This window comes from Cydia amplana, chromosome 6 (assembly GCF_948474715.1).
Source record: "Cydia amplana chromosome 6, ilCydAmpl1.1, whole genome shotgun sequence".
Classification (NCBI taxonomy): Eukaryota; Metazoa; Arthropoda; class Insecta; order Lepidoptera; family Tortricidae; genus Cydia; species Cydia amplana.
In genome coordinates, this window is record NC_086074.1 from 5,108,693 (window position 1) to 5,573,034 (window position 464,342).

The 464,342-nt window shown below is 39.1% G+C and overlaps 23 protein-coding genes across 28 annotated transcripts; 12 read left to right on the plus strand and 11 right to left on the minus strand.

Annotated features, from left to right (window-relative positions):
• The first annotated feature begins 4,459 nt into the window (after window positions 1-4,459).
• On the plus strand, window positions 4,460-10,377 carry LOC134648686 (uncharacterized). Its single transcript, XM_063503191.1, has 7 exons — window positions 4,460-4,635; window positions 4,716-4,883; window positions 5,159-5,310; window positions 6,677-6,873; window positions 7,463-7,543; window positions 8,039-8,186; window positions 10,154-10,377. Exons 1-7 carry the CDS (start codon window positions 4,553-4,555, stop codon window positions 10,360-10,362), a joined length of 1,038 nt encoding a protein of 345 aa, XP_063359261.1. The 5' UTR covers window positions 4,460-4,552; the 3' UTR covers window positions 10,363-10,377.
• A 5,339-nt stretch (window positions 10,378-15,716) lies between these two features.
• On the plus strand, window positions 15,717-17,690 carry LOC134648700 (uncharacterized). The gene is made up of 2 exons (XM_063503210.1): window positions 15,717-16,520; window positions 17,578-17,690. Exons 1-2 carry the CDS (start codon window positions 16,111-16,113, stop codon window positions 17,636-17,638), a joined length of 471 nt encoding a protein of 156 aa, XP_063359280.1. The 5' UTR covers window positions 15,717-16,110; the 3' UTR covers window positions 17,639-17,690.
• A 2,700-nt stretch (window positions 17,691-20,390) lies between these two features.
• Window positions 20,391-21,269, plus strand: LOC134649211 (uncharacterized). Its single transcript, XM_063503930.1, has one exon. It carries the CDS (start codon window positions 20,606-20,608, stop codon window positions 21,173-21,175), a length of 570 nt encoding a protein of 189 aa, XP_063360000.1. The 5' UTR covers window positions 20,391-20,605; the 3' UTR covers window positions 21,176-21,269.
• Window positions 21,270-25,882: 4,613 nt separating this feature from the next.
• LOC134648649 (luciferin sulfotransferase-like) lies at window positions 25,883-33,990 on the plus strand. Its single transcript, XM_063503138.1, has 7 exons — window positions 25,883-26,123; window positions 28,686-28,820; window positions 29,378-29,477; window positions 31,107-31,429; window positions 32,485-32,579; window positions 32,960-33,143; window positions 33,580-33,990. The coding sequence occupies exons 1-7, from the start codon at window positions 26,036-26,038 to the stop codon at window positions 33,693-33,695; spliced, it is 1,041 nt and encodes a 346-aa protein (XP_063359208.1). The 5' UTR covers window positions 25,883-26,035; the 3' UTR covers window positions 33,696-33,990.
• A 727-nt stretch (window positions 33,991-34,717) lies between these two features.
• Window positions 34,718-173,742, minus strand: LOC134648708 (uncharacterized). The gene is made up of 15 exons (XM_063503217.1): window positions 173,340-173,742; window positions 148,197-148,306; window positions 145,332-145,543; window positions 143,340-143,528; window positions 141,965-142,108; window positions 140,845-140,938; window positions 131,509-131,673; window positions 47,800-47,938; window positions 46,365-46,609; window positions 41,520-41,698; window positions 40,837-41,073; window positions 39,707-39,880; window positions 36,422-38,847; window positions 35,289-35,418; window positions 34,718-34,878 (listed from the first exon to the last, which is right to left on the minus strand). The coding sequence occupies exons 1-15, from the start codon at window positions 173,507-173,509 to the stop codon at window positions 34,726-34,728; spliced, it is 4,767 nt and encodes a 1,588-aa protein (XP_063359287.1). The 5' UTR covers window positions 173,510-173,742; the 3' UTR covers window positions 34,718-34,725.
• Window positions 173,743-182,606: 8,864 nt separating this feature from the next.
• LOC134648701 (fatty acid-binding protein homolog 7-like) lies at window positions 182,607-185,024 on the plus strand. The gene is made up of 4 exons (XM_063503211.1): window positions 182,607-182,743; window positions 182,828-182,997; window positions 184,449-184,559; window positions 184,961-185,024. The coding sequence occupies exons 1-4, from the start codon at window positions 182,674-182,676 to the stop codon at window positions 185,015-185,017; spliced, it is 408 nt and encodes a 135-aa protein (XP_063359281.1). The 5' UTR covers window positions 182,607-182,673; the 3' UTR covers window positions 185,018-185,024.
• A 1,922-nt stretch (window positions 185,025-186,946) lies between these two features.
• Window positions 186,947-188,943, plus strand: LOC134648697 (ADP-ribosylation factor-like protein 6-interacting protein 1). The gene is made up of 3 exons (XM_063503205.1): window positions 186,947-187,109; window positions 187,462-187,833; window positions 188,560-188,943. Exons 1-3 carry the CDS (start codon window positions 187,083-187,085, stop codon window positions 188,749-188,751), a joined length of 591 nt encoding a protein of 196 aa, XP_063359275.1. The 5' UTR covers window positions 186,947-187,082; the 3' UTR covers window positions 188,752-188,943.
• Window positions 188,944-188,964: 21 nt separating this feature from the next.
• LOC134648707 (inositol hexakisphosphate and diphosphoinositol-pentakisphosphate kinase) lies at window positions 188,965-235,028 on the minus strand. Its single transcript, XM_063503216.1, has 29 exons — window positions 234,777-235,028; window positions 232,205-232,387; window positions 229,374-229,514; window positions 228,641-228,731; window positions 227,783-227,937; window positions 227,050-227,137; window positions 226,040-226,244; window positions 225,124-225,330; window positions 223,248-223,322; window positions 222,557-222,745; window positions 219,875-219,984; window positions 218,196-218,333; window positions 217,384-217,615; window positions 216,414-216,622; window positions 212,858-213,084; window positions 212,204-212,340; window positions 211,547-211,661; window positions 210,876-211,003; window positions 209,774-209,888; window positions 208,631-208,711; window positions 208,036-208,118; window positions 207,131-207,230; window positions 206,157-206,238; window positions 202,419-202,790; window positions 199,651-199,830; window positions 196,925-197,054; window positions 194,845-194,951; window positions 190,337-190,440; window positions 188,965-190,043 (listed from the first exon to the last, which is right to left on the minus strand). The coding sequence occupies exons 1-29, from the start codon at window positions 234,882-234,884 to the stop codon at window positions 189,495-189,497; spliced, it is 4,641 nt and encodes a 1,546-aa protein (XP_063359286.1). The 5' UTR covers window positions 234,885-235,028; the 3' UTR covers window positions 188,965-189,494.
• Window positions 235,029-235,347: 319 nt separating this feature from the next.
• On the plus strand, window positions 235,348-237,636 carry LOC134648650 (probable tRNA (uracil-O(2)-)-methyltransferase). The gene is made up of 4 exons (XM_063503139.1): window positions 235,348-235,871; window positions 236,000-236,190; window positions 236,267-236,515; window positions 236,635-237,636. Exons 1-4 carry the CDS (start codon window positions 235,400-235,402, stop codon window positions 237,496-237,498), a joined length of 1,776 nt encoding a protein of 591 aa, XP_063359209.1. The 5' UTR covers window positions 235,348-235,399; the 3' UTR covers window positions 237,499-237,636.
• Window positions 237,637-237,670: 34 nt separating this feature from the next.
• LOC134648651 (peroxisomal targeting signal 1 receptor) lies at window positions 237,671-239,594 on the minus strand. Its single transcript, XM_063503140.1, has one exon. It carries the CDS (start codon window positions 239,475-239,477, stop codon window positions 237,870-237,872), a length of 1,608 nt encoding a protein of 535 aa, XP_063359210.1. The 5' UTR covers window positions 239,478-239,594; the 3' UTR covers window positions 237,671-237,869.
• Window positions 239,595-240,098: 504 nt separating this feature from the next.
• On the plus strand, window positions 240,099-241,605 carry LOC134649212 (synaptic plasticity regulator PANTS). The gene is made up of 3 exons (XM_063503931.1): window positions 240,099-240,218; window positions 240,394-240,558; window positions 241,318-241,605. Exons 1-3 carry the CDS (start codon window positions 240,135-240,137, stop codon window positions 241,543-241,545), a joined length of 477 nt encoding a protein of 158 aa, XP_063360001.1. The 5' UTR covers window positions 240,099-240,134; the 3' UTR covers window positions 241,546-241,605.
• A 635-nt stretch (window positions 241,606-242,240) lies between these two features.
• Window positions 242,241-250,367, plus strand: LOC134648670 (putative aldehyde dehydrogenase family 7 member A1 homolog). The gene is made up of 8 exons (XM_063503166.1): window positions 242,241-242,453; window positions 243,613-243,829; window positions 244,269-244,486; window positions 245,118-245,333; window positions 246,110-246,289; window positions 246,942-247,124; window positions 248,641-248,847; window positions 250,152-250,367. Exons 1-8 carry the CDS (start codon window positions 242,283-242,285, stop codon window positions 250,365-250,367), a joined length of 1,608 nt encoding a protein of 535 aa, XP_063359236.1. The 5' UTR covers window positions 242,241-242,282.
• Window positions 250,368-260,445: 10,078 nt separating this feature from the next.
• Window positions 260,446-262,631, minus strand: LOC134648695 (rRNA N6-adenosine-methyltransferase METTL5). Its single transcript, XM_063503204.1, has 4 exons — window positions 262,497-262,631; window positions 261,761-261,972; window positions 261,137-261,277; window positions 260,446-260,590 (listed from the first exon to the last, which is right to left on the minus strand). The coding sequence occupies exons 1-4, from the start codon at window positions 262,629-262,631 to the stop codon at window positions 260,446-260,448; spliced, it is 633 nt and encodes a 210-aa protein (XP_063359274.1).
• Window positions 262,632-262,636: 5 nt separating this feature from the next.
• Window positions 262,637-263,548, minus strand: LOC134648703 (SOSS complex subunit C homolog B). The gene is made up of 3 exons (XM_063503213.1): window positions 263,378-263,548; window positions 263,099-263,262; window positions 262,637-262,792 (listed from the first exon to the last, which is right to left on the minus strand). Exons 1-3 carry the CDS (start codon window positions 263,406-263,408, stop codon window positions 262,637-262,639), a joined length of 351 nt encoding a protein of 116 aa, XP_063359283.1. The 5' UTR covers window positions 263,409-263,548.
• A 785-nt stretch (window positions 263,549-264,333) lies between these two features.
• LOC134648715 (uncharacterized) lies at window positions 264,334-292,752 on the minus strand. The gene is made up of 8 exons (XM_063503223.1): window positions 292,275-292,752; window positions 287,321-287,506; window positions 286,275-286,770; window positions 286,137-286,193; window positions 281,025-281,149; window positions 277,433-277,755; window positions 271,921-272,007; window positions 264,334-268,064 (listed from the first exon to the last, which is right to left on the minus strand). The coding sequence occupies exons 1-8, from the start codon at window positions 292,473-292,475 to the stop codon at window positions 267,956-267,958; spliced, it is 1,584 nt and encodes a 527-aa protein (XP_063359293.1). The 5' UTR covers window positions 292,476-292,752; the 3' UTR covers window positions 264,334-267,955.
• Window positions 292,753-293,153: 401 nt separating this feature from the next.
• LOC134648652 (ribosome maturation protein SBDS) lies at window positions 293,154-294,295 on the minus strand. The gene is made up of 2 exons (XM_063503141.1): window positions 293,976-294,295; window positions 293,154-293,850 (listed from the first exon to the last, which is right to left on the minus strand). The coding sequence occupies exons 1-2, from the start codon at window positions 294,104-294,106 to the stop codon at window positions 293,226-293,228; spliced, it is 756 nt and encodes a 251-aa protein (XP_063359211.1). The 5' UTR covers window positions 294,107-294,295; the 3' UTR covers window positions 293,154-293,225.
• Window positions 294,296-294,672: 377 nt separating this feature from the next.
• LOC134648653 (gametogenetin-binding protein 2-like) lies at window positions 294,673-303,662 on the plus strand. Its single transcript, XM_063503142.1, has 9 exons — window positions 294,673-294,872; window positions 295,162-295,352; window positions 296,358-296,501; window positions 296,997-297,264; window positions 299,034-299,258; window positions 299,871-300,152; window positions 301,765-302,196; window positions 302,544-303,420; window positions 303,572-303,662. Exons 1-8 carry the CDS (start codon window positions 294,783-294,785, stop codon window positions 302,760-302,762), a joined length of 1,851 nt encoding a protein of 616 aa, XP_063359212.1. The 5' UTR covers window positions 294,673-294,782; the 3' UTR covers window positions 302,763-303,420; window positions 303,572-303,662.
• A 64-nt stretch (window positions 303,663-303,726) lies between these two features.
• Window positions 303,727-305,102, minus strand: LOC134648654 (3-oxoacyl-[acyl-carrier-protein] synthase, mitochondrial). The gene has a single exon (XM_063503143.1). It carries the CDS (start codon window positions 305,061-305,063, stop codon window positions 303,774-303,776), a length of 1,290 nt encoding a protein of 429 aa, XP_063359213.1. The 5' UTR covers window positions 305,064-305,102; the 3' UTR covers window positions 303,727-303,773.
• Window positions 305,103-321,107: 16,005 nt separating this feature from the next.
• On the plus strand, window positions 321,108-325,077 carry LOC134648693 (neuferricin homolog). Of its 2 annotated transcripts, none has more exons than XM_063503199.1 (4): window positions 321,108-321,515; window positions 322,121-322,264; window positions 322,626-322,812; window positions 324,857-325,077. In XM_063503199.1, exons 1-4 carry the CDS (start codon window positions 321,245-321,247, stop codon window positions 325,023-325,025), a joined length of 771 nt encoding a protein of 256 aa, XP_063359269.1. In that variant the 5' UTR covers window positions 321,108-321,244; the 3' UTR covers window positions 325,026-325,077. The 2 variants fall into 2 exon arrangements, with proteins under 2 accessions (XP_063359269.1, XP_063359268.1); XM_063503198.1 differs by having other exon boundaries at window positions 322,121-322,260; window positions 322,610-322,812.
• Window positions 325,078-326,351: 1,274 nt separating this feature from the next.
• LOC134648699 (uncharacterized) lies at window positions 326,352-327,259 on the minus strand. Its single transcript, XM_063503209.1, has 2 exons — window positions 327,080-327,259; window positions 326,352-326,981 (listed from the first exon to the last, which is right to left on the minus strand). The coding sequence occupies exons 1-2, from the start codon at window positions 327,091-327,093 to the stop codon at window positions 326,444-326,446; spliced, it is 552 nt and encodes a 183-aa protein (XP_063359279.1). The 5' UTR covers window positions 327,094-327,259; the 3' UTR covers window positions 326,352-326,443.
• Window positions 327,260-328,480: 1,221 nt separating this feature from the next.
• On the minus strand, window positions 328,481-365,367 carry LOC134648663 (calcium-transporting ATPase sarcoplasmic/endoplasmic reticulum type). Of its 5 annotated transcripts, none has more exons than XM_063503156.1 (12): window positions 365,207-365,367; window positions 352,860-353,003; window positions 341,844-341,861; window positions 340,860-340,942; window positions 339,084-340,774; window positions 338,823-339,012; window positions 338,193-338,340; window positions 336,432-336,690; window positions 335,478-335,622; window positions 333,810-334,019; window positions 332,240-332,357; window positions 328,481-329,114 (listed from the first exon to the last, which is right to left on the minus strand). In XM_063503156.1, exons 2-12 carry the CDS (start codon window positions 352,975-352,977, stop codon window positions 329,086-329,088), a joined length of 3,009 nt encoding a protein of 1,002 aa, XP_063359226.1. In that variant the 5' UTR covers window positions 352,978-353,003; window positions 365,207-365,367; the 3' UTR covers window positions 328,481-329,085. The 5 variants fall into 5 exon arrangements, 2 of the variants coding, with proteins under 2 accessions (XP_063359226.1, XP_063359227.1); XM_063503157.1 differs by lacking the exon at window positions 328,481-329,114 and adding an exon at window positions 329,136-329,330; XR_010096914.1 differs by lacking the exon at window positions 328,481-329,114 and adding an exon at window positions 330,250-330,839 and having other exon boundaries at window positions 330,986-332,357.
• Window positions 365,368-398,401: 33,034 nt separating this feature from the next.
• Window positions 398,402-412,819, minus strand: LOC134648655 (pre-piRNA 3'-exonuclease trimmer-like). Its single transcript, XM_063503144.1, has 11 exons — window positions 412,602-412,819; window positions 412,270-412,504; window positions 410,634-410,785; window positions 410,029-410,164; window positions 409,016-409,344; window positions 408,409-408,536; window positions 407,583-407,725; window positions 405,823-405,909; window positions 400,089-400,177; window positions 399,552-399,650; window positions 398,402-398,502 (listed from the first exon to the last, which is right to left on the minus strand). Exons 1-11 carry the CDS (start codon window positions 412,727-412,729, stop codon window positions 398,439-398,441), a joined length of 1,590 nt encoding a protein of 529 aa, XP_063359214.1. The 5' UTR covers window positions 412,730-412,819; the 3' UTR covers window positions 398,402-398,438.
• Window positions 412,820-415,091: 2,272 nt separating this feature from the next.
• Window positions 415,092-453,153, plus strand: LOC134648669 (uncharacterized). The gene is made up of 5 exons (XM_063503165.1): window positions 415,092-415,399; window positions 415,849-415,948; window positions 416,222-417,294; window positions 430,656-430,835; window positions 452,776-453,153. Exons 1-5 carry the CDS (start codon window positions 415,249-415,251, stop codon window positions 453,144-453,146), a joined length of 1,875 nt encoding a protein of 624 aa, XP_063359235.1. The 5' UTR covers window positions 415,092-415,248; the 3' UTR covers window positions 453,147-453,153.
• Window positions 453,154-464,342: the final 11,189 nt, after the last annotated feature.

A 464,342-nucleotide genomic window follows, 5' to 3' on the forward strand; every position in this document is an offset into this window, starting at 1 on the left:
GGAACATATTTATCAACAGTAAAGATGTCCTTCTGTTCTGCAGGGAAACAATATTCGAGGAGAATGGTATGGGAATGCCGCCGGGACTGTAACCTGCAGCTCCGACTCCAGGGAACTGGGCTGAATGAACGCGACACGTGATCGACAGCCCGCCTGTTTCCGGCCAGGCGTCCCTACACTACATCTACATCTATTTATCAACAGTTCAGCTACTGATTGAATTAAAAATACCGCAATTTTACTACGATATAAACTATATTAATTCTATTTTCCTTAGATAGCTAATTTAGCACATGAATTAAAATTATTATAGAATGATGGTAATGTACATCTATTTACTGTGGTTTAGATAAATTATCCACCCTGTGGCTCAACTAGAACGTACCTTTGAAAAGTTATTATTGATGGTAATAAAAAATAACAGAATTTAATTGTGACTAACTTTGTAGTTTTAATACAACTTGAATATTATATTATATGCAATTTGAAAGATAACCGAGGAGTCCTTTGTATTCTTTTTATAATACTTAAAGATAAGAATAGCCATAAAATTAAGGATTACGATTATTACATACCTGTTAACTCCTAAAATCGATGTGTGTGGTGCTTTTCCTGATGTAAAGCCAGTAAAATTGGAAAAATCACAATAGTAACTTACGAAACAAAAGTAATCGCTAAATTATTATAATGTTTCATCACGTATACGTCCAATTTAATACAAAAACACGGAAAAACTTAAAAATTGAAGATAAAATCAAGCCGTAACTACCAGACGCATCGAACCAACGCTTGCACAGATAAGGCATACGTTTGACGTCAGCAAGGACACTCATTTCCAACCAACTTCCAACTTTCGATCATTTTGTCCGACTTGCATGTGTACCAACATAGCAAACACATTTAATTTATAGTTGGTCAAACCAATTTGTTAGTAACTAGGAACAAAAAAACTATACTTATCCTTTTCTTTTGGGTTCTAGTACTAGTGAAAACAAAGATAGTATGATTCTCTCTGTCTATGTTTGACAGTCCTTTGACAAACTATACTTGTAAAATATATTCTTTTCAATGACGTATAAAAGAGTGGACTCGGCATATTGTTCTATACATGCAATCAGTTATACAAATACCAAGCATTTCGATGCAGAATAAGTAAACATTATGTTGTCACTTTCTAACCAATATATTTTCTCTTATGTGGAAAAGGATAACAATACTTCAGTGCGTTCTGCTATGGCAACATTTTTCATTTGATGGTCACGTGACATGCCTACTGTGGCCGGTCCGCCATATTCAGTTCACGTTTTCCATGGTACATGAAGCGTCAAAGTGTTCTGTTATTAAAATAAAATATTGGATATTTGGAAATTTTGCGAATATTTCTGTTTAATAATGTGGTGTAGTGGTTAAGGACAAGAAAGGACATAATGCCTAAGTGCAGTTTTGTTGGATGTGGCTCAAGAAAAAAGGAAAACCGGAAAAGTTTGTCGTTGCACCGGTATGTTTACATTTTAACTAAAATATTTGTTATTTCATAGATGACTGCCTTCTTATGGTGTGTATTTAGTTAATAACTAGCCAATAAATACTATTTGCGATATACTGGAATAAATTAAGGATTTATTTTCGATATTTTCGTACTATAGAAATTAGTACATTTGACAGCTAGTGATGTGCTTTTATATCGAATTTAAGAAAAGTTTGGGGAAGAATCTTAACATGTATTTGAAAGATTTTGTATGTACATTTATATTTTCAATTAATTAGCAAAAATTGGACCAATCTCATTTTACGACGGACGATATCCCTTCGCGCCTACATTTTTCAAATTTGCCGCCTTTTTCTACTGAAAAGATCTGGTTGACCAAGTATATATGTATGTATATACTTAAAACCTGTATCCTGAAAGCGGTTGTACTGAGGGAAAGTAAGTAATCATATATTATATAATATTTTTGTTTTTTCAGGTTACCGAAATCTGAACTGAATGTACGAGAAAAAAATGGTTAGAAACCATTGGAACAGAAAATATAAGGCAAAACACAAACTCTTGCTGATGAAAAGTGTAAGTAATCCAAACTTACCTTGATGTACGTTTCCAATATTATAGAAAAAACAAACGGAAAAAGAATCTTTCTGGAACTACCTGAACAAAGTTGTATTATTCCCAATCAGAAATGAATAAAGAATATTTTTGTGTATGAATGTTGTTTTATTCTACATAGGAAGAATAATCTTCTTATGTTATATTTAACTAATAACGGTACCCTAGTTCACAATACCGCTAATTATAAATGGTCAAGCAGATCTTGTCAGTAAAAAAAGACGGCAAATTTCAAAAATGTAGGCGCGAAGGGATATCGTCCCATAGAAAATTTGAATTTTGCGCGTTTTTCTACCGACAAGACTTGCCTGACCATCTATGCATTTATATTAAAGTCCGTCAACCAAATCTTGTCAGTAGTAAAAGGCGGCAAATTTGAAAAATCGCGGGTTAGCAACACTGTGTTCGAATAATTCCAAAATGCGTGTCATCTGTGTTTTATCTGTGGAATGTGGATCGTGAACGACAGCGGTCACCTTATTTGTTTTCATTTGGTTTTCATTCTGAATCGTTTCTGTTTCAAGAGATATTTCTGCTGTCACCATTAAATACCAATACATTAAATAAGAATAAGCAAAGCTAAGGGGCCTACAATGTACAATCATGCTCGTTGATGGTAAACATTACTAAAAATTGAGGTTATGACAAGTACATACTGGAAGAACTCTTTCGAACTTTTAAGATTATGTTCAGTTTTTTTGTTTTAGGGTTAAAAGGCATAAATAAAATTAAAACGTTTGCCTAAATCTATCCAACAAGACCATAAATTGTGTCCTGGAAACCGTCCATAGGCCCACATGTCTAATATTTTCAGCAATCAGTTGTGACTATTTACAAAGATGCAATAATACTACAGAGTATTATGCTTGGTTGAAGTGACCCGGTAACATTGGTAACTTCATTATATTTTTTCAATTAATGACCTGAATTATAGTGTAAGCTAAAGTGACCCTTATCTTATTTACCTTTAAATTAAATAAACACCCAAATATCAGTTGTTTTATTTTTAATATGTAATCCTATTGTACAATATATACCAATCAAAAAAATTACACAGGTATGTCATATTCATCCAGAAGAGTACACTAATTTACATTAACAAGTGGCATATTATATTGTAAATAACAAATATATGCACTATCTAATTATCTGCATTTTGATATGATTTTATTTTAGTAAACATAGAAGACATAGATAGGGAACAAAGAGAATATAAGCACTACGATAGGCAGTTGTTTTTGATATCTTCAAATTTGTTCATCATTTTGATTAACATTGTTTTAACATCGCTTTTAAATTGTCCGTCCATGTTTCAAATTTTTTCAATAAACCGCGAGTGACAATTTGAATTAACGTACGCAGGGCGCGCTCAGCGGAAAAAAAAATCTTTTGGTTCGATGTACATTGCTGCTATTCTTAGCGCAATACTGCTCTTTGAGTGTTGCCCTACTTTAGTTTGCTTTACATTGCTACTGACAAGATTTGGTTGACGGACTATAATAATTAAATTGCAACTTTGTGATATCTGCACTATCGTCTTAATTAATCGTAATTAGTACGATTATGAACTAGAGTAGGTATCGATAATGCAAACGGCCGTCATAAAGACTCATAAGCCAACAAATAGCGTTCTCTCAATTATATGTTATCTTAAGTTACAGGCCAACATCAACATTTTTTCTGCTTTGCGTTAAGGTGGACTGGTAGAGAATATCATAAGACGTATAAACTCCGCCTTTTGTACACTATGTTTTTCTTGTCTTTAAGTGGATCTAATAGGTTTATGTGTTTAAAATGATGACAACTTAGTTTATCGATATCCTTGTCAAATATCAACTTGTCTTCCAGCACTACAGACCGCCATGTTCAGTTCTCGGCAATATGGCGTCGGCCACACTTTTTTTGTAGGTATGTCGCTTCCATATGATTCTTTTTTCATTGATTCTTTTCCAACCGCGTTTTTTGTATTTTGCCTGTGGTATTTATTTTGGCAGATGCATGGCAAATGTCATAGTGACATTTAAAGTAGCGTTCAAATCTCGCGAACAATTCGCATTTCGAATTGTTCGCGAGATATGAACGCTCAATACAATAGTAATTATTTGTGTGGTTATTTATTTTAGCAAAATAAAACTATAATTTAAAGTGTTATATTTTAGTAATAACATAAAAACATACTTAATACGCTGCTCATCATTTATATCTGTCTGTGAAGGTTTGCATACAAATTTGCTGTTCTAGGGTAATATTTGAACGAACTGTTAAAAACTCGAACGTAAATAATGCATGCGGGTGCACAGAAAAGAAAAGTTGAAGAAAAGTAAATTGACTGGTATTATATACATAAACAGAATGTATTCATTTATTTAAAAGAAATTAAAATAACTCCCGACTTCTTATTTAATGAGTGATCTTTTAGTTCGTTAGTTCAGTGATTGGTATCGCAGAATGGAAGCTGATTCAACTACTTTGGACACCAGTCCGAAGGATTCAAGTTTTGAGCCAGTTTTCCCTTTCCCCATTAGCCCAGGGTAAGGGTAGTATTAAAATTATAAGAAGAATAATTAAACAAATGCTAAATGTTTTGATGGCTAACTTTTTTAAATTTAAGGAACAACCAGCTCTACAGCACTTTTTCAACGCACAGTGGTGAAAGGAGTCTCGAGTGGCAGATTATTGAGAAGCTGCAAGCACATAGACTTCTGCCCAAAACAGTGAAGTGCCCCACAGGGAAGGCAGAGTGCAGAGTGGTGTGCAAAAACGCCAGAGTTATTGATAGGTTTGTTAAGGCTGAATGACTGATACTCATATAATGAGTTCAAATTGTGAAACAAGTCTATTGTTATCTTTCATGTTCTTTCTTTGTCGCATTTGTGTCTCTCAAGACCCTCTTTACCAAATGTTGAATACTAGACAGAATTTATTTATGTACAGTCCACAAAGCAAAATTATTATCTTGGCACTACACATAGCTACAAATACATATGTATGTATGTGCTAAGCTATTAGTTTTGCTGACTATACATTTAAGCCAAAAGTCTCACACTATTCCAGAGTCCAATGGGTGTGTGAGGCATGTGGGACTCGGCAGCCGGTGCGCCTTGGCTCATTCTTCATGAAGCTGCAGTGCTCCCTGCTGCAAGCTCTGCAAATCATCCTGGCGTGGAGCGAGGATGCTGACATCACGCAGGCTGCACAGCACTTTGGTTTGCTTTTTTACTTTGAGCTACGTATATTAAGTACCTAAGTAAATATTCTTTATTGTTCCAATATTAATACATCTTACAAAATGAATAATGATATAAAACAAACAAAATGATATATTCTTATATTGAAGATGAACTATTGATTTATGGAATAATGGAATAAATGTATCTAGTATCAAAAAAGTCTATGCATAATAATTTCTTAATATGTGCAGTATGTCAATTATGTGCAATTTGCAACTACTATAAAGATAATTAAATGTTTCATGCTAACATTCCTAGTAGACTGGTGAGTATAATATGGTATTTTTAGTATCTTACTGTATTTCTGTTTTCTGTATTATCATTATTATCTTGTTGCAAATTTTTATTAAAATGTACCTACTGTTGCACTATGGTGTGTTTTGAATCATATCATGAGATCACATCATTTATAAAATATGTGTTATATGTGTGCTATAGTTATGTATTGGCCACTACATAGTAATTGGCCACTCTTATCAATAAGACTTCTTTTGGCTTGATTCTTTCTGATTTGTTAGGAAAGGCCAATTACTATAGCAATCACCGTAATGAGCTATAAAAATCTATTTTAACAGCCCGTGCACGTTGCACGCCACTGCTAAATAATCGTGATTATTGCAATTTAACGAAATATATTTAAAAAACCGGCCAAGTGCGAGTCGGACTCGCGCACGGAGGGTTCCGCACCATCAACAAAATATAGAGCAAAAAAATCGTGTTTTTTGTATGGGAGCCCCCCCTAAATATTTATTTTATTTTATTTTTAGTATTTGTTGTTATAGCGGCAACAGAGATCACACATCATTTGTGTAAATTTCAACTGTCTAGCTACCGGGGTTCATGAGATACTGCCTGGTGACAGACGGACGGACAGCGAAGTCTTAGTAATAGGGTCCCGTTTTTTACCCTTTGAGTACGGAACCCTAAAAAGGGGACCGCTACGTACTGTATCTTGTATCAAACTAGTTTCTATGTTGCTGGATTCGTCAATCCATAAACTCAAAACAAAAACAGCCGTTTTAACTTTGGACGCATAGATTGACGAATCCAGCAACATAGAAACTAGTTTGATGTATTCAAAAGGTACTTTAATACAAGATACAGTACGTAGCGGCCCCCTTTTTTAAATATATTTCGTTAAATTGCAATAATCACGATTATTTAGCAGTGGCGCTAGTGTGCACGTTGATGGGCTCTTAACAAGTTTATAAATGTATAATCTATACATATAATAAAGCTGAAGAGGGTCGAAAGACATACATGTAAGATATTAAAAAAAAAGTTGTCTGGGTATCCTTAGAATCGATAACAGAATCATTAATAAATCTAACTGCGATTCCAGGAGTGAAAGATCGCGTAGCAATCGCCATCTACAACAAAATGGATGACCTGGCCATCAAGGCGCAGATGAAGGACCTGCTGGGCGGCGAGAACAGTGTGGTGCTCGCTGAGATGTACCCGGACTGCGTCAACAGGTTGTCTCCTGACACCACAGACACGCCACATGTTCATAGGATACTTATGCTGGCAGACACTAATGTAAGTTATTCGCTAGGTGCACGACTGGTGCTGCCCTCATTTTGGCAGACTTTCTACGTTAAATCTTATGGAGTAAAATTAGTTCAAGCGGCTGCCGCTAGTACTAATGTCAGACATTCCATAAGATTACCTGTGTTTGTGACGATCAGCGCCACTTCCCCCTCCACCGACTGCGTACCTTGCCAATAGTGCAACAAGATAACCACGCATAATTAAGCTCAGATGGCTCTGCAATCGTTAAAAAATTTACCATTTTATAGTTTATGGAGTTAAGAAGTTGTAGCTCAAGGCAAATAATGCTTAAAAATTTGCTTGTCATAGTTGTTAAAATCGCTGTTGTTTTGTATCATATTTTGTAATTTTAAGAGGAACTTTGAATACCAGTCCTGAGTGACATACCTACAATATTGTTTTAGTATAACATTTAAAACTTTCGCGTTTTGAACACATATTAAACCATAATTTTATCGGGTCTATCGCGAATTTATTTTGTTACCTTTATTTCCGAAATAAATTCGCGATAGGCCCTTTAAAATTATGTTTTAATATATTTTTAGTATTCAGTGTTAATCCTTGATGTTGATTACAGCACATACCTACTCGTTACTGGCTGCACGTCGTAAAAGAGGACAATAAGAAAACACCAGCAAATAGGTCATTGGATTCAGAGGTAAACATTTTTAAAAGCATTTTCCTTAGCTTCTATTGTACATATATATATGTTATGTGCAGAGCTCGGCGGGGGTGAGCTATTTACCTTATAATGTGACGTGAGACATGTCAAATTATGAGGTAAATAGCTCACCCCCGCCGAGCTCTGGTTATGTGTTATATACCCCTTGACTTCCTCGAAATCTCGATAGGTACCGCGTCTGAAATAACAACCAAAATTCAATTTTAAATTCAAAACCTCAGGCCGTTTTCTGGCTGGCAAAAGGGCCAGCCCCTTGACGGGTTGAAGGGTCTTGACCCTTGGTACCTCAAGTGTTAAGATATACATAGTTTACCTGTCCTGTCTACTATCTATGAAAGGTCACCCGACTTGTACAATGCTAGTAATGCAAGTATAAAACAACAGATCCCATATTGCAAGAAACGCAAACATGTACTAGATGTAATGTAACGTATAGATGTCAATATTACCGCAACATTATTTTAATTTCAGCATCTGAGAGCAATAGTAGAAGAGGTGGTGAAAAAGGCCACGCTACCCAATTCAATAATAGTGACCGGGAACAGTGTACCCGCGATAGAGGGCGCCTCCTCCTTACAACAGCTGCTGCAGCACTGCGATGCCGATATGCAACATTTTCGTAAGTAACTTTTATATTTTGTGACAAATTAAGGAGACTAATATTTGATATTTGATATTTCGAGTGTAGATTTTTAAATATTAAGGTACTTATGATAATAACTGGGTGTTTTTTTAGACTGGCCAAATATGGCCAGTATTCAACGTTTTATTGCTGTTGAACACAGTAATCTAATCGTGGCTAAATTGAAATAATTGGGTTTTTGACAGTATTTAAAATATATTATTTTACACTATGCAAGAAATAAAGCACCAGAAGATTAATAGAGAAACGTAAACAGTAGTTTTTTTAGACACCATTTCTATTTTAAAACCCATAAAAGTATAACGAGTAGGACTAATCTAATTTGATGTATTAATATAAATAAATATATAGGAAAAATAACTAAAGAGTTGGTAATTTGAACGTGACGTGCTAGTGTTTCATATATATTCCATAGTAGCAAAATCGTTTCGACAGTTCGAAAAAAGAAACTGATTTGACTAGTAGTCAAATACCCTATCCTATTGATGTATTCTTACAAAGGAGCATTGGCTTTATATGAGTTGACTTCGTTTCAGGCGTATATCGTCCTTGGCCCTTACCTATGTTTGACACAGTCGTCAATAACCGACAAAGGGTACAGATTAAGATGAACCTTCATGCACTCCAATAAGATTTAATATAGCCTTTTGCATTTTGTCGTTTCTTTCGGATATAATTCATTCAATAAAATATCTATATCTAAATCTCTAAATATCTGAAACAAAGCAAGAACAACATTTGATAGTCAAAAGCGAGTCACGCACGTGGTCAGATTTTACAAAAAAATCCTAACTATAAAAAGAATTCGGCACGTGATTCTGATTATCACTTGGTTGAATATTTTTTATCTGTCCAAATAAGAAAATGTGTGTATTTATTTTCTGACAATTGAACGACGACGCAACGTGATTTTAAAAGTGTGAGTTCGGCTCAAGAGATTTAATATTCCTGATTGCTTTTTGTTTTTTATTCAGTGTCAATGTAAGTTTTTAATTTTTATCATTTGTTGATTATGTTGCTGTCGATGCCGTATCTAATGTAGAATTAAGGGCGTTCGCTAGATGGCGCGGTTACACGTACTCATCGCACGAGCGAGTTAATGAAAAATAGTATGAGCAACGCTAACTGGCGCGGACGTGTGCGACGGATTTTACTTAAGGCTTCGTCACACAGGCGCGTTTTCCGGGCTGAGCGTAAGCGGGGCGCGTCGGTTTTACATAATATGATATAAAACGCTCGCGCCCCGCTCACGTGCCGCCCGGAAAACGCGCCTGTGTGACGAAGCCTTTAGGTACAAGGGCAGGGGCACTCGCGTGCGCGCGCTCGCTCTGTGCATTCGCGCCAGCCAGTGGACGCCCTTAGTAGTGCATTTGAGAACTCGGGATAGTCAATGAGCTGCAAAATTGCATCCACACATTATAAATGAATTCATTCATAAAGCGGCAATACAGTTTTGAAGCCGGGTGCACCTACGCGGTACTAATGATTTTAAAGAGTTCAATGTCAAATCTTGTCTCAACTCTAAAGTATGTACGAGACTTTATTCCAGTTTTGTAGTCATTTTTAGGGTTCCGTACCCAAAGGGTAAAAACGGGACCCTATTACTAAGACTCCGCTGTCCGTCCGTCCGTCCGTCCGTCTGTCACCAGGCTGTAACTCACGAACCGTGATAGCTAGACAGTTGAAATTTTCACAGATGATGTATTTCTGTTGCCGCTATAACAACAAATACTAAAAACAGAATAAAATAAAGATTTAAATGGGGCTCCCATACAACAAACGTGATTTCTGACCGAAGTTAAGCAACGTCGGGCGGGGTCAGTACTTGGATGGGTGACCGTTTTTTTGCTTGTTTTGCTCTATTTTTTGTTGATGGTGCGGAACCCTCCGTGCGCGAGTCCGACTCGCACTTGGCCGGTTTTTATTTGTCCTTTTACACCCAGTGACGTCACGCATTTGGCGCGGCGCGGTGACGCTGATGGCTGCGGCCCGCGAGCTGTGCGCGGGCGCCGGCGCGGGAGCGGGCGCGGCGTGGTGCGCGGGCGCGGCGCAGCGCTACGTGCGCGCGGCGCTGTACCGCGGCGCGCGCGCAGACCTGTTCGCGCACGCGCTGCAGCTTATCGCCGATGACACAGAACACAAGTTGGAATGATACATTAGTGCCGGCATAGACCGAGGACGCGTGCAACTCTTTGGGGTTAAGGCTAATTACATCTTCTGACCTCTTAAACGACAGGAAACACCATTTGCGGCCCTTTTACATTCCTAAAACTGGTGATTTCTACTGCGGTCGGGTCACCTCCTCAAAAGTTTGCCCACCCCGACGAAGACTATAAAAATCTGAGAAAAACATGTAGTGCAAGAAGTTGCCATTGAAAATTTTACAGTTGAAGTAGTTGGCGTTGTATGGCTCATACTAGAAGATTTTTGATAGGTAACTGTTCTGTCCTAGTTACCTGCCACAATACATGTGGCGCCGCAAAGCGCCATTTACTTCAGCTGGCTAATTGGCGTGTATATGTACGTAATTTGTTAGCACTACCTTATGCGTCACAATATGTTCCCTTGTTTCTATATGGCAGTAATTGTTATGTTGATAGAGTTAGACCAAGAGAAGTCTGCAACGATTTTGATAGCCCACGCAGTGCAAGTGTTATTTACACGTCATAAATTCATAGAAGTTTGACGTTTAAAATGACACTTGCACTGCGCGGGCTATCAAAATCGCTGCACAATTTTCTCGGTCTGACTTTAACACAAATACTTTACAGTAGGTATTATAAATTATAAGTCTTCCCCAAAAAAGGTCAAGAAGGCAAATAACCCTCTAGTATCTTATTTACAAGTTTTTTTTCTTTCTTTAAAGTTTAAACATATGTATCTGTTTTATGTTACATTAATTAGCTATGTGTAAGGCGTGACTCTATATACCCTTTCTTATTTTTATGGATTTCCAAATGATATTACTTTACTAACGAGTGCCTTATCGATGAGATATTTCTGTCTTCCCAAGTGCCTTGAAATGATATTTTGTACTTAATTGAGTACATATTTTAGTTATGAGAAAATGTTATATTTTGTTTTGTTAGTTCTGTTATTCTTATGACAGACAACTAGATCAGCAGTTTTTTATGTTTTCCTGAACGTAACATTATGTTAGTTGTTAAGCAGTAGTGTTTATGCATAATTTTTGCACATTTATTATACGTTTACAAAAGTTTGAATTAGGTATTATAAAATTTTGCGTGTGTAAAATGATAAAAGAATTGCATATTAAAAAGTTTGAACAAAATCATATTTTGTGACAAAATAATTGTTACTGTATGAATGTTATTCATTGCACAAAAGTCTTCCAGTTTTATGTGCAAAGAGAAGATTTTTTTAAATCAAACCTAAAACTTATCGTGCTCTTATGTTGTGAAAACAAGTACCTATGCATAATAAATAGTATATTCTTGAATATTTTGTTTGAACTTTCAAACCCAATGGCCCAATTCAGATGGTGTTATTTCGTTAATTAGGTAAGTTATTCCTTCTAGTAAAAAGGGCTGCTTCAAAAGTCTAATGATCTAGAAAGGGATATTTATATAAGGATGTTATATTAAACGCAAGCGTCAGTTGCCCTAAAGTTTTTTTCCCCTCGGACCACAGACTGGCACATATTCGAATTAAAGACCTTACCGATTCGCGAAGTATTATCAAACTCAAACACAAAGGTATTTAATATAACTTAACTAAACTATTGTTTTCCGTGTCTAATCATCATCTAATAATTATGATGCTTAAAAACAAAATTGATAGCGCGTTCTACAGAATGAAAAGTCCGAAATTACCTCCCGAATGGTATCGTTTACCTATTAGATATATATAAAGTCAATTACTCTAGTGTCGTATTCATAGTTATACATCATCACTACATAGTATAAAACAAAGTCGCTTCCCTGTCTGTCCGTCTGTCTGTATGCTTAGATCTTTATAACTACGCAACGGATTTTGATGCGGTTTTTTTTAATAGAGTGATTCAAGAGGAAGGTTTATGTATAATTTGTTAACCCATGCGAAGCCGGGGCGGGTCGCTAGTAAATATTATAAACTGTTTCTAATTACGTCTAGCGCTAAGTCGGATTAATTAGAAACTTTAGAAAGGCGCCGATCCCGTCGTAGCTTTTCGCGCAAGGCGCCGTTATCTACCTACTTTAGCACCAAGCTTTAAGTGCAATGGGAACTAGGTTCATTGTAAAATAGTTATGATACATATAAATAAACGCGGTGAACTGGTCGTTTGGTTTATAAAGGGGGCTGCAGTTATAGTACTTACCTATAGACTAATACCTAGTTTTGGTAATGGCTATAGAAAAAGTGTATTTACGCGAAACCTACTGTACCTTTGTGATCTCGTTAAAGGCGGTCTTTACACTGGATAAGGATTGGTGCGCCACTGGCGGCACTCTCGTCAAAACATGCCAAGACAAATGCAGTTTTGATATGTCAAAAAGATTCAAATAGAATGGAGAAGACCTTTTTATAGGTCTCTGAGTGGCTAGAGGATATAATTCGTTTCTAAGAGCGAATAAAAACATGTTGCAGGACGTTCATTTTGAAAATATTAAACAGATGGTCATTCAATACATTCAAAGCACATAAGACCCAGTATCCCAGACCCATTATGTGCTCCGAATTTATGGAGTGACCGTGAAAGTACTCCGTTCACTGCAAGATGAACGTTCTCGATGTTTATGCAGTCAGCGTCGAATGTTGGCAATGCATCACGGGCGTTCGAAACTCCTGCACGATACGGCCTTAACAGTTAAATAGAAACTGTTATGAATGTGCACGTTAGACTCTTGGCGTTAGACTACATTAGGTACCTACCTATCGTAAATGTGTTGGTTGCCAGTGCCATTATTTGCTACACCCGGTGTGCAAATAAAAATCCCTTATTGAATAAGTATACATGGGTAGGCGCACCGATGATTTCATAGTCTTGTTAATCCAACTTCAAATAGTGCATCTATGACATGGATTAGCTATAGCGAACATATACATGTAGGTACTGTAACTGTAACCTGCAAATAGGTGATAAATTGTCAATCTTATTGATTTCTCTTCAAATCCATAAAATGTAAAAGTGTAAGGTTGATGCATAAAATCTTGGTCAATCCGAATCGCAGTCCGATCATAATCATCCAATGATGCCATAGGTATATCAATTTATATGTACCTAATGCTTAATATGGTAGGCGAGTTGTTGCAATACTTGCAATGAATATCCGTGGGATTTAATACAATTCTTGAAGTGGCTGTACAAACCAATACGGGATCCGATAGTAAATATGCAGATAGGTAAGGTAAAATAGAGTGAAAGCCATTATCATGACATAGTTCCCGGTGCGGTGGCATACAAAAGGGACGAGGGGTCCCTTTTCTGTCGCATTATCTCGTAAGTCTCGAAACCCGGGGGGTTGATCCCACTGATCTAATCCTGAAGCCCCTCTGTCCGCTGACGTGTCACGCTTACGCGCGTTTCTAAATGAGCTTTCTTGTAGATACGTATAGGTACTTACGAGAATATGTAAAGATACCTAATCCAGCTTTTCTTCATTTTCTTCGCAGGACGAGTAGGTATAACTACCATACGCACATCGCCGTAAAAGCTTCCGTAGGATTAAGGCGTAAATAGTTATATTTGATACATTGACAATTATGTAATGAAACTACATATTTAAAACTTTAAATTATTATCTAAAAGCCGTTTCCTTTTTACCGACGTAATTATTCCATAACATACTAAAGTTTTCGCAGCTTTTTAGTACCTACTTACAAATATTAGGGAACCCTTAGTAATTATTAATTACGAAGGTAGGTCAAGTATTTTCATATTAATCGTAATTTACGTAAAAGAATGGTAATATAACGTGATTAACGCAAATGAACGATATATCGACAAAAACATTACACCAAGCTACAAGAACCTTTGCAAAGAGACCCTCGACACTGGCAAAGCAAGCAGACACCGCAACCACAGCGACCGAGCCGGTCATGATAACATGACTGCATCATTATAAGCACAGTTATCAATTGCATAATCGCTTTACAGTTGCAGGAACTCGCAGGACGTGCTTATTACGAGGTTGACACTTGTACACCAGTCAAATACGCCCGTCAGCTTTTACCATTTATCCTGCCTCGTGGATATTAAGTGCAGTGTAGTTAATATATACTACTTTGTTGTTTGGACTACTTAGGTACAGTACCTAACCTGGGAGTACCCTTAACAAAAACTCTTGTCATTTATAACATGGCCTCATATAACAATTATCTTAGGCCATATATATCTATTAGAGAAAAAAAATTCGAACTAAATGTACGCCCTGCCTCTTCCCTTGGCCATCGGCCATATGAACTGCCGTACCTACCTAAAAGTTAACTAAATCGATAATTTGTTACTGTCATACATAAGTATAGCATATTGGTATTAGAAATCACTCTCATTGCTTCCAACCTTGTGGTAACTTTTACCTGAAAAGATCACTTAATATTGAGCTTTTCTTCTGTGACTGTACCTTGGCTCGCGGACTAAGCTCGGAGGGCGAGCGGATCGGTAACGACGGTCCCGTTTATCGGTACAGTTAGGCGAAAGCTGCGACAGGTTGCGATCTGTGCCAGCCGACCGATGCTATCGCGAGCTTAACTATGCAGCTAAATACCCTGGCCGTTATACCTAGGTTATTGCCGGGACCTAACCTTAAAGGGCTCAAGACAGAGCAACGCATAAACTTGCAAAAGATGCGTCTAAAGATCCCTTGTCATGTCAGTAGGCGATACAGTAGGACCAAGCTAAATCTGCATGGCATTTGCAATGACAATACCTAATTACCTATGGGGAATTTCATAATTAATGTAAAATTGTAATGAAAATATGACGTTTATAATGACACTAATACACTATATTCCATTTAAGTCTGCGCAAAAGTTAATAGCTTATTAGGCTTGAACATTTTGAATTTTGTTGCAAAATGGTAATTTTTTTGTAAATCTGGAAAGTTTTTAGGAAGTTTTAGGCAACGGCAAAGCATATGTGAAGCTTTGTAAATCATATGCACAAGTTTTGGCTAGTCCTACAGGTATCTACGCTGGCTTAGGACGATTATGATGGTGTAAACTTTATAAGTTTGAGACACAGTTACAGCGGTGAGCTAGCTTTGTATACACGTATAAGTATAAAGTTATCGCTAAATTATACTTTATAATTTCTGTAAGTACATTAAATACATACCCAAACTATTTGTAGAAAGGGCATATCCTAATTTGCATGATTTTATAATCAATTCCGGATCCTTTGTGCGCTTTACATTTATAGCTTCTGCTTCTTAAATACCTACTGGCAACACTGTCTAAGGAGATCATAAGTGCCTAAACAAAAGAACGCGAGCTTTTTTGCTTCTACACGTACAGACCTACGGGTCGTATACATCCACATATGTACCTCTACCTATATATTATTATGTAGTAGAGCTTAGACCTCTAACGATGCTAAAAGTTAACGGGTTATTGGGTCGCCGGGGCAATGCGCTCACGGCTATCTTTATTTACAAACTCGTCACAAAAACTCATATCACAATTATAACTGGTCTACCACTCTTAAACCCAATGGTGTTTGAAGAGCGGACAACCAACTTATAGGAAACTAATCTTAATAACGTATCTACACATGCATTATTAATGCTAGCGTTTTATTGCACATTACAACTGCAATTCCAGAATAGTTGTTCTCGTGGTAGGTCGCAGCCTGTCTGAGAGTACCGCTATCTCCGCAAATAAATAAAAAATGCATCGGAGACTGGGTACATAGCGGGGCCCGCGAGCGGAGCCCGCAGTGCGCCTCCCGCCAGCAGCCGCGATGGTCAACTACAAGCGCGTCGTGTGCGAGGTGGCCGTGGTGCTGGCGTTAGTAGCGGCCGTCGCCGCGGCACCAACTTCTAATCCTGACTGCCACTACGACCAGCGACAGAACGGTTCGGAGAACTACCGCTTAAACATCGACGGCGTCGTGATCGCCGTCGCGCCTGCAGACTCGCTCCTGGCCGCAGCTTCGGAGCTCGATCTGAGCGACCTCCTGGACCTGTCGGAGTACGAGGGACCCTCGTCGCAGAAGCCGCAGCTGGAGCCGAAGCCGGAGGACGGCAAGCCGCAGGAGAAGCCCCAGGACAAGCCGGAGGACAAGCCCGACCTGTCCGTGCTCGATGTCAGCCAGAACACAGTGAAGGAGCAGAAACAAGCTTTCTCGAGGAAGCAGGAAAAAGCACACAGGTAGGTTAACACAACGAGTACTTCGTCATAACTTAATAGAAGTTTGACGTTTGAAATAACACTTGCACAATCTGTCCTATCAAAATCGCTGCCGAGTTAGCTTGGTCTGACTCTATCATAGTAAAAAAACGATTAACCTTTGTTAATAGGTAATAATCGAACCTCATGTGTTGCTGAGCCATATTAATTTCATGATAAATTAAATTGAGTCAGAATATAGGTATTTATAATTTTACAATTAGACAATATCAATGTTTTTATTTATTTATTTTATAATCAACTATACAATACCACTTTACAGAGTAATCCAATACGTGATATGTATTACATGTTATCTACGGATAAACAAATCTAAACTCTTTTAGCCATTTTTTATAAAACTGTATTAGGTATAAATTATAGTGCAAGCAAAGTTAAATAATAACATCATATTTAGACAGATTAAAAATTATATAGCGTGTGTGCCATACTGCCATATTCCCACGTAGCAGCCAAAAGCAAGGTGTTACCGTTAACGTTATAACAGTTAAGTTAAGATCGTCTCGAATTTCATGGAAGATGAGAAACGAGGCGGTTAACTTTACGCCAACATTTCATTAGGTATGCTATAAAAGCGTAACTTTGCATAATCTGAACAGTTTAATTTACCTACCAATCTGAAAAGTATTACACCTGTTTACGGAGAAGATTTTCCATGGAACATTGGATTCCATTGGATTGGATTGATTTTTTTTTCCTTTATACTGACCATGTTTTTAGCAAATAAAGTTCTGATTTCTGATCAACCTACTGGGAAATATTCAATTAGTCGTCTCATTTAGAAATTTGTCATAGAAAATTGAAATCTCCCGAAATTCCTTAAAAGGAATTAAATTATTCCCTTTTAAGGAATTTCGGGAGATTTAATTGTAATGAGGATGACTTGGCAATGGTACTACATTTCTAACTGTCTAACTAATGGATGACATGTAACATTGGTGTTATCAATAAATATTTTTATTTGGATATTAGTTTATCTTAACTTAGCCTGAATTAACTCTATCATATTTGTCTACAGACTGAAGAACCGCCTCGCCCAATTCCTGCTGCCCCTGCTGAGAAAGACTCGCCACCACTAGACGGAGAGCCCCATGACAACTGATGCATATAAAACTAATAAGGCCTTATCCTTAGAAGAATAAATTATACACACGTATAATACACGGTGCCGCGCAAAACACAGCCCGGAAATGCAGAGCCGGTGTGTTGCTGCCCTAAAAGTACCGTTCCAAGACTTGCCTATTAAATACTTAATAAGAAATATGGATGCTTAGCATACTACGTTCATCCAATGGTCCGTTAAGTAAGACTTAGCCACGAGTGATATTGTAATGCATTTATAGATATTTATTTTAGTCTTAAGTTAATTAGTAAGCTAGGATGTATAAATCGTTTTGTTGAAAATAAATGAAAATTCTTATTGAAAAATCCCTAAATTATGATTTTATTTTGTCTTATATTTCTTATAATTTCGTAAGTCTTATCACTTACCTATCCACAAATTATAACTAAGTAGTTATATTTCATAAACTTAAATATGTAGATGTCATATAATAGGTACTATACTATGGAAAGTTGTAGTAACTATATAATATGTACCTACATAATATACCATCGCCCACACTGTTAACTGACAGTTCATAAACCTTATTACGAAACCACCGATGGACAGTTAAGAGTGTTGCTGTTTGTATATGTACCTATTTGAGGTCTAACTCAATTATACGAGTCTAGTCAATTATTAATAAAATAAGTGTGGTGGTTAAAGGCCTTTGTAAATAATATTAATTAGTATAAATTTTGCCAAAGTGATTCTTCTTTACCGAATTTGGTCTGTAATTCAGAATAGCATGATCCCTGAGATGCTTGAAGTGCTTGAACAATAACACCTTAACTCCTTAACCCAATAGCTTCATTCATATGGATCGAGCGACTGTCATCTTGGCTATTACTACGCACCCTGACCCCTGACAGAATCCCATGCGATCGGAGCCGCGAACTAAGCGTGTACCTACTTACAGGAATTAATGCGTATAATAATATGTAAAGTTTCATTCATTGACATGAAAGCTCCATGGCAAACGACTGAACGATACGGTTATTAGTTATTAGTCTCTTTCAATCACTCTATAATTAGAGTCTCTGTACTAATGTCCGACAGTGACCGTTGCGGTTGGTTCGCTACGGAGTGTAATAGATTGGCATGTTGGCTACGCAACCAGGGCACGCACCTATTACATATTTTAATTTAATGTGGGTATACTTAATTTTCTCGCAGTATTACGCTATTCTATGCCAGATTAAATTACGGCATATTTGCTGAAACCATCTCCCCACATGATATTTGGTGATATTCGGCTTGACCCCCTCCCCCTCCCTTCTGAACACCTGGCTTAATTAATGGACGTCCCCTATGCTGGTATTATAAAACCGGGATGCATATAACTCACCTGTGTGACGAAGCCTTTAGGTATGAAAACAATGATCACAATTGTCACATATGACAGACTATGCGCTTATAGATAATGGCTTATATCAGCATACCTATACTTAATAATATAAAGAAATATAACTCAACTATAAAATATAATAAGGAAAATGCCAATATACATATAACGCCATCATTCACGACATAAGTACCTTTATCAGACAAAGTTTCTTATAGCTTATTATCGGGGTTCGCAAAAACTAGCAAACTTATACAGAGTGATGGTTTTGTTTTGGTTACGTCTCCATGCTCTGAAAAATCTGAAAGGTGAATAGGTAGGTAGGTCATACAGAACAATTTTGTACCTACTATGAGGCTAGCCCAGAAAACCGAAAATATATTTATATACAATTTGGCGAATCATTCAAATTTTAATATGAATCAACTGATTTTTTTTCGCGATTTCGTAGTTGGCCCCATAGTATAAAATTTGTCAGTAGCCCGCCTCAGAGTATGGTCAGCCAACAAAACCACCCTATATGTACATATTAGTAGGTACCTAGATCAAGTGTAAGCGCGCGCAGAAAGTCGGTTATCGTATCGATGACCCGCGGTCACTGTCGAGCTCCCTGTGCCCATTGTCGTCAGACACGCGGCAAATGACGGGTGGTTAGGTCGCATCCGGATACCGCATCAGTGTGATAACCGCCCCCGACGACATTTCAAGTCCGCCGGAGCAACAAAAGAAACTTCTTGATTCATAAAAACTTGAACGCGATTCTAGATTCATAAAAACTTGAAAACGTGAACACTATATATCAAATTGGAGGAGTGTCTTTTTAAAACGGCTTACGGCTTAATTTTTGTATGGTGTTCATAGAGAAATAAGTCTTTTTTAAAATACACTCCTCATTTGCTTTGTTTAATTTGCTGATGAGCACTTGAGCAATGTCCTATTTTAAACCCTAGCGATAACCGGATTGGCGAGACTTCTAGATCTCTTTGAAGCCTTCCTCTTGCGTTAACTTCAGGAACTTTTTCCAGTAAGGTTAAAATATGACTTTTGAATAATTATACTTATTAATTGTAAGTTGATCAGTATCAGTATCAGGTGCTTTTCCTCCCAAAACCTAGCCAATGCCTTAGCCATTTGGGTGGGCCTATATCTGTCTTTCATTCTTTGTGTTCGAATAATGAAAGTGTTACAAGACCTTTATGAGCGATTGTTTTGTCGTAACAATAGATGTAACTATGTATCTACAGCGGCGACGCTATTGTAAACAAACAGTATAGCCTTAGCTCTCTTCCCACGAACACTTTGTAGTTACAAAAATACAAACGTTTAATTAAGTAGTACAAACTGGATTTTTGACGTAAATTAACGCCGACTCTATATATAAGTTTTAATAATAAACAAATACACCGTTGCGACCTCTTAATGAGCGGGTAAAAATTGTGTGTCCATTACTGCGTGCGCAGCGCCAGGGACCGAGATCGCGTTGTGTTAACCGTTACCGTGTGCTCGTTTCATCCGGCGACTGGTTCGCGGGAGCCCGGTAAAAGCGGCGCGGGCGCCGGCCGCGCGCAGTCTCCGCCAGGACACCGCACCACACGCGCGATGCTGCACACACTGGCCTTTGCGACCCTGCTGGCGGCCGCCGCCGCCGCGCCCGTCACCTACGACCAGCGGCAGGACGGCGACTTCAACGTCCGCGCCGACGTCCAAAATGTCGTCCTCGTCATCGCCTACCCGGACAAGATGAAGCTGCCCATCACCGATATATTCGGCGGCGGCCTGAAAACAAATAAGCAGGATGAGTTCCAGGAGCGCGCGGACGTTAGGGTGATGGAGGCGTTCGTGGAGCCTAGCACACCGTACAGGGTGGATATCGGGTCGGACAGCGAGCGGTACGCGGACACCGACGGCCGGAACGTCGTCGTCGAGATCGCCGGCCGACGAAGGTTTGAAGCCGAGCCGCAGGAGGCCGAGAGCGACAAAGAGGAATACAAACTTCTGGGAGCTCAGGAGCAGTGCGGACCGAACCGGGAGCGCGACCCCGTGACGCTGGTGTGCCGAGCGATAGCGCCGGCGACCCCGGAGCACGAGGCGCCGCAGCCCGAGCCGTCCGCGCAGCCCGAAGCACCGGCCTCTCCTACCGAGCCTGCAGTTGTGCTCATCTCCTCATAAACCGATCTCCGCCATAAAAACTCGTATTGTTAAGTTATTTATTGCCAATTTTAAGCTAAGTTTGTGACTTTTGAAGTAAAATATTTTTACTGAACTGCGTTTGTGTACCTACGTACATTATTCCCTTTTATACTTTCAAAAATACCTCTGACTATTTACCTACTCGTTTAACCCAGATATGCAAATGAAGGAGCTCATTCTAACGAGAATAACTAGAGACCCTCATTGTTTACGGTATGGACGGTATGTTCGCAATGCACGCGATTCTCCACGATTCTCACAAGCGCGCAGTCGCATATAGGTATACAAATGTCAAAACAAAATGCGATAACTCTACATACATACACTATCAGTTAACTATTTATAGACTCTATGAAATGAACTCTAGATTGGTTACATTTAGTTTCCTTGATATGATAAATTTAAGTACCTACCTTAATAAGTAATATAGGTTACGAAATGGGCCGACCGATAACACCTTCTTTATTTATTTATCATATAGGTACACATGTTATGTATACGATATATGTAAATTAGTTAATCTGTAAAAAAGGGCAGACTCCAGAAAACATCGAGTTTTATCAGTCATCATCATCATCATTCCAAGCAGACGAAGTTGCGGGCAGAAGCTACTACCTATGACACATGCGTAAAGTATGTATGATACAGTGTTGTTGAAAGATAATAGCTAGTCCTAAGTCAATTTCTACTTAAGTATTTAAGCTACGCGCAGATTTTTTTTTTTCACAACTGCGCGAGCCTTCTCGAACAAGAGAGGTGAAATAGTTATTTACGATACAAGTGCGGAAAAGAGGAAATTCGAAACGAGTGGCGATATATTAAAACACGACCGAAAGGAATTCCCTATTCGCACGTGTATCGTACAACGTTATACAGTACATATGCCCCTTTAAATATTTGATATAGCGACGAAAAGTGCTTACTTACGCACTAGTGCGGGAAAGTAGCACCATATGTACTGTAAACTAATTTATCTACACACATGTCATTAGTGCTCTATAATGCATTCAGAAACCGTAGGAAATGATAAGCTTTATTACAACCAATTTTACTATGAGAACTTTCTTATCTGATGGTAGTAGGAAAATTTGTACTTTAATGTACGAGTACATAGGTAACGTTATAGATTTTTGTAAGGTTATGAGTTTAAATTTGGAACAGCAGTCAAAACTTAAGTGGGTCTCTATTCTAGTATCCATAGATATTAAAACAGTTATCGATACGAAACGTCAATTTAGTATGTTTTTTTTTTAATATAAACCGCACGGTATTTGATCTCGAGTGACATGAGTATAGATAGGGACTTCATTATTTTGTCTAGGAATTAAAAAAAACTACGGATGTGTGACATGCGTGAAAAAAGTTTTCATTCACCGCCATTTGACGTACAGTTTATCTTTTAGTTAGTTTTAAGTATGTGTTTAGATAAAGTAGTGTACATAATTAGGCATTAAAATACTCGTGTGATCCTTTTAAGAAACTCACTAACGTTCGTTTCTTAAACCCACACTCGTATTTTAATTAGGGTTTGCTCCCGGGAAATACCGGTACCGAAAGTACCGGGAATTCCCGGGATTTAGAGCCAAGCAAAGAACCGGGATTTCAAAATTAAAATCCCGGTACTCCCGGGATTTTTAGGACTAAAATTTCCGGTACAATATTTGACTGCTTTCTGTTACTTAGCATGAAATATCATGTTTTATAAAGAAAATAAATATATTTTATCAATCTAAGGCTGATGGTAATACTTTTACGGCTGACCACTACATTAAAATAAATTAAAAAAATCAATGGGTTTGACAATGCCGACAATATAAAAGTGCGTAATTTGATACTTTAAGTTAAGGGCATAAATGTTTGTACAATAAATAATTTTATACGAATAATTAGTTATTTCATATTTGTATACTAACTAACTAGAAGCAAAAATAGAGACAATTTTGTAATTAATAAAATACTACTTTTAATTCACATTCAAACACGGTACAAGAAACTCACATTTGATAATGATATTTTAAATGAATTAATAATTCTGGCTGAATAATTTCTTGATTTGTCGTATTGATAGTTCTGTTATTATATGTTCGAAGGTTCACAGCCCATTTTGAACGCATGCGAAAATTATCAATTTTTTTTCATGCTTTTCACAAAACGTCTTACATATTTAAAAAAAATGATGATATTACTGAACCACAATTCAGTTTTTGCCAATCAAAGATAGTAAAAATATCATGTAGTTTAGGAAAAAGAAACAAATTATATTAATGATTGTGTGACTTGAAGACACATATTATGGTACAAAAAAAATGTGTACCTTCACTGTGCTACTTTTTTATTGTTTTAAGAAAGAGTCGTGGTCGTTTTACGCTTTTTTTACTGAAAATTGATGTGAAAACTGATTTTTGAAAGCAGTACCGAAAATACCGGGAAATCCCGGTTCCATTTTTGCCCGGTACCGAAAATCCCGGTTCTTTTAAATAGTACCGGTTCTGCAATCCCTAATTTTAATGCCTCTCACTATGTAGCAGTCACATAAACTACTATTTCTTATGAATAAATATATCATACAACTCCTGCAGCTTAGCCCACTGCTTGGGTAGAGGCCTCCCCAGTGTTTATCCAGTAGGTGTCGCTGTCGCTTGCTATTTCCTCGTCCTGCCCCGTGGGTATAGAATAATCGTTTATTGCGAACCATGGTACATAATAAAGTTGTTACAATATTTGTAGAACACATGGGCCACATGGCACCCTGGCAGGGCACTGCAAATTAATCTTATATCTAGTTATATATGGAACAATTTGGGTTCCGCACGGTAGCAATTTAGGCTCACCTTCCAGGCCAAAATGGGCTTTGTATAATCCCATATAATGTAAGATACCTATTAACTATCGTTACAAATATGTGTAGCATTTTACGGAAGTCTTCGCTACGAAGCAAAACACAGTGCTGGTGTCATGCTCAAGCAATTTTAACAGGCGTCAGCATTGCTTATCCTTTCCATTATTAGCTACTATTCCTAATAGTTTTAAGTCGCATTATTAACTAGCCAAGTGCGAGTTAATACACCTTGTTTACCATGCCGACCCATATAACACACAATCTAAGTCTTGTCACAGTGTCACTGATGCCGATGTACGAGTAGTAACTCTAGAGACTCTACTAGGGATTTGTGACAGGCAAATAAACATATCTAATGAATGGTCATACACGCACAGTATGACTTATAGTTATTTGTTTTGCAAGGGGGCAAATATGTTGTTTAACCCCTCGTATTTGCATATTGATGCTCGAGCAAGCGGGAGTTTCTAAAATTACTCGATCACGCAAAAACGCCTTAACAACTTCAACGCGAATAAAATCACGGATAGTCGTTGAAGACGGACCTGACTAAGGCTTCGTCACCCGGGCGCGTTTTCCGGGCGGAGCGTGAGCGGGGGGCGCCGCTTTTACATACAAAACGCTCACGCCCCGCCCGGAAAACGCGTCTGTGTGACGGAACCTTAAAGCGCTAATTAATACATCTACAGCGCCGCCTAATACCTCCACCGACTAACAACTGCCATGCCCGGATCAAATAATAAACGTAATTTTGTTCCGGACTAAGCTACATAGATTTGTCTAAGTATAAGATGCGTTACATTCATGTATTATTAGAATACCTATATACATAGATATCCATTAACTGTATGACATAGTAGAGGCTTATGATTATATGCCGCAGCGTAAAGTACGAACACCTATGAAGTGATGACGTCCTTAATTCAAATATATGATATGTAAAGTCACTTGCCTTATGCAATGTTTGTACCTTATTGCAATCCTGTTTTACCTTTTAGGTACAAGTAGGTATACTTAGCAACTTAGCAATATGTAGCTAAGTAAATAAATGGCCGAACAATTTTATTGGAACTTGGAACACAAAAATGTTTTCTTTTTGTTTTGACCTTTTGAAACGTAGCAACTTCTATCATCTACCGATCATTGCAATTGCTTGTATAAAATAGTATCTACCTAACGTAGAGGCACCCACCAATGACCGACAAGAACCAATAACCGACACTTTTGTTTTTGACCTAAGATAGTAATAGTAGGAATAGGAAATCGGTTCTTCATTTTGGAACACTGTGCACTATACGGCGCCCATTGAAATTTGAGCGAAATCCGTCGATGAAAATTGAAATTGAAAAAAGCGTGATGAAAATCCAGTGGGGCTAGAAACCGTGAAAATAACAGAAATTCTTAAGGAAGAGAGTACATCTTTCTCTCTACCTACTGTTTAAAGCCTTCTGGACTTTGGAGGTCTTTCCGGGTTGTGAAAAAAGTTCGTTCCTCCTCTTGCAAAGGTTGCCTGATGACATCTATAATATGGAAGGAACTGTTTTCGTCATATCAGCCGTCTCTGGCATAACTTTACCCTTTTGATACAATTTAAATATTTATTTGCAACTATATTTTTGAAAGCGTCTACAGGAACATGTAAATAATACCTGGCAATGCAACGATACTCTTATAATACAGAATGTACTATACACAACCACTCAATTTTAAGATCTTCAAGGCAACCGCGAGCGTAACTACTTATAGTTTTGTTTTTCTGTACCTGTTAACCTACAGCATTGAGAACCAAAATCTCTGGGCACTTATATTGAGATTGTTTCAAGTTCAAGTGGTGGTAACGGTGGTAAACAATATCAGTCGAAGACTTCGCGCGCACAGTGTGCGCGGGCTCCGACAAACGCGCGCGCTTTCGCTTTCCCTCGGTTTCACTTCCACATTTAAAGTGTGACAATTGTTTTAATTTGATCGTGAATAAAATACGGCGGGTTATAAAAGGCAAAATGGATGTACAAAATAATAACAAGTTTCCTTTAGAAATAAGGGATGTAGAGCCCAAGTTGGCTGCGGAATTAATGAAGTATTTTACAGGTAGGTAAACGTTTAAATATTATTTCGAATTTATAATACAATGTAAATTGAAATTTTACAATTTTTTTTATAAATATTTTTATTTTTGAACTATTAATGCATACCTACTTATCTTGATTTTAAGGTGTTAACGGTGAGTGACGAGAAACGGAAATTTTAACAGCTTTAACATGTTCATCAGTTTCTATATGTATGTAGGTCAACTCTAAATTTATTGATTACATAAATCATTATTCAAACAGCATTCTTGCACCTAACTATTCGGTTTATGTCGCAGTTTAGTAGACTTAGGTACTATATACTTAGTAGGTGATTGCAATGATTAAATATGATTGCAATGATTAAATGATTAAATGATTAAATGATAGGTTTACTGACATTTACTAGGTACTGTTTACAAGTGTACTAAACAAATCGTCACTGTAATAGGTATTCCGACCTTCATCTTAAGGCCTTTACCCTTTTTAGGGTTCCGTACCCAAAGGGTAAAAACGGGACCCTATTACTAAGACTCCGCTGTCCGTCCGTCCGTCCGTCTGTCACCAGGCTGTATCTCACGAACCGTGATAGCTAGACAGTTGAAATTTTCACAGATGATGTATTTTCTGTTGCCGCTATAACAACAAATACTAAAAACAGAATAAAATAAAGATTTAAGTAGGGCTCCCATACAACAAACGTGATTTTTGACCGAAGTTAAGCAACGTCGGGCGGGGTCAGTACGTGGATGGGTGACCGTTTTTTGCTTGTTTTGCTCTATTTTTTGTTGATGGTGCGGAACCCTCCGTGCGTGAGTCCGACTCGCACTTGGCCGGTTTTTTAACTTAGTATTTCTCCTGATTATAAATCATTGTATTATGTATGTCAAGACCTTTATCTCGGAAACGCGCGGAGGTACCTATCAAGTTGAAATTAAATCATATAGGTACCTAGGTCTATAAGCTGAAAAAAAAAACTTCTAAGTTAACGTTAACAAAAGGTACCCGCGTGGCCGTATACTTATACCCAAAAAACTTATATTTCGACACTCTCAAGGGAATTAAAATTTATAGGGTACTTCTCGTTGACCTAGAACTACCTATGAAATTTGGCAAGTAATATCGTCTTACACTACAAGTACAGGAAAAAATCTCAAAACTATAAATTTGTAAAATAAAAAGTTAAGTTAAATTTGTACACGGAACCATCGGTGGGCGAGTCCGACTCGCACTTGTTCGGGTTTTATACATATTAAGAACTTCAATTTTTTTTAAGAAGTTGGATTCATTGTTATTGCTGCGTTTTGTAGTCGAATTGACACATACCTACGAGCAAGTAGATATCTACTTAACTATCAAAGTCATTGTCCTTTATCAATGTAACCTACTTTTGTCTCGATTAGGTATGTAGAAGTGTAGAGCTATGTGTCTGATTTACTCATTGTTTTATGGTTTGATTTTGATTTAAATATCATCAATTGTACAACCTGATATAGTACATATAATTAAATACCTTGATCCTATAATTTTATCATAGGATGGATTTAAAAAAATAATTTGGATGTCGTAACACACATATGTAGTCAGTAAAGTTATTCAGCAGTAAAAAAATCCTCTAATTTCACTACTACTAGGTATAACGACTATTATCAGAAATGTAATGGACCCTTAGAGAATGGATTTCGGGACAAAAACTACCCTGTAATACCCATGCATTGTTAATTATAAATGGTACCTACACATTTTGTTATAGGCTTGGTATGGTAAGTATAAACGCAACCTCTGCATCAACATAAATAAATAGATTCAATTTAACTGTTATTTTATTTACTAAAAGTTTTTTGTAAACCTAGTAGGTATGTACCTTAACCTCCAAATAGCACGCACGATTGGTCATAAAGGTGCACCGCCAAGAATGTACTCAACTTAAATCAAGGCTATGCGTTCGTTGCAGCAATTATTTAGTTCCTCGGACTGCCATCGACGCCATCATATTCCTAACTGCGAAATTAAATACATAAGTTCTAAAACAAGTCAATTTTCACTTTAAATTAACAACATTAAAAGATGATTTAAGCTAGTCAAATTTAAATAATAACCAAAATTAAAAAACCCCCTGACTATAAGATTATAAGAGCTAATGATCTTCAAACGGCTGAACAGATCTTCATGAAACATGGCTAAGAACACTCGGGTATAAAATTAGGTATCTATGACACAAAAAAAACTAAACGAAAATCGGTTCATCCGTTTGGGAGCTACGATACCACAGACAGACACGTTAAACTTATAACACGTACCCCTCTCTTTTTGCGTCGGGGGTTAATCAGAGAATGATGACTTCGGTTTTATTCTGCCATCATCACCTGTAGGTAATTCCTTTATCTCGAATGTAAACTCAACCATGCTCAAATTGCTCAACTTGTTTTCATACAAAAACGTATGGTTTACTTGTGAAGGCATGCTTTGCGAAAGGTTTATTAACAGATGTTTCATTTCAACACGTCTTCAGAAAGACTATGATTCATTCATGGGTCAATCGAAAAAGGTAGAGGATTAAGTAATTAGCGAATTTGGTCTGCAGGCGAGCACACCGGTTTCGTACGAGTGGGCCCGAAAGGCTACTTTCTCCCGAACAAGTATAAGCAAGAGGCGCTCCACATCTACACCATGGACGTGCGCCCCAGCGACATCTTCGTGGCCAGCTATCCTCGATCGGGTGAGCTATGGTGGCTGTAAGGATGTGCAGGGCCTGCCCTGTAATCTCGATAAACTTACATTGAATGAGGATAAACGCGCAAAACTATCCACAGACATGATTCAATCTTATGGTTTGCATTGTAATGTGTAATGCGTCTTTGGTAACCGTAAACCGGGGTGACTTTCAAATGCAGGGGCGACTTCGATATTTCAGTTTTTCAGCCGTTACATATTTTTATTCGGATTTTTTAGTAGTAGGTAAACAAGTATGTATAATAATCTAACTTGTTACACGAACAGTACGAGAAAATAATGAATAATGATAATTTAGTGGCAGTTTTAAAACTATCAAAGTATCCCCAAAATTTCCTAAAGTCACCTCGTTTTACGGAACTCAAGTTTTTTTTTAGAAAAAACACCAATTGACGACTTTCCATTTCCGGGTTTTCATGTTGTATAAAGTAGGTATACACATTAATGAAAAGTTCCATGCTTTCTGCCGGGCCCGGATGGGACCATACTTTTGAAATTTAAAACTAAAATATAGGTATATTTAAGTATCCGTACTCTCTCCAGGTACCACTTGGACGCAAGAACTGGTCTGGATGGTCGCAAACGATTTGGACTACGAGAAATCCGACGCAATTCCACTCACCGAGAGATACCCGTTTTTAGAGTAAGTGCCATAGAGATATTATCACATATTTATCCAGAATCTCTGAACTCTACGTCTGGGTAGACAGATTTCTAGATTCATAAATCACTACTATCACTACCCCCCTGTACCTACAATACATACGTAATTAAATTGAATAAAGAACTTGTCCTACCGTTACCGTAATGTACCTATCTACCGTATGAAACTGAAACCAAAATTAGCACCGCGGGCTTGCCTTTTAACAAGTAATTTGACGCACCGCCACTGCTACGAGGGGTATTCAAAATATTCTCGGTATGAGAATGAAAACAAACAAGTACGAAAAGTTTGATATTTTTATTTTTCAATATACTCCCCCCCTATGTTCATACACTTAAAAGATCGATCAATTATTTTTATTAATCCTGCATAAAAATATTTTTTATCTTTGGTGTAAAAATGCTCCTCCACTGCCGCCTTCAATGCTTCATCATCGGAAAATTTATTTCCACGCAGATCCTTTTTAAGATTGGGGAACAAAAAGAAGTCGCTGGGGGCTAAGTCCGGACTATACGGTGGGTGAGTAACAGTTTCAAACCCACATTCAACAATAGCTGCCTTGGCAATATGAGCAGTATGGACGGGGGCGTTGTCATGCAGAAGCATAACACCTTTGGTTAACTTTCCTCGCCTCTTTTCTTTGATTGCATCCTTTAATTGACGTAGAATGTTAGCGTAGTACTGTCCTGTGATATTTACACCTTTTTCTTTATAATCGATCTGTAATACTCCTTCACAATCCCAAAATATCGTGGCCATGACCTTGCCAGCTGAAGGGATGACCTTGAACTTCTTGGGATGAGCTGAACCCTTAATGTGCCACTGCATGGACTCTTGTTTACTCTCTGGGTCATAATGATGAACCCAGGTTTCATCTCCAGTAACTATTCTTTGCAGCACCTCATCAGGATTTTCACCGCACAGGTCAATAAAATCGGAACAACAAGCTACACGCATGCCTTTTTGAAGCCGAGTCAGCATTCGCGGAACCCATCTTGCACTTACTTTTGACATATTAAGATGGTCATGGATAATATCATGTATGGTACCAATAGAGAGATTGGTTACTTGTGCTATAGATTTTACCTTCACTCGACCATCTTCCAATATAAGTTTTTCCACTTTATCAATATTTTCTTGTGAAGTAGCTACTACAGGCCGGCCAGGTCTAGGGTCGTCTTCAACACTCTCCCTTCCACGTTTAAACTCGCTTGACCACTTTTGAATGGTAGATAAAGAAGGAGCAGACTCACGGTAAACACAATCCATTTCCTCTTTTATGGTTTTTTTATTTTTACCCTGTTTTGTCAAGAATTTTATCACGCATCGATGTTCTAATTTAGTTAATATTGTCAATTCCCACATGATGTTCATGTTTGTTCAGCAATTGCAGAAAAACAAAAGAACATCTCGCTTCGAATTATACTTTTTTTTAATGTCAATGAATAAACCTTAGCGGCCAGTAACGAAAGAAATTTTAGAAGAGGTTGTAAGATATCAATACCGAGAATATTTTGAACGCCCCTCGTAGCTCGGCCCTTGTCAAGTTTGTAAGTGGGAGTGCTTTATAAAGTAAACTGTAAAGTAACTGGTTAATAATGTTTCTAGATTCTCCATATTCGTCCACCCACTGATGAAAGCACGGTTCCACGAAGAGAACAGTCACAGTTCTGAGAAGCTTCGCCTATTGGAGCTGGTCTCCCAGCCTGGAACAGAACAGTTGGCGGCAAACACCTCGCAGCGATTCATTAAGACTCATTTACCCATATCCCTGCTTCCTCCCACGCTGTTAGACAAGGGTCGGATGGTGTATGTCGCCCGTGACCCGCGAGATGTCGCTGTATCGTTTTACCATCTCAACAGGCTGATCAGAACACAGGGATATATTGGTGATTTCAAAATGTATTGGAATTTCTTCATCAATGACTTGCGTGAGTACCCTACTATTATAGCTTAATAATGAAATCAAATCTTATATTCCACCTGTCCAATAATTCCAATATGCATTGCGTATGTTTTACTCACTCTCTCATTAAGCAAAATGTGAGACGCAAATATACATTGGACCATGAAATTGTACAGGTGGAATACCTCGTCATCCCTTATGTGCGTCGTGTTTTAAACGTTATATTAAGTATTCTTAGGACGTACTACTAAGAGGATAGGTACGTTGTTACATACCTACCTAGGCCAGGCGTGGCTCACTCCGCGATTTCGTCGCTTTGCTACAGGTAGCTAAAAGTACCTACATCCGTTCGGCCCCAATTTTGGGGAAAGCCATAAGCCGCGCGTGGCGCTGTTATCTGTGCTGATCGTAACAGACTCGTTTTGTTAGAGTGAGTCTTCTGTACTTAGTACTATTATTTATTCGGTGCCTAGGCGTCAAACTCAATAGAGTGGTAGGTATCATAAATGTGCAGTTCATTTTTCAATTCATAAAGCAGGCTATTTATATGTATAAAAGCAGAAACCTGATTGCAACAGCTATAATTAAGTAAACAAGGAAATGATTCAGTTCCGCGGCACTTACTGTTTTACATTGATAAAGCTAGGAAATAACATTTAGGTTTCTTTATTTATTTGTCACCAGCTAAGTACTTAAGTGCTGAGATGTATTAATAAGTACCTAGTCTAACTACGTACCTACTTTTGTGATCATATATAAAACAAAAAAACACGAGTATATATAAATAAAGACATCGCTTCCGCACCTCCATTTGATCGGCCATAATCTTACAATCGAATCAAGTGGAATCGACGAGCCAATTTCATTTTTGCGTCCACACCACCTAGTGATCAAGACAATTCAGATTGGGCGAAAATTTGTCCCGTCTGGACTGGCCTTTACCTACTCTTTAAATAGTGTCTCATCCTCAGGTTTTTCAATTGGATTCGTTTTATACCTAATGGGCACAAGCGGAAATCACTTGTTGAAAAGAGACTCACGTGCAGGGGTTTATAATGTTGGTTTGTTTACACATTGCAGACCATTGGACGCCATACTTCGAGCACCTTAAAGAAGCGTGGCAGAAACGGCATCATCCTCACATGTTGTTTTTGTTCTATGAAGAGCTCACTAAGGTCAGTTTCACGTCGTAACATTTGATTGTTTCCGGTCGTCTTTTTAATTACCTACCATGCTCTATAGTCTCTCAATAGTCTAACATGAGTCTAACTCGATATTGCCTTAAGCCCCCTCCAGACTGTGTGCGTGAATCGCGTTGCGAAGCCACGAACGCGAGTGTGGAGTCGATTTCGCTGTTTGCTAAAATCAATTCGATCGAATCGATAATTAGGGCAACTAAAGCAAGGATCGCATAAAGCGAGCAATCTACAGCAAACTCACATGGCGTTTTCAATGACCAACTAAGAATACAATGGGAGCTGTGGGACTGACCGGGAGAGGGTGACGGGACTCTTGAAAAATTTATGCGAAGGTTAATCTAGCGTTTTACTTTCAGGATTTACCAGCGGCCGTCCGTCGCGTCGCCGCTTTCCTCGACAAGCAGTACTCTGATGAAGAGATAGCTAAGCTCTGCGAGCACCTGAGCATCGACAGCTTCAAGAATAACAAGTCCGTCAACTATGACGTCATGAAGGAGCTTGGCATCCTCATACCGGGAGAGCAAGGGTTCATTCGGAAAGGTGCGTCCGGTAGTTAAGCGGAGTTTTTATACAGCACAGGAGCCGTTAGATTTTTGGCGCGAGGCGTGATTGTGAAGTTTAAGCTTCCCATGTAGCTCACAAAATGACAGACCCTCTTACGCGCACCTAAATTGACAGTACGATACGATAGTGACATCTAGTAGTGAGAAGCGCAACTAATTTGTTAGAAAAAAAAATTAGGGCAGAGCTGACATCTAGCGGAGAAAATCAAAACTTGAATAGTTTGTTGTTGGTGTGCCTGCCTCAATCCCAATTCATTCGTGATATATTATTATGTCTAGTCTACGTGTCTCAACTGAACTCATTAGTAATAACCATAACTAAACTCGCATACTAAGTAGCGTGGATTAAGTTTAATGAGCTCTTTGGAAGTATTATTAGTGTGGTTACTATGAATATATTCGGTTGTTCGCAGGTAAAGCTGGCGGCTGGCGCGACTACTTCGACGAGGAAATGACGCAGCAGGCAGATCGTTGGATCGCTGACAACCTCAAGGATTCCGACTTCCGGTTCCCGCATTTTTCTATTTAGACAATACCTATCCATGTGATGTTAATAAAGTGATTACGGATAGTGATAAGCTAAGTGTACCTAGTAAATACAAAGGAATAGTGTTGTAAATAGAAAAAGGCTTGTAAGAGGATGTATAATCATTTATTCGAATAAAATGTTCTATTTTAGTTATTTCTTTGTAACACCATGATTATTTAAGTTTACATAATATGTAAGTACAGTAGCAATTAAACAACATCTAATCCTTAAGCCTCGCGTAAAAAACAACCGCATCACTAGAATTTTCATAAATAAAACAATGTCTCAGTCCTTCCTCACGTTTTTATTTAAATAATACGGTTATACAAAGATAATAAATTAAAAGCCAGATTTTAAATCAATCATTCGTTGGTAATATAAAATTCTAAAAACAGACTCATATCATAATAATGAATAATAACCGTTGCGGGGTTCGGCCCGCGTAACGAACCGGCGACGTACGTCTATAAAGCGACTCTAATATACCCCGGGAACGTTCCCGCACCTAACGCGTCAACTATCATACACTTATAGAAAATCACAAAATTCAAGCGGAAATAATAGGAATCCATCACTGGGGCGTTCCGAGATCGAGGCTCCCGCCCCCGCGGGCGGCCTGAGTGAACGTTAAAGGCTTGGCCAGACACAGAGCGCGACGCAGCGCCGCGTGATGCCGACGCGATGACTGTTCAAACAGGGCGCGCGCGGACCGCGCTCTCAACACGCCCTCATCGCGCGCGCGAACGCGGCGCGGCCGCGCGCCACCGCTCGCTGCCTAACGTCCGATCCGACTGATGTGACCCAGCGCGACGCGGCCCGCCGCATCCGCGTGGCGCAGCGCTGCGCGGACGCAAGGGGCCGCGCGGCGCGGGGCGCGACAGAAGCGGGGCGTGATACCGGCGGGACGCAGTCTGTTTGACGTCGGTAACCTGTTAGCATGTGCCGCGGACGCGGCGCTGCGTCGCGCTCTGTGTCTGGCCAAGCGTTAACGTCGAGTGTGTACTCTGCGGCGGGCCCGGCGGCGCGCCGCTCACGCGATCACGTCGGGCAGCAGCGCGTTGTCGGCGGCCGGCGGCGACGGCGGCGGCTTCAGCTCGGCGCCGTTCACCAGCCCGTTGGTGGCCTTCGACAGCGGCTTCTTGGGCACGCTCTTTACTGCTGACGTCTTGCTTGCGGGAGCCGTCTGAAATGTCAAACAAAAATATACATAAATTAAAATGTACTACAGCTGCAGAAATTATAAAAAAAAATTGTGGATGAACAATAATGTGGAAAGACGTAGGGGGTTGTGCACAAAACACGCGAGGTGTTTTCGGCTACTTTTTGACCCCCACCGGGTCCCACTTGGTGATATTTGGTGAGGTTTCTGGCTACCCCTTCTCCCTCACATAACTTCACGTATATTTTTTTCATCGTTTTTCATTCGACGTAATTTTAAGTTACGCGCTCTAAAATTTCGTAAAATAAGATAATAGCGAGTTAACTTCAGTCACGAGTTTCGTTCACTGTAAAAAAAATACACGCGAAGTCTTCTTTAACCCCCCCCGGTGCAAGATGTTTTTAAAGTTGCTACAAATGAATTATAAGATATACCTTATTGGGGGCAGTCCTGGGCGGCGCGGCCTTGGCGGTGATGCGCTTGTTGGCGAGGTCCTTGCTCTGCTTGTCCAGCGGCGCGCGCGCAGACAGCGGCGCGCGGGCGGCCGGCCGAGGGGCGGCGGGCCTGCGGGAGATATAAGTCAGTACAAGGGTCGCGTGTTACGAAATATTGCATTAAAGAAAACATCCGTAATCGTTCTACATTAGTTTAGTTCTAACATCGGGACCGACATCGCCGACCGAGCGAGTTTAGAGGGTCGAGCGGAGGCGAGACTATTTTTCTCAAACATGCAATGAAATGTCGTCGCTCCGGGCGTTATATCAGGCTTCGAAGTATCACGTTTAGGGCGGAGCAACTCCAGAGAACTGTAAAGGAATTTCATACGAAATTGAAGGCCTAGGCCGGGAAGTAATTTTTTTCTAATTCTAATGTAAACATGGGGTCTGTGTCCATGAACAGACTAAACAGCCGAATTATATATTTTTGGTGAATGAATGGTTATCGGACCAAAATATCCATGTTAACGCCTGTTATACACCAACGTACTGATATTAAGAATACGAATCTGATGAATAAATTTAAAATTTTGTCTATACATAAGTCACCAGAGACCATAGACAATATTTAATCCTCTGCATTTATTTTATTTATAGAAATTGAGATTCTTATTATCAGATTGTGTATAATCGCCCTAATAAGGTCTATTCGAACACTACACATGCGAAATACGGACGACTTCCATAAAAAAAAAACATTTATGGCGGGATTGGAAAGAAAATTAAAAAACTTTTGTTGTGAAGTTGGATTTTTATTATAAAGGTTATAAATTTGTTTTTTTGAGTGGTGTATTTTTTATTTCATTGCATGTTTGAGAAAAGCACTATACATGCCTAGCCGTGAAAAGGTCTTGCCGGCTTCGTATCACTATCCGGCCTCCCTACGGTCGGCCGGCTATACCTACTCACCCGGCAAGCCCCTCTTTCCCGGCGTCTGCAGTAATGTACTATTAAAACCACGACGTTCGGTGGGGCGAGCGCCGCGAGCTCACGATTACCGACCCTTCGCCACGGGAAAGGTCTTCAAAGAATGAGGAATAAGAAGTCGGAGTCGATTTTATAGTACTCACTTGGTAGTCGGGGCCGGGGCGGGAGCGGTCGCCGGGCGGGGCGCGGGTCGCGCGGCGACGGGCACCCTCCTGATCGGGGGCGGCACCTTCGCGTCGCCGTTCGGGAGGGGCTTCTTCTCGGCCGGCTTCAGCTCCCGGGGCTTGGCGGGCTGCGGCTGCGGGCGCGGCGCGGGGCGGGCGGCGGGGCGCGGCGCCGCGCTCGAGGCGGGGCGGGGGGCCGGGCGGGGCGCCGGGGCCGCGCGCGGGGCGGCGGGCTTGGCCGCGGCGGCGGCGGGCGCGGGCCGCGGGCCGGGGGCCTTGGGCGCCGCGCGGGGGACGGGGGCGGCGCGGGGCGCGGCGGGCTTGGCGGCCGCCGGCGCCTCCTTCGCGGGCGAACTCTTGACGGCGGGCCGGGGCGAGGGCCTCGCCGCCGGCGCCCTCGGCTTGGCGGCCGCGGCGGCGGCGGGGGACTTGGCGAGCGACGGCCGGGCGGCGGCGGGCGCGGGCTTCCTGCCGGCGGAGGCGGGCGCGGCCGCTTTCGTCGCGGACTTGGGGGTCGCGGCCGGCCTCGGGGCGGGGGACGCGGCGGTCTTCTTCGCGGGGGTCTTCGCCTTGGCGACCGCCGCGGCGGTCGCGGCGACGGCGGTGGCGGCCGCGCCGACGGCGGCGGCCGTTGCGAGCGAGGCCTCGGTGGCCGCGGGCTCGGCGGCCGGCGCCTCGAGCGGCGGCGCGCTCATATCGACGGCGGGCGTCGGCGGCGGGGTGCCGGCGGGCAGCTGTACGACCTCGTCGATGATCTCGCTCGTGACGGGGACGCAGATTTCCTGAGCGTGCGACTCGGGGATGCCGATATCTATATCCGTGACGAGGTCTCGGTGCGATTGTTCGGTCCGCTCCTCGGGGACGATGTCGGGGGCGGGGCCGGAGGCGGCCTCGGGCGTCCGCGGCCGGTCCTCGAGGGGCGCCGCGGCGGTCTCCTCGCGGGGGAGCTCGGGCGTGAGGCGGTCGCAGACGGGCGGCGCGGGCGACGGCGCGGCGGCGACGGGCGACGCGGTCTCGGGCCGCGGCTCCGGCTCGGCGGGGAGCGGCGACTCCGCGGGGGCCGCGGCCTCGGGGGCGGGCGACTCGATCTCCACCGGCGGCGGGGATTCTCTCGTAATCTCGAAGTCTACGGGGGGAGCCGATTCGACGGGCAGCGGGGAGGTCGCCGGCAGGGGAGACTCGGGCAGCGGGGAGGTCGCCGGGAGGGGAATCTCGGGCAGCGGGGAAGTCGCCGGGAGGGGAGACTCGGGCAGCGGGGAGGTCGCCGGGAGGGGAGACTTGGCCGGCGGGGCCGGCTCGCTGGGGAGCGGCGAGGGTGCGGGCGACGCGGCCGCGAGGAGCTCCGTGTGCGCGGGCGCGGGGCTGGCCGCCGGCAGCGGGGAGCGCGCGGGCGCGGGGGAGGCGGCGAGCAGATCCTCGTGGTGCGGCGCGGGCGACAGCGGCGCCTCGCTCTCGTGGGCGGTGGCCGACAGGAGGTCGACTTCCTCGTGCAAGTCGTGGGGCGTCTCCGCGTCCCGGGGCTCGATCGCGTCGTCCTCGTGCGGGGCGCCGACGTCGAAGTGGTCGTCGATCCTGTCGTAGTTGTGTATTTCAGCCTTAACGTTCTCTTGGAGCTCGTGCGCCGGCTCCGGGGTGACGTCGCCGCGGTCCGCGGGCGCGGGGGACGGCGCCATGTGCTCGTTGGAATGCTCGTGATTTTCGGTAGGGTGCGATTCGTGCAGGTCGTTTTCCAGTAGATTATCTGTATGTTCCGCCCGGTGACAAAGCTCTTCAAAAGGAGCGTGTTCCGCCTCTACGATTTCGTTTTGCGTCTGTGGGGGCTCCTGCGCCGACTCGGGGCGCGAGGCGGGCTCGCAGGGCGTCTCCGGTTTGCACTCCATTTCGACATCCTGCGACGTTTCCTCCTGCGGTGTGCTCGCTCGATCCGAATGGTCCTGAATATCCTCGTTGAAGCCCAGTTCGGAGCTCTTGCCGTCTGGTATTTCGGGTATCTGTTCGAACAGGAGCTTGTGAGATTCGGGCGTGTCCGTCTGCACGACGTTATCTTGGGGCGGGCGGTCGGTCTGTAGATCTATGTTGGGGAAATTCTGTAGGTTGTTCGAGTTGTTGACGTAGTCTATGAAGTTGGCGCCCTGGTCGAATTGGTCGTTGTTGTGCAGGGGGTGGTCGTTGTCGGGGCGGGGGCTGACGTTCTCCTTGTCGTCGTGGTCGTCGTCGGCGGCGGGCAGCTGCCGCACGGCGTTGAGGTCGACGGGCCCGTCGAGCAGGCGCTCGCATGTGTCGTCGTCCTTCTCCTGGTAGAAGCTCATACTCATCGGGTCTCGCTCTTTGCTCTTCAATCTTTCTAGTAACTCTTCATTGTCATCTGATGCGAACGGATTTGTTTCAGAGTGTGCCTGGAATACCTATAATGAAGAAAGTAGACGTCACCGCTTACAAAGGTGCATAAGAATGTCGCCCAGCAGTAGACGCAAATATACTGAGAAAATATTTATGGAATCCTGTCAATTTTGGCATATTGTTAGAATAGAAAAAAATTTAAAAATATTGTGTCAATTCTGGTACATATCTCCTAGTAAAGTTTAATTGTTATAGCCTTATTGTAAACAGTAAATTTAACAACTTAAATTAAGAAGAGAAGAAGACCATAATTTGCAATGAACTACTTTAGAAACAAGCATTCAATAAAATCATATATACTGTAATATTTAAAAGACATTTCATATTTTGAACTTACACTCATGTCGCTTACTTCTTGTCTAACCTAACTGTATAATGAGATACTTTTACAGTTGTTATAATTGATATTAAATCACATTTAAAATTGGGTCTGTCATCTATCACAACTTTTTTTTTTTTATTTTTTTTATTTTTTTTTTTTTATTTATTTAGAAACAAACAGTCTCGTATTGCTACATTGGATACAATAGCATTTAGTAATGTAGTAGACTTACAGTTTCCTTAATTGGATTATATAAACCTGAACATTAAAATATGAAAATACATAAGAATTATGAATTATCTATATAAATCAAACATACTTAAACGGTGTATTAATGAACAGTGCCAGAAAACTTGAAAGTTAACAATTATATATTTTGTATATATGTGTTGAAAACGCGAAAGTTTTAAATGTTCATTGTTATAATGTCTAGGTTTTATTATATTAATGAATATGTTGGAAATAAAAATCGTACCTACCATCTATTACAATTACAACACTTAAATAATGAGATACATAATGATTTCGTGTGGTAAACTAACCTGTATATTACAGAAATCAGTGGTGTCTTTCTGTATTCTGTCGAAGTCCTGAATGAGACTGATATCCTTTGCCTTGTCAGGCTCCACGCCCACACTGAACCCAAAGCCGAGGCTGTCCAGGGTGTTCTTGTTATTCCCATTCAATTGTTCTGTTATCCCGTCAATTGATACATTCTGAAATTAAATTAGTAATTTAATACAACATGAAGTTGTTCTCATACCTAAAGGCACAAATTTAATATATTTTTAATTTAATAAAGTTCCTTTTAATAGTGGAGTACGTATCAGAAAGTGCACATTCAATAAGAACTTAGGAACATTGAAATATACTTTCATATATCTTATTTGGACATGTATTTTATAACTTTCTTTTGGAAAGAAATTGGTAGGTAACCACATTTCTCATTTTAAGTAACTATGTATGTGCGGCTGAGTGCTACACCAGATGGCCTAACTAAACGCTCTCTTTAGAAATCTAAATAGAAACTAACTCATTAAGAAAGACTAATCATTAAAGCTAAGAAATACCCAACCAACAAGATGTTCAATTTATAAAAATGCATTAAGGTAAGTGACACTGTGCTAAGACAATCTAAATGGCAAAGGTATGAGCAGTCAGGATGTCATTATGACTTTCCTGTGTGACAATGATACAAGTACAACAACAATGAAACAATTTAAGATAAGATAAGATAAAAGATAGTTTATTCAAGTAGGCATAATTACAATGCGCTTATGAACGTCAAATAAAGCTAGGTAGACCGGCTCCAACCCTACAACTCTGCCCCGAGAAGATTTAAATCCCCCCTCAATTGGAGGAGGGTATCCCAATATGGGAATTGCAGCCTTACTAACTAGAATTCCATTTTGATATTTTATTCCTCTTCATGTTTTCTATTGCATATTATTTCTGTGGTTGTAGAAGGAAATCCTTGCATATAAACTGCAGGATAATTGTTCAAATATAACAAGATAAAAATAATAAAGTAATATTGTTAAAAATAGGTAGTTACGTAGTTAACATGTCTTCTTGAAAATCTTGTAGCTATAAAAAGTGGTAAAAATTGGTTTGTGGTTAATGATTTCATACTTTATATTTTGACGGATATTCAAGTCTCAATGCAACTTACATGGTGTCCATTTAACTGATCACAATTATCCAAGTCTAGCAGCTCAGCAGGCCGCCGAACCACTTCTGTCTCAAACTGTTTAACGTCTGGCAGCTCAATGTCATCCATTGGCTGTGGCTTGCGCGGGGACTCGGCCAGGAGGATGTCTGCTCCGGCTACTGTGCCGGGCACAAACGGCGGGGCGTCAGGGTTGAGGGGGGAGCTGTTCATGTCGACTGAACTGCTTTCCCAGGCAGACTGGAACATTTAATAGTACAAAGCATAAGTTTAAAGAATGGTGTTCAGTTTTATTTGTAGTCTAAATACTTCAGAAGACAATATACCAATATCACAATAGTTCATATACCTATAAGTGATGCACAATAAAAATAACAATGCATTCTTGTGTTGTGTCTAAAAAACTGTGGTGAATAGAATAGATAGGTAAAATTATCCTTCAAATGTGTGGAATGCTACCTCACTTATCAGTAATTACATATAAACAGATGACTAACAGATTATTTCACACAAGTGATGCACATCAACATCATGTTTAGTTTTAGTCTTAAAGTTCAATGTCGTTGTTGGTATTTCGGAATAGTTTTTAGGTTATAACGTGTAGTTAACAAAACGTATATTTTGGGGTGGTGGCAATGTTTACATGAAGTTGTGCAATATGCGGTTTGTTTATGATAGGTACTCACATTGTCCTGACAGGGCGTCTCTGAGCGCGGCGGCTCCTCCTGGTCGTCTCCGTCAGGCTCGCTGCGCTGCTGCTCCGAGCGCTCGCCCTCTCCCTTGAAGTAGTTCCACTCGTCTTCGGACTCCTCGCCGCTCTCACCTACATTATCCGCCAGGGCACCGTCGATGTGGCTCGCCTCCACTGCGCAACAACAAAACACCACGTTTAAACAGGCCACTCACCCTCCGACCATCAACAGGTGACACACCCTCGTCTGCCAAGAAAACAGATTCTAATCGCTCGATTTGACATATAACAAAAACAAAAGAACTACGACGCGCCGATACCGGTGCTATAATATAAACACTGACGAACGTAGGATGTAGCGTAATGACCAACACAACGATAATTTACCGGTCGCAAATTTCAAACTCGCGACATTCGCGGACGCCATTTCGAGAACGGCCTGTTCGAGACACGCCCGTAATCCTAGTCTACATTTTAACACGTGAAGGAGTCTGTAATAATCCTGGGTGAAACGACGACCGAGGGATGCGCCTTCAGGCGAACCGATCTATTTCCAGAACACCGCTCCGCATGAATCAACACAGAAATAACCTTTCACAAACGGATCGGTATGTGAAAGTAATTAACAACTTATAAAAATCACGTACCGTAAACGGTAATTTCACTGCACAGATTAATATCTCCACTACACTGTCGGTGTAATATTCAAGTTGCAAGCGAGCAAGAATGTATGGACAAAAGCCGGTCACAATAGGCGAGCAGCCGTCGAAACAACACAGACCCAACGCGCGTTCAATGAGCGACTGACTCTGGGAGGGAAAGAGAGGAGGGCGCGGGGAAGGGATGGCGAACACGCGGCCGCGGCAGAGGGGGGCGCGCATCCAGGGACGGGGATGCCGTATCAATTCGTATTACAAAGAAATAAATAATAATACAAGGAGCTCTTTATTTAGCCCATTTGGGGCATAGGGTTTACTTGTTACTTTATCATGGAAGTATTTCACAATAAAATTAAACAATGTTTCGATAGGGTACTAAAGTAAAGAGTTAGACCAAGAAAAACCTGCAACGATTTTGATACCACTTGCACTGCGTGTGCTGTCAAAATCGTTGCAGACTTATCTTGGTCTAACTCTAGGCAATCTGCCCCATGTAGGATAGGTATGTACTTAAGAAAAAAACTAGGTAAGTACCAAAAAAAATACAAAAAGAAATACCTTTTTGAGTAATTATAATAAATAATATATAATATTATATATAAATATATATATATTTTTTTTTTTTGGGGATCTCGGAAACGGCTCTAACGATTTCGATGAAATTTGGTATATAGGGGTTTTCGGGGGCGAAAAATCGATCTAGCTAGGTCTTATCTCTGGGAAAACGCTAATTTTTGGGTTTTTGTATGTTTTCCGAGCAAAGCTCGGTCTCCCAGATATTATAATATAATACCTTTTTAATTCCATACGTAAGTATGAAATCTCCAAATTAGCTAGAACCCTGGATTCTACTTTAGAATGACTGGGAAAACAAAACTATGGCTTTTTTTAGGGTTCAGTAGCCAAATGGCAAAAAACGGAACCCTTATAGATTCGTCATGTCTGTCTGTCTGTCCGTCTGTCCGTCTGTCCGTCCGTATGTCACAGCCACTTTTCTCCGAAACTATAAGAACTATACTGTTGAAACTTGGTAAGTAGATGTATTCTGTGAACCGCATTAAGATTTTCACACAAAAATAGAAAAAAAACAATAAATTTTTGGGGTTTCCCATACTTCGAACTGAAACTCAAAATTTTTTTTTTCATCAAACCCATACGTGTGGGGTATCTATGGATAGGTCTTCAAAAATGATATTGAGGTTTCTAATATCATTTTTTTCTAAACTGAATAGTTTGCGCGAGAGACACTTCCAAAGTGGTAAAATGTGTGTCCCCCCCCCTGTAACTTCTAAAATAAGAGAATGATAAAACTAAAAAAAATATATGATGTACATTACCATGTAAACTTCCACCGAAAATTGGTTTGAACGAGATCTAGTAAGTAGTTTTTTTTTTATACGTCATAAATCGCCTAAATACGGAACCCTTCATGGGCGAGTCCGACTCGCACTTGGCCGCTTTTTTTTTGGATTTTGAGGAAGTTGTCCAATGGTCTGCAATGTGTCAACAATAATATTTTATGCAACCGTTGTTTAAGAGAGGTCAAAAAAGGCGAGTGGCGTGAGTAACAATTTGAGGCGAAGCCCAAAATTGTTAACAAAAACGCCACGAGTATTTTTTGACTCAGTTAAACAACGTTGCATACAATACTTTTTCTACGACCAAGCACTTACTTTGAAATAAAATTGAAAATTTAACAAATCTTTTCATTTCAAGAAGTATGTAGCAAAAATGGAGGGTACGGGCGGGAAAAGAATGAATGAATGAAATTTAAAAAAAAACATGTCTGTGGTTCATTTATTTGTCAGAGATGACATTTAAAATAAGGTTGGCAACGCTGTATTTCATTAAATATTTTTTAAGTGGTCATTACACGAAGTATCGTAAAATCGCCAAAAAGATACTGCGTGTATACACAAATTCTTTTTTGGGGAATAGACTAAAGACTTGTCTTAACGACTATTAGGTAGGGTTTTAAAGGTGTGTGCACGACCCTTTAAATGACAAATAAAAGTACGGGAGTAGAAAAAATACATATAATCTTCGTTCTAAAACACTCAAACCGTATATTTTTATAATGGAAATTTATTTTAAGAAACTGCTAGAAATAAACAATAGACATTTTTTAGATAAACTATATTTCGGTACTTATAATTGACATAACAAATTATAGGTAAAGTAAGAAATCTGTCAAACCCATTTTGTCAGTAGAAAAAATCGGGATTCGCGCTAAATTCAAATTTTCTATCCTCGGACAACCCTTCTCGCCTTAATTTTTCAAATTTGCTGCCTTTTTCTACTGACGGTTTACAGGCTTGTCAAACTTTTAACTATAATGTAAAAATGAAAAAAAAAATAGATTGACTACATCTTCAGGAACATTAGCAACTTCATTGTCCGCAAATTTCTAAAAATTGTAAGTCATCCTTTGCAAGTTCGGCACACGTAAATAATTTTGCCAATTCCAGTTTAATAATAGCTTGTCCTTTTAAGGTAAAACTTTTAAAAGTATCGGCGTAATTTAAAAAAAGATAATCATGTTTATCCAAGACCCTTGTAGCATCATCTTTCTTAAATGCTTTAGGTTCCAGATGCTCAGTAGGCTTATCAAAAGTTTCGTTACTTAGTCTGCTGGTCGCACAACTGCACTTTTCAACGTGATCTAAATTTGCAAGTTCAGCAAAGGTAAACATTCTTGCCAATTCTAATTTAAGCACGGCTTGTCTCCGAGGGGTAAATCCTTTAAAAGTATCCGCATAATCTAAAAAGAGATAATCAATTTTGTCCAACTTCATACTTTCATTTTTCAGACCATTATTGTTGTGGTTGTTTATACTGTTTTTCATTTCAATATTCGGGGGTTGTTTTTCATCTTGTGTATTTGTGTTCGACGGTGCCGTGGTGGTGCATGGTGACTTGTTTGATTGCATAGCTGAAATGATTGTTTTTGGTTGAGTGTTCGATGATTTCGCAGCTAATTTTGTTATTGTCTTTGGACTTGCATTTGTTTCCATTTTTATTTCCATATTAGACTCTAGCGGATTATTTTCAGTGGTTCGTGTGACTATGGGTCTATCATAACTCTGCATAACATCAGACAATACCATATCCGATAAATAACGGTCGATGTCGATAACTCGTTAGAAGTTTGAATTCTGTTGTAATAATTCCATAATATCTTAAACTTTTCATCCGTGGTTTCACCTGAAACATTACGTCGATATCAGTAGATTCCGTATTGTTAGGTATTTCTAAGATAGGTATATATTGCAAACTATAATACTTTAGGTACGTAACATAAGCGAAGCAACAGGTATAAAGTATATAAACAGATATGAGGTAAAAACTTAAGATAACAGCAAAAACGGAAAATTTTAAGACAAGCCCAATTCATATTAAGTACTCGTATATGTAAGTACCTAAGTGAAGAAAAATATAATCTCTGTGCCATGACTCCAAAGAGTGCAAACTTGAATTAAGTTGGGGTGCCTAAATAAATCATCTTGTTGTAATAGGTCTGTATGTACCTAAAGTGTGGAAGACGTAACATAATACAAGCAGAACAAATAGAGTAACATAAAGCAAACCATAAGCAAACCAGACAACTGATAAAATTGAGTTGTGATACACTCTACCAAACTTACCTTTTATGAAATGCACTGAAAGTGAGCGTAACGTGCACGGGCATCAAATAAATAATTGATAAATGTTCAAACACACGCTATCTAGATTTGTAAATAAATAAAACTCTAAAATATGATTCAATGGATTTTTTAGAAATCATCGTCAACTCATCAATGAAACCACCAGAACAAAAAGAGGATAATGATTAAAGACCTAAAGGAAGAAGCACAACAGTTAATCCTCAGGAACAGATGGAGGAACATACCTAGTTCAAGAGATAGTCATTTCCTGGTGGGTCACGGCCCTCAGTATTTGACGAAAGCAAAAAAATCTATCGTGAAATGTTAACTTTTTTTATAAATAATTTGTTCCAATATTGAGCTCATTGACATGTCTAATCGGAGTCCCTAAACGAGTTACATAGCTATTCTCGTGCCACCTTTGCCGTCTGGAACTACCGGAGAAGTGTCACTATTCCGCCAACGAAGGTGTTCCGCTCCAAGTTACCTACACTACACCCTATTGTAGATTATTAAATTCCACCATATTTGACGTACCTGTGTGAGCTGGAGGTGTCGGCGGCGCGACGTGGTTCTTGGCCTCCGCGTCCAGATCGTCCGCGTCCACCGCGGTCTCCGGGCCGAGGTCCTCGCTGTCACTGTCCGAGTTGTCGACGCCGTTGTCGGCCAGCTCGCCCTCGGGCTCGCCGCACTCCGCCGCCGCGCCGTCCATGCCGTGGTGCTTGGCGTCCGCCTCCACGGCAAAGGGCGGCAGCGACGCGTTCACCAACGCGTTGTCCAGCCTGAACGATTACATATTGAGATGAGTGGAATTAACTTAACAATTACATGAATAGTGTAAATAGACTCGTACCCAGCGGAACAGTTTTCAACATAGTATTAGCCTTATGTGACGATGATTAGCAGTTTTGCTTAATGACGTATTAGGTAACTTTATTTTATGTACTAGTGTGGCGAGGTGTCCACGGGCGAGGTGGCTATAAGACCTTACTCCGCAAAAAAAAAAGGACACTAGTCTACTTATGTTTTGAGTTGTTTACGTCCAACCCTTTTCTCGTATCCTTGAATGGGGCCCGTTTATTTTAAATTGTTTTAATTCCGCTCGAATAATCCGCGATCTGCGTAAGATGGTGTAGGTATATCAGAAACAAATTTAAATTGTTTTATCCCGAGGGACGGATTTCAAAGTGGATCAGACTGAAATCAGAATATAATACAAGTAATGATGAAGAGAGGATCGGATGAAGGGACCGGGTCGAAAAACCCCGTCTTCCAGCTGAAATTTTTTTTTTTTAGCATTAGGGAATCAGTATTACTTATCACTGTTATCACACATACATCGATCTACGTTTTTAGCATTCGGCTTAATGTTTTCAGTTTTCTACATATTTGTGTTCGGGTAACAGGAGTCTTGTTGTTCTTATCTTCAGTGTCGGACCTCACATCGATGACCACACAAGATTAACTTAAGCGCCCCGGCCGATGTGATATAATAAATATTTAAGATCGTGCGTGGACTCTCAATTTAGTTTAAAAGTTAGGCAGGCAACCGATATTTTCAAGGTCGTCTGGTTTTGTTGATTTCGTTATTGAGAGAATGGCATAGTAGCCTACGCAAAAACTGGTAATTTTATCGGTAGGTGCGTTTTGATTGCCTAATTATCAAATTCCAAAATCTAAGTGAACATCTGGATAATAGAGATATGCCGATGTTTCTGGGGAGGCACCTTTTATTTTGCATCAATTATCCTTCCGATTGTGACGCCAAATCTTTTTTTATAGTGCCCTTTCAAGAATTTCTAGGGAATCTTGCTTGGTGCTTGATCGGCATCGACCGCCATCGAAGTTAGGACATCTATTGCTCTTTATACTTATCGCTTCAACAGTGAATACCTTCTAACGGTCGACTAAACCCTGGCTTATATTCTGCGTTATGTCTATTAATTAAGAATAATAAGCATTATACAGTTACCCAAGATCCATGGGCGGGCGGTTGTCGGCGGCGATGTCGCGCGGGTCCTTCAGGAACACCACGATTATGGAGATATTGTCGCAGGAGCCCTGCCTTTTCGCCTGCACTATCAGCCGCTTCGTCACTGCCTTCAAGTCATCTGGGGACAACGACGCTCATTCAGTCATTAACACATCACAATTAGATATGAGTCATGGCAGTCTTGTTTGTAACATTAGGAGCGCTCTCAATGAACGGAGTGACTAGTGATTAATAGCAAAAAATGCGTGATATCTATTAGCTAATAAAGTACCGAACTGGTATGGCAACGTTCGTTATTTGCTATATTACGAGTATGAAGAATTTTCCTTGTAAGTCCTGTAACCAAGTTAATAAAATGATTCTTAAAAGGCTTGACTTATATATACAACGTGGGATAAACACTTAGGAAAAAAGGGAATTGATCGTGGAATAAACATTATTGGAAAGTAGAATCCATTATGTATTACCGACTACAGCACACAACGCAACCAACTTAAATATTGATCTCTTACGTTGATAATCGCATTCCTTCGTAACATGCATAATATGAAGGTAGCATTACGTTCACTATTTTAATGAGCTAAAATACCTAATCTAAATTCCAACATAGTTATACGAACAGCAGCAACATCTTAATAATGTAGAGATAATAAAGGCACGAGGCAATCATTTTAGTTTCTAATCTAATTCTGTCTTTACATGTTTAAAATTCCTGATGTCTGATATCCCAATAAACTAAAAATGACCTAATGCGGTTATCACACTGATCCGGACCCGGAGCCGCGTGCGAATCCACATCAAGACCGCCTCAAATCAGAGTCTAAATCCTAAGTTCCAACCCCACATCTTACAGAAATTATATTCTACTAACGACCCGCCCCGGCTTCGCACGGGTTAACAAATTATAGATATACCTTCCTCTTGAATCACTCTATATTATAAAAAAAAACTGCATCAAAATCCGTTGCGTAGTTTTAAAGATCTAAGAAACATTCACTCAAGTGAACATTCATTCGAGTGAACCGTCTGATCCCACCTTCAGCATACATAGGGACAGACAGACAGCGGGAAGCGACTTTGTTTTATACTATGTAGTGATCTCATAGGGAGAGATAGGGTCGGAAAAATATCACGTATGATATTTTCCCTTTTGTAACAAAACATCACGTGATTTTTTTAAATATGTATAGTATATGTAATACTAGCTGTTGCCCGCGACTTCGTACGCGTGGATTTGTATATTGGTGGTTATATATTCTACATTATTAGCTTAGAACATTATGCAGCAAAAAATTGCAGTAGGACGGTTAATCATTCGTTAATTATTATTATTTATTTATTTAGAAAACAAACAGCCTTTTACAAATAAGTCTTACTAAAATGACTAAAAATAGGCCTAAAGTTTCATACGTTATTAAGTTGACTATTACAATTGTGAGTACAACACGCAAATAAAGTAAGAAAACAATGCTAAAGATTTACTTGGAAAAAAAGGTAATTATCAGTGAGAGGCAAATTGTGATAATGCATAGTTAACAATTTTGTTTTAAATAAGAAGGTATTTACTTTAAAAATATGGTGCTTAAATTCTATCGATGTTCTAGATAACTGCATGTCGCGCAAAAGTACATGTTTACGCGGCACTTAATAGTTTTCTTCTCTTTTGATAAAATACCTTTTTACGAAGTTTCAAGTTCTTATCTTAAAACAAAATTTGAACCCCATACAAACTTTCAACCCCTGTTAGGGGATGAATTAAACAAAATGCTGAAATTACTTTTCCTGTCTTTTAGTAATATCCCCAAATACAAAGATGCAGGTCCCGCGCTCGAAATAATGTTTGATATCCGTACAAACTTTCAACCCCTTTTTCACCACCTTAGGGGATGATTTTTCAAAAACGCTGAAATTAGTTTTCTTGTATTTTAATTTAATACCTTTTTGCAAAGTTTCAAGGTCCTAGCTCAAAATAAAATTTGCTCCCCAAGATAAAGTTTCATCCCTTTTTTAACCCCCTTAGGGTTTGAATTTCCTAAAACGTCGCAATTACTTTTTTTTGTAATCGGCTATTATGCCTTTCTAAGAAGTTTCAAAGCATTTGTAATGGATTCAAACTTTCAACCCCTTTTTAACCCTGTTAAGGGATGAATTTTCAAAAACGCTGAAATTACTTTTCCTGTCTTCTAATAATATCTCCATATACAAAGTTTCAAGTCCCGCAATAATAAAAAAAAATCGATCTCCATACAATCTTTCAACCCCTTATTCACCACCTTAAGGGATGAGTTTTCAAAAACGCTGAAATTACTTTTTTGTATTGTGATAATATATATTTTTACGAAGTTTCAATTTCCTAGCTCTAAATAAAGCTTCGACCCCATAGAAACTTTCATCCCCTTTTTAACCCCCTTAGGGGTTGAATTTCTCAAAATCGCTTCTTAGCTCTTATACATTTTATAAATGCAAACTAGTGTCCAAATTTCACTTTCTAGCATTTGTAGTTTCGGCTCTGCGTTGATGAGTCAGTCAGTCGGTCAGGACACGTGCATTTATTGACCGAAGCGTAAGCGAAGGTCTACGTTTTGACTCGGGCATTTTGCTTTTGTATGTCCGGATGTTCTCCTCTACAGGTCACAATTCTCAACCGATTCTTGTGAAATTTTGTGACCAGATTCTATGAGTAAATAAAAAAATTTTGTCGATCCCGTTTTTGGAAATTTTCAAAAATGGAGGAGTTGTGATACCTCGCGCTTAAACAAATAGTCGTATCGATATCATAAGAGTATTTTCTTTTTGAGACATATTTACATAGTAAATGGCAAAAAATGCAGAAAAATTGTATTGCTGGTTTAGGCGGTATTTAGATATTTAGTTTGTACTCGAGAATGAGTAGCCGAATTTCGTCAGCTTAGCTAAGAACTATCATGGCGTATTTTGTAAACAATCGCTTTTTTTGTTTGCACACAGAAAGTTTGGGTTCGATCCCCAGTAAGACATAACTTTTTGTATTTTTTTTTCGCTTAAACTTCGTATTTTTTTTTAAATTAATTAAAATCTTTGTATTGTTGATTGATCAAACCGCTGTGTGGCGCTGTCATCGTGCACGGTTCCAATAAGCTATGCTCGCGAGGTCTACAGCTCACAGAGCCACTAGTATATATAGAAGATGTATACATCACGAAATTAAGAGCAAAGGTAAAAATATTAAGCATATAATTGATGTATACTGGAGTGGAATCACAGCAGCACAAATAACGGATAAGTAGAATTCCAGTCGTAAGGCGTCGTGAATTTCTCAAGTCTATTAGCTAAAATATCAGTGTGTCATCCTGCGCCAAGGTGTTGCAAAGTCTATTATGTTCGCAATTTGTTGCAGCACAATGGCGAATGGCTGGGACGGATATGGAGCAACGATGTTTATGTTATGTTTCGAATGGTCACAAATGTGAGGCGCTATTCGACTATTTTACTCTGGTATATCATGACATTTGCCAATTTCTATTTTAACTCGTTATAGCTCAGGTATTTCGGTTAAATTATCAGAATACACCGGGCGGTGATGTCGTTACTTTTCACATAAGCGGGCTATATAGTTAATAACGATGACTGACGTATTTTACTTTTTGACGTGAGAGCAACGTGAGAGTACGTGGTGACTGGTATGGTGGTGTAATATGACTTGTTTGAACAAATTCCTTGAAAATTATGGCAGAGTTTGAGAGATTGGAGATATATCAGTGTTGTAAATTTGCTATGCCACGAGCTGTCAAAAAACTATGAACAATTGCGCACCCGCATGTATGCAAGGATGTCCTTGTTCTGTCTCGCGGTGAGTCAGCGGACCGCTATTGTGCCCCTTCTGTACGTGATGCGCCTTAGGTGGCTGAGGCCGTTATCCTCGTTTATATAATTTTCGCATTGTTACTGCCTAGATTTAGTTTTTAGCAGTAACCGTTATTCAAAACGCGGACTGTGAAGCTACATTTCGTAATTGCATGTTAACCTTTTCTGTCAGACAATAAGCATTGTCAATCGGGTACTTGAAATGTTTTTCATTTTACTTACACAAATGGTAAGAAATAAAACAACTGTCGTTTCATTTTTAAAGCTTGCTTATGCATCATCATAGAAATGAACAGAATGGCTACAATGCTAAACATTACAGAAGTCCATTCTGAAATTTCACAACAATAGGTAAGTAGAGCACTAGCGCATACCGCGAATGATTTCTTAAAAATATCGCAAAGAAAATGGGTCATTGAAGGTAAGCCGACCACAGTAAACTACACGTACAACCGGAAGTTTTTTTTTACAATGACTACTTGGGTAATAAGAAATGAATGAAACACGATGTAATGTAAATCATTGCAATGTCTAATCTGAATATATTCTTTGTAGGCATGTTATTACATAAACTACATAAGTCTCATGAAGTACGGTTACCGATCCTAAACAACTTGAGTGGCGTTGAGCCCCGACGACGTTCTATGAATTCGCAAGAAACAATGTTGATTAAACTCGACGAGGCCCAATTGGGCACGCGCGACACCCGAGCCTGGTAATATATTCATCAGTTGCGTGGAATTTGCACGTTATGATACTGGGCAATAACGTCATACCTAATAGCGTTAACTGGAGGTGCGCTGAAAATTATTGGGCTAATTGGCTGTGTTGTCGCATGACCTGAAGGCACGCCCCGTAGGGAGCGTCTAGTTGCCACTGTTGATAGAAGTATAGTTAGCACTAATTAACTAATTAGCGAAAAGTTTTCAAAATACAAGGTTACTAAAATTAAACGTATGGACGCAATGGTAACTGAAATTCGATAAGTTAAAATTTATTTTGTCGAAGGTTGACAAACAAACAAGTGTGGGATAGGCCATGTGAAACAACCTCTGGTCACTTTTATAGACTGTGCGGAAAGAGTCGTGGAATGTATTTTACTTACATCCATGATGGAAACCATACATTCTATGACTTTTTCTTTCCGCACAGAGTCTAGCCCATAGGTTCCCAAACTTTTTTGGGCCACCGCCAACTTCGAGATGTCAAAAAAAATTTCAGCGCCCACCATCACAGAATAAAAGCGGAATTAACGTATTTTTAATTCACGGAATAACCGTGAATGTCTACCGATACTTATTATGGTTTGATGTCAGGGGCACGTTTGAATTGGCCTGAAAGACTTAAAGAAGGCCTAATTTAATAACTTTTTCATCTTGTTAAAATTATATTAAATTAGAATTTTAGACAATACGAATAATGTATTCCTAAGCATACAGTTTATTTGTGATTCCCACCAAAAAAACATTTCGGGGAATTAATTCCCAGCAAGCTGGAACCCATTTAGATAGATAGCGTTTATTGGTAAAAAGTAATATTTTACATGTCAACAGTTTTACAGTTCATCAGTATTTACATATTGCGGTAAATTTAATTTCATTGTAATAATTTAAGTAAGTACTTTAATCAAGAAAAGTCACATACTAGTATACATTCAAGCAAATTAAATTATTATAATAATATATGTCATATTTATAGTTTAATTAAGTATCTATTTGTCAGTTTACAATTTTTTACAGATGTTGGTTGTTCCCTGTGAGGAATTCATCGATAGTGTAGTAAGCTTTTTCTTGGAGCAGCATTTTTAAATTACGTGCAAATATTTGGTCGCTGGTGGAATCAACTATTGCCTTAGGTAGCGAATTATATAATTTAATTTTAAAACATTCATTTGGTCCTAATTGCGTGTAATCGGACTTTGCTCAACCCTAGGAGGTGGTGTGCATACAATTCTAGCTCATTTTCAGTTTTTTGCTTGTAGCTCGAAAACGGTACCTACGTCTGACGGAAATTTTCGTCTAAACATGATAAAAATTGATATCTGAGGATCCGAAAAGTATCTTAAGTATGAATTCGTAGCCAGTTTGTAAAATTGGCTGCCAATTTGAATTACTGTTTTTTTTTATGTAGTGTTAAAATCCGAAATTCTTTTTCGCCAGTATCTGATCCACAAAATCTTGCTGGTCGTGACATTGTAATTGATGATTCCTTCTACATCGAGTGGTTTGGAAATCCAAGGAAAAATTTAACTTCCAAGGCTCACAAAATTTATGCACACCTCCTGGAATTGAGCAAACTCCGATTACACGCATTTATTTTAGAACCAAATATTTAATGAAGGTATTAAAACGATTTCCAGCTTGCTGAGAATTCATTCCTCAAATGCTGTTTTAGGTAGGAAACACAAATAAACCGTATACTTAGGTATAAATCTATTTGTATTATCTAATATTTCAGTTTTTTTTTTCACTTGCGGAAGCGCCCCCCTGGGCAGCATGAACGCCCCCCAATCGCTTCCGCGGCCCCGACCGCCCCCCTGAAACTCTTCAGCGCCACTGGGGGGCGGTATTGCCCACTTTGCACTTTGGGAAACTATGGTCTAGCCTAAGCATGAACGCCATCTCTGCGCAACTCATTTAAAATAATTAATAAAATGTAAAACACCACAAACAATATTTTGTATTATGTTCTTCAATAGGTATAATACACAATGTATCAGAAATGTTGTAGGGCTCTCTGCAATAAAACCTGACTAATTAGAGTAATAAATTAGGTAGTTCCTCATAACTCTATGTCTAAAGTTACTTTGATGCAAAAAGTTAAGGTTCATGTACGTAGTCCGGTGAAGCGCCGATCGTGTAGGTACTCTGACAGCACACGCCTTGACTTTGCTCGCTATTTCGGGGCGCGGCCGCCGTCGCCGCCCTTGCTTTTTACCCTGTTTGGTCTGGCTCGCGGCCAGCCGCGCCTAGGGTTGCCAGATCGAAAGGCGCTATTATCGGGAAAAAATATAAATTTTTCGGGATTGTGGGCCTTAAGTCGGGAAAAAAACCATTCAAATTAAATTAATTGTATTAAAAACAACGATATTTTACATTATTGGCACTACGTCAGCTGCTCTGCCCAATCTCGCTACGCGCGCCTTGCACGCGCGCTGACGGGCTCGACGCGGGTCGCTTGCTCACTCGACGACAGTTCGGAACTTGAAATTATTGTTTTATAACGTGAAGCTGTTTTTCGGGACAATTTTCACTTTGTCGGGAATCGGGAACACATGCTAAAAATCGGGAGAATCCCGCCGAATCCCGACCATCTGGCAACCCTAGCCGCGCCCCGTCGTGCTCTACGGGTTTAAACGAACTCGGCAAAAACTCATACAAGTCATGATACTAATAAATATTTCATAAAGGTTTAGTTTTCACATAACAGCTGGAAGAACCGGAAAAAAGAGAGCGATAACTGCATACTGGTAAATTCTTGCAACTATTAACTGCCCCTGGTATTTGTTGTGGTATTTAAGTAGTTTTTATTTACTAAACGATCAATGTAGAACTCCTTAGGAATCTCAAGCAGCAAAGCACGAGTCATCTCGCTAAATGAGTCGCATATCTCCGACACCTAATCAGATGGAAGTATTTCCTTTCACGCGACGCGGAAGCGGCCGCAGTGTTATCTGGATGACTCGGATTGGAAGCCCTCGACGGGTTCAGCGGAGGCGATGATCGCGGCGATTACCGCTCACTAACGGCGCGCCGGAATGCGCCGCCATTGTTGCAGCCTGCAGCAAAAACTCGTGCAGCGCTGCACCTGTCCGTCTACACCTGACCAAGTGAAAAACATGATTATCTTCTACCTTCTTCTTCTTACATGCTTTTTATGAATATTAATTATTGTTGTGTCAGTAATCTATCTTCAACAGTTGTCAAAGTAATATCACTAACCCCTATTTATAAAACTTGGCAACCTCGTATAAACCTCAGATAAATTTTATACCTTTCTAACAAACAGAATTGTCAAAAAGACGGATAGGGACAAACGATAACGCGATTATGGTTTGTTAAATTTGACAGACATTTACGAATAACGCGACACCTAAACTTACTTTCCAAGAAGAAATAAGAGGACTTTTATATGTATTTAATTTTTTCTTTTGATTCAAAAGATGGAAAAGAAGATAACAAAAAGTACGACTACTCAGAGTACTTTTAAATGGAAAAAACTCAACTCATTTGCAAATTAATGATGATCATAAACGCAATTTGATAAACATACACGATATACTCGATAAATATACGATATGCCAAACCGATTACAAGCCGCGCATTGTATGTATAAACTATGCCACGATAGTGTCCCAAGCATAATAACGGAGGTAGGCAGGATAATTGTAGTAGGTCGGAAAGTCGGAAATCGTATCTAAGGAGAAGGCAGACGCAGACAGGGAGGGAGGCAGAGGATCAAGTGCAATTTTCCGCCGAGTTCATCAGTTCGGTGCAACGTGCATACTCCCAGACTCCCAGCAAAAATTCTACATAAATATCGACACCTAAGCTAATTTTATATAGCAGCGCGGAGCATAAAATTCTCCGCAAACAATCATACATCATAGATGCTAGGGACGTAGGTATGACTTATGAACATGGCCACAAATAGGTACCTACGTAGTCATTAAAAATAATTTAGCCAGCGATAATGGTTTCATAGCGGCCTCATAGAGCTGTATTATCAAACGTCACGCCACAACGTGGGATAATGGCCAATAATCAAGACAATATTTTATGAGATGTAAAATGACTAAGTAGTTTTCAACTGTAGTAAGTAAAGAAATGTGATATGTGCATGAGGCCACGAGTAATCTGTATTAGAAATCAATTTTACAATTTTAAATCGGAGCCGTAAGTCGATAACACATTCACCTATTCCGGCGCTCTAAATTTTTCCGCCGTCTCTTTAACATTGCATTGCCAGTGCTTATATGATATGAGTCCTGGCAGCCGGCTTTGGCCTGGTGGTTGGAGTAGGGGGGCGCCTCCCAGCCGCCATTGCAGTTTCAAAATAGGAGCCTCGGTAAGCCGTTTCGAGGCAAAGTACTTTTAATTCAATGCCGTAGCTTTCTGTCGTTTGACCGACCAGGCGAAAAAGTTGCTAACGAGGTGATTTGAAACGTTCATAATTTGTCCACAAGAAAAAAAACGATTCTCATAATAAACATCATCCTATCATCGTTGTTGAGCATTAGCTTCCTGACGATTGATTGAATAAAATTCTCAAGCTGAATAAAAACAGTTGGTCAGTACTCAGTATTTAAATGGATCCTGGAGAATAGATCTGCATTCAAAGACACAACTTATTCAGTCCTGACCTTAAAAAAAATTGCCTTGCCATCTTCATAATATCGTCAATTCATCAAGCTGATAAATGAAGTCACCATAACAAGCGTATTTAATAAACGAATATGAAAAAAATACAATATACTGGACTATCATTTCAAAAACGCATATTGTATTGGTTAAACATCAAACTGAATGGTTCCTAAGATTGCAACAAGGAACTTAGCAGGAGGCGGTCAGCAAAAAATCGATCAAGTCAGGAGGGAAGCGGCTATTACGGAGCAAGACAGGAATATTAAACGGCCGACTAGACAACACGGAACCGTGTAGCATTTACTTTTAGGATCTGTCGTAAAACGTGAAAAACGCGAAAGGGAAATCTACGGTAGTCGCACCCCTGATCCTCTATTAATTATGATTTGGAGAGTTAAACATGGCGAAATGTCACGGACTAAGAAAAATGGTAGGAATTGTGTTTTGTTTTTTACAATGTCCTGATCCAACAATTGGCAAAGCGGGATAGGTACTAAGAGATCACTTAAGTGACTTAAGTGTTTATCAAGCTAGTCCGTCAGTCACGTTTATTCTGAGAGAGTCACAGAAAATTAAAATTTCAAACAGAAAGGTAAGTAGTTATTCATAAAGGCATCGCTACTGTTCAATAACAAAGTTAGAGCTACGAGTACTACGAGTACTAGCTTTCTGAACATTTTACGGGATAGTATTTCGGTTATAAAGGAAAGGAGCAAAAATTTATATTAGGTACTTTCATCTGCGAGTATTTCTACGCTGTGTGATATGGGCCTTTCGTTGTGGTAAAAGTATCTTCAAGTGTAACGGTTATTATATCATCTTACGTTGGTTTTGATTAGATCAAATTACGGAATTCCATTGCGTCCGCCATATAATGGAATGGAAGCATGCGTGCGGCGCGTACGGAATGTGCGTGCATTGTGCAAGGATCATACCCGACACCGCCATTGCGGTCTAACTGTATCACTATATCTACGGGGGATTGCTAATGCTAATGTGACCTATATTGCTGTTAACATACCTCAGTAGAACTAATAGGTAATAACTAATATACTGTCCCATTCCATCCCGTCCAAATTATATTAGTTCCTCGCAACTCGCAACTGAATACCGTCTACGAAACGAAGTAGAATAATAGCTCAACACGGTATATTACACGACCAAATTTATTGTAAATTAAGTGAATCAAAAATAAGAAATGCGTTTCGTTACATATCACAGCCAATAAAGAACTAATGCAGCAAACCACTCACAGCGTATCTGCAAAAGATATTAATCCAACACTCTCAACAGCTGCGAAAGCGATGCATCATACCCATTTAATAAACGTTATAGCGGCGCACTGATATGCAGAATTCATTGCTATCTCCACTTAAACGTTGAAGTGTTAATTAAAGTTATCTATACACGAAGCTTTCCAAGCTAAGCCGTGATGGCCACAAATACCTACAACTAACGTTCCATTAGCCACAACCACGAACAAACATTTATAGATCGAGACCAAATAATGATACCAACAGATGTGACGAGTCAAAGGACATGAAGCCCAAAAGGAGACGACTAACAACAAAAAACACTTATGTAGCTGAGATAACATGTCGTATATCACAAAAATACATCATCGGCATCTATTTTTAAACATAGGAACAGAAGATTAAAAAGTTTAGAAGAAAAACAAGCTAGTGTTATTAGCTAGAAATAAACTATTAAAAGAGATAAGTTCGCTTTTGTGTTTGGGAATTGTAGTCTGTTTTTGTTTGAAGAAATGATCATCGCGGCTATAAATTGATTGTTGATTTAATTCCTTAACATTTTCTAATTCCAGGTCCCAGTATTATCACTAACCAGCGTACGCTGAGGCGTAATGTAATTGTGCGTCAACTTTTGTGCACGCTCGGCGTTCATTAGTTAGGTAATTGGTTTGCAAGGGTGTTTTACGAATAGCTTACAGAGCAATGGCATGTCGAAGGTTCAGACGAACCTGTAGAATTGCGCTCCCCCGATCAAGCATGATTGGTATGGATCTCAATGTCTCTCTACACTGGTTTATCAAAAAACTCGGCATGGATGTATTCTGCAACACATGGGCAGCTAGGCGGCCGGCTCGAAAGAGTTAACGCGGGCGTGCACCGCCGGGAGTCCCTGTAATTAACGCTCGCAGCACCCGCTCGATTCTATTGGAGCACCGTAATTGAAAGTCCGCCTGTTCGACTGTCCATGTCGCACCATTGCGCCTGTGCGGGGTTTGCTTGAGTTGTTTTAATTGTGAACTGACAAGAACGCCGCTAAAGAACTATTAATGATCAACGCTGAATAAAACATTTTAATTATATGTATTAACATTGGAGACATTTTTATCTTTATATCTAGTGTGCCAGCCTATCTGCACTCAACCATAGAGAAAAAAATACATAGAGTGCTCACTCCATACATCAGTTTTAGTACCAAAAAGACTATTAGCATCTAGCATCGAGTAGCGGAACTATCAGTACTGCTACTTGACAATAGATGTCGCCACCGACCGGAAAGTCTTATGCTGTTGAGATAAGACTTTCCGGTCGGTGCTACATCTATTGTCAAGTAGCAGTACTGATAGTTCCGCTACTCGATGCTAGATGTAGACACTGAAATTAATAGTCTGAACTGATGTATGGAGTGAGCACTCTATGTATTTTTTTCTCTATGACTCAACCTAAAGGCTGCGCAAGTGCGCATGTAAGAATATAATCTGTGCAAAATAGTGATGTTAATGATCTTACAAGTCTTACAACGAAAGGCTTTATAGTAAGAGTAACACAGACTCAGGGTCGCACCCTGCTTTTTTCTTTAGCAAGTGCAATGGGGTTGGCAACTGTCAAATGTTTACTTAAGTAGATGGCGCCATCATAGCTTGTTCCTTTCTCTAGTTGAGTTCTATGAGATTTGGCTTAAAGGGCTGGCATCCAGGGCTTAAAATTGACACAATTCTAGAGATTGACAGGGCAAGGGTTGCTGGCGCCATCTGCTTAAGACTTCGACCGGCCAACCCCATTGCTCTTCCTTATAATCATCCATTATTCACCGTAATTCTTAATACATCAACCAATCAAAATGTTCTGTTAATTTAATAAACAAATTTAGGCTGCTAGCTAAACCACCTTTCCACTACGCTCCATATTATCCCTCCCACTGGAATTACAAATTGCAACGAGGGAGCCAGGAATCCTGCATTGTTCTAGTTTTAGTGCCTCATAGGGGAAGCGTGAATCAACATCCATTTACACGCTAAGCGACCTAAATTTCAGCAAAATGTAACAACACAAAGTAGATTACGTGGTTACGCAAGCCATGTATGAATTTGTTAAGTGAACGTTCCCAGTAAAATAGATAATATATACTATCCTGGTTGGTTAGAAACACATCTGACGTTCAATCGATACTAATTTTATTTTATGGCTTAATAATAAAGGCTAACATCTCTTTGGCATGCAACGGTTCAAAATAAATGGCCATTGTTCATGCATTTAAAGTTACATAAATTATTTCAGTTTAGCATAGAATATGCGAGTGGTTTTCATTTTCGTGCAGCAAATCACGCGCGCGTCGCATTTATATGCGAAAGCTTGGATCCCACGCAACAAGTGCCACTTGCCGGCAACCACGGCCGATATGGAGCAGCCGTCTCACGTTGCATAATAGCCAATAGTGATGACTAGACAATCATACATAAACCCATGAGAATGCTCCATGAGCACCGCATAAAGGAAACGAGACATTTACTTGATTATCAGAGTATAAATATTAAACCATAAATGTCACGATAAAACGGCGATATTTTCCGCGAAACGGGGGGAGAAATTGCTTTCGTTGAGCCATTATCATTCGTTATCTATATTAAACTTGTTGCAAATGTGTCATGGTATACTATACACATACATATAGCAAATGCATATACCTAAGTATGTAGATGCAGTTTTATTTAGATCTTATCTTATCGTTATCGAGCAGTAAGGATCGATAGCATGTTCTTTTTGTTTTGTAGTCCTCGTTATTTCAATGAGAGATAAATAAAGAGCAACACGCGATGGGTTCAAATCCGAGGTCGACTCAGACGAGGTGAAAACACACCCGACGAGGAGGAAAATCAAGAACCGCGGCCACAGACCTCGCACGCCAGACGAACCTAAACTACACATAATACGATAATTGTACCTAACAACTCTGTAGCCGTCTCTATCAACACAATACATGATTCATGCCGAGTTCTCGGGTGTGAATTGTAGGTATATCCTAACGAGCGCTCACGTATTACTTCTTACACTGAATAATAATTAAATTCACAGCATTGCAAGAATATAATGAAGTGGACCCTGGATACGTAGGCCGAACCAGGTCCTGTTACGAGATTAGCCCAAGGATATTGACAGAAAGCAATGCAATAAATGTGGCGAGTTACTGTGTGCTAATGCAAAACCCGTGTCGAGTGGGCGAGGACTGGCAAAAATATTTTATTTAGTGAGGGAGGCGCGGGCCAGGTGGTATGTTTACGGTGTTTAATGCAAGCCTAAATGCTAAAATAAACTAGTAAATACTTTGGAATGGTCAGAAGATACAAAGTTTACTGCTTCAAGTATGACACTTACTGCTCATTAATATTTCTCTAGTATCTTACTCAGCCCACGCGTACCTAACAGCAGTAGTAAAGTAATTTCTAAGACAGCTTATTTTCAGTTTTAGGTACATTATTACTGTTGAGGTTAGTATGATAAAAGACATCAAATACCTACCTAAATATGTTAATTGACGAAAGTTTTAACATATGATATGGTAGATTTTATTATCATTTATCCCTTCAGTTTGTCGAGGGCAACATACAACGGAAAAATTCATACACCTTTCACATTAATTCAAAGTGTATACTAAGTATAAAAAAAGTAATGCTGATTATAGAAGTTTCCAGTAGAAATGAACGCTATCAAGCCCTGGACGGGGCGGGCGGTGCCGGCACGGTAATTGCATCGAGACCAGCCTCCCGCTCGGCACTTCATTTGCGTCCTGCGCTCTCTGCGGCGCAATCAATCGCAATTTCCTAACATGCGACTACGTTATCGAGTTAGCTGATTGATTCTTGGATTAGCTCTCATCAAAGAATGAACGGGTCTTCTTTATTTTTACTCTGCTCAGGGCATCAGCCGGGCTATATTGTAGACGCATATTAAGTTTTGTTGTTGTTGTATCTAACATACCATCGAAATCTGTGTCAACTATATGACTGCATCATTTAGACTAAGTATACATAAATAACTAAATGTAACAGTTCACTATTTTTTATTTATTTAAGCCATTTAATTTCTTAATAAAAATATACATATCTCATTATTAAATTAAATATTAATAAATTATTAAATTAAATTAAATATTATCAAACTAATGTACACAATCTAACACTATAAATTAGTTTAATTTTATTATTAGTAAGACTCCGGTACCTTTTTACTTATAGTTCCTTCTTATTCTTTTTCATTTAATTAATTGGAATCAGTAGATGAATTATTTTTATTCTTTACTTTTCTTCCTTTATTTCTAGATATTTCTGGAATGTAGGTAATGTCTGGCTTGATAGATAACTGAACTGACTAGATTTTGATTGTGAAAACACAAAACACTTGGCAACGCGCTATTATTTTAATGATCTACATTTAAACACAAACGGATGCGCATACCGGATGACCGAATAGGTAGGTATATATTCAGCATTAGTACCAAGTATAACTATATTTAAACCTTTATATAACTACTGGTACAGATGATAGCGTTAGGAAGATGCGGAAATCCCTCCTGCTTATTTTGAATATACAGAACACAGCACGTACCCGCTGAACTCAGAATTACACAAATTGAACAATATTAAAGCCGTCGTCAGCTGCGTAAACATCGAGATTAAATTTGAATTGTAGATCGGATGCAATCAGAATAACGACGTTTGCAAATAGTTCGGCGTTTGTATTGAAACTGATGTGCTGGTCATAATGTAGCATTGTTTTTATGGTTCTTTTTTAATTTAAAACTGCTGAGTCATAATTGGCGTTCCTCGCGGTCGTTATCGAATCACAACACGACTTGCAAGACTGCGGATTCGCGGTTGTCGACCTGTGGAGTTAAAAATAAGTGCGACTCCCTCCCACGGCAGGTCAAGGGTATTGTAGTGCATGTCTCGCACCAAGCATTAGATGCGGTGAGAATTCGGTACATTAATTCATTGTTATTAGCCACATTCCGCCGTAGACCATTAAGCCAGCGTCACGACTTCTGAAAAAAAAACTCACGTTCTTGCAGGAACAGGTACTCTACTTTGAGTATTGTAACCTCTTTACACGTATAGAGTTATAGATACATAAATAAGGTCAACAGAATGGTCAGTTTTACTGTTGCTACTCGTAGCTTTCGATGTTTCTTCTTTGTTTTCGGCTAAATCTTAAAATTTACGATTAATTCGCTGTATTCCTTATTCACAGTCTAATCTGCTAAGGTAAATAGCAATGTTATCAGGTCGTGAATCATCTCAAACAAGAACTCTTCATCACGACATTTCGTGAGAGTGAGAGACCAAGTAAGCAGCAACAATTAGTTTTTTAAAACCACATTGTTCTGTTTGTGCTTACTCGTTCGTGTTCAAGTGTAGGATTAAAGTGGATGAAATGAATCGTATAATTGTGATACGCATCGGGTTCATTGAATTTGGTAAGTCGGTCAGCGCCCAACAACGGTTTCGCGCTTTCTCAAGGATATTGAGAGCGTCGGCGGGCGGCGGCGCCTGCGCCCGCGCCAGTGCCTTCGTCTCCTTTACATACAATTGTACAATGGAGGGCTGCTATTCCGTACCAAAAACAGGCGAGCGTACGTCTCAGGCATACCAGCATAATTAGAGTCACCAACTGCGCATGGTTGCTGGTCTTGAGGTCTAAGTTATATTGGTTCCTTTTATTTGAATGCTCGGTGAGCAATATGCACGGCCAGCACCCTGCAGCCTAGCGCCTCTCGGCCTCCGCAGTCTCTGAACAATGCCATCGGCCCACATGGTGATTGTCTGACTCACCAGCCGGCACATACGGGCTTGTTTACAATCGACACGATTAATAACACTCCTGAAGCGAGTTTCACACCATTACTTCCACTACGCATTGTTTGAGGAGCCATAAAGCGGAACTATACAACATATGTAAACAAGCGAACCACATTTCGGTGATTACCGAGGGTTACCATTACCATTAATATATGCTCTCACGCTTCTTTAGATAGTTTAGATTATTAATGCTGATATACCTAGAAGAGTAGTATATAAACTAAGGAGGACAGGTTAATCAGTGTCGGATTTGTAACCACTTCAATAATTTTGTTCACGGACCAGTGAACTTTTCATGTATAATGAACCGCAACGAAATGTCTTTAAAACATTTAGGGTATGTATTACCTACACTACACGAAATTGAGTAACGTATTGCCGGAGGCAGTTTGTTTATTAATGTTACTTAGCCAGCGATGAATCACGTCCACATTTCGACACTGAAGATACAAATCTTATGCTATGCTACAAATGCTACAATCAAATATGTGGGCGTGTCTATGATTATTGCTTTAAATTAGATGATCTAAATTCAAGCTGGGTTGATTTATTTATGATTAGCATTGGATGCATTCTAAATGAAGATAACCAATTTTTTCATAACAAATGTAATATAGGTAAGTAATGTCAGCTTTATTCGACTCCGTTTTCATTTCTTGTTATAGATACGAGTATCATATTGAGAGTATCAACATTCTCATTTACAAGAGGCGTGAGAATTCGCGAATGCTTTGATAACATTGCCTGCAGGCTATTACGCCGGCGCCGGGATGATTCAATCAGCCTATTCGTATCCCGTATAACTGTATACGAGTAACAAAACGAATGCGATCTCGAATACTACGTTTGATTTATATGAATTATTAGGGTCCAATTCAGCTGCGTGATGCACGAAACTTAACGTAATGCGTGTTCGAGGCCGAGGTCTAAAGAAATCAAAATAAACACCTTCACGTTACGTTATTTAGGCCAGCGTTTAACTAAAGGTAAAGTACACGGCCAACAACAATGTGTCAATAGAAAATGATTATAAAATGAAATGAATAAAAAACTTTTCTTCTCTTGGTCTTAAACATTACTTATATTACAATTTTCCACTTGCATTTTTACTTTAGTTAGTCTCGGTAGATGATAAAGATGTATGTATGTATGTATGTATATACTTTATTGCACATGGAAATAAAAATAAAAACATGAAAGATATTGGGTTGCATGATCTAACTCAATATAATTCCATTGAAAGTTAATTGTAACTCTATACGGCTCATAACGATTGTGTTTCAAAAGAAAGTCTCGTCATACCTACTCGTACTCGTAATAGTATGTGCGTAATATTAAAATTTCAAAGAACTTTTAGTGTTTTCATGTCTTTATCGTTTTCTGTGTTTCCATGTTTAAGAGCTTTGAAACATAAACCTCTAAACATAGTGTAATTTTCTCAACAGCATCTAGTGTAATAATTTGGATTTTGCAATTGAACATAACATTCGTTAAAATGTGGTACCATTATCTTTGATACAAATATTAATTCGCGATTCTCTAATATTCCCCTGAACCAGAAACACTCTTAGAAACAAAATATCACCAATGGGGTTGGCGGGTCGAAGGATTTTACAGATGACGCCAGCAAGGCTTTCCTGTCTATCCCTAGAAATGTATTTCTTTTTCAAATTCTTGTGTTTTTTTTTATTGTATGGCGTGGTTTCTAACCCTTTAAGCCAAATCTCATAGAACAAAGCTAAAGACAAGTAAAACCTATGCTGGCGCCATCTATGCCTTTGACAGTTGCTTACCCCATTAAATATATTCTGTTCGACATAAATAATCTGTTTAACTCCAACACGTTGTCAGCGCGGATTCGACGCGGCCCAAGAGCCGGTTCCAAGCGGGATGATAAAATAGCATATTTGCATCTCCAGCTGCGAAATGCATTGGAAGTGCACTGACAGAATTATCGAAATCGTCGTGTGGGGAGGCTATTTTCGGACGTTTCGCCAGAATCGCCGTTAGCGACAAGATTGTACCGACATGAGCTGCGCGGCGCGTGTCATCGCGGGTTAATGCTCCATTCGATTTACATATCACCATTTACTTCATTTTTACCCAAAAAAGGAGCATGATAAGATAAGCATCTTAAACATGCTACAGGCTTTTCAATTTAAATTAATGTTGTGAATAACTTATGCTGCTTAACGAGTCCACCAATATACACAAAAATGCAATTTCTTCAGATTTGTTTGTCGTGTAAATGAATGCAAGGCACTCTGACATCAATTCCTTTAATAAGTTGAATAAGAAAGCTAAACTACAAGTTTGAAACTTACATCAAAGAGAGTTTACGGCCCGAATAAACATGTGCAACAACAGCTGGAACAGTTTCAGGAAATTAAACTCATACTTAATGGCGGATGATTCTGAGTACAGTAAACCTAATCTATCTGTCGTAGTCAGATCGTATAATCCGCCGTATTACATTACGGCTAGCCGTTTTACAAAACAGGGGCGTTTTGAAATGCGGCGGTTCGACGATTAGCCGGATTGTCATTGCGATACGTTCTTCAATAAGGCGGCCTACGTTTAGCTGCATCGTATCTACTATTTAGATTGTAGAGTGACCAGTTCTTTCGGTCGTCTACGTAACCGGAGTTTGACAATGTTTGCAATTTAATTTATTTTTACCATGGTCCCACCGCACTACATGTGTTTCTTTTCCAAAACATTTCCTTCACAGGTTAAATAGACGGAGCCCCGCATGCGGGGCTCCTATTTCCGGGCGGTTTGCCCTTCGGGCATCTGAAGCTACCTAACGAGCCTAACCTACTACCTACGCTTTTTTCCCCAAAGTGTAATGTTTTCACGGACGTCTCACTAAATCAATAGGTAGGTAGGTTAGGTTCGTTAGGTAGCTTCAGATGCCCGAAGGGCAAACCGCTCAGAAATAGGAGCCCCGCGAAGCGGGGCTCCGTCTAGTTAAGTTGCGAAGGAAATGTTTTTTGAAAAGAAACAGTCCGACGAACTCCAGATTTGATGGACACCCCAGCGTTTTTCATAGTTTGTTGTTGTTATGTCAGGCAGCGCCACGAGTGTTAAAAATGGGAACTAAAAACTGTCAAAGCGGCGGCTAATGACTCGCTGTATTACATTACGGCTAGTCGTGTTGAAGAACGTATGGCGCCGAATACATTCCGGCGGATTTTCATTCAGCCGCATTCAATCCGGCTAATCGTCGAACCACCGCATTTCAAAACGCCCCTGTTTTGTAAAACGGATAGCCGTAATGAAATACGGCGGATTATACAATCCGACTGCGACATATCTATCTTTATTTATTTATATATATATATATATATATATATTTCGGCGATCTCGGAAACGGCTCTAACGATTTCGATGAAATTTGGTATATAGGGGTTTTCGGGGGCGAAAGATCGATCTAGCTTGGTCTTATATCTCTGGTAAACTCAAAAGAGTTTTTATATGTTTTCTGAGCAAAGCTCGGTCTCCCAGATATTATAAAAGACAAAACACTAGCTCAGGAAACCCTAAAAAATAAAAAATATGCCTACGATCTTATTTGCATTTACCAATACCAATATAACCTACCTATTTACGTTAAATGTGGCTTATTAATTAGGTACTTTCATTTGTTAAAAAGTTGTATCCAAGTCCGAAAAGTAATTACTTAGGTACAATTAGCATTTTTAAAGTGAACGAAATTGTCGTATAAACAACTTTTTACGATTACTTAAGCCGAAAAGATTGAAGAACTTTTAATTTGGTTTCAAAATCGTTTCAGTCTGTGTAATGTAATACTTTAAGTCAAGGTATTAAATATCGACTTGAACAAAATTCCAAAAATATAAACATACATACTATTTTGAGCTTTGTTTTTAATTCAGATATTAGTACAAACAAAGTAAATCTACGCGATGTCACCCACAAATCAGAACAAATTACACCCAATCAAATCGATACACACACTGGGGCTGAATTACAAAACCGGTACGTAATGTTTTCCAGGCAAAAACTTTCTGCCGAAAGCTGCCCGACTGGTCATGCTAAAACTGAGAAATCGTCGCCTTGTTGGGAATCAAGATGCCTATCAATCTCCTTCACAGAACCCTTCATAGGACGTCAATCTTATAGTGGGAACTGTTCTCGCGACAGGAAACAGGTACAATTGAACACATGTAGCCCTGCGGTCACGATGTTTGGATAGCGTCTATGTAAATATGTAGATAGTGCTACCTGCAGGGGAGGGCGGCGCAAGTGGAGCGTGCCTCATTTCTTGCTTGCACTCGTGTATAAATATGGACAATGCAAAAAGACCGCAAGACTCACGGACGACTGAGCCACCGCCGCGCCGCCCGCCTTGGGGACGCCTGTCTCATGCAGATTACACCAGATGTATATACCAATTGACTCTCCTACTTATGTCATTTCCAATAACTTCTTTAATTATCATATTCTTTTCTGGTTTAGAGAAACGAATCGCAATTACGTCTGTGACAGCGCGGCTAATTTATTCCCCATGTGTCATTTCAATATTTTTATATTCACGAACGAAGTGATGTCACGGTTTTATAAAGCCATATTCCAGTGGGAGGCTACGGCAGGGTTCGAATTAAATGCGAAAATTTATGCGTACATTAACAAATAGCAACGGGTCGTACAGTTATCTGCAGCATGCACTTAATAATATGTGGCATCAGGGAAAAGCTTTATCACAATACATTGTCATATCATATCATAATCGATAGGCCAGCTTTAAATCAAGTCAAATCTGGAAAAAGCGTAATATTTATGTCGAAACTATTTTCTAAAACTAGCCCCTGTGTTTTATTAATTTAAGCTAGTATTCCATTTTATAAGATTAAGTCTTAATTGAATATAATTTTGCGGTTACTGTGAAACAATTAATAACACTATAGATAGGTGGCCTATAATGATCTAACGTGGTACCTCGTCGTGTGGTAAATTCTACAGACGTAGAGTTGCAGTGGCAGTGTCAGCAATGAGTCAGAGGGTGCGGGGTCACGGGAATGGAGTTGCGTGGGCACCTTACTTGCCGGGTGCCGGGAACCTGTTTGGGTCATGCAACTCATGCCCTTCTATTTATATCCGCGCTTTTCTGCACTCCATACCATTACCGGCCCGAAGCTAAACAGACACGATACGGCCTTCGACTATTTATAGACGATAACTTAATGACTGCAGAGATAGATAAAATTGTTAGTAATAGTATTATTGTGAGTTTTCTCTCTATTTAATATGCACTTTTCTTTATTCCGATAACCTAAGTAAAATCTTATTCAATTTCTATGATGTATACATTATTTCAATAGATAACGTTACGAACTTGTAGATAATTATGAATGATATAGGCACAGATTCCATATTATAGGTAGAGGATACCGCTAGGCATCGGCCGCCATTTTCTAAGCTCATCTAAATTATTTATGTAGCGGCAATTTAACGAGCAATGAAAGCTGATTGCAGGAACCACAGTAAAGCAGGCTTCAGAAGGCAGCCTACATGCTTTATCGGGAGTCTGAGAGCGCCGTTGTCGTGGGCGGACGTGAGTTACCACTGGGGGCTGCAGTGCTGTGCCAAATCAAAAGTCCTATCTCCATACGACTTCCATAATGATATACGTCTGTCTGGCGTACGGCCGCAGTAACAGTAACGAGCGACACGATTACTCTGCAGATACCACACCTTACAGATACGCTTTAAAATAAAACGACCATTTTAACCAAGCCATCGCCATTAGCCAATGCTAATGAGAAACATTCGGTACACTGTCAATAGTTTGACAGATTGAATACATATTTCCAAACGCTATGTGGGCTGTCGACATTTACACGTAGGAGCGCCAAATTGATACATTCTGAAATCTGGTTCCATTTCGATGAACAAAGAGCGTTATTTAGTGGACCATTGTTTCGCACAATTATATTGTTGTGCTGTGTCGAAATCGAAACAGCAATCATTGGGAGAATCGAGGGCGTTATGGCTTATTCAATATACGACGAGAGTCCGTTATCTGTCGAACGGAAGGGTCAGCTTTAGGGTTCAAATTTAATTAATCGGTTGTATTTAAGTCCTAAACCATAACGAGTGGTTTCAAAGCCTTCGTCAATCGCAACCGCTTAGTGATTATTATAATCATCTTGCGTGGATCGGGCATAATAGGAATTGTGGTGCTGAATCGCCGGTGTAAGCAGTCATTGGCGAAGTAGAAAGTAGGAAATGGGGCGAGAAGGTAGAGCGTGCACCTCACCACAGGCAGTGATGACGTCATGAGTCAAGACTGAAACCGACCTGTGCATCTGTAGCGCAAACTAAAGACAGTCATCTCTATAAAATGTTACATAACTGTAACGCGTTTGAGAACTATAGCGAGAGGCGATGGGCTCCAGTTTTTATAACTCTTCAAAACGAGATCGTGATGGCATTTAGTGCACGGAGTGCAGGCCCTTTCACGGAGCGGTGCGTGACATTTAAAAACCGTCAACACGATTAACACAAACTGTTGTCAAAAGCCGGAATTGTTGTTAAACGCTCTCATAAATATATTCATTATAAATCGCTATTATTAAGATATACAATGATGTGACGCATTCTCCACTTTATCAAAATCTTATATTTAGGTATTTATCAATACCTACCTAAGTCTTGCTAGGAAACATGATGTCATGAACATTTTCAGCTAATTGTTTTGTCCCAATGATTAGGCGAGTTTGGGCAAATAGCTTCGAGGAATCAGTGATCACAGTGGCAGTAAATAAATAAGAATGAATGTACGTGCGGCACTGAATCACAGCAGGCAAATCACAATTCCAAAGAAATCTGGCGCAATCGCACAAGAAGAAACAATGCCTATATACATATTGTGATAGCATGCCCGATCGAACGATTGGTCGCAGACGCTGCATATTTTCAAATAATAAAACCATTAACTTGTAACACGCACACGCAGTATAAAAATGTTTCACGCAGTCAAAATTTAAATCCAAAATGAATGCCTAGATTAAATCTTCCACGCGAATTACTCTCAATTATTAATTTATTAAAAAATGATCCAAAATAAAAATACTAGCCGTGAAATACGAAAAAGCTTCAATCTAGATGTTTTTGTAATTAACAGGTAGAGCTCGTCGTAATACATTTTTTATTTCCTTTTTTGCAGCTACGCCGACCTCAAGATTAGTCATCAGGTGGTGGAAAACCCGATTTCCTCAATCTAAAGTCTACGTGTAACTGCAACGAAAAGACAATAAATCGACCTTCAATTGTTGCACGAATAATTAGGTACCTAGTGAGTTTCATTGATACCGCTATAGTATCCGCCCGGAAAGTTGGTCTGCAAACGTCATCATCAATAAGGCGCAGCGGGCCGTGTCGCCCGTGACGATGTCGAGTTAAATTTTCAGCACCTTGCACCCTTTAAATTTACTTATTTTCGTAAATATTTCGTGTTGTCTGCTACGTCTCAAGTGGCACGTTTCTTTCGCCTACGCCGGCGGTGGCCGCTTCTCGCTGCCATTAAGCTGCATAATTGCGGCCATTAAGATGAGTCACGCTTAGCGACGCGCTTGAGCCCCGCCTGGCTTAACAATCGCGATCGGTGAATTCCATGATTCTTAGTTCAACTCACAAATCTGCACGAAGCAAACAGACTCACGACACGACGCAAAAACTCAAAACAAATCCAGACTTATTCGAAGATTCTGTTCAAAGTATTCAATATGGGTCAAAATTGCAACTAGCAGTGGGGTAAGATGAGATTTTTTGGATGAAACGATTGACCTTAAAGGACCTGGCAACGGGTCGCAGTGCCGCGATGCTGTTGCACGCTAGAGAAAGCGGCGGTCGTTGTCGTTTCCACGCGAAGGCCCCCGGTAATGGCGAGTGGAGCTAAGCTCTTGGCGAGTGACGTCAGACGGCTAATTAGCAAGCGGGCGCACGCGCAACCGTCCAGGCCGCGTAGCCAACGTGCCAATCGCTAACGCTCCGTAGCGATCAAAACGCAACTGTCACTGTCGCACTAATATGGATGAGTGATAGAGAGACACAAAGCGATTCGAAGGCGAAGCGATAGCGATTGTCACCTTGGCTAAGCCGGCTGGTCCTGTGTTCCCAATACTTAGCAACTGTTAGCTTCAGGCGAACCAGTTAATGTGACCTGGACACCCATAACCAACTATGCTGACACTTGTAGTAGTTTCGAATAGGTTGCTTAAGGTACGCGATTGGAATACAGGACTAGGAGCCCGCAGGAAATTCACGCTTACATCACCACCTACGTGCCTGGCCATATTTATTGTTCATGAACCGATCACATAAAACCGAAGCACCGCAACTAATTCGGAAAAAGTATGTATCAATCACGTCATCGTTTGAGGAAAACAAAGACGAGCATATCAATTATTAATAAACCATAGCCAAAAAAAACCGATATCAGAATAGGGTAAACCTCAGGAAACCGTTCTCTAGTCTCAAGTCTCGATCAAAGAACAAATTGATTTGGTTTTTGAACCAATACATATATATTATTTTAAATTTCTTTGAATCTCCTTCAATAATAAAAGGTTAAATGGAAAAAAAATCACGAGACAATAGGGACATGTTCGCCAGTATATGTTCTGTGCTATGAGTTGCTACAAAATAAAATTGTTTACTATTACGGCTATTTGAGCAGCCTGCATTATGCAATAATAACATTTTCACAGATAAGTAATGTGTGGTTTTAAAACGCATCATAGAGGGTTTATGGACTTTTTGGTATACATATGTATGTGTAGATAAAACATTTTAAAACTCGTGTAATCTATTCGTACAAAATCTCAGCCAATTCATTGAATTATGTACATGCACGAATACAGATTGCAGATGTCTGGCTGAAATAAATTGGTTAATTTGGTGAATGCTAAATTCGACAGGGCAGAGCGCAGAAAGCCAGTGACCGGTCACCGAATGTCGCCACTCCACGACTTTATCATCATTTGGCCATATCTCTAACAACGTTATAAAATGGACTTTATACACGTCTAATCACAATTTAACATGACTGAGTAAATTACTTCCTACCTACGACTGTAAATTGAATATTCTCAGTAAAATAATAGGTAATATATAGATTCGATTAGTCAATGACAGGTCCAATCCCGTTAGAGGAGTAAATTGGCTTGGTGCGGACTTAGATTCAGTTAGTTGGGCCTGCGTCTCGTCAGGGGACGCGCATCAATCACCCTCAGTCTTTGAAGTGCCCCACACCTACACTGACCACCGATTTATTAGTCCTGTCAACGTCTCTTGTTTCTAACGAAGTTTCATTGTCCATAAATATGAGTATAATTTATGTATGTTGCAGGACCGTGCAAAATTTAGCATTAATTAATACTATATTTTTTATTCTTTCCTCCATTGCACCTGTGTTGATATAGTAGGATATACATTATACATTCCATGGTGGAAGTTAATATAAAGTACAATTCCAATCAAAACTTCTAGGAAGTGGCAAGCATGGACTCGACTTTATTATTTTATAGTCTATCTTCAGGTTGCTATAACATAGCTGTGTTGATTATGTTCTTACATCAGATAAATGTTAACCCCTTCATTCGATACGGCGCATTGCTAATGCTTGCTTGCTAATGGATCCTGAATTTTAAATAGGCAACTATTACAACTTCATAATGCACAATTAAGTCGGGGAAACCTATTAAAGTGCAGTGAAAAAAAGAAATTAGCTACTTCAAGCAAGTATTGGGTCGGTAAATATAATAACTAGTGTTCATATTGGCACAGGGCACAGACCAACGGCCGTGATGCATCGCGAAATACAAACAATCGATCGATTCTTCTATAATTAAATAGTGTTGGAAGTTAATAGTGTTCAATTTAGGCGTAGAGGGAGATAGGGAGACGACATTAGATTAGCAGGCTGCATTAGATTTATAATCAGATCGAACTTTTTTTATATCCCTTAGGTCTCAGGGACTGAAGATTCGTGCCTTCCATTGCTGGCCCCTAAATTGAAAACTTATGTCAGTAATTATCTCTTCCTGCTAGACCTGTTCCCATTTACTTGGGGTCGGCCTTCCTTGTCCTCAATTTCCATCTAGCGCGGTCTTGCGCTACGTCTTTATTTAAATGAGCTTCTTTTAGGTCGTTAGGTTTTCAACCGTCGTCCACCAGGTGGTAGGTGGTCTGCCTGAGTTGCGTGTAGTGGTTGGCAGTTTTAGGGCAAGCTTCACCATATGGTCTTCTGAACGCCTTTGGACGTGACCATACCATCTTAAGCGTTTCTCCTTGACTTTTTCGACAATCGGGGCAATCTTGAAACTTCCTCTGACATACTGGTTTCGGATTCTATCCAGTAGTGTGACACCGGCTGACCAGCGTAGCATACGCATTTCTGTGGTGTGCAGCTTGTTCAGATGCTGCTTATTGGTTGCCCAACATTCTGACCCATACAGAACAGCCGGTCTTATTACGGTCTTATACAGATGCCCTTTTACTTTGAGCGGCATCTTTCTGTCACACATCACGCCTGTGAGTTGACGCCACTTCTATCCAGTTGTAGTTCTGTACGTAACGTCATTGTCAATTTTGCCGTCATTGCTGAAAACAGAGCCTAGATATTTAAATTGCGTAACCGTAGGTACAGACGTATCTCCTATCATAATCTTGATACTTTCGGGATTAGTGACATTATCGAAAATGCAGGACATGTGTTCGGTCTTCTTTCTGCTAATTTTAAGGCCATTGGTTTCCAGTGCCCCTACCCAAGAGTCCAAACTCCGCTGAAGTTCCTCCACGCTACCCGAGATTAGAACAACATCATCGGCGTAAAGAATGTTCCAGGGCAGAGGCTTTTGACATTTTTTCGTGAGATGATCCATGACGGTATTGAAAATCAATGGGCTTAGAGTGGAACCTTGGTGTACTCCTACGCTGATTTCAAACTTTTCCCCTTTGCCAGCTGGGCTTAAGACTTGAGTAGTAATGTCCTTATACATATCTTGTATAAGATATATGTAAAACTCTGGTACTAATTGCTGTCTCAAAGCTTCCCAAATGAGATCCCGCGGAACATGATCGAACGCCTTCTCCAAATCTATAAAAGCCATATGAAGGTTTGTCTTGTTTATTATATGTCAGTAATTATAATTATTATTTATGATTTTCATTGCGTCGCGCCAACATTTGTTAGTCTTAGTATCGAGTTAGTGGAACTGTCTTAAATCAATAAAGCATTCATACATTACTTTTCGGCATAACATTTTGCTCAAGATGGCCAAGAAAAAGTTAATGCACATGCGACAAAAAAATCATAAAACACTGTACTTAACCAATTGCAAAAATCTCTTTAAAATGTCGGAAGACGAAACAGCATCTTAAAATGGGGCCGTAAAATAAATCTTAATAAGGAAAACTTATAAATAGTCCGTGACGGAGCAAGAATTAAGGTTTTAAGCGAAATATACAGCGAAGAGCAAAACAAAATATCGTGTGACATACGACAGAACACTAATTTAAGTCCCCCTCCAGTTGGTACCGTAAATCAAGCCGCTCCCGCTTGAAATGTAAACAGGGCAGGTATGGACGGTGTAGAAATACAAACGTATTATATTTATGTAGCCTAAACACTCCTTCGCGTACCATTTATTGTGTTTTTATCACACTTGCTCGTAGAAGGTGTTATACGTTAGGTGATGCGGTCCGTAAATCCTTAATTTCGACCTAGGGCTGTAACGTACGTACGAAATAAGGTAGAAGTATTCTTCTGTCGCCTTCGGCTTAGGGCTTCAATTCACAGTCGTTCGTAAATTCTTGTTTACCGCCCTTAATACCCAATGTACTTACTGTTTAGAGAGCATATTCTACAACCTAGAAGTCCAACAATAAATCCGAATTTGTTTAGAAGTTGGAAATCGAATGAGATATTTTTTTCGTTTAAAATTAAAGCGGCGGTTCGACGATTAGCCGGATTGTCGGATCACTTCAATAAGGCGGCCTACGTTTAGCCGCATCGTATCTACTATTTACATTGTAGAGTGACCAGTTCTTTCGGTCGTCTACGTAACCGGAGTTTGACAATGTTTGCAATTTAATTTATTTTTACCAATGGTCCCACCGCACTACATGTGTTTCTTTTCCAAAACATTTCCTTCACAGGTTAAATAGACGGAGCCCCGCTAGCGGGGCTCCTATTTCTGGGCGGCTTGCCCTTCGGGCATCTGAAGCTACCTAACGAACCTAACCTACTTACCTACCTACGCTTTTTTCCCCAAAGTGTAATGTTTTCACGGACGTCTCACTAAATCAATAGGTAGGTAGGTTAGGTTCGTTAGGTAGCTTCAGATGCCCGAAGGGCAAACCGCTCAGAAATAGGAGCGAAGCGGGGCTCCGTCTAGTTAAGTTGCGAAGGAAATGTTTTTTGAAAAGAAACAGTCCGACGAACTCCAGATTTAATGGACACCCCAGCGTTTTTCATAGTTTGTTGTTGTTATGTCAGGCAGCGCCACGAGTGTTAAAAATGGGAACTAAAAACTGTCAAAGCGGCGGCTAATGACTCGCTGTATTACATTACGGCTAGCCGTGTTGAAGAACGTATGGCGCCGAATACATTCCGGCGGATTTTCATTCAGCCGCATTCAATCCGGCTAATCGTCGAACCGCCGCATTTCAAAACGCCCCTGTTTTGTAAAACGGCTAGCCGTAATGTAATACGGCGGATTTTACGATCCGACTGCGACATATATCCCAGTTTAGTTCTATTAAGCTACTATATATTTAGGTACTTCGATTTGGAGTTAGTTCGTTTCAAAGTAACCCAAAATAAGTATACAGGCCCAGTACACATCGACGGCACATGAGGCATCTAGATATGTGACGTCCCACGGGTAAAGGTACCTTATGGCCGTTGGCGCTTACGCTATTATTAACGCCGCTCCGCCGCCGCGCGCTATTATTATTGCGGCGCTATGCGACGTAAGCGCCAAGTGCCATAAGGTACCTTTTGCCGTGGAACGTCACATATTAATGTCTGTCTCAGCATTGTATATGAGCAAGCACGCCCAACACGCCACGACACCAATGATGTTAATAAACGCGACACGTGAATATTCATATTCATTACACTACTGTGCGGTAAGTTGCAGCTTGTAAAGCTATGCCCACACGTACAGGTTTCGGTACCAACGTGTTATCAAGTTATCATTATGATTACCTAATCCTACCTAGGTATGATATATATATCCATGCCGTAATCGGCAACGGCGACCCTAGCTAATTACGAGCGTGAGCTCTGATATGGCTAGCAAAGCCGAATTTACTTTTAAAAACTCTATCGCAGGTGGGGCAGTAAAGTTGACCAGAACTATTATAAGCCGAGCTCAAAAGCGTAGCAACCACAACAATCCTTGCGTGAAGCGCTTGCTAGAGTAATTGTCATAAGACGTTTATCGTGTAAATTTGTGCGCTGTTATTCGTACCGCGACACCTGTACTACGATTACCTGAAACTACTTGCAGCGTCCTGCAACACCGACAATGCAACTGTACTTGTTCCAGCTACATTACATCATGAAGGCTGAGGAGATCGTGCAGTATGAACAAATGAAGTATGAGGATTTATTCTGAGGATCGCGAGATTGAAGTCTTGTCACAATGAGAATAGGTATTAATTATTTTGTGATTAGTTAGAGTGACAATCAGCGACAAGATTAACTGGAAGATTGGAAAAAATTGCCTTTGAATTGTCCGCCTGCCTATTCTGTGCCATATTTGTGTCGTGTGTGTTCAATACAATAATGAGTTAACATCATATAACCAAATTACTACCTTCTTCTAGGAAAAGGTGTCGCTACAGCGTTTCTACAACCCCTCTCTCCTTGACACCGCGGGGTTGCGTCGCGGTTCGCAGCCATGTGTAGTAAATAGCTTAGTTTATATTCACTGTGTATGTTAGTTAACTAAATTATTATTTATTTGTAATAAGGGTAAATATGGACATTATTTTCATGCCTCCCCTGTTCCGCTAGTTTATAAGTATCTATGACATTTTAGACATGTTGTGCAGAAAGTGATACATGATGAAAAAAGCACTTGTGTGGACTTAGCTTAAGTTTCGAAGTTACTTGCCATAATTAGACCTAGTTAATAAAAGCGCCCCTATATAGCTAACCTAGTTACAGTTAATTAATTAATACTTACGATTCAGTTATAGTTTTTTAATAACTAGAAACGTATTATGTTGACCAAGTTTATTACCGGTCAGGACACTGCCTTAACATGTTTTGCTGGGAAAATATTCCACAACTGCCACCGTGACGATTTCTAGATACTTAAACCTTATTAAAGTTATGAGAACACGGGATGTAATTCTACTCTAGGTACATAAAACACTCAATGAAGGCCGTACATCCACATCTTTTTTCTGTGATTAAATAAATAAAAAAATAAATTAAATAACGTTCAGTAATTAATTTTAGCGAAACTGTAGTTACAAACCGGGTCAGGTATTAAGTTAATCTTTCCAAGCCTCGGAGTAATAATCCAATATGGAGTGGTGACACGCACTAATTTCTATGTGAAAAATTCTGCCGTTTTCGGCGCGGGGGGCGAGGAACGCACACAAATAATGTAAACACTAATGCATTTTTTGCATGCGTCGCTACACACGCACACGACAAAATTATCAAACACTAGCATAAACTATATTCACACAAATACAAGAACAAACACAGACAACCCTGTCCGTGAACGAGATGATGTCAGTTCTAAGTAAACGTAGAAGTGCGAGGGACTTGTCGATAATATTGTCGATATTTTATTGACTGAATTTTAACTGTCTTCTTTAGTCAATTATAACCATCAAAAACATTACATGTAAAAAGGTGCAAGTCTCGCAACGCTTCTACTACAAAAAAGTTTTGAGATGTAATGCTAATGTGAAACCAAGTCGGTTATTTTAATCAGTGCCAGGGGGTGTTAAAACCGTATCAATAATATATCTTTAATTTGTAATACGTATCATGACTTGGCCATCGCACGGCTGCATAATGACATAAGGATTATCGTCACCTATTAAAAATAATTCTAATTTGAACATAACGCTAGTTGCAGTTTGAGCATTACATATATTTACGAGTACGGTAAGAGTAAAGCATTATGTGCGATTGCCAAGTCATGATATGTATTACAAATTAAAGATATCTTATTGATACGGTTTTAACACCCCCTGGCACTGATTAAAATAACCGACTTGGTTTCACATTAGCATTACATGTCAAAACTTTTTTGTAGTAGAAGCGTTGCGAGACTTGCACCTTTTTACATGTAATGTTTTTGATGGGATCTCATCTCTTTTTGTAGACAGTCCTTCTTTCGGGTACTCATACCCATACTATGTATACACATATCATAACTAAACACATCTTTATTCATACTCACATCGTACATACATCGTAGTGTACCTTTACTTTACCTACTATTTGTAGGAACTGCAACAGTAACTTTGTAATAGCATATATTTATATGGAATTACAAACTTACTTATGCAGTTCTTAGATATTTAAAACGTGACTGATATTGCAATATTTTTAGGTTTTCGATGGCTTGATAAGCTGAAAACTGCTTATGTTTAAAATTTATTGCATCTTTTGGAAATCTAAAAAAATAAATCAAAATAACAATATATTTATATAGATTTTATCGATATTGGTTTTTATGGTGTCCCATCACTAACTATGGTAGAGTGATACCAGAGTAATAAATTAAAAGTGCCTATTTATGGAAAATGACGGCAGTAAATACCTTAAAATAAATAAATTACAATACAAACATTGGACATGTAAAATAAAAAATATACGATAGAAACTAAGAAAAAATGAATTTTCAAACAGTAGTAGGGTAGGTGCGTTAGTTTTCGATCAGCTTTAGTTTTCGTCCACTTGACAAAATTGAATATAAATCTACATTGCTGCACAAATTTGGACTTAATGCAATCCTTAATGTCGAGACAATATATCTATCTACATAAAAAATGTATTTGGCAAGTAGCAAATTAAATATCAAATATGTTATTTGCTAATCTGTCATGTGGACGAAAACTAGAGACTACCTAGAGCATGGACGGAAACTGCACAATGACCCTATATCGGTAATACTTATCACGTTATTTATGATTTATACTATTTATTTCATTGAATGGATTACGTTGATATAAAAATAAGGTGTTATAGAAAAATAATGTGTTATATAAATTATATAACAATAAGCAACACAAATTAGAAGTTAGGTATACCTAATGAATATTTAGAAAGTCTTCTTTAAATTTTACCCTAAATTAGATCTAGTACCATGAAGTGGTATCACTTTCAGATTGACAATGTTTTTTAGTTTTTTGCTAAATTAGTGCACTATTTCATAATATTTACATGTAATAGTACTTACATATGAAAAGAAACGTGTTTTTTAAGTACGCTAGATGTTTCCGATCGGTTTTTACAGGAGAAAATGCTACAATTCGGCATTTTCTGCTCCTAACATTCCGCTTAGACTGACGTTTGCTGAATGGCGTATGACGTATGGCAACTAGTTTTATATAACCTCCTTGACCGACGGCCGCCGACTTTTGGCAGAGGGGAACGCCTGTTAATGGCGGTTCCTGTTGGTTTATTATTCCGAGTTCCAAGCACCTTTGTTTTTGCCACCACGGCCACCATCTGTTTATTGCCTATTATTAGCCACGACACTGACTTTATTTAAAATTAATAGAATGTGTCGTTTTATACATATCTTAGGGTAAATTAATTATTAGAATAGAATAGAATAGAATATAATTTATTCGTAAGCACAGACAATACATAATATGAAAGAAAACACAAAATAAGATTAAAGTGCCACGAAATGGCCTCATCTCAGCATGTTGCTGGTGGCTTCCAGCGCTGGTCTTCCGATGAGACCATCAAGTGAGAAGAATCACGGAGGATAACAGACAAATTGAAGAAAAAGACATCAAATAACATACAGTGAACGGATATTAAAATAAAATAAAATAAAAGTTACACAGAAGGAAGATACAACATAAACGACTATATTAAATTAAATTAAGACTATTTTATACATATAAAACAAGCATCGTGCTCGCAACACTATATTCATCAGGTCCAACCATACCTTGGCTGTACATTACAGCTGCATATGCAGCTAGCGCCAACGGTGGCTACACTAACTAAAAAAAGGCAATGACAGACCAGACCAATATCGAGCGTTCATGAAATCAATTTTATAAGATTAGTTTAACAAGACAGCATCGTAGGATTCGGAGGTAAACGAATACTAACATAATAATACTCTACTAAGTATGGCGTATCAGGAATAATTAACTCTTGCAAGGCTGAAGGAATAAAACACATGTGGTAAGCAAAGCAAAAGTACTTACAAACTACTATTAGTAGGCAGTATTAATAACTTAGCTGTTAACTGATGAACTTGTAGGTTCATTACTTACTACGATCACACGATTATACACACGTGTTGAGTACGATGACTTTTAAAACAATTTCTCACAGTCCCTTGAAGCACGTTTTCATACATTTTTCTGTCAGTTAAAGCGATTATTATTATATGGAACCTGTCGTATCCGACTACTGTGCAAAGGCCTCTCTTCCTTTTCTGTACTGGTCTCGGTTTAGTGCTGTCTGGCCAATGCTTCAAGGAGGAGTCCATAATATCAATCCGCAAAATCGGTTAAAGCGATATAAAACTGATAGTATAGTATGAAATAGTTCTTCCGATATAAGCGATAGGAATAAAGCTATAACAGCGTAAATCTTATTTATTGCCTGTTATCCTGGACTCACTGCAGTCACGACTCCGTTCGTCCACAGCCCATTAGTCACACTCACACTGGTGCAAACTTAAAACTATACACTGCGACTAATAATAGAAGAAAGCTATATACGGACTTTAACAGCGCTACAAAGACATGCAAGTGCTATGTTTGCACTATGACTTGAAGTAAGTGTTAACTAGTAGTAGTAGTAAACTCTTTATTGTACAAAAATACATATTAAAAATAACATACAATTAGTAAGAAGTACAAAGGTGTTAACTTTTGTAGAATTAAGTACGTTATGTTGTGGGTATTTGAGGTTGTATCGGTATAGTTGTACCCGCACAGTCTCATGGCTTTATTAATATCACTGTTGGCTTGCTAAAATCTATAGGATAGTCGAAGGTAGATTGGTTTGGACATTTATGGTGATACCTTCAATAATTGTAAGGCTATTTGTTTTGTTTAGACATTGTGGGTATATTAGATGGATCTTTACCAATATACCCACAATGATTATTTTAATAACTGGCGATTAATATAAAAGCCGAGAGCCACTTGGCTTGGCAGGCAGTACTGTGAAACGATTCATGGAGTTAACATCTTAATTATTGATTTAATAAACAGTGTTGTAGTATTCCTCAGTTTTATTTGGATTTCATCATCGGCCGCTATCCTTGTTGTCGGGAGTTATCAGCTTCAGAAGGTGGGATGTAAGACTGGCTCACCAGAAAAGGTACACTATATTTTTTTTTCTCTTTTTTATTGTATTTTATTTCCGTTAAGCGTTTTAAAAACTTAACGACGTATAGTGTAAAGTTTAGTAGATATGTGGTAATATTATTTTGAAGTGAGGGTTGCGTAAATATATCAAATAAATAAATGCAGTTTAAAGCAACGTAATTGCTGATTTTATACAGTTTTGTTTAAGTAAGGATAAAATTGTGTTTTAAGTGCTTGTGTACTCGTATTTGTTAGAAAATTGGACATTATTTAGTCCCTTGTTTGATTACGATATGAAATGAAGTGAACGACATAAACTTAAGCTGGAAACTTGTGTGTAGATATTAACTTTTGTTTGAAATCAGGTTTGTGTAAATATTGTCCGTTAACAAGGTGTACTTATTTGAGACATTAGTAAAAATTAGAAATTAAATCTTGTTTTTATATCACAATGATTCGCATTCTGAATTTTACATCTGCTTTACTTATTTTTTAAAAGGGATGACAAATATATTTATTGACAAGTACGGGCATTACTCAAACTTTCATCTCGTTTTAAACAAAATCCTATTAAGAACATTACATATCCGATACAATTACTCGTTTCAGCCATGGACAAGATACCCACTGAGCGACGACTGGCGACGCCAGATGATGGCGGAGAGCGCCAGCAGAGGCAGAGTCGGCGGCGCAGCCGGGCACCTGACGAGCGGCACAGTCGCGGCTCCAGGAGGTCACGCAGCCTGCAGCGGCGCAGTCACGGCTCCAGGAGGTCACGCAGCCAGCAGCGGCGCGACTCCTATCGACCGTGCAGTCACCGGAGGGACCAGGAGAGGTCGCGTTGTCGACACACAGCGGAGCGACCATCTCGCAGCCGTTCCAGAGGTACGCGACGTTCATATAGCCATCGTAGAAGTAGTCGTAGGAGGATTAGTGAACATAGATATTATGCGAGGGTTCGAGGTAGTCGAAGTGGAGGTCGGAGATCTCGCAGTATAAATAGAAGGACGAATGAAGCTTTACATACCGTTAGATCTCGTAGTCCTCATGTGGATGATCGTCGCCGCGATTTAAGGGTTAGTGAGGACAATAATATGCATACACGTTTCTCAATAACTAGGTCCCTAGCTGGGCACACAAATGCAAACAATAGTAATTCAAATGAGAACACGGGTATGACTTTATTGTCTTCTCAAGGAAATCAGGTTCAGAATAGGGAAGATGTAGATAGCAGCAACAACCAAACAGAGTCTAATATCTCTGGGCAGCGCGGAGAGCCGCAGGATGTAGCGGGTGTGTTTAAAGAATTTATTAAAATCATGAAAGCTGAAAATGCTAACTCTAAACCATCTGTAAGATATCCTGTTGCTACCAGCGCAGTTCCAGAGTTTGATCCAAGCAAAAGTAGTCAAACTATAGATATGTGGCTTAATAAAGTTAATGAGTGCGCTGCTATTTATAATTGGTCTGAACCTGAAGTGCTGCACTATGCATTACCTAAATTAAGCGGGGTAGCGCAGCGTTGGTATCAATCATTGCCTAGTATGAAATATACATGGGAAGAATGGCAGGTAAAATTAAAAACTGCATTCCCAAGCACCGAGAATTACGGGGTCTTATTAACTGAAATGCTTAACTTACGAGCCAAATTTGGCGACTCTCTTGAGAATTATTTTTATGATAAAATGATTTTGTTACATAAGTGTAGATTGTCCGGCAAAGACGCCGTAGATTGTATCTTGCTAGGTATTGATGACAGATCCGTGCGAACAGGAGCAGAAGCGGCACAATTTAGTGATCCAGATAAATTATTAGTTTATTTGCGGAGTGTAAAATCAATTAAAAGACCTGAGAAACCCTTTCAAAAACCATCTTCTGCTTCTGATTCGACGTCAAAATCAAAACCATTCATGAAAACTAGTAGAGATAATAAGGTTTTAAAGTGTTACAATTGTGGAGAGGAAGGTCACCCAAGTTTTAAATGCAAGCAACCGCAAAAGAAATGTGAAACATGTTCAAAATTGGGACACGTGTCTGAATTCTGCTTTACTAAAAATTCGAGTAATAAACCATCTGCACCAGAACAGAAATCAATTAATTTGGTAAACGGTCCTAAAAAAGATGATGGCAAATACTATAAAACCGCCGTTGTCAATGGTAAAGAGTTCGCGTGTTTTATAGATTTCGGTGCGGAATGCACTATGATGCGAGTATCTGATGCGGAGAAGTTTTTAGATATGAGCTTTGATGACCTTCCAATTCTAAATGGTTTCGGTAAGGGGATTGTAAAACCTGTCGCTAAATGTACCGTAGATATGTCCATTGAAGGGGTTGGTGCTAGGGTTCATCTTTTCATAGTGCCAGATGAGTTTTTGTCTGTACCTTTACTTGTAGGTCACTCATATACTGAACAGAGTCATATCACTTTCGTGAAAACGCATGAAGCGGTCATTGTTATTGATACCGGTAAAAAGGCGGATAAAATATTACTTTATGCTAGCAAAGACACTAAAATTGAAGGTGTTAGTACGATAGACGTGTATTCTAAGCCAGTGTATTCTGGCGAACTTTTGATTCAGCAACAATTAAGACAGGAACCACGTAAAGAATATGAGGTATGTCGTGATTATTGTCGGATCGACAATGGCAAAGGTCAGATAACTATTAGAGGGTTTCCGTCTCGACAGTTTGTAGTGCCGAAAGACACACTGTTAGTTCGCTCTCACCCAGCTAATGTATTACATGTTAATCTGATAGAAACTTGCAGTGATGATTCTGGTAGAGTGGATATTCAGCCTAAAGACTTGTTAGTCGATACTGATTTAGATCCAAATTATCTGATAAAATTAACATCGTTATTAACTGAGTATAGAGAATGTTTTGCTTTTAACATTAGTGAAATAGGATGTACCAATGTTTCCGAAATGGAAATTCGTTTAAAGGACTCTACCCCAGTGGTCTATCGGCCTTACAGATTGTCTCACACGGAAAGAGAAACTGTTAGGCAGATTGTTGGTGATTTGGAAGGGTGTGGTATTGTAAGAGAGTCGTGTTCGGAATTTGCATCACCAATAGTTTTAGTTAAGAAAAAAACAGGGGAGACACGTATGTGCGTAGACTTTAGAAAACTTAATAAAAACACAGTTAAGGAACATTATCCAATGCCACGAATTGAAGACCAAATAGATAATTTAGCTGGATTTAAATACTTTACAACTCTGGACTTGGCATCTGGTTATTACCAGATCCCAATGTCTGAGAAATCTAAACCACTGACTGCTTTTGTGACCCCAGACGGCCATTTTGAATTTAATCGCATGCCTTTCGGGCTCGTAAATGCGCCGTCTACCTTCCAACGTACCATTAATAAAATACTAGGTCACTCTCGGTTTAAAAACGCGTTCGCTTATATGGACGATATTGTGATCCCATCTACAGACATTGATACTGGGCTAGAGGATTTACGCCACGTGCTTTCTTTATTCAAAGAAGCCGGATTGACTCTAAAATTATCAAAATGCCATTTCTTTCGGAAAAACATTGAGTATCTTGGTTTTGACATTAGTGCTGATGGGGTCAAGCCTGGTAGTAGAAAGATTGACGCAGTTAAGAATTTTCCAACGCCACAGGATCAACATAATGTTAGACAGTTTATAGGTCTTGCAAGTTTCTTTAGGCGATTTGTGCAGGGCTTTTCTGTGATTGCTAGACCACTTACACAATTATTAAAAAAGGATTCAAAATGGAAATGGGGTGAAAACGAAGAAGGTGCATTTAATTCGTTACGTAAAGTGTTAGTCGAACGGCCCGTTTTAGCATTTTATAATCCAACTTTTGAAACGCAAGTACATACGGACGCGAGTAAGACTGGGCTTGGTGGTATATTACTGCAAAGACAAAATCCTAACACTCCTTTTAAAGCAGTTGCATATTATAGTCGCCAAACCTCGCCCGAAGAGCAACATTTTACGTCCTACGATTTGGAGACGTTAGCTGTTGTTTGCTCATTACAACGATTTCGTGTTTATTTACTGGGGTTACATTTTAAAATTATCACGGACTGTAACTCACTGAGAGCAACTCTGGAAAAAAGAGATATGATACCCAGAGTGGCTCGTTGGTGGAATATCATGCAAGAATACGATTTTGACATGGAATATAGGCCCGGTACTAGCATGCAGCATGTAGATGCGCTTAGTCGTAATCCTGTTGACCCTGCCGCAGCGGTAGTAGAATATGATGTCAGAGTATGCGAGGTTAGAGACGTGGCTGTCGATTGGATCACAACAGTTCAACAAAACGATTCCGAAATTAAACGCACTATGGAAATCTTAAATGATTCCTCATTGGATAATGTCCCCGATATTAAAGCTAATTATGTCGTTAAACGGGGTTTACTCTATCGTAAAACAGAAAGTGGCGAACGCTGGGTTGTTCCTAAAGGGGTCAGATGGCAGATTCTAAAGTCTAACCATGACGATATAGGCCACTTTGGGTATGACAAGACGTTGCACAAGGTTAAAAGTCAGTATTGGTGGCCTAAGATGAATCGATTTGTAAAGAAATATGTGCAGAGCTGTTTAGAATGTGCATATTCGAAAAGTCAAGGGGGTAAGAAAGCAGGTGAACTGCATTCTATTCCCAAGGTAGAGTCTCCGTTCCATACTTTACATTTCGATCACTTAGGACCATTCATTAAAAGCAAGCGAAATAATGTGTACTTGTTTGTGATCATAGATGCGTTCACTAAATTTATTGTGTTGGTACCAGTCAAAAATACTAAAGCATCTACCTCTATAAAAGCTCTTGAGCATTATTTTGACCTTTTCAAACCCCCAACAAGGATAATTTCTGATAGGGGTAGTGGTTTCACCTCAAAGCGTTTTAAGTCTTTTGTAGCATCTCTGGGAATAAAGCACGTGCTTAATGCAGTTGCAACGCCGCGTGCAAACGGGCAGGTAGAGCGCTACAATAGGACTATACTGGGAGCGCTAACGGCAGCGAATTGCGGAAAACCTGAAAATGTTTGGGATGAGGCAGTTTCTAAAGTACAGTGGGGACTGAATAACACAATTAATCAAGGGACGGGTAAAACTCCCTCAGAAGTGCTATTTGGTCTCCAACTTACTGGTAGAAGTGATGCTCTTTTAAAATCAAGTTTAGGTGATGATGATGCTAACACAAAAAACCTGGAATCAGTACGGGAGGAAGTAGCAGAGCATGTACAGAAAAATCAGGAAAAACAGAAAGAAAGATTCGATAGGCATAGGAAGGTAGTGAAGTTCAACCTAGGAGACTTAGTTAGAGTCGAAAGAGAGATACCTGCGACTGGCCAAAGTCGTAAGCTAGTACCTCGGTTTCAGGGACCTTATCGTATAACACAGGTATTAGATCACGATCGATATGAGATTTGTGATACTCCTTTATCTAAGAAAAACAACCGCTCTTTCAAAAGTATAGTTTCTGTTGACAAAATGTTACCCTGGCTTGTATTTAACAGGGATGCAGAAAGCAGCGATAATGATATGACTTTGTCTGAATAATTCATAAGTAGGGTCATGTCAATTTAAGTAGTATGCTTATGAACGGTTATAATCAGTGACATATAAATATTGAAGTGTATAATATCAGCATTCAATGGAATCAGAGTTTTACAGTATAAGGAAACAAGAAGGTTGATTTGGGAGATTCAATAGAATCATTATGTTACTTTATGTACAGTATAAGGAAACAGGAAGGATTTCCCATTACTGATTGCGACAAATGGTTATTAAGGATTCGATAGAATCCTATATGACAGTATAAGGAAACGTGAAGGGTTTCCCATTACTGATCATTGGTTGGTTCGATAGAATCATTTTGGACAGTATAAGGAAACAGGAAGGGGTTCCCATTACTGATTCTAATATTTTAAGAGATTCAATAGGATCATAATTATAACAATATACGGTTTCATTAATATGATTAGTAAAGCGATGTTTTGAATATGTTAGAATTCAATACAGGTTCACCAAAACTAAACTCCAATCATTCATGATTTTAGTGAATTATTGGTGTCACCAATATCATGATTGTTATTTAAATATGTAGTTTTGTACTTTGTAGATTAATTGTAATTAACAATAATATAGTTCATCGAACTTGTAATATTTAGCTATGCTTATATTTAAACAAAATAATAAAGCCACGAGGACGTAGCTTAGCCAGGAAGGCCGACTGTTAACTTTTGTAGAATTAAGTACGTTATGTTGTGGGTATTTGAGGTTGTATCGGTATAGTTGTACCCGCACAGTCTCATGGCTTTATTAATATCACTGTTGGCTTGCTAAAATCTATAGGATAGTCGAAGGTAGATTGGTTTGGACATTTATGGTGATACCTTCAATAATTGTAAGGCTATTTGTTTTGTTTAGACATTGTGGGTATATTAGATGGATCTTTACCAATATACCCACAATGATTATTTTAATAACTGGCGATTAATATAAAAGCCGAGAGCCACTTGGCTTGGCAGGCAGTACTGTGAAACGATTCATGGAGTTAACATCTTAATTATTGATTTAATAAACAGTGTTGTAGTATTCCTCAGTTTTATTTGGATTTCATCATCGGCCGCTATCCTTGTTGTCGGGAGTTATCAAAGGCGAACTTATCCCTTTGAGGGATCTCTTCCAGTTAACCTTTGAGTAGATGAGAGGAGAAAGTGAAAAGAGGATGACAAATGCAGCAAAATGTACAACAAGGTACCAGAAAGATAAAGGATATAAATACATACATAATATATAGGATAAACATACATATATTACACAGAAAGGAATGGGGAAAATACACTAAAAATTGGAAAGAATTAGTAAGATATAAAGCAACTATACAATAGAAATATAGACAAATTAATCAGTCAGATCAGATAGCCATAGCTTCTTTAACCTCTCCTTAAACGACGCAACCGATTGTGCCTGCCTGAGCGAAACAAGCAGCTCATTCCACAGCTTCACTGTACGCACTGCGAAGGACTTGTTGTATCCTCGAGATTTGTGAGGAGGGATGGCACGTGATAAATTCGCGCTCGAACGCAGACGGTGGCCACTGCCTTCAGAGTTCAGCCAGAAATTGAAATTTTTGAGAGAGGTATAAAGGAGAAGAAGGTGTAAAAAGAACATTAAAGAGAAGAGAAAGAGTGTGAAGATCTCTACGGCGGCGGATTAGAAGCCAATTGAGTTTTTGACGGTAGTAAGACACATGATCGTACTTCCGTAGGCCGAAAATGAATCTTATACAGACATTCTGTAAGCGCTCTAACTTGTCCAGAAGTTCTTGATGATGTCAACAGCGTCGTCGTAGTGTTAAGTGCTATACCTATAGGTGCCTATTTCACTTAATTGCATTTATTTCATGTAATTGACAATCGAAATCTGGAACTTAAATCATCAACATTGTCCAAAGCATTATTGAAGCTGTCAAAGGCCAGTTAGGAAAAATCTAAAGTTTCCCTATCATTTTTTTATAATCTAATGTTGAATAGGTATATTAATTTAAGTAAAAATCATAAACGGAGTTTTTTTTTTTCAATTTAACATTATATTACTTCAAATTTTAAGCCACCCCATTATGTCGGACAGGTTACTCTTAGCTTTACACACACACACACACAGCACTTTTAAAGGGGCCCACTGACCAGTCCGCCGGACGATATCGGCCTGTCAGTTGTTCGGAGCTGTCAACTTTTTGTTCTAACTGACAGGCCGATATCGTCCGGCGGACTGTTAATCAGTGGGCCCCTTAACACCATCTAAAAACTGAAAGGCAATTTGTAACGGACATAATTATACAGCTGGCGTTAAAGTCACTAAACAAAAGCAGTTAGGTATTACATGGCCAGTCCAATAACAATTTAGACAATGAAGTCCCTCTGGTACAACATTTTCAATTATCCACCGCCATTTCGGAGAAGGACGCGTGCACGCGGTTGCAATTAACATTTCTGTGGTCCTCCTGAGTACACTAATGAGTTCGGTTGGATATACAGATGACTTAGCAACTAGAAGGAGCATAAAGCACGACCACGGCATCCACGGCACGTTTCAGCGGCGTCCACATTGAAAAAAAGTATATTAAATGCGTGATCTATAGAAGGTAGTCTCTGGTTAAGCCTCTCGTGACCGCTCCCGACCCGTGGTCCAACCGCTATGTCCAACTGGTTGCACCACGAGTAAGTAAAACTATCCGTAGTTCGACTGTCAGAATATTTTTTTTTCTGTGATATATTTTTATGACCCGTGGTACAACTGAGGGGCAATTGTCCAACTAGTATAATGAACCACCGCTATGTCCAACTGGTGGTACCACGGGTAAGTAAAACTATCCGTAGTTCAACTGTCAGAATTATTTTTTTTCTGCGATATTATTGTCTATTCGTCATGTCCGTTTATCAGAATACATGTGCTGACAGGCAAGCCAATATTATACTGTATGTAGAAATAAAACTCTGTTTATACTATAGCTAGCTTTGAGTTTATACTGACACTAACACATGTAATGTATTTTTCGTTTACTCTGTTCACCCAAGGTGCATAAGGTTAACTAAAAGTTCATTTAATGTACTTGTGACCCACTGCAGGTGAACTAAGTTTACTTAAAGTTTATTTGATTATGACCAAATGCAGATGAATTAACCTGACTTAAATTTCATTTTAAATATATTAACGGTTAATTTACCATGCACCAAGTATAATTTCTTCGATTTAGTTTCCCTATCAGGGTAAGGTATTAAATTAGTTCCTAAAAGTTGGTAAGTTTACCTAAAATAAACATATTCATGATAGAATAGGACTAGGAGGATAGAATTTCGCAGTTGGAAAGTAGTTTGTTATGTTCTACTCATTGAACTATTATTACTAAATTATAGAACCGGTACAGACAACCAGTATTATAATTACAATGAAACGGCCACAGCATCATGGATATATCCAAAATGAAGGATTTTCTAAGAGAGCACTCATCGCCTAGTGTGAGGTAACACAGAATGAGGCAGTAATGGTAAAGAATCACCAGTTCATTGAACTTGTAAACCTTGCTGAATTTTGAATTTGAAATGCTCGTAAGATCGCTTCTAGGTCCAGTAAAATACATAAAAGCTTTGCCCCTTAGCGGAAAGTATCATGTGTAAGAAAACGTAATACTGGACAAAAAACGATTCCAGTATTATGGTTTCTGTCGTACTTCAAGTTTTTTTTAATAATAAGGTTTAGCTAGTGACATCTTGTATGCGATAGAAGAACTCAAACTGTATTGTTTGAGGTGGCGAGTAGCAGAACTAACGATATTATGACAATAATGCTAGCTCCACATAATGACTTTACACGTCCGAAAAAAGTATGCGTAAGGAAGCAGCTAGGACGTTACATTGTTGAACACGATTAAATTACGTAGGTCGTTTTTGGGTCATGTTGCCAGCAAAGCTAACTCATGATTCTAGTATATAGTCGTCCCTTTCAAATCAATCTAAGAAAACGGGACGATACTACGATGTTGCCACTTTTTAATTTCTACAATTTCTTGTCGGTCTATACCTAACTGAATCAGAAGGTCTACCGCGAACCACGTTCGACGCGTTCCCTCTTTGTCGCGCTTGTAAATGCGGCCGTAAGTGTGACAGGGAGGCAACACGTCGAACGTGGTTCGGGTGGACCTTTTTTGTTGAATATCTCGTTTCCGGGAGAAGTACACTGGATTCTATTAAGGTAGGTACCTATACTAAGGTACACCGAAGGTACAATATGTTTATATTGCTAATAATTCGCTGAGGTCCACCCGGCATCCAGACTTCCTGACGCACACCGTGGTTCGCGGTAGGCCCTCGGCATGAGGGGTGGGCGTACTGGGCGTGGGTGTTTTTAAATCAGACAAATTAATGAAACGTCCAACTTAAATTATATTTGTTTATGGTAAAATTTTGCCATTGTTTAATCGCTGTTAAACACTTATTTTACAGGAATATGGGTGTTTCCTACAATTCCTTACTAAACAGATGCTAAAAAGTCACTAAAACCTCCAGTTATAAACCGTGTCCAGACGAGCTGGGCAAATCAACCTGAACTGCACTAATGCTGCACTCTGACGGCAGAACATTGCAGTAATATTCCCCTATTCTTATAGTCTGTCAAGCCATTTCCGTCAGTAGAAAAACGCAGCAAATTAAAAAAAAATTTAGGCGCGAAGGGTAATTGTCTCATTGAACATTTTAATTTCGCGCCTTTTCCCATTGACAAAGTTGTTTGACAGGCTATAACTTCATACATACTGTACCGTGTGGGATGTGCCTTGAGGGATTATTACACATCTATCCTTTTTCAGGACAGTGTCTTCTTTAGGGCCGGTACAGACGGACTGCAACCCGACTGCAATTTGTATGGCAACTGCACGCCCAAGTATACTTGGTCAACCAGATCTTGACAGTAGAAAAAGGCGGCAAATTTGAAAAATGTAGGTGCGAAGGGATATCGTCCCATAGAAAATTTGAATTTCGCGCCTTTTTTTACTGACAAGATTTGGTTGACCAGCTATAGCAGTCGGGTTGCAGTTCGTCTGTACCGGCCCTAAGAGGGACACAAAGGCACAGTTTGTTTTCCTGTCTTTCTCAACAGCAGTATTTGGCAAAAGGATAGATGTAACAACCTCTTTAGAGTTGCCTAACAGAAATTATACACAGCGCACCAGAATTCATAACTCTTTGGTCTTAACGACACTCAAACCATGCTCAAACCCGACATTTTGCTGTCAGCCGACAGCAATAGCATAGCATTGTTCACATATAGTCCGATAAGTAATTGTAGAAAATTATTGAGGGCAACAATTTAGTATGGACCTTTTTAGTTCCATTTTATTTAATTTCTACTATTTTAAAGTGGTAACATACTATCGCACCTTGGTGGTGCGTCGCACTTATGAGAGCGAGAAAAAAATATGTGTGCGGCACAGGTCGCGGTGCGGTGCGATAGTATGTTACGACTTTTATGTCGCACTAGCTTAGTGACGATGACAGCTGATAGCCGACATCACATTAATTATAGCCTGTCAAACAACTTTGTCAGTAGAAAAGGGAGCGAAATTTTAATCTTCTAAGTATAAGAAGATTACCCTTCGCGCCTACATTTTTTAAATTTGAAAAGAGGAGGAAAGCTTGCTTTTTTCTACTGGCGGAAATAGCTTGACAGACTTTAAATTGCATAATGAGCTGTACTGTTGTTTCCGGAAGTCGTTTTTAGTGTACCGCACAAACTTTGTTCGCGGTACACTTATGGGATCACATCAGTCTTGCAAATCAGTTAAATGTGTTTTTTCCAAGTTGCGATTTGTTCCATTCGCAATTTTTAACACTTTATTTTCTCTCAATAGCTTCCTTTTCCAAAAGCATTTCTCACCATACGCATAATATCCCATTATATTTATTATTCAATAGCTTATTTACTTGATTTGCCACTATGTTTCATTTCCTTACAATCACGGAAGACAGGTGGAGATAGGCTCCTGTAACATAAATATAATGGGAAACTTATGCGATAGGTTAGACATGCTTTCGGGAAAGAAGGCTATTGAGAAAAAATAAAGTGGTAAATTGCGAATGGCAGAATTCGGGTTTGTTCCTGTATCGTCGTATTCCTGTTTCGTCGTATTCCTGTTTCGTCGGATTCCTGATTCGTCGAAATGTGCTAAAAATGCTATAAAAAGTACGATCACTGGTGATTATATTAAATCTTCATATTTAGGTAGTAAATACTGGTTTACTGCACGACATATTTAATTATATGTATATAATTCCGACGAAATAAGAATACGACGAATCAGAAATCCGACGATACAGGAATACGACGAAACAGGAATACGACGAACCAGGAACAAACCAGAATTCGCAACTTAGAAAAACGGTTTCCAGAAATCATAGTATACACTCCGCATATTTGTATTCAGATGACAGCTGTCACCGTACCCAAGCTATGTGAAAAATACTATTACACGTTCAATCCGTGCCCCGTATATGAGTTATGGCAAACCTCAATTACAAAGCCGTTACCAATTCAGTTAAGGCTTCTAACTTAGACCTATCTCGCGGTAATCGTGTCGCGGTAAAGCGGTGTCGTGGCGCTCCTGTGTAGAGCCTTAAGCCTGCTGTATTATTTTGAACGACCGTGTCATCGTTTGGTTTTTAACACTGCACTCCGTTTTACCATATTCCTTATAAGATTTTGTAACACTACCTACTATGGGAACTAAATAATAAATAGTTTACAAACCCTTAGGCCCTTGATTCTACTTTAGGACGTTTGTTATCCATTTGTTTATCTTATATAGGGTCGGAACTTGCACCAGACCGTCTGTCACCGTTAAAGCGTTCGCTAAATTTTATTGTATGGAAAATTTCATAGTTCACTAGTGAGTGACTTAATCAGTTCGCTAATAGCGGTTGGTGCAACTGGCACTTATTTATTAGTATTGCTTCAGACCTCTGCACTCTGTTACCAGTTATATCATTCATTCATTTTCTTCTTACGTAATTAGTTTACCTCTTCTCTTTCAGCCTTTCACAATCATATCGTATAATTATTAATACTTTGCATTTTCTCGCCAACCGCATCACATCTATAAGTCATCGATATATCACAGGCCATATATGTATATTACATAATTATAGCTATAGGTATTATATTATAAGTGCAATTTTCAGGGACTCTGGTACACGTACCTATCATCATCATTGGCCTGTGTCAGGTAGGCCGACAACGTTTTCATGGCTGTGTAAGCCAATAAGGGAGCGGCAAACATGACCACCGGCCTGGCAGGTGTAGTGTGCCCGTGGCGAACAGGTGTCGGGCTGATGACGATTGGCTCACTTACTTGCGATTGTCTTAAACCATGCGTCGTCGTGAATTTCCGTATAGACGTATCCGTTGAATACCATTTTGCGCCTCTTGACTCTGTCCTCGGCAAGCTCCTCCCATTTTTGAACTGGTATGTTGAAGGCGTGCATGTCTCGCCAGGCGCAGTCCTTATGTCGTAGCATTGGCCGAACGACGCTTCTCTTGCCATCAGCTATGGCGCTAAGCAAAACATGCCGCGGCAAACGAGAAGGTTGCATTGTGGTTGCATTCGATGCACATGGTCCAGCATAAGCGTTTTTGCTTTAGCAGCGCAAAGAGGCTGATGGGCAGCTGAGAAATCTCAAGCACCCTCTCGTTCGTGACCCTATCCTTCCAGTATATGCCCAAAATGTTCCGGGTAAATATGTGCTACGCGACGTATAGATATTCATATTTTATTCTTCGACACATGCCTGTAATATCTCTACCTAGGTACTTTATATTGAAACCATCCAATAAAGGTAGGTACATCTTGTTATCTAATCTATTAATACAGAATACAGATCTTTATTGGTAATAGCAGATTTTACAGGTCACATTTTATACACTATTTACACAAAATATATGTTGGTAGGTACTTACATATGTTCTTTAAATTACTCATTTACGTTTCATATTGTAAACATTAGGTAATATTTTAATTATGATGCAGTAGTCAACGACCTCATCGAGTATTTATAAATTCGTCAATGCTATAATAACATGCTTTTTCTATAAGCAGCAGTTTAAGTTAAGCTTTAAACATTAGGTCACTATTTATTATAGTTAACTATCTTAGACAGACAGACAGACGGACGGACGGACAGACAGACGGACAGACAGACAGACAGACGGACGGACAGACAGACAGACGGACGGACAGAAAGACAGACAGATGGATGGACTACCAGACAGACAGACGTACACTCAGACGGACGGACGGACGGACAGACAGACGGACGGACGGACAGACAGACAGACGGACGGATAGACAGACAGACGGACGGACAGAAAGACAGACGGAGAGACAGACAGGCATACACTCTGACGGAAGGACGGACGGACGGACAGACAGACAGACAAACAGACAGACAGAAAGACAGACGGAGAGACAGACAGGCATACACTCAGACGGAAGGAAGGACGGACGGACAGACAGACAGACAGACAGATGGATGGACTACCAGACAGACAGACGTACACTCAGACGGACGGACGGACGGACAGACAGACGGACGGACGGACAGACAGACAGACGGACGGATAGACAGACAGACGGACGGACAGAAAGACAGATGGAGAGACAGACAGGCATACACTCTGACGGAAGGACGGACGGACGGACAGACAGACAGAAAGACAGACGGAGAGACAGACAGAGACACAAACTGCCATGAAGATATATAGACAGGCAGACGTACGGACGGACAGACAGACAGACAGACGGAGAGAGAGACAGACAAACAGAGACACAAACTTACAGGTAGACATATACACAGGCGGACGGACGGACAAACAGACAGAAAGACAAAAAGAGACGCAAACTAACAGGCAGACGGACGGACGGACGGACAGACAGACAAAAAGAGACACAAACTAACAGGCAGACGGACGGCCGGTCAGACAGACGGACTCACGGACTGAGATACAGATGGACGGACGTACTGACTGACAGACAGACGGTCGGATGGACTGAAAGACAGACATACGTAGAGACACAAATTTTTACACTAGTCAAACGAACAAATGGCTGACAAGTGTAAAAATTGTTAAATCTGCTCAATGTTCGTATAGAACAATGTATGACTTATTCAACTGAATGACAGACAGACGAAGAGAGGCAGACAGACAGACAGACAGACAGACATACAGACAGACGGACGGAAGGGCAGACAGGGGTAATAATTGTTAAATATATGCTACTTCAATGTTAATGCCAAATTTCATATTATTTTAGCATGTCGTTATAAAATACGTTTGTATGGCGGCGGCTATGTACGGCGACTCCTTACCATTTTTTTTACTTTCCAAATTCATACATTGTCATAGTAAGTAGGATAAAACCTCCAAAAGTACCCTAGAGATGATCTTAATACTACATACAAGTTTACGGTTGACCTAAATCAGGACGATGCAAGAAACAAGGGCATTTCTCAATTGGTAAAAAGGAATGCTTCTCTTACTCCTAACCAAACAAAAACTATGGGCAATCCTCATTAGGTTTATTTTAATAATTTCAATTTATGGATCCCATGAATTTTTGTTCAGATTCAGCACACAACAAAAAATTCTGTGCATTAGAATACACAATATCCACCAGAGATATAACACGCATTCCGGATGATACTGGCATTCTAATGCACAACATAGTTTAATTTATTAGTCAATATCGAGAATACATAATAATCAGAAAACTTATACTGATAAATATGAGGATAAATTTCGTCTTGTTTGCTTCAGATTTAGTCGTACATATTGTCGTAGGCTTGTCGTACATATTGAAAGTCGTACATACTTGCATCTCTGAAAAAGTAATTGTGCGTTTTAGTTTTGATTACGCTTACCTACTTACTTTATTTCCATACATTAAATAAACAAGCATTTCGAAATACGTGCTCTGTTATATTTTAATTTCAAATTATTTATTTGCAACCAAGCACACAAACACATGAAAACGTAGGTACTTACATAGAATAAAGTAACATACATAATACCTACAACTTTGGGAACAAATCAAATTATTTTATGAAATAGTTTTATTTGTGTGTGTGTTTTTTAAGTATTTACAGTGATATGAATTACTAGCGACCCGCCCCGGCTTTGCACGGGTTAATAAATTATACATAAACCTTCCTCTTGAACCACTCTATTAAAAAAAACCGCATCAAAATCCGTTGCGTAGTTTAGAAAAAAGATCTAAGCATACATACAAACAGACAGACAGACAGACAGCGGGAAGCGACTTTGTTTTATACTATGTAGTGATAAACTGAAAAACACATAGTTTGTGGCATGCGCAAAAGGCAACAATTCAGACGACGCTGAAGTCTTTTAGACTCCGACTGGCAAAATTAAAAGCAGTTAAAAGCGAGGAAAGAGCTTGTAAATGGTCTTCCCTTATACTTTATATGGTCTTTTTGACACTGACCTTACCGAAATCGCGAATAACGTCAAGTTACTTTATACCTACTTACCTAAAAGCGTAAAACACAATAAGTCAAAATTTATTTAAATATCAGTTAGGTACATACCAAAAGGCAAAACAGCTGCTTGTACCGACAACACCCACATTTTTGGCCCACATATACCGATATGTGGGCCAAAAATCTGGTCATGGGGAAAGACTTTCAGAAAGTCTCCACGTTGGTTTGTTAAATATAAATAAATATTTGGGGACAATCTTACACAGATCGACCTAGACCCAAACTACGCAAAGCTTGTACAGTCAGTGTACGATTTTATTTATAGAGCCATAAAAGCGTGTCACATATTAATGCGGCCTTCGAAGGGTAATATTATTATTGCAGGTGACTACTATGGGTAATAGGCGACGATATATATACTTAAATAGATACATACATACCTATCTTATACCTTTAAACGAGCAATTCTTGTTTATTTATTTATTTATATATATATTTCGGGGATCTCGGAAACGGCTCTAACGATTTCGATGAAATTAGCTACATGGGGGTTTTCGGGGGAAAACAATCGATCTAGGTAGGTTTTATCTCTGGGAAAACGCTTATTTTTGAGTTTTTGTATGTTTTCCGAGCATAGCTCGGTCTCCCAGATATTATACATATAAAACACCCGTGACTCAGGAACAAATAATATCCGTGCTCATCACACAAATAAATGCTCTTACCGGGATTCGAATCCGGGAACATCGGCTTCGCTGGAAGGGTCACTATCCACTAGGCCAGACAGGTCGCCTATGTACATACTATCCCATGTACCTCTGTAAGTATAACATATATTATATATGTTTTTCTTGATTTAATAACAAAACCCTTGGCCATACTCTTGGGTGGCTATCATCCTGATTTATAATAAAACAAGTTACTTTTTTGCATTTTCAGGCCCAATTTTTAGCTGATCAACTTTTTTTGTATGAAATATTAACGTTAACTCTATGAGTACATATTGGTTAATCAAACGGAATCTTTATTTCTGAGAAATGGTAAATAAAATTACATATTGTACAGATGTAGTGCATAATTGTAATCCTTCGAAACGTTTGTATTAAATAGTCGTGCTACTTCAATCAACTTCAGTACTTTTTGTACCGAGACTGACTAAAATAGTAAGACACGGTAATAAGTATGTTTTCAAAGGTGCTTAAAGCCTAAAGAGATTACCCTGGGATTATAGAACGAGCGATAGGGCCGATAACTATAACAGCGAGTTGACGGTGTGTTCCTATTTTCCCATTCTCATGGCATTAGGTAAATGGGAATAGATACATTCATATGAATTATTCTCATTTGTCTCTCATCAGTCACGCGGGGCAACACACTGAACACAGCAAAATTACCAGAATAGTATTATTTAATAAACATACCTTATGACAACAATCCATCTTTCAGGAGCAGTTTCGCAGAATAGTTCATTGCGGTGTCGTTTCCATATAATTACGCAAATTTTCACTGCAAGTAGAATAAAATATGTAGGTTTTATTTTTTTATCACATCTATCATTTTCTTGAACTAATGGGGGACTTAATACCAAAAGGCATAAATAAAAAAAACTAAACACTAATATTTAGGCGACAAAACGGGCTCCGTTGAATCGTCGTAGGTATCAGTTCTATTTAGCTTTTAAAATACCGTTTAGTACTTTTTTCTTTAACATCGTTTTTGTTACATTTGATTCAAACGAGTAGGTAGTGGAAATATAGTGCATAAATAACTTCTCAAATCTCACAAATAAAGTACCCAACCAGGATTCGAACCAGAGGCTGCCAACTTCTTAGCCAGGGACTCTATCGATTAGCCCACAATCCATTGTCTTCGTTTTAGTCTCAACTCTAGTGGCCAATTAAGTGGATAGAAAACAGCTCCAAGTCTCAACAATAGGATTTTTTTTATACCAGGATGCGAACCCGGGGCCGGCCACCTATTTACTTCTAAAGTAGCATAACTTAGGGTCGCTATTAACTAGGGTGAAAGCAGTCTTGGTCTCAATTTTAAGTAGTTTGTACGAGTATGTACATATAAGCATCGTTTATATTCACAAATATCCTCATCTTCGTCATTATTTTGTAAATTAGTAGGTAATTCATATTATCGTAATATAGGTACTAACACACCCACGTAATATAGGTACTAATACATACACCCTTAACTATATAATTACATACATACCTACGTGCACTGCGATTACTTTTATGTAATGCTGCAAAAGTTAGGTACCTATTAAAGTGAAAGGATGATTCTTGTATTGAAATCTGCAAACTAATACTACTATTACTGTAGGTATACTATGCATTTGAAGTACTGATTGGGTTTGGTACGCATGGAAAAAGGCCCAAAGGCTTTTTTGTCTAGAAACACCCAAATACATGAATGCTCTCACCGGGGTTCGAACCCAGGGCCTCTAGCTTCATAGGGTCACTACCGCCTAGGCTAGGAGTCTGTTGTTAATAATATAACTATGTATTACTGGTCGCTTTGTTTGTGTAGAATAAGCACTAGGTATACAACCATTCCATTCCTTATTCTATGTTATTTCCCTGTCAAATGTTATCTTAATCAGTTCTAATAGTTTAAGCGTGAAGAGCTGGGTGACATACAGGAAAAGTTGCTATCGCATTTATAACATTGTGTAGTAGGGATTTCACTTTATATGACACTTAGTAGGCCCGATCGAATTTTAAGAGCACTTCAGTCACTACTTACACCACGCTTAAAATTACATAGACTACACACCTATTAAAAAAAACACAGGCCAGTTGTCCACAATAACTATAAAATACTTATCTCAAGGTATTTCAGCATGTTCTCTTGTATATATCCCTGGAAATAAATGTATATATATGTCCACTTGCATCTCCAGGGTGGTTGGAACCAGATTTGCTCGGTGACTATAAGGCGCTCTAGATTGTCAGAGCTTCTGCGAGCAATGTGACCAAAATACTGAAGAATACGGTGCAGACACTTTTCTTATTTCTATAAATCATTATTTTATTTTATTAATACTTTTTAAATACATTTTATGAATACAATATCACTGCTTTTGAAAGAAATAGGTATATTGAAATGACAGTTTATTGCAGTGACAATGTCACTGTTTTATGTTTTTTTGTTTTAGAACGTAGTGATTATATGCTCTTTGTATTTTACCAAAATCATAGACAATAGCAAAACAAACGTTTATTTTAATATAAACGCTGGTGTTAGGTGGTATAGTTTGTCAAAGGACTGTCTCATTTCAAACATAGACAGAGAGAATAATACTATCTATGTCTTACACTGGTACTAGCACCCAAAAGAAAAGAATGAGTATAGTTTTATTTGTAAGCACTTTTGTAAGTTACTGACAAATTGGTTTGACCAACTATTCTAGGGTAAAATAATTAATACATAATATATAGGTCATCAAATCAAATCATCATCTAGCCGTTTTCGGCCACAGCGAGTGCTTTCTACCGCTAAGGCAGCGGTCGGCAACCTTTTAGCAGCCAAGGGCCACATAGTAGTTAACGAAGTTGACGCGGGCCGCACATTGTTAATATTTATGACTTTATCAGACATTGTCGTTTGTCAATATAACATACAAAAAAACGACAGGGAGGCTTCGCGGGCCGCAAGTGACAGCTTCACGGGCCACGGGTTGCCGACCGCTGGCTAAGAGCATCGCTGGTGCACTCTCAGGTCTCACTTCAGCAATCTTATAATCAATCCATATGTCGGAAACCTTAACTAAATAACTAATTTCAGCCTAGGGGCTGTTCATAAATTACGTCATCTATTTTTGACGATTTCTGACCCCTCCCTAAAATCATTCAAAAATCATGCTTCGAATGACCCCGTTTCCTCCTACGTCATGCTACCATCATCCGATGTTCAGACCCCCCCCCACGGTTTCCCAATTTGAAATGACGTAATTTATGAATAGCCCCCTAGCACTATTTTCTCCTTTCCTTTCTCATTAATTGATTGAAAGCATATATGTATTAATGTCACTTATTTATTATATGTATACTAGAGACAGTACATCAGAACCTTCAATCGTGGATGACGAGGGCTTTCAATGAAATACGATATTCAACTCATTACTGGACGAGACTGATTACAAATCATAGCAGACGTTACACTTCTTATCCAAAGCAAACCAGTGGGTTCGGCCCAGGAACCGCCACCACGTTACCTTCTCCCGTTCGTTCTCGTTTGAAGATTGATTGTCAGCATAACTTCAATGAATTTATTTTCTCCGGCATATATATCACACAGCACAGGTTCTGGATACGCCAGACGCTTAGTAGCAGGGAATCTGGCGCGGGCTACACGCCCTTCAGTCGTTACACACCGGTACTCTGTTGGAACATCACACTTAGCGCTTTGCGACCTGCCTACGATTTGGCGTCCGGGTATGTACCACTGCGGTAATGACGTCTTCGGGCCGAGGTCCTCGGAGGTCCGACGATGCCTTCGAACACAACAGGCACGCCGGGCTCAACGATATTCTCAAATGGTCTCTTATTGTCAGCGTCAACATGCTAGTTCTACTTCAACTCCAATATAGCCCTACATTATCAGGGACGATAGGACGAGTGACGCAATTTTTCTTTATATTCGCTACATTTCTTGAACGTAGCTACAGCGTTTTAAGAATATTATTATAGTTAAAATATAAATCGCACAATGTTTATGAAGTCGTGGTTGGGTATTTAATTTTTTTTCTTATACATTTAATATAAAAATTAATTAATTTGCAGGAAAATTATACAATTACCAAGATGATGAAATTTAATATATCACGACTGTATATTTTATAAGCAAATTGTTTATTAATGATTATTTAAAATGTCATTTTGGATTGTATTCTATATGACATAAGGTGACAGCTATTTTTTTATCATGCATAGATAATCGTTGCCTATTTATTACCTTTAATTAAATGATGGAGTAAGACTTGAGTAAGACCGACGGCATTAACGTCTTTCCTAATTGTCAATATTTAAGTAGGTGCAGTTCGTACAGTTATGACATGTAGCGGCATCTATTGTTCAGTAGGAAACTCTAAGCATAAATTACTACATTTTTTTATAGAGATTCAAAAGAATTAGAAGCACAGAGACTCCTACGAAGATACGAAACTCTCCATCACCCGAGACGCATTGTACCGATTTTTAGGGTTCCGTACCACAAAAGGAAAAAACGTCTGCCTATCTGTCCGTCTGTAGCCTATTTGCTCCGAAACTACGCGACCAGTTAAAAACTACAGTTAAAATTTGGTACAGATATTGAAGTAGGTACCTAAGTCTGTAGCCCAAAGACGGACATGAAACGTAAATTTACTCTTAAAAATTAAAAAAATATGTTTTGCAAACTATAATTATCGTGTTACAATATGAAGTGGAAATATCTCATTGAGAGAATCTCTAATTTATAATTTAAAGATAAATAGTTTAAAAGTAATTTGAGATATGGGCTAAAAAACCTTCCGGCCTAGCACAGGACTACAGGAGGAGTGGCGCGACAGTATATCGCCCGAAAGATAGATAACCCGTCTTTTTGTAGCGGTATTAATTAGAGAGGGACGGGTAGTGCTCTGCTGAGGTCTAATACTTATCTCCAAAACTACTAAGCGTAAAATTTTGTAAAAAAAAAAACAATCCTTTAACTATTATACATTATTCAGTTCAATAAGGTGTTTTACTACTAGGTACTAAATAGGTAGATCACAGTTGATGTACACAGACACAGACAGACACACAGACACACAGACACACTGACACACCGACACACCGACACACCGACACACCGACACACAGACATACAGACACACTGACACACCGACACACCGACACACCGACACACAGACACACAGACACACACACACACGGAAGACACACGGTGCCTCCTAGCACAGGTTATTTTGTAAATAACTTACAACAAGGAGACTCCAGCCCTTGTGCATTGTAAGATTTGTAATGGTTTTGAATGAAATAAAGACTTGCATTTTTTGGATCTTTAGCATTTTTTGGAATTTGTAGGTATGCGAATTCAAAAAACAAACACATACAAAATACAAACCTAAAAATATAACTTTAATAAACAAAATATTCTCGCTACTCGCAACAGAATAAATCTTATTCTTTTTAACCTTATTATTCTAAAGTTGTTACCTAATAATTAACTATAGTGGGATTATTCGTATTTGCATTATTTGACACATTATGACTGACGTATATAGAGATGTAACTAACCCAAATCGATTGTCACAGCAAGCGATTACGATTGGATGACACCTAGACTGAGGTATCGAATTGTGACGTTTAATGAATTTTTATTTCCGATTTAAATAAAGCTACAATTATATGGTTAATAAATAATAATAAGAAGATATAATAAATTTAATAATGCTTTGTTATAAATCTCTAATAACTATTGTAATATGAATGATTTATAACAAAATTTACCTAGATTTAATAATTAATTTTGTATTAAGCAGAAACGTCTGCGAACGATGCTATTAAGCTTCGAAATAAATTAAAAGTGGAAAAATTCACTGTCTTGGGTGGGACTTGAACCCACGACCACTGGATCACTAGTACAGTGCTTTGCCATCTGAGCTACCAGATGAGCTGCTCAGATGGCAGAGCACTGTACTAGTGATCACTGTTGGTAAAAAATCAATTCGAATTGACGATTGATGACTGAGGATTGACTGATCAATTAGAATTGACGATTGACGATTGACGAAACTAATTCTAAATCTACTGATTGAAGATTGAAGATTACTAATCGTTAATTCGAATTGATCGGTCAATCCTCAATCCTCAATCATCAATTCGTATTGACGATTACTTTGTATGTATCTTACCTACCTAATGTCCTTTTTATTTAGGCCATTTTTCGAAACTGACCAAATGCGTTCAAAAGCGGTGTCTGAGTTTACCAAAGGTTCCGAAACATGTTTCCGACGGCAATATGAAGGATGTCCTTTTTGGAACATTTTCGGGACTTTCCTTGAAATTAACCGATAGCGTTCAAAATCGATATCTGAGGTGCCCAAAGGTTTCGAAACTTGTTTCCGAGGGAAATATTGAGATGACCTTTTTTGGGACATTTCTAGAAATTACCCGATTGCGTTTAAAATCGATATCTGAGGTAACCAGAGGATTCTAAACATCTTTTCAACTTCAATATTGAAAGGTGTCCTATTTTGGGACATTTTAGTGACATTCTTTGAAAGTGACTGCTTGCATTCAAAATCGATATCTGAGGTGCAAAACATGGTTTCAACGGCAATATTTAGATTCTACACGTTAGCCGCGTAGAGTTAGACCAAGAAAAGTCTGCAGCGATTTTGATAGCCCACGCAGTGCAAGTGTTATTTACACGTCATAAATTCATAGAAGATTGACGTTTAAAATTACACTTGCACTGCGTGGGCTATCAAAATCGCTGCAGACTTTTCTCGGTCTGACTCTACTTACTACCTGCATTACGCCACCCTACTGATAACAAGATGCGTTCTAAGAACGTACGAGTGCGAAAGAGATAGCATGATTCTAATCATTTTATTGTTCTAGTGGTGTCCAGTTTGAGTCCAGTAGAGATAAGACTGCAAGCTTTGACACTGGTGTCAATTTCTAATCGTCATCGAAACAAGGTTGCAATCAATCAATTGACTAAGATAACCTTTTTGCCTTTATGTGAGTTGGTCCATGGGTAAACGTGCGTTTCCGTGGTGCAACAGTTGGACGACGGGTAAAAATTTTTTTTAGTGTTGGACTACCGATAAACTTAGTGTCCCGTAGTCCAACCGATTGGACCACGGGTAAACTTGCTTCCTCGTGGTACAATCGGTTGGACTATGGATAATTGTACTTACCCGTGGCACAACCAGTTGGACATAGCGGTTGGACCACGGGTCGGGAGCGCTCGTGACTTCCGCGACCAGCGATATAAACATTAACTTAATTAAAGTAAAACGCTAACAGCTTGCATATACACCTACTTTCCACTTTATGCATTGGAATGGAAAGGACGTCACTGTTTATTGTGAATCAATTAGGTATAGTTTTTATACTTTTTATTCCGTTGAATGCGTTCGAAAGCAGCCGATATTTTTTATGACTTGTTTCCTGGCAACTGGGACATTGCAGTCTATAAAGCGTCTATAAGAGGTCTATTCAGATTCAGGCAGTAATTTCTTGTTATCAATTTGTAATTGTACTGGAATAATGGTGAATAAGTAGATTGTTTTTAAACATACATCGTTAAGTTTTTAAACATACATCGAAATACGAAATATGAAATATAAGCTTGTAAATCAACCTACTACGATCACGAAACTGCAGTATGTATTTGTGATTCTGAATATGTATGTTGTTGTATTTCAGCAGGTTCGATGGATAGGGATGACCTCCATTTTCCACTAAAGTGTTATAAATGGATAGCCACGTCTTTCGTCATTAGACCAAGTCGAATTGGCCCAGCGAGCGATTAACTGAACCGCCGGTCAATCGGATCAGGCGGCCTAGCCAAGGTGACAATCGCTTGCGCTTCGCCATCGAATCACGTTGTGTCTCTATCACTCTTCTATATTAGTGTGACAGTGACAGTTGCATTTCGTTCGCTACGGAGCGTTAGTGTTAGGCATGTTGTCTACGGGGCCAGAATAAGTCGACGGGAACATTTCGTCACGTACATTCGATCGGCAGCCCCCGTTCAGGGAACGGGACTTGCACGCAATCCTAACCCGAGGGCGCTTGGACTCCACTGGTACGACAAATCGATACGTGGCGAGGCGAAAACACATTGTGTTCTACAAAAATTGGGTTGATGGATATGGATAATCACTGTAAGTTATGATAACAATAAGCTACTAAGTGCATAGTTAATAGGAACAGAATACTCTTCTTAATTAACCAATGTTTAGAATAAGGTTGCTATTCTGTTACCCATCACGTATTTTGCATAGATATTTATATATCCATATGACAAAGTCGGTACGGCCCAATGAATTCTACACGGCCCATAATTCAAATCGGATTGAAGGATAATCTCTTGTTGCGATGAATGAACAAATGTACCTATGTCAGGATTCCCAAATGTAGCTGCCGAAGGCCGATCGTAAACTTCGCCAAATCATGAAATTCCTAGGCATATCATGAAACGCCGCTATTTAATGAATGATTGAGTCACCTATGAATATTGAATGAATGAATGAATGTGATTGATAAATGAAGAAATAATAGGTATATATCTCCTATCTAGTATGTACTACTATATTAACTGCTGAGTAAACCCTGATATTTGCTACACAACTTGGTAGTGTTACCCAACAAACATCAATTTAAGTAATAGAGGGAGTTAACCATAAGGAATTTAAGAAAGCAAATTCTCGTGTGTTATTTAGGCATTGCTTAGGTATTATGAAATTTAAGACACAATGATTCGCTTTCGTCAGCACTTTACATAAAATTATTATAAAAGAAAGTGACTTAATGAGAGCGTTTTGTGCACGTACATAATTTAAAAACGAAAGTTGCTAATTATGTAGGTAGTAGGTACTTTCTTCCGTGAATAGTAATAACATAATAAGCTGTAGTTTTAGGCAAACAATGGAGGTAGGTAAGTACTAAAAGCAAATGATGCAACTGTACATTAAATATAACCACCACACCTACTTGGTATCCTGAAGAATAACCATTGAAAGATTACGATATAAAATATATATGTAAAACAATAATAGCAGCTCATAACAGTACATGAACATTCAAACATAGTGTTTGCGGAAAGCTAAATGCACCCATTACATTTTACCGCACCACGCACTTAGATTTAATTCAAATTGTGCTTTGAAATAACTGTGAAAGCAGTATGTACGTTATACAGTCTGTAACATAAATAATACATACATTTTAGAACCTTCTTGCTAAGGATTAAAGTACAAAAAATAATGTTGTTGACTGTACGTACAAGTGCAATAAAACCGCGAATGCAAGCGGATTTCTAAAGCTGTTATGATATGTCTGCAAGTGAGGCAAAAAGCGCATTTCCTGCACGAGCGTACAAAGTACGAGCTCGTGCGGACGGAAGGGATTCCATTTCGCACTTATTAACGGTGCTACAAATCCCACGAGAAATGCTCGATTCAGGTGGGGTGGCAGGGGTCGGGATATTACAGGCAGAAACCGACTGCGTAAACTTACAATCCACGTAATTCCATAAACTACAAATAAACAGAGGGAAAAGGGCGAGAACCCGTAACATAAATAAGCATCAACGCACTAGCAATAGACTCGATACAAAAAAGATTCTTACTCCGATGGAGAATATAAAGGGAAAGGCATTATGAAAATTACATGAAAACACGACCTCGACTTTTATATTGCGAAAACAAAATAGTTACCGGTAGGTGAAAGAACTTTTCTCATTCAGCGGCCGACAAGAGCGGATGCAAATTTATTTCAATGTAATTCGAGTGCAGGTTGCTCCAGGTCGCTGCTGCAGTGCATGCATACGTACAGCACATAGGTATTCATTATGTATGACAGGCAGGTAGATGCAATAGGCAGTGCGCGGTGAGGGCGGGCGCAGGCCTGGCATTCTCAATAGCTCACCAAGCGAATGAGTTAAGCAAGCCAGTGTAACCGTAACCTCGACAGCCGAAGACATTAAGCGTAAAAACGTTGATTCTTATACTAGCTCATCTCAAATGAAAGCTCACCTGAAAAGGCTTTGGTAATAACAACTCAGGGGAAGCGGCGGGTCGTCGACCGCGGCGCATGACGTCACCCGCCCTACAGCTGGCCGCCGCTGACGTCACGCAACCGCCCTCCGCGGCTCACAACAAACCATTGCCCACCCTACTGACTAGACTTTAAGATTCAACCTCAAAACAATCACAACTCGTTGTGGCTACCACATGTTATCGTTGATATTAACATTTGATATTGTGTGGTTAATTCGTTGTCTGACGTAAAGGGGTACGGGTATGGGAACTTAAACAATCTACGGCAGCTGTTACAACACACTTGACCTTAGCTTAGTTCTTGTCGTCTCAAAACGGGACTAGACTAACAATGCCAAGGCATTGCCAATAATGCAACTATTCTTTAATCTTAAAGTAGAGTAAGTTTGGCTACAGTATGTTTAAATTTATTGACAATTTGTAAAGCTTTTTAAAATACATACTAGCCTTTTCTGAGAAGAATATTAATTTAATTATACAATTGACTTCCTACTCGACGACGTATTCAAATTCATCATCGAAACTTAAATTGAAAACAACCGCCAACCAACACAACATGATGAACAATACATTTAGAAAATGATTAATTGGCCAGTTGAGTAAAACGAAACACATTAAGACTCGGAGAGCAATAGCGAGCCAAAGTACCGTAGCGGTGACTAGCGGGATCGTCATGATTTCTCATCGCCGCAGACGGACCCATCAACCGCCGTCACACTCCAAATTATACTCTCAAATATCGCAGTTGCTTGCAACTGTATTATAATGACGATATACGGTGAGTCTGGGAACAGCAAACGACGTATTTAACATGCCGGCGCCTAGAGATCGGAAAGATATCTAGAACAATGACTGTTGCTCCTAGGTGATACGCAAATAGAACACTAAACAATACACCTCTTGCAAAAACCTTAGGATGGTAAAAGCTGTTCTCACGAGCGGTGTTTTTATTTCTCAGTAGCCCTCTCAAATAAATTACGCTCGGAGCACTCGGAGCACAGATCAGTTTGACTCATGGCTGACTAAGCGGCTGTTTTTGCGCTCCCATACATCAAGCTACTTGCTGACAATTGTGACCTACCTATCTCAGGAATTTGAACATGAGTATTTATGGACGCGTTTTAAATGAACGTTGGGTTATATTAAGCCGGTTGGCCATGTTTGCAAGATAAAAAGTTTTTTCAATTAAAGACATTTGTGTTGTCTGTTGTTGCCTACTGATATTTTTCTTTCTAATTTCATTGTTTTACTTACTTCTATAATCATTTTAATGTCATGTTGATATATTGCTAATAAATGTACCTGCTTGATCATCAACAAGCGTTATAGTTATGGCACGGAGTGTGCAAATAGGCTATTAAAACCATGGTGTTAGACATTAAAAATCCATATATTATGGGATTTATGGGAAAGCGGCGGGCTGCAAAACAAAAGGCAGTAAACACGACGAGTGATTGGTAACAGTCAGATGTGTCGGCCAACAGCATCGCGTCGAGTAGGTAAGGCACTAAAGCCTGGTATTCACTACATTTTTGATACAAGTTTTGATCACCGACTGTATTTGTATTTAGACTTCCACTGTTCATCAAGTTCAAGAAAAATTATAAGGAGTCCAAACTCGACACCTTCGGTCTTTATCAACCAGCTTTATTGTATTGTCATGTCAGCGTTAAGTTATATAGGTAAAACATGCTAAATATAATAATTGTAATCCGGGAAATGGGTCAAATTTAAGTTGCAAAACTTAATTACATCTGACACCGAGTCAGTATGTTCGCATGTGAATGCTGGGCTTTAAGCACTAACGACGCCATCAGCACGACCGCTCAGGTGCTCGCTTTAAGTTTCGACAGCTCAATGGAACAGACATCTGTCTTGTCTGGCCATCGATCAAGCCAGATCTGCCACAATGGGGGCATTGCATCAACCTGTACCACAGCACAGATAGCATTGTTGCAGATAGAAAACGTGATAGCTTAATGAGTCAAATAAACAGAGCAATGTTATGATAGAAGAGAAAGGCCCAATCAAGACATCAATGAAACTGTTTATTTTGGCAAAATACAAACAACAACGGACGCATCCATCGATATCCGACAACCAATTTAAATTTCTTAGTAATAAAATATAATCAAGCTCATTCAAATTACGTTCCTCAAAATTGTACTAGCGATTTTCGCAATAAGTCGATCCCTTCCGGTAGAACGGCACGCTTGCATTAATGCACGAATTTATAATGTTGTTATCTATGCAAGAATCTCTCACGCGATTTTGTTCTGCAAGAGAAATGCCTTTCATATTCTTACTTCAAAGTAATAATTAACAACTACTTAACATTATATTTTAATAGAATAGATAAAAGCTAAACAGGTCTGAGATAAACTGGAGTGAATAGCCGAGTTCCCGGTGAATTAAAAAGTATTAATGATGTGTAAAATTATCTTAAAGGAATCCATAAAAGGAATGCACCGTCTCGTCCAGTGTGTCGGTATACTCGGTATTATATCCACGGCGAATTATTTACCGAGCCGGACGAGTGCAAAATAGCGTCTAAGGCCATCGTGTAATAATCCCATTTCCACGGTAGAGGTTCGTAGACCCCGCTCAGATCTAGGGTTACCAGTGGATGCTCGAACTAACTGATCCGATCTCGATCTTTTTTACTTTGGTTTCATTAAGAATAACAGGACTTTTTGCCATTATCAGAGGCAATTAGGCGATATAAATGAGAAAAGTTGCTTTGTTTTCGTTGAACGGTAAAAAATGGTTTTAAGCGTGTAAGTTTAACAAGGTGCAATCAAAATGCCAGAATTGACGCCTCAAGATACGCCAGGGTAATGGTATGGGTAAATGGGTATCCATTTATTTCGTAACAACGTTAAATTCCGGTCACTCTACAGCTACACAATTATCTTGAAACGGATTAATACAAAAGATGAAAAATATTGAGGAAATCTTACAGGATTTGGATACATACGAGCTGTACGAGTACACGTACAGTTTGCTTTATAAACAATTTATTTTGGTAAAGCCGCTATTTTTACGCCTTTGCATACAACAGTCTGTTCGAAAACGCTGCTAGCATGTGTTTCGAGATTTATTGAACTCAGCCACTTTAGAGTAGAGGAGTTTTGAACAGTTAGTAACGTTGTGATAACCCTGTCAGTAAGTCATGTAACTCATGTACATAATTCAAAGCAATATTAACGGAGAATAGCTTAATCGATAATTTTCCCATGAAGCCCAAAGTATGATTTAGCGCTAGATGGGTGTTGTATTTAGAATATTTTGAACGAGATACTATTTAATCTGCCACATTTAATGATTCGACTCTACTATAAATAGGCACAATGGTTGTCGATTTCCGGAAAGTGCCCAGAAGCACTAACTAAGTGCTAGGACTTATGTTTTTTTGCATTGGCTATCTCTATTTCTCTCATGAGCCATGTGACAATAAGGTAGATTTAGATTTAATATACTTAAATGGAGAATGAATAACATTGATCCTGAAATAAATATAGGTAACAGAAACATTTTCTAGCATTTAGCAAGGAGCACATAGACAGTACGCGGCAGCATCCTGTCGTGTAAACATAGATAATAATCTCGCATGGATTTTATTGTGGAACACCCATAATAATATACTACGGCAGATTATAACTTGTTATAAATACCAACTTTTAAATGGTATGCTCTACGGATTTATAAGACGTTTATGTGAAAATAGTGACCAGTTTGCGTGCGGTTATCCTATGAAGTTAGCTACGCCATAAATATTGACCCGTGATCTCAGGTGGTTAAAATGAAAATGGCAAACTTAAGTGCGTCGTTTAATTTAGTACTTGCACAAACAGATGTAAGTACTTTATGAATTTAAGAACTTAATTGCAAAGATTTCCTTTGTTGTCACATCTATTGCCATTAGCTGAGATTTATACAGAGTTGTACGTTTTGACTTTGTGGCGCATTTATGTTTGTAGCGATACGATGAATATTTTGAAATACCGCTGGCTTGATACCAGCTAAATGAGATTAATGGTATTGTGGTATTACAATCATATCGCGTGATCAGCGTGCAACGCATTCCAGCTAGCCGCTGTAGGATCACATTAGTTACTATGAAGTTATTGAGCAAACATTTCATCATTATATTACTCACACAGTGTAAATCTAGACTGGCTGCTTTCGGGCGTTAGATTTTCAAGAGCTCTTTCTAAGTGGTAAAGTGTACTAATTGGCTGTTGAGTGGGGATTTGAAATTTATCCGTATCGATTTTAGAAGTTCACTCACAAATGCTGGTCTAGTATAAAGTTAGCCAAGTGCTAGCCCTAGATGTAGTGGGGTTTAGTGGGATGGCTAGATCCACCGTCGCGTGATCGCGGCGCAAAGCACCGGGGACCGTGTTAATTAATCAACTAATTGAACCACCTTCGTATTGTTACTTATTTGTTACTCGTGAAAAATGCACAGGCATCGCGGGACTAAGGCCATTAACTTATACTTAGTTGTTAATTTGTTACTTTAATGTACATAAAAACATGAAGGGTGTGGACTGAATGTGTGAGTGAGTCATAGGCATCCAGTCTCTCGTAGGTACCTACTTATTTCATTGAGTAGGTACATGGATAAATCTTCATATCTATGTATGTATGAACGTTTATTCACATGAACATATGGTACAGTACAGTGGATGTTATAAATTTACAATGTTGGCCCTTAATATGTTCTGCCATAAGGCATGTGAAAATTGTTTTTCCATGACATGACAAAGCCATGTATGTGAACATTAATTGCGATTATATGTATTACATTTTATTTTCAGAAAGATCTAGCAAATTGTTCGGCAAACTTTATCCACAACAAATTAATCATTAGCCAGATGTAGAAGAGTGTAAAATACTTCAATATCTTAAATCAATATAATTTCGGTAAACTTATATATTTATGAGCTAAGAACGTATCTAGGTTATGTCGGTCGCCGGCCGGCGCAGCATGCGTCAAAATAACTGCAATAAACCAGTTCAGAATAACTATAGTAATTTTCATCATTTTCACTGAAACCTTATGTGTGAGAGAGCGTATAGGTTATGCGGCGCGCCGGCCGGCGTCTCCGTCGCCGGTATAAACATAACATAGCGAAAGCGTAGGCGGTAGCGTGACTCACATGTCAACAGCGGGTCTAGGGTAGCTCCTGCACTCACTGCACTATAGGTAGACTTATCACGGTGGTGCTCTCGCGGTGGCCGTCCGCGCGGCCGGCGTCTCGGGGACTGGCGCGCGGCGGAGCCCGAGCGCACCCCGCGCGCTCCGCCCCTCCGACGCCCGCGCAACGCGCCCTCCAGATGTTGCCGGCTGGCATGGAAACCTCCAGAATATGACGTGATACTTTCAGCCTAACAAGAACTTCCATGTCTTTTCACATAAGCACAATAGACACAACGAATACATGCGTTTGATACTCCAGAGTGGACACGAATGACTGCTGGACTGATTGACCACCCAAGAGGCCTCCAAAAAAGTTATTCAAAAGTTCTACCACTCTTATTGGGTTCTTATTAGATGGTCTTAGGAAGATATAGGAACCAATTATTGTTAAAATGATGATACTAATGATAGACGCAGCGGGATATTGGCCCCTCGGTGCATGGCTATAGAGTCCGGCCGGCCGTCGACCTCGTCGGCCACGCTCCAGCGCGCCGCGCGCCGCCTCTCCGAAACTTCGCACTTCACTTTTCCACAAGGAACATCGAACAGGCTCGATAGCCGTGAAATTGCCGCCAACTGACGCAACCGACATTACTGTCGATAGCAAAACAAATGCAAAAAAATAATAAAACAATACTTTCATCATCCTGAAATCAATCTGAGTTTTTCCAGAAATCATTCAAGCTCAGCGCTTTCTTCTGACAGTTTTTTCATGCCATTGTGACTTCGACATTAAACAATTTTGTAAAAAAATAGAAATTTAATATCCGCAAATCAATTAATTTGCTTTGATGTCAACGTTTTCCACGAAAGTCTTCAAGCTTATTTGCCTTATTTCCCAGTCTGTGGTACCAATTACAGTTAATTTTTTGTAGGGCTTTTTACCAATCGGTATTGCAACTGCCTCTTAGAAAACCTTTGCATTGCAGACCGAACAATCCGGACATGCTTGATCAGTTTCGTCTAAAACCTTATATATGTATTAATAAGCAACATGAACCGAACTACGTGATCATCAAAATCATATCATGCTGATCATGCAAAATGCATTTTACTCAAATCTCTCGATTGCTGTTACAAATGACGATGTGCCACACGGCACGGTAGGCTGCATTACAATTGTGTAGAGTAATTAGCCTTTCTAGCATATTAGCTTTCACAAAAACCGGGGAACCAATTGCTAAATGTATTCTTTGCATATTAAAAATGCGAAAAAGTCTTTGAATATTTATAAAATTGCGTCATCGAAATGATACTGTCTAATGTGTCTAGAAATAGTTACCTACAGATGACACGCTCGACAGAATTGGTGCGGATTATTCATTGGACAATGGAGACATTACTGGTAGGCCTGATATGGCGAAGTTGGGTTGGATCAGACGGAGCCCGCTTGAATCAGAATGAGACATCGTTCGATTCGAATGCGCCGGTATTCCCATTATAACAGGACACTCGCCTCAATAGAACCAGTAGAAGTATGATGTCGGGATCGGTAACAACTACGCGTATGCGGAGCTTATACTCATAATGATGTGCCCCGATGCGATAGCTTGGCAAGTTACTGGAGCGACAGCCCTGGAGTCTAACGCCTCATAAATGTTCACTCGGAGCTATTATGAGTCGACATGACTCACCGTCATGCTTGCAAAAACCAAAAAATGACCACGCACATTGCGCAACAGATAGGCGAACAATCATTTGGGCGATATTCACACGAATCTACTTCTGTTTGCATATATACAGACGTAACTGTAATTGATTGTTCGTAATAACTACTTAATATAACTATCTGAGGACTAATAAATCAAACTGTTGAACAAGTCATTCCCCTTTGATGGATTGTGTTGGTCCAACATCACTCAGAAGTCTCAGAATTATGGAGAAGTTGTTAAAAGTTCCCATAAGTTGGAAGATATATTAGTAGGTAAGGTACAGTTATCTATGAGACGCTACGCTACATGCAAAATTTAATGAAACCGAAGATAAGGGATAGTAGGTAAATAAAATCTCTAAGACCGGTAGCATGACCCCCAGACAAGTACAAGTTGGTTATCGTACATTGACAGATAGTAGTTTTGACACTTATGTGTTTGTATTTAAAATATCATCATCGTCATCATCATCATCAGTGTCAATTGTAGAACCAATAATAGTCTACTTAGAGAAACCAACGCGTAGCTTTTGATAGCACTTTACAGTTAGCAAGCGGATGTCACGTCCTTAGGTATTCTTCAGTGATATCCTCTGCCAATTATGGGTCATTACTCATGCGTGTGATATTTATAAATTAAACACATGCCAAACGTTAAGTAATAATAGGTTCCGATTACTACCGGCCGATATGTCGGTCTATTATACCGCTGAGCTATGTAGCAGCTACCAAAGAAGCATTAACGCTCAATCATTGTAATTAATTTATAAGATATACGATCCGATAAACCGTGAAGTACGAGAACCACTACGAGGCGAGCAGAGTTTAGAAAATTACAGGCGGGGTTCAGAAGAATTTATGTGCACGGCCTGGCGACTGGGGACATGAGACTTTTATTCGTCTTAATAATTTGGCGGGCGTGTACCAAAAGTGCTCGGTCGTTGAACCTGCGTTTGCGTTCACAAAAACAACAGTCTATTGTGGAAGTGCGTTGCACGGCGTGAGCGGCGCATCGCTGCGGAGTGCGGACACGTGCCGCCGTCCTTCCGTCGGCGTTGGTTATCTGGCAACCGTTTGATCGATGAGGATAACGACTATGTCAAAACATACATTCGTCCCGCACCTAATGGTATTTCAGTCATGATGAGATAATTAAAATTACAGTAGTTGTGAAGAGTTGCAATTTCGATGGCATCAGACATCGTTTGGCACTGTTTTATGTTCTTATGAATAGTTAACACTATTTAATTAGATTGGACAATAATTATGATGACTTTGTGCGGTCAAACTGTCAACTAGGAAAAACCATCGTTTTACTGAAATGTATCGAAGCCATGACCAATGTTAAGATCAGATCTTAAATATAATTGTAAGTATTATCAGAATTTAAATAAGAGGATAAGTTAAATATAAATCATTGTCTTACATACTGCGGGCGAATTGTCGGCTTATGCGATTCGAGAACCAGTTTCGCGATGGCAATACAATGGCGGCGCAAACATGGATCGCCAAACCAAACAGAGTGCTCGACAAACATTACAGGCCGTCTCGCCATCCTCATTCCGTTCCATGCAAATTTATTCAGCAAAAAATATCCCGAGAAGGCAATGAAACTCGAATATACGTCCTGATATGGAGGAACGAAGACTATGCTTTAATCGTTGGCCGTAAAGGATGGCAATCTTTGGCTGGTTCGATCATCAATTTGACATGGCTGACTGGGAGCAGACATTTCTTTAACTGTCTTACATATAATTCGAGTAGCGTGAAACAATAAGCTTGTTCTTATACATTGTAAAGTGTGTTAAAAAAGCCCTTCCGCCAAAAAGAGCTTTGTGCTAGATAAATACATTAAGGCTGCTAACTTCACACCGGTTAAAGGTTATTGCGGCTAATAGTGTTGTGGACTTGTAACTCTTGCCTATAGGTATTATATTAGTCCATGGTTTGGTATGTTACATGTAAAAGCATTTTGTAAAAAGAATCCCAACAAAAACATAAGTGTGAAATGAAAGCCAAGTTCAATAGGTATTAAGAATATGTGTCGTTGTTGACTCGCCGACAAAAGAATTGAGATCTATATGGGTTCCAAGTTCTGTGCTGTGTAGAAAATCCTGAAATTATAAAGGATTTGTCTTGGCTAGTTTTTACGTATATATATTTTTATATATATTTTTATCTATGTTATTTTTCAAAAATTTGGTTTGTTTTTAAAAACTAGCCAAGACAAATCCTTTATAATTTCAGGATTTTCTACACAGCACAGAACTTGGCACCCATATAGATCTCAATTCTTTTGTCGGCGAGTCAACAACGACACATATTCTTAATACCTATTGAACTTGGCTTTTATTTCACATTTATGTTTTTGTTGGGATATCATTACTTTTTGTACAGAAATTACTATAGTATTCATCATGAAAGCAGTTTGCCTAAGCTGAAAAGGAAACCCTCGCTAACGCGCGGTTAATTGTCAAAAAGTTTCAGTTTTCAGATTTTTCCCTCTATATGCACCTAATAGCCTACCTTCATGCCAAATATCAAGTTTCTAAGTCATCTAGAAGTGGGTTAGGTTTTTGCTCTATAAGTATTTTTTTTTCCACCGAAATATCAATAAATTCCAGTTTTCAGATTTTTCCCTCTATATGAACCTAATAGTCTAACCTTGATGCCAAATATCAAGTTTCTAAGTCATCTAGAAGTAGGTTAGGTTTTTGGTCTATAAGTATTAATTATTTTTTTTCCACCGAAATATCAATAAATTCCAGTTTTAAGATTTTTCCCTCTATATGCACCTAATAGTCTACCTTGATGCCAAATATCAAGTTTATAAGTCATCTAGAAGTGGGTTAGGTTTTTGGTCTATAAGTATTAATTATTTTTTTTCCACCGAAATATCAATAAATTCCAGTTTTCAGATTTTTCCCTCTATACGCACCTAATAGTCTACCTTGATGCCAAATATAAAGTTTCTAAGTCATCTAGAAGTGGGTTAGGTTTTTGGTCTATAAGTATTAATAAAACATTTTTCCATCGAAATATCAATAATTTCCAGTTTTCAGATTTTTCCCTCTATGTGCACCTAATAGTCTACCTTGATGCCAAATATCAAGTTTCTAAGTCATCTAGAAGTAGGTTAGGTTATTGGTCTATAAGTATTAATTATTTTTTTTTTCCACCGAAATATCAATAAATTCCAGTTTTCAGATTTTTCCCTCTATATGCACCTAATAGTCTACCTTGATGCCAAATATCAAGTTTCTAAGTCATCTAGAAGTAGGTTAGGTTTTTGGTCTATAAGTATTAATTTTTTTTTCCACCGAAGTATCAATAAATTCCAGTTTTCAGATTTTTCCCTCTATATGCACCTAATAGTCTATCTTGATGCCAAATATCAAGTTTCTAAGTCATCTAGAAGTGGGTTAGGTTTTTGGTCTATAAGTATTAATATTTTTTTTCCATCGAAATATCAATAAATTCCAGTTTTCAGATTTTTCCCTCTATATACACCTAATAGTCTACCTTTATGCCAAATTTCAAGTTTCTAGGTCATCTGGAAGTGGGTTAGGTTTTTGATCTATATGTCAGTCAGTCACAAAAATGCTGGTTTTTAAACGTTAATTTATCAATAACTATTTGAGCTATTTTTATGAGATTTTGTATTTTGTACAAGCTAAGGGACTTGAATACATGTGCCAAATTTCATGTGTGTAGGTTAAGTAGGTTTCAAGTTGTGAAGGGGTCAAAAGTAGCTCGAAATGGTTCGTGTAATATTACACACGGTTGCTGCGTCGCCAGTTCCTTTTTCTTTGAACTTGGCTGGACACGCTACCGCGTGTCTAGATACTTTAATGTATAATCAAGGTTATTAAAAATAGGTAATAATCGCATTAACTAAGTGCACCCTAGCGCGTTACTTAACTCTCGACTGTTATTTATGGAGCTCATTCATTTGCAATGAGATTGGAATAACATTGGCAGTGCAATATAGGTTCGAAACATCAAATCAGTGATAGGAACAGATTAATTTAGATACAACAAATTAAAAATATGAGTTGATCGTTTCTTGTTCCAATTAGGTGTTATTACAGCCCCAGAAGACAATACCTGTATAAAAGCCTCGTAGTAATCTGTGGCAATTAATCTATCAGGTTAATTAGCATGTGAATGGTGATGCGAAGGAGAGCGCTCGACCGGGGAAGAATGGCGGTGCATTCTGTAGCACTGTTCATGTGTGAATTGCATTTAGATAGTTTCGCTTGGCGTCGCGGAGTGGCCGGCGCGAATGCCGCGCTCTCGGATGCAGATCAGGATAGATGTTGCATGTATCGCAATTTGTATGAAAAATTATTAATATAAGTCACAGTAACTAATTTGACCAAATTAATGTAATAATGTAATAATGTAACATTTTATGAACACTAATACAGAAGAGCAGAGTTAAGTGACCCGGCTGCATAGAAATTTGTTTGCAGAGGGGGTCACTTACATGTATCTATCAATAAATTTAGTGAGGTAGAAAATGTTCATTGTACGTACGCCGGGAAGATGGTGCGTTTGCGAAGTCTACTAAACATATATGTCCGTGTATACGCGATGCTACACGTACTATAGCTGGATTAATTAGCAAAGACGAATTGACGGAAGATAACGTCGCCATGTCCACGCGGCGTAACCCGCCCGGCACCCTGCCACTTTCTCTCGTTGCAACCAGTGAAAAGTAAACGGAAAAGACTGTCGATTTCTTCTCTGCATACTTCCATATTGTTGTGTTTATGCTTAACCAAGAGAGTCAGGCGAGCCTTTTGCCTCAACATCTCCTTCCTCTCGTAGTTACGTCTTCTTAGGTCTTGCTATAGAACTGCAGGATGGAGTTATCTTAGAATATATAGTAACTGTATCAGATGGCGCTACTCAAATATGTGTCGCAAAGCGCAAACGCCACCTACATTATATTCTTATATTCTGGTTATTCACTAGATAGCATTGGGCTGTCTGAAAGCTCTATAATATAGCCATGTGACATGTATTGAATAGGAGTTACAGTCTATTATTTACTTGTCTTTGCTGCAACTCATAAGCGGAGCATAAGTTTCAGCGTATGTCAATAACCTCTCTATATAAAGCGGTGATAGTTCGCTGAGCGGCTGCTAGGCTAAACGGACAATTAAAAATATCATAGGCGTTTTCTCGGCTGTTCCCTAAACAAGATCGGGAGTATGCTACCTACAGTACGGGCAATGATACAGATGAGTCAATACAAAATATATACTATATCAATAAGTCAGACATTACCAAACTAAAACGGAACTAGTGTAGTGGTATGTAGCTAGTAAGTTAAGTATAGATATAGTTTAAGCATAAGACGACTCCATGTAAGACAGTCATTAAAGAGACGTAGTCCTAACACGTTGTTTTCACTCAGTTTCCGTTCCCGCCTGCCCCTCACAGCACACTAGGTTTATTATTTGTGTGCCTGAAGGATAATGAAAGATGGGTCAAAGTAGAAACTATAGCTAGCATGAGGCACGCCCAGGTCGGCCATGGCATACCTACAGTGAACAACTATCACTATCAACGTTATGTACCTAGAGAAAGTTCCAAAAATGTCATCCAAAGGTCATTCGTCATTCCATATTTATAACATAACAGCTCAGTCCGAAAGGGTATAGCCGGGTAAGCATGGCCAAACTGCCCTTAGCGAAAAAAACAATTTCCTTTTGCTGGATTATTAACCTATGTATATGTAGTGCTTTCACCAAATATTAAGCCTGAAATGCTTCAGATTTAAAAAAAAAATGCAAATAAAGAAAACTCATTTTTATTTTATTACAGCCAAAGTACTAATCCGATTTCTTTGTAATTTGGGTATGTTGTATATACAATTAAGGTCGCTTTCTGAAAAAAATAATATTGAAGTATCTCTTAAAATAATAGTAAAAAATTGAGATGAAAATTTTCAGAAAAATAAAAAAAATACGTGCGAGATAGCGACAGTTACCAAATTTACATATTTTATGTAGAATTTAATAATGTTTAACATATATTTTTTTTCAAAAATTAAAATCGGGATTAACAGTGTGAAAAACTCGAATTTGTAACATCCCATAATACTCTCTCTTCATACAAGCAAAGCTAAGTAGTCATAAACGAATGAAGTATATTGTGAACGCAGTCTTTACACGAATTTGAATTTAGAATGTGACGTATTTTATTCATCAAAGGAACAGACATTTTTCAATCGTTAACGCTCTGTATAAAATTCGTGCCTGTTTTCCTGTTCCCGCGCTTTTTTTAGGGTTCCGTAGCCAAATGGCAAAAAACGGAACCCTTATAGATTCGTCATGTCTGTCTGTCTGTCCGTCCGTATGTCACAGCCACTTTTCTCCGAAACTATAAGAACTATACTGTTGAAACTTGGTAAGTAGATGTATTCTGTGAACCGCATTAAAATTTTCACACAAAAATAGAAAAAAAAACAGTAAATTTTTGGGGTTCCCCATACTTCGAACTGAAACTCAAAAATTTTTTTTTCATCAAACCTATACGTGTGGGGTATCTATGGATAGGTCTTCAAAAATGATATTGAGGTTTCTAATATCATTTTTTTCTAAACTGAATAGTTTGCGCGAGAGACACTTCCAAAGTGGTAAAATGTGTGTGGCCCCCTGTAACTTCTAAAATAAGAGAATGATAAAACTAAAAAAAATATATGATATACATTACCATGTAAACTTCCACCGAAAATTGGTTTGAACGAGATCTAGTAAGTAGTTTTTTTTTTATACGTCATAAATCGCCTAAATACGGAACCCTTCATGGGCGAGTCCGACTCGCACTTGGCCGCTTTTTAAATCTCTGAATGCCGTTCGCCCTAGCCGCATACAGCCACGGAGTTTAAGGTCCGCGCTCAGCGAAATAAGTCGCGTTCTAAATTCAAATTGCGTTGGGAATATAACTTTCTAGTATAACGTACAAGTTATTTTGTATGAAGAGAAGGTATTATGGGATGTTACAAATTCGAGTTTTTAACACTGTTAATCCCGATTTTAATTTTTGAAAAAAATATATGTTAAACATTATTAAATTGTACATGAAATATGTAAATTTGATAACTGTCGCTATCTCGCATATATTTTTTTTATTTTTCTGAAAATTTTCATCTAAATTTTTTACTATTATTTTAAGAGAAAATTCAATATTATTTTTTTCAGAAAGCGACCTTAATTGTATATACAACATACCCAAATTACAAAGAAATCGGATTAGTACTTTGGCTGTAATAAAATAAAAATAATTTTTCTTTTTTTGCATTTTTTTTTTAAATCTGAAGCATTTGAGGCTTAATATTTGGTGAAAACACTACATATACATAGGTTAATAATCCAGTAAAAGGAAATTGTTTTTTTCGCTAAGGGCAGTTTGGCCATGCTTACCCGGCTATACCCTTTCAATATCAATATCGATGGAAAAGGCCTGGGTAGGATAGGAGCCCATAAGGCAGGTCGCAGGGCCGCGGCGCGTGCCTTAGCCATCTATTATAATTGGCTTCGCGAGCGCTAATGCATCACTGTTCAATAAGCCCTCGATATTAACAAATGTGCATAACCGGAGAGCGCTATTTTACTGGTTTCCAATGAGCAACTAGCTGTAGGGAGCTAGGGAGTTGGAATGACACTGGTCCTATCTGATCGCGATGAATTATTTATACCGAAGGGGCTTACACGACCACAGCCCGCTTTAGAAATGTATTAGGGGATCATACGAGCGATAATTTCGGCACTAGCCGAAGAAAGTATAGTTAGTTCCCGTTCCCGCTGGCCATAACGAAGTGTTCATGTAAATTTAAATGACTCAAAATTTACAACCAATGCCTAAGGGATCCTTTTAAAAGTGTTAAAGAAAATTCTGGCAAATTGGTAAAAGCCAGTGTAAAAGCCTAAGTTCGTTTTTATGTACCTGTAATATAACATTAACTATATGTACTTACTTTATCTTTTTATCATCTTAAAAACAGTAACATTGACACAACAAATATCGAGCTGTCCAGGGGGTTAAATCATTCGAAAAAGATATTCGTAAAATTAGTTATTTCAATCAGAGACACGTCATTTGCAGGACATATATTTGCTTTAACATATGTCTTGGAGTAAGTTATAAATATCCGAGAGAGTAAGCGACAAAGTATGCGACATTACATTACAGTCAATGTCACTTTGTCCAATGTATTTCATTATTTCCTCTTGCATTATGCATTCATGCCTAAAATATGCTAGTTTCCTATCTAGTTAGGTAATATGTTTCGCAACAAATGCCAAATATAAAAAAAGAAAACAAGATACACACTTTATTTGAGCTTTTTATTGATTTTTAAATTATCAATACCTCATAATACACCCTACCCTATAAAAACGATGTGCTTTCCTACTGATTACATAGAATCAAATTGTTTTTTACGTTTCATCTAGAGATCAAGGGGTAACTGAAAATACTTGTTGGAAAAGTAAGCCGAATCCAATCATTTTGTAAGGAAATCTTCATTAAAATTGGATGATGTTAACACTACTATTTGCACTTACACAAATCGTTCAGTTCAAACCGATTTGTCGAATAATTTAGCGGGCTAGAAGAGCATTGATCATGTTGACGTTACGCTGCAGAACAGCGGACACCCACGTGGCCCGGAACCGTGAATGTGCGAGAATGCTGGACCGGAGCCAACCAGACTAACGCATAAAAATATGCACTACCATAGATAAAAAAATACATAGAGTGCTCACTCCATACATCAGTTCAGACTATTAATTTCAGTGTCTACATCTAGCATCGAGTAGCGGAACTATCAGTACTGCTACTTGACAATAGATGTAGCACCGACCGGAAAGTCTTATCTCAACGGCATAAGACTTTCCGGCCGGTGGCTACATCTATTGTCAAGTAGCAGTACTGATAGTTCCGCTACTCGATGCTAGATGCTAATAGTCATTTTGGTACTAAAACTGATGTATGGAGTGAGCACTCTATGTATTTTTTTCTCTATGGCACTACGTAAGTACGTACGTCATCGGCGTGTTTGTCGCACAGTGTAGCGCTTGGAGTATGGAACACCTGAGACCAGACTGCATAATATGTATATGCATGTATATCTTAGTTGTATTCGAAGGTGAACAAATTGAGTCAGTCTCAATTCAATGAGCATGTATAACCAGTGCTTGGAAAACAGGCGAGCTATGAGGCAGTAAGCCTTTGAGAGAGGAAAAGCAAATGACCCAGACAGTATCCAAAGTACGCAAAGCCTCAGGTACAGCTAGTATTTAGGTAATATAAAATATATAATATACTTATCATTCATTTTTACAATGCTATGATCAGTTACGCCATTTTGCTACCTAAGTTCGTGATGGCTCACTATTTTTCATAGTAAGTACTGATGATACCATGCCCACTTACTACCTACTTACCTATATGCGCTTAAGTTATTTCAGTATGGCTTAGTCATTAAAAACGTTAGTCACAAAAGAATTAATGGTGTTTGGAAACAAATTACAAACGCACATAACGTTGAAAGCGTATTTTACAACACATTACACAATATGCGGAGCATAAGTTTCTCGATTCTTCCTTCCGCAAGTATATCACACTCATAACTCTAGAACTTCTGAGTAAGAAAATTATAACAGAATATCTCAGAATAGGAGAATTATTGCCGCGGGGCACGAGCTAACTTCAACAAAAGAACAGCTACTGAACTTTTAACAATCTTAAGTTGACTCACTCCAATTTGAATAAGGAGCAACCGTGCCACTCGTGCCAGAATAGAGATAACAAATTTCGATAAGGGTGATCTAAATTTGAGGTTTCCTACAGTACGTCAGTTCTAAGGCGGAAGAATACGGCTTTATTTATATATCGTCGGAGGTTTTGCGGCTCGAGATAGGGGTGGGACAATAAATGTAATGATGTCAAAGCGAGAGGGCCGCAGTAACGAGCGCCCTCCCGCCTCTGCGGCTCTACACATTCTTTTATTACAGTGCACCCCTCGCGACAGCCACGAGACCACTCGACTGGAAATATAATCACTACAGAAACAGATCGTTTTGAAAACAGAGTGGGTTGAGGCTGTTTAATTAATTCTCCTGATCTTTTTAAGCCGCGAATTGGTGACAAGTTAACCTCAAGGAATGAGTCTTAATTGTGTGTCAGGCGGTACGATAGGCGAATGATTAAGACAATGGGAGTGTAATGGATGCGAGACGTTGCAAATGATTTCGTTTGCGCCGCTCCGCCTGTTTACAATGCAAATTCATCTAGCACCGCCCGCGCGCCGCCTCCGCGCCCGACATGTCATGTGGAGCGCGACTCCGTCCGCGTACACTTTCATAGGAAACAAATCATGTACGCAGGTTACTTTCGACAACTGCAATCACGTGACTGTGATGATTACGATCTAAGAATTTTTCCTTAGTTTTCATTATCACAGACTTGAACGCGAGAACGTAATGTTTTTTAATTAAAATTCACGCTGCGGTGACCGGCGAGGAATTTTTGGTAATGTCATGTAGAAATTATTAAAGTGGAATTATGCCACACGCTTTTTAATATGAAACCGGAGACCTTTAAGCTTAAGCTAAGAACGCAAATAATTATTTAATTGTGTGTTAAAAAACGCAACAATGATGATGGTTTTTGACACGATTTATATAAACAGGTATATCCTAACTTAGGACACTAACGAAAACGGAGTAAAGCTAATTGTCCACCAAGAAAGGGCTCAACGTACTCTCTTGTGCTGTTGAATTGTATAGATGCTAATGAGCTCGGAATAGTCCTCCACGGCTTGTTGAACAACTAGAGCCCCACCCTCATTAATCTGTACAAACTTTTCTTTAAACGAGCAACATTTTACAATTTATTTTTGTAATCGCCAAACAATTTTACGCGCCAGTCTACGCCGTAAGCTAAGAGTAATTGTAAAACTGGCAATTAAACTCATTATACGTTAACCCAGAAGGCACGATGTTCCCAGTTTAAAATAAACGACATAATTACTAGAGCTGTTCATTGCGCTTCATCGCATAATTACACAATCTACTCGTCCAATTGGTAATAAATAACATTAGTCTACTAGTTCTGCATCAATTCGTCAAAAAATTGCACCGGCTGAACAAGGCATTAACACGCATTGTATTCAAATATAGTCAAATGTTGTAGCGACAATCAGGTATAAAAGCTATGCAATCGGAAGATGTAGGTAGTGGATCTGAATGATCGTTCCGAATGTTTCTATTATTGTATTCATAGCGTAACTCGTTAACCAGTGAATGAAAGCTGGCAGATACCGCGTATGTTTCCAACAGTGTCAAGGTCAAGAATGGCACTTAGTTTGGTGCCAACAAGCGTCACCGCGTTGAAATGAGCACGGAATCCTCGTATTTTACGACGGAAGTGAGGATTGAGAAGTAATCTGATATTGTTGTGATGTGTTGTGATATGTCCTCAGATTAATATTATCGGGTTAAACAGTGACATTTAGTGGGATGCGCGTGCGCGTGAATTATCTTTTATCGATCTATCGCGCACAATGTTATCACAGCGATCAGCGCGCCGGCCGGGCCGCGCTCCCGGCCCGTGCTAGCGTGGAATGCCACACCAGTGGGAGTCGCTATCTGAACGCAATTTGACATCAATGCATGCTGATGTAACTTATCGCAGCCACCAATCATTCCAGTTAATAACAGCTGCTCCAAATCCGACGCCTACGAAACACAAAATGGAGATCAATAGTCACCCTTGTAATTTATCTAATTTATACAGATGAATGTATATTCAAACCAAATTGGATAGTAGGCTGAACGCATAGCAATCCAACAATCCTTTTGATAACTTAACATCAAACAGTACTAAGGGAAGTATCCGAATATTCAAATGGAATGGTGACATGCGAGGAAAGGCCGCGGCGACAACGTAATCCTAAACGATTCGACAATTTTAACAAAGGATTTGGGTAGTCTGAATCGAGTCTCTGTAGTTAAACAATACGAGTGAATTCGAGTGCACCGGACGTGGTAAGTTCAGCTAGCCCCCAGCGAAATAGTGACAGCTGCCTCCCCTGTTTGAATACGGACTCACGGACGACAGTTTAAATGGCTAAATCGCATAATCCACGGGACGGACAGGCGCGGACTGCCATCCAAGTGGAAAACGAAAGGCGATGTAGGGATTTAGAACCCACTGGAATTATTAAATTAAGCGGGGAGTAACGAATTAAACTAGGTCAAAGTTCTATAAAAGCACATTTAAGTAGACACGCAGATTCCCTTTACAAAATAAGTCTGCATGCCCCAAAGCCTGCAAAACAGCGGAAACTATTAATAACACTATCCGAGCAGTTAGTTGCTCCATTCGTTGAGAGCTAATCCATCACCAATCTCCACGATATTGCGTTTACAAAGAGTGCACAAAGCTAATAATTAGAAAGGCTTCGGCGCGAGGGCACACGGGCCGAGGGCTGCGACAGGGGGCGAAGCGAAAACAAAGTATCCAATTTCTCCACTTCCCCACTTCCGACGCAATTACTACACAATATTGTGGGGCTGCGGTCAGGCGCCGCGCCGCAGCCCGGCTGAAATCTAGGCACCGCTGCAATCTCGTTACGGAACATAAAGTACAGTTTTATTGTTCTCCTTAGGCTTTTTTCGCAAGACCTATTTAAACAAAGAAACCTGTACCCTGAATAAACCGGCGCAGACATACAGGTGTTCATTGTTTTTTAAAACTGTAGCCAGTGCTGCGTGACAACATGAATGGAGCGTAAATCTAGTCATGTTATCACATTAGCTAATTGACAGTAACCTGATCTGGTAATGTGCGGGACATAAATCACAGATCTCCTCTCGGTCCAAACGTCAAACTGTCATAATGCTGATGGACACTATGGAAGGGGCGCCAAAGCCAACACACGCATCCCTATTATACGATGTGTCAACAAGCGGGATAATATTATACACGGCCTTTATTATAATTATCCGACTTACATTGCTCAATTTAGATAGGGGGAGTACTTTTTGTTTGATTCTACTAATCTAACGAAGCACTTTTTAAAAACTCATAAAAACGCGAACCCTCACGAATGCTTCCGTCATCGAGGCATTTCAACGTAACCCTTTTTTGGTGGGGACCCGCAACAAAACGAGCTAACATTTACAAAACAAGAAAAATTTTGTTGAACAAGATGAAAGCTCTTATCGCCCAGGGCGTAGCGATCCATTAATAGTACATTATTGTCGAGGTTCGGAAGTAGCTACTTGCAGGCTGAGGATTCGTTTTAAACGGACGACCTTGGGAGTCCGTTTAATTGAATCCGAAGCCAGCAAGTAGCCTTCCAGCCGAGTCATATATAGTGCTTTTCTCAAAAATGGTGCAAGAAATAGAAATATTTTACAGAACTTACAGAAGCAACGTTCTAATTTTCCATTAATTTTCACAGAAAAAAATACAACCATTAAAAAAATTAGCTTGCCGCCTTTAAAAAAAAAAGAAGTGTATTTTTCTGCTGAAAATACGCCAACCTATTTGAGACACCTAAATAGTCGCGGTACCAACATTAAGCCTGTAACAGACTATCGCACCGCACCGCGACCTTGGAGCGTCGCACCCATAAGTGAGAGCGAGAAAGAGATATCTGTTTCTCGCTCTCACTTATGGGTGCGACGCTCCAAGGTCGCGGTGCGGTGCGATAGTCTGTTATAGGCTTTATAATAATAAGTGCTGATCATCTGTTTGGCTGTTTAAGGGACCTATGCCTTCATTTGATATGGCCATTTGAAGTTTTAAAAAGTTTGGAACTCGTTAAATAATGGAATTTGTATGCGACATTGCAGTCCCGAAATCGAGACTGCAATGTTTTTAACTTTTTAATTTTTTGAATGACCATAAACTACGCACTTCGCGACCTATTTTTTAACCGGCAACGTCGACTTTGCCGTCCATTTTTGAGAAAAGGCACTTTAGAGTAGACTCGAGGGCACCAGTGCTACTGTATTTACAAATATAAGAAGACCTTCCGACTCTTCGCAACGTCACTTTAGTTAGGAGATTTTAAAGGGAGTGTGCTATCAGTCAGGGGTCTTTTAAACTGGTTGTGTTTAGCGTAAGAGCACTCAGATTTTAAGCAAACACTCTTACGTTAGAATCATGTGACCCGCCTTGCACACAACAAACGACGTACTTGAGAGGCGTGCCAATCAATGTCGATCGCCAAATCGTGTTATAAGGTCAATTCTGTCGCACGTTACAAACAAATATTGTATGTATTATTGTGTAAACATAGTGTTGCATGTTTACCGCAATAATTGTAATCGTTGTTGTTGCGTCGTTCATCATTCAGAATGTATTTCGATCACGTATTCGTCGGGCCACTAATATTTATTATTTTCAATTTACCTTGTTTTGCAAACTATTTATAAAACAGAAACCACAGTCGTGGCGACTCATACATTGATTCAAGGCCGGCAAATGCAATTTAGTAGACACCGACTTCCCTTCGTTTCCCAACTACCTATCGCGAAGAATGGGGGTCGAGCGGTGATTCATTCGCCGCACAATAGATTTAAGTTATGTGATTCGCATTATAACAACCGTAAAATTGTGTTAATAAAAACAATTTTCACGCTTTCCCTTTTCGGTAAAGAATATAAATAAAATTATAAACAATCATAAGCTTATGTTTGTTTAATTACGCACATTCAATACAGTTAAACATGTGATGAATTTGTATTCAGCTTTCAGTATGAATTTAGATATTAACGTTAAACCGATAATTAAAGACACAATAATGTTAATGTTGTAATAAATAGAGTAAGCTATGAATGATCTGTCACAATCACAATATACTGTGCAAATTTTTACAGTTTAACAAAAATCGTGGAGTGAACGCTAGAGTTACCTACTAACTTTCTAACCTATAGCACGAAGGAGATCTAAACGTCATGGTCACAAAATATACACAATGCAGGACGTAAGACAATCGTGTTTTGATTCGCCGAGCGATCACCTGCCGTAAGGAAAATTTGCACGCTTGAATCAATCGAAGGAAGCCTGCCAAGGTCACTGTCTTGTTCACTAACCTGGATCTGCCGCCAGCTGTCTGTACACGGCGAGCGCGACCTCGTCTTCGCTGACGAAGTCCCACAGGCCGTCGCAGGCCACGACGACGAAGTCTTCATCTCCGTCCAGGTCCACGGTCGCGAGCTCTGGTCGTGCAGTCACGTAGGGTTTGTACATGGCGTCGCCTGCGAGACAAAAGGCGTAAATTTATGTACACTAGATAAAAAGGAACAAAAACTTTAACAAACAATAAGTTCTTGTTTATGTTGGTAATTTCTACAGTATAGCTATTTAGTTGCAGAGTGACATGTGGGCAACTACGCAACAGATTCGGCTAAAACGATTCGGGGAGAAACGAGAAAAAAGGGATTGCTTCTTAAAGGATTTACAGCAATCTGAGGCAGCTAATAGGCAGCAAAATGTTTTCTCTGCATAATAATAACACCTAGAATTAGTCTGACCGACCGACCGATATTAGTTACGGGATGTTTGGGCAGTTTGGGTATAATTATAAAATACATATATGTAAACGTAAAAGATTTGAGATAATTTTTTGTTTTTCTTAGTATGTAGGTACGTAGAAGGTATGACGTTTTGTAAGGATTTATTAGTTATTAGTAAAAACGTTGTTCATCGAATCGTCGTCGTTAAAGTTTTTTTTTACGTAAAAAATCCGTTTTCTTTTTAAATTGAATAGATTTAAGCCCATCTGTAAAACTTCTTCGACTCGATCATCTTTTCGAAAGATACTTTCTTAATTTTCAGGGTCAGCCTAGAGACTTTAAAAATTTGTCTGGCAATGCCAACAGTCGAATCCTCGCTCCTTGCAAGTTTGAGGTTGCCCTTATTTGTCTACGGCACTAACAAAGAAACTGCAGCTGTCGTACGTACTCTTTCGTAATGAGATTACTTTGAATGAGTGAGCCCATATTTGTCTGACCTTTCTATTGTAATGAGCTTGGTATATACAAAGAGTGTATACAAACAATTATACATATAGTTATATAGTCCACTCGAAGATTAAAACTAAAATAGCGTGACTAAGGTCACACGTCTTAAGAGAACGTAGAAAGGGTAAATGAGTATTAAATACCTACCTACTACAAATGTTATGTACTGACTGTGTCGGAGCTTTACAATAATAATAATGTGAATGTTAAAGTATAAGTAATTATTTTTAAATTATATTTGTTTACAAGCACCACTTACTGCCGTCTGTTAAGAGTGTAAAGAGAACGTGTTTAGCACGCCGCTGTATTTTTATAAATATTTTTAAAAAATTAATCGATAATTCCTAAGCTAGTTAAGCGTCAGTAAGTCATTAGTAAAACATTCCGAATCCAATACGTCTGCGCAATCGCAATTAATTCTACGTGGAGGCCATAGTAAACTAATCTTGCGTGAAGCGCTCCGGATAACTTTCAGTCGCTTTAACGGTAGGGTTACCAATAACGGATTAGGTATGAAACTTGGAAAATATCCCAGATTTTAGTGTTCCGTATGAAAACGAAAATTACTTAGATAGGTATAGTTTCAACTTAGGCAAATGCATCTGCAAATAACTGCTTCCACTACTTGCCATACTCATTGTCTTTGTAAGAAGAATTCATCTTCAAATTTGGGAAGACGAAAGGGGTAAGCAATGTGAGTATACTATGACATTCTGTTAGCTTTGCTAGCAAGTAATTTGAGCTTAAAAATGTCTTTACTCCTGCTATTATATCTAGAAACCACGATTATATCACAGTCTTGGAGAAAATACTACTTAAATAAAGGCAAAATCCACTCGTTTGGTAACCCTACCTAAAGGGGCCCTAGCAAACGTTTCCGAACTTAATCTGCCGTGGAACGCGAAATCGATGAGTAGTCTGCAATATGTGGAGAAAACCCGGAACGTCGCGGCCGAGAAAAATGTCAACACTATTTTTATCTCCCACTTCGCTAGATTACGCCTACCCTTAGGTGGAAGTCTCCTAACAATTCGGGATAAATTTGGAGTAAATTGTTCGGAATCACTTGGTTACTTTCAGCGTCAGTATCTTACTCATGACAGAATTAGCACATTGAGACAACGATCGAGAGGGGATTTTTAATTGGCTACGTCATTTTTATAGGTATGTGTACTTATTAACTAAGAAATTAAATAACGAAACTCAAATAAATTTCTGTCGATTTCTTACTTGATTTTTTAAGATTTCATGAAATGTGTCATTTCGGGTCAAAACTTTAAGACCTCACCAAGACTAAGCGGAAATTCTCGCATTACAACTTCTTTCCGAGTGTGAATAAAATCGTCAATTCCTAGTTCCTACCCCTAGAAGTGTTAAGTGCACGGTGTCCGAGTGATCGATACGTCAGCAGTTAAAACACAAACATCCTATGTCCAGTCCCGCTTCTCTTCAAAAATATTCCTTCTTACATTGAGATAAGATATCATTTGCAATGCAAAGGACAAGGAAATGGTATATTGTGGTGTTTAATAGCGGTGCATCGTAGGGCAATACCGGAGGGTCGCTCACGGCTGGCCGGCGCGGCGCCCGGCGCGCGCACCAATCAACTTCTAATTTAATGCACAGCCCTATTGTTTTCGAAATCACGCACGTGGGTTGAAAATATAAGTGCTTTGATATGAATATGAATAATAATGATCAATTATTTTGTATTTGTTTATAGGGAATAATGACGTGACGACGATCAGTCGTTTGTCGTAGATTGCTTATGTTAGTGGTATGTGTATTTTACGGCGGTAAAATAGTTAGGTAACGCATAGAGAATTTTAATATTTTTAATTAAGGTAGAAAAAAGAAAAATATTTCCTATATGTTTCGTTTTCGCATATTCTTTTCCTATTCAAGGTTCACATTTTAATTTAATTGCGAAAGCAAAAAGGTGCTAGACTGCAATGTTAATATTTGACCAAGTGACTATTTGTATGTATGTATTTGACAGGCAAAACCGATAACCAAATGAACATAGAATGTTCCTAATTGGAATTATTTTATTTTATTATTTATCAACTTTTTTAAAACCAAAAACCTAAAAAATTATAGTGATTTTTAACCTATAAAAATTTATAAGTTCGAACACAAATAAAATACATGAATGCCAATGTTTTATTCATTTTCAGCTATTAAAGCAGTAAGAATATAGTGCTTAATCACGGAAAACCTGCACTGAAACCTGTTCCGACATTAAAAGCTCGTTCATGAACACTTGACAAAAACCGTACAATAGGCGTTAAAAAGGGGTAGGCGGAACACGGCGGGCGCGAACCAAGTTAATCGCTCGTTTTATTATTATTGCTCTGATACCATACAACACAAGCATAGTTAAGTCATGGAAGACAGTTCTTTGACTTATAACATAGGTAATTAAATATCGACTATGTGAAGCAATTTCTAAATCATAATATCATAAATAAAATAACAAATATGACTCCTCCTTGAAAAGTAACTTTCATTTGCGCGAACGTGAAATAAGGCTGCATGTGAGATTTCATTTACTCGGGTCCAAGAGTTTTGTAGGCTGTCATTAGTGTCATTACAGACATTACATACTAAGGTACAGTACAGATATTACAAACAGCATTCCTAACTATACATCGGTGGACCTTATTACAAAAGGCATAAGGTCCACCGATGTACAGTTCACAGTGTGGGCGATGGTACATACAGGCACAGTATAATAAAGAGTACTAGCGTACAGTATGGACGCTCCCTGCCTCCCGTTGAAAGTGCCGCCCACCTGCTCTCGGTTACCTCAGTTACCCTACAATGTCTTATCTCACTCACGCAAGCATGGTACGCGTTCACCTACACGAGCTTAGGCTGTGTGCGTAGGAACGCGTTTGTTTCATACATTTGATCGGCAGTGTCCGAGGTGTGATACAGGTAAGTTGTATTCAGATTTCCCAGAATAGCCCTGCTAACTTCACTTAACGTACTGAATATTTAATCTGTGGCAGTAGGTCGTGGTTCATTTTTCACAATGATCGTGATCATTACGGACGCGAGGCAGCCATTACGCCGTTAGCCGGGGGATGCACAACGTGCAGTCAACGATGCAATAATGCGGTTCTTGAGACTTGTTGTCGTTAATTTAACAACATAACATTTTATTGATGTTACAATTTTCACTAGAATACAAAAGGTTTACCCTTTTGTATTTTTAGCCTGAGGTAGAAATTTGGTTCCGTGATTTACTATCAGCTCAGGCTTAGGGTAGCTACTTTTTAATGGAAATCCATTGAACTTTTGACTAAGAATGATATATAGCTTAGCTTACTTAGATATAAATGATCTGAATCCATTGACTGCAAGTAGGGCTGCCATTCGTCCGGGTTTTCCCAGATTTGTTCTTGATAGAAGCCCATCTGAAAGCTTCGAATCCATCAACTTTTTGTTTCGGGGGAATCCCCGTAAACAATTTTATTTAAAAATATATACTAATACTAAGGTGTCCGAGGAAGAAATGCAATTTTATCTAAAAGTTTGGGATTTTAGAAGTTTTTACAGCCGCTGTAGTTAAGAGGGATGAGATGTCGCGCGTCATGAATTTAATGATGCAATGAATACGGTTCTAGTCTAAATACCTATTATTAAATTGTACAACGGGACTTATCGCGTATCTAAGTTTTAAGATTTACCCCCGACGTTTCGAGGACGGCGTTGTCCCCGTGGTCTTCTCCGAGACGTCGGAGGTAAATGTTAAAACTTAGATACGCGATTAAGTCCCGTTGTACAATTTAATAATGTGTAAAAATCGTGCAAGTTTAAATCAGTGTTAGATACCTATTGTAAAGTATAGGGATGATGACACATGTTGAATTTTATAACAAAATCTAGTAAATAAAATAGATAGCAAATGAGCAATTAATCACAATATTGTGGAAATTAAAAAAATATATGGAAATGATACAAAAATACAGCACCTGAAAGTTTCATAATTTAAGTTTTATTTTACCTTCCAAAAACCAAATAAGTAAGGATACCATTCAATTCCTCAAATTTTACCCAAAAAAAGATTGTATATAAACGCAATATTTCACCGACAAAAACGCAATTTTTTTGTTTTGTTCATACTTCAAGATGCGCTCTCAGTGACCTTGACGTCACATTCACATAGCGATTTGTTCGGACTTTGACTATGATTTCTGACTTTTGTATTGCTTTAATGCAATGGGTCCCATAGAGACATTTGATCCTAAAAACAAACCTGTTTGATTGATACCATAAATGAAAATTTGTCATCTAGCCTATTGTCGCTTAGTGAAGGGACCATTAACCATACACTATACTCACTATAGCAATATCAATAACCATAATCCAATGATCGCCAGCTCACGAGCGAAAGAGACAACGCCTTTCACTTTGAATACATTTTAAACCTAAATAATAGTTTGTCTTAAATGACAGGAGCTAGGATTGAAGCTTTATGTGCTGTGGATTAAGGAAAAACAATAGGTCGTTATAACATGTTGGAAATGGCAAAAAAACTAGCAGAGTGCGACCGAGCTAACACTGCACATGCTTTGTTGTGACGTAGTCTGGATGTGTCACCAGATGGGCTCATCTAGACGGCGCGCGAACTCGTATACGATTTTAGTTACATTGCGCACCATGGAGGTTACATCAATTCAGCTGACCGATCAAATGACGCAATGTAATGAAACTCGCATGCGAGTTCTCGCACCGTCTAAATGAGCCCTTAACAGGCGTCGTCTCACTCCGCGATTTCGTCGCTTTGCTACAGGTAGCTAAAAGTACATCCGTTCGGCCCCAATTTTGGGGAAAGCCATAAGCCGCGCGTGGCGCTGTCGCCACCTAGCGGCCATATCTGTGCTGATCGTACAACAGACGCGTTTTGTTAAAGAGTGAGTCTTCTGTACTTAGTACTATTATTTATTCTGTGCCCTTAATGTCAATTTGGAACTTTATCAATTCAAATCTAACTCAATCGTACTCTATACAAAGTTGAATGTGAATAAATAAAACGATTTGTTAGGGTGAGATGACCGTCATGAAGTTAATGGTGCAATGAGGTGCTCGAGACGTATTGTCGCTAATTCCAGGGGCGACGGAACAACGCCCGTTGTTGATAGTTCTTTTGACGGTGAGCGATTGAAGATAATAATGCGTTTATTGCGCCGATTTATCAGACGGTTTCTACTAGAGATGCCACGAATATTCGGCAACTATTCGGTATTCGGCCTATTCGGCCACTTTACCGAATATTCGGTATTCGGCCGAATGTTGCCTACTATTCGGCCGAATACCGAATATCTGTTGCACCTACTTAAAAAGAAAAATTGCACAATAAAAATAACCAAAAACTATGTAGGTATATTTAGAATATGTTCTTGGAAAGTTGTTAAATACGAAGACCCTTTTTTGAGTATTTGTTGATTAAAAAACATTTAATTTTTATCATCAGTCTTGTTTTATTTGACTCTATATTCATTAATGCTGTTCAACAAAAATATATCTTAGCTAACGTCATCTAACGTTGAGCTTTGTTAGCGTTTGGTTTTCATAATAATTGTGACTCAAAATGTTCGCATGTCATGCCGAATATTCGGTCGCCGAATATTCGGTATTCGGCCGGGAGAGAGGCAGAATATTCGGTATTCGGCCAAAACTACTATTCGGGGCATCTCTAGTTTCTACTGTGGGCGCTCTTCTACATCACTACATAGCAGGGATGTTGCGAACATCCGCATCCGCATCCGCAACCGCGGAACATCCGCATTATTTTCAACATCCGCATCTGCATCCGCATCCGCATAAAATCGATGCGGAGCTTATGCGGATGCGGATGTCGAATAAGTCGGTACAAGAACGTGTTAGCGGCGGCGTAAGTGATGTTAGATAATTTCGCCATTACCTATAACGAAATCGTCTAGATCAGTGGTTCCTAACCTGGGGGTAATTACCCCCGTGGGGGTAAAACTGGTATTTTACGGGGGTAATAAGCTAACCTAATTTAACAATACAACAAACGTACACCTTTTATTTTTTATTACCACATTGGGAAGAGGGGTAAAATCAGGTTCCCTAGGTAGTCATAGGGGTAACCGGACTGAAAAGGTTAGGAACCACTGGTCTAGATCCAGAAAAGTCGGCGAAGTTACTGTTTATTAAATATAACGCACCTACTATATTCTTGCTCAAATACTAGACGTTTCGTTTTTTTAATAAAAAAAATACTAAAAATGTAATATTTGACGTTTTCTAAGTACCTAATCTTGACATCCGCATCCGCATCCGCATCCGCATCCGCGGATGTGAGCCTTTAAATATCCGCATCCGCATCCGCATCCGCGGATGTCAAAAAATCTGCATCCGCAACATCCCTGCTACATAGTATAAAACAAAGTCACTTCCCGCAGTCTGTCTGACCCTACGTATGCTTAGATCTTTAAAACGACGCAACGGATTTTGATGCGGTTCTTTTAAATGATAGAGTGATTCAAGAGGAAGGTTTATGTATAATTTGTTAAACCGTGCAAAGCCGGGGCGGGTCGCTAGTAACTTATAATTCGACAAGTTTATATAGTAACAGAATGGGGGTCGGTTGGTCCATTGGCCGATTTGCTTTAAGGCCCAGTAGGCCCGGGCCTTATATTAGGCCAGATATTAGGGGCGGCAGTCTATATAATAGGTGCTGAGAAAGGCGCGGCTAGTACTTACTACAGGACCTGGGACATATTTAATGTTAATATAGTTTTTAAAAATAATTATTTTAATAACGATGGTTAAATAAAATTTCCTCATTTGTGTAATCATATGTAGGTACTTGTTTATTTTGGACAAGCTTAAAGTTTTACACTTCTTGATGGTCATGTTTTAGAAGCTGAAACATTTTTTTTATTACAAAGTTTATAAACAAAAACCAAAACAATATTACGTTACATTGTAAGAAATGTGTAAGGTAATATTGTAGGAAAACAAAACGCAACAAGCATAATTTGGATGCAACGCACGTGAGTTTGGCAGCAACAAGGACATTCAAATTGTAAAATGCACTTTATTTTCGACATAAACGTGCAGTGCAGTATACTCGTAACTTTAAACGGAACGGGGTCCACCTAAAAAATAATTCTCTTTATAGGTACATTTACCTGTTTAGGGCATAAACGTATATTATGGTTAGTCGTAGTGGTTATAAAATAAATATTTAAGCTTTTACGCTCGTCAGTCACAATTTCGTAATTTGAGATTTTTATTGCTCGTATCTTAAAATCATACATCAAAAAATCTTTTATTTACGTGAATAGGGTCAGATAGTCGTTGTTATATAAGTAACTTATTTATGTATATCAGATATAGTACATGCAATTGCAAGCAAAGATTTATTCATTGTAATAAATGTGTAGTCTTCAACTAGGTAATTCGTGCTTCGAACTGATGACAGCTGAATGGGATTTCGAATAATGAATATCATTGATCATTCAAAATCCCATTCAAATATACCTAGTTAAAAACTTAGAAATAAATTAAAAGTGGAAAATCTCACTGTCTCGGGCGAGACTTGAACTCGCGACACTGGATAACTAGCCCATGATCTGCCAACTGAGCTACCGAGACTACACCCGAGGACAGCGAATATTTCCACCATATGCGCCTTAAAGAGGCGCCCCTAGCGACATCTACCGTAAAAGTGTTCCAGTTCTTCAAACAGCATCCGAAGTTCCACGTCATATTGGAAATTTACCTGAGTACCCAACTATGGTCCAAAATTAATTCAAATATCTTGTGTGTGTGACTATTAGTTTAATGTCGCAGCTCTTAGGCTACATATTTTCATAAATGACAGAACAAAGTCAACACCAAAAAGAAGATTGGGTTTGATACTTCATGCCGTTTGAACGTGTGGACGATAGTTGTAATACAGAGGGGCTACCGCGAAAACCGATTTTCGCAAATTGCGGGCATTTTTCTCTGTCACTGTAATTACGCCTTCATTGGAGTAAAAGAGAAAGATACCCGCAATTTGTGAAATTCGGTTTTCGCGGTAGCCCCTCTGGACGTTTTACGGTATGCGTAGTGTAGCAGTATTAGGGACGGTTGCACCGAACCGTCCTGTCACCGTTAAAGCGTTCGCTAAATTTTCATAGAACTCTGCTGTGTGACGTTGATCAGTCTATTAACTCACATTTATAGACCGGCCACGCCACGACCACGACCAGTGAAACCTGTGTCGAAACGTCGGTAAATAAAGGTAATTGAATAAATTTCGCGTTAGACCCGTCTATAAATGTGAGTTAATATGTGTTCAAAACGCGAAAGTTTTAAATATTATGTTGATCAGTCTGTTAACGGTGGTTGGTGCAATTGGCCCTTATAATGTGTAGTTACCAATAGCCCTGGAGACGGCGAGCTGGCCGTTCACGCGCCACGTGCCCCAGAACATGACGGCGCCGCCGCCCGCTTGTATTCGATCCTTTTCATCCTGCCATACACAAATAAAGCTGGACAAGCAAATCATGTCAGTAAAAAAAGGCGCGAAATTCAAATTTTCTATGGGACGATATCCCTTCGCCCTACATTTTTCAAATTTGCCGCCTTTTTCTACTGACAAGATCTGCTTGACAAACTATACATTCATTATCATTTGAAGTCACGTGTTATTCAGCTCTTAATTATCCGGGTTTTAGGGGTACATCGTTTTCAACATCATTCCCTGTGTCAAAGAAAGCGATGTTAATAAAAATATGACCTACACATTCGAAAAACAAAGAGGCGGTCTCGAAAAATCCTGGTGTCGTCAAAGCTTATGCAATTATGATCGCAAAATGCACATACAAAACTTTATGATTCATCAATCATCCAGAAATTTAATTACTTGAATTTGGTATTTGTAATGTTGATGAAAAGTTATATAGTACTTTCAATGAATAGGCAACATTGCTTCAAGATAAACGGCAGGCGAAAATCAACTTGCCCGTGCGACCGTATCTGTTCAAGTACATATGTAAGTACATAAAGGATAATATATGTTTAAAACTCAACCTGATTATTGCATAATGCTTGGAAATGTTACGGCGAAACCAATTATAAATCAAAGTAATTTTTGGAGACAGAATTTCGGCGATATCGCGTTTTTACAATTTGTTAAAAAATCACCGGTCAAAAACTCTACTGAGAAACTTATTAGATAACGAACACCGCGTTGGGTTCCATTCGTGGCTATCTGTTTTGCCTGCCCACGACTATGCAAAAATTGTAGTGTTAGCTGTACTTGGTCAACCAGATCTTGACAGTAGAAAAAGGCGGCAAATTTGAAAAATGTAGGCGCGAAGGGATATCGTCCCATAGAAAATTTGAATTTCGCGCCTTTTTTTACTGACAAGATTTGGTTGACCAGCTATAGGTAGCTAACACTAGCCGCCGCCGATAGGTATCGGCCAGGCTTGGTTCAGTTGGTTGTCGTATACCAGTTACCTACCTGTCGGCTGGTCTCGAACCAGTTACGTACCTGTCGACTGGGCTTGTGCGGGCGCACGAGCTGCATGAGCCGCATGCGCTTGGCGAGCAGGGCCAGCGAGTCGCCGGCCCACGCCGCGTGCAGCTGGCAGCCGCGCACCACCACCACCACGGCCGTGCTGCCGCCGCAGGCTCGCTGCCAAACAAAAATATGTTTTATTATTATGTCAACAAGACACTCTTACACCAACTCTTGTTTCAAAATAAGGAACACATAAGTGCAGATGGTGCATGGACGATAGTGAGAATAAGGTTTGTCGAGTATTGTTTGAGAAAGGCCAGGAATGAAGCCAGTGGACCAAAATGTTAAAACAACACGTTTATCCAGCGTAAAGCATTCGTCTCTTCGTTTACCACAATATGAATCCTACTCCAGTAACACATAATTTGGTATGAATTGAATATATTTTTCACTACCTGGAAAAACAAAACAACTACTTTAGTTCACAGTTAATGGGAACAGAGCACTTGAGGGTTCAAGTTTTCTGTGCGAAGGAAGACGTATCGCAGCGCTTTGCGGAGATCGATGGCGTAGTGCGGGCTCTAGACCAAGTACTTGTGTAGATGCGCGACGCAGTAGGCCGTAGCTTTTCTCTACTGTAGCTGCTATAGAGTGTATAGATATAAGAAGTCTTACCTGCTGGTTGCTCTTTCTGATGAAATCATTATCTGTGCGAAGGAAGGCGTCTCTCAGCGCCTTGCGGAGGTCGGTGGCGTAGTGTGGGCTCTCGACCAGGTACTGGTGTAGGTGCGCCGCGCAGTAGGCCGTAGCTTTTATCTACTGTAGCTACTATAGAGTCTATAGATATAAGAAGTCTTACCTGCTGATTGCTCTTTCTGATGAAATCATTATCAGTGCGAAGGAAGGCGTCTCTAAGCGCCTTGCGGAGGTCGGTGGCGTAGTGTGGGCTCTCGACGAGGTACTGGTGTAGGTGCGCCGCGCAGTAGGCCGTAGCTTTTATCTACTGTAGCTACTATAGTCTATAGATATAAGAAGTCTTACCTCCTGATTGCTCTTTCTGATGAAATCATTATCAGTGCGAAGGAAGGCGTCTCTAAGCGCCTTGCGGAGGTCGGTGGCGTAGTGTGGGCTCTCGACCAGGTACTGGTGTAGGTGCGCCGCGCAGTAGGCCGTAGCTTTTATCTACTGTAGCTACTATAGTCTATAGATATAAGAAGTCTTACCTCCTGATTGCTCTTTCTGATGAAATCATTATCTGTGCGAAGGAAGGCGTCTCTCAGCGCCTTGCGGAGGTCGGTGGCGTAGTGTGGGCTCTCGACGAGGTACTGGTGTAGGTGCGCCGCGCAGTAGGCCGTAGCTTTTATCTACTGTAGCTACTATAGTCTATAGATATAAGAAGTCTTACCTCCTGATTGCTCTTTCTGATGAAATCATTATCTGTGCGAAGGAAGGCGTCTCTAAGCGCCTTGCGGAGGTCGGTGGCGTAGTGTGGGCTCTCGACGAGGTACTGGTGTAGGTGCGCCGCGCAGTAGGTGGCCGCGGCTGAGCCGGCGTGCCCGTCGTACACGGCGTAGAAGGCCGTTGGCTTTGTGCTCTGCAAATGTATGATAGATTACTTAGATAGGCTTAAATAATTAAGTCGTCTTTGACGGTTAAAAAAATAACCTAAGGTTGAAGGGAAAATAACCTAAGGTTTTGAGGGTTAAAAAATAACCTAAGGTTTCGTTTTAGTATCAATTTATTTGTAAGTTTATTTATAGTTTATTGTTATTTTATTATGTACCTTGATTTGTTTTGAAATAAACCTAAGGATTTTATCGTACAGAATCTCCTTTTTAGGACGGTTGTTTTTAAATAATACTGTTGTTAAATAAATATTGAAAACGAAAGCGAGACAGATTACAAATTAAACACATGTAGATGCAGCTATGCCTAAATGTTTTTGATTTGTAAACTGTTGTCTCGCTTTCGTTTGAGCCCAAAACTGAAGTTAAGTCATAATCACAACAAATTTCTCATTCAGTCCCATTATTTAAGCATAGGTTCTTCCAATTAGAATCAATAACTTATTTACTTTTAAACTAATACAAAGTAAAGCAAACATCGGAAGTTATAAATATGATTACGGAGTAGCCCGTGCCGGCCGTAGGGAATAGGGCCACTTACGGTTATTGACAGTTATCCGTATTATTAATCGAGTCATTGCACTGTGCGCATCAAAGAAGGGAAACCAAATTAAAATTTTATAGAAACTTACTTTCACATATCCGAATGTACTTTGCAAAGTAATTTGTAAATTTAAAAATATTAACCTTTTCGACGACAACGACTGATATATCCGAACCGCAGGTCCAACGACAAAGACGGATTAATCCGTCAAAGACCACAGAGCAACATAGACCTATGTAAGGTTCAATTTGACGATGAGTCAGAGTGACAGCTTTTGTTTTGACACAGCGTCAAAAAGGTTAAATAATAAATCTAATAAAATTAACCTAATCTAGAACCTCTTCCTTTTGTTTGATATTTGAAGTCGTTTAAAAATACTCGGTCAACGTATCTTCTAATTTATGGTAGAGAAGTTAACTAATATCAATAAAATATATGTATGTAAACCACCGATTCTTGGCACTAGGAATAACTAATGAATTCGTATATAGAATGTTTACTGCTATTCTCTATTGTCATATATATTCCATAACATCTCAAGCTACACGATAAATCAACCTAATGGTCCGGCAATCGTCCCGCCTAATACCCTTCAAGTTAACGCAACTTTTAGGGAGCCGGAAACAGTCGTTAGCCAAAAGTTTCGTCTAATCGATCGATCATTGACTTCCTGATACGAAAAGAAGTTTGTTTTGACCGGCCAAGAGTACAGACATTATCTGAGACTCAATAGCGTTCGACAATTATCTTAAAATAAGTAGATACAATTGTATGTTGGTCGTTTTGACACTTTATTATAACAGGCTAGTGAAAATGGCAAAAATATTACAAATCACCATAGATGGACTGAACGAAACCAATTGTTATCAATGGTATTGTGCTTAGCCCTGGCTTAGCCCTAAACTCAAATGTATTTTTGTCCTCCAAAAGACATTTATTTACAAACAAGTACAAAGTACACGTACCTACGTTTAAGTAACAAAGAGTCAAATGGGTCAAACGGTTTCACGTATATGCAAGTGCGAGAATGATGCATCAAGGTATGCAAAGCAGGAAAACGTGCTTGACAATAAATATTGTGTGCGGCGGCGACCGCAGAAGCGTGGCGTGGAATAGTTGCACAGAATTGAACGTCGCTATAATCTCTTCGTACTTGTTTTAGTGTATAGATTATGCTTTTGTCTTGCCCTTTTAATAGTGAGTCATTCAGGTTGAAACAGTGACTCACCTCAATACCGAACAGCGCCTCCAGGTTGCCGATCTCGACGTGTCTGTCCTCCATGACGCGCCTAGAGTTCTTGGTGGCCGCCGACACCGTGCGCAGCTCCTGCAGGTGCGGCGGCGGCGGCAGCGAGTCCAGCCGCGCGTTGTCCAGGTAGCGGAGGCATACGTCGTTGACGCGGGCGGTCACGGCTTGCATTAGGCGGAGTGCTACGTATACTGAAAATGTAAAGGAAAATAATAAGGGCCAGTTGAGCCAACCACAATTAGCGGGCTGACTAACGTCAACCAGTAGTGAATTATGAATACCATTAAACTTTAGCAAATGCTTTAACGGTGGCAGACACAGACAGTTTAGAGAAAACCTTACTCTGTTTGCAGACGGCAGCAGAAATTGCTAACTAGCCTAGGTGTTAAAATGATTTGAGAACATGAGCATGTATAGCTCGTTTTAGACACTTGGCCCGTTATATCAATATTTTGTATGTGATTATAAGTATATTAAAACTTAGACGACAAGGAAACCGGTGTCTTAAAGCAAATATATTATTTCAGAACATACCATCACGCTCCGCGATTGTTACGCCATTTAGCTAAATTGGACATTCCATAGCGTAAGTACGGAACAACCAATTTAGCTAGGACTTTAAATGGCGTAACAATCCCATGTGGTCACTGTGTACATTCAAATATGAAAGAGGCGACAGGAACACCAATTCCGGACATGTAGTAGTAAATAAACATTCTCGTGCTATGTTGTCTTCAATGGTCTAACTATTGCATCTCAGAAAGTCTAATCTGCAAAGTCCTGACTAATGCTGCTGCATAATATACACGAGATGCTACTACATATTTGATTTATGATGCCACTAATTTATTGCAGCCGGAAACAAACAACGGCCATACATTTCAATTCAAATACATATGTTTCATAAACAAAGTTCAGATACAGAAAAACTTCCAACTTTCTTCTTACAACATATGGTTTTACAGAAGACATGGTTGTTTAAACGATAAAACGCTTTTTATAACGAAAACCGGCAGAGTTGTATGCAACCGCCTGTTGCGCCGCGCGATATCTGGGCTACAATTCACGGAAATTCAGTTGCACTGAAGTATTGATTTTCTACTGAACTATATTTAGATCGAGCTCCATATTCACTGTCAAGTGCATCCCGGGTTAACTTATGTAACCGAGCTGACCAAAATTTATCTCACGTGTTTACACGACGCCTGCACCTCGACCTAGAACTTTATAGCTTCACGACTTGACGATATCGACGCGGAGCACTTTTTAATGTTATTTAAAGAGATACACTTATGAACTTCAATCAAACATTTATACCAGAGCCGAAATCATTTAGCTCCATCGTGCGGTTTCGAGCTCGAGTACCGGGAGCCGTTGACGGCTACATGAGAAACACATACATAGCATCGGGTTGGAGGAAAGGAATTAGTCTCTTTTCGATTCGTTTTGAAGTAAGATCGGCTTATTTCATGACAAGCTATCGCGTAAGGTCAGTTGCCTTTGTTATACATAGTCGGCGTTGTAAGTAAAATGACTTATGGCTTGTGGGTGAATGGTGATATAGTGTATTACGAATATTGCCTATCGCACGTTTCGGCACTAACATTTTTTTACGACGCGAGCGTTCAGGGAATTGCGGGAGTGAATATACGCTAGGTATTATAGTGAGAAAGTAGTGTAGGATGAGGGACCGAATACATTACCAGTACATAAGCATTTAAATTAAATTACTAATCAATATGTTCTGTTTAAAAACTATGTTTTGGAATTGTCAACGCGAACCGAACACACATTGAATTATATTCGCTAACATAATCATAATATCAGCTGTACCTAAATTAACGAAATATAAAAGTTTGCAATACGAGATAATGCAGAAACAAAGTCATCAGTTTTTTTTTCGGTACCTATTATTTATTACATTCAGTAGGACAAGGACATTTTGAAACACAAGGAAAATTATATCTATTTGAACCAACGACCAAGATGGCAAACAGTTTAAGGATACGACGCATCACGCAAAAGACATTGAATATTATTAAAATACCTGTAATTTTGTACCTCTCATTTACAGGACCAAGGTCCAAACCTACATCAAGGCAAGCTTTGCTTTTTGTCATTTTAATAAGAAATTACCAAAAGGAATAGTTGCAATAGGTACTTGAATTTATTTAATAAACGCAAACAAGTCTGCAGCTGTGTAGGTAGGTACAACAAGGGCTATTATCTCATGCCATCTAGATACACAACGCAGTAGAAGATTCTCCGAATTAATGATTTCACTGCAAAGTTCAGGGAATCTTTAGCGAAGTTAAACAAAGCTTAATTTTATTACTATGAATAATGCCGCCGCATAAATTTTGAGTTTTATCTGCGTATGTGAATGTCGTTATCGCAGGTAACACGCGTGACTCAACGGATTATGTAGTTGGCTGAGAATCTGTCTTGTAGATATTATAAGGTGTTGTAACAGGTTACAAATTACAATCGTGCTGAGTCGAGATAGGTATTATTTTAATCAGTTACAGTGATTGTAATCAGAAATGTATTGCTCTCATGTATATAGGGTGGTATATCAAAACAATGATCAGCTAGTCTCTGTTGGGCAAAGCATAGGTTCTACTCGTAAATCACAAATTACTAGACAAAATCGTTCTATTTTGTTTTTTTTATTTTTTTTTCTATTTTCTATTCCGCCCAAAATGAGGAGTTCTTCAAACTTACCAAATATTATCAAAAACTACAACAAAATAAATATAGAATCTGCCCAAGTAGGCTATTTAAACGCGCCACATAGACGCCGAGGCGTTGTCATTATTATAGGTATAGGGTGCCAAAACTCACTAGACTCGTCGGCTTTGTATCCAAACTCTGCGGGTTGTTTCTTGGACGCCACGCGGACCTCGTCGAGGATTATCCGCAGCAGCGGCGTCAATAGGGCCGGGGGACATTGTCTGGAAAAACATATAAATAAGGGTTTACCTTTGTTTTGTCGCCAATTTTTCTGTAGATTTTTGTTCCACAGAAAAATTTTCAAGTAATTTCATATTGCAAAATAATCATTACACAGAATATTTAATTCAAACAATTTTGGTTCGGTTTAGTTACATTTTACAGAAAAAATTAAAAAGTTGTTTCGTTTTAAGGATATTTTTATCCATGTAATTTCATTTCACAGAATCATCGATATGTATAAAAGTTGATTCTCATAAATATGGTTTATAATTTAAAATACAGAACAGTTATTTAGTCGAACATTAATTTCATAGAATAATATTATTAAAGTATTCTTCATACATATTTTTGTTAGGCCGAAAGGCATTGCAACATTTGCAACGTTAAAAACATTGCGGGTAAAATCATATGAAATGTTGACGCAAATGAATGTAAATGTTGCGGAGTTGTTATTGTTGGAGTTATATTCTTTATCGAGTCGTGGTCCGCGTCTGCTCCGGCGCTACGGGCAAAGCAGCCCCTTCGCCCTTGCGTATCAAAGCGCAGGCACAAATGCTCGCCTCCACAGCTTCGGCTTGCTGGTCGCCTGGCGACCAGCCTCAGCCGCTACGGCTCGCATTGTGCTCTGCGCTTTGTTACGGCGGGCGAGGGCTGCTTCCCCTCCGCGCCTCCGGCTTTTTACATACACTCTAGGGGTAGGACAGACAAGACCACGTGGATAGTGGGGTGCTCCGATTCGGATTTTGATTAGTTAGACTTTTAAGTCTAAGTGCGTTTAGGTGTATTTGAAGTGTGTTTTATTTAAATGAATACTAGGTGAAAGGTAATTTAGTGAAGTAATAATAGTTGAAATCAATATTCTGTGAACTGTAGTGTCGTACAAATAATACTCAATGAATAATAATTCTACAGTTAGTATTTTATTTTATTTCATAATCTTTCAATAAATATTCTGAATTTTAATAAAGTTACATACTATGTTTCTTTAAAATGAATAATCGAAGAAACAAAATTAGTTGTAACCAAAATGTGGGATTCGATTATTCTATGAATAATTTTCTTTAAAACAAAATTCGGCAAAAGATTTTACGGTAAAATAAGGGTACACCATAAATAAGTCATAGCGCGGACGTGACGTAGGTACATTTTCTCGTAGATCATTTTCTTTCTTGGATTACAGACAACAAGCTGTCCTGTCGTAGAGTGTAGGTAATACTGTAGGCTAGACGGTTAGAGGTAGTTTTAGCCCCGTTGGATTAAAATTTCCATAACTGATAGTGATATACATATTATTTACTTGCATTTATATATATAGATTACGTATCATATGTGCATTATGAAGATTCATCTGTTTTATCTAATCTTTAAAAGTTTTCAAAACAATTCCAGTCGTTTTATCCTTGCATAGATTACATAAATTTCATCACTCTTATTTATTTAGTCGTATGGCATAGGTACATAAAATATAGGCAGTCAATTAACAATTAAAATTGTGATTAAATAATAAAATTGCATATGCATACCTATTCAATAATAAATTCAAAAAATCATATCTTTATACTTTATTACACGCCTCCAATATAGTTTGACCCACCATTACGCATATTCATTCAGTATCTTCACGTTGGAAGTATGTCAAAAGAATAATTGGCACACATTGGTTTATGGTTGAAAGCTCACCTGCTCTTGGTGAGCAGAGGGAATACAAACCTAACAGCAACACACACCTTACTACCTATTGGTAGACCCTATCTCGTTGCCATAAGATTCATAAATAATCAGTGAACTCTGTCAAAAACGGTGCATGTGCCCCAAAACGCCCCGCATGGCAGTCTATTTCGAGCGGGCGTTGAAATCAGCTGGCGATTAATTCGACTGCACCGCACGTGCTGTCGAGCCGTATACAATGTTGTTACTTGCACCTAATAGGCGTTTCCTCATTTTGAGACACGTATAAGTAGTTATACTGAAAGACAGGGAGCGAAGGTACAGTCAGCAACAATAGCTGCTGAGCGGGCGAGGTGTTCAAAATGATCTTGACGCGACTTTATTGTTAAGAGAATAAGAGCGCGTCAAGGTAATTTTGAACACCTCGCCCGCTTAGCAACTTCTGCTGCTGACTGTACTAATACTACTGATTGATGTATAGGTAAAACGACAAACTATTAGTAACTGATGCGGGGTAAATGAAATATGAGCCTTTTAAAAATATACGCAGAAAAAAAAAAAGTTGGGCCTTCTCACGTGGATATTGTGAAAAATTCTCGAGCTAAGTGCAAATGCCAAGGACTACTCGGGTTGGGTTTGCGCACGGAGGTTTCCTACACTTCCTCCTACTGTTCCTAGCCATCACATTTTTTTACATCATATTTATTTTGTTTTTAGTACGGCACACGCTTAACCTATTTTTCATATTTATTGGTATGCAATATTCTATTTTATAATCATATTAAGTTTGATTATTACAAGCTGTGTTCTGGTGCCTATATTGTAAAAAGTTAGTTTAAAATACAATAAAACTTCTAAATAATCACATTTCTTCTTTTTAATTTTACCTTATTATTATTAATGATAAATGCACACTAAAACATACTTCTGTCTACCTACCCTAACCCTAAAAACCAGCCCCTTCATATATCTTTAAATTCCGTTGAGATTTCAAATTTCAAACAGCTAGCCAAAGTTTAATATAATCTGATAATAAAAACGCCCGGTCAATGTCATTAATTAAATCTGATCATGAACTTATGAATATTAAAGAATCTTGGTCGTTTTTAGGTCTAAGAAAAATTTCATAAATAATTTATAATTTGCTTATTAATTTTCTGCTTTATTCCTTGAAAAAAGTAGAAGGCTTTTCAACGGTCAATACAAGTATGTTTAAAATTATCTGATGTATGCGTATAGCTGTTAGTTATATGATATAACTAATATCTAAATACCTAAGAGATAAATAGATGTACTATAGTTATGTGTACGACCGGTTTTTATTATCAAAGGTTCAATGAGACCGCGTCTTACATCACGAATAATCGATTGAATGCCACCAAAGTAAACAAACATTCGATGTGAAACAAAACGGTTTGTAAACAAAAGATTTACCCAAAGAATGACACAAGCCAGCCGATAAGAGTGAAGTAGGTGCGTCTGGTCTGGTAGTGTGTTCACTGTTCACATTGCGGTTGGGTGCGCGCAAATCGAAATCTCTGAAAAACCAGTATAAAATCTAACTTTAACCACTTTGCGTAATCAGAGAACGCACTTGTGCTGAACCGCCTAGATCTGTGAAACGCTCAAACTCGGTTAGCGAGTACAATGACATCTTTGCTGATACCGTTATCACGACCGTATCTAAATATCGCAATCTATTCCAATTTCTTCGTGTACTTGATAGCACGAATCGTTGTTTTTACACATGCTATGACTTCATTCGTCATGAAATAGAGCAAATCTTTGTCACCTAGTGTTACCTAGTGTAACGTTATAATATAGGTACTCGGTACTCATATGTACAGTTTTAGTCGTTTACATGTACAAGGTATCCAGCCGGTATTTAATATGTAGATATAACACAGACTTTCTATTAGTTTCTATAAAGTCCGAAATAAACCCTATCCTTCGGTGTTTTAAAGCAAAACTATAAGCCAAATTGTTCAAAACATAAGCCAAATATGTCAGACTCCTCACTCCTCACCATTGGCTACGTACTAAAGATTTAATTGGTCTATTTTCGTGATTTTAGTGCTAGTAAACTTGCGAAGCGGCAGGTCAGTAGTAAAAGATAGCAGAAATACATACGCTATTTATATCAGACGGAAGAATAGACCAGGATAAATAAACCACACGGGCGTTCACTCTGTCCGTCCCTCGTTCAAGGTAGATGTATATATAAAATAAAATGCGGATATGTCTGTCTGTCGAGTGCAAGCCGGTCAGTGCTCTCTTCTGTACGCCGATAAATCGGAAGATCGAAGATGTCCCATGGCATGACACCACAAATTAAAGCTAATCCGTACCGCGCGGAGGCAAAGCAATCGAGTTAAGAACACTCGAGTCAAGTGGCGCATCTGTTGTCTGTGGTCGTAAAGACGGACTAGCGCCGGATATTAAATTTTCAGTTCCGGCTGGAAGATCCAATTGTTCAAACCGGTTTAGAAAAACCGTAAATAGGCCACAAGCAAACAGACATAGCTAGTTAATACATTTTAAGGTCTCAGGGTGGATTTTAGAACAAAAACAATGAGAATAATGAATCACAATAATTTTATTAAACTTTTCAATAAATTTCACATGAACAAAGGAACAAATCACACATATTATATCGCATAGCAAAAATAAAATAACAGCATGGAACGATATCAAAATAGCTCACACGAACACGATGGCGGCCGAAGGCAAAATGTCCCGAGCAACGGTTTGCACCGGTTTTTATACCCTATGCGAGGTGGGGTAGACTCGGTGTTGCCAACAACATACATTGGATTTTTCCGTTGCACTTGAATATGTAGGAAGACGGAGAGACAATCACGGAATAATCTAAGAAGATACTGCTGTTTATAAAGACTTAAAGAGGACATTCGAGGTCTGTTTTAAGAGATTTAGAAGTCAACAGTTTGAGCCCCATGACCGTAATTCGGTTGATTAACGTTAAACAAGAAGGACAGTGCGGTGCGGTGCGGTGCGGAGCGTTGACTCCTGTACTAATAGAAACTCAGTTAATTTACCATTAGTAGACCTTACCTCCTTGAAATAAAGTTCACGATTGGCGAGTTAAGTTTGTCGACAGTGGTGCTATCTGGTATCCGCGTCCCACGCGGCTCTCGTGCCAATTTGTGCATCCAAGTAACCAACCTACGGCAACCCACGTCCAATAGAGAAAGCTGAAGAGTAGACCTTTTGATTAGAGGTGCGCCGAACATTCGGTAATTATTCAGTATGCGGCACATTTGGTATATAGTTTTTTTTATGTTTGTATTTGGCCGCATTGTTCGGTTCGAAGTAACTTGAATTACCATCCAGTTAAAGTACCTCTTATTACGCGTGCGCGAAATTAAAACGCAGTTAATTTAAATAGAAAACAAGTTTTGCCAATTGATAACTTTTATTATTCAAAGGATTTAAGTTAAAAAAAATTAAGACATTGCAGTCTTAACATATTATCCGGGGTCGTTTGCTTGTTGGATTTGTCTCTATTTTAATCTTCGGTCGTATCAATCTATCTCCTTGAGGTTCCCCTTTAGTGTCGCAGTCACAGAATATACTGTTGTCTATTACGCAATGGATCCGAAACAATTTGGTCGATTACACGTTTCGGCTAGAATTAGACCGAATGTATGTGTTTGAGTACGTCAAAGTTAATCGGAGCATCTCTACTTTTGATTATCCCTCAAGCTAATTGCGCAACTCTTTTTATACCCATGCATTTTAAAGACCACACGCTCAGATGAACACTAATTGATGATCTCAAGCGTTATATTGCCAAGTTTCACAAGTCTATATTAAGACACTGACATCTTATTACTGCTAGACACACGTCTCACACCTAAATTGTATGTACATGTATGTGTACTAGAGACAGTTTCATATTTCCTACTAATGCACTAGGGCTTCATGAATAATGCAAAAGCTTACATGAACGTTTACTCATTCACACGGATACACTGTGTCCAAGCATTCGATAAGGACTATTGTTTACATTGCTTGTAATAATAGGTACCTATCTACTTTTTCCACATATGGTACTATGCGTAAGTATATATTTTTTAACACCAACAGTTATATCAGTAATTAGAACAGTGTCGAAGGAAATTTTACAAACTTATTGAGTACCTATACTATACCAACATTACCAACTAATACTGACTTCAAAGAGTATTAAATCACTACGTTTTAAGAGTCGGCACTCTCGAACAAGCCTTAAGAGCCAACAGGAGCTGAGATTTAAATATTTTAGGTAAATATACCCGTCTCGCTAACGGAAGCGGCTCCTGAAACTAGTGCGATAAGGACAAGGCGAAAAATCCTGCGTAAAAATCTCAAAAATCGAGGTTTCGTACTCGACTGTTTCCTCCTCCAAAACTTAACCAATCGTAACCAAATTTGGAAATCTAAATGATTATAAAATTATCTGTGTCGGACCGTTTTGCTTTTTTGGCTAATTGATATCAGTTTTGAATACCTCGCCTCTCATTGCGGCATAGTCAATTAGGCCATTTTGGCCATTTTTGAAGGGCTCTAGCGCCTTAAAAAACAAAAATATCAAAAAAAGCAAAACGGTCCGACACAGATATTGACAATATTAATCTGTGTTGAAAAAATCATTGCTCTAGCTTCAAAACCCACGGAGGAAACAGTCGAGTACGTTTGTATGGAGAAATGACCACTCCTGTTGGCTCTTAAACCGAATTAGGAACGTACATTGTGCCAACACACCAAATACATGTCAATACTGCCAACACAAAAAAAAACAACGCTAGGGCTCGACACTTCCGGTACCTACTGTTTATCGATATCGATAAATGTGCGATACGTGCTGTTGTACTGTACTACTGTAAAAGTAAATATTGAAAATCAGGTGGATTAATAAAATAAATGCAAAATATAAAAATAATTTTATTTTACATAATAAAGATAAGATACAGATAGTTTTATATTTACGTATACGCATATTACAATACGCTTATGAACGTAACTAAAGCTACAATCTACTTTTAAAGCACTCCTGCAAACACTGAGTCTTGCCTGTGAAGGCTGTGAACTCCAACTTCCCACAAAGGGAAAAAGCTGTCAGGCTCATTCACTTGTAGATATTCAGAGGTTGGAGTTTCATTCAGCCTTTGTATAGGTAAATATTCCAAATCCTCATTACCTGTTACCTTTACCCATAGTCGATATCTGAAATAAAGGGATTATCGATAAGTTGTTCGCACACTATTCGTGTCTTAGGTTACCTAGTTTTTACAAGAAGAATCTATTCACAGAATGTTTTCGTTTTAATCAAGGATGGTAAACGATAAAAACTACTCCAAACTAATTAAATTAGTATCTGGGAACGACTCAAAATGAAAATATCGCACAAAAACATCAGTTTACCGACCTGTTCGAATCAAGAGGAAATCTTGCTAAAAATATATCAGAAGTAAGTTTCCTTACACGCCTGACCCCACAAACTTCACATTTTCTTAAAGATTTGCCCCCCATTTAAATAAAAGCTAAAGTTATTTGGTCTAAACACAAAAATAAACACGTAACATAACCGCTTTCACCACAATTTAGAATGACGGTAGACGTTTTACCGATCATACCAACCTAAAGAAAAGTAGGTATAATACGTCTATGTTTGAAAGCAAGTATGGTATGTGTTACCAAAATGCAACAGCAGTCATTTTAATTCGATAAGATTATTTACTATGCCTCAACGTTGGTAACAAGTACGTTCCTAAGTTATCATAGTATGGGGTGTCGATGGGCTGACTGACTTCTCACACCAATTCGATAATCGATAGGTCCGTCAATAGCTTTTTCACCTCAGCAGCCCGAACAAGGGTACTTTGCTACTTAAAAACAGTGAGCAAAATAGCAAAATCGCATTTTGCTCACTGTTTTTAAATAGCAAAGTACCCTTGTTCGAGCTGCTGAGGTGAAAACTTAATTGTTGGTATATCTTAAGAAAACATGAGTGAATAGAGGTAAGTGATGAAGAAGGAATACATTTTTCGGGTTCTCTAATATGTTCTCACTGCTGAGGTGAAAAGTTTTGTGAACTACACGAGATCAAAGTTATTTACATCTCGTGCGCTTTTGAGTCCCTTACTACGCTCAAGATTCTAAATTAGATCTAGTATAGAATCTTTCGCTTGCACGGGACTCAAAATAAGCACTCGAAGAAATATCAAACTTTGATCTCTTGTTGTGCAAATAACTATTTCAGCGAATTAGTAAACAATACACGTACACGCGTACCGCATCAAGTAAACAAATTGGTATTGTAATTGCAATTCAATGTAGCTAGTCGATTATGCAACTCGGCAGATGCTCGTAACATGCAATTTACGCTCGCTTACCGCACAGGCTGGAATAAATGGAGCGTCCCGCAAATTACACATTATTATAGAATATCGTATAAAGCTCGCCGGCCTAGTATGAGACGGTGTAACCTAGATAAGCGGGACCTGGATATGTTTTATTTACTCACATTTATAGACGGGTCTATCGCGAAATTTATTTTATTACCTTTATTTACCGACGTTTCGACACAGGTTTCACTCGTCGTGGTCGCGGCTAACTTATGTCCCAGCAAAATGTCAAAACAGAGATTTGTGCAATAGACCCGTCTATAAATTCTTACTCTTATTTAAATGTGAGTTAATATGTATACAAAACGCGAAATTTATTTATTTATAAAGTTTATAGTATGTTTATAAAGTTTATTTATATATTATATTCTATTTATACTCTGTTCCGAATTTCAGATTTACGCTAATTTCTATTTCTTGGATTCTATACATAACATTATAATAATTATACCTACTCTTTATACGTGAGTAGTTGAGTACAGGTAGTACAACGTACACACGTAATTTAATATGTACGTACTGTAAATAAGAGAACACGCTACTACCTCTTCGTTTTGAACAGGCCGTATTCGAATGTTTTGTAATTGGAAAGAGACCTATTATGTTTTTATTGTAGTTTTTTACGTACGGCACGAGTACGACTGACCTGATGTCAGTATACATTTACGTTTGGCAGCTATAAATTAACAAAGACACAACAAAACTATAATAACACAAGTTTATGTGTAATTCTATGTCTATTAAAGAACAGCTCTTCAAATAGATGGATTATAGTTTTGATGATGTATTTGACTTAGGTAGTTTTGTTACTCTGTTGACACAATTAAAAGTTATATATTCCTTTAAATCCTGTTCTACAGGGTTCAGTTTATCCAGGTTTCACTACATTACAAAGTTCAGAAATAGTGCTTTATTATACAAATCAACGGTACCTCAGAACTATTACTTCACAAATGTTTCCATTATAAGCAGACGTGACTATCGTGCATAGGAGAGTACCTAAGAACCCATACACATACGATCGTAATCTTTCCAGTCTGGTTAAAGTAGAATGAAAGCGATTAGATAAGCTATATGAACTACTACTTATGGTTTCTTAATAATAATTATATAAAGTCTTCAATTAACTGGAAGCATGTAGTTGTTCAATGTTGGGTTGGGACTACAAGTTTCATCGTTTCAAAATTCACGATTTTCCGACCGCAATACAAATTACATAGAATATGTATTTATTTAAACAATACTACCTAAAACCATAATGGTTGTTTGCACTAAGCACAATACATATTTTTAGAGAAAGTTAAAAGTTAATATTCCCTGCAATTCAGGAATTATTAATTTTAATTTAACTATTTTTTTATTTATAGTATGTACATTATATTTAAAACATTTGCTTTACTTGTGCATATCCTTAAAAGTAACATAATAAATAGCGGTAGATTCAACCAGGAATCCACGGACTTATCACGATTCCCATTACTCTCTGTCACATCGCTAAAGCCGATGATTTTTCCCTACAAACTATTTGTAAGCTCGTAACTTAACCCTACTTCGAGGGAGAAAGTATAGGTTTATAGCGTGTCCCACTGCTCAGCAAAGGCCATCTTCAAATTTGTCCACGTATCTAGATCTTGAGCAGTTCCGGTCATACTGATGGTTATTCCTCCATCACCGACTAGGTCTACCGTGATCCTTGATTAGATTTTGTGGCACCCGATTAGAAACTGTCTAGCAGTATCAAATATGCGTCATAAAACAAGACTCCCTTGAAAACTAGAACGAAAATAACTATGTCGTTTTAAACGCTACAAAAAAAATATTTGTTGCATCGGCCATCCATTGGTGACAAAGATACGGTGGTAAAAGGCAATAAAAATCGGAGGGTTTTCAATGTAAGAAAAGTTTTTCTTATCTCCTTGTCATCTCACTGCAGTCGCTGCATCTTACGTAGCTCTCTTAAAAGTCCTGACTTGAAAGTAACACTTTCGAAGGTCAGAACTTGAGTTAAAAGTGTTAAAATACACATGACGACGTAAAGCAAATAATAGGAGTAGGAATGTTCTTTCGTTAGCGTCATTTGGCTAGTGGCGCATCCGGCAGTGTTGGCCGAACGTTAATCCCAATTACCATTAAAAATTAACCATTGAAAAGGTTAATTCGAATTAACCATTAACCATTGAAGGAAAATTAATTGTCAATTCGCATTAACATCAATTTGCATTAATATTAATTTATTTCGAACCATTAAAAATTAAAAAGAATTAATGGTTAATGCTTCACAAACCATTAAAAATTAAATCAATTTTTAATGACAATTAAAAATATTATTGATAATTATCAATTAACAAAAATATATAAAGGCGCCCGTAATTTTTATCTAGCTAGTGGACCTCAGGTTTGGTGCAACATAGAAACACGCCGTTTGGTCATCCGACTCGTCTTGATGAGCACTTGGGAGACCAGTACCCAAGATAGAGCTGATGCTGAACCCTGGGTGTACCTAGTGGAATTCAGGTTTGGTGCAACATACACAGTAGACAAACGCCGTTTTGGTCATCCGACTCGTCTTGGTGAGCACTTGGGAGAGCAGTACCCAAGATAGAGCTCATGCTGAACCCTGGCAGTACCTAATGGAACTCAGGTTTGGTGCAACATAGACAAACGCCGTTTTGGTCATCCGACTCGTCTTGATGAGCACTTGGAGAGCAGTACCCAAGGTAGAGCTGATGCTGAACCCTGGCAGTACCTAATGGAACTCAGGTTTGGTGCAACATAGACAAACGCCGTTTTGGTCATCCGACTCGTCTTGGTGAGCACTTAGGAGAGCAGTTCCCAAGATAGAGCTGATGCTGAACCCTGGCTGTACCTAGTGGAACTCAGGTTTGGTGCAACATAGACAAACGCCGTTTTGATCATCCGACTCGACTTGATGAGCACTTGGGAGAGCAGTACCCAAGATAGAGCTGATGCTGAACCCTGGCAGTACCTAATGGAACACAGGTTCGGTGCAACATAGACAAACGCCGTTTTGGTCATCCGACTCGTCTTGATGAGCACTTGGGAGAGCAGTACCCAAGATAAAGCTGATGCTGAACCCTGGCTGTACTTAGTGGAACTCAGGTTTGGTGCAACATAGACAAACGCCGTTTTGGTCATCCGACTCGTCTTGATGAGCACTTGGGAGAGCAGTACCCAAGATAAAGCTGATGCTGAACCCTGGCTGTACTTAGTGGAACTCAGGTTTGGTGCAACATAGACAAACGCCGTTTTGGTCATCCGACTCATCTTAATGAGCACTTGGGAGAGCAGTACCCAAGATAGAGCTAATACTGAACCCTGGCTGTACCTAGTGGAACTCAGGTTTGGTGCAACATAGACACACGCCGTTTTGGTCATCCGACTCGTCTTGATGAGCACTTGGGAGAGCAGTACCCAAGATAGAGCTGATGCTGAACCCTGGCTATACCTAGTGGAACTCAGGTTTGGTGAAACATAGACACATGCCGTTTTAGTCATCGGACTCGTCTTGATGAGCACTTGGGAGAGCAGTACCCAAGATAGAGCTGATGCTGAACCCTGGCTGTACTTAGTGGAACTCAGGTTTGGTGCAACATAGACAAACGCCGTTTTGGTCATCCGACTCGACTTGATGAGCACTTGGGAGAGCAGTACCCAAGATAGAGCTGATGCTGAACCCTGGCTGTACCTAGTGGAACTCAGGTTTGGTGCAACATAGACACCCGCCGTTTTGGTCATCCGACTTGTCTTGATGAGCACTTGGGAGACAAGTACCCAAGATAGAGCTGATGCTGAACCCTGGGTGTACCTAGTGGAATTCAGGTTTGGTGCAACATACACACACGCCGTTTTGGTCATCCGACTCGTCTTGATGAGCACTTGGGAGAGCAGTACCCAAGATAGAGCTGATGCTGGACCCTGGCAGTACCTAGTGGAACTCAGGTTTGGTGCAACATAGACAAACGCCGTTTTGATCATCCGACTCGACTTGATGAGCACTTGGGAGAGCAGTACCCAAGATAGAGCTGATGCAGAACTCTGGCAGTACCTAATGGAACACAGGTTCGGTGCAACATAGACAAACGCCGTTTTGGTCATCCGACTCGTCTTGATGAGCACTTGGGAGAGCAGTACCCAAGATAGAGCTGATGCTGAACCCTGGCAGTACCTAGTGGAACTCAGGTTTGGTGCAACATAGACAAACGCCGTTTTGGTCATCCGACTCGTCTTAATGAGCACTTGGGAGAGCAGTACCCAAGATAGAGCTAATGCTGAACCCTGGCTATACCTAGTGGAACTCAGGTTTTGTGCAACATAGACACACGCCGTTTTGGTCATCCGACTTGTCTTGATGAGCACTTGGGAGACCGTATCCAAGATAGAGCTGATGCTGAACCCTGGCTATACCTAGTGGAACTCAGGTTTGGTGAAACATAGACACATGCCGTTTTAGTCATCGGACTCGTCTTGATGAGCACTTGGGAGAGCAGTACCCAAGATAGAGCTGATGCTGAACCCTGGCTGTACTTAGTGGAACTCAGGTTTGGTGCAACATAGACAAACGCCGTTTTGGTCATCCGACTCGTCTTGATGAGCACTTGGGAGAGCAGTACCCAAGATAGAGCTAATGCTGAACCCTGGCTGTACCTAGTGGAACTCAGGTTTGGTGCAACATAGACACACGCCGTTTTGGTCATCCGACTCGTCTTGATGAGCACTTGGGAGACCGTACCCAAGATAGAGCTGATGCTGAACCCTGGCTATACCTAGTGGAACTCAGGTTTGGTGCAACATAGACACATGCCGTTTTAGTCATCCGACTCGTCTTGATGATCACTTGGGAGAGCATTACCCAAGATAGAGCTGATGCTGAACCCTGGCTGTACCTAGTGGAACTCAGGTTTGGTGCAACATGAACACACGTCGTTTTGGTCATCCGACTTGTCTTGATGAGCACTTGGGAGAGCAGTACCCAAGATAGAGCTGATGCTGAACCCTGGCAGTACCTAATGGACCTCAGGTTTGGTGCAACATAGACAAACGCCGTTTTGGTCATCCGACTCGTCTTGATGAGCACTTGGGAGAGCAGTACCCAAGATAGAGCTGATGCTGAACCCTGGCTATACCTAGTGGAACTCAGGTTTGGTGCAACATAGGCCCACGCTATTTAGGTCATCCGTCACATCTTGAACCTGCGGGTACTGCCAGGGTTCAGCATCAGCTCTATCTTGGGTACTGCTCTCCCAAGTGCTCGTCAAGATGTGACGGATGACCAAAACGGCGTTTGTCTATGTTGCACCAAACCTGAGTTCCATTAGGTACTGCCAGGGTTCAGCATCAGCTCTATCTTGGGTACTGCTCTCCCAAGTGCTCATCAAGACTAGTAGGATGACCAAAACGGCGTGTGTCTATGTTGCATCAAACCTGAGTTCCACTAGGTGCTGCCAGGGTTCAGCATCAGCTCTATCTTGGGTACTGCTCTCCCAAGTGCGCATCAAGACGAGTCGGATGACCAAAACGGCGTTTGTTTATGTTGCACCAGACCTGAGTTCCATTAGGTACTGCCAGGGTTCAGCATCAGCTCAATCTTGGGTACTGCTCTCCCAAGTGCTCATCAAGACGAGTCGGATGACCAAAACGGCGTGTGTCTATGTTGCACCAAACCTGAGTTCCACTAGGTACTGCCAGGGTTCAGCATCAGCTCTATCTTGGGTAGTGCTCTCCCACGTGCTCATCAACACGAGTCGGATGACCAAAACGGCGTTTGTCTATGTTGCACCAAACCTGAGTTCCATTAGGTACTGCCAGGGTTCAGCATCCGCTCTATCTTGGGTACTGCTCTCCCAAGTGCTCATCAAGACGAGTCGGATGACCAAACCGGCGTTTGTCTATGTTGCACCAAACCTGAGTTCCATTAGGTACTGCCAGGGTTCAGCATCAGCTCTATCTTGGGTACTGCTCTCCCAAGTGCTCATCAAGACGAGTCGGATGACTAAAACGGCGTTTGTCTATGTTGCACCAAACCTGAGTTCCACTAGGTACTGCCAGGGTTCAGCATCAGCTCTATCTTGGGTACTGCTCTCCCAAGTGCTCATCAAGACGAGTCGGATGACCAAAACGGCGTTTGTCTATGTTGCACCAGACCTGAGTTCCATTAGGTACTGCCAGGGTTTAGCATCAGCTCTATCTTGGGCACTGCTCTCCCAAGTGCTCATCAAGACGAGTCGGATGACCAAAACGGCGTTTGTCTATGTTGCACCAAACCTGAGGTCCATTAGGTACTACCAGGGTTCAGCATCAGCTCTATCTTGGGTACTGCTCTCCCAAGTGCTCATCAAGACGAGTCGGATGACCAAAACGGCGTTTGTCTATGTTGCACCAAACCTGAGTTCCATTAGGTACTGCCAGGGTTCAGCATCAGCTCTATCTTGGGTACTGCTCTCCCAAGTGCTCATCAAGACGAGTCGGATGACTAAAACGGCGTTTGTCTATGTTGCACCAAACCTGAGTTCCACTAGGTACTGCCAGGGTTCAGCATCAGCTCTATCTTGGGTACTGCTCTCCCAAGTGCTCATCAAGACGAGTCGAATGACTAAAACGGCGTTTGTCTATGTTGCACCAAACCTGAGTTCCACTAGGTACTGCCAGGGTTCAGCATCAGCTCTATCTTGGGTACTGCTCTCCCAAGTGCTCATCAAGACGAGTCGGATGACCAAAACGGCGTTTGTCTATGTTGCACCAGACCTGAGTTCCATTAGGTACTGCCAGGGTTTAGCATCAGCTCTATCTTGGGCACTGCTCTCCCAAGTGCTCATCAAGACGAGTCGGATGACCAAAACGGCGTGTGTCTATGTTGCACCAAACCTGAGTTCCACTAGGTACTGCCAGGGTTCAGCATCAGCTCTATCTTGGGTACTGCTCTCCCAAGTGCTCATCAACACGAGTCGGATGACCAAAACGGCGTTTGTCTATGTTGCACCAAACCTGAGTTCCATTAGGTACTGCCAGGGTTCAGCATCACCTCTATCTTGGGTACTGCTCTCCCAAGTGCTCATCAAGACGAGTCGGATGACCAAACCGGCGTTTGTCTATGTTGCACCAAACCTGAGTTCCATTAGGTACTGCCAGGGTTCAGCATCAGCTCTATCTTGGATACTGCTCTCCCAAGTGCTCATCAAGACGAGTCGGATGACCAAAACGGCGTTTGTCTATGTCGCACCAAACCTGAGGTCCATTAGGTACTGCCAGGGTTCAGCATCAGCTCTATCTTGGGTACTGCTCTCCCAAGTGCTCATCAAGACGAGTCGGATGACCAAAACGGCGTTTGTCTATGTTGCACCAAACCTGAGTTCCATTAGGTACTGCCAGGGTTCAGCATCAACTCTATCTTGGGTACTGCTCTCCCAAGTGCTCATCAAGACGAGTCGAATGACTAAAACGGCGTTTGTCTATGTTGCACCAAACCTGAGTTCCATTAGGTACTGCCAGGGTTCAGCATCAGCTCTATCTTGGGTACTGCTCTCCCAAGTGCTCATCAAGACGAGTCGGATGACCAAAACGGCGTGTGTCTATGTTGCACCAAACCTGAGTTCCACTAGGTACAGCCAGGGTTTAGCATCAGCTCTATCTTGGGCACTGCTCTCCCAAGTGCTCATCAAGACGAGTCGGATGACCAAAACGGCGTTTGTCTATGTTGCACCAAACCTGAGTTCCATTAGGTACTGCCAGGGTTCAGCATCAGCTCTATCTTGGGTACTGCTCTCCCAAGTGCTCATCAAGACGAGTCGGATGACCAAACCGGCGTTTGTCTATGTTGCACCAAACCTGAGTTCCATTAGGTACTGCCAGGGTTCAGCATCAGCTCTATCTTGGATACTGCTCTCCCAAGTGCTCATCAAGACGAGTCGGATGACCAAAACGGCGTTTGTCTATGTCGCACCAAACCTGAGGTCCATTAGGTACTGCCAGGGTTCAGCATCAGCTCTATCTTGGGTACTGCTCTCCCAAGTGCTCATCAAGACGAGTCGGATGACCAAAACGGCGTTTGTCTATGTTGCACCAAACCTGAGTTCCATTAGGTACTGCCAGGGTTCAGCATCAGCTCTATCTTGGGTACTGCTCTCCCAAGTGCTCATCAAGACGAGTCGAATGACTAAAACGGCGTTTGTCTATGTTGCACCAAACCTGAGTTCCATTAGGTACTGCCAGGGTTCAGCATCAGCTCTATCTTGGGTACTGCTCTCCCAAGTGCTTATCAAGACGAGTCGGATGACCAAAACGGCGTGTGTCTATGTTGCACCAAACCTGAGTTCCACTAGGTACAGCCAAGGTTCAGCATCAGCTCCATCTTGGGTACTGCTCTCCCAAGTGCTCATTGTGACGAGTCGAATAGCCTAAACGGCGTGTGTCTATGTTGCACCAAACCTGAGTTCCAGTAGGTACCTACTGCCAGGTTTCAGGGTCATTTTGTTGTCTCATTTTAAAATATCACGACCTGATAATTCACTGAAGCTTGTATTCATATGCTTATTTTTAATTTTAATACCTAGCTCCAAGTTTCTAAGCAATAGTAACATTAATTATTAGTTTATGAAAAAAATGATTTAATTGCATTAAACGTTAATTTAGATTGACAATCAATGTAATTAAGCGTCTCAAAATTCAATTCTAATTAACTTAATTTAAATTGATGCGTAATGCAATTGACTAATTGCGGATTTAATGGTTAATGGAAATGATTAATTGTTAATTAGAATTACACATTACGGCCAACACTGGCATCCGGGTGCATTGAAGGGAACATCTGTGAGCACGGAAGCGGCGACGGGTTCAGAGCGGTCATTCTGTTACCCTACAGAGCAATGTGCTAACAAATAAAGGGAACCAGTGAAAAGTGACACCCAATACGCATATTTAGTTGTTACAGATCTCGCGCTCGGTGGCCAACTGCCCAACTGGGCAATGAGAAAAGAAATAACTAGAGGTCTGTTTTCCATTATTTACTAAACTAAATCATCTTAGGCACACGGCACACCACTAAGTGACTGATCTCAGAATTCTCAACATTATTATCCGAAAAGGAGGCGTGCTCAGTCAGTCTCGTGAATAACAGTGCTGAACACAAATGGGTTAACCCCACGTGACGTTTTGCAAATAATACGACGGAAAGCACATGCCTATAGGTATAATGATAATGAATACCTTTATTCTTAACTTTGAATGGTCAGTATTGTATGAAGTTGAAAGGTAATAAAAAGGTAACATCGTAGTTATGTATGTAACATCAATGTTTATCTTGTGGCCTATGAACTACATATACGATGGTATATGGTAAGTCTAGGCAGGTAATTATTATTTAACTTGAGCCGTGAGCGTAAGCGTAATAAACGCGACTATAATACGCATTCTGAATGAAAAACAATGGCTACCTATTATTTAACACCGCTAACACCTAACCAGTTTTAGCGAGTATTTTCTTTAGCTATTTCAAATCACTTGTCGTAGCAATCATAAAAACTGGAATGTACGTCAAACTCAGATGGTAAAAGTGACGTTATGTACCAGTCAGTAGTCATAAATTACAGTGCAGTATTGCTACGTAGGTACGTACATAAGATGTGTTTACGTTTTCCTTATTGTTATTGGTCTTACACGCGTTCACTCGGCTATAGGTAGGTAGTTCCTATAGGAAAATAGTAAGGCATAAGCCACGTAGCGTAGGACTGACTAATTGGTAACGTCACATCCGAGGATGACAAACGGCGTGTAAAAAATCAATGAATCAATCGCAGCTTCACTATCACTGCGGAGATACCTTTCTGCCTATGTGCTTTTCTATCACGATATAGCCTACACGACACAATCAATTGAGTTACGGCTGTATTCGAACTTTAAGATACGTCAAATACTATACTAGAGATTGAAACGATATGGATTGTCAGTGTCAAACAAGTGTCAAAAGCGACGCGTGTGTTTGAAGAAACGTCACTTTTGACACTTGTTTGACACCGACATATCCATTCCATATCATTTCAACCTCTAGTATTTGACGTATCTTAGTTCGAATACAGCCGTTAGTATCAAGTGGATAGACACTTGACACGAGTTGCGACTCGTCATTTTTCAGATTACTCTTGGCCATCCGTTTTTATGAGTTGCCGCACTTTGGGGGTACTTTGCCAGATGCGCATGGAATTACAAGAAGTTTCCATGGCGGAAAAGTGACTATAATTTTTGAGAATTTCCCGATACCTATCTTTTTATTTGGAAAGTTTCGTAATTTTGAAACTTGCCATCGGGAGCGGGACATTAGTAGTAGGTAAATAACAGTCTACCCGACAGGTTTTTTTTTATAATTGACCGTACAACACTAACCTATAATTTAGGTAAGCAAGTACCTAATTGTTGACTTCCGGTTTGTGAACGGGAAAACAAATTTATAAACGTAGGTAGGTGTAAGGTGCGTGAATGATTCATCATCATCGCACTAGAACGTGTACTACTATTGTCCTCTGGTACATAGGTATGTAATTATGGAGTAGTTTTTTCCTATAACAAAGCGGACAATACGTCATCCGAGTTGGACCGAGATTGCGTTCAACGGTCGGCAATAGAGTCGCCACACGGCCGGAAAAGCGGGGATTATCCCAGAATTTCGGGCTCCGTTTAGTTAGACGATTGTCCATCTAACCCATGTCTAACCTTGGTATGACGCATGTATAATTAGTGTTGAGTTACTCACTCGTGAGGCACCTCATTTGTACCACTCATTTTGTTAATTTGTCGCAGTACTTCGTACCGCAAAAATGTCTTACTTCACTCCTCTATTCATTTTACTCATTTAATCGCGCGCATCACAAACACCTCTTGCCACACAAATCATTCACACACTTCAAATTTCAAAAAACTCTTATCCGTTCAAATTCACTCGCGAGTCTCGCGACCCTCAAAACTCATACACTCCTCACAACTCGCAACAGAGTCCCTGGATCGCGTGAGGCGCTAGTTGCTCGCCTGCTCGCCGACACTCAAAAAACTCAAATGAAGAAACGAGTAATGATCGACGATTTGCAACGACAAAAGGTCCACTCATCGCCTCTCTGTGACATGAACCCCTCAAAAATCCTTTCAAAATGAAACAATGAATTAGAAATACCCAAAGAGGGAGTGAGCCCGACACGCGACGTACTTCAATATCGCGTCGCGTCACCACCGAAAATACGTTAACAATTAAACACGAAAGACAACAACCGTAAGCGCTGCAAGCTTTCATACATCTTAAAAAAATTGTCGCTGGAATTAATGGAATAGTTGACGCTGAAAATATGCTAGTACCTCACCTCATTTGAAGTAAGATATTGTAACACCTCATTTTAGAAAATGAGGTACTCATACAAACTCATTTTAAATTAATGTCCTACCCATCACTATTATAATACACTCCGCGTCTGTACAGCCTTATGTATATTCTGTTGAAGTTTATCAATGTGTAAGGTGCACTAATAAGATTGAATGTAAGTTTACTACAAATAATTAACGGGCGCTGGATGTGAATGGAGATTATAGATTATTGCTAGTTTAAATAGTTACCTACATTAAACATGTTTTAAATAAATGCTCGGTTTTGGTATAAATTTAAAGTAAATTTGATATACAATGGTAAACCTAGCGTAATTTTTTTCAATATACCTAATATTACGTAAATGAGAAACTCACTGCTGTTAGGTTATTCTGTGGGTCAAAGGACATGACAAATACATATATTTTTCATTTTAACAGTTTTTAATTATTCATGATTAGTTTCAACAATACAAAAGGTAAAATCACGGTCCATATCCCGATCGATATAAATCTAATTTTCATTTTGAACCATTCATTTCCTTATGAGCAGAACGAAACTTATTAGAATTTTTCAAGCTGAATCTGGTTACCCTCGTCTGGATGAGCAACAGTGTCCCGCCACAAACCAGAGCAACGCACTGACAAATTAGACAAGTGCTTAATTATGCGCATAAATCACCTGTACCGCTTTTATGAAATAACTAGGGGAATTTTAGTCATGGTCACTGATTATTCCTGACTATACTAGTCCGCTTCAAATAAGTATGTAGATAATGACGGCCCCTTTACCAGAGTTGGGCAAAAATTAACTTGAATAAGAATAAAAACAGAAATTTTATTCTTATTCAAATCGATTTGAATTAGAATAATTCTTGCACTAGTTATTTTAGAATAAAATTAAGGTGAATAAATCATATGAATTTTATTTTAAATGCGGAATAAAATACAGAATAATTATTCTAGAAGTAAGACTATTCTAAATAAGGTTTTATTAAATTAAAATGTTATTTAGAATTAAGTTAATTTTTGTAGTACAATCGGTTATATTTTGTAAGTTGATTTTCACCCTTCTATTTAAAAGTCGGATTGATTTGATATTTGTTACTTTAGTTTAGGTACAGTACCCATTACAGAATTCCGCTATACACTGTCTATCATCATAAATTAGACAAGAGACTAACTACTATATTACATCTACCTAACTATACGTAATTGTTACCTATACGGTACCCAGACTTCATTTTTATTCGTGGAATATTATTTCGAATAAAAATCATGATTATATATATATATATATATATATTATATATATTTTTTTTTAATTTATTTAGAACACAAACAGTCACATAATGCAAATGGATTTTTAGTACAATGTAGTGTACTTAACATACTTAAGAAACAGACCTGGAGGTTCATTAATGAGTAAATAATGTTAACATACGAGGGGCGTTCAAAATATTCTCGGTATTGATATCTTACGACCTCTTCTAAAATTTCTTTCGTTACTGGCCGCTAAGGTTTATTCATTGACATTAAAAAAAAGTATAATTCGAACCGAGATAGTCTTTTGTTTTTCTGCAATTGCTGAACAAACATGAACATCATGTGCGAATTGACAATGTTAACTAAATTAGAACATCGATGCGTGATAAAATTCTTGACAAAACAGGGTAAAAATCAAAAAACCATAAAAGAGGAAATGGATTGTGTTTACCGTGAGTCTGCTCCTTCTTTATCTACCATTCAAAAGTGGTCAAGCGAGTTTAAACGCGGAAGGGAGAGTATTGAAGATGACCCTAGACCTGGCCGGCCTGTAGTAGCTACTTCACAAGAAAATATTGATAAAGTGGAAAAACTTATATTGGAAGATGGTCGAGTGAAGGTAAAATCTATAGCACAAGTAACCAATCTCTCTATTGGTACCGTACATGATATTATACATGACCATCTTAATATGTCAAAAGTAAGTGCAAGATGGGTTCCGCGAATGCTGACTCGGCTTCAAAAAGACATGCGTGTAGCTTGTTGTTCCGATTTTATTGACCTGTGCGGTGAAAATCCTGATGAGGTGCTGCAAAGAATAGTTACTGGAGATGAAACCTGGGTTCATCATTATGACCCAGAGAGTAAACAAGAGTCCATGCAGTGGCACATTAAGGGTTCAGCTCATCCCAAGAAGTTCAAGGTCATCCCTTCAGCTGGCAAGGTCATGGCCACGATATTTTGGGATTGTGAAGGAGTATTACTAATCGATTATAAAGAAAAAGGTGTAAATATCACAGGACAGTACTACGCTAACATTCTACGTCAATTAAAGGATGTAATTAAAGAAAAGAGGCGAGGAAAGTTAACCAAAGGTATTCTGCTTCTGCATGACAACGCCCCCGTCCATACTGCTCATATTGCCAAGGCAGCTATTGTTGAATGTGGGTTTAAAACTGTTACTCACCCACCGTATAGTCCGGACTTAGCCCCCAGCGACTTCTTTTTGCTCCCCAATCTTAAAAAGGATCTGCGTGGAAATAAATTTTCTGACGATGAAGCATTGAAGGCGGCAGTGGAGGAGCATTTTTACACGAAAGATAAAAAATATTTTTACGAGGGATTAAAAAAAAAAATTGATCGATCTTTTAAGTGTATGAACATAGGGGGGGAGTATATTGAAAAATAAAAATATCAAACTTTTCGTACTTGTTTGTTTTCATTCTCATACCGAGAATATTTTGAATACCCCTCGTACATAATAACCGCACAAAGAAAAAGAAATTTGAAATTATGAGCCATACCTACTTAAATTATATTTACCAGTCTTCAAAACAAACAGTATTGTGTTATATAGAGGGTAGGTACGTAGAAGATTGGAAAATAGGTTTAACATCAATATCTAATTTAGTGTTATCGGATAAGACAAGTAGTCATCAATTTGTTTCACTATTTGGAAGGTAGGACAATCAGAAAGTTACGTTTATACATTTTGTTACCTATTTAAAACAATTTTTAATATCTAAACTAATATTTAAACTAAAACAAAATTATCATTAACATTAACAGCCTCCTATAGTTGATAGTGGCTCTGCATGTGAAGCTGGGGTCCCGGGTTTGAATCCCGGTAAGGACATTTATTTATGTGTGTGTATTACAAATATTTGTTTCTGAGTTATGGATGTTATTTATGTATCTAAGTATGTATTTATCTATATATACATATATATATATTGTCAACTAGTGCCTATAGACATACTTTGCCTAGTTTGGGGCTAGGTTGATCTGTGTAAGATTGTCCCCAAATATTTATTATAATTCTACCAAAATAACTTAAAATACATGGAGACATAGAACTATTGCGTTAAAGCAAGCTCCTGATGACACTTCTCGGTCGAGCATTTTAGACTTAAAATATGTGAGTGACCCGTCTTTAATACATTTAATATGTCTGTGTCTCAGGGAAGTTTTGTTATTACAAAGACGTAGAACTAGATTTTATCAAATTACGATTGATTATGATGATTGACAAGATGACTGGGACTTGTTTGACATTTGATTCAATATGTTTAGGTCTCATGGGAGTTATACATTAAAGCTTAAAAACATACAAATAAAAAATGTATAAAAGAATCATGCAAATACAAAGCCATTGTTTTACTGTTTAATTTGTCTCACTTGTTTGTGTAAGAAATATTTGGATTGCACCTGTTACAACAAGGCAAGCAAGCAAGCCCTTTAAAGTAATTTTCAAGGTGAATGACCCCAAGTTCATCATTCACAAGCATTGAGGTATATACAAGAGACGACATCTCGAACAAAATGTTTCCGCACCTCAGAGAAGTGCATGCATGCATGCGAAGCCGAAAATTGTTAATAAAGACGAAGAATACTTTTTCTACGACCAAACATTTACTTTGAAAACTAAATAATAGTAAATCAACAGTTATTCCATTGCTTACGTGAAATGTTATCCCATCCCTTTTATTATATTTTCTTGTGCTATTGTTGCAACTTTTTAACACGCACGAAGGCATTTTTTAAGTTTTAATTTTTTTTTTTTTTTCTGTACACGTGTGGCATCTCGTCAGTGGTCGGTGACATACTAAAAGCAAAGAAGTGCATGCACTTCTCTGAGGTGCGGAAACATTTTGTTCGAGATGTCGTCTCTTGTATATGTCGCAGTCGGATTGTATAATCCGCCGTATTACATTACGGCTAGCCGTTTTACAAAACAGGGGCGTTTTGAAATGCGGCGGTTCGACGATTAGCCGGATTGAATGCGGCTGAATGAAAATCCGTCGGAATGTATTCGGCGCCATACGTTCTTCAAGACGGCTAGCCGTAATGTAATACAGCGAGTCATTAGCCGCCGCTTTGACAGTTTTTAGTTCCCATTTTTAACACTCGTGGCGCTGCCTGACATAACAACAACAAACTATGAAAAACGCTGGGGTGTCCATCAAATCTGGAGTTCGTCGGACTATTTCTTTTCAAAAAACATTTTCTTCGCAACTTAACTAGACGGAGCCCCGCTTCGCGGGGCTCCTATTTCTGAGCGGTTTGCCCCTCGGGCATCTGAAGCTAACTAACGAACCTAACCTACCTAGCTATTGATTAAGTGAGACGTCCGTGAAAACATTACACTTTGGGGAAAAAAGCGTAGGTAGGTAAGTAGGTTAGGTTCGTTAGGTAGCTTCAGATGCCCGAAGGGCAAATCGCCCAGAAATAGGAGCCCCGCTTGCGGGGCTCCGTCTATTCAAGTTGTGAAGGAAATGTTTTGGAAAAGAAACACATGTAGTGCGGTGGGACCATGGTAAAAATAAATTAAATTGCAAACATTGTCAACCTCCGGTTACGTAGGCGACCGAAACAATGGTCACTCTACAATCTAAATAGTAGATACGATGCGGCTAAACGTAGGCCGCCTTATTGAAGAACGTATCGCAATGACAATCCGGCTAATCGTCGAACCGCCGCATTTCAAAACGCCCCTGTTTTGTAAAACGGCTAGCCGTAATGTAATACGGCGGATTATACAATTTGACTACGACATATATACCTCAATGTTCACAAGTGTATTATATTATTATTTAATATTTGTTTCCATTGTAACACTGAATACAGTAATCCACAAATTAAAACAAAATCCAAATTGTAAAATTTGACAATACATCAATTTGAAGGAAATCATACCACAAGGGAATCATCAAAAATTAATGAAAACTATATTAAATTAGCCCTTACACTGTACACTGTAAACAGTTGGTAGCAATATAATATAGTTGGTGCTAAAAGGTATATTAATAAAAAATAAGTACAAATATAAGGTTAAATTCCTTCCTTAACAATTCTGATTTTTTGGTTAGTGAAGGTAGTATCACAATGACACAGCATACTCCAAGTCAAAAAATCAATGTAGAAACTACAACTGTTTCTAAATATTATTAAGTACATAGTTTGAAAATTTAAAACAATTTCTTATTCTTACTAATAAGAAATTCCTAGGAACTTATATGTTTTTGTGTGTATGTGGTGTGTCTATTAACCTAATACTGAGGTACTTTTAATGTTTTTATCATCATCAATGATCAGAGATGGTGGAATGAGTACTTACTTCTCTGATAGATACTGGGTGGTCCAGTACAATACTTCGCCCGGCAGCTCGCTCTCCGTGATGGTATAGCCCGCGATATTCACAGGGAGCTGGTCCTCAGGATTTACTGTCGCCGCAAAGTTTTCAAAAAACACCCGGTACGTTGTCAAATAATCTTCTTTATCACCCATTTTCAAAAAACTAATTAGGTCAACAGAATAAACTATTATCACACAATCGATCAACAATCCCTTGTTAGCAAGCAATAGAAAACTACTTTTTCACTTAAAGCTAAATAACACAGAATAATAATGAATGGTTGTTACTATTGTACAAGTTTTTATAAAAATCAAAACATTCGTTTCGGTCACATCACGTCATAGTACACACATCAATTTTCAATTTCATTATGTCTGTCCGTCGGTCGTCCGCTTCGTAAACACCCAACTGCACAGGCGTTTTTACTTTCTGTATAAAACGCAATGCTTACCACAACACAGACATGATACGATATCTTTTATTTTGTATACATTTTATATTATAAGTAAGTGCGATGTTTTATTACCTGTATTAAAGAAAGGAAATTTAATTGTATGCCGGGAAAAACAAATAATTATTGTTATATTTAATATTTAATAGGCGGATTATAGCCGGTTTAAACTCTCTAATCCGCGTATAAAATAGAGACACGAGTGTTTGGTACTATAGCTGGTCAAGCAGATCTTGTCAGTACAAAAAGGCGGCAAATTTAAAAAAATGTAGGCGCGAAGAGATATCGTCCCATAGAAAATTTGAATTTTTTTACTGACAAGATTTGGTTGACCAGCTATATCGTCTGCCAAATAAAAATTGCAGATATAGTGTGTCAAAGGACTGTCTCATTTCAAACATAAACAGAGAGAATCATACTATCTTTGTCTTACACTAGCACCCAATAGAAAAGGATGAGTATAGTTTTTTTTGTTCCTATTTACTGACAAATTGGTTTGACCAACTATAGGTTTAAGCCATTTGATGGCCATTTGCGCATTTCGACGTCACCCATAAGCGTTCTGGCTCATATATGAGCCCAAAGAGTATTGTAATGTATAGGAGAGCTGATAGCCACTGGGAGCTGACAGATTAAAGGCCCCGTACACAATGGGCCATCGCCGACCAGTCCAAGAGACGCAGCCATGCGGTAGAATGAGATAGCAATATCACTTGCTCCCTCTAACGCATAAATGCGTCCCCCAGAATGGCCCACGCTGGCCCATTGTGTACTGGGGCCTTAACGCATTGGTATATTCTCTTTGGCTTGGCCATTTGCTATATATCTACGATATCTAAAAATAAAAAAAATCAAAATGAGAAGATAACAAATTGCAAATGACTCAACTTGGACTCAACCTTGACTCAACCTATCCCATCTGCCACTTTAATTTGGCAAACGATGTACCATACACCCTGTTTATCATATAGGTAACTATCTTTGTGAATACATGATAAAACAGGACAGACATTTCACATTTCATAATTTTTCTTATATGAGAAAACCTTTGATTTGTAAATCACTCCAGGCTTCTTATCAAAAAACTTAACTTCACTGTTTTAGTGTGCAAGTTGTGCAACTGTGCAACCAAAGTGGTGGTTCCGCATACTGGGAAAGAATGGATGGCCCATCCATTTTCTGAAGATAAAGGCATTTTCATGAGTCATATATTATATTTAATTTATTTAAAAACCAGAGAAGTAAACAATAAGCACTTCTATACATACATTTTTTCATCATAATTTTTGTACTTACTAGATAACGTCAATTTCTTAACAATTGTGACCAGTGTCATAATATCATAATAAAAATAAATAAAATAAAATAAAATAAAATGCATTTAATTCAGACAAACATGGTCCATATTTTGTTAGTACATCTTAATCTAAATTTAATACTTATAGCTAAGGTTAACTTAAAATAAACTTAAATAACTATCTTAGGTACTAAAGATAAATGCAGAGAGGACCAGTGCCTTATCAGGCCACTGTCCCACCTGCCAGCCACGACGGCCAGGAGACTGTGGCGGCTGTCGCGCACCCTGCGGAGCGTCGCGGCGCAGCGCTTGCGCAGTGTCGCGTGGAAACCGTCCACATGAGCATCAGCGAACATGCCGGACGCACTGCAGTACCGAGGCAGCCGCAACAGTACCCTGAACGCGTCATTATATTGTACGCGCATCGCGTTAAAAGCCCTTTGCGTGTATCGAGTCCACAGGCTGCAGGTGTACAGCGATGTACAGAACGCTCGAAATAATGTTATTTTTACTTGCGCTGTACACCGGCTGAACCTGCGAGCTATCATATTGGCCCTCACGGCCAAGGCCCTCCGCTCCCTCTCGATATCAGCGTCATCGCAGAAATCGTCGGTTACCAAGTGCCCAAGGTATTTAAAAGAGGTAACCCTTTTCAGTTGCATGCCATTCAAACAAATGTGTGGGATGTGTGATGGGCACTTGCTTCCCGCTTTGAAGACCATATACTCGCTCTTGCTTACATTATATTTAAGGTTATGCGCTAGGGCATATGACTCACACCTCTCAATAAGCAATCTCAGACCACCGACCGACGGGCTCAACAGTACCATGTCATCGGCATAGCTTATGTTATTGAAGCATACCCTATCTATATGACAGCCCACACGTGTACTGCTGAGCTCGCCGATCAAGGCATCGATATACAAATTGAAAAGTTTAGGTGAGGTCAGTCCCCCCCCATAATAATGTGTGACCTATCCTCAATTAAGCTCCAAAATGAGGTCTTCATATGCTTCCTGAAACTCTCTATATTCATCCTCTACAGACTCCAAGTAATATGGGTCACACAAATTAGTATCAATTACGTCAAGGCGCAGACAGCGCCCTGGACGCACTTGTTGCCGTGCGGCCGCAGCGCGTGGAGGCAGCGCAGGAGTAAGCTGGTATGTCCCACCCAAGGTGAGCAATGTGAGCTCAGGACAACCACGAATGAGAGCCACAACATCATCATCTCCTAGGTAGGAAAAGCCATGAAGCCCAAGCTCAGTGATATGTGTCCCACAGTTGCGGCAAATCGCTTCTATGGCTTGTGAACTTAGAACTTCACAGTCAGCAAAGTCTAGGATTAGCAATTCCTTGCAGGACCGGGTTACCGCTTCCACAACATCATCTGTCACTTTCAAGTCTGTACTTAGATGCTTTAGACACGTGAGTTGCGAGAGAGGCTCTGAAGATAGTAAATAAGACTGATTTGTTGTTCCACCCCAACCACATATTTTTAAGCACTGTAAATTGGGCATCTTATTCAGTACCAATTGAATTTGTCTACATATTTCTCGAGGTACATCAAAGAGTTCAAGCTTTGTCAGCTTACTAAGTTGGTTGATAAATGAGAGCACTTGTTGAGACTTCAAACTTTGGCAGCTACTGAAGACAAGGGATTTTAAATTTGATGCCTTTATGGTGTTAAAACATTCACCAGTCACTTCATCACAATCATAGAATTCCAATTCTTCTAAGGCTTTATCAGATATGAATTGTCTGACACAATCATCTGAGACAGGACATGCATGGAAACAAAGTTTTCTCAGACACTTTAAGTCTTCATTTAGGTCATGTGAGATTAATTGGTTTTGGTTAGCTTTTCTCATTGTCATGTGAAGCAAAGTTAGAGCTTCTATATTGGGGCAGTTAGCTCTAACCATTTTGAAACCCTCTTGATCATGGCAGTAAGTAGCAACAACAGATGTGCCTAGTTTGTTGGTCCAGGTCACAAATGACGGATATCTATATTTCAATAGTTTCACACAAGAGGCATTAGGATGAGTATTATTATTATTTTCCTCTTCAAATGTGATATTAACCCGGACTCCTTGCAAGTATACCAGCATTACTTTCTGCCACCGTCGACATACTCGCTCGCTCGTTATGATGTTCCGGAGGGGCACATAATGTAAGACGGCGCGCCAGCAGTCTTCATTTAAATAATCCAATATTGTTCGTGCATTATTTTCTTCAGCTTCCAACATTTTATTCGAGCATTTCTAGCAAACATAGTCATCATATTATAGCATTATCATAGCATTTTGAGCGTGAACTCTGAACTGTCAATGTCAATTGGATAAACAAACGAACCTGTCAAAACAGCCACACACTTAACCATAGAAGGTAGGATCCTATAGAAGTGGTATACGCGTGCCTCCGTGAGGGACAAAACATAGGCACTGCGACGCTATGATTCATATTCATATTCATATTCATCATTTATTTGCATAAAAAACACAGAAATGCATGCAAATACAATTTTTAAAAACACAGAGATCGCAACAATACATAAAACAGAAATAATAAAACACACAGCTATACATAAGTCAAACAGAAAAAATAAAACAATAATACTAAGTCAAATGTCAGGTACAATGGTCAAATACAACTTCTACGACATAACTTAAACTAAGGCAGATAGGTTTAACAGTAATAAAAAAAAAAAAATATAAAAAATAAAAAATAAAAATGAATACTATGTCCAAAATAATAATAATAAGTCAATAGAGAGAGTGAAGATATCAGATTACAAATATATAATAAAACATTAATTTAATAGAATAGCATTACAGAGATGTCAGGTACATTGGTCAAAAAACTTATCATAGTATTCATTTATGGAATAGAAAGGACGCCTCAAAAAATATTCTTTAACTGTTTTGTCAAAAGTTTTAAAATCTTTTATATCTTTAATTTCGTCGGTCAATAAATTGTAAACTCTTATAGCCGTATTATTTAAGCTTTTGTCAAAATTTACATAATGTGATTCATTTAAGAGTAACCTATTTCTATTTCGCAGTTTGTAATTATTGATGGTCGCACCCTGTTCCGCGTACAAGTGTTTGTTGTTGAACACATAAACACATATTCTGTATAGGTACATAGAAATCACAGTCAATATTTTGTTATTTATAAATATACTACGGTGCGACTCAGGTATAGTACGGCATCCTTCGACTATTCTTAGGGCTTTCTTTTGCTTAAGCAGAAGTGAATTTGTATTAGTCCCGTTTCCCCAGACCTCAATGCAATATCTAATTATGCTTTCGAAGTATGAAAAGTACATAGTTAGTAAGACTTCCTTGCTTGCAATGTTCATTAGGGTTTTCATAGCATAACAAGCCCCCGCTAATTTTATATTAATCTTATCGATTTGATCATGCCACCTCAAGTACGGATCAAGATCTACGCCTAGGAATTGCACACATTTTGCTTTACTGATTGGGATATCACAGTCAAAATCAGGACTTGTTGTGCTCCTACGAAATGCCATATAAAAACTTTTACTGCAGTTCATTTTCAATCCGTTGGCTGCAAACCATCTAGTAAGCTGCGTCCAGGAATTTTGCATGTGTACATTTAAATCTTCAACGGACGTTGCACTTAAAATAACACTTGTATCGTCAGCGTAGAGATATGGAGTGCCATAGTTTAACATATCAGGCAGATCATTTATGAATATTATAAATAGTAACGGCCCTAGCACTGATCCTTGTGGAACTCCATATTTAACATATTTCTCATCGGATCTTATTGCAGCTTCATTTGAAATATTATTTAGTTGTACATATTGGCACCGGTTGGACAGGTATGATCTCAGCAAGGCCAGAGCAATGCCACGTACCCCGTAGAAATCGAGTTTACTTAGGAGTGTTTCGTGATCAACGCAGTCAAAGGCCTTGGTGAGATCACAGAAGATACCCCCACACGTAAGTCCTGTATTAAGGTTCGTCATAACTTCTGTTACCAATTTACTCACTGCCGCCAACGTGTTTCTATTTCTCCTAAAGCCGTATTGATGCGAGGTAAAAAGGTCATGGTTTTCAAAATGAGATTGTATTCTTGTGGCTATGCATTTTTCAAATACTTTGGCAAGAATTGGCAACAGAGATATGGGTCTGAAATTGTTCATATCGGTTTTGCTTCCCTTTTTATGAATTACAACAACTTTTGCTTTTTTGAATAGATCGGGGAAGGTTCCATTAAGTAAACAATCATTAAAGATGATGCACAAAGGTATACATAACACATCAATGTTCATTTTAATTATATTGGTATCTAAATTATCTGGTCCTGTCGAATATGTACTTTTAAGATTTTTGACAATACGAACAACTTCAGGCTCAATGATTGGCGTCAAGAATATCGATCGATTGCAACTAGTGCCCCGTTTTTTAAGCAATGTCATGAAATTAGACTCATCAACTTTTGTTGTGCTTTCGCCGACACTAACAAAGAAATTATTAAAGTAGTTTGCAACCGTTTTGTCATCATTAATCATGTCATTATCTATTTTGAGGGAAATCTTGTCATTTGTCTTGCATTTACCTGTGTTTTCTCTTACTAAATTCCAAATTGCCTTTGATTTATTTTTAGCTCTAGAAATTGTTTTCTTTGTGTGATTTTTCCTAGCAGTAACCAGTACTTTCTTGAAAGTTCTTTTATATAATTTGAAATAGGAACGAAAAGCTTCATCTTTATTTTTTCGTGACAGTATAAGTAGCTTTCTTTTATAACGACTAGATTTTTTTATTCCCTTAGTGAGCCACTTTTTAGGCTTTTGTGCACACACAATTGTTTTATAAGGGAAGTGTTTGGCAGCCAAGAGATTAAATGAACTGTAAAATATTTCAAGCTTTTCATTACAATCCGTATTTGCAAACTGTAAGTCCCAATCAATGTTTTTAAAATCGTCTTGAAATGCTTGAATTGATTCGGCATGGAAGATTCTCTTTTGTATAACTTTTGGTTTACTAGAATCATAGCTGGCTGGAAAACTAAGCGTTAGGTGTTGGACGTCATGATCAGAAAACGAGCATGGAATAACGTGTGCGTCAGAGTAATGTTCACAGTTTATAAGAATATTATCCACTGTAGTAGAAGAATTCACTGTGGTCCTAGTCGAATCTGTTATAGTTGGCTTAATGTTATGTTCTAATAATAACTGCAGCAATGCTTTAGTTTTATTGTCATTTAAATTTCCGAAATTTATATTAAAATCACCAGCAATAACCATATTACGTAAATTCATCTTATTTAGGTAATTTTCCAGAATAACCATGAAATCCTTTATATTAGAATTAGGGCATCTATATAATACTGTCAGGCAGAATTTGTAGTTAGGAGTTATTTCCAGGATAATTGAAGAAAGTTCAAATACTTTTTCACGCAAGTAAGGTTTAACATCTACCACTTTGTAGCGGTCAGCAATATCTGACCGGATGAAAATGATTGTGCCTCCTCCTTTTGTACAAATTCGTGATGACTGAGTGGCAACTATGTATCCTGGTAGGTGGATCGAAACGTATTCATCAGGTTCTAGCCATGTTTCTGTCAAGAAGATAATATGAGGTTTCTCACTTATGTCTAGTTCAATAAAAGATTCTAAGCTAAGTAATTTGTTACGTAGCCTATTAACATTCAGGTGCATTAGGAAAAGTTTACGCAATTTATATTTATCTACACAAGTATTCGAACTAACATTACTCATAAAAAAGACAGTCCATTATAAAAACGTTCATTAATTTGTTTAAGAGCTGTATTTATTGATGTAGCAAGTTTAAATTTGCCAGTCATTTTCAATTTATAGCCATCATTTTTATAATCAACAAGCGAAAGGTTGCGGTCAACATTTTGCACAAACGCAAAATCATATTTTAGCAGGCGATCATGCAAAAGTCTATTGACTTTACTAACAAAGGAGTTAAATTCAAAAGCATTCTCATCGATGCTGCTTGGAATGTGGCATACAATAACATTACAATGAGAAAGAGATTTAACAGTTTCTTCAATGATAGCAGTAGTTTGAAATGGTGAGTATATACTGTAGTCGCTTCCTCCACACATGATTACTACACAATCCTTTCGAGTATACAATTTGACCTTCTCCTTTAAGTCTTGTAGAACTCTATCAGTTGTTCCCAAATTGATTACATCCGCTGTGAAATTGTAATCACTTTTCCTTATTCTGGATAATATAGAGATTAATTCAGTTCCATGAAAATCAGAGACTAATAAAAGATTCGGTTTCTCCTGGATATTTGAAGGGATATTGTCATTTGTGTCCAAGGACGCCTGTGTAGTGTCGTCAATAGTTTGGGTAGGGTGGTCTATGGTATGTTTGTTTGTTATGGTATTTTCACAAACTATCCTCTTCTTAATATCCTGAGTATTTCTTTGCAAGAGTTGTATTGATCTTTGTAATCTGTGTAGTGAAACTTTATTTGCTTTCGATATCTCCTGAATACTTTTTAGGTTTTGGTAATCTGTTATTATCTTGCTTAATCTACGAGTAAGTTTCTTTATCTTATTTTTGTAGCAAATAATATCTCCTTCGAGTTTACTAATTTTATTTATATTTTGAATGAATTCGTTAGCAGATGACTCAGGATTCTTCATTGTTTCAAATAACTGTTTATTTTCAGCTTCCAGGTCCTCAATTCGCATTGCCAGTGATAGATTCTCTTCCTCTTTTTTCTTTATTTTCTGTTTAAGTGGCGTTAATATTTCCATATCTTCATTATCAGTAGACCCTCTTGTACAATTACTGTTTTTTTCTAGATCATCGTATTTTTCTTGGGTTTCCGCTAAACGTTGTCTGAGCACATAATTTTTGGTCGAATTTATTTGTTGCCCACCATAACCCATACTAATTTATGGTGGGGAATAAAAAAAAAAGTGAGACTGACAAGGACAAACAATAATAGCGCTTTCGCTGCTACTCCTGCTGAAAGATACATAAGACTATCCCGTTCGCTCATTTCCCCCACCCATCATGCCATATCCAGTTATATAGCCGTTTAGACTCGCTGCTCTGCTCGCGGCTCGGCTCGCGGCGCGTCTCGTGGCTCGCCTCGACACACTCGCATTCGGCTTGTCATTCGGTTATAAACCTTATGCCGTGCCGTTAGTGTTTAAATTATATTAGCTCGACGAGCCACGAGCCCACCGTTTACACTCACGTTTCGTGGCGCGGCTCGCGGTTCGGCTCGTGGCTCGCGCGAGAGTCTAAACGCTTTTTAAAATACAAGATTCATGCACTTAACTCATTCGCACTCGAGCATAGCCTCGTTTGTGTGAGCGAGATGTACCGTCCATTCTTTTTGGGGGATTTCATAAAAATCAACTGGCAACATTTATTGTGTGACGTTTCATACCGCTTTCGTTTCAGTTGGTTGACCGCTTTGTTGTTCACTACGAATCTTATCTTATGATAAAGACAGTAATAAAATTATAACCGGGCCGTACAGGTGGCTTGTTATTTCGCTGCTTTACGTGTCTAAAAACAAACAAGCGCTAACAAAATGCCGTCGATCGCTGGAAAATATCAGCATTACAAAAATGAAGATATTGATGAATATTTCACAGCAGTCGGTATGTACAAAATGAGTAATTTTGTATAATTTTATGGTAGTTTAAAACTTAATCATCTCTAAATATAATATTGATATTTTATAGGTGTACCATATATGGGACGAAAAATGATGTCTATGTCATCTCCTGTTATGGAAATTACCTTAGAAGGAGAAACTATGACAGTTAAAAATTCTTCCTTATTGAGAACAACTGAATATAAATTTAAATTAGGTGAAGAATATGTTGAGAACATGCCGAATACTTCAATTAAGGTAACTGACACTATCGGACGATTATTTATTTCAAAACCTAACTAAACTGGCTAGCGGTTTTTTTTGTCGTAGAATACATATTTTCAGTTTTGTTAAAAAAAATCCTCTTTTAAGATACATTGACTTAGCAACAGAGTGCAGGCAGCACTTCCGTCTTAGTTCCAGCTCGGGGCAGTGAGGTCAAACCAAAACCCCAAACCCCAATTACCAAACCCCAAACGGCTAATCTTTACTTTATGGACCGTCGATTTGGAGGGAGTGTTGGGTATGGGGGGGTGCAAAGGCCTACCCCCCAGTCCAACCCCCATGGCGCGGAACCCCATGGTTATGGAGATATCCATGGTTAAAGTTTGTATGAAATTACTATGAAATAAAGGAGTAATGTCATAGCAGATGTCGAAAGGTGCTGTTTTGTGTTCATTTATATTACCTTTTATACCACACCACCATCCTCAAGGTCACCAAAATCTCAAGGTCACGAAATTTATGGTCACCAAAATCTCAAGGTCACCAAATTTTTTATCCCCAGAATCTCAAGGTCACCAGAATCTCAAGGTCGCCGAAATCTTTGGTCACCAGAATCTCAAGGTCACTAAAAACCGAATCAGAGCACCCCACTATCCACGTGGGCTTGTCTGTCCTACCCCTAGAGAGCAATTCCAAAAACGGAGGCGCGGAGGGAGGGCAGCCCTCGCCCGCCGTGACGGAGCGCGGGAACGAGCGAGGCGAGCGGCTGAGGCTGGTCGCCGAAGGCGACCAGTAAGCCGAAGCTGCGGAGCCGAGTGCAGTGAGCGTGCTTTGTCACGCGAGGGCGGAAGGGCTGCTCTTCCGCAGCGCCGGAGCTACCCCCAGATCCAACAGCTTCACCGCTGAGGTCGAAGGCTCGCGGAGTAGCCCCGAGGTCAGCGAGCGACCGAGACCAAATAGCGAAGTGCAGGGGGGGGAGGTGGCGAGCGTAGCGAGCCGGCGACGTCCACAAGCGAGCTATGGTCTCGTCAGCTCGCGACCTCAGGGGCGACGAAGCGGGCCTTCGGGCGAAGCGCGCCCCCCCTCACCCCTCACCCCCTCCCCCTTCAAATTTTGCTGTAATCCCTTATTTCATAGTAATTCCATACAAACTTTAACCATGGATATCTCCATAACCATGGGGTTCCGCGCCATGGGGGTTGGACTGGGGGGTAGCCCTCTCCCCCCCCTCCCCCCTCCCCCCCTCCCCACCCCAAAAATCGACGGTCCATAAAGTAAAGATTAACCCCCCAAACCCAACTCCAACCCCAAGTGGGTTACTTATTGAATGTTTCTAGTTTGAAATACGATAAAACGACGGCAGTATAATTGAAAATTAATTAATTTAGCTAAGTAATAAACTTGTTGCGTCGACTAATTTTATTATCGTACTGCTAATCGTATCGAATAAAACAGAGGTTTCTCTCATGTTTTTTTTTTTTCAGAGTGTAACCATTATTGTAAACGATCATGAAGTTCAGACGAATTCAGTGATCCCTGAAAACGGTACAAAATGTGGACGCCACTACCTCTTCACTGATGATGAATGCATTATTGTAAGTACCTACGCAAGAAATTTTATATTCTGAGAGTTCTTTTTTGTCTCCGTCTTCAGGTATAATGAAAAAGTGTGATTGTTGAAATTTTCAAAATGAGGTCCTAGCTGTTCTATTCAAGTTCGTGCAAAGTTAGCTTAGACAGACTCTACATACCTATTCGTCTTATTAGTCTATGTATTAGGAAATGCACGGCAGATTATAAAGAAAAAAATTTAGAATATAGATACTAGAGACGTTATCGAAATACGCGCGTTTATTCACGATGCGATAGGGCTGATAACATGAATAATACATACGTATGTAATATAATTATTGATATAAGCTATCATAATCTGATATATAATTGTAGCCGAAAAATAAATCCGATCCGTGTAATAATGTTTTTTTTTTTGTTTTAGACACTGACACATGACAACGCAAAGCCTGGGAAGAGGTACTTCAAAAGAATTAACTGATTAATACAGGGAAAAATGAACCATACTACATATTATTGTGCATACGCACTGATATTTTTTTTGACCCTGACTCATAAATATGTACTTATAGATATTATAGCTATTTTTAAGCACAAATTATAAATAGATTTCTCCTTCATTGCAAAAATTAACTTAAAAAGTTATAATGATTCCTAAGCATTCCAGATGTAAGCTATAGTTTATACTAAGGTTGTTCTGCCATGTGAATAGCTTAATCAATTGAGGATGGTAATAAAAAATTCTAATCATGTTTGAAAAATACGAAATGGAATTAACTATTGTATTATGGGAGTCACGCGTATCTGTGTATATTCCACTCTAGAAGGTATGACTTAAATTCCACACGAGTTAAGTGCACTTTACAAGTTTTTACAAGTGTTGGCAAATAATTGAATAAATTGTTATTTAGTATTTAATCATAATATCACACGAATGCACTTATTTAACTTAGCTTTATATAATCGACAGTCCCTGTATATTTTCATATTTATAAAAATATTTCATAAATTAATTTAATGAAATATGTAATAGAGTCTGTGCGGAAAGAGAAGAGTCGTGATATGTATGGGATCCAATACAATCTACGACTCTTCTCTTTCCGCACAGACTCTACACAAGATTACTTCGAGTAACATTATTTTATTGTTAGACACTTTTTTTTATATTTTTACTGTTTTTTACATATGCCAACTTAAAATGTTAATAAAAATGAAATGAAAATTTTAAATCATAAATGTTTAAACAACACTTCATGTTTGTTTCTGTTCACACTCGTTCGCAAGTTCTTGTTTAACGCTCTTAATACTATGTACGTATACTATTGAGAGTATTGAGACCATCCTAGTTGACTAAGGAACCATAAAAACGCAGTAGGTATGAAAGGATTATTTCATTTTAGGTATGTATTTTGGATGAAATAACTTTTGGAAATTGGACAATTTAATGTATAGTTTTTATCAAAGAGTAGTATAATTATTAGAGATGCCACGAATATTCGGCAACTATTCGGTATTTGGCCTATTCGGCCACTTTGCCGAATATTCGGTATTCGGCCGAATACCGAATATCTGTTGCACCTACTTAAAAAGAAAAATTGCACAATAAAAATAACTATATAGGTATATTTAGAATGTGTTCCTGGAAAGTTGTTATATACGAAGACCATTTTTTGAGTATTTGTTGGTTAATAACATTTTATTTTTATCATGAGTCTGATTTGTTTGACTCAATTCAACAAAACTATATCTTATCTAACGTTGAGCTTTGTTGGCGATCAGTTTTCATAAAATTGTGACTCAAAATGTTCGCTTGTCATGCCGAATATTCGGTATTCGGCCAAAACCACTATTAGAGACATCTCTAATAATTATATAGGACGACAATTTTTTATTTTTTTTCTGAATCGTAATATATAATATCTCAAATTTGGGTAAAATTATTGCACAATGGCAGCCCCAAACATGACATCATGGCGCAGTCACAGACAAGATAAGACTCACTGGAATAATAAAATAACTATACTTGGTCAACCAGATCTTGATAGCAGAAAAAGGCGGCAAATTTGAAAAATGTAGGCGCGAAGGGATATCGTCCCATAGAAAATTTGAATTTCGCGCCTTTTTTTACTGACAAGATTTGGTTGACCGGCTATAATTAAACGTAGTGTAATTTCAGTATGGCCAACATAAAAACATGCGACTTATTTGCCTAAATTCCTGTTGCATCTCTTTCTTTTATATGAGAAACGAGAGTGATGCAGCTATACACGATTGATGATGGAGATGTGATGGAGATAACAAACTTCGGAGTGAAGCCCATGATGTGATTGTATTGGTCGAGTCATTGTTTTGAATACGGACGGCTAAAACCGAAAATATTCTGTCGCTGTCGCTTGGCTGTCGCTAAAATCGAAACGCATTAGCACTGTCTAATTTCTTATCAGTCTTTGTTCGTTTTGCTAAAATTAATTAGGATTTGCGCATTGGTATACATCAATATTATACCTTCTTAATAGTGATAACTGCATATTAAGAACTAAGAGAAAATGGCAGATATCATCTCCCAAGATCAGGTGCGTAATATTTATAATTAAAACAATTCGTACTAATTAGTATTTTCAGTTACCATAGCTTGTTTAGATTTTAGAATATCGTCGTATCGTATGGAGCCCTTTGGATTTATCTTATTCAAGTTTCGAGGTCGAATTTTTGTTCAAGCAGTTAATAGTCGGGTCAGATGGAACATTGTTTTTATGCCTCAAGCATTTGTTTTATTACAATAATTCCCTCCTCCAAGAGAAAAGTTCAAAGATCTAAATGTTTCTAACCCAAAAAACATTTCTAGTTTTAATTTGATAAGATATTGCTTGTAAGAAACCATATGTAATTTTTTCCCAACAATTTTCATACAAGCTTTATTTTTAGGAACAGCAAGTGAAGAAACTCAAAAGATTGCTAGAAGGGTGGCGTATGGCCCTGCTGCCAATGAGATCAATAATCTTGTGGGAACAGCAATGGTACCCTGCTGCTATAGTCGGAGTACTCAGTTTCCTATACTTTTTCATCTGGCTCATGGATTCAAACTTCCTGACCACATTCGCAATTGTGGGAATTTTCCTTAACTTTGTGGATTTCATAGTTCCCATCATATGCACATCTCTATACGGCCCCAGCGCGTGGACTGGACAGAAGGAGAAGTTGTTTGAAGACATCTGCAAGGCTATTGTGAGGGACTTGAACAAGATTCTGAACCATGTTCAATTATTCTTTTCATTCCGGGAGACCAGTCCCATTCTGGTAAGTTGGAAAGAATTTCAATAGAGATGAATGACACAAGTATCTATTATACAAAATTGTACTTCATTCTATAAGTAGTGTGTATTGTAATAAAAATATTTTGTATCTTATAACTAAAAATATATTTTGTAGCTCAATTGGCAGAGCTAACGCACGGATTGCGGGTTCAAGTCCTGCCGGAAGCGTAATTTTTCCATTTTTTTCTTTAATATAAAATTTTGTGTCTTATTCAATTACTAGTGTACCTACAGTAATCGAATTTAGTGTGACTTTGCAGAATATAAGTAGAAATATTTAATGAATATGATAAGTGGTGGCATACATCATTTAGAGTTGTTGGAATAATAACTTTCTGCCAATCACATGAAATTCAAATGGACATACCTGTTAAAAGAGTCTGTCAGACAATGAGTTGTAGCAGGCGTGTCTCACTCCGCGATTTCGCCGCTTTGCACAGATAGCTAAAAGTACATCCGTTCGGCCCCAATTTTGGGGAAAGCCATAAGCCGCGCGTGGCGCTGTCGCCACCTAGCGGCCATATCTGTGCTGATCGTGACAGACGCGTTTTGTTAGAGAGTGAGTCTTCTGTACTTAGTACTATTATTTGTTCTGTGGTTGTAGTAACTATAGGATTTCTAATTTTCTACCCTCAAGTTAACTTTGAAGTACCACCCAACCCAAGCCAATCTAATAAAATTACATAACAATTTTTTTTATTTATTTCAGTACTACATAATATCCATGTGCTTGCTGTGCACACTGGGCTGGATCTCCTCCGCCATCAACAATGTGCTGCTGCTGTACATCCTGTCCATCGGCCTGCTGCTGTGGCCCGGCATCCAGCACCGAGGCATCTTCAACATGCTGCTCTCCATGGTCAACATGGGACCCAAAACCAAGTATCTTAAGCCAGAGTAGACAACCAGTCAAACTAGCTTTTAATGCAATGTGATGTGTCTGGTCATTACAAATTTAAGCTTAGCTTATTCTATTTGAGCTTTAAATTTTAGTGTATGATTACTGTGTGATATATTTTGGTCGATTGTTGGGACTATGTTCCGGTTATTATTTTTACTTTGCATTCCCTGTTATTGTTATGGGTGTCAGGAAGTATAAAATAAACTCGACCAATATTTATATATAAGTTAATATATTTCCTCATAAAGACTTTATTTCCTATTAGTTTCACTAAGTATGTTTGTTGTATATTCAATTATAACATAATGATAAGGATGCATGTATGAAATGAATTCTAAAATTCTAATACAATTGTCTATTCCTGGCAGTTTGGTGATTCTAGATGCTGTTCATTATCTGAAAATGTTTATACACTATTAAAAAACTGTATTGCATATAGCATTTAACTACATAAAATTAAATACATCTGATTTATTTTGTGCAAGCAGTCCTAGCAAAAGCATGTATGAAATATTTGCATTGAATCTGTGCATTTGAACTTATCAATGAGTTATACATATATGTAAATGAGTGATTGATAGTGGACAATTTGTTTAATAAAAAAAAGCTACTTAACAGCCTACCTGGCAGCTTGCACACTATTAGTGTTTTCTAACAATATCACAATTCATCTTAAACTATAACATGTAATTCTGAAAAAGCATGGTGCACATTGTAAACACTAAGATAGGTGTAGTGTAACATTAATCGTCTGTGATCGTGAAGCCAGGCTTGATGGCAGCATTGTTAGCTTTGGTGACTGCGGGCGCGGTGACCTCTGGTGGGACGTTAGGCAAGTTGTTATTGGACTTACTCTCCTTGGATGTGCTCGGTCGCAACAAGTCTTCGGCGACTAACGTCGTCGTGAACCGGCTGCCCGTCACAGCTCCTGCAGCGTTGCTTTTCTGCGCGCTACTGTCGCTATATCTTCTGCTCCCATTATTCATTAGTTCATTCTTCTTGTTCTTGTTCTTGCCAGTGTCGTTTAGCGAGATTAGGTTGCTTAAATAGTGCGAGGAGTCTACTTTCGTGTATTTGTTATTCTTTTCGCTATCTATATTAATGTTAATGCTATCGATGTTGTCCTTGGACTTGTGCAAGTCGGCGGTGAGGTTGGGCGCGTGGCTGGTGGAGGCGCGGCAGTTGTCGCCCTTGTGCGCGGGGTGCGTGAGGTCGTTCCTAATGAAGCGCAGCGGCGAGCTGCTGTGCGGGTCCATCGAGAGCGTCTCCTCGTCCTCCTCGCCTTCTGCACTCTGTAATATCAAATTCACATGTTGACATTGGTTGCCTCTTCTGTTAGAGTTATTTTTAAATAAATACACTCCTATCAATTACAATTCGGTCCCATAGATTATTTATGTTTTACTACAAGGATAAGTGGAAAGATATATACTAGGTTGTGGGGTAGCAAACTCAACTTCCCTTCGAAAATTCAACTTCCCTTCGAAAACTCAGCCGATAAACAATAGCTCCATGCAATAACAACCCTTCTTGCTAACATGAACTAACAATAAGTCACAGCACACATTAGTTTACGCAGTCTCACCATGAGGTCGTGGTCGGTGATGGAGCCGGCCGTGGCCTCGTTGCTGTTGAACTCCAGCTCCGAGGCGAGTGACACGGGAGTCACGTCCCCGCTAACAGAAGAACCTTTACACATAACACCCGGTTAGATACACTGCGGTTACTGTTGCTACCAAATATATACCTAATATTATTAGTAATATAATCATAATAACAATACTATCTACAACTTTTTTTATGCGGCCGTCGATTACTAAGAATTTCATACGTGGTTTTTACATGTTAGACGGACTAAAATGAGCGGCAGCAATATTATTTTGTGCGAGTGACTGTGATCAGAAATAGGTCAACGTACGAAACTACTTGTACATGGTGGCCCCATTGTAGACGAATCCAGGCGATCAACGAAGAAAGTATGATAATTATGATTGATACCTAATGGACGTACAACCTATTCTTCATCGAACAATTTGTTAGTAGTGATATGAAATTTGCCTTTTTTTTTAAACTAATTCTTGCTCAATATTTTATTTTAAAATTCTCAAGCGAATCTACACATGTATGTACTTAATTTTTTTTATACATACGTAGTTTAGGTGTATATATTTAATAATTCGTGCAATGGCATTTTTATTCATTATTATCCCTGATCTCATGATATTATGAAACAATACATGTATCTAGGTAGCCACAATCAGTGCATGCAATCTAAATCTCATCACAACATTGAAAAGTAGTTTCATGCAACAAATAGGACCCAAAGCCATTTTTTTTTAGAAAAGTTTTCAAATTATAAAATACTAGTTTATAAAAATGTAGGAAGACTAGCTATGATTTTTAGGGTACGTTTACACTATGAAGACTGCCTTATGAGTTATGACAGTCGAAAGTCCCATGGCACTGGAACTCGACTGTACGAATTACGTAAATCTGTTTACTGTCGAAATAGACAGGCGACAAAGTTTAAGCGCGCCCTTAGCTTGAAAAGGTTGAAATGCATGCGGAAGTGATTTGTCGACACGAATTCCCTTGTTTTATGCTTCCAATGTACTTGTACCTACTCGCTACGCACTTGTGGACCTTGTGGACTAGTTAGGTTAGTGGCACATTAGCTAGGTGTGATGATATTAGTGCAGCTGCCTTTCGAGTGTTTTGATGTCATTATACATTCTTAGCGTTTTATACAATCCCTGATATTAGTAATAAATATATCAACAGCTTGCATTCCTAGTCATTTATTTATTGGTGTTGTAAAACCAACCATGCTGCATAAAAAACGTCCTGTTAAATAAAGTTTTTAACCCTTTGACCGCCAAAGACGGCTGTGGACGACATCGGAAAGTCTTGCCAGGGACGCCAACGACGGCCACAGGCATCAGCTTCGCCAACGCAATAGTGACTTACGCGGGACTCCGTAAAGTTCAATTTCGCTTAAATAATCGCGATCGCCTGGCGTGCGGCATATTCCTTCGCCGTCTGGCGTTCAAAGGGTTAAATAAATGTGTCGGATTGACTTCTAAGCGGCGGCAAACAAAGTCAGTAAAGACGTGGAAGCAAGCAATTGATACCAATATTTTCTTCCAGGTATGTTTGTTAGTAATTATTTGACAATGTTTACCAAACCTGCCTTCATAAGCAAGTAACATTACCCTGCCAATGTAAGAATGTAGGCATTATACTGATTAGTACCATGTCCAAAATTATACAGTTGTTTGTGCTTCTTATGCCAATAAACATTTTTTTAATGATTTGTGTTGTTATTGTTAATTTGTGTGAGTCAGTTAAAAAAATTCCACGATCCTATCTGTTTCAATACAACAACTACCTATCTATGTGATTTGACTGATTTGTCTTAATTAACCTTTTCGACGCCGTGTCAAACACAAAAGCTGTCACTCAGACGCCACGTCATTGAAGTGTCAAAACTTAAGTTGAACTTTATGTATGTGCACGTAGGTTGATGTTGCTCTGTGGCCTGTGACCGATTAATCGGTCTTTGGCATTGAACCTACGGTGCGGATAGGGTTTGCACGACGGATCCGAAATGTATGGGAATATCCGCGGATCTGGATCTAGATCCGGATAATTTCATACATTTCGGATCCGGATTGCAAACCCTAGGTGCGGATATATCGGTCATTGGCGTCCAAAAGGTTAATATTACATATATATTTACAGTCTATTACCAGCACCAAGGAGAATTTGAAATAGAGGCGGATTGTTAAAGTAAATTATGTAGCCACAGTAAATTTACTGCCATCTTTCGACAGCAGAATAAAAATGTTAGAACGCCATTTGACTTTGACCCTTATTCTTTCACTGATATGTGTTAATTTGTTACATATTGAAATTAACGCCATCTACCCGACAGTAGGCCAAAGGTATGGTGCATCTTTTCGAGAGATGGCGCCATAACCTTTGGCCATAAATTATATAAATAAAATCGGCTTGGTCGAGTTCACAAACCAACGTTCCAAAAATTATGTAGGTACACGACCTTATTGTCAGTGTCCTAGAGGCGTGTAATAGTTATTTGTACAACAAGTGATCAAAGTTTGATATTTCTTCGAGTGCTTATTTTGAGTCCCGTGCAAGCGAAAGATTCTAATTTAGAATCTTGAGCGTAATAAGGGACTCAAAAGCGCACGAGATGTAAATAACTTTGATCTCGTGTAGTTCACAAAACTTTTCACCTCAGCAGTGAGAACATATTAGAGAACCCAAAAAATGTATTCCTTCTTCATCACTTTTACCTCTATTCGCTACGCTCGTGAATCTAATTTAGAATCTTGAGCGTAGTAAGGGACTCAAAAGCGCACGAGATGTAAATAACTTTGATCTCGTGTAGTACACAACATTTTTCACCTCAGCGCAGTGAGAACATACCTATTAGATAACTTGAAAAATGTAATCCTTCTTCATCACTTAATACCTGCACTCATGTTTTCTTAAGATATACAAACAATTAAGTTTAATTACCGCAATGGAACACAAAAACAAAACGTAATAATAAATTCCATTAAAATAATATAGAAATAACAAACATTAACTGACACTTCAATCGACAACTTTTTTTTGTAAAAAAATCTTTGTAAGATACGGTCCGAATTGCGGATATGTACTATTTGTCAACTATGGTAGATATTCTTAAAAGTAAAATAATTAATTTTGCGTGATGATCTGTGTATTTTTTGAGTTCGTTATTTTAATTGTACAATAAAATACCTAAAATATAGTATTTTATCAGTTTTTATCAAATCTTAAAACTTTATTTTTATTTATTAATTATTAAGAATTCATACTCGTACGTGGTTTGGAACGATGCGGTCTGAAGTTTTTCGGGGGTCTATTATAAACCGTGAATATACTGTTGAATGTCGTTTTAACTTTTTTTTGTCTGTTTCTTTTTGCTAACAGTGTGAAAGGGACAGAGATAAGAGAACCCAAGTATTTCGAACTTTTATTAGACCCCGCATGTTGAAATGACATTTGACTATAAAGGTCACTTGAATGTCATTTTGTCTCACTCAGTGAGCAAAATCGCATTTTGCTCACTGTTTTTAAGAATCAAAGTACCCTTGTTCGAGCTGCTGAGGTGAAAATATATTTTTGGAATGTTGGCTTGGAAAGATGTCCGTGGACTAGACTGACCAAATGAACTGTGATTTTAGTATTTGGAATATAAAATGAGAGCTTAGATTGCGGTCCAATCTGCGGCTACCGATTTTTATGTAGGCATTACATTACCTATGTCTATCTATAAACTTATTTAAAATAAAGTCTGCCGATTAGGGCACTTCTCACTTGACTTGATCGAAAAGCTACAAGTAGCATCTTATGTTTTACTTTTAACAGGTAACACTAACCAAGAAATCTAGACATTGGTTGCCAAACCAATAATAATCGTTGCCAACCGGCAATTAATTCTAAACCTAGAATTATGAAATAGTAACTTGTAGCTTTACAGATTGCCCTGAGAAATTTAGTCTGTCTATAGGGCTCTACAAACGTCATCGATATCGCATGCGAATTTAGATACATGGCAATTTTTGTTTGATTAAAGTCATGGCACCTCAGCAGTCGATATATCGAAAATCGCAAGCAATTATCGGTGTCGTCTGTGGAGCTCATAAGATTACGGCTACGGCAACTTGGCAGCAGCAAAGTATGACAGGGTCACTTTAAACGTTATATCGATAAGCAAATCTGCGAACTCGACTCTACACTCGCGTTCGCAACGAGTGTGGAGGGGGCTTTAGGAATATGACGTCTATAGTGGCGCTTGCACGCTGTTGCCTTCCAAATCGATGCAGAGTTAGCTTAGGGTCTGTTTACACATTGATTTATTAGTGTTTAGTGCGATTCCATGCGTTTGCTACTTGTGTTTAGTGGCAAATGTGCGAACTCTCACTAAAAATGAATGAATCAGTATGTGAACAGACCTTTCGACGGACTGTAAGCCCCCTCCACACTCGTGCGCGAAGTCGCGAACGCGAGTGTGGAGGGGCTGTAAACCGGTGAAGTGTGTACCTGGGTGGTGCGCGAAAGGCGGCAGGCCCGCGTCGGCGCCGCACAGAGTGGCCGCCTCCCCGTCCCACTGGGGGAGCTTGCTCGCCACATTTTTACTCCAATTGCTACTGGAACCCACAATTTCTCATTTACCGCCCTACTATTCGCATAAAAGAATTTTTATATCAAAATTACTAAATCAATCATTGTATATTTTTGGTGCTTTGCGGATTAATAATTTTACTTCAAAAAAGAATACCGTTTTGCGTGTTCTATAACTTCTAGGGAGAATTAACGAATTTGTGTTATTATTATCCTTTCAGAAATCTTACGATGTCGACAGATCTGCTTTCGGAAGTGTTGCAAACAAATCAAATTCAGGGCCACACTACTCGTACTTCTCGAGCATTTTCGAACGCCGTAAAAGAACGTATGAACGTTTCAAAAGTTTAATATATAAATATAATCGAACAGAACATTAGGAATTTATAAAAAAAGGGCACTGCACTGACTGCAATACGGCCGTTTACACGTCGAAAACACTTGCGAACTACGAACGTATAATGGCCGCATATATCACAAGTAAAAGTAACGTTTAAGACGAAAGGGGACGACTGCCCCGAGATCGCCTTTCCATACAAACGTAGTCCCCATTTTCCTCTCAGGATATTAACATTACTGAAAATATTATTACATTACAGCGATAAACACGACCAAAACACGAGATATCTTATCCATGGAACCAGGAAAAAAGATACCATTTAAAGGACTCATTTAGAGGGCCCTTTAATTCTGCTGCCGTCTGGACGTAATATATAATATACTAGATCAGAGGGCCTACCTCCCTTACGTACTCCCTGTCACACTTACGTACGAGTTTACAAGTGCGCCAGAGAGGCAACGTGGTTCGCGGTAGGCCCTCAGATCACTACGCAGCATGCTTGTGTTTCGTGAGACTAAAGCATGCCTGTTTCAATCGGTCTAGTGCGAGAAGGTAGATACACGTAGCCACGGATATAATGATCGTATTTCTATTAAAATTATAAATTTCTGCATATAGTATTGTATTTATTTTTAATTACCTACCCACCCAAGCATTTTTACTGAACATTAAGTATCGTTGTATAAAATTACGGTTGATTAATTATTGTCAAGTGTTAATAGCACTCTGCAGTTTGGCATGCTAGCAATTCAAATGTTTTAATAGGCAACACGATAAAACATTAATTTACTTCAGAAATCGAGATTTAGTTTAAAACACGAAACTTTAGCTATATACAGGAAGACGGCACTTTAAGAACATTTAGTCTTCCAAACATATACAAATTCACAAAAAAAGGAGTGTCTGTGATATGAATCGCTGGCGGTGAAGTTGTAGCAAGAGCATGTCTTACAAGACACTAGTATAATAGATCAATTAAATTACAACAAAACTTTATAAACGTACAACCTAATATTTTGAAAATATACAAAATCAATATTCATAAATAGTGACAACCGACCCCGGGTTAATTTTATTAACCCAGTATTTAATGGTTTCAGCAGAATAGATCCAAATATGACATACTGTACTTGATAAGTATAATGTAAGGTACCTACGCCAAAGTGGGCCCGATTGAAAATTTCATACTTTTATAAGAGTGAATGGGTTTAAATTTTGCGTCCATGTTCGCTAGTACTATAAATAGAAAAAAAAACTGCAGTATCATATTAAACCTTTCTTTGGCGTAGGCACCTTAGGCACATGTTTTCTTTGACCAAAAGTTCATCTTCTGATCTGGAACCTTTTCACCTTTCAACAAGTAGGTAAAGGTATAATAAGATTAATAAGGTATAATAAATATAATCTATATATATAAACGTTAAAGACCTGACTGACTGACTGACTTAAATCAACGCACAGCCCAAACCGCTGGGACTAGAAAGTCCAAATTTGGCAATTAGGTTCCTTATAAGGTCTAGGGGTCCACTAAGAAAGGATTTTTCAAAATTCATCCCCTAAAGGGGTGAAATGGGGGTCCAAAGTTTGCATGGGGAAAATTAGTATCCACGGGTACGAAGTCGCGGGCAACAGCTAGTATAATATAATGGTAAGTTGTACCTTTCGGAGTTCTTGTGGTCCGAGTTAGAGGCGTAGTTGGAGTTGGGCGAGGACGGGCCGGCCGAGGACAGCGCGCTGGGCAGCTCGCCCGAGGATGACATGAGCGACGAAGGCCCGCTCCAACCCACGCCTGTAACAAGCACGTTGTAAGCCCTTCGTATGAGGAAGCGGAATACAATTTATATGGATTTCAGTTCCCAATTATTACAAAGGCACCTTTGGAGGCACCGCGAAGAATCCAAAACAAATATCTTCTTTAAGATTTCGTTAGTAATACTAACTGAAACAAAAATTTACCTAAACCATCTTTTTATGCTGTTTATCTTTATGCTGTTTGGCGTTCTACCATCCATAACGGTGTCAAAATGTTTGAAGATAACCGCCTCACAAACTTAGACACAAAACGCCAGTTACGAAAAGAGATAGGTACCTAAGCCCAAGTTCGGCTTGGCCAGCCACATTAGGGCTCACGCTAGACAACGTTGATAATATTTATTTAGGGTCGCCGTCATCGAAAACGATGAGGAGGACTATATATCTTTAAAACCAACTTTTGCATCACAAACTTTTGCTCGGCGTTGATTGCTTTGGAACGCCGACCACTGTCAAAGATTTATTGATTGTAACATAAAGTTTAAGAAACAGAAGTGACCCTAATTTGACAGCCCCACCAGATGGCGTTGTACTGCGCCGTGTTTAGTCAATCGTCAACTTTTGACAACGAGAGTTATCGCACAATGTAAGGAGCCATACAGCGCCATTTGCATCACCTGTCAAATTCGGGACATAGTCGAATTCAGTCGAATTTACGCATTTAACATAATCTAGATCTTTGCCACTATTCTCGCCCATGCGTTTTCAACGAATGCCAATCCGTTGACGCTGCCAGCTCCGTCAGTTCGACATTGTCAAAGCGGTGGTCCAGAGAGGCTACCGCGAAAACCAAAATTCGCAAATTGTGGGATTTTTCTTTTTTACTCTAATGCGGGCGTAATTAGAGACAGAGAAAAATGCCCGCAATTTGCGAAAATCAATTTCCTCTACATGACTAAGTCCCACAGTAAGCTCAAGAAGGCTTGTGTTGTGGGTACTCATACAACGATATATATAATATACAAATACATAGAAAACACCCAAGACTCGGAAACAAATATTTGTGCTCATCACACAAATAAATGCCCTTACCGGGATTCGAACCCAGGACCGCGGCTTCACAGGCAGGGTCACTACCCACTAGGCCAGACCGGTCGGTATAGCCCAGGTAATCCAGACATTGAGCCACTCACTGTTGGTGGGCGAGGCGGGCTTGGCGGGCGGCGTGGGCGGCGGCGCGGGCGGCGTGCCGAGCAGCACGGGCGCCGCCGTCACGCGCTCCAGGAACACGTCCAGCTGCCGCAGCGACAACGCGTTGTGCAGCGTCTCGAGGGGCCGGATGTACACACTCACTGTTGGTGGGCGAGGCGGGCTTGGCGGGCGGCGTGGGCGGCGGCGCGGGCGGCGTGCCGAGCAGCACGGGCGCCGCCGTCACGCGCTCCAGGAACACGTCCAGCTGCCGCAGCGACAACGCGTTGTGCAGCGTCTCGAGGGGCCGGATGTACACACTCACTGTTGGTGGGCGAGGCGGGCTTGGCGGGCGGCGTGGGCGGCGGCGCGGGCGGCGTGCCGAGCAGCACGGGCGCCGCCGTCACGCGCTCCAGGAACACGTCCAGCTGCCGCAGCGACAACGCGTTGTGCAGCGTCTCGAGGGGCCGGATGCACACACTCACTGTTGGTGGGCGAGGCGGGCTTGGCGGGCGGCGTGGGCGGCGGCGCGGGCGGCGTGCCGAGCAGCACGGGCGCCGCCGTCACGCGCTCCAGGAACACGTCCAGCTGCCGCAGCGACAACGCGTTGTGCAGCGTCTCGAGGGGCCGGATGTACACACTCACTGTTGGTGGGCGAGGCGGGCTTGGCGGGCGGCGTGGGCGGCGGCGCGGGCGGCGTGCCGAGCAGCACGGGCGCCGCCGTCACGCGCTCCAGGAACACGTCCAGCTGCCGCAGCGACAACGCGTTGTGCAGCGTCTCGAGGGGCCGGATGTACACACTCACTGTTGGTGGGCGAGGCGGGCTTGGCGGGCGGCGTGGGCGGCGGCGCGGGCGGCGTGCCGAGCAGCACGGGCGCCGCCGTCACGCGCTCCAGGAACACGTCCAGCTGCCGCAGCGACAACGCGTTGTGCAGCGTCTCGAGGGGCCGGATGTACACACTCACTGTTGGTGGGCGAGGCGGGCTTGGCGGGCGGCGTGGGCGGCGGCGCGGGCGGCGTGCCGAGCAGCACGGGCGCCGCCGTCACGCGCTCCAGGAACACGTCCAGCTGCCGCAGCGACAACGCGTTGTGCAGCGTCTCGAGGGGCCGGATGTACACACTCACTGTTGGTGGGCGAGGCGGGCTTGGCGGGCGGCGTGGGCGGCGGCGCGGGCGGCGTGCCGAGCAGCACGGGCGCCGCCGTCACGCGCTCCAGGAACACGTCCAGCTGCCGCAGCGACAACGCGTTGTGCAGCGTCTCGAGGGGCCGGATGTACACACTCACTGTTGGTGGGCGAGGCGGGCTTGGCGGGCGGCGTGGGCGGCGGCGCGGGCGGCGTGCCGAGCAGCACGGGCGCCGCCGTCACGCGCTCCAGGAACACGTCCAGCTGCCGCAGCGACAACGCGTTGTGCAGCGTCTCGAGGGGCCGGATGTACACACTCACTGTTGGTGGGCGAGGCGGGCTTGGCGGGCGGCGTGGGCGGCGGCGCGGGCGGCGTGCCGAGCAGCACGGGCGCCGCCGTCACGCGCTCCAGGAACACGTCCAGCTGCCGCAGCGACAACGCGTTGTGCAGCGTCTCGAGCGGCCGGATCGCCGGCACGCCCCCGAAACCTTCCAGTGCGGCTGGGAACACATTTACGATTGTGATAATAACGTCACACATTTACAGTTGAGAATTCAATGGGGTAACAATAGTTATTTGGACAACAAGAGATCAAAGTTTGATATTTCTTCGAGTGCTTATTTTGAGTCCCGTGCAAGCGAAAGATTCTAATTTAGAATCTTGAGCGTAATAAGGGACTCAAAAGCGCACGAGATGTAAATAACTTTGATCTCGTGTAGTTCACAAAACTTTTCACCTCAGCAGTGAGAACATATTAGAGAACCCAAAAAATGTATTCCTTCTTCATCACTTTTACCTCTATTCACTCATGTTTTCTTAAGATATACCAACAATTAAGTTTTCACCTCAGCAGCTCGAACAAGGGTACTTTGCTACTTAAAAACAGTGAGCAAAATCGCATTTTGCTCATTTTGTCTCACTCAGTGATGAGATTTTGCTCACTGTTTTTAAGTAGCAAAGTACCCTTGTTCGAGCTGCTGAGGTGAAAAAATATTTTTTGTCGTGATTAATAAATACATTATTATATACCTACTTACATCTTGTACTTTAAAAAATTTAAAAATTAACAGCTCTTTGTTCGACTTTAAATATAATAATATATCGTTGTTGTTACTGCGGGCATTAATCATGTTGTTTGTTTTAGGTACACAAAAAGATAGGTACACAATTAAAGTGACCTTACGCAGAACGTGTTTAGATAACAATGTCTGCATGAAAATGTACAACTGCAAAGAAACAAGCAACAACGGTTGCACTCCGGGAGTGCCGATAGAAGTGAAAACTCACCTCACTATGTTACCGACGCTCGGTAACACGATACAAACGTTTAGCGGAGGTATTCTATTTATTTATTATATATTATTATCATTCTCAAATAAGATCATACTTTTTCATTGACATGTGTATTTACATACTGCCATGACAACGTCAAATTATTTGAACATAGGTAAAGAGTCTTGAAAAGGAGTCCGCAACATAAATGTCAAATAACATTGAATTATTCTTTATTGATTTAAATGCCATTTAAATTATGAGTGGCCACCTTACGGGGCTTACGGTCACGTGATCGCCTTACTCCTCTTACGGTCACGTGATCGCCTTACGCTGCTCGAGTTTATCATTTTTTCCCTACCTCAAAAAGTGCCCAGCGCCGCTAAAGAAGTATTCACTTCAAAAATAAACTTTAGTTACTTTTAGGTACAATGACAATTTAAGTATTGAATGGCTATTAATATTTATTTGGTAAACAATAACCACTTTAATTAAACAGACCCACTTACCTGTTACTTGTACTGAAGATTTAAAAAATCACCACCAAGGACATACGTTGCCTGATTCACATTGCCTGTCGATCAATGTTTTCCAAAGCCTTGAAATTCGCGAACCATTTATTTTACGAAACAGTTAGCTTAAGTCATGTCTCTAATTAAATTAAACAATACGTATGTAACTAACTGGGTTTCCTTTGTTTGAAACACTCATTAGTATTCTTTTGTTTCCAATCGTTCTGATGTAGATAGATTGACGAAAACTGGCGCAAATGTTATGTTATGAGTACTTTTAACATGCCAGAAACATGCCAAGTACTCAAACTTGAAGCCGGTTTACGATTTTGTCCCTCTCGCTGTTGAGTCGGCTGGTCCTTGGTGTTCCGAGGCGAAGGTTTTTGTGAGGGACCTGGGAAAACGCTTGCGGGATAGGGGTTGCGATCCTAGGTCTGGTTCGTACCTGGTCCAGCGTATATCGTTGGCTATTCAGCGCGGGAACGCCGCTGGTATTTTGGGGACATTTGTGCCGGGTACTTACCGGATTAGGATATAGGTTTATGGCTTATTATTATGTATTTTGTAATGACCAATTTCCTTTATAATTTGACGATGCGTGTTGCGGATGACATATGTGACAAAATGCATTTTAATTTGACGAAGCCTGAGGTGGATGAGCTTTCTGTATGATTTGCTTTGTTATGAATTTCATTTCGCTTCGCAATAAATTCTTTTGCTTTTATAATTCAGTAGGAATATTGCGCCAACTTTTATAAATCAACCCGAGAGAACTGGCCAAGCCTACACGTGTTACATTATAGGTACCTACGTCACGAATGATTAAGACTAGACTAATAAATCGTCTACCTACCGTAGTAATACTTTGCGTCATTTGTTCATTACCTATCATAGAAAAGTGTATAAGTGTCTTGGATTTAAATTTAAAACACAATAAGACCACGCGAGACATGTTTCTCATTTATTTAAATTTCGCGTAAGATATTGGCCCCAATAATGATACACAGACTCCGCGCGCGCTTAGACACGCGCAAGACGCAAACATTAATAACTCGAGGGGTTGTGAAGGTGTCAAACCTTATACTTAATGTTTAATTGTAACGTATGCATTATGAATTCGACTCGTATAAAATAAAGTTTATTTTATAGTATGTCAAAGGTCTGTTTGATTTCAAACATAGACAGAGAGATGAGTATGATACTATCTTTGTCTAACACTAGTACTAGCACCCAAAAGAAAAGGATGAGTATAGTTTTTTGGTTCCTATTTACTGACAAGATTTGGTTGACCCAGTATAACTTACTGTTATTCGCTGCAGAGGAGGGTATGCAGACGCGTAGATTGGGCGCGGAGCTCGAGCCGGAGATGACGGCCGTGCTGAAGAGGCCCGCGGCGCCGGCCGCCTTGCCGCGCGCCAGCCCCAGCATCTTGAGGTAGCTCATCTGTCCGGCGATGCTGTGCCGCTGGCGCCGCCCTGCGCCGCGCCACAATGACTCCTCGAGGCGAGGCCACGAGGCCACCCGCCCCGGCCCCGGCCCCACCTCTACTCTACTACCGAATGTGATCGCGGACAGCGGCAGCTCGTTAGTACTGGACTCGAGCCCCTCCAGATAGAACTCCGGCGTGTCCGGCGCCGAGGTCAACCCGGAGGGCGTCGTGAGCGTTAGCACGGGGACTGTTAGCGGGCAGGGGCGTTAACGGACGTGCGGTTACGTGGTATGCGAATGTAGTTAGAAGGGGGGTGATAGAAATAAAATAAATTAGTATATTGCGTAATAAATAGAGTATAGAATTGTGCTTTAAGCGTGCCCGTGAGTGTCAAGACGCGAGACAGTCAGAGTAGAACCCGTAACCGGGTGTCGTTTGAGGATGGTGGCCGCCCTCCGTGGACGCAAGCCTCCGCCGCGGGGCCTCTCGCCCGCTCATACGAGTATGATCGGGGGAGATGGGTCATGACTCGAAATTTGCGTTCACGGTACTAAAACACATCACTAGAACATCTTACACTAGCTATATAGACAGATACCATCACTAATAACGTATTTCGCTTTGTTCATTAAAGTATATGGCTCAGATATCAGAATATAGAATAAATAGTTATGGTTTGTAGGTGTGGTGCACAACTAAATAAAGAAGACGGATGAATTGCATTCAGAATATTATAGTGTCGTATAGTTCGTTTTTTTAGCATTAGAAAGAACTTGAAAGAAGGTAAGCGATCTTAACATGTCTTTTAATTGAAAAACGCTTTTTTTAAATCAGTAACTATTACTTATGAAAGCAAAAGAATATAAATGATCGTATTAGATTCATAATTGTTACATATTTGTCGTAACTTCTTTTTAAAATGTGTTTTTCAATTAAAAGACACAACAAGATTGTTTACCTTATTTCTAATGCTAAAAAAACGAACTATAGGTGTATTAAATTAAAAATAAAGATGCCAATGTTTATGATGATGATGATGATGAGGAAGTCCTCGCCGATTTCAGCCGCAGCGACTGCGTGTACCGGACTTGGCTATAAATATTATTATGATATTAAATATGGAAGTATTGGAAACGTACAGATTCTTAAGAAGCAACAGTGATTCGGATATAAAAGTATTCTGATATCTGACAAGCATTATAAGACATTCAACATTATAAGACCATAAATTCTAGTTATCAGTGATAGTATCTAGGCAGAACAGTAGACAATAACCTTAACTAGGTTAATAGTTAAGAACACCATGCAGGGCAGCACAATCACCAAACGCACACGCGAGGAGCAAGACGCACAAACACACAACATCGCCGGCCAGCTGAGCTCACCACTCGAGACGCTAGAAATTACACTATTTAGAAAACATATTAAATAAACATACATCCTCGATTGGACATGCTGGCTTACCTCCAACAACGGGAAAACTAGTTATAGGTCACTACTATTTGTCTGGTGTACCGTTTACTATGATTTTGTTTAGTTTTATATGCGTTCAGGATTAAGGACCATTTGTGTCAAAAATGTAACCAGACCTAAACTCGATAGTCGAGCGAATTGCGAGCACCTTTAGAAAACCACTAAAAATTCACATATAGAAAGACCAATGATAAAATGATCCTTCGAGTTTAAAGTATTCGTATCGGAGTCGTCCGTTCGTCGGCCATCACCTTGATTGTCGAAGCTCTGCTAGGCCTGAGGCCGGGTCAGCCCCGCGCCTGCCCGATACACCAGACAACCGTACACTACACATTGCAGTAAAACATGATGACAATACGCCTGTTGGCTTTGCTTTCAATTGGTAATGTAAAATGTTAATACTTCAATACTCGCCAAACTCTCTCGAAATAAAAACTGAATTAGTTGTAGTAAAATTCTACTAGCCATTTTCAGTAGTCTTCTTATTAAATCAATAAGTTTCAGCAGCAGCAGTCTTGTTTCATACCAATTTTAGATATCAATGTAATATTTTTAATATCAATTTTTGAATTGAATATTTTTCTGTAGCAATAATAATTTTGATATCAGCCTATAGTTCGTTTTTTTTTAGCATTAGAAAGAACTTGAAAGAAGGTAAGCGATCTTGACATGTCTTTTAATTGAAAAACGCTTTTTAAAAATCAGTAACTATTACTTATGAAAGCAGAAGAATATAAATGATCGTATTGGATTCATAATTATTACATATTTGCCGTAACTTATTTTTAAAATGCGTTTTTCAATTAAGACATATCAAGATTGTTTACCTTATTTCTAATGCTAAAAAAAAACGAACTATAGTTAACTGCAGGAGTTGATGTTTTGGACGGCCGATTTTGTTGTTATATACTTTAATATTGTTTGTTGTTAGGTACTACATTTTTTAATATATATCTAATTATCTAATACCTACCGTGCAAAAACATAATAACGTCCTTTAATTTAAAAATCATACAATAAACATAAAAGCGGGGATATATTGTAAACAATAAAAAGAACTGCCCAAAATCCAAGAAATTTGAAAGAAGTACCTACACCACATATTTTACTGCAATTTGCATAGTTCAGAAGCAAAGTCAGACATAAGTTGCGAAGTGGCACCTACGGTGTTGCTTATGAATAAAGAAAAAAATTAAAATCTTATTCAGTAGCATAGTAATCAACTAATCATAATTATGAAAGATGACGAAGAATAAAACATTAGATTCTCTTACGTCATCCGTTAACGATCCCATACTTGACAATATTCCATTACATAAGTTTCACACACCAACCTCTGTTTAGCTGCCTGGAGTAGGCAAGTGAAGGCGAAACTTCACTATATTATACGTTACCCGCTAAGTATTAAACAGTTCCAATCCAACGGTTTCATATCTACAATTCATAAAATAATATCGCATCGGAGATGATTTCAGAGCAGATTTTTAAATATTCCAGTCTACTTTTCGCTGAACACACACAACGCAGTCTCGCGCCTAACTTTTTTTGACACTCAATAACATTAAGCCGGGGGTGCAAGCCCCGTGTTTCTTAAAACTTTTTTATATACAGCCAATATCAATTTTTGTATCCTATTTTGTAGAATGATTCAATTCCATATTTGTTTTAATTTTTTGAAGACTCGTATTGGCAGATTATTTTATTTTTACCTCCCCAATTTTGACTTAAGCTTCTTGTATAAAAACAGTTATATCCCCTCCCATTGATCCCTTTTTCATTTTCTGATTCCAAAGATCAGCACGTGTGGCAGCAAATATATTTTTATATTTTTCTGACTGCCACGGCCAGTTCCACAAAAGCTTGTCATTTGTACAGTCGAGTCCACAAACATCTTTACAAGCCAATGTTCTAAATATATATATACACGCCTCTGTGCCACTAAAGCCGTGCCGTATAAGGCCGTATATTTTAAGAACATTGGCTCGTTAATATGTTTGTTTTAGACTTCCTCTTTTCCAAATACATACAAGCTTTCGTAAAGCAGGCTTAATATCACCAAGGTTCACAGTATCACGGTTGACATTCACACTCGCTTGCAGTTAGTGAACTCTGGTTAGGCACGGCGGGCGTGCGCACTTACCGCTGTCGTGCTGCTTGTGCTGGTCGTAGCTGCGCGCTCGGGGCTGCGGGTCTTCGCTGGCGCTTTGCTCTTTTTCTTCGCTCTGGTGGAGTAAAGTTGATGTCAGAAGGAGGTTCGGTGTGGCAAGTCGGCATTAGAAATAGAACCGGTTTAGGTTAAGTTTGCCTTGAAATGGCCATGTCATAAATTGCTTTATGACAATGCATGACAATGTGGAAGAATAACTAATTTCAACAGCTTCATTCGTACTATCTATGTGTTTCCTGCTGATAATATTCCAAGGCTGCTTAAAAAATCTATGTGTCAAACCAAAATTCAGCTTCAGCTTCAGCAAAAGAGTCTGGTGGAATGTTCGAGCGGCGAGATTTGTTGAAGTGAGACGCTGTGATTCGGCATTTCGTTCCCACTTTTAGTCTTTGCCGCGCGGTACCTACGGCTTCAGTGGCGAGCGTCTATTGCGTGGCGTCAAGGGGCCAAAGCAGAGGGAATATATTTCCTACATCGATTTTGAACTTTATTTTAAAGGGACAGGATTAAGTTTTGCATAATTTCTGACACCCTTATGCCTTATAAATGGTTGCGACTGCTCGCATAAGTTGTCCTTTGTTGGCTATGGACGCCGCACTTGAGTGCTATGCTACCGTCCACCCTGCAGTCTACACAGAGTAATGTGACCTTTTCGCACACAGTAATGTGACCTTTTCGCACACAGTAATGTGATCTTTTCGCACACAGTAATGTGACCTTTTCGCACACAGTAATGTGACCTTTTCGCACACAGTAATGTGACCTTTTCGCACACAGTAATGTGATCTTTTCGCACACAGTAATGTGACCTTTTCGCACACAGTAATGTGACCTTTTCGCACACAGTAATGTGACCTTTTCGCACACAGTAATGTGACCTTTTCGCACACAGTAATGTGACCTTTTCGCACACAGTAATGTGACCTTTTCGCACACAGTAATGTGACCTTTTCGCAATGCGACGCGTGGTCGGGCCGCGCCCGCAGCTCGTTGAGCCGCGCCGCCAGCGACACCGCCTCGTGCCCGCTCACCGTGTAGTGCAGGTTGCTGCAACAAAATTAAAAACTTAAGTTTTTTTTTAATGAAGCGCGAAACCTCACAACACATTATTGTCGAGGCCAGCAAGTAGCCTTCCAGCCGAGTCATATTAGTCATATATAGTGCTTTTCTCAAAAATAGTGCAAGAAATAGAAATATTTTACAAAAGAAAGTTCTAATTTTCACAGAAAAAAGTAAAACCATTAAAAAGATTTGCTTGCCGCCTTTTTTAAAAAAAAGTGTATTTTTCTGCTGAAAATACGCCAACCTATTTGAGACACCTAAATAGTCGCGGTACCAACATTATAATAATAAGTGCTGATCATCTGTTTGGCTGTTTAATGGACCTATGCCTTCATTTGATATGGCCATTTAAAATTTTAAAAAGTTTGGAACTCGTTAAATAATGGAATTTGTATACAACATTGCAGTCCCGAAATCGAGACTGCAATGTTTTTAACTTTTTAATTTTTTTAATGACCATAAACTACGCACTTCGCGACCTATTTTTTAACCGGCAACGTCGACTTTGCCGTCCATTTTTGAGAAAAAAATATTTCCCCGCGAGTAACCGAGCAAATAAAGCGCCTTAGGCCCACTTGCACCATTACACTAACCCGGGGTTACCCGGTTAAATCTGGAGTTACCATGGTTACCAGTACAATTTGACTTGGTTAACGGTTTAACCGGTTAACCCCGGGTTAGTGGAATGGTGCAAGTGGGCCTTAGATGAGAGACTGCTTTCAAATGTTTATTGAATTTTACGAACGTTTACTGGTTTTATCTTAATTTTAAGTGACATCTATCTACTCACCAAATTGGAATAGGATCTGAAGGTCTCAATTTTGATTTAGAATTTTTCCTCGGAGAAAACGTGTTGTCCAGTTCGTCGGTATCCTGAAAGTACTCAAAACATACATTTTCAGTACAATTCCTAAGAGCTTGTTTAGTTCCGTTCAATTTTCAACCAAAACAATATCAGCACTGCTTCTTACACGGTAGATTTAAAGGAGGATGGGCAGATTTCTATGGACACTGGCCTATGAACCAATAAGAATAATGGTAAGATTTTTTTATATACTCCATTTTTTTGTATGACGAGACTTGTCAAAACTCTGTTTTAAAAAAAAACAGACAGACACAAGAAAACATGAGAAAACGAATAAAAAACTAAAATATCGTGACACCAAATCATCCACAATAACAAAACTTTTTCACACAAAGATTTGGGACTATCTGCCATAGTAATAGTATTAGAACTTAGAATAAGCTATCCAGCGACATATTGCTTGTCCTTATTGGTCATATAGGCCAATTTGCCCACCCTCCTTTCACTGTCAAATTTAGGATTTTTTCCTTGTATGGTTGGGCCTTAGGAAGATAAATGGGGTTGAGAAAGGTGTATTTACCGGTTGTAATGTCTCTTGACTCGCCATCTGGTCGTCCTCCGCTTCTTCTTCTATACACTTCACTTCTTCAGAGGAGCTCTGCTGTCAACAAATATACGTGTCATGTACCTATTCTGTTAATGATTGAATGATTAGTTCAACGTGAAACTTGCTCAAAATTGTCACAATCTGACTCGTCGTGATGTGCCAAGATGTGCTACAACTGGCTGGACGTCGTGATAACGGATATTGAAGAGAACAATCTGACACCTGAGGATGCCGAAGACCGGGCAAAGTGGAAAAGACTGAGCAGGAAAGCGGACCCTGGCGCTAGGCCGGGAAAACGCTAGGTTGAAGAAGGTTTGCGTCATACACCTTGACTAAGGGCTCATTTAGACGGCGCGCGAACTCGCATGCGATTTTAGTTATTTGCGGACCATTGAGGTTACATCAATTCAACCCGCCGATCAAATAACGCAATGTATTGAAACTCGCATGCGAGTTCTCGCACCGTCTAAATCAGCCTTAAGGGCTCATTTAGATTTAAGTTACATTGAGGACCATTGAGGTTACATAAATTCAGCCGACCAATCAAATGACGCATTGTAATGAAACTCGTATGCGAGTTCTCGCACTGTCTAAATGAGCCCTAAGGCCACGGATTAAAAACAGACGCCACCTTAACAATAGGGATGATGACACATGTTGAATTTTATAACAAAATCTAGTAAAATAGATAGCAAACGAGCAATTTATCACAATAATGTGAATATTAAAATAAAATATTGAAAAATTACAAAATTACAGAACCTGAAAGTTTCAAAATTTAAGTTTTTTTTAACTTCCAAAAACCATTCGATTCCTTACATTTCATCCAAAAAAATATTGTATAGCAACTATATACATAAACGCAATATTTCACCGACAAAAACGCAATTTTCTTGTTTTGTCCATACTACAAGATGGGCGATGACGTCACAGAGGTCGTTTTGTATAGGGCGTTTCGCGAGTGAAGTGCGACTGTCGGACTTTGACTACAATTTCTGACTTTTGTGTTACTTTAATGCAATGGGTCCCATATAGGCATTTGATCCTAAAGACAAACCCGATCGATTGATACCATAAAAAAAATTAGTCATGTAGCCTATTGCAGTATGATCTTACAGAGTTATTGGTAGTGGAATGGTTCCGACTGTGCGGCCGGAAGCCGGGGCCGGGCGGCAGGTTCTTCTGCACGCAGCAGTTCACGCCGGGGCTGAAGTGCAGCTCCACGTGGAACCTGGACAGAATACAAGGACAAGGAAGCATCAGAACCATTTGCTGCGTCCTGCAACACCGACGACGCTGCTATATGTCCCGATTACACTACCTTACGAAGGTCAAGGAGATCGTAAAGTATGTACAGTTAAGTCCGGATTCATCCTGAGGGTCGTGAAGTTGGAATCTCGACACACTGTGAATTTTAATTCCTTTGTGGTGAGCGTTCCGACTGAACACCTAGCGACCTTCACCAAGGAGGAGTTTTGGCCGAAGAGTGTTAAGTTCCGCGGCCGGCTCCCTGACACTGCGGGGTTACGAACTACATCGCAGCCATAATTGTGTGTGTTTAGTTTTAAGATATATTTTTATAATAATAGCTACCTAGTTTTAAGGTATTTATCTATGGGCCAATAGTTGCCTGAAAATAAAGTTTTTCATTCATTCATTCATTCATTAAAAAAGATACCACTACGTAGTCACTTTTTCTACACTGTATAAACTACAGGATTGCCTTGAAAGTAGTAATTAAGCCAGTCAAGAAAAGAGATAACCCTGCAAAACATACAGCAAAATGTGAGTGATTGTCAAATGACTGCCTCCAACTTTTGGTTTCTATTGGCTATCTCTAGTGTTGGTAGGAGCTCGCGTCTTTTGAATCTAAATTAGAAGGACTTGAATTGATTTTACGGAACTCTGTGCTAAAAATGCTTGCGAGTTTTTAAGCTTTAAAGTCCCGAGTTGAGTTCTTTATCGAGTCTTTTTTAGTGCGACTCAAAAGGACTCGAGCCGCTGATTAATACTGCGTCAACGATTTTGTACATTTTATCTAAATACATACAGCAGCAGCAGTAGAGCCAATAAGCGTTATTGTATGGTGTAGGTACACTTAGCCCATAAATTTTACATGTACACAAACCATTTTGACTTTTTTTGTAATGAGAGTTATATGTATAAGCACGGTTAGGGTTACTGACACACATACGTCAAATACCACTGAGGAACTAACCTTTCTTCAGAGCAAGGGTCCTTCGTAGGGTCCTCATACAGCATGACGACTATCTGCGACATGTAGTTGAGTTCCGAAACCATGGACACGTATTCCATTGCGCGCCGCCACTGCTCGTCTTTTAACACCTGACAATTATAATAAAATATTGTTTGTTAATACATATATCAAAAGCAAGGTATCGCATAATACCTATTATGAGAGATTTGTTAATGAACATAAATGATGCCATCGCTAGAAAAAAATATATTTAAAAAGTGTATCTGCCTAATAAACGTATTCAGTGAGCACACTATTCCCCGTAACACGGGGAGCAGCGAAGTGTACCATCGCCCATTCGCCCACACTGTTAACTGACAGTTCGTAAACCTTATTACAAAAGGCATAAGGTCCACCGATGGACAGTTAAGAGTGTCGCAGTTTGTACTGTCCGTGCTCCCGGCCACATCAACCCGTCTCTGCACCTGCTAATCTCAACCTTAATATCAAATCATTAAGGTTCACATACATCTAACAGCGTAGCACGGTGAGTAAGGAGTGAACATGGCTCTCGCTAGTGAAGTACAGACGCGTTCGTGCGTGCCGGCCAGGTGACTACACGCTGTGGCTGCACGAGCCAATATCAACCTTAGTGGTATAAAATTAAGAATCTTAATTTATGATGCACATACATCTAACAGCCCGCCGAATCGTAGAACGGTGAGCAGCGAGTGCACGTGACTCTCGCTGGTGAAGTACAGACGCGTTCGCACGTGCCGGCCTGGCGATGACACGCCGTGGCTGTATCTGCAGGTGAATATAGAACTTAGTGGCAAGGAATTAATGTCAAAATAAATTGATGATCGAGTAATAAAGAATGTATAGTGCTTTAGTGCACGACAATACGAGCTTACAATCATAACCCTGTCACGGCATTGTACCAGCCTGTCATTTTAATTTCTATTGAGACATTAACAGTCCTCTCTTACCAGAAACAAATGCGCGCAAATTAATATAGCATTAATACTTATAGTTGGTCAAACCAATTTGCCAGAAAATAAGAACAAAAAAAACCGGCCAAGTGCGAGTCGGACTCGCGCACGGAGGGTTCCGCACCATCAAAAAATAGAGCAAAAACATCGTGTTTGTTGTATGCTTAAATATTGACAGACGGACGGATGGACAGCGAAGTCTTAGTAATAGGGTCCCGTTTTTTACCCTTTGGGTACGGAACCCTAAAAACTATACTCATCCTTTTCTTTTGGGTGCCAGTACTAGTGTAAGACAAAGATAGTATGATTCCCTCTATGTTTAAAATGAGACAGTCCTTTGACAAACTATAGTTTTACCTTGGGTTGAGTCTATTGACCGTCTCCTCGCCGGATTCTTCGATGTTCCGCTGCAGGTCCGCGCGGATTTTTTTGAGCAGCGGCGTGCAGATACCTTGCCCTATTGTGAGCTTTTCCTGCATCGTCAGTCCATATTCCTAAGAACAAAGATTTGATTGTATAGTCAGCATCAGAATTATTTAGCGGACGATGTACTCAAAATTATTTTAACACAACTTTTTTGTGAATAAAGTATTTCTAGAATACATGGACCTAAAAATACACGGACCCACGCTGCTAAGACAAAACTGTGACTATAAAACAAGCGGATTTCTTCGTATTTGGAATGTGATTTTGAATGAAAGAAATGTATTTATTTGTCAGAATATGGTACATTGATGTGATCTTAAATTAGAATTAATGCAAGTTCCATCATATTCTACCATGTAGTCGGTGTAGGTGTACAAATATTCTCATTCATTCTTTTTTTTTCGTGAATGGGTCACAACTAATAAGTGAGTATGTTTGCGTGAGCAATCGATCGAAGTGTATTCTTATGTCCATTATTTTTTTTTTCCTGAACATAGTGTGATTAATATAGTATAAAGTTAATTGTCACCAATTGTTTTTCTATCATCGAATCCAAGAACCCGAATCATTACAATAGGCATTCACCTGCGGTATAACAATGTCCGCCAAGTACTTGGCGTACATATACAGTTCCTCGGCCAAGTCGAACTGCAACGCATGTTGATTATGCTGAAGGTCGTATTTGATGCAGTCGTATATGTCCGGGATCTTCGAGATGTCGTACGTCTTGTTCTTGGTGCAGAAGTCTTTCTCGATCTTGCCCCAGCGGCGGCCCATCAGCTCCCACGTCTCGCCGTGGTAAAGGATAGTGTCTGAAAGATAATGAATCAGAAACAGAATGATTAACTCATGTGACACTTTTACAAGAGAAAGTGATTGAAGGACAAGTATAAATAACGGTTGAGTTTCTTATACCTGTGTTATTGCCAGCATTACAATGCGCCAATAGTAACAAGTTAGTTTAATTAAGGTGTATGCTGATCAGGCGATTGCGCCGCTTGTACGCTCAAGGCATTTGATTTCTGTGCTCTTCGTACCTTGCCCAGTAACAGTAATACAATATCTCTAGTGGCATACATATTGATTGTCACTGTGATATGTTACCAAGTGGCATATACATCAAATTTCTTAACTGTCACTGATCTGAGTCAATCGGTCCTCGCTAGAAATACGGGAGGCCGTTTGCTCTTTGTTTCAATAAGAGCTGTATTGGTAGCGGATTGCGGTGTCTGTTTAGTGGTTTTGGGCAGGTTTTTCTACTCTAATATACATATAAATAAAAATCTTAACTGTACGAAATGCACGCGAGCTGTTAGCGACCCTTTCGCTAGCGAGTGATTGAAAGATTGGCGAGTGGCGTAAAGGCACATTTGCCGCGGACTCGACAGACCTGAACGTTTTTTGAGCTTACACAAGATTGTCTTCGGTTACCGCGATAGTTACTCATGAAATAAAACTATTAAAACGGATGATATCGCATCGCACGTCGGGATGTAGAATAAAATTTAATATACGCGATATAATCCGTTTTAATAGTTTTATTTCATAGGTTACACAAGGTTTAGACGACTTCAATGACGGTGCTGAACACCCGCTCGAGTCAATTGCGTCAAATGTCCCTGTTAACACATTAATTGCCACCCAGCCAAACAAGACATTCGCGCCAGGCCACAAAACTGTTCATCATATAAAGCAGTAGTACCACGATCCCGATTATTGGGTCGTCCGGCCTGGGAACGAAATCATAACATAACCGATAGTCGGGTACTCGGCACTGAATGTGTTAAGCACTACCGGTCCTGCTCGCTGAAGTATCTGGCAAGCTTGGTTGGGTCACCTTTAGTCTTGGGGTCGTCCTTCTTCACCAGCACGATGTGCACGAGCTGCTGTATGAGCGTGTGCACGTGCGCGCAGCAGCGCACCGGGTTCTTGACGAACTCCATGGCGGCGCTGATGCTGAGGCTCTCGCACGGGTTGATGCGCTGGCGGTCCTGTTCGGTGGAGTCTATGGCAAGCTTGGTTGGGTCACCTTTAGTCTTGGGGTCGTCCTTCTTCACCAGCACGATGTGCACGAGCTGCTGTATGAGCGTGTGCACGTGCGCGCAGCAGCGCACCGGGTTCTTGACGAACTCCATGGCGGCGCTGATGCTGAGGCTCTCGCACGGGTTGATGCGCTGGCGGTCCTGTTCGGTGGAGTCTATGGCAAGCTTGGTTGGGTCACCTTTAGTCTTGGGGTCGTCCTTCTTCACCAGCACGATGTGCACGAGCTGCTGTATGAGCGTGTGCACGTGCGCGCAGCAGCGCACCGGGTTCTTGACGAACTCCATGGCGGCGCTGATGCTGAGGCTCTCGCACGGGTTGATGCGCTGGCGGTCCTGTTCGGTGGAGTCTATGGCAAGCTTGGTTGGGTCACCTTTAGTCTTGGGGTCGTCCTTCTTCACCAGCACGATGTGCACGAGCTGCTGTATGAGCGTGTGCACGTGCGCGCAGCAGCGCACCGGGTTCTTGACGAACTCCATGGCGGCGCTGATGCTGAGGCTCTCGCACGGGTTGATGCGCTGGCGGTCCTGTTCGGTGGAGTCTATGGCAAGCTTGGTTGGGTCACCTTTAGTCTTGGGGTCGTCCTTCTTCACCAGCACGATGTGCACGAGCTGCTGTATGAGCGTGTGCACGTGCGCGCAGCAGCGCACCGGGTTCTTGACGAACTCCATGGCGGCGCTGATGCTGAGGCTCTCGCACGGGTTGATGCGCTGGCGGTCCTGTTCGGTGGAGTCTATGGCAAGCTTGGTTGGGTCACCTTTAGTCTTGGGGTCGTCCTTCTTCACCAGCACGATGTGCACGAGCTGCTGTATGAGCGTGTGCACGTGCGCGCAGCAGCGCACCGGGTTCTTGACGAACTCCATGGCGGCGCTGATGCTGAGGCTCTCGCACGGGTTGATGCGCTGGCGGTCCTGTTCGGTGGAGTCTATGGCAAGCTTGGTTGGGTCACCTTTAGTCTTGGGGTCGTCCTTCTTCACCAGCACGATGTGCACGAGCTGCTGTATGAGCGTGTGCACGTGCGCGCAGCAGCGCACCGGGTTCTTGACGAACTCCATGGCGGCGCTGATGCTGAGGCTCTCGCACGGGTTGATGCGCTGGCGGTCCTGTTCGGTGGAGTCTATGGCAAGCTTGGTTGGGTCACCTTTAGTCTTGGGGTCGTCCTTCTTCACCAGCACGATGTGCACGAGCTGCTGTATGAGCGTGTGCACGTGCGCGCAGCAGCGCACCGGGTTCTTGACGAACTCCATGGCGGCGCTGATGCTGAGGCTCTCGCACGGGTTGATGCGCTGGCGGTCCTGTTCGGTGGAGTCTATGGCAAGCTTGGTTGGGTCACCTTTAGTCTTGGGGTCGTCCTTCTTCACCAGCACGATGTGCACGAGCTGCTGTATGAGCGTGTGCACGTGCGCGCAGCAGCGCACCGGGTTCTTGACGAACTCCATGGCGGCGCTGATGCTGAGGCTCTCGCACGGGTTGATGCGCTGGCGGTCCTGTTCGGTGGAGTCTATGGCAAGCTTGGTTGGGTCACCTTTAGTCTTGGGGTCGTCCTTCTTCACCAGCACGATGTGCACGAGCTGCTGTATGAGCGTGTGCACGTGCGCGCAGCAGCGCACCGGGTTCTTGACGAACTCCATGGCGGCGCTGATGCTGAGGCTCTCGCACGGGTTGATGCGCTGGCGGTCCTGTTCGGTGGAGTCTATGGCAAGCTTGGTTGGGTCACCTTTAGTCTTGGGGTCGTCCTTCTTCACCAGCACGATGTGCACGAGCTGCTGTATGAGCGTGTGCACGTGCGCGCAGCAGCGCACCGGGTTCTTGACGAACTCCATGGCGGCGCTGATGCTGAGGCTCTCGCACGGGTTGATGCGCTGGCGGTCCTGTTCGGTGGAGTCTATGGCAAGCTTGGTTGGGTCACCTTTAGTCTTGGGGTCGTCCTTCTTCACCAGCACGATGTGCACGAGCTGCTGTATGAGCGTGTGCACGTGCGCGCAGCAGCGCACCGGGTTCTTGACGAACTCCATGGCGGCGCTGATGCTGAGGCTCTCGCACGGGTTGATGCGCTGGCGGTCCTGTTCGGTGGAGTCTATGGCAAGCTTGGTTGGGTCACCTTTAGTCTTGGGGTCGTCCTTCTTCACCAGCACGATGTGCACGAGCTGCTGTATGAGCGTGTGCACGTGCGCGCAGCAGCGCACCGGGTTCTTGACGAACTCCATGGCGGCGCTGATGCTGAGGCTCTCGCACGGGTTGATGCGCTGGCGGTCCTGCTCGGTGAACTCACGGTCCACTTGCATTGCTTCGTGGAGACGCGCTTTCGCCCTGGAATCAACGAACGGATCGCATAAGCACTCGCAAGGTGTCTCTATGCTAAATTCAACAAAAAATTAAAATTTATTTCAAGAAATTAGCATTCCAAGGCAAGCAGTACAGTGATCCCTACAGTAGAAGTTAGAACTCTCTTTACTTATACTTTGTTTTTATACCCTAGACCTGCTAGCATGAGTTGCGTTCTCGCGCGCGACACCATACATCTTGCGCGACTTCAAGTATGGACTGGCGAAAATGCAACTCATGCTAGACGGTCAGATACTAAATAGACCGAATGCCCCAATTTATCCAGCCGATCTAATATATTTTAGTATTTTAAGTACAAAACTGCTACAAAAACAGGATGATTGTGTCGTAAATTAGCCATCTTTTCGGAAAATGTCCTGTCAACGAAATGGTCCCTTTTAGATGCAGAAAATTTAAACGTAAGTTTCATCTAAGGACAACTTAAAACAGTAGAAAAATCGACTTAACTTTGCAACAAACATCGCAGAGGGTTGAAAAGGCTACCGGTCGCGCGGTCTGGTGACAGGTTAACCTTTTGGACGCCAATGACCGATATATACGCACCGCAGGCCCAACGCCAAAGACGGATTAATCGGTCATAGACCACAGAGCAACATAGACCTTGGTGCATATGCATAAAGTTCAATTTCAGTTTTGACACTTCGGTGACGTGGCGTCTGAGCTTTTGTGTTTGACACGGCGTCGAAAAGGTTAATGTCGTTTTGTATCTTTGCCACTATACTTACATATTCTGCACCTTAGACGAATCGCAATCATTATCCAGCAGCCCATTGGTATTAGCCGACTTAACCATCTGCACTAGAATAGGTGTCAGTTCGCCTTCCAAAGCTAGCAGTCCCTTCGCGAACGCCGCGGCGGTCATCTGGACTCGGCCTTCGTCTGACGCGTATATTTTCAGGTCGTGCCGGAATGTGGAGTGGAGACGCAGAAGCCCTAGGCCCTGGGTGCCGCCTTCACCTTAAACAAGAGCGAGAATGTTCAGAGATAAACTTTTGAATCACTTTTCACTTCACGATTAACTTGTGAATTTTTCAAGAGACAGAAATAGTGTTGAAAACTACGTATCTTGGAACTCGTAAGTTAACTTAAATCTCGAACAAGTTCATCGGGGGATTAGCTACCTCTAGGCTTTGTAAGACATGACATGACTAGAAAAAATTAAGGTCGGAGGGCTGATCTAAAATACATGAAGGATCTATTGGTTCATGAAACAAGGCTGCATTGGCAGGGTCGCCATGTAACGTAGAGAAACACCAATTCCGTTAGGTAAAATAATATATTCTATACAGGCCCTATATTATAAGTTTTTTTCAATGTATGTACGTACACTATGTAAGTGACTGTAACGTCAAAGCATATACTCAGCGGTCGGCAACCTTTTAGTAGCCAAGGGCCACATAGTAGTTAACGAAGTTGACGAGGGCCGCACTTTGTGACTTTATCAGGCATTGTCAGCCAGGGGGGCACGCGGGCCGCAAGTGAGAGGTTCGCGGGCCGCTTGTTGCCGACCGCTGTTCTAGTAAATAGCAATACTAACCAGGTATATGCCGGCCCTGGCCTCCGGGGTACATGCAGCGGAACATCCGGCCCAGCTCCTCCGCCTGGATCCGGCCTGCCGGAGTCAGTTCGCCGCCCCACTTGAGGATCAGCACCAGGGACGGCTCGCCGGCGCCCTCTACTGTAAGTTATGACCATTTTAGTTTCTATGATATATCTTTGGACACAGAATAAATAATAGTACTACTCGTAGGTACAGAAGATTCACTCTCTAACAAAACGCGTCTATTACGACAGATATGACCGCTAGGTGGCGCAAGCGCAAGCAGGCGTCCGTTCCGTAGCGGTGCGCGGCAACTACTATGGCTAGACAGCAAAATTGGTGTGGGCTACATGTACTTTTAGGTACTTGTAGCGACGATACGAAATCGCGGAGTGAGCCACGCCTGCTTTGGGTCGCTACTAGCTATAGCTGTTTTAGCTAGCGTTTACAGTGCAAAAAACAACCAAATATTTTTTTCCCATATCTATGAAGTATTTAAAAAAATCTATTATATTTGATGACTTTATTCATTATAAAACAAAGCTTTCTCCAAACTTATGACCACTACATCTACGAGTGTACTTAGTCTAGCTTTTCTAGCATCACTTGCCGCTACTTAATAGCAGTCTAGTGTGAACTAAACTAACGAAACTTAAAGCTTTTCTACTATGAATTGCCTAAAGTGGTATTTGAACTAATGGTATTGGTTTCAAGTTCAAATTGTAAAATTATATAACTCCCCTATGACCCTAACTTACTTCAATCAAAGTGAATCTTCGAAAGCCCGCGGGTTCCCTCGGTAATTTCAACTATCCAGAAATGCCACCCAGCGACTGAATTACTCGTCTTGACACAGTGCATACAACTAAAGCACATAACGTCAAAATAAATCCCATATCTAAGGTATGTGTCGATATCTCGATATAAAGACGAACAACATATTTTCAACCAACTCTTCGCCAAGGCCAAGAATAAATAAAACGTATCTCAATGACATAACGTCTAGAGTTAGACCAAGATAAGTCTGCACCGATTTTTATAGCACACGCATGCACGGGTTACTTCTATGAAATTATGACGTATAAATAATAATAATAATAACACGTGCACTGCGTATGCTATCAAAATCGTTGCAGACTTCTCTTGGTCTAACTCTAGTTAGCATCGGTCGTTCCCCAGGAGTAGTCACAGTAATGGACCTAAAGTATAATAAGTTTTTGGCAAAAATGACATTTTTGGTACAAGCTTTTATCGCTGACTGTACTTTTCTTTCCACCGACAACTAATACTTATCGAGACAATTCTAAAAACACGAAACACATTTCGGTTGCGTTGTTGTATCACACAGTTCCTATGGCCACCTCCTGATCAGCTCCATCGTACCATAATATTGCATTGTCACCCATTGTAATTTTCAACTTCATCGGAAGCCGGGAAGTGGGTCAAAAATTTGCAAGATTTGGCCCGTACAAACATACATATAGCTGGTCAACCAAATCTAGTCAGTAAAAAAAGGCGCCAAATTCAAATTTTCTATGGGACGATATCCCTTCGCGCCTACAATTTTCAAATTTGCCGCCTTTTTCTACTGTCAAGATCTGGTTGACCAAGTATAGTTACATACAATGCAAGTTAAGTAAAAGCATGTAATAAAAAGCGTGTAAATGTGTTCAGACCGTGTAGTGGGGGGGGCGCGTTACCGTCGTCGGAGCTGGAGCCGCGGGGCCGGCCGCGGGGCTGGTACTTCATCTGGACCTTGCGGTTTATGCCGGAGAAGTGCCCGTACCTGTCAACAAACCACGAATAGCACAGAATAACTAATAGTACTACCGTACAGAAAATTCACTCCTTCACAAAAGTCAGATTTAGGTATAAAATTACACCTATATCGCCGCCTGCAAGCAAAATTGAAACTTATAACCGCGCACGAACCGTGAATCTCCTTTGCGCGCCGCAGTTTTATGACCGAGCTGTGAGTGTCGGCACGGGGTTATCACTTGACAAGTTTTTATACCTATACCCACTGATTTATTATTTTTAAGATAAATATGTAGGAATTACAAACGTTGATTATGTAAACATACATTTTTTATCCGGAGATAGTATGTCTGATTCTCACGGAAGTAAGTTTCGAAGCCATTGTGTATTTTCAATTTTGCGCGAGCGCCGCGTGACACGACTATCGTGCGCGCCGAGCGGCAGCCCACTGCCATAGGCCTGTCCGATGGGCGCGCCGGCGAAATGTACCTAAACAGCGGAGTGACACCCCCCTGACTATAGGTAATGTTATAGTTAGGGTTTGAGATCCGGATATCCGGATATCCGAAATATCCGGATATCCGTCAAATCTAAGATCCGGATCCAACGTCTCATAGGATCCGGATATTTCGGATCTCACGGATCCGTTAAATATTACATTGGTCGCGTTATTGGTACGCGATAACGTCATAAAATAAATACAAATATTGCTTACACTAAACAGTAGTAACAGTAACAGTCTTAAAACGAGCTACCTGCATGCCTCCTGACTGGAATAAGGGTAAATATTTGTATGTTTTAAAGTAATTGTTATCAGGTTTTCGCTCAGTCGCCTTTGGGTCGTCTACCTGGAACATCATTAGTGCTTGTGCGTGTTGTTATCAGTGACTTTTTAGGGTTCCGTACCCAAAGGGTAAAAACGGGACCCTATTACTAAGACTCCGCTGTCCGTCCGTCTGTCACCAGGCTGTATCTCACGAACCGTGATAGCTAGACAGTTGAAATTTTCACAGATGATGTATTTCTGTTGCCGCTATGACAACAAATACTAAAAACAGAATAAAAATAAAGATTTAAGTGGGGCTCCCATACAACAAACGTGATTTTAGACCGAAGTTAAGCAAAGTCGGGCGGGGTCAGTACTTGTTTTGCTCTATTTTTTGTTGATGGTGCGGAACCCTCCGTGTGCGAGTCCGACTCGCACTTGGCCGTTTTTTGTGTTATCGTGTCGGTTCCCAGTCTTCTGTTAAGATAAATAACATGTGCTTGATGTGCTGCTGAGTAACTAATATTGATATTTTTTTCTCGTTATTAAGAAGCTGTAGCCCAAATTTCTTAATTTCCCGAAACTTTTGTAGTAATTTTACATTATTTTGCAGTAATTAACTGGATTTATATATACCTATAATGGAAGATTGTTGTAATGGGGACTGAATAAATGAGTTACTTAGATACTTTTTCTAAGCCATTTTCCTCAGTCGAACGACTGAAGGTATAGCTATTTTACCAAGGTAAAGGAAGTACGTTTTTTAATAGTATAAATTATATCACACCACACCGGTATAAAATAATAAAAGTACATAAATGTAACTTTTTCTCCATTTTCTATTTTGTGAGCTTATAATGGCAAATTTAAGAAAAAACGCCGAAGTTAAAGCGGTGTTTTTAGGCACCTTTAGAATTAATTCTTCTGAGGAGATATATAGAAATAAATTTGCTTTAATTACTTCATTTTTGGCGTTTTCGGTTACAAATCGACTACGGCCTCCTAAAAAAAATGCATAATATTATTAATAGGAATACCTAATTAAGACTACACTGAATATCTTATTATACATATTTATATCGTTTTGAGATAATAATAATAATAATTAATAATTGTAATTAACTAAAATATGAACATTTTACATTTTACTAGCTGTTCCTTGTATGTAAGTTGTAAATTTCGTCACCTTTCTTGATACAGATCCGTATTATCCGAATTATCCGGATATCCGGATCCGACAAATTTTAATATCCGAAATATCCGGATCCGAAAAATTGACGGATCTTGCAAACCCTAGTTATAGTCAATGTTGGAAAAAAAGGAAAATTGCCCATCTAGGTTGGTAGTGTTCTATCCATTGCCGATGTTGAAGTTGCGACATAATGTACACAATATGGTCGGTTCAAAAATATATCCTTTACCTAGTGGTAGTATAGTTACTACGAGCCTCGACTGCTGAAAAGCCCCACTGTTGGTCTGTAATTTTTAATGCACTGTTTCCTTGTGCAATTTTTAATGAATGTTTATTTAAATACAAAGTCAGAAAGTGCCATTGTTGTTTTTTATTCTTTGTAAAGGTTTCAATTGCAAAAAAAGACCCATGACCCCAGTGGTCCCACGTTTCAAGCATCCACTCAGTTTGCACACTTATGGTGTATTCATAAACGCATTACAACCATAAATTAGCTATGAATCGTTTGCCTTTATCTGTCATCTAAGTAATTTTGACTTATGTATTTGTAAGAAAGGGATAAAACAAAATTTAACTAATTCAAGCTCGTGAAGTTTTATGAAAAGGGGGTTAAAATTGGACAAAGTATGGGTAGGTACTTACATCTCGAGCACGCTCTTAAGCTGCTCCAACTTCCCCTGTTTCTCTTCGATCTCGGGGTCGGCGTGCCGCGTGTGTATGTCGGCGAGCAGCGCGCGCGCGATGTCCAGGATCTCCTGCAGTTGCTTGGGCTTTTTCAGTTTGACGTGGCCGCGCTTGAAGCCGGAGTATTTCTCGAAGATTTCGAAGAATCTGAAAGGAGTAGGAATATAAAGGATGCTATGCTGGCATGAAATGGAAATATATCGGTTGATCTAACGTATGGGTTAATATTTTTTCTTTGCTTTGCCGAAGAGTTGTTTGTAAATATCTGCTCTGGGCATATCTGAGAAACAGCCGCATAGAACTTTGGGGTTTCACCTGTACATAATGCTTTAAATTAAAATGATGTGTTTATTCTTTATAATTTACTAAGAAACGTTATAATTATAACCTCATGTCATGTGATATCTTATTTACAGAATTTTATGAATCATTCATGTTTATTGTACATCCTATGTAGTGTGTATGCTTTTGATTTGAATTTCAAGTTCATAGAAACATACACACAAAGGAAAGTCGATAAATAAGATAAAGAGACTTCGACTAAATTAAGACATTACGACAGACGATAGGACATATTTATCTAGCCATCACACCACGCGTCTTATATTTCGAAGAAATCAATTCTTATCACCTAACTCGTATTACTAACCTTGGGTGTCGCACTTCAACTTTCATCTTCTGTTTGGGCGTTCTGTCGCCATGACGAATGACGGCCACTACGCATCTGAAAGATTTTGTAATGGTTTAATTCAAAAATATATATTCCACGACTCAACAACAGCAGTATAGGTAATGCATTAACACTGTTATATGTACTTAGTAAGAACGAAAGAAAATACACAGGCATCTCCAGTTACTAAACGCTCTAAGGTTTATATAGGGACAGACAAGTTCTAGTAAACAAACCTCAACTCCATCATCTTCCCAAACGTGGTGGGCACTATGGGCGGGTCGTCCAGCTGGAAGGGCACCGACCACGGGATGTGCAGCGTCGGCGCCAGCTCGCGCAGGATCATGTTGCCGAGGATCTTGGCGCAGTCATCGTAGTACTTGTTAGAGTTTTATATAGGGACAGACAATCTCTAGTGAACAAACCTCAACTCCATCATCTTCCCAAACGTAGTGGGCACTATAGGCGGGTCGTCCAGCTGGAAGGGCACCGACCACGGGATGTGCAGCGTCGGCGCCAGCTCGCGCAGGATCATGTTGCCGAGGATCTTCGCGCAGTCATCGTAGTACTTGTTAGAGTTTTATATACGGACAGACAATCTCTAGTGAACAAACCTCAACTCCATCATCTTGCCAAACGTAGTGGGCACTATGGGCGGGTCGTCCAGCTGGAAGGGCACCGACCACGGGATGTGCAGCGTCGGCGCCAGCTCGCGCAGGATCATGTTGCCGAGGATCTTCGCGCAGTCATCGTAGTACTTGTTAGAGTTTTATATACGGACAGACAATCTCTAGTGAACAAACCTCAACTCCATCATCTTGCCAAACGTAGTGGGCACTATGGGCGGGTCGTCCAGCTGGAAGGGCACCGACCACGGGATGTGCAGCGTCGGCGCCAGCTCGCGCAGGATCATGTTGCCGAGGATCTTCGCGCAGTCATCTTAGTACTTGTTAGAGTTTTATTTAGGGACTGACAAGTCTAGTAAACAAACCTCAGCTCCATCATCTTCCCAAACGTGGTGGGCACTATGGGCGGGTCGTCCAGCTGGAAGGGCACCGACCACGGGATGTGCAGCGTCGGCGCCAGCTCGCGCAGGGTCATGTTGCCGAGGATCTTCGCGCAGTCATCGTAGTACTTGTTAGAGTTTTATATAGGGACTGACAAGTCTAGTAAACAAACCTCAGCTCCATCATCTTCCCAAACGTAGTGGGCACTATGGGCGGGTCGTCCAGCTGGAAGGGCACCGACCACGGGATGTGCAGCGTCGGCGCCAGCTCGCGCAGGATCATGTTGCCGAGGATCTTCGCGCAGTCATCGTAGTACTTGTTAGAGTTTTATATAGGGACAGACAACCTCTAGTAAACTAACCTCAACTCCATCATCTTCCCAAACGTGGTGGGCACTATGGGCGGGTCGTCCAGCTGGAAGGGCACCGACCACGGGATGTGCAGCGTCGGCGCCAGCTCGCGCAGGATCATGTTACTGATCATCACTGATGATCACTTAGTAGTGTAGTAGTGGATGTCTTTCGACGCCCCTTTTGAAGGGGTGTGAGAGGCCTCTTCCGCCTTCCGGCTGCGGAGGCTGCGTCGAATCGCGCCCCATCTTGTGGGGCGGTCATTTCGCTCGTCGTTTGGAGGGCGGCTGTGTTGCTGATGTGGGCCAGCTTTATCACTACCGGCCGTTATCCAACCCCGCGACCCCTAGCCTGGTGATACCGTTTGAGCGGGGCCAGGTTCGGGACCGCAGGGAAGGCGACCGGCAGCTTAGGCTGGCGTGTGCGTCGTGCCTATGTAGGCGTTCATAGTACTTGTTAGAGTTTTATATACGGACAGACAATCTCTAGTGAACAAACCTCAACTCCATCATCTTCCCAAACGTAGTGGGCACTATAGGCGGGTCGTCCAGCTGGAAGGGCACCGACCACGGGATGTGCAGCGTCGGCGCCAGCTCGCGCAGGATCATGTTGCCGAGGATCTTCGCGCAGTCATCGTAGTACTTGTTAGAATTCTTCACGAACGAGAACCCGTTCACGTCGCACACGAATGATTTGCCGTTCGCTCTGAGGAGACAAAAGCATTGTGAGAAATGCTTCTGAAAAAATCTTTGTGGGATTTAAGGGAACTGTTTGGTTCTCTCTTACCTATATGTAGGTATAAATGTTGCTACGCCCTAGTAGGGTCCGTGATTGTACTTACTTAATTCTAAGAACATCTGTAACACCATGGCTGCAACGAATAAATGATTTATGATTTATAAAATCGGTCCTAGAATTCTTGTGGGAATCCTAACGTGCTACGCAAGGGCTAGAGGACTTTACTACACAACGGATCTCTCTGCCTTGACGTATTGCTGAAACATCTCTCCCTTGCCTCATCAGCTCAATTTCGAACCTCAAAAAATCTTAGACGGTATGACCATAGAGAAATGACAAAGCTTACAGTGCTTAAATGGGTTTTTATCTATATGTATGGAGTGAACACTCTATGCTTACTTATTTCTCTATGGTATGACAGATAGCGGACCTTTGCCCTCACACTTACTCAGCTACAATATAATATAACTTACATATTAATATTTACTCACCGTAACAAATCATATCCACAAACAGTTTGTTTGAACGCCAGATACACTTTCCTCGAGATGAGATTCTCCTGATTACATAGAATGAAGGGATAGCGATCTCCATACTTTCCAGCAAAGAGTAAAGTAAGTATAAATAGGTACTTTCCAGCTATAGTTTACTAAAGAATTTCCTAATGTTCACTCACCTTAACAAATCGAATCCACACACAGTTTGTTTGAACGCCAGACACACCTTCCTTGAAATAAGTTTCTCCTGGTTAGACAGTATGACGGGGTATCGGATCTCCTTTCCTTCGGAGTCGCGTTCCACTTTGCCGTCGAGGGCGGGACTCTTGCGGGCCTCTGCGTGCGCGTAGTCCGGGCCCACTGTGTATACTTTTACGTCTGTGCCTGGATGTAAAGTGGAACAATTTTAGACTTTGTTACATTAGAATAAGGTTTAATTACGCTTGAAAATAATATCGATGTGACTAAAAGATGGTGACACTTACAATCATTGTAAGTAATCATTAAAATTTACAAATTCGATAGTATGTTAGAGTTAGACCAAGAAAAGTCTGCAGCGATTTTAATAGCCTACGCAGTGCAAGTGTTATTTACACGTCATAAATTCATAGAAGTTTGACGTTTAAAATGACACTTGCACTGCGGGGGCTATCAAAATCGCTGCAGACTTCTCTCGGTCTGACTCTATGTATGTATGTATGTTATGGTATGTTTTCCTATTACAAAACCTTGATCATATGGTTAAATTCATTCTTAAAGATATCAAACTCGTATCTTTAATGTTTTGAGAAAATTTAAATCTATTGTGAAAAAAAAAACATGCGGATATCGCCTTAAACCAGGCCTCTGCAAACCCCGGCCCGCGGGCCAAATCCGGCCCGCGAAGTGTTCCAATCCGACCCGCCGACAGCGTTCCAATCCGGCCCGCGGGAGCCAGGCTCCAAATGTTCAGCCCTAACAGCAGCAACCAGATACCAAGCCCCCCTCTGAGGCGCAATATGGCCCTCAGATAAAAAAGTTTGGGAAACCCCTGCCTTAAACGATAAACATTACGAAAAGTAAATGGCTTAAAGATACTCTTGAGTGTTCCGGCTATAGGCGATAATCTCAAGTGTTGCCGAAACGGTGCGATTACTTGAAAATTTGATCAAAGTGTTTGATAAAAGATACCTAAACTACGCATACGTACCATCAGTAGGCATAAAATCTTCGTAGATAAAAGATCCAGTCTTCCTTACTCTAGATTCTGGTGAATAAATGCTGCTACGACTACCAATCTGAAAGAAAACATCCATTGTAAAGAATCACAGGCCGTGACAGGGTAAAAGGACTGAAGTTTGTCATAACAATACGTATGCACGTTTAAAAATATTTATAATATTTCGTGATTAATAAATGATAGCATTAGTAATCTGCCAGGGAATGAATGTAAACATCTGCTGTTTGCCTTCTTTGTAAAATTATGTTAGTACTTTGTACGATAGTTGCATGGTCAAACTAAATTTGTCAGTTAATAAGAACAAAAAAAAACTATACTCATCCTTTTCTTTTGGGTGCTAGTACTAGTGTAAGACAAAGATAGTATATTCTCTGTCTATGTTTGAAATGAGATAGTCCTTTGACAAACTATAGTTTGTATATTCCAAAGTAATGATTTCTTTAAAGGTTCCAACCGGTGCAAGTCAATTCACTTAAAAGTGTCCAGATCAGGCACTGCATGTCTTACGTCATGCCAGTGAGATCCTTTCGCAAACGGACGCATTCAAACCGTCTTCGTGTCCACACCTTAAGATTATCTTGATAGTGACAAAGTAAGTCACCTTTCTGAATAGCCGCTGACGCATTCAAAGCGTCTTCGTGCCGCGTTCGTCAAGTCTAGACGCACCTTAAGATTAACATGATAGTGACAAAGTAAAAGTCACCTTTCTGAACAGCCGCTGACTGCCGCCGCCCGCGGACGTGGGGTAGTATATGTAGATGTTGTGATCCTCGGCCGACACTGGCTTCTCTACGAAAGGCTTGTTGAATACCACTCCATTCACCTCCACGTGGTCTTCTGATTCCACTAACTCATGGTCTGTGACAAAAATATATAAAAATAAGTTTTATGGCAAAGACGTCAAAGGGGTTTGGGTTTTAGATCTCGAAAAGAGAGAAACGAATTATGAATCACACACAGGTGACACAGGAAAAACGATATGGAGGTAAAGATTTGTAAATTGAAATAGCCTGACAGTTTCGTGTTAGTTTACGTTTTTGTGTGTTAACTGTTCAGCCCTTTCTATGTTATGGTTCAATAGGTATACTTACACAAAGAAATATAAATATAGATAACTGGATAGGTTGAACATTACGTTTTGTAAAGTAGGTCTCAGGATAATACCTATTACATGGCCTTGATTGTACTTGCTACTTGGGGTTAGACATCCTAAAACCAGATTAAGACTCGGTTGTGTAAGGTAATTTAGCGGCTCAATCATGTACAGGTATGCGACGGCGACTGCCGGTATAGGCCAGGGGCCCATTTCTCGAACGGTATTAGACTAATATTATTAGTCCACGAACTGTCAAATCGTATGGGTTGTCATGACAACACACTAATAATATTAGACTAATATCGTTCGAGAAATGGGCCCCTGTACGCGTAATATCCGTAGTAGTTGACTCTGAAAATTAGGGGTTCCTGTCTGAAGTTACCGAACGTTAAATCTTTTAGCACGGCGCTACATAGGTAGTGCAAATTGACTTTTAATCTCACAGGTACTTAAATCGCTACTTACGCTTAGGATCCGGCGAGTCTCTATCCAAAACTGCATATCTGGGTATCTCGATTCCTTCTCCTTCTAAGATAGCGTACACTTTTCTACGATCCTGAAAAAGCCACGAGCACACAGTAATATAATAAACAATCGCCGGCGTAAAGTCTTCAACCTATATAAACCGATTACGGCAGCGCACTTAAGCCTGTGTATAGGGCTATGTATTCTGACCATGAACTTGATCTTTATTTCAAAGTGACAAGGTTCAATTTTGTTTATTTCTTACACCCTTAAGCGTGTAAAAAAAACTTAGGAATGTAAAGGGTCTATCTGTAAGAAAATGCCTTATGAACATTTCAATTAACCTTTTCGACGCTATGTCAAACACAAAAGCTGTCACGCTGACGCCACGTCACCGAAGTGTCAAAACTGAAATTGAACTTTATGCATATGCACGTAGGTCTATGTTGCTCTGTGATCTGTGACCGATTAATCGGTCTTTGGCGTTGAACCTACGCAGCTACGGTGCGGATATATCGGTCATTGGCGTCCAAAAGGTTAAAAGATCAAACATGGATCTTTCTTTTTCTTGCAACTTTCCCATAGAAAAAAAAACTATTTGTACAGATAACAATAGGAGGGAAAATATATAAATTTCTACACGTAAGAGCAATGCAAACGTATATTTAAATTTCTACACGTAAAAGCAATGCAAACGTAAAACAGTCTGGTTTATACATGTTCAGATACATACCTGAATGTCGTACTGCATATGCAGATTATTGATAACATAAGGCTTCCTCAGTTTTTCATACTGTATGGCCTTGTCCAAGGGGAAGCCTTTCGAGTGGAAAGATATGAGACAGTCACAGGTGGGCCACTCCTCTACGGGGCTCTGTAAGATAGGTATCGTTTGATATTAATTTCTGGTAGACGAGTGGAATGGCCGAGAATGCAACATGCAATGAGGGGACAACCGCTGCTATAATTACGGTGTTGTGTGCACGGGAGAGAAGAGGCCAAGTCCTTTACAAATTCAGTTTTAGAACTCTTAGGAAAAAAATATAATTTAAATTTGAACCTTACCAAAATTATAGATTCGAAGATTTGCTGTGAATGTGACGATATAGGAAACATATGATATTAAGCGCTACGGCGTAGCGCACGCAGTGTTACTAAACTTTTAATGATAGTTGTTTTATGATAGGAGGCAAACGAGCAGACGGATCGCCTGATGTTAAGCGATTACCGCCGCCCATGGACGCTCGCAACACCAGAGGGGTTGTAAGTGCGTTGCTGGCCTTTAAGACGGGAGTACGCTCTTTTTTTTGAAGATTTGAAGGTCGTATCGGTCCGGAAATACCGCAGGCGATAGTTCATTCCACAGTTTAGCTGTGCGAGACAGGAATAAATAAATAAATAAGCGTCTGCAAAAATTACCTCCTAAGTTAATTATATTCTCTGCTTGTCGTTATTTTAATTAATCATGCGATATCAACTTAGGTTTGGTAAGTACATTACGTCAAAAATTAGTAAGGTATAAGTAATCTTAAATTTCAATTCCTTTTCTTGCAAAGTCATTATTCACAACACGGGAATTGAGCTCATGAACAAATACATTTATCGCTAAGTAAGATGATTACACTAAAGTAGAGTCAATCTGTTTGTTCAGGCCTACACAAATTGTCCTGTTACGTAACCTGTAATTTAGTCGGTACTCGGAACTATACAATTGACGTCTTATAAGAAAATAAACTTGTCCTATTTCTTACTACATTAAAACCAATGATTCGTTGATTGTATACGATGTGTAGTCTAAGAAAAAGTTTTGGCCCTGGGTTTAACAACTGTATAGCATAATGTATAGCACATTAACTGCCACGACGAGCACGATTTTTTCTTATACTTTACACATCTATCTCTTACAATCCCTGAATCTCTGGTTAAAACATACATGGACGCTCTACACACGTGTGCGGATCGTGCAATACCTAATCCATAATAACAACTGGACAATTTTGTCGAAGAAAAACTAATTGGCAATTATTTTTAATTTTTAACAAGCAGAAACGTCTGCGATCGATGCTATTAAGCTTAGAATACATTTTGGGTGAGACTTGAACTCACGGCCTCTGGATTGGCAATTAAATTACTAAGAACTTGGCCCACTTCGCTCATACACTAAAATCATGCAGTGCACAATATACGTGTAGTTAGGAACATGTCATAATCAGTTATGGTAACCAGACACCTCAGACAAAGGGTGTGTGTGCAAACAAGTGAAGTCCACGGAAATATAACGTGTTTCGTTACATGTACAGTCAGCAGCAGAAGTTGCTAAGCGGGCGAGGTGTTCAAAATTACCTCGACGCGCTCTTATTCTCTTAACAATAAAGTCGCGTCAAGATCACAAATTTTGAACACCTTACCCGCTTAGCAACTATTGCTGCTGACGCCCAGACAGTCAGATTAGTCAGTCACAATTTTAGGTTTAGGACAAGCTACACGTGTTTACGTGCATCAATATGATTTCACTTTACTGTCTTATTAACTTGACTGCCTTCTCAAAAAAAAGGACGAATGCATGTAACTGACTGTAGGTATACCACGTCCATTATGCTTAAAGTAAGGCCCACCATTTCCTATTTAGATCACATGCGCCTTATTACATTGTTGTCCGGGTTGTCCCGCTCGCACAGTGGCGTTGACCGCCGGCATTAGCGGGACAGCAATATAGTTATGTGCATGCAGTAGAGATAGGAACTGGCGCGTCAATGTACAAAATTCTTCGTGCTTAGCTTCCTTACTTTAGTAACCACATTACTATGAACTTGTGTGTTTACGTGCTGGTAGAGTCTGTTCGGAAAGAGAAGAGTCGTGGAATGTATTGAGCCCCATATATTTCACGACTCTTCTCTTTCCGCGCAGACTCTAAGTAAATGGCATGCATGTACCGTATTATGTACCATCTACACTACACGGAAATAATAAGGAGAGATTGTTATCAAGATCACTAATGATACTTCCAAATATATCTAGTGAAACAAAATAAACGTTCAATTACAAAAATTACTATTAAATTACAGTCGCGACCAATATAGGTATATTTTGGTAACCTTCTATGGAGATTCTATACAAAGTGACCAGTTTCATTTGCTCTAGAGTACAGCCTGATGGTCTACAAACTACAGGAAGAAATAAAAGGATATGTTTATGTCCTTTTAACATTAAACTAAATTATAAGGATAGATACTTTTATATCTGGCGCCCATTTAGAACGACTCACTAGAACGACACAAAACGAAACAAATTTTCTTAATATTTTTCGTTAATTCTTGAAAATTAATCAGAGCGATTTATTTTAACCTTAAGGGAAGGGAAGGCATAAAGCATCATTATGTGGGTCTGAATTTTATAGACGGACGTAAGTTTGTACGCCGTTAAAATATTTTGTATAAGGCTATTGAGGGTAGATATAGATATAACAGCATCAGTCCCTAAAACATCAGACTAACATCAAACGAACAGAGGTACCGCTATCGCTGACTATTTTGTTCCACTAAAAGGTTAGAGTATGAAGAGAACCTTCAAGATAACCTCCTCAGGGAAGACTAGCATCTTGATGTACTCGAATTCGTCGAGGCGCGTCAGGATCTCCTTCATGGGCTTGGACTGCGACTTCTTGGCCATGGCGCACACCCCCACCACAACCTTTTTGCCGCCGCCATCGTAGTGCGGGTCCAGGGAGTCGCAGAGATCCAATTCGCCCTATGGAAAAGTTCTTGTTAAACATTTCAATTAATACATACATATTATGGTAGATATGGTTCTACTGACTATGCTCTTAGATGACGGGATTAGAACCTAGGTCGGAGGACACTGAAGCTGGAGAGCTTCGCAGGAATTTATTTCAAGTTTTATGGCTGAATTTACTTAAGACATACATCCACTTATCATCAAGACGATTCTAAAGAGCCAAAACTCAATGAAGCCGCGTTATTTATTACGGAGTGATCAGACGCTTGGTGACCATTTCATTGTCATCACATTTACGTAGCTAGGAATGCTTAATCAGAAATCTACAACTAGTTCACATATTCCTTGCAAATTTTAACGAAAACTGGCATACATACATACATACAAATTAAACCCGGAACGTATAAAACGAATGGACCCAAATCCCAACGGAGGCTCAAATAACCCTCCTTAAGTTATGAGGTGACATAATCACTGATCTATGAGAGGAAATTAGTTTAAATTGTGCTTTCATCATTTACTACCCTATAAAAGTTGGGATTGTAGGTAGTAGGTGTTGAATTTTTAATTTCTTATATTCGGTCTTTGTGAGCAATAAAGAACATTGGAATTTACTAAAGTAATACAGAATTATATCTCTGCCAATATTTAGCAGAGAAGCATTGTGCTGTTTGTGTCCAACTAACACTACTTATATAGAAAAAAAAACTCTGCCAGAAAACATGTTTTCAATTTCAATATGATTAATATTTAAAAGAAACTGAAAACCATGAAATGAAACAATTTAACTCGTAGGTACAATTCTTATATGCGGTCACAAGACAAACAGCTGTGTGGCCATGAACATTAAATTAGTTAAATACCTCTTCCATTGTTTAACACATTCCAACAAACCAAATGGAGCACTATTGAACAGATCTTAAAACTAAACTCAGATTATTGTTTCGAGATCTACAAGCACTGCAACAACACGGTAAATTGATTTCTAAGTCTGGAACTCTGGAGTAATGTATAATCTGCTAATTTAGAGTAGGTAAATCATGTGACCACATATTTTATATTACGATGTAGAACACATTATTGCTAAAACAGATCACAAATACTACCTATTTGCTTATCTTCCATAAACAATCACAATTATAACAACAAATGTAATCATATCTATAACCAAAACATAAATTTTGCCAATTAAAGCTCACATCGGGCAAACAGTCATCACAGTAACAAAAATCATCATCATTTTGCTCTTTTTTCTTCCTATTCCTCCATCTTTTCAACCTCCACCAATCTTTAAGCCACTGCCATTCCATCACTGTGACATGCAACCCACTGAATACTCCAAGTAAAACTAAAGATAGCACAAAGCAGCTTGTCAACAGTTGGTTATCACCACTCACACTAGATAAGTATGATAAACTTGACACAAATTAACATACTGTACTGTATTACCTCACATGACATTGTTGCTAGAATAGACCGGTTATAAAATGTGCATTGTATATCAGTGATAATGTGCTCGTATATAAAGTAGTGTTAGTGTGGACATGTGCCTTGTTCGATATGCACATACATTTTGTGCAGGATTACAGTAGTTTATGACTAAACAAAATCTATTTGCAATTCTTATCTATGTTAATGTTTAAATCTTAAAGCAATGTTTACATTTTGTTACAGATAAGGTTTATATGCATAGATATTAGTAGTTAGCCTTGGAGCTCTGTAATAATGTGGATTAAGATTTTGATTAAAACTGGTCAGTTTAATAGTATGGTAATCCATGCTTTGATTCATAATTTTCATGATAATATAATTTTGTTTATGTTTTGGTCAATCATTTGAGTGTGTTATCTACATAATTACTGACATAAATGATATGCTTCTACACTATTTCTGTTAATTTTAGGTACACTATTTTTCTTCTTAAATGTGCAATAAAGAGAGATTTATTTGTTTACAATGTTGTATGTTATATAAAAAAGTTACATTTACTTTCGGGACTATTATATAGATTTACAGGTAAATTATACTTCATGTTTAACTAGTACAAGACTTTATAAGTGAATGGTTTTTTAACCAATATTCTGATTTTTGTAATTTGACTCACCCTTAAAATTGATAAAAACATGGTGGACACATTAAGTCTACAGTGTCTCATGGACTCTTGCCAAATTTATAGAAACAAAGAATCATATACTCATATAAAGAGACTTCCTACTCTTAATTATAAACACAAGAACTCCCTTTATTTACTGATTTATGAAAATGTATTTTAAAATAATAAAAATGAATTTTTAATTTATTTCATACAACTTATATGCGTATCAGATATGTGACCAGCTTCCAGTGTATTTATAGAGTACTTACTAATAAGCGTAAAGCATGTCTTTATAATCTTACTTACTGGAGATCTTATTGGGACGAGATTACCATCATCACCGACATAGAACTGAGGTTGCTGTGTGGCTTGCCGCAACCCTTGATACCCATGTTCGAGCTCAGTGTATGACATTACCTATTTACATAAACTAGCATAGAAAATAGACTGGTGATTAAATATTACAAATAGATGTACAAATACATTTATATCAAGAGGTAAAATTGATTTTGTATAAGTAAAAATATTTTTGTAATCAGCAGCTGGCAAGCGCAGCTGACGTCATGACGTCGATCGTCGATGACGTTTCGTTAACATGAATTATCATGAAAAACAATGCAAAAGTAATAAAACATTTTATGAAACAAATAAAATTGTATCAGATAAGATTGCTTTGCAATAATATGGACATTAAAAAAATATATAATTTTAATATTTATAATATTATCTAATGTGCCTAGTACATGAAAGCGACGTTTTAAAAATTAGCTTAAACAGTAAATGTCAGTAGTGGCTACAAACGTCACCATGTATGTCAAGCAAGACTGTCACGATACGTCAAAACAAAATACACGTGAAGCGGATTTTGTCAATTTTCTGATTTTACTGTTTATTAAACTTATAAAACAATCCTAAATGAAAAAAGGAATATGTTAAAAGAAATTGCAACAACTATCACTGCAAGTGGGTTTTGGCAATCTGTGAATATCCTGATTACAAAATTTCATGTAGTAAATAAAAGAGTATGGGGCAGCATGGTGTTACACAAATGCAATTGCAAACCAATAACTTCAAACATTTTAAATTGGTGTTTACCTGATCAGTGTGGAAAAGGGGACAAAATAGATAATGTAGATTTATATTTAGACTATTTACTTACGAATTTACAACTTCAGCAGTGTAATGTATCAAATTCTGATGTTATAGAGATTATACTCTCAGAATTGCTCCCTAAAAATTATAGTGATAGCCACGCAGTTCAACTAACTTGTCTACAAAAAGACAGAAATCTAGTTACATTTTATGATGTTACACCAGAAAATGAAAATCAGAATATATGCCCAAATTATTCTTATTCTTTGCAATTGAATAGCAACATGATTCTCCTGAAGGCTAATTGTGGTCAGTAACGGTAAATTTATCATCACTTCTGTATTACGAATAAAATAGTATGGTTCAGCAATAATTATTTTTGTAGCATGTAATTCTATTATGTCAATAAACATGTTTCCTTATGCTTATTATTTCAGACTCGAGCTCCAAGTCATTTCAGTGGCTTTTAAATACAGTACTGCCACAATTTGTCAAATGGGGACAAGAATGTGTGAATACAATACCTAATTCACAGTTTTGTAGTCAATCTCTGGCCTTAGTTTCCATTGATAAATACTACATGAGGTATAATGAGCTAAAGATGAAGTATGGGAAAGAAATGGTTAAGGTAATATTAGATTTAGATATGTGAAATATTTTACATTTTCTTTGTACAGAAGTAACTTAATTATTTTGTTTTTAAGATATGGCCTGAATGTACAGATCCTAGCAAATTTGTTTATGAAGATGTGGCAATAGCCACTTACCTGCTTTTACTCTGGAAAGAGGAAAGAACACAGCAAGGCTCTAACATTCTTCAAAGCTTTGTGGACTTGGGCTGTGGAAATGGCTTGCTGGTGTATATCTTGTCAAAGGAAGGGCATCCTGGAGTTGGTATTGATGTTAGAAAGAGACAAATATGGGACATGTTTGGTGCTGATGTAAAATTAGAAGTAAGTGGTTCTAATTTACAGAGATTTTTCTTCATTTGGCTAGTTTAACATCTTTTAAGACAAATAATTCCAAACATTTATTTATTTTGCTATTCAAAAACCATATCTCGAATTTTCAGGAAAAGACCATTACACCATCTGATACACATCTATTTCCTGACACTGATTGGATAATAGGCAATCATTCAGATGAGCTGACCCCATGGATCCCAGTGATTTCAGCAAGAAGCTCCTACAAATGTAATTTCTTCTTACTCCCATGTTGTGCATTTAACTTTGATGGTACCAAATACCAAAGGCAAAATTCATCTAAAAGTCAATATACAGAGTATTTGGAACACATAAAGCAATTGTGTGAAGACATTGGTTTTAAAACAGATGTTGACAGGTTGAAAATACCCAGCACCAAGAGAATCTGTCTTTTAGGCAGAGGTCGGACATATAAAGAGAAAGCTTTTGAAGATCAATGTAACCAGATACAAAATCTTATTGATAAGGAACAAGTGAACAGAAATGAAAATGTATGGATAAATGATTTTAAACCTAGAGATCCAGTAGAAAAAGTCAAAAATTGCACTCAAATAGACAAAAACTTAATACAATCAATTGTGAGTAATATAACCAACTATTTACTTGAAGGTTGTAATGTATCAAATATCTGGAATTCTGGTAAAGTTGCAGAAATTAATGAGCTAGTACAATTGATACCACATGATCAATTGAAAGCTTTAAAATCAGAGTGTGGTGGTTTACAAACACTGTTGAAGAACAATCACCACATATTCAAAGTCCAAAGTGGCAAAGTCCAGTTGAGGTATCCTAAAACAGTTGAAGAAGTAAAGAAGGATAGTCAGTACAAGAAGAATAAAGCTAAGTCTGGAAACATCAGGATACAGTTTCGGCCATGTTGGTTTTACAACCATCACCCACAGGGATGCCCACTGTCAGATGACAAGTGCAGTTTCTTACATGCTAAGAGCTGACATTATCAATTTTTTACATGATATGTATAGTGTTACTCAGCTGAGCAAAACAAACCACTAAACAGTATAAAATATAATTTAATTTGACCAGTCACAATTATTTAGAACAAAAATAGATATAAAAACAATACTTATTTATTTAAACAATAAGTTTTTCCTCCAATATAAACCTTTGCCCCTTAACCACTCAAACTATAATATATAATTTTATAATTCCCCCAAATATGAATTAAGCATGGTACATCTTGTCTTATCATTTTCTTATCAGTAATTCAGTAGTGTAAAGCATATCAGTATAAGTAAACAGTAACCCAGTTTCTGATAGTGTTGTGATTTAAGCTGCAGACTTTTAAAGTTATTATGCAATAATATTATTCTATCTCAAAGAATTTATTCAATTCACTTAAATTTCTCTCATCTACAAATCTGGCCACTTCATGTTCACCCATAAATGAGCACACCATTCTCAGTGTTGTCCAAATTGTTGATGAACTGACATCTCCAGATGTGGATTCAGGGAACATATTCTTGGCTTTATATTGCTGGTTCAATGCTACTAGGAAATGCTCTGCTGCCTGCTTGTGAGCGCCTAAATTCATACAAGTAATGCCAACATTGTATCTTGCCCTGATAAACCCTGGCTCCAAGCTCAAGGCTTCATGATAAGCATCAACTGCCTCCTCAGATCTTTCACTATTTGCTAAAGTTGCCCCAAGTCTATTCCACAGCTTTGAGTCTGTATTAGCAACCATTAGAGCTGCCTTAAAGCAGTCTACAGCCTTGTCATACTCCTGACTAATATTGAACACTACTCCCAGAGCATTTTGAACATCAGGATCAATTTGAGAGGGATTCATTTGGGCAGCTCTGAGATATAATGACTTTACATGAGCTTCTAACCCTTTCAAATCTAAGCTCTTAGGATCAATATCCTGAGGTAACAAATCATTGTATTTGGGACTTGCTTTTAGCCAGTCAATTAGTGACATGAATGCATATTTAGGCATGTTTTCATTAGTGTAAGCAGCTGCAAGTGTGATGTATGCTTCCAATTGTCTAGGATCAATCTGTAGAGATTTCTTCAGTGCTGTAATAGCTAAGGGATCCTGTTCATTTTCAGCCTGTGTTGTTCCCAACATAAACCATGCTTCTGCTGAGTCAGGCTGTTGTTGGCAAGCTGCTTCAAAGCATAATACAGCCCCGGGAATATCGCCCATTTTCAACTTTTCTTTGCCTAATTCAAGAGCATTCTTATTTTCCAGCATAACATTTCCTTCAGTAAATGCATAGTCCTCTGCTATACCATTTGCAGCTTCTGTACTCCAGTAATCCGAGTTAAGTCCATCACTCAGCTTGGCCCATTCATCTTTGTACTTTTCTGCCATTTCATCAATTATTTCATCTCTTGACTTTTGACTACTTTCTGTTGATGCTCCCAAGTTAAGCTCCCCTGAACTTATCCTCTTCATAAATGACATGAATTGATTATAAGCCAATTCATCATCATTCTTTACAGTATCCACATACTCTTGAGCTTTTGCTTTAACATCAGTGGCCTCAGGTTTCTGAAGATCAGATTCTTTCACATATTCAATTTGAACATTTGATTTCTGTTGTTGCTGCATCATAGGTTGATGAGGCATATAAAATGGTCTTAGCATGTGTTGCGGGGGAATGAAAGAGGATGAAGGCCCTGCCATCCATGGAGCTATTTGTGGCCTATTTCCAACAAGTCCTGGACTTATTGTGGGCTTGGATTGTTGGGCTCCAATTTTTTCCACCTCAGGAATATTATTAAGTAAAGCATTCATATTAAATGTTTGTGGTACTTGGGAGTTCTGAGTCATGAATTCGTTGACAAACCTGTCTGATTGAGACAGCGGTTGAGAGATAGCCGCATCCCGGCTGACGATGTTAGACAACTGAACAAGTGAGTTATTGCCTCCGCAGTCGCCTCCAACGAGTTTATTTAAAGACATCTTCAAAAACAACACTACAAAAGTATGTATCACAGGTTACGACCTAAATGTATAGTTTTAAACACTTAAAGTATCACTTTTGCTCTGAGGATAAAGGACAATGGATCATTAACTTGACAGTTTTGACACCATTTAAAATTATTTAAATAAATTATAGTTTTCACTTTATCAAAGGAACAAAGTACGTACGTGTGCCGTTTGTTATTTACGACTGTTTTTTTTGACGTCTCATCACACTGTCAAAACATGTAGGTCATTTAAAATGATCAATGTTTTTCTACATAACTTAAATAGCTTTTACGTTTCGTTATACATTTAATACTTGCTACTACGATTTCATCACGTTGTCAATGTTGGTTAAACTGATTTTTGGTACTAAATTATTCGTTTGACAATTGACATTGAGCCGAGCCGCTAGTTAGTGCTATTTGTCAAATTTTAAAAATCAAAGATTGAAATTCATGAAAGAAACTGAACAAGGTAAATAAATGATTCAATACAATATGTAATTCTTATATCGGTCGTATAAATAAATCGTATCAATATCTTAAAATTAGTAGAAATATTATGTAATAAAATGTTTACAGGTTATGTTTCCTCGGTCTACATAAAACATCGTGATCTTTTTGTATTGTACGTAATTAATTGGTCCTGACTATGTCACCAACGAGCAGCGAAACAAGTACAGCTAACGAAGAAACTAACAATAGCCAAGTAGAGCTTGATACAGATAAGTGGTTTGTATGTATTTCTTTTTGTATTATAGGTAACTTTCCTTACACTATGTAAATAAAATATTTTATTGACCAAATAGGTCTTTAAGAAGCACATTATTTTCGACATACATCTTTAACGATAAGGGTTTATTAAAAAAAAAATCGTTTTTAAAAGAAAGAATTATATTATTTGTTCATAGATAAGAGACTGTGATGTCTACAAGGATGAATATAAAGAGTGCACAAGCTTCCGCGGCCGTTTCCACCAGTACTTCATTTTCGGTGAGACCCTCAACTGCAACCAGTGGAAGAAGGACTATGATAACTGCTGCAAGTGGGAATCTGACAGGGATGAGAAGGCAGCGGTGAGTTATTATTACTTATCTTGTTTCACTATTAAAAAAATATTCTGTAGTAGTACTAAGACTTCTGAAATTCAAAGTTTCTATTGGTAATTAAAAAAAATTAGAACTACTCGTTTGTAGTTCATGTTCAGTAGAATAACCATGCACTATAACACCTTGACAAGTCATATTCAGATATAGGTATATGAGCAGGCCACTGAAGTTTCTGATGACAACTTTACAACCAACACACCTTCCTTACCATTCAAATCAAATTATTAGACCTTTGCAAATCAAAAAAATACAACATTTCAATCCTCCATTACCTAGTGTAATGAACAACCTAGTTCCTCAGCAGACTAAACTCTCTCTTGCTCTAGCATTTTCAAGAGATAGAGAGGCAGATAAAAAAAAAGATTTTCATGGTAGGGCCTCAGGGTACAGTGAGCTGCAAATTGCATGGAGAAATTATGAATGAATTCATTGATAAAGGCGTCATGAACTTTATGGCTGATGGTACCTTTGTTTTTTTTTTTCCTCTAGCTGCCCTGAGGCGTATAAAAAGTTCTCCCATTCCATTGTGATTTGAATCTTCATTTTGCCATCTCATAATTGCATTTGTCTTGGCAAGTTTTGATGTATGGGCCACTAGAGGTTGTAGCTTTTCTGGATATAACAAAATCACTGGTAGTTCTTGTTACGGATCTTATAGCAAATTCCCTTCAGATTAATTGTAAAATTACAGTCTTACATTTTATCATAAATATCCTATTTTTACAGACAGCACTAATAGAGAGTGAAAAGGCGCGTCGCTTGGAGAGACTAAAAGCCCACTACAGAAATGATATCTGGAAGAAGCGAGAGGGTCCACCCGCTGACTGGGATAAGCCTCTACCCGAGTGGATGCAGAAGAGACAGGAGAACACATTCCTGGACCACAAGGCTAAGGAATATAGAGAAGGAACGCTAGGAGAGACTCCTGGGGAATGGGGGTGTTCTATCATGTGATATATTATACAAATTAGTATTAATATTTATTAAATATATTATGTAGGTGTTTGAGTATTATGACTGGTTTTAATTCCTCTCGTGTCTATAGTTTTTAAATTATTGATGATGAGTGATGAGATGAGATCATGACCATTTTGTCATTAAATTTGTAAAATCAATAATCATACATGCCTAATGTCAGCCTTATTTGGTTAGACATAAAGTTCATTTTCATATAAGATAAACATTCATTGTTCCATAATAGGCATAACACGTTATCAAAATAACTTTTCTGATCTGGATCCCTACGAGCTCAATCTAATATATCTTAGTTGTTGATGTGAAATATGTCAGCGTCTATCGTACGATAGACGCTAAATTTCATTTGATAATAAATTAAGAGGAATTACAATGAGTCACATTGTATGGAAACTTTCATATAAAATTGCCTCTTTTCTTTGTCCTTGAGTTTATTGAGTAATCCCATGTTATAAATACCAACAACAGCAAATTAGCTTATACATAACTTAATTGGCAATAAACTAATTTATGAAATAAGTATAAAAAACTTGTCAGGAAATTTCATTACGAAGTAGGTACCATCATTTAAAATCAATGGCACTTTTGACCCAGCAACGGCTTATCTTACCGATAAGACGTTCATTTATAATTGTTCACAAATAAGATAATGCCAGCTATCATTATAATGCTCGTAAACAAGTATTTTGATACGGGCGTGTGTGGAAGAAACACTGATGAGTCGTATCTTGTGCCGTGGAGTGCTCTCGCTTCGTGTTATCTCAGCACCGATGGCTCGAAACGCTAGTTACCTTATTGAGGACCCTAAATATTCCTTCTTGAAGGATTTGGGCTTGGAGAAGAAGAATGTGGGTGTGTTCAACGGGAAATGGCAGGCCAATGGGCAGGTTAGTAGGTATTTTTTATATTAGTATCTAATACATTACTATTCAAGTGATATTTTAGTATCTAATTACATTACTGTTCAAGTGGTTTTTACATTATTTACAGATTATTCATGCATTTTTTATTTTTTTATACCTTCGTACCTTAATGGTCTGCAGGCCATGGTCTTAGATAGATGGCGTGGTTTACCTACTCAAATAAAAACTCTTAGTCAAAAGTACTATATCTCATGTCATTCCCAAATTAGAACCAAGTGATTGAAATGTTTTAAATAAAACACTTAAAAATATCCTTTCTTGCATTAACAAATAGAGTGGGTGTCCAATAAGATTTTACTTTAGCGCCTTAGAAGCATATATACCTTAGCAGATATCCTAAAAAAATTTTGTATTTGTTCTAGAATTTCAACGGTAAACAATTATGCAACGGCTAAAATTACAAATTAGATAGCACACGTTAACAAACATGATTAAAAGCAAACATATTGTTCTAGTTCGTTAGCTTTTGCTGATAAAGACGTCTGCCCACATTGTTATCTTGTGTATTTTATAGCATTTAACCTTAGTAAACATCTTTATATAAATATTTAGTCATTATAAATATAAATTGCATCATAATTTTCTCAAAAATGGTCCTTCAAGCCGGATCAGAAACTGTCTCACCTCGTCAGTTTTTTCTTCTTAATGAAAGCAGTGGTGGCTTTGCAGTCTTGGCCGCCCTAGGCCCTAGGCTCTGTAGTAAGTAATAGCCGCCCCTTTCTCAGCACCCATCACATAAAACTGCTACCTTGCTGCCGCCCTAGGCCCGGGCCTACCCGCTACTGAAGGTAAACAGTAAACACTAAGGCCTGCTATAGTCATTCGAAGTCCATCTTAGCGCTTTAAAAGGAGCCCAGCAGGTGTGTGATGGATGGTGTGTTTGTCCACGTGATAAAATAAACGTAATTTTTTAACACCGCGCAGTTGAAATAGAGAAACACAAGTAATTATTACGCTGTCACACAGACAAGCGCTACAATGTCCGTAGGTACATGATCGAACCACCACACCACCCCCGGTCTGTAAACCACACACATTTCCAGCTAACAGCGCTAATTGAGTACGTACTTAAGACATTTTGTAAGTACCTAATTTCTAGTAAGCAATGTGTAAACTTTCGCAGGTAATCCAATCCTTCAGCCCAGCCAACGGCAAGGTCATAGCCGAAGTCCAGGCGGCCAGTCCATCTGACTACGAGTCCTGCGCCGCGGCAGCGCAGGAGGCCTGGCGCGAATGGGCGGAGCTCCCGGCGCCGGCGCGAGGGGAAGTGGTGCGGCAGATTGGCGACGCGCTGAGAGAGAACTTGCAACCGTTGGGGCAGCTTGTGTCGCTTGAAATGGGTAAGTGTAACTATAGTCTGGCAAACCAATTTGTCAATAGGCGCGAAATTCAAACGGAAACGTCATAGCTGAAGTCCAGGCGGCCAATCCATCTGATTACCTACGAGTCATGTGCCGCGGCATCGCAGGAGGCCTGACTCTAGTGAGCTGAGCTCCCGGCGCTTCCATTTGGTGGCAGCTCAAAATTCCCCGAGATTATTACTTTAAAATTTCCATGGTCGTATGGAAATTCGCTTTGGGTGCCATGGGTTTTAAGTCGAATTTTGATTGACTTGAATTAAATGCAACAATGGATAACACCATTTTTGCTTTCGGTACAACAATGACTTATAATAGATTCAGATCTTACCCACGTTAATGCGTCCTCAAAAACCTTTGATAAGGCTTGTCCTCCATGATATGCCGGTGACAGTAGGTACCTAATGTACCATTGTTCCAGGTAAAATCCTCCCCGAGGCCATCGGTGAAGTGGTGGAGTACATCCACGTATGCGACCTGGCTTTGGGCCTGTCCCGCTCTTTGCCCGGCACCATCCTGCCTTCAGAACGCCCTGGTCACGTGCTCATCGAGAAATGGAACCCGTTGGGAGCTATTGGCATTATCACCGCGTTTAACTTCCCTGTAGCCGTGTTTGGTTGGAACAGCGCCATTGCAATGGTATTTATTTATTGCACCCATCAGTTCTATCACGATGTTCTCTTGTCATTAAGACTTACTAACAGGGACCATCCTCCTTTCGGAACTCTGTATTGGCATTTGGCATTATGTTATCGAGAAATGAGAAGAAGAGAACACTCTTAAGAAGCTATTGGTTGCCTTTGTCTGTAAAATAAGGTTCACTTATGATACGAACGTCATATCAAATATCAAGGATTTCCCTACAAACCTATATTTACGATGACTCTTCAAATGCAGGTTACTATACAATTTTAAAGACTTTATCTGACGTATTTTTATCTTTTGAGGTAGGAACTATTTTCAATAATAATATCGTTATAAATTATCGCTATTTAATCATGAATCCACTACCTATTAACTTTACATACCTACTCACTTAAAATGCCCTTGAAAAGCAGCCCACTATCAGTCACAGCAGGGAGGCAACAGCTTGTTATCTTTTCTTTATCTATAGTAAAGTATAGTGAGTATCATTATACCGAAACCAATTTGTTTTCATTCTTCAATTGCCAGAGCGCAATACCAACAAAATGACGATAGATTTCTTTGTCAAGAGCCACGTCTTTATTCCACCCACACAACAAATTTACAACCAATCCAATCTCCACAGGTTTGCGGCGACACAAGCGTATGGAAGCCCTCAGACACGACCCCACTGATCGCGGTCGCCGTTACTAAGATTGTGGAGGGCGTTCTGGTCAAGAACAACATCCCTGGCGCCGTCGCCTCGTTGTGCGTCGGCGGTAAAGATGTCGGCCAACAGCTGGTCAAGGATCCGAGGATGAAGCTGGTCTCCTTCACTGGCAGCACTGCCGTTGGACAACAGGTAATTCTCGGTGTCTAAAGTGTCGGTGTTCAATTTTTTTAAAACGAGGTATCTGACACCAAAAAGGTGAGATAAAAAGGTTTTTCACCGTGAGATGTGGGTGAAGGATGTCGGAGCTGGTGAAGACCGTGGAAGCTATTATCTAGAGTAAACCTGCAAAAGTATCTTAGAGCTGACTGATGGCATGAATACCTACATGTTTAGCCACTCACGGATTTTTAGTCACTCGCGACGCGCGGCTATCGTGACCGATACGCACGTACTTACTGTCAGTGCTTGAAAACGGAAATCTAGGCTCGCGAAACATGTCGCACGAGTGACAAAAAAAACCGGCCAAGTGCGAATCGGACTCGCGCACGGAGGGTTCCGCACCATCAACAAAAAATAGAGCAAAACAAGCAAAAAAACGGTCACCCATCCAAGTACTGACCCCGCCCGACGTTGCTTAACTTCGGTCAAAAATCACGTTTGTTGTATGGGAGCCCCACTTAAATCTTTATTTTATTCTGTTTTTAGTATTTGTTGTTATAGCGGTAACAGAAATACATCATATGTGAAAATTTCAACTGTCTAGCCATCACGGTTCGTGAGATACAGCCTGGTGACAGACGGACGGACGGACGGACGGACAGCGGAGTCTTAGTAATAGGGTCCCGTTTTTACCCTTTGGGTACGGAACCCTAAAAATACGTGGATAAAACCGTAAAATGAGCTTAACATCTTGGACGAAACGCTACCTGGCCCAGATTCTCAATAAAGTGTTAACGTATTTTCAGGTCGGAGTGGAAGTGCAGAAGCGCTTCGGGCGCCACCTGCTGGAGCTGGGCGGCAACAACGCCATCATCGTCAACGCGGACGCCAACCTGGACCTGCTCCTGCAGGCCGCGTTGTTCGCGTGCGCCGGCACCGCGGGCCAGCGCTGCACCACCACCCGCAGGCTGCTGCTGCACAAGAAGGTGAGCTGGCAACGTCGCCGTCATTCTTCTGTTACAAGAAGGTGAGGTGACAATTTTTCGCCAATCTGATGAAATTGTCCGATCGAATCAGGCCGTGCGGACGCAAACGGCAATTTGATTCCCCGATCAAATCAGCAGGTGCGGACACAAAAATGCCAATTTTCGAAGTTAGAATCTATGGAATGCAAATTGGATATTAAATTGTGGACGCTAGATGAGATTGGCGTCAATTATTTTCCTGATCAATCGGTCGATTTGCCCAGCTCGTCTGGATACGGCTTGAAGTGGCAACGTCGCCGTCAACTTAGACTGTGTACAAGCCACAACGGCGGTATTCGCACCAATCAACAGCGGCAACAAAAACTAACCATAATCTCACCTTGAATCCTCTCTGTTACAATCCGTACCAAAATTATGATACCTACCTAGGTGAGCGCTAAAAATTAGGTGCAATGACAAATACTGTTTCAAAACTTTGATGCCAAATATCTCGAAGACTATGAACTTTGAAGTAAATATGGGATAGCCGTTGCTTTTAATGTGATAAGCTACAAAAAACATTACAAAACGAAGGGATTCAGATCGAAGGTCATTGGTGTGGGGGAGCCCCTTAAAATGGTTTGTGACTGAATCCACTGTTTATATCCCCCAGGTGTACAGCGAAGTCGTATCCCGCCTAACCAAGGCCTTCGCCGGCGTAGTGAGCAAGATCGGTGACCCCCTACTGCCAGAAACACTCATCGGGCCCCTACACACGCCGGCTGCCGTTGAAGCTTATAAGAAGACGGTTGCTGAAATCGTTAAGGCGGGCGGCAAGATCGAGTTTGGTGGAAAGGTGAATTAGACTTTTTTTAGTTGAGATAAGGTGCATTTTAGCTTGAGATTTTATATAGATACATTTACTTGTTTGTTATAAATATTTGAAACTTCCGTACCCAGAATATCCGTGGTAACACTCGCAACTACATTAAATTTGAAAACTCGTTCCAACTAGTACACCGCGTACGCCATTTTTACCCCTGTTTATAAGTACCTAAAGCAGAATAGACTAGCTCATATACCGGCGACTGCATTATGGAATTCTGACAACTCTCACTACAAAAATGTACGCAATATCGTGTCACATAACAATGCAGAAATTATTCGATTTTAGAGTCTGTGCGGAAAGAGTCTTGGAATGTATGGCGCCCAATACATTCCACGACTCTTCTCTTTCCGAACAGACTATTAGCAATATGTTAGATAGATAGATAAAATCTTTATTCAACCACAACTTACATGTTTTGTGACACAATAAATAAATAACAAGAGGCAAAAAGAAAGTTGACAAGAGACAAAAAGAAGAAAGCAACATACAATTTGATACTAATAGCAGTAATAGCAATTTACATATTTATTTTACCTAAGTAGAGGGTCATGTGTTGTGGTAAAGAATAGGCGCTGACTCAGCATAGATACTGCGGAGACCGCAGCGCTGATCTTCCGTCAGAACCTTAAATAAATATGTGTTGCACTTAGGCACAGTATACTAAGAACAGTAGTGAATCTAAGGCCGCTCGGCAAGTTATTTACCTACTCTTGCGTTGGCGCTTAGGGTTGTCACTTTTATTTTTAGTTAAATATTATTTGCGTATTATGAGTAGCACTAGGTTTCTATTTATATAATATAATGAAATGTTCTATCCATTCAGAAATGAGGTATAAATTAAGGCCGGTAAGAGCAGGCAAATGCGAGCGTACTCGAATGCGCGCGATCTCAGTCGCGGTACGGCCCACACTGCCGCCACCGTATTCCCCCGTATATTATGCGATGTGTGCGTGGCAGCGCGTGCGTACACGGCGCCCGGCGCGCACGCACACATTCAAGCCGGCAGCGGCACAGTTCTATGAAGATTCACTACTGTTCTTGTACTGTGACTTAGACATGGGCGAAATGTGTCAGTAGAGGGAAAAGATTGATATATATCTTTTTATCACTGGGATATGTATCACTCTTTTATATCTTTATATCCGTGCGTATCAGTTGCCCCGCTCACAACTGTATCGGCACTTGCTGACTTTGCGTCATCTTATGAATGAGAGAGAGACAGACTTCTCGTTCCCGCGGAATAGCGAAGCGAATGACGCGTCCGAAACTCCGAATCCGCCCGAACGACTGCTGTCGCTCGTTCATGTCGGTCGACGCGCGAGTCGCTTATCGCTTTCGCTTTAGTAAATCGTTGCCGAGGGAGTGAGAGGATATACTGATACATTCGGATTCGTAATGACAAGAAGAGTGATTCATGAAACGAGAAAGATATATATCTTTTTTATCTATCACTCGTGAGTTACTCATGTCTACTGTGACTTAGGTGATCGAGCGTGAAGGATACTTCGTGGAGCCCACCATCGTGACGGGCCTGCGCCACGACCACAGGCTCGTCCACACCGAGTGCTTCGCGCCCATCGTCTACTGCCTCGAGATCCCGGACCTGGCTGCTGGCATCGCGTACAACAACGAAGTCGAACAAGGGCTCTCGTCGAGCCTGTTCACTGAGAGCTTAGCTGATATCTTCAAGGTATGTATATTATGGTCAATTTAATTTCATATTAACTCACATTTATAGACGGGTCTAACGCGAAATTTATTCAATTACCTTTATTTACCGACGTTTCGACACAAGTTTCACTGGTCATGGTCGCGGCTAACTGGATAAAAATATTATAATTTAATTTCAATCTAAAAGAAGTCAACAAAAAGAAGTCTTTTTATTATATAATTTACTTACTTTTTATAATTCCTTCATGTAATTCTGCCGAAATTATACCACAAACCATTCCTTGCGCAGCAGGCCGAGCACAGGAATGACGTGATAGTTTTACGCCCGAAATAGACTACCCGTCTTTTCTCAATATATTAATCAGAGGGGTTGTAGGCGAGATACTGTGCTAGGCCAACGGGCCAGATGAAAAACCCTTTGGAAACGTCACAGATACTTTGCAATGCATTATTTTTAAATTAGAACACCCATCTGTACCTGCCTTACTGCCTATAAGGTTAGTAGTAGTAGTAAATCACTTTATATATACATATATTCCCATCTACTTGGGGTCGGCCCTCCTTGTCCTTCTTCTCCACTGTACACGATTCTGTGTGGTGTCTTTGTCGACGTTCATTTCTTTGTCTTTTTCGACCGTCGTCAACCAAGTGGAAGGTCGTCTTCTGCGTCCTTTCCACGTCGTCTGCAACTGAAGGGCAAGCTTGACTATGTAGTCCTCAGGGCGTCTCTGTACGTGCCCGTACCATCGAAGGCGTTTTTCTTTTATTTTCTCAGCTATAAGTGCCACCTTTTGAAGCTTCCTCTTATGTAACTATTTCTGATTTTATCCATCAGTGTGACGCTACCTGACCAGCGCAACATACGCATCTCCGTGGTATGCAGTTTCTGAAGATGGTTCTTATTGGTTGCCCAACATTCAGATCCGTACAAAATCGTAGGTCTTATAGCAATTTTGTACATTTTGCCCTTGATTTTGCATCTTTCTGTCGCACATTACGCCTGTCAGCTGCCGCCACTTTAGCCATCCCGATGTTGTTCTATGGGTGATATCGCCGTCTATCTTCCCATCACTGGTTATCACAGAACCCAAGTATTTAAATTGGTCGACAGTTGGTAATTGCGTATCTCCGATGAGTAACTTCAAGTCATCGTTCTTCGTGTCAGCATCAAAAACGCAGGACATGTGCTCTGTTTTTGTTCAACTTATTCTTAGACCGTTTTCTTCAAAGGATTTTATAAGGGATCTCTTCCAGCTAACCTTATTATGTGAAGAGAGTTGTTTAATCCGTTCATGCGCTAAAAATGAACCTTTATTTTTGTAGTGGATCGGTCCCGGAGGCTCGGACTGCGGCATCGTGAACGTGAACATCCCGACGAGCGGCGCGGAGGTGGGCGGCGCGTTCGGCGGCGAGAAGGCCACGGGCGGCGGCCGCGAGTGCGGCGCCGACAGCTGGAGGAGCTACATGCGCCGCGCCACCGTCACCATCAACTACTCGGGGGCCATTACACTGGCGCAGAATATTCAGTTTGGAGATTAATAACACATACTAAAGTCTATTTTTTTATTCGGTAGACTGAAATGACAGTTCATAGTATGAAATGACATTTTATGTTCATACTGTTTGCGCCCTTTTGGCGCTATTTAAATAAAACAAATGTTAAATTAAATTACCATTTTTAATGGTATTCAATGAGTACAATATATAAGGTTCTTTATAAGTCTAGGACACGCGCGATGGGTACGGTGGTTAGAATGCAAGAGAGTGTGCTTGCGGCGCGCTGCCTGGAGATGCGTTGCATAGGCGAAACTCTGGCGCCAGCATCGCGCTTTCTGGTTGGCCGCTGACCTCGCCGTGCATGTTGGCATCCTGGAGATGCAGGGCTGCGTTCTAACACATCATTGGTTGGCTCGAAGGTGGCGGTGCTGCCAACAGCGCTAACATACTCCGGGACGCTGAAAGCCGAGGGTCTTTCAGGACTCTCTCTGTTGTACAGGCAGCGGACATATTCGGTTGAGTGCTCGCTTGACTATCCCTCTAGCGGTATTGATGTCAGCTACGCGCGGCACGCCATCCTTTCCGTTATATAGTTTGACGACTCTGCCCATGCGCCATAGCAAAGGCGGCAAGCCTTCCTCCTTAATGAGTACGAGCTCTCCGAGCTGTAGATCGCGTTGCCTCTCGCGCCACTTGTAGCGTTGTTGCAGTAGGGACACGAACTCGGTCGACCAGCGTTTCCAGAAGTGTTGCCGCAGCTGTTCTAGCCTCAGGAAGCGGTCCAGGCGGTTCGGGTTCCGGTCTTGCAGTGGCGGAGCCGGCAGCGACGTGAGCGGCCTAAAAATGAGAAAGTGCCCGGGAGTAAGGGGGTAAAAGTCATTAGGGGAGGAGGAGAGTGGGCAGAGAGGCCTACTGTTCAAAATTGCCTCCACTTGGCTAAAAAGAGACGAAAGTTCCTCAAAGGTAAGGTGTGTATTGCCCAAAACTCGTTTGAGGTGAAATTTGGCGCTTTTAATGCCGGCCTCCGCGTAGCCATTAAAGTTAGGAGCATAAGCTGGCGCAAATTTAAATTTTATACCTTGACCAGCTGCAAAATCAGATATATCGTTTTCATATAACTTAAAAAAATCATTTATCTCTTTGGCTGCAGCTACAAAGTTTCTACCATTATCACAAAACAGCTCCGCAGGTCTGCCGCGCCTGGCGATAAATCTGCGGAGTGCCAGCACAAATGCATCTTTAGACAGGTCGCTAACAGCTTCTAAATGAACACATTTATATCTTAAGCATATAAATAGACACAGATAACATTTAGTGATTTTACATCCACGTCCACGGCGATCTGTTATTAAATAAGGACCTGCAAAGTCAACAGCTGTTGACGTGAATGGAAAATCAGCATTTATGCGCTGCGCTGGTAAATTGCCCATTATATTTTTTAAAGTTTGGCCAGCGATTCTTTTACAAGTGACACAATTGTGGGCCGTGCTCCTTGCGACGTTTCTGCCCCCGACTGGCCATATCAAGTCCCGTACTGAGCATAGCAATAGCTGTGGTCCTGCATGTAAGAGACGTATGTGTTCATGTGTAAAAATGAGTTTGGTTAGTGTGTGTTTAGCACGTAATAACATGGGATGCTTCTGTTCGTAACTACAATCTGAAGCATCTAGCCTTCCCCCGACTCTCAAGAGACCTTGTGAGTCCAAAAATGGGTTCAGAGTTATAATGTGTGATCTAGGACTCAACCTATGACCTTTGCGCATCGTTTCAAGTTCAGAAGCAAATGACTGCTGTTGTGCAATTTTAACTAAAGTATGCAAAGAGTCTGTAAGCTCTTGTGGCGATAGCGAGCCAGTTAATTTAGGCAGGCTGGGCTTACAGTTATTTATGAAACGGCGCACATAAGCCATAGTATGTTGTAGCCTTTTATATTTAGAAAATCTATTAAAATCAATGACAGATGGTCCATCGTCTGTGCTTGTAAGCATAGACATTACTTTGATTTCTGGCAAGACCTCCGGCTCGACAGAATTTAGCTCTGGCCATTCATTTTCAGGCTTTAATAGAAACTCGGGGCCCTTCCACCACAGAGCGTTTCCAGAGACATGCTGTGGATCAACACCACGCGTTGCAAGATCACTTGGATTTTCTTTTGTAGGTACATGTCTCCAGGTGGCTCCGGGAGTGAGACTGGCTATAGCGGCTACTCTGTTTGCTACAAAAGTTTTAAGTTTGGATCTGTCTGTCTTTAGCCAAGCCAGGCAGCAGCTAGAGTCAGTCCAGAATATTGTGCGAGAGACAGGACGTCTCCAGGCTCCTACTACGGCTGCATATGTTTGTGCTGCTAACAAGCACCCAGCTAATTCTAATCGTGGTATAGTTGTGCGCCGGATTGGAGCTATTCTGTCTTTCGCACACAGCAGGTGGACTTGTTGTTCACCCGAGTCAGAAATAGTTTTTACATAAATGCAGGCTGCATATGCAGTCTCTGCAGCGTCAGAAAAGCAATGTAGTTCTATTGTGGAGGGCGCCTCGCACAATACATATCTAGGTATACTGAGTCCTTTAATGTGATGCAATTTTTTTATAAATCGCGACCAGATTCGCTGTATTTCAGGCGAAACTGGCTCGTCCCAAGATTTGCCTTCTTTCCACAAAGTTTGTATTAATATCTTAGGTTTGACTGTGCACAGGCTTAAAAGACCTAAGGGATCAAATACTTGGAACGTTTTAGACAAAATTGTTCGTTTTGTAATTGTTTCATCAGAGTGATCATTTTTAATTGAAAAGTTTAATATATCTTGGCTGGGTTGCCACCCCAGTCCAAGTGTTTGACAAGCTTGACTCAAAGCTAGATGATCATCTTGATTAATGAAATCTGACTTTAGTAACGCGTTTGAATTCGAACGGTATTTACGCAAATTGAAACAACCAGAGGCTAAAGACTGTGAGACGCCGGCCTGTATATGAAGCAGCTCTGATTCAGAGTCTGCGCCTGTTAATAAGTCATCACAGTAAAAATCATTTTGTATAATGGTCCTAACCAAAGGATCCTTGCTCTCAGCCCCTAACTGCCACAAACAGCGAGCCGCTAGCCAGCTCGCCGACGCAAAGCCATACGTTACTGTATTTAAAGTGAGAGAGCGTATAGGTAGGTGCTCGTCTTCGCGCCATAGAATCACTTGTAGGTTTCTGTCCATTTCATTCATTAAAATTTGCCTGTATTGTTTTTCTATGTCACCCGAGAGCACATACCTGTACTGACGGAATCTAAGCAATATTTCAAACAGTGAGTTTTGGATATTTGGTCCTACCAACTGAATATCATTGATAGAATAACCAGAGGAGGTTGGGCAACTAGCGTTGAACACAGTTCTTAAGCGAGTAGATTCACTCTCCTTCATCACAGGGTGATGAGGGAGGTGGTTGGCTGTATAACATTGCTTAGACTCCGACAGATGCCCTAAATCCCTATATTCATTTATGAAATCAACATACATTGATTTAAGCTCAGGCTGTTTACTAAAACGCTTTTCTAAGTTAAATAAGCGCTTTTTAGCTATGTTGAATGTGTTGCCTAGGCAGTCTGGTGTATCTTTTAAAGGTAAACGCACTACAAACCTGCCGTCAGATTGGCGATAGGTATTTTCAACAAAGTGTTTTTCTATGGGGTGAGAGTCGAACTCACTCCCATTTTTGATGGAGTCCGCCTCTGACGGCAGCTCCTCTGTCTCCCAAAACTTTGTCATTTGGGCCGACAGATCAGCTAAGCAAAGATGGCTACGTGTGGTTACCGAATTTGCATGTGTAGTGGCTCCCTCTACCGGGCCAGCTACTAGCCACCCAAGTTTAGATGGGATTAGGAAGGTGCGCTTGCTCGTTGGCATTGTTTTTGCAGCACCTGTTACAATTGACCAAAACATTTCCACTCCCAACAGCATATCAATTTGGGATGGCACATTAAAGGTTGGGTCTGCAAGCTGCATAGTAGCAGGTAAGTTAAGTTGACTGACGTCAACATATTTTAGTGGGAAGCGATCAGTTATTTGGTCTAAAACTAGAAAGTCAAGACTGGCATTGAAATCGCTTAATTTAGATTTAATATGAGCTGCACAACGTACAGGCTTATAGGTCAGAGGCGTATTTCCTATTCCTGTAACATTTGAGGCAGTTAGAGGCTGAAGATCAAGTTGCAAGCGTTGTCTTAATGCTTCAGTAAGATAATTAGACTGTGAGCAGCTATCTAACAGACACTTCACAGTTTCTTTTTTATTGTTGAAAGGGTTAACTATATCAATTAGAGCAGTTGAGAGCAATGCTTCGCTATTGGTAAGCAAAGTATTAGCAGTGAAGGTGTGATGCACCTCTGCACTGTCAGAAGTTAGCATAGTGGAGGCGCAGGCTACATTAACCCTAGCACTATCGGTAGACTGAACTGTCTGTTCCATGTTAGCTCCACTATTAGAAGTGTTAGTTGGTGAGGTGTGTAGGTATGTATTGTGTCGTCTCTTACATACGCGACAGCCGTTTAACTTGCAAGCGCGGGTCTCGTGGTCCGGTCGGAGGCAGACATGGCACAGCTTCAGGGTGGACGCCCGCGCCCAGCGCTCGTCGACTGACATTTTTCTAAAGACTGGGCAGTCGTACACCCTGTGATCGCCATGGCACACGACGCACGGCCGACCCTTGTTGTCACTTTGTTTCTCTGAAATCATGAAGGTTTTTATGTTTTTATCATGTTTAAATGAAGTTTTATTAGCCACAGGCACTGGCTTGTGGTTAGCTTGTTTGTCCCGCTTTGAGCGGTATAGGTTTTCTAAAATATCTGCACGATTCTTTAAAAATTCCCTAAAATCTTCAAGTGTGGGCCACTCCTTAAGAGTGTTTCTATGCTCTTCCCATTTTGAATTAGTATTAGTGTCCAATTTAGCCGCTAACAAATGTACTAACATTGTATCCCAGTGCTCCGTTGGTTGCCCCAATGTTTTAAGGGCACGGAGGTTTTTAGTAACATGGTCGCTTAAAAATCTTAATGATTTATCAGATTCTCGCTGTATGGGCTCTAAATTAAATAAAGCATTTAAGTGGTTAGTAATCAGTTGCCTTTTGTTACTGAACCTGTCACATAAAAGTTTCCAGGCTTCAGTGTAGTTGGCAGCGGAAACTTCTAAATTTGCTATGACTCTCGAAGCCTCTCCCTCAAGATAGGAACTCAGATAATGAAACTTATGGATAGGCTTAATGTGTTCATTATTATGAATTAAAGATTCATAAAGGTCTTTGAATTCCATCCATTTATAATAAGATCCGTCAAATTTAGAGATTTTAATTTGAGGGAGCTTGAAGCCGAGATGCTCCGAGTGACAGCCTCCTGAAGAACAGGTTTTAACAGAAGTCTCCGGTGACATTTTTTGAGCCTGAGAGCGTTCAAGTATACTCTGAGCTGTAGCTATAGCAGTGTTAATATGAGTCTCATTAGTGTCCCGTTCTAAAAGTTCACTGTCAAGATTGTCAGAGTTAGCTACTTCTATCGAAGTTTGCAGCTCGTCAAGGCGCGTGGATAACTCTATAACTTTATTTAATCTTAAGGTCAGCTCGTTGAATTTAACACCGGTTAGCACTTCATCCTCTGTAATTGTTTTTAAGTAGCCACGGAATTTAGAAACCTGGCCCTTTATGGAGCCACGTTTAACACGTAGTTCTGCCAAAAGAGCTTCCCTTTTTGCTGCTTCAGTCATGTTGAATTATGTTTTTAGCTGAGCTAGCAAGTCTTAACAACAAAATTTTAATTTAAATGCGAGTTTAAAGTTATCCACGTAAGAAAATAAAAATTGGCAAAACAGCTTACGCCCCTTAGTGACTTCAACAGCTACGCAGAGGTGCCCTTGGTGTGTCGCAGCAGCTTGCGGCTTCACACTGGACAACTTGCCACGTGGTGATAGATGTGGGCGTGGCACGATGTATTCGTGGCACGCGGCACGCACTTCGACAGGTTGCCCACTGAAATTGTGCAAACGAATATGTGCATATGCGAACACAAACCAAGATGCAAGCAGCGGTGAAGTTAAAAAGAATCTGATTAGGTCAGCGTAGGTACTCGGAATACAATTAAGAAAGTCAAATTTTAAGAGAACACACGTTTGGGCCTTTAAGTGCAAATGAATTAAGCGTGAATGCGTGATTAAAAAGGTTTCGTCACGAAATAAAAAAAGGCTCATGCAATTTCACTGGTTTTTAGAAAAGTACGTCTTTAAATTTTAAATGGAATGAATAATAGCACTTCACTATAGTTTAAATGAAATTAAGAAAGCCCCGATAGGCATTTAAGCAGAAATAAAGTTTAACAGATGCTTAACACTGTTAACAGTAGGTATATGCCAACGTGGCAGAAAGCGAGCCCGCACACGATTATCACACTTTGAAGAACTATTCTGAAAGTAAAACACAAATGAAGGCAATAATTACACAATAAGCACTCTTTTAAGTTTAGGTTGTAAGGGAATTCAATGGTATTTTAGTTTAAAGTAAGTTGTCAAGTGAGGTTAAGTAAAGGTCAAAGTCAATGTAGGTACTAAATTATTATTGGGAATGTTGAATTTACGTTACGTTAAGTTGAGTTTTAATTACAAAAAGGATTTTAAGTTTAAAGTTAAGGCAAAAGGTATTTAAGGTAAGAATGGCAAAGGTAAGGTAAGTGGTTAGGTGGTAAGGGGTAAGGTAAAAAACGGGTTATGTTGGGCACCCCTCACGGCACTTTCCTCGATTCGCCAGCCGCCACGCGCTGCCGCCTTGTTGCTATGCGCCGACGCTCCTCGTAGTTTTGAACCGGACCCAGTCGCCGCTGCCTTCCCTCTTGTGTCTTCGGGTTTATCTTGAGCTGGCGGCGATGGCACGCGGTGTTGTTGGTTGGTAGCTTGCGTCGACGCCGGCTCCAGGCCCACAGCGTCCCAAGATGGCGGCCTTTGCTCAGGCACTGTAAAAAGGCTCAAAATATTCCGCGCGTGTCCTGTCACGGTCGCCAATTTATGTTTGCGCCCTTTTGGCGCTATTTAAATAAAACAAATGTTAAATTAAATTACCATTTTTAATGGTATTCAATGAGTACAATATATAAGGTTCTTTATAAGTCTAGGACACGCGCGATGGGTACGGTGGTTAGAATGCAAGAGAGTGTGCTTGCGGCGCGCTGCCTGGAGATGCGTTGCATAGGCGAAACTCTGGCGCCAGCATCGCGCTTTCTGGTTGGCCGCTGACCTCGCCGTGCATGTTGGCATCCTGGAGATGCAGGGCTGCGTTCTAACACATCATTGGTTGGCTCGAAGGTGGCGGTGCTGCCAACAGCGCTAACACATACTATGAACTGTCATTTCAGTCTACCGAATAAAAAAATAGACTTTATAGATCAGGGATGTTGCGAATATCCGCATCCGCATCCGCAACCGCGGAACTTCCGCATTATTTTCAACATCCGCATCCGCATAAAATCGATGCGGATTTAATGCGGATGTGGAATATGTCGGTACAGGAACGTCTTAGCATCGGCGTAAGTTAGCACTTACTGCTAGGTAATTTAGTCATTAACCAAAAAAACCTATTAGAAATGAGCAGTCAAGCGTGAGTGGGACTTAATGTACGGAAGCCTTGGAACGCTAGTCCGACTCGCACTTGGCCGGTTTTATGAAATAAAAATTACTAAAATGTAATATTTGACGTTTTTTATGGTATTATCTTAACATCCGCATCCACATCCGCATCCGCGGATGTGAGCCTTTAAAAATCCGCATCCGCATCCGCGGATGTCTAAAAATCGACATCCGCAACATCCCTGCTATAGATATTAGAATATCGTCGTTTTTCAGTGAAGAAATAATATTCGTGTAATTCAATGCGAGGGTCTCTTATTGTTTCCCATAAAGTTCTAAGTCATAATGTATTGCTTGTCCGCATTTTCGTTAGTCATAATTTGGTTTGCCTCAGACACGCATAACTTTTCAGGATTGCCATAAAACAAACCTGACATATCTATCTACAGGATATCTGATCTATAGGATAATCTTACGAAAATCCTGAAAAGTTTACGGTTTCAGATTCAGAATTATGACTAATGATAATCATTACATTATGACGTTCAATAATTATGTCAAACAAAGGGATCCGGTGTTTGGACTGTTTACCTCTAACGCGTACCATCGTTGACACAGTTAACTAACCTTTCGTAAATCTTAAAATGATCAGTTCGTGCTGTGTGTGTGGGTGAAGTGAACACGTGAAACTTAGATTAACACTACAATTGTCTAAAGAGTTTGTCTCGAGTCAAAAGTATAAGCAAGTAATGTGAATGACGTAAATGTAACAATGTTTTATTTAAGACTGAACATAATTAAACAAGCTTTATTTTGTTTTATTCTTCTTTATTTACCCGTCGTCTTAGTAAAGTATAATATAACATTTTCTTTTTCTAAGATATAAAAAATCTGTTATTTCATTTAGTTATTGTAAAACTCATGCTTAGGTAACATACAAATAGTAATTTCGTTATTCGATTCTTCTAAAATTACATTCAGGTCCATTATATATTTAATTAAAAACTAAGCTTTTTGATTCCGAATTAATTTGATATATTTTTCAATTCACCTTGTGTTACAAACACTAAATTGTTAAGAGCCCATCAACGTGCACACTAGCGCCACTGCTAAATAATCGTGATTATTTAAATTTAACGAAAGATATTTTAAAAAAGGGGGCCGCTACGTACTGTATCTTGTATTAAAGTACCTTTTGAATACATCAAACTAGTTTCTATGTTGCTGGATTCGTCAATCTATGAAGTCAAAACAAAAACGGCTGTCTTAACTTTGGACGCATAGATTGACGAATTAAAGTACCATAAATTTAATTATTTTACAGAACTTTAAAATGACGTATGCCATGCCACCTGAGGGGTTAACTTTTAGTCCCTACTCTATTATATCTACATTCTGCTATAAAAGCAATAAATAAAAATATATATTTAATGCTATGAACGGGTCTAGCGCGATATAATTTCATAAAATAATAAATAATTAAATTATATCACGGTAGACCTGTTCACAGAAGTGTTACAAATAAAAATTGATTTGTGAAAGGTGTATTTGAGTGCCTAATTCCGTATCACTAAGTGTAAGGCCTGAGTGGACGCTCGAAGCGGAGCGCTCGGCGGGGCGTGCAGCGTGGCGTCGGGCTCACAAGTGATTTGAGCAGCGTGCACTAAGGCCGCTCCTATACGTTTGCATTTGTTTAACATGCACGCCGCACGCCCCGCCCCGCTGCACGCCCAACTCTAGCGTCCACTCAGGCCTTAAGATCGGTTTTCCTAGGATAGCGGTGCCGTCATATAGCGGCTGTCTCCATACTAAGTAATACAGCTAAATATGGATGACGTAGTATTTGTATGGAGACGGCCGCTATATGACGGCACCGCTATCGGAGGAAACCAAAGCTTTACACTAACGAATGTCCGGCAATTCCGGAAAAGGACTCTGATATCAAAGAATTATGGGCGGTTTTTAAAATTAAGCTGCATTCACTGTGGTAACTTTTGTGGATCAACATCAGTAACTAGGTAAGTAACCATGTTTCACATTGTTGCCGCACAAAAGTGAACTGCAGTGTGGATGCACCTTTACCTGACGTTCGGAGGTGATTTGTAATTACCAGAATACACCTTTTAATTCATAAATTACAACTATGGTCAGGTTGGGTCAGTAAAATGCAAGTGTAAGTGACACTATACGAGATTTTGCTCCACAACGCATGCCCACCGTACATGACATAGGAAAATCAGCGAAAAAATGGAATTTTAAATTAAGCAAGCAAAACATTTGTTATTTTTTACTTTCCCAACTTCTACAGAGAAGTGTCACTTTCTAAGCCTATATTTTATTCTTAACCCTTTAATAACTTTTGGCCCTCTTTTTGCATTATTTTTTCTAACCAGAATCATTAGGGTATTAGGACTATCGAGCGTTAAGGAGGCTTTAGTTAGAATATTAGAATAAGAATACTTCCTGAGCAAATACAATTATTATACATGGTACACTGTATATTTTTACCCACCCAACCTAACCTAAACTCCTAGTGGCTAGTGGTGCACCCGCCATAGATCGACGGCGATGTCGCGCGACTGTTGCTTGTGGAACTTGTATGTCGCCGGCAGGTCGTATCGCAGCTCCGCTATCACGCTACCCTTTACACCCCACTCTTTGATCTTCTTTTGGATATGTGCCCTGGTAACATAAAGTGGTCATTGTAGAACACGTGTGATATGAAGATTTCTTCATTGCTGGTCGTTAAAAATGCCAATAGCTCACTCCACTGGGTTTAGGAATAGGAACTATCTGACATGTTATCTGCAGTCTATTGTTTATCTATTTCACAGGTTTATTATAGGTCAGTCCCATAGTGTAAATTCATTCGATAGCGTGACGTGACTGACGTACGCGTTTGCATCGCGTCATTTTGTATGGGTTTTTGAACAGCGTGCGAAGCGGGACGTTTTGAAAACTCAATATCCCATACAAAATGAGACTTAACGCAAACGCGTACGTCACGTCACGCTATCGAATGAAAGTTACACCAGCTCTAGTAGCACGGTCGCATTTTTATCATTTATCACCATGCCTGTCACGTTCTAACAAGTATGTAAGTGCGAAAGTGACGGGCATAGTGATAGTCGATAAAAATGGAACCGTGCTGAGCCCGCAGGGGTACTGATAGTCTAATAATTCGACGGACGTTCCTATAAACGCGGTGAGCATAGGCGCTTATCTCACCTTGTAGAAGACTTGTGTAGCGAGTAGACACTATCGCAGCTGAGCTCGAGCCCGGTGCGCAGGAACCGTATGTCGACGCCGGCGTTGTTCTTCGTGCCGAACGGCGGGTTCATCACTACAGTATCAAAATAATTTTTCCATCTGAAATAGAAGTTATTAAACTAATGAGTGAGATGTTTTAATGAAGGTACCTAGATCTATCACACTATTCACATATAATGGAAGCTGTAGGAAAGTAAGTTTTTTAGAATAGGAAATACCTAATTCGGTCTGGTCCAATATTTTTTGGTACAACATGTCTTTTTAGCCTAAAATCAGACTAGCGCCTAAAATCTAAATGATTAGGAAATTAAATAGACCAGTGAAGTAACTATATTCGTAGGGTAGGGTGGCAAAGCCAGTTAAATACCATTATGGCACGAGAGCCACGAGAGTCCATGATTTTACAAAGCCCCTGTTTCCCCCTTGATGATTTTCTTACAAGACTCAATTGGTCTATTTAGTTACGCCACTGAAGTAGGCTGTTTGGACTATTCGTATATATAACTAAGTTTATAATATGATAATATATACTCACTAAAAAGCGATAGATAATAAACTTAAACAAAACGAAAAACAACTAACCTACAAACGCTTGGTCCGAGGAAATCACACTGCACCACATCAACATTAGCAATCTCAGTGTCATCTTTATTCTCGTGTAGCACGCTCAAGGCGTCCGCGTCCACGTCGACGGCGGTAACGGCCGCGCCGAGCAGCGCCGCGCCGAAGGTCAGCGCGCCCGGCCCGCAGCCCGCGTCCAGCACTAGCTTGCCTTCTAGGGCTTCATATTGTGTCTGAAACAATATTCAAAATGATCAATCCAGAGATCGGAACTAAGGTCCTGCTGCAAATATTTAAGGTCTTTTCACATTACTAAATTGTTAAATTAAGTATTACAGATTTTTAAACATTGTTCATGGCACTTAATGGTGTGGAAATATGGGCTTTTATTTTATTACTACTGGACAAACTGTAAGTAAACATTATTACTTAGGTCTTTCTGTAAGGCTACATAGCTGATATATAATAGTTTCACAGATAAAAACAATAGTCAGCTACTCAGTCACAACAGTCAGACATGTCACAAAGTAGAATTTAAACACTAATTTACCTTAAATGGGTTTTAAGTTTTTTCATCTAAAATATGAATTATTATTTTACATAAAATATGTATAATATTCATGTAATAAGTCTGGAAAGTTATCAATTAATTACGACCCCACATAATGTGGGATAAGGGCTGGAGGAAGAAGAACCAACTACTATTTAAGGTATTAAATGGTATTAAAGGTATTAAACTTTAGTTTTTCGTACACACCTGCATTGTGTAAAGAGCAACAGCAGCAATGTGTGGAGGAGTCTCATACTGCTCCAGTTGTACTTTCGGCTTCTCAAACCCACTCAGGTCCTGCAGGTGACCCTGAAGCGTCTTAAGCTTCATAACAGCCGCCATTGCTGTCACTTGCTGTCAAACCTCGGGAGCACGGGTAGGATTTGGTTTCCGAATGAAGAGTCTTGGGAGACAAAGAAGCCACAGGATGTGGCGTTGGCGTGCTGCAAGGCGGCACGGTGGCTTGTGTTTATTATGTTTGCTTCTGGGAGTTGTGGGAAACCCTGAAAATAGTTTTAACACATTAAGATTTCATTCATTCATTCATAATGAAGTTGACTTCCATATTAGTATAACTTATATTAAGCAGTTATATTAGTATGGAATCTTGTTCCTACATATTTGTAGTATGACCAACAAAAGGTTTTCGATTCTTTTGAATAACAACAAATGAATAATTACCAAATCACTAAGTATATGTGAAATGTTTACTTCCGAGTGTTGAAACTGAATAACAGCACAAAAGTTTAGCTGATTCAAGCAAAGCTAGTTTTTTACTGTTTCAAAGGAAATAATTAAGTTTGGCTTACAGCAGTAGCAGATACTGGAGGGATAGAGCACATAGGCAGCGAGCCGGCGGGGCTGGGTTGCGTGAGGCTGATCGTCGTGGCGGTGAGAGGTGCCACGGCAGCTTGCTTCAAAAGCATTTGTTTCTTCAACTGCAACTCCTCCAAAATCTTCCTATTTGTCAGTTCTAGTGACCAAACAGATTTATATACTTGAGAATTTATAGAAAACACCAACATCTTAAAAATAAACAAGTATATAGTGGTATTTTCATTTAGAAATGCGAACAAGATATGTGTTACCTCTTTGAGCGTTGGGCTGAGGAAACGCCATCTAATATTAGCTAGTAAATAGCAGAATTATATAAAATGCTTAAAAAATATTAAACTACAGAACATAGTTTTATCAAACCAGATATAAATAAAGACGATAAAGTTGTAATCGTAAGAATGTGAGGTTAGTTTATTGAATTCAGAAATGACAATAATGACATTTGACAAGCCAATAAAGTTCAATAAACTCATTTTTACGGTATGTTCAGAATTACGTGTCCGGCGTTATGTACAGTTTGACAAAAAGAGTAGAAATTAACAAAGTGGCAACACTGTAGTGTCGTCCCGTTTTTCTTAGATTGATTTGAAAGGGACGACACTACAGTATTGCCACTTTTTAATTCCTACTCCGAACCTAATTTTATAAGAAGTTGGCCAACCTGATTTAATCCAATTTAAGGTTTCTTAATTATATTCACCAATTTGTAAAAGTACGCAATCTGTGGTCGGCCACCAAAAAATAAGGCACGAATACACTTGGGTTGCAAAACACTCGAATTTACTAAGCCCCCTCCCTCCACACGCTCTAGAGAGGCAGACAGATTATTAACTAGTTACTTTGTAAGAGGCAGATAGCGACATGACAACAGAGGGCCTACCGCGAACCACGTTCGAAATGCTGCCTCCCTGTCACACTTACGTACGAATTTACACGTGCGACAGAGAGGCAACACGTCGAACGTGGTTCGCGGTAGGCCCTCAGGGTCACTACTATACTATACCTACCTAGTATGTCTCTGACCATTGGGCTTTTTCGAGGTTGGTCCCATTATAAAAAGTAGTTCGGTTTAGCGACTACAATCGAGCCCTGAATTTAAAGCCCCCCCATGGTCACTCAGGTAACACCATATTGGGCAATCGCATGTCGAGCACCTCATTTGGTCTCATGTAGTATTGAGTGATTATCATAAAGAACAAGACAAGCATATTTATATAAAAGCATTTATTTTAAAACAATGTAGGTAATAATATACTTTCTGATTCTTGGCAAAACAGTCTCACATTAGCAAGTCAACATTTGGCCTCTCTTAAAGAATAAACATAGACTAACATGCGCTGCCATATCTCACAAAATAATAAAACTGATAAAATATCAGATATAAATGATAATATAAAAGGACATAATATAAAATTATTCGTACATCTAAATTGCAGTTAGCATTGCGTCCGGTTGAGCAATCTTAATTAATTTGTTTATTATAGTAAATAACTCTAAACAAAAGGGAACATTAACATTACTAGAATTGACTCACAATATTAGCAATACAGAATAATTACTGTATAATATTCTTCGCTCCTGTTCTGACAATACATTAGTCACGAGTATGTGGTACGTAATAACATTTGAGAATAAATGCACAACATAAATAGGATTTAAGTTGCCTTTGTCTTTTACGATTACAAAAATATTAATATAAAAATTTGGAAATAATCAAAGATTTATCTATAAACAATTTGGAATAAACTTGCACAAGCTCGTAGCTAAACAATTATGTGCACTTTAGTAAATATTTACTATAAATGTAGTAACAAACCAACACGGCTTTCCAAAGGCCCACTCCATACATTTAATGACTTATAATGACACTTTATCATCACATCATCTTATGGCCACAGCGAGTGAGCTCAATGGTGTTAAAGGTCCTAATCGCCGAATATGATGTTAGCCTCAAAAATAAAGGAGGTACCTAGTGTATTCATTGGCATAGGTATGTTGAGATCCATCGTTGAGTTTGCCTCCGGCAGCGCGAATAGGCCCTTGCCTCTACAAGCGTAAGTCCATCTAGCTCGCTCGCTGTCGGCAATAGTCAACCATTATCCATTAAAACTTAAAAGTTGATCACAATGTAGCTGACTCGATAAAATTATACTATAACAAGACTAAGATGTAAACTCGAATAAAAACGATAAAAGATTAAAGGTTTGAAAGGCAAGAATCTAGCTAAAATTGTTCGAAACAGCTACATCGTGCATCACTACTACACCACCATTTAGTGTTGATTTGATCGAAGATTACTTTCACAGCACAGGAATAAACATATTCTGGACTAAATAAAATCTGAAAATTGATAACAACATTTGTTTTAAAAGACTAGCACTTAATTTTGGCACAACACCGCGCACCCGCGACCTGCGAGCGCCACGTTGGCGACACGTTGACGACACGTCAAGGACGCGCGGGCGACGCGGCGGTTTCGATGTTGTTCTCTCGCGTCACTTCAACACGCGCACATGATTATTACTTAGACAAAATTGGCAACGTACGTATTTAGAGTACGTATCTAACAAAAGGGTTCCACAAAGTGACTCCAATTATAGACACTAGAACCAGGAACATTATTACAACAAAGATTTCGATTATCCATTATTAGATAGCGAAGCGTTTAAGAAAACAAGCATATTTTTAACAATATTTGTGCCCAATGTGTCATGTTCGATGTATCGTTTTAAAATATATTTATGAAACCCTACGCGATTCAGCTGTTTTGATCGATTACGTTACATGGACAGCTGCCATTACAATAATAAAATGCAAAAAAATGTATATTCATTACAATTTAGTTTAAATATAAATAATAAAACTTATTTGAGTAAATAAATTCTCTTGTTCCTTGCTCTCCACCATCACCAATATTAAAACAGAGTGTAAAAATAAGAGTATGTTAGCGAAGGGCGTACGTCAGACAATAACTAACCCTGTAAAAGAGTGGAGCCTTACCTTCGAGGTTTGGCGATTGATTATATTTTATTTCATATTATTTTAGTATCAAAACTAGACTAGGTTTAGAGCTTAACGCTTAGAGCGAGGCTCGATCACATCGTGTCAATCAGCAGCCGAGAGCGAATGCATCCGATCGGTAATAGAGTACGTTTATTTTTACACCCTGCCGCATGAGTATTATATCTCAACAACATCCCTTAATCCAACAATACCTAACACTTTCCCTGTATAGTCTTGTTAAAGAAACTTTCGAAACCTCAGAGGTCGACGCACTACGCGAATTACACAAGAGCATTAAGATACGACATATTGCTACGAGTTAACTTATCATTTGGCACTAAATAAACATATTGCATCTCGACTCGATCATACGCAACGAAGTATTTATACTTGCAAATACTCTTAATAAAATCTAACTTGTCTTATTTAAGTTACTATCAAATTTTCTTTCAATTTAAATTTCTAATGATATTTTTCCGGCCAAAACTTCTAACTCATGAAAGTGTAACAAAGGACTCCGTACTATTGAGCAAATCTGGTGCCGTAAAGGCGGGCGACTGACGAATCATCATCATATCAGACAAGACGTTCGGCAAGTAAAATTTGGCAACATTGAGCATAAAGACTTTCAATTGGCTTCGTAACATACCTACTAGTCGGTAAGTGTAACTAGTTGCGCGGACTACACTAGTCTACCGTGGTAACTGTAACTTACCGTTCTCGCGACTCGAACTGCGTTCGCACGAAACGTCCCAAACTAACACGTTACAAAATGATATGATATTCGAAACGTGAGACGTAATTACATTACTCATCGTTCAAAAGAACTCTAAAACGACTGTGGACTTTTAAAGAGACTTTTTAATTAATTTACTAGCTACTTTTATAACAACTTGGTTAAAACAGTATTTTATAAATTAAAAATTCGTTTCTATCAAATAATAGTTATTGCTTTTTTTGATATGATTATATTAAAAACACGACCGTGCGCGAGAGCGAGGCTCGCGTCGCCGCCACGTGTCCGGCGCGGCTTCGGCACGGTCCCGGCACGGATCCGACACGACACGCGGAGGCGACGCGGCCCCGCGTCCTATGTACACCTCGCCTCATACAATATGCTGTATACCTGGCAATAATTACGTAGTAATTCCTAAACTTTATTTAAAAATATGACTGCTTTATATCCGTCTCGATCACAGCTCTCCGAAAACTTTACAATATCCAAACCGTTTACGCTCCAAAATAAATTCTTTATCATTTACACCTATAAAACGAAATGACTATAATATATCTATGTTAGTTCTAAACATTATGCCATTTTATATATTTACTTTGCAATTGCAACGGTCCCTCGTACAGCACTTAAATGCCTCATATACAAATTTTAACGTAACGATGAAAAAATGACTCTTTAAATATAAAACAAAGGAAGCAATCGAACGACTAATATCCGTGAAACAAATTTAGATATCAAGCGGCAGTGTTCGCGAAAATTCGTGCATAGAACCTAACTACGAAACTTCTTAGGAACCTGATAAATTATTGCTAGAGCTTCGGGCAAACCCTCCTTACAACGACAATGCACCCCGGCGCGGCCGGCGACATAACGACAGATAAAATCTTATCAGTAGCCAATAGAAAAATATCACCTAAATAAATATGAATATCCCCGCCCGCTCTCCGTTCCGCGCTTCCCAATAAATACATCTGTCCCGAGCGGGCGGGGCCGGGTCGCGGCTGAGGCGAGCGACGAGTATCGTTAGAATTTCTCATTTTTGGTAAAAAACAACAAGATTATGAAATTGATATGCAACGGTATCGGGGCATCACTGCGCCGCGTCGGGCTCCCGCGGCGGCTCCGGGCACGGCGCCGGACACGGCGGCGCCGCGCCCGAGCGCGAGCACTCGCCCAGCCCCGGGCTCTTCGACGACTCACTGAAACAATACAATCCACCATGTTACATACTATAGGGAATTACTATGGGGTTATCTATGAAAAGCAGGGATGTTACGGAGCTCCGTTTCCGTTAAGTTGGAACTTCCGTTTGGTATTACACATCCGTTTCTGTTCCGGTTCCGTTGCTTTTGAAACGGATGTTATATCGGATGTCAATGCTTGGCGCGGCAGCGGGACATGAGCGGCGTACATCAAAAACAAACAGGTTTATACCAGTCATTCACTCATAGCCCCGTTTGCCACGTGCTGCAGTAATTAGATGTTTTGATTTATTCGTGTTGTTGAATTTAAAGTACCTATTCGTATGTTGTGTTGTGTAATGTGTACCTACTGACAGTAGGTACTGTCTCACGCTAGTCAGGCTCCGGTTCTGGTTCCGGTTCCGTTTTCGGTTCCGATTCCGTTTCTGGTTCCGATAAACTAAATTTAAAACATCTGGTTCCGCTTTCGGTTCCGATAAAACCACATCCGTTACATCCCTGATGAAAAGGGACCTTATTGTCAATGGCGCTTACGCCATTATTAATGATGCTCCGATATAAACACAATGCCGCGCGACGCTGTGTGGCATAAGCACCATCGACAATAAGGTCCCTTTTCATAGATAATGCCCCAAATCATCGTGGTAAAAAAAACACAGCTTTGATTTAACTTGCAACAATTGTAAGGAGTTTGCACAGTAAGTTTATATTAATTGTGTTTGGTTTGACGTAAGTTAATTAGATGATATCGGTCCCATCGCAACCATAATCTACGTGAATTAAAGCAATGAAAATAGTCCTAAGTCACAATCAACTTGACTTGATAAGATATATCTATTACGTTATGCAGAGCGATGTACTCAAAAGTACATTGGATGCGGTGCCGAACGCTGCTCCGGCGTGCGAGCGGGACATTTATATATACGTGCGTAGCGCTGCCTCGCTCAGACGCTCACACTGCGGAACGTGCGGATCTACATCAGTGTGATAACCGTGAAATTAAGATCTAACGATCGAACGAGTAAGAAATAAGGATTTCTAATCTCTAATTTTTATTGTTCCGTACAAAACTTTGTTCACGGAACACTTATGGGATCACTTCGGTCTTGCAAATCAGTTAAATGCGTTTTTTGATGTTTCGTAAGGCGTCATAGTGTGACACCGCCAGTCTGCCGCGGCAGACCCGGTAGGCATTAGCATAGAAACAGAACAAAGGCCTTGTTAAAGTGACAGCATTTATATAAGGTTTCGTTTTAAAAAGGAACTTAGCAAGGAGTTTATAAGTCTTTTTTTATGTATATTTACTTTTACTGGACTATCGCAACAGCATCCAGATAAGCTTTCGTTTCGAAACGAATCTTTGCACGAAGATTATAATATTTATAATTATAAGTTAGTAATTATTTACATATCAGACTATCGCAATGTTATCAAAGTTTATTAGGTACATTGACGCGTGGATGGTGTGTGGCGCGCAGCCATGGCCTGATAAGATGAGTTATTTGCTATAGAGGCCAAGTGCTATTCACGCTCTATGCTTACAGGCGTTGAGCATCGGTAGCCCACGCGTATATCACCAACGAATCACGAATACGGGTTGCCGTTTATATACGAAACGTAGCGTAGTTCGAGTACTAGTTCCTTTTTAGGGTTCCGTAGCCAAATGGCAAAAAACGGAACCCTTATGGATTCGTCATGTCTGTCTGTCCGTCCGTATGTCACAGCCACTTTATTCCGAAACTATAAGAACTATACTGTTGAAACTTGGTAAGTAGATGTATTCTGTGAACCGCATTAAGATTTTCACACAAAAATAGAAAAAAAAAAACAATAAACTTTGGGGGTTCCCCATACTTAGAACTGAAACATAATAGTTATTTTTGATACAAGTGCGAAAAAGAGGAAAATCGAAACGAGTGGCGATAAATTAAAACACGACCGAAGGGAGTGTTTTAAATCGACACGAGTTGCGAATTAACGTTTTACAGTACATATGGCACTTTAAAGTTTCGACATACGCAAGAAAAGTGCTATTTTACGCACTAGTGCGGAAAAGTAGCCCCATATGTATTGTAAAATGTTTTTTTTTCATCAAACCCATACGTTTGGGTATCTATGAATAGGTCTTCAAAAATGATATTGAGGTCTCTAATATCATTTTTTTTAACTGAATAGTTTGCGCGAGAGACACTTCCAAAGTGGTAAAATGTGCCCCCCCCCCCCTGTAACTTCTAAAATAAGAGAATGATGAAACTAAAAAAAATATACGATGTACATTACCATGCAAACTTCCACCGAAAATTGGTTTGAACGAGATCTAGTAAGTAGTTTTTTTTTAATACGTCATAAATTATGGAACCCTTCATGGGCGAGTCCGACTCGCACTTGGCCGCTTTTTAGGGTTCCGTAGCCAAATGGCAAAAAACGGAACCCTTATAGATTCGTCATGTCTGTCTGTCTGTCTGTCCGTCTGTCTGTCCGTCCGTATGTCACAGCCACTTTTCTCCGAAACTATAAGAACTATACTGTTGAAACTTGGTAAGTAGATGTATTCTGTGAACCGCATTAAGATTTTCACACAAAAATAGAAAAAAATCAATAAATTTTTGGGGTTCCCCATACTTCGAACTGAAACTGAAAAATTTTTTTTTCATCAAACCCATACGTGTGGGGTATCTATGGATAGGTCTTCAAAAATGATATTGAGGTTTCTAATATCATTTTTTTCTAAACTGAATAGTTTGCGCGAGAGACACTTCCAAAGTGGTAAAATGTGTGTCCCCCCCCCTGTAACTTCTAAAATAAGAGAATGATAAAACTAAAAAAAAAATATGATGTACATTACCATGTAAACTTCCACCGAAAATTGGTTTGAACGAGATCTAGTAAGTAGTTTTTTTTTTATACGTCATAAATCGCCTAAATACGGAACCCTTCATGGGCGAGTCCGACTCGCACTTGGCCGCTTTTTTTTGGTTCCAGTAATCTGTGTAATCCTTCGTATAACTTCGGCATAACTTTAGAAAATTTGAGATGTTTGTAAGTCGAACTGCGGAAAGATAAGGCACTAGATCAGCATTGGGGCACTCTTCCCATAAAAAAAAACAACAAATGGTTTTTCAGATTGGATTTCATAAATCCCATTCGACATTTTTCGCAGCAAAATGTAGGTACTTACCCGTATATCCAAAACGCAAAATAGAGGTGTGTTTATAAATTTGAGGTCCTTACGTCCTTAGCCACACCGGTATAATATAATATGATCGAGTATCTATGTAATATAATCTGTACATGAATACACATCGGATGCCTATACAACATGCCCCTATGTACTACAGTAGCATACAAAAGTTAAATGGGGTTATTAATAAATCAGCTACCTTTTAGGGTAATCGTTTGTCTTCTTCTGTCAATTTGACTTATGTATTTGTAAGAATGAGCTAAAACATAAATTGAGGCTTGTAGTTTTATGAATAAGGGGGTATAGTTTGTAGCTTTCTAGTAGACCCCGAAGGCTTATCCTATTGTCTATTGTTCAGTAAAACCGCACGTGCTACTTACCTGCAAAAAAGGGTCCTAATTATTCTATTTGGCACCTGAGCGCGGGCTAGTCCAACGCTCAAAAAACCAGTGTAGGTGCGATCTCCGATAACGCGCCTTTGTTACGCATCTCGATGACACATTTTAGACTGGTTCTGTAGCGTTCGACTCGCCGGCACTCAGTAACCGAAGTACCGATTTTTTATGCAGGTGGTTGTGGCACGTGGCACGAGCGGTTTTTCTTAACAATAGACAATAGGATTAGCCTTCGGGGTCTATTAGAAAGCTACAAACTATAAACGTGTGTACTCACTAGTGGGGGTAGACGCGCGTGGCGGGCGCATCGAGCTCGCAGGGAGGGGGCCGCGCGGCCGCCGTCAGCATGAAGTTGGTGGACTCGCTGAAACAATTCGACAGCCTACTTCAAATTGTATTACTGTCTCGAGTGTTGCATGCGCTAGCAGGGCATGGGTTACCAATGCAAGCTGCGGTGGTAGCACGGTCGCATTTTTATCGCTTATCATCATGTCTGTCACGTTCTAACAAGCATGTAAGCGCGAAAGTGACAGGCATAGTGACAGGCGATAAAAATGGAACCATGCTGCCTCCGATGGGATGATTTTTGCAGTAACACCAAAATTTTTTTATTTAGATTTTCTAAAGGTGTAATCAGTAGTAGTTCACGTAGGCTGTCAATACGTAAAACGCGAACACTGTCTATTTGTATCGGAGTAAATGAGATAGCATTGATAGCCCCTTAAGGCACACTCTACATCTTGTCATTTTATACAAATTTTTCAATCGTGATTGATTAGACATATTTTACATTTTCGAATGGCGGCAGTAACCAACCATACGATGCAATAAATTATTCTCTAAATGTATTGCGATTTCAATAAATGAGAACAATAATATGTGTATTCGAGAAACACCATGGAAGTTTCGTTTTATTCTAATTCGTTTGTCCCCCTAGCTAGACAACAATGTACGGCCGTCTGGGTTACTAGACGAGAAGTTGATTCACCCCTCACGCAATCATTGACAAACTTTTTTTTATCTATTGTATTCAAATTGTTTCTCCATTTCAAGCCATAAATATTTACAGTTAGGTTATAGGATTTAAACGACTGCAAAATGTGGAAAAAGTAGTAGGTACTTCACGCTGATTTAAACTTTCACGACTTTTACACATTATTAAATTGTACATACAACCGAACGGGACTTAATCGCGTATCTAAGTTTTAAGATTTACCTCCAACGTTTCGAGGACGGCGTTGTCCCCGTGGTCTCGGTGGATCTTAAAACTTAGATACGCGATTAAATTCCATTGTACAATTTAATAATGTAGTAGGCACTTGTTTCAGTTAAGTTAGTACCTATAAGCATTGATAGCACAAGAAAACCCGTAACATAGGGGCTACCTCGAAAACAGAATTTAGCAAATTGCGGGATCTTTATCTTTTACTCCAATGAAGGCGTAATTAGAGTGACAGAGAAAAATGCCCGCAATTTGCGAAATTCGGTTTTCGCGGTAGCCCCTCAGAATGGGTACAAATCAACAAATTAGTAAATAATAGGTAGGCACATAATGATGCTAATGCCCGCCTAGCGGGCTCCGTTCGGCGTCTGCTAGACTCGCAATGGTGAAATGCGAGCTTCCATTAATTAAGAGTGAAAATCTATTCCAGTCCAGTTACGACTGAGGAGTCGTAACCTCCGTTTTAGGCACATTATGGAAAGCGGACATTGCTGGCAAACTTAAATAAAATTATACATGTATAAATAAAAGACCACTACATTCCGAGATATCCACTAAGTACTTTTGGCATAAATACTTCTTATTCTTAAATTCAGTATGTTCATCATATTAACCTAATAATAGTTATTTGTACAACAAGAGATCAAAGTTTGATATTTCTTCGAGTGCTTATTTTGAGTCCCGTGCAAGCGAAAGATTCTATACTAGATTCACGAGCGTAGCGAGTGAATCTAATTTAGAATCTTGAGCGTAGTAAGGGACTCAAAAGCGCACGAGATGTAAATAACTTTGATCTCGTGTAGTTCACAAAACTTTTCACCTCAGCAGTGAGAACATATAAGAGAACCCGAAAAATGTATTCCTTCTTCATCACTTACCTATTCACTCATGTTTTCTTAAGATATACCAACAATTAAGTTTTCACCTCAGCAGCTCGAACAAGGGTACTTTGCTACTTAAAAACAGTGAGCAAAATCGCATTTTGCTAACTGAGTGAGTAAAATCGCATTTTGCTCATTTTGTATCACTAAGTGAGCAAAATGCGATTTTGCTCTCTGTTTTTAAGTAGCAAAGTACCCTTGTTCGAGCTGCTGAGGTGAAAAAATTATTTGAGTTCTTGTCCATAAGTTTTATAAGTAGCTAATACATATTTCGGACTGTTCCTCTTCGAACAGCTAATAATAATTCACTATTCTATATTAAACGTCAAAAGTACGCATGTTTCTCTAAATTTACAATATACTTTTCATAAATAAATAAATAACCTAGAAATACTTATATATGCCTAATAGGTAAATATACTCTACAGGCGGCTAGAACTTTCCAAAACATCTAATAAGAACACAACACGAGAAAGCAACTAAATTCAGTCTCCCGACTTTCAGTATGTCATTACAGAGTTGAAATATTCGTACATTAAAAATACAGCACCAGCGAGAATTTGTTTAACATTAAACAAGAGCTGAACTTGAACTCATGGTGATATGTATCGTGTGGGGTTGAGAGTGTGAGACTGAGCCTGAGTCATGTGATAAACATGGCTTGTATGGTGACTGATAACGGTTTATCTTAGCTATAAAAGCATGCCCGCGCAAGACTTAGGGGCGTTGCCTGACCCTAGACCGGCTATTTTAGTATCTCAGGCACTGGTATTTCACTTACGTCTGCAGGTAAATTCAAGTGCGTGTAGTTGTTACCCTCTATATACTCTCGAGCCGCGGCGGTGTACTGAGTAACATGAACGACGCGCCAACTTGGCTTGGGGACCTAGTCCTTCTGTACAGCTCGCCATCGGATATGTATATCGGCGCAGCCAAGGTGTTCACAAATATCTGAACAAACCCTCTATTGCCGAGACGTTAAAGTGCGTGTTCTAATATTTTGAAGTACCTTGGCCGCTCCGATATTTCCGATGGCGACTGTAACAACTTTATTCGTCCGAGCGGAGTTATCACTTATATTTGCGCTACGGTATGCCTGGGTAAAGTATATGTTGACAAACTTAGAGGCCAAATGCCAAATCGTAATGCGAAGAGGTACAAACGATATAGATTAGGTATTATTCTGCTTAACATAGCGTTTAAGATAAAGATAAAAGATAGTTTATTCAAGTAGGCATAATTACAATGCGCCTATGAACGTCAAATAAAGCTAGGTAAACCGGCCCCAACCCTACACCTCTGCCCCGAGAAGATTTAAGCTAGACAGTACACCTATGCTTAATCACTACATAGTATAAAACAAAGTCGCTTCCCGCTGTCTGTCTGTATGTACCTATGCTTAGATCTTTAAAACTACGCAACGGATTTTGATGCGGTTTTTTTTAGATAGATAGAGTGATTCAAGAGGAAGGTTTATGTATAATTTGTTCACCCGTGCGAAGCCGGGGCGGGTCGCTAATTGCTTATAATCAATTCTGTAACTAAATTTAAGTTACCCGCTCCCAAATATCGCCGTAGACTGCCAAGTTGAACCCAGAAAGATAAGGGTATTTATTATTAAGTAAGAGAAAGACTTAATACTTGGCAACAACGCTATAATGTGAGTTCCCTGAGTTTTAAAACAATTTGCTTTGTTCTTTAATACATTTGGGTATTTCTGTAGCGCTATAGGAAGCGCGTACGTTGTAGGCTCTACCACCGTGTTGTATATTATGTAAATAAAAAACTTAAACTTGCCATTAACACTTCACGTGCCTATATAGCAGGTCAATCCGCAACAGTTCACCCCCATGCTCGTTGTAGAGTCTGCCTTCTTGTGGGTTAAATCGGAAACTTACGAGTATACTTGAAACTTGCATGCTACATTTCAAGCTCTCCCCTTTAAAACGAAACCGACTTTGTATGCGGGGGCCTACCGCGAAAACAGAATTTCGCAAATTGTGGGGATCTTTCTCTTTTACTCTCATTAAGACGTAATTAGAGTGACAGAGAAAAATGCCCGCAATTGACGAACTTCGATTTTCGCGGTTATAGCCCAGATTCTTTTTCATTGTATCGTCATGACTGAGAACCATAACGCGATCGAAGGTCCCCGAATGCTGCCCGAAGTCCATCTTGATGGTATTACACCTCTGTAGCTATCGGCTATTTGGTGCACTCATTATCTACTGGTATAATGCTTCTATCTATTTGCTAAGCTACCTAGAATGTTTTGAGCTACCTATCCCGATATTGATTATTTATCCTCCTTGCGACTCGAAGAAATGAGATTAAAAATCTATTATTCACTTGTCTTTAGGCGATTAGAGACCGGGTAACAAAACCGTATATGTATATAGTGTTCTTTGAGCAAAGATAATGAGACATCCAGCGACCCCTCGGGCCTCGTCACGATAACGTAAAGGAGTACATTTCGCCATCGCAGGGGCGTTTCACTGACCAGGACTAACATACTCAAGCCATTGTACTTTGATATGTTTACAAACAACGCTATGTGAAATATAGTAGGTACCTATACGAAGATTACAACCGCGGGGCGTCTATTATTGATAATTTTGGTTATTTATGGGACTTGATTAATGGTCTTGTTTATTGAACGTTTCACATAATTTTACTGTGTATGATCTCATCGTAATGAATTACTTTTGTATTCAAATAAACAAAGACATTAAAATTATGGAAATATGAAGTACATACAAGCCATGTGTTAAATTTATTTTAGGTATATGGAACCACGAAATAAATGAATGTCATCCCAGGACATGCATACCAGAGAGTTAACAGTTGAAATATAATATCACCATCTAAAAATACGTCGTAAGTCGACAGATGCAGATGTAAGGGCGTCAATGGTTTCTTACGATGGTTTCATTTCAGACAGTGATATTCTTTCCCAACTTCTCTCTGGTTACACCATAGATAAGAAATACTAAGGCGAGTAAAGTTGCGCAAAATATAATAGCTATTTGAACAGCAGAATAGGCTACATGACTAATTTTAATTTATGGTATCAATCGATCGGGTTTGTTTTTAGGATCAAATGTCTATATATGGGACCCATTGCATTAAAGTAACACAAAAGTCAGAAATTGTAGTCAAAGGCCGACAGTCGCACTTCACTCCCGAAACGCCCTATACAAAACGACAAGGGAACGTGACGTCAAGGTCTCTGGGAGCCCATCTTGTAGTATGGACAAAACAAGAAAATTGCGTTTTTGTCGGTGAAATATTGCGTTTATGTATATAGTTGCTATACAATATTTTTTTGGCTGAAATGTAAGGAATCGAATGGTACCCTTACTTTTATCGTTTTTGGAAGTAAAAAAAAAAACTAAAATTTTGAAACTTTCAGGTCCTGTATTTTTGTAATTTTTCAATATTTTATTTTAATATCCACATTATTGTGATAAATTGCTCGTTTGCTATCTATTTTACTTGATTTTGTTATAAAATTCAACATGTGTCATCATCCCTATTAGATAGAGTTGTACGGCCCCATACATTATGCATCCCATTCCCAGTATAGCTCTTCAGCAGCAAATTTGCGGCTACGTTGTACACTACTTTAACCGTCTTAGTATTCGCCCGTCTATGGCTGATACTAAGCATAATTTGAAGCAACTTACCTCGCAGTTCTCATCCTAAGCGCGGCGCAGTTCTCCTTGCACTTGTACGCGAGCACCTGCTTTATGCGGGACACCTCCACGTCGGGGAAGTGTCGGCTCACGTAGGATATGAGCGCGTGCACGCGGCGGCGGTCGAGCGGCGGCTTCGTGGGCCGGGACTCCTGACCCGCACGCGACCAGCGCTGCCCCGTCACGGAGCACGTAGCCAGCTCTATGGGCGAGAACAGCGCCGCGGCTAACCCCCGCGTCACCTTCCTGTAATCCCCCCACTTCACCCCCCGGAGCAGCTCCTCGCGAATCTCAACGCCCTCGCCGAGTTTTATCTGAACACAGATTTATCAACATGATGAGTGATAATGATAACCCTCAGTGGCGGCGCGTCCATAAAAGCCGATTCCCACCGGCTTGCCTGTTTTTGGACGTTTGAGCAGAGTTGTAAAGGAAATATGTAAGCCAAATTAGCCCCGGCTTGCCTATGGATATGTTTGACGCGCCGCCACTGATAACCCTACGCCAATTTGTCTCAAATAAGATGCAAATAAGGTTACATCTCAGTATAATGTAACTAGATGAAGTATCATATCTGAGGGCACCAATTTGTAGCAAAAATTTGTAGTAAGTAAAATAAAATATTTACACAGAGTGATTTCAGTGTTTGGTAGTGCTCGTTTTTCTCCAAAGTAAATAACAAAACAACAAAAAATAAAGAAAAACATATATTTTTGCATTTAAATATGATTAGCTAATTACATGTAAAAATTGTTACCTACTAACTACTTTATCACAAGTATTTGTAATATCGGCTCTGTCGAAATACCTAAGAATTTACATAGCCAAAATGTGTTTATTTTCATAGTTGACATAGCTTTGTCGCAGACATAAACTACAAAATACCCCGCCTAGTGTCGATGGAAACTGGTTTCCCAGTCTAACGTTAACCTCCTCTTCCATTTTGATACATTGTCAGTGTTGTGAATAACGCTTATTTTTAGGCTTAAGACTCGAGCCCACAAGACTCGTAAGTCTTCAAGACTCGACTATATTTGAGAATTGTATTTATTTATTTTACGCGTATGGATGTAAGAAATCGTCTTTGCTGCCATTGAGGCGTTAAGCCTCGAGAGTCTTAAGGGCTCGAGCAGGCGTGGCTCACTCCGCGATTTCGTCGCTTTGCTACAGGTAGCTAAAAGTACATCCGTTCCGCCCCAATTTTGGGGACAGCCATAAGCCGCGCGTGGCGCTGTCGCCACCTAGCGGCCATATCTGTGCTGATCGTAACAGACGCGTTTTGTTAGAGAGTGAGTCGTCTGTACTTAGTACTATTATTTATTCTGTGGCTCGAGACTTTAAAGCCTCGAAATGAGCGTTATTCACAACACTATACATTGTACATATCTAATGGAAAGCCCTTATTCCATACTAGTTTGACATGTATATATAACATAATTAGCATACTATAGTTTAATGACAACTATCTGCGCACTATTTAGAGAAGTGATAACGTAGGGAAAGAACTTTGTCCTTAGCTTCCGACCCATGACTGCAATCAGGCACTGGCTAGGTTCATGCTCCCATATCTCACAGCAAATATTCATTATTATAGTCATTTTATGTTTACCCAGAGATCCGAGTTTAATGTACTTAAAATATTTGGGCCTTATAATTTTGAACGTTTTATAATGTAAAACAAAACATTACAATACACCATGTTTTTTAACCCTTCCAATTTGCGAGTTGAATATAAGTATAGATTATACTGAGCAACTTTTACATTTCCATTCTCGAGATAGCAAAAAATAATTTAGCTCTCCCATACGAAACATCGATATCTAATCAGGCAAATTGTATACATTTGTTATTAAGTTTACCAACACGGCTGTGCCAATGTACTTAATAAGTTTAATTTTAAGTACTTGTAACAAAAAGTATGTATAGTACTAAATTGCTGTGCCCTTACAGAGTCTGTACGAGATTTCGGGGTTGGTCCCATAAGGGAAGTTGCTCAGTATTACCTTTATTATACATATACATATTCCTCACAAAATATGGCTAAAAGTTGAATAACATCCCTGTAGCTGTATGCATGCTACATTTAAGGTATTAATATTAAAAAAAAACTATTGTGGTTTCATTATGTTGTTGATAATGACAATGAGTTAGCATTAAAACTACAAACCGGACTTCATTGAGACGTTAGGTAATTCTACAGACTAATAATAAGGTACCTCCAGACGGCATCATCACATGATGTGTACCATTATTTGTTATCAGACCACCCAGAATGGTGCTATGTTGAATAAGTTGTTATCAGGAGTCAATTTCCTCATCTTACGTGAAACTAATACATAATTTACTTAAATTTTGAAACAATCCCGTGTTGTCAGAAGTTTATAATCCACTCGTAATATACCTAAACGAAAATATTAAGACTAGCTTCACAAGTCTGTATAGCCGCGTATTTCAGTTCTTTTGTTTACAGAAACACCAAAATTTACATATATGATAACTCTTGACTAGATTGATTTTTTATTAAAAGCGAATACCTAGGTATTTGCGCATCACAGGCAACCAGTAATATCCTGAAATGGACTCTATTGTCATCAAAATACAGTATCTTACAAACATTTATACAGTAGGTAATTCCAATAGCGTACTCACAAAATTCAAAAGTAGTAAAGTACTATTGTAACCATTTTGTACAATCATGGTTGGTTTATTACCAATTCGCAAGAAAGATATTTAGATTAGTGTAGGCAGAAATGGCAGCCATTTGACCTTTCAACCCAGGAGATAAAATGAAATAGGTTTGGTTTGAGTTAATTTTAAGTTATAGGAATAGGAAATACGTCGACTGGCAATGGCATACGGGAAGAAAATATAAACGGTTTTCATCATCATCTTCCTCGCGTTGTCCCAGCATTTTGCCACGGCTCATGGGAGCCTGGGGTCCGCTTGGCAACTAATCCCAGTAATTGGCGTGGGCACTAGTTTTTACGAAAGCGAATGCCATCTGACCTTCCAACCCAGAGGGTAAACTAGGCCCGTATTGGGATTAGTCCGGTTTCCTCACGATGTTTTCCTTCACCGAAAAGCAACTGGTAAATATCAAATGATATTTCGTACATAAGTTCCGAAAAACTCATTGGTACGAGCCGGGGTTCGAACCCGCGACCTCCGGATTGCAAGTCGCACGCTCTTACCGCTAGACCACCAGCGCTTCGGAAAATATAAACGGTTTTATAGATAGAAAATATGAACGGTCCTTTATTTTCCCTACTGTAGCGGGAGTTAATTTGGCTCCTCCTTTCTTCATATGCCTTAGTAAGAATCCTTAATTGCCGTTTGTATGTATATATTCATCAGTTTTGTATGTGGCTACCGGTACCTACACCCAAGAAAACAAGATAGCGTTGCCTAATGCCTAACACGGACAATTTTATTGCCCAGTGAAAACAACGGACGTATATAAGCGGCCTAAGGACGCTCCACCAGTAGTGTCCTACGTCCGCGACCGTATGATGCGTCTAGCATAATGTCAGCTGACTGCTGTCACACAAAACTATAAGAAAATAAAATAATTAAACATATTTACCAGCCGTGGTGCGGCAGCGCCTCGTTCGTTCTCTCGCTTGAGCACGAAGGGCAGCGCGCGCCGATGCTGCTCGAGCCACACCGCGTCCGGCACCGGCCGGTTGCGTCGCCCGTCCCACCGCCCCGCTGACAACATCATACATTACACTAAGGCGACGGGGTAAGGGCCGTCTCATATCGCAAATTGTCGTACGAAAAGCGTTACGCAGGTTTTCGAAATACGAAAGACCGTCTGTCTCCATCGCTCTTGAAGACAGATGATCTTAGAATTTCGCTGTCCGGAGAGGGGACTACGCAGTTCCAAAGCGCATTTATAGGTATTGGAGCCCAATTTGACAATCACCTTCTATAACGGCAGGTGACCTAGTGTAAACGAGCTATAGATCACCGTTTTTAACCTCTCGATGGCGTACAATGTTTTCCTTACTAAGTCGTATACTTAAGTCATAATCGCGCAAATATGGAACCGCGTAGTTTCCTCGCCGCACACAGTCTGTGGTTTTCTTTATCAACACTCGTGTACAATTTAGGTCTCGCCTTTGTCAAAATGGAGTAATGGATAAAGAAAATACGACATTTTCCCCGGGCTGACATAAATGCGCATGTCATTGTGTCGATCATTATTCATTTCAGATGGTCGTGTTTGCTGAATATATCGCGATATTAAGGATTTAAAGTGATAAGGAGCAAGGAGGGACGGCAAACACGGTCCAAATGAAATGAAACGTTCCGAAGAAGATGAGAATTGGCGTAGCCGGCGTAGGTATGACATATGGCTATATGTTAACACCAACAAGGTTCTGCTGAATATGTGGTAAATTACCTATTTCAAAATAACTTAGGTAGGTAATTAATTAAATAAAATAGTACACATTGAACAAATTAGTTCTTAAAAATAAGTCAAATAAACAAGTATATTTCCCGATTTAAGTTGACTAACATACGTTATTACGTTGTAATTTGTTTTATACGAAACCATTACATAGCCTAATTCTCATCTTTTTAAACAGAACGTTACCACTCTCACGTGACAGTTACCAACAATGATTGTGGTCATCAATTCAACCTCCTCGCGTGAACCCGCGCCGTTATCTATTCTGGCGCAAAATAGCTTATAATTACAAGTTTCTATTTAAAACATCCAAGGTACTAACAGCAACACTCTTATTGGACCATTGGTAGGCCTTACCGCCTTGCAATAAAGTTTAAAATTTGTCAGATAAGAGTGTGGCCTGTAATTAATGCGTTGAAAATACCAAAACAAAACAGAGGCCCTACCGCGAAAAACGAAATTTCTTTATCTGCCTCCCTATCGCTCGAATAATGCCAGAGCGATGGAGGCAGATAGCATAACGTTTTTCGATTTTTCTATGTTGACGTTTGAAACTCGTTTGATAATGGGCTGAATATTTGACCATAGCAATTGTTATAACTATCACGTATAAGTGTCGTCAATTAATATTTGGCGACGCTGATGATCACAGAATACCTACATTATCTGTACCGGAATTACTTAATCGCACTACGTAGGTAAATATTGCATTATCAATTATATAAAATACCCGTGTTAATGACTCTTGATCATAAGCGTCGAATGCAGAAACGCAATTAAAGTTAAGAAAATGTACGTACCTATGGCGTCAGAAAGTATAATTAAGAATAACATGTATTGCGTTAGCGTTAACAACTAAAAACTTATGCCTTTGTAGAACTTTATTTTCTGATATTTAGTAAAAAATTACAATAATTATGTACATAATGATGAACGATATATACAACCTAAAATTAACAGTTCCACAGTAAAACAAACAAATATGTATATCTGTTGTATATAGAAATAAAAATATGTAGGTATTTATTTCTATGGCGTTTTTTTCTTACATGATTAAAATTTGTCATCTCAATTGTATGATAGTTTTTCCTTTAACCTTTTGGACGCCAATGACCGATATATCCGCATCGTAGGTTCAACGCCAAAGACCGATTAATCGGTCCACAGAGCAACATCGACCTACGTGCATATACATAAAGTTCAACTTCAGTTTTGACACTTCAATGATGTGGCGTCTGAGTGACAGCTTTTGTGAGTGACACGGCGTGGAAAAGGTTAAAGTTCTGTTATAAATTGAAGGGATTTTACGAAAACAACATAACTGCTTAGAGCGGTTGACACTCTTTTAAGAACATTGTTAATCGTTTCAGGTGTCAACCAGTGTAGTCAGTTATGTTGTTTTTGTAAACATCCCTTCAATTGTACTGTGATGGCACGTTATTTTAATCACGTAAGAAAATGTATGATTTAACTATTGGTAGTGTGGTGTTGTGTGTAAAACGTGTAACAAGTAAACTGAGTCCTTTATAGTGCATATTATTGTAACAGAGGTCTTAAATTAAATAAGTATTGCAAGAAAGGCCAGCAACGACCAAACATTCAAACTGTACGTTCCGCCTGGCCTAGGCCATTCCATCGAGACGCCAAACACCTTGAATGACGTTTCCGATTCAGAAGGCCTACCTCGAAACACGCATCGAAATGGCAGATAACGAACTACCTCTTTATCACATTTGCATATTGGAGCGATAGAGTGGCATATAATGAAATTTAGAGTTTCGTGTTTCGCCCTCTTCATTTCTTTCTTGTTTTAACAGCTGCTTTCAAGGGAATACAGCATTACAACTACTTTAGAGAGAACCATCATGTCGATAAGAAACGGCAATTCCAACGTGGCGGCATTCAAAAACAAATTTCGCGAATCAAAATATTGGCCTAAACGGACCGCCCAGTTTAGATGCAAGTTCTTAGCCGTTACGCCCTACGAGTATGGCCTAAGCCAGAACAGTGTCAACAACATGACAAAACAATTCCGATAATTCATATGAAATAGTGTTCCGACGGTGTTATAATATTATTTTAATTTACATTGTATTGATAAAATTGCTAGTTCCAAAAATGACTATAGAACTCGGCAAGTGCGAAGAGATCGTTTTCTAAACATTACATATACTCGTTCGATCAATTACGAAAGCTGCACCGCATCTTAACTTAGTAATTGGATTAAAATTATTGAAATTCGAAAGTGCTTTTTTCAAATACCTTACTAATAGATTAATATAAGCGATTAATTCCAAGAATAATTTATATTATTGCAATCAATATAATCTAGGATTATTTTTTGGATTCAATTAGACTTTCAATTATAACTTTAAGCTATATAGTTTAATTAAAATAAATGCAAATGGAAATTTAGAGATCATCGTAAGAAATAGTCACTTTGAGATCACACCTCTATTCGGATATCCTTTAACTTTAAAATGATAAACTAATATTGTAATTCACAACCCTAATCATAGATACCTTTAAATAAACGCTTTTCTAAATGCTTTTGCTGGGAAATGACTAGATGTGACACCATGGCAAAATTTTATCACCTTATACCGCGACTATAAAAATTAATGGATCAAAATTAAAAAGCTACTTACAAAAATAAGTGTATATCGTTTACTGAACTACAGTAACTACACCTCTTGTTAAATGTCTCCTTTATTAAAAACGCGACCCAGCGCGATTCAGAGAACTATGGCAAACTATATGTTTGACTATAAACCATAACTAATATTAAATAATTAATTATTATGTTCCTCTAGACAATATATGATTTTGAAGACATTTATTAATGACCATTTTCATCTGACACTTTACAAACTATTAACCGGGAGCCGTCCAATCACTCAACAATAACATCGTGTAAAGATAAAATCTATTGTGTATAAAAATATGACTATTGCTGTGGGCGAATATAATGTATCTCCGGAGAACTACACCAGTCCGCGGACTCGACAAAGAAAACGGACTGCGCGCCGCCCTCCGCCGCGCGGTACAAAAAACTACTCTCTATTACGAAAATACACCTTATTTACTTCTAGATGCGGCGGCAAGCGGCGGGCAATTTGTGGATAACGTGTATGTATAATGTATGTACATTGTAACCTGTAAATAACCTATGTTCTTGTAAAATCAGCACCGGTCGCAACAAATGCTTTAACAACAATCAGTCTATTGTCAGAAAGGAAGGTACTTGTGTATTCCCTTTAACGAGGCCCCGTTAGCCGCTGACTCATCGCATTGTTCCCGAGTACTTCCCAGTAAACAACATAATCGCCACCGCAACGTCTCTGAATAAGCGCGGCCGAACCGAGTATAGGTATTATGAGTAGGGAGCTATCATCTCGGATTACCGGATCAACGAACGGGGAACGGGGACTCGTCAAAGCAACCTACATCTGGCACTCGGTATATTTATCGAAAGGCACGCAATAAGCGGAAAGGTGTGACGGCAGATAGGCCCCCGGCGACACTCCGATCACAGACTAGATAAATCTACTGACAGTCTTCATTACGACCTTAAAGTCACATCTACGCAAACCCGGAGCGAGAGATGCGATACGCCCCTCGAAGACATAACACGTACCGGATTATACTTTAGAGCAGACGTGCGATAAAAATAAAAATATATGTTTTTAGCGAAATAGGAATGCGAGGCGGGCGGATCGCTAGTACGCTACGTTAAGTCGGGCGATCAGTTCCCGGCGCGGCCGCATCTGTCGCTCGGGCGGTCCTCGGCGGAGGCTACATGGGGAAGCGCTGCGCGGGCTGGGCGACGAGCGGCGGCGGGCTCTTGCCGGCGGCGGGCTGCAGCCGGCCCAGGTGCTGCGCCAGCGTGTGGCGCCGCAGGTACAGCGGCGTCTTGAAGCAGCGCCCGCACGTCGCGCAGGCCACGGGCTGCGCCTCGTGGATGAGGCGCACGTGCTGGCGCAGGTTGGACGCGTTGCTGTACCGGCGGCCGCAGCGCGAGCAGCGCACCCCTCCGCCTCCGCCCGCTGCCAACAACACCACGTTCGCACTGCCTGCCCAGCCGCAGCGTCGCCGCCGCCGACGGGGACGCTGCGGCTGCCGCCGTCGCCCGACACCCGCGCGCCTAGCCACCTGCACCGTGCACCAAGCCGACCGCCTCCTCCACTACTGTGCTAAAGGTTCGCCGGGGGCGCGGCTGTCCGAGTCGACGTGTGCGTGTGATAATGATGTGAAACTGATTACAGATATGACAATATTCACCTTCCGCGCTGTCTTCCCGGACGTCGGCGTTCATTCCGCTCATGAGATCCATGTTTCCTAAAGGACAAAAAAACGATTGTTAGCCACGCGTGAAGACTGCAAGTATTAACAAAAGTTACAAAGAATATTTTGACTGACCTTGCAGGGCCGCGAAGGGGTTCGCGAGTGTGTTGTTCTCGTTGTAGTAAATCTGCGGGAAACTGGAGCGCTCCTCGTCGCTGGCCTCCTGTTCCATGACTTCCATTTTTGGTTCTAAAAGATCGGACGCGTTGAAATCTTGACACTTTACGTCGGGTCGGTCCGAGCCCCCCGGGTCCATGAGAATGTCGTTCTCCTCGGTCTTGACGTCGGTAGCTTCGAGATCAGTTTTCACCCGTATGGTCGGGTAGGTGCATTCGTTATAGTCATCATTATTAGGCCTCATTTGACTAGACGTTTGGGAAGGAGTTTCATCAGTGAGATTGTTTCTGGCAGCATCGGGAGAATTGATGGTGGAGCGGCGACTGGCGGCCTTGTCAGGGTCGTCGGACGCGTCGACGGTTTGGCTTGCGGCTTTGGAGGAGGAGGTAGACTGTGACGGCTTGGCGCTGAGCAAATTACGGAGTTGGGAAGGAGGAGACTTTCGATTCACTTTCTGTAAACAAAACGATAATGTCAAACCAACACTTATAACAGTCTGCAAGCTAATTGTGCAATTAATTAAGTGTTTAGTTTGGGAGCACTAAGGCATTAGGTGTCCTCTAGGCCGTGCGGAGGAATGCAGTCAGTTGCGCTTGAGTGATGTTGACCTGCATGGATATGAACCGCTGTCGTACCTTCTCGTTGTGCTGCGAGCAGTCGGTCAGCCCGCGGATCTGCAACGCGTCAGCAGTGCGGAGGAACGCAGTCAGTTGCGCTTGAGCGATGTTGACCTGCATGTATACGAACCACCGTCGTACCTTGTCGTTGTGCTGCGAGCAGTCGGTCAGCCCGCGGATCTGCAACGCGTCAGCAGTGCGGAGGAACGCAGTCAGTTGCGCTTGAGCGATGTTGACCTGCATGTATATGAACCACCGTCGTACCTTGTCGTTGTGCTGCGAGCAGTCGGTCAGCCCGCGGATCTGCAACGCGTCAGCAGTGCGGAGGAACGCAGTCAGTTGCGCTTGAGCGATGTTGACCTGCATGTATATGGACCGCCGTCGTACCTTGTCGTTGTGCTGCGAGCAGTCGGTCAGCCCACGGATCTGCAACGCGTCAGCAGTGCGGAGGAACGCTGTCAGTTGCGCCTGAGCGATGTTGACCTGCCCCGCGTACATGAACTGCAGCAGCGCACGAACGTGCGATACTTCGCAGTCGCGCATGAATATTATGGGGTGCGGACATGGGTTGTTCTGGAACAAACCGCTCAAATTATATATTTTGTCTAAAGCTACATGTTCGAAGAGCACAGTTGATGTAGATATATTAAATTCGATTGTGTTGAATTGTAATACGCGCGAATTAAATTTTGACGTAGAACGTATTAACTACATTAAGTTTTTTAGTAGGTATCACTTTTTTAAATTAATCTGTACCTAAGTACCTATAGGTACATTATTAAGACCGGTCTATAATATGTATGTATATAATGTATACATTTATATATGATATAAATTAAACGGAAACGGAAAAACGGCATTTTGCGTATAACAATACACTTGAAAATTACGTAATAGAAAGTATTTCTCCGAGTCAGCACTGTCAGCAGGTACAATGTCGCATTCAAATCGTCGAGCGTCCGGCGTAATTATTCATACGTCATATTTGCCTTATAAAAAAATGACGTCATAAAAGCGCTCATAAAATCAAGCAGTAAAATTAAAAAGTAGTAATGTAATACACAATGTGTTATATCACGCTTCTTCTTCAGTCGGTCCCTCAATACTGAGGATCGTGAGATCGTGACATCATGTCCTGTCTGTTGAAGACCAGTTTCCTCCATGCCCTAGGGTTCTGTTCCCCGCCAAGCGCATGGCCTCGTGCAGTTTTAATTGCATAGAACTACAATGCCGTAATTTGAGAACACCATCGAGTAGGAGGAGGGGCCTGAGGTCTCGACCTTTCAACTTTGCCCGCCATTATCACTCTTTCCAGACTATCAGGAGAGCGACGTGAGGGGTGTCCGAAGTATGCAAGCATTTGGTCCTGGCATATCGTTGACAACCGGCGTTTTATGCGTATTAGCTCTTCCAGTATGGAGTCATTGGTACGCATTGCTGTCCACGGTATTCGTAAACGGCGCCAACACCACATCTCAAACGCGTTTATACGCTTGGTCAGATTGGCTCGGATTGTCCATGTCTCCGAACCATACAAAAAGATTGGGAAAACTAGAGAACGCACAAGTCTAACCTTCGTCTGTCTTAATATACTACGGTCCTTCCAGATCTTATCAAGCCGAGCCGTATATCACGCTACCGGATATTCAATTCCTTTGATTTTGTTATATTATGTAATAAAAATAATCACTGAATTATCTATATCTATGTGCTTGTTGCATAAGCAACCCATAGTTATCTTTGACGCCAAAAACATCTGATCTATAATTTCGATGATTTTAATTCGTGATAAGATTTGTGTCAGCCTTAAAATGTGTAAGGTACTACTGTTACATCATGGCTAGTATAAATTAGATTTATTTACTTAAGTTTCAGGTTTGCCAAATTACTTTAAATACTTAAGATAGCAAATTTTTGGGCATTATTTTGAAATAAACTATATACTCATGGACAAATTTAGAGGAACGCAAAAAAAATAACTGGATTACAGCACCTTAAGCACAGAACATATTAAAGAACCTTAAGTAATTCCAAAATTAGCATTTAACCTTTTTAGGGTTCCGTAGCCAAATGGCAAAAAACGGAACCCTTATAGATTCGTCATGTCTGTCTGTCTGTCCGTCTGTCTGTCCGTCCGTATGTCACAGCCACTTTTCTCCGAAACTATAAGAACTATACTGTTGAAACTTGGTAAGTAGATGTATTCTGTGAACCGCATTAAAATTTTCACACAAAAATAGAAAAAAAACAATAAATTTTTGGGGTTCCCCATACTTCGAACTGAAACTCAAAAATTTTTTTTTCATCAAACCGATACGTGTGGGGTATCTATGGATAGGTCTTCAAAAATGATATTGAGGTTTCTAATATCATTTTTTTCTAAACTGAATAGTTTGCGCGAGAGACACTTCCAAAGTGGTAAAATGTGTGTCCGGGGGGACTTCTAAAATGACTGTAACTTCTAAAATAAGAGAATGATAAAACTAAAAAAAATATATGATGTACATTACCATGTAAACTTCCACCGAAAATTGGTTTGAACGAGATCTAGTAAGTAGTTTTTTTTTATACGTCATAAATCGCCTAAATACGGAACCCTTCATGGGCGAGTCCGACTCGCACTTGGCCGCTTTTTTTTGGGGTTCCTCTAATTTGGCCATGAGTATATATTGAAGGTTTTAAACTTGTGCTACAACATGTTTCTGTTTTTTTTATATGATAAGCCAAAAAACCATGAATAACAAATGATTATTCAGTGATCCAAATGACTTAATTTCAATGGATCATTGTTTATATAAACAAAGATTAATAAATAATAATCATGGTACCCAATTAAACTACTCCTAATATACATTTCAATAATGTATATATTTTCTTATTTTCGTCATATAATGTCCAAAGCTCTAGGTGAAGAAAGTTAGTTATCTCTAGTAGGTCTAGTGGCTGGTTTGTTTAGGAGAAGACTAGCAAACCATCTTGATGGTCACAAATCATTATTTTATTATATTAAATTAAAACCACATAAAGTGAAATATGATGTGACTGTTATTGTAAAGCAAATAGAGCATAGAGTAGGTACAGAGGAATGAATGAAAGAAGGAATTAATGAATGAGTTTAGTTTCTGTTGGACTTGCCAACCTCTACCCTCTACCTATAAAACCTCTTGGACTTTGTGACACTGTTACTAGGATTATACTCCATAGCCAGTAATTGAAATAACTCTTCAGTCATAATCATAAGCCACTTTGTGTATTATGGAAATAATAGTTGTTGTTTCTAATTTAACTAAAAGCACCTTAATGCCACTTTAACCACAAATGGTATAGGCACAGAATAAGTAATAGTACTAAGTACAGAACACTCACTCTCTAACAAAACGCGTCTGTTACGATCAGCACAGATATGGCCGCTAGGTGGTGACAGCGCCACGCGCGGCTTATGGCTTTCCCCAAAATTGGGGCCGAATGGATGTACTTTTAGCTACCTGTAGCAAAGCGACGAAATCGCGGAGTGAGACACGCCCGGTATAGGTTTAGTCATAAAACTTTGCATCACTACCTAATTATTCACTGCATATTCCCCATTTCCAAATGAATTATGATTATGAAACATAACATAAATAAAGTTAATATTACTGGACTTTGTACTTTGAGACAAGTCATTAGTAAATCAATGGGGACTGGTTGATTACATGGTGTCATTACAATTAGGTTAATCACCCCTGATAAAGAGAGAATGTGTCAACTTGCAGACAATGTCAATCATTGTATAATCAAGTTAATAATATGACCCTCTATGTTATGTACTCTTGATTCATTTTGAGTTTTGGGTTCTATTTATTTAATTTTCTTAATGCAGTAAAAGTATGAAAAAGTTCCTTAAATGTTTGGCTTTTCTAGTGCCCTAACCTATGTTGATCTCTAAGAAGCTTAGCTTTGGTGTTGGATAGGAATGGAATCAATTGCACCAAAAAATTGTTTATGATTATGTTTTTGTCTACATTTTTCAAAAATCTGTAAATTTTTTCTTTAAAAAATTGGGGAGTCTCCTAAGACCATTTTTATAAGTTAGGGTAATCAATTTTTCATGAATCCTAAAATACCTATTCTGTTGTGCTAAGAATACTGTTTTACCTATATAAAAATCACATTTATTGTTTACACATGTGATTATCTGCCAATACGATTAACACTTTAGAGATGTCATAAGTCATACAAGGAATTAGACTTAATGAGCATCTTTATCAATTGTAAAATATAAACAATTGTTTTAAAAGTTTTAATTGATAATAAAAATATTGAAAGCATCAACTACATAACAACTCATGAAACCAAGATAAAATACACAACTCAAGACTGTTGCAGCAAATATAACACCAAATAATGCAAAACGAAAAAGTACCAGATGAATTAAGGACTCCTATTTTTGTAAGTACTAGAGTTTATGACTCCCAGTTCTGTTCAATTTAATTTGTTAAATATTATGTTTATATTTTAAGCTAGTTTTGAAGCTTAAAGAAAAAAGACAGCATGCTGTGGGTAAATCATTTATCATAATATAAAGCACATGTGATAAGTGTGAGATAACCAAATAATATGATAACTAAATAATTGTTAGATAAAAAAGCATGGGGAAAATATCGGGTGTGTCCCATAGCAGATAGACGTTGCAATACAATATTAAAGTAATGTGAAAATATTTCAATGAAAATCTAGGTTTGATCTGTCTTGATCATATCATTTTAATAAACCCTATCTTTGACTAAGGATTAGATTGCTAAGAATTTAATTTAAACTGTAAAGTGTCATTTGCCGAAGACAATGAATGAAGAAAATTACATGTAACTTAACACTTGTCTAAAACTCATAGGACAGTTGGAAAGAAAGGAGTAATTAACTGGTTAATTGTATTTTAATCAATGCTCTAACAATGCAGGCATCATGAAAGTAGACAATAAAATGAATGGTTTGAATTTCAAATCACACTCCAAAGTAATTCAGCCACATGAAACCCGCACATTGCATTCCTTGAAATTATATACCAAAAAAAAATGCACTAACTAAGAGATTTCTAATGTGAAAATATGCATTAATTAAGAGCTGAGCCTGCAGGAGTAACAAAGGACATTAATCCCAATGGCACATCATTATGCTAATCAGCCAATTAGAAAATTTCATGTGCAATTTTTAATTAGGTACAAATAAATGAAATCAGAAGTACTTAACCGGAACGCAAGACATGGCATTTGTAAGTAGATCAAGTGTTTTATACATAACAACTTTCACTAGAGTCATTGTAATGGTGACACATCAAAGTGTGGGGAGTGAAAGATCGACTTACTTTAAATAATTCCTTGAAATAAGGACTACAGGCCGAAAGAACCACTTTGTGGGCCTCCAGCCTGTGTCCCTCGCACGCCAGGGTGACATCCACGAAGTCCTCATCATCGCGCAGCGCCTCGAATTGAGAAGTTATATTTGCTTGAAAATTGTTCCATCTCAAACAGAATTGCTGGTCGCCACCCAGTTCTGTACCTTCCATTACTTATAGACATAACTCGCTATCCCTGCTCATTTAATTCTTTTATAAGAATTGTAAAATATTGAAAATAAATATATCACAGTAACTTGCAATTTCAGTCGCCGTCTGCCCGAAAATCTTATGAAAGAAAACAATCAATAAAATCTCGTACCAATATAAGAAAAATAAAACTTTTTAATTTGTCATTTGAGTACCTAGCTGAGTACATTCACTTTAACGTTCCGATACACACTAAACAGATTCGATACATCTTATCAGAACAGTAAGAATATCGCGCCAACTGTCGTAATACGCGTCCGTCTTATCAAAAGAGTCGATTATTACTAAAAATATGTGTCATTTATGGGAAGCGGCGTTAAATAATTAAAATTACTAATTGTTGCTAATCTATCTTTTACATTCATGTACAAATGCCTTTAGTTGTATTTTACGTTCCGTTTCATAATTGTCTATGGTTACTGTATCACATCAATTTTATTTAATCTGTACTTATTTATATAAATTATTTTTAATGGCCATTTATTCGCGCAATCAAATGGTATTGTAACAAATAATGGATTTTCATAATAATAAGTATATATTACGCGTAATTTAATTAGTTACTTTTATGTAAATCCTAGTCTCCTTAATTTTCTCTTGGCATACAATTATGAAAAAAATTAAATAATGAAAGCAATATCAGTAATAATTTTATTACACAACCAAATAAAAACAAATTAAATTCCACTTAGTAATAAGCTGTAGTTAAAATTACAGGGCTTGCTCTCCTTCAACCATTTCCTTTAAATTTAGTAATTCAAATTGGCCATTGCCCTTAGTTTCTGTCCTTACTAATTCATCCAAATTCCTGAAATTCCCTGGATCAATAAGGCAAATTATGTTGGCATTTCCAGAATCCCAGCTTTCTTCTTCGACACTTGTTGTTAATTTAACAACTTTTTCTTTAGTCTTCCGTGCATCTTTGCCTGTAAGAAGAATCCTGACTCTCATTTGAGCTCTCTCGAGAGGTATTTCTTTCTTAAGCAGCTGAATTACATCCAGAGCTTGTTGTTTAGCATTCTTATTAACATTTACAGAAAAATGAATATCCTTCATTGCTTTTTCTATGATAGAGACAGGATATGGTCTCTTAGTTTCTGGATTTATGCATTTATCAGCTACAGTAGTTGCAATATCTTTAAACAAGGATTCAATTTGAGAATGCCTCTCTTTGTCCGACACTTGTAGTTCGCCTTTTTCTAAAATTTCTTTACATATTTCAGTTAGGTCTTCCTTGGCAAACACTTTTACAAGGTCCTCTTTCTTAGCCACTTGTCCTTTGGAAACATTAGTAAACACGGTGTGTGTCTGTAGAACTTCGTCAATATCTGTCTCTCTGAAAATAAACAAATTATAAATAGAACCAGTTAAATATTTTGTACAAATGGTACAAATTTTGTACCGGTCATGTACTTGTTGCAACATATTAGGAAATTTCTATAAATGTTAAATACCACATACACTTTATTTCTCCACGATATAACTTTGTTCCTGTAACATGCTATTTCAAATCGTTTACCACCCTTTTTTAACCTAACTATCGCCACATTCGTCAAACGAATTTGGTTGGTGGGTGTGAATATCTTTGACATCTTGTTTTCATGAGAATAAACAGCAACACATTGATAGTAAAATAATTGATAACGAAGAAAATAAAACGAGCTAAATTTTAATGTAGGAAATGACGATTCTTCTCTCCCCAAATAAAAAATCAGAACATTGCGAAATGCGCACAAAAACAAGTTCAACGAACTGTCATTCACGAAAGAAAGAAGTCCCACTACCATAGATGGTAGGATCCTAATAGATGTGGTCATATATTATAAAAAAAAGGTGAGACTGTGACAAGGACAAACAATGATAGCGCTTTCGCTGCTACTCCTACTGAAAGATACATAAGACTATCCCGTTCGGTCATTTCCCCCCGCCCCTCAGGCTTGATCCAGTTAAAATACTAGATTCATGACCACTAAAAAAAAGGCAATGAAAAAACAAAAAAATAAAAACAAGACAAAAACTGGCCCAGCAACATTAAAATTTTGTAATTTGTCTGTGGATTACGAGCATATTTTGTACTGTTGGCACCTCCGATATCAATGCTATTTTATATACTTTGCTTTCTGACGGTTCATGTTCAAAGTTTTGCATAATCTGTATTCAAATTGTCAGACGCAACACGACGTGTAGTGTATTCCTTGACTAGTGAAGGCCGTCATTTTGAGTATATTTGTGTGTTTTGTCGGCAATTTTATGTGATTCATCATTAAAATGGCGAAATTGGTTGATATATACAACAGTGAAAAAGAACCCGTGATCAAGCGACGGCAGTTGCCGCTTACTATATATGATAATCTCACGGTAAGCAAGATCTATACTTTGACACTAGTGCCGTGATAGATTTATAATAATTAGTCATTGAATGTAAAAACAAAAAGAACGCTTAACTAGAATGCGAAATAACTTAATACACAACGGATTTGGTCGATGGAACTTCGATTCAGCTTATGATCGCAGTGATTAGTTGCCGCGAAGAATCATTGATTTCTACCAAAAGGAGCATGACATTTCATAGTTGACCTTATTAAGCGATATAATTCCTTTGTTGAACGTTAACTAATATTACTATTGGTTATTTGTATGTTTTCAGATGATCATGGACTTAAACACGATGGGCTTGATCTGTGACAACCCGCAGGTGAAGGGGCGCGAGTACGACGAGTTCGCGCGCAAGTATAAAGTCCTCACGACAGAAGAACTTAAAGTGGCTCTCAGAGTCGACGCCTCGGATATATTTAACGTCTTAAATCAAAGCATTCCATGTGTTGGTTGTCGGAGAAGGTATCATTTTTCAAAAGCAATTTCACCTTAATTTTTTACCAGTTTTGTATTTGCGTGTTTTCTGGTTGTTTTAACTATGACTGCAAGATTTTATACTAAGTTAAGCAAGTCAGCATTGTAATGCATGGAATTTAATGACCAAATATGAAGTAACTTATTAATTAAAAAGAATATTGATAGATTCACTGTATCAACAATGAACTGTGTGCCCTTAACTCACAGTAATTGGAATATCAGTCTGATCACAATGTGAAATAATAATGGCAAGTGTATATAAGTAGCAGTGGCGGCGCATCCATAAAAGCCGATTCCCACCTGCTTGCCTGTTTTTGGATGTTAGAGCAGAGTTGTAAAGGAAATATAGTTTGTCAAAGGACTGTCTCATTTCAAACATAGAGACAATCATACTATCTTTGTCATACAGTACTAGACTAGCACCCAAAAGAAAAGGATGAGTATAGTTTTTTTGCTCTTATTTACTGAGAAATTGGTTTGACCAACTATATGTAGGTAAGCCAAATTAGCCCCGGCTTGCATATGGATATGTTTGACGCACCGCCACTGATAAGTAGGAATGTAAACATAACAGTATTTGTAATTTTTGTCTTCATATTAACCTTGTAGGTATGTTTTGCATTCTGTCCTAACTTTGTACATTTTGTACAGTAATGCCCCTGATTCTCATGTTACTGTACTGTAGAAATGTAATGTGATCACACTCTTTCTAAAGTAGCAATGTGCAAAATGTGCAATTTCCAGAGTAGCAATGTGCATATCTGACAAATGTTTGATTAAGACATTTTGATGCCCTAAGAATTTCTATACCATGGTGCCCCTCCTCCAAACTAGATCATGATGCAACTATCTCATCTGGCTGTAGAGTGTTTCACTGCTGTATGCAGATGCATAGGTGTATTAAGGGCGTCAAGCAGTTCAAGCACTTTCAATACACACCACACTTTCACCATTTTAACTATTGATTTTTTTTTATTTTTTTTTTTTTAGTGTGGAACGCCTCTTTTACCAGTTGTCAAAATCAGGTCACCCAACACTGGACCCACTGATACTGGGCTCCGATGAAATAATGACCATTAGAGAAGATAAGATCATCCATCCACAGTCACTCGCCACACTGTTGAACGGGCACAGGTAAGTTCTATCAGTTCTATGTATCTATCTATATAGCCATTTATTTTCGATCCTTGGGTACAACGGTTTTTAAATTGATTTTTGTAAACTACAAGTAATGTAAATTTCAGTGTGCCTTTTGGCATAGGCCTCCTCCAACCTTCTCCACTGTACCTGTCCTGCACAGGACAGTCAGTTAGCATAACAGGTTTTGTCAAGTTTTATTATTTAACAGTACAGATTCATTGATCCCTAAAGGGTCCTTATGCACATGGACCAAGGACATTTCTATGATGGAAAGCCACACATTCAGATGTAAGGAAGAACTGGTGCTGACCGGAATAATATGGAACCAAAGCTTCAATGAGGCCTTTCCAGTTTTCGACTATTATTAGAAAGCCCCTCATTTTTTATTTAACCTAGTCTAGCGCATCGAAAGTAAAATAAATCTGTCCGGACTTTATTGCTTAACGCGATATTAAAAATAAAAATGAACCAAAACGTGTTCGTCCACAGCAGCGGCATAGAATGCCTCGTGCTGCGCGGGGGCCGCTTCAAGAAGTCGCCGCGCTGCGCGCTGCACTCGCTGGAGGCGGGCTCGGCGCGCTGGGGCGCGTGCGCGGGCTGGGGCTGGGGCGCGGGCCGCTGCGCGTGGCGCGCCGCCTGGGACGCCATGCGCGCGCCCGCCCGAGACCACGTCACGCTGGTGCACTTCAGCACGCTGCACGACACGCTGCACAACTACCTCCGCAAGCATCGCTTCTGCGCCGACTGCAAGACTAAGGTTAGTGCTACTCCTGCAGCGCGCCGTACTCCGACTCCTTTGTGGTACAGATATCAGTTGTCTGTACACTCTTTAATGCAGCTAACCGTAAAAGATTTTGAAAGGAATCTGAGCTTATGTTAAGCTTATGTGAGCATTTCTCAAATAATTTGTACATTTCGATCACATCTTAGATTTCTATAAAAATTGGTATGCTGGTAAAGTACATGAAGCTGAACTGCTGAACAATTTCCACCATATTTCCCAAAATGTCCAAGAAAGTTTGTATGAAAAATCTTTTTTTGTTACCAGATTTCCTTACACATTTGGTAACAAAAAAGGAATGTTTCATACAAACTTTCTTGGACATTTTGGGAAATATGGTGGAAATTGTTCAGCTTCATGTACTTTACCAGCATACCAATTTTTATAAAAATCTAAGATGTGACCGAAATGTACAAATTATTTGAGAAATGCTCATGTTAGATTATTTTGAGACGCCTAAATTACGGCGCCAGTGTCTACCTACGGCACATCTTCAGACCGTGTAGACGATGACTATTTTCAGCCGCCTAAATCTCGCAGCCAGTGACCGGCAAACGGACACTAGTCGTTTACACGGTGCCTTTTCAGTACCAGCAATTAGCACGCCGCCACAGCCGACGGTGCTAGTTTTTGCGCCAGTCTTTCTACGCTAAGATCTCCATCATTTAAAATGAATTCGGGAGTTCTGAAGTTGAAAAAGCGATGTATAATCAAACTTCGTTTTGACTGAGTTTCAGCGCCATTTTACCCAAAGAAGATACACCATAACTCTATGGGTACACCCTAATTTACTTTATGGCATGGAGGCGTGCTAGCGACTGATAAAAGCTAGCGAAAAATAGGTGCGGGGGCAGCGAGAAACGCGGGCGGAGGTCACTGGCACCAAAAAATCAGCGCTGTTCTATTCCGTGCCAGCGCTGGCATGCCGCGAAAAAATGGCACCGAAAGTGTTTAATGTTTATAAATTAGACGGCTGAAAATAGTCTTCGTCTAACCTACCTCGTATATGATACAATTTTCTTTTGAGCAGTTTTAATATTAATACTATACTTTTTTGTTTGAATTTTTTAAATTTATTATTTGGAGATCCTTTCCTACTGTGAATCTACTCACTGATTACCTACCTGAATGTATTGACCTATTGACAGCAGAGGAGCTTGTCTTACTAATATAAAATCTAATTTTGCTAACTGCTCGCCTTTAGAATGCAACTACAAGTCAATGTAATACACAATTAATACACGTGTATGATGAGTAATTAAAAATCAAAGTACTATTTTTATATAAATTGTCTGTACCGTTTATAGCCGAGTTGCGTCACCGTTATCATCGTGATAAGCGCGGAGACTAGAACTTATCTAAAAACTGCTTTATTGCAAACAAGAATGTTAAATTGGCACTATGACATTTTTTTATCTTAAGAAACTAAAATTATCTAACGATTTTGTTTTGGTTTTAAACATTGATTACATACCTACAACACTCACTTGTAAACCTGTGTCCCGTGGACCTTAATTATTACAAGCTTTTACTTAACTTGCATTGTATGTACCTATGTATGTTTGTACGGGTCAAAAAGTACAGTCAGCGATAAAACTGTTCCAAAAATAAAATCGTTGTCAAAAACATTTTTTTAACTAAGTCGAAATATCATCTACCGCAACCGTTGAAAATCTGAAATCACTAAAAAATTTATATATTTATGTCAATGTAGCACTCGTAAATAATGTCAATTGCTTCTCTAGGTCCTAAGGGCATATCAATTGCTAGTGGAAGAGAAAGAACCTCAGAAAGAGAAAGGCTACGTGGGGGCACTGTACGGCGGCATCAAACGGTGCCTGCTCGACAAACACCTACACCTGCAGGCCAAGACCGAGTATATCGCACGGCTTATTGCCCGCGCTGAACCGGAGCTACTTGGCAACCACCGTGAGCGGCACGCGAAGACCCTCGAGATTGCTCAGGAAGAGGTAAATATACTGGTTTACAAAGACACCCTGTAAGGTAGGATCAAGCCGGCCTTCTCGGCAAACATCTACGCCTGCAGGCCAGGACTTTCTTAAATTTGGCCAAAAACTGATCAATTTATACATCATGTTGTAAATTATAAGAAGCGAAGAGTTGTGTACATTGTACTTTATTTTATTTGTGCATTCACCCGTAAATTTTTAAATTACTGTCCATTTGTATCAACTGTTGTACTTTTCCAAAATACCAGATTTTAATATGTAAGTAAGTGCATACTCATAAACTCGAGTACCAACCAAGTTGGTCTAAAATACATTCAGATTTTAGAAATATTTTCTTTCAGATTCCAGATATAGATTTTTGATGTACTTGGCTTGCAAATGTATGTTTAATTTTAATTTAGTAGTAGTATCAGTAGTACCGCCCACAATCTCCGCTTTGCCTTAAAATTGACTGGTAGATAATGCTTTTGTCATTAAGTCCGCCTTTTGTACGATAACTTTTTCTTTTGTGCAATAAAGTTTAAATAAATAAATATAGCTATACATATATATAATGTTCTTATTTCATCAAATCGACTTCTCCAAATCTTTTATACACGCCATTATCTCCAGGTGCTGATCTGCCTCGGCATATGCATCTACGAGAGGCTGCAGCGCATCTCGCTGCGGCTCCGCGAGGAGGAGGGCACGTGCCAGGCGCTCTGCGCCGTCGCCGTGGAGGCCCTGCACCGCAAGTTCGAGACCGCCGTCGAGCACAAGAGCGGCGTGTCCAAGCTGCAGCTGCTGTACGACGAGCTGGCACAGGAGGAACTCACGCGCCGCCAGAGGAAGGAGCAGAAGAAACTCAAGCGTCGCAAGAAGAAGGAGAGGCAGGCGGTTGAGAGCAAGTGCAAGGTATGTACTCACTCTGACGGCACGAGTTACCATGGCCATAGAGAAAAAAATACATAGAGTGCTCACTCCATACATCAGTTTTAGTACTAAAAAGACTATTAGCATCTATCATCGAGTAGCGGAACTATCAGTACTGCTACTTGACAATAGATGTAGCACCGACCGGAAAGTCTTATGCTGTTGAGATAAGACTTTCCGCTACTCGATGCTAGATGTAGACACTGAAATTAATAGTCTGAACTGATGTATGGAGTGAGCACTCTTGTCTTACTATATTTCTCTATGGCCATGGCTACCAGCATGTACATTATAGGTTCATGCCATGGTCTAATAAAACATGGTCTTCTATTCCCAGAGTGTCACTTGCCTACGTCACAATAACATTGCCACTTTATTTCAACATAACATGTTACATGGGTACATTATATCTATGGTTAATAAGTTAAAAATTTCTTTATAATTTTATAATTTTCATTTATATGTATTTTATCTTCAATTTTACAATAACACGTCATTTTTAATTATTCGTTAGCAATATCTTCCGATTCACGAAAGAAATTTCAGACGTTCGGTAATTCTGTTTACTACTACTGGCAACACAGGATAGCGCTGTCACATTTGACAATCCGCCATTTTGTCCCTGACCGTCATCCTTGTCGAACGCGTGTTAATTGTTATTTCCTTCTCGCTCAGTGTCAGCAGTCGCAGTGTTTTCCAAACTTTTCACGTCGTAAGCTTGGTAATTAATGTTTTGTTACGAAAATGGTTGGCTGCTCTATTCGGAACTGTAAGAGTAGGAGTGAAAAGTGCAGTATAGATTTGTTTTATTTTACTATGTTTCTACATGAATAACTTCAAATTAATGCCGTTAAAATAATTTTCACCGTTGGTTAAAATTCTCCCACATTTTAAAGTTTGAGAACCTGTAAACAGCATGATGACGTAGGCAAGTGACAGTTAGGTCATTCGCGAATCTCGGAAGAGAGTACCAGGCGGAGTATATTATTATACCATGGGTTCATGCGTTCTCGTCCTTATGTAACGCAGCGTACTACGTAGGCGAACAACACGCGAACGCGAAGCGATGCGGCGCGGGGCGAATCAATGCTTTGATACCTATAGAAGTGTCCTATGTGGGCGATCACGTTGCGAACGCAAACGCCGTGGGCCCGCCGCGCCGCACCGCGTCGCTTGGCGTTCGCGAGTTGTCCGCTTACGTAAGACGCAGCGTAATAGTAATCCCAGCAAGCCATATACCATTGACGACATTCCTTCTTAACCCTTTGACCGCCAACTGTGGATGTTCTGCAGGTTGGCAAGTACGGCCATATTAGGTAATAGATTCCTCAACTTCGTTGCGTTGTTGAACCACGTAATCCCTTTTTTAGCATGAGTCATTTTGACGTAATGGTTAAGTCTAAAAAAATGTATTGTACCGGATTCCGAATCTTCCTACTTCTTTTTAGGGTTCCGTATTATTTTTGTTGGGTGTTTTTTTAGAGATTCATAAATTACACATTTCAAACATGGCTCTGGCGCATCCATGACAATTGCATCATTTGTGGTGTTATTTTTTGTTTTGCCATCTGTATTGACATTTTTATTTCAACAGGAGGCCGATTCCGAGGAACCAGAAGAAAAGTGCCAATGTGAAGAATGCATCATGGAGGAGCGAGACACACCAACTGATCTGTTATCCCCGCGAGACTACACCCAGTGCTACGAGGCGAGCGGCGACAGCTGCCTGTCGTGCCAGGACGACTCCAAGCGCCGCTCCCCAGTCAAAACCGGCAAGAAACGAGGCAAAAACGGGAACCTTTCCCCGACCGAGCACTCTCAAGATTACGGCTACTCTTCGGGCAACAATGGAGGCTGCTGTGAGACTATGTCAGGCTCGTCTTCGCTCATGAGCTCTCCAGAGGGCTCAGAGGTGGCCTGCTCAGAAGGGTTCTGCAACCATGAAAGAGGAGACTGCTTAGATATCAATAAGAACGATAAGACTTCATGCTCAGGTTTTCCACTGTCACTACAAGAAATGTTAATGGTAAGAATCAAATTATTGCTAGTTTAAATTTTCAAGCAGTTTTTTCAATTATTATGAAAATGTATCTATCTGCAGCAGAAATTTCAATGTGCGGAAATATTTTTGCTGATTTTTACAACAAGCTATCAGTTGGCAGCGTTGTCGCCTACAAGCTACAAGCCATAGTAGACGTCTTTTTCACACAAATTACAATACTTATTATTTTACAAGCTTTTATTTAACATGCAATGCTTGCCCACAAATTAGACGCACTTCCCATTATTCCATGGTGCTCATACTTCACATACATAAAAACTTTTTTATGACCGGTTTTTGATAACTTTAAGAACCCATAAAATTGTTCACAGGAAACATGCTCTTCGGACGAGGAGCAGGACACCAGTTATATTCCTATAGAAGAGGTGCTGGAATTCAAATCACGTCGAAACATAACAGAGAAAAGGCAGGAGTTGCGTCAGAACCTTCGGCAGAAGTTCGCGCAGCTCTGCGTCAACCCCGCGCCGCAGCCCGAGGCCGCCGAGCCGGCCCCGCCCGCGCAGCGCGCCGTCACACACCGCGCCGCTTGACTCCGAGCGCCGAGCGTATCATAGTCATTTTACCTTCGAAGGCACAAATCTATCTATATCCGCTTAATCGTCTACTAAAAATGTCTTGCATGTGTAATATCCAGTTATTTGGTAAAATGGCTATTGATTATCTGTAGCTATGATTTATTCCAAACTAGAACCGGCCATTTTTATTTTGATAATTGTTTTAAACTCATTTTAATTCTGTCAATCATGTCTTATAGAATAGAAGGAAGCGTCCGACCACCATCTGATCACATCAGTCCGCTAGTAAATGCACGACCCCGCTGCGAGGGCTTGTCGGGGTGCTTTAGTTGAATTAAGATTCATATTTAGTGTCGCCCGATAGTTATTCTATTGTTGGTGGTGTTGAGCGCCACCTGTGATACTTGCAGTGTAATGGTTGAACTTGTTAACTCAAAGGATAAAATATCTCGGAAGAACTCGGCCATTCAATAAATTGTGAATTAATCAACTGGATAATGCCCAGCATTTAAAAATAATTACTATATAAAATATTAGAATGCTTAGATATATATAAAGTAGCATTTTTTGATCAAACTATTTTATTTTCAATTGCTTTATGTAACTCAATGTTATAATGTGGTACATGATTAATAAAATATTGCTCGTTATCAGGAGTTAACTGTAAAGCCCCGTCTCCATATCGCGCGGCAAGCTATCGAACATTGGCTCGCGAGGCAGCCGCGCGCAATGGATACCGGGTTGGCTCGCGAGCCAACGCGATCTGATCGAGTTCGTTCGATAGCTTGCCGCTCAATATGGAGACGGGCCTTGCCTTAAGCCAGCGTTCAGGATTTACCTTGGCAGTTTTGTCATTGTTATCAAATCAGAAATTTGTAACTCAGTTTTAAAATATATCAATTGTAATGCAAGAAATATGTGTTTTTAATTTAGTTTCCATCCGACAGTACAGAGGAAAGGAATAAAAATACCATTGAAATGTGTGATATAAATGCCTAATATATTATTGCTTATCATTAGAACTTATCATAACTGAGCTATACAGAGTGTGGCATTGGTGCCTCCAAAGCCAAAGGAATTTTTTAGGGCTGTTCTCTTTTCTGCATGCCAAGGTTTAGATACCTTGCATACATAATTTAAGTCATCAGCAGCATCGTCCAAATTCAAGGTTGGAGGTAGTATTCCATGGTGGCAACTGAGCACAGTAAAAACAGCTTCCAGATTGCCAGCTGCCCCCAGCAAGTGACCATGAGCACCCTTAGTAGATGATACAGAGATATTAGTGCTGTGCTTCTGGAATAGAGATTTGATTGCTGTTGATTCAATGCCGTCACCAACAGGAGTGGATGTGGCATGAGCATTGATGTAAGTTATCTGTTCTTTGTCAATGTTGCTGTCACGTAGAGCTCTACTCATAGATAACACTGCGCCAGTCCCATCCTCTCTAGGGGTTGTTATGTGGGAAGCGTCTCCTGATAAGCCATAGCCTAATATTTCCGCATACATTTTAGCATTTCGCTTAACAGCATGTTCATACTCTTCCAAGATTAATACAGCAGCACCTTCACCCATTACAAATCCATCTCTCTTTTTGTCAAATGGTCTTGAGGCTTGCTCTGGCATATCATTGAAGGCAGTACTGAGAGCTCGTAATCTACAAAAGCCGGCAATAGCTAGAGGACTAATACAGGACTCTGCTCCTCCGCACACCATCACATCAGCGTCTCCATTCCTAATAAACCGGAAAGCATCCCCTATTGAATGAGCACCTGTTGCACAAGCTGTTGAAACAGCATGGTTCGGGCCTCTGAGACCGTACTTTATACTTATGTGACCTGCTGCCATATTAGGTAATATTCTTGGTACAAAAAATGGGCTAACTTTATTGTAACCTAATTTTAAAGCATCATTTGTATCGCAAACGTCTTTCAAGTCTATCATTCCCATCCCCAGGGCAACACCGGTATTCTCCTTGTCTTCATCAGTCTCTGGTATCCATTTAGCATCCTTTAATGCTTCTGATGTAGCTAAAAGAGCTAAACAAGTAGCCGGAGCCATTGATCTTAAATTGGATTTAGATAGAGCCTTTGTAACATCATCACCTTCTTGCGTCGGTATTAGACCGGCAACTTTACAGGGTAATTTAGAGTATTCCTCCCCTTGAAGAGCTACTACCCCACAGTGACCTTTTAAAAGGTTATTCCATGCTAATTTTGTTCCACAACCTAGTGGGCTAACTACGCCTAGACCGGTAACCACGACTCTTCTTCGTGCATTTGAAGTTGCATATTTTCTTAACTGATGAAAAAGCTTCATTTTCAATATATTTGACTGTAAATAATTTTGAACAGCAAACATAACTATATGATTTGACAGATGATCATGTCTTAGGAAACTCCTATATAAAGAAATAATGTATGGGGATCTCGTTTCAGTTCAGCCAACCTAACAAGATAAATAATAAACTGGCAACACGAAGGCAGAATTGTCAAATACATGTCAAATATGTACGTCAACTTTCAAAACTAAACCGTGATGAAAAGAAAATATTGTGATTCCGTGGTGTTTTACTTGTTTTCTATTATTCATTCGGTTTTCTCCATCTGAACAGTGCAGTGCGTTGAGTTGAGCAATTAAGTTCCTCCGTAGTGTTTCAGTTGTGTGATATTTTCCTATTCACAAACAAAAGACGTCGAGTTGAAGCAGTGCTCCTCCGTCCGCTGTTTTTGAGTAAGATTACTGAGATAGAGACTCATTATGGGTGGAAAGAGCAGAATTTGTGAAATTTGTGGCGTTAGAGAACGACACAGGCCGGGATTCTTTGCCAATTTCCCGATTGATGAACAAAGGTACGTTTGTCATTATAAGATTTACAGATCTTATTAAATATATTGAGTTCTCGGGTTTCACTTTCAGTCTTAGTTTGTCTGTAATATTCTTATCTAAAATTTGTTTTCCTAATCTTCGTTCATGGCATTTATGACGATGCGTCATCTATCATGCATGCGTAAATCACTAGAAGCACATATACTCCACAGCATATAAAAGAATATAAGTAAAATTCAATTTGACTCTGAGTATCATACATTTATCACTTATTGGAATTGCCTGCCTGCTTTACAAGTACCTAATAATAAATAAAATATGAGCTGTAGACGGCCGATGACAATAATAAAAAAAAAACTTTGTAATTTTTTAATCACAAGTATCAGTTGCTTGCTTGCACTTAATTGGTGCACTGTTGGAAAGTATCTATCTCATATAACTGAGCTATCTCAGGAGTGTACTGATAGTTAGCCCAGGCTAAATTGGTAGTGATTGTGATAGCCCAGGCGGTGAAAATGTTATTTTAAACATAAAACTTTTATGAGATTGACATTTAAATAACATGTGCACCGTCATGGCTATAAAAATCACAGTGAAGTTAGCTTTGGTCTAACTCTAGTTGAGTGGGCTAGGGCCCTCTGCGCCTGGCTTGCTCTAGTCTGTCATCTGTAATAACCACAAGAAAATATTATTTTTATTGAAAACACAAAAACGGCTCAACTGATTGTGAATATTTTTTGTTAAATTATGTATCTATTTTTATCATATTGATTTTACATATTTATATTCCTCAATTCATTTCCCCCTGTTCAAAAGTTCTTCACTTTTAGATTGATTATTTCCACAAGTATGTATTCACAAATTGATTGATCTATTCAAATCGTTTAGGGGCATATATGTTCAAGTGTCAGAAAGGCTAGGTGTTGTAATGTCCATCGTCAATTAGTGCGAATGTAATAATGGCCTGATGACGGAAAGTCCAGATGTAAAATACCCATTTATCTATAAGTCCGGATGTTATGATACCCTAATGTCAGAATGTCTAGGTGTCACAATATCCAAAATGTAAAAAAGTCCACGTCATATTTCCCTTATGTTAAATAGTCATGGTGTCAAAATGTCCAGATGTCATATTTCCCGTATTTCAGGAATTCCCATAGTTTTAAAAGCTTTTAGGGTTAAGGCAACGTTAGCAAATTGGCAATAAAATAGTATCATATTTTTCATTTTGTTAATTACAGATAGATTTCCAAGCCAAGTACATTGTTCAGTTATTTGTTCCCGAGCTCAATAATAAATGTAGTAAAAAAATTAATATTTGTTTCATAGTTTAATTGGTAGCAGTGCCATCTTTCTCATAAATATAAATATTTGGACCATTTGATAGGAAAGCTAACGTTTTAACATCTGGACATTTTGTGGGTATAGAGTACCGGGGCGACGCACGGAACGCTTTTCAGGGCGGTCGATTTACGCTAAACTTGTAAAAATTCTAGTATTCTACTCGATCGTCGACTACTCTATTTGATGTAACTTCTAAACCGGTTGTGATCACGTTGTATTTTTTTTTGTGCATTATTAATAAACTTAAGGCTTTAATTTGAAGTTAATATATTTAAAAAAAAATATGTCAATCTGACTCAAAATCTCACGTAAAAACTTTACTTCCGGTTTTCTACGACAAAAAATAAAAAACATTTTTTTTTTTCAAATCATTAAAAAAACATCCTTTTTTCTATTTGAAACAATGTCATTTGTATTTTATAAAAATACCACAGATTCTCAGTAAAACGTTAAAAAAGGTCTTTCCTCAAACATGATGAATTCTTCAATAGCCCATAACTAGGCAATAAAGAGTGACAGGAGAAAAAAAATGTGTGTACATATTTATGCAAAGCAGCTGACATACAGACTATATTTGTCTTACAAAAGAGAGCCATTCGTTCTATATATAACTTAAGAGCGCGTGAATCATTAAGAGAATTTTTCAAAGAAATTAATATTTTAACTGTAGCTTCCCAATACATATATGATAGTATTATTTATGTTATTAAGAATCTAGACTCCTTCACTAAGAATTCTGATGTCCATAACTTTAACACTAGAAATAAAAATAAGCTTGCTATCAGAAAGATTCGTGTCCGTAAAGTACAAAAGTCATTCGTTGGGCAATGTATTCATTTTTATAACAAGTTACCTGAGGATGCTTTAAGATTACCCTTTCCAGCTCTTAAGAATTACTTTTTTTTTTGAAAAGATGTGTCCCGCCGAGTTTTTTGCCGGTCCCATATTGGGATGCCGTCCTCCAATTGAGGGGGGATTGAAATCTTCTCGGGGCAGAGGTGTAGGGTTGGAGCGTCTACCTAGCTTTATTTGACGTTCATAAGCGCATTGTAATTATGCCTACTTGAATAAACTATCTTTTATCTTATCTTATGCTTACTAGAACTATAATTACCGAAATATAAACAAAATCCACGACCTCACTTTTTTTTCCTTGTCCGCTTGACGTGAAATGCCCCTATTATCTATCTAATTCAGTTTGAAATCATATTCTTTAGAGACCATTAACTTTGTAACAATTTAGGGCTTGACTTGATATAATAATTAGAATTGTGACTTTTGCAGGTGTAGAACTTGGGTTCAAATTGTTGGTAAAGAAGATCTAGTGCATATACCAATTGAAAAGCTTCACCAAGTACGTTTTGTTTGTGGAGATCACTTCAAAGCAAAAGACTTCAACAAAAAAGGCAATCGCCTGAAAAAAAGGGCTTACCCTAAGCTGCACCTCTCTGCACAACCATTGAGTGACCATCAACTAAAAGATTTTCCTCAACATGTTGCAAGCAAAGGTATGTGTAATCACTAATCAGTCAGTTAAAAAAACTTTTTTTATAATGAATAAATAATATCTGGGAGACATACAAAAACTACAAAAATGCGCGTTTTCCCAGAGATAAGACCTAGCTAGATCGATTATTCGTCCCCGAAATCCCCCATATAGCAAATTTCATCAAAATCGTTAGAGCCATTTCCGAGATCCCCGAAATAAATAAATAAATATACAAGAATTGCTCATTTAAAGGTGTAAGAATTTAACTAATCATCCTTTTAAATCTAACCTTGATTAGAGAGCAAAAGCTTGTTTTAACTTTTACTTTTTGTGCCTGTTTTTTCTTAAATGAATTTATTGAAAAGTATTCATTGTAATCTTTTTATAAATATTTCAGCTTTGGCTCCTACACCCATGGATGACAGAATTGCAACAGCTGCAATTGCATCATCATCCAAAATGCAGAATATGGCGGCCACAACCCAAAATATAATGAGTAAGTTGATCATTTTGAAATAAATATATTGAGGTAGACATTAGCACCTACTTACGGTCTTGTGCCTCTGGTGGCCTCACATTTTTAGGGTTCCGTACCTCAAATGGAAAAAACGGAACCCTTAGGATCACCCATATATAGGAGGCAACAGATCGTCCGTCTGTCCATCTGTCTGTCTGTCAAGACCCTTTAGTTGAAGTAAAAACCATATACTCAGGTCTACAGTCCCTTAAAGCTATGAAAAAAATGAAACTTCTAAGTTAACGTACAAAAAAGGTATGGCTGTTTATGCCACACAAACAAACAATTAATATTTCGTCACGCTTAAGGGAATCAAAATTTAAAGGGTACTCTCCGTTGGTCTAGAACAGCGGTCGGCAACCTTTTAGCAGCCAAGGGCCACATAGTAGTTAAGGAAGATGACGCGGGCCGCACTTTTGTTAATATGAGTGACTTTATCAGACATTGTTGTTTGACATTATTACATACAAAATAGCCAGGGGGCTCCCGGGCCGCAAGTGAAAGGTTCGCGGGCCGCTTGTTGCCGACCGCTGATCTAGAACTATTAGAACATCGTCTTTTACTACAAGTACAGAGAAAAATCTAAAAGCTATAGATCTTTTTTTTTTTATTAAAAATGGGCTTACTCATGGCCACAGACTAGCCGAGGCGAAGACGTGGCCTACGATGGAGCGAGTCTGCCCAGAAGGTGCCTGTTCACCCTTGATTTGATCTGTAAAAATTAGTTTGTCCGGTTTTTTTAAATGCTGCCAGATGGAGACGAAAGAAGGACATATTTTGCCTAGCGCTGGCACTATTTATTATCAATATTTCAGAAGTAGTGGAAGTTTGTAATGGTTTTCATTGTTTACTTATGACATGATAATCTTCATTTCAAAGTAGGACTCCATACAACTCATAGAAGTCTTAAGTACATACATCTAGTTTGTAAAGCTTGTAAGCAATATAAAATATGAAAAAAAGTACATAGATTTTATCAAATTGTAATGCAAGAATAATAAATAGGCCAGTATTTTTCTGCAATGACGTTCAATATCCAAAATAAAAATTGTCTTTGCTTGAACAATTAAGTGTACCGTATTTCATGTTTTTATAATCATTCAGCTTCAGTCCCAATTCCCATGGAAGAAGAGGTCCCTGCTGCACCTGTGCTACCTGCGTGTAGCACAACGCCGCTGGCAATAGTCGATGTCGAAGGTAATTACTTGATAGAATATTGCTCAAAATGAGCTACTACTTGTATATATTTTACCCATACTAGCTAAAGCGAAACTTGCGAAAGTACATCCTTCTGTGTATTACGTTTTCACGGTAACCGTTACACCCATTTTTTTGAAAAATTCGCCCAATAGTGTGACGGAAGGGAAAGGTTTTAATTATCTACCAAATTCGGCACTCATTTAGGTATCAGTATGTTGGAACGTATTTAACGAGACAGATAAGTAGATAACTGAGAAAACGGCACGGATCATATCCCACGCGAGATCAGCTAGTATAAAAATAAACAAGAGAAAAGTATCTAACTAACAACACAAACATTAAAATCAGAATTAAAATTTTATACATATTGATAATGGGTATATGCAAAAATTGCAAAATAAATAAATAGTGTACTTTTACAAATACTACGTCGGTGGCAAACAAGCATACGATCCGCCTGTTGGTAATCAGTCACCGTAGCCAATATTTTTTAATATCACGTCGGTGGCAAACAAGCATATGGCCTGCCTGTTAATAAGAAGTCACCGTAGCCTATGTTTTTTTTATACCAATTCGGTGGCAAACAAGCATACGCCCGCCAGATGATAAGCAGTCACCGTAGCCTGTTTTTTAGGGTTCCGTACCAAAAGGGTAAAAACAGGACCCTATTACTAAGACTCCGCTGTCCGTCCGTCCGTCCGTCCGTCTGTCACCAGGCTGTATCTCACGAACCGTGATAGCTAGACAGTTGAAATTTTCACAGATGATGTATTTCTGTTGCCGCTATAACAACAAATACTAAAAACATAATAAAATAAAGATTTGAGCAGAGCTCCCATACAACAAACGTGATTTTTGACCGAAGTTAAGCAACGTCGGGCGGGGTCAGTACTTGGATGGGTGACCGTTTTTTGCTTGTTTTGCTCTATTTTTTGTTGATGGTGCGGAACCCTCCGTGTGCGAGTCCGACTCGCACTTGGCCGGTTTTTTTTATACCACATCGGTGGCAAACAAGTATGCGGCCCGCGTGATGGTAAGCAGTCACCGTAGCCTATGATTTTTAATACCACGTCGGTGGCAATCTGGCAAACAAGCATACGGCCCGCCTAATGGTAAGCAAGCAGCCACCATAGTTTTAATAACTACAAACAAGGCGCACAGCTCTCATGTCCCCCGCTCCCCCACCATGTACGGCATTTGTCCGTGGCGTGCTCTGCGTGCGCCGCAGTGGGTGTGCGTGGGTGGGCGGCACTTCGGAGCAGGCCACGCGTGCACTGCTATGGAAGTATTTACCTACCTACTTTTTGGTAAGAAGCGTTTTTGTACCCACGCCACATGCGTAGTTCCACTGCGCCCAGCAGTAGGGTTCCGGCTTTATGCTAATGAAAAAAAATAGGCATATAAAAAATTACACTTTACTACTACCCTAAAATTACCCGTGCAAAGCCGGGGGAGGTCGCTAGTAGGTATAACATCATATATCGATAGATAAGTATGTAAATCTAGAAAAATATCCATAACTCGAGAACAAATATCCGAGTATGTACTTCGAGTAATTATATATTTATTAAATGCTTGTTTTGATGTATTTCAGCTTCAGCGCCAAGCCGCATAGAGGAAGTGGCGCCAGTACTACCTTCAGGTAGCAAAACGCCTCTTGCGACATCCACAAAGCAAAATGTAATTGGTAAGTATTTGCATTTTTTTTCAAGAAGAAGATGTGTCTTGTCTACCTATACTAGACTACTAATCTTCATCATCTTAGTGTGTTACATTACAAATGCATTTTAATTCCAAAAATTGGCGCAGGCACGAATTTTAACGAAAGCTTCTGCTATCGACCTTTCACAATGAAAATAGGGCTTATTTGGATGATTTGTTAGCTGTACGTCCAATACGCAGTCCGTCCAAATGATATTTCAATTCGCATTTCGTCCAACACGTATTTGGTCCAACATGCATTTCGTCCAACAGCATTTCGTCCAACGCGTATTACGTCAACACGTATTTCGGCCAACAGCATGTCGTCCAACATGGATTTAGTCCAACACGCATTTTATCCGAGTGGCAGCCCACTGCCATGCGCCTACCCGGGAGGCACACCGGCCAAATGTACCTAAACTGCGTAGTGACACCCCTCTGTCTGTACTTTTCTTTCCACGAGCAACTAATACTCACCAATACAATTTTAACAACCTCAAAGCCAATTAGTTAGCGTTGTTTTATCACAGAATTCCCATGGCCACCTCCTGTCTCCTCTCCATTATCAAATCAGCTCCATGTCATTCCATTAATTTTACATAATATATCTATGCAAAATTTCAGCTCAATCAGTAATGGGAAAGTTGGTCAAACTTAGCTTCCTAGATTTGACCCACAATAACTAACATACATACATACATACTAACAGGGCAAGTTAAATCAATAAAAGCTCGTAAAAAGATGAGAAAATTGAGATTGTCATAAGTAAGTACACCACATCATACTAAACTCAACCTGCAAAAGTGTATCAATTCATGTGCATGAAATACGACCTACAGATACCTACGTATCTGAAAATTATAATATGTAAGTAATTTTGCCTTGTATATGATCTCCGGTTCGATATCCTAAGAAGCCTGTGAGTCCTAAGACTTGATTCTGAAATAATACATGTTGGCCGAAATACGTGTTGACGTAATACGCGTTGGACGAAATGCATGTTGGACCAAATACGTGTTGGACGAAATGCGAACTGAAATATCATTTGGACGAACTGCGTATTGGACGTACAGCTAACAAATCTTATTAGAGTATTGGTTGCCCAGAAACAATATTAGGAACTGACCGACATACGGCGTGATTCGGGAAATGAATTAGAGATTCACTAGACATGATGATAGATATTTCATATCTAGTGAATCTCTGATTCATTTCCCGAATCGCGCCGATATTTTCAAAGGAATACGGCTGTGGCATATCTACTTCCGTGAGAATCAGACATACTATCTCCGGAAAAAAAAATTATGTTTACAGAATCAACGTTTGTGTTTCCTACATATTTATCTTAAAAATAATAAATCAGTAGATACAAAAACTTGTCAAGTGACAACCCCGTGCCGACACTCACAGCTCGGTCATAAAACTGCGGCGCGCAAAGAAGATTCACGATTCGTGCGCGGTTACGTAGGTATATATAAGTTTCAATTTCGCTTGCAGGCGGCGGCTTTTATACCTAAATCTGACTTTTGTGAAGGAGTGAATTTTCTGTATTACTGTAGTACTATTACTTATTCTGTGGTACAAACAGCGATAAAAGCTTGTACCATACCAATATAGAGATTTTTTTGCCAAACTAAACTAAAGGTTCATGCTTACATTATTTGTAGTATTCTCCTCATTCTCTTTCCTTTCAAACTAAACCAAATTATAATTAATTATTATACTGTAATTTCTCAATTTCAGCTCCGTCGCCCAATCCGATGAAGAAAAAACAGACCCATGTGTCTGCGTCAGATTCTGCGTCAACCACCACGCAAACAATAATGGGTAAGAACTATACCTACTCTACTAAAGCCAAGTAGAAAAACCGGCCAAGTGCGAGTCGGACTCGCGTTCAGATTCTAAGGGTTCTGTACATTACCCAATTTTAACAATGTATTTTTTTATATGTGGATCGCGAGTGAATTACCTTTAAAAAACCCGTAGAGGTTGGATTAAAAACTAAGTAATTAGTCCGACTCACGCTTGATTGCATTTTCTAATAGGTTTTCCTGACATCTATAGGGAATTAAATATTTTGTATATTTTTTTCCAAATTTTAGACCCAGTAGTTTCGGAGATAAAGGGGGCCCATGGTCATTATTTAGCTATTTTCTTAAATAACTTCTAAACTATTTATTTTAAAATTCCAAAAAGAAATTGAGATTCTCAAAATGAGCTCTTTCATTTGATATGTAACACGATTTAGTTTAAAAAACATTATTTTAATTATCTCATTTACCCCCAAAAGTGGCCTCCATGTTTAAAATTCATTCGTTTACGTAAGACGTCCGTCTGTGAGTCACGAATTTACATATATGTACCAAATTTCAACTTAATAGGGAATATTAGGCAAAGCTCTTGAGTAGGTGGCACCATTAGCACATACAGTAAACTTGACATTATCAATGACACGTCATGCGTCACTAGGTCAATTACATGGCGTACCGTGAAACATGACAATCGAAAGTTCGATTTCTGCCTCTCTATCACTCTTGCTTATTCGATCGATAGAGAGGCAGATAAAGAAATTTCGATTTTCGCGTTTCGCGGTAGACCACCTGTAAACAAACCGCCTTGGTGCATCAATGTCATAGTGAAAACCAAAGTGAAAACTTTTCAAAAAACTGTTTATAGTCTGACAAAAAAGAGTAGAAATTAAAAAGTGGCAATACTGTAGTGTCGTCCCGTTTCCTTAGATTTGAAAGGGACTACACTAGAGTAATATTGCCACTTTTTAATTTCTACTCTTTTTTGTCAGACTATAAGGCCTAGTGTGTATAAGTTACCTACTCTATCTATGGTTTACTAAACAAATTAGTGCTGCACTCTGGCGGCAGAACATTGCAGTAATACTCGCTATTGGATCCCTAAAAAGGTGGCAAATACTAAAAATACGTTTGTACGTCCCGACGTTTGTTAGGGTTCCGTAACTCAAAAGGAAAAAACGGAACCCTTATAGGATCACTGGTCCGTCTGTCACAGCAAATGCTCCAAAACTACTGGAACAATTAAGTTGAAATTTGCTACACATATGTAAGTCTGTGACCCAAAGACGTAACGTAAGGTAATGTAACGTCAACAAATAAACTTGAAACAGTGGGGCTATTTTTGGGGGGTAAATGAGAATTTTTTTATTTTTTTTATTTTAGGATAAACAATTTTGAAGTATTCAAGAAAATTGTCAAAAAATAACCATCACCCCCCCCCCTCTATCTCCAAAACTACTAGGATTAAAATTTTGAAAAAATACACAAAATAGTTCTTTACCGATAGATGACAGGAAAACCTATTAGAAATCTACAGTCAAGCGTGAGTCGGATTTAAGAACAAAAATGCTGTAAGGCTTTTTTCGGGACATAGAACATTGAATTAATTAATTGAATAGCCGCAATGGCAGGCCTATGGAACTCTCCGCACGAGCTGGGATACCTACGAATCTGTTACCTTTCACGGTAGAAAAGCAAACCAGTTGGTTGCCACACGAGCTTACGCACGCACGTCACCGCGCGCCGCACTGTCAATTTTTACGATAGTTACAAGCTACGTAGGTACTATTGAATTTCTTTAATTAAACATGTAGTGTTTATTATGACAAATGTATAGTTAGATATCTATTTGAAATAGGTAGCAATTTTTTAATTTATTTTGGTAAATGTTTATTTAAACGACCGTAAGTTAACTTTGTTCTGGTTAACTTATAATTCACCTTTTACCTGTATTCATGGGTTCTCTATTATTTTTCTTAATTGTATAACATTAATGTGGTTTTAAATTACACGAAGTTTTAAAACTAATTATTGCTGGGATTGTTGTGCGGTTTATAAAACGGCGTAAACACTGCGTTTACTTCAGAGACATATGACCTTTTAAAATGAGTATTTCGCAAACACTGACGCATAAACGGATTATTAGGTATAATTCAATATTTAGATTTCCTTTTATTTCACTCCGCTGTTTAAGAAGGTATTTATTTATCATTCATTTCTAAGCGTCAGTAACCCTAGCGTAGTGCCGGTGCGCGCGGTGCGGGGAGCGGCACTATTATATAATCTGTGGTTTAAGTCAGCGGTCGGCAACATGCGGCGCGAACCTCTCACTCGCGGCCCGTGAGCCTCCCTGGCTATTTTGTTTGTATGTAATATTGACAAACGTCAATGTCTGATAAAGTCATAAATATTAACAAAGTGCGTCCCGCGACTACTTCGTTAACTACTATGTGGCCCTTGGCTGCTAAAAGGTTGCCGACCGCTGGTTTAAGTGAAACGTTGTGTAAACAGCTATTGCGAAGGCCCTAGGCCGATATCCGCATAAAGCCGAAGGCCCGAAGCGTCCCGAAGGGCGTGCCTTTAGGTTCAAGCGTGAGTCGGTCTGAAGACAAAAACTTGTACTATTGATTGATTAGGTACTTGTACTATTGTTAAGTGTTTAAGCACTATAGGTATTATCTCTTTTCGACCTTCGCTTTTAAAACACATGCGGAAGTTATGGGAAGCGCGAATCCGTCGGACGCTCCGAGCTTTCAGCTCTACGCGTAGCTCGGCCTTCAGTCTTTGCGCGTCTTAAAAAATTGTATGAAATCTCTTTGTCGCACCTCATTTATACAATAATCAAAAAATCTAAAAAGTCAAACGTAAGGGCATAGCTATGGTTCAAATGATATAAGTATTTTCCATAATATGAATATCCAGAGAGGAAAATGAGGACTACGTTTGTATGAAGAAGCGGCCGTCCCATTTCCTCTTAATATGGGAAGGGTCAGGATACCTAATTAACATTAACGTGGAATTTTCAGTTTAATGAATCATCAGCATCACGATAAGGTTTTTAGATGAAACGGTTTTGCAACCTTAATACTGCAATATGCAAAACTGCAATTATGAAAAGTTTTCCGTCCCAGTAGGGCTATCACCTTATTATCATCTGCCAGTGCCACCATGCCTGTAACGTTCTAACAAGTATGAAAGTGCGAAAGTGACGCATGACATGACAGGTGATAAAAATGCGACCATGATATCCGTACTGGACTAGTTCAGCTATATCTTATTATAACTTCGTTCCGTTTTATAAATATGATATTTTTCTTTGTTGCAGATTGGGATAAGTCTAAAGAAAAATTGATTCGACAACTGCAAAAAGTTAAATCTACCGTTAGGTCTCTGAAACGCAGTGCAAACCTTATAGACCGCCTCGAATCGCCAATGGTCAAGGAAATTGTGGAATTGGCGTTAAAAAATCAAAAACGTAAACCGTAAAGTTGGCAAATCATGCCCTAGTTTTTATGCTGCAAGGCATAAGAAAAAAATTTAAACAGCCGTTGGCTTTTTATTTTGTAAAGGGTACCGTTTCTTCTGCCAAATTGGCAACAATCATAAAAAAAATTATCACAGCTGTAAATAAAACAGGGTTCAAAGTGATTGCTACGGTTTGTGATCAAGGTCCAACAAATGTGGGCGCTCTGAAAATATTAAAAGACGCATCGCCTACCGAACACGGCCCCCAAATAAAAAACGATTTTGTCGTAGACGGACGAAAAATATTTATATTATTTGATGTCCCACATTTATTTAAGTCCATCAGGAATAATTTCCTTAATAATGGGATCATTTGTTTCGGCGGAAAAAGGGCTAAATGGGAACACTTAATGCAGGTACACCAACACAACAAGAGCTTGGTGTACCTGAGCAGAGTGACTGAGAATCATGTCCAACCGAAATATAGAGCAAAAATGAAAGTAAAATATGCTGCTCAGGCCTTAAGCAACACAGTTTCGTCTGTACTCAAGCTCATGGGGCGGTGTTCGGAATACACGAAAGAACAACAACAACAGCTGACTGAGAGTGGAGAGGTCATCCACGATCTGGATCGCCTCTTTGATTTCACGAATGGCCCTTCTGGACCTAAGGACATAATAAAAGGTCAGAGGGAAAATGTATCCCTGAAAACAGAGCACTTAAAAGTGTGGACCGAGTACAGAAAAAAAATTGAAACACTTACATTTTTCAAACCAAACGGCACGCGCGCGAAAAATGTAAGGTGTGTTCAGGGATTCCTCACTACCCTTTGCTCCCTTAGGGATTTATGGGAGGAGATGAAACGCCTCGGGTTTAACTATTTAAACCTGAGGCAACTTAACCAAGACGCCTTGGAAAACTTCTTCGGGGTCATACGGCAGCATAGCCCAACCAACAGAAACCCCACCGTTTCATCTTTTATGGCTGCCGTGAAGTCGACGATAATAACGGGAATGAGCGCTCCACACAGCAGAGGGTTCAACTGTGAACAGGATACCGGCGTGCTACTCACGGACCTCCAAAAATTTGTTTTTGGTCAAGAGGAGGAAACGGAAGCAAGCGAAAACGAAAAAGAATCCGTTGAAAATAAAAACAATGAAAATTTGGATGCTGAGGTCGGTGTGATGCTGAGTATACCCGAAGATGAGGCAGACGAAGTGGAAACGAACCTTGTAAACATTGAAGGTCAACCCATTGTTTACATTAGTGGGTGGTTGGCTATGCGGGTATTGAAGTCAAAATTACAAGCATGTAATGAGTGTAAGAAGAATTTAATAGAAGAAAATCCAGAAAATAACGATGTATTTTGTTACATAAAATTACGAGAATGGTGGGCAGACAAGACCTCACTGACCTATCCCAGTATTTCACTGTGCAACTTCGTCCAAAAGTGTGTAAATATTTTTGAAAAAGACATCATGCCTGTGCTTCACCGCGATAATATTACACAATCAATAATAACCATATATATGGCAACTACGGACTCGACATTCATAAAATGCGAATTGCATCGCAACAAAATGATTCAAGATATGTCCTCCCGCCTGGCTGTTCTTTTAGTACGTAGGCAATGTCAAAGAATAAACCAAAAAATATCAGCACAAGAAGAAGAAATTGCAGACAAAGTTAAAATGGCACAGCAACAAGGCATTGCTAAGTAGATGCAATTTTATGTATATAAACATATGTAGATTTATTGGTCTGCCGTTTAACTGAGGTGGTTGGTAAGATGTTACAGAATAATTTGTATAAGTAATTAAAGATGTTATACAGAGTGCTTCTTTAAAGTTTATTCTAAGACGCAATGTATTGCAAATTTTGTAATGTTTAAAGCGTGACAAGCAACGTCAAACACACTGATGTCAGCGTACATTGAAGGCAATATTTATTTTGTATGAAAAAGAGGAAGCCTAAAGGATTCATACATTTTAAAAGTTGCTGAACAAATGTTTCTTTAGTTTAATTTATTGCTCCTGTTACAGGAAGCACCCGGTATATAAAGTTCTAGCTTCGTTCCGCGACTTCGTTTGCGTAGAATTAGTATTTCAATATACCATTCCATAGTAAATTCCACTACAGCGGAAATTCATTGAAGAGCTTCAATGATGATTTCCCTTGACTTAAACTATTCATAAACATTTCTTCTAAATCGGTTCAGCTATTAACAGACAGACAGGCAGTGATTAAGGATTTATAATATTTTTTTATGGATTTTTTATTCCAAAACTCAACTACCTACATAACGTAACTTTATTACTAACAGCCAATATTACCAATCACCTAGCAGCCCACTAAGCTAAAAAATCGAGCATCAGGTCAGAACTGCTAGGAAGCGTGAATTAGAAAAATAACGTGTTAAATATGATAAAAATACTCGGCTGTCTTTAATTGAGACTCCACGTGTATGTGCAATCAACTGTTTGGGTGCAATTTGCATTTTGTAATGGTTCGGTTCATTTCTTTTATAAATTTCAAAACATGAAACTGGGTATGCATGTAGCTTATGTAGAGAAAAAAAGTGGAAACATCTTGTCAAGTGGGTGTTACCCTTCCTATTCCAGTTTTGTTCACCATTTTGTAGTTTTTCGATGTTTTTAGAAAAACGATAGAAAAAACAACAAAACTACCTACCTACCAGTAAACAAAACATTTTTACAAAGTATGTTGTTAGGACTTAAAGTTTTTAAGTTATGTGTATTGGCATTTTTGTTGTAACATCAACTGTTTTACTAATAACAATGAAAATCTAATAGCGAAATTGAACACAAGCTGAAAGAATGGAAATGCCCATTGACAAATTGTTTCCACTTCGATTTTTTTCTTGTCTACATAAGCAACATGCATGGTTTTTCACTTCAGGGCTTTGACAAAAGCATTTTGTCACATTAAAACAAACCGCTCCATATTTAATGCAAGTTGGAATGTAGCAATTTTAAATATGTAATGTACCTAGCAATTTTATAATAGAATATAATGTTTTATAAACTCAAAAACAAATTCCGCTGAAGTATAGTCATAAAAAGGTGTATTTAAAAGTGGAAGACATACAGTTGTTGAATATTTTTCATTTATAAACGTCCTTTTGAGCATGAGGAAACTGAGCAGAGTTTTGCATTAGTTTAAATTGTTATATTCACCTCTTTTTATTTGTATCCGGCTAATTTTCGAATTGAATGTTTTTTTACCCCTATAACTATTATTTTTGGAAAAAATAATCAATGTAAACGATTAAAGATGAAAGTATTAAAGAAAAAGTGTTCTATTATTTCATAAATGTGGATAAATAAGCGAGAGCTCAAGGTACATGTAATCGTGTCTGTTTTAATGACTTGTATAATTTTTTATTTATTGGGTACAATATAATGTAATGACATGTCACTCATATACGAAGTCAACAGGTAAGGTATTTCTCAGCTCTCACTTAGTTATCGAACTCCTAAAATCTGAAATCCTGAACGAAGGCTACGCGGCCGTGCAATAATTTCATCGATATCGATTACAAGCATTTTAAGTTATGGACATCACTATTATCGAATTTTCACATCACTGTCGTTGACACCTGTCATGTGTCAGTGACGTTTAGTGATGGTAACACTCAATTTCCTTATGTTGGTAGCATTACGAAATAAATCTCGTACTATTCATTTTTTCGCACAAATGTATGAAGTTCCGTCTCTTAAAACGTAGTTAGTGATTATATTCTCTTTGGTTGACAGATAAGAAAACAACAACAAAATATTGACTTGCATAACCAATATCTTTCATGTTATTTTGTTGGTACTTCTGTATTTCAATACGTTTTTATAATAATTAGCTCCCGATTGTGAGTACTTGATTTTATCGCTGCTAAATATTATCTATCTGTAGGCAGTATGGCCTATGGTCTTAGCCTGTCCAGAAGGACGAATACAAAAATAAAAAATTGATCCTTCTGTCACTGTCCTCTCGGTCATTGACCTTACCTACCACATCACAAACCGAAAGTTCAAAATGTTTGCAATTTAAATTCTATCTAATAATAATTAATATTTACCAGTAAAAAACGTATCTGTGATAAATTGTGTATAAATAAAAATACATTAGAACAATGTTGGGTAAAAAAACAGTTTTGTTTACGGTAACTGTACTTACGGCAAGTTTTTTCTTTAGAACTCGTTTGGAGGAATTGTTTGAAAGTTGTAAAAGTTTACTTTTACTACATGACAATAATATTGAAGGTATATTCTCGCCTGCACAATTAGCAGAATATAATGGATTGAAAAAAGATAATCTGTATTTGGCTTTAATGGGTGTTGTTTACGATGTGACGGAGGGTAAAAGGCATTACAGCAGCGATGCACCATATCATTACTTTGTGGGTAAGATTTGTATTTACTTGAAAACCTGTATAAATAACTATTTATGTAACTACATTATTTTGTATTAGAACAAATTAAATTATTTTCAGAAAATATTTTAATTTGTTTTTATTTCAAGTAGCCACACTACTATATAAATTATAAACTTGAAAAAGTGACCAAGGCCTCCAGTGCCGCAGGCTGGAATCGAACCAGCGCCCTCTGCTATCGCGGCAGGTGCCTGTGGTGGATTCGAGCCTGGGGCACTGGAGGCCTTGGTCACTTTTTCTTAGTATATGACATTTATTTAAAGTTTACATTATTTTGGTCCAGTTTCTATATGATAATATTCAGCTGTACCACTTTAAACAGTGGTATGACTAATGGTATCCAACTTATGCTATAAAAGCTTGCTAAGGAATCCTTTCCATTCAGTCCAATCATTCAGGTTAATTTATGTTTCTTTTCTTGTGTTGCGGCACTAAATCACTAAATCTATGTGCTCAGTTTAAATTCAAATAAGACATGATATTAAATAAATAAATGGTTTGTATAAATTGTTTTGGTACATGCAATTATTTCTGATTATTCTGTTTGAATCACATCTCATCTTTTTCTTGTTTTAGGAAAGGATGGCTCTCGAGCTTTTATAACAGGCGACTTTCAAGATGAGAGTGGAGACAAGGACCATGTACTAACTCTGTCCTGTAATGAGTTGTTTAACTTGATCAACTGGAAGAATACCTTAAAAGAAAAATATACATCTGTAGGTTAGCAATCTTATTATACTTTTTCTTAGTAATGTTCCTGTTTCTTGAATGTAACACATATTGTATTATTATTAATTATTTCTAATTACTAATTATACATATATTTGTTTTAATTTAATTATAGAGAAATTGCTTGTAAGACATGACTTGTACTGTTTATGAAATCAGCCCTAGGTTGGTTTCTCTGTTTTCTAGACTCCAAAGTATTTGCTATAAATTATAAAAAAAAATATATGTCATACAGTGGAGACAATTTCAGTAAACAGGTAATTTTATTTTGTAAACTGTGTCTGTATAATAATGATTTTTTTAATGTTTATTAAGATGTCATTCCAAGTGCTCTAGTTGGATTTCTTTGCAGGTTTACTGATTGGCAGATTTTATGATGAACGAGGAAGAAAAACAGAATATTCAAAACTATTTGACAGCAAAATAGACGAGTGCACAATAGAGAAGGAGATAGCTAAGCGGCAGGAGGCCAAGCTTCCGCCATGCAACATGGAGTGGACCTCCAGTGAAGGCACTCGGGTGTGGTGTACAAGGACTAGGTATTATCATTGTTTGTTAATTGTTTACAGAATGCAGTCAACCCATTCATGGCCACGAACCGCCGAGCGTACACAATACGCCAGGTCACCATACAAATCGTTTTTAGCTAAAACGCATGACTCAGCTTATGGGTCTCGAGCCTGGCGCGAACGGTAAATAAATCGCCGCTTATGAAGCCGGCCAGTTGGACAGCATTATGCAACATTTTTACTAACCACCGATTTTCTGTGCCTATCAAAAAATAAACTAATTATTGCAGTTTGTAGGAGTGAATATTTTTACTTTCTACAAGCGTTTAATGTCTGACCAAGCTAAGTTGGTAGCAAATTTTATAGCCCAGCCTGTGCAAGTGTTAATTTAAACGTCATAATTTCATATAAGTATGACATTTAAATTACACTTAGGTACTCAGCCTGTGCTATCAAAATCGCTGCCAACTTAGCTTAGATTTAGCTCTGATTCTATTTAACTTGCCGTGTTTTTTGTTGTTGTTTTTTGGGGCAAATCTTGGAAGTTAAATTAGAACCGTTTCCCGATTTAGATGAAATTCAACAAAGGTGAGTTCAGGGTTCCAGAATTCGTAGCCAGGTCATTCGGATGAAGCAGGTTCGGGGTCCAGTTCATAGCACAGTCGGTCAGGTTAGGCGGGTTCAAATTCCGGTAATCCATAGCCATGGCCACAAAATACGAAATCACTAAACAGCACAGGAGGACTATAAAGTCGCCAACGAATAAATCGTGACTAAATAATATTTTCCATGTTACTCCAAAATACATCTCTAATAGGGGGGATGGGATGAATCACATCTTGAACTCTTGTGACAAATACCACATGAAAGATAATACCGCCGCCGCCGTTCGGATGCATTCCTTGTTTATTGTCCAAGTGTGTCCGATAAGCTTACACCTGGTCGGTCATTATCTTTGTTTTGGTAAACGCCATTATATTAGTAACAATAGAGAACTTAAAATGTATTATAGTACTTACTTTCTAATCTGCCGTAGAAACCACGATGTTTGAAAAAACTTGTAAATATTTGTCACAAACTATTTGTTATACAATACATATTAGTTAGTGGTGACTGTTTCAACCGCCTTGTTCTATATTGAAACGAAAAAAAATTAACTTTAACATCATTGTTAGTAGGTAATTGCCTAAGATACAATACAACGATCACCAAATATTATGACAGTGGGAAAAAATCCTCGTTGCCTTACCCCTCATACAAAACAAAATATTATTATACTACGGCTTGGTTCCTACAAATTGTTGCTTACCATAATCCAAACAGTAATCAGTTGTAAAATGGTACAATATCAAACAGCTTCAACATGAAATAAGCTTTAAAACCAGCCAATAAAGTTTATTTTAGCCTGCTACGGAAACATTAGCAGTTTTTACAAGTAGCGCCAGGCCACGGTGACCCATACCTTGAGCCCTGTCAATAACTTCTGAAATATATATATTTTTTGTATTTTTTCAATATAGATTTTTCTGTTTGCTTGCATCGCATTATGTATCTAGAATTTCAGTATATTTACTATATTGCACTGATAGTAAACCAAACTTGAATATTCGAGACCCTGTTTTCATTAAAAAAAACGTGTTTATAATTTTTATCCTAATATGCCTTATAGAAATGATTGTTAGCTTATATGTTACTTACGTTATTACATCAAATTACGTTTCGTTTAAGTTTAAATGAGAATTTATTCAGGACTCACATGTGAGTCACTGGCCCTGCGGAACTGTTTGAGCATGACCCATACGCTGAGTCGCTGGCCCTGAATGGGTTAAGTGTAGGAATGAGATGGTGTTGATGTCTGTCATCTTCTTCTTTCTAATGTTGTATTTTGTGCTCAAACTGAAATCCACAACCTCCAGTTTGGAAATGCACACCTAACTATCAGTAGCATATTTTTAGATTTGGGCCCTGCCTGAGCTTATAACAGGTTGCCCAACTAGGTTGTGGCCCCTTTTGTTCCTGGAGTAAAATGCCCCTGCTCTTAAAATACCACTAAGTATACCGTTTGTTTCTACAGCGGTGGCATCTCAAGAGATTGGGCTGGTTTGCCACGCCAGCTCTACAGCCCCGGGAGTCAACAGCCTCGCTGCGTCTGTGTAAACCCAGTGGATGACCACTCGTCTACACTTTTGAAGACATATGACAATTGCCTAGAAACATCATCCTCATGTTATGTTAAGAATTAACTAAGTAAATGGTGATAACTGTATTACGGTATTGGTAATAAGGAATCTCAAATAAATTGTTTATTTATTTAATTGGTGTAATTATTTGTTACTGATAACCAGTGATCGGAATTTGTAGTGCCATTTCACGGGACTTTGGTGCGTAAGCTTAGTATGGATATACCTTTTCACCCCGGGATCTCATATTACCTACTACAATTAAAGACATGCCAAGAAATATTTTTGGGAAGAAAACCGGCCAAGTGCGAGTCGGACTCGCGTTCCAAGGGTTCCGTACATTAAGTCCGACTCACGCTTGACTGCACATTTCTAATAGATTTTACTGTCATCTATAGGTAAAGAACTATTTTGTGTATTTTTTTCAAAATTTTAGACCCAGTAGTTTCGGAGATAAGGGGGGAATGGTCATTTTTTGCCTATTTTCTTGAATAACTGCTAAACTATTAATCCTAAAATTATAAAAAATATATATTTGAAATCCTTACAATGAGCTCTTTCATTTGATATGTAATATACTTAGTTTGAAAAACTTTATTTTACAATTTTCTCATTTACCTCCCAAAAATGGCCTCCATATTTAAAATTCATTTATTTACGTTACACGTCCATCTTTGGGTTACAAACTTACATATGTGTGCCAAATTTCAACTTAATTGGTCCAGTCGTTTCGGAGAAAATAGGCTGTGACAGACGGACGGACAGACAGACGCACGAGTGATCCTATTAGGGTTCTGTTTTTTCCTTTTGAGGTACGGAACCCTAAAAATAAGAGTCTTGGAATCCCGAGTCTTATCCATGTTCAGTACAATGTTTGAGGTCATTCACCCCAAATGGCACTACCTATTCCGATCATTGCTGATAACAAAAAACTAAATAACTTTATGCAATCAGATTTCAATTATGAGAAAAAAATTACAAAGCAGTTGAATTTTATAGTTGAGTGAAATACTCAACTAAATTGTGAGCAGTGGCAGCACTTGACAGGTTTCATTGATAGTGCAACTTGTATGAGAACTGTATGGATGTTGCAGCTCGTGTGCAGTCAGAGTGCAGTTCCCATACAAATTGCAGTCTCTGTATTGGCCTTTAGTTACAGCTAAAAATAAACAAAACAAACAATAGTCTTCATAACACATTAGTCTTCATGACAGATTAATGGCAAATTCTTGAATTACAATATTGAACTTTCACATTAAGAATAGATTGATGGGATATTGGCATGATACCATAGGTAACATAATTATTCATTAATAGCCACATACTGACTGAGCAAGCAGCCTTGCAAGGAAATTGCCACACGAAGCAGCTCGATGTGCCTCACCCGAGGCACTGAGGCTGCAACTGTGTTTGGTTCGACCAAGGCACATCTACACAGACCAAGCTGTTTCGCGTAGAAATTTCCTCTCTAGATAGCCTAATTACAACTTATCTGTAGTTTTATTAGTAATCATTGATTCTGTTTGTACTTCATCTAACTCCAAGCTATTAATAGTCTCTAAAAATACTTTCATTGGTATCTTCTTCCTGTTCAAAAATGCTCTGTTTCCCAATAACTTTTTGATTTTTGCCCTGCGCTTCTTTATTTTATCCTTGGTATACTGGTTCCCAAGCTGGAATGTTAGCAGTCTTTTCACCTTTCTTCCTCCAATAAAAGTTTCAGTCTCGTTATTTGGTTTTGGATCCTCGTATATTGTTTCTAATGTTTGTGATAATGTTTTCACTTTTTTGTTAAGATAAAGGGCCTCAATTTGTTTGGGGTTTGCATTCTCTGTCATTATGTGGTGTTTGCGTGGTCTCATACTCACGCGTCTGTTAGACGGCTTGCTTAGTTCTGGAGTAAGCGATTTTCTCTTACGCAGGACACGTGCCGCAGAAACTTGCGTTTCCCGCGAGCTTTCTTCGTCTACCTCCATAATATCTAACTTTGCCATTTCTGTCGGCAACTCACACGCTTCTCTGTAAACAACATAAGACGTGCAGTTGAAAGAAGCGAAATTTAAAGCTTCTTGGAATCAACTTTCAAGTAAAACAAGTTTTGAATCTACTATACCAACCTTGATGGTTCCATTTTGTGAGAAGGGCGCTATTCCATATTTATTATACTACTAGTACGTATTCTTCCTAAATTATAGTTTTCATTCAGATCTAAACAATCGATCGCAACAGTCACAAGCCACAATGATTTTCTATTAATCGAACGCTTAATTTTTGAACGTTTGATTTGACCATAGTTTGACAGACAGATGTGAAAGGATAACCACAGGTAACATGATAATCATATGATAATCACGCAAGCTCCACTTACATCTATTCTAACCAATTTATGAGGCAAGTCACGTAAGTGCCAACTTTACCAAACAAAATCTCTTCTAAAGGCCCCACAACACACAATGGGCCATTGCCGGCCACTCCAAGGGACGCATTTATGCGTTAGAGGGAGCTAGTGATATTGCTATCTCATTCTACCGCATGGCTGCGTCCCTTGGAGTGGCCGGCGATGACCCACTGTGTACTGGGGCCTTAAGACAAAGATAGTATGATTCTCTCTCTGTCTATGTTTGAAATGAGACAGACAGTCCTTTGACAAACTATAGTCACTAGTGACACATTCGGACAGTCACAAGGTGTACAAGAGTCAGCCATTCTTTTCACCACAGGTATGTCGGAGCGGCCAAGGTGCTCAAAATTATCGGAACATGCACTTTAACGCCTTAATAACAGGCTTTGTCCAGATATATGTGAACAGTTTGTCAACTCCCATATAATGGCGCATATACTTGGTCAAGCAGATCTTGTCAGTAGAAAAAGGCGGCAAATTTGTAAAATGTAGGTGCGAAGGGAAATCGTCCCATAGAAAATTTGAATTTCGCGTCTTTTTTTACTGACAAGATTTGCTTGGCCAAGTATACATAGATGTGATGGCGACTCATAGAAGGTAGCATCCTATAGAAGTGGTATACGCGTGCCTTCGTGAGGGACAAAACATATGCAATGCGACGCTATGATTGGTCGAATTTATTTGTTGCCCACCATAATCCATACTAATTTATGGTGAGGAATTAAAAAAAAATGTGAGACTGTGACAAGGACAAACAATAATAGCGCTTTCGCTGCTACTCATACTGAAAGATACATAAGACTATCCCGTTCGGACATTTCCCCCACTCCTCATGCCTGATCCAGTTAAAATACTAGATTCATGGCAAATTCATGGTCGCAACGCAACACTCGAGACATCTAGTATCACGTAGCGGTACTGATAATTCTGCAACTCGACGCTAGATGTCGGCTACAAAAATAAAAGGCGTTTGGTACCAAAACTGACGTATGGAGTGAGCACTCCATGGAAGTATGGAAAAGCGGGTAGACTATAACTACCCACATTTTAGATTATTTACATTGGGATACTTATTGTGGCACAGTATGTAAGGGTTGGTTACCAAATAAAACATAGGTGGTTTTATAACGATTTATTGTACAAAACAATAATACATTAAAATGTACAGGTATGTTTAAATTTTTGGACTTGATTACGTCCATCAAACACTGGACAAATGTATATCCTTCCCAGACACCATATTGCTCGTCGATGCTTCAGCACTAATAGACGAACATAGACTTAGCTCTAGATAAGCAAACTAGGTTAAAAGATAATAAAAATATAACAATAAATTAATAATGAGAATGCTGTCAACTTAAGTACACATTGTCTATCGCACTGTTGTTGTCGACGGGCACCATGTAGTCTTTAATAATAGAACGACGTAATTTAACAAATTGAATAAACCTCCTAAGCATACTGTATAGTATATACACATTATGAACAACATAAGTCCTCTCTGATGAAGTAGATCGTAGCGGGCGTGAAGTAGCGCCCGCGCCCGCCGCTGCTGCCCGTCCTGTCCTGTCCCTACTCAGCAGACCTAGTCGCCGGCCCGAGTGACAACGCTACGCGACTTCCACTTATAAACATCTAAAAGCCAATCGGTTATTACAACGGGAGACGAGAGCGGTAGAAGTGGCAGAGAGAAGCGGGTGAGGAACTACGAATCGGTGGCGTTTACCACTTGTCAATGACTTGCTCGTTCGCTGCAAAACAATGTTAGCGTTAGTGTGCGCTCGGACGGGTGCGGCGGCCAACTCACTCGACTTAATATTTTATGCAGAGATCACAACCGTGTCGAATTTAACTTTAAATGTGTAGTTTCACTGCGGGATCACAACAAACAATGAGTGTTCATGGATTTGTGCGTGCAGGCGCTGCGGCGGCGTGTGGCGCTTACTGCACCTTCACGTGTGGCTGGGCTGGGGGCAGACAACACGACGTTAGTGCATGCGGGGTGCATACGACACGGGACAACGGCGGGCGCCGGCCCAGCCGCGCGCTGTAAAAGTTTTGCAACTACCCTCATTTGGCCCCAGGAACCAGGACGTGGACTCATATAAATCACATCTCACATATTCCTTGAGCCATGGGTAGAATAATTAAATTTTGATAAATTTTATAAAATAACAAATTTGCTTCAGTATACTTGTCAAAATTTGGAATAAAGAACAGGTAAGTTAAATTAAAACACAGCTCGTTACAGCTGTCGATCATTTAAAAAATAGCAAATAAAATGGTCTCTTTGCTCACGATTTTCTTCATTGATCATGTATAGTTGGAATAATTCAAATATTTAATCGATTTGCCAAATAACAAAATAAAGTCCAATTGAAATTTTGAAAAAATGTAGCCAATAAGCAATTTCCACACGCTTTGCAAAACTTTTAGTACAATCAGGGTTAGACGGATAACACAACACAGGTTATTTGTAGTGATGTTATGAGTGTGTTGGTGGGTCAATATCACGGGCGTTTTGAAAGCACAATTTCTTAAGTGTATTTTCATTTTGACGATATTCCTGGATTTATTGGTAGTAGTCAGCAACCTCCACCAGGCAATCAAAAATATCATCAAAATGAGAAGTACTTCGTCGAAAATGTGTTCAAACAAATTAGGGAGCTTAAAACGCTGATATTTAGTCTGGTTTTCTTTATTCATATGGGTCTTTGGAACACTCGAGGTCAAAATATCGATACAGGGGCTGTAATGTAATGCAGGGTCTGACACAGGAGTTTATATTCCTCACCATTTGAGTTTTTAATTACACACTAGTACAAATGTCGCTACCGGGATAGTGTGGTGCATGGGGTGTCACAACACAGGGAAAATAATTCAAAGTTTAATTCTCGACAATTTTTAATCAATGTAAAATATGTATAAACGACTGTACATTTTAAATAAGTAATTAATTTGTGTAACTGTAAAGTTGGAGGAGGTTGGGGCACACGGGGCATGCCTTAGGTCATTGTGCAGTGTACAGACAGAATGTTCATTAGATTCAATATTGGTTGTCGGTCTCTTACCTCATAAATAGTGTTGAAATATTTCAATAACAGTAATAAATAACATTGTTAACATCACACCAAACTGCACTCGTTTAATTCGTATAGATACCATGCAATGTACACATGCGGGATTAAATACACTAGTATATAATGTATACTTATGTACGTACGGACCTTGTACCATAACAAATTTTGATTTTCTGGGATAAACTTAAAATAGTATTATGTCTCGCTAGAAATCGAATTAGTTATTAAAAAAAACTTAAATTAATTCATTGTATAAATGTAAAGTATAAAGTACCAAATAGAACCTTAGCATCAAACGTTCGTACATACATCAACTATATTGCTTTAGTCTCATCCAATATTAATTTGTAATAACTATCATATTTATGAAACTTGAAATTCGAAACACATTAAGGGCTCATTTAGACGGTGCGAGAACTCGCATGCGAGTTTCATTACATTGCGTTATTTGATCGGTCGGCTGAATTGATGTGACCTCAATGGTCCGCAATGTAACTAAAATCGTATACTAGTTCTAGCGCCGTCTAAATGAGCCCTAACACTGAAGAAAGCTAAGTATTCACAACGTGGCATTAAGTTAAATATTACTCTCGTGTCATTTTGTATTTCAAAAAAGAAAACAAAGTTATCACAAATTATCATTTGAAATAAATGTCAGTGGTTGGTTAAACATACACATCAAAACATTCATGTTATCATAATGGTTACAAAATCAGCGGCAAAATGCGTTTTGGAATACAATCTGAAGTAAGAATAAAGAAATGCATTAATAAATGTTAACAAGCGAGCACAAAGGTGACAGGACAGAGAGAGTTCCTTGCACGAACATACTTCCCCTGAGCACGTAGTGTTACCACGACCCTAACCCTACACTTACATTAATTTACACTAGGCTAACAATGAACATTACTATATTATAGTAAAGTTGAATATAATTATGTCTGCAGTCCACAGGGACAAGGTACTGAGCCGCGTGCGAGTTGAGATATTTTCAAAAAGGAGCTTCCTTACACAGCACAAAGATCATAATCATACATTAAAATGCTAAAATACTAACTCAAATTTTTAATCAGTAAACCAATATTTGGTGTTGTTAATTACAATGAAGGTGTTCACAGCCACTTCACTCGGGGAGGAAAGTAAAATGGTTCCTCGTGTATATGAGCTCCAAACTAGTTATTGTCTCGCACATAACGCTAACGCTTAGCTCGGGCGCCCGTCGGCAGGCTGCACGTGTACACACTGCACGTGTACACACTGCACGTGTACACACTGCACGTGTATACTACACGGGTACCGACACTACAATGTCCGCCTCGTCCGTCTCCGACACCGTGCACTGGTCACTCCACTCGGTGCTGGGATTAGCATTCAATCAAAATGTTAGGTACTGTGGTGAGCCGAGCTCAGAGTCCGAGGGTTCCACAGTAGGAATCCGCGCGCCACCCACTTTTATAATACAAAACTGTTCAAAATAACAAATAACTAAGTACTAATCTAAAACCACAAATCAATTCGTGGCTGTAAAGTTTTAAGATAAGAAACAGTTCGAAATATGCGTCCCAGCACAAGCTGGCCGGAGATTGACTAGTGTCAGCCGGGGCCCAAAAGGGGGGGATAGGATAAAAAATCAGCGGTATTATTGGGTGGCGCGCGTTTTCAGTCGGTCGGGAGGTTACTCGTGCACGGTTCACGGGGGGCACACGCGGCCTATAGAGGGCCGTAGATGATCAGGCCGAAGAAGACGGCCCACATGAGCACAATCCAGTGCATGCCGTCGAGCCAGTTGTGCTCACCGTCGGAGATCTTGCGCGCGACGAACTTGAGCACCTCGTCCAGCAGCACCACGGGTATCGAGAACTTCATCACCGTCAGCCACTCGTCGATGGACAGTGGCGTCACCTGGAACACGGCCTGCGATACGCGGCCAACAAACGGTTAGCGTTACTTACATGCACATACGGACAAACCAGCTCATCCTTGCTGATACCGATTGTAAAGGTGGCAATACGTAGAAATCTGTCCGTGATTTAAATTAAACTCCGAGTCGTAATTAGATTCCAAAAAAAGTAAGAGAATGTTGCCACTGCAATAATTTGATTGTAAAATAGTAAATTCCTTTTTATAAATAAACACGCTAAGATAATTTATGTATTGGTAATTTTACTCCTACGATTTAAAAAAGTACTTTTATTTACTTATTTTTACATAAATACAAGACGCGCTAGTATAAAGTGGCAACATTGACATACTTTTTTTGGAATCTAATTACGACTCGGAGTATAGCAAGGAATAAAATGTAGTTTGTTTTAATATGAAAGGGTGAATTGATTCATCTTTATACACGTGAAATAAGTCTATGGTCACTAATTTACAAAGGTCTCATGTGTGTCTTACAGGTAGGTATACAATTACGCACATGATCGTATTATTTTTCTAATTGCGGTAAAGATATGCATCTGTGTAAACTTTAACTAAATCAAAATAAACATACATGGTGTAAAAATATAGCTATGAATCCTCTGGAAGTAGGTGTTTTCTTTATACGTTATTCTTTAACCACTGTGTATCTAAATGATAACCTGACCATTTGTCCAATAGTCATTTAAATATTAACCATTTTACCATTCATAAAACTTTAGAAGCCTAAATTAGTTAATTTTGTTTTATCCCTTTCTATTTCGTCAGGTGACAAGCAAAATTCACTAAGTACCACCACAAGTTCATAGCCATAGTGAACCATATTAGTACGAAAAGAAGGTTGATTTTTGTTTAAATATTTTATAGTAATTAGTGACTTTTGCTTGTCACCTGACGATTTATCTTTTATTTGTAATACATAGTCAAAATGACAGAATAAGACACACGATTTATATGAAAAATTATGAAAAATTTATATCGATTTACTTAGACGACTACCGATTCATAACGGTGGTGTCCGGCCAACCATAAATAAAAAAATAAAAAAAGACGTAGAACGTAAACGTTCGCAGTGCAATTTGTCTTCCTTTGTGATTTCGATGTGCAAGATATTTTACGTTGTATTGCTGTTGTGAGTGACATGTGTCAAATAATGCAAATAGGAATAATCCGACTATAGGTAGTGTGTATGTTGTAGACGCACAGACAAGACATCCTCTAGACTGAGCATAGTAACGCTACCCCCTCTGCCACTCATACGGTAGATTTACTCCATCTTCGAGTCAATCCCGTGCCGTGATTGGTCCGTGTCTTTGAACGGACCAATCACGGCACGGGATTCGCCCAACTCGTCCCCCCGCACCCCCGTATTTTTGGCAGCATCGGTTTCATGAAATAATCGCTCTAAACTAGAGGATTCCTAGTCTATGTGTAGACGCGACTCACCGAGAGCACCTCGACGTAGAGGATGACGAAGTGTAGTGTGAAGGAGAGCGCCATGGAGCCGACCAGCCACAGGTTGGACCAGGGCGGCATGGTCACCAGCGACTGGTTCTCCGAGAGCGAGTTCATGGCGTTCAGCATCTCGATGGTCACCAGCACGGACAGCGCCATGGTCATAGGGTGAGGGTCGGTGAAGATCTTGCAGTCGACGCCCTGAGAATAGGGATGTTGACATGAATCGCGAATATATAGCATGTTATGTTTTTACCATAGCAGGGAATAATAGAACGCGGAAAATCATATTTTGCAAGTGTAAATATGCGTAATAAATTAATTAAAAATAATCAAAAGTATTTAAAATAATGCCCAGTATCACGTGACTGCAAACGCCAATCGGAGCGCGTGACGTAATCACAATGGAATCACCAAAGACAAGTTATAAAACCTGCCTAAGTTTCTACAGATTATCGTACCGAAACGCGATCTTAGTACGGTGCGGCGCACGAATCGATATTGTGTAAGGTGGTGCGTTAAGGACGCAGCTATAAGTTAGAGCGAGAAAGAAGGTCGCTGTCCGATGCGGTTGTGTGTTAAGGCTTTACAAAAAATTGTCAGTTGCCATATAAAGAATTTAAAAAAATGACTGACAGCAGTTTGTTTAAAACGCCGTTACGTCATCAAGGTCACGTGCCAGTTTGGAGCGTTTAGGCGCGAAATTTAAACACGAAACTCATTATACATGTTTTTTTATTCAAAATTAATGAATATTTTTTTTTAATATTTTTTTCTGTAATTATTACGTGTCTATCTACAAAATGAAACCAGTTCCAAAAAATTGTCAACATGCCTATTAACGTGCAAACGTTAGTGGTGTAGACTCTCTTTAGAGCAGTGTATTTCAAACTGTGGGTCAAAGCCTCTACCATCTGTAAGGCAATACATAAGCGAAATATTTTGTTCATACAAACGAGGTCGCGTCATGAAAAGATTGAAAAACACTGCTTTAGAGATTTAGTTTTTTATCCAGTACGAAAATTAAGTACTCTTGATATAATATTGACAAATACTACTAATGGCACTAAGACATATTGCTGTTAAGGCCAGCTGCACTGTTGTAAAAATGGGATAGAAGAAAGGGAGATAATATTAGAAGTAATGAGGTAAAATAATATAATTCGCTTAAAAATGGTAAAATCTACTTTAAAAAATTAGAATTTTTAGTACAATAAAATATCCATTTATGATTAAAAGTTGTTGGTTTACACATTTAACTAAAAATAACTTTATTTGAAGCTATCAAATTGTAATCTGCTGTAAAGATAACGCAATGTTTTATGCGTTATCAAAATTAATTTTCAATATATACGTTTTTATTTACAATAATATTTGTTTGAATAAACCATAAGTTACGTTAACCTACTGTAAGGTAAGTTTACCCTAGTTATAGCAACAATTCGCTTCGAGTTTTCTTAACCATCACTTATCCGTGTCCGACGCGTCATCGTGAACCGTCTCAGAATTTACGAAGATAGTTACAGCCCAATGGCTGTAGCCGCGCGCGCCAGTTGACGTCTATGGCGGTGAAAAAGTGTAAAAGTGCCCTTGTGGCCTATTTGCTGAATAAATGTTGAAGTTGAAGTTGAAGAAATGGTTAATGAAAGTAAAGGTTACCTTCCAGTCGTCACCGCCGCCGAGGCACTGCAGGTGGTGTGTGAGCTGCCAGTAGGTCATCTGCGGGCCGTACGGCGAGTACATGAACCACCAGGACGCGGCGCCCACGGTCGCGGCACCGACGTAGCCACCGATAGCCATGTACCTGCACGTGGATACTTTGGTTAAAATTTACGTTTTTGAAGACTGTTGTACAGGAAACGTATTATTATTGCGATGATTTTGAGTTGAGATTGATATGGCATTAAATGGTTGCGTCTGGGTAGAATAGATTCCTCAAAAAAATTTAACAGCCTTGTGTGGTTACGACTCCAAGTTATGAGGACACGAATAAGTAGGCCATGATAATTTAAATACGAATTAGACTTTTGTTTGTTTCATTTGAGTCTGGGATACCATCATTGTTGTGAAGGCAAAGGGTGTGATAAACTGTAACAGATGTATATATGTTACAGATTAGTTTTCAAAACTTTATAACACGAGTGCTGCAAAAATGATTAGCAATAGATAATCCCAATCGATGATACAGTCGCGTCACCATCATGTATTCATATACTTGTATCGATTATTATCAAACATCCGCTTCTAACGCATCCTTCGCACTCATAATGAGAATTAAACTGGTGTATCACATGTGTGTATTGTCATAGAGAAAAAAATACATAGAGTGCTCACTCCATACATCAGTTTAAGTACCAAAAAGACTATTAGCATCTAGCATCGAGTAGCGGAACTATCAGTACTGCTACTTGACAATAGATGTAGCACCGACCGGAAAGTCTTATGCCGTTGAGATAAGACTTTCCGGTCGGTGCTACATCTAGCATCGAGTAGCAGTACTGATAGTTCCGCTACTCGATGCTAGATGTAGACACTGAAATTAATAATCTGAACTGATGTATGGAGTGAGCACTCTTGTCTTACTATATTTCTCTATGGTATTGTTTACATTACCTGAAGAACAGCCAGCCAGAGATGAGACCCTCATCAGCCTTGCGGGGGGGTTTGTCCATGATGTCCAGGTCGGGGGGGTTGAAGCCTAGGGCGGTGGCGGGCAGGCCGTCCGTGACCAGGTTGACCCACAGCAGCTGCACGGGGATCAGAGCCTCGGGCAGGCCCAGCGCGGCCGTCAGGAAGATGGACACCACTTCACCGATGTTGGATGAGATCAGGTAGCGGATGAACTGCTTCATGTTGTTGTAGATGGCACGGCCTATGGACACGGTGAAACGTATTTTTTCTACTCCCGTACTTTTATTTGTCATTTAAAAGGTCGTGCACACACCTTTAAAACCCTACCTTATAGTTGTCAAGACAAATCTTTAGTCTATGCCCCAAAAAAGAATTTGTGCATACACGCAGTATCTTCGTGTAATGGCCACTTAAAAAATATTGAATGAAATACAGTGTTGCCAACCTTATTTTAAATGTCATCTCTGACAAATAAGTGAACCATAGACATGATTTTTTTTAATTTCATTCATCCATTCATTCTTTTCCCGCCCTTACCCTCCATTTTTGCTACTTCTTGAATTAAAAATAATTGTTAAATTTACAATTTTATTTCAAAGTAAGTGCTTGGTCGTAGAAAAAGTATTGTATGCAACGTTGTTTAACTGAGTCAAAAAATACTCGTGGCGTCTTTATTAACAATTTTCGGCTTCGCCTCAAATTGTTACTCACGCCACTCGCCTTTTTTGACCACTCTTAAACAACGGTTGCATAAAATACTATAACAAGCTTTTATTAGGTCGACCTGTATGTAACTATGTAATGGAATCTTGCAAGTTAAATTTGATCCGCTTCCCGGTTTCCGATTGAGCTGAAATTTTGCATACACATGTAAGTCGGGTGACAATGCAATATTATGGTACCATCGAGCTGATCTGATGATGGAGACGGGAGGTGGCCATAGGAAGTCTGTGATGAAACAACGCAACCTTTATAGTTTAAGTCTTCCAAGTTTTTATATGTTTTCCGAGCAAACCTCGGTCGCCCAGATATTTCAAGTTAAAAAGAGGAGTTGTGATCTGAATAAATAATAGGAATTGTGAAAACGAACATCCTGCGATTGCATTCTACTTCTGCTGATTCATAATAATTAAAAAATGGCTGATTTTCATCTACAAGATAAAAATAATAACGGAGTTCAACAATTGGTCTAACTTTGCCAATACACTTATGTTTTTTGGAAATTCAAGAATAATATCGCAGGCTGCAGACCAGGGATGTTGCGAATATCCGCATCCGCAACCGCGGAACTTCCGCATTATTTTCAACATCCGCATCCGCATCCGCATAAAATCGATGCGGATTTAATGCGGATGCGGAACAGGTCGGTACAGGAACGTCTTAGCATGCTAGACTGCTAGGTAATTTAGTCATTAACCAAAAAAACCCTATTAGAAATGAGCAGTCAAGCGTGAGTGGGACTTAATGTACGGAACCCTTGGAACGCGAGTCCGACTCGCACTTGGCTGGTTTTTTGAAATAAAAATTCCTAAAATGTAATATTTGACGTTTTTTATGGTACTATCTTGACATCCGCATCCGCATCCGCGGATGTGAGCCTTTTAAAATCCGCATCCGCATCCGCGGATGTGAGCCTTTTAAAATCCGCATCCGCATCCGCGGATGTCAAAAAATCGGCATCCGCAACATCCCTGCGCAGACGTTATAAATCAGCGTTGAGTTGTACATATCCTGTGGACATACCTTCCTCAACGGCGGCGACGATGGATGAGAAGTTGTCGTCGGCGAGCACCATCTCGGCGGCAGACTTGGCGACGGCGGTGCCGGAGCCCATGGCGATACCTATCTCGGCCTTCTTCAGGGCGGGGGCGTCGTTCACACCGTCACCAGTCTGCGGAGAGGTTGCAATAAGTTTAGTCAAGTTGGGAGTTCAAATTTCTTCTAAGGTCAATGTAGGAAAGAACTGACAGTTCTGACTGTCGCGTTTGTACACATACTCTACTTACAGAAGGTCGGTAGAGCAGTATCAGTAGTGGCGAAGCTCTTCCTTTCTGTCTGAGCGACGTACGGACGTACGTATACAAATACAAGAGTTCTTTGCCTTAGCTGGGACGGTCTTCCCAACAATCAAAAAATGCCAAGCTTCCCTACATTTACCTTACTTAATTTAGACTAAACACTTGTGTTTACCACAATAAGTTTCATTGAAAACTACTGTTGGTATTCTTTTATTAAGTTAAGCTATCAAGAACGGTTTGAATTCTAGAGCGAATGATGTATTAAAAAGGTTCATCAGTTTCATCACATATAGGGCAGAGCGATTAAATATATGTAGTCATGATAATCTTTGTCTTGTGTATGTGTTGTACTGACCATAGCGGAGATCTCGTTCATGCTCTGGAGGAACTCGACAATCTTGGACTTGTGTGCGGGCTCCACTCGGGAGAAGAGGCGGGCGCGGGCGCAGGCGGCGCGCTGCTCCGACACGGGCAGGTCGTCGAACTCGCGGCCCGAGTACGACTTGCCGGTCGTGTCCTCGTCCTCGGTGAACACGCCGATACGTCTGCAATGTCAACCATACATTACACTCAAGTTAATAAGAAAACAAGGAAACGTATAAGATACAATACAGACCTGCAGATAGCCTCAGCGGTAGCCTTGTTGTCGCCGGTGATGACGATGACGCGGATGCCGGCGGCGCGGCAGCGGACGATGGAGTCGAACACCTCCTTACGGGGAGGGTCCAACATGCCCACGACGCCGACGAAGGTGAGGTTGACTTCATAGGTGTAGAACTTGGTGGAGTCGCCGAGGTCCATCTCGTCGGGCTTCATCGGGTTGTCCGAGGTGGCGAGCGCCAGGCAGCGGAGGGTGTCGCGGCCGGTGCCGTACTGGCGGGTGAGGTCCAGGATGCGGTTCTTCAGGGTGGAGTTGAGAGGCACCTTAGCGGTTCCGACGCGAGCGTGCGTGCAGCGTTCCAGCACGCCCTCCGGGGCGCCCTTAACGAAGAGCTTGGGGCCGGTTCCGAGGCGAGAGGGCTTCAGGGGGACGCAGTAGGAGGACATAGACTTCCTGTCACGGGAGAACTCAAGAGTGAACTCCTTCTTCCACTTGGTCTCGATCTCCTGGCGGACGACGATGGCGGACGAGCGGCGGTCGAGGCCGGTCTTGGGCACGTTGAAGGGGTTCATCTTCTCGGCGAGCACGATCAGGGCGGTCTCGGTGGCCTCGCCGACCTTCTCGAAGGCCTGCTTGAACTCGTTGAAGTCGATGGCGGAGTCGTTGCACATGACGCAGATGGTGCCCATCTCGTGGAGAGCGTCAAACTCGGAAGCCTTGACCTTCTGGCCCTTCAGGTAAACGTCGCCGATGGGTTCGTACGTGGAGCCGGTGATTTCGAATTCCAGGAAGCTGCTGTCGCCACCCTCGACCTTCTCGAAGATGAACATGCGGGAGACGGACATCTGGTTGGTGGTCAGAGTACCGGTCTTGTCAGAGCAGATAACGGAGGTGCAACCCAGGGTCTCGACGGAGGGCAGAGACCTGACGATGGCGTTCTTCTTGGCCATACGCCTGGTGCCCAGAGCGAGACAGGTGGTGATGACGGCGGGCAGACCCTCGGGGATGGCGGCGACGGCGAGAGCGACGGCGATCTTGAAGTAGTAGACGGCGCCCTTGATCCAGCTGCCTCCGTGGGCGGGGTCGTTGAAGTGTCCGATGTTGATGGCCCAGACGGCGACGCAGATGACGGAGATAACCTTGGACAGCTGTTCACCGAACTCGTCGAGTTTTTGCTGCAGGGGGGTCTTGATCTCCTCAGTCTCGGACATTTCAGTTCTGATTTTACCAATAGCAGTGTTGAGGCCGGTGCCAATGACGATACCGCGGGCCTTGCCGGCGGCGACGTTGGTGCCGGAGAAGAGGATGTTCTTCTTGTCCTGGTTGACGGCGCGAGGGTCGGGAATGGCGTCAGTGTGCTTGATAACCGAGACGGATTCACCGGTCAGGATAGACTGGTCGATACGGATGGTGGTGGAGTAGATCTTGACTAGGCGGATGTCGGCGGGGATCTTGTCGCCGACGGAGACCTCGACGATGTCGCCGGGGACGATCTCCTTGGCACGTATCTTCTGTACGCCGGATTTGTCGCCTCTGACTACTTTACCCATCTCGGGCTCGTATTCTTTTAAAGCTTCGATGGCGGATTCGGCATTTCTTTCCTGCCATACTCCTACTACAGCGTTCGCAATAAGAATAAGTAAAATAACGAATGGCTCCACGAACGCTGAGAAAGCATCTTCGTGGTCTTCAAATAAAGCTAATACCTGGAAACAAAAAACGTCTTGTAAGTAAATTAATTACTCTATGCCCTTTACGGTTATCAAACGTACTTAAAATATCAATACTTACGAAAGAAATAATAGCGGCTAACAACAAAATCTTGACTAAAAGATCATCGAATTGTTCCAGGACTAACTGCCATATACTTTTGCCTGAAATACACAAATATAACATTAATCACACAGAAGTAAATTATTTACACCTTAAATCGAAGATTTACGGCTTTCTTTATTACAACACTTACCATCCGGACCGCCTCTATTAGGCCTCTGATCGAAAGCCGGATTCTTATCCGTACAGTTTATAAGGTCACTCCTGAATGTGACATCGTAGTATAGTTTTTCCCAATATTTCTAGTTAACAAAAGAGAGCTTCGAGAGCCACTAGCGGCTTCCAATACTGCGACAGCCACAAAAGGGAACGAGGTCGAGATTCGTGATAGCGCGAGAAAAAATACGTCACTATTTACATATATTTTTACAGTGATATACATTTTTGTGGAATTTTTCAGAATTCGGCAACGGAAATTGCCTCATAAACAAATTCGTTGCTACAAACTTCATTACAGAGCTGATGAATACGTTCGATTCAGTTGGTTATACTGTTCTGATCATTTTTACACCAAACATTAATCGACAGCACCATCAAACATAGCAATTTCATTTTAGTGTCGATTAAATGAATCAGATTCGTTCTTTATAATTTTAGAGTTTTATGAAGCCGCAAGTTGTATTTTTACAAGCATAATTCGCAGTTCCCCGGGTGGTTCGCTAATACCCATCTCGGCGAGGCGACTTCACTACGTGCTTAATCACATTTCACGGTTCCAAGGTAAATAAAATTTGTCGCAGCCGCCCTTGACATAGTTAGGTACGCTCGAACTCTTCAAGTATGAATTTACAACTTAGCGCGACTCACTTAAGCCACAGTAGACAATATGAATGCGTAATAAGTCCTACTACTGATATTCGTTCACGTGTCTGCTATTCACGCCGAAACGACTTCTAAGCGCGTTAAAGGATAAAGATGTGTTTGTACTCGTCCGGTGCTTACCTTCCTCTGTGGGCAGTTCTGAAAAGAGGGAAAAAACATAATTAGAGCTTTGAATAAAACATCAAAGGAGTAAATTTAACAGACGATAAACCAGTCAGAGCAGGCATGCGATCTATCTCGGTAGTTACGATCGCACATAAATACATTCCGGTATGGCGTATGTATAGTTCGGCGGCACGGCCGCCGGCAAAGAGCTCTATCGATGGCTGATGGACATGGCATAGTATATGTGTTACGTCAATACTTCCACGCCGGGCTGATAACGCTCTCCTTGCCGCCTATCAGCTAACCCAAACAGGTTGCTAATGCGAAACTAAACTACGCAGGTATCGCTGATTCGCTAAATAAATAAAACGCACGTGCCTATACTGAGGCCGCGGCGACTGACACTTAGCTAAATATATTAAGAAACGGCATTCCTTTGCAGGTTGAGGCTTTAGCACGTTCAGTTGTGTGCTTAGATGAGATTAACTTTATTATCGAGTGTAAGGTTAGGCCGGTGACCTGAGCGTTGACCTCGTTACGTAGCGCCTAACGTCATCACAATGTTTCAAATCTAATTTAATTCACAGCCGTAATGAATTTAACATGCAATCGTGACGAGTGACCCATAAATTTAGCTCAAGATCTAATCAAGTATTACAGCATTACAGCCGCGGGTGGGCCTTAGCCTGGTCACGCAAATCTCTCCAGTCCGATCTATTCGTGGCTTTCCATCTCCAACTTTTCACTTCTAAGGTCCTGACGCGGATATACGCCGTCCAACCATCTGAGCTTGCGTGCTCACGTATTACAATTATTTATAAGTATAGAAGTTCGTATCTCATTATCACTGCAAGGTCTCGTGTTATTTATTTATGCGACACATGTGTGTTAATCAGGGTAGATTTTATCGCGCCACAATCGGGCAATGTGCTCTAAGTCAATCGCGCGTCTCTATTTGTGTACGCTCGACCGAGCCGCACCGGCGAGCTCCTTGTTGACTAATGTAAGCAATTAGTCAACTCATCGATAATGCACAATTGTACAGTAGCCGACTTGGTGACACTTAATCTTAAAGATACTTGATCCTCTAATACCGCTGAAATAGCTACTTATTCTGACCATGGCTATGCTAAAGTCTGAAAAGTAGAGCTAGTAGGGTTCTGGGTTAGAATTGCAATCTTATCTTACTTATAGGCAACTTTGTAGCTTTATAATTAAGAAATTCCAACTGTCTTGCAAGATTAAAAGGTTCCATTCTCCCCCATCTAGACATTCGCGAACGATGATAGCTTCGCGATGCTATAACTAGAGAGACAACGGCGTCGTTACGCTTCCTAAAGGCCGGCGGACGTGTTTTGGCTGCTGATATGTCTTAACAATGCAAATTTAACTATCCACTATAAATGGAACTCTAATCTAGCCGCGTGCGTAGTTATCGCTATCAAATATATAGGAAGTACTAAATGAAGGTTGTTGACTTTATTTCTTGTTTAAGGTTGTTCTTCTCGGATTTAATGGTCATTAGTATAAAGTTCCGCGGTAGATTCTCGTAGCATGATAAAGTTGAGGCAAGTAGGCGCACTGAATAAAAAATACTCTGTTACCTTTATTTATTCTGCTATAGCTTGGGGCAATAATTTTAATTATGCCCTTCAGGTTGTGGTTCGCTATAAATGCTGAAGACCGACTGGAATTTCAACGTTTGGCCACGTTATGCGAGTTAATTACATATTTAAGCTCTTACTTCTTTTCCGTGGAGACTATTCTGGAATTCGCGACGATAGAAAATTTTACATAGAAAACGGCAATGTCCAAATGTGTGAAACAGCAAATTGACGTACATAGGATAAATATTGTTAATGTTGAATAAAAAAACAACGTCCTTATGCGGAGTAAAGTTAAGATTAGATTTGTATGAATGTGCGTCATGGCAGCAAGTCCAGTTAGCGACATGCCACAGGTGGCGTGAGCCGACTGCCGAGTTGCCGACCTTCGTTCAATTGACGCGCTTGTAGAAGAGCAACAGGCCGCTGCAGCGCGTCAATCTAGCGGATGCACTCGTGATTGGATTGCTTTAATCATATTACGTTGACGGGAGACATTGGGTCGTGAAACGCCGTGGATTTGACGACAGCACACAAAGCAAAAAGCACTTCCGTATTAGGTGACCCGTTTTTAGGGTTCCGTACCCAAAGGGTAAAAAACGGGACCCTATTACTAAGACTTCGCTGTCCGTCCGTCCGTCTGTCACTAGGCTGTATCTCATGAACCGCGATAGCTAGAAAGTTGAAATTTTCACAAATGATGTGTATCTCTGTTGCCGCTATAACAACAAATACTAAAAATAAAATAAAATAAATATTTAAGGGGTGCTCCCATACAACAAACACGATATTTTGCTCTATTTTTTGTTGATGGTGCGGAATCCTCCGTGCGCGAGTCCGACTCGCACTTGGCCGGTTTTTACGGTTCCGTAGCCAAATGGCAAAAAACGGAACCCTTATAGATTCGTCATGTCTGTCTGTCTGTCCGTCTGTCTGTCCGTCCGTATGTCATAGCCACTTTTCTCCGAAACTATAAGAACTATACTGTTGAAACTTGGTAAGTAGATGTATTCTGTGAACCGCATTAAGATTTTCACACAAAAATAGAAAAAAAAAACAATAATTTTTTGGGGTTCCCCATACTTCGAACTGAAACTCAAAAAAATTTTTTTCATCACACCCATACGTGTGTGGTATCTATGGATAGGTCTTCAAAAATGATATTGAGGTTTCTAATATCATTTTTTTCTAAACTGAATAGTTTGCGCGAGAGACACTTCCTAAGTGGTAAAATGTGTCCCCCCCCCTGTAACTTCTAAAATAAGAGAATGATAAAACTAAAAAAAATATACGATGTACATTACCATGTAAACTTCCACCGAAAATTGGTTTGAACGAGATCTAGTAAGTAGTTTTTTTTTAATACGTCATAAATCGCCTAAATACGGAACCCTTCATGGGCGAGTCCGACTCGCACTTGGCCGCTTTTTTTATTATTGATTTTCTCTTCAAATTTTTTCGTTGCAAAAATGGTGTTTTTTCCTGATCTTATGTCGGGATATGCGGGTCGATATGTACACGAAATCACTACACTTTATAAAACAAACTCCCCCGTCGCGGCTGTCTGTGTGTAGGTATGTATATAATTTGTTAAGGTTTTGTGGTTTTGTCTTGCTTCTATGGGTCTCCTCCTCAGCCTCCTCTCCTTGCATGACCTACCTATGACATTTGTAGAACGTAGGAACAAAACAAGCTTTGAACTCATAATATATTCAAGATCAACGTACGCAAATGAGTCACGCAAGTAGGAAAGATACTGAAACCATAAACTGATTATACAAAACAAAGCAAAATATGAAACAACGGGTCTCTAGGCTACTAGACTGACGTAGGCGAAGACAAAACAATTCAACCTTGTTGCTGGTTGCATTGCTCTACATACTAGAGATCTTCGGTAAACATAATTGTTTTCAGTCTGTTACCTAATTACATATAACGTAGGTAGTGTAGGTACAGTCGCCATCAGATATATCGGAGCGGCCAAGGTGCTCTCAAATATCTGAACACGCCTCTATTGTCAAGGCTTAGATTGCGTGTTCAGATATTTTTGAGCGCCTCGGCTGCTCCGATATATCTGATGGCGACTGTATTTATCTGAAAAAGGTAATTCAAAGTTAGAGCTTCACACACCCGTGCTCGTTTTAAAATTATACAAGTTTCGCGACCAGCGCGAAAATGTGAAAGTACACAAGAAAGTAACTGAAGTCTAAAAATAAATGACAAAACGTTAACGCAGGCGATAACCTCGAGCAAAAACGCCAGGCACGTGAAATGGGTTTCTAAGAATATAATGAGGTGGATAAAACACGATACAGTCAATAAAGAACATCAAATATTCGTATTGTAAAATAAATAGAATATCGCATAATGCTCGCGCGTCAGTTGGTCGGCGCGTAGACGCCACGCCAACGTAGCCCGGCTAAAATAAACCCACAGTCCGCTTTATAATATTTCAGCCTAGGCACTCCGAAGCGCTTTACAATAATATCTTCTGCACGATTTATCATGCAAATTCCTCAAGCAGTTGGTTTTCTCATTATAATTACGCTAATAAATTTTAGTGACGTAGTCGACACTAATTTGAAAGCAATAAAAGACGCTCGTCAGTGGTTTTATGGATTCTTTAGTTAGTCGTAAGAGGAAGCAATCCCACCCAATGTTGAACCCCAAGCAATGTATCGTGAGCACGTAAGGTTGTGGTGAACTAACAAAACAGATTTATCTCTGCTGAAAACCCATACACACTCGTATGTATGCATGCACTCGAACTGAGGCCGGGCCAGTATTATCTAAACACGGTTTAGGATGACGTTAGAGGATGTGTTATTCGAGATTACAGCTACATATAAGGTCCGTTTAAATTCTTTACCGGTCATATAAAGCGACATATACTGTTAGACCGTTCCCCATTCTTATTAAAGCGAATCATAATACGATCGAAACAATGAAAGTCGTGACCTAAACCGGTGCACGATAACTATGTATGTTATATTCTTTTGTGCGTACAAGTTTATTTGTTTAGGTTTTAAAGTTTTAGAAAAGATAAAATACATTGTTGCAACAATGTAAATTAAAGATCAAATAAAGATTAAGTAATTAAATGATGAACAGCGGTGAATTAGGTTGGTTGTTGGCTGCGGTCACTTTGGGCCGACCTCGAAAGAGTCAGCTAAGTAAAGCTTTACATGAAAATAATAAGGACACCTCGCCGCAGGTGGAACACTTAGCTTTAATGAAACACGCAAAATTTCTACTATACTAAGCCTGCAACAAAGTTTCAGTTTTTAACCCTGTAAACTTTGCTTGCAAACATACTAAAAAAGAGACTGAATACGTAATTACAATAGAATGATGAAAAGTAGTAGCATTACCTAATACCGGTAGAGGTATATTTATGCCATTAATGTTTTGTTTTAATACAGTATCATAAAGGTTATTGCTATGATTATTGATTTGCATGAAATTAAAATGTTTCTGAAAGTGTATAATGAACAAACTAAAAGATGCAATAAGAAATGTAAAGGTGCAAATATTTCAGTTTTATCATAGAGAAATATAGTAAGACAAGAGTGCTCACTCCATACATCAGTTCAGACTATTAATTTCAGTGTCTACATCTAGCATCGAGTAGTGGAACTATCAGTACTGCTACTTGACAATAGATGTAGCAGTACTGATAGTTCCGCTACTCGATGCTAGATGCTAATAGTCTTTTTGGTACTAAAACTGATGTATGGAGTGAGTACTTGAGTATTTTTTTCTCTATGGTTTTATTTAATGATTCGTTCACGGCTCACTTCACTCAATAATAAAGTACCTAATAGGTACTCATAACATGAGCCTCGACCAAAGCAGATTGTACTCGCCGTAATCTGCTTGCCGGCATGAAATTCGCCTTTAAGATCTATTCTCGTTTAACATTTTCCGTATTGTGACGGAACCTCGGACGGAGTGACGTGTAGTTTATGCCGTATGGTTAGAAGAAAAATAACCGTTGGCTGTACGATGGCAGATGCGAGTAAATAAAAAATAAACAAGTTTTGAGAAAAACTCGAGCTGAACGTAACATCAAGGTCTCTATTTGAATTCATTCATAATGTGTCCATGCAATTTTGCAGCTCGCTCTACGCTCTTTTGTCAGGTTTCGGGTTGCTCGGAGGCTCGGAACTGAAAGCCCTATGTATATAACAAGCGTAAACGAAAATTGTGTCTTCAATCTTTTCTTGTTTACAAAAAAGCGTCATAGCTTTTTCGAGTGTGTATGTTTTTCTGTTATTTCTTTGACAGGGCGTCCAAATTACTTGTAGGATTATAACTACCTAATACCTGTTGTCGTAAAATTCGTTTCAGTAGCAGGAGGGTCGTAGGTCGCAAAATATATTTATTGTAAAACCATAAATACCTATAATACAATAGCCATTTATTTTAACTAGTTAGTACATTTTTAAAAAATCAGTAAGCTTTATAAGCGTAATATGTGTCAATAACTGCCCCTCTTTATTAATAGGTTAGCCCCTAGGGAGGGTTACGGCTGAGGGCGCTTCGTGGCTCGGTGCCCGTACACGCACTGGCGACTTTGCTCATGCAGCCTATTTATAAATGAGCCTGCATCTCTATTGCTTCAAAGCTTCGAGTCTATCACATCAGCCTTGATAAAGATATTATCGATTTATTATTAAGTACGCTATCGGGCAATAGTAACGGGGTAATTATCTACAGTAAGTGCTCCAACATAAATATCCACTTTTCTAGCTAGTATGGCGACGTGGGTACTTAAGTTGGGGCACTTACTGTACACGTGTATTAACCAGTGTGAACGATAAGGAGCAGGCACTACCTATAGGCACGGTCGCGTTTATGCTTCTTTATATGTTAGTAATCGTCACTATCCCACTTTTATATAGGCAGCAAGAATAGCGGATGAAACTGCGCGTCAAAAGTAACAACCATTCTTTTATACTTAACTAGCGACCCTAAAAAATTATACATAAACCTTCTCTTTCTTGAATCACTCTATTTAAAAAAACCGCATCAAAAACCGTTGCGTAGTTTTAAAGATCTAAGCATACATAGGGACAGACAGACAGCGGGAAACGACTTTGTTTTATACTGTGTAGTGATTTTACAAAAACATATGTCTGAGCTATATTATGCAAAACGATACACTCATAGCATAGCATACCGACGCTCAAACACATCATCTATATCGTCGCTATACTTATTCAACCTCATATCTGCAACAATCATTTGATGGAAATGTCGCTTTTCTTTCATTCGGAATACGGGTGTTTTTGTCATCAAATGAGTGTTGCAGATACGAGGTTGAGTAAGTATAGCGGCGATATCTCAGATGAACCAGTATAAGTGTAAAGTTAGCAACTACGCGTCATCACAATTAGAGACCAAAGTTACATTGGTTCGAACAAGCCCACCAATGAAATGCAAACTTAGGCAAGCGATCGCCAAACATAGGTCAAGACTTGACGTCGGTTTCTATGCAAATATTTTCGGTGCCGCAATTAGCGGTATCGTTTTTGAGATCAACACGTGCGCAGCGAGCGATAGGTCAGTTTAAGGCAGCTACACATTGGATACGGATCCGCACGGCGCTCCGGTGTGGAAGCGAGGCAGCGCTATGCACGAATAATGTCCCACTCACACATCGGCACGGCGGCATCGATGTGATAACCGCGTAACATTAAAAAGGTAGGATTCGTTTGTAACTGCTGTGGGATAGCAAATCTCTAACTAAATTAGCGAATTTATTTTGTTTGTGCCATATTTTATTACAACATGATACAAAATTGAATGAAGTTGACGTCGATATCGATATGCTTAGCGAGGGGTAAATAAGAATGTTGTATGCACTAAGTTTACATTTGTATAAGTATAAACTGAATCGTGACTCAAAAGGTGGAAAAATGAGCTCGCGAGAAATATAAATACCTACTTGCATTCCTAAATTTACTTGAAAAACAAACAGGGAAGTCTGATAACAATACTTGTTATGAACTGTATGCGGACTATTATGGTTAAAATACTATAAATATTAGGTATGCTAATCAAAAATGTGTATACCTAATTACCTACACTTGTTGGTAAAACAGAGAAACCTAAATGTATCGATGTTTTCACTAATATTTATTTTTTTATTTATTGAATAATAACAAGTTACATGCATGTTAATATTATTACAAGACCCATCGTGGGCAAAACCTTGAGGAGGTTTGTGTGCCGATGGGGAGTTCAAGAAAAAAATCATGATAACCATGATAATCATGGTAACAAGTGCATTTTAATAAAATAAATAAATTTCGATACTGATTTTATGCCTTAGAAAGTCTAGACTTCAGACACAGACTTTTTATATATTTCCTATTAAATACAAGGACAAACACATAAAGTTATAATTTAAAATTGTTCATAATTTGGGAGGAGCACGTCGTAACAATTAGCATACCAAGGCAGAGACAATGGACTTTTTCAGTCCGTGAACACACCTATGACCTACACAAGCCTCCACTGGCAAAAACGCTTAGATGCGATCGGATAATGACTCTAATTGTTTTCTTCCACCAATCAATGTGGTTAATAATGTAGTTCTATAGCTCTTTTATGTAGTGTTGGTAGGAACTCGAGTCTTTTGAGTCCACGCGTGAAGAATTCAACTCGTTTTTACATGACTGCTAATAATATTCCGTGTGTTTTTAGTCCCGAGTAATTCATAGTTTGGTAATTATTTTACAATAAACAAAGTTATAAATAGACGAAATCATTCCCGCACCAAAAACCCCGATGTATGTTAATAATGTAGTTCTAGCTCTTTTATGTAGTGTTGGTAGGAACTCGAGTCTTTTGAGTCCACACGTGAAGAATTCAACTGCTTTTTACAAAACTTTTTACAATAATCTTCCGTGTGTTTTTAGTCCCGAGTAGGGTCCGTTATTAAGTCTTTTTTAAGCACAACGCAAAAGGACTCGAGCCTCCTAATAAAGACTGCGTCAACAATTTTGAAGGTTTTATCCATAAAGAAAATAATCGTTATTGTATGGTGTACCGTGTACCTAACCCATAAATGCATTTTGAATATTTTGTAAAAAATTGAGAGTCCTCTGAAAAGGACTCGAGTCTACAAAATATTTGGGTCTCAAACAGGTTAAAAAGAATTCGAGTTCCGACTTAATTAAATGAGTCTTAAACACACAATTGAGTCTTAAAGCAGAGGACTCAAGGGACTCAAGTCTTAACCAACATTAGTTCTAGCTGTTTATGGCTGGATTGGCTGATTTCAACAGTATATGTGTATCAAGGAAATCAAAAATGTATTTGGTTCAGTTTATCACTTCGTGTGTATACAGTAAATCGTGTTAAGCTGGTTACTAGGTTAAGAAGACAATATACTTGACTAAATTTAAGCTGCGTATTTCCACTTCGCAACGGGTTAATATATTAATGATTATAGATGAACAGTGGTACCCATAATAAATCATTTCAAATGTAATACTAATTAAATTATTACAAGTTCCTGATGTTAGATGCAAACGGAAAGAATTAAAAAACTCTCAACTTAATGTGTTGGGGTCTTTTACTCACATACATTTAAGCTGACTAAAATTAATCTTCAATGCTAAAATAAACACACTGTTACCTAAATTGTTAGATACAATAAAATTATAAATGATGTTATAATCATTAAAAAAAATACTTTTGGACGATTCCATCAATTTTTCCAGAAGCTAGGAGGCTTATTCTTATTGTAATAATTGTAATAAACCAGAATTCAAAACAAGGCTCATTGTTTTTCAGTCCATATCACAAATAATATCATCATCATCATATCAGCCTTTTATCGCTCACTGCTGAGCATAGGCCTCTCTTCGAGTATGCCACAAACAAACAAACAATAATTTATTTGCAAATCCACTTATCCCGGTCCTGCGCCAATCTCATCCAGAAGGGACCCACAATCTTACAAATAATAATCTATGAATGAATGGAATCCACTACAAAGCATACATTATTAGCTTTTAAATTTATAAGGTCATGTTTGATGATAAATATACTTTTGACGAATGTAGCAAATTAATAGTAATTTTCATTGTGAAATAAAAAATCTAAATCAACACATATACTCCAAATTAGGACAAATCTGGAGAAATCCAGACAAATGGCAGTAAAAGGGTATTTCTACCTGCTAATTTCACCCTAATTTGGACCAACTGGTATGACCTATAAGTATGTGTCTTTTCCATATTTCAGGCTATCAATAACATTGAGCTGTTATCTATTGCATCAGTACTAATGAGAGTACTGACATTAAATTATTGATTGCAATGGTGTCAATAAAGACAATTACAGGTGTGGTTAGTAATTACTTACAATAATTTTGTAACATCCAAGGTCATCTTAGAATGATTTTTATTTTTAAAATGGTTGTCAACAGAGGTTGATTCACATCCAGGTTGGCAGTTGGCAGGGAGTCAAAGTAACCCTGACTGATTGATGGATACAATAGTATGATGCCAAATGAACACATATTTACTGCAAATGATCGAGCTGCATGTGGTTTTAGGATAATATTCTGACCCTGTTTAGATAAATGTGCGTTTTGGACCGACTGGGTGGATGGAAGTGAGAGACTTTCTGTTTAGTAAAATTATTCATTGAAGGGCATAATGTAAAAGAATTAAACAGTAACCACAGTTATTAGTAATATTAGGCACATAAAGTTTGTTTTTAAATAACATTAAATTAAATTATGGTTCCAGTTTCCAAACAAAGCCCGAAACATGTAATGTAAAACATTGCATCTACTAAATATTATACCACATTTTCCATTTATAAGTTTTAGGTTACTATCACAATAAATTATAACATAATACTATAATGACACATTAAATAGGTAGGTATTGTAGTTAGATACCTAATAAAATGTTTATATTAATTGCCTCATGGTTCAATGTTAAGTCAATAATGTCAATTAATATTGTCTATCGACAGCCTGACCACTGAATTGTATTTAGTTATTACGCTATGGTATTAAAATTTGTGAGATACAACCAACAAATGGAGGTGACCAGAGGGCTGGCCAATATTTTGCCCAGCGGATCAGCATTGCCATCCAGCGGGGCAATGCCGCCAGCCTTCTGGGTACCCTACCGAGCGACCACAACCTAGGCCAAATTTTTTATTTATAAGTTTTTATTTTAAGTGTTTTTATTACATTTATGAAATACCAACAATGATTTGTTTATGTGTCTATAAAAAAATGTGTTACGATTTGTGTTTTAATAGATATGTGTAATAATCCACATGATAAGATATTATTGTTGTCATGAATGATCGACATCCTAACTCTGACTGGTTGTCATGATGATCTAGAACAGCATGTCCTAAACAAATACAAGGTAGGTATGGGACCACTTACCATTTGGGCCATATTTCTCCTGGTTCCTTTTAATTTGATCTGGGCTAAGGCCTTTGTCTGGGTCTGTTCCAAAATATGATAAGACTTCTTCCACGGATTTCGAGTGAGCGTCCTCCATGGTGAAAGTCTATGTTACCGTCAGTTCTGTAAAGATAAATAATTAAGGTTAGAATTGACCAGTCATCATCATCACTGCAGCATTAGTGAGGTTATGTTATTTTAACATGGGATTTTCATTTAAATTTTTCCGTTGTTTTACCGCTGAATATTCAATGAAATAGCTCTATTTTAATTCATATGTTTTTGTACATTACTTGCTGTAAAAAAAACCGAATATGCAAGTCAAGGGTGAGAAGTTAAACAATTGCGACACAATAAATTCATAAGACGTTTATCAGATGGCATTTTTAACATAATTATTATTCACACGATAGCCGTGAATACCATGGGTATATAGGGCAAGAAACCGAAATTGTAAGTAGCAATTTCCTGCATCGCATGCACCGTTTTACTGTTTGTTCCACTCACCAAGAACTTTTCTTATTCATGAGAAATGACTGTCATTAACAATGTTACACTTAAAACAGGAAAGCGCTGGACTATAGTGTTATAAAGTAGAATCTATTGTATTTGCACTAAACTAATACTTTTCTCGTAAATATCATAAACTACTAGAACACGTATCCAATGTAGCCGTCATTTTTTCTTAAACTGACGTCTAACGTGACGTTGTAAAAGTGAGAAGGTGTAGCGCCACCTATCACTTGTGTCATGAACTATAAACCAAATTAAAACCCTTTATTTACTTCAGCTTTTTAAGACATAAACAAAATCTGAAACGAGTACGAAAATATTTTAAAAACTAAATTAATTCATTTTATTAACATAACATAGTTTTATTATAAGCGGAACGATTTAGAGCTTCGGATAAATGTGGAGCGATGTTATAGGCCGGTTCTGTACCACGTGACGAAAGGCTATTTTCGTTCAATAGGCGCCTACAAAATGCGGTATTTTTAAAATGCAGAAACGTGAACATAATTTCTTTGCGTTACGTAACACACTTATCACTGGTAATAAAGTCACAAACTGTGTTATTTACTTAGAAAACACTTAATTGACACTTTTGATTATTTTATTCACAGGAATGCGTTGTAAAAGTTGTTATTTTCGACTTACTGAGATATTTTTCGACAGCGTCGGGAAGGAAAGAAGAAATAAGAGTGGCGCGGGAGGTGTTTTCCCGCCGCGCCCCGAGTAGTGACTCCCGGGCGGGAGCGACGATTTTAGCGCGGCGCGGGCGCGGCGGAGGGACATGTCGGAGATTTCTTTAATTATTTTGGCAACAGTACTCGATGGCAGAGTCTACTCGCTTTCCAGGGTTGCTTGTCGCGCTCGCGCGGCGTCGCGACCGTCCTGTCTTGTGATGATCTTTTTATAGCGGGCGCTACCCGGGTCGAGCTCCCCGGTACTTGCTTTACCAATATGCGGCTTGTCTTTACGACTATTATAAAGCTTTTCAGTTTACACCACTATTCTCCAAGCGATAAAGTAGCTTTATAGTTGACATTAATTCAAATGATCTTGTGGAAAACATGTTAACGTTTAATAGCTTCAAATATTGCTTAAGGCAGATGATGATGATCTTGCATTGGTACATTAAGTGAAACTATTTAATTTTTACCGCGACAGCTCACAAAGGCTCTTTTTATTGTTAGAAATCATTGTACAAAGTAGTATTTTATAGATAAGTGTGTAAAGTAAAAGTAGTGTCCGACCGAAACATGTTTTTTTGCCAAAACCGAAACCGAAGGTTCGGCTTTGACTCAGGTTTCGGCCGAAACCGAAACCGAAACTTTAGCAGATTTATTAAAATCGTTGAAAAAAATGAATTAAACCGCTTTGATACACATATTAAGACTGCGTCGACCGTCCAGTGGCGCCATCATTAGGGGAATTGTGTTTTCTTAAAAACCAATAAATTTCTGTATACATAAATATTGTTGTCCTACTTGCTCCCCAACTTTTGGTCTTTGTCACATAGTTAAGTTTCATAGTACGAAGTACTATTTTGTATGTTCCGGCCCGGCCGAAAGGTTCAGCCGTTTTTTGACCGAAACCGAAACTACGGCCGAAACATGATTTTATGGCCGAAACTGGCCGAAACCGAAACCGAATCTTCGGTCGGACACTAGTGTAAAGTAATCAAAAGCAATTTTTGAGTTGCTGCTTCACGTAAGCTGGTGAAATGGAATTTCAAGCGATAAATATGAGTTGGATAAAATTCCCTTGCGATTGTTTAGGTAAATGAAATGTGTTTCACAGGGTAGCAAAGTTTGTTTGCCTCTCGTGCCTTGAAGTCCTCGCAATGCTCAAGATTCTTTAAACTCAATTTTAGAATAGGTTAGGTACTTCGCATGCTCTAGTCTCAATATTATTTAAGCACGAGAGTTAAACGAAAACTTTGCTCCTTTGTCTAACAAATGCGGCGCAGCTAATGCTCTTAAAAAAATAACGGGTTGCACTTCGGGAGTGCCGGCAGAAGTGAAAACTAAATGACATTGAGCCTCGGTAGAGAGTACCATTTTGTACCATTTGGAGTTGAAACCCTAGGTCCATGGGGTCCAAGCGCGCATAAGTTGTTCGCAGAAATCGCGAAGCGTCTGGTTGACGTAACTGGTGACCGAAGAGCTGGCGGCTACCTCGCACAACGTATCAGCATTGTGATACAGCGAGGAAATGTCGCCAGCATCCTTGGTACAATGCCTCAAGGGCATATTTTAGATTTAAGCTAGTTTTTAATTTCTTTTAGTAATACACTGTATATATCATGTTAATTACATTGTAACAGTTTTTCGATCAGGTCACGTGTCCGTCTAACGTCTTACGAATCTTACGGTTACGTGACCTGTCGCGAGTTTAACATTTTTTCCCCATCACAAAAAGTGCACAGTGCCGCTAAAGAAGTTTTCACTTCAAAAACGAATCTATTGTACCCCGCTCTCCCCTACTGTTGTCTGTTAGCAGTACAGTACCAAACCACCGGGGGACGTATTTAGATGAGTATTATAAAATAAGTAATTTCACTTTATCTTGGGTGTATTACTTAACTGTGATGGTTGGTAAGAAGTTATTATCGTTAACTATGGACTGATGGAAAGCTTGGCTGTTTGTATTGTGTTATTCAATTGTGTTATTAAACTAGTTTTGTCCCAAAACTATATTGCTTTCTATACTTAAAAACCACATCGCAACTTCAGTACCTATATAAATATACAGTAGGGAGTTGGTAACACTGGCTAAACTTTAGGGTTCATTACTACAGTAGAATCCGTTTATTATGACTCCGCTTATACTTACCAACCGCTTACTATGACGTAATTACTGTGCGAAGTTTGGTTTTCATATAAAATTCTTTGTGACAAATTCGGATAAGATGACTTCGCTTATAGTGACAAATCGTTTACTATGACCTAAAAATCCTATTTCCATGAAATTATGTCCGGTTATACTGACACATTCGCTGGGTTTCGTGGCCATCACCACTAGAGATGCCCAGAATTAGTGGTTTTGGCCGAATACCGAATATTCGGCGACCGAATATTCGGCATGACATGCGAACATTTTGAGTCACAATTATTATGAAAACTGATCGCTAACAAAGCTCAACGTTAGATGGCGTTAGCTAAGATATGTTTTTGTTGAACAGCATTAATGAATAGAGTGGAGTCAAACAAAACAGACTCATGATAAAAATAAAATGTTTTTTAATCAACAAATGCTCAAAAAAGGGTCTTCGTATTTAACAACTTTCCAAGAACACATTCTAAATATACATAGTTTTTGGTTATTTTTATTGTGCAATTTTTCTTTTTAAGTAGGTGCAACAGATATTCGGTATTCGGCCGAATAGTAGGCAACATTCGGCCGAATACCGAATATTCGGCAAAGTGGCCGAATAGGCCGAATACCGAATAGTTGCCGAATATTCGTGGCATCTCTAATCACCACGTCTTTCCCTGCGAGTAGGGTTACCAGATACAAATTTAGAATTTCCTGACAAAATTCCTAATTTCCGAATATTTTTCGGGGGGGGGGGGGGGGGGTCTAGCCGTTAGCGATGGCCATCCGATTGAGCCGAGCCGCGCGCGTCACTTATTAATTTTTACAATGTTTTTGATTAATTTAAGTAAGTAAAAAGGTACTTTATAATAAAGTCTATCAAATCAAAAAATTCCTGACATTTTCGTGTTCCGTCCCCATTCCTGACAAAAGGCCAAAAATCCTGACATGTCAGGAAAATTCCTGTCATCTGGTAACCCTACCTGCGAGGACGCTTGGTGCGTTCGTGGCGTGTAAGGTATTTTAGTTTTGATTCTCAGTGACAAGTTAATATTTGTTACAAGTTTAATAAAACTCATCTCTCACAAAGAAATTTGAGATTAATTTGGAAAACTTAACAAAAATAAGAAATAGTACAACTATACTTTATATGTGTGACGTGTTTGTCACTTCCCTTCGATGTCATTATAAGCGGATTCTACTGTATATGCATGGCACTTGCAATGACACCGGCCCGATTCGAACTTTAAGATCGGTACGTCAAATATTACGTCTACAAAAGTGACGTTTTTGTTTTCAATATCTAATCCATATAGTATCTAGACTAGACGTAATATTTGCCCTTATCTTACAGTTCCAATCGGGCTGAGTTCTGTGTGATGGCAAACTTCTATGAAAGTAGAGTCAGTCTATGCTTAGACTGACAGCTTAGAGTGCTCTCTAAGCTAACTTTGCACCAGGGCGTGGAATTTGTCATTAAAGATGACATTGCCAAACTTTGTCATTGCAAATCCAACACAGAGTTAGCTTAGTCCGACTCAGTAGTGTTTATAATGACACTCCCTCACTTTGTTCTTTTTAAGTCGATGCAAAGTTAGTGTAGACGGACTCTAGACATCATAATATGTGCCACGCTCACACTTATGCGAGTATGACGATGACATGACTGTTATAAACTTAGAGCACGTTTTAGAACATTCAAATGGCTCCGGCTATTTAGTTAATTTTTGAAATCCGCTCATTTGTATAAATCCTACGAATATACGATTAATGAATTGCCTTGATATGAATTATAACATAATTACTATAATTAGGTTATACTTGTTGCAATTGGAGCGCAGTAGACGGATCGGCATTGGCTGTTTACAGTTGGCAGAGACAAACGGTCAGACGACATTGATGTATGGACTCGAAATATTTTTCAGGCGATATCTACGAAGACGTATAGCTGTCAAAGAATACGTGGTATTTGAGGGCACATATAATTACTGTTCATTCGTATTATTTCGTATAATACACTGAGAGACTGCAATCATAAATTTGTGTCGGATCTTAGTTTCGGATTCGGCATATAAATCGTGTTTCGACCGAAGGAAGGTTCGGTTTCGGTCAAAAACTGCTGAACCTTTCAGCCGCGTCGAAACCGGCACTAAAAGATTTCAAACTGTCGATAACTTTTTTAATACAGTATTTTTATTATCTGTTCATTTAATAATGTCCAATAAAATTGTACTACTTATTTGAATTTATAAGCTTCGTACATTGTTAATCACAACAACAAAGCTTAACGTAGATGAGCGCTACTAAATCTGTAGAAGTATAAGTTCTATTGAATATGACAAGTGTTCAGCCGTATCCAGACGAGCTGGGCTAATCGACCGATTTGATCAGGAAAATAATTGGCGCCAATCTCATCTAGCGTCCACACGTACACAATTTAATCACCAATTTGCATTCCATAGATACTAACTTCGAAAATTGGCATTTTTACGTCCGCACCTGCTGATTTGATCGGGGAATCAAATTGGCGTTAGCGTCCGCACGGCCTGATTCGATCAGACAATTTCATCAGATTGGCGAAAAATTGTCTCGTCTGGACTCCACATTAGGTAATGTTTTAAGTGCATAGAAAAACATAGGTACCTAAGCATTAAATTTGCGGCATAGAGAGTATATTGATGATGATGTCCTCCGAGACGTATCCGTCGACGGCGACACCCGGACAAATCAGGTATTCTGTAAATTCTGATATTCTGTAAATTCTGACGTGCATGGGCTCGAACGTGACTTGCGAAACTGAGTTTTGTTTTAAACTTCCGGCCGCAAGACATGCAGTATAGCTCGCCATTTGAGTCGTAAGTAGAGATGCCCCGAATCGTGGTTTTGGCCGAATACCGAATATTCAGCCGTCTCGGCCGAATACCGAATATTCGGCATGACATGCGAACGTTTTGAATCACGATTATTATGAAAACTGATCGCTAACAAAGCTCAACGTTAGATGACGTTAGCCAAGATATATTTTTGTTGAACAGCATTAATGAATAGAGTCAAACAAAACAAAAATAAAATGTTTTTTAATCAACAAATGCTTAAAAATGGGTCTTCGTATTTAACAACTTACTGCCAAGAACACATTCTAAATATACCTACATAGTTTTTGTTTTTTTTTTATTGTGCAATTTTTCTTTTTAAGTGGGTGCAAGAGATATTCGGTATTCGGCCGAATAGTAGGCAACATTCGGCCGAATACCTAATATTCGGCAAAGTGGCCGAATACCGAATAGTTGTCGAATATTCGTGGCATCTCTAGTCGTAAGTGTATGTGTAGGAGGGCTTGGGCCGAGATTTTCGAAACTGGCGTTTAGCGTCAAGGTCTTCGAGGCGTGCACTTTCGAAGTCGTTGAGACCAGTGTTGATCGCAGTTCGCCAGTCCAGTTAAACATAGGAGTATAACGGTTGCCCTTTTATCGACAATGACAATTTAGTGTGAAATTGGAAGCTTTTAACCTCTTTGTTGTCTCTTTTAAAAGACAACACTAGAAAGCATATGTTTCTGTAAAACACATCTCTTAACAATAATCGAACGCTATTTAATTGAAGATTAATCCAGCCTGACATGGATGACCTGTTAACTAAAAATCAATATCAATTTAGATAAACGAATCACTTAGCAGGTTATGGGTCAAGAACAGTTTGATACATGTACACGCCCAATATAGGTATACTCGTTGGTGAACTGGAATAAAATGTATGTGGTAGTGTTAGGTTAATATGATAATTGATAGCTATTAGATATTAAATATTATGCGCGTTCTTCCACCTTCGTTACCGCGTGTAATTTGTTATTATCATGATATATCGTTGAATTCACCCTACCCTGATGTATAAATTGAATATGGTAAACATGAATGTGTTTCCATTACGGTTCGGTACTGTATCTATAATGTAATCAATTAAATTAATGGCGAATATCAATTGTCAGTACTCAAAGTGAAGTAATGTTTGTTGTTAAGTTATGTAATAACACTCAAAATATAAAACCATTTACGAGACAAAAACCAAGAGCGGCACAGGAGGTGCTTAAATATTTTTTATTTTTAATACTTTAACTAAGTATATGCAACCAATACATATATTGGTCAATTAATTAAGTTCCAAAAGAAGAAAATGCCGTGTTATGAATTGCTTTGTGCTTGTAGGAATTAATTAAAGTCAATTGTTACATTTAGAAGCACTTACGAAGAAAAACTTATAGTTGTTAATAGATAATGGAAATAAATCTATGTGCGTGGAGACAACGAGGACACCGAATGCGTCTGTCACGGTCAGCTAAGTTTGGAGCGGCCAAGGCCGTCTCGTTTCGGATTCCTCATGTCTCCGAGCTCCAGGAAGATATCCGTTGACGTACCGTCGACGTAACGCGATGAAAGAAAAGGGATATACCTAGTCGATATAGAGCTTTATGCTTGCCTGCTATCACAAAATCCTGGCGGTCCGTAGTAGAGGCTGCTGTTTTAGTAAACAGTTGATTTGTTTACGTTTCAGGTTTGTAAACCTGTGCAATCGTATCCATGTAGTAGCATCATGTGTGCTACTTACTTAAACTAAAACGTCCTAGGACAAACTAGGTACAGCGTCCTAGCAAAATGAGCAATTGGCTTTTCAAACACAAATAGCCTAGAGGTTCACGATAAGCGTAGTAATTTGAAATTTTTGAAGTTATTTATAATATTTTAGTTTAGGTTCTGTTAAAAAAAGATTTATTTGAAAATTACTTTACAGGTTTTCGGCAGGCACTTGCATTGTTTTCGTTTTTTAGGGTTCCGTACCCAAAGGGTAAAAACGGGACCCTATTACTAAGACTCCGTCCGTCCGTCCGTCCGTCCGTCTGTCACCAGGCTGTATCTCACGAACCGTGATAGCTAGACAGTTGAAATTTTCACAGATGATGTATTTCTGTTGCCGCTATAACAACAAATACTAAAAACAGAATGAAATAAAGATTTAAGTGGGGCTCCCATACAACAAACGTGATTTTTGACCGAAGTTAAGTAACGTCGGGCGGGGTCAGTACTTGGATGGGTGACCGTTTTTTTTGCTTGTTTTGCTCTATTTTTTGTTGATGGTGCGGAACCCTCCATGCGCGAGTCCGACTCGCACTTCGCCGGTTTTTTAGAAAACATATTTACATAAATACCTACCTATCGAACATCTTCCATAACTCTCTAGCAGTTAATGATAAAGGAAGTAGGGGAAGTCCGGGTAAAGCGAACACCCCAGGCAAAGCGATTTCGGGCTCCCAATCCTAAACTATTCGACTTTGTCGCACCACGCGCCTATATGATGTTCAGGATCCTTCGCTCTATGAGCGGCAAGCGTCACAGGGAGCGGTCGCTGTGAGCGTCGTCGGTGACGAGTCAAAATGTGTTTTTAGTGTAAAATATTCGATTTTGAAAGGTAAGTACATTGTATGTTATTTTGTCACAGTAATTATCTCGAATTTTAATTCAAGATGCTTCTATTGCTTATTAAAGTATCTTCCTTTTACAACGCATTTCTTTTAAAACAATCCAACGGTAATTTTTTTTTAATTCTTAATTTCTTTAACTGACTGAACGGTCAAAGTGGATCGGGCAAAGCGGATAGCGTGTTCACTTTGAATTTATTAGGTATTTTTTTTTATGATAATATTTTATTACAGATGGTATATAAATATCAAAAAAAAATCTATAATGGCTCCTGGCTAACAGACGTCATGGAAATGGCTATCAGAACGTGGATTCGCTGTGTTAAAATGTCTTCAGAAATGCCGTGAAGACTTATGCTTATGAAATCAGTGAAAATATATCAAAAGTTACTTGTGACAGCTTTTTCTAATTAATATTATTGAAATGATCTTATGTTGATTAATTTTCACTTAGTTATTAAGTTCACTAAGATTTTATGAGTAATATTTGCTTTGCCCGGGGGGCTGTTTCACTTTGCCCGGCACTCTGGGCAAAGCGAATAAAATATCTTTTTTTACGTTTTGTTCAAAATTGCAGCAACTATTAAACATTAGAGGCTAGTGTTGTTTTAAATTAAAAGATTATTAAATAAAGACTTATTATTGATACTTTTTTCATTTCTTCCGCGTTAAATTTTTCTGTTATGTCAAGTCAAAGGTAAAGGTGTTCACTATGCCCGGACTTCCCCTATATTTTTTGCGAAAGATTACTGACACGTTGACGTGTCACCCACGCACGTTAAAACGGTTCAGCATTTCTTGACAAAACAGTTCCTGAACTAATTTACAAGCCAGCTGCCAGGGCGGCCACTGAAAAACTGTCAGCCTTGTCTTCATGACACTCTGGATAAATTCACTGAGTAGAAATAGAAAATTACAGGAAAACAGCTGAATGCCAATGCTACCAACGTTTATTTCGGCGGCTGAAATAAAATTTATTACGGAGAGGACATTTTATAGTGTTACGTGTTCAGAAACTTGGCTTCAATAAACAATGATTAAACGGTTATTTACGACCGCGTTTACAAAATAAGATGCATTTTCTTTTAGACTAAGTATAGGTGTCTTTTTTTATTTGACAGCATGACCAAGAACAACTTTGTCACAAACCTCAAAAGAGTTTAATTACTTATCTCAGTCACCTGTCTACAAAGATAAACGTTACAAGTGATGATACTTACAGAAACATTATTTACTAGTAAAGTATGATCGATATTATAATAGGAGGTATATTAAGATATCATAATAATCGTCAATCTGTGATAGTGGGTGGAACCCATGAACGAGATGAAGAGTTCCAGTTTCAGCCATGCAATTAACGAGGGAATAATGTGGTAACGCGTATTTCCTGCGATTGAATCACGCGCTAGAATTGCAGCAGTAACTATGGTTTATGGCCCATTAATCGCTTCGGTTAGATTTCGACTTGGACGACTTATTTCCGTGTTGACGCTGCCGCGTTAAATACTACAATGAACACATTCGTGTTGTTATATCCTTGCGCAAGTTTACGCGTAGAGTTATGTATCTGCATGCGACTTTTCATTTGATTCATTGTATAGTCATATAAGGATTTTATTAGGGTATCTTTTAAATCAGTAGGTAACCCGGTTTATGACATATTTAATCGTTATTTAAATTGTTGTCGTGGTTGTCTATTTTTTATATTTGCACTCGTAAATTTCGTTTAACAAAAAAAAAAGTGAGACTGATCGCCAAAACTTAAATGCGTCAAGCTCCTTATAAAAGATTGAAATGTGACTAAATTAAATCTATTAGAATGATTCAAGATATTGAACAAAGAGTGTTTTTTTTTTTTTAAAATATTAAGTATTTTATATGTATAGGTAGGCAATTAGGCATAAAGAACAAATACGAGTTTTTAGTTATATGTATATTTTTTTCTTTTACAAATACTCTTACTGTAAGTACCTTAAGTGCTTCCTAATTCCTTTGCCCTATTTCTTAGTTGTGAGGTTCGAATAAAGCATCTTAGGTATACCTACGTTACGTAGTTATTGGGAACCATCGGAAAGGGAGGGCCGAGTTCGTAAATCAACAAACGGCGATCGGCGCGAGTTTTCCTAGCAGGTGCGGAGTACATAAATATAAAAGCAAGCTTTTAAAATTCCGAGATAATGTAACGAGCGTACGCAAGTCCCAGGCGAATGCCAGTGTTCGTAAGGCGATTCGTCATCTACAAATAAACGGCCGAAGGTAATAATCGAAATAGAATATCGTACTTGAGTGTGTCGTAACGGACCATCTGCTTTGGCAGGTCGGATGGGCTAAAAGGGATTTGGAACGTACGAGAAAGGTTAGTCTAGCTCAAGAATACATTAATTTTATACAAGTTCTATCTTGTTTTATTGCTAACCGGCTAGTTAGAATCGTGGAAGAAATATCTGTTCTCATCAAAGGTTTTTGTTTATTATACGTGCAAATAAAGTACGCGCTTTGTTTATATGATAGTCGGTATGGAATCAACACATCAGTATTATACATAATATTAACTTACGCAATTTGATAATAAAAGTTTATTTTTAAAGTTTTATTGTTTTATGCGAAAGCACCGCACAGTTTTGTATGTAGGTAATTCAATTACAATTAAATATGATATAATGATTCTGTAACAAACAACTGTTTATATAATACATACGTACTTATATTCAATATGTTTACCATTAATTGCGACACTTCACACTTCTACAAATGTTATTTTGGTTTGAACTCAATTTAAATAGGAGAGTATGTATGTACTACTGTAAAGTACCTATATCTTTAATAAGGAGAGTTAATATTTTTATTACTACATTAGATAGCCATTAAAGGACACCGTAAAATGTATTGATCACATATTTGTTTTAAAATATTATATCTTAGATAATTTTGTAAGTCTTTTGAGTTAACGAATATCTTTGATCATCAAACCGCCATGAGATAATACTAGTATATTATTACCATTCCTGTTGGCAATATAATTCTTGGTGATATATAATAAAAATGTTTGATATTAACAATAATCGCATTCTTTTTAAACTCTGATGAGCCAGTATTACCAGTACTCTGGACTTTATATGAGTTAAATGACGTAACAATAGTCTGGCCAGTCAAAGGTGGCAGAAGTCCAATAATTTGAAAAATATTACTCGTTCCTTTCTTTTCATTCCAAAAGTAAGAAAGAAATGAGTCGAATGCTCATAGAAAGCTTTACGCACACGATTGGTTGACTTGACCACATGGTTATGCTCAAAACAATAGTGCACAATTCAATTCCTGGTAACACTGGCTGAAACACTTCCGTAACTTTTTCACTTCCGAAGAAGAAACCATCCGAGATTATACACGTTTCTGCATTTTATCCGCACCTAATCACATCCGGCACTAACAATCCATTTTATCCGTAATCTAGGAGTCCGAATACGTTGGCAACACTGAACACAATCACAATCCACAGTCCTCGGTTGGTAGCACTGTCACATTTGAATCAACTTACCCTCACTATCACTTGGTCCCAATCACTTGGTTTTGTACATACATCCAATTATACAGAAAGAATACTTTCTTTTTTTGTTAATGTAGGTACTATCGTGTAAGGTTAGCGCGCCCCATGAGGATAGCGTCAGGAGTGCGGCGCGCCGGGCGCGGGAACAGATAGTCGCCCTCTTTTATAAGCTTTGTGGTGGGCAGCGGGCCGCTTGCCAGCTGAGACGCGCCGGCTACTTCCCCATGCGCCCCGCACACCGCACAAACCCACCCCTCGACTCTATCCCAAACGAGCACAGTTCAAAATGCAACTACATAAAACTTTGCAGCCGCAAACCTAGTTTCTAATGCTCTGACAACGCTTGACGGTACCTTTAATTTACAAATTATTACAAGTAAAATGCACATCATTTACTGTCCAGTATTAAGCCCCTGTTCTTGAAGACAATTGCTGACAATAATAGATGATAGTCAATTACCAACAAGTCCAACAACAGAGTCGCCTGCAAAGTGTTTTACGGGAAGTTGTAGTAGTATCGACTATACTGTAATTAGTTACAGGATATAATAATGCTTTCATTTACTGAAAAATTTTCAAAGTTCTAAAGATTTCACAATTTGGCGTCGAAGGTTATAAAAAAATTAAGAAGGCGATGACCGGGGACCAGGGGCCCATTTCTCAAAAGCTTATAACAGTTATAACTTGTAATACAAGTGGCTGTCACTGACAGCTTTTGTTAGAAAGGGGCTTCCACTTGTATTCCAAGTTACAAGCTTTAGAAAAACGGGCCCCAGGGCGAAATGAAATAATTTTTGTATACAAACGTCAACTCATGGTTCATGGTCAACACGAGGATTTTGTTATAAAATTAATGTAAGTAGGCGTTTTAATAGATTTCTTTTTTTAACTTCAACCTATAGCATCAGTTTAGTTAATAAATTTAATTACCTACTATATAACTAATAAAGTTGGTTAGGGGCACAGGTTAGGGGAGAGGCGCCTTTTTCTAGCAGTGGAACTCAAATCGAAGTTGTTTTTAAACTTGCAATCTCTCTGGTGTTGCAGGTGTCCATGGGCGGCGGTAATCGCTACCATCAGGCGATTCGTCTACTCGTTCGCCTCCTATATCATAAAAAAACCTAACAGTTTTGATATCCTATGACATGTCTCTTAATCCAACTTATCTTAATCTAACCTTTACGGTTATTGAAACGAAAATGTTTTCCTTTTATTAGTTTACTAGCGACCCGCCCCGGCTTTGCACGGGTTAAAAAATTATACATAAACCTTCCTCTTGAATCACTCTATTTACTAAAAAAAACCGCATCAAAATCCGTTGCGTAGTTTTAAAGATCTAAGCATACATAGGGAGACAGCGGGAAGCGACTTTGTTTTATACTATGTAGTGAGACGCTACAAAGTGTCCGATTATTGATTTAGGCATGTTTATCAAACAAATTCATCTGCTCATACACTAAATTGACCTACAAACAGCGAATACACTCGGGAGCACTTCAAAGTCTTCAAACTAGTCGTTACGGATAAAAATTTCTAAATAAATTGACACATTTTTATTGCTTATGAGTGTTTGAGCATGTTTCTCGTAGCGTGTAGTGGCAAACATCAATCACGGGCGGATCGGAAGTGCTTGGCATTTCCGTTCGCCAGTGACTCACGCGCATCTGCTTCAGATTGCATTGACTATGATCTGCACCTTAAGCAAATTCAGTTCAGATGAGCAATAGGTACTTTTATTTGTTACGCAAGGGTGCAAAGTTGAGAGGCGCAAGAGAAGAATTACAAGATTTTAACTTTGTAAAACTGACGAGTGTTTACAATTTTACGGTGACATATACATGAAAAAAATTGCTGCTAAGCGACGTACTGTGGAATGGGGCCTTTGTAATTGTTGATTACCCAACAGATCCAAGTATTACGTACCTTAACCAAGGATGTTAATGTCTCTGCCAGCTGTCTGTTCACGCAGAAGACGTTGAACTGCCCTAACGCTCTAATATTCTCGTACTAAACTTCAAGCTTCATTTCACCCCATAGGAGTTAAATTCCGAGATACAAATCTAGTTGTATCTTGCGGTATAGGTTATAATTGTTATAAACTACCCTTCCGAAATGCATATCCAAATATCAAAACATATAAACTTTAATATTTATTTGTATTAAGTAGTAATAATTCATACCTCAGCAACGTCAGTTGTGCATTGCCATTGCATTATTGTACTCAATGTTATCTGTAGAATTCAGTCCGTTTCATTTTATTTACAAAATACGGTCCATATCGTCAGGTGACAAGCAAAAGTCACTAATTACTATAAAATATTTAAACAAAAATCAACCTTATTTTCGTACTAATATGGTTCACTATGGCTATGAACTTGTGGTGGTACTTAGTGACTTTTGCTTGTCACCTGACGATATTCAGGTTAATTAGGCGCTCAGGCGTCGAATAAGTGAAATAACAATTGAATACACATTTCATATTGTTGTGTTTGTTGACCTAAATAATCAGCACTCAATTTTCTACTAAAATCAATACACGAGTTATGTTTTTCTTGACACTATTTCTACTAAAATCAATAAGTACACGAGTTAGGTATCTACTACCTACATGTTTTTTTGGCCACTATTTTTCTACTAAAATCAATACACGAGTTAGGTACCTTCATGATTTCCTTGACACTATAAAAGTACATAATTATCTTAATGAGGGCAAGAATATGTGTAAGTGTATACCTTAATACCTAATATGAATACTGATTTTAGACGTTATATGCAAATATGGCGTTTAATATGTAACGCCTCACTTTGTCAAGTCATAGTTGGTGCAGAAGTCTGATAATAAAGGTGATGCTGATGACGTAACATTAATTTACGACAGGGTGTGAGATGAAACGACTGTGGTGCTGCATCGTTACACTCTAATCTGTGTTTGTTTCTATGGCTGAGCGCCGAAGAATGTCGTTTGGCATTCATTGAGATATTCGGATATCTATAATGTAAAAGGAATATCTTAATCTTGATTGTTATACAGGGTGCTTCCTGTAACAGAAGCAATAAATTAAACTGACCAACATTTGTTCAGCAACTTTTGATAATAACTCATGTTTTGATTTTTATTACACTTTAAAGTTTATTCTAAGACGCAATGTATTGCAAATTTTGTTATGTTTAAAGCGTGACAAGCAACGTCAAACACACTGATGTCAGCGTACATTGAAGGCAATATTTATTTTGTATGAAAAAGAGGAAGTCTAAAGGATTCATAATTTTTAAAAGTTGCTGAACAAATGTTGGTCAGTTTGAGGAGTACAGCCTTTAGTTTAATTTATTGCTCCTGTTACAGGAAGCACCCTGTATAAATAGGTTTATTATCTTTGATATCATTTTCGTAGAATAAATAAAATAAATAGGTACTAAAGTTAAGGCTACCTACTTTGTAAATATGTGAAAGGTAATTAAACTAGTTAAAAGTTAAATAAATACATTGTTAAATTATTTTTAAGTAACGGTCTGATTCGAACAATGCTTATAAGAAGTCACAGCGGTACGATACCGATCTATCTGTTAGCTGTGACTTCTTATAAGCATTGTTCGAATCGGGCCGTAAGTAAGTATTATATTTTCACAGATACAAAAAAAAAGACAATTGTTGAAAAAAGCTGTAACTAGTCGTAGTGGAGTGTTAAGGCGGTATTCCACTAATGTGTGGCACAATCATTTTTGTAGTTTTTGTACTGAATGTGTTTATTGCTCGTGCCGCACACTGGTGGAATCCCGCTTTCACAAGCACTCATCCTCTACGAACGGCGTAGCGCTACGAAAACGCTACGAGACCTCTACACCAGCGGAGACTGGCGCTATTACCGCTATTATGAAAAGCATAAACACTCAACAATTTGCCGTATCCGAACTTCAAGATATTCACAAGAGACGACCCGTACTAGATCCATTCTAGATACGTTACAGTTTAGATTTCAACTAGTTCTCTTTTGCAACGCAATTCCGGCAACCAATGTCACTTTTACGATAGATCGTGTTAGATATCTATTAGATCTCTAAGTAATATCTTGTGGAAATCGTTCAAGAGTATCTCCAGAATCGCGGAAATGTCAAATTCGACAGGTTAGATTTTAAACATATCGTTATCGTATCTTGGCGATGTCTAAAAGATATCTAATAGATGTCTATTACAAAATCCGAATCGGGCCCTAGTTCATTGTTGCAAATTGAGAGGTTAAACCCGGAGTTACCTACCAGTACAATTTAATCCTGTGTTAACCGTTAACTCAGAGTTATTGGCAACCCTGGACGGTGCAAGTGGCCCTGAGCTTTATTTCATTCGTACATCGATCGAACGGCCGTTTTCAACGAGGTCTATTCAGATGATATTTTTTTAGCACCATTGGCTGCCTGCATCAAGTTTGAACGAAATATTTTTTACAGTACATATGGGGCTACTTTTCCGCACTAGTGCGTAAAATAGCACTTTTCATGCGATGTCGAAACTTTAAAGTGCCATATGTACTGTAAAACGTTGTTCGATACACGTGCGAATAGGTAATTCGCAACTCGTGTCGATTTAAAACACTCCCTTCGGTCGTGTTTTAATTTATCGCCACTCGTTTCGAATTTCCTCTTTTTCACACTTGTATCGAAAATAACTATTACAGTACATATACTTTTCCGCACTAGTGCGTAAACTTTAAAGTGCCATATGTACTGTACAACGTTGTTCGATACACGTGCGAATAGGTAATTCGGAACTCGTGTCGAATTTCCTCTTTTTCGCACTTGTATCGAAAATAACTAATTTTTGTTGACGCGTAGAAAAAGTATTGTATACAATAGTGATATAATCAAGCTTTTCAATCTCGTCAAACTTCGTTGCCTAAACACGGTACTCGACTGAAAAGCTCTCCATTATATCACGATTGTATAATAGTTATTTTCAATACAAGTGCGAAAAAGAGGAAATACGAAACGAGTGGCGATAAATTAAAACACGACCGAAGGGAGTGTTTTAAATCGACACGAGTGGCGAATTACCTATTCGCACGTGTATCGAACAACGTTTTACAGTACATATGGCACTTTAAAGTTTCGACATACGCACGAAAAGTGCTATTTTACGCACTAGTGCGGAAAAGTAGCCCCATATGTACTGTAAAATACTATTATTAAATATTATCTATTTACTTGTAGATGAGGCCAAGCCAGAGAACTTTGGATAAGTAGTTGATGCCGTATATTTATAATATAGCTTACATATCGAAAATATTATTTTATTTATTCGTCATTAACTCATAACCTCAAAGAATGTGAAGATAATTAAAGCGTAATGTTAACTCGCGTACAGGTGCAATTAACTAGGCCAAGATGCTGACTGTGATTAGATGACGAGTGCGCTGCTAAAATTGATTCTTCATACCTGCTGCTGGCTGGACGGCGGCACACGGCGGCGAGCGCCGGCTGTTTCGATGCCAACATACTCATATTCTATTGTCTATGAGTTTTTTTCAATACTCCATGCACACACATCATCATGCATAATGCATGCATGCTTCACGTTTGATAATATTGTTCTTATGGGTGTTTTTTTTTGTTGTCCCCTACACTTTTTTTCAAATTTGGGATTTTTTATGTTATTTCTACTCAGAATCACGAGCTCTTTCTATCCTAGTAGGAAAAAAAAAGAGTCCCAAAATTTCCATACATTTTTCGATCTTTCCATTCCGCGACCGCCATACAAACTGCCGTATTCGAACTTCAAGATATTCACAAGAGACGACACATACTAGATGGGTGATTCTTATTCTTATGCATTTTTTGTGTAACACGTAAGAATAGCATGTATTTTTGTGAAAATAAGTAAACTCTATATCAATATACTTAGCAATTTACCTCTAGTTTTAGGTCAACCTAAATGTAGTGTCCTAAGAGGTTTAGAAACATAATTATAAAAAAAAATTACAAGTACGAAATGTCACGGACCGTGTAGTGTGATTTCCCCAGATTTTGTGAGAATTGATTTTTTTTTAAATATGAAGTGATTTTGCAATCATTTTTATCAAATATAAAACACTAATCCTTGTTCTACAACACTGTTTAAAAATTGTATGGATTTATAACGATTTTATATAATTTTAAACAATATACATTTTGAGATACGTATTTATAAATCAGAGTAATCTCAAATAAGGCTTGATTTCAGGTCAGATTGTAATCACTTTGGTCAAAACTAGTACATTATGCTATTCAGGCTATTCTGAGGTTAAAATTCCTAAAGCCGAACAGTCGTCTAGGGTGCAATCGGGGAAGCAGTAAGATGAGTGAGAGCTTTTATATACATAGTAATTTATGTATACATAGTACTTATATGTTACCTACACCAATTACGAGTACGTATATGTTATTACCAGAGATCGGACAAATTTGCGTCATTGCTCGCAATAATGTGGACATGACTCCAAAATTGATTAAATAATGAATAATTTAATTAATTTCTTACCTGAGGTTTAATTTTGATTCCTATTCAATAAATAACACAAAGATTTCTTATAATGTAAATTTATAAAAAAAAAATCAGTATGTTTTCCAAATGTTCTGTAGGTTCTGTAGGTAACTCATTTTTTTATATCAAAAATATATTTAGGTGCTATTTATTGACTAGGGAACAAAATTAAATCTCAGGTAAAAAAATAATTAAAATTATTAAATGATTAATTATTTAATCAAATTTGGAGTCATGTCCACATTTGGCTTGTATTGGCTATTTTTTCTATCTGTAGTCTACGAGTACCGACAAGCGTGACGTCTTCAGATATATTCTGACGTAGAACTGCTAATCCAAACAGACGTCAAATAAGATGGATAGAACTAGGTTCAAAGTCCAAATCTCGATTGCAAATACTCATAAATACCGAGGTAATTATTTCTTATATGATTTATACTCAATCAACGCTCATTTAGCGAACCCGTGAATAATCAGGCCTTAATATCAAGAAGTGCAAACGTAAGATACATCTGTAAATAATGTGAAGCTTTTATCATTATACAGGGGTCGACAGGTGATTCCTGGAGCCGTGCCAAGTTTCTCATCCCACGCTAAATGTACGTCTTCTACCACTTACCTCAGATAATTTTGAACCATTATCATCAGTGTACAGAGACGGGATTTCTTTGTGTAATGTCCAAATCTTGAAATTACAGTCCAAATCTCTAGGGGCCATCTGCCTTGAGCAATGTAGATACGTATTTTTATTTTGTCGTATATCAAAGGGCTATCATCGAAGTGACCCATTAAACTTTCGGTCTAACATAACCGTAAACGTATATAATTGCTGTCATTATGGGAAGGAAAAATATTGCGTTGAAAAATTTATGATTTTAAATCCGGATTTTGTAAATATTTAATAGGCGATGGTTTTGTAACTGGCATTCATTTCTCCCTCTATTTCTTTCATCTTAGCAATTTATTTCAGTTGACTGTTCTTTTACACATTGTATTAGGTACACTTGCCTTGCATCTGATTCAGTGAATAGATTATTACTAACATAATTTTAACTTACGTCGCTACTAAATGCCGCCAAGATACCTATAGCAATCTTTTTAAGGTTCTAGTATAAAATATGGATGCTTAAGATTGAGGTGTTCTAACTGCATCTATGTCATATTAATGGAATATAAAATAGGTAATTTGCATCCAATTAAATAAAAGTGATCAGGTTTAATGGTCGCAGATATTTTGCAATTTCCACATTGAGAACAGTCATGTTTAAAGAAAAATAAATTATGAACAATATTTAGTTTAGGCATTATAAAAAACGTTTGAATAGTAGCCAAGATGAAGCACGATTTTAACACGTGCCATACATCTCAGCGAGATACGTAACTAAAGGAATTCCTTTATCCGTTTGCTTGTCCATTATGTGACGTTGCTTTCCAAAATACCTAGTTACACTAGCTGAAAAAAAAAACTTTGTAGGTACTAGAAAATCGTCCAACTTTACGCTGACTGGTAATGTAACTCTAAAGTCCAAAAAGTTAAAAGTCAAATCAATATTTCATATTCATCTTATCAAGAAAAGAATGGTAACGGTAATTTTTTTAATCCTAAGAATAAATTCCGTCGTCAGACTATATGGTTCAAAAATTTGTCGTAAGTACGTCGTTAAAACGTAGGTATGTAAACAAAACATGGTTATTACGAGTTTTACACTCTAGCTGGTCCCACGACTTTGATTCAGTAGGTAGTCAAGAAGAATCTAAAGATCGCTCTTTGTTGCCTTAAAATTATGAGATAGTGACAGGATGAAAATTGATTGCATAGTTGTAACCGGTTTCAAAACTTGCTTTCAGGCAAAATAATAAGGAAAATTCTCAAAATTTTGGAATTTTTCTGACTCGATATACAGAATGTTTGGGTACCAAATATATATTTTGTCTCGTGAAAATTGAGATATCTTGGTCCAGATAAATCTAGCTGGTACGCTACTAGAAAATTAATTTGAATATCGTTTGTGTAACTCTGCCTGTGGCGTAGGCTACGCACCGCCGGGCGTGTGACAGACAAGTTTCAATTTGAAACTTCTGTTTTGCTCGTCACCAAATAAACTAATCAGAGCTCTTTACCTGACACCACCTTATATATTTATCATCGCAGGCAACATTGAATAGCGCATTAATAAACCCAGAATGTTCGTAACGTAACATAGCTCATTATGCTTCATGGAGATGGAACTCATAAGCGGGCCTTTGATGTTACAAGTGAAGCGATTGAAATGATAAAATACATTTTCATTATAGCTACAGCGCATAAGTTGCGATAGAAGCTAGAAGGCCAACTTTCAAAAGGAAATTTGACGTAGGTACCTACTTATTAATATTAGAGTGGAATCGTATTGGTTCGACCGCAACCGTTTCCGATAACGCGGAAACAGTAGCTATGTACCATTGGTACCAATGTGTGAGAGCGCTACGCTGTATATCTAATCCGGTTTTGATTTAGGTAACATATCGTTAATTCGTTACCTACATATATAGGTGTAGTTAAAAAAAATGCGTCCTTGCCAAAATTTGGACATCTTAACAAAATCTAATTACCTACATACTTATCTCCTCGTATGTGACCCTGGCCTTGTAGTGTCGAAGAGCTGCGAAATTCAGTTTTGGAAAATAGATGCGGAACTAATGGGTCGTATGCTCTCTCACGGCCAAGCCCGCGTAATATTAATGATGACACTGGGAGTAAATCAGTATTAATTTATTATTTATAATAAACCTAATGCATTAACTACTTCTTTCTAATTTCATGGATTTGCCAAAATAAAAATGATTGTTTTATCTCATCGCCCCCTGCTTTAAATTGGTCTATGTTTACAGTGTTACATCAAAAGACAGGAGGCCTTGCAGAAGGTAGCCTGGATATACAGCCGGGTTCGATTCTAAATAATACGATTTGCTGCCGGAGATTGTCAAGAACAACGGAAAATTAACAAATTAGGCTTATGCCATTTAGGAGGACAAGAAGCAGATTACATGTTATTACTACAGTTACATATAAGAAAATCTTGCCCAGTACCTATTTGTCCATACAGACGCCGACGCAATATTAGAAACCGATTAATATTTTTACGTCTTATAATAACTAAACACATTAAACGTTTAAGGACCCATAAAATAAATGAACACGCTTTTGTTTCGCCTTGTCTAAGATAAAGAGGACAAATCAAACGGTTGTAAATTTTCAGGACCGAGAATAAAGAAGGTATACTTTAGAGGCGCGTAAAATAATAATTAATATGAGAAGAAGAGATCTGGCAGTTGTCCATAGAAAAATTCCGTGCGCCCGGCGCGTACAACGCTCGCCCGCCACTTACCGAGCTTTGCGTTTTCAAACACTCGTTTCACCGTTTCCACAACCAGTGAGGACTAATTGATTTTAACAACCAATCGGTAAGTACGTCATGTAAGTTTACTGGAAAACTGCAGATAAGGAACCGCCTCTTGGTTAATAGATTATAACAGCGTGATGATAATTATGTTTAAAGAGAATTAGAATAGGCGTTAATTAAAATGTTGTGGACGTCTCTTGGTATATTTCAATATTCCAAAACCAAGAGACGTCCACAACATCCACGTCCAACGTCCACGTGAACGTGGACATAATACAATAACTAAGTAGACTGCTGTGACTTTGTGCCTGTATTCAACTTATTATAGACAGTGCAAAACCAAACATAAATAATGTTTTGGTGGCGATAGATTGAATTGAGCTAGGCGAAGTATTATAAATAGATCCAGGGTTCAACCGGTGGCCTTATTTTAAAATGATTAACGTGCGTCAGTTTTATAGTTATTCTCATCTCATGATATATTATTTACTAATTAATAATTTCCTGGGTAATGTTTGTTTAAACGTACTGATTATTAATTAAACGGGAAATATAAATCTCGGTGTAGGTTGAGGAAACATTGTAGACGAAATTAACAAATTGGCTTTTACTATTATAACAACAAACACCTCTTAGGTAATATCGTCTGGGCTCGCCCCTTCAATTCAATTCGGGTTGTGGCATAGGTACCTCACTAAACGAATCGGAACTTTATTAAATTGTACAACGGGACTTAATCGCGTAGGTAGTTATAATGTAATGTGAAAGTTTAAATCAGTGAATCGGAACTTCTTTAGATGTTGTTGTTTGAAGAACACTGTATAAGCGATTGAAATGTGTTTTAGGAGGTATGGGCTATATTCAATTATTGAAAATATACTAGTAATTAGGTTTTGTGTCCACAATGTCAACAGTTAAAGTTTAGTAGCTATAATTTTATTATTGTTTTTATCAATGTCATCAAATTGACTAAACGCAATAATGGTGTAAATATGAAATTCGTTTCAGTCAATTGTCTACGAATAGGAAATGTCAGTAAAATAGCCAATCCGGATATGGGTTTATTATGAGCATTAGCCGCAGCCCGCAGCCGCATAGTAGCCTCTACCTTGGCGAAGCCCGTAATCTCACAAATCCCTGGCCATCCATATACTCCCATCGCCTTCAGAGCTCAGCAAAGCGCACATCATATTTGAACCAATATATTTACAGTCTTCGAATACGCGTAGCTAATACAGATATAAATAAAACTTCTGGACTGGTTCGCCTGAATACAACTATCGCCTGTACTCCGTGGGATAAGGGAATAATTCCTGGCTGCAGCTCGCACAGACAGAAATATCCAAATTATGCAGATATTACATTATATACGGTTGCCTTGGGGTAATTTTAGATAAGTATATATTTACGTGTGAAGCGTGCAGATCGTGGTAAATATTTATAGCCGGCACGAGGTAGCCAGGATTTGCAGGGCACTTCCCCTATTGAATAAAAGGGAAGAAAATTGCTTCCAAATCATCCATAGAACTGCTGAACCGAAGATAGTATAAAAATATGTGACATAAAAAATCAGCAGCAGGAGAAGCTACGCGTCGTTACCCTGTGTAACCACTTCTGCTGCTTAGGGTCTGTGCGGAAAGAGAAGAGTAGTAGAATGTATGGGCTCCCCTACATTTCGCGACTCTTCTCTTTCCGCACAGACTCTAACACTTTAACGTGCCTAAAACAAAACTGACATTACTATGACAGAATTGCTCTTGTTTCTGTCTATTATCTTGTCTGCCAGTCTGTCACAGTGGTTGTCTCGGAAACAATATAACATGAGAATTTGAATTATGGCACCGTCATGTTGGCTTTCATAGATGACAATATTAATCGTTGAAAAATAATATTTAATATACTACAGAAGTCGTAGACAACGTAGAGGAGGTTAGAGGAAAGGTGTGCGTTTTTTCGGAACAAATATCATGACGTAAATTCGATGAAGCAAACCAATCCTTAGCACACCGGATAAATTCCAACAAGGGTGCAACAAGGCCAAGATTCCCTTCTGGGTTGGAAACACAGAAAGCAGATGCCTTTGTGACTGAGCCAACTCAGGTAAGGTTGCCAAGCGGACCCGGGAAATTCGCTAAGGTGAGAAGCTGAGTTTAAAAGAACTACCTACTTACACAAGAAATCCTACCTAAGTATTAGGTACAAACAAATCGACATTATTGCCATTTCAAAATAACGATATTCCAATTGTCATCGTAACAATCAACGTTTTGGCAAAAGCCAATCTACAATGTGTTCTTATTGATATATATTTACTGTGCTTTGCAACAAAATTGACGACATTTTACTAGAAATTATGCTATAGTTATATTTGACATGAAAATGACAAACGGACGGACGTTATTATTCATCTGGTTGTGCAACAAGGCAAGCTGCATAGGTATTCTAAGGAATTTTCCTAAACCTGCCGTTGGAAGTGTTGGAACCGATGGGAAGTCTATTTATGTAAACTTTGATTGCTTAAGACTCTAATTTCATTTTAATGTGATTTACACGTGCAGTGTATCGCACCGATGTATACCTAAGTATAACCTAGCATGTTCTAGGTATGTTGCGTTAGAAAGGTCGTACATTTTGCATACCTATGCACATCAAGTATGGGCAGCATATATGTATTGTTATAGAATATGGCCCGCAACGCCTTGAAGAATTGAATTTATGAGGCAGCACCAATCGACTATGAACAGTCTTTACCCACTGTCTATCGTCATGACTGACATGACTCAGTCTGAACAATCGGTTATTCTCACAAACAAAATTAAATGTGTATAATTCTCGATTTTTCGAGTAGGAAATACAACCAACGACCGATAAGCTATGCAATTGCAATTTATTTGATCGATCATGTGTGCTCGATCGATCACATACATTGAAATTGCATATAATGTTAATAAATTAGGTCGAATGGTGGTATTAAAATTTTATTTAGTGGAACACAAATACATCGCGTGAAGCAGCCTTTAGAGCCTTTGCCGCCCCGCCTCCTCATAGAGAGAAATCGCCTATTAGAACTTACTGTCGCCGCCTTTATACAGTGTGTGGCCTATAACGCGGGCGAAAAATTAAAACGTAGATTCTACTCCTCAAACTATACAATGTTTGTTCAGCGACTTTTAAAAATAACTTGTGGTTTGTATTTTAAAACACTTTAAAATTTAATCGAACACGCAATGTATTACGAAATTGATTATGCCTGTACGGTGACAAGACTGACGGGCAATGTCAATTAGACGGAATTTAAAGTACATTGAAAATATTATTTAGTTTGTTTGAAAAAGGGCCATTTTTAAGACTACATAATTTCAAAAAGTTGTTGAAGAAAAGTTTTATTGTTTGAGGAGTAGAATCTACGTTTTAATTTTTCGCCCGCGTTATAGGCCACACACTGTATACCTAGTACATATTGTTTGTATTTGCATGAGGAATAACAACTAAGGGAGTCATGATGGCAATTTCATCGAACGCACTTAGTAGCAAAACAGACGACACATCCGTCTATTTTACAACTACGTAAGTGCGTTTACGTAGCCGGAGCTGCGTTTAAACAGACCAGAGAGTGAAGGCGCGCACAAACTCATAAAACTGCATATTTGTGCATTTACATCTAGTAATACTAATGCTAGTTCCAAACAAACCCTGTTTAGCTACAGCATGTTGATTGCTCCAAGATCGGCCGGCTCGGTAATGAAGGCAATAAATCGCCCATTGAGAGTGCACGCTGTATTAATAGCCAGGTGGCGGTCACCTAGGACCTTGGCGGCGGGTGCCAGCCCGGGAGGCGCTTACAGGCCACGGATACGACACGACGACGTTACCTGTTATAGACAGTAGCATATAGTAGTAGCGGGCTGAGGGGCTTAAGTTAGTGCTGATTGACTGAGCTGTAATTCGTTGACTTACCTATTTTTATTTAGTGATCAACGATTGTCAAATAACTTCCCGAAAAAGGAAAGTACCCCGTATCGTCTTTTCCGGTACCATTTTTGGGCAGATTTAACGAGAGATTCTGATAGTGTAAGTTGAAATAGATTTATATACCATCTTTAGCCAAAAATGGAGGGATCGCGTCATGGAGCGCAGAGGAGCGCGGCTTCAGTCTGTATACGCCTCTCGGCGCAAGTCTGAACTCTCAACATTATCCACAGTGACGCACGTCTCTTCCTTTGCGCGGTTCCTCGCCCTGAAATACACTACGTTCACTCCCTCTCCATCAGGACTCAGCCCGCTTAACACCCAGGTCCAGGATGCCCCCATGCTCATTTGTGCAAATTAAAAAGTCAATTTGAAACGTTTCTTGAATTTAATAAAAGAAAATTTTTAATTGTTAGTATGCATATGCATGTAGTTCACATTAATATAATCTACCTATATGTATCACTTAATACAAGGGGTACAAACAAATTGAATATAGTTTTTCCATTTAATGATAGGCAATGGGTTAATTTCTCCTGGCATAAAATACACGAAGCCAAGAATCAATACAGTCCACTGAAACAAGACATTATTAAGTCATTAAAACTGATAGGTATGTATGGGTATGGCTCTATTTCAGTGGCCTAATTATAAATAGGGTAATTTATTAAGACGATGCCAATGTTGAATTGGCTTTAGAGTTTTAGAGGATCGGTTTATGGCCTCGTATAAACCCTGTACAATCGTGAAGTATAAAACGCCCCCGAATTAATGAGTGTGAATACTGGGACAACACGGCTGAGAGCTGCAGCTTACGACGTCCGCCGGCGTAGTGGCCGCGACATAAATCACCCTCCACCACTTACACTAAACAAACTCATTTCCCCCTGAAACTGTGTCGAAACTACATATATAGTGCAGGGGAAAAACGATGAGTGGTCACACATTTACAACAAGTAGACAATTGGATGACAAACGATATACTAGATTAGTAGGTAAGTTGAACATGGAACAGTGTTAAAAACTTTTATAATAGTTAGGTACCTATTTATTATACAGAATTTGGCGATACTCGTAAGATTGTGGTGTCTATTCAAGATCTGCACAGTTTATTTTTACCACCTCAACCGCCTCAACCTCGGTCTCAGCACGTAAGGCCGCTAATAGACACGCACTTCCCGGTACCGTGGACAGTGGTGGGACTGAAATAAAACAATGTAAGCTTTCAGGAATAGTCGGGAGAAAATAGAGTCGCTGTGACGTGTCCTTGATGGCGGCGCGTCATTGCCAGAAATATGTCATTAGCGGCGAGTGCGGGCTGAGAGCGTGCACTGTGCGTGTACGCATGGTGTAGTTGCTACGTCCGTTATAAGGGAGCATGTTCACACTGGTGTCTTTCCTTCTGGCATTGATTGTATCGGTACCGTCACCGCGACACCGTGCCACCAGTAAACAACGCCAGAAACGAGATAAGCGGTATTTAGAAACCGAACGGCCCTTGATGCTGAAGTCTTGTACGTCTGCATATCTGACAACCCGATGAAATTCACACAGTACTACATACTTAGATTAAACCGTAATAGACGGAACATCGTTCAACAATGAGGACATTTAAATTAATTCTTGAACAAGCGGGGTTGAAATCCAGGCTCTGTTATCGTAGGAGTTAGAGTTGCTTTGATCATATTGAGCATGCACTATGCATGCACTTATTTTCGACAAGATTGAGGAGAATAAATTAACTTAGAAAAAAACTGTTCTGATTTTTGATTATTCTTTCATATTACCTACTGATTATTTAGTTGTTTGATACGCAACTGAAATGTATGTGTGTATCCCTCAAATCCGTGGAATGTTAAAACAAAATTTAAACATCGTAGTACGAATATATTTCGACTGTCACGCGATAAAGTTATTGCGGCCGATCGTGTTTTTGTTTTGTCCTCATGGATTTACATTTTAAATTCTAGGGCTCGGCATTGTCAACCGGTTGGTCAGTTGTATTTTTAATTTGGAATCAGACAAGATTGACTGTCGGTATTCTATGATACATGCAGTATTGTCCCTGAATGTCCACATATTGCACCTGGCGTCTATATTTCTCAAGCGCCTGAAGTTGTCGCAACGGAGACGTGTTGTCGCGAAATGTGTTCTCATTGTTTGGCACCGGCGACACGGAACATATCAAGAGATCGCTATTACATCTGAATTGATGGGATTTGTGTTTGATAGAGGGTTTTGGCTGCCACTTCTAACCTTCGGTGGATCGGCAGCATTGAGACTAGGGCCCGATTTAGACTAAGAGAAAATACGGAATATGCATGATAGTCGCCAACGCCAAGTAACTGTTTTAAACAATGTCGTATAGAACACATTACAGCACGTGTATAAAGTCTAACGCAGCTAAGATGTCGTTTTTGACGTTAAACGGTAGGTCTGAGCTTCGTAAATAGAGCCTGTTCGGAAAGAGAAGAGTCGTGGAATGTATTGGACGCCATACATTACACGACTTTTAAGATGAGTGACGAATGAGATGCATTTATTACATAATAATTTTTATATGAATCTATTAAAACATTATTTTTCACCTCAGCAGCTCGAACAAGGGTACTTTGCTACTTAAAAACAGTGAGCAAAATCGCATTTTGCTCACTGAGTGAGACAAAATGAGCAAAATGCAATTTTGCTCACTGTTTTAAGTAGCAAAGTACCCTTGTTCGAGCTGCTGAGGTGAAAATTTAATTGTTGGTAATATATCTTAAGAAAACATGAGTGAATAGAGGTAAGTGATGAAGAAGGAATACATTTTTCGGGTCCTCTAATATGTTCTCACTGCTGAGGTGAAAAGTTTTGTGAACTACACGAGATCAAAGTTATTTACATCTCGTGCGCTTTTGAGTCCCTTACTACGCTCAAGATTCTAAATTAGATTCACTCGCTACGCTCGTGAATCTAGTAGGTATAGAATCTTTCGCTTGCACGGGACTCAAAATAAGCACTCGAAGAAATATCAAACTTTGATCTCTTGTTGTACAAATAACTATTGTTGCCTAACTACTTATCTCACGAATATGCAGAAATATGGAAAGAGAGGCAAATGACGACATTTCGATTTTCTATGTTCTTGGTAGGCTCTCTGGTTCGCTTGAGGCGAACCCTATCAACTATCGAGCTCAGAAAGTTATTTGAACAACGATTGATATTCACAAAGCTTGCTCGCAATACAAATACTTATGCACTCCTACGATTCAGATGGACTAGTATAATAATGTTCCCCGATTACACATAAATTGTACGATTTTAGGCTATATATTATTCTGGGAACTAATTGACACGCGAGTAGACGAGTTTTTTTGAACAGCAGTAGCGCCTGTGCTTGTCACTATCCGCGCATGCGTCACCGCATTTCTTATTACGATTTTTTCAGATCAATCGTTACGTATGCATTATGTAAACGGCTTTATGCAATGACGCGTGCGATGTGGTAAGACGTAGAGTCCCAATTTGATTTATGAAAGGTTTTGTAAAGGTACCTATATTAGATCACGCGTTACTCATGACTTTATTATGGTTTAGGTGTAGTGAAAGTGAAAGATACGTTTGCACCGTTTGCAAACTGTAGGTACCTAAACAAATCTTTGACGTCGACTACAATAGTTATTTTCGATACAAGTGCGAAAAAGAGGAAATTCGAAACGAGTGGCGATAAATTAAAACACGACCGAAGGGAGTGTTTTAAATCGACACGAGTTGCGAATTACCTATTCGCACGTGTATCGAACAACGTTTTACAGTACATATGGCACTTTAAAGTTTCGACATCGCACGAAAAGTGCTATTTTACGCACTAGTGCGGAAAAGTAGCCCCATATGTACTGTAAAACATGTTTTATTTTCTTCTATGTTTCTCGTATTTACGATCCGTGGTATGGATAGAAAGGAATTTGGAACGAATTAGTCTGACTTTGTACTTGTGTGATAATAGGAAAGATTTAATCTTGTGCCTAAACTCATAAACTGCCTACATAATGTAAACCTCGAGGTTCCAACCAGGGATGTTGCGGATGCCGATTTTTTAACATCCGCGGATGCCGATGCGTATTTTTAACGGCTCTCATCCGCGGATACGGATGTCAAAAACCTCAAATATTACATTTTAGTCATTTTTATTTCAAAAAACCGGCCAAGTGCGAGTCGGACTCGCGTTCCAAGGGTTCCGTACATTAAGCCCCACTTACGCTTGACTGCTAATTTCTAATAGGTTTTTTTGGCTAATGACTAAATTACCTAGCAGTCTAGCACTTACGCCGATGCTAAGACGTTCCTATAGCGACCTGTTCCACATCCGCATCCGCATTAAATCCGCATCGATTTTATGCGGATGCAGATGCGGATGTTGAAAATAATGCGGAAGTTCCGCGGTTGCGGATGCGGATATTCGCAACATCCCTGGTTCCAACTACATACAAATATCATACATCTCTACGAAACCGCACAGGGTTGTCAAATCTCTCAATTCGGTTGGTTATTTCGTAAACGCAATATTCTTTGTTGAAAAAAATATTTGTGAGATTGAATTTGCTGACCTATCTTAAACAAGCTTATTTGAAATATCAGCTAGTCTGATTACCAAAGCATTGTGTTGCAACGAACATAAAAGCAGTACACAGAATTCATTAATTCACTGATCGACGAAACCCATCTCTAAATAGCCGTAAAATCACTAACGATAACCAAACAGAAACATCATCACAGCGCTCTGAGGCTTAGTGACTTCAAACCGTACGCTCGCCAGATTACCCATTGTTTGATGCTTTTATAGATTTTAAATCAATGTCTTCTGACGGGCTGCGATTGCGTACACATTCTATTTTACATGGCAAATGCCAATAAAAACTATACGATATCGGATCGTGCACGCAATAAAAATTCACGTCAGTCACTTGCTATAGGAGCGGACGGCCCACGCGGGGACGAAATGAAAATATACTTGACGGGGCAGCTGCCAAAGAAATTAAATAGAGTAGATTTTTCAGGCGGCAGACGCAGCGAACAATAGGTCTCGGTTACAAGGGAAGGACGGCGCGTTTAGAGCTGCTGCGACCCTTGCGCCTGCGCCCACCGGGGCGTGCGTCAACATAATGACAAGTTAATTGCATTTTTGTATTTAAAATATTTAGATACGGTAGAAAACGCTCACGTTCCGCTCGGAAAACGCGCCTGTGTGACGGAACCTCTTCAAATATTTATAGTCCCTATCTTCAGGAGGTCGTTATACTTATTAAGTAACATTTTGTAAAAACCGGCCAAGTGCGAGTTGGACTCGCGCACGGAGGGTTCCGCACCATGAACAAAAAATAGAGCAAAACAAGCAAAAAAAACAAGCAAAAAACGGTCACCCATCCAAGTACTGACCCCGCCCGACGTTGCTTAACTTCGGTCAAAAATCACGTTTGTTGTATGGAAGCCACACTTAAATCTTTATTTTATTCTGTTTTTAGTATTTGTTGTTATAGCGGCAACAGAAATACATCATCTGTACCATGTCATTATATACATATGTACCATTATGTCATTATATACATATGTACCATTATGGTGGCGTTGCGGTTTTTAAATCAAAGTATTATCATTTATTTATATTCTCAATTTATTCTCTTTATTGCGGCTTGGTGGGCGTCTATAAAATATATATAACTAAAAACGTTTTTACATTGCCCTATATATACCTATATACATGTCTCAACTCATGCGTAGTTTTGTTTCATCATATTCAGTAAGTCGCTTAAATTAGGTTTGTTTAATGCAGGTTCCCTAGGTACTAAACATGATGACATCATCGTGGCTGTCACCCGGTCGGATGTTGATGTGCTGGCTATAAATGAGACATGGCTTCGGGATTGTGAGGATGGGCGTGCGCCTGTGATTCCTGGGTACAGACTACGTCACATACCAAGGCCACGGGGCAGTCGATCGCGCGGGGGTGGCGTAGGTTTCTACATAAAACGGAATGTAACTGCTCGCACTTGGCCTCACCCTGTCGATCCGCAACATAGTACCATTGAACAGATGTGGATTACTCTAACCCTTAATGGCAAGAAATTGGTCATTGGTACGGCGTACCGTCCACCATGGACAGACATTGACTTATTTTTCGATGCTATTTCTGACTCTATTAGCTCTATATCTGACTTCGACCATTTGATTTTGGTAGGTGACTTTAATATTGATTTACTTAGCTACATTGACATAAAAATTGCGAAATTTAATACATTCCTAAATAGCTTTAACCTTTCTCAACTAGTTACACAACCTACACACTTTACTGTGACTAGCCAGACGCTGATTGATGTGGTCTGTACTGATTTGAGAGCCAAAAATATTACTATAGAGCATGTAGGATCACTCTACGGACACTGCCTGGTAGCCTGCGAGTTCTCAATTAAACTTGAAAAACCTAAACCATTTCACTTAACTTATAGGCCTTTCAAAAATATTGATCTTGACAAGCTGGATGTGGTCTTGCGGTGTGTGCGGTGGGACCTGGTGTCAGAATTAGATGATGTTAATGCCATGGTCGCAGCTTTTAACGAACTTGTTCTTTCAATTTTTGATTGCCATGCCCCTCTTAAATCTATCATTGTTAAAGGGTCTTCTTACCCCTGGATCACTGATACAGTTAGGCTTATGATGCGTTTGCGAGATAGTGCAGCGGCTGATTACCACAAAGACCAGACTGAGAGCAAAAAGAAGTACTACAAGGACCTGAAATCAATTGTAAACAAAGCTATATTTAATGAAAAGTCAGCATACATTAATCAAAATATAAATAATAAAATACACAATTCTAAATTACTATGGAAAACCCTCAAATCAACCTTAATTCCAGATAAAAACAAAGAGTTGCCTTCTCACTTCAATGACCCTACCATTATCAATAAATATTTTTTGACGTTACCAGATACTTCAAAATTGCCCGTATCAGTTTTGACTTACTATGAGTACCACAGGTTTTGTGATTCAGTTTTCCAGTTGGAACCTATCAGCTCGGAACAAATGTTAATAATTATTAGGAATTTAAAGTCAAATGCTGAGGGTTCTGATGCTATAAATCTAGAAATGCTTCTTTTGACACTCCCACACACTACTGACTTAATTACAAAATTAATTAATACCTCCATTTTGACATCTACATTTCCCAGTGCCTGGAAGTTGGCCGTTGTGCAACCGCTGCCTAAAACCGCTAACCCATCTGAGCTCAGAGACCTTAGACCGATCAGTATATTACCCTGCATCTCTAAAATATTGGAAAAGGCTGTGTGTTTTCAGCTCACAAAGTATCTTGAGACCAACAATATTCTACCGGACGTACAGTCGGGCTTCAGAAGGGGTAGAAGTACAACTACAGCTTTGCTGGATGTCACCGATGGTATATTGTGCTCTCAGGATAAGGGAATGTGCACCCTGTTGGTTCTACTTGATTTTTCCAGGGCTTTTGACTGCTTAAATATAGATCTACTTTTGTCTAAGCTAAGTTTTTATGGATTCGAAAACAAAACTGTAAGATGGTTTGAAAGTTACCTCAGGATGCGCAGACGGACGGACGGACGGACAGCGGAGTCTTAGTAATAGGGTCCCGTTTTTACCCTTTGGGTACGGAACCCTAAAAAATGATAGGTATATATAGGTATCAATTTTTCGCTTGCTCGTTCATAGTCTCATACTCCTAATGTTAAGGTTATTTATTCTATTTTTCATGATTTTACACGGTGACTTTCAGGTTGCCCGTACGTGTACATCAATTAGTCATCCGTGTCAATGCACTATAATTAGGTAGTATAGCTTTTAACACGTTACCTATAGCGAACCTAATACAAGTATTGTTCAGACGAGGCGACAACTGAGGAGGTAACTCAACACTTGCGTTTGAGATCTGTACTTACTAATAGTCATTAGTCAGTGCAAAAGTGACCTATTTTTGTACCGACCTATTTTTGCCGATAGATGTAGCGATAAAAAATGCCTACAAGCCATTTAAACTGTTATACTTGTGGGAGTGCTGTGAGGTGACGTCAGGAACATTAAATAAGCACCGTGTTGTGTTGAATATGTATAATGTTTATTATTTACATCACAATTCTCTTATCTTATACACGTGTAGTTTCCCGGTTTATTCTCTGTCTGTCAAGTGTCAACATGACAGCTTAGTGTTACCTTGGTTATATTATAAGGGTGGCTTCCCACGAATGTAGGCGGTCGCCACACCACCCCCCCACGGAGAGAAATAACCCATTAGGCGATTAGAAATAACAAAAATCATCGCGTTTGCTAAATGTCACCTTTCTGCCAGATCGCGTGATAGGTGGCATTTGGGTAGTGGCATCCGCGGGAGCTTTGACGGATTCATCCGTGCAAGAAGGTTTAGGCGATTGGACCCCGGCTGGCTTGACAATAGGCTTAGGAGCGGGTAATTTATTCTGAATATGTGCCCTGACTTCCGGTTCTGTAGCACTCGCCTCTATGAAGGCTGGCTTTACTCGGTCGACGCTTACCGCGACCTCCCTACTCTTGATGCGGAGTGTCAAAGTTTTGCCGTCGGATGAACGAGATACAATTTCGTATGGGCCTGTGTAAGGAGGTTGTAATGGGCGGCGAACAGTGTCGTCGCGCAGAAAAACGTGAGTCGCTGATGACAAGGCTTTGGAGATGAAGATAGCTGGTTTCGAATGACGTGAGGCTGGAATAGGCTGTAGAGCTGCCATTTTTCGTCGAAGTTGGGTGACATAGTCGGCTGAGTCTTCCATTCTCGCTGGGGCAGGATTTAACATTTCTCCTGGTAAACGCAAGCTTTCGCCGTAGACCATTTCCGCGGCAGTAGCATTAAGGTCTTCTTTAAATGCTGTCCGCATGCCTAGTAGAACGAGGGGTAGAGCTCTTACCCAAGAATCGGCGTGGCACATGAGAGCAGCCTTCAGCTGCCGATGGGCTCGCTCAATCATACCATTGGCGCACGGGTGGTATGCGGTTGTCCTGATGCGCTTCGAGGAAAAGGTTTGTGTGAGGCGGCGGAACAGGTCGGACTCAAATTGAGTTCCTTGGTCTGTTGTAATTATTGACGGCACGCCGAAACGAGACACCCACTCTCGTATGAATGTATCAGCTACTTCCTCCGCCGTGATAGTACGCATGGGCCACACTTCCGGCCATCTTGAGACTCTATCTATGGCCGTCAAACAGTAACGAAATTCATTACACATTGGCATTGGTCCCACAATATCTATGTGAATGTGCTGAAAACGTCCAGATGGCTGAGGAAAGTGGCCGATGGGTGCTGAGATGTGACGTGTCACTTTAGCTCGTTGGCACTCGAGGCACGACTGGGCCCATCTTCGTACATCGTTTTTAATTGATGGCCAAACATATCGGCTCGTCAGCAATTTAATGGTGGCGCGGACTCCCGGGTGACTGAGGTTATGCAACTGTTCGAATGCTGCTCGGCGAAACGAAGGGGTTAAGTAGGGACGGGGCTTTCCAGTTGATACGTCACACTGGATGGAAGTTTCTGTGCCAGGAAGTGTAATCCTTGTTAGGTTAAGGCTGGAATTTCCTTGGCACAAAATCGCGAGATCTTGGTCGGACTCTTGTGATTTAGCGAGTGCCACGTAATCAACGTCTAGTGAAATAGCTTCAATGCGCGACATTGTGTCCGCGACCACGTTGTCTTCGCCTTTGATGTAACGAATGTCCGTAGTAAATTGTCCTATGAAGGACAGTTGGTTCAGCTGTGATGGTGGAAGCTTCTCTCGACGCTGTACGAAAGCGTACAGCAGCGGCTTGTGGTCCGTGTAGATAGTTGCGTGCTGAACCTCGAGTATGTAGCGGAAATGCTGTACGCTTTCGTACACCGCTAGCAACTCTCTATAATATGCTGGCCACTGCGTCTGCTGGGAGGTCAGTTTCCTGCTAAAGAAAGCGAGAGGGCACCATTGACCGTTTACGAGCTGCTGAAGACAGGACCCAATGTGGATGCTAGATGCGTCTGTGAAAAGCCCGAGGGAAGCGCCGTCAGTGGGGTGTTGCAATAGGGTAGCCTTAGACAGGCTCGCCTTGCATTCCTCGAAACGCAGTAAAAGTTCGGGTGTCCATAAGAATGGTTTTGCACCTTTACCATTTATGGCAGCGACGGCATCGATGAGAGGAGCTTGTGATCGGGCAGCATGGGGTATGAATCTGCGATAATAATTAATCATGCCAAGAAATCGGCGCACACCCTGGACGGTCTTCGGAGGGGGAAAATCGAGTAAGGCTTGGATTCGATCTTGTGGAGGCTTAGTACCTTCTGAGCTGATTTGAAAGCCCAAAAACTTGACTTCCCTGGCACCAAACACGCATTTTGACGGATTAACTACTACGCCATAATCTTGTAGCCGTTTGAACAAAATATTTAGGTGTTCTTTGTGAAGAGTCTCGTTTGTTGAAAATACCAAGATGTCGTCAACATAGGGGAATACGAAATCGAGACCCCGCGTGACCTCGTCGATAAATCTTTGGAAAGTTTGGCCGGCGTTCCTTAACCCGAAGGTCATAAAAGGAAATTCGAAGAGGCCAAACGGGGTAACGATAGCCGTTTTTGGGATATCTTCTTCGGCTACGGGTATCTGATGGTATGCTTTCACCAAGTCTAAGGTTGAAAAGATCTTGGCTCCGGCGAGATTATGGGTAAAATCGTTAATATGCCGGACAGGATACCGATCTGGAATGGTCCTCGCGTTTAAAGTCCGATAATCGCCGCACGGGCGCCATGACTCGTCTTTCTTCAAAGCCATATGTAGCGGTGACGACCAAGCGCTTTCAGAAGGTCGAGCAATACCGCTGCGCACCAAATCCTCAAATTCTTTCTTGGCGGCTGTTAGTTTTTGGGGCGCTAAACGACGTGGACGGCAAGAAAGGGGCGGTCCGTCTGTTGTCCGGATGTGGTGCACTGTATTGTGCTTTATCACACGTGGAAGACCAGGCGGTTTAACGACATCTGGGAACTCAGTGAGCACTTGTGCAAATACCGAGTTTTGTAAATTTATGGCTTTAACACTTGAGTGATCTGTAATAGCAACTGAGGCTGCAGCATTTAAACCCGTAGTACCATCGACTAATTTCTTTTTGTGACAGTCTGGTAAAAGGTGATAGTGCGCCAGGAAATCAGATCCTATGATTGCGGTGCTGACATCAGCAACTACAAATTGCCAAGTGAATTCACGCCGCAGTCCTAAATCCAAGGTAAGTTTTATTGTACCATAAGTTTTTATGCTGCTGTCATTCGCTGCACTGAGTTCCCAGTTAGTAGGTTTTCTGTGCTTAAGCCAGCGTTGAGGGTAGCAGCATAAGTCAGATCCACTGTCTATTAAAAACTTTTGATTAGTGCATTTATCCCTAATAAATAAGCGGCGGCTATAACTTTTTAACATGGAGCAATCAGTAGCCGCGCTTACTGATTGCGGTTGGAGTTTTCCTCCCAGTTGCAAGGAGGGACGCATTTGCTGGCTCTTGTGCCATATCTCCTATGGTACCAGCATTTTCGAGTTGCCGGGGATCCATTTCGGCTTCTGGTTCTTGAAGATGATTGATTACGGGAGCGGCTTCTGGTGTGAGAGCCGGCAAGGCTGGCTACTTGCATGGACAGTTGTTCGATGCACTCTTTGAGCGAGGCCATCTCGCTTGGTGAACAGCTATTGTCAATTTTGTTGACTTTTGATGAGCCTGGTGACACCTCGATTATATTGTCGGCCAACCCCGCTAGCTTTTCTAGGGAAAGATCAGTGTGAGCAGCAAGAATAGCCTGAACATTGTTTGGTAAGCGCCTCATCCAAAGCTGCCGCAGGAGGGTTTCATCTTTTGTTGTCCCTGCAAGAGAACGGAGCCGTCTGAGGAAAGCAGAAGGCTTGCTGTCACCAAGTTCTTCCTCACTAACTAGCCTCTCTACTCGTTCCTGCTCTGATACGGCCAGTCGTCTAATCAACTCTTTTTTTAAAGTTTCATATTTGTCTTCTTTAGGAGGATCTAATACCAGGTCTTCAATCTCTCCAATCAGCTTTTGGTCTATAATACTAATCACATGACTGAATTTAGTCATATCACATTTTATTCCTGCTACATGAAATTGGCACTCCGCCTGGGCAAACCATACTTTAGGTTTGTCTGCCCAGAACGGAGGTAATTTTACAGATACTTTGCACACTTTATCTCCAGTGGCCGGTGTAGGTGTGGGTTGGGGGGGAGCTTGATGTCCCTGCAGCTGAGCTTGTAGTGCTTCATGCCTGCTCTGCAGGTCTGCCAGCTGTTGTCTGAGTTCCTCTGCCGACATGGTTCGGGGAATAAAATATGTGCTCAAATGCAAATGCCACCACCCAAATGTGGCCTAAATATGACACACCACACAAACAATTTCAGTTAGTACAACAGGCAAACGTTATGATAATAAACAAACACAGAAAACATTCATAACAAAAACATAGCGATATAGGTTAAGATACAAAAACAGATTTTATTTTTAAATATAAGTATGTACTAAATGCAATGAAGGTTAATTAGGGGGCTTTGTAAGGCAAAACAAACGTAGTACTCAATAGTCCACGAATGAATGAAATAGTTGAACACAATAAAATTCTTTTTTGAATTTAAAAGCAAATGGCGAGTTAAAAGGGTTATGTTAGGTAATTAATTAATGATGTACATAAAGTGGTTAAAATGTTAATTGTCCTCAGAACACCAGCTTGATATAATGCACCACACGTAGAACACGAGATTATATAGCGTTGTAGGAATCAGTTTTTATAGTAGTTATTTTACTTACAAGTGTCACTTGGGTTATGTAGCACGGCCTGGTTCGGTTCCTTAGGGAAAAATCACTCACGTAAAGCTTATAACGCACACTTGCACTTCACCACTCTTACAAATCCGATCTGCAGTCCGCACGACGATGTCAACGACGAAATGCGTAACGCGTCTGGTGCTGATCCGGGCAGCGTCGACCTGACGCTAATTCCTCGCACCCCGCTATCACGGGGCAGCTGTCGGCCTGTGCAAAGACGCCAAACACGATGTAGGCACCAAACTTCTAGGAATCTGCCCTCGTCGGACATGAGTCGCACGCGCAAGCAAATCGGGCTCCTCCACTGCGCAACTTCGGTGGTCACCAATGTGGGAGTGCTGTGAGGTGACGTCAGGAACATTAAATAAGCACCGTGTTGTGTTGAATATGTATAATGTTTATTATTTACATCACAATTCTCTTATCTTATACACGTGTAGTTTCCCGGTTTATTCTCTGTCTGTCAAGTGTCAACATGACAGCTTAGTGTTACCTTGGTTATATTATAAGGGTGGCTTCCCACGAATGTAGGCGGTCGCCACATACTCTTTGTGTAAACCCATATTTTTCATTTCTCATGACTACATACCCACCTACCTACGAATTACGAGTAATCTACGAATAGTAAGAAAGTTTTAAAGTTCGACGATATACTTAGAACTAAAACTAAATTTATTAATTAAGTATTCGAACTACGTTTACGGAGTATATGTAATATTATGTACAGGTAATTAATTACCTATACCCCGGGTCAGAAAATGCTATATTCACGCAAATAGTTTGCAGTTTGTCAGTTCACCCCATTTCCAGGTCACGGTCAAGAATCTGGGCAGTTTCTATCATGTGTTCTTACGTCGTAAGAAAATTCGCAATAACTACATATGAAGCTCAAACACCATTAGGACGTTATTCTTCTAGGACAGTTTAGTAAACTTTACGGTAATGGCTAGTCCATTATCCATTATAAATTTATGAAGGAATATCTGGGAGACCGAGCTTTGCTCGGAAAACATATAAAAACTCAAAAATGCGCGTTTTCCCAGAGATAAAACCTAGCTAGATCGATTTTTCGCCCCCGAAAAAATTTTCATCGAACTCGTTAGAGCCGTTCCCGAGATCCCCGAAATATATATACATATAAATAAATAAATATACAAGAATTGCTCGTTTAAAGGTATTAGATAGATAGATAAACACGGTACACATTGTTGCGAAATTGTGGTTCCACCAATTACAACATTTTTAACGATTCGTGAAAATGTATTAGCGTATATATTTCGGAAGTCGTTCGCCAAACGGTCCAGCGATTTTAGATTGCTAGTGCCACCCAGTGCCACCGAGGAACATTTAGATATTTACGGTACGAACTCGTTTAGTTTTATCGCTTTATTTGCTTCAATACTAGTACAGTTCTAAAACCATATTTTATCACTACATTTTAAGGTACCTATAGCAAAATATGTTTTATCCAAAGTAATAAAAATTGTAAGGTCTTACAGATGATCTTAGACGGATAATTCATCTACTAATGGATACGTACCTATCCATATCACATTTAAATTACAGAAGTCTATACGTATTAGAACAAATTAAATTATTTTCAGAAAATATTCAGGGGGCGCCATAAGCCTTCAGTAAGAAGTGCATGTACTTGGAAAAATTCGACCTATGCCGCTGTGGCCCGGTGGCCGAGTGGCAACAGGCACTTGCCGCGATAGCAGAGGACGCTGGTTCGATTCCAGCCTGGGGACTGGAGGCCTGGGTCACTTTTTCTTAGTATATGACATTTATTTCAGTTTACGGAAGTCTAAACCTGATAGGTAAATAATGTGCACCCGAGAATTGAATTAAAAGCGAACTCGCGCCAAACAGTAAAGGCAGATTTACGTGTATAGCAAGGAATTACGAGTAAACCCAAGCAAACGTTAACGGAATTGTTAAGGCCAGCGCCCACACAAGGCAGGAAATTTCTGGAGACTGACAATGACAAAACAGTGCAAGGTAACAACCAGCTATGCCATAGATGGTAGTATTTCTATAGATGTGGCCTACCGCGTGCCCCCGTAAGGGATAGACATAGATGACGTCACAAACCCGGGGATACCATATAGGTAAAAATTACCCCAATATTATCAAATATTGGGGTAATTTTAATCACGTTCGCGAGTAGTTCGCCTACGTAAGACGCAGCGATAAATAAAATATCAATGGGCCAATTTTTTTATTTTTATTTATGTAGAAAACAAACAGCCTTTTACAAATAAGTCTTACAAAAATTACTAAAAATAGGCCTAAAGTTTCATACGTTACTAAGTTGACTATTACAATGAAAAGTAAATAGGTTAGTTAATTATAAATTACCAGTAGGTATAGTTGTGAGTACAACACGCAAATAAAGTAAGAAAACAATGCAAAATATTTACATGAAACAATTTTATTACTGGTAAACAAAATATGCCGAACTTTGTTCTTGAAAACGAACAAACTATGAACAAAAATGTCTATATCATTAAGCGATTCATTATACATATTAGCATACTGTGTGCCACAGGAAGAAATAGAAAAGGTAGGTTTTCGTAATATGCTTTGAGCATATCCGGCAGTTTTGCGTCGGTGCCCAGTTTCTCCTTCTGGTTGCTAAAATCGATTTAGCACGCGTGCCAGCATCTTGTGGAAATCTGGAGGTAATAATAATAAACGAAATATTCATTTTGTAATCTGTCACTCTTATTGCAAAATTAAGAATTAGTGCCTGCAGCATATCATAGAATTAGATTCTCTGAGTCGTGGCAAAACCCCCTATAACGTTAATATAATTTACATTCTAATTTAAACACAGTTCAATTTTATTGTTCGTATATGTCCAGTTCTACAGCAAAATTATTTATAAAAATGTTATTAAAATACAAAATACCCGAATTTTGGGGTAATTGTATGTATCACGGGCTGGTATCCCTCGAATAATAGCAATGCGACTAAATTGAATACACATTATTAAAAGGGTGACGGCTTACTGTCAATATGCGTACGTAATTTGGTCGGTTAATTTATCAGGAAATATTTATAGGTTAATTTTTTTACCCGAGTTATTATTTACTGTAAATGCTTTTTCTACACAGATTTTAATTGATATAGATTGTAGGATGCTGTTACTAAGCATGATAATGTGACCGAAGTATAAAATACTGTATTTACCTGTGAAATGTTACGTTGTCCTGTTTTTGCCGGCAGTCACTTGTACAGCGCAAAACTGAGCAATTCACCATATTTGTTGAATTTTTAAGTACTACTACATGCACACGAAACACTGATTTCAATATTTTTCCTGATAATCTTTGCACTGTTCATATGTTTCACACCAATTTGACGTTTACGCATTGTTTGTATCCCACCATAACCTACGGTGGGGAATAAAAAAATATGAGACTGTGACAAAGACAAACAATAATAGCGCTTTCTCTGCTACTCCTAGTGAAAGATTCATAAGACTATCCCGTTCTGTCAGTTATCCCCACCACTCATGCCATGCCCTCGAGCTATGCCTATTCTTATTGTTCGAGTATCATTCCTAAAGCCCCCCATTCACACTCCTACCTTGTAGTCCGCCTCGTTGGGTAGGATTGTGTATGGGGGTTGCGGACTACGAGCCGTCCTACCGTTTAGCCGTTTGTAGGACGGCTCGTAGTCCGCAACCCCCATACACAATCCTACCCAACGAGGTGGACTACGAGGCGGACTACAAGGTAGGAGTGTGAATGGGGGGCTTAAGGCTGTTGAATACGTCTAGCCTGATAGTCACTATAGGTAGGTACCTAAATGTTTTATTATGCTGTCGTGTCGCGACACCCTTAAGTAGGTATGTGGGTCTATCAAATTATTTTGCTCATTCTTTTATTGTCCTGTGAGCCACAATATAAAAATAACACTGATTATTAGAAAAAAATCTGTACCACGTATTTTTTTTGTTGTCCCCTACACTTTTTTTTCAAATTTGGGATTTTTTATGTTATTTCTACTCAGAATCACGAGCTCTTTCTATCCTAATAGGAGAAAAAAAGTGTCCCGAAATTTCCACACATTTTTCGATCTTTCCTTCCGCGACCGCCATACATACAAAGTCTATGAAAAATGGTGACGTAATTGAAATAAAAACCTTAGGACACTTTTTTTCTCCTATTAGGATAGAAAGAGCTCGTGATTCTGAGTAAAAATAACATAAAAAATCCCAAATTTGAAAAAAAAGTGTAGGGGACAACAAAAAAAAAAACGCCCACTTCTATTATAACAAGTACCTAGATAGTTAGGCCAAAAAGAAGTGCTCTACTATAATAACTACCTACTATAGACAGCTACCTCACAGGTTAAAAATCTACCTGACCGCACCATTGTTTATTACAGACTTCGTAAAATGATTCGTATCATATGGACATGGGTATATAGTCACGAGTAGGTGCGTAATACAACGTTTTCGGTGGCAATCAGCTCCATCGTTGAATTATATCATTAATTTTAATTGCTTACTGTCCATCTCTACAAGTGGATGCTAGCCCTTAGCTACTGGCAGGGATGTTATTCTCGTATCTTACAGAGCAGGCGAGCGTTCAGGTACTTTATGCAAACCAATGTAAGCGTAACTTCAAGATCCGTAACAACTATGCAACTGATACCATAAATTGAACTGGCTCACCAGAGACGATTGCTCTTCCCTTCTCAGTAAGCTATGAAATTACAGGCCCAGGAATAACGGACAAACATTTTGACATGCCCGAGTTATGAGAATTTACAACTGGCCCGTAACAAACATCACAATTCCCTCGTTTCCTGAAAAAGCGACAGCGCACGTAAACTAGATTTTTTCAAAAATAGAATTTACATTAAACTTTACGTTGGTGCTACTGTTTTCTGATCTACTGGTATTGTTTGGTTGTGATTGACAGGTGAAGTCTAAAATATTCTGCCAGCGCAAAATAAGTTTCAGCGACGAATAAACAACATTTGAAATAGTGTAATTTCAGCGATGTGTGCTGTTCTTGTGCAACTTCCTTTAGTAAAAGCTTCCTGCGGTTTGCCAGTAGGTACCTAAGGCCTATTTAAAACAAACATAGCAAACCGCTATCTTTAATGATTACGAAACTGGACAAAATTAAATACGTTTAATTGACAGCCTACCCTAGCCGGTAGTGATCCTGCCTACGAATCCGATGGTCCTGGATTCAAATCCCGGTAATGGCTTTTATTTGTGTTATGAGCATTTCAGCATACTGTGAGTTGTGGGGCTTAGTTATTTTGTGTAAGAATACTCCATAATATTTATTTATATAGTAATAGTTGGTAAGTAGGTAGTGGCGTTCCAAGGGTTTATTTGGTAGGTAGGGTATATATTATTAAACTTTCTTCCCTTTGAAAACACTGCAAGAATCAGCTACACATTTGTCTAGATATTTATCTATTGCCATAAGAATAGGACAGATAAATAATAATAAATAAATAAATAAATATTATAGGACATTCTCATGACAGACAGATATCATGTGATTGCCCGCAACATTTTAGATATTTCTGCAGCTGATAAGTATTACATATAGTCGGCCAAACCAATTTGTCAGTCAGTAAGAACCAGGAAAACTATACTCATCCTTTTCTTTTGGGTGTTAGTACTGTTAGTACCTACTAGTGTAAGACAAAGATAGTATGACAGTCCTTTGGCAAACTATACCTATATGTAAATAAACACTTTTTATGTAAACATAAACCACTTTTGCGTAACTTATTCATAATCATAGTTATAGTGGAGCGGATGGCTATTCACGTATATCGCAGAACGGAAATTGCAATATCAGCCACTTCAAACTCCAGTCATTAATTAGATGAAACACGCCGATCATAACTCGGCGATGTGTTTAGTCTGTTCGGTGAGTGCCGGCATAATGGGAGTGGACTACAAACAAACATGCTATTTTTTCATACTTACGGAATCGAGAATTGCTGTGAGATTTTTTCAGGCGCTATTGTTTTTTTTTGTAAAACTTGTATGTTTAAATTGTCGTAGAGTCTGTTCGGAAAGAGAAGTCGTGGAATGTATAGGGTTGGGCCCCATACATTCCACGACTCTTCTCTTTCCGCAGACTCTATGCTAGTGTAAAATTTAGGCCGTTCTAAACATGAACTTAATGTTGACATCCTACAATTGAATTTAGAGATTCACTAATCAGTGTTAAACATGTATCCCTTGCATTTTTTGATCTTTACCTAATATAATAATGTAAAAACATTTCAAGAGAGAAAAAAAATGGAATGTTTTTAAGCAATCGATAAGGTATCCGATGTTAAAGTAAACAACATAATTAGAAAACAAGATTTATTCAGTATTTTTCTTTTAGATTTTCCTTAATAACTAACAATTGACGGAATAACAAAATTAACTATTTTGTGCCTCCTTTGAAAAATATTAAATTGATGCGTAGTAATAGGTATTTAGACGTTATTTATACACATTTATCCCTTTACACTCTTGTGGAGAACATATAGCACCAGGCTACCTGTGATGATGGCACTACTCCTGAAACAAAAGATAAACAAAGTAGCACCTAACATATCCTAGTTTTAACAAAGAACGACATCACTAAATGACCGAAGTGATCCACTCAGTGGACGAATATAGTTCCATAAAGTTGTTGCGAATTTTATACCTGCACCCCTAGCACATGATTGGCGCGACAGTATCTCGCGGCGAGATAAACTATACCCGTCTTTTTCTAACTGTGTTTATAAAAGAGGGACGGGTAGTCTATCTCGCCGCGAGATACTTACTGTCGCGCCAATCATGTGCTAGCCCGGCTGGCAACATTAAGTCAAACTACATCGATAAAAAAATATTATAAAATAAGATTTTTATAAAGTTGTAACAAACTAAACAACGGTGATTAGGACTTACAGATAAAATAACTTGAACACATTGTTTCACACGGTCACATGTCTTGAATCACATGAACCGAAGCAACCACTATAATTAAAAGACAGGTGTTTTACTTCTCGTCGCCATATTTTGGCGTTTGCAACCAGATGTGAAATCTAATACAAAAGTAAACTTCCTTGACAACGCAATTAGTATTAACATTCTTCGCATTATGTTCCGCAAAACAAACGATATTCTCCGTTTCGTATTTTAAAAACTAGCTACAATCTATATTCGTATATTAACTACCGAGTCTTTGGTAAGCAAATCTTTTAAGTTTAATTTCAATTATTTGGAATGAAAGCATTGTGTTCTTGGTGGTTCACGAGGATGCATTGTGCTCGGTTCTGTGGAGGCAGTACGCTTGTTCGTCACCATCATGATATAAAAATACGGCTACTACTTTTAACAAGTGTGGTTTATAAACTCTTTGTACGCCACGCCTTTTATTGTATAACGCACCATCGGAAATCTTATTGGAATGCGTGAAGGTTAAACTATAACCGTGCGTGTCTGCGGCCGTCTTTGGCGGTCAAAGGGGTAAGGGAAGTACCAGTACGGAAACACTGCATCTGCCAATGTGTATTGTGTTTACTATACTGAAGTCTGAGACACATATGTGTGTGTAAAGTTTTGTCAGATAAAGTACTCACCACACTGCTACCCGCGCCCGCTTCGAGTGTCTATACACGTTGTACATCGATATCTTGTACTCTCGACTGTCTCGGAACTGACGGAGGATTTTATCAGCTCTGAAAAGTTACAATAGAATGCATTTCACATTGCGTGATTACAAACTTACAGTACGTTCAAGTAAAATGATGTACGTGCACGATTACATACATTTTAGACCACTTCGTGCGTCTTATTTTTCCTTTAGCTCACAATTTAGTGAGTTACCGGGGTTTGACCCTGCTGCAAGTTACCACTAATGATTACCTACTATTGAGGCACTGCTTATTAATTGTATAATCTAGATTTTTGTAGTTCAGCTTTTAATTTAGCCATTATTATTAGATGTGATTTATACATAACTAAAGGGGACAATACTAGTATCAGCCTGTCAGTTAAACGCAAAAGGTGACCGCTCCGAACAACTGACAGGCCGATATCGTCCGGCGAACTGGTAAACTGTGGGTTACGAAGTTACGCTTGTCTGAAATGGAACGTTAAAGGAGTGTCCAACTTACGTGTACTGCGAAGCGACGGCAAGCAACGCCGAGCGACTGTCATGCGGCTTCACATCGACGGATCCTAGTCCGGCCAGCAGCGAAGCCAACTGTAACAAAAAATGCTCCTGAGTTTTGGATCATATTCACTATTTTAATAACAAAACTTCCGTTGGACACAGACATAGTAACGACCTAAAATACGTGAGTGACCCGTTTTAATTATATTCATATTCACTATGTCTAAGAAACTTGCTACAAAAGATATGGCGATCACGCGGGTTCTCATCTTTTATCTCAATTACCTACTCAATGCAAAGAAATACTTCTGTACAGTCACCTGCAATAATATGTTACACAAAGAAGGCCGCAAAAATATCTGACGATCTAATTTGTAGAGCCATAAGAGCGTGTCACATATTTTTGCAGCCTTCGAAAAGTAACATATTATTGCAGGTGACTGTACTTTAATAAAAATATTATGTATGTTTAAAATTGTACTCGTCAGATCCCTGGGGTTGTCTCTAGCTATTTTATACTAAAATTACACTGCAATGTTTTTCTATCGACACAACTTTAATGTTTCGAGGTTTTAGTTGGAGTCTGCCCTTAAAAATGTAGTTTCTGTGTGAATTTATTCATTGTGTTTACCCTTGACTAAAACGTGTAAAAAATCGATATAAAAACTATAAAAAGTACAATTTTGCGTTAGCTCCCTGTTTTCTTTTCAGCGTTCATGTTTGTATGTATATGTATACCTATGTGAGTTTCTTTATGATATAAGTAGTACGACGACAATATCTGGATAAAATAAGATACGCGTCATTAACGGAACAATTAGTTTATTGGCATGAGGTAGCAATTCTGCCGCGCTAGACGTATCCGCCGTATCTGCATTTGAAAAATCATTCAATTTTGTACCTTAATGCATAACAGTAAGGCAAACAGTTGACTGAACATTCGAAACTAGAAACGAATGGCGGATATGCTAAGCGCGGTTCGCGGACTGTGTTGAGTGATAGGCATGCCCGTTGGATTTATTGCCCGTTGGCTGATCGCACGGATGCCGAAAGTGCAGCGGATGAGGGACTCGTCTGCTGGCATGTCTGGCAATTTGTCCTTGTCAAGTATAGGTACTATGAATCTAAGAAATGCATATACATAAACAGGAAGGTCATGGCTCATGGGGTTACTTGCTAGCTTAAGCTATAGCTATACTGACATCACTTTAGTCTTCTGAAGTTTACGAAAATTGAGGATTCGTTATAAAACAACCTCTAAAATATCGAACAGTGCATTGTTATTTTGTTAAAACTATAAAAAAACTAGCTGCTTCTAAGCGTAACATACCATGTTTAGTTTAACAAAAATAAAAATGGTTAATAACCATTCGTCATATCACAGAAGTAAGTATCACGTGTGAAAATATTAACCTAAAGTTACACAGGAAAACATGAAGGTAACCTTAAACAGCGTAGGTACAAATAACACTTATAGGCGTTCTTGCCACAGTGGACACGACTCTAGACCTAATAAAATGTTTGTTTATTATAATTTATTATATACGTAAGCAAAACTGCATTGCCCTGATGTCTCTTGCCTCGCCCCGATCCACTACCGTTGCCGCAGCAACCTACCCCGCACCGGGCGAATACTAACGGCCACATTACTTTAGCGAGCTGTTTCTAATCATTAAGTTACATTTCCTGCAAGATTTCTGTACCATCGTGCGACGTGGAGCGATGGAATATTTACGGCGTTGGCATTGATCAATGCAAATATAGATGTATTATTTCAATGTCAATTTCAAAATTAATTCTCATGCGACAATAGTGTCTTGTGAGTCAAAACTCTTTAATTCAGATCAATTGGTTACCGATTTCTTTATCTAAAATCAATAAGAGCTAGGGACTAGGTAGACATAAGCAGTTTAGGTGCGATTGTATAAATATTTCCTTTATAGCAACCTGATTATATTTTAATGGTGGTGATTGCTATTGAGCAACTGGCATAATAATGCCATTGTGTTATCTATCTATAGCCTGCTGCGACACCGACGAGACCATCGCAATGATCTCCCGCGGCCGGCGACCGCTCTAGCATTCGTATTTATATACCAACCTTATATTAACCTTGACAGTGGCATGAAAAATGACCATCCGTACATTTGAGAAATCAAACACCGTCCAGCTGATTAAAAAAACCGGCCAAGTGCGAGTCGGACTCGCGCACGGAGGGCTCCGCACCATCAACAAAAAATAGAGCAAAAAAATTGTGTTTGTTGTATGGGAGCCCCTCATATTTATTTTATTTTATTTTTAGTATATGTTGTTATAGCGGCAACAGAGATATATTATTTGTGAAAATTTTAACTGCTCGCGATTTCTAGCTATCGCGGTTCACGAGATACAGCCTGATGACAGACGGACGGACGGACGGACAGCGAAGTCTTAGTAATAGGGTCCCGTTTTTTACCCTTTGGGTACGGAACCCTAAAAAGTATGCTGACACTAAAATAAAGTTTTCCCCTGACAGATGGTCATTATCAATCAGTTTTAACACTTTTAACTGGGGTGCACTAGTGAATGTGTGGGTTAGTTTCTGTGTGTGTTTTCCGTTGGCGCGGGTCCAAGCGGCACTTACCTGACTTTGTCACTAACACAGTGTTTCTGTGCTCCCATCTTGTGAACAGGTGGGATTGCGTGACATAAACTTGGACTAAACCGGTTTTGAAAGTCGCATTTCTATTTTGGGAATACTTTTCTTAGTTTGCGTAGGTAACGGTGACGCAGGGCTAGTGAAGTGCCCATTGGTTATTAGTGGGAAAGCGAAGGTGACTGGGCGCTCTTTACAAGAACTGCATTTTCAGATAGGTCCGTAACTACCGAATAAGTACAATACAATACAAAACTCTTTATTGCACACCTCACATACACGTAGTTTACAATAAATGTACAATAACATAAACAAAGACAATAGAGGTAACAACAGGCGGTCTTATCGCTTAAGAGCGATCTCTTCCAGACAACCTTTGGGTATCGGAGACAAAAGAATTAGAATATACGGTAGGTGGCGCAAAGAAAAAATATGAAAAGTCGAATTGAATATAACCAAACAACACAAAACATTAATAAAGATAAACATACTTAAATAAGTATAACCATAAACATACATCTAGACATACATACATAAAAGCTATATATTAAATAAAGAAACAACAGTGTCAATTATTATAAAAATAAAACTAAGGTAGGGAAAGATAGTATTCCTTAAGCTTTGATTTGAAGGAGGTAATAGATTGAGAACGTCTTAACTCAACAGGGAGAGAGTTCCATAGTCTAATGGCCCGAAAAGTAAATGAGCAATTATAAAATTTGGAAGAGGAAGATGGCACAGATAGGAGCAAATTTTGAGAGGATCTATGAGAATTAACATAAGGGAAACGCTCTTTGAGATAGCGGGGAGTTGCGGGATTAAAAAGTATAGAATAAAGAAAAGAAAGTATGTGAGAGTTACGACGATGACGGATAGGGAGCCACTTGAGTTGGGATCGGAAACTGGAAATATGGTCATATTATGGTTAAGTACCTAGTTAATTCTAATTTAAATCTGCTTGAGGCGTGTAAACATAATGGAGATTCGTCGGGTTCGGGCGGCTTCGGTGGCATAGTCAAGCGACAGGGCCGATATCCCAGACCGCTGGTCCGAATTATATTCGTAGTTGGGCTATAACTGCGAAAATCGAAGTTCGCAAATTGCGGGCATCTTTTTCTGTCACTCTAATTACGCCTTCAATTTGCGAATTTCGGTTTTCGCTGTAGGCTATCTGTAATAGCTATCCATTTCGCAGCAAGCAGCCTACGGGACTCACATTCGTTTGCTGTTAAAAAATTGTATTCCAAATCTTCGTATGTTGGCATCTATTATTTATTGCACGTAAACTAAAAAAAACCGGCCAAGTGCGAGTCGGACTCGCGCACGGAGGGTTCCGCACCATCAACAAAAAATAGAGCAAAACAAGCAAAAAAACGGTCACCCATCCAAGTACTGACCCCGCCCGACGTTGCTTATCTTCGGTCAAAAATCACGTTTGTTGGGTTATTCCCACTAGTTACCACCAAGTTGTTACCAGTGGTAACTACTGGGAATTTTTTTCCCACCTTTTACCACTGGTAACTACTGGGAAAAATTATTCCCAGCTATCACGGTTCGTGAGATACAGCCTGAGGGTCTACCGCGAACCACGTTCGACGTGTTGTCTCCCTGTCACACTTACGTACGAATTTACAAGTGCGACAGAGAGCCAACACGTCGAACGTGGTTCGCGGTAGGCCCTCTGGTGACAGACGGACGGACGGACGGACGGACGGACAGCGGAGTCTTAGTAATAGGGTCCCGTTTTTACCCTTTGGGTACGGAACCCTAAAAAGTACAAATGGCATTCTCTTCCAGTCAACTATTGGGCCAAAACCGTTTTACAGTTGCCCACTAAAGGGTTAAGCGCGCCCGGAACTCGTGACGTCTATATTTGTCGCTCGAGACAACGCGGACGCGGACGGGGACGGAAATAGCCGCTTGTTTAGCGTTATGCAACTGACGTCCGCCGCCAGATTTCTGCTTATATGACGATGTACTTACAGTACAGTTGACTAACAGTTGATAGATCTTACATCGTCGGAATAAGGTTTACGAACAATTAACTGTGACAACGATGTTTGTTTTGTAAATTTGAGGGTTCCGTACCTCAAAAGGAAAAAACGGAACCCTTATAGGATCACTCGTGCGTCTGTCTGTCTGTCCGACCATTCCCCCTCCCCTTTATTTCCGAAACTACTGGGTCTAAAATTTTGAAAAAAAAAAATAGTTGTTTACTTATAGATGACAGGAAAACCTATTAGAAATGTGCAGTCAAGCGTGAGTCGGAATTAATGTACGGAACCCTAGGAACGCGAGACCGACTCGCACTTGGCCGGTTTTTTTTAAATAGTCACGGTCGGGAGAATGCGGCGTGGACACCTTTCGGGAAGCGGTTGCGATATAGCCGCTCAATAGGAAGAGTTTAGATGCAGTTAGGAACACATATATGTACTACATATAAATTGAACTATTAAATCTCTAAAAACCGTGTTAGTAAAAACTATTAAGTTAAAATTTTCAAAACCTCTACTCTATACTCCCAAAAACTCTACACTCCAAGGAATAAGCTCTATATTCCAAAAAAAAACCATTTATGCCAAAAATACCTTACATCATTTTAGAAAACAGCTGATACTCTTCAAAATACTGGGCCGATTTCTATAAAACATAGCTAAGAACCACCGCAAGGATACCCGCTTTCACGAAACCCGCATCAAAATCGGTCCATCCGTTGGAGAGCTACGATGCCACAGACAGACAGACAGGCATTGGCCTCAAACATATAACACCCCTTTTTTTGCGTCGTGGGTTAAAAACTGGTTGAATTCGTAGCATTTTTGTGGCTAGGTCCCGTGTTGAAATAATCGGTACGAGCAATTTCAATGTGGTAAATTTTATTAAATCCATAGAATAGCATTTGTAAAACACTTGTATAAATTCTTATAGCGTTATTCATAAACGGTTGCTAACTTAATCAGTTGATGATGATAATCGTAGCAGACTTTTATGAATAACGCCGTCATAATTTATCATTTCAACTAAAAAACATATTCTTTTACGGTTACGATGGGTAATTTATGGGACGTTGACCCATGTATTATTAAAATGAGTATGTTACCTTTTCGACGTTGAGAACCCGCTCCTTCAGGGCTCTGACATGCAGCCAGTCGGGCCGCTGGCGCGGTGGGTCGTCGCCTTCTAGGTTCTATAATCATATGAAAATTATACGAGCACAGAACATTATTAAAGAGGTTAGAATGGCTATCGCGCGCAGTTAGTATCGGAATCGGTGTCGCCGCTCGTTCCTCTCCACATTTACTAACACTCGCGCAACGGTAGTAAAAACTTGTGTGCGTGGTGAATGGATACGCCTCCTTTAGACAGATTTGATGTCTGGCTTCTTAATCTGAAGGTTATTGTGGCGCAAAAAGGCATGTTTACTTCGTTTTCGGTCAGCGCGGGCGAGTAGCATGCGAGCGTTTGCTCAAAACCGGCGGCGACACGTACCCTGCTCGCATCGCCATTCTAACATGTTCTGTATATACGAGCTTAGCTTATTTGAAGTAGGTAGTCTTGGAATGGAAGTATGAGAGAGGAACCTCCGTTGAAATTTAAATTCTTTCCCGGTCATAATAAATGATGATGATGTTATCCTGTTGTCCCTCATCAGCGACAGGGATATCGAAAGGGATTTCCATTCTGCTCGTAATAAATAAGCTAATAAAATAGTATTTTTTTTTGTTTCTTAAAAATGGGCTTACTCATGGCCACAGACTAGCCGAGGCGAAGACGTGGCCTATGATGGAGCGAGTCTGCCCAGAAATACTTCTTTTCAGCATCGTTACTATCCCGATAGGCGCTACTGATGTTCATCGCTAGTCAGCTGTCGCCGCCATCAGAAAGTCTTGCCAAGGGCGGCTACTGCCGACAGCTACGCCAATGCAATAGGGACTTACGCGGGACTCCGTAAAGCTCAATTTCGCTTAAACAATCCCGATCGCCTGGCGTCAGGGGCCCGACATATTCCTTCGCCGCCTGGCGTTCAAAAGGTTACGGCGTTATTCATAAACGGCTGCTAACTTAATCACAGTTGGTTATCGTCGTTTGTCCCTATCTGTCGTTATGCCATAAACAGGGACAAACGACGATCATTAGCTGATTTTAGCAAAAGTTAAAAGACTTTGAACCTGTCCGCGACGCCCCGCTCGACGCTGCATTGCCCGCAAACTTGCCCGCTCGACATTCACCACATGCAGCGTCGACTCAGGACACTAGTATGAGCTTCCTTTGTTTGACATGCACGCCGCACGCCCCGCCCCGCTGCACGCCCAACTCGAGCGTGCACTCAGGCCTTAAGCTTTGGATTCCTCCGAAAACGGTGCCGTCATATGACAGCCGTCATATAGCGGCCGCAAAAGACGGCCGTCTTTACGGTGGCGACATGTGGAAAGTACCACGGCGTCATAAGTTCATAACACACCGTCATCCACCAAGGTCAAAGCGGCAAATTTGAAAAATGTAGGCGCGATGGGATAACGTCCCATAGAAAATTTGAATTTCGCGCCTTTTCCTACTGGCAAGATTTGCTTGATCATCTATAATTTACTTGGACGATGAAATATCATCAGAAGAGGAAAATAATCGTAGTACGGAATCATTTATTCAAATCTCGTGTCATTTATTCAAAATGGCGTCACCGCTATCTAATAAAACGTTCACGAAACTATCGACACCGTCATGACGGCCGTCATCTTCTAGGAAACCGCGCCATCTTGTTTACATAGACAACGTTCTAGTGGCGTCAGTCAACGCTATATAGCGGCCGTAATATGACGGCACCGTTTTCGGAGGAATCCAAAGCTTTACACTTCGACATACCATGTACAGAATGGCGCCCCGTATGACGTTCACCTTGCCGCTGTAGGGAGAGAGCGCCGCGAGCGCCTCCGACGGCCCGACTGGTCGGAACTTGCCGATGTTCTCACACGCCGCCCAGTGCCCGAGCCGTATGAAGCAGTAGCCTGGAAAATAAATAACGAATATTCAACTCTAATGGTATGAAAATAAGGACTATTGTGCCAGTAAGTTGAATTTGCAATATTAGTATAGCAGGTTAATGCATTTATAGTCTGTCAAGCTGGATATGTCAGTAGCAATGTAAAGCAAACTAAAGTAGGTATGGTGTATGGTATCCCTAATAGGAAACGAACAAAAAGCAGCAATGTACATCGAATAACGATGAAAGCAGCAAAACAGTTCCATAGATAAGACATAAATGACACGCGATTTTCGAACAATTCAAACGTAGTGCGATTTTTCAAATTTTCCGCCTTTTTCTACTGACAAGATTTGCTTGACCAAGAAACACATAATGTCTCATTCTCATTATGAACATTATTCTACATTTAGCAGGAGGCAGTTAGCAACCTGAAAACCTTGCTAGGTTTCGTGGAGGAGCCGAGGTGGTCAGAGCAGCGCTACCAGGCGGCAGAACAGGCAGGCAGGCAGAGAGCCAGGCAGGGAGGCAGGCGGTAGAGGTAGCAGTAGACTGCAGGCAGGCAGGCACAGATACAAGCAGGGAGGCAGGCGGTAGAGGTAGCAGTAGACTACAGGCAGGCAGGCACAGATACAGGCAGGGAGGCAGGCGTTAGAGGTAGCAGTAGACTGCTTGCAGTACCAACAAGTAAAATATTAGTAAAATTACCTGAACAATAAGAGTCCCAGCCCGCTTCATGGTAAGTTTGCTGCACATCAAATGGCGTACTCAGCTTTATAAGATTTACTCCATTTTGTAATTTCTTGCATTTCGCTTCTGAGAAGAATTCATATAGGCTAAAAATGAAAACAATTGGTTAACAAATAATACATAAAGTTGATGATTTTTAAGGCTAATTTTGTTAAGCTTTTGACCGCCAAAGACGTCAACTGACGCGCGCGGGGTCAGTCCAATATCAATCTTTGTGCATTCCGATAAGGTTCACGATGACGCGCCGCGCACGGTAGATGTGGTGTTCAAAGGTTTAACCTGTCCTTGGGTACTCAGCTTGCAATGAAACCTTGCAAGTTTTTGACGTGCTTTGCCGTTTCTGAATGAGCTAGATAATTAGAATTCCTCCATTTAATTAATATAACAGTACATTATTGTACCATCGAGCTCCTGAGGTCTGATAATGTACATAAAAAACATAACTTACTAAAGCTGTCATTATGGATATGGAACATACATCATACAATTTGGATTTTCTTGCAGACAGTAGGACCGATATTTGAATCAAGAAATATCACTATTTTTAATTAAATAGGTGACTTACTCTTGTAATGCATTCGATTTCCACACTTCATCATACGACAATTTCTTCGCCATAACATGAGAAATATATTTCGTATCAAACATATTTGGAAACATCTTGTGAATATTATTTTTGAATGTTGAATATTTCTTAGGTAACGGTCCTATAAATTGATTATGAAGTAGCACTGTATCTATAAATATGTTGTGGCCGACTATGGGTTTCTGGTATTGCTCGAGCAGTGAGATGATTTGAGAGAAGCCCAGTAGGTGGATCATGAGGTTTTCTTTTAGAATGGCCAGCGGAGCATTGTTAGCGCCTTCTACGTATTTATCTTTGTATATTAATACCTGCAACAGAATGGTTTGTGAAGGTGCATACACCACAGTTAACTGTTGTGGAGCAACACTGTGATACACGGTACATTAGGTTTATTATATTAGTAAGTAAATCTCAAGTGTTTTACAAGGACAGGGCTTGCTAGCAGCTCTAGATGCCATGCCGCGAAGCTGATCTCTTTCTCTTAAAGGTCTAACTTTTTAATAATGTTATTCATACTTTTTTCACATTTTTGAACGAATCGGGAAGAAGAGTGTTCACTATCTGAACCCATCAAATCCTACAGACTTGGTATTGTTTCCTATGCTTACCAGAGTTTGCCAAGACTAAACTCAATTCTTATTTAAAATTTTTTTTATTTCAAAGTCTGTTTTTGGTTAATAAATATCGATCCATGGAAGTTGAGGACTTATATCTATGACAATATTGTGTGTCGCTTTTATAGCATTGTAGTGTGCACGCACACTCTCTCACATGTACCCTATATATATATACCCTAGCATAAGTATCATAGATCAGAATAAACCAATACTCCAGAGATAGTGTTTGTCTTTACGTCCTACACCACATGGCGATCCTGCACACTACACCATTATTCTAAATCATTTATTGCACAAAAATGCGAGTCATATTTAAATGCTACTTTAAAAAAAGTTTGTGTGATAAATGATTATAACTACAAGCTTATAAATTACCTTGTTACTATTACCTAGGCTATCCGTGGTGAGGACCTCGGGGAAGCGCAACCTGATCTCATTGTGGAGAACATATCGGAGCACTGGACCCTCTACATCTATATACATTGTGTCCTCTTCATTGTTGCTCAACCATCTGAAACATAGGTTCATGTATTATGTGTGTATAATTATAAAAGCAAGATTTAGATAGGCGTGGTGTTGAAAGGGTTAATCAGGCCCGGATTTAGAGACATAGGGCCCCTAGGCACTTGGTATGGTACTTAGAATTCAGAGGGGGCCCCTTCTCCATCTCAAAACTATTGCTATATTGCCAGGGCCCCTAGGCCTTGTGGGCCTAGGCGGAAATCCGGCGGAGGCCCTAGAGTTAATAATATGTTATACCACACCTTTTTTCTTCATACAAAAAATACCGGTATTATTACGTTCTTTGGTTTATTATTTCATTTTTAATGGGACAATCTAATAATACGAAGTTGTTACCTAAACACATGATTCAGTCCTACGTAAAGAGCATAAAATAATTAAAAATATTGGGCTATCGGGTTTACAAAAAACCTGTTCCGAGCCCTGACCAAATATACACAAAATCATAAAGTGCATACTTAGAAACGTCAGAGCAATGGCTCTGCAGCAGCTTCTCATCCTCCATATCCAGCATGCGGGTGAGGTTCTTGAACATCATGTTGTCAGAGAGGTGCTTCCGCACCTGGACCTCCTCTGCTTTGCTGAGGTATGGGATGCCGTCATATGTGAACTGGAATTGCAGAATTATGAATTAAAAATTTAACAATAACTGCTTTATAAATCGTATATCGTTTTGACGACTGCCCTGGCCTAGTGGGTAGTGACCCTGCCTGTGAAGCCGCGGTCCTGGGTTCGAATCCCAGTAAGGGCATTTATTTGTGTGATGAGCACAGATATTTGTTCTTGAGTCTTGGTTGTTTTGTATGTATTTTTATGTATTTGTATATTATATATATCGTTGTCTGAGTACCCACAACACAAGCCTTCTTGAGCTTACTGTGGGACTTAGGCCCTTCTCTCACGAGGCCACTCTCAAGCGATTTGTGTTTCGTACGCGTATCCTACGCGTCGCTTGTCAGTACCCGCCATATTTATTTCCTACGTTTCGCACACAACGAGACGCGTCGACGAAGCGTTTGATATCAGTCGCATGATACTGTCTTGCTGATCGCACGCGACTCGAGTCGTATACGCGTTGTATGACCAAGATGGCGGCGGAACAAGTTTTTAATATAAATTTCGTTCAAGAGGTGGAAAAGTATCCACGTTTATATAATTATAAGCTGCCTGATTATGTAAGAAAAGACCTAGTGTGACCTTGTGTGTGTGTGTGTGTGTGTGTGTGTGTGTGTGTGTGTGTGTGTGTGCTTGTGTGTGTGATGATGTGAGAAAGATGTAGGAGAGATGTTATGTGGTTGTGTGTTGTGTTCTTGCAATAAAAATAGAGCAGAAGATTGTCTTCATCGCTGGAGCTAGACATTGTCGCACCAACGTTGTTCCGCAAATGACACAAAATAGTCTCATTTGCGTAGCACCATGTGCGGAAACGAGTAGCATACCAGTAGGCGATCATGGTTTGCATCTCAGTCAGCATTTGAATAGTCTCGTGAGAGAAGGGCCTTAGTCAATCTGTGTATGAATGTCCTATAATATTTATTTATTTATTTACATTCCTTTTATTTACATGGCATCTCTATCTAGCATACCTGCACATGTTTATGGAGCCAGTATATGGTTTATAGTGAGTTGCTTTTTGAAACAATCTATTCTAAATGTGCAACATTCATGATAAATTTCCATTTTATTGGATAATTGTTATAATTAGTGGGAAGGTGAGATTTGCACTTGATTCCCAATAGTTTGCCAGTTGTAAATAGTTTAACCTAGAGCATAAAAGTGTGATATCTCCAATCTTACCACACCACACTATAGTTCGTTTTTTTTAGCATTAGAAATAAGGTAAACAATCTTGATTAGTCTTTTAATTGAAAAACACATTTTAAAAATAAGTTACGGCAAATATGTAACAATTATGAATCTAATACGATTATTTATATTCTTCTGCTTTCATAAGTAATAGTTTTTGATTTTTAAAAAGCGTTTTTCAATTAAAAGACTTGTCAAGATCGCTTACCTTCTTGCAAGTTCTTTCTAATGCTAAAAAAAACGAAGTATAAGTGTGTTAATGGAAAACAGCAACATGTATATATTTACCTTGTTAAAGTTAAAGTTGTGCCGACAAAGAAACCTGAGTGTGGAAGCCTGGAATATGAAAGACTGGTCTACATCTCCAAATGCTTGCGGACAGAGATGGAAAGTATATCCCGTTGCTACATAGGTATCATGTTCGCGGTCATACTGGAACATTGTCAATCCCACTTGTGTCATTATCATTCTACCCACTTCAGATTTTATTTTGTCATACCGTTCTTCATTTGTATCAAATAACCTGAAATCACAGAAAAACAAGAAATAAATAAAAAGAAAGCTTATCTGAATTTAAATAATCTGATGAAATGTGTTGTGTCTGAGTAAGATATTATTACCGGTGTTTGAAGCACTCTCCTGATAATAAGGCCGTGAACTCCGCGTCGAAGCCCACAAAACATGACTTCTTCAAGTTTTTACTTATGTTATCGAATTGTTCGGCAAAATTCTTCCTTGTAATTTCCATTTTAGTTGCAGTCCATTTGCTTTTTAGACTATAATTTAAATTGAACCTAAACACACAAACATATATGAAATGTTGTAAACTGTTGACGGAAATTATTTATACAGCTGCGAATATTAATAAGTTTATTTTCGTAATACAAACTCCGCATTATTTGCAGATGAAAATACTACCATCTATGCAGATGAACGACACTAATGACAGATGACAGCGTCAAACCGTCAAATTATGTTGACTTGTTCGATTCACGTGCCGCTGTCAGTTTTAGTTATTTGAGGTACTAAAATTAACACCATTAGAACTTTAAAAGAAAATAAGAGTAATATTGAACTACTGCAACTATGATAATCTGCAACAAATCAGGTTGTAAAGATTATAATAACTTCTTACACTGTATTTTTGTTACGGATTATGTTAATTATTTGGATGGAATCATTCATCGAACGACCATCAGGTCGTTTATAAATGTAGCTCAAATATCTAGCATTATACTCTGGCAAACCCACTTAGTAGAAAAAGTCGCGAATTTCCAATTGTCTATGAGAGGACAACCCTTCACGCCTAAATTTGTTAAATTTGCCGCCTTTTTCCACTGACGGAAATGGCTTGCCAAACTAAGTATAGGTACCTACTTATGTTCGATTCAAGCGCTTCACACACCTTACATAATGCAGTAGCTGTTGAGGACAGGGATGCACCTAATCTAATAGCTATTGCAGCTATACTATAGTAGCATAGCACTTCATTAAGATTCCGTACCGTCAACGTCACCGTATTTTGAGCAGCGGTATGGCCGATCATTAAGAGGATATAGCTGGTCAACCAAATCTTGTCAGTAAAAAAAGGCGCGAAATTCAAATTTTATATGGGACGATATCCCTTCGCGCCTACATTTTTAAAATTTGCCGCGTTTTTCTACTGTCAAGATCTGGTTGACCAAGTTTAGCTACACTGCGGCCGCTTCTCCATACAAACGTAGTCCTCATTTTCCTTTCTGAATATGGACATTATGGGAACTGTTTTACAGTACATATGGTGCTACTTTCTGGCACTAGTGCGTAAGTAAGCACTTTTCGTTGCTATGTCAAATATTTAAAGGGGCATATGTACCGTAAAACGTTGTAGGTTTCGAATTTCCTCTTTTCCGCACTTGTATCGTAAATAACTATTGTATGTGTCAAAGGACTGTCTAATTTCAAACATAGACAGAGAGAATCATACTATCTTTGTCTTACACTACCTAGTACTGGCACCTAAAAGAAAATGATGAGTATAGTTTTTTAGGGTTCCGTAGCCAAATGGCAAAAAACGGAACCCTTATGGATTCGTTATGTTTGTCTGTCTGTCTGTCCGTCTGTCCGTCCGTATGTCACAGCCACTTTTTTCCGAAACTACAAGAACTGTACAGTTGAAACTTGGTAAGTAGATGTATTCTGTGAACCGCATTAAGATTTTCACACAAAAAAAGAAAAAAAAACCAATAAATTTTGGGGGTTCCCCACACTTAGAACTGAAACTCAAATTTTTTTTATCATCAAACCCATATGTGTGGGGTATCTATGGATAGGTCTTCAAAAATGATATTGAGGTTTCTAATATCATTTTTGTCTAAACTGAATAGTTTGCGTGAGAGACACTTCCAAAGTGGTAAAATGTGTGCCCCCGCCCTGTAACTTCTAAAATAAGAGAATGATAAAACTAAAAAAATAATTATATGATGTACATTACCATGCAAACTTCCACCGAAAATTGGTTTGAACGAGATCTAGTAAGTAGTTTTTTTTAATACGTCATAAATCCCCTAAATACGGAACCCTTCATGGGCGAGTCCGACTCGCACTTGGCCGCTTTTTTTTGTTCCTATTTACTGACAAATTAGTTTGATTAACTATAGGTATTTTTTCTCGATTGTGGTACTTACTTACGTATCTAAAATTAAGTTCTTTTTTTAGTTAGCAACACTAACTTGCTGAAATGGGAACAATCCTAAGGTATCAAAACTACCTACCTCTAAATCTAAAAACCGTTAAATATGAGTAGGTTGTGCGTATGACGGACATTAGGCGCAACCCGCACAACCCTGCAGCTAGGGCTGCTAGGGTAATGGGGTGACTCCCCATTAAGCTTCATGAATACTCGCAGATGTCAGGTTTACCAAATCCGCCACTGGGTTTACCTGAATGTAACAGTCGCTACTAACTAATGGAATCGCCATTATTTTGCCGTACAATTTAATAAAGATTATATAATAAGTTACATAATGGCACAGTGAGAGTTTACTTCCGAATTGGAACTGCAAGACAGCACCAAAGGCCGAGGTGCTCTTCTATGTTGCAAGCGCACGACTGGTTCCCACTTCCCAGTCACCACTCGCTGGTCGACTCGCGTGGTCGCGCGCAATGGCCGTTTGAGCATTAAGGAAACTCCGTTCACTTTCGTTTGATGCCGAAAATGTAAACGAGCCGTTAATTAAGGCCATTCAAATTTTATAGCGTTACATTTAAATTGAGCGAAGAAACCAAATGACCATGGAGTCGGAGAAGAAGTTGATTGACACGTGCGGTGCGCCGATGGTGAAGCCTAATTATATGCTCATGTCCTTGCAAAGGATATTTGTGTTGAGTGTTATTATAGCGTGTGTGATCTGTGTCGTGTACTACACGCCGATGCCAGGTGGGTGATTCGCGCGAAATTTAGCGCGCGTTTTAATCTTTTAACCGCTGATTTTTCAGTATGTTCTTAGTATAGGGTGACTGCTATAGTTATTGGCCACTATAATAAATAGTAATTGGCCACTCTTAACTATAGTTCGTTTTTTTTAGAATTAGAAAAAAGGTAAACAATCTTGACCGTGTGTCTTTTTATTGAAAAACCCTTTTGAAAAAATAAGTCTATATATAAAAGTTTCCTGCCAGCTTTTTTACCCACCAAACAGTTACCTATCTTGAACTTCTATGCATTTAAGATTTCAAATATACATAGGTATCTATAACTTAACCTAACATGGTCGATATCACGCCATTTTTCATAAAACTAGGTATATATATGATAATTTATATGTCACAAAATGTCTTTAAATTCTAAAAATCAATCATTTACAGTGACTATTTTTGTCATTTCAGAGGAATATTTCGAGAACTGCGACCGCGAATGTAATGAACTGGATTGGCCTATGATCTGCCGCATAAAGCTGGTCATCGAAGTCTATAAGACTCTCAGCAAGTAAGTGTTGATTTAAGATGACGAGATACTTAGCTGAACTATCGTATCGTACTCACGTTGTTATTCTAGTTACAGTCGGCATCGATAATGCAAAAGTAAATTTCCAAATAGTTAGGTACTGTTATGTAGAAGCTTTTTGTAGTGATGTTTTCGCATGACTGGCATTATAATCTTTTATTTATCTCTTTTTATAAAGTTATAAAACCCACTGTACTTTAGAAAGCCGTTATGCAGCTATAACTAATTAATGCGTTTACCTCATTTTAATTGCAGATCATGTGGCAGCTGCACTGAAAAAAGCGGGGAGGAATGTCCTGCACTGTGTATTTCTGCGGACGGCCGGGAAAGAGGAGTTCTCACAATAAATAGAGAACTGCCTGCGCCGCCTTTACACGTTTGCCACAACGACATCCTCGTGGTGGACGTCGTGCACCGCGCGCCCGCGCACGCACTGGCCATGCACTGGCGGGGCCAGCCGCAGAAGGAAACTCCCTTCATGGATGGAGCCCCCATGCTCACTCAATGCCCGCAACCGGCGTACACAACATTCCAGTACAAATTCCGAGCATCAGAAGTCGGAACGCACATGTACCACGCGCATTCCGCCGCTGACGCTGCCGATGGGCTCGCTGGAGCCCTCATCGTTCGGCAGTCTCCGAAACTAGATCCCTTACGGAGACTATACGATATCGATGCTACCGAACATACAATATTTGTAGCGGAATGGGGTCACTCTATGGGACCGCTTGCTGAATTGAACTCAAAAATGCCCAATGCCGAATCTCTGCTAATTAACGGTAAAGGGAAAACGGCAGATTCTCCGGATATCCCTATATCAAAGTTTAAAGTTGAATCTGGAAAAAAATACAGATTCCGTTTGGCTTATGGTGGTGGTTCAAAGAGCTGCCCTGTAAAATTATCTATCGACGAGCATCAAATGAAAGTAGTCGCATTAGACGGTCACAGAATAGATTCCCAATATGTGGATTCTATTGAAATGGGAAGAGGGGAGCGAGCAGATTTCATTTTGGATGCAAATAAAGCTCCCGGCGTGTATAAAATCAAAGTTGTTGCTGATAAAGTTTGCCAAGAGAGCTTGGAAGGTGTGGCGGAGTTGGTGTATGTGAATAAAGGGAACAAAGTGTTACATGAACAGGACAAGCCCGTTTCCGAAGTGCGCGAGTTATCGACTGTGAGCAGTACTCGGTGTTCCCACGCGAGTGTGTTATGTTTGGACGAGCTGCGCGCGGCGGATAAACTTCCAGTGGAGTTAGCCGGAGCTATTGAGAAGATAATTTATGTGCCTTTCAATTATTCCACTAGACGAATTTCGGCGAAACGAGTTGGTGAGTATAATTAGAAGTAGTTTTTAATTAGGTTTCGAAACGTTGCCCCAGACAAACACATGTAGGTACTTAAATAGAAAATTTCACTAGCATTTTAACTATTTAGTCCACATGTTTACAGAAGCATATACCTACGGTATCTATTTGCATTACAGATTTGTTGTAACATAAGTAGCAAACATTTGCAACTCTCAAAGGAGTTTGTTTAAGTGATTTAACAACATTCAAAACATCAAAACACGCATTGCACTGAGGCATCACTAAATAAATTACGTTACGTTGTAACACTTGTAACCATGGCCGAACTAGGCTTCTTAGAGGCATTCACGCTTACAAAACATCACAAAGAACGGTCGTGTCGTCGACACACTGACTTTTGTTATTCATTCGGTTATTATATAGAACAGTGCCTTCCAAGGTCGTCTTTTTATATCTTTTTCTACTCCAGCACTTAAATGTGTCAATTAAATGACTGACAGTGATATCTAAAGCAATGTCATTTGAATGATTTGTCTATAGGCTCATAAGATGACTGCTAGCAGTCATCTTATGAGTATAATACAACTGCTTTATTTTTTTTAAAGATACAAGTTCCGATCATCTTGATTGAAAGAGGTATGTTTTCATTTATAATAATAACTCTTTTTTTTTTAATAATAACTCAATTTTTTTTAAATAATAACTCTTTTTTTTTTAATAATAACTCTTTTTTTTTAATAATAACTTTTTTTTTTTTTGCTGCAGCTGTCATAGAAAAAGTAATGTATGCAACAGCTCATATGTAATTGGTTCTTAAAATTCTCGGGTCTTTTTTTACAAAACTCGACTACGTCTCGTTTTGTAACTTCGACCCTTGAATTTTAAGAACCCTTATTATATCACTGTTGCATAAACTACTATTGAGCAGTAGGTATGTATGCGCTATGAAGTTAATTAACTTAAATGGTTTATTCATTTTATTCAACAAAAGAAATGGAAAGTGGTGAAAGGGGCAATAGGTACAATGTGAATTTTACTTAATATTCGTATAAAAATGAGGTCTTTAACTTAGCGTGAATGCATCCTTGTGTACGTTTGGAGGATGAATTTTTCAATAAAAATTACTAGGTTTAACACGATTTTTACGTTTATAAATGTTTTACAGAAATAATTAAAGTAATTTCAATATTAGTAATTAAACTTTTTTTGCGTTCCTTTAAATCTGTCCATGAGTGTAATAGTTAAAAACGTTTTTTTATAATTGCTGAACATAAATCCAACTTTTCCTCAAATTTATATTCTATTAAAATATCAGATCAATTTTAATAACTTTCGTTCAAATTCCGCTCCTGGCTCAAATCCGAGTGTTAACAAATTCTGTTCACTTTTTGCCAAGTTGCTCCCTTCTTGTTTGAAATTAATTTAACTGCACGACACGACTAGCATATATTATACGTATCTGATGAAAAGTAAAAAAAACTTCGCTTGTAACTTGTAACAGGCAGTTTCCCAAAAAATTTAAAGTTGCACTTTAACTGTTAAACAACTTGCTGGCGTTCATAATTATAGTCTTAAAATAAAAAATAAATGTAACTGTTATGTAATAATAACAATAAATCTTCATTTAACTAAAGCAAATTGCTATAAGACATTAAATTTACCGAACGAATGTCAGTAAATATTGGGAGATGTGGGTGGTTTAAAATGAAGAGCAGGTATTGCATCCTTAGAATGCAACATCAGACATCACAAATCAAATTAGATATGTCGGAGGCAGATCGTAAAATCGGCCATATCGAGATATTCCTAGGCACACCATGAAACGCCGCCATTTCATGATCTGACTAGCGACTACCAGCCATATCGTTCAAACATCAACGTTTGACGATTTGCCTAGCGACGTTTAGGCATATCAAATAACTAGAGTGTGATATTCCTAGGCATATCATGAAACGCCGGCATTTCATGATCTGCCTAGCGCGACCACCAGCCATATCGTGCAAACCTCAATGGGTGATATTCCTAGGCAGATCATGAAACGCCGGCATTTCATGATCTGCCTAGCGACGACCAGCCATATCGTGCAAACTTCAAGGGGTGATATTCCTAGGCAGATCATGAAACGCCGGCATTTCATGATCTGCCTAGCGACGACCAGCCATATCGTGCAAACTTCAGGGGGTGATATTCCTAGGCAGATCATGAAACGCCGGCATTTCATGATCTGCCTAGCGACGACCAGCCATATCGTGCTAACCTCAAGGGGTGATATTCCTAGGCAGATCATGAAACGCCGGCATTTCATGATCTGCCTAGCGACCACCAGCCATATCGTGCAAACCTCAAGGGGTGATATTCCTAGGCAGATCATGAAACGCCGGCATTTCGTGATCTGCCTAGCGACGACCAGCCATATCGTGTAAACCTCAATGAGTGATATTCCTAGGCAGATCATGAAACGCCGGCATTTCATGATCTGCCTAGCGACCACCAGCCATATCGTGCAAACCTCAAGGGGTGATATTCCTAGGCGGATCATGAAACGCCGGCATTTCATGATCTGCCTAACGCGACCATCAGCCATATCGTGCAAACCTCAATGGGTAATATTCCTAGGCAGATCATGAAACGCCGGCATTTCATGATCTGCCTAGCGACCACCAGCCATATCGAGCAAACCTCAAGGCTCAAAAGGAACGTAAACTTGTATTAAAAGGTACGATCTGGCAACACTGGACTCGGACGCAGCGCCATATAGAATGCAGCGCTACCAGTGGCAAAAAATGCAATTATTTTACGATGCGATCGATATGAATGAAGCTAGGAATTCGAGAAATACATTGCTCCCATCGATCTGCCGAATCTTTTATAAGACAGGTCGTGATATGCCTGAGTTAATTTTAGTCAGATCATGAAATGGCGGCGTTTCATGATATGCCTAGGAATATCTCATCAATTATTTTACGATGCGCCCGGTATGAAGCTAGGAATATCAAAGAATACATTGGTCTGACCGATCTGCCGCCTCTTTTATAAGGCAGATCGTGATACGCCTGGGTTAATCTTAGTCAGATCATGAAATGGCGGCGTTTCATGATATGCCTAGGAATATCTCGATATGCCCGATTTTATGATCTGCCGCCGACAGATACATTAATAATATTAAAGATAGAAACAAGGTCACGTTTTATATATATATATATATATATATATATATATATATATATATATTTTTTTTTCATTTATTTATTAACACAAAATATTTACATTGTAAAAATTATGACAGCGAACAAAGCCCCCTGAGGCTTAACTGCCGCTGTAATCGTTCTTATATTTACTCTTAATATATTATATTAAACTATGGAGTATTTCATTTCACGAAGTCGGCATTCATGTCTCTTATAATGAGGTGTTAGAGTCTAGATTCCGCATGCACCCCGTCTTCGTGATATGAGACACTCCTATAAGTGTGACGTAAATCGTAATATAATTTACTTAACTAAGATAAAGGGCTTTCAATATTTGTTTACACTTATGTGGGTTGTTACAAATATTATTATAAGTTACTTCGGGTAGTTCGTTTAGGGTATGTGGTAACAAATATTCCCATCGTCGTTTTCCATATGTATTAACACACTTTGGTAGGACAAATCGAGGCAAATAGGATAACTTTCGTAAATGTTGAGGTCTACAGTTTTTGTTTAGACTTCCTAGGTTTACAATCTCCTCATTGATTATTGCCATGTCAATTTTCTTGTGTATACTAATAATTTTACAATATTGTAATAATTCTTCATGGCTGTCTATTTTTCCGCTTACATTATTTGGGACGATCGTCTTTAATAAACTTATCTGTAGTCTATTTATTTTATTTATGTATGTTTTATACGTTCTACCGTAACTACTTAATCAATAATGGATTGTGCTAGCGCCAGATATAACATTCTGAGTATCTTGTAAGGTATCTTAAATTTTAACACTACCAATTTTGCCAGCACCGCTCTTAGTTTGTTACAAACGTAGTTTATATGTGGCCCCCAATTAAAATGATTATCAATAATTAATCCGAGGTACGTGTGTTCGGTGACGAGTTCTAGTGATTCACAGTTACATGGACCTTTCGTATTGTAAGAATTATTGTTATGCAAACATTGATGTCTGTGAGCTCTAATTACCGGCTTATATTTTTTGGACATATAGTTTGATTGAATGTTCATTAGCTTCGTTTTTGAGTAGTTCAAGACGAGACCCACGTCGTGGGCCCATTTGCAAAGGAGGTCAAAGTTATTTTGCATTAGACATCTGGACATATGTACATAAGACTTGTGTAACCTGTAATTGCTATTTGTCTCTCTATTTTTTAACAGAAATTATAGGTGATACGTTATAAGCCAAATGTAGGAAACATTTTTTTAAATAATGACTTATTTAATCTTGGTCGCATTTACATGTTGGCATGAGCGATATGCACTGGGCACAAATACTGATATCAAATCAAGATCATAATTATGCTAAAATTGGAAAGTGCTTCTATAATGATAGATTTAAAACAAGAAAAGTCTGCAACGATTTTGATAGCATACGCAGTGTAAGTGTTATATAAACGTCATAATTTCATAGAAGTTTGACGTTTAAAATAACACTTGCACTGCGAGCTGTGCTATCAAAATCGTTGCAGACTTTTCTTGGTCTAAATCTAGATCTGTTAAACTAAACTCAACTCCGTAGGTAACATATTTTAGTCGCCACATCACCGTATCGTAGGTAGTCATTTAACTTGTTACATAACAGTCTGTGTTACTAGGTCGGTATGATTATATAGCAACTTCCGTGGGGCTTTTGTGTGATATAAAAACAAGCAAATAAGCATGCCAAAAAATTCAAAGCGCCGTGGTTAGGTTTTTTAATTTTTTTTATTTGAAGGGGTTGTGCTCTTGCAAAATTTCACAAACTTCAAGTTGAGAGAAATATTAGGTATATGATGATTACAACAACGTTAATTTCATTAAAACCGACATGTAAGGTAAAACTTCATTAACCCTTTAAATTATGTATATACGTGCTATCCACGTGGGCGGACCCACGAAAACCTTATAAATCCCGTGTACCTAGTGTATATAGCGTGTAGCTTTGGAGTGGCATTCGTGCTTAAAAAAACTGTTATTGATATGGTATGCGCATCTCGCTCGCATGCACCTAAGCATGCGTATATACCTATATACAGGGTGGCGCATTTAGATCGGTCAGTATGGGAAAATCTGAAACTATAAGACATACGACGATCTCTTCTTAGGAACCATGTCATCGATTTTAGTAACAAGAAAAACTGCATTCATACATTTAAATTTTTTTATGTAAAATGTATTGAAAAAAATGGTGGCCATTTCGAAAACATACTAAAATAAATTAAAGGATATGAAAACAATGCATTTTATTCATTTCAGACATCATGTTTCATAGTAACATTTACTGCTTAAGACCTACACAATCGATATCTAAATAGAAATAATTTTAGATTTTTTTTTTCAAAACGTCCGGGTTCGATTCCCGAGCTGAGTACACATTTTTTTTAAATGTATGAATGCAGTTTTTCTTGTTCCTAAAATCGATGACATGGTTCCTAAGAAGAGATCGTCGTATGTCTTATAGTTTCAGATTTTCCCATACTGACCGATCTGAATGCGCCACCCTGTATATGCGTATATGCATATATACCTAAGTGGAGTGATATACACGGGTTAAGGATGTTATAAAAATAAGATGAACTTGACGTTAAATTATAAGTTCCAGTCAACCTCCTCAGTAATCAATGATTTTTTTTAAAGGAATTAAGTTACGAGGTCCGTTACATTGTCACTTTTACTGGACTTACTCGTATTACTTTGAAGTAGGTACTACATATAATTATTCAAACTGTCGCGCCATCGTTACGTAACTACAACAAAGTAATTAATCTTGCATATTTAATCTTACGCAGCCTGTCTATACCTAGACAGACAATAAACCAGTCATATAATACGTCTCTCGAAGAACTATTATATAAGCAGCTGTCTTTTTAACTCGTGTTTCTCGATGACGGCAAAAGTGGCCGAATATATCGTAACACATCTTTGTGATAGAAATAAACATGTGTCCCTGTAGGCTGTGTATAGGCCCCATATGCTGACTGTAGGATTACATTCACATATTTCTATTTCGTATCATATCATTCATAAACAATACAGAGATTTTGTTTGAGCGTTAGTTTTCATACTAAAACAAGACTGACTTTACGGTGCATAGTTTCCGTATAAACCGAATTACTGTAGCAATGAAAACATGAATATGTATGTTCTCAAAACAACAGCCACAAATCGCGTAAGCGCCTATCGCACTAAGCTCTTTATACGTTAAGTACGCCAGCGCCACCGAAATCGTGTATAGTGTATTTACGTAAGTGTTTAATGACAAAAAAACTCGAACTTTATTTAAAATCAATGTACCAACTTATACCTAGGTTACAGAAAAAAATTAAAGAGATTAATAACACAGACCGCTACGCCCGCTAAAATTAATTAAAACTGTTTCCGTATAAGGAAGTGGCAACATATCGGTTTATTTACGTAATCTAGAAATCTAGCTCATAGCTGTTCTAGGTAATGTATGCAAAAGGAAAAAAATACGATTAAGAAAGTATTAGGTAGCTTTAAGCGGATTTTACAGTGCTAATATAATTTCTTCCAGACGTATTGACACGATTTCGCTGATCGATCTTTCTACAATATAGTCTCTTTACTATAAAATTATATACATGCAAAATCCCATAATTATGTTGAAAGCGCAGCAATAAGCGGTGAAGATAATCACGTCCGCACTGACCGCAAATAATGTGGCGTGATTGCGCTGACGCGGCGGCTTGTTGCGTATACGCACTCTTGTTGTAAAACTGGGGAGTATCGACTAAGCGTGAGCGAGATGCACCGTGAGTCGTGTCAAGTTCATTGTGCAAATTCTCAAAAGTCGAATAGGCCTCGGTGGCGTGATGATAGTTAGATTTTTTGTTGTTTCTTTGCTCCTTTAGACAAATATGATATTATTATATTTATCATTGGCAGGTTAGTAATCTATATATATAAATGCAAGTGTCCTGACTGACTGACTGACTGACTGACTGACTGACTGATTCATCAACGCAGAGCCGAAACAACAAAAGCTAGAAAGTTGAAATTTGCACACTAGGTTGAATTTATAAAGTGTACAAGAGATAAGAAGCGATTTTGAAAAATTCAACCCCGAAGGGGGTTAAAAAGGGGATGAAAGGTTGTATGGGGTGCAAGTTTTATTTTAAGCTAGGAATTTGAAACTTTGTAAAAATGTACTATATTAAAAAACAAGAAAACTGATTTCTGCGTTTTCGAAAATTCATCCCCCAAGGTGGTGAAAAAGGGGTTGAAAGTTTGTATGGAGATCAAATATTTTTGTGAGTGTTGGACTTGAAACTTTGTATATAGGGATATTATTATAAGACGGGAAAAGTAATTTCAGCGTTTTTGAAAATTCATCCCCTAACAGGGTTAAAAAGGGGATGAAAGTTTGAATCCATTACAAATGCTTTGAAACTTCTCAGAAATACATAATAGCCGATGACAAGAAAAAGGAATTGCGACGTTTTAGGTAATTCAACCCCTAAGGGGGTAAAAAAGGGGATGAAACTTTGTCCTAGGGTGCAAATTTTATTTTAAGCTAGGACCTTGAAACTTCGTAAAAAGGTATTAAATTAAAAAACAAGAAAACTAATTTCAGCGTTTTTAAAACTTTATCCCCCGAGGTGGTAAAAAAGGGGTTGAAAGTTTGTACGGAGATCAAATATTTTTGAGAGTGCGGGACTTGAATCTTTGTATTTGGGGATATTATTAGAAGACAGGAAAAGTTATTTCAGCGTTTTGTAAAATTCATCCCCTAACAGGGTTAAAAAGGGGTTGAAAGTTTGTATGGAGTTCAAATTTTATTTGAAGTTAAGAACTTGAAACTTCGTAAAAATATATGTTATTAAAATACAAGAAAACTAATTTCAGCGTTTTTGAATTATCATCCCCTAAGGTGGTGAAAAAGGGGTTGAAAGTTTGTATGGATATCAAAATTTTTTTCGAACGCGGGACTTGAATCTTTGTATTTCGGGATATTATTAAAATACAGCAAAAATTATTACAGCGTTTTGTAAAATTCATCCCCCAACAGGGTTAAAAAGGGGTTGAAATTGTTAATCCATTACAAATGCTTTGAAACTTCTTAGAAAGGCATAATAGCCGATTACAAAAAAAAGTAATTGCTACGCTTTTGGAAATTCAACCCCTAAGGGGGATAAAAAGAGGATGAAAGTTCGTCTTAGGGTGCAAATTTTATTTTAAGCTAGGAACTTGAAACTTTGCAAAAAGATATTAAATTAAGATACAAGAAAACTAATTTCAGCGTTTTTGAAAATTCATCCCCTAAGGTGGTGAAAAAGCGGTTGGATGTTTGTATGGATATATTGGATATCAAACATTTTTTCGAACGCACGACTTGAATCTTTCTATTTGGTGATATTATTAGAAGACAGGAAAAGTTATTTTAGCGTTTTGTAAAATTCATCCCCTAACAGGGTTAAAAAGGGGGTTGAAAGTTTGTATAGGGTTCAAATTTTATTTAAAACTACAAACTTGAAACTTCGTAAAAATGTATTTTATCAAAAGAGAAGAAAACGAATGTCAGAGATTTTTATAATTCATCCCCCGAGGTGGTGAAAAAGGGGTTGAAAATTTGTATGGAGGCCAAACATTTTTTTGAGTGCGGGACTTGAATCGTTGTAAAAAGGCATATTATTAGAATACAAGAAAAATAATTTCAGCTTTTAAAAAAATCATCCCCTAAAATGGTTAAAAAGCGGTTGAAAGTTTGTATAGGGTCAAATTTTATTTAAAGCTAGGAACTTCAAACTTCGTAAATAGGTAGTTATGTAGTAGGTTTTATTAAATAGAGGACATGAAAATCTTCTAAGGGGTTTAGAGGGATTATATCGAGGACAATTTTATTCAGTTAGGGGCTTGAAACTTCGTAGGTTGTGAAAAACAAAGTCTCATGCGTTGTATAATATTAATCATTAACAAATGATTAACCGTCTTACCGCAATCTCTTGCTGCATAATGTTCTAGGCTAATGTAGAATATATAACCACCAATATACAAATCCACGCGTACGAAGTCGCGGGCAACAGCTAGTTTTTTATATTGTTAATGATTGTGTGACGTTAATACAATAGTACCTACAAATAAAATATATTTTTTAAAGATTTTTACTAGCCTGTATGATTATTAATTAAACTGAAACCGTGAAACTCTCCGCCTTGCATCTACTTTATCGCATGTACTTGTTGTGCCAATGTCACGGGTATTAATTACCTGTTATTTCAGTAGGAATTTTTTTTTACTTGTTAGCGCTTGCGTCGTTTCGTCAATCTTTTATAGACCACCTATAACGGCAATAACAGTAAGCGGGGCACGTGATTACTCTATTGCATGCTACTTCGCCGTAATCGATATTTAAACGGCTGCGGCAATTCTTGCAATATACTGGTATCTGCAAAGTCTCGTACGTCTGGGAGACATTACGTTGACTGCATTACCTACTACGAGCCCGGCCCAACTCGCACATATAAACCAATGGTTTGGCCTGCACAGATTGACCAATTAGTTAATTAATTTACCTACAAACGTATGAATTTGCCAATAAATACATGTTTATTTAGGCAGAGGCATAGGCATGATTGGTCTGAGATTTCTGAGAAGGTTATGTGTACCTTTTATTCTTAAAGATGATATCTATATGTATATCAATACGCGCTTATGGAATACCCATATGGAAATATCGCATCCCCCAAGTCTATGCGTGGTGGTCAAATCCATGTCAAATCCCATAATGTAGTCGTAGCAGGTGCGAATTTTATAAGGCACGTATTTCAGTTGAAGCGAAAGGCGTACGCATGGGGAATACTATTTGTATGGCGTTGTCATTCTCTTTTTCGGATTCACCAAGGGGTGTAAGGGTTGTTCAGTAGATAATTGTATATTCCAAGCCATGTTAAATAAATTAGGGCTAGATGCCTTTCTCAATAGTGACACTAACAAAATAATTAAAATATAAATAGTTGTCAACTTCATGAATGTAAGTAGTGCCTACGATTCTACGTGTCCGTATGACTGTGACATACGGACAGACGAACGGACATATGGACAGACGATAATGTTAATGTTGATCTTCTTTTATTCATAAAGTTTTTTAAGATTATTATGAATTGATATTGACATTTTTTCTTATTTTACGGCAGCTTTTTTGTGATGTCAAATGAAGATGTTGGTTTTAGTTTTTTTTCACTCAACGTATTAAAATCATAGTGCCGTTATAAAATAATATTTATGCTTAGAATTTCAACATTTTAAAAATCGTACCTACTACATATATTATTATTATGTCAATGTATTGGAATGGTTCTTAATATTGTATAGATAGTGCCTATGTTATTTCAAGGAGTGATATAATCTCAACAACAACTAAACATAACAGAAAAGTCAAAAGTTAAAGTCGCCAATCTCAAAGTCTTGAATCTTGTTTTTTTTCTTGTATACAGTACATGATACAATTCCGATCGTGAACCATATATGCTTGCATTGTAGTGGGATTATCAAATACCCGTAATCAGTAATTACACTGCATGCTGCACGACGTCCCATCGACCCATTCATAGGTCAAGACTGCTTGAAGAATGACTCATGCCTTACTACACAGTGTGCAAGGAAACCAGTTTTTCGTTTGAAATTATAGCCTAGGCCACTTATACCATAACCTACCAGGAACCTATACCATAACTTGAATTGCTTTAGCCTTAAGCTAATTGTCTATTCGAAAAATAAACTGTCTATTTTACACATTATTACATAAAAGTTATATAAACTCAACCATTAAAGCTAACTAAGGTTAATAATATTACCTTTTTCTAAAGAATTCATGTTTATTTAAGTAGAATTTTATAACTGTGCTTGAGCAATGTGAGTGACGATGTCCATCTATAACACTTCCGTGCCCGTGTTACGAGATAGCTACCTACTCGTATGCCTGATGCTTGGTCACATTGGTCACCAGACCATTTCCGTTGCACTCATGTCGTATAAGTATGTTATGATCTTATGATACCCTTATATACAAACGTTTTCGAATCTTGACTAATAATTAACTCACAAAGATTGCTCTTTATACACTAAAATTAATGTTTTAATACGTATAATCCGCTGTAACGACTATATAGAATCCGGAGTGGGTACCGTACGCGTAATATCATTATAATAGTTTCCCCCGTTCATTTAGAAAATTTATTTAACTCGATCTGGTTATTATTACGTTACGCCTTTACAACATCGGTGTGAATATTGTAAGTAAAAATCAATAAATCCGAGAATATACGAGTACCTACACTACAGAATTCAACAATTTTAACTAGGTATATACTCATAGTGTTCTCTAGTTATTTGCCAAAAAAAGTATTATTTTTATTAACTTACAAATCAATTTTTTTTTATGCAGGGTAAAGGTAGGTGCATATTATTATTATCAATTAAATTAATTATTATCCTCTTAGTATTCATAAAATCAATATTACATTGTGTTTGAATTATATTAAAAATAACAGTTAAATTAGAGTTGATAGCCGGAACTACCTACCTAACGAAACATCAGAAAGTGTTTATGTTAAAAGTAATCTCTCAAGATTTCAAGTAAGTATGTCAAGAGGAATTGAAACAGCAAGTGCTTGTGTGACAAGTTTTGTTACGTAGTGTAACGATCGGACGGAATCGACGGGCCGTTGAATTACCTACATATATATGTAGAATTGTTAATAGCTTATAATATAATATTTTTCACCACACCAGCTCGGAAAGGCTTACTTTGCACTTCAAGCTAGATAGCAAAGATAGCAAAGTTGCATTTCATTCACATGTGAGGCAAAGTAATCAAATGCAAATTTTGAGTTGTTTTCCTATGTTTGCTGGTAGAATTTACTTTTAAATGATGATTTTTGATGATAAATATTTAATAAAATTAATTTGGAGTTGATTTGGTTTGATTTTGTTTGATATTTTACATTTAATATTTGCTTCGGGTTGGTGTGGTGAAAAATTTTGTGTTTGACTCGGGGGCAAATTTTGTTTAACCCTCGTGCTTTGAAACCCTCGCAACGCTCAAGATTCCATTTTGTGTTTAAAGAACTTTATTTCTCAAAAGAAATTATACATTTCACTTCGTGAGAATACATACTAAAATAAAAGTAAATCAGTGAGCATCGCAAGTTATACAAAACAAACAAAAACAATAACCAATTAAATTAAATTATGTCACAATAACAAGTTGCAGGTAGCATTAGAAAAGACGAGAAACTTACACGTAAAATGCAGAACAAGTTCATTTTAAAGAATAATTAATACAATACCTACATGTTAAAAACAGAACGATCATCTAACTTAAGTTCAAAATGGTAAACATGTTGCAATACAATGGTAACCCGTTTATCGATAACAATTCTTTGTTTCCAAGCTGCAACTCCCAGGGCCGGACTTAGACATTATTAATAACATACTCACGTAATTCATTTTTAAATTTGTGGAAATTTTTGCAGTCTTATATGGATTTCGGTAATTTATTGTAAAATTGTAAAACGTAACTCGCTACGCTCGTGGTTCAATTCTGGAATCTTTCACTAGCTCGGGTATCAATATTAGCACGAGCGGTTAAACAACAACTTTGCCCCCTTGTAAAATAAATAACTATTAAAGGTATACTTATGACATTAAAATCAAAATTCTAGATTTGATATAAATGTAAACACAATTTATTGATCGTACGAATAATGCATACCTATACCTTGCCTATATACCTATTTGTATTCAAGATAATAAAGTTTTATTGCAAACAATACAGACAATTGTAAAATTCATGTAAGTACTAACAATAATGGCGATGAAAGTATATTATTATTACCTAGGTTGTAGCGAGCATAATGCCACCTTTCGTGAACATGTTTGTTGTTTTAATATGTACATATATAATGATATTTGATGTATGTCATTTCTCTCACAAATCGATACCAATTGTGCTTTCCTCCTCCGTAATAAAAGATAATAACCCGTTGAATATGAAATGGAAAGAAATCATTTAAATATAAGTAATTTATTAGGTACCTAAAAAATCATTTAAGTCTTAAAATGCAATGAATTGACAGGACCTTTAATTTTCCGAAGACTATCTGGAGCAAATAAAACTATAGTTACTTATAATAATAAGTTGCAAAATGAAACAGCTGTTAATTTGTTTTTCAGAGAGTTGGGGTCAAACGGACGGGCACCGGTTCACGTACCCTGCGTCGCCGCTGCTGACTCAAGCAGCGGATGTAAGGCCTGACTCACTGTGCAAGGAAGGCCCGGGCCAGGGCGACGAGTGCGTCCATGTGAAGAGCGTGCCACTGGGCTCCACTGTGGAAGTCGTCATGTTCGATCAGGGTAAGTGTTACTAGTCAAGTCACTATTAACCATAAACTTCTCGTACTAGATCTGCACGTAGTGTGAAGAAGTATCTCCTAGTTAAAGGATGATTATATAGTAGGTACCTTGAGATCGAAGGCAGTGGAAATTATAGGGTTATGTATAGTTGTAATAGTAAATGTATAGGTAGGTGTTTTTGACTGAGAGAAATCAAGAGTTACGTAACGGCAGGTCTGTCGTATTTTACTTTACATGCCTAAGGAAATTAATGAATGATGATTATTTTTCTAAATTAAGGAAGCGACATTCTTGATAAGTAAGTAACAATGTTGAATTCAAAATCGTTGGAAGTGGGTATCAATCATTGCCGCAGATGGCTTAATGAGATTATCCCTTTTAACTTTGTTTTATGCTCAAGTTGGTCCTTAATGGAGTTTGAATCTTTAACTAACGTTTAGCCGACAAAAGGATTCGCTCTGAAAATTACAATTTAGAAATACCAGTACACTTTTTTACTAGTAAAATTTCACCAGTATGCTTCGTGATCCGTCGATATATAATTGTAAGAGAACATGAAATCATAAACCTAGCCAGTTGTTTGATGATTTGATTTAATCACTACGGTTGACTACATTGATATAGTATAAAGAACTGGATACCCAATCAGCCGCCAAAAATGGCCCCACAAAAGTGATGTCAAAACAGATCATGCATTACTTTTTCGTTTAGTCTTGTTTGAAACGCTCAAATGTGAAGTTGTCAACAATTACGAAATGTGCCGTTAAAATATGTAAAAATAACAATGATAAAGCAAGGAAAAAGGATGGAATGTATTTCTTTCGGTTAGTTCTTTGGATAGCATTACATAATTTATGTAATCTGGTGGTAATTTTATGGTTTTGAATAAATTAATTTGTTAGTACCAAAGAAGGGATGTCAAGGAACAAAATTCTAATGAGTCGATGTGAGGTCAATATTTTTTTTTATTTTTATATGGAATTCATAAGAAATAATATTATGTTTAAATTGAAGATTTCCAAGAAAACCTATGCGACGTGCAAAGTGGACTGCTATTTAATTATAGCAAGAGATAGGGGTGATGCAGTTTTAAACAAGGCAAAACGGCACTTGTGTGTTCGGCCCATTTCCCTGTTTCCGACATATACACCACCAATAAGGGCTTATATCGACTAACTATAAATGCTAAACCTGTCGGAACACAGTGACAACCACAGGATTTTTTTTATAAAGTATAGGTAGACTTTATAAAAAAAATCTAATCAGTATCTAAATTTCCCCGTGCACCCGTGCTATGAGTAAATGTAGATCTTAAATACACAGTTATTTAATAAGTAGAATTTATTTCAAGGAAATTAGTATTTAAAGACGTATACTTACGAATTAAAAATTTAATTTGTTTGAATTTGAACCACGAATTAATTTTATTTGAGCTCCCGATTAAATTAAATTTGTTTTATTTATTACTTCAATTGGTTTTCCTGTACAGTAATACATATTAAAGTGTACCAAAGTGACTCCATTCTTTCATTATTCTCGTTTGACGTTGTTTGACGTAAATACGTTACGTTTAGTGCCATCGGACTAAATTTTTTAACAGTGTTGGTACTTATGTTTGCAAATTTGACACTTAATGCTTACGACATTAAGCTCTTTTCTGTACGAAACATTTATCTTGACTCAAAATTTACGTAAGCGTTTTTATCATCAATGCAAATGGTGCGAAACGTCATTGGGATCCACATTTCTTGACGTTTTTGTTCTGCTTTGTGTGTCTATTTCTTTTATATTAAGTCAGTGGTTGACTACATTGGTTTGCGTGACAGCGACATATAATTATATTTCAACGTATACGCCGCAAACGCTTCTACACGTGCCTCAGGGCCCGATTCGGATTTTTGAAATAGACATCTGTTAGATATCTTTTAGACATCGCCAAGATACGATAACGATATGTTTAAGAACTGACCTGTCAAATTTGACATTTGCGCGATTCTGGAGATACTCTTGAACGATTTCCACAAGACATGGCTTGGAGATCCAATTCACATCTAATAGATATCTAACTCTATCTAACGTAAAAGTGATATTGGTTGCTCGAATTGCGCTGCAAAAGAGAACTAGTTGAAATCTAAACTATAACGTATCTAGAATTGATCTAGTACGTGTCGTCTCTTGTGAATATCTTGAAGTTCGAATACGGCAGTCTGTCCCACATTTATCTGATATTCTATTGTAAACTAATTTTTGGGTCGGAACGCAATCTTGACTTTCTACCTCTACGTAACGTTTCGTTATTTTAGACTGCACTTTATAATTACAGTAATTGAATGTGTTAGAGATTTGAAAGGTGCTTATTTAAATTATTAAAATGGTATTAAATCTAAATTATCTTTCACCTTCATTAAGTGATATTAGTTCCAGATCTTATAAATTATAAACAGATTAGCTAGAAGCATTAAAGCTTATACTTGGATAGGCTATTAAGCTATGTGGCGATAATTGAAAGAGCCTAGAAGTTTAAGTAATGCTGTAAAATTTGAGTGTAAGTGTGGACCAGCCTTAAAAGGCTTTAACGGCTTTCTTCGTGGAAAGCTTTAAACGTTACTTGCTCAACACCTGACTGTTTGCATAAACCAACGGGATGTATCTACGTGTCAATATTCGCGATTACAATAGCAGGTTATGCAACCATAAATGTATAGGAAATCTTACCTTTGACAGACGTTCACCTCTTGCTGGCTGTGGATAAATAGTTACGTTTAAACATACATCTTATCTAAACACCGATAAGTATCATGCCTAATCATAAATAAAATGTTATAAGCAGCTTTCGTTCTCGTTGTATCTAGGACTGGTGATGGTATCAGGAACTTGTTTTAGCGACCTTTAAACAGCCATATTCGAACTTTAAGATACGTCAAATATTAGATATCTAAATATTAGACATCACCAAGATATGTCAGTGTCAAACAAGTGGCAAAAATGACGTTTATTCAAACAAAAACGTCACTATTGACACTTGTTTGACACTGACATATCTTGGTGACATCTAGTTCAAAATCCGAATCGGGCCCAAAGTGTCCGAAGCAAGTTACTTCCGGTATCGCGATAGCTGTTGGTAAATTGTCATTTATCGGGAATCCAATAAAAAAAGTTGTTTTCTAGTTCATAATAGACAATTGTCATTAAATATAGAAATGCCGCTAAAAATTATTGATTGCCTAGCCATTCTTGTATTTTTTATTGTTTTATTCTATTGTCGTTAATTTATATTTTTACCTATTTAGGTGTTCTGGTAAAAAGCGCTGGTGGCCTAGCGGTAAGAGCGTGCGACTTGCAATCCGGAGGTTGCGGGTTCGAACCCCGGCTCGTACCAATGAGTTTTTCGGAACTTATGTACGAAATATCATTTGATATTTACCAGTCGCTTTTCGGTGAAGGAAAACATCGTGAGGAAACCGGACTAATCCCAATACCTAGCCTAGTTTACCCTCTGGGTTGGAAGGTCAGATGGCAGTCGTTTTCGTAAAAACTAGTGCCCACGCCAATTACTGGGATTAGTTGCCAAGCGGACCCCAGGCTCCCATGAGCCGTGGCAAAATGCCGGGACAACGCGAGGAAGCTGATGACCTATTTAGGTGTTCTGACATAAAACGATAATGTCACAAAACCGCATGTGTCGTAGACAAAGTTGTAGATGATAAAATAAAAATGTGGTCGCAACTTTCTCTCTATCGACCACAAATTGCATCCAGTTATATGTTACACAGTTAAACTGCAATATTATGCATTTAGGTCTTTCCTAGTTTTGAAATACATGGATACTTCCAGATAGCTTTATTTTTTTACATTTAATCAAGTATAGCTGCGAGTTAAACTAATGTTCACTCACTACCACAGCGAAAATCGGAGTTCGCAAATTGCGGGCATCTTTCTCTGTCACTCTAATTATTAATATGAAGGCGTTCATTGGAGTAAAAGAGAAAGATCCCCGCAATTTGCGAAATATTTCGGTTTTCGCGGTAGACCTCCTGGGGCCTTATTCGACATGCCAATTTTGACGTCGCATGTTGAAGTTCATTTGAATCTGAACTATCGTGGGTTGTCGAATAGGTAAAGATCATTATCTGTCAGTGAATCTCATGTAAACAAATCATTTCATCGCTAGACTTGATTGTCTATTGGTATGGCCGCCATGTTTGGATTTATGACATTTAAAAGGGGATTCTATGGCATAGAGTAAACTGCATTTCTATTTTCTATAGTTTTTTGATTCCTCTACTCGACGCAAGATGGAGTTAACAGTCAAATTTTGATCTTGGCGTTATAAAAATAAACCGCAAGAACATGACATGCAGTTGCGTTGGTGTAGATCTATCATGAAAACGAATATATGACAATTGTCCAGAATTAAAAAAAACTTGACAATAAACATACAGCAATACATATACCACTAAATGTCAAAAAGAAAACAGATTTATTATAATTACTAGGTAACAAATTATATATAAAGTTTAAATTTTAAACCAATCGTCGTGGTTCTTAGCAATGAACTTCTTGTAACTTGTGTGAAAAATATCATTTGATATTACACCAATTAAATTACTTTATGGTGAAGTAAAATATCATGAGTCATGAGGAAGACGGAGTAGCCAGTAGCCACAATAAGCTATATTTTTGTCCTCTGGGTTAGATGGCAGTGAAATAGGGAGAGATAGTGAAGAATGCGGCAAAATAAGCATTTATTGTGTTGTTAGTAGTTAGTAGACTAGTTTTTTTTTCTAAAAATGAAAATTGACGCAACAGCAAGCTCATAGCCCCCTATGAGCCAGTCTATTAGGTGCAGGCTTAAGGGCTAATCCCGGGGGAAGCGGAGCGTCGGCGACTAGCTGGTGCATCTGCTTATTAACCTCTTCTCACTTTTACCTCAGGTCCTTTGATTAATAAATTAAGGTAAAATTCGTAAGAACTAGTGCCTGTATCATATTCTAAATTGGACGCTATGCCTAATTAGTTGTTATAAATTAAATAAAATAATTATTTATTTAATTAAATTTATAACAACGCAACGTGGGGTTATTCATGATGAATTTTAATGGCTTATATAAGACAGCGGTCGGCCTTAGAAATTTGGATTTTGTCAGTTTGAATGAACAGCAAACTGGAGACATTGAGATTAATTTTAAACTTATTATTTTAGGTGTTCGTAAGAAATAAGGTATTGACAGACATTGACGGAAAATCGCGAAAACCCGGCCAGGTGCGTCGGACCACGCAAAACGGAGGAGGATTCCATACTTACTTCTTCTACCATGTATCCATATGCCAAAATAGCAACAAAAAAGCCGAACAAAAATACCGTTTCTTCGCAGCACTAGATTTCAGTCCTTTTTTTAGAAAAGTAATATGTTTAGGTACATAATATATATATGTAAGTAATTTTGTTATGTGAAACTTATATGTTGTGTTACGAGACTTACGAGTAGGTAACTTTAAACTTTAACAGCCTAACAGATCCCAATAAGGCCTAGTTTACCCTCTGGGTTGGAAGGTCAGATGGCAGTTGCTTTCGGAAAAACTAGTGCCTACGTCAATCCTTGGGATTAATTGTCAAGAGAACAATAGGTTCTCATGATCCGTGGCAAAATCGAGATAACGCGAGGAAGAATAACTTTGTCACAAGAATATTTGGCCAAATATAAATCCTTATTTTAATACTCTCGTGTATTTGACCTACCTACTCGTATTGAGTCGTATTTTGCCACCTAGTAGCCTCGAATTGGTTGTGTAAGGATACTGTGTGGTTTATATAGATTTTTAGTACTTATAAAACATTTTTCTAGATTAAATAAGCTAAGTGACTTTTAAAAGTATTTGTAATGATCGATCACGTGAATGGTCACGTGATCGATCCCTCCATCTTGAATATTGAACGATTTCGTGGGGTGACGTTCGAACGATAAGGTCGATCAATATTAAAAATGGTAGAAGGTATTTGAATTGTGAGCAGGTCAGTTCGTTTTGTTTTGTGAGAACCCGAGATAATAATTATAGTATGTGTCTAAGTGTATACCTACTGTCGCGTGCGTGTGGTTAATCAGGCTCAAAGAGATTATATTCATTGTGCCAAATAAATGTATTTTTATCACACATACCGTTGTTTTAATAAAATGATTAGACCTCTTATATCTCAGAAGTGAGGATAGGCGAGTATTTTTACAAATCACTCGTTTATCCCGCCTGCAAAAGTTAATTAATCGGCCCTGGCACAATGAATACAATAATGACACAACAATTAAATGATATTGTTTTTGTTGACCACTTATTTTGACTAAATATTTTTTTAGTGTGAGGTTCGTGCTCACACTTAAATAATGATAGCTTAATACAACTAGGAAAGTAAACTAAATAGTAAAATAATGTAATGTAATAACAATTTGAGTCGTTTTGATTTCGTGATCTCAAATTTGTTTACGTGAGAAATATATTATGAAACGAGTGCATGCATACGTTAAAACGTATTGTCCTGTTCTGAGCTGTTTTGACAAAAAACAACAGTTACAAGTTTTACACTACAAAGATAATTATAATTTCCAATACCTAAGGTTGGGTGTTGCATTCTATTAAATACCTATTTACTTTATTACCTATACAATGTATTTCAATTGCGACGGTCAGATTTAATAATGTTTTGATTGGTTCGCAATTAAGTGTTTATTCTTATCTTAGTGTAGGTACTTGTAAATATAATTATATTTTCAAGTTTTGCCTAAAACTAGATGCGTGATGATATGCTAATAAGGCAATGCAATATAACTTCCCATTCTCTTTCCCTTTTCGTTTTTCTTTTATTCTTCGAATTACATTGAGTTTGAGTATGCACGTGTTACATTCATGTGAACAAGTCTATATTTATAATAGTTGTTTATTCAAATAATGACCAGATTATAAGTATAAAGAAACTAAACGATATGGTAAATGAAGAAATAAATCCTTATAATAGATTCATGCTTAAATACTTCGTAAATGGTACGGATAATTAAATTTTAATGTAACCATGATGAGGAGAATTTAAAATCATTTTTATAAAATAAATAATGAACCCGTTTCGACGCGCCCTGCGACGCGACGTTGCTTCAGGCTGCTGAAAAACACTGATAATTGATGAAAATTTAGAATTTTTGATACAGTGAAGATAATTATTAGAATCGGCCTGAAATATGTCTGGTTGATGAAAATAACTGAAATTTGTAAAAGTTTCAATTCTACATTAATGTAGAGCCTCATTCAAAACGGCCTGAAACGATATTTCAGCCTGCTGAAAGTGACTGAACTTGTGAATATTTCAAATGTTTTGATATTGTGTAGAGCTTCATTAGAAACGATTTGAAACGATATTTCAGGCTGCTGAAAGCAGCTGAAACTTGTTATAACTACAAATCAATCAATCAATCAATCAATCATTTATTTATTGCACCATGGTTACAACAAGAGATGTTACAACATTTATACAAGTAAGTACCTCATGGACCCTAAAAGGGTATGACAAACATTTCCTTAAACTAAGATTTATAATATTTACATATGTCATGCAATAAAGCACAAAAGTAGCATCGTATTAAATTATATAAATAGAACTAATAAATTACATATTAAAGCTATCTGCGAAGAAATCATTAATAGAATAATACACTTTTCTCGCAAGGAACCATTTCAATCTTTTTGCGTATGTTGTATCCCTTTCCTCTGCCTTTATAAAGTCTGGAATATGATTGTAGCATTTAGCTGCTGCATAAAGAGGGCTTTTTCCTATATATTTGTAATTTAGGCGCGGGTAGCTCAAGTTTGTATTTTAGCCTTCGATTTGGCAGCTGTTTGAACAAGTGTATGTTTTTTTTGACATAAATACATAATTCTAAAATATAAAGACATGGCAGCGTAAGTATGCCGTGCTCAAAAAAATGTGGCTTGCAGCTATCGGGTTCTTGGATACCCACCAATGCACGAACGCATTTCTTTTCATATTGTGTAGAACTTCATTAGAAACAACCTGTAAAGATCTTTCAGGCCCCTGAAAACTCCCTGAACTTAGTGAAAATTTAATAAATTGGCAGGGATGATAATATTTCGGGTTGTTAGAACCTGTTGGAAATGCTGATATTACGGGTTTAAATCGTGTTAGACATCAAGGTACTTAACTGACATCAAGGTACTTTGTCAGCTGATAGAGCTCTTTTAAAAAAACAACGTGTACTATTCTAATCATATTTTTAACCATATAGTGCAAGATGACGCTACACACTCGTAATGTTTGTAAGGACGGTTAAAAATTGGAAGGAGCGGCGATAATTAACCGTACAAATATAAGTTTGGCTTATTATTAACGGGGCAACTGAAATATTAAACAGGAACTTTCATTGGGCATACAATAATATTATTTGGCTGTGCATTAATAGTTTAGAGCCAATAAGTTTATATTAGTCTCAAATATAAGCATGATAATTATTAAAAAAAAAACTGGCAGCAAAATCAAGCCACCAAAAAAAACATATAGGGAACTTGAAGTGATAGGTTGGCGTCTAAAATAATAACTAAAATATTGCAAATATTATAGTCGAAATCCCTAATCATGAAACACCTAATGGCCATTGTACCATTAGGTCTTTAAATTTTTAATTACTTATTTCAATAGTTACCACTGTATTCTGCCAGAGTAGGTGCGACGACGAGCGAGGCGAGGAGGAGCATGTTAGGTTGACTGTGTAGTCAGTGTAGAGCCATGGTATTAAAAAAAATGTTCTTATTTAGTCAGTACGTACATGGACAGTAAATGACGATAAGGTCAGCGATGGTGGGTGCAGAGAGATCTTCTTCTTCTGTTGTCATGCCCTAGCGGGCGTCGGTGGCCACCTTTGCAAAGTCGTTTCTATTCTTGGCCAGTCTTGTTAGCGTGGCCGCGTCTTTGATGTTTGTCCATTTTTTAATGGCAGGCAGAAAGATGCGAAGTTCAGATCTTAATGTCACAGAAGTGGACGTTAACGAATGTGAGATTCGGGAACGTCCAACGCGTAAGTCATCTGGCATGCCAAGTGAGGGAGCGGAAGGGAGCCTAAAAGGTAGGCAAAGCCGCAAACACTTGCTGCATGCGATGCCAAGTGAGGGAGCGGAAGGGAGCCTGAAAGGAAGGCAAAGCCGCAAACACTTGCTGCATGATGAAGAATATGATCGCGATTTACGGCTTGAGAGAGATTCATGTTCGCGAACACGAAATTTGGGCGGCTACAATGGTAGTGCCTCTTGGCGCCGCCGCTCGCGCGGGGAATCTGTTAGAGATTGCCACGGTGGACCGTCAAGCCACATTCCGCGCAGTAGAAGCACGTCACCATATGTGGACGCACGAGCCCGACGGAAATTGCGGAGGTCGCGGAATTCCTCTTATGAAGACAACGAGGATAATTATATATAAGCACCCACGACATCATGTGAGTCCCAAGACGGTATGGACGCATGGAGAGAAATAGGCAATATATTTATAATAACAGTTCTGATGATGACTATCGCATAACCTCTGGACATAAAAGGTTATATATACTCTCACTCTCCGAGCGTCGATCGGTTCAAAAAAAATTCCCAAACATAGTCTTAATTAACGGCGTGATAGCTAGTGTTGAGTCGCTCACTCGTGAGGCACCTCATTTGTACCACTCATTTTGTTAATTTGTCGCAGTACTTCGTACCGCAAAAATGTCTTACTTCACTCCTCTATTCATTTTACTTGATTCTAAAATTATCTTTCTCCTAAAAGTTCTATTCTTAACCTTCAGAATTGCACTTCAATTAAATGTTACTATTTATTTATTTATAAAGGAAGTGATGAATACATAAATATGTATATACATTAAATATTTTTGTCGCCGTTGGAATTAATGGAATAGTCGACGCTGAAAATATGCTAGTACCTCACCTCATTTGAAGTAAGACATTGTAACACCTCATTTTAGAAAATGAGGTACTCATACAAACTCATTTTAAATTGATGTCCTACCCATCACTAGTGATAGCGTAAGTAAACTACCCGAATTTGGTGAAAATGTTATAAGTAAATTTTTGAACACCATAAAAGATATGAAAGGCAGTTTATCTTCTAAATTGTCGTTAAATAATGTTCACGAGTCCGATCCAATGTAGAAAGATTAAACCATTCTTACATGGCTTACAAAGTAGAGGAGTGCTGAGATTTACGGGTGGACAGAGAAAGAGATTATACATTTTACGCTTCCGAAACTTACAGGCCCTGCTAAATCTTTGTACCAGGATCCTAGCACTGTCCTCTACACGTGGTCGGAGTAGAAAAAGAAACTTGTAGAATCTTTCCCATGTTGTGATGATTACGCGGAACTTTTAACAACTATGCTCTCCAAGAAAGCTAAATATGGAGATTCACTTGAGCACTATTATATGACAAAGTTATATTTATTAAACAGATTTTGTATTAAGGGTTGGAAAGCTGTTGTTGACTGCTTGTTAGATGGTATAGAGGACCGTGCTTTCGTGAACCTGAAGAGGGTCTTAAGTATTTAGAAACAGTTAAGGTGGGGTTTAACAGAGAAATAGGTCAAAAATTTGATAAGCAGGGACAAGATAGGAAATAGTTAGATAACCCTACTATAAAACAATCGGATTAACCCTCTAATAAAATTGTTTGTCATAATTGTAACGAGGAAGAACACAAAAGTTTCCTGGGTAAAAAGACAGCGGACCTGTGGGAAGCTAGGTCATCTTCCAGTGTTCTGTAGGTAGTAGTAGAGAAACAATTCCAAATATAACTATTATCGATATCCTGATAAAAAAAAAATACATACAAATCTTTTGTGTTTTGTCAATATGGGTATTGGGTAGTGCGTTAACTCTAAATAGAAAACCGACGGGAATAAATTGAATTAAATTTTGACACTAGCAACCTGCCTGTAACGGTAGGTGTAGCTGGCCGCGTAAAGCGATAATTAGGTAAGACAAAAGCTAACGTGACCGTACAGGAATAAAAAAAAAAGTTGATGTTATGATTACCTATATTATTATATATTTTATTAATCAAGCAACATGGCTCAAAAGGCTGGGAAACATAAAAAAAAATTAAAATTACAACTTAAATTAAAAATACAGAATATATTAAATTAAGATGTTACCTACTAAAATACGTAAGATTTAGATTTAAGGGAAACATGTCATAAAAATAAAATAATAAAAATAATAACAATTAAGATATATGGGGAAGAGGATCTTTATTGAACAAAATTTTAATTATAAATACAGAGGTTACACTAAAAATTAAGATTGAATACAAGGAAATTATGGCTACTTATGAAAGATTATAATATATTGTACAAGTCAATATAACGATAGGTGGATTGACTCTAAAGCTATTTATAGGCTTGGCAAGCTTCTTTAGCAGGTTTGTACGTGACTTAGCTGTGATACGCAGACCACTGACAGACATGCTGAAGAAAGGCAATGAATGGAAGTGACCAGAATCAGTGACCAGGATGATGCATTCAACTCATTAAAGGGAAAACTAATATCTAGATCTATTCTCAATATTTATGACCCGAAACGTAAGACTCAGTTGCTTTTCCAAAAAAAAAAGTGACGAAGGCCCTTTTAAGCCAGTCTCGTACTTTAGCGGGAAAACTAAACCAGATAAGCAACGTTCGCATTCATTTGAACTAGAGACCCTCACGGTGATTACCTCCTTGTTATAAATGACAGCTTTTCTAAATTCATTAACATCTAGCCTGTTCGAAATACAAAGACCTCAACAACGGTGAAGGTCTTCCGCGACTACATGAGCTATTTTGGAACACCCGTTAGATTAATCACGGACCTAGTGAGCGTTAGGAGAGAAGTGCCGAGTGGTGGTAAATCAAAATTGGGTAGCAAATACCAGGGACCGTATAGGATTATTAGATGCCTTCCTAACGACCGCTAAGTAGTCGAAGATACACCACTAACACGGAAAAGGGCAACCATCGTTATGAAAACATAAGTGCGATAAATAAATTAAAATCTTGGTTGTGTTTGATAACAAGCATGGTAAAGTAAGTAAGTAGTTCCGAATTTGGCAGTGACGACACCGAAAGTCCAAATGGGTCTGAGTAATCATCATGGCTAATTTGCATGGCTGTTAGTCTAGGATCTAGGACATAGGTAATTTAGATAAATTGATAATTTTTTAATTAATATTGCACTATTGTAAGTTCGAATTTTCAATTGTATCTGTATCTGTAATTAGGTAGAGGTGTGTGTGTACTAATAGAAATCCTAAAATATAATAACATTATGTTGTTTGATTATTATGTGTTATATAAGTGCTATTGATTAGGCTTTCTTGACGTTGTTCAATGAGTTCATTAAAAATAATTAAATGAATGCTAATAAATAAAGTGATCATATAAATTCGTATAACTTAGTTAAAATATACATTATTTTGTAATATACTGTTATAAAACCAGTATATCTAACATTTAATCGAATGGTAATTGTAGATGAGCAAAGGGACTTGCTCTAGCAGGATGGCCGAGCTGTAAGGATACTGTGTGGTTTATATAGATTTTTAGTACTTATAAAACATTTTTCTAGATTAAATAAGCTAAGTGACTTTTAAAAGTATTTGTAATGATCGATCACGTGAATGGTCACGTGATCGATCCCTCCATCTTGAATATTGAACGATTTCGTGGGGTGACGTTCGAACGATAAGGTCGATCAATATTAAAAATGGTAGAAGGTATTTGAATTGTGAGCAGGTCAGTTCGTTTTGTTTTGTGAGAACCCGAGATAATAATTATAGTATGTGTCTAAGTGTATACCTACTGTCGCGTGCGTGTGGTTAATCAGGCTCAAAGAGATTATATTCATTGTGCCAAATAAATGTATTTTTATCACACATACCGTTGTTTTAATAAAATGATTAGACCTCTTATAGTTGTTATATGTGGCTTTCCATAAATTAAGGGTCCTTATGCTTCAATAAGGACGTTTTCATGGGGTCCCGTTGTTTCCCATAAAGTTTTAAGTCATAATGTATTGTTTGTCATATTATCATTACTCATAAAACTGAAACCGTTAACATTTCAAGATTTTAGTTAGGTTATCCTATAGATAGGTTAGGTTAGGTTAGATTTGTTTTATGGCAATCCTGAAAAGTGACGCGTTTCTGAACTAAATGAATTATGACTAACGAAAATTCGAGCAAACAATACATTATGGCTTAAAACTATCTGGGAAACAATAGAAACCCCGTTTTCATCTGAAGTTGCAATAGAAATTGAAAAAGCCACATTTTTTCAAGCTTTTACTTAGTTTTATCTGTCCCGTTGGTTGTCTGTCTGTTCCAATGTGGTTCCAATCAAATCATGCAAATTAAATCCCAACAAAAACATAAATGTGAAATGAGAGCCAAGTTCAATATTGAGAATACGTGTCGTTGTTGACTCGCCGACAAAAGAATTGAGATCTATATGGGTGCCAAGTTCTGTGCTGTGTAGAAAATCCTGAAATTATAAAGGATTTGTCTTGGCTAGTTTCACCTAATATTCTACCTTGATGCAAAATATCAAGTTTCTAAGTCATCTAGAAGTGGGTTAGGTTTTTGGTCTATAAGTATTAATTATTTTTTTTCCATCGAAATATCAATAATTTCCAGTTTTCACATTTTTCCTTCTATATGCACCTAATAGTCTACCTTGCCAAATATCAAGTTTCTAAGTAATCTAGAAGTGGGTTAGGTTTTTGGTCTATAAGTATTAATTATTTTTTTTCCATCAAAATATCAATCATTTCCAATTTTCACATTTTTCCTTCTATATACACCTAATAGTCTACCTTGATGCCAAATTTCAAGTTTCTAGGTCACCTGGAAGTGGGTTAGGTTTTTGATCTATATGTCAGTCAGTCACAAAAATGCCGGTTTTTAAACGTTAATTTATCAATAACTGTTTGAGCTATGTTTATGAAATAGTGTATTTTGAACAAGCTAAGGGACTTGAATACATGTGCCAAATTTCATGTGTGTAGGTTAAGTAGGTTTCAAGTTGTGAAGGGGTCAAAAGTAGCTCGAAATGGTTCGTGTAATATTACACACGGTTGCTGCGTCGCCAGTTCCTTTTTCTTTGAACTTGGCTGGACACGCTACCGCGTGTCTAGATTTGACCCACTTCTCGGGTGTTCAATGAAGCTGAAAATTTACATAAGTACATAATATGTAATATGGGTGACAATACAATATTTTTATGGTTACCATCGAGTTGATCTGATGGTGATGATACAGACAGTGGTCTTTTAAGTCTTTTTAACTTTGTGATAAAACAACGCCACTTAATTATATTTGAAAATATTTAAAGAAAAATACAGTCAGAAATTAGAAATATTGTTATCTAACCTCTCTATCACTCTTGCATATTCGAGCGATAAAGAGGCAAATAGCTGAGTTTCGATTTTCGCACTTCCCGATAGGGCCCTTTGTAAACAAACCGCCTTGATGTGTCTATATCAAATTATTAATTGTCTGTGAAAACTTGTTAAAAAAAGTTTAAAGCAAAGGCGTAGGCAAAGAGTAGTATAATATGTATATAGCTGGTCAACCAAATCTTGTCAGTAAAAAAAGGCACGAAATTCAAATCTTCCATGGGACGATATCCCTTCGCGCCTACATTTTTCAAAATTGCCGACTTTTTCTACTGTCAAGATCTGGTTGACCAAGTATACCTATATAGCGCTGGCGGTACACCGAGAAATTCAGTAAAATGCTGCAAATGATGTTAAAGGTATGAAAATCGGTACGATTGATCTTTAGAACATTTGAAACAATTTGACCCGAAGCACCAACATATAAAAAAAAAAACGAGAGGAGTTATGACGTCATCTTTTTTTGTAAGGAATAAAAAAATATTGTTTAAAAACCTATCGTGTTTGGTATTAAACGAAAGGGCTTTCTGAGCCGATTCCAAACATATATCACATCATTACATTTCAGTATTTTTTTTTAATTATAATATAAATAATTTTCAAAACATACCAATTAAGTTTGGGATTCTCCAGATACAATACGGTAAATTTTTTTTTGTAAAATATACCTCTAATCTTATACCTAATATCCTCATATCTAACCCTAATAAAGCAATTTTGAAATTATATACATTTAGGTTTTTTTTTATTTTTCAATTTTACATAGTGTGATCTATGAATCTCTCAATTAAATATTTAAAAAGAAAGCATAAAATTAATATATAACGGTTTTTTTTCAGAAAGTCGCTTATATCTCGGAATCTATAAGTCGTAGTAAAAATTGTCTATGTAATAATTAAGAAAGAATTAACCGAAAAAACTCACCTTTAACGTCCCCCCTTTCCCGAGTTCTCCACCCCCCACTCATCTGAACTTTTTCTTACTTAAAGCTTAGATATTACCAAAGGAACATGTAATAGTATTTTATGCAACTGTTGTTTAAGAGAGGTCAAAAAAGGCGAGTGGCGTGAGTAACAATAACAACAAACAACAACCGAAAATTGTTAATAAAGACGCCACTAGTATTTTTTGACTCGGTTAAACAACGTTGCATACAATACTTTTTCTACGACCAAGCACTTACTTTGAAATGCAATGAAATAATAATAAAAATGGATGATGATGATTGTTTCATGTCCTAATGTGATAGGTTGTTCAGTGCGTGGGTTTCTTAAGGGGAACGAAAATTTCATTATTTTTGCGCTACGACGCACGGTTTAGGAGATACAGCCCTATAAATATTTTTCTTCCTCTTTTTCTTTTTTTTTCTTTTTTTGTGTTTTTTAAATCTTACTTAGGGGTTTCTTAAAGGGGAACGAAAATTTGATTATTTTTGCGCTACGACGCACGGTTTAGGAGATACAGCATTATAAAGTTTTTTTTGTTTTTTTAATCTCTTTTTTGTGTTTTTTTTTAAATATTAATTAGGGTTTCTTACAGAGGAATGAATATTTTAATATTTTTGCGCTACGACGCACGGTTTAGGAGATAAAACCCTATAAAAAAAAAAAAATATTACTTAGGGGTTTCAAAGGGGAACGAAAATTTGATTATTTTTGTGCTACGACGCACGGTTTAGGAGATACAGCCCTATAAAGATGAAAATAATCGTACCATTAACCAAAACATGTCTATGGTTTACTCATCTGTCAGAAATGACAATTAAAATTAGGTTGGAAACAATGTATTCCATACAATATTTTTTAAATGGTGATTACACGAAGTATCGTAAAAGTGCCAAAAAGATACTGCGTGTATGCACAAATATTTTTTTGGGGAATAGACTAAAGACTTGTGTTGATAACTATAAGTTAGGGGTTTAAAGGTGTGTGCACGACCCTTTAAATGACAAATAAAAGTACGGGAGTAGAAAAAGCAAGTTTCAATGCGAAGAAGAAATTAAAAAGATGATTATCTTGGAAAGAAGAGTAAATATACATAGGTGAACATAATGGTGAACAAAGGTATAGTAAAATAGGTAGGGACATAATTCAGGGTTTGCTTGTCTGGTCCACGCATGCTGTACCTATCACGACCACGGCACGGCCGTCTCCTGCTAACTTTTCGCTATAATAGTAAAATCATAGGTCTAATACCTATGATTTTAATATTATAGCGAACAATATTTCATGTTCATGATCTCGAATTTAAGACTTTAGCTTAGATTTATGGCGTGCGGCCTAGCGCGCGTTGCCTCTATGAGGAGCTGTCAAAGCGCTTTATATCTGTATGCTTTTGATGATGCGGATCAGCATTCTTATCCAGCGGGGCAAGCGGCCAGCCTGCAGAAGGGCACCCTACCGCACTTGGTAGGTCACTACACTCACTACCAGGATTTAGGGCTAATAATTTATTTATAAGTTTTACAAAAAAAAAATTATGGTATTGTATCTGGAGAAGCCCAAACTTGGTATGTTTTGAAAACTATTTTTATTATAATTTAAACAAAATGACTGAAATGTAACTATGTGATATATTTTTAGCATTGGCTCAGAAAGCCCTTTCGTTTAATACCATACACGATAGGTTTCTAAACATTTTTTTTATTTCATACAAAAAAACATGACGTCATAACTCCTCTCGTTTTTTTTTATTTGTTGGCGCTTCGGGTCAAATTGTTTCAAATGTCCTAAAGATCAATCGTACCGATTTTCAGACCTTTAACACCATTTGCAGCATTTTACTGATTTTCGCGGTGTACCGTCAGCGCTAGAAGTGGGCAGCAAAGAGTAGTATAATATATATATATATATACTCTCCCGGCCGATTTCGACCACGGCGACTGTTTCAACTCCGCTGCTGAAGACAGGACAGTCGGCAGTCAACGTTTGTTCCTAATAAATATAACATTGATGAATCAAGGCGGTTTGTTTAAAGAGGGCCTGCCGCGAAACCAATTTCGTTATCTGCCACCATTAAATTTCGCTCGTATATGCAAGAGTGATAGAGAGGCAGATAACGAAATTTCCCCCACCCCCCTTTGGATGGTTCTTGTTTGAGTTATAATGTCACTGTATTGAGGACTCAACCTTTCCATTTTTAAAGTGTTTTTATATCGACATGACACTGGCTACTGTAGTAAATGCCAAAAAAGAAAAAAAAAACGCTGTCATAGTAACGAAAATAATAAACACGTCAATCGAAATAAACAACGTAATATCCAAGAAAAATTTGCAAAATAGTATATGATAAATATGTAAAACATCATTAATTATCGAATTAAGATTACATACAACTTTGTGTAAAAAAAATTGAGGCAATTATACAGCCCGATTATACGGGTTACATTTTGAAAAAGATGATTATCTTGGAAAGAAGAGTAAATATACATAGGTGAACATAATGGTGAACAAAGGTATAGTAAAATAGGTAGGGACATAATTCAGGGTTTGCTTGTCTGGTCCACGCATGCTGTACCTATCACGACCACGGCACGGCCGTCTCCTGCTAACTTTTCGCTATAATAGTAAAATCATAGGTCTAATACCTATGATTTTAATATTATAGCGAACAATATTTCATGTTCATGATCTCGAATTTAAGACTTTAGCTTAGATTTATGGCGTGCGGCCTAGCGCGCGTTGCCTCTATGAGGAGCTGTCAAAGCGCTTTATATCTGTATGCTTTTGATGATGCGGATCAGCATTCTTATCCAGCGGGGCAAGCGGCCAGCCTGCAGAAGGGCACCCTACCGCACTTGGTAGGTCACTACACTCACTACCAGGATTTAGGGCTAATAATTTATTTATAAGTTTTTAATACCTTTAAACGAGCAATTCTTGTATATTTATTTATTTATTTATATGTATAATATATTTCGGGGATCTCGGGAACGGCTCTAAACGGATTTAGATGAAATTTGCTATATGGAGGTTTACGGGGGCGCAAAATTGATCTAGCTAGGTTTTATCTCTGGGAAAACGCGCATTTTTGGGTTATTATATGTTTCATATATTTCATATTTCATATTTCTTTATTCATAAAATTACAAACTTTCCAGAGCAAAACTCGGTCTCCCAGACATTAAGTTTTTAAATTAAGTGTTTTTATCATGTTTCATATTTAAACTTACAGATGTGAATCACCAGCAGAGTTTTTGGAGAGGTGTGGTTTTCTTATTTCCTGTTACCAACCTGAAACACCATACCTACCTAAATATCAGAAAATAATAAAGTGAAGAAAATTAAATAAAGTTGAATGCTTAAAAACTTTAATGTTTTATTAAAATTAAACGAAAAAAAATGTGTAAACTGAAATAGATCAATTTTTTTATTTGTAGTTGAATAACATATATGTATTTAATCTCCTTTAATTAAAAATCATCTCTGAGTAGATACATATTAAACAATAGGTACTATTAGGTCTTGGTAGTAATGTTAGGTCTTATGACCTACTGTATTTGACTATATTACTTACCAAGACCGGAGCCTGACCTGTCAGTCGCCAACTATTTTGATGCTCTTTGTAGGTAGCATCAAAATAGTTGGTGACTGACAAAGTTACCAAGTTACTAAGGTAGTAGGTACCTATATAGTAGGTAGCAGTAGCGCAATATTTAGTCAAAATATTTTGACTAATTTAGATTATTTTTATGCCAAAAAAGTAATACAAGCTATTCATGTTCCACTTAGTAATAAAATACGGACTTTTCTGAATATGTGGTTTACGAAATGTGTTAAGGTACAACTTGTGGTTTATTAACGTGGTTTAGAAATAGGCAGCTTGAGTTGAGAGAGGTGATGAGTAAATTGTTTCATTTTTTTACAATTTTGAGCGTTTATAGGAGAATGTGTGGAGCAAGCATTATTTGACGTGTAGGTGTGGGTTCAACAAAAAGATCGCTTGTCAATAAGGCATTCTTGCTGTTAAAATTCAATTATTAATAGCCTTTATCGACCATCAGCAATGTAGTCCCTTTTTGATTGATGGAAATTGTCACGTAAGTTCCACTACTCGCCGCCGCATCGCCTACAGCGCATTCGTTGGTCTATCGCTCACAAGATGTCATTAATTCATGTAAACTTACGTACTGAAAAAAAAAAAGTTTTACTCTTTGCTATAAATTACCCTTTCGCACGTCAAAAACTCCAAGATGGTGCCGAAGGTCATAGAGAACCAAGTCTACCTTTGGAATCATTACTTGTCAAAATTTGACATTAGCAATCCACAGTTAGGTGACAACCAAACCAAACCATTATAAACCTTAAAGTAATAATAAAACAAAGTTGTTTTTTGTTAAATTATTGTTTGTACCAAATGAACTTCAGCACTTGATGAACTTCAAATGAACTTCAACAGTTGAATTTCAAATGACGCGAAATTTGACAGTTGCACATGTCGAATAGGGGCCCTGAATTACAGCCATTACAGGCCAATTTGAACGTACAGTGACATCAGAATTGATATCTAAATGATGTCATTAATTTATCGTGCATTTCACTCGTACTTATCCAAGTAGGTATTGGCGCGAGCAAGACGCATGGTAACTAAATGACATCAAATAACGTTTTGATATGAGTGTACGTTCGAATTAGCTTCCTAATAGTACCTACATTGTGCAAAATGGGGCGTAAGTTAAATATTGCAAACGAGAGTAAGTTAAATCGCGACGGCTTGCTGGAGCGATTTATAGACTCGAGTTTGCAATATTATTACGCCCCGAGTTACACACAATGTTTTTCATCACACTTGCGATACAAAAATGAAGTATAAAGACAAAAAACTGTTTATTATGGTACTAGAAACTTCATTACTCCCTAGGGATAACGCTTTTTCTATTACTCCCGCTAAGCCTGTGCAATTCCACATTTACTGAGCGAGTGTGATGAAAATAATATTAGTCACGGGACTAGTTTAAATAAGAGCGTAGCAATACTTTGCGTTGTATGTAAAGTGTGTTTTATTAAATTAATACTGTCAGAAACTCCCACATCCTTATTTATGTTAACCTGGGTCGACTGTGTCATATGTTAGTAAAACTGAAAACGTTATTTAATGTCCAATTGTAGTATTCACTAGGTATAGTATAGTATGTTAGCCTTTATTTTAATGTAGGTTACAAATGGTCACCCTGGTGTTTCTAGCAACGCCTATGCAATATTTATCCCAAACAGCTGTCACTGAACGTGCTTAGAGGTGTCATTAAATAAAAGATGAAGCAACTTTTGCACTGCCGTACACGCCGAACAGAAACTCGTCAAAGGGAATGAATGATTCAGAGCTGACCCGATGGCGCACCGCAAGTGTCTGATTTATTTACGACTGGGCTGTGGCCCTACATTGTGTTGATACATTATGGCGGCAGAGGGGTTCATTAACATCAAGCGTCGGCAATTTCAGCATTGTACAATCGATTGAAAACTAAGTCACGTAAGAATCGCTCGTACCTATCAATTTCAAGACCAAAATGTTCAATGAAGCGTAATCTATTGCTAAGTAGTTACGGGATAAAATTGGATACCTAATACCTACCTATGGATACATTGGATACCCAGAACGTGTAGGTCTATCTCATTCATCACACGTTAGGGGTAGAATGGAACTGTCCACCTATATTATAATAGCCGTAACAGCAATTGGAAGACTAATTTAATTGTTTCTGTATTCTCGCGGAATGAACCCAAAATTCAAACCGGTTTACCAATATATGTTACGGCTGTTAGCGCGGTAGGAAAGCTTGCACTCTCGTGCTTCTTTTAGTAGCCATATATAACTTAATATTACTTATAATATAAGTATTATAATTATTCCAATCGGTTTCACTATGTTTAGAACATTGGGAACGTAACAATTTAAACTCTCGCGTCTTGTACACATATTTAATTACACAAACGGGTCTACAGCGATACACCCGACATGATTCGCGGTAGACCCGTTTGTGTAATTAAATATCATTGGGAATGGCCCTCAGAAATGATAATGGTCCATAACTTACGAATTTATTTCACAAGTATACATTTTCCGCCCTTTATGTTCCAATATGAGCAACATAAGAGTATAATGGCACCCCGGGGTTTTTGATGCGCGAACGAACGATTGACAATAGTCAGAAAATAGGTCAAACTATACTCGGGGTTCAAAGTTCAAACCCGCGACCTCCGGATTGAAAGTCGCAAGCCCTCATCACTAGGCTCCCAACGTTCTACGAAACCATATTTTTGTTACCATTTTGACTGATTCACGGTTAGTTTCACTAGAGTTACCTATATAATAGACCGGGATATGAACCGTGATTACAAATTGAGTATTGTTTTCGAGCTCCCGATATTTTTGTAGATTAATAGGAGAATATTCTGTGATAGCCTAACTTAACCTAACCGCTGTGATATTTTTAATTGATGTAATGTCTCATATACATATTAACATTTGTCTACAGGCGGCGAATCTGACCACATCTTCCACCTCCACGGCTACAGTTTCTACGTAGTTGGCATCAGAGGGTTCAACAGCAGTCTAGACAAGGACACCATTCTGAAAATGAACGAAGAAGGCACTCTGTTCCCGTCCAAAAACCTTATCGATCCTATTATAAAAGACACTATAACAATTCCAAAATTCGGAGTAGTAGCGCTCCGTTTCAAAGCTGACAACCCAGGGTACTGGCTGATGAGAGATGAAAGGTCCACGCATTGGACAAGAGGACTAGACTTTATACTCAAAGTGGGACAGGAAGGTGATTTCGTTCAAGCTCCTGCCGATTTCCCAAAGTGTGGCTCTTACGTTGGCCCCGAGTATTTCCTGATTTAAATAAGACTTGAAAGTATAGTTAATTAAGACAAAGTTACCATTAAGAAACCTGGTTAAGCTAGTGCTCAATTTATTTATTAAATAATTAATATGTGATAATGGTTTAGGAAACAAAACGTATTTCATAAGTGTTATTTTGTTTGGAATGATCGACCAACTTGATACTAAAATAATAAAATGACGAAGCAAGTTTTAGTAAAGCTTCGAAATACTGTTGTTGTTATATTATACATAGTTGTAAATATGGTTTGCCTTTTGTAAATATATTGACTTTTTTATTTTCTTTCCTTATATTTGGACCAATTCAACGAGTGGTTCCCTCGTTACGACAAAGTGTGCGAATGGCAGAAAACGGCCATTCATTTCTAGGTGAAATAAAATATAAAAATCTCGGACGGAGACATCGATTTTGGTGACTGTCCAAATAATGAAAGCATTAAAAATTGGACCGTAGCTGCCGAGACTGTAGGTAGCAAACGGACTATAATGTTTTTTTTAAGAGCTCGCACCTCGATGAAGGTTTTATTAGGTTTCACGTTTATTATAGGATCTGGCGATAAAAATTGGTGAGTGGAGTCTCTAGTTTCCTGCTCGACGCACGTATCGTCGCGTGTTTGATTAATTGAGTTGTAATCTAATGAGGGTCGAAACAATTAGATCAGATCTGACAAAGGCTTCGTAGTTTAGGCATCACAAATAACAGCACTGCGACACGCAAGCGACATATTGACTGATTACAGTGATTACTACATTCAATTTTGTTCCTGTAAACAGAACCATCAATTAAGAATCTTTTTAATAAATAAAAAAACCGCCTTTGTTCGTTTAAAAATTACTTATAGGTTTTTCACCTCCAGAACATTCGCAGTACGATTGTGAAAGAGGTAAGGCCAACAATGAAACCTTTCTTATTTTTCAAACATTTCTTCGACTATACCATTAATCTATGCAAGAGGACGACACTTATGGTAATTAGTCAAAATGGTAAGCTTCTTGAAAAGATTAAACGCTATTTTGGTAACGCAAAAGACGTTTAAAACTTCTCTAATTTGAGGAAACTTTCGTGGCCTTAATGACTGGGCTAAAGAAAAAGATAACTTCGGACAAAGGTAGCTACTAAGCTGTTTATTTAATATGCACAATCTATCTTAGCCGCGTATAATGTGGTGGGTTGGGTGTAAGTAGGCCCCATTGGGCATTGCCAAAACGGAACTTGTTCTAGCCATTCGTCTGGCTTTCACTTTTGGCGTCGGATCAATAAAAACGCTGCCGGTTTGATAGATACTTATTACGACTTGTTATAATACTGCATGCATAGGTGTATACCAAAGAGAATAGATAGATATATAATATATGTCTTTGGTGTATACTATTATTGGTGTTTAAAATAAATAAAAATATTTTAACAAAGGTGCATATCAACAGAGAAAATAAATAGAATTAAGTAAATAACCAAAATTTATAAAGTAAATATTTAAATAAATAAATTACTATAAACTATCCCTCCGCGGCGTATAATTATATATCAGCACAAATAATAATAACTAATCATCATTAATATTAAATATTACGTTGTTGATTTTGCGTTTTATCCATTGATTATTTCTACTACGGTGTTTGTACCTTTTTGATCCCTCAAACCTTGATATCATAATAAATAAATAAATAAATATTATAGGACATTCTTACACAGATTGACTAAGTCCCACAGTAAGCTCAAGAAGGCTTGTGTTGTGGGTACTCAGACAACGATATATATAATATACAAATACATAAATACATAGAAAACAACCAAGACTCAGGAACAAATATCTGTGCTCATCACACAAATAAATGCCCTTACTGGGATTCGAACCCAGGACCGCGGCTTCACAGGCAGGGTCACTACCCTACTAGGCCAGACCAGTCGTCATCTTACAGAAAATAATTTTTTTATCACTTTTTTAAAGTTTATTTTTTATAATAATACATGTAGGAACCAATGAAAGTAAATTTTCGATAATACTAGTAAAATAAATGAAGAATACAACCGGTAATTTATCATCCTCACTCAATGGGAAACTTTTTTTGTATAAGGTTTAACGTGAAAAAATTACCCTGAGGTACCTTAGGAATTAGCTGTCCTTCGCTACCTATATTTTACGTGAATTTTCCAATGCCTAATTGTCATATTTCACATAACCTGCACATCAAATACATAGTAATTGTTGTCATTTGCTAATATTGGAAAGTGAATGGACACGTTCGTTAGTGCAGACAGAATACGTGCCCTCCGGCTATATGGTCGAAAGAAGGCACTAAAGTACATGGGCTGTATATATTATTTTACTACCTTTCACCTCTGTACGAGAGTAACTATTACTACTTATGGATTTCACGGCGTCTTGTTGCAGACGATGCGGCAACTTTTCTAATAGGCAGAATAGTTTTACGAATTGAAAATTTAATCCTTATTTTTCTAAATATCCAGAACAAACTAAAATACGAAATTCCGCGGTTGCGACTCCTTACGGTCTTGTTATACCTACAGGTTGAAATTCTAATCGGCTAGTAATACTCTGCGTAGTGACTTTATAGGCCATACTGAACAAATTTTATTATGGGATCAATGCCGAAATCACGAAAAAAAAAATTGGCTGTTCCATAGAAATCCACGGCATCATAAATTGTGACACAAGGTTATAAATAAGGTAGAGCTACTACACTTTGTACACGTAAAGAACCGGAGACTATATTAATTTACCCGTCTTTGTCACGTCACGGTACAAATAATTATAGTCACACTTTAATTCTCTTTGTCATGCTACAGCGGTTAAAGGATACAATGGTCGCTAACCAAGTACTGACAGCCCCATTAATTAGGTATACTGCTGGCTTTATTTCATCGTGACATGTATGAATATAAATTGGAGTTATTAACGCGTTAAATGATAATACATGTGTTCTAGAAACAGCCCTTCTCCAAAAACTGCGGTCATCATAACGGTTATATTGTTATTTTTTAAATTTAATTACTTCAAATGTTTACTATAATATCAACTATACCGCAAGACAAAACATAAACCAGAAGGTATTTTGAGTAGATACTATCCTACCCAAGAAGTCTAAAATAGGTATTTATTTAACTTTTTAGAAACAGAAGAAACGAAATTATAAGAGAACATTACAAAGGCAATATGAATGGTACCTTTTGATAAAAAGTAACGTAAGTAGCATGTTTGAAAAGCGGCAGGTATAGCTCTATTATTTGAAGCAGTATGTTTAGGAAAAGGAATAAGTACAGTGAGACATGACTTTACAAATAAGTAAATGAGTATGAGTATGATAGGTGTATTCATTGAAATATAATAATTACACATTGCTATAATAACTTTCGTCCGTTTTTATGTAAGTGCTGAATTTTCAGTTCGTAAAGACTCTTTATTCTTGAAACACGAATAATAAAGTTGCTTTTTATCTACAAGCAAATAATTTGATGCAACGGTAGACTTGTTTTTCTTTGTTTGCTGTTAGAATTGACTTTAAAAATATAATTTTGTATATTTCTCGCATGGTATAGTGAAAAATCTTGAGTTTCACTCGGTAGGAAAGCAAATTATGCATCAATATTAGCACGAGGGGTTCGACAACAACTTTGCCCCGTCGTAAAACAAGTAACTATTCTTAATTCAAGTGACTGTGGTAAAGTGGAACTGCCGGTAAAGACCAGAACAGAATTTCCAAGGTAAGTAGGTACTACGTATGGCGATTAGATTTCATTAGGGTTGTCAAGCAATTTGTGCTTAAAAAGTGCTTGTGATGAAGTGACTGCTTTTGACGATTACAAAAACATTTAAGTACTGAACTCGGTATTGCAATGATCCTAGCCGTTATGAGATGCACTAAGTCGTGAATGAGTTTAATAGCAATTTAAACTGTTTTGTGAAGTCGGGTTTCTATCAAAGATATAAGAGGTAAAATGTTCGGTAAGGATTGGAACACTAGCCGCACTGTAGCACAACATAATCTGTGCCGATAGCAGACGTAGGTACCTTAAGGCGTTTTTGACGAGGGTACGGACAGCACTTGTATCACACAAAGGAAGCGATTTCTGTCGTCTTTTTATTGTACTTTCAACTTTTTTTACCGAAAATCTTATAAGGACACGGAAGAAATTGTTTTATATCGTTTCTGCACGAAATGAAAATGTAATTTTGAGGCTAATCGAGAGTTTTAGATAATATACCGCCTTTGTACTAATGATGTGTGTTCTTTCATGTTTTATGTTTCTTTTTGTACAATAAAGTATTTTACTACTACTACTACTTTATTATAATTTCTTTTTTAAAAAAAGGGAACCGCCTTCCCCACTAAAAAGCACAAAATATTTTTTATATGGCACCCCTATACCTGTCCAGTCCCTATCCCGTCGTAAACCAAATTTCTGCCAAAAAGTAATTAATAAGAAAATTAATAATCATCCGGGTAATTACATAGTTTTTGAAATCGGTGCCAAACCGATATTTTAGACAACGTTAGTTTAATTTAGTTCACGTAGGTTTGGAATGTTATTGTTGGTTTGGCACCGCCTTCAAAAAATTCTAAAACTAATTATATGGCAATTAATTTAATTAAATTAATAATAATGACTAATCTAGGTTTGTGGCGTATGATATACATATATTACAGTTTAAGACTTAAAAACGTGATTTATGCTAATAACAGAATAAAGCAACGTAGCAAAACATGTTTTCCGCTTAGTGCATCAGAAAACGAGAAAGAACTTAATAATTATTTACTTTTTTAGGGTTCGTTAGTAATTTTTCTGTATCCTCATATGATTTACTTTCCAAGGCTTTTTGTACAACCTTCTTACATTCACCCAAACTTAAGTGATAAATACAGCAATCTGCGTTTAGTTTATTGTATAGTCGTGGACCTAGATACATATAGAAGTTATTTGAAAACGCATGTTTTGTGTACTGCTTCTTGGGTACTGCTCTCCCAAGTGCTCATCAAGGCATGTGGGATGACCAAAACAGCGTGAGCCTATGTTGAACCAAACCTGAGTTCCACTAGGTACAGCCAGGGTTCAGCATCAGCTCTATCTTGGGTACTGCTCTCCCAAGTGCTCATCAAGGTGCGTCGGATGACCAAAGAAGCGTGTGCCCATGTTGCACCAAACTTGAGTTCCACTAGATACCTACAGCCAGGGTTCAGCATCAGCTCTATCTTGGGTACTGCTCTCCCAAGTGCTTATCAAGGCTCTTCGGATGACCAAAACAGCGTGTGCCCATGTTGCACCAAACTTGAGTTCCACTAAGTACAGCCAGGGTTCAGCATCAGCTATATCTTGGGTACTGCTCTCTCAAATGCTCATCAAGGCTCGTCGGATGACCAAAACAGCGTGTGTCCATGTTGCACCAAACTTGAGTTCCATTAGGTACAGCCAGGGTTCAGCATCAGCTCAGCTCCATGTATACTAAAACCTTCCCCAGAATGTAACAAACACTTTTCTGAAAACCGCATCAAAATCGGTTCCGCCAAACGCGAGATAATCGCGGACAAATATACATACATACAAACATACAGGTCAAACTGAGAACCTCCTTTTTTTTGAAGGCGGTTAAAAATGGAATCACATTGGGCAGAACGAGGCCCTTAATATAACTACCCACTCTACATATAAATGTTAATTATTGTCAATAGTCCGACACGCAAAACTCACAACATCCACGCACACATCCGAAGATAGATCCCTTAGGGCTTTAACATCTTGATCACAAATTTGTTAAACAGGTCACGCTCAACACTCACTGCACTGATGATCAGCATTTCAAAGGTTTTTTGGTAAGTTACTTAATAGGGATGATGACGCATGTTGAATTTTATAACAAAATCTAGTAAAATAGATAGCAAACGAGCAATTTATCACAATAATGTGGATATTAAAATAAAATACTTATTGAAAAATTACAAAAATACAGGACCGGAAAGTTTCAAAATTTAAGTTTTTTTCAACTTCCAAAAACGATAAAAGTAAGGGTACCATTCGATTCCTTACATTTCATCCAAAAAAATATTGTATAGCAACTATATACATAAACGCAATATTTCACCGACAAAAACGCAATTTTCTTGTTTTGTCCATACTACAAGATGGGCGATGACGTCACGACCTCTGGCCGTTTTGTATAGGGCGTTTCGCAAGTGAAGTGCGACTGTCGGACTTTGACTACAATTTCTGACTTTTGTGTTACTTTAATGCAATGGGTCCCATATAGACATTTGATCCTAAAAACAAACCCGATCGATTGATACCATAAAAAAAATTAGTCATGTAGCCTATTGAACCAAGTAATCCTACGTAAATGCAGACGTAAAACCATACACATGTACATAATTAAAAGCTTTTTCTTCCTTTTGATAAAGTTGATATTAATAAACCTAATGAATGCTTACACTCACACAAAATTTTGTCCAGTTTACGAAGTGATAAAACCTGTTTAAAACTTGCGAGGTGCAAAAACTGCAAACTCCTCAAAGAGAGAGAAGTTTTCATACTTAGGAGTTTTAAACTTAATCCGGGGTAGAAATTTATGTTTACTTATTTTAACCGTACTACTAAAGCGTTTGGCTTGTTTTTTAGGGTTCCGTACCCAAAGGGTAAAAACGGGACCCTATTACTAAGACTCAGCTGTCCGTCCGTCCGTCCGTCCGTCCGTCCGTCCGTCCGTCCGTCCGTCCGTCTGTCACCAGGCTGTATCTCACGAACCGTGATAGCTAGACAGTTGAAATTTTCACAGATGATGTATTTCTGTTGCCGCTGTAACAACAAATACTAAAAACAGAATAAAATAGATTTAAGTGGGGCTCCCATACAACAAACGTGATTTTTGACCGAAGTTAAGCAACGTCGGGCGGGGTCAGTACTCGGATGGGTGACCGTTTTTTTTGTTTTTGCTTGTTTTGCTCTATTTTTTGTTGATGGTGCGGAACCCTCCGTGCGCGAGTCCGACTCACACTTGTTTGGGTAACAATTATTAAAAGTAATGCAATGCAGCAAGATGAAAAATAGCACAGCGCCTGATGGAAAGATCGCAGCAGAAGCTCTTGCTTTATGTTGATACTTTTTAACCTTTTAGACGCCCATGACCGATATATACGCACCGCAGGTCCAACGCCAAAGACGGATTAATCGGTCATAAACCACAGAGCAACATAGACCTTGGTGCATATGCATAAAGTTCAATTCCAGTTTTGACACTTCGGTGACGTGGCGTCTGAGTGGCAGCTTTTGTGTTTGACATGGCGTCGAAAAGGTTAACTATTCGTTGGTTTTTGTTGTACCGAAAGAAACAATTAGAGGGTGGCCAGGGTGGGTGTTTCCAAAGCAAATCCGGAGGTAGATATGTAAACTTGTAAACGGTGCAATGGTATATTTGTAAATCGGTATTTCATTGCGTTTCTGTGTGCATAACATTCAACAAAACTGAATAAAATTCTCTAAGTATATATTTCTAGAAGGGTTAGAGCAAAAAGTGTATGAAGGGCCTCAATCATACCCTACTAAGTGTCCAAAGTAAATACCACTTATAATCAATAAAGACAAACACTAAACAACATAAATATGTACATAGGTACTTGAAAAGAAATTGTTAATACTCGTAGTTAGTTACATAATATATAATATGACGTCCAACGCACGTAGGTTCGTCGGTAGGTACTTATTATAACAGTTAAATATTATAATATATCATTTCATTAGATAAAAGTAGACATTCTTGTTTGGACACACCAAGTTTGGATTTAAAAAATATTCTATTACAATGGTGGCGGGTACTTACTTAATATAATTGACCCTACATGGTGTTTTACCTAATTATATGTAATTATCAACATAACCATAGGGTAACAGCACCAGTGGCCAGCCAGGGACCAGTGGTCAGCCTTTTGAGTCGTTTATTGGTCATAAATATTTGGTATATTCGTTTAAACAAATCGCGAGTACTCAAATAGGAGCTTTGATTCCTTATTGGTTAATACGTCACACGACAGGTGCGGTGAGGGAACGGGGGGAAGAAATATACTTGTTCATAGAGGTGCTGTTTGTCGACGAGTGCAATAGTGTCATGTCCGCCATATTTTTTACTGCACGTGGTGTTCTCTTAACAGGCAAGAAAAACTATGTTTTTATGTTTAAAGTTACTGTTTTTGTTAATGATTGGTTTATTTATTAGTTTATCTATTAAATTGCATTAAGGTTTAACGAAAATATTAATATTTCACTTATAAATTGAGGTGGCTGGCCACTGGATAACACTTTTTTCAAAAAAATCCAGTGCCCAGCCCCCCACGGCTGACCTTTGGGTTATTCGTTTATTTTATTATTTTTGAGCCAATGCGACCGTTAGGACCGTTAAATTTACATTTTCAAATTTAGTTAGGCATGCCCTAGTCAATTTAAAGTAAAACCCAGTAGTCAGCCGCATTTGAAATTACGTTTTAATGCGGCTGATCACTGGAACTTCTTCACTTCACTTCGCGGATCCAATACTCAGCCATTGACATTGCTTGGTACATCGCCGCCAAAAATATGTCCACATTTTTAAACCCTATCTCATTGAAATAAGGTTCAAAAGTGTATACATATTTTTGACGTTAACTATACATAACCATAATTTTTCTTTTTCTGGTAAGTATGTATATGACTTTGTTTATTAATGATAATTAGATCTGCATAGACTCGTTTCATTATTTTTTACCGAATATCTACTAGGAACATATTATATATGTATTACCTGATTTACCTCGTTAATTTTTGACGGATTAATTATTAGAAAATAAATATTGCGATTCTTAGTTTGCAAGAATAGTGTTACACAAACAAACACAAACAAATTTCGTGTCATAAGAATTGTATGTATAAGAAAAAATAAATATAATAATATCGTTGGTTATGATATAAATATTAGTGATTTTGATCTAATTATTATGAATAGTTTATAAAGGCTGAGTACTGGGCACACAGAGGCTGCTTACTGGATTTTGGAGGCTGACTACTAGAGAAAAGTGCCACTTTTTGGTTAAACTTAATTAGAGATATTATAAAGAGGATTGTTATTTTTTTAAATATTTTGTTTTAAAACTATGATAAACAATTGATCTAACCAGGTCATTTGTTTAATTATCCGACTAATCCTGTAGAAATGCCGACCGTTCAAACTTAAAAAAGTCGTTATAAGGCTGACTACTGGTGCCTTTACCCTACCTATGTACAATTAGTTATACATTAATAATCATAATGAGCGTCCCTCGATGCCGGGTGAATAATTCAATGGTATTGTGTGGACACACGCAACTGCGTCGTTCGTTTTTAGACTCGCCAACTAGGTTAATCATCTGACCTTCCGTATACCGTGGTGCGTAGCCAACCTGCCAATCGTTTACGCTCCGTATCGAACGAAACGCAACTGTCACTGTCGCATTAATATGGAATAGTGATAGAGAGACACAAAAAGCGTTTCGTTGTCGTAGCGCAAATGATCGTCACCATGGCTAGGCACCCAAAGGGCCTACCACGAATACCGAAGTTCGCAAATAGTGGGGATCTCTCTCTCTGTCACTCTAACTACGCCTTAATTGGAGTAAAAGAGAAAGATGCCCGCAATTTGCGAACTTCGGTGTTCGCGGGAGGCCCTCAGAGATACCTTTGTTGTTCATAAAACAAGCGAACGTATCCTTGTTAAAATAACTTAGGGCAGGCCTATGGAACTCTCCGCGCGAGCTCGGATTTATACCTACGATTCTGTTCCCGTTCACGGTAGAAAAGCAAGCCAGTTGGTTGCCACACGCGCTCACGCACGCGCGTTACCGCGCGCCGCACTGACAATTTTTACGATAGTTACAAGCTACGTAGGTACTATTGAATTACTTTAATTAAACATGTAGTGTTTATTACGACAAATGTACCTATAGTTAGATATCTATTTGAAATAGGTAGCTAACTTGGTAAATGATCATTTTATCGACAGTAAGATCTTAATTTTACACCGGAAAATAGGTACTCATTTATGCTCTGGTTATTTTAATTATAATAATTACCTGTAATCATGGGTTCTCTATTATTTTTCTTTAGTGTGTAACATTAATCTATATCTGGTTTTAAATTACGAAATTTTAAAACTAATTCTTGAACCCATTGCGTGGTTTATAAAACGGCGTAAACACTGCGGTCACTGCAGGGACATATGACCTTTAAAAATGAGTATTTCGCAAACACTAACCTAACCTAACGTATAAACGGAATATTATAAATTATTGCAACTTAACTTGCTTAAATGTAGTTATTTAACGCTATGCTGTTATATACTTTATGGCAAGTTCTAATGTTAGTTTGATCAATTGAATTAGACACCGGTCTTCACAAGTATTCAAATTTCTAAGCGTCGCGTCGGCAACCCTAGCGTTGTGCCGGTGCGCGCGGTGCGGGAGCGGCGCGCTGAAGGTCACTCCATTGTATTTTTGTGTAGGTATCAAAACGGTAGGTATTTGCGTTTTCTTTGAGAGATAAGTATCTGTTCGTAAGAACTTACGTACGTACGTAATATTACGTACAACACTTTGTTCACGTAACACTGATGGGATCACTTCGGTCTTGCATATCGGTTAAATGCCTTTTTTAAATTAAAATCAAGTTCTGATGTGAATAAGTTGTGATGTGTGGTTCATATTCGTATATCTTGATTTCGTAATTATGTAGTTTTTTCTTATCAACGCGGCGCGTACGCCTATATGGCATGTGTAATCATTCACAGATTTAATGCTCAGTAAAAGGGGTTTTGCACTCAAACCACTGCTTTCAGTAACATTTCTTTTATTACATTGATATACAGGATTAATTTAAGATTACAACAATATCAAATCGAACATAACCTCGGGCAACGCGTAGCCGCCCAATCTGACAGTTCTCTCTCTCTCTCTAGCAAATTACCATAGATACAATAAACAAAAAGTATAAAGCCGGGTGCCTACTACATGATTATCAGTGTAAAGCCACATACAGGACATTAACTAGGTATTGTGATGCTTACAGCTTCGGCCGTCCTTTTATTTAAAGTGAGTCCTCTCACTAAAAACAATTGTACATTAATAACAGCAGTAATATATCATAACAATTTTATCGATATCAAACAAACATTCATAAGAATAGTTTTT

What these genes read in the sequence shown, in the direction of transcription:
- LOC134648686 (XM_063503191.1), top strand. Translation starts at nt 4,553, where the DNA reads ATGGAAGCTGATTCAACTACTTTGGACACCAGTCCGAAGGATTCAAGT. An exon ending in AACGCCAGAGTTATTGATAG is followed by an intron (nt 4,884 to 5,158) that starts GTTTGTTAAGGC and finishes ACACTATTCCAG; the next exon opens with AGTCCAATGGGTGTGTGAGG. An exon ending in ATAGGTCATTGGATTCAGAG is followed by an intron (nt 7,544 to 8,038) that starts GTAAACATTTTT and finishes TTTTAATTTCAG; the next exon opens with CATCTGAGAGCAATAGTAGA.
- LOC134648700 (XM_063503210.1), top strand. Translation starts at nt 16,111, where the DNA reads ATGGTCAACTACAAGCGCGTCGTGTGCGAGGTGGCCGTGGTGCTGGCG. An exon ending in AAGCAGGAAAAAGCACACAG is followed by an intron (nt 16,521 to 17,577) that starts GTAGGTTAACAC and finishes ATTTGTCTACAG; the next exon opens with ACTGAAGAACCGCCTCGCCC.
- LOC134649211 (XM_063503930.1), top strand. Translation starts at nt 20,606, where the DNA reads ATGCTGCACACACTGGCCTTTGCGACCCTGCTGGCGGCCGCCGCCGCC.
- LOC134648649 (XM_063503138.1), top strand. Translation starts at nt 26,036, where the DNA reads ATGGATGTACAAAATAATAACAAGTTTCCTTTAGAAATAAGGGATGTA. An exon ending in ATTAATGAAGTATTTTACAG is followed by an intron (nt 26,124 to 28,685) that starts GTAGGTAAACGT and finishes TTTGGTCTGCAG; the next exon opens with GCGAGCACACCGGTTTCGTA. An exon ending in GGCCAGCTATCCTCGATCGG is followed by an intron (nt 28,821 to 29,377) that starts GTGAGCTATGGT and finishes TACTCTCTCCAG; the next exon opens with GTACCACTTGGACGCAAGAA.
- LOC134648708 (XM_063503217.1), bottom strand. Translation starts at nt 173,509, where the DNA reads ATGGGTGATAAAGAAGATTATTTGACAACGTACCGGGTGTTTTTTGAA. An exon ending in ACCCAGTATCTATCAGAGAA is followed by an intron (nt 148,307 to 173,339) that starts GTAAGTACTCAT and finishes ATGTTTTTCCAG; the next exon opens with ACAATGTCCCCCGGCCCTAT. An exon ending in AGGCGCTGTTCGGTATTGAG is followed by an intron (nt 143,529 to 145,331) that starts GTGAGTCACTGT and finishes ATACATTTGCAG; the next exon opens with AGCACAAAGCCAACGGCCTT.
- LOC134648701 (XM_063503211.1), top strand. Translation starts at nt 182,674, where the DNA reads ATGCCGTCGATCGCTGGAAAATATCAGCATTACAAAAATGAAGATATT. An exon ending in TGAATATTTCACAGCAGTCG is followed by an intron (nt 182,744 to 182,827) that starts GTATGTACAAAA and finishes GATATTTTATAG; the next exon opens with GTGTACCATATATGGGACGA. An exon ending in CTGATGATGAATGCATTATT is followed by an intron (nt 184,560 to 184,960) that starts GTAAGTACCTAC and finishes TTTTTGTTTTAG; the next exon opens with ACACTGACACATGACAACGC.
- LOC134648697 (XM_063503205.1), top strand. Translation starts at nt 187,083, where the DNA reads ATGGCAGATATCATCTCCCAAGATCAG. An exon ending in ATATCATCTCCCAAGATCAG is followed by an intron (nt 187,110 to 187,461) that starts GTGCGTAATATT and finishes CTTTATTTTTAG; the next exon opens with GAACAGCAAGTGAAGAAACT. An exon ending in GGGAGACCAGTCCCATTCTG is followed by an intron (nt 187,834 to 188,559) that starts GTAAGTTGGAAA and finishes TATTTATTTCAG; the next exon opens with TACTACATAATATCCATGTG.
- LOC134648707 (XM_063503216.1), bottom strand. Translation starts at nt 234,884, where the DNA reads ATGTCATACACTGAGCTCGAACATGGGTATCAAGGGTTGCGGCAAGCC. An exon ending in ATATGCAGTACGACATTCAG is followed by an intron (nt 228,732 to 229,373) that starts GTATGTATCTGA and finishes TGGCTTTTTCAG; the next exon opens with GATCGTAGAAAAGTGTACGC. An exon ending in GCCCGCCTCGCCCACCAACA is followed by an intron (nt 197,055 to 199,650) that starts GTGAGTGTGTAC and finishes TGCTTGTTACAG; the next exon opens with GCGTGGGTTGGAGCGGGCCT.
- LOC134648650 (XM_063503139.1), top strand. Translation starts at nt 235,400, where the DNA reads ATGTTAAAAGAAATTGCAACAACTATCACTGCAAGTGGGTTTTGGCAA. An exon ending in TCTCCTGAAGGCTAATTGTG is followed by an intron (nt 235,872 to 235,999) that starts GTCAGTAACGGT and finishes TTATTATTTCAG; the next exon opens with ACTCGAGCTCCAAGTCATTT. An exon ending in GTGCTGATGTAAAATTAGAA is followed by an intron (nt 236,516 to 236,634) that starts GTAAGTGGTTCT and finishes TCGAATTTTCAG; the next exon opens with GAAAAGACCATTACACCATC.
- LOC134648651 (XM_063503140.1), bottom strand. Translation starts at nt 239,477, where the DNA reads ATGTCTTTAAATAAACTCGTTGGAGGCGACTGCGGAGGCAATAACTCA.
- LOC134649212 (XM_063503931.1), top strand. Translation starts at nt 240,135, where the DNA reads ATGTCACCAACGAGCAGCGAAACAAGTACAGCTAACGAAGAAACTAAC. An exon ending in TTGATACAGATAAGTGGTTT is followed by an intron (nt 240,219 to 240,393) that starts GTATGTATTTCT and finishes ATTTGTTCATAG; the next exon opens with ATAAGAGACTGTGATGTCTA. An exon ending in ACAGGGATGAGAAGGCAGCG is followed by an intron (nt 240,559 to 241,317) that starts GTGAGTTATTAT and finishes CTATTTTTACAG; the next exon opens with ACAGCACTAATAGAGAGTGA.
- LOC134648670 (XM_063503166.1), top strand. Translation starts at nt 242,283, where the DNA reads ATGAGTCGTATCTTGTGCCGTGGAGTGCTCTCGCTTCGTGTTATCTCA. An exon ending in GCTTGTGTCGCTTGAAATGG is followed by an intron (nt 243,830 to 244,268) that starts GTAAGTGTAACT and finishes CCATTGTTCCAG; the next exon opens with GTAAAATCCTCCCCGAGGCC. An exon ending in GGAACAGCGCCATTGCAATG is followed by an intron (nt 244,487 to 245,117) that starts GTATTTATTTAT and finishes CAATCTCCACAG; the next exon opens with GTTTGCGGCGACACAAGCGT.
- LOC134648695 (XM_063503204.1), bottom strand. Translation starts at nt 262,631, where the DNA reads ATGGCGGCTGTTATGAAGCTTAAGACGCTTCAGGGTCACCTGCAGGAC. An exon ending in TTGCTCTTTACACAATGCAG is followed by an intron (nt 261,973 to 262,496) that starts GTGTGTACGAAA and finishes ATATTGTTTCAG; the next exon opens with ACACAATATGAAGCCCTAGA. An exon ending in CTACACAAGTCTTCTACAAG is followed by an intron (nt 260,591 to 261,136) that starts GTGAGATAAGCG and finishes TTATGTTACCAG; the next exon opens with GGCACATATCCAAAAGAAGA.
- LOC134648703 (XM_063503213.1), bottom strand. Translation starts at nt 263,408, where the DNA reads ATGGCGTTTCCTCAGCCCAACGCTCAAAGAG. An exon ending in TCAGCCCAACGCTCAAAGAG is followed by an intron (nt 263,263 to 263,377) that starts GTAACACATATC and finishes TTTGGTCACTAG; the next exon opens with AACTGACAAATAGGAAGATT. An exon ending in CTCCAGTATCTGCTACTGCT is followed by an intron (nt 262,793 to 263,098) that starts GTAAGCCAAACT and finishes AACTATTTTCAG; the next exon opens with GGTTTCCCACAACTCCCAGA.
- LOC134648715 (XM_063503223.1), bottom strand. Translation starts at nt 292,475, where the DNA reads ATGGAAGGTACAGAACTGGGTGGCGACCAGCAATTCTGTTTGAGATGG. An exon ending in CCCCTTCGCGGCCCTGCAAG is followed by an intron (nt 286,194 to 286,274) that starts GTCAGTCAAAAT and finishes TTTGTCCTTTAG; the next exon opens with GAAACATGGATCTCATGAGC. An exon ending in CCGGGAAGACAGCGCGGAAG is followed by an intron (nt 281,150 to 286,136) that starts GTGAATATTGTC and finishes TGATGTTGTCAG; the next exon opens with CGGGGCGGTGGGACGGGCGA.
- LOC134648652 (XM_063503141.1), bottom strand. Translation starts at nt 294,106, where the DNA reads ATGTCAAAGATATTCACACCCACCAACCAAATTCGTTTGACGAATGTG. An exon ending in ATATCGTGGAGAAATAAAGT is followed by an intron (nt 293,851 to 293,975) that starts GTATGTGGTATT and finishes GTTTATTTTCAG; the next exon opens with AGAGACAGATATTGACGAAG.
- LOC134648653 (XM_063503142.1), top strand. Translation starts at nt 294,783, where the DNA reads ATGGCGAAATTGGTTGATATATACAACAGTGAAAAAGAACCCGTGATC. An exon ending in GCGCCGACTGCAAGACTAAG is followed by an intron (nt 297,265 to 299,033) that starts GTTAGTGCTACT and finishes TTGCTTCTCTAG; the next exon opens with GTCCTAAGGGCATATCAATT. An exon ending in TCGAGATTGCTCAGGAAGAG is followed by an intron (nt 299,259 to 299,870) that starts GTAAATATACTG and finishes CATTATCTCCAG; the next exon opens with GTGCTGATCTGCCTCGGCAT.
- LOC134648654 (XM_063503143.1), bottom strand. Translation starts at nt 305,063, where the DNA reads ATGAAGCTTTTTCATCAGTTAAGAAAATATGCAACTTCAAATGCACGA.
- LOC134648693 (XM_063503198.1), top strand. Translation starts at nt 321,245, where the DNA reads ATGTTGGGTAAAAAAACAGTTTTGTTTACGGTAACTGTACTTACGGCA. An exon ending in ACCATATCATTACTTTGTGG is followed by an intron (nt 321,516 to 322,120) that starts GTAAGATTTGTA and finishes TTCTTGTTTTAG; the next exon opens with GAAAGGATGGCTCTCGAGCT. An exon ending in GTGTGGTGTACAAGGACTAG is followed by an intron (nt 322,813 to 324,856) that starts GTATTATCATTG and finishes TTGTTTCTACAG; the next exon opens with CGGTGGCATCTCAAGAGATT.
- LOC134648663 (XM_063503156.1), bottom strand. Translation starts at nt 352,977, where the DNA reads ATGGAGGACGCTCACTCGAAATCCGTGGAAGAAGTCTTATCATATTTT. An exon ending in CGTCGCCGCCGTTGAGGAAG is followed by an intron (nt 336,691 to 338,192) that starts GTATGTCCACAG and finishes CCGTGTCCATAG; the next exon opens with GCCGTGCCATCTACAACAAC. An exon ending in TCTGGCTGGCTGTTCTTCAG is followed by an intron (nt 335,623 to 336,431) that starts GTAATGTAAACA and finishes ATCCACGTGCAG; the next exon opens with GTACATGGCTATCGGTGGCT.
- LOC134648655 (XM_063503144.1), bottom strand. Translation starts at nt 412,729, where the DNA reads ATGGAAATTACAAGGAAGAATTTTGCCGAACAATTCGATAACATAAGT. An exon ending in GCCTAGGTAATAGTAACAAG is followed by an intron (nt 409,345 to 410,028) that starts GTAATTTATAAG and finishes ATTCTGTTGCAG; the next exon opens with GTATTAATATACAAAGATAA. An exon ending in CGGGCGCGGGTAGCAGTGTG is followed by an intron (nt 398,503 to 399,551) that starts GTGAGTACTTTA and finishes CTTTTGTTTCAG; the next exon opens with GAGTAGTGCCATCATCACAG.
- LOC134648669 (XM_063503165.1), top strand. Translation starts at nt 415,249, where the DNA reads ATGACCATGGAGTCGGAGAAGAAGTTGATTGACACGTGCGGTGCGCCG. An exon ending in GTCTATAAGACTCTCAGCAA is followed by an intron (nt 415,949 to 416,221) that starts GTAAGTGTTGAT and finishes TTTTAATTGCAG; the next exon opens with ATCATGTGGCAGCTGCACTG. An exon ending in AATTTCGGCGAAACGAGTTG is followed by an intron (nt 417,295 to 430,655) that starts GTGAGTATAATT and finishes TTTGTTTTTCAG; the next exon opens with AGAGTTGGGGTCAAACGGAC.